This window comes from Toxorhynchites rutilus, chromosome 3 (genome assembly GCF_029784135.1).
Source record: "Toxorhynchites rutilus septentrionalis strain SRP chromosome 3, ASM2978413v1, whole genome shotgun sequence".
In the NCBI taxonomy this organism is placed as follows: Eukaryota; Metazoa; Arthropoda; class Insecta; order Diptera; family Culicidae; genus Toxorhynchites; species Toxorhynchites rutilus.
The window spans coordinates 90,061,276-90,594,063 of record NC_073746.1 but is presented as its reverse complement, the minus strand read 5'-3'; the positions used below and the strand labels follow the sequence as shown (position 1 = coordinate 90,594,063).

General features: G+C 38.3%; 7 protein-coding genes and 1 long non-coding RNA gene across 21 annotated transcripts in view; 5 read left to right on the top strand and 3 right to left on the bottom strand.

Annotated features, from left to right (window-relative positions):
- LOC129775866 (uncharacterized) overlaps window positions 1–199,785 on the top strand; it is a 407,327-nt gene extending 207,542 nt beyond the window's left edge. For 3 of the 12 annotated variants that reach the window (XM_055781030.1, XM_055781034.1, XM_055781035.1), the window contains 5 exons: window positions 141,844–142,442; window positions 166,752–166,943; window positions 167,006–167,202; window positions 177,084–177,203; window positions 191,966–199,785. In XM_055781030.1, coding sequence (XP_055637005.1) covers window positions 141,844–142,442; window positions 166,752–166,943; window positions 167,006–167,202; window positions 177,084–177,203; window positions 191,966–193,197 — 2,340 coding nt within the window. In that variant the 3' untranslated portion in view covers window positions 193,198–199,785. The other 9 variants (XM_055781040.1, XM_055781039.1, XM_055781038.1 and 6 more) reach the window with 9 other exon arrangements.
- LOC129775868 (juvenile hormone esterase-like) lies at window positions 15,562–44,075 on the bottom strand. Of its 2 annotated transcripts, XM_055781042.1 has the most exons (6): window positions 43,922–44,075; window positions 18,182–18,541; window positions 17,985–18,128; window positions 17,053–17,928; window positions 16,693–16,991; window positions 15,562–16,636 (listed from the first exon to the last, which is right to left on the bottom strand). In XM_055781042.1, the coding sequence occupies exons 2-6, from the start codon at window positions 18,413–18,415 to the stop codon at window positions 16,414–16,416; spliced, it is 1,776 nt and encodes a 591-aa protein (XP_055637017.1). In that variant the 5' UTR covers window positions 18,416–18,541; window positions 43,922–44,075; the 3' UTR covers window positions 15,562–16,413. The 2 variants fall into 2 exon arrangements, with proteins under 2 accessions (XP_055637017.1, XP_055637018.1); XM_055781043.1 differs by lacking the exon at window positions 43,922–44,075 and having other exon boundaries at window positions 18,182–18,691.
- Window positions 199,786–209,160: 9,375 nt separating the features above from the next.
- Window positions 209,161–209,739, top strand: LOC129773307 (uncharacterized). Its single transcript, XM_055776908.1, has one exon. It carries the CDS (start codon window positions 209,161–209,163, stop codon window positions 209,737–209,739), a length of 579 nt encoding a protein of 192 aa, XP_055632883.1.
- A 35,435-nt stretch (window positions 209,740–245,174) lies between these two features.
- Window positions 245,175–515,108, bottom strand: LOC129775715 (uncharacterized). Of its 2 annotated transcripts, none has more exons than XM_055780752.1 (7): window positions 514,087–515,108; window positions 439,225–439,291; window positions 375,495–375,533; window positions 327,457–327,642; window positions 267,233–267,547; window positions 266,917–267,027; window positions 245,175–247,202 (listed from the first exon to the last, which is right to left on the bottom strand). In XM_055780752.1, exons 5-7 carry the CDS (start codon window positions 267,296–267,298, stop codon window positions 246,174–246,176), a joined length of 1,206 nt encoding a protein of 401 aa, XP_055636727.1. In that variant the 5' UTR covers window positions 267,299–267,547; window positions 327,457–327,642; window positions 375,495–375,533; window positions 439,225–439,291; window positions 514,087–515,108; the 3' UTR covers window positions 245,175–246,173. The 2 variants fall into 2 exon arrangements, with proteins under 2 accessions (XP_055636727.1, XP_055636728.1); XM_055780753.1 differs by having other exon boundaries at window positions 514,356–515,108.
- Window positions 255,011–256,866, top strand: LOC129775717 (uncharacterized). Its single transcript, XR_008743002.1, has 2 exons — window positions 255,011–255,285; window positions 255,347–256,866. It is a non-coding gene; the product is annotated as an uncharacterized LOC129775717 (long non-coding RNA).
- LOC129773306 (RNA-binding protein 34-like) lies at window positions 288,608–296,615 on the top strand. The gene is given in 3 exon segments (XM_055776907.1): window positions 288,608–288,657; window positions 295,612–296,008; window positions 296,010–296,615. Coding segments are annotated over 3 exon segments (1,053 nt in total).
- LOC129773305 (uncharacterized) lies at window positions 369,917–370,750 on the bottom strand. The gene has a single exon (XM_055776905.1). It carries the CDS (start codon window positions 370,748–370,750, stop codon window positions 369,917–369,919), a length of 834 nt encoding a protein of 277 aa, XP_055632880.1.
- On the top strand, window positions 483,396–489,257 carry LOC129773304 (uncharacterized protein K02A2.6-like). The gene is made up of 2 exons (XM_055776904.1): window positions 483,396–483,808; window positions 485,123–489,257. Exons 1-2 carry the CDS (start codon window positions 483,396–483,398, stop codon window positions 489,255–489,257), a joined length of 4,548 nt encoding a protein of 1,515 aa, XP_055632879.1.
- Window positions 515,109–532,788: the final 17,680 nt, after the last annotated feature.

Sequence of the window (532,788 nt, the reverse complement as noted above, 5' to 3'; positions counted from 1 at the left end):
TCTCGGCCTTGAAAAAAGCCATTTCGGACGACCTCGCCACCACCACCGACTGGTTCCTATCTCGATCACAGTCGAATCGTGATTGATCCACTTCGCTGCGAACAACTATTTTTTGTGCGGTGGGATGCAATTTTCGCTCCTTTTCAGGAAGTTAACTGTAGGTGACATGCAAAAATACACAACCGATCTCCTCCAGACGGCATAATAACCGAATACCCGATAACCGATAATCAAAACTCTGGATTGCAATATTTCATCCCTCTACATGTGGAATTGGCACTGATAAAGATTTTACCAATTGGAAATAATTTCTCACATCCGTCTAATTGGTCTTGTTCTATTTGTCACTGCAACAGAACATTGGTTTACGGACACAGTTCCACAATTTATTAACACCATAATATTCGCTACCGAACGATGTATTGTACATCAAATTAACTCAACCGATACTCTAGGCGCTAGCGCGTGCCGTACAGTATTTTTAAACTCCACACGCTGTTGGTGGGAATTCCTTCGGGTTGACATTCCTTACTCGGGAAGACGACAAAGATACAGGCACGCTAATACAGGACTACCTCTACAGCACATCTTGCCTTGTAGCATCTTCCATACAGTTATTTGCTGGATGTCACTCATCTTGGGTCTGTGGGTCTCTGTGTGTGTATTTCGTCATCTGTTCCATCGTGAGGCAGCTGTCGCCGGAGAGAAATTTAAGTGCTTTTCTTCCTTTTCCTTTCCTATACAGCAATAGGACTTTTTTGCAGCCCGTTGTCTTTACACAGTGCACAGCATTTCATTGCCAGCCCGGAAAGCCGGTCGGCGGGACTACGAACTGGGCCGCTGTGTTTTGTGAGCCAAAGTTTGGGGGAGTGTACCCGGTTACCCGGTGCCACCGCCGGCGGCGGTAGGCATACATGTTGTATTCCAATGGTCCATAAAAATAGTCGCTACTCACAAAGAACGGCGGCGGCGGCAGATATGGTCCCGAATGTAATGCAAAATTCAGCCGAGTTTCACCAACTGAGCGAGCAAACGACAATGGTTCAAGTCTTGGCCGGGGGAAGTGAGGGAGTCTCCGGCCTTCTGGCAGCCAACGGGATTTGAATTTCTTCCTCTTGTTGCTGCTCTGTACATGCTGCGGGTGGTGTTGCTTTGAATTGCTTTATACGTTGAGCATTTAATCGTTTCTTGTCTTGTTCCGGATGAATACATGTGCGAAATTCGCATTTTGTTACGCTTGATTTGATGCTTTATTTAATTTTATTCGACAGAAAAAATATATTTCGATCCTTATTAGATTAAATTTTGGGCAATCTGTGAACACTCGAAAAATTAGTTTGTGAAATTTCTAGATTACGCCACCCCAATCTGACAGTGAGTGTAAAACTTTGCGGCTAACTCAATCACCCCAGGCTCTGAGTGCTGCTGCTGCTGCTGCTGCTGCTGCTCACCAGTAATGGAAACCCGTAATGAGATCAACATTCCACGAAAAGTTTACTTTGCCGTTTCGGTGGTAATTTGTATTGCCAAATCATAGCGCTAGTTCGGCGTTGATTCGTAACTTTATGCTCTTGTGTTTACTTTCTGACACGGCATTATGTGGGAGCATTTCGAAGTGTAAATATTTATGTCGCTATACTTGGCCTGAAAAATTGAGAATTCACCTCTTTCGGTGGTGGTGTCGAAATTTGCGATGGTGGATAATAAGCAGCAGCAGCAGTAAAATCGTGGAGTGTTTACTGCTGCTGAACGATAATGGATCGGTTCTGATTAACTCCGAGAAACGGATAAGTGGTTCATTCACGCAATGTTTGGTTGGAAAATCAGATTGGGATGTTCACATGGAATCCATGGCTGTTTTACGCCGAAACGATTTTGACTATTCTTAATCATAGTTAGACAGTAGAGTATGGTACAATATTAAACATAAGTTAAGCAAGTATATGCAAAAGTGATCATAATTCTTGAAAAAAACACATTGAGAGTTCAGGTTTATACGAAGCAAAAGATACTCGTTTACGAAATATGAGAACGATTCTAGCTTTTCATTTATAAACTCAATTTCATGTAGACATTAAAAAAAAAACTATAAAAAGCTAAGCAACTGAAAAAATAAAAAGCCAAGCAATCGTCTAACTCGTCCTATGCCTTTTGAAACAAATCAAATTTGAATTCACCACTGAACAATACTGAACAGAATCAAACAAAATTTAACATTGATCTCGGATGTTCATCGTTTTTGAACAGCATTCGACAACAGATCCATTCCATGTGTAGCTTTTCCTTGCTGACCGAAACGCTTGTTTTTAAATGATTTTCTGGTGTATGGTGTATGCTTCCAAAACTTCTTACGAGTATGCCCATGGTCAATAAACTGAATGATTTTCTATTAATTAATAACACACCGCTACCAAACTTATTCATTGTCGCTCGTTGTTGATGAGTTTACATTCCAGTTCAGAGCTGCCAACATACTTTGAGCTATATGATTCTAGAGTTATTGTAACAATTGATTGCTGGGATTGTTAATTTCGAAAAAAAACAGGAAGTGGGTTATATCTATGGTATAACCGCAAGGATGACTTAGGACTATCGTTGATTTAGAGATCATTTGTTTGAAGTTGAATCTAAATCCATTCTGAATGAATGAATAAATGAATATTTGGGAGACTTCGAAAACGAGAGCGTTACGTTGGAGGCACAAGGTTTTATGCATCCAATATAGGATACGAAAAACCTTGTTCTGAAGAATAATCTTCAGAAGCTAACCTGCTAACTGTACTTGATTGACAAATCACAAACCCAAATGTATTATATGGATATTTTATGGATAGAAAACATTAAAATAAACTCTTTCACATGAATGTATTTTTAAATTCCCAGAGGAACTGCCTGATTATTTCCCAGCAATGATTAGATCTTTCCGGAACTTTCTCGATGCTGAATGGCATCCAAACGGAAAGAATTCTGCGCGTGTATGTGTCGATCCTTCGCCGTCCACCTCCTCCAGCACGTTAAGCAACGATGTTGTCTAGTCGATGTCCTCACGAAAAATGAATGTGTCTCACCACCAGAATATCGCTTAAGTATGCTTTTTGTGTGTGATTGAATCGAGAGAAGGTGTGGTTTACGATGGCAATTTAGAAGGCAAACTAGAGGGGAATGAACTCTCTGAGCTCGGAACTTTCGGCGACTGAGCAATAATCGATTGCGGGCGCATACAATATTGGATACGCAAATATCCTACTGATGGGGAAGAATAATCTTCAGAAGCTATCCTGTTAATTGCGATTGATTGAAAAACCACAAAACCAAATTTATTTGGTCACAGAATAGAAAACATTCAAATAAACTCTTTCACATGAATGTATTTTTAAATTCCCAGAGGAACTGGCAGATTATTTTCCGGATCTTTCTCGATGCTGAATGGCATCCAAACGGCAAGAATTCCGTGCGTGTATGTGTGTGTGTGTGTAGCGGCTGCTTCGAGATCTTCCCGGGGAACCGTTTGTGGAATCACTCTCCTCCTGATGGATTCATGTCTAGCCTAAGGTGCACAAACCGGCTCTTGGTGACACCGTTCATCAGCGCTTTCATGATAAACGAAGAGCTTCACCACAACAGCGACAACATGCTCCAATCGCTGTTCAATTAGAACTGAGTGGATCTCCGAGCGGCGCTCGCTTATATACCGATTGGTGATTTCAATAGCCTGTTTTGAAAGCAATTTTAAGACTATTGAAATAAGTTTTTGGATCAAAAAGTAACAAGTATAGAACGCGTAGACATTTTATCTTTCGAATGAAGTGTTTATCATTCCATTTCGTTCAGTTGTTTAGGAGCTATTAACGCTCAAAATCTCGGTCTCCGGCGTAACGCTTTCGTTTTCGAAACTTTGATTTTACACCCCGGTATAGAAATGAAAGACGTAGTCCTACGTCAAAAAAATGAAAATGATTTTACTTGTTACTATTTTACTTGTTACTGACTTGTTCCTTGTTACTATTACTAGAGCCAGAATAATTTTCGATTGATTAATTTTAACCGATTGAGATGAAGTGGAATCAGTATTTACGCCTACTGAAATATCGATTCTTTTTAACATGGGACTACGTCTAACCCTTCAATATAGGGGCATATTTAAAATTTTCGGATGGAAAAAGTGAACAATTTTGAACGTTAGTATCTGTTCAATTAATTGATGGATTTTGATTCCAAATACACAAATCGAGAGAAAAGATACCCAAGTATGTTTTGTTCTTCACGACATATATAGTGAAAATAATTAAACCAGTGAACAATGTAGCAATGAAAGAGGTCGATTTTACTCGTACATGCTTCCTATACAACAAGCAGCATTCCTCCATTAAATATTATTCGAGAGTAAGCTTTGCTTAGTAATTCAATTCGAGAGTAAGCATTCAATTCGCATCGCTCAGATAATCATAATCGAAGCGCGATGCATATATATGAGAAAGGCGGACTATACAACATTCAGTCAAATCCCGACCAGCATGATAAGTGTTGAGAGTTTGAGTGGCGCGAAAATGGACATAGCAACAATATTCTCAAATAAACTCTCAACGTCAACACATCAAGCTGGTCGGGGTGTAACTGAATGTTGTTTCTCTTCACTTCACTTCTGTGTTTTCAAGAGGCTTAAACTCTGCAGTTCATTCGCCTCTAATGTTGCATCTACCGCTCTTCTCTTATATATGCATCGCGCTTCGATGCAGCATGATTCTCTGAGAATAAGTTGCATCGAGGGTAATAGACGTATACATCGTCCGTTCTGTTTATATTTATATTTTTAGTACCAATTACAATTCGACAGTCAGTCCATCATAATCAGCATAGAAATATTACCGCCGAATGAAAAGTGGAGCAAATAAGTGAGAAAGTCCCACGTCTCTCCGGTTATGCCCACGACATTACCCATCCGTCCGGCATTCGTGAACATTCGATAACAGATGTTGCTTTTACCAAACACTGCGGTTCCGTTCGGTTCGGCGGCAGAAAAGAACTGGGATTAGGAGAGAAGAGCATAGTGCTTGGCGGGCTAGCGAGACCATTCTCATGTCATTTCACAATCACAACTAAATGGATTTCGTCCTCTTCTTCTTCTTATTCTTCTTCTTGAATTATATAGACTTTAAACGTTTGCAGTTAACGCGTCTCTACAACCAAAGTTAATTTTTAGCACATGTTGTGGCATCCCGATTTATTACATTAAATGAGCTGAAAAATAACAGAAAATGTTCTATTTCCCAATACATGTATATCATTTGTATAATACATATGCTAGAGCCAATTTGAGCGAGTGAAACAGGAGACACATTTAAATGAAAGCATATGAAAGCTTTTCGTATAATTTGCCAAATACACGGCCCAGGCAGAGAAAGATATATTCTCGTTCATGTTCTTCTTTATCCGCTTAGAAAACACTTTCCAACATCATTTTATGATGAGGTGTAATATTATCACGCATCAATATAACAGCGCTGGCAGCTATATGGATAGCGTGGTCGTGTGAAAAAGCTTTGCATTCCAGCCGGCCTTGGCTCGATCCCCATTGACGTCGTATGGACTTTTTTTTGACCCAATCCCAAATGAAAAGAGAAAAGAAAACGGAAAGAGATGTCTGCTCGCATACATACAAACCATTTTTAAGCTTTTGAAACAGCTCATTATTTGCGCATTTGATTCTTCAGCACACGAAATGGCATCATTTCTGCCAAAGATGAAATGTTTTCTGCCAACGCTAGTTTGGGTGTAGCCCTGAGAAGGGCCTTTGGGGACAATCCAAACCAATTTTTTTTCCACCTGCCTTGACAAAGACACTTCATTGTCGTTCGACGCTCCTCAGCAAACCCTGTCCGTTTTAGCAAACATCAAACGACGTTCCTGAAATGGATTTCGGAACGGGCAACCAGTTTGTATATAGATTGGTGTTTTCATTAGTCTGTTTTCAAAACTATTTTCAAGCTATTGAAACTATTTTTCCAGTCACTAAGCAGCAAGCATATTACTCTTCGACATATTATTTTTTGTTTAAAAATATTATCATATTATTTTGTTGATCCGGAGCAGAATTATTAACGCTTAATAAAAAAAATGGGCTCCTCCTCGGAATTACAAAGCAATTTTTAAGCTATTGAAACAATTTTACGGGCCGATAATTAAAAAAATCTTGGACATTTGGTCTTTCGAATGAAGTGATTTTCATACCACTCCGTTCAGCCGGCCAAGAGGTATTAACGTTCAAAACCTTTCATTCCAGCGTCACTCTCTCGTCACTTTGCATTAGAAATAGGCGAAACGGTTCATTTAAGTTAGCGGCAAAGAGCCGTGCGCTCAAAGAAAAGAGCCGGCTCTTTTAAGCGGCTCGGCGGTTCTTTTCAAGAAGCGGTTTTTCAGATATGTAAAGAATGGAAGACGTAAAAAATAAGGTTTGAAACAATATTTAGTGCAGAAAATAATAAAAATATTGCTATACTGAAGGTTTTCTCTGATATATTTCCATCACAATAATCTTCATTACATATTTTGATTTATGAACATTATCTTTTCAATGTTATCTGATGAAAGTCTACTACGTCTTTCAATGCAAACTTGTCCTGCTTTAGGGAAAATTCGCTCACATGTTACTGAAGTCGCCGGAATACATATATTTAAACAAAATCGTAGAGCCGCCGATAGATAGATTTTCTTTTTTTTCCACCAAAGAAAAAAGGGTCGCTTATTCTCAGCAAATTTGGCTCCGCTAAATGTTTATCTACAGAAGCTATTGCAGCAGCTTCTGGATCATGTGAGAATTGCCAACCAATGCATCAAACTCCACCCGTGCAGATGACCGCGCTTTATCACCAACAATTTGTGCTGATTTTGTAGGCGTGTATTATATGAATGTCATTTTTGGCGTCCTTATCAACAACTGGTGTACATTATTGTACTTTCTGTTACCCCCAAAAACTTACTGCTTGGGGCGAGGATCTAGCAGTATTGATTAGGCTACTAATTCGTCTGACTCAGGATCTGTAAATCTCCGTAAAGCTATAAAGCTGTAAAGCTCCCAAATCAATTCATTACAGAGCTTTTTTATAATCACTAGAACTGATTTGTCTTATAATATTCTTATAATGTTGAACATGTCGAATTATCAGTCGGGAGAGCAAAGCAGGTGTCGATAACGACACAGTTTTCTCCCCATTTTATTTCCCAAACATATTTAAAAAAAATTATTTCTTACTTCATTTTTTCCTGAATGTTTTCATGATGTACTGTATTATATTAGTCAAATAACTTCATTCGATACCCATATGCGGGAGTTGCATGAAAAAGGTAATTGGCTATCTTGGAGTTTGATTTATCATAAATAGCTGTGATCTACCAGTCAAGCACTTCCATCTGATATCCATATGATGGGGTTTTCAGAAGATTTGTAGTCTGCCATTTTTGAACGGCCGCCATTTTGGATTTCCATTTTCCATAAATAACTGTTCTACTAGTCAAGTTCTTTCAATTCATACCCATATTGATGGGGTTTTGACAAAATATGTAGAGTGCCATTTTGTAACGGTCGCCATCTTGGATTTCCATTTTTCATAAATAACTGTGTTTTACTAGTCAAGCCATTTCATTTGATACCCCTATTGGTGGCAAAAATTTACGAACATACAAACAGCTAAAAAAAACCGTGCAAAAAGCAGTATGTCTCAAACATAGGAATAAATATTTTGTTGGTCAATTCAGAATGAGAAACATAAAGTAAATGATTTTGGTTTGTTTAATCGAAAACATGATCATAGTTTGTCCACTTTTTTGAATAATCTAGTTCAGCGCACTTGTGCCAATCAGGTATTTAAATGTTTCAAAACATAAATAAAAGTATTTTTTTCTTGATTTACAGTAGTTTTATAGTAAATTTTTGCGGATTCACATGTTTTAAAGGATTATAAAATCCAACTTCTATTGGTGTCAATACGCTCCTCATTTGAGCTAACTTTAAATCAATCACCAGATGATTATTTGGTACGTATTCAGACCTTTTCTGGATTATAACACTTACAAATATTGTAAACATCATGCTTGCACACCATTTCTATAAGATTTACTTGGCTAAATCCATGTAACTGATGCATTTCGATGACCTCAATTCTGATCATAAGTTATCCAATTCATTAACGTTGTTTTGTCCACATGTTTTCTATGGCAACTGCTTGGCGCGCTGCAATTTGTTTATGATGTCTTTCGCGCACATCAGAAATAAAGTTTCTTTGTGTTGAGTGTATTGAGGTGAACACTTTTAAAATGTCCACGAAAAGGCAATGTTCTGAAGGAAGCATAAATATGAATGGATCAATATGATGACAGTAAACTCAAGCAATGAGAAATGTAACATATACTTTTAAATTCGATTTTTTTCATTCAGAAAAAGTGATTTCTAAAAATAGACAAACCATGATCATTTTTCGGACAAACCATGATCAGAGGTGGACAAACCATGATCAAAATTTCTCTTTGAGGAAAATCGTTAGAAAACCTTAAAATTTGAATAATTTCAACGCCTTATGGTTGTATTAGAAACTAGAGACTTGGGGCTTTTCAACAAACACAAACTCTTGATTATATGCGATTTTCATGGAGAAAAATCGATTTGCATTTACTAGTTGCGTGAAAATACCCTAAATAACTGTTTAATGAACTGTGGATCGTGGAAGCTCAACTTTGCGCTTTGAACAAAATAATGCAAAGCTTGCTTTGTGCATATTCTGAGAATGTAGACTGAAGCAAACAAATTTGCACGTGCGTTCAGCACGACAGCAAATCTAAACATTATTTTTCTCGCTGATTCTAAGGTAAATGATTTTGGTTTGTCCAGTCGAAAATATGATCATGGTTTGCCCACTTTTTTGAATGCTCTAATTCAGCGCTCCTGTGTCAAATAAGGCCTTCGAATGTTTAGAAACATATAAATGAAATTGCCTTTTACATGATTTACAGTAGTTTGATAGTATATTTTTACGAAATCACATGTTTTAAAGGATTATAAAATACACCTTCTATTTGTGTCAATGCGCCCCTTATTCGAGCTAACTTTTAATCGATCACCAGATGATTATTTGGCACGTATTCAGACCTTTTCTGGATTGCAACACTTATAAATATTGTAAACATCATGCTTGCTCACCATTTGTATCGGATTTACATAGCTAAACCATTAAATTACCGCATTTTGATGAACTCAATTCTGATCATGAGTTGTCCAATTCAATAATGTTATTTTGTCCACATGATTTCTATGGCAACCGCTTGGCGCGCTGCAGTTTGTTTATGGTGTCCTTCGCGGATAGCAGAAATAAAGTTTCTCTGTGTTGAGTGTGTTCTTCTAAAATGCCCAAGAAAAGGCAATATTCTGAAGAAAGCCTAAATTATAAATGAATCAATATGATGACAGTAAACTCAAGGAATGATAAATGCAACATCTACTTGTGAATTCGAATGTTTTCATTCAAAAATGGAAATTTCTAAAACCGGACAAACCATGATCATTTTTTTGGGCTAACCATGATCAGAGGTGGTCAAACCATGATCATAATTCTTATTTAAGGAAAATCGTCAAAAAACATAAAAATTTGAATAATTTCAACACCTTATGGTAGTATTACCAACTAGAGACTTGGGGCTTTTCAACAAACCCAAACTCGTATCGATTATGTGTGATTTTCATGAAGAAAAATCGATTTGCATTTACTAGTTGCGTAAAAATACCCCAAATTGGACAAACCAAGATCATTTACCCTAATTCTTTTTCCCGTGGATTGAATAACGGACGGTATTGAAATATAAAAATTGTGCCTCACTGGTACTTCAATTGCTCACTTTGGACGGCGCGGTTTTAGGATTACAGATTGAACCAATTAAATAAATGTTTTTCTTCTTCTGTCTTTGTGATGACAATGCTAATAAAGAGAGCTAACGCCCCCAAAAGTGCGAACAGAATACGAAAAAAATCTCTAGAGTGGCGCTCGCCTTTCGCTGTTCGTTTTGTGTTCTCGTAGGAAAACCTCCGTTGACGTGTTTTTTTCAGAGCCACCGCTCGTGGATCGTTTTAAATGAATTGTCATAAATTTGAAATGTACAACATGAAACTGAAATTGCAATTTTCGTTAAATCTAAAATTTTAATGACCCTCGGCGAAAAAATGGGGAACACCTGGCAACATCGAGATTTTTGAGGCAGTAGCTTTAAGCCAAAAATACCGAGAAATGCAAAAAACGATTTTATTTTCTTTTTTTGCGATGCTTTTATTTTCTGAAACCTGAATTATCCATGTTATGAAATCTTAACACGGTCTGTGTTATCCTAGGTTAAGAATTCTGAATGTGAAGTTCGATATTAGATCTGAAATCTAGAAACCAAATTATATGCACTATTTATAATGTCAAATATGCAAACTTGGATCTGCATTTTAACCTACGATCTATACATAGAATTTGATGTATTCTAGAAACATTTTCTAGATCTGTGGTTGTGGCAATACAGGCTTCAATTGAAAATACTGATATCGCGCTATTTGGCATTGGAGATGCTGAATTAGTTCCGTAATAAGGGTTTAAAATAATGCTTATGATTAGTACCTGCCGTCTACCGCATGGTATGCGTCGTGAATGGCAGATAAATGGTTCGAACATCCCGTTAGTCACTCTTCGTTTGCTGGTGAGTTGTTGCTTACAATTACTCCGTATAAGCATATGGACATTCTCATACATTTGTCCTTGCCGATCAAAATAACCTTGAAGCATATTATTTGGCATAACAATATCAACCAAGAAACGGCAAAGTTTCTCTTGAAACAATTAGTGCGCTCAATATAAATGGAGTAAATGTCTTAAAAGTTCCATTTAGACAACATAAGTTTTGTGCCCTTGTTATCAAAGGGGAAGAGGCACTGTGTATATTGTCTAACTTTAAAATGAGTATGTATTGAAAGTTACCATTATTACCAATTTACCGAACCATTCGAACGATAGAACACATTTTTCACACCCCCCTCATGCTACATCCGCAAGTCACACCTTCTAACCAAAATGGAGCAAAAATGTAACCGTTGAACTCAACCTTTGCTACACCACACACATCCTCTCACCCACGCTATGTAACCGTTTCGACGCCGTAAGTGTGATCCATTGGCAGCTGAATAGAGCTGTTTATAAACAAACATCCCCAAACAACAAACTGTGTTTCCACATGGGCGTCGTACAAATGAGGTGCCATCGCCGTGGTCCATCGTGGGTGGCACACGACACACACACACATACACGCCATTCCTGGGCGGGTGTTGCTCGGTATCGATGCGTTCCGGCCGTTTGATCCCAAGGCGAGAGAGGATTGCTAGCCTCAAACGAGCGCTACAAACCTGCAATCAATAAAATGAATGGACGCGGAGGGGAGACGAATCGCGGTTCGTTTCCTTCCCCCGCAGCCTAACAGAGGAAGCAGTTCCTAATGTCAACCAGACAAAGTCGAAAATGTACGGAGATTGTAACTTTCGAGCTGACTGCCAACATACTATATGTTAGCAAATTTATTAGATCTTTCTTCGTATAGGCAATTTATCAAACTGTTTGCCTGTTTGTCTGTGTTTGAACATTTGGCCGAGACAGAGAGGGATGTTTGTGTGTGTTCCCACGATCCCACGCGGGATGCGGAGTGTCAGCGGAAGGGATTTGGGCATGGACTTTGTTATGATGACTTTATGGAACGAAATTCCTGACAAAATGTATGTTTGCATCCCGTTTCCAGCTTGGTGCACACGCACCGATTCTTCGGGCAGATGAATTCCCCGGAGGCTGAAAGCCCCTGGGGAAGGAACAAAGACGAGATTTAATATGCGCGGCGCACCAGATGAAAAGAATTATGTTTCAGCGGGGCGAACTTTGAATTTGTTTATACCTCTGCGCGCAGCGCTTCACCGTGACTCAGCAATGTTTGTTTTTGTTTGTCTTTCTTTCCCTCGAAGATACGCTACAGACAGGAGGGTGTGCTGCGGGTAGGAAGTTCGCTTCGGTTGGAATGACGACAAGAACTGAGAAATAAAATTGGGGAAAATTATTAACTAAGGCTAAGATAGAAGACTTCCGCTCACTCGTGTTTGTGGAGTAAATCTGAGAGCTGTTGCAATCGAATGCAAATATTTTACGACAGTTGGTGGAAAATCATCGAAGATCGAATTGAAATTATTTCAAAATAATAAAATTAATTAAAATAGTAATTCAGATGTGATTGGAACAGGAAATTCAATAAGGTTGAGTTATAGATTAGGTGCTAGCAATCGCAAAAAGCGTTCATTCGTTCTTTTAAATGACAAATCATATTCGTTATCCCCGCTCTCGCGTGTCTTTGTTCAACAAAGATCAGATCTGAAGATTCAGTATTTCATATTCAGGGGAAGTGCTGGTAAAACGGACAGTGGGATCAATATGGATCCCAACTGAATTTGTATACTTATATTTTGAATTTCATATCACTATTAGTGCGAACCCCTTTTGCATGCTATTCTATATCTAACCCTCCTATGACAATGGATACTATTCAAATGTGGAAAAGAGGAACAAGAACCGAAATCATATTTCAGATCTTAACATCAAAACTAATCGGGAAAAAAAATCTGGTATATCCTAATTCATGACAACTCATCTTAGCAGTTGGCAGCACTATCTCAGATAGCAGTGCAACGTTGTGAATGAGAAGACATTGATCATTTTAGCAAAAATTAAATATTCAAAGAAGACTGGTTTTTGAAAAGGACGATTTTTTTCTTAATTTTTCACAAAAATTTATAACTCAAATACCTACAGAATTTTGGTCAAAGACACTGTAAAAACAAATTTTAAAAATTGAAATTCATTTTTCTCAAAAGCGTGTTTTCGTATTTTTTTTCTCAAAAGTTCAATTCTCAAAAAAATTATATAAATTGCTTTTACAATTTCCAACAAGTCATACATTGGAAGATGAGCACATGAACAGAGAAAAAAATCACTAACAACAATTTTTTCATGTTTTCTTCGAAAAAATTACAACTAATCCCAATTTTGTTCAAAGTTTAGATGGCGATATAGTGTATTCGACAAAGTTTCAGATCTTATTAAAAAAGGGTCTCTTCTGGACGACGTCAATTCTATTTTTACGGTTACGGTGGAGTATATGGCATATTTGTATGGAAACTCCTGGAATAAATATGTTTCACGCGTAACATTTTTGTGTGTAAATTCTCGTGTTTGACATGTTGGTTTACAATACAACTCCTCTTCTACAATACAACTTATTAATTACACCAAACCACAACTTATTAAATACACCATGTCGGATTCAGACTCAGAATTATTCTGTGTGGATTTATTGACTCGTTTCTTTTTATATCGCTTACAATTGTCTGCATATATGAACTCTACATAACCTTTGCTTGATTTGTGCTTATCGAAAATATGAAAGAAAGAAACAGACAGATATTGGAAACGATTGGAGTGACAAAAATCAGTAAATGCATTTCTAGCAATTTGGCGGGTCGAACGCCTTTGCGTTCGCCACGTGTAATTTGACGCCTCATTTGCAGTCGCGCTTATGCCTGGACCTCACATAGCGGGTAGGCTGGAAGAGAAATGCAGAAGGGTGTAAAAAAAGGTTCTAGTTAAATTGCAAACTCCTGTGTGTTTCATCACAGGCTGTTGACTTGGCTCGTTTTATTTTATTGGTGGGTTTAAGGTTGTACAGTGGTGACCAAGTAATTAGTCACACTACAATAAAAAAATAAATTAAAGTTTGCAGAAGATGTCAATTGCGATAATTTGCAACATTAAACGTTGTTGCTGGGAAATCTTTTTACATGTAGCAGTGCCCTTCGTCCGGTTGTTGATAAGTATATGGTTTATTCATATAACTTTTCAAAATAATTTTATTTCAATTAAATTTCTTTTTTTCAATTTTTTTTTTTTGATATTTTCGATTGAAAACTTAAATAATTTCCCACATTTTATGCTTTAACGAACATTTTGTAGGTCTTATAGTTCGAAAACATATCAGCAATTTTGATAAAACGTTTACGAAAAATCACTATTTGTCCAAATAATTGACATAGTTCCATACAGCTTTCATACATCGTTCTAGAATCAACAATTATAATGTGCTATAAGCTAAATCTACATTTGAATCAAATTCTTTGTAGAGTCCAAACATGCCTGTCACGATAGTGTTTTATTTCATAGTGTCTCCTAATAGATGAATATAAGAAACCATTGAAACACTACTCATATAATTACTATTTTCTGTACAATCTGTACAATTTAGGTAATGTTATAATTACCTAAATTTCTGCATTTCTGCAAAATTAAAATAACATTGGTTCTTAGCATTATAACTCCTCGGATTCGACATCTAATTGCTCCACATACTCAGCATTTACTCATACCGTTGATGTATGTCACTCCACCATATCTATGCGATTGATCGTAGTTGTTAGAAAAACCTTTTTGCCTGTAAATGTGTAAATGTGTGTGTTCCAATGTATGGATGTTGGAACTTGCAAGGGCTGTTCATAATTTTTTTTGAATCTGAAAAAATACGTTTTTGAAAAAAATAAATTTGAATTTCTAAAATATTTTTTTGGTATTTCTTTATTGAAATTTAAACGATTTTCTACATTTATTTCTTTGACCAAAATTTTGTAAATATTATAGTTTTTAAGTTATAAATATTTGTAAAAAAATATGCTAAAACAATCAACCCTTTTCAAAAAGTAGTCTTTTTTATTATTTCAAATATGGAATGGTGCTTAAATTACCAATGTCTTTTTACTCACAACGCTTCCCTGTAATCTGAGATTTTGCTGCCAATGGCCAGTCGATTTGGCATAAAATTCGTCTATAGGGAATTTGTAATTTGTGAAAAAATTATTCTCTAAACTGTAATCATGAACCTGTATATGAGGTCTGTCTAGATTCTATCTAAATCTGGAATATATCATCTGCTACATGTGTATCCTTAATCTTTGCATATACAAGATATTCTGTTCTTGAGCTTACCAATAGAAAAGTTCAGATAGAGTTTTGGTGTACCTTCTAGTGATGTATCATTGAGATTTTGAAAAAAATGACATTACCCTTTGTTGTCGCTCCCCATTAGTGATCTCAAACCGTCGAATTAAACAAAGATGATTTGTGTGAACAACGCAGACTCTAATAAACACTTGAAAGATACGGGCACTGTCCCTTTAATCGTCATACTTGTTGGAAACATATTGGAATCAGACATTGGAATTCGTCCCTACGTGTAACATAATTTTCTACATCTAATATAGGAAAACTAGAAATAGTTTGATCTGCTTTCAATAATTTATTTCCAATTTACTGACCCAAATGACGTTGACTTTGGAGGGAAAATAACTTTTCTTCGAAAGGCTACAGAACCTCGCTTTTGGCTTTGGAATAAACTTGAAAAATCCGGAGAGCATTGCCCCCCGTGGCCAAGGTTCAGAGCACCGTGTACATTCGATTTCAGAATATTCATCAGCATCAGGAGCCCGCTTCCTTGCAGCTTGGATCCATCCAGCTCAGTCCTGATTGGATGTTGTTGCAGCCGGATTCCTTCCGGCCATCAACTCTATTCATCTCCAATTCTCGAAATTGTTGACATAACATTTGTCCAACAATGTAAACATGGATGGTTGCGGCGTTGTCCATCCGAATTCATCTTCATCCCAATGCGATTGTGTGCGTGTTTTTATTGATTGCATTTTTGATCAGTTTCTACTGTTGCTATTTGCATTCTGCCCTAGGGGGACGCACAAAAACAACTTCCCATGTCAAAGTACAACTGTGATGTTATCGAACGACCGTGGGAAAACAAACATTGTATCAATTATGGGTCAACCGACGGCAACGCCAGCCGCGTAGATAACGCGCACCAGCGTCGACGAATCCAATCCAATTTTCGAGGAAATCCTTCTCGGTTTGTCATTAGCGCATAAATTGGTCGATCGCTGGAGGGGAGTACACCCGGGGAGATTTTTGAGAGCGATATCACCAAATCGACACGATGGAAACGGATACGGTTATTGGCGGCGGCGGCCGTAATTCCGCGCACCAAACGTCGCCCTACTTCTTGGATGATTTGCGATGAATAACCTTTTCTAACGTCAAGCTATTTTAGGTTTTCCAGGTAGCGGGAATTTTCCTTACCTAAAGCAGGGTTCAGATGAAATCAGAACGCATGAAATTAGCTCTGCCTAGGAATGATTTGGATGAATTAAAAAAATTACGCTCTTCTGATTATAAAAAAATTGTAAAGTTTATAGAATTAAAATACATATTTTGTTTATTGATATGGAACTATCCCTATTCTCAAAGAGCTCTGGGGTTAAGCGGCGCTACCCACCGATTTCTCTAAGTTCGACCACCACGATAATATATTTTTCAGTGCATTCGACACCGCGTCACCTTCGTGTACGTAATCAGTTTTGACCAAATCGTAGCTGTTGTCGGAGTTGGTGAACTCGACAATTGTGGGCAATTTCAGAGAGTCATTGACTGCGGTGTGACAATTACACCTCTCAAGGGCTTTACCCACTAGATCCTGGTTCCTGCGAAAATAATGAAATTAGCCTCAAGGTATAATTCAGTTTAGCTTGCGTCGTACCCCTTAATTGCGAAGCGAGTAAACATGTGCACCAAATCTCGGCTCATCTCCGCTTCGGGTGAGTCGCGAGAAAAATCAGGGAAAATCACTGGCTGTGCGAATAAATACAGCAGGTCATCACCGTGACAGACCCCATAGTCTTTGGTTGGTGGTTTGCCAGTATAGAGCACCGCGTATGAATATCTTCCTTTGAAGTTGAAATAGTACAAAGCCACGGGAGCGCGATCGTTATAACCGTTGGCCAAGTGCTGTTGAACGCTGTTCATCATGGGATACACAAAGGCCGATTCTGTTATCATCTGGCAAGGGAAAATGAAGTGAATTACTACTGCAAATCAACCATGAGCGATGATGTGTTACCTTAGACAACCCATCGGCATTCGTGCTGTTGATTGGCACACCTCCAAAGAATCTCCTGTTGAGGAGAGATGCTACCGATGCCGGTTGGGCAGCCATCATTGGGACGTACGTTGCGGCGTTCTCAATAAGTGCCTCCAGAAAGGTTGAGTTTGAAAGGATACCTAACGAGAAGGCAGCGCCTTCGTTCGGAAGAAATCCGGTCATCCATGGCACTTTGTGATACCGTCCCTTAGCCCAGAGTACCTTAGGGTTGTCACTGAGGAAGGTACTCTCATTCACGAAACTCTCCACCACCGGTCGGTAGAGGATGACAGGTTGAACACCCAAAACTTTCAATTTGTCTACACTAGAAACCAGAAGGTTAGCGTTCACATCACGCAACACTTCTACCAGTTGAACCGTGCTCATTCGCGCCACTCTCGCACTGGAAATTCCCACAGCCACCACCTGTTTTCTGGCGAGTTCCAGTGGATCCCCGTATGGCTGATTCCAATATGAAAGGGCACTGCCACTTTGCAGAATGGCTTTCGAGAAAAGATTCTTGCTCAGGTTGCTCATCATGTGCAGTTGGCAGGAACTGGCCCCAGAGCTTTGGCCAAAAATGGTCACCTGATCGGGACGCCCCTTAAACTGTCGGATATTTTCCTGGACCCATCGAAGTGCCATTGACTGATCTTTGAGTCCAAAATTGCCAGGAGCTGCCTTGTCACCGGTTGAAAGGAATCCCAATGCTCCCAGCCGGTACTGAAGCGTAACGAGAACGACCTTCCGAGTGTCCATGAATTTTTCCGGCCCCGCCAGGGCAGGATGTGCGGATCCAGCGATGTAGCCTCCTCCGTGGATGAATACCATCACAGGAAGGGTGCGTTCGATGCTCTAGGAGAGTAAGCTACATTGATCATCGGGATGAGAAATGTAAGTCAAACGCTTACCCCTGGTCGGTACACATTCAAATAGAGACAATCTTCGGTGCCCTGAACGGTTGCCCCGGGTAGGAAATCATTTTTCTGAAGGCACATATTCCTCGGGAAGCTGGCGTTGTAAACACCGGACCACGGATCGTTGCGAACTGGATTCTGAAAAGTATTTCTTTGTACTTATTCCGGTATACGCAGCCAGCTTTACTTACCGCAAATCGTAGCGCACCAACCGGAGGCTTGGCAAAGGGGATACCCAAAAATGCTTCGAATGGGCCCTTATCCAACCCGTTCATCCGGGTTCCACAGAGGCAACCGTCCTGAATTTTGACTGCTGGAGCGGGACCACAAGAATTGCTGCAAGACGCGATAACTGCAGCTGACCACACAAAACTGCTGTTCACCACTAGTAGCATCGAAATGGTTAGAAGCGTTATCCTAGCCATCGCGGTTGCTTTCAAACGGCTAACTGGAGCCCGAGCTTTGGTGGATTTGGCATTTATAGTCAACCGATCTGGGCATAATCACGTTTCTGACTTCGCAATAAAACCGGGAAGAAAGTGGCCCCTTTTCTGTGTGGATCAAATTACATCTCGAAATGTGAATGTGTTCTTTTGTCTCGTTCTCTCTTCTGTTTTTATCACGGCGGGGCTCGAGAGGTGTGTTTCGAAAACATAAATCTTGGTTCCAATGGAGCACAGGGAGGAGAGAAATAACGGATAAATTAACCCGAAGGTCCCTTATTAGTGACGAAGCCAAAAGGGCAATGCTATGCACAAATCTGTTGCGTGGAAAGCGTGACCATAATGATAAATTTATTCATTTGATGCATTCTGATGCTTGATATTTGTGATAAAAAATTATCTTATCCAACAAGATCATGAATTCTATTTTCTGGAACATGTCACAGTTGATAAAATATGTTTTCATGAATTGGAAGACCTACACATACATACATACATACACAACTAAAGATTACACTAGAGTATCAGACCACTTTTAAATTGGGACTGGTTCTGGTATAAAGTATGTAAATTTGGAACCAGGTACAAAACAAACGTTTTTTATATGGAAATCGAAAACTCTATTTAATTCAAAATATTGTTAGCAGCATTCCTATACAGTGTGTTAGGTTACTCATTGCAAATATTTTATAGTGTGATAGAGGGTCCTATTTGATAAAAACAATTGTGAAGGGGCTGTATCTAGGACACGACCGCATTTTAGACTTAGAACTTCCACTTGTTTACCACTTTTAATATTATTGAAAATTGAAGAATGAAATAACTTTTTAGTTTTTTTTATTGTTACTATTTCAGTAGTAAAACAACATGGTAGGCCTGGCCTGATAGAGAATAATACGGATATCGGTACCAGACTGTAGATTTACATATTAGATATATAATATATTAATATATTACATTCACGATTGAACAGCGCTACCAATCCGCACCAGAATTTCTCATTCCCACTCAGATATCGATCACAAACTATAAATACTTATGCACCCATATTCCGCTTGAGGTGGAATCGAACCCCACAACATGCAACAGTAAGGCTTTCCTACGGGTATTTGAAAGCATAAGCATACGTTGTATCTAAACAAATGCAGTGTATATCTATATTCAAAAATTCTGGATACCAAAATATGTGAACGGAAGAATTGTTAAACGATCATTGTATTTTACATTTCCCTTTGAATTTATTGCACATCTCATGTTTTATAAGTTTATTCATTTCTAGTACCTGAAATGACGATTTTCCTAGGCTTCTCAGTTTAAAAGTACGGTTTAGGGAAACATATTCCGGTCTGCACAACGACAAGCGTCAAAAAATACAGGCACATTGATTGTGAAGGCACATCGATTGTGAAGTCCGTGTTAGGGAAACAGCTCGGTGGGAACAAAAATACCCCCGACTTGCATATATATTTGCAAAGCGGATTTCCACAGATACATCGATTAGAAATCTGTGTTGGGGAAACCATAAATCAGGCCAATCAAAACGTTGTAGTTAGGGCGTTTAGATAACGCTTGAAATTTTACAGTTATTCAATTGTTCATCTAATGAAAAATAACATTTTATTAATGGTGATAGACGCGTAGAAATATGGGAAAAAGGAAATTCTTCCAGTTTTCATGAGTTTAAACCGTTTAGAGATTATCGAGTTGTAAGGTATAGCATATCAAACAAATTTTACAGAATCTCCGATTCGATTGGTATGCAAATCATGAGAATTCGTTCACAGTGAAAATAGTTATTACCGTTAACTTTATTTCATAAAAACGTGACCTGTTTTCTGATTTGGCACCCTTCCTGAAAGACGTAGTTCTACGTCAAAAATCGATGGTCAGATCTCAACTTTGACAGACTTATTGAACTCTCTTGAGCTCAAATTGTTTGCCTTGAACTGACCTTGAACAAAAAGTGCGCTACTTAGAATGATTATTGGTTCCATTGAAGAGATGTCAAAATTTGAAATTGAATGGAGCTGTAAAATACCTCAATTAGTGGAATTAGGTACCATGTATTTTTCTTGAAAACAGGATTTTATAACATATATAACATATAACATATATAACAATATAACATATTTCGATATCAGAGATGTTTTTTTTTCGTTTTTGAGATGATTTTTCAAATTTAAACAGTGGTCCGAAAAATCTTTTTCTTTCCTTTCATCCAAAAATTACATTTTGCCAAAATTCATAACATTTGAACCACTGAATCGATTTAGATGATCGACATATTCCCCCCTATTTTACGCGGCGAATGACGTGAGATGGCTCAAGTCACTGCACTGCGAATGACGTGACTATAGTTTGTCACTAGGTGAGATTTGAAGTCGTGTTCTCATATGTTATCTACTCGGGTATCAAAAAGAAGTTGAAAAGTAATGTAGCTTCCACAATGAAGCGAGGAACTTTGCTATCTCACGTCACTCACGACGTAGAATAAGGGGGATTAATTTGAAGCCAATAAGCTAACCTTATTCGAAAAAATGTCACATTTTGCGGGAAGATTAGATTATAGTTGCATTGGTCCAGTCTAGTCACATAGAAATATTGAACGAAGGCTAAAAACACGTTAAAGTTGCAAAATAATAACTCAAAAACGGAAAATAACTCCTCTCTGATTTTCGGATATATTTTGTAAAAAAAACTTCAGCTTCCCAGAAAAAAAATATTTTAAAAAAACGCCCTCTAGTCTAAAGCTATGGAAACGATAAAAAACGACTACAATAAATAATTACGAAAATAAAATCCGCTTTTTTTGCAAGTTCAATATTTTTTTTAATAAAAATTGGTTTTAAATCCTAAATCGGTTCAGTAGTTCAAAAGTTATGAATTTAAAAAAAGTAATTTTTGGGGAAAAGTCGAAGGTTTTGTTATTATCTCTGATTCAATATTAACTTTCAATGAATACATCTCGTGTATCACCGCAAAAGCATACAGGCTCTGTTGTTTCTTTTTATTTGATTTTTGACTTCAGTTCTTTGCAAATGTTTGCAGTGGATATCTTCCTTTGAATGATTTATATGCCACGCATATGCCTCAGTTCTGAACATTCAATCATTTTCGAACGCGTATTGTAACATTCTAGTGCACCCGTGGCCGAGTGGATAGCGTCTCACATTATCATGCCGCCCGAGTTTTTTTTTCCGCGCTACAAACTTATCGATTTCTTTTATATATTCGACGGTTCAATTCGTGAGTCATCACCCTGGGACGAGTTAAGACCCCCGGGGACCCGGCCGGTCAAAATGCGGCCACCAAAACACCGCACTTAGCCATCCGTAAAAATATGAAGCACCGACTCGAAGTCGCACATAACCCCGAAGACGGTGCCTCCCGTGCGAAGAGCCCCTATCGTACTCGCTCCCGCGAGAAATTGTCTGATCTGGCCAATATGAAATCGATGTCTTCACCGAATTTAGTTCTCGTGGATATAGCTTCCACCAGCGACGAACCTTCCGTAAAAGCGAATATTCCCGTTAGGAACGACTTCGAGATGCTGAGCCATAACGGTGACGACAATGACACTCCCAACGACCTTTCAGTATCCTTTCGGGTCCCGAAGACAACCACGCTGCCCAAAGCAAAAAAGGTACGTGTTCCTCCGATCGCCATCGTCAAGAAAACCACAAAGCAGGTGCGCGAATTCATGGCTAAAATTGATATTGGCCAGGACAAATACAACATGAAAGCGACCAAAACGGGCGTTCAGTTGTTTTGCCTGGAAGAGGATGGCTTCCGCAGTGCTTTGGGCGCACTCAAGTCGAACAACATCGAGTTTCATACATACACACCCGCTGCCGAGCAACCAGTCAAAGTCATTCTCTCGGGATTATCAGTGTACGAGATCAACGAACTGGAGCTGGAAATGGCAGCACACGGTGTCAAGCCTACCGAGACGAAACTTTTCTCCCGAAAGACTGCAGATCTAGAAGAGAGTGCGCTCTACTTGCTACACTTCCCCAAAGGCTCGGTCAAGTTGGCGGATTTGAGGAAGGTGAAGGCGATCTTCAATATTATCGTGAAATGGCGTTACTACGAACGACGAGCTTCGGATGCAGTACAGTGTCACCGGTGTCAACAGTTTGGCCACGGCATGCGGAACTGCAATCTTGCACCAATGTGTGTGAAATGCGGCGAGAAGCACCTATCGACGTCATGCTCACTCCCCAAGAAAGCAGATCTACAAATAGAGCAGCAGGAAAGAACACGCGGTTCGTTACGATGTGCCAATTGTAACGGGCAGCACACTGCAAACTACCGTGGTTGCCCATCCCGTAAGAATTATCTTATGAGACTGGAAACCCTGAAGGCTAAATCGCAGCGAACACCAGCAACAACTGCTTTTCCACATCATCCTCCTACTACTTTCACACAAAACAGTAACGTTCCATCCAGAAACTCAGATCACCCTTCGTCAGGATCGTATGCCTCCGTTTTGAACAGGCAAGTGAGTAGCAATACAGAACTTTTCAGTATGACAGAATTTCTAGCTCTAGCCCGAGAACTGTTTGCTCGGTTATCGAACTGCCAGAACAAGCAGCAGCAATATTTAGCCATTTCGGAACTAATGATCAAGTATGTCTACAATGCCTAATGTAGACAGCTTACATGTGATAAACTGGAACGGAAGATCCGTGTTCAACAAAAAGTTAGAATTTTTTGATTTTTTAGAACGACACAGTGTGGATGTAGGAATTGTAACAGAAACTTGGTTGCAGAATAAGCATTCATTTATTCACCCCAAGTTTTCTTGTGTTCGTTTTGACCGTACTCCGAATGATGCAGAACGAGGAGGGGGAGTGCTGATTGCCGTTCGCAAAGGGATAAAATTCACTGAGCTCAATATTTCATCGAAGGTAATTGAAACTGTAGGCATTTCGATCCACACTGCGGATGGAGAGCTACACTTGTTGGCCGCTTACTTTCCCGGTGAGAGACGATGCTCGACTTGGACTCAATTTCGTCGAGATATTTCCACCATCACCAGAAGGACTGCACCTTTCTTCGTGGTGGGCGACCTGAATGCACGCCATCGTTACTGGAACTGCTCTAGAGCCAACAAAGCTGGAACGGTACTGTTTCAGGAAGCAGCCAATCGAAACTTTTTCATTCATTTTCCAGATTCATTTACATTCTGTCCCTACGGTCGTGGGCGCCCTTCGACGTTGGACTTGGTTCTGTCAAATAACCTGCTAGATATGACGAAACCAGTCACGCTAAACGAGCTATCATCGGATCATCTCCCAGTAGCGTTCAACATTAGCTTAACAGCTCAAACCGAAGAGTCAGTACCAAAATTTCGCTGCTATGCACGTACTGACTGGTCCCGTTTTCAGCAGGAGGTAAACCTAAATATAGACCTGCTGAACCCGAACCTCGCCACGCTGGAAAACGGCACCGATATTGACGGTGCAATTGAACTCCTGACGACTGCTATATTGGAGGCAGAAGCTGTGTCAGTTCCGGAAACGCAGCAACGCATCTATCAGACAGCGACGATTCCCGATCATACTCGACGGTTGATTGCACTACGTAACAAGCGCCGACGGCAGTGGTACAGAAGAAGAGACCCTATCTACCAGGACATAATGTCAGCTTTAAACAGTAGAATCCGGGCAGAATGCGATGAAGCCCGTTTCAACAAGTTTGAGGAAACACTGCAAACAATGGAAGGTGATCGCGATATGCTTTGGAAAATTTCCAAGGCGATGCGTAAATCTTCTAAATGTAGCCCACCTTTACGTCAAGGTGAAACGATAGTAGCATCCTCATCCGAGAAAGCGAAATTACTGGCAACGAGTTTTGCTCAGGCGCACAGCAATCAAATGACAGATGATGCTGACACTGTTGCAGTGGTAAACGACTCGATTAGCCGCATAGAGCAGGCCAACCTTACCGACGCACATTCTTGGCTTATTCGCCCGAAGGAAGTTGTCGGGACTATCAAAAAACTAAAATCCAGGAAGTCGCCTGGACAGGACCTCATCCGTAACTGTATGTTGAAGAAACTACCTCGAAAGGCTCACGTGTTCCTTGCCAAAATCTTTTCCGCGTGTATTCGATTAGGATACTTCCCTTCCTGTTGGAGACATGCAGTGGTCATTGCTATCCCAAAGCCAAACAAGGATCCAACGAATCCATCGAACTACAGGCCGATAAGCTTATTGCCTACGCTCAGCAAACTACTCGAGCGGATAATCCTAACTCGTATTGAACTACACCTGGAAAATGCACGAATTATCCCTGATGAGCAGTTTGGCTTCAAGAGAGGGCACTCGACAAATCATCAACTGGTTAGACTAGTAAGGGAGGCTCGAAGCAACCGCGCACATGGCAGATCTTCGGGAATGGTCCTCTTAGATGTTGAGAAGGCATACGACTCCGTTTGGCAGGAAGCAATCTTGCATAAGATGCTTCAAGGAAACTTTCCCTTGTTTATTCTAAAAATCATCCGTTCCTTTCTGATGAACCGCTCATTCCATGTTGTGGTTAACGGCCAATCATCAGAATCAAAAACCGTGCCCTTCGGAGTTCCACAAGGGGCTGTTCTTAGCCCCACACTGTACAACATCTTCACAGCCGACCTAGTGATGCTTGATGATGTTCAGTATTTTCTGTTCGCCGACGACACCGGGTTCATTGCGTCGGACTCAGACCCAGTGGTAGTTGTCACCAAACTGCAAACGGCTCAAAAAGCTATTGAAGACTATCAAAAGCGATGGAAAATCAAAATCAACGCTAATAAATCTCAAGCAATATTCTTCACGCGGAAACGAAGCCCACGGAACCTGCCTCTCAGTCAGATCACCGCATGTGGACAACAAGTTCCATGGTCGGATAACGTGAAGTATCTAGGTCTTACCTTGGATCGGAAGTTGAATTTTGCTATCCATATAAAGGACACCCTGAGCAAATGCGACAAGCTCACAAGAACCCTTTACCCGCTCATAAAAAGGCGCTCGCGTCTCGACAAACGCTCGAAGTTACTGCTGTACAAAACGGTGTTCAAACCTTCAATGACGTATGGATTTCCTGCCTGGCATGACTGTGCTGCTTCGCACAGGAAGAAGCTACAAGTGAAGCAAAACCGGCTCCTAAAAATGATGTTGAATTTGAACCCATTCCATCCAACCGAGGACGTCCACAGGATTGCAGATATGGAAGAACTCGACAAATGGTTTCAGCGAATACTTCCTAAATTTTGGACTGGATGCACTACCTCAGCAAATCCACTGTTGCAGCGGCTGGCGCAGTAAAACTGTGATATTAGGATAACAAATTTTATTTTTCCTCATACTGTCCCCTAACCCTTTCGCAATAATCGAAGGTTTTTTGTAAATTTTCCTTCAAATGATAAATAGCTTATCCAAAGGTCCAACTCAGTGCTATTAGAATTATTAAGTTGTTGAAAGGTATTCCATATCTCAACTGATGTACTTTAAATACTTTGTATCGCTAAATCGAGAAATATAAAATCAAAAAATCAAATTATCATGCCGGGTGTTCAGGTTCGATTCACGTTCTGGCCGGGGGATTTTTCGTCAGAGAAATTTCCTTCGAATTGCACTGTAGTCACGCGTAATCTAGAGCTTGCACCTCGGAATACATTCAAGGCGTGTTATTTGGCTTAAGAAATCTCGACTAAGTATTAATAAATGACGCTAGTTAATGCATGTGTTGAGACGGCAAAAGTTCCACAGCGAACGTTAACGCCATTCAGGAAGAAGAACCCTATTTACAAAAAGTAACATTGTACAAATTATCGTATTTCGCAATTGGGGGCTTTAAACTTTAATGTTCGATTGCTTTTAGCCCTTGAAAAAAGGTCATTTAGAAAATGGTCAAAGGGTCATGGTGGGATTGAGTTAAAGATCGTGCGTCCAGTAAGCAGTTGCGCAATCATTTGACTACGAAGACCTGCTCTTTCAAACTTCAGAAAAGCTCTCAACTGTGCGTTGATTGGCTCAAGACTGTGTAATAGATATCGAGTGTGACCTTTTTTATACCCTCGCAAAAGGGCGGAGATTAAGTTGCAATATTTTTTTTCCTCCTCAATGTCCGTGGAGCAAGCACTGCATTTGCATTTAGAACAAGAGATTTACGCGCGATTGATTCGTAGTGGTATATTGGAATTCTGCCTCGCCGCTACATTTGTCGCTCGTTATCGATTGCACGCGTAGGAAAGCACAAAAATGGACGAAACGAATGCATAAGAACATGAATACGTTCCTGATTATCGTGAATTTAAACCATCAACGGACAGGGGATATGTAGTTCACGGCATATCGAATAAATCTTAGAGAATTTCCGATGGCAAATTATCAAGATACGCTCGCAGAAAAAAATCTTTTTTACGTTGAAACTAGTTAAGATGATGATGGTCCCGCCTCCTTCCCCTACAGAGGTTTGAGCAAGACGAGTTATCTAAAAGATAATTTATTTATTTTTTCTCAACATTGAAATCAGTTTAGCAAACACAAAAAAAACGCACTGATTTTATTCACAGATATAAGTTCAAAAAAATTGCAATTTCCAAAGACAAGCCAATACTCAGTCATGTCCGCCACAGAGCCGATACGGTCCCGACGAGGCCCTTGCAGCCAAAGGGTCCACCAGAGCACAAGTCCAACCGCCAGCCTTGCTTTGGATTGACAATGAATATCCTCATTCAGAGAAATCGAGAAAATTTCACAAAAACGTGACATGTCTTCGGATTGGGCACCTTAATTGAAAGACGTAGAACTGATTTTTTTTGTTACTGACTCCAAAACCCAAGATTCTTTACTCCATATGATATACAGCCATTCCATGTCAAACCGATAGATTTCCGTAAAAAATGGTAGTTTCTTTCTTTATCGCAAACTATTAGACCCGTATTTTTTTATTTTTTTGTTAGGGTGTCTATTTATATTTTAGGGTGATTCGAAATATCGACTTTTTCCCCTTTTTCCAAAAATGAAATTTTTCAAAAATTCATAACTTGTGAACTACTGAACCGATTTAGACGGTCGATATATCAAATTAGAGCTAATTAGCTAGTTATTCTCGGAAAAATACTATGCCTGCAAAAATTTCAGGTTTTGGTTTTGTCATTATTGATTGGATTTTTGTTTTTTATAGTTTTCATGGTCTCGGTACCAAGGGTGCTATATTATTTTATATTTTTTATGGAAAGCTGAGGGTTTTCCACATAACATATCTCGAAACCAGGGAAGCGTTTTTTTCGTTTTTGAATTATTATTTTTCATAGTTACCCGATGGTTCAAAAAATAATTTTTCCCTTTTTTCCCAAAAATGACTTTTTTCAAAAAATTATTACTTTTGAACTACTGGACCGATTCAGATGATCGACATATCAAATTAAAGCCTACTAGCTAGCCTTTCTTGAAAAAATAACACACTTGCCAATTAATTGGATTATAGTCACATACATCCAGTCTAGTCGCATAGAAATATTGAACGAAAACTGAAAACATGTTAACTTTGAAAAATCATAACTTAAAAACGAAAAATAACACCTCTCTGGTATTCGGATGTATTATGTGAAAAAAACCCAGCTTTTAGGAAAACATAAAGAAAAACATGGCGCTCTTGGTTCCGGAACGATGTAATAGAAAACATAGAAAACAAATATAATCAATAATTACGAAAACAAAATCCATTTCTATTTAGAGTGTAATATTTTTTCAAACAAGACTAGCTTATTGGCTTTAATTTGATATGTCGATCATCTGAATCGGTCCAGTGGATCAAAAGTTCTGATTTTTTGTAGTGGAAAATGGGAAAAAAATAATTTTTCGAACCACCGGTTATCTTTGAAAAATAATAACTCAAAACCAAAAAAAAGCCTCCCTGGTTTTGAGATATATTATGTGAAAAAATCTCAGTTTTCCAAAAAAAATATAAAAGAATATGGCGCCTTTGGTCCCGAGACCATGAACACTATAAAAAACAAATACAACCATCAATAACGGAACCAAAATTGAAATTTTGTGCAACTTTGGTATATATTTTTTTAAAGACCAACTAATTGGCTTCAATTTGATATATCGATCATTCAAATCGGCTCAGTAGTTCAAAAGTTATGATTTTTTTTTTAAAAGTCATTTTTTGAAAAAAGTGCCACCCTAAAATGGAAATGGTCACCCTAACAAAAAAATAAAAAATACGGGTCTAAAGGTTTGCGACAAAGAACAAAATTTCCACTTCCCACGAAAATCTGAGAACCACTGTATCGGTTTGACATGGAATGGCTGATATTTCGTATTCTCTTCTGTCTCTAAAGATATATCGAATTATCATTGATACTTCGTTTTTCGCTAAAGCCTCCATTCAGTCCGGCGGCAGAAAAGAAATGGGATTGGGAGAGAAGAGTATAGTGCTTAGGCGAGTGATCGAGACTGTAGACTAAACTAAATGGATTTCATTACGGGTGCCAGTTTGTGATACGGATTTGTGTGATTCCGATAGCCTGTTTCAAATCAATTTTCAAGCAATTGAAATTAGATTTCGGAAAAATGAAAGAAATGAAAAATGGAGTGACTAGATAACTAGAAATCGATCATGTGACAGATATATTGTTTAATGGTCTCCACCGGAGGTAATTTTTTAACTTGTACAATGTACTCGAATACTGCATGAATCTTACATTGGCTGAAATAAGAGCATGAACTATCCTGTCTACGCTGGTCGATTGAAAACGGAAAATGGGCTTCAACACGCCGAGCACCATTCGCTGATGAATTAGATGTTCTAAGATATACATATGCATGCTGCTATACCTGACTAAAATAAGAAACAATACTTATCATTGACGACGATGAGCTCCAAACAAATGTCTGATGAGGTTGTCTACCATGTTCGCTGTGCCTTGTTACAGACTATGACAACTGCTGTAAATCTTGAATATGCATTGTTAGTGAAGATCACGTATAATATAAATTATAGAAGTCATTGAGTACTCTGCAAACTTCAGGAATTGTTATGTTTCGCATATTGAAGATTCTGATTTTGATATCCAGGACTAATCTGATGTGAGTCGAATATGATGCGAATGCACTTCAACTAGGTCAGTTTCAATGCTAATAGCTGGCGTGAAACTACATAGAATACCAAGTTATTCGAAAAATTCGGCTTTTTTATTCACCCTTTCAATAAAAAAAGATCAAGCATTCGAATAACTTGTTGTTTCACGTCATTTCACGCCAGATAGATGCATCAAAATTATTGCTTCAATTCCAAGTAATTTCAATCGGTAATTGTGGTCATTTTTTAAATTGAGAAAATCAAAATTTATCCTTCTTGAGGGTTATTAAAAGATTCTATAACAGATTGACGTTATACCGGAGCAGGAAAGAACCGGCAGCATTTAGAAAAACCGAGCGAGTGGTTAAAGCCAGTTTTAAACGAAATTTATTCAGTTTCATACAGCATTTTTGACGGTCAAGAAAAGAACTGGATGAACTGATATAAAAAAGTTTGATTAATGATTCATAATTATTCTCGTGAGAACAGTGTCCTTATGAGCATTTGTGTCCTCATCACGAAATATGCATTTTCTCTAGACACTCGATATCATTTTATTATGTTTCACCACTACCCTTATCTATCATTCTCAACGTATGAAATCAACAATGCTTACGTGCGATTCACGATTCTCGTACATACATACTCTTCACCTAATGATATGGAAACGATGTACGACGATGTACGAAACCCATAAGAGCTTCTGCACCAATCCACTCAAAGTTTTCCTTCACGTTGATGTAAAAACCAGGATGAACTTTTTCAGCGTACCTTTTTCCAAAGTTAACAATTCCTTAACACTCCTATACTGCCGTTCTACGCATAGTTGTCCTATGTTACTTTTTGACGATTTTCACTTTTCTTCATTAAACGTTGTTTTTATGCATAATCTTACGGAAAAACACAAAAAAAAACTTATAGTTTGTTCCCAGCTTTTAAAAAACAACATCAAGCTCAATTGTTCCATGTTGATATTCTATTCATAACTGTCTCACCATATATATTTTGTAGATTCATATCGAATAAATCGGTTTAAGTACTACAAGAATTTCATGTCACACATTCAGCAGGGCTAATGCATTCATTTCTGGTTTGGAAGAACGAACTAATTCTCAAACAAATAAGAAAAAGTTCAACAGAACACGTGTACACCTTGTCAGCGAATGCTTAATAATAATGAGATTTATATTCGGCGAAGGAGTGGCAGATTATTTATTTCTTCATAAAACGATGTTTTTATGCATAATCTTTCGGAAGAAAAAGTTCAATTGTCCCATGTTGATATTCTAGGCATAACAGTACCATCATGAATTTTTAAAACCCGTAATCAAGCTTGATTGATTCAGTGAGGAGATCTCATCATATTTCATTAAACAATAGTATAGTGCTTATAAAAAACCCAGTGTATTGCTAAATTGAAATGCTTAAAGCTTTTGGTAGACAAATATGCGAGGAAACTTTGATTGCGTTTTTCTAAGTTTCTGATTTTGGAACATGGGACAACTATGCGTAGAACGGCAGTATACTCGCGCGAAAAATCGTAATTTATGTGCTCTGGACTGTGCGCGTCTTTGTGATATTGCTATTGTGTATTTTTAGGCGTTATTGTTATTTATTCAAAGAAAAAGATATAATTGAGTGAGAAAACTTCAGAAAATATTTCTTATTTAACTTCATTCGTGAACATTCAATATAGGCACTGTTGCCTTCAATAAACAAAGCGGTTTCTACCCCAATACATGATCAAAATTTTCGTATTGTCCGCTTTGTCCATCGCAAATGGCATTATTTGTGAGTGACTGTCTGAAAAATTGCACAGATTGAACCGGGCCGTTTTTGTGAAAAAGACGGACTAAGTTCCAGAGATGCGATAAAATCAAGCGCGATGAATAATTCTATTTTTGAACATTTGACGACAGGACTAATTTACATTCATCATTACCAACATCTCTCAACCCGGGCGCACTTTTTTTTAATTTTTTTTTTATCTTCGCTTATTTTTCGTCGGCCTATTTCCGCCACTTTAGATCATCATTTCATTTGAAAATTTGAAGGATCGATCCAAAGTAATTTGGCCCTTGTTTAGTGATTGTCTTATTCGATTATGGCATTATGGTCTATTATGAGCTCTTCCGAAATATATAATGTCCAACAAATACTATTACCTAGTTGTCACAATATACTGACGTGATGCTATTCGTCGAGGATTTGATTATACGTAACTATCAAAAATTCAACTCCGAACTGTAACTGTTAAAAAATCTGTAAAACTCGCTTCACAGGCACCATATTCACCAGATATGGTGCCATGTGACCTCTACCTCAAACTGTAGTTACTACTTCGTGGAAATCGTCTTGGAGGCTGTAAATGTGAATGTAAATGTTCCACTTACCGATGAGCCCTCCTCTGTATCACACAATATCATCGAATTTATTCTCAAAAATAGGCCAATCTAAAGCGGATCCAGAGTACATAGTGCAACCTATTTTTAAAAATACATGTTGAAGCAAGTTCCCATCGCAATTGAGATGGGTCAGGTCCGACGATTGTCGATGAGAATGAGTTGCCCTATTTTAGAAACCTCTTGTGCTGACTCACGAGTTCTGATTCCGAAACCTAAAAATAATCCTTGCTTCTATCGCGTCGGTTACCATCGCATGCACTCGAGAGCAGAAGAACCGATCAGTGAATCACGACTTGCTAGTGACAACTTGTGGATAGAGTTGTATAATAGACCCAGTTCAGAATTTTCTTTGAATACTGATTGACAAATTTAAATTGAACTCCGTTGAACCTGAAACCTCGCAAAGTATTAAAAGCCGTCACACGTTTGCACCCATCAAGTTGGAGCGCGTTTTTTTGTGTTATTCACCATCAAACAGGCGAGTGCAAAATTGACCAGGCGGAAACGCATTTAGTTTGCGTGGCAATTTGTTTTTTTGTTTGTTGATGTTGATGTTCTGCGCACCGTGTTCGCGTGTTGGTTGGTTTTCGGTTGCGGCGATCCGAAACGATCAAGTTACATCCATGATATAATGGCGCACATCCCCGCGCTCTCACGCTGCCAGTGAGTAGTCGATGGGTGGGAGTCGGTCGTCACTCGAGAGGACAGACTAATACGATCTGTGAGGGTCATTTCGTCGTACGTGAGAGGGTATATTTTGCAAACAAACTGACCGCTGACCGACCGACTTGGGGCAAGGGCACACACGCACACGGGTTCAGGGGAAAAGAGCGTTTGCTCGCCGCCGATGAGGATCGGCTTACGCGGGAAACCGTCGCGTAATCACACGCTATGTGGTTCAGAGCGTGCGATTACAGTCGTTCCTATGAATTACACAAATTTTCAATGTAATTGATGTTGTTTGCTGAATTTCGGAAATTGTTGTACTCAATTTCCGTGTTCTAATAGCCGACTCGGCTCGGCTCATCATGAATATCGTATTAGAATAATAGCGCTTCCAAGGTTACGTAGCATGTAACGTGCAGTAATCATAAACTAGAGCTCGAGCTCAAGCAATTCGAACTGGGTTGAAGTGTTGCTCTAATGCAGCGGTACTCAACCATTTTTATCATATGGGCCACAAACACGTGTTACTCAAAAAATTAAGAAGAGTGATGTCCAAGACACTACCGCATTATTAACATAGAATTACGAAATTATTGACGGTGAAAACAAACATTAAAGAAATTTAATAATAAAACATTTCGATACAAACATTTGATAGCAATAACGAGGACTGATAAAAGAATGCTTTCACTGAATGACGAGCGCAAACGTTTCGCGAAGCAATTGGAGTAGATTGTCAAATTAATTCTAAGCATGTTGATTGCTCGCTGTCTAGAACACTGACAATATTGAACTATCTAAGTGCTTTTTCAGTATCTCTTAGCAAAACTACATCTTCAACGCAGAACTAAACGTCTCAGAAGACGCAGAACGACAACAGAAAATCCGAACCGAATCTATTGTGTGGTGGCGGCGGAGGCGAAAGCAATAACATTGAAACACATCTTCACATTCAGTTCGCGACATTCTTTTTGTACTACACACACAAGCTTCAGCTGATTATATATTTGCTCCACTACCTTTATCTACTTGACAACGCATAAAATCAACAATTTGTACAATTTTTTTTTCCAAAATATATATTTTTATAAAGGCTCATATGGCGTTAGCCTCACGGGGCCGGGAGTTCAATACTTTGACAATTTTTCTTATTATCTATGTTAGTAATATGTAACCGATTACTCGCGGTTGGCTCGAGGTTAGTATTACAAGTGTTTTCGTAATTGGGATGTTGCTGTCTCCAATGCTCTGTACGTGTGCCCGACACGGGAAACTTCCTATTGGGATGCAGCTGACCATTAATCAGCAACGCCCCCCTAGTCTGTACCTCATATCTAGCGTGGTGCGTCTTTCTCGACTCGAGGAATCCAGGATAGAATGGTCACTAGCCGGCGCAATCATCAGTTCGTGTAGAGTTGTCATGAGCGGTACAACCTTTGGCTCTTGTTGAATGATCAGTGGACTGCACAACCATTGGCCCGTGTGTCTGTAAAGAGTGTGTGTATGTATTGCCGCGACTAAGTAAAAGTTTATCGATCGGATAGGAGGGATATCGAGGATAGGGAGGGATAACGGGGACACAACGAAGGAAACATCATTAAACGTTGACATCGGCGTTTCTGAGGAACAGGTATAGATGAAGCAGATGATCAGGATCACGGCTACCTAAGATATCCCGGACGGGGATCTCCGATTGTCTGCCTTGTGCTCTCAGTGCTCTAGAGAGCTGAGAGCGAGCAGTATGGAACCGGATACGCGACCAGACAACATGCTAGATGTCGTGGTAGCCATCGCCACAATCACAAAGATTGTTTGCTGCGAGCCCAATGCGATAGAGATGCGCGTTTAGGTTGTAGTGATTGGACATAAGCCGAGATATCAAGCGAATGAAATCACGACCTACATTCAATCCCTTGAACTATGCCCTCGTCGAGACCTTAGGGATAATCGTGTGTAACCAACGACCGAACTCATCACCACTCCACATGCGCTGCCAACTTACGAGCGTGTACTGACGAGGAATGTGGAAAAAATCATTATAAGCAATTTGCCTTTCAAAAAGAGTGCCTTCTAAAGCGCCCACCTTAGCTAGCGAGTCCGCTTTCTCATTCCCCGGAATCGAGCAATGAGAGGGAACCCATGCTAAGGTAATCTTGAATAATTTTTCGACCAAAACACTCAATAGTTGTCTTATTCTTGTTAGGAAATAAGATGATCGTTTATCAACCTTCATTGAGCGGATTGCCTCTAATGAGCTGAGACTGTCTGAAAAAATAAAATAGTGGTCGATGGGGAATGTTTCAATGATCCCCAGTGCGTAGTATATCGCACCCAGTTCAGCAACATACACGGAACAAGGATTTTTGAGTTTGAAAGAGGCACTGGAATTTTCATTGAAGATGCCAAAGCCAGTGGACCCGTTTATGAATGAACCGTCAGTAAAGAACATTTTATCAGATCTAACTATGCCCCCATATTCTGCCGAAAATATCGGCGGAATAGAATCTGAGCGTAGATGATCTGGGATTCCATGGATTTTTTGTCGCATGGACAGATCAAAAATTGACAGAGGAATTGCAAAAGTATGGGAAGCAAACTTGGTTGGAGATGCCTGGTGAAGGGTGCACGTCGTGGGTAAGGTACTCATGGTATAAAGACATAAAACTTGACTGAGGAATTAGTTGGAGTAGATTTTCGAAGTTATCAATCACCAATGGATTCATGATCTTGCAACGGATGAGAAATCTGTAGGATAATTCTGTGAACCGAAGAGTAAGCGGGGGTACTCCTGCCAAAACTTCGAGACTCATCGTATGTGTCGAATGCAAACACCCCATTGCTATACGCAAGCAACGATATTGTATTCTCTCCAGCTTGAGAATATGAATTCTGGCAGCTGATCGGAAGCAAAAACTGCCAATTTGTACAATCTCTATGGTATGGAAACCGAAGACGTGCGTCCTATTTAAATTCTTCTATTGGTTTGATACTGTTCTACACTATTTTTGCTTCTTGCGTATTCTGAAGAGGCATTCTGTAGCGAAAAAATTATTTATTACAGTAGAATAATAGCAACTGAGGTTGGCCAGGACGAGCATAATATTTAGAGAACTTTCACTGGCAGCTAACGCCATGAGTCGAGAAATCTTTACTGGAATGGACTTATAAGCAGTTCCGTAAACCAGGGGGCAAATTGATCACTAATTTCAGAAAAATGTGAATATTTCCGTTTTTTTTTTGTTACATTTATACACAATTATTTTTAAAATCAGTATTGGCTAAGCCCACAAAACGTTATGGTAAGTTTTGTTCAAAAAAAATCCTTGAGCCCTGATTTGGAAAAATTTTTTAGCGGGAAATTTCAAAATGTAGCTTCGGGGTGAAATTGATCAATTTATGTTTTTCAGGATTTTCTAGTATCGTGTGCTCGGAAATCCACTCAGTTATAATTGAACAGCGATTGAGGTACCATCGCAGGAATGAATGGATGTTTCCCTAACACAGACTTCAAAACCATGGAGCCAGAGGAAATCGGCATTGCAAAGCAGATACAAGCAGCGGGTACTTTTGTACTGCCTTCCGTTTCTGCAAATCGCAATTTTTCCCAACACAGACTTCAAAACCATGGAGCCAGGGGAAACTGGCATTGCAAAGTAGATGCAAGCAGCGGATACTTTCGTACTCGTTTGCGCTTTTGCAAATCATAATGTTTCCCTAACACGGACTTCAAAATCATGGAGCCTGGGGAAATCGGCATTGCAAAATAGATGCAAGCTGCTGGTACTTTTGTACTCGTTTGCGCTTTTGCAAATTTGAATGTTTCTCTAACACAGACTTCAAATCCATGGAGCCAAGGGAAATCGGCATTTCAAAATAGATACAAGCAGCGGGTACTTTAGTACTCGTTTGCGTTATTACAAATCGGAATGTTTCCCTAACACAGATTTCAAAATCATTGCGTTTTTGCAAACTGGAATGTGTTTTCCCAACACAGATTCCGAAACCAATAAATTGGGAAAATCGGTATTCCAGATCTCGGCAGTACTTTTTATACCCCCATGCATTTTTACACTCCGGAATGCGTTTTGCTAACACTTTTTTTTGTTTGATTTGTTTGCAATTGAATTCGTAAATTCTTTCATTCATTCACTAGTTCAATCAAAAATTTAATCAACAACTCTGCGCAGCGGCGATATGGTACCCAATGAGGAGCATTCGAAGTGCGATTATTGCTAATTGAAAAAACACAAATGATTACTAAGCCAACGGCAATCCTACGTCAACCTTGCGGTTATATTATAGGTATAACCCATCCATAGTTTTTTGTTAAATAGTTTTTTTCTCACTTGTTTGAATAGTAATTACAAGTATTTGATTACTTATTCAACTCATAGAGTATCGGCTAGAAGTGAATTAATATGTTTAGCGTCTATAAATATTGTTTTGATGTGTTGAAAATATGTTTTTTTACCATAGTGAAAAATGGAAACGAAAATGCTATTGATAGAAATGTTAAAATTTCATGCAATTTAATAAGAGATTCGTTGAGATCCATTGACAAAACGAACCTTCAGATGATTATCGAACAAATCAGATTATAAAGGTTTAAAATTAAATTGCAGAATGCCTCTGAAAATTTGGGTTTGTTTTCAGTAATACGTTTGATCAATTTCACCCTCGGTGATCAATTTACCCCCGGATGACGGTACTTATATTTATAGATTTTAGTGATTTCACAAAATTTGATTGTTCAATCGACAAAGTATTATCGTCATTTCGAAAAAAATCAATGAATAGAATACGGCGGAGCTAATATTGCAATATTTGATCTATCCACATTGTTCTTAGAACGGATGCTGCATTTGCATTTCGAGCGACCGATTTACGCTCGTCTGATTAGCAATGATGCTTAAATATTGTAACTCGTTGGTACAAATTCGGTCGCGTGAACACGATAGGAAAATGTGTATTCTTCCAATGTTTCTTATTTTAAATCATTTATAGGTTAGGAATCCGTAATTATAACGTACCGAAAATTGTAGAGAATTTTCGATTGGTTGGAATGCAAATCATCGAAATGCGTTCGGATCTAAAATGATTATCAACGTTAAAACTATTTCATGAATAAATTTGACCTGTTTTCTGATTTGGTATCATTCCAGTAAGTCTTCCAGGATTGCATTACCGTGCCAAAATTTCAATGACTGGTAATTTACCGGTGAAAAAAAATACTTTGAAATAGTTTTCAAGAAAACATTTTTCAAGGTTTTGCTACTTAGTAGCTATTTTCCTACTACTTAGGGACACAAATAATGTTAATTTTATCTTTTTCTGATCTTAATCGGATCTCATGAACGAAATTTCCAGAAGAGAAACACGCATGTTCATAGTGATATTGGGCGTACAGTACGAAAAGCATCGAATACCATTGTCATGTATTTGCCTCTGATGCCCTCTGTTAATACCTTTGATTGCTGCAACTATCGTTCAAGTGTTCTCTTGATGCTCAACTATTCTGCAGGTTCTGCATCGTCCACTGCATTTTTTCCCTCTTGTGGTCCAGCTACTGAAGTCTGAAGTCACGAACGATTTCAAATGCCTGCTTGATCAATGTATTCCGTATATATATATATATATATATATATATATATATATATATATATATATATATATATATATATATAAATGTTCTGTTTGTTTGTGTACGCGTCAAAAACTCGAAAAGTAAGGAACCGATTGGGCTCAAAGTTGTACACAATATACAATCCACTTCAAGGAGTGTTGTTACGGCATAAAAAATTGGAAAACCGGAAGAAAATATATAGTGTCTATATATATATAGTGTGCGTTAAAAACTCGAAAAGTACGGATCCGATTGAGCTCAAACTATGATACAATATACAAAACAACCAAACACATCTAGGATTGTTGTTACAACATAAAAAAATTTTAAATTCCACTCAACCATGCCACCACAATGTGTCACAGCAAAGCGTGGCAGGGTACAGCTAGTTAATTAAATCAATTTATTGAAAATTATTACTCGAAAATCAACAACTGGTGTTTGTTCAGAACTGAGCTATCAAACATCCCATGAAATCCGTCCGTGCTACACTGAAAAACAAATCTACAAAAAGTTTTTCTGATTTCGAGAAAATCGGAAGAAAAGATCGATTTTCGCGATTTTTTCGAGTACAAAGAATCGATCCAAAAAATCAAAATGGAAAAGAACGATCTTCTTTAAATCGATCCAAGATCGCCCAATCCTAGTCACGACCACGAGCAGAATGATTGTTCATATACTCGAACAAATCTGCCTACACAAAACGTTTATCCTTTCCTTCAGGGCTCCAAGCAGCTGCTTCGAAATTTTTGATGGTTGCTCTGATAGGTGTTCTAACATAAATTGCAATCCGACGTCAGGTTCATAAAGGGTGCAGTTCTTCCGCCATAGCAGTTCGACAGCGATGAGAACTGGTAGGAGAGTATCAACCAATTACTTTATCGCTGTCTGTTCTTCATCGCTGAAGCTTATCCTGTGTCTCGTCTTCAGATCGAACAGCTCTGAAGCTGAAGCTCGGAGGCCCTAGAATCGGCGCAACACTACCAGTTGTGTTTTTTTGATCTTATTTTGATTCTCGAGTAATATTTCGAAGCGGCATAAAGGCAAATATTATTGTAAAAATTAAATTACCGAAATTACCGGTTATTGATTGTAAAATAACCGGTAATTCGGTAATGAAAAATGACCCGGTATTACCGGTAAAACCGGTTAACAATCCCTAAAGACGTAGTCTTACGTTAAAAAATAGGTAATTCATATTTTCATATCCATATTTTCATTTTTATTCACATATTTAATAGATATTTAATCTACTGGTTGCGAACTCTCCTTGTCAGCGAGCGAGTTTTACCATCACTTTCCTTACCTTTTTATCGAATAAGTGGTAATTTTTCTCGCTTTTACTTCAGAAATATTGATGTTGAAAAACACTAATCAAGTCGGGAAAGACGGACATTCCACCGATGGGAAAGACGAACATGTTGTTTTGAAAATAATTTGATTGCCCCCTCCATTTTTTCCAACAGTTGAACACTAACTACATTTGAAAGAGCAACCGGAAGTCATGGACGAACCAGCGGACGGATGAAACTGTTAAAGGAGAGTCTCCCGTGAACACAGCTGCGTTGAATTCCAACATTCCAAGAACAACACTCATAATTCTAATCAAAACAGAATTACTCAAAAAAAACAAAATTCTAATTTTTCATCATAGCTAGGACCACTTCCGACAGTTCTCAGTTAGCAGCAGAAACAAGAAAATTCAAATGGAAGTGAAAGAATCGTTGTAAGTATTGATATCTCCTCGATCTAGAGAGGAGATTCGATGGGAAGCCCATGACGGAAGTGAGAAAATTGGCTTTCGAACTGACGGCTTTGCGGTTTTCAAAACGTAATCCGAATCTGTCATTCCGGATGCCGGAAGCTATTTTAGACATGAAAAATAAGAAAAATTACAAGACTCTTCTAGGTGATTTTCATCAAGCATTTTTGTTCAATAATTTGTAAGGCCTATTTGAAGACCTCAAAAACTTGTTAAGTACATCAACTTGAATTTCAAATTATAATTTTTCAGTTAGTGTTCATCTTTCCCTTCAAGTGTCCGTCTTTTCCGACTTTTTCTTATTTTTTCAAAGATGCCTGACACATAAATTTAGCGAAATTTTTTGCCCCCGAAACAATTTTTATTATTAACAGAGACTTAGGCTATCGATTCGATTTTGGTGTGAAATTCAAGAAAAAAATCAACTTTTACTTAAGATACCCGGCTTCACCACCTGTCCCCTATACGGTAAACTTACATATAACTGAGGAAAAAAAAGAAATTGCTAACCAAAAATAATAATTGGATGTAGTATCTAAGATTTGTTTGGGAAATTGTAATAATTATACTCCGGGCTAGAAGAGAAGAAAAATTATGAAACGTAAGTTGAAATGAATATCTATAAAGCTCAATTGTAACATTGAAATGAAAATTACTGTAGGAAATTTTAAAGTCAATATAAACTTCGTTGAAAGTTTCGGAACCAAGTCCTTTTCTTCGTGGCATAGCCAACACTACTAATATTGTTTCAATAGACAACTAACTAATATGTAAATATGTGATGTGTAACAATGTGCAATGTGTCGAACTCCATTATTCTGAAGTTTTCATGATTGTTACACATATAAAATGATAATGGGCCAGACGAGCCCGACGGGCCAACCAGAAGGGCCCGGTGGGTCGCAGGTTGTGTATGGCTGATCTAGGGCATTGATGAGACTAAAATAAAATCGAAGCTCTGATAGCAAAATCAAATGCATTCCCCCGGTAGTGCGCGCCGCCCGATGAGCCAGACTTGTGCGACCCATTGATGGCAAGAACCAGAGTGAATGTGTTATATAATTGCGATGTAAAAACTGGGGTTCGGTTCCGGACCACCCCGACTTTTTCCAAATAACGTCATTCCCTGAACTGCAGGTAATAGGTAGATTCAATTTATATAGCTTATTTTGATGAACATACCATAAGCAATTCAAATTGTCTTGTTATATAATGTTTCGCAATTTAAATGAGCATTGAACTCATAACAATCAAAATCAAAATATTTCTTCTCTGTTTTTAAAGCAATGAAAACGCAAAATGGTGCGCAAATGAAGAGAGCAAGAAAAAAGTCATCATATTCTCAAATTTTCAGCGTTGTGATACCTTTAATTTGACACTACCGAATTTCGGTAGAAACACCGTTCCTGAGATACAAATGCGATTAGATTCAGGAACTCGGTTCGGTTTGGAACCACTTACCCCTATAGGATGGATCTTTGTGAGGGGAAGGGGAGATTTCTGAGGAAAAAGAGAACTATTCAGTAAAATAACTAACATTAAAAAAACATATATATCTTGCTACAATACGGTGAATTCACATTTAATACACTTAATTGTCACGTCACAACGCTTTGTGGAAACTGTTTTTTTGCAAGGTGCTTGCCAATTTTTTGAAAAACTGAATATACAGGAATCCACGTTTAACAACAACAACAAGAAACAAGCGAATTCAACTATAAAATATTATCCGACTGATGATTCTTGTAGGAATTTTCAATTTTACTTTAAGGGAGTAGTACACTATGAATTTCATAACAACTATGTGATTTTCGTGATTTTTTTTCAACAAGAAAATAAATTACTATGATCAATCTGATATTACAGTTTCATTAGGTATAAATTACTTAACCAACAAAAAAATGGCGTCAATTGCACTGTCCCCTAAATTGCACCCTTGCAGCCAAAATCATGCAAACTGGTGGGAGTTCTACAAGTTTTTTTAGTGGACATATGTTTTACGTAATCTTGGATATATTTACTGTCATCGTACGTAGGATTTCAAAATATTGATTTTTGACGAAATGGTGAAATTTTTTGTAAAAACATTTACCAAAATTTTATTTTTCAAAATATCCAAAAACGGTACGTACGATGACGGGAAATTTAGTGGAGAATCTGGGAAAAACTATTTCATCAAAATCGGATGGAACGTTCCGGAGGTAAAACTTCCACCAGTTTGCACAACTTAGTTTCAAGAAAAACGCGTTTTAAGTTTTGGATTCGCGCTCCTTACGCAAAGACTTAGGTCCACTAATTGGCTTGTAACTTTGAAACGGAGCATCGGACAAACCTGGGACAAAAGGAAAGCAGAGATCCCAGACAACATTTAGAGCCGGAAATATGTTTTTTAATTTTTTTCAAGTTTCCATAGTGTTTCCATAGTCTACCCCCTAATATCGCTAATATCGATTACACTATGAAAATCGTGTGACTTATACATGATAACAAAAAAACAGTTCTTCGTGAGTCAAAACATTATCACGTCAAAAATTGGGTTAGTCCACAATATCTTTAAGCCAAGATAAATATCTAAGAATCCCAAACCCAAGATAAACATTTGTTAGAAAAATATTACAAAACTTCAGAGTTTAAGCTATAAATTGATGTACATCCCATTTTTATGCGTTCATCCCATGTACAAAAAATGTGTTTTATTTGTAATGAAGTTTTAAAGCCAATTGATTAATGCTTGCACTGTTATTCGATACATTTCATGGATAATTATATAACATTGTATTTTGGTCTGAGCTTCATCCCGTAAGTGCAGTTGTAATTTTCGGCCAACTCAACGATCTAATTAATGTTAATTGCTATTGCGCTTATCACGCCGGCCCACAATATTACCAATCAACATTGTAAATAGATTAACAGACGCATCCAATCGACGAAAATTGGGGCGCCGACCCACGCTGCTCCGTATCGTGATTCTTGTGGGTTCTCTACGCTCCGTTCCGACGTTGCGACGAGGCAATGTAATAATTTTTAAAAATTAATTGAAGTGATTATACGACGGTCTGGAATGTTGTGCTGTGACAATATGCGACAGCTGGGCTATCCTTGGCACATATTTAGTCCGTAACGTAAATGATGATAAGCCTCTAACTGCTCGTAACTGTTCGCCACAATGAAACTAGATTTGAAGAACCTTGGCGGAATTATTTATGGCGTTGGCCTCTGGCCGAACTTCAACCCGTGCGATTGATGTGCAAGCGCGCAAAGAATCGAATTTCGATAGATCCGCTATGCAAATCGGTGATTTGAACGCGAATTGTCTGTGCGATGGTGAATGCCACGCATGACGCGGTCTTCTACGCGATGAGTCATATTGGCGCAGTAAAGCGCTTCGCGCGGTGACATCATTTCTCGCCATTATATTTGCTTGCAGTGAGCACACGCGTATTGTAATTAGTTTGGGTGCGACTATATCAAACAAAAAGTTTATGAACAACACCAATGCCAACCCAATTAATCCAACCACAAGAGTTAAGAACAAACCCTGGACTTTTACACTTGAGCTTGTGTCACTTTCATCTGTTTCAGCACAGCATCAAAAAAGGTCGAATGCCGTACCGCGTAGTCCGGAAATGCTAGATGCCGGTTACCGAAAAAAAGTGAACTCTCTTGAACTTAGGTTGCTCTTTACGCTTGGCAGCTCGCTTTTGGCCGGTGTTTAATGTTTTGCTCACTCGCTACACTCACAGAATGCTAAACTTTTGCTCCAATGATAATATTTGACCCGCATTTTCTGCTGGAGCGCCCTCGCGGATGATACCGTGATGTGGACGATGCTTGCATTTTAACGCTCGCCCAAAAACACATTCTACACACAAGAGCTGAGCGCCCCTACGGACTACGGTTGAAGAGTGTTTTGAAACATTTACGTTTGCAGGCTTTCGGGCATTTCTACTTACAACGTGAATGCGGTCGTTATCTTCGAAATTACCCGCAACAAATACCGACGGATAAAAAACGCAATGATTAGTCGCTGGGGCCGGGCGAGATGATGGAATGAAACTCGCAATTAGTCGAAACTAACTGAAACATGCGTCATTACAACAAGCACAAAACTAAACGAATTAGCAAATTCCGGGCCGATGGAAACGTAACCACGAGAGAGCGCACGGAAATAGATGCTGACTGGCCACAGACCATCAGAGCATCAAACAAAGCGCAATCATCTGCAGTCTGTATACGTGTGTGTGTATGTAAGTCTGTGTCTGGGTACATTCCATTTGAAGTAAAAATAGCAGCGTGTTTTCATCCAGCAACAAGAGCGCGATATGAGATGATGATGCTCTTCGCTTTCAGGGTGGTGCTAGGTACTTTACAGTTCAGTTGTTTTCAACTGGAAAAATTGTGCTAATGGTTCCGCTACTCATTTACTCCCCGGTAGGGGTTTGTGGAAATAAGAAAAACTCTGAGGTCAAAATCATTCCGATGTATTTTTAACGAAATTTTGATTTTTTTTTATTATCTGTATTATATTGACTTTCAACTCATTTGGCTGGTTCGTCACTTTAACTTCCATTTTTGGAAGAATGTCGGGAGTGAGAATTGAACTCATGACCCTTAGCGTGAGAGGCATGGATGTTACCACTACGCCAGATCGCCTCAACATTTTTGATTTTTTTTTCGAATACCCTGCACCGTATTTTGGACACTTCGTTTCACCATTCATTTCCGCTGCGTCTTGAATGGAGCAGCATGTCACTCTTCTTAAGCATTTGTTTGACAATTACCTAATATTTCACGATTGAGCAGAATTAGGGACAATTGAGCTTGAATCCTTGGTACATCTAAAAACACAACCGCATTGTTAACGTAGGACTCCGAAATTATTGCCGGCGAGAACAATCATTATAAAAAGAAACTTAAGGACACTGAACACAGAACTTTCTGAATCCAAGCTGTTCTTCCAGTAGCTCTTAGCAACATTACTTCTGCAACGCTCCCAAAAACTCCATTTCCTAAAGAACTGCTTTACAAATTGTATTATGCAGAACGGAATAGAAAATCCGAACCGAATCGGTTCGGTGGTGATGGTGGCGACGACAGCGACCAATGCGGAAAAAATTTTAACCTCTCATCTCTGAAAAATTGTTTCTTCACATCCGACTCGAAGGCTGCTGTACTTTGATGCCACTTTTAATACAAGAATAATGCTCGAATTCGCAAAAATTGAATGATTGATCGGAAAAAAATCTCCAATAAATGCCATTTACGATTCAGCAGTTGCCCGGCTAGGGACCAGACGACAGCGGCAGTAAAGCTTTCCAAATGCTCATTGTAAACGTCGCGAGTTTAGTTAACTTCTCCGAATTACCCTTGTTCAAGGCGAATGAACTGAGATAGTTGAAAGCCCCAATAATTCAAAACATTATCACCATCATCAATAAGCCCGGGAACACTCTTGAATTCACACAAGTTCTCTTACGACAAAAACATTTGAGCCTTCATAAAAATAAACTGTTCTGTAGACAATTTGGTGTCACGCGAGATTCGTGCCATGTCTGAAAATGAAAGCTGCGTAGTTTTCATTGTCATTTAATTTTAATGCACTTCGACTAGTCTATTCAAACAATAGTGACTAATTTTTCTACCGATTTCACATATTATTGAATATTAAAGCTCCCACTCCCACTGGGTAGGTGCTAATTGACCGCCTAGATCAACTTTTAACACCAAAAAAAATGTTTTGTGTTTTTTTGAAAATTGAAAACTAACTTGAAAACTAACACTATGAAAATAACCATTAAGATCTTCACATCAGAGATAACAGCATTAACAATCAATGAAATGGAATTTTTCATGTGTATGTTGTATGCATTATCGCCAAATTTACAGAGCACCAACATGCACTACAGTAGTTTATTTATACTCACAAACATAACATTTATTTACAATTTCATTACAATAAAAACACATAGATTTTCCGACCTATCTCATGGTCGCCTAGTAAATCTCTGAACCCTTTCTATTTTGTCTCCCTTTGCGATTCTTATGCTTTCTTGTTTTGTTCATTCCTCTCCTATCTTTTTCTTGTTATTTTGTTTCGTATTACGTGTCATTTTCATTAGTACTCAATTGAAATTTCTATGCCAGATTACATGCCTTGGTTGTACTCTGAGAAGCAATTCTAGTATATATCCGTATATTCCCTCATCCTCCTGATGAATATATGTCACCCTACTATACTCGAGTTGTTCGTAAGTAACTGGTTTCTTATCCTGTTAACCGTAGGATTAATAAAAATGTAAACATATATTATGGATAGGAATATGATATAGTATTTAGCTCCTTAACATGTTCGTCAACCCGTCACCCAGATATGGGTGAAACTTTTCTCGTTGAAACTTAATAGAACTTATAAAAAGAATATGATGAAATAAAATAAATGTAAACATGAGATATACAGAATAATCATAAAATCAAAACCAAAAAAATATAAATATTTTTGATTAGTTTATATTTCGGATGGTTTGTCCTACTGTTTCTTACGAAACCCACATTATATGACATAGGCATGGGTTTTTGTTGTCAGTTTCAATTGCGTTCGTGTTCAATTTAAGAAACAAATATTGCTAGATCATGAAAAAGTTGAGCTTGAGCTTGAGCTTGGGTAGACTGTACACTTCGTAGTTGCTCTTGGTGATTGACCTGAACCAACCAAATTGCACACAGAACACTCAGAATGACGCTTGGGACTAGCAAATCATTCTCGTTGTGCAATTTTCGGTGATTCAAGCTTTAAATGGTCAATAACGACGCCGGCCACGTCCAGTCACCAGGGGAAGAGAAGGAATGTTAGTATGATATTCGCCGCCCGAAGGCCAGAAGGGTCGCCTCTATAGCGTGGTTCCCTAGCGTTTATCAAGGAAGGGATAGTTGTTAGTGGGAGAAGATAAGAATCAGGATTCACTGAGGTAAGTGATGTGATTATGTTAAATATAGTACTCTATTGCAATATCTGATCGTGACGCAGGAGATAGTTATTCAGCTGCCTAACAAGGTAACCGAAAGAGCTCCTCTAGAACAAATCGCTTCGTTCATATATACTATGACTTTTCACGTACTATTTTAGTGTCAAATTGTGACGCCGGTGGTTATCAATTGGCTACCTTAGTGGGTAACGGGATAGACTCCTCTATAAGGGTTCGCATTATGTGATATTCCACGCGTAGTACTCTATTAAGTACTCAAATCACAACTCCGAAGATTATTAGGGAGCTACCTAAGAAGGTAACGGAAAGAACTCCTCTATGACGTTTCGAATCGAGGACTGATGCTTCGACTAACGCTAATACTGTATTGTATTCTTAAATCGCGACGCCGAAGATTACTAGGGAGCTACCTAAGAAAGTAACAGAATAAACTCCTGTATAATGAATCAAATCAGCGATATATTCTATGATTTTTAATACCTAGTACTTTATTGTATTCCTAAATCGCGAAACCGGAAGTTGTGGGCTACTTGAAAAGGTAACAGACATAAGTTCTCTATAATAGCTGGAATCGAAATGTCCTGTGTCTTTTCGCGCATAGTACCATATTAAATATACAGAGTGCGGAGCTGAAAGTTATGAACGAACTATCTAAGAGCTTTCAATAGCATAGAAACACACAGATTCATATAAACCACGCTTAACCCTTCAACAGGACCCATCCGTTTCGATCGACCTTATTCATCGACATTCTTTACAACTCAGCGATAATAGCGTTTCCTCATCTGTTCGAAAACCAGGAGTGTAGAAGGGAATCTCGTTAATCAAACTATGGGGTAAAACTGTTGCAAAATTTGTTTGCAAGGCCGTGGTAATCGAAAGAGAAAGTCAACAGCGAGAATCGATCAAAACAGACAGGTCCCATTGAAAAGTTAGGCATGAAATACTAACTACACACAAATAGAGTACATTATCTTACAAAGCAACCAAATTGAACGGTTTTAATGGCATTTAATTGAGACACTGAATCTAAAATCTAAGTTTCATGAGCCTTTGGAAGAAATGCACAAATACTTCAAAATATTTATTTTAATAAATACAACTGATAACTAAGACATAGATGGAACACTAATCAAGTTAGCTATAAACATATAATAGAACTAACCGGCAATAAACATCGGAATCCATCGCTAGTAGATTTATTATTAGACACAAAGATCTGCAGAAAAGCACGAATTCAGATTCACATAACTAGCCATTATACGACACAAAGTCTCTATGATATCAAAAACAAACCGAAACATCTAAACCAACACAGGCACTCACATGCACACAAATATTGAGCAAAATAAAATAGTGAAACAGAAGAAAAATGCTACAACATGTCATTGAGAGAGAGAAATTCATTCATTTCTTAGATTTATAGTTCAGCTGCTGGCGACGTTCTAATGTGGTGATAGCATCACTGCGCATTTCAAATACTGATGCAGATGCGCTTCTTGCAGTTGAATATTTTTCTGGCGCTGGCGCTGTGTTGCTTCAATGTAGCGTAGTGTCTCACTTATACATACACACTTTTTTCCACATTTGATGCTGCTGTGGTGAAAACTTCATTGCGCAAATCAAATACGGGTACAATTGCACTCAGCTGGCACGAGCTAGCATATTCAAGCCTCACAATAAAAATGCACACTAACCCAGGCAAGAGAGATACACAAATGCTTCATCGATCACCAGATGATTCTCCGAATCAATTTTATCAATGCTAATCGCGAAAACAAATTACAGCACTAGAACTAGATATCACTATTTTAATCTTTCATAGCACGGGTTTTTATCCTCATTCCATAACACACACGTGCAATGGAAAAACGTGTCGCGACAAGAAATCGAGCGGATGACGAACACGAACATATTTATATCGGCTAAACAAAATGGAGCAAAATTTTATTATTGATTCATTCTCTTAATGTCGGGAAACACCTATCTCACACGAAAAAAATGAATTCATCCAGAATCTCTTAGGAGGTGATAGACGATCATATTTGATGAAAAAATCCTTCTACGCATATGTTCGAATTTCAACAATGATTGAGTTATAGAACTTTTTTTTTTTGTTTCGGTCTCTGTTGTCTCAAACAGGCTCTACATTAAAAGGTACGCTACGTAAGACGATTCTGTTGCTTCCATTTGAAAGATGAGAAAATTTAGTACAGGATTTAGTGGTGGGACATCTAAATTAGTGGATTTATTTAACATTTTGGAAGAGAAATAGTTAAAAATTAATAATTTTCATGGGTTATTATTAATTCTTTCTCAAAAATTCATATTAAACATTATTGTTTCTATCAATCAAACTAAAGCCGTCAAACCACTCTACAATTTGTTCTTTGACACCCATATCTTCAAAAAATCTTCAAAAATCGCTATTTTTTACACCACTGTTATTATAATAGCCACTTCAATTTAACCTAGAGGTTAAAAGGTTACACTTTTTTTCTTAAAATTTGTCTAATTTGACATTTTAAAACAATTCTTTTTTCAAACTGTATATAATCGGGTCGGTATATAATCGAGTCCGACCTGTATTGGTGATTCTCGTGATGGATATCTTACGAAGGAGAATTTTAGTATATAATTTTTATATAAAAACATCACATTAAAATATATTGTTCAGTAAATACATAGCTGAATTTCACAAAAAAATGAACAGACATTATTTATCTTTCATAACATTATATATTAGTATCACTACTCTTTCAATAGAAATTAATTCTCACCAGTACGTCATGTCAAAATTTAACACGACCGCAAAGGGTTAACTGAACATGTGAAATGAACGGAACTGTACTGCCAAAAAGTAGTTGTGGACAGAAGGCAATGTTCTATGTTAAGTGGAACCAGAAGACTGGTTTATCATGAGCTGCTGCAAATAGGACAAGACCAGCGCGTCTAATGTTGAATTAACAATGATACATCACGTGCTTCATATCTGTGTAAAGCACGCATGGCACAATCTTTGTGAGCTACTGCTACATAAAAATAATCAATCACCCTCAATGTCATGACAAAAATAAAATCTGTTCAGTGCACAATCGAAATTTCGAAGTTGTTGTAAAAAAATTATTCTAGCCTCATTTTGAAAGGATTTTTGTGTGGCTAGCCCCAAACTGCTGGTCTTTCGAAGTGATTCACGAATCTAACATATTTTTGTATCTCGTAAAAATTGCAATATTCCTCAGTCAGGCTAATCTAAATGAAAAGGTAGTACAAATAGGCAATATCTGCAAAATATTGCGAGCGGGGTAGGCTTTTTCATTGAAGTGTTTCCAGACAAGTTTTAAAGACATGATCACCATGTTGTCGAGCGTTGTCGTGGAAAAAATGACGTAAGTAATGCCTATATTGAGACGGCATAAGATCCACTGGAAACGTTAGTGCAATCCCAGAAAAAAGGAATTCCAAATCCGTCCAAAAGTATTGCATTAAAATCTTCGAATGTTCCATCAGATTTATCGGCCGCCCTAATGAATCAATGACTATGACATTTTTTTTTTTATCTGTATTAGAGTGATTTTCAACTCATTTATTTGATTCGTCACTTGTATTTCCATTTTTGGAAGAATGTCGGGAGTGAGAATTGAACTCGTGACCTTCAGCGTGAGAGGCATGGATGTTACCACTACGCCAGATCGCCTCCAACTATGACATGACTAATGACACTATTGACAAAAACTCATCAAAGTTGAATGCAATTACTTGTTATGATTGTAGTAATTAGTCATTAAAGATTATAGAAAACAGTTTGTTATTGCTAGACATTGACGGAGGTTTCAAAATATTTTTTTTTAAATATTCTCGTATGCGAATCAATCTTGCGCTAAATATATTCATAACATTCTCCTATCGATTGCCAATAATGATAGCGCGCGATCGTATACATATTTATATGATTGTCACTATTTGCTTAACAAAACTGTAGATTATTTCGAATTACTGGTCGGTAGGGGGAAAATTCACGCCTGTTTAGAATATTTCTTCTAGCGCTATAACTTTCCACAATTGTCGTTAGTTTTGGAACTTCTCAGAGCATCGAATTTGTTTATTTTTATTTAAAGTAAATTGTTTTTCTTTGAGTGGTTGGCTTTTGAACTTCTTCTTCTTCTTCTCCTTGAATGGCACTAACGTTCATAGAGGAACTTCGTCGTCTCAACATAGTATTACTTGTATCATTTTTATTAGTAATTAGTTGAGATTTCTATGCCGAACAACACGCCTTGAATGTATTCTGAGTCAGGGTGTCGACTACCTTGAAAAACCTTGAAAATCAGGGAACATCAGGGAATTTCGTCATCAATCTGGAAGAAAAACTAAATTCCGCTAATTAGAGTTTTGATTATTGCAGTAATTAGACAATTTTGATGACACCAAAAGCTGAGAAGGTCTAAATATGACGTGATAAAAAGCTCTTTATGATGATGTTTGACTTTGTCCCGTATCCTAAATCTGAGTTCGATGAAACGTTGAAACGCAATACTTTGTCGTTGGTTTCGACGAACCTTTGAACAAAACTACAAAGAGGCTGCAGATGGATCTGAATGATAGATTTTGTAATGAAGAAGGGATGGAGGTGGCGAATCGTTACATGACGAAACGTTTCCAAGCATCAGAGATCAACTTGGAGCTTCTGAAGAAGGTTTGGGAATTATATTAGGTTGGGGAAAAAGTAATCCATTATTTGTGAGTGAAATTCAAAACTATTTTTAATATGCTTCGGATTGTCCGATTTGGGTCAAGTATTGTTGCCCAATGTGTTGCCATTCTAATGGTAGCTCTATGATGTCTCTATAAAGAAGTATTGGTTCTTATTGGTGAAAAACTCTAGCAATAGATTTCTATAATCATCTCTTGATACCAATTTTTTATCACTCTGGAAATTTTGCAATTAGAGACACCCCGTAACTCACAACTGAATGGAATAAACAAAAAAAAAAGCAAAATATTGTCACTATTACAACGAGTCTAAAGCTGAAATGGTATGATCGATATTACGAGATATTGATCACTAAAGTCAGGTCCCGAGAAAATAATGGATAACTTTTTCCCCAACCTAATATATTTGAACAAACTTCTTCTTGTGTCGATGGACTATACCAACATGAATTAACCATTTTACGCGAGTCCAGTGGAGAAGTCGAGATAAAAAAATTCTTCAATTTGGGTAGCTTCGGATTGAATATTTTACACGGTTCATCAATGAATTGATGGATTAAAAAAAAAACTCGCCAAAATTTCACGACAGACAAATCTTAAAATTTCGTCTGGGATGCGAAGCCCTATTTTAAAGCTTATGAAGCATTGATATATACTTGATCTTGCCGTCATTGAATTCCGAATAAAACATGACTGGAAAACGATTTCGAAAAACTTTTGAAACTATTGATCTTTTTGATATATGACGGATTTTGAACGTTTCAGTAGAGCTCCAGCTGACTTAATACTGAAACAATATTGATAGCAACAAGATCAACAATTTTGTTCACTATTATCCGAAAAATTAACGACTGGAGCATTTTTAGAACTGATAGGTTTACGGAACTTTTTTTTTATTAAAAATGGTCTTCTGCCACTCGTGTGAAAACCCCAACGTTAAAAAGGTTTTTCCATTAAAACCAAATGTTTTTAGAAAACATCCGTGAGGAAACGGTTGTGCTATGCGACAAGTTTATGATGTTATGCTTCACTTTGGAAGATAAGCACCAATAAAAATGTTGTGCTAGTCAATTTAACAAGCTCGAAATTCTCATTCTCTTTATCAAGAAGACAAGGAAAGTCGGAAGAAAGAAGCTTATGCGTTAAATGAACTAATTAATGAGAAAATTAAAGAAACGGCCACGGGAAGCAGAATCGAAATTTCTGGAGGTGAAACGAAGATAACTTTGGAAAACAAACAGAAGGGAGCCGAAAGATTACAAGAAAATGCATTTCATTGAAATTGTAAAGGCGCGTCCATATCATGCCGAATGATGCCGATCGGTCTGTACCAGGCGGCATATTCGATTCGTTATGTAATGTGGACGCCCCATCGAACACACAAAGCACAATGTCGTCAACGCTAATTTACTTCGTTTTGTTTTGGTTCGACTTTCTCGAACCGGACCCACTTGTTTCGGGTTGGGTACGGTTTGATTCGAGTCGGTTTTCGGCACGTCGGCAAGCCCGGGCGGTACGTCCACATTTGATCGGCTTTACCGGGCGGCCAAGGCCGATTGGCGTAATGTGGACGCGTCTTAACAGTGCTGTGAAATTGACCCGAATCAAAATGAAAATGACTCATGCTGTAATAGTATTTAAGGGCCCTTAAAGATAACTTTGATCTGTATTAGTAATTCCATTTTTTTTATCTTTAACGACACTTCTCAGTCGCTGTTTATCTCAATAGAAAATCACAAACAATTAATTTGTTGGAAGATATTGATATTTTCTTAAATTGAGACGTTCTTAAATTTCATTGTTTGAGCTAACTGAATATTTCAGGAACTACAGCTAAAGCACTAGTAAATAATTTGATTACCAGTCTACACCTGGTTTCTGAAAAATTACTAGAAAATCAGGAAATATCAGGGAATTTTTTTTCGGGTTTTGAGTCGACACCCTGTGAGTGACAAGGTCTAGAATACGCGTGCAAGACGGAGGAAATTTCTTTGACGAAAAATTCCCCCGACCAGAACGGGAATCGAAATATGGAAAATATATTTTTTTTTATATTTTCCATATTTCTAGATTAGAATACTGCCTTAATATAATTATGTAAAACTATTATTAAACATTAGAGAAAATTGGGGAGAAGACCATGATCTTCAAGATTCTTAATTAGCTGCTTATTGAAAATTTTCGAAGAATTTTATTGATTTTGCAAGGGACCGAAAGTGACCTAAACTTCTAGGGATCAATAGAAATTGGTAGGTTTGAAAGTATAATAACCTCCAGATATGTTGAAAGGTAGCAGGCACATGAAACTGAAGAAGTTTGGAATTGACAATGTCGGCTATGTTTGGCGATAGTTAATAATCCTGGAATGGATTCCATCATTGCCAGTAAATACTGTTGGTGAAGGTGTATTAATCGAACTATAGTCACGAGAAAACGCAAGTTATTTTCCAACTAAGAATGGAGTATGGATGAAACTTTCCAATTTTATTAATAATAACGGTATTAACTCGATTCCATCCATACACTGGTCGTTATACAGCTAGCCCCAGCACTTCTGGTGGCCGCCGATAAAGTTATTCCCCAAAGTTCCAAACAACTTCTAATAACCATTCTTCATCACCGCTAACTTTTTCCCCCGTATCGTCTGGACTACACAAATGTATTAGCAAAAGATGGTGGAAGAGACGCATAAAACTTCGACTCCATGCATACTTAATTCCACCATCGCTAAATTTGGCCGTACACCATGGTCGAACACTACCGGAGCTCGACGGCGGGTGAGACCAAAGTTACTTACCTTTCCGAAGAGCACGCAAACGCGAACCAACTTTGGGCATCACCGTCAATTTCCGACGCATCTGATAAAGAGTGGAAGAAAAAGGAAGTTAATCAACGGGGCACACCTTTCGCGGGAGAATTGTTTTCATCATAATTCGAAATTAATGAGGCGTTTTTGCATATTGTGCTTGATAACGTTAAATAACAAAGTATCATATCCATGTGAATATTGCATCACGATATGCAGTCACATTGTCATTGTCCATAGAATTCAATCAAATTGCGAATGTGTGTGTGTGCAAACTCTGGGCACAATTTTCTCTCGCGTTGTGTTGACGAACGAACAAGACGCGATCTCCTCCGGCAGCTAAATCATGGGAAAATGCATTCAACTATGACTGGCACAATTTCATGCTTCCAAGCACACACACACACACACACATATACAGAAGTCGGTGCAAACATCAATCCTTCTGTTTGCAGTAGGCAAATAATCATGTGAGAAGTGGTGATTTGATTGCAGTATTGTTCGTTTATTGGATAGGAAACGTGAGTTTTACACACCATGTCTTAGGAACGTTATGGACTAATAATGTATGTAAATAACATCTTTGTTTCATGGAACCAGTTTGTTACATTATCATTTGCTATATTGTTTGTTATATTCTTTCTCGGAACATAATCCCGTGTTTAATATATACATACACAATATACATACATTTTTCTTTTTTCTGTTCAAAAAAATCAATAATCACCAACCCAAATGACATTACCATAGTTAGTTCTATTGAAATATCTCGCAGACATCATCGAATTATAGAAAATATTATTAATCAAGCAAATGAAACGAAATTTGACATATGGAGATTTTATGATGCAATAAATGATTGTATAGTAATTAGATACTCCTCACCCCTCTCTTTTGGGGGGGGGGGGGTGTACAGTTGTGGTCTGCCATACAAATGAAACACAAATTTCTGCAATACTCGAGAAATCATCAAGCAAATGTAATCAAATTTGGCATGTGGAGATTTTATGGTGCAATAAATGATTCTATGGTGGATAGATAAACCTCCTTCCTCTCGTAGGGGGCTGCCACACAAATGAAACACAAATATCTGCATTACTCGAGAATTAATCAAACAAACGGAGCCACATTTGGCATGTGCAGGTATTAGGGGGCAAGAAGGTGGTTCAACATTCCTGCCACCCTTCTAAGGGGAGGGGTGGTCGTGGTGGGCTGCGATAGAAAAAAAAACACAAACTGCTGCATAACTCGAGAACCTATCAAGCAAATGGAACGGGGGGGGGGGGGCGTTAGTGCGGAACAACTCGAGAGCTAATCGAACAAATGCAAACAAACTTTGCATATACAGGTTTTAGGGATTGATAAACGTTTCTATGGTGATTCGACACTCCTTCCCCTTTTCTAAAGAAGGGCTCCCATACAAATGAAACAGAAATTTCTGCATAACTCATGAATTGAACAAGCAGATGAAACCAATTTTATCATGTGGAGTTTTTTGCAAAAAATGTTTCTATGGTGGTTGGACACTCCACCCCCTATCTAAAGGGGGGGTGGGTATGTTCTGGTCTCTAAGGAGGGGCTGCCATACAAATTAAACACAAATTTCTTTATTACTCGAGAATTAATCAAGCTAATGAAACCAAATTTGGCATGTGAAGGTTTTAGGGTGCAATATATGTTTTTACGGTGGTTAGATACTCCTCCCCTTCTCTTATTGGGAGCTGTCATGCAATGGGAACACAAATTTTAGTATTACACGAGAACCAATCAAGTAAATGAAACGAAATTTGGCATGTGGAGGTTTTAGGGTACAAGAAATGATTCTATGGTGGTTAGATACTCCTCCCCCTCTCTTAGGCGAGCGGGGGGTGTACATACAAATGAAACACAAATTTCTGCATTACTTGAGAATTAATCAAGCAAACGAAACCAAATTAAAGGGTGTGTCACATCAAATTGCATCACGGAAAAAACGCTGTAGAAATTCGCCCAGTAGACCGATCCTTTTGAAAATTTTAGACAGTAAAATAAAAAATATTAAACAACTTTTGGCATTTTCTTTTTATTCATACTTCGAGCCCAAGCCCGTATGCTCGCACCTTCCTCTTTACCCCGTCCATAAGGTTCTGAACAACGTCAGGTTGTAGTTTTTTTTTTTTGAACAGAAATCCATTTTCTCTTGAAGTCCGCCTCCGATTTGACAACTTTTGGGTTCTTTCGGAGGGCCTGCTTCATAATCGCTCAATATTTCTCTATTGGGCGAAGCTCCGGCGCGTTGGGCGGGTTCATTTCCTTTGGCACGAAGGTGACCCCGTTGGCTTCGTACCACTCCAACACGTCCTTTGAATAGTGGCACGAAGCGAGATCCGGCCAGAAGATGGTCGGGCCCTCGTGCTGCTTCAATAGTGGTAGTAAGCGCTTCTGTAGGCACTCCTTAAGGTAAACCTGCCCGTTTACCGTGCCGGTCATCACGAAGGGGGCGCTCCGCTTTCCGCAAGAGCAGATCGCTTGCCACACCATGTACTTTTTGGCAAACTTGGATAGTTTCTGCTTGCGAATCTCCTCCGGAACGCTGAATTTGTCCTCTACGGAGAAGAACAACAGGCCCGGCAGCTGACGAAAGTCCGCTTCGACGTAGGTTTCGTCGTCCATTACCAGGCAATGCGGCTTCGTCAGCATTTCGGTGTACAGCTTCCGGGCTCGTGTCTTCCCCACCATGTTTTGCCTTTCGTCGCGGTTAGGAGCCTTCTGAACCTTGTTTGTACGCAGGCCCTCTCGCTGCTTGGTCCGCTGGACGAATAAACTTGACAAATTCAGCTTATTGGCGACATCCCGGACCGAACTTCTCGGATCACGTCTAAACTGCTTAACTACGCGCTTGTGATCTTTTTAACTGACGGAGCATCCAGTTTTGCCGTTCTTCACCTTCCGGTCGATGGTTAGGTTCTCGAAGTATCGTTTTAGTACTCTGCTGACCGTGGATTGGACGATTCCCAGTATCTTACCGATGTCCCGATGTGACAACTCCGGATTCTCGAAATGAGTGCGCAGGATTAATTCACGACGATCTTTTTCGTTCGACGATATTTTTCCAAATTTACGAAAAATTGACAGTGAAGCATGGCCAACGTGATCTATACACTCTTATCTGATTATAAGCGAAAGCTGAAGATATAATTCCTAAAAATTAAATTTCTACAGCGTTTTTTCCGTGATGCAATTTGATGTGACACACCCTTTAGATATATGGAGGTTTTAGCGAGCAATAAATGTTTCTATGGTGGCTCGACACTCCTCCCCGTCGTTCAGAGTGGGCTGTCATACAAATGAAAAACTAAAGTACTAGGAATTTTATAGTAAAAGGTAAATTCAACGGGGTCGATTAGGAGATCAATCAATGAACAGTTCTGCGATTTGACCCATGAACTTGCGCTTAGTAGAAAACGTGAATGTTTGAAGGTATTGATATCAAAAAACAAATTTTGGACGAGGCGAAGTTTGCCGGGTCAGCTAGTTCAATATAAAAATACGCTTTCCTTCAAATTATCGAATTCCATTGACTCTCCCGAAGGTTTTGCTCCTTTTAAGTACTCCCCGACCGATAGAATGCAAATTTCTACTGCGCCTATTTCTGTTTGATTTCGCACCAATATACATCCCGCAGAAAGTGGTTCCGCTATAGCGCCCCCGCATTTTCAGCGAAAGGTACGCAACGTACAACGCACTTGAGCTGGATAGCAATTTGGTTTCATTTTTATCTCCACGAACCGCCACGATCGGTTTCACTTGCACTCGAGAAATATTTACTAATGAGTTTTTTTCTTTCTCTCTTTTTTCCAGGTAAGCATCTTCGACGTTCCATTCAACTTCAGCTTCGGTAGGGGGTGGGGGTCTTGAGAAATCTAATCACGCGTACGCGCGCCGCGTATTCAAATGGCCACATAATAGCACAGCGCAGCGGCGGACATACCTTCCCCACATAATGTTCAGACAGCAACGGTGTGATGTTGATACATTGCACGTAGATAGCCGTTGGTTGTTGCGCTTGAGTGCAGTGCCTCGAAAACATGCTCTGCACTTTGCGCAGAGATGGAGAGATTCCGCGCGATTGGCACTCATCCGTCGCTTGTCTGTCAGGTTGTGTTGCTGGCTGCGTCCGATGGGCAGTTCCGATAAATCGTGCAAAAGCACACAAACGTGTCAAACATTCATTCAACCGATTAGCTTTAATTGGCAGGAGGACAGAGGAGCAGCAGCGGCACACCCGATGGGGCGGAATGGCGAAACGGTGTTGCTGTGGGTTAAGTTTCAGTCACAAGGTAATTTGTATTTTATTGGTTAGAGATTGGCGGAGACGCATCCGTCTTATGTAAACGTCCGCCGGGTGCAATCTGACCAGCGATTAATTTTCTTTGGTGGTCGCAGTGATTCATGTTGTTTTCCGGCGGTTTGGCTACAAAGTACCTCTTAACCCAAAAACTAAATAAAAGGAAACGATTAATACTGAAAACGTTAAGACTGTGAAAATATGTACCTCCCAAGTTATAGCCGAATCTCTCTTTAGTGACATCGCAAGGGATTGCCGTTTCAGAAAATTGTCGCTATAAAAATGTCGTTACAGAAACTTCGATGTCGTAATACGGATCTGGAGAGTACGGTGTTTGTTCAATCACATTCGAACAATTTTTGATCAAATATTCGTTCACAATGATCGATCGGTGAGCTGGTACATCATCGTGATGCAAAATTCAAGTAAATAAATCTTGTCGTTTACGACGAATTTACTCTCTCAAATGTCTCACAACGACCTTTTTAACCGTTTGGCTCTCCGGAAGGAATTCCGAATGTCATATCAAAAATCGCCGAGCTAAAGGAGTCCACTTGTTCTTAATGACGCTGTAAACAAACTAAATAACAGATCACGTTCAAAATTTGCGTTAACCCTTCACAACCCAACACCGCCTTTAGGCGGGCTCCACGGATTTTCTTTTCAAAGATTGAAATTACATTATTTGATAGAATGAATAAAAATAACTATACAAAATTATTAGAATTGTTAGTATTGATATCTACATAAAATATCAGTTTTCGTTTTTGTCAATTTTTTTTGCGAAATACTGTCGAATAACATTCTGGATTTTTATTATTTTAGATTGCAGGGATCGTAGTTGAGAGCAGAGTGAAATTCTATCAATTTTGGTTATATGTATTGTGCCTTATTTTTTGTTCATTTGTTGAAAACATGTTCTATCCAATCGTATGTCATTGTTAATTTTATCGAAAGTGTAGCCTTAAAATTCAAATGATCCCCTCTAATTCGCTGCTAGCGGCCATGATTTCATTACAACTGGAAACTATCAATCTTCTTCTGTTCCAGATCGAACTTGATTAAAGCACTTGTTCACTAACTGGACTGAAAGCACAGCCCAGTTAACGAATTCCGCTTGTAAATTGAGCTGACTTTTCAAGCGTCGAAAAACACTGAGGGGACATCAATGGATCAATGGATGTATTGAAAAAAAAATAATTGGAATGTATCGAAGCGCAAAATAAAAACTACGATGTATTGTTATCAATTATTCATGTATTTAATCTAGGAATGATAATTTTTCGGACACGAAACAATTTAATAGAAACGGCTTGCCATGTTGAATAAATAAGGCTAGTGTTGAAACGTTCAGACTGTAGCGAATGTATGAAGGTTGAACAAATTTTCATGCATTGAATTTGTTCAGAAAATAATGGCTAGATGTGATGTTTTCAAGATGGTCTATATCACTTAATACATCATAAAGTCTGAATGTCATATTATATGAATAAGAATGTAGTGTTTTTCTCTGTACCTAACATGTATAGTACACATTATACACTATACATCCCCTTTCGCAAAATAAATTTACTGACAAGAAACAATAAAAATAAATGAAAAAAATTGGACGCAAAAATAAACGAATTTGCAATATCAACATCAAACATGACACAGTTGGAAGATTTGTCTCAAAGATAATAGCAGCTGAAATTTTGAAATGCGATTTGTACACCGTGCGGGACTGCTATCTGGACACCTTAAAAAATTAATCAAAATCCGCACAAACCATACAAAATGCCTATTTGAAATGTGCCTAAGAATCAGTGAAAAATATTAGCTTGGGGAAAAAGTTATCCATTATTTTTGGGTGAAATTCAAAACTGTTTTTAATATGCTTCGGATTGTCCGATTTGGGTCAAATATGCACCGTTTTGTTGTAAAAGGTAGCTTCATAACGTCGCTATCATAAAAGTCTTGGTCCTTTTTGGCGAAAAACTCTAGCAATAGATTGTCACAATCTTCTCTTGAGCCCGATTTCCTATCACTCTGGAAATTTTGCAATGCGAGAAAAATGTGGTAATTAAAACATCCCAATTAAGCTCTCAGGACGGTGTGGCCTTGCGTTGTCGTGATGGAACACAACGCTTCTTCTGTTGACCAATTCCAGTCGTTTCTGACCAATCGCTAGCTTCGAACGGTCCATTTGTTGACAGTAGAGATCTGAATTTAGTGTATTGCACTCAAAATAAATTTAATCAAAAATTAAAAAAAAAAATTGAAAATAAAAAAAAATGAATTGCGCGTATTTTACTGTTGTAGTATCGGCCATACAAATGAAACACAATTTTTTGCATTAATCAAGCAAACGAAACCAAATTAGGTATATGGAGGTTTTAGGGCGCAAGCTGCCATACAAATGAAGGACAAATTTCTGCATGACTCGAAAACTAATCAAGAAAATATCAAATTTGGCATGCGAAGGTTTTGGGGGATACAAAACGTTTCTATGGCGAATAGACACTCCTCCCGTCTCTCTGAGGGGGGAGGGGTGCTGCCATACAAATGAAGCATACATTTCCGCATAATTCAAGAACTAATCAAGCATACGGAACTAAATTTGGCATGTGGAGGTTTTATGGGGAAGAAACATTTCTAAGGTGGTTCGACACTCCTCCCCTCTCTCTAAGGGGGTCTCCCATACAAATGAAACACAAATTTCTGCATAACTCGAGAACTAATCAAGCAAATGGAGCCAAATTTGGCATGTGAAGATATTAGGTGGCCCGAAATGTTTCTATGGTGCATAGATACTCCTCCCCCTCTCTAAGTGGAGTAGAGAGGAGGGGTCTGTCTCTATTCTATCATATTTTCTGTAACAAACATTTATTCCATGTAACGGAGAAACATGTTATTTGCAAGTGGTTGAGAAATCTTGAACGAGAATTGTGTCTGAAAATAATCTGAGTTTCGGTAGAAGTACTAGGAATTAAAAGGTAAATTCAACGGGGTCGATTAGAAGATCAATCAATGTACAGTTCTGCGATTGGACTCATAAACTTGCGCTTAGTAAGAAAACGTGAATGTTTAAAGGTATTGATAACAAAAAATAAATCTTAGGCGGGACGAAGTTTGCCGGAGCAGCTAGTTAAACTATAGAATAATGGGAGAAGGTAAAGAATTTAATAAAACAAAATGATGAATTAAAGAATTAAAGAATTAAAGAATTAAAGAATTAAAGAATTAAAGAATTAAAGAATTAAAGAATTAAAGAATTAAAGAATTAAAGAATTAAAGAATTAAAGAATTAAAGAATTAAAGAATTAAAGAATTAAAGAATTAAAGAATTAAAGAATTAAAGAATTAAAGAATTAAAGAATTAAAGAATTAAAGAATTAAAGAATTAAAGAATTAAAGAATTAAAGAATTAAAGAATTAAAGAATTAAAGAATTAAAGAATTAAAGAATTAAAGAATTAAAGAATTAAAGAATTAAAGAATTAAAGAATTAAAGAATTAAAGAATTAAAGAATTAAAGAATTAAAGAATTAAAGAATTAAAGAATTAAAGAATTAAAGAATTAAAGAATTAAAGAATTAAAGAATTAAAGAATTAAAGAATTAAAGAATTAAAGAATTAAAGAATTAAAGAATTAAAGAATTAAAGAATTAAAGAATTAAAGAATTAAAGAATTAAAGAATTAAAGAATTAAAGAATTAAAGAATTAAAGAATTAAAGAATTAAAGAATTAAAGAATTAAAGAATTAAAGAATTAAAGAATTAAAGAATTAAAGAATTAAAGAATTAAAGAATTAAAGAATTAAAGAATTAAAGAATTAAAGAATTAAAGAATTAAAGAATTAAAGAATTGAAGAATTAAAGAATTAAAGAATTAAAGAATTAAAGAATTAAAGAATTAAAGAATTAAAGAATTAAAGAATTAAAGAATTAAAGAATTAAAGAATTAAAGAATTAAAAAATTAAAAAATTAAAAAATTAAAGAATTAAAGAATTAAAGAATTAAAGAATTAAAGAATTAAAGAATTAAAGAATTAAAGAATTAAAGAATTAAAGAATTAAAGAATTAAAGAATTAAAGAATTAAAGAATTGAAGAATTAAAGAATTAAAGAATTAAAGAATTAAAGAATTAAAGAATTAAAGAATTAAAGAATTAAAGAATTAAAGAATTAAAGAATTAAAAAATTAAAGAATTAAAGAATTCAAGAATCAAAGAATAAAAGAGCTAAAGAATTTAATTCGAAAGTGCAAACCTCAGCTTTCAAGAAAAAATATAAGCAAGTATAGCGCCCTCTATTCTTAACCGAGTGAACTATAAAGAAACGAATACAATCGATAATTACGAACACAAAATCCATTTTTTAGCAAGTATAATATTTCTTAAAATAAGACTTGCTCATTGGTTTCAACTTGATACGCCGATCATCAGAATCGGTCAAGCAGTCTTCGGTGCTTCATAACAATTTTTTATATTGAAGAAAATAATACATGTCATGAAACTAACTATCGAACAGTTGAAAAATCTCAACCCCTATCCTAACGGTAATACCCACTTCTGATTGGTCGAAATTGACGACACATGCGGCGGGTCCCTAACAGGGACATCAAATCCAAGCTGCCTGGGGGAAATCGGCATTGCAAATACATAAAAGTAGAGGGAGCTTTTGCTCCCACCGAAATGTGTTCCCTAACAGAGACTACAAAACCAAGCTGCCTGGGGGAAATCGGCATTGCAAATACATGAAAGAAGTGGGAACTTTTGTTTCTACCTAAATGTATTCCCTGACAGAGATCCAAGCTGCCTTGGGGAAATCGGCATTGCAAATACTTGAAAAGTGTATAAAGTAGGGGAAAAGTGTATTGTGAAAAATTTAGCACAAGTGTAAGTGTAAAATTGTATATGGTAGCAGTTGTGTTGAAAATGATTTGATATATGAAACGATTTATTTCAATTTTCATTAATGAAAACCAAGGTGTGTTCCCGCTCAAGAACGGGTCGTTTAGTTTAAGCTGTCTGTTTTGTTGTGTTCATTTTCACCCAAGAAAAGTTTATACTGCGAGAAAAATTGGTGTTGTAAGTTCCATTAACAATTTGCATTGGGTTGAATAAACACTCAGAAAGTAAAAATTATAAAAGAAAATTACTTTTTCCATTTCAAATATGTTTTCTCTATATGAAAGTAACATGTTTTTACTGTTGAGAAAAATTCATTATTGTGTTCGGTATTGGTAATCATCTTATATCACATTGGGGTGTATTGACGTAGGATTACGTCTTTCGGGAACATATTGGGGTACAAATTGGAAATAGAAAATCGAGCACATCGTGAAAATTGTCCAATTTCAAACGCTTATTGCTCAGTCATTTCATGATGGATTGATGAAATGTTTGCGTCAATCGATTGCGGCACTCTATAACAATTTTTTATATTGAAGAAAATAATATATGTCATGAAAATAACTATCAAACAATTGAAAAATCTCAACCCCTATCCTAACGTAAATAACCACTTCTGATTGGTCGAAATTAACGACACATGAGGCGGGTCCCTAACAGAGACATCAAAACCAAGCTGCCTGGGGGAAATCGACATTGCAAATATATGAAATTCGGGGGCATTTTTATATTGCAAGTAAGGTGAGCGATACGATTAATTCTAGCAAATAAAATTTAAATTTGGAACTTTAATGTTGGTTGCTTCGTGAAACTGTATTTGATTGAATCCTGTATTTAAAAAAAATAGTACAAGTGTAAGTGTAAAATTGCAAAGGGTAGCAGTTTTTTTAAAAATGACTTGATATATGAAACGATTTATTTCAATTTTCATAAATAAAAATCAAGGTGTGTTCCCGCTCGAGAACGGGTCGTTTGGTTTAAGCTGTCTATTTTGTTGTGTTCATTTTCACCAAAGAAAAGTTTATACGACGAGAAAAAATCGGAAAAGTGAAGAAATATTAGAAAAAGTGATTGCTCTACATATAGTATTAGGTGTTGTTAGTCCAATTAAAATTCGCATTGGGTTGAATAAACACTCAGAATGTAAAAATTATAGAACAAAATTACCTTTTCCATTTCAAATATGTTTTCTCTATATTAAAGTAACATGTTTTTACTGATGAGAAAAATTGATAATTAAGTTCGGTATTGGTAATTATCTTATATTACATTGGTGAGTTTTTTTTCTTTATTTCACCCATACATAACACATCTCGTCTAGGATTACAGAGGGTTTTCATCATATCTCATTCCACTTCGGTATCTTTTATCTGATACGCACTATCCAAGGATTGTTTACTATTCTTCTGTCATCATCACTCGGTAAACACTGGTGAAGTGAACAAACAATACTCAACAACCAAACAAAACGGCCTTTTTCAGGAAGTCACCAAATCATTATCAAAGAGTTCAGCGATGTAATTATTCAAACATATTCAAAATCAACAGATAGCCTAACGGAATCCTACGTGAACTATGCGGTCATGTCTCGGACACAACGCTCCTGTGACTTTTTTTTTATTTATTTCATCCATACATACCACAGGAGGCATCTCGTCTAGGATCACAGAGGGCGGTTTTCATCATATTTAGTTCCACTTCGGTATCTTTTATCTGATATGCACCATCCAACGAATGTTTACCATCCTTCTGTCATCATCACTCGGTAAACACTGGTGGAGTGAACAAACAATACCCAACAACCAAACAAAACGGCCCTTTTCAGGACCACCAAATCATTATCAAAGAGTTTAACGATGTAATTCTTCAAACATTTCCAACATCAACAGATAGCCTAACGGAATCCTACGTCAACTATGCGGCCGTGTCTCGGACACAACCCTCCTATGTCTTTTTTAATATTTATAACCATTTTTTTCATTAGAGCATATCAAAAAAAAATGATACTGTTTGAAAACCCTATGCACAAATTAAATTTGGCTGAACATGGTTGAATATGATATTAAGTATGATACTCACTAGAAACAACTACAATAACCTCTGAACATTGATATCTCTTTCACTCGTTCAGTAACAAATATTCGAATGGAATGTAGAGAGTAGTTTAATAAGGGTTTAAAACTTATCAGTTCGCGTAACAATACCTTCAGGTTGACTTTCAATGTAGAAGATTTATCATTATTCTAAAGTTTTGATTACGGTCGTAAAGTTTTCTTCATATTTTCAACAAACTAAAAAATTATTCAATGAAAGATTCTGTAACATCCCTTAGTTATTTAGCTTTATTTTTAAACATTAATTTCAATTAGTTTGATTTTAATTACCAACACTCCAAGGCTAGCATGGGCCACGGCACTTAGCAATGCCAGTTTAAGTGACAACGTTATACATCAAATTGCTCACAACAAAATGAAAACATAAACACAAGAGGTTGTCTCAGTAGCTACAATGGAGACATTACTTTCGCGACACGGCCGCCATTAAGAGGAAATTTGCTACTGCTCGATTTACGAGCCGTAATAACTTGTGAAGCCTGTGCCGGAATCTGTATCGCATGACAGTCAAATTGTTTATCACATCGGTACTTTTACGAATGTCTTCTGTCCCTCAATGAATATAAACATAAAATGAACAACTATTCCACACTCTTTATTCAGCAAACGATGTGCTGACAGAAACGCTCCCAAAGCTGCTCGAACACGCCCTCGATTGAATACAATTTATCGACACTCATCGAACTGTCGGCTGTGATAAATGATGTAGTCGCTCTACGATATGGTCGAACCCGAAAACGAAAAAAAGGAGGGCGCTACCGCAATTGCATGAACTGCATAATTAATCGAACAGTCGCAGTTCCGTTTGTGGGTGCGAAATGGAATGACCTACTTTTTTACCCGATATAAGGGAATCGCGCTGTTGGCGTGGGGAATGCTGTGCTGTGCATTCCCTTTGCGCCTCCTCGCGAATGAGAGTTGGGGCTGTTTTGTAGTTCTTTCCCTTTGAACAAAGAACGGTGATTGCAAAGATTCAGAAGTTGTGCAGCTGATCCTTTGTTTCTTTCCGGCTCTTCTAGCTGTCCCGGAAGCGGAATAAAAACTTCTTGGAATGTAAAAACAGGTCGACAACAAGATGTGTTTCGTTTAGCCTTTTCTGACACTACACTGCGTTACAAATCGGTTGGAAATTATTTCCTGTGGCAATCATTTTTTTTTCGCCTTGCTCTGCTTTGCTTGCTGAGGATGCTTCAGCGTCAAGACGTCAACATTTCCCCTCTAATAGTAGTTATTTTCCATTCCGTTCGTTTCCTGAGTCGGATTCTCGGAAAGCGGGAAAAAGTGCACCTTCTGAGAATTATCGCTCAAACGCAGTTGATTTTCCTCGTCTTCTCTTGAATGTTCCTTGCAGAGGGTGCAATTGATTTCAATTCAAATTAATGCTGTTTCCCTTACTTACGATTCTGTAGTCACTCTCTGATTGCAATAAAAATCTGTTCAAACAAACCAATCCTTTCCAGTGCTGTACTCAATGTAAATGAATTTTAATTTCCTATCCAATGCAGAAGTTGAACCACCCTCACAATTTATAAAAAAAACACAAGGATGCTAAACGATATGGCATTAAATGTTGCATAACACGGAAGTATTCGGGATGAATGGAGGCAAATTAGGGATGATTTCATGCTGCTCTTCCAGGGGGTTGTCCTGATAACAAAGCTTCCCATTGTTATTTCTTTGGATTGCTTGCTTGCCTCAAATAACGACTGATTTGCTGACGCCATTTCGAGATTGTTTCCGATGCTGCTCCGGAGGCATTGTCATAAAAATAGAATAATCAGATTGTGCCCTCAGGTTTTCTTCTGCGCCTTCTCGGCGTAGTATTATTAACGACAATGCTTGGGTGCTTGGTGGCTTCGAATTCGCTGTCAAATCGCAATCATCGCTGAACAACAGAATTGCGATGAGTTTTCTTGAACTGAACCATGATTTTCGCAAAAACAAAACTGTACAATTTGAAGAAACTGTTCAGGCGTCAGTCTATTCATGATGAAATCGCTACAGTGAAACTCCGTTCAACCCAGCAAACGTTAAATCGCAAAACTTGGCATATTTGAAGCCTGTGAGATTGAATCAGAATCATATATAACGTCGTTCAAAGGATACATTGTGTACATCTAAAATCGTATGAGAAAACGTCGATTTTATCTACATATCGAGTCTCAATTCGGTGTAACAAGCATCGGTTTTATGATGTACACTATCGAAAAATCGATCTATACGAAGTCATATATGCGTATCAGGTTCATGCAGTTTGTGAGTCTCATGAATATATAAATTGAAACAATGTGATATTGCGAAAAAAAAGTCATTTATATAATTCCAATTTCTAGAAACATAAATGTTGTTATATATACTACTGGCGGTTCGTGAGGTTATAAAAATAATTAAAACCTAACAAACATTTTCCGCCATTCGTTTGTTTTTGTTTGCCTATAATAAATCGTATTTGCGTATGACAATAATAGTCGTACCAGATGAATTTTTAAGTCGTATATTCATCCAAACTAATTCGCAATAAATTGTCATGTATGTATATCACCTCCAATTTTGCATGTATATGACAGTTAGACGCATCATATACCACCCAAAATATGAATATATGATGCTGTATGTACGCTAGTTATACGATTTAATGTTTGCTGGAAAATCACTCGTCGAAAAGTGTCTCCTTTTTCAATGCTTGTTTACATCGAGGAATATTTTTTTTTCCACTATGCTTCGGCGAAGAGTGTATGCATAACTGACAGAGGTGTTCAATGAACGGTGAAAAGGTGGGAATGTTTATTTTTCTGTATGAACTAGCTGACCCGGCAAACTTCGTCCCGTCCAAAATATGTTTTTTGATGTTATCAATACCTTCAAACATTCACGTTTTCTTACTTCAAGCAAGTTTATGGGTCTAATTGCAGAACTGTTCATTGATTGATCTTCCAGTCGACCCCATTGAATTTATCTTTTACTATAAAATTCCTAGTATTTGTAACAAAACTCATCATTTTCAGACACAATTCTCGTTCAAGATTTTTCAACCACTTGCAAATAACATGTTTCTCCGTTACATGGAATAAATGTTTTATACAGAAAATATGATAGAATAAAGACAGCCCTAAATCGGACAATTCCTTCCTCGAGTTCTGCTCTTATCAACACATTCGGCGATTCTTTTTTATTGGTATAGATAGAAGAAGATATAGGAGTGCATTACATCGTGCGTAGAACATATGGGAATTTAATTTTCCGAATTTTCCCTTTTTCTTTCAGAGTTCTCCTAAAATGTTCAATTGTCATGTTTGGTTGGAATATTTTTGGTTGCAATATGTGTAATATTTTTATGGGACCCCCTCTCAATTCCAGAGGAGGAAGGGGTGTCATACCATCATAGAAACATTTCTCATGCCCAAAAACCCTCACATCCCAAATTGTGCTTGATTAGTTCTCGAGTTATGCAGAAATTTGTGTTTCATTTCTATGACAGCACATGCGATATGTACACGATTGAAATTCGGCTCTGTTGCAGCTAAAATGCTAATGAGCCTAAAATAAACAAATGGGACAGAAAAAACAGTCGTCCATGCATCGGAAGATGGGCATTTTTAAAAGAAAAATATTTTTCTAACAAAAACTTCTTCACGTTTTAATCCTAATTTTGTTAAAAGTCAAGACAGCGATATAGTGCATTCGAAATAAATTTAGATCTCATTAAAATATAAACTTTCGTCGAAGACGACAACGATCTATCTTTTACAGTTACTGGATTATTAGGCACTTTGGTGTGAAGACTCCTGAAAAAATCATGTTCTACTCGTAACATTTTTGTGTGTAAATTCTCGCTTTTGACATGTGCTTGACTTGTTTCTTAATAGGAATAAATTAGCAGAGCATGTAATTCGTGATAATCTATATATATAAAAATGGAGTGATGTCTGTCTGTCTGTCTGATTCTTATAGACTCGGAAACTACTGAACCGATCGACATGAAAATTGGTATGTAGGGGTTTTTGGGGCCGGGGAAGGTTTTCGTGATATTTTGAGACCCCTCCCCCCTCTCTAAGGGGGGGCTGCCATACAAATGAAACACAAATTTCTGCATTACTCGGAAATTAACCAAGCAAACGAAACCAAAGTTGGCATGTGAAAGTTTTAGGGTGCAATAAATGTTTCTATGATGGTTAGACAGTCCTTCCCCCACTCAAAGGGGGGGCTGCCATACAAATGAAACACAAATTTCTGCATTACTCGAGAATTAATCAAGCAAATGAAACCAAATTTGGCATGTGGAGGTTTTAGGATGTAATAAATGTTTCTATGATGATAAGATACTCCTTCCACCTCTCTTAGAGGGGGCTGCCATACAAATGAAACACAATTTTTTGCATTACTCGGAAATTAATCAATCAAACGAAACCAAAGTTGACATGTGAAAGTTTTAGGGTGCAATAAATGTTTCCATGATGGTTAGACAGTCCTTCCCCCACTCAAAGGGGGGCCTGCCATACAAATGAAACACAAATTTCTGCATTACTCGAGAATTAATCAAGCAAATGAAACCAAATTTGGCATGTGGAGGTTTTGGGATGCAATAAATGTTTCTATGGTGTTAAGATACTCCTTCCCCCTCTCTTAGAGGGGGCTGCCGTACAAATGAAACACAAATTTTTGCATTACCCGAGAATTAATCAAGCAAATTAAACCAAATTAGGCATATGGAAACTTTAGGGTGCAATGAATGTTTCTATGGTGGTTAGATACCCCTCCCCCCTCTCTTAGGGGTGGCTGCCATACAAATAAAACACAAATTTCTGCATTACTCGAGAATTAATCAAGTAAATGGGCGGGACGAAGTTTGCCGGGTTAGCTAGTTTACACATAAAAATGTTACAAATTAAACATTAATAGTAATTTTTCAAACAAAAATATGAAAAAGTCCTAGTCAGAAAAACTTTTTCTCTGTAAAAGTGCCCATCTTCCGATGTATGGGTGACTTATTGGAAATTGTATGGGCTATTCATATCTATTTGTACAGAATTTTTAAAAAACTTGTTTTCGAAAAAATGATCTTAGATCTTATTAAAGTATGAACTTTCGTCGAAGACGACAACGATCTATCTTTTATAGTTTCTGGATTATAAGGCATTTTTTTAGTAAGAAGACTCCTGACTCCTCATGTTCTACTCGTAACATTTTTGTGTGTAAATTCTCGCTTTTGACATATTCTTGACTTGTTCCTTAATAGGAATAAATTAGCAGAGCATGTAATTCGTGATAATTTACACATAAAAATGTTACGAATTAAACATTAACAGTAACTCTTCAAAGATAAATATCAAAAAGTCCTGGTCAGAAAAACTTTTTCCCTGTAAAAGTGCCCATCTTCCGATGTATGGGTGACTTATTGGTAATTGTATGGGCTATTCATATATATTTTTTCAGAGTTTTTAAAAAACGTGTTTTCGAAAAAAAATTAATTTTTCAAATATTTTTTTCATTTATTTTCTATCTAAATTCGTGTGAATTCGGGTGTTTTTTTAAATTTTGAAGTTTTTTATACTTTGTTTTCTTATTTTTTTAATTAAAATTTTCTTTATCTTAATTTAAAAACTATAAGATCTACCGTTCTGAATCATATTTCGGACAACATCATATTTCGGACACTTTCTTCTAGTTTCTTGAAATGGTTAATGCACTGATGATATAACTATAAAATTAATATCACAATTGCTTCTTTAGAGTAATCTCTTGGTTTCACGATCATTTCATATGAAAACTAAATTTGAATTATAACATAATCGGCAAAAATCTATCAACACTATTCATTATCGTTTTTTTGTTTGACGTTTGCTTAGCGTGAGCACGTATAATTTACCCGTTCATAAATATTTAAATTTCTCCCGTGTTTCATCAGTTCTCATCATCGTTAAAAGTTTACTGTGATTGCTTGGTAAGTGTTTCGCAGTTGACTATAAACTATAATCAAGTGTAATGTAGTTTTCGTTCAATAATTTACAAAATAAAGTGTCCGAAATTTGATTCAGTGTCCGGAGTTTGATTTTTATTCGCTTCATTTGAAAAGAATAAAATTCGATGATTTATTTATGTTTTCAATCAAATAGGTACCAAAGAAAAAAGCTTAAAAGCATATTTTTAATAAATTAGAGTGAACTAATTTATTAAAAATATTAACCAAATAATACCTGTGCATAAAGTTTAGACCTGTTTCTACATCATATGCCTTAAGCGTCCGAAATATGATTCAGAACGGTACAAAATGTTGGTTAAAGAATGAAATATAGAAAAAAATAATTTAAGTTTTCATTGAAAAATATCAAGCACGTTTTTGAGAAAAAAGCTTGTTTGAAATTAAAATTAATTTATCTCGAAAACATGAGTTTTCAAAATTTGGATAGCCCTTACAACTTCCAACAAGTCATCCATACATCGGAAGGTGGGATGATTTACAGGGAAAAAAAAATTTCTGACAACAATTCATAACCTTTTTAATGCATAAATTATCGCGATTTACATGCTATGGTCACTTTTTTTCTGTTTAGAAACATGTCAAGAACATTTTAAACGCGAAAATTTACACACAAAAAACATAAACGTATTTTTTTCAGGATTCTTCATACAAAATGCCTTAAATTCCAGAAACTATGAAAAAAGAAAGTTGTCGTCTTCGACGGAAGTTCATATTTTAATGAGATTTTAAACATTGTCGAATGCACCATACCGCTATCTTGGCTTTTAGCAAAACTAGGATTAGTTTTTTTTTCAAAAAAAAGCGTGGAAAAGTTGTTGTCAGAAAAACTTTTTTCCTGTAAAAATGCCCATTTTCCGATGTACGGACGATTTTTTGATAATTGTATGGGCTGCTCACACATTTTTTTAGAATAAAAAAACGGTTTTGAGAATATTTAGTTTTAATTTTTTGGAAAAAAAAATTAGTGTAAATTAAAAAAAAAATCTTGAAATATATTTTTTAGGAAAATTTAAACGATTTGCCACATTTCTTTATTTGAACAAAATAAGACGAGTTGGCGTGGAATTCGTCAATAGTCTTATTAGGTACGTGTATCGCCTATACGATGCTGTATATGCAAAAGTTATACAATTTAAGGTATGTAGCCATTAGACCCGTATTTTTATTTTTTATTTAGGGTGGTCCGAAAAACCTACTTTTTCTCCTTTTTCTCACAATTGACTCTTTTCAACAAATCATAACTTTTGCGCTACTCTATCGATTCGGATGATCGAAATTTCAAATTAAAGCCAAATAGCTAGTCTTCCTCGAAAAATACTATGCTTGAAAAAAATTGGATTTTGTTTTTGTAATTACTGATTGTATTTGTTTTTTGCTGTTTTCATGGCTCGCCTCTCTTATTTTTGTATATGTCATGTAAAAAAAACCTTAGTTTTCAAGAAAAAATATAAATATATAGCGCCTTCTAATTCAAAGCCTTGTAAACAACAAAAACAAATACAATCAATAATTACAAAAGCAAAATCCAAATTTTTTGCAAATGTAGTATTTTTCGAGGAAGACTAACTATTTGGTTTTATTTTGATATATCGATCATATGAATCGGTCGAGTAGCGCAAAAGTTATGATTTTTCGAAGAGAGTCAATTGTGGAAAAAAGGAGAAAAAGTAGATTTTTCGGACCACCCTAATGAAAAAATAGAAATACGGGTCTAATGTTTTGCAACAAGGAACAAAATTACCACTTTTCATTAAAATCTCAGAACCGCAATATCGGTTTGGTATGGAATGGCTGATGTACAATATAATCCTGCAGACCTTAAATTGTATAACTTTTGTATATACAGCATCGTATAGGGGAGGCGATACACGTACCCAATAAGACTATCGCGTCTTATTTTAGTCAAATAAAGAAATGTGGGAATCGTTTAGATTTTCCTAAAAAATATTTGAAGAATTATTTTTCTTAATTCACACTAAAAATTTTTTTCCAAAAAATAAAGTGTAATATTTTTCCGAGGAAGATTAGCTAATTGACTTTAATTTGATATGTCAATTATCTGAATCGGTCGAGCAATTTAAAAGTTATGAATTTTTGATAAAAGCCGTCTTTGGAAAAAAAAAATAAAAAGGAAAATGTTGGACCACCCAAAAATGGAAATGGGCACCCTAATGAAATCCGGGTCTAATATTTCGCGATAAAGTATAAAACTACCACTTTTCGCGGAAATCTGAGAACCTCTCTATCGGCACGGAATGGCTGATATACAATATTTATACGTTTTGATGCTTGCTGGGTTTGCATTCTGATTTGTCTAGTTCATAATCCTCTGTTTACAGTTGTTTTGAGTTAGTGCCACTGAATAACGAAAGTTGAACTAATTTATACATATCGAAACGAGCCTGGTAAATAAACAATCTTTCGTTTTTAAAAGTTCAAATTCAAAATACTCAGACTTAAAAATCATTTATCAACTTAATGTTTCGAACACAAATGCATCTCCAATAGCCCGTAAATCAACTCATTTTTTCAATAAAAGCCAAATTAACTTCTTTAGCCATTTGAGTCATTTATTATGAACTGTTTAATTTTTTTTATTGTCAGTGAGTTCCGAACAGTAATGCCGTGAATGCTGTTGCAAGCGGAAAATAAATGTGAGTTCGTTGTATATGATGCGAACATAGATAACAAATAAAAAATATTTATTTTATTAGTATCTCACACATATTGACAGTAAAACGCAGTGGTCAGTGCCGGTCAGTGCAATTTTTAGAGTGTAAAATTAGTTCACTGCTTACATACGAACAACTAAAACTCAGTCCTCACTTTTCGCTTGGAGTTACTATCCCCTGATGAAATGGAAAATCAAACCAATCTCAAATCAAGTGACAGCTATCAGAATAATATAAAAAAAAAGCTGCCAACTAAAAATTACATACATTATTATGTTTCGCCACTCAATTACATTTTACTAGAATTCAGCAGCTCTGAGCCAGCCCATTAATTCGCGCAATCGTTTTTGTGCATTAACGGTTTCTTCCAATAGCAAACATACCACGGTGCAATTGGAACGCACCCAAAATAGATACTTGGCAACGAGCCAACCACCCCAGCTCGCATTGAGTATTTACATTTCATTTCATTTCAATTCCATTAAAACACCAGAAGCAGCCCAACTCTCGAGTAAACACGCGTCGCAGTGTTGCCTCATGCAAATTGGTAAACAATAACAGCAAGTGTGTCTGTGTGTGTATGTGTGTTGCACAGATATTGCATCCTGCCGCCGTACATATTTTAATGCATCTCACAAATAAATCCGCCGGTGTCGTTTATAAGCCGAGCGCTTGGAAATTTTCCCCTGAGCTCGGGGCCTCGCTTTTTTGTTGCCAATAAATAATATACAATTCCCGGCAAGTATCTAGCATTTGCATTGCCGTGTGCCGCCGTGTCTGAGAATGACGCAACAAATCCTCGCGAAGCTGAGGAATCAAAACATCGTGCGCCCTCTCGGATCGGGTGTGCTCCCCCGCTATTTCCTCATCGATTGAGGGTGATTTATAATCTTCGCACTCTCTGAATTGCGTCGGAGATAATTCGTTGTTTATCTTCGCCGGAGCAAACCAATCTGTTTCATTTCAGCTTCCGCCGAGCAATTTTCGAGCCAGAATTACTCCACTTTCGGTCCATTGAATATATATTTGAGATATCAGCGCATATATGCGAGCACAACCTTGAAATTACTTTCTCATCCACGTTCGTCGGCAACTATGGAGGCAGTGGCTGCTTGCAGTACAATTAGGGAGTTATTCAGATCTTAACAAGGCCATTGTGAGGCAAAGGAGCATTATTTGTTCCTTCCTTCCATTCGCGCGAAGTGAAGTGAAAGATACGACAGTGTGGGTTCTTTTCACAGTCGCGACGAATCAATGTTGCAATGTGTCCAAATCTCTGCGATGATGATCAGGGTTACGCCGAATAAGACGACGACGAGGACACAATACAATGCATAATGATGCTACTCTATACTCTCGCGCGCCATTTGGTGACGCTTCCCACAGAATCCCCATTTTGCTTTCATTTGACACAATTTTTTATGACTTCTCGCTTTTCAGCGTATTGCTTGATTGGGCCAGAATAAGGCAAATCGGTGTGAAAAGAAATGGCTATAAATCTGGCCAAAGAGTGAGTAACTGATTCTAATGAGGAGTGAATGCAATAGTTTAGGAAAATTGGAAACAGAGTAATGGAGATATAACGATGTGTTATCCTCTAATTCGATTGGAAGTGAGATTTGAATCCTTGAATAAATTCAGATCAGCATAACAAATAGTGAAAAGAGCCATCGTGTGTAAGAGGGGTTAGTTAGATGCCTTTTTTACTCTGTTAGGTGTAAACCACTGCGTCCAGTTAGTAACCTAATGCGTGTTGCTAATAATTTGACGCGATTGAAAGAAAATTTTCCAATAGTATATGCATTTTGAACGACATGCGCATAAACATACAGTCAAGGCACACTAATCGATAGAGGGCTTTAAATTCTAAAAGGGTAACGACAAAGTCACAACCGCATTGTTGATTTAGAAATAGGGAATTTAAGACTGAACCCTTTAGTACAAAAATTTGGTAGTTAGTTTGTTTGTCTCTTTGTGGTGAACACTTTTGAGCGACACTGTAAGTCGCCAACCGATGCAACATTGTTGCTACGGTTGATTATTTTATCATGGTGTCAAATTGCGCCGACTGGTAAATTAAACATCCACGCGCAATTGACACGCTGTGTCAGCAATGGCATCGACCCTCCACATCGATGCCCGAGCGTTCTCTATGGGTCTCGCTGATATGAAATCAGAACAATAAATCATTAGTTATTCGAACCTAGAGTTGAGTAGTCTGCTGCCTAATAGAGAAAGTCCCAATTTAAGTAGTAAAATGTTAGATGGCGACTGTGGCAGCCTCACTATTAGAGTGAGAATGTTCTGCGGGCGAGACGGTTCTGCTGTTTTGCACCGTGCCTCGAAGTGTCGCTGGCGGGAGGATGTGATTTCCTCATGAAAATTCAGTGAATTTAGTGTTGGACAGTGGACTGTAGCGACAATGCGCTACATGTTAGCTTTTCTTGACTTTCAAGTGGTATTACTGGATCCCTCTTTAATGTTGAAGTGTTAAGTGAACAATGTCCTGAGTGGCGAGCAGGGGAAAGAGCTGCCTAATGAACTGTGGGGCGCCAGTGCTCCTGAATTGTATATGGAAGTGGAAGCAGTCTTCCAGCAGCATACAGTCTGCCGACGAAGCCGCGAGAACGCGCCCGTGCACCAAATTACACCACTATGTCTGTCCTTCATCACCAGCACTGGGTTCCGAAAATATCCACTCAGTGCACAACGGCTGTAAAGAATCCGACTTGAAGCCACTAATCGAAACGGATACGAGAACCACGAAGCAGGCGACAGGCGGGACGGCCCCGTGTGAACATCGGCGAAACGGAGTGACAAATGCTTGGAATATCTTCGCAACAATCTTTTGAATGAATCGCAGAGAGCCGCATTCCATACGCTGCTAGAATTTTACTACATGAACATCGGCGAAACGGAGCGACGGTGGTGCAATGAACACTTATATATGAATTATAGATTAATTAACACATATCAGTGAAAAAGATAAATTAAATGAAGAATTCAATGTAAGTACCTTCATTTGTTTCATTTTCTTAAATAAGTGCCAAATTTTTCCACCTCGCCAATGCTGAAGAAATTGAAAAGTGAGGAACGAAGTTTGTTAAACGAATTGAAAACTATATACATAAATCTAAAAAAGAGTCCTAACAGAAAATACCTGAGGAATACTTTACTCGCCAAAAGAGAATATGCCAGACAGGTCTATAACACAATTTTATATCTGCTCGATGATTATGAACATCACGAGCAGAGGGAAATTGTGTTAGAGGCCAGAGATTTATTCGGCGGTATTCAAGTATTGATTAATTCCAAACTTGATTCCGCAAAACAGTTATTAAAATTTACGACGTTAGTAAAAATAATAATAGCATTTAACCAATTGTTTAAGAAAAATAAAATGGCTACCCCGAAGGTGGACATTAAGCTGGGAACAGCTATCGTCCAAACCTATGAGGGAAACCCGGAAGGGTTGAATCAATTTATTGATTCTGTTGCGCTGTTTGCAGACAGCGTGGAATCGGAATTCGCTGATGCAACAGCTGCACAAAAATCAGCAGCGAAAGAGACGGTAATCAGATTTATTAAAACTCGACTAACCGGGAAAGCTCGAGCAGCTGTCGGAGACAGACCACAAAACACTGAAGAAATAATAAATAAGCTTAAGACATGTTGTGGAATGAAAAAATCTCCTGATGTTTTTGTAGCAAAACTACAAGAAACGAAGCAGATTGGTGATATCAATAAATTTACCAACGAAGTCGAAAACTTAGTGTTCCTGTTGGAAAAAGCATACATATCGGAAAATATTCCCACTGAAACGGCCTGCAAAATGGCTGTTAAACAGGGAGTAAAAGCACTTTGCACCGGAGTTAGGTCCAGTGAAACCAAGCTCTTGCTAAAAGCGGGACAATTTTCGTCCTTAACTGATGCGATAGAAAAGGTGATTGAAAACGAGGGAGCATCATCTGCGAATCAAAACTCGCAAATAATGTATACCCGTCGTGGCCATTTACAACGGGGACGCGGTAGAAATCAAAACCGTGGGAATAGAAATTTTTATGCTCAAAATAATTTCAGTAACCGTGGCGGTTTTTTCAATCGTCGCGGCAGAGGAAATTTCCAGCAATACGACAATCAAAGAAATTTTCAAAATCAACGTGGTAGGGGATCGCAAAGAGGATATGGACGTGGATTCATGCAACCACGCATATTTTACGCAACTGCAGAAACTGGAAATGGTATGGCACCAGTACCACAAAATGCGCAGAATGTGCAAAATTGGAACCAGTGCCAACAACCTCCATTCCAATTTCAGCAGCAGCAACAACCACCACAGCAAAATTTTTTAGGTCAACCCCGAAGCTTTTCACAATAAATGCAACTGCATCAAATTTTGTGAAGGCATACGTTGAAATGGCCAATTCAACGTGTACTTTCATGATTGACTCAGGGGCTGACATTTCAATTTTCAAAATAGGTAAGGTAGTTAATAATCAAATAGTAGATAGAACTAATAAATGTATAATTTCTGGTATATCCGGTGAAAAATTGGAAACTGTAGCTTCAACGATTACTACATTGAAATTTCAGAATGTATTAAAATTGAATCATAGATTTCAATTGGTCAATAACGATTTCCCAATATGCACTGAAGGAATATTGGGAAGAGATTTTTTATCACAATATAAGTGTAGCATTAACTATGAATATTGGATTTTAAATTTTACGTTTAATAATATAGAAGTTAATATTCCAATTGAAGATAATCTTAATGAAGGAATACTGCTTCCGGAAAGATGCGAAGTTATTCGCCGTATCCCAAATTTAAAACTTGAAGACGATGCTTTAGTGTGTGCACAGGAAATTCAGAACGGAATTTTTTGTGGGAACACTTTAGTATCTCCGAAAACGACATATGTTAAATTTATTAATACTACGGATAAACCAGTTCTTATTCTTAATTTTAAACCCATAGTTAAACCATTGAATGATTTCATTATAGCTAATATAAATAAAAATACCGAAATTAAACAGAGATCGGATGAAATAAAACAAAAAATTGACTTTACTGAAATACCAACATACGCTAGTAAACATTTTGAGACATTGATAGAAGAATATAATGACATTTTTGCGTTGGGAGAAGATTATTTGACCACAAATAACTTCTACACTCAAAACATCGAATTGTCGGACAATGTGCCCGTATATATTCCAAATTATAGGAGTATACACGCACAAAATTCCGAAATTGAAGGTCAAGTGAATAAATTACTGGAAAACAAAATAATCGAACATTCAGTATCGGCTTATAACTCACCAATTTTATTGGTGCCCAAAAAATCGAACACTGATGATAAAAAATGGAGGATGGTCGTGGATTTCAGACAGCTAAACAAGAAAATTTTAGCCGACAGATTTCCACTTCCAAGAATCGACACAATTTTGGATCAGTTAGGAAGGGCTAAATATTTTAGCACCTTGGACCTGATGGCAGGATTCCACCAAATCCCGTTGGACCCAGAATCTAAGAAATACACTGCGTTTTCTACGTCGTCCGGGCACTACGCCTTCACGCGCTTACCGTTTGGCTTGAATATAAGCCCAAACAGTTTTCAGCGCATGATGACTATTGCCATGGCAGGATTGACGCCAGAATGTGCATTTGTTTATATCGATGATATTGTAGTTATTGGATGTTCTACAAATCATCACATTAAAAATCTGACTAAAGTGTTTGAACGATTGAGACAATACAATTTGAAACTCAATCCGGAAAAATGCCAATTCTTTAAAACAGAAGTAACGTACTTAGGCCATAAAATTTCTGATCAGGGAATACTTCCTGATGACACAAAATTTAATGTTATACAAAATTATCCAGTACCAACGAATGCGGACGAAGTTCGTAGATTCGTTGCTTTTTGTAATTACTATCGTAAGTTTGTTCCAAACTTCGCGAAGATAGCAAAACCATTAAACGAATTGTTAAAGAAAAATTCAACTTTTATTTGGAATGATGAACGCCAAACATCTTTTGAACAACTCAGAGAAAACCTATTATCTCCACCAATTTTAAGTTACCCTGACTTTTCAAAGAAATTTATTCTGACCACAGACGCTTCCAACACAGCTTGTGGAGCAGTCTTATCTCAAGAAGTAGACGGACATGATCTGCCAATAGCCTATGCAAGTAAAGCATTGAACAAAGCAGATTCTAAAAAGCCAACAATATTGCAGGAAATGATTGCCATACATTGGGCTATCAATCATTTCAAGCCATATTTGTATGGTAGAAAATTCACAATCAAAACGGATCATCGACCCCTTGTCTTTCTTTTTGGAATGAAGGAACCTACCAAAAAGTTAACACAAATGCGTCTTGATCTCGAGGATTACGATTTTGACATAGTACATATCAAAGGAAAAGACAATGTAGGCGCAGATGCACTCTCAAGAATCGTGTCATCTGACGACCTGAAAAACAAAACAATGCTCGTGGTAAACACAAGGTCCATGAGTAGGAAAAATGAAACAGCAAAACAAAACAAACCGATTATACAAGTCGAGAAGCCTGATCAACTTCTTGTGCGTGAAATCGAAAATTTACAACCAATTAGGGTTATGAAAAAGATATTAACCGAAATAAAAGACGACGTCATACACATAAAAATAAAAAGCGCAAACTTAAAGAAAACATTTGTTACAATTGAGATAAATAAAGAATGCTTACTAAATGGAAGTCAGACACTAGAGTCTGCTCTTTCAGAGCTAAATGGAATTATGATGAATATAAATGAAAAAAGGATAGCTATACCATTAAATGATACAATGTTTTCATTAATAACAGTGGAAAAATTCAAAGAAATTGCCACTAAACAAACGAAAAATTTTGAATTTTTTCTATACAGACCTCCAAGATATATACAAAATAGAGAGGAAATCGAGAAAATCTTACATGATTTTCATAACAGTTCTATCGGTGGTCACATAGGTCAACATAGACTTTACCTAAAACTACGTGATCTATATGCCTGGCATGGAATGAAGAGTTCTATAGCAAAATTCATAAAGGCCTGTGAGTTTTGTAAAACGAACAAAATAACGAAAAAAACGAAAGAAGCATCAATTGTTACAACTACTCCAGTAAGAGCATTTGATGTTATTTCGATAGATACTGTCGGGCCATTGCCTAAATCAGGAAAAAATAATCGTTATTGTATTACATTGCAGTGCGATCTCACAAAATTTATAGTTCTAATACCAATTCAAAATAAGGAAGCTAATACCATTGCTCGTGCATTAGTGGAAAACTTTATTTTGACATACGGAAACTTTTTAGAACTAAGATCGGACAGAGGTACTGAATATTGCAATGAAGTACTTTGTCAGATCGGTAAAATATTAAATTTCAAACAAACATTTTCAACCGCATATCATCCTCAGTCTATCGGTGCTTTGGAGAGAAATCATAGATGCCTTAATGAGTATCTGAGATCGTTCTCCAATGAACATCATAACGACTGGGATGACTGGATTAACTTTTACGCTTTTGTATATAATACAACCCCACATACGGACACACAATATGCACCATTTGAGTTAGTTTTTGCACGAAAACCAAATTTACCTCAAGACCTCTTTAATACAAAAATAGAACCAATCTATAACCTTGATCAGTACTACAATGAAATGAAATTTAAGTTACAAAAAAGTCATTCAGAAGCTCGAAACAAATTAATTGAACAAAAAAGATTAAGAACTGAAAATTTGAATGTAAATCTGAATCCAATCAATGTATCTGTAGGAGATTTAATATATATTACTAACGAAAATCGCAAAAAATTGGACCCATTCTATATAGGTCCCTTTAAAATAGTAAAAGTAGAAGGATGCAACTGTGATGTGGAAGATTTGGCACAGGGAAAACAAATGAAAGTACATAAAAATAGAATTATAAAACTATAAATGAGAAAATTTAAAATTTACTTTTGAAAGAGGGAAGGAAAGGTCATTCATTTATTCAAATCCATTCAGGGACAAATATTCTCTACGAAATATAAATAATAAATTTTAAATTTTTCGAAATAATCATGGTCAATATATTTAGGTGTATAAGAACAAAAATGTAAACCTTTGTATTATCATCAGCGAAATTCCTAGAGAACCTCAACTAAAATTCAAATCACGAATAATTTGCTATGCTACATTCTTCTTCCGAAAAGGGGGAAGGTGTGGTGAACACTTTTGAGCGACACTGTAAGTCGCCAACCGATGCAACATTGTTGCTACGGTTGATTATTTTATCATGGTGTCAAATTGCGCCGACTGGTAAATTAAACATCCACGCGCAATTGACACGCTGTGTCAGCAATGGCATCGACCCTCCACATCGATGCCCGAGCGTTCTCTATGGGTCTCGCTGATATGAAATCAGAACAATAAATCATTAGTTATTCGAACCTAGAGTTGAGTAGTCTGCTGCCTAATAGAGAAAGTCCCAATTTAAGTAGTAAAATGTTAGATCTTTCTTCTATAGAAAATTTAATATTTTGCATTTCAATCGCATCTAGCCTTGAAAAAGACTTCTTCGATAAACTAACGCTAGTCACTGTTTTGTTTTTGTTCGATTCTATTGTAACTTTTGCTTCATTTGCCTCCAAGTCCCCATCGTCAGAGACGATAACGCTAATGTATTCGTTTAGTGGTCCGTGTTGGGAGAATACATCCGATCTGCACAAATGCATGCGAATGCAATTCCTATGAATCAACCGATGACTAATCATGAGACTAAATTCTAATGAGGTACCTACATTTATAGATTATTGAGATTTCAGTAGTTTGATTCGTAAGCAGTTTTTGATCTATTAAACTAATTCTTGGATAAATACGTAACAAACATATAACTTCGCACTTAAGAGCACTTCCTTTCGTATCAGATAACTATCATACAACTTTATTCAGTCGACAAAGAGGTATTAATGTTCAAAACCTTGCACCTCAAATTACGCTATCGTTTTCGAAACTTTTAACTTATTCCCCGGTACAGAAATGAAAAATATAATCCTACGTCAAAAACACCAAAAACTGACCTCAAACACGAACGGCTTTTTGCCGCTCTAGAACATCTAGCGGCTCGATTGTGTCTCGTCATCTCATTGATGTTCAACAGACAATAATGATAAACAGCATTTGGCCCGTAAGTTTAACCCCTTCACGTATAACGTCGAACCACACTCGTGGCGATTAGACTGTGCCAGAACGTACAAAATCGAACCTCACTCGTCGTCTATCGATGTGAAATGGATACATGCTTCAGGCGTGTGATGATGCAGGACTGCTACACACAGATACACACAGATACACACAGAGTATCAAAACGACTCACTGTGCTCGTATTTGGGCACTGTTGTTGGAAATTAAATCATACGGCAAGGGGTTAAGGCTGCTTTCTTTCTGTATATTCTGACTTTAATTCTGATTGATTGAGGAGAAAATAGTCAGTCAAATCACAGAATCGGTGGAATGAACACTAACATACTGAAAAGTGTGTTTCCGTTCTAGTACGATGGATGAATCATTATTTTATCATTTATAAACTACGTCTTTCAGTAAGGATGTCAAATCAAAAAGCATTTTCACGTTTATGACTATTTTCGTCTGTCAGTGCTCTGCTACCGTGTAAATCGAGCACGCCAAATCGTTTGCTTCTAAATGCATTCTCAGAATATGCACAATGCTTATATACCCTGGGCTCAATGAGGTACATATAGAGGTGGAGCAGTAATCAATGGCAATCAATATATCGTGTCGTAATTATTTGCATTCAATATAGAATGTATATGGAAGAAACAAAACAATGTTGCAAGTACTCAAGGTTGCATGATAATTTGAGCCAAATTCTCATGAAATCATTCAACTGGTTGTTTTTTTAACAGATGACAATTATATCGTGGCTTATTTCAATGATTCATGTGGTAGAAAGGTCCAGAGAGCAGTCGTATGCTTAGTTCTCGAAAGCGAAACATTTTCGGTGAAATTTTGATTATTATCGCGATTATTATCTCACAACATACACACCGACACTGAGAGCCTTCGAAACATCAACTCCATAACGGTAAAATAATGAAACTACGTTTGTTTCTATGAACGTGGGAGAGTGAAAATGGCACATGGAAATATCACTTTTATCCGTCTTCTTCGATGTGATTTCACAAATATTCACTCCACGCTATCACATTTGCCTCATATTCAGCGGGAGCTCTACAAAAATGTACGTTTTTAATTGATGAATTACTTCCTGAAAATAGCATTTTTACATGCATGCAGTGGGCAATCAAAGATAAACTTTGACTGACTGACGTCACTATTTGCGAAATAATTATGGTAGCGCATGCTATGTCGCTCGAAACGCGACCATCTTCATTACCTTTTTTCCAGGACATTGCCCTGGGCTGAACATTCATTGACGCGAAGAAACAAACCAGAAGAAGGAGCCATGTTTACCTATTTGTGCACTGGATTTACTCATCTACAACGTAAGAATTACTTATTAATTCCTATCATATGATAAACGTAACGTAACTATCATATGGTAAACGGAAAAATTAACTCCTGAATTCTTGTCGCCTTTTTTTTGAGTATTGTTGAAAACCAAAGATGACCGGTAACAGAGACCTCCAAAAGCACCCTTCTCAATCAGTCTCTGAAAATGTTTCATATTACAAAACAATAATCTAATAAACCGGAGACATACTAGATGTCCGATAGCTATAGCATGATACCGCATTCTCTAGATCATCGATTACTACAAAGCTCCGACTTCGGACATGATTTTGGAAACACGATTAGGTATTCGGCTGCCCGGAGAAATTCACTTCAATATATAGGTCGGACTCGATTATATACAGACTCGATTATATGTGATTCGATTATATACAATTTTGGACTTTGGTTTGAGAAAAAAAAAAAATTGTGTTTCAAATATGGCTTTTTTACGAAAAAATATTACTTTTCAAGGTTAAGGTGAAATTTAAGTGTCTTATAATTTAAGTGTCTAAGTGTCTTATATAGTACAATGGGGTCAAAATCGTAATTTTTGAAGATTTTGCTTGAATTTTCACTAGGAATTGTTTATATCGATATTGCAGCGAAATTAAGACAGATAGAAGTTGGGTGTCAAAGAACAAATTGTAGAGCGGTTAGGAAGCTTTGAATTAATTGATAGAAACAATCTTGAACTTGATTTGAATGAATTTTTATTATAACATTAATAATAATACAATAAAAAATACTAACTTTTGAAGTTTTTCACCTCAAAAATGTTATTTGAAACCACTAATTTAGATGTTTCACAATGATATCCTGTACTAAATTTTCTCATCTTTCTAATGGAAGCAATAGATTTGTCTTCTGTAGCGTACTTTTGGATGTAGAGCAATTTCAGGCAACAGAGTCCGAAACAAACAAAAAGTTTTATAACTCTGTCATTGTTGAAATTCGAACATATGCGTAGAAGGATTTTTTTCATCAAATATTATCCTCTATCACCTCCCGAATTAATTCGAACTTTTTATATGAGGAATTTTATTTTATGACATTAAGGGGATGAATCAAAAATTAAATTCTTCTTTTATATTCAAAAAACGAAAAATGTAAAAATGTAATGTATAAAAAACGGTTAATTTTTTTTTCTGTTTGACTCCATCATATACAGGATTCAATTATATACATTGAAAATAAATCAGAGACTGTATATAATAGAGTCCGCGCTGTATTGTGTTGGCGGGAAAGTAATTTAACTGTTTTATACATTGTGCCAAATATATACCATAAGTTTGTTATTTTAAATTTACTGCTAAATTTTTGTTTAAGTTGGTACTACTGTCAGTGTCAGTCAGTCTTAATGCCAATTTTGAGTGCGATCTGTCATTTAGTTTGTTTACAGTGTCATTCAGAACAAGTTAACTTTTTTTTTTTGCTCGGCGATTTTTTTTATTAATTCGTTTATTTTTACAGGCTCAGTTACATAAGTGTTAAGGAACCGAATTCTTAACTATATTTTTATGACTATATATAAACAATTTCCTAATTCTATAGTTAGTAAGGCAGAAAACCGATTACTCGCGGTTGACTCGAGTTTAGAAGGGTGGCATTTTTTTCAGGACAAGGATGAGATATAAGGAGAATATAAAAATGTTGATGACCAAACTCAATTCTTTAATCTATTCCTATATCTAAAGTGTATTTACATTTCAACTTATTCTACTGTTTATAGCAGGGGGACTAATTCCTCGCAAAGGAAGAAAATGAGAGTAGAGACAATCACACACGAAGATCGATAGCTCTAAGGAAAACATATATTTGGGAAATCGGCGATTTTTGATATGGATAATTCTATTGGTCAATTGGCCTTTTTCAATTGTTTTCAATAGTTTTTATTGTAATTTCCTTTTTTTTAATCGATCCGTAGTAATAATTCTAACCGATATATGCGATCTATTAATGAAAGTTCGAGTTATGAACATTAAAAACATTTTATTGTTTGTTACATGATCAATTTTTGGATTCACACCTTTGTGTTAAACGTAGTCTTATTTCGAAATAAATAATCATGCACTCGTTTTGTAGTAATTGTGATTATCTTTCTGATAACGATCCGCGCTCATACTTAGCCAAATATGATATGAACGCACTATCGGGGGCTAAACTTCATAAGATTATCATTCTCAATTTATATATTGTTACTAAAAATACCTCCAAATGAAATAAAAAATTCAAATATTTTAATTGTTGGCTTCAATAAGATATAATAGGAATGAAAAGATGAACCAAAATTTAAACAGTTAGATGCATAATAATATGAAAAGAGTATGAAGTATAGATGACAAAAATCAACTAGAAAAAAAATGAAAAAAATGAAAAAGCGAAATAATAGCCATGGAAAAAGAACGGTGAGCACAAGAATACAAATGATGAAAAGAAGAAGAGAGAAATGAATGAGAAAGAGAAAAAAACATAAAAAGATCAGGAACACGAAGTGTGGAAGTGGAAACTGAAAATGAACAAATGGAAGTAGAAAGGTATGTGATATAATCTCGGGTAAATTTTCAGGGGGAGACTGAAAAAGTAATTAATGCGGGTATGAAAACAACAAAAAATATGAAAATTGGAAAATTGGAAAATAGGAAGAATAATAACGATACTTTGAAGGGAACAATAGCTGAGGGAAATTTGTCCACGTTATGCGTGAGAGATTGCAACAGGGAAAATTAAGAACATTGACGAGAAAATATATAGATATTTGGGTATTCCATGAAAAAAAAGAACCAACCAAAAAAATTTGCCCCCTTTTGAAAAAAAATCAGACACATATACAAAAAATCGGTGAAACGGCTTCAAAGTTTTTTTCCAAGATCATTTCTTGAAATAGCACAATAAAATGGGAAAAAATATATATTACAAAAACGAAAAAAATCCCTGTGTTCTAGGGTCTCTCCGGTCTGGACAGAAAACCACAAAAAAATTATTATTTTCTAGAATTTTCCTCCAAAAATAGACATTTGGAATTTAATTAGTTTTCTTAGTATGTTCAGCAAACTTCTAAAAATATACCAATTTAAAAAAATCGACAAAAACACAAGGCACTCTAATTCAGAATTCACCCCGAAGACAAAAATACATGTTTCTAACAATTTTCGAAATGGAACATATAAGATTTGCACAAAATCAGACCAAATATTTTTTCGGAATAATTGACAAAGCTGATGAAGACGACGAAAAACAATAATAAAAATCTAAAAAGGATTAGAGATTAGACATAATTGAGATAATCACATTCAAAATGCTGAAGGTTTGCTTACGATTTCGCAAAGTATTGAAATTTCACTAATTGTTATAGATTTATATCTCCATTTTAGTGAGTCCAACAAGGCACACAGGATGTGTCTTTTTCTTATGTATCTTTATCGTAATTTTTTTTTTTTTGTTTCGATTATTTATTTCTTTCCTTCAAAACTCAATACAAAACTCTACCTTATGTTGGTCGTCTTATTTTGTTCTATTTTGTCTAATCTTGTTCTATTTTCCGTCGTCTATCTTTGAATGAGTACATGGTTGAGATTTTTATACCAAATAGCACGCCTTCGCTGTATTCTGCGTGGTGAGTTCAAGATACGTGTTTGTCGGAGCAAATCGAACGAATTTTCCTCGATTAAAAATCCCTGACCATAACGAGAATCTTTCCTGAAACATCATGACATATCTCGGCCATGGGAGGAAAACTTTCTCTAGTCTCGAAGACCATAATATTTATTTATTATTATTATAACAAAAAATAAAAAAAAATACAGTCCCCGCACAGCTGCACGCAGAATGGGTCTCATCAAATGAATGAACAAAGGATTATGATTAAAATCAAAACAAACAAAATGAGAATATAAAGAAGAGTATCAATATACCGTCTAATGTTTTTCCTTTATCACAATGTGTGTTCTTTTATCAAAGTAGAACTGTAGAAAAGTTTATATGTTTTATAATTTTAGTTTCGTTATTTGTTAGGCTATGTTAGGTTATGTAATTTCGGTACACTGTTGATTTAAAATACGAATTTATTAAAGTTCTACAAAATTTAATGAAATCTTTCATCATTTGGCTATCAAGAGGTTCTATTCTAAAAGCATGGAAAATTATCAAAACTTCAGTCGAATTTTTCGAACAGCAGTTCATGTGAAGCGTTTTCTTCTAACGGGGTAAAGGAACATTTTTCATGTGTTTACATTTCTCATGTTTTTTTTATTCGTCCCAACATGGAATATAAGAAACATAAAATATAAAAATTATTTTCTCGAAGTTCTGTTGAGGTTACTTGGTTATCCGACGCGTGAGAACCATTGCTTTTTCTCCATAACTTTTTGCAACTTTAGGGCGGCAGCGAAAATGGTCATGTCAAATTTCAGAAACCGACCATGTACATTTTGTTCATTGGTCCAAAAAAATTATCTGTGCAAAGTTTCAGCTCAATCGTACATGATTTAGGTGTGCCTCAAAGCGCTCAAAGTTTTGATTTTTTCATCCTCGAAAATCTTCCAAGGGGGGAGTAAAGAAAATTTGGAAAATCGAAATTTTTTCCGTTGCCAAATGACTTAAAAATGCATGAAACGTCGAGATCTGGTGTGGTTTTTGGCCGAAAATGGCCTGAGTGGCCAAAAAATCAAAACATTGATTGCTTTGAGGCATCCCTAAATCATGTTTGATTGATCTGAAGTTTTGCACAGGTTATTTTTTTTTGGGTCAATAAACAAAATGTAATTTTTTTTTTTTTTCTCAAAATATATTTTTTATTAAGGCACATGTGGCGTTAGCCTGACGGGGCCGGGAGTCCAATATTTTGATATATTTTGTCTTACAACTATGTTAGTAATATGTAACCGATTACTCGCGGTTGGCTCGAGGTTAGTATTACAAGTGTTCTCATAATTGGTATGTTGCAGTCTTCGATGCTCTATACGTGTGCCCGACACGGGCTACTTCCTATTGGGATGCAGCTGACCATTAATCAGCAACGCTCCCTAGTCTGTACCCCATATCTAGCGTGGTGCGTCTTTCTCGACTCGAGGAATCCAGGATAGAATGGTCACTAGCCGGCGCAATCATCAGTTCGTGTAGAGTTGTCATGAGCGGTACAACCTTTGGCTCTTGTTGAATGATCAGTGGACTGCACAACCTTTGGCCCGTGCATCTGTAAAGAGTGTGTGTATGTATTGCTGCGACTAAGTAAAAGTTTATCGATCGCTAGGAGGGATATGAAACGGGGATACAACGAAGGAAACATCATTAAACGTTGACATCGGCGTTTCTGAGGAACAGGTATAGATGAAGCAGAAGATCAGGATCCCGGCTACCTAAGATATCCCGGACGGGGATATCCGATTGTCTGCCTTTTGCTCTCAGTGCTCTAGAGAGCTGAGAGCGAGCAGCATGGAACCGGATACACGACCAGACAACATGCTCGATGTCGTGGTAGCCATCGCCACAATCACAAAGATTGTTTGCTGCGAGCCCAATGCGATAGAGATGCGCGTTTAGGTTGTAGTGATTGGACATAAGCCGAGATATCACGCGAATGAAATCACGACCTACATTCAATCCCTTAAACCATGCACTCGTCGAGACCTTAGGGATAATCGTGTGTAACCAACGACCGAACTCATCTCCACTCCACATGCGCTGCCAACTTACGAGTGTGTCCTGACGAGGAATGTGAAAAAATTCATTATAGGCAATTTGCCTTTCAAAAAGTGTGCCTTCTGAAGCGCCCACCTTAGCTAGCGAGTCCGCTTTCTCATTCCCCGGAATCGAGCAATGAGAGGGAACCCATGCTAAGGTAATCTTGAATAATTTTTCGACCAAAACACTCAATAGATGTCTTATTCTTGTTAGGAAATAAGATGAGCGTTTATCAACTTTCATTGAGCGGAATGCCTCTATTGAGCTGAGACTGTCTGAAAAAATAAAATAATGGTCGATGGGCAGTGTTTCAATGATCCCTAGAGCATAGTATATCGCACCCATTTCTGCGACATACACTGCAAATGTAAATTGTCAGTTCTTTAAATTCGATTTTTTTTTTCATACCTTCATTGCCTCTCAGGCTAAGTCCCAAAAGGTCGATTTCGGGCCAAAAATTTTTTTTTGAGATAACATCTCGACGTTTCATGCATTTTTAAGTCATTTGGCATAAAAAAAAATCGATTTTCCAAATTTCCTTCAAAAATCAAAAATTTAAGCGCTTCGAGGCACCCCTTAATCATGTCCGATTGATCTGAAATTTTGCACAGGTCATTTTTTGGGGCCAATAAACAAAATGTACATGGTCGGTTTTTGAAATTCGATGATCAAATTTTTCCCATACATCCATTGCCACCCTAATGATCATGCACTTGGTAAAAATATATTCCACAGTTAGGCATACGAGTACAGTAAAACCTGTTTTTGTGCGGTTTTTTTTTGTGCGATTTTTTTTTGTGCGGTATATGAAAAGAAGACATATTTGACGAAGTTATCGTCCTTTTAGTTTTTTTCGATGGTTTATATGCATTTCAGTGCGAAAAAAGCATATTTGCGCCTCAATTATCCACTTCTGAAATCATTCCCCTCCTCTCATCAAGTGCTCTAGATTTTTCTATGTTTTTGCATGACATGATTTCTAATAACAACACGTTTCAACATGTAACTAAAAGCACAAAACAGCCACGCGCAACCGAAAAGGCAAACTGTCCCATCGCAAAGCATGGGAACAAAAGGAAATTGAACGGTGAACGGTGTGAATTTGAGTTATTTTCTTGGGGGAAACTTTTTTTATGCGGTCCCTATCTACCGCACAAAAAATGTTTTTTTAAAATGTGTATCGAACACAATTTTTTAAAGCTACTGGTGAAGTTTTGCACGATTTTATTTTATGCGATTTTTTTTATGCGGTCCTTATCCCCCGCACAAAAAAAGGTTTGCCTGTATATCGCATCAACTGTATTCAGATATGTATCGATTTATCAGTCAATAGATTGTTGGGTAGATCCATTTAAAAGTATGAAGGCAGTGCATGTGCATCTCTCATTTTGACAGTTAAAACCTACAAGAGGAATATACTTAACTGCAGAGAAGCAGTCTGAATATCGCCATCGAATGAATGATCCATCTGTACAGACTATGTATTTATCTGAAAACCTGTACGCAGAGATTCTTTTCCTTCTGCCATCACTTTAAGACGATCATATTTTGCTTTTATTGATCTCTTTGTTCTCCAAGATATGGATTATCTGAATATGTAATTCATCAAACAGAGCGATGTGTCCCTGACTGCGGAAGTCTGCAGCAGAATCGACGAGCTATCGAACCCGCCAACTTTTGAATCGTCATTTTTCCACGCATAACGCGCAAACAAGCTTACGAAACGCTGGCCATTTTCCTAGCCTAGTTGAGGAACGTTGTTCAAAAATAATAGTTTCACCTGATCGATGTAAATCAACACGCAAACAATTTTGTAGCAACCGTCGACCGCGCGGCAATATAAATATGCTCCCTCAAATTCACCACCAATAGCGTTTTTAATATTTTAATGTGCGCTTGAAATAGTACTCTTAGTTTCACTTTAGAAAGGCCCACACACACACACACTAACATACGCTAACGTTATGAAATACGCCCTCCGCCAGACAGTCTGCTACGCATATAAAATCCCATCTCTGAACAGCAAAAGTGAACATCCATCCATGCGTAGCCTCCCCCGCCGAACGCATGCATATTTTACTATGAACCAAATGAGATAATCGCATAAATCATGAATGAAAACAGTAGACATGTAACCGTTCGAGATGTGCCCTTTATTCGGCTACAGTGGTGGTGCATGCCACTGGTTTTATTTGACTGACGGGGCGCGTTACGTTGTTGAGGGGTGGGTTGGGGGTGCCGTTTTGGTTGCAGGATGAGAAATTGTGTGAAAATAACTATAAATCAACATTTTATTAGCTGTGAGTGGGTTATGTTGGAATTGTTTTTGTTTATAATGAGTTTTGCATACTATTTGAATAGAAGATAGACTTATGTATTTGGATAAACATAGGAACTTAAGAATATTGTTAACACAGGAACACCTCGACAAAAAACAAAAAAAAACAAATGCAAATGCAAATATTCAGATCCCTTTCAAGTAATGAATGGACAATGGGCGAACCAACAATGTTGGTCCGCTGAATGAATGCACAGGTAATCAAGACATGAATATCAGTTTCGCGCATTCATTCAGAAGTTTTGTAATGCTCAGACCGCAAAACGGTTCGTCGCTCGAACAGTGAGACCTAACTCGGCGTGGGTAACGTGACATAGATCCTAGCCGGTGATGTCCGCCGTGTGCACGGAATGTGATGATGATTAATTAAATCCGTCCCTCAATGGACGTGGAATGGCATCCATCTGTTGAAAGTGTCATCATCAACAACAACAACAGCTCCTCAAGTGAGTCTAGCTTGTGAGGCCTCCGTTTATTCATTCTCGTAAACAGCATCTGTAAACTAGACCATTGCCTCAACAATTGTTTTAATTTCTGTAGCATTGGAATACGGATTATCTTCCTAGAGAGATCATCTGTCGGAGTATAATGGATGGTCATATTCTCACATAGATAGATGACTTTGTATGGTTGGAGAACTGTGGTAGGTTACAAAAAAAACAGAAAACTTTGTTATCGACATTGTTTTGCACCAATGCCAGCTGAATATAAATTATATACAATGGTAGAAATGTAATGGGTGTTTTTGTTTTGCATAAATTGAAATTTTGAAATTGTCACTAGCCGTCACATTAGTTCATTGAGAAGGATTATTCATCACCCGACATTTTCTAATACCAATATCATAAGTTCTAAAAAATGCAATTTTTTTTTGCTGGTATTAAATTAAACTATTTTCGCTACAACAGTCGCGATGGCAAATCGACAGCAACATCCGTAGATCGACGGATCCTTATGGATTTATTCGGCTTTTTACCTTCAGAGTATGATATTTCACTCGGGTTACAAAGTTTCAAAGTCATTCCAAAATGTAAATCAAATCCTGTAAAAATTTCTTAAATTTTCAGTCAAATATCGATCAATATTTGAACCTTTTTCTATCAAACATGAACTAACCAAATTAGAATCTAAAAAAATGAAAGTTCAGATAAATAAAATGATCAAAGTAATGATTAGGTCATTCAATGAGTTCAGTAAAATTAAAATAAAAGTAATCTGTAAAAAATCAACTTAGCGAACTTAGCGAGCTAAGCGAACTTAACAAATATTTGCTTTAGCTAGTGATCCATAAAATCTAGAGAAAAACCAAAATCTAAAGATCAATCACCATAAAGTTAGGGGAAAAATACTGATTTTCACTGGACCATCTCCGATTTTTTTAAAACCTAAGTTTTTTTTTTATAATGGCTCTATTTTACTAACATTAGGTTTTCATGAAAAAATTGTGGTATTGTTTTCTTAAAATTCATTTAGGATTCCAATTAGAATTGGGGATACCTGTGGCAAACCGTGGAAATTACGCCTTTTAAGTTGGTTGAATATTTTTGCCGAAAGTAGTTTCAAATAATGCACGAAAATTTAAAAAAAATTATGATCCCGTTTGAAATAGATTAAACAAAGAAACTTTATCCAAAATTCTTAGTGGATCGGTGATTAGAAATAAAAAATATGTCAAGTCGAAGAAAAAAGTAGATGGGAGTATTTTCCAAAAGGAATGTATGTACGAAAATCACCTTGTTTTTTGTCCTAAATTTATTTTTCCACGATTTCTGAGGCACTGAAACTTATTTTTTGAACGACCCTCGTATTTTATGAATATTATTCAAAATATTGTTGGGCAAACACTATGTTTCTATGTCGAAAAATGTATAGAAAACTAACAAATTGTAGGGAATCCATAGAGCTTCGTAAAAAGTATTGGAAAAAATATTTTTGAAGAAAAAAGAAATTAAATTTAATACTAAATTTTCAATGACTCAATAACTATTCTTTTTTCAGAATTGAATGATCAAACAGAGAAAATGATTTCTATCTAATTTTAAAAAGATACAATCACAATCGAAAAGCGAGAAAACAGATGTTTTTCGATGCTCAGAATCCAGTGTTATTTTTAATTTAGGTTTTTTTTCGCAAAGCTCCATCATTTCAGTGGTAATCTTAAAGAATTACATTTCCACTGGTGAAAGTTATGAATTTATACAAATCAAAATAAACACAAAAAATATTTTTTTATGTTTCACTTTTGAGATACAAAAAAAAAAGAATTTTCATTATAGAAAAAACCATTTGTATTGATAAAAAACAGACAAAAAAAAATGCTCACTTGTTTTTGACTCCAGAAAAGACAAATTAAAGTAAATTGAAAGCATTTCAATAAATAATGTGTCCTCCTTTGGCCTCCAGGACCTACTGCAGGCATTTCGGAATGCTCTCCACTAGGTTATTTGGATGTTGTGGATCCAGCTATTTCCAGGCGTGCTCCAGGGCTTCAATGCAACTTATTTTTATTGGTAACACCAAATTCGTTAATTCTGGTTTCGAGAATCGCCCACAAATTCTCGATGGATATGAAGTCCGGCCTTTGTGGAGGCAATTCCAGGGGTTTGATCCGATAAAACCCGAAGAAAGAATTGGTCAGTATGCTTTGGGTCGTTGTCCTGCTCAAATACGAACTTCTCTTCAAGATCCGTCTGCATCAGCGAAACCTCCAGATTTTCCCGCAAGTTGTAGATATAGAAATTTGCTCGAATTTTGATTCGTACATCCAGAGATTTATGTTCCAAGGTTCCGGGCAATTTTGCCTTCCAACCCCAGTGTTACGAGACGGCTTTAAACAGTTCAACAGGAAGCTTATAGCTGAAGAGTTTCCTGAAACTTCGCGCATGATTTTGGTGTCCGTATTGCGCTTCCTTCCTCTGTCAGGGCGATCCACCACCGATCCAAACATTTTTAGTTTTAGATTATTATTCCCAACTGTTGCCTTACTAATACTGTACTTCCTAGCGGGCTGCTCGATGCGATTCATAGTTTTGTACATCACGAACTACCAATTTTCGCATTCACAATGGAATTGATTTCGAAATCACCATTTCCATTTGTTTCATCTGAATCAAAGGCGATCACATGTTCAAATGCAGCAGGTTTCAAAACATCTCAAAATGCCAGAATAAACAACCGAGCGGTCTTCCGATGGAAGCTTATTGAAGACATATCGATTCTCGAAGTCAACCATTTTTTTTTTCAATGCAAAGTGATTTTTGTTTACATTGTTTATTTTTTTCAGTACAGGCAAACCTTTTTTTTGTGCGGGGGATATGGACCGCACAAAAAAATCGTGCAAAACTTCACCAGCAGCTTTAAAAATCGTGTTCGGTACACATTTTGAAAAAAACTTTTTTTGTGCTGTAAATAAAGACCGCATAAAAAAAGTTTCATCCGAGAAAATAACTCAAATCCACGCCATTCACCGTTCAATTTCCTTTTGTTTCCCTGCTTTGCGATGGGACACTTTTTGTGAAAAGTGTGTTGTATTCTAGCCTTCTCGGTTGCGCGTGGCTGTTCCGTGCTTTTAGTTGCATGTCGAAACGTGTTGTTGCTAGAAATCATGTCATGCAAAAACTTAGAAAAACTTAGAGCATTTGATGAGAGGAGAGGAATGATTTGAGAAGTGGATAATTGAGTCGTAAATATGCTTTTTTCGCACTGAAATGTATATAAATCATCGAAAAAAACTAAATGGACGATAACTTCGTCAAATATGCTTCTTTTCATACACCGCACAAAATAATCGCACAGAAAAAAAACCCCAAGAACAGAAAATCGCACAAAAAAAACCGCACAAAAACAGATTTTCTGTATTCCATAAGTGAAAGTTTAAAAAAATATAATAATGGTTCCACTGTTTACTATAATTTGAACCAAATAAATAATAGAAATTCAAAAAATGATGAAGTGGGTACTTTGTTTTCCCTATCGGTGTAATCAAAACGATAAACAGGTGCGGCTGTTACTGTCTATACTGTTGCCACCACTTTTGTGATGGATCCTTTTCTTCACATGAGCCACTTATCAGTTGTCAATTGAAATGTTTGAAATATGAAAGGAATTTTGATAATTTTTTTTAATACAATTACAATTGTTGTTTTCTATGAGATGAGTATATGATGTATTGATTCCACTTCTCCTGTAAATGCTTGTATTTTTCGTGTTGTGATGAATTGAGCGCTGCAGTCAGAAAATCTAAATATTTCTCACATAAATATTCGAAGTCTGTGTACGCGCAAATTGAAAATGTTTGATAAATATCAAATGTGACATTATAACAGTAAAATTTTGTAAAAACTCGGTAGAATACCTCTGATAACAAAAATCGCGAATGCCGCAATAAAATATTAAGAATAACTCTAAATAGACTAACGCTATCCTACGTCAACTATGCGATCGTATCTCGTGCACAATCCTCCATTTTTTCTACTCCTCAATATATTTAAAAGCACTGCGCTGATGAACGGCTTAATCGTTTCGCATGATTGCAAAGCTGTAACTGTGACTGTGCAGAAAAAATCACAGAATAAATGTATGAGAAAATTATTTGTAAATGTTTGCTATGAATTATTGTATGTGTTGTCATGTACCTATAGTATATGAAACAAAATATAGAGAAATTTCGGTTCGATTGTTATGTAAATCGTAGCAAGATTTATTTATTTTAAAATAAAAAGTGACATGTATTCCGATCTGGAAACCTGAATGAAATACGTCACCGCATGTAGAAAAATAATAAACTTTTGATTTAAATATAAAGGGGGCGCATCCTAAATCATTACATTTAAACAATCGTAACTCGAAATTAAGGTTTCTGATTTGAAATATGAGGTGCGGCAAAGTTGTTTGGAGAACAGTGAATTATTTCGTAAAAATAACATTTTCAAAAACAAAGTTAAAATATCATATTCAAAATTGATATTAATAGAACAGTTCTACCACCGAAAAGCCCCTGATATTGACACGACCCTCTCTGGTTATCTGTATAATGGCGTATTCAAAATAAATGACCTTTTTTTGAAAATAATATTGCTATTTGAAATCCAGATGTCTGATTAATAAAAACAGAGCAAAATCTTTTAATAATTTCGGAACAATAACAGCTTAAATAAAAAATTTACTCAAAAGTTGAATTTAATACTGAAAATTTTTAATAAATCATATCATGCCAATTTCGATATTTTTTCGTACATTTGTATTAGAAACCCTTTCAATTCATCAGAGCTTGATGAGCAAAGAAAGAAACAAATTTTGTATAATGCAAATCCTGTTCGTGAAATAATAGAAAAAACATAGTGTTGTTGGACAACATTGTTTTTTATATTTTAGTTTAATAAAGAAGTTTGGAGAAGTATATTCATGGAGTCAATGAAATATAACAACATGTTCTACATAAGAAGAAGAATTTCTCACGCTACAATGATTTGTATTCCATTAAATAAACAAATAAATAAAATATTGAAGTCTACGGATTCACAATAAAGACATAAGTACATGGGTATGACGGTAGAGCATCAAAGATTCGGTGAACTTAGCTAGACCCTAACTGCTAAACCGTTGTACAACTTACTTCCGAAGGAAAATAGAACCGTTCCGAAGTAAGTTGACAGTCTTCGTCATGGAAATTGAACATCGTGATCTTCAGATTTAGAAAAAAAAAATAACAGCGGAAATTTGGTGCTCTGCGGAATTAGCCGAAATGGTCATGCATTCCAATGATTAAATTCAGAAAACGATAAATTTTAACATTGTCCCTTTTTATCTAATTTCAGGTGAGTTACTGAAATCGAAGAAATACCAATCGTAAGTACATCAAATCCTCTATTAGCATGTTATTATAAAAAAAAATCCCATTTCATTATCTCTCACTGCACAATGTGTTATATATAGCGAATGGTGATCAAAGTTTCCCCATCACGTTTGATGGCGTTTTAAAAAAGGGCTGCAAGTTTAACATTAAACCAATGAGTTGAGAAGATTTACACGTGTTGTCATTACCGCCAAGAATGATGACTTGGTTTCATGCCTCTTCCTACTGATTTACATTTTACCGAATTTTCGTGGTTTAAATAAAACTGTTTGGCACAATACATCGACACTAAAAAGTAATAGAATTCAGATGGACAGAATCTTATCTTATAATAAATTCGAGATATTTAAAAGGCAAGACGAGGATTTCATTTGCTGCTAGATAAATGGCCGAAACATGTAGCCGAAGTTGAACAATGGTAATGTAATGGAAAAATGTTTTCTACGAGTTATGTAAAATGAAGCAATTATTATCACTGAAAATCAATAATATCTTATTCAAAGTCATAATATTTTTTGTTGATACTTGGAACCCAAATTTACAACCAGGATTTGTTATTTAGACTAAATCGTAAGCAAGAATCTTAGTGTCTGGATTCAGAAATTCGGAGTCCAAATCTGGGAATTGAATCTGTACTCTGAGTATGAATCCGAATTCCGTACCACAATTTGTTATTTTTTGGATCTGGAATAGAAATCAGAATTTGGAAACTGGAATCAGAATCTCTATCTCAATTGAGAATGTATTCTAGCGTATGGATCGTGATACTGATGATTACAATATACATTATTGAACTATACTGATAATTAGTACTATTATAATTTTGATTGCGACACCTGCAATCTGTTATTTTGATTTGGTATCTTTGAACTAAGACTTAGAACTAACAAATCTTGATTATAAATTCGAGTTCCAGATTGAGATTCCGAACTCGGCTTCCGAGCTGCGAAATTTGATACAGGTTTCAAATCTCAGACACAGAACGATTCAAATTACTAATTACAATTTCTGACAAGGACTTCGACTGTAGATTCAGATGCCAGATTCCAAAATAAGACTTCAGAGCAGTTTGAATGAATCAAATATAAAAATCTTATTTTCTTATTAAATTCAGGATTCTGATTACTGATTCGATAGGGAACCAGGAATGAAACTCCAATGCTACATTCCAGATTTATATAATCGATCGAGTTGTGCCGGATCTGGATGCCGAGTAGATGTGCAAAAATCATGAATGGTCACAATGCTGGATAAAATAATACCCAATGTTTAAGATAATAGATAAATGTTTTTCTCTCTGGAAATGAAAATTATGCTTCTATTAACAATGTACACAGAACTTTCGTTGCTCTTGCGTACCTCATATCTTTCATTTATCATGTTTGCACATGCATTCATGAGTTACACTTGCACGAGCAACTCCACCTTTTATCTACCTAGTCACCTATTTATCCGTTTGTGTACACAGAGCAAGTGATGTCGTGTGACCTAGTGCCCGGTCATATGCTGTGTCACGACACAACCTGCGCGATATTTCCACGGATCATCCGGAGACGGACCGCCGAAGAATGGTGTATGTTCATATCTGTGTTCTGCGATAATCGATATACATATATTAAAAGGTGAATCGCATCTACAATAATCGTACATCATTTTGAAAATCCATAACAATACTAAAACAAATGAAAGGCAAATCGTTTCCATCGATCACAAAATTGATACAAATGATACCACTTAGAATTTTATCGCTTCTCATGCTGTATATCTCCATCGCATCACACCGTTTATTATATAATATTCATATCCATTTGTTTGACTGTCACCCCCACATAAAAGAAATTCTCAAAGACACAAAACAAACGCGCGTTGTGCGGTGAAGGCACGTCGTGCATTCTGGAGTGGGTGAGGTGGGAAAACTTCCGCCCGTTTAGTGAACTCGGCTCCAAAGCGGCGTGACTGTCCTGTTTTCGACGACGACGACGAACTCTAGAGCGTGCCGCAGAAGAGCTATCGCCGCGTTATCCTCTCATCAAGTTTCCGACAAACCATCACAGATATTGCATAGCCGGTCGGTCGGCTCGGGTTGAGGTTGTTGGGGTTGTTATGGTTTGCTTTCGGGGTTGTGCCGTTGTACAACACACATCTCTGGAGTGTAAATCGTCACGAGGAGCACACATGCGCACTCCGGAAGTGGGTCAGGATTCTGGCTCGCTCGCAGTTGTGCATGACCTCTCCTCTGTATTCTGTCTGTTTCTATTCCGCTCGTGATCAGTCGGGGCAGACTGTCAGTTTGTGTTGTCCACCGAGAATCGTTTGGTTCGAAAAAGGTAAATCGATAAGGAGAGCTCTTCGAAACGATTTCGAGTGTCAGATTGTATGCGGCGGCGCTCCCTAGAAAGTTTTCGTCCCTTCCATACAACTGCCAGGACATCTGGTGTTGGTTTTCAGCTTCAACATGTGAATTCGAAATCATATTAGCTTTTTTGGCACATATTTCGCTTTCTTGTGATGCACTTGCTGCTTCTCTCGCGCTTTTCTAGTGGAAGAAAAACGTTTATTTGGTGCTAACACAATGCACAATTTAACTAAAAACATCAACATTTGAAGATCTAACCGTTCATTTATGTAGCTGGAGAACAAAATCGGGATAGAATGGTTCTTTAAATTGTGTCCATTCCAACCATTACATCCTACTGAAAGATTGATTCATTGCTTTTTAATTCATAGAGGCGTTCATTCAGGAAATCAAAACATGGTTTCAGATTTTAATCGTGAATTATATTAGGGTAAATGATCTTGGTTTGTCCAGTCGAAAATATGATCATGGTTTGCCCACTTTTTTGAATGCTCTAATTCAGCGCTCCTGTGTCAAATAAGGCCTTCGAATGTTTCGAAACATATAAATGAAATTGCCTTTTACATGATTTATAGTAGTTTGATAGTATATTTTTACGAAATCACATGTTTTAAAGGATTATAAAATACACCTTCTATTTGTGTTAATACGCCCCTTATTCGAGCTAACTTTTAATCGATCACCAGATGATTATTTGGCACGTATTCAGACCTTTTCTGGATTACAACACTTATAAATATTGTAAACATCATGCTTGCTCACCATTTGTATCGGATTTACATAGCTAAACCATTAAATTAACGCATTTTGATGAACTCAATTCTGATCATGAGTTGTCCAATTCAATAATGTTGTTTTGTCCACATGATTTCTATGGCAACCGCTTGGCGCGCTGCAGTTTGTTTATGTTTGTTTATGGTGTGCTTCGCGCATATCAGAAGTATGGTTTTTCTGTGTTGATTGTGTTGAGGTGAACACTTCTAAAATGCCCAAGAAAAGGCAATATAAAGCCTAAATTATGAATTAATCAATATGATGACAGTAAACTCAAGCAATGATAAATACAACATCTAATTGTGAATTCGAATGTTTTCATTCAAAAATGGAGATTTCTAAAACCGGACAAACCATGATAATTTTTTTGGGCAAACCATGATCAGAGGTGGTCAAACCATGATCATAATTCTTCTTTAAGGAAAATCGTTAAAAAACATAAAAATTTAAATAATTTCAACACCTTATGGTAGTATTAGCAACTAGAGACTTGGGGCTTTTCAACAAACCCAAACTCGTATCGATTATGTGTGATTTTCATGAAGAAAAATCGATTTGCATTTACTAGTTGCGTAAAAACCAAACCCAAATTGGACAAACCAAGATCATTTACCCTATATATTTTTATTGAGTTCTAGATACATATTCCGGGTATAGATTAGAACACATATGAAGAACCCATATTGAAAATTCTAGTGCACAATTCAGCCTAAAATATTCAGATCCCGAGCTCTGGATTATTTCAGTCGCTTTCAGTTTACTTAAATGACAATCGCGATACGAGTGAGCGAAGTATGGTCCTGGATAACCTGAAAGGGTGAACGAGAGTACTTCAACATTTCCGGAAACAGCGAAACCCTTCGATTCAACGGGGAGGAATCTTCAGAATCGATAATGCAATCGACGAAATACAACCCTCATAATTAAAGAAGATCTCTCTTTCGAAAAATCGTAACTCAAAATCCAGACATGTCTGATTAAAATATAATACTTGACAAATTTATTGGAAAATGAATAAAAAAGTTGTTTATAGTGAACATAATGTTAGTCAAATTTATATACGATGTCGGAACCTTATTCATAATGCCCAGCAACAGTATGCACATGATTTTGATTATATGAAAATGGTAATACATATCTCGAGAACGGTTAGTCCTAGAACAAAACGTTCTGGATTTCCAATCAGGTTTTTTTTTCGAATAGGCCAATCATTTTGAATACGCTGTTTTCAAATATCAGTCGTAATTCAAATTGGTCATATGATAATAATAATTACGTTTTTTGGTACTTTCCATAAGTACCAAGTTTCAAAAAAAATCGGAGAGGATCGGGTCAGCAACCGGCTGATTTGGTGTGGAATTACTCTATGTTATCGATAACGTAGGAATTCACGACATGAAAAGACTACAGCAATTACTTCCACATTTGATAAATTATTTAAAATTCTTGAATTTGTAATTCTAGATTGGATTCTAGATTCTGGATTCTGGATTTCAGAGTCAGAAGATTACATCCAGAATTCTAACCTTAAAAAATCAAAATCTAAAATCTAATAAGTAAATGGAATATTTCAATTTGAAAGCTTTTAGTCTGGTTCTGGGATTTAACCTTAAAATTTTGCATTTGAATTTGGAGCTGAGATTTAAAATCGGAAACAAATTTCGCTGCTGAATTACCGAGTTTGCAACAGTAATTGCTAGTTTGGAATTCGCCAGTCAATTCTGGACCACAATCTAAAATCAAAGTGTTTATATCTGGAATCAGAAATCCAGAACCTCAACAATTTTGCCCTTCAAGTTAACATCAATCGTATGTTATCCTATACTAAGTGTAGCAAGTGCAGATACTTTAAGATTCAGGAAGATTAGGAAGTTTTGAGAGGTTGAATTCAATTGTAATTCAATATCTCGTTTCTGAATTTGAACCTGGAATCTGAATATGGTCGCTAGAGTTTGAACACCAAGTCCAGAACTCCAACCTTAATTGGGACTCCAAATCATGGAATATAATCCAGAGCTCGGAATCCAACTTCGATACGCAACGATCTAGAAACTGTATTTGAAATTCCATTCTGGAGATAATCTTCCTAGTTCAACAAATCTAGGGTCCAACAAGAAAGTAACAATTATCTTGTATCAAATTCTAGTGCTGAAATATCAGAAATATCGCATCAGAAATCTGAAATTTGAATTTCGAATCTATGTCTGAGATTTCGAACCGGAATCAAAGTTCGGTACCCGGGAACCGAATGCGGGATGTCAACCAAATGTATATTATTATTTGGAATCATAATCTACAATAGGTATTTGTAACCTGAAATCGGAAATCTAAAAAATATGACATCCGGAATTTGTGAGTTATTTCCGGACCACAATCAGAAGCCAGATATTTGGTATCTGTTCGATTGGTATTGTTAGGAGTTCGAAATCCAAATCTGGAACACGAGTTTGTATTCCTAGGGTACATCCAGAATCCGGATTCGGTATTACAAGTTGTTACAAATTTGAAATTTGAAATTGGAATTTTTCTGAAAAAAGGCAGAAATCAAAATTTAGTAATTTTACAGCCCTGCGAGTTTATAATAATCGCGTCTGAATGTAGAATTTTGTAACCATCCTGTGATGCAATACTGAGATCTAAAGTATTGAGTCTGGATTTCGGAGCCTTAAATCTGCTATTTCTTAGCCTGAAATCTGAACTTCAGATCAACAATCTAGATCTGAATCAATAATCTAGATCAAAACTTATAACTAGATTTAGATTCTGTAGTATGAATCGAGAATTAAATTCCGAAGACTACATTCGAAACTGACTGCTGTATCTGGAATCTAGAATGTATGTCTTATGAATATAGTACTACATCAAAATGAGAAAGAATAATCATGTATCTCAACCTGAAAACCAGTAACAAGTAGTCTTCTTGTGTCTGGAATCTTGGAAACTGGTTTAGAAATGTAAGCCTGAGAAAAAAAAAGATTCCAATCTTAGTTCAGAACCTAATATCTACTATCGAATGTCGAATTCTAATGCAATTCTCATCTGGTATCAGTTATACGGAATTTAAACCGAAAATTTTGAGTTTTTAATCTATTATCAGTGATCTCAATCTTCTTGGAATGAAATCTAGAAGAAGGAACTGCAATATATAAACTATAATCTAGAAATTAGAATAATGAATCTTGATCTAGATCGAGAATGTTGGTCTAGATTCTGAATTATATATTTGAGACAAAGTGTTGCCAATTTATACCTGTATCTGAATGCTGAATCTGGTATCTTGAATTCGGTGTCTGTAATTTTTACTTGAAACTAGAAATGCGATTTTCGACAATTTTTTGTCTGAAATATAGAAACTGGTATCTGATAAGAAATTGATTATTTGTTTTTAATTAGAATCAAGAATCATGAATCAAGAGTATTGAAATTCACACAGAATTTGAAAAATTCAAAGCTCGGAATCTAGATCTAACTACAATAACTGAATATAGAATTTGAATCAAAGTCTTAAATCTGAATCAGAATTTTGTGTCTGGAGTTTTTCACCAGATTTCCAACAACGACATCTGTATAAATTTAAATAACATATCAAATCAGAATAGTAGACTCTGAATTCTGAAAATCTTTCAAGGCTTAGATTTCTGAACCAGAATTACTTTTTTTAGTTTTTGGAATACCTAGCTTCCTATTGGATTTTGTATACTTATTCCGGGTTCCTTTGTTATAGATACCATGTTTAGATCCCGGATTTTAGGTTCCACATTCCAAACTAATACCAACATTTCGGGATCGCTAAATCTATATCAAAACGCTAAAATCCGTGTCTGAAATTATAAAGTGCAACGCCATGATCCGATATTTTTTTATAAGGTTTGAACCAGTGTTGGAAAAAATCATCTTCGCTAAGATCAAATGCATAGATTTTCGGGCTAGGTGCATCGAAAACCTATATATTCCAAACGAAAATTAAAATGACAGATCCAGGCAACCATTGAATATGAGCAAATGAACTTTTGTCCTTCAATATGTTTTGATGTTTATTTTTTCCACCCAGTGTCATTTTCATCTTGATTATCGGAAACGTCAGAACTGAATTTCATTTCAGTCAAATGAATATCAGCTGTTGTTAATTTCTAACCTGACGCTGCTGTGTGCGGTTGGGTTTTGTAGTTGCCGGATGCCGTAATCGAAAATACCTTATGAAATTCCCGATGTCGCAAATGACTTGACGGTAGCTAAAACCACTCGTTGTATCCATTCTGCATATGCCGTTGCTACCGTCTCGCCAAATAAAATTTATTTTGCACTTAAATTCACTGCCAGAACGAATATCGTTTCGGATGTGATGAATATCAATTTGTTGCTTTTGATACCCAAAGTATAAATAACAGCGAAGTTATAAACCCCACTCAATGTCGCATTCATTCATTATAGCAAATTTGCTCATGCAACAGCGATATGAACAAAATGAACTCGTTTGTTATTGTCATCAATATAATGAGGGCAGTGTGTTTCAAGCTGAAAGAAAGTCACTGGAACAAAATCGTATTCGTTTCTCGTGAATATTTGTTGATATTCTAAGACACTGGTTTGAACCTACGAATCTACGAACATATCTCTACACATATAAAGCGGAATTCATTTTTGGATTTCGCTTTATCGGTCGAAGATGTAACGGCTCAAATCACAAATAAAAATTGAATTTTAGCAGAATTCCAATTCATTGAGACGAAAAATTTAATTAAAACAATTGTCTCTCAGATGAGAACTGAAGAAAATGTGAGGGGTTATATATATATATATATATATATATATATATATATATATATATATATATATATATATATATATATATATATATCTGTCTATATGGATTTCTATCTGTCTGTCTGTCTGTCTGATACTTATGGACTCGGAAACTACTGAACCGATCAACATGAAAATTGGTATGTAGAGGTTTTTGGGGCCGGGGAAGGTTTTCGTGATAGTTTGAGACCCCTCCCCCCTCTCTAAGGGGGGGCTGCCATACAAATTAAACACAAATTTCTACATTATCTGGGAATTTATCAAGCAAATGAAACCAAATTTGGCATATGGAGGTTTTAGGGTGCAATAAATGTTTTTACGGTGCTCGGACTATTCACCCCCCTCTCTAAGGGGGGCTGTCATACAAATAAAACACAAATGCATTACTCGAGAATTAATCAAGCAAATGGAACAAAATTTGGCATGTAGGGGTTTTAGGGTGCAATAAATGTTTTTACGGTGGTTGGACACTCCACCACTGTTATTTGCAAGTGGTTGAAAAATCGTGAACGAGATTCGTGTCTGAAAATAATCTGATATTATAGTGATGAGTTTTGTTAGAAATACTAGATATTTTATAGCAAAAGGTAAATTCAATGGGGTCGATTAGAAGATCAATCAATGAACAGTTCTGCGATTGGACCCATGAACTTGCTCATAGTAAAAAAACGTGAATGTTTGAAGGTATTGGTAACAAAAAAAAAATTTGGGCGGGAAGAAGTTTGCCGGGTCAACTAGTGTTAAATAAAAAAAATAACTAATCTATTGTAAGTGTGTGATGGTTTAACGATCCACACATACGAGAAACCTGATAACATCAAAGGCTGCGTCGGCGTTGCTCAGGCTAGCGTCTCGCAAGTGAGTGTATTTTTCCTCACACTACTTCTGATTGTCTAGAATCGCAGTCGTTCGCTCTCTTCCTCTATATCGTTCGCATATCATTTTACGTTGAGATGGTGAACGTTAGGAACATTAGGAACGTTAGTGCCATTGAAGAAGAAGATGGAGAGCGTCGTTTGAACAATTTCTCGCGTCGCTGTACAGTCGCCTACCATGGCTCCAGCAATGTATTGAACAACATACGCATTCAATGTATACACGAGTTCTTCAGTCGGTGTTTTATTAGAACTGATGACAATAACGTGATTGTTACCATGTAAACCGAGCATGTATGGTATGAAGAATTTCAATAATTTATTATGTTTATTCAAAAAGTCTTCCAGCTCGCTGGCAATACGCATGGCTTAAGCCGAATTGAGGTTATTGGCGCATGTGAGGATGAAAGTTCGATGGAGCGAACTTAGCGCCATCTGTCATTTATAATGATGATGATGGTCCCGCCACCTTCCCCTACAGAGGTTTGAGCAAGACGAGTTATCTAGAAAATATATTTTTTCTCAGTTTTGAAATCAGTTTAACAAAAAAAAACTGATTTCATCCACAGATATAAATTCAAAAATTCTATTTTATACATTATCAAAAAAGAAGCCAATACTTAGTCTTGTCCTCTACAGAGCCGATACGGTCCCGACAAGGTCCTTGCAGCCAATTGGTCCACCAGAGCACAAGTCCAACCGCCAGCCTAGTTTTGGAAAGACAATGAGTATCCCCATCCAGAAAAGTCGAGAAATTTTCCTTTAAGAAAAAAATCCTATACCGGCTCTCACAAAAACTTTTATTTTATATTCTTTATATCTGTGCGTCGCGCGAGGCTCAAACTTTTGTAGACTACTTTCATATTTTTTTAAACAAATACAAAATAAAAATTACAAATAATCCATCAACAACTTCGACAGTTACTATTCTTCGTCAAAAATTTAAAAAACATTAATTCAGCTGTTAAGAAAATACAGTTCTAATGTGTGAAATACAGTGCCTCTTGAATTCTGCAAAGTGTTGTTGCGCATTTAATATGTCTTGGCATCGAGCTGTAAGCATTTATTCCTTTGAAATACAGCGAATTTTGTGAAGCACATATAAAGAAATTGGGTGTTCTCAATTCATTCGCGTTTCCAGTGTAATATCTATGAAAATAAATCACTTCCTCTTTCAATTCTCAAATATCGAGACAGCAAACCGTCAACTACTTTAAAAATGAACACCATAGTTAAGCAAATAATCCTTTGCTTCACGGATAACCATTGCAGAGCGTCCAGCATCAAAGATGAAGAAGTGAACCTATTATATTTCAGAATCAACCGCATTATTTTGTTCTGCAAGCGCTGTTAACTCGATATTTGTGTGTCATTGGCTAAAAATAGAATGGAGGAACAAAAGTCTAAAAGAGGAGAGATGATTGATTTGTACAGTAGTATTTTGCTTTGAATGGTCAAATCGTTTTCCAATCGACATACGATTCCACACTTTTTGGAAATTTTCTTGATGACATTGTCAATGAGTGTTGAACTTGAGTTTGTAATCAATAATCACGCGAAGATATTTAATTTCTCGAACGCGATCAATAGTCTCGTCATCAATTACAATAGAAACGTTTTCTTCAACCATCTACTTAAAGAATGTAAATCTCCATTCAAAGGTAGCACGACCTGATTCAAATCATTAGCTGCAATGAATACCACAGTATCATCTGCAAAAAGATTGGTGTCACAAACTCGTAAAACTCGTCGCATGTAATTGCTGTACATAATATATGAAATTTAACAACGTAAGTGAATTCGCTCTCTTTGAAAAACAAGCTACGGGTCGATTATTTGAATTTTATTTATACCAAAATACTAAAATTGCGATTGAAAATATGAGATGCGGGTGAACCTTTGAGGTTATATGTACTTTTATGCCAAATTTAAGAAAAAATAGAAATCAAAATTATTTAATTTTTTTTTTGCTGCATAGGGCCACCCTAACCGGTATTAAACATATAGTAATCGGTACCCTAGCGGTATAATATATAGTTTACGTCCTGTTCTCATGCCTACCAAGAGTCTTGTGCATAATTTCATGAAAATCGGTCAAGCCGTTTCGGAGTTCGACCACGAACATCTTGACACGAGATTTTTATATATTAAAAGAGAAGAGATAACTTCTATTATCGATTTTTTTTCTATAAATGTTATGACATATTTAGAAATTAAAATATGTCTCGATAACGAAAATACATACCGTTCCGATGAAATGAATGATTTGTGAATTAAATCATAAATGAATGAGTAATGAATCACTTCCATCAACATGAATCATTGTCAGGCTCGAAATCGGGTTTGGCCAGAGCCATATGAGTTAATTATTCTCATTTGTTTCTTGCTGCATTCTTGTGAGAGTGTTTTCTTTCAAAAATTTTCTCGTTTTAAAGAATGCACTCTACAATAAGCTAGTAAAGCAAGGTACATTATCCATTTTTTTTTGTTGATGAAAAATCTGTACTAGGTGATGATTATACGTTTATACATTATTTTCAAAAAACGATTTTCTAGTTTTAGGATTTCCTATTTAAAGACATTCAGTAACTACAGTACAACAGAAAAGTTTTTTCATGTGTAATGGAGAAATGAAGAGAGAGAAAACAATGTTTTTTTCTTTTGTTTTTTTTAAAAGCTTCTGTAGATCATGTCAATATTTCCAGTCAGTTCCACTATCTAGATCATTCAGCTTTTCATCTCTTCCTATCGATGTTTTCGTGTCATTCGTTTTAACACTATAGATTCCTGAAAAAAACCAACACATGATACTCTTCCCAAAATCCGAAATCTGGTGCTTAATGACTTAATATTAGCAATAGCAGAAAGTTGTATTAAATTGACGAAAAGTTTCTTTCTTATTTTCAATAACACGCTCTATTTGATTAATTTACCCCCTTTAGAGGCAAACTTCACCCATTGTGCGCCATCGAACACAAATATCTCCTGGAGGACACTCGACTCTGTTTTGAAGGTTCCCAGCGCTGTAGTTGTGCGCATACCACCTGATGCAAAAGCTCCAGTTGCCGACGATCGGTCTGTGACATTCAATATTGGTAGCAGCGATAGAACTTGTTTCCATCGCTATCAAAGCACCCATTCACCCCACCGTCTCCCAGTAGAATGGGAGAAAAGCTCGGCTGGAAAATGTACTCTTTTCGGTGTGTCTCTTCCTCTCCGCGACGAACACAAACACACGTGCGCATTTCTCTCTCGCACACATATACACACGTGTGTGTTGTGCCGTTGTGCTGTTTTCCACTTTTACTCGAGGTCATTTAAACGATGGTGACAGCAGCAGGACAGGATTTTCCTTCCACATTACGCGTACTTGGAATATTATAGTGGTGCAGTAGTAGCTCTCGGAAATATCGGCGTGAAAAATCCTTGTGCGGTGGAAAACTTGAAGAAATTGAAGGAATTTCGTCGGTTCTCCGGCCGGACTCGAGTCTCTTCTTTCTGCTCGTTCCGATAGCTGTCCTCTATATTTTTCCGTACCAATGCACGTCCTCAGCACTTCGATCTGCAGTGATAATCCACAATGAAGGGGAAAGGCTGAACCAGAATTTTCCTAACCTTCGCCGTCAGCTATTTAGTGTGTTTCTCGCACATCCCATTTCGTCTTTCTTTCATTTTTTTTCACCCATTTAGGTCATTTTTCACCACACAATTCTTTCTTCCTATGTTACTCTTTTTGCTCTTCCGATGCCTTTCACCCAGTAATGCATACGTGTGTGCTTTTAGTGAAGGAGAAATGTGTGAAATGATTAGATTAAAGTGAAAAATCGTATTTTCAGTGAAATAATGTGCGAGTCTAGTGGGGAAGGTTCGGGTACACCAACATCGATGAGTCAACACCAGAGGGAAACCCTTCGACCGGATTTCGTCGAACGAGCAAGGCACTGGAGGTATCTACCAGCAGCTGCTGTCCGGCGCTAAAACGTAGATCGAGGATGGAGAAAATTTGTTCGGTTCTCTAGAAGATCAATAAGATATATAGGAAAAAAAAAGTTGTGCGAAGGAAAGTGAGTGAGTGCAGTTTACCACGGTACCCAACGGAAACAACAGCTCCAACAGCTATATTCATTCTGCTGCCCCGAAAACGGTTCAAAAATCAATCATGATTACTACAACAACACTCGAAGAGGTATGTGAGAGTGTTTGTTGCCTTGGAGTATGCCATTTGCCGCATTCTTTCTAGGCTAAATCGTTGCGTTTTTTTTTTGTTGCTCTTCGCCCTATGAATTCGTCCCCACTGGCGACCGACCATTCGCAGAACGAGCTTTTATGCAACATTATTATATAACATAAAACGGCTTGTAAACACAACAGGAACACTACGAGCAGAGGAAAAAACAAAACAAAAAACAGGTCGGGTAGCGCAGGGCACCTCGATATATCCGACCAGGAGAGGGATAATTTTATAACGTGTCAAAACGAAATCGACATGATTATCACTTTTCGCGTAAACCCCATTGTTGGGGGGAAGTAAAAGTCCGTCGGGCCGAAAATTGAGCTATTTTTCGCACGCGGTTCCGTTCGCAGGTGCCCTCCTCCCGTGGGGCACAAAATATGATGGCTATGAAATTATTTTTGTCTGCATCTCGCCACCCTGCCGCCCATAATTTGCTTTGCACCTTTGCTTTGGGTGTCATGTACCGGTGAAATTACTTTTTTTTCGTGAGTAAATTGTGTGGTTCCGTTTTGCACACACACACAAACACACACGCGCGCTGGCCTAAAGGGGATGGAGCGTGTAATTAATAAATCATACAGCAACAATGTAACCGAACGAGTTAATAATAGGCAAATAAATTTCTCGGTAATATAATTTGTAGTGCGGCTAGTTGTTGCTGTTTTGCTCCGGGAAGGTTACTGTTGTGTGTTGGCGGTTAAAGGAAACGGTTGTTGCGATTTCGTGTGAAAAAGTTAGAAATGTTTCTTACAGTTACATTGTAGCGTAAGCATTATTGGAAGATAGTTTATGAATCTAGCCTTCAAAAATGCTTTTTGCTTCTTTGTACTTAAATTCATTCTTAGAACATGTTTAGAGCCAGTCAGATTGTCAGCTCCAGAAAAAGTTTTTAACTTTTTTATACCCGTTGCTCATTCTGATTCTATTATATTTACCTGATAATCTCCCGAATGCACTATTTGTCCAAATGGTACCTTCCGAGCCAAATGACACTCCATCATAGGAACATTTATTGCCTCCTAACATCTACCCACTAATTTTAAAGGGTAGACTAGAAGATCAATCAATGAACAGTTCTGCGATTGGACCATGAACGTGCACTTAGTAGAACGTGCGCTCCATATACCAAATTTGGGTCCTTTTGCTTGATTAGTTCTTGAGTTATGCAGAAATTTATGTTTCATTTGTATGGCAGCTCCCCAGCGTTTTAGACTCTGCGTGAAAAAGAGATGCCAAAGAGATGTCGAATATCTTTGCCAAAAATGTAAGAAGTTCCAATTAAATACGTTTATTTTACATTTCATTATGAAAAGTAGTGAGAAAAAAATCATTGCGGCCCGCGGCTATAATGAAAATTCTAATGCGGCCCACACCATGTCTATACCTGGCCTCCACTGTTTTAGAACAACGCCGGAACATGAACTATGTTTGTGGTAACAATATCGAATAGTCACCCATATTCCGTCATTAGCAGACTTGAAAGCAACTTCAAATTGTTAAAATTTTAATGAAAACTCTCACTCGATGCTGTTTATATACTGACATAGTTCTGCCCTAGCTAAACTATTTTTCAATAAATCTGCTTGCATTTCTGTCAAAACTTTATCCACAGTATAACATCATTGTCAAAAATGATTCTCTTTCAAGATTCTTCTCTACTTGCAGAGAATGTGTTTTCCTGTTACACAGAACTCATATTAGAGTCTATTTTCTTAGTTTTTTCGGTTATTGCCTATTTTCATTTATAATTTTTGTTTTAAAAGCGTGTTTATTTCACCCGGAAATTCACTACCATTTTTGCTTCACGTAAATGGAACGGGAAACCCGATTGGACTTGAGACATGTGCTGTAATATCATGACAATGCATGCGTTTTGGCCTGGCAATAGCAAAGGCTGTGTCGGTGTTGCTCATGATAGCGTCTCGCAAGTGAATGTATTGTTCCTCACGCCGCTTCTTTTGAATGTGTCGTAGCAATCGCAGTCGTTCTCTTCCTACCTCTCTCCCGTTCGCAAGGAGTTCTACGTTCTAACGGCGAATGCTAGGAACGTTAGGGACGGCTAGTATCATTGGAGGAGGAGTTGAAAGGGTCGTATGAACGGTGTATTACAACGATGAACTCCAGACTATTGTTTCTTCTTCGAATCACAACTTTTCGAGTAACTGTGCATCCGCCTACCATGATTCCAGCAAAATCTCCAACAACATGCACATTCGTTACTGGTGTATCTGTGTATGAAAGTTCTATGAATCGGACGTAGCGCCGTCTGTCATTTAACAACGTGAATGATTTTTTTCAATTTGAAAAACGTATGGCGGGTCAATTATTTGGATATTGTTTTTGACAAAATAATAAAGTTGCGATAGGAGTGATTGGAGTGAAAATTGAGGGTTATATGTGTTTTATGCCAAATTATAGAGAAAACCAAAAAAAAATATTCAGAACAATCTTTTTTTTCTCCATAGGGCCATCCTAATCGGCATTAAATATACGGCATTCCATACCCTAGTGTAGTTTACGACTTATTGTCATGGCCCTCAAGTTAATTGTGTATAATTTCATTAAAATTTGCCCATTCTGACGTCCTTTATTACAAGGTATTCTAACCAGACTAGTAGTTGAAATAATCTACAAATTCGCAATTTAGATTTACTAATGGTGCCCCCTGTCAATCGTTTTTTACTGTTTCCCTGCCGATTGATTCATTTATATTCATGCCGATACCTTCTGCAGTTTTGTGTTGGGCTCATTTATCTTCTATCCAATCATTGTTTTGTTTGGATTTAGGCGTTTTTGGTTTGCATTTTCATCTGTTATGGCCATCCAGAACGCGTAATGTTAGAGACACAGTGTTGACGAAGTTTAAAATACCGCAAACAATTTACAAATGATAAATGTCTGGACGAGTTGTTTGGAGTTTGGAGTTTCATATTTTGTGCATTTATGTTGCAAATTGGTAAAACGAATGTATTTCTGCTGCATTCAGTATTTTTAATTCTATTTGTTAATTTATTTAGGTTCATTAGCATTCTAGCTGTTACAGAGCCAAATTTATTCGTGTACATGTTACTTGTTTATCGTATCTATACATATGGCAAATTACACAGTAGCCATTTAGGCGTAAGAGCACACCTTCTGTTCCATTGAAAAGTTAGATTGATGAGTATATATAGTACATATATATATCTGAAAACAATCATCATTATTGTGGAATTCCATTGGATTTAAAATTCTATCGGTCTTCAACAATCAGATCTAATCAAATTTTTGCCTTTTATAATCCGTTCAATTAATATCCATTCGGGTAGCGCAAATGTGGCATATTGTCTATATTCAATGTTATTTGAATGCTCAGAACGTGTATTAGTGGCCCTCATTCGACTATTTTGCTATGAATTTCCTAGTGTTTCTGCTAAAACTTTATCATTATAATATGAAATTTATATTGAACACAACTTTATTATTTCTAGTGTTTTTCCATTCAATCTATTTTGTGCACGAGTACAGGAGTGTTTGAAAAAATGGGTGGGTTATATCTATAATATAACCGTAAGGTTGACGTGGGACTTCCTAAGCTTAGTAATAATTTGTTTGTATTGATTAAATTTTTGATTGAAAGAAACAATTTCCGAATCCAATTGATTTCAATATATTTGCGTTGTGAGACCGTGTTAGAGAAACGTACTCTAGTCTGCACAAAAGCAACCGAGTACAAAAGTACTCGCAGTTTGCATGTATTTGCAATGCTGATTTCCCCAGACACCTTGGTTTAGAAGTCCTTATAGGTAAACAGATTTCAGTCGGAACAAAAATACTCCCGACCTACATGAAGTTGCAATACCAATTTCCCTAGACACCTTGGTTTAGAAGCCTGTGTTGAGGAAACATGTTTTAGTCGGAACAAAAATGCCCCCGACCAGGGTTGCCATAATAAAATCTTTGTTTTTAGTCTGAAAAAATCTTTTTATCTTAAATTTTCCTCAAAAAATCTATATCAAATTTGAAAGTCATTTTGTTGCGGGCGAATTCAGCATGGTTTGAGCCGTCCGTCCGTGTCCGTGTATGAGCACACTTTTGTATTTCATATTCTCTGTGCTATAGTAAGAAAAAGCTAAGCAGTGTTATTTATTTATTACTAGCTGACCCGGCGAACTTCGTCCCGCACAAAACTGATTTTTAGATATGAATTATTTCGAACATTCACGTTTTCTTAATAAGCGAATAGTTGTGCGTTCAATCGCAGAACTCTTCATTGATTGGTCTTCTAATTGGTCTTTGAAAATTTTTCTTGTACTAGAAATTTCCTAGTAATTCTACCAAAAATCATCTATAATATAAATTTGTTTTCAGACACAATTTTCGCTCAAGATTCTTGATTCACTTGCAAATAACATGTTTCTCCGTTACATGGAATTCATATTTGATACAGAAAAGTAAGTTTTCATTCATAATTTTTATTTTCAAGCGGCGTTATTCTACCTGATAATCGATTGCTATTTTCGTTCCACGCCAACGGAACATAATTCCGAAGCTTAATTCCGCAAACGCAAAATTCAATTGAACTAACAACGATGTCATTCAAGAACTAATAATCAATTTCATTCGAACTTTCCCTTAAAGTTTAAAAAAATATTCTACGGGCAGAGACGAATACAACAAAATAAAACCGGCTCAAATCGGACCATTCCATACTCGGGTTTTGCGCTTACGAACACATTTGGCGTTCCATTTTGATCTATATAGATTGCGCTAATAACGCAGACGTTTGTATAAGAATGTAGGACATCATGCTACATATGAATCTCGAAAACAGATTCTCATTTGAATAGGTTCGAAGACTATATGAATAAAATTGGTGAGATGGGAAAATATTATTAACATCAAGCCGTAACTTTTATTGGAACGTTCTTTAAAAAATTTGTATATTCTGTATGAATCTCCAAAAATCAGTAATCTGAATCTACAGATTCTTGGTCTCAAAAAGTCGAAAGAATCTGTAGAAAAACAGATTATTCTGTAGATATGGTAACCCTGCCCCCGACTTGCATGAATTTGCAATGCCAATTTTCCCAAGCTCCTTGGATTTGAAGTCTGTGTTAGGGAAACACATTTCGGTGGGAACAAAAGCTCCCCCTACTTTCATGTATTTGCAATTCAGATTTCCCCAAGGCTGCTTGGTTTTGAAGTCTGTGTTGGGGAAACCGTAAAGCGGGCCAATCAAAACAAGGCAGTTAGGGCGTTTAGATAACGCTTAACATTTTACAGTTATTCAATTATTCATCTAATGAAAAATAACATTTTATTAATTGCGATAGATGCGTAGAAATATTGCCTATCAATCGATGCAAACATCATTCCGATCCTGAAGAAAATGTTCGAGTTTTAGGCATTCGAAATCTTGCATTTTTTCCTGCATTTTTATGTTTTCATTTTACCCCCCATATATTCCGGTTAGACGTAGTCCCACGTCAAAACAATCCTGTCTGTGTTGAAAGAATACACATTTTCCTATCGTGTTCCCGCGGCCGAGTATGCATCCGCGAGGTTTAATGTTCAAATATCACTGCTATCAGACGAGCGTGAATATTCAAAAGTATTCACAATCAGTCATCTAGCTACACTAGATGACAGCGAGGCTTCCGAAATGGCCTTTCTCGAGGCCGAATGTTTAGTTTAATTTCACAAATTAGTCTTTTTCAAGGCTAAAGGCGAAAGAATGCGAAAGAATGAATGAATGCAGGTAATCATATTTATAGATTTTTGTGATTCCAATAGTTTCTGATTCCAAAACTAATGAAACAAATTGACCTTGAAAAATACCCTCTGGAAAGCCGTGCTGTCGTTCGATCACTAGCTGGATGACTAATAAATCGTGAATGACTTATTCTCGTTCTTTTTAGAACGATTATTCAATTTTCGTGATTTCAATTATTGTTTCGGGATTAAATGCAACGTGAGGCATTTTTCAGCGTTGAGAGCGTTCGGTGGAAAACATTTGAACATTGAACATTTGTTTCAACGCTATTGCTTCCGCCTCCGCCGCCATCACACAATACATTCGGTTCGGGTTTTCTGTTGTCGTTCTGCGTCTTCTAAGATATTTAGTTCTGCGTTGAAGATGTAATTTGCTGAGAGAAACTGAAAAACTACTTAGATATTGAGGAAGTTCAATATTTCAGATTCAGTACTCTAGACAGCGAACAACTACTTCGCGAAAAGTTCAGGCATTCACTTATCGACCTTTACCATTGCTATCAAATATTGGTATCAAAAGTTTTATTATTAAATTTCTTTAATGTTTATTCTTGCCGGAAAAATTTCGTAGTTTTATGTTAATAATGCAGTCGTCTCTTGAACATCTCCTTTTTTATTTATTTTTTACGGCCATGGCTAACACGTGTTTGTGGCCCCTATGAAAGAAAGTTGTGTACCGCTGGTTTAGTTAGAAAAAAAGTTTTGTGAATGGAAATAATTATTTTGTAGTAGCTGACCCGGCAAACGTTGTTCTGCCATATAAATTAATTCTAGTGAATATTTTGGTTGTTAAATAAAAAATAACTAATGTATCGTAAGTGTTTTTGAATATTTACACGATCTATAGAATTAATCGAATGTGATCAATAAAATAGAACAAATGAAACGATTTGAACGAAAGTGTGATGCAGAGCAGTGCTCCCTTGGCCGAGTGGTTAGTGTCATAACTAACATGCCGGGTGTTCGGGTTCGATTCCCGTTCTGGTCGGGGGAATTTTTCGTCAAAGAAATTTCCTCCGACTTGCACTGTGATCATGCGTATTCTAGAGCTTGCCACTCAGAATGCATTCAAGGCGTGTTATTTGGCATAGAAATCTCAACTAAGTACTAATAAAAATGACGCAAGTAATACTACGTTGAGACGGCGAAGTTCCTCTAAGAACCTTAGTGCAGTGATGCAGAGCAATTCAGAAATAGCCCTCACTTAGAGAGGGGGGGGGGGGAGGAAAGTCTAACCATCATACAAATATTTATTGCACCTTAAAACCTCAATATGCCTAATTTGGTTTCATTTGCTTGATTAATTCTCGAGTAATGCAGAAATTTGTGTTTCATTTATATGGCAGCCCCCCTTAGAGAAGAGGGAGGACTATCTAACCACCTTAAAAACATTTATTGCACTCCAAACCTCCACATGCCAAATTTAGTTTCATTTGCTCCATTCATTCTCGAGTAATGCAGAAATTTGTGTTTGATTTGTATTTTTTAATTGTATGGTATCTCTTCGAAACACAATTTCAGTTCATAATTTTGTCAAACATGTGGAAAAAAGATGTTTCCATCACATAGAACACATATTCATTACTGAATAGTCGATTTTCATTAGAAGCTCAATTTCAGAAACGCACTCTGGTCATATATATATAAAATGATTTTATCATTTTTCTTCCAATTTTCCAATTTTTTATGCCGTAACAACACTCCTTGAAGTGAATTGTATATTGTGTACAACTTTGAGCTCAATCGGTTCCGTACTTTTCGAGTTTTTGACGCGTACACAAACGAACAGAACATGTTTATATATATATATATATATATATATATATATATATATATATATATATATATATATATATATATATATATATAGAGAGAGAGAGAGAGAGAGATGAGCAAACTACGTGAAATCCCGTTGGGATTGGAAGGACCCAAAAAATATGATTAAGAACAGAATTTAGTACATTTACTAACACAAATGGCATCACTGTTCCTTTCCCCCTGACTGATTACCCCCAATAAGGACGTGCGATTATGAAAAAGATAGATAAGAGGGCGAAAATTCTGCACCCAGTGAAGGAACGAAACCTCTTGTCTAAACAGCTCAAGAGCAATAATGAGGTCAGGTAAACACACTTGATGAACATTGGAAGGAGAATGGAAATTCTCCACCACCAGTGTGCTGTTGATTCGTTGGGGTTGCAACACATGCAGGCGATGCAAATTAGCCCCAGAAGGATTACGGATGCAGATTATCTTTCTCTCTATGCTCGTGTAAGGATAGAATGTGAGTTGGACACGATGTTTAGTTTTTCGAAGTTACTGCTGGCAAGCATAAAATGTTTCCCTTGAGCCTAGCAGTGGGAGGGGCTGTTCTTACTATGAATAAATTAAATGTCTGGTCGGCAAAAAAAAAAAAGAAAGCGGGAACCAACAGTTTCACGCACAAAGTTCACGTAACGTTATAAGGTTCCGATATGTACAGTTAATTCCCGGTTGATTAAGTACACGGAGTTTTGATCTTATTCATAGGACTTAGAACATTGTAATTGCAAATATTTTTTTTTTAATTGTCTTTACACTGGCAAGAAGTGAAAAAGTACAATTTTATATTAAGGCCACAATAAATGGAGCAAAAGGGGATTTGTGAGAGAGTTATTAGTACTGTTTTTGCATGCGCAATTTAAAACAGTGCAATGTGTCCTCCCAATTAGAGTCACCTCAAGTTCTACGGCAGTTCATTATCGTTAACTTGTAAAATTTATCATCAATCCCCATCAACTATTGGAGGCAAACAAATCAATTAACACTGTAATGTCAACCGATATAGTGGCTTATCGTGATGGACCGGTGGTCAAACAAATCTTGTCTCAGCAGCTGAAGTGTGTATGTGCACTCACTTTGCTGCATATCAAATTTACACCGACTGCATCGACCTCTTGATGGGGGAGAGGGGACAAGGTGAATCCTGTTCAGAGTGTTCTTCGCCTTCGCCGGTTCAGACTGTGAGCAGAGCAAATATTGATTTTCATTGGCAGCAGTGTGTACTTATTATGTACTCAAATGAGGTGCGCGCGCTTTGGCACATTCTCTTCTGTCGGGTACGATGACGACGAATGCTGCATTTGTCCGATTGGAATGTGGAGCATAGCAGTTCTTGCCAGTTCCTTCATTGTTTCACAGCTCGAGCGAAAGGCAAAGTGAAATGTTATTTTTCATCACAAATAATAGCTTCTAATGTGGAATGGAACGAAAATAGGTTGGTTTAATGGTGCGCCGGGCTGAAATTGGTTCCATTCGAGGCGGCAATGGACGTGAAAGCAAGGACTGAGGTTCCGAGAGGAAACATGAGTCTGTCAGGTCAAAGGTCGACTATCTCCCCGCACTGATTTGAATGAAAGTAACCATTAGCTCCAAATGGGTTTTGCTCCAATTTAATCTGAAATTTGCTCCTCGCCTAATATGTCGCACCTCATAACTATCGCAGATGATATCCATTCCGTGCGCTGCACACTCCGATGACGGGGCTAAAAGCGGCGGCATAAAGGTAACATAAAAAGGCTGGAGCGGTCGACACGCCCCCGTTTTCCTTCTCACGACTTACGGACCCAGGTAATGTTTATATTTTCTTTCCGTATCAGTGCACTGTACTGTATGCTACTAAACTATGGAATTGCGAGAGAGCGGTGAATAAATTGACATCATAAACTACAAATAAAAACAACAGACACCGAAACGGTTTGCGATTGCGACCGTTTACCGAATTGCCGACGAATCGGTTTATTGTTTTAGTTGCAATTTTGTGGACAGGTAGCCTCGTCACCTATAAAAGTTTGTTGTCTGTCTTTTAGTACCGCATTAGGGGCTACCAGTGATGCCAATTCAAGTCATGCTTAATTTGGTATTCCTCATCAGTATTTTATTTATTTTTATTTATTTATTTATTTTTTATTTAAATCGTTTATTTTTACAGGCTCAGTTACATAGGTTTAAAGGAGCCGAACTCCTTACTGTATTGTTACTAGTATATATACATTTTTCCTTAATTCTAATGTTTATAATATAGGAAACCGATTACTCGCGGTCGACTCGAGTTTAGAAGGGTGACATATTTTCTTCAGGAAAAGGAGGGGATATGAGGATATGTTGACAATGATCACACTCACACTCTCAATCACACTCATCACACTCAATTCTTAAACCTATCTTATATCTAATATGTATTTACATTTCATCTTATTCTTAAGAAGGGATCCGATCTCTCACAAAGGAAAAGGAAAAGGAAAAATTTATTTATTGTCGTCAATCAAAATTGTAGACCGATACATTCCTAATACTACTTAAAACTACTTACTTAAAACTAAAAAAAAACTAGAGAGAACTGGCTGGATAATTTATCCGTTTAATTTAGAAGAGGATTTTAACAAGTTACATAATCAAAAAAAAAAATTTATTCATTTATTTATTTCAGATAGTCTTTAAGCATTGACCTTGACATGACCTTGACACTGTGTTCGTTACAGAGGCCCATCATACGATTAATAGGACTATATTTGGAATAATTCGTTCTTCGGTAATCTATGTAGAAAATGTTAGGGTTTATCAGGTGCCTAATCGGTGCGTAAAAATTTAGGTTTCCTATTATTTCTTCTGAGTCCACTCGTTGTGATATGATATCAATAATAAATAGAATCATGGCAGAGTTCCGATGTTCTTTTAGACTTTTAATATTGATTAGCATACAGCGTGCTTCATATGGAGGGAGATGATATGAAGACCAGCCTAGTTTACGAAGTGCAAATAATAAAAATTGTTTTTGTACAGATTCAATTCTGTCTTCGTGTGAAGTTATATAGGGGGACCATACAATACTACAGTATTCGACAATTGATCTGACATATATAATATACAATGTATTTATTTTGTACGACATTGTATATTATATACGTCAGAACCTTTCTGATTCCAATAACTTATTGAGAAGCCATAAAAGTGGATGAGTTAATTCAGATGCCAAATTTTTTATGAAAACCCCCGGAATTCCGTCAGGACCTGGCCCTTTCGAGACATCGAGCTTATTTAATACGTCAAAAATTTCAATGTAAGTTAGTTTTCTGACTCCAACATCACATGGAACTTCTGGAAGAAATGCAAAGAAGTCACGATCTCGGTCATCCTCAGCTGTTACAATATTAACTTTTGAAAAAATGTTGCAAAGAGATGGTAAATTTTTTTTGGGTCATTCCCCACGGTATCGTCAAGGTGCATGCGTGATGGAAAACCATTGCTTTTTAATTTTGTTTTTATGTAATTAAAGAAACTTTTCGGGTTAGACTTAATGTCCGACTCTGTTTTTAAATTGTAATCTTCAGCGATTTTAACAGTTGAGTTGAGCTGTTCGCAAATGTTCAGATATTTTTAGAGATTAGCGTCAGATTTGCATTTCTTATAAATTTTATGTGCCTTCTGTTTTTTATTTTTTAGATTCTTTATGTTTCGATTAAACCAAATCTGATATTTTGTGTTTATATTTCTCCTTTTTCGTTTTGTTGGTATCTCCTCCTCTAGAATTTCATTGATCATCGAGTAAAAAGTCGTCACTGCCACTTCAATGTTTTCCACACTTCTAAAGAAATCCTGCCAATTGATATTGTTGAGCTTACACCTAATTGATTGATAATTTGCTTTAGTGTAATCAGAGACTTCCTCGAATTCATAATCAAATGGTCTTCGGTCATATTTATTTTCAACAATTATTTTCAAATCCTATACATAATTGAATCTCAAGAAAACTTTTTTTTCATTAATGTATGAATGCCAAACATTAATAGAAAAATAGCTTTTTTTGTGATTCGAAAATTAACGTTGAAAGTGAAATATATATATATATATATATATATATATATATATATATATATATATATATATATATATATATATATATATATATATATATTTCTTTTCGCTACATTTCTCATAACAACTAATTTGAGCACGATCAGGGGGGAAGTAAACAGATGCAAATCCCAGGAGCTGCTATAATTTTCGACCATTAATTATTGAATCAGAAAATACATACATAATACATGCTAAGCAGGTAAATTCTTATGAAGCGAGCAGAATAATCTGCGTTCAGGCTAGTGCCATAAATTGTGAGAAGAGAAGGAGAAGGAGAAATGGAAAGAAAAAATGAAAAATACAAAGAGAGAAAGTGAAAAAGCGAAAGAGAGAGAGGAAGAGAGAGAGAGGAGAGAAAGTGTGAGAGAGATAATTTGAATGGTATAGGGTTACGCGAAGAGTTTCTTTTCCGCGTTCAATGAAGAACGAAGGGAAGAATCTTCTGATACGGAAAAATCCAATAATTTATTTGAAATTTCTCCCACTTTCTGGTTGTTAGAAAAACATGACTACTCTCTAGTCCAGTGTTTTTCAACCTTTTTTGCTCCATTCTCCCCCTTTCAAAAATTAATCTTAGTGAGATAACAACACTAGTAACGCTTATTTCGTATATTGAGATGAGAATCGATCATTTGTAGATCGATGAAATTGATCCGAAACACTACTAGTCGGAAGGTATTTCATGTTCAAATCTTATTTTTTGATACAAGGAATTTTTCAAGTTTTTCAAGTTTTGTTTCAAGTTTAACTTGTTGTAAAAAGTCTTGAAAAATGCTGTACAATTTCCTTTCCTTTTTTATGGTCGTCTGTACTGGTTCATCGTCTGTTCCAATCATCATTCACTGACGAAAGTCTTTCAAATATTGCGAAGTTGTTCAATTGAACATTACCCACCGGTTGAAAATCATTGCTCTAGTCGCTATGGTCGTATGCTCTAGGTCCACTCTGATTGCACACTATTATCAGTTTTTGCAAATCATTCAAAACAAAACAATTTATAATATATATTATGTTTGCAACATAAGTGTGATCTTATAAATGTAGAATGTAGGTAAAGAAATTCTAGATTGTTCGGTGTACGAGCCAGTTGGCCGTAAATGCTGGACCGAAGGTTTTTCTTCGCCGTCGAAAACGGCTGCCAAAAGGGCCAGTGAAATGGTAGCACTTAGCTGAATTTGGCTATCTACAGCGCAAAGTAGATCTCTCACCGGTGGGGGAGGGTAAATGTATTTTTGCTTTCCCACTTTTTCACCAAAGTCGCGGACAAGCACTTACTTTTGGTACTTCTGGAATTGGGAGATATTATCACGAAATTTTCTATTGTACGAAAGACGACCGTGTTATCGCAATGAGGAATGTATTTCGACTGTACTTTTTTGGTTCGGGGTCAGTGGTCATATAGATCGACTACTGACCACGATCGTTCGGGTGATCACGGTATTTTTCCTAATCTCTCTCTCTCTCTCTTGCTATTTTGTGTGTATAGCTGTAGCTTTAGGGTAATATTAATAATTGTTGCCTTATTGCTATGGGGTAGGGAATTATACTATAGGGCCTCAACATTCCGGCCACCTTTGAAATAGCATTTCAACGCATTCACACTTCTTATAACTAACACTTCTGCATCATGAATTGGCACCGCCGTGAGAGGATTACTGGCTCGACTCTCGGTTGATCGGACGATCGGTTGATCGTGCTACACCCGGCAGTGATGCAGTTGGTAGATTGAGTGCGTTGAACTCGATGACGTCATCAATAAAACAAAAAAGAAGACCAGGTAGATCAAACGGGTTGATTAGAATTATTGGAACCATAATTACCTGGTTTATGATGACATGCGCCTCGAGCCAGTTCAGTACTGCTCTAGTTGTGTTCGACGTGCGCATCGGAATGATTGCTGGATGTTGGCAGCAAAGCAATTCGTGCTACGGGTCGCACGACGTTGTCCGAGGATGAAGTCTTCAGTGTGACCACTCTGACGATTCCGTCCTTCCCTGGATGGACCTTGACGATTCTGCCGAGAGGCCATTGGGCAGGTGGAAGGCAGTCGTCCTTGACAACGACGAGCCGTCCGATCTCGATCTTGCTGGGTGACTTGCAGCCTTGAGCAGCTCTGGACTGCAGCTGCTGGAGGTATTCTGGGTACCAGCGTGCCCAGATTCGTTGGAGGTGACGCTGAGTTTGCTCCCAATGATTGAGCCGGTTTTCGGGAATATTGATGAATGTAGCTTCGGGAACGGATTGAAGGTTTGAGCCCACCAGGAAGTGACCGGGTGTCAAGGCTTCCAGGTCTGATGGCTCCGACGACAGCGGCGTTAATGGGCGCGAATTGAGGCACATCTCGACCTGCGCTAGTAAGGTGAGCATGTCCTCGTAGGCAAGACTGGTATTGCCAATCTCTTTGAGTAGGTGGGTCTTCGCGGACTTCACCGCAGCCTCCCACAGTCCTCCAAAATGAGGTGCACGGGGCGGGATGAATCTCCACCGGATCTCATTATTTGCGCACCAGGAAAAGATTTGGTTCCGGTCAACGTCGTTCTGCTTCAGCATTCGATACACGCGATGCATGGCGTGCGAAGCACCCTTGAAGGTCGTGGCGTTGTCGGAGTGCAGCTCGGTAACCTTCCCCCTTCGAGCTATCAGTCGACGCAGTGCGGCGACGAATGCGGCAGTTGTGAGGTCACTCACGAGCTCAATGTGGACAGAGCGTGTAGAGAAGCAAATGAAAATTGCCACATATACCTTCGTTGGGCCTCGTTTCCGGATTGCCGACTTGACATAGAATGGACCGCAATAATCTACGCCACAGACGGAGAATGGACGCGTCGGAGTGACACGGGATGCAGGTAGATCTGCTATGGTTTGCCGAATCAACTGCGGCTTGCTACGGAAGCAAGTGATGCACTGATGATAGGTGCGTCTAATGAGGTTTCGTCCGCCGAGAATCCAATATTTCTGGCGGACAGTTGACAGCATCAACTGTGGGCCAGCGTGAAGAAGTGTTTTGTGGTAGTGCACAGCGAGCATACTCGCTAATGGATGCTTGCCGCTCAGGACAATCGGGTGCTTGGTGGACTCAGATAAATCAGCATTGTCTAGGCGTCCTCCTACGCGAATCAGTCCGAATACATCAACATAGGGCTTCAACCACTTCAACGGACTTGATTTGGATACGCTCGTACGTACAACGAGATCATTACGCTCTTCTTGGAAGCTCTCTAACTGCGCTAATTTACATAGGATTCGCTCGGCTGATAGGAGTTCATCGGAATTGAGGGGGTTACACGGCTCATTGGATCCTTTCGGTATTCCAGGACTGATCGCTTTGGAATGACGAACGATTGCACGTTCACGAAGAACGTTCACGAAGATACTTCGACGGTTTCTTTCGTTGGTAGTGCTCCTATTGGCCAGAGCTCAGGAGGAGATTTTAACCAGGATGGACCATTCCACCACCTTGCCTTGTTGAGAAGTTCGGCTGGATCCAATCCTCTGGAGATGTCATCAGCTGGGTTGTCCGAACCAGCAACGTGATTCCACTTATCGATTGGAGTAGAAGAATGAATTTGACTCACACGGTTGGCTACGAACGTTTTCCAACGTCCAGGTGATGATCGAAGCCACTGTATCACGGTGGTGGAGTCCGACCAGAAGAAGGCAGGTGGAACAACTCTCAATGACGAAGCGACTTTCTTGTACAGCTGCATGGAAAGATGAGCTGCGCATAACTCTAATCGAGCTATAGTATGACGTACTGCTAGGGGTGAAACTTTAGATTTGGAGACCAACAGTTTCACGGATACTTCCTGGGCAGATTGCGCACGAACATAGCAACACGTGCCGTAAGCCTTGTCTGAAGCATCAGCGAAGAAATGGAGTTCGATGCTGACGGCCCCTTCGATGGAAGCAAACCGTGGAATTCGAACTTCTCGAAGAAGATCAATGGTACTGTGGAACTCTTTCCACTCTTGCTGTAGCTTTGAAGGTAATGGTTGGTCCCAATCGTAGCGTTCGTTGTCGGAGGATTTCAGTGTCCACAGGCACTGCATGAACAGCTTCGCTTTCGTAACGGCTGGACCTACTAGTACCAATGGGTCGAAAATTTGGGCCACGTAGGACATGATTCTACGTTTGGTGAGTACAGCAGCCGGCAGCGGCAACTGTACCTTGAACCGAAAGATATCGGTTATAGGCTCCCAGATTAGACCGAGAGTGCTGACGGATTGAGGATCTTGCAAATCGTGCCACGGCTGGATTGATCGGTCTTCGGGTGGAATGTCTTCAAGGACTTCGACGGAATTCGAAGCCCACTTCTTCATCGGGATTCCAGCAGAAGCAAGCATCGCTGATACTTCACGTCGAATTCGGATGGCTGACTCGACATCATCGGCACCTGACAGAAAGTCGTCTACGTAAAAATCGTTGGCTACTGGTTTCGCCGCGGAAGGAAATAAGTGGGCCGCATCACTCGCCAATTTTTGGAGAGTTTTTGTGGCCAAATATGGGGCAGAAGCAGTGCCATAGGTCACGGTTTGCAACTCGTAGGTAGCTATCGGTTGGGATGCATCAGTACGCCATTTGATCCTCTGGTACGGTCGGTCTGCCTTGTGGAGAAGCATCTGACGGTACATCTTCTCGACGTCACCGTTCAGCGCAATGGGGTATAAACAAAAGCGCATGATGAGTGACAACAAATCGTCTTGTACGACAGGTCCGACAAGTAGGAGGTCATTCAAGGAATATCCCGATGCGGTCTTGCACGCTGCATCAAACACGACTCTCGTCTTCGTGGTGGTACTCGATAGCTTGAATACGGGATGATGCGGGAGATAACAGTGTGGAATCGAGTTGTCCACGGGTTCGTTCAGATGTATCATGTGACCGAGACGCTCATACTCCTCCATGAATTGGTGATAGGATGATTTCATGCTGGAGTCACGCTCGAGACGGCGTTCTAAGCTGAGGAATCGGCGTTCGGCGATGGATTCCGAATTTCCCAAGAAGACGTCCGGATTGTCCGTTTTGGGTAGGCGAACTACGTATCGCCCGGTAGAGTCACGAGTTGTTGTTGCTGCATAGAGCTCTTCGCAGGCCTTCTCCGTGCTGGAATGGACGGATTGGTTCGGAATCGTCTCGATCTCCCAAAACCTTTGTAGAGTTGCATCCAACAGGGCATCAGTGCTGGATATGGTACACACCATTGAGTTGGAGGAATCTTGGGAAGTTGAACCGCAGAATGTCCAACCGAAGTACGTCTCGATGATGTAGGGGAGACCTGGGCCTAGGTCAAGTTTCTTCCCGGTGTGTAGGTCCCAATACGCCTCACCACCGATTACCAAATCAATCTTGTTGGGAATGTGGAACGCAGGATCAGCCAACTGCACATTAGGGAGGTTCCACGAAGAGATTTGGACGTACATGGTGGGTAGGTCAGCCGTGGGATGCTCGATAACGAGGAATTGAAGCTTCTTAGAGAAAGACGCGACTCTTGACTGGATTGTGGTGGTTACTGCACGCTTGATCTTCCGGTGGGATTGTCCGATTCCAGCTACGGACACATCAACCTTGGATTGGGAGTTGGAGAGCAGCTTCGCAAGATCTTTGGACATGAAATGCGACATCGAAGCGGAATCTAGAAGAGCTCGGACTTGGAAAACGTGCCCATTATCGTCGACGACTTGGAGAACGACTGTTTCGAGGAGAACCGTGCTGGCTTGGGACTGAACCGACATGCTTACTTGTTGGTAGGAGGTAGACGGCCCTGGGATAGCCAACATGGGTGGATCTTGTGTCGTTTCGGTAGGATTCGATGCTATGGCAGGAGTACATGAGCTCTGGGACTGGAATGGATCGTGTAGCAGCGTATGATGCCGATCTCGACAGATTCGGCAGGTAAACTTCGAGGAACAGTGTCTTGCTTGGTGGCCACTTCGGAAGCAGTTCCAGCAAATCTTCCGTTGAGATACCAGCTCTCTTCGTTGGCTGACGGGCATTTTGGCGAAAACTTGACATTGGAAGAGGAAATGTTTACCGGAACAAGCGTAACACGAAGGAAGGTTGGATCTACTATCGGATGCAGCAGCGTTGGCAGCGACCTTGGATTGGGTGTACTTCTTCGGAGGAACAACGTTGCCGGCCACCTTTGTTTGAACCGGTTGGGAACGTTGTAGTAGATCGGTTGCCACAGATTTCAGAATTCGTACCCGCTGGTACAGAAACTCAACAAGGTCGTTGTACTTGACGTCATCTTGCTGACTTGTCTTTTCCTCCCACGCGCGAAGAGTAGCTGGATCGAGCTTGTAGGACAGGATGTTTACAAGAGGTGTGTCCCAATGCTCGACGGGTTCACCTAACTTGGCAAGGGCCTTCACGTGGCGCTGGAACTCGTCCACGAGCTCATGTAACTCGTTGGCGGATTCTCTCTTGAGCGATGAGAAGTCGTAGATACTACGGAAGAGCTGCTTTTTCAGAAATCTGCGGTTGTCATACCTTTTTAGCAGGGCGTCCCAAACGGCACCGTAATTATCGGCCTCGATATCCACGCTCTCGAACGGCTTGCGTGCCTCGCCCTCTAGTGACTGGATGAGATATTGGAGTTTCGCCACGGTAGGAATGTCGGCGTTCGAGTGCACCATCGATGTGTAGGTGTCTCGAAACGACAACCACTTTGAGAAATCCCCATTGAACTTGGGAAGATCTATTTGCGGAAGCCTAAGGTGAAATGTACCTTGGTTTGCTGGTGGATGATGGAACGATGCATTCAGGGCCGCTTGATTGGCATCTGCGGATCGCTTGGACAGCAAGAATCCCTTCGCCGTGCAATAACGCGCTTCGAAGTCCGCTCGTTCCGACAGGTGTCTATTTAACTGCTCTTCATCGTCCAATTGTTCAATTTCACTTTGCACTTCCAAAAATTCATGATATACTCGATCCAGAGATTCGATCCGAACCGGTACCTGACATGAATCACGCGCTTCTTGAAAGTCGTTCACAAATTTCTCCACACCATCACGATGGACAAATATGCCTTTCTTCATAACTCCCAAATCAGCCAGTCGTTTTTCCACCTTTTTGTCTGGCATTTTTGCACCGATTTAACGTGGAACGATCGCGGTAACGGATACGAAAATAATCCTTCCCGACGCGGACGAAAACGAATTTCTCCTTCCCGACGCGGACGAAAATCCTTCCCGGCGAATACACGAATTGCGTCGCGAAATCTCGGATCGGTGCAAACACTATCACTGTAGTCACTTCAGTGTCAATCGCTTCTGCCTTGCCCCCAACAAGGTCAAAACTATCGAAAAATCACTTGCGAAACAACTTTAATTTGTGCCACACTAGCGACAAATTGTACCAGGCTAATTGCAGCACACTTTTCTCCCTTTCAAAGGTCCAGCACAGCAACAATGCTTTGCTTGCCGGCGATCACACACTATTCTTATTACGGGGAATAGTACAATGCCTGTAGTAATGGGTCAACGACTCTCACTCGCCACACAAATGAGATCAAGCAAAATGGACTGCTACACGGCACTTGGCGCAATTTTTGACCACTAACGACACCAATGCAATGGCGCAATTTCTACGGAGTGTTTGCTATCACACGGTCGCACGAAACAGAAAGATCGCCACCACTCACGCACTAGTCCTCTCGACCGGGTTGTCCTTCGATCCGGCTCGAAGGACCATAAAATGTACGAGCCAGTTGGCCGTAAATGCTGGACCGAAGGTTTTTCTTCGCCGTCGAAAACGGCTGCCAAAAGGGCCAGTGAAATGGTAGCACTTAGCTGAATTTGGCTATCTACAGCGCAAAGTAGATCTCTCACCGGTGGGGGAGGGTAAATGTATTTTTGCTTTCCCACTTTTTCACCAAAGTCGCGGACAAGCACTTACTTTTGGTACTTCTGGAATTGGGAGATATTATCACGAAATTTTCTATTGTACGAAAGACGACCGTGTTATCGCAATGAGGAATGTATTTCGACTGTACTTTTTTGGTTCGGGGTCAGTGGTCATATAGATCGACTACTGACCACGATCGTTCGGGTGATCACGGTATTTTTCCTAATCTCTCTCTCTCTCTCTTGCTATTTTGTGTGTATAGCTGTAGCTTTAGGGTAATATTAATAATTGTTACCTTATTGCTATGGGGTAGGGAATTATACTATAGGGCCTCAACATTCGGGATTGTTAACTCATTTTTTCTTGTTTTGTTACTAAGTCCGGTTTGACTTGACACCGATTATAAATAGTAAATACGATTCCAACCATATCATAAATGCCATGAACACTTACTTCTAGTGTTTATGAAAATTCGCAAGACCAAGAAAGATGCAACAAAGAACATGAAATATCGGTCTGAACATTATAATCAATAGTCAATATTGAATTATGGACATCGCGTCGATCAAAATTACAAAGTTATACCTATCAAATAGGTACCACACTTTGGTCAGCCTATTACATGTCAGAAAAGTTTCCAATCCGAGAAGCTCCTTGTTCAATTGGAAATAAGACCCTAATGTCTGCATAATTCGTGAATGTACTTGAGAAATTAACTTCACCCAAGTCAATGATTTCCCAGCAAAAGTTTTCAGGTTGTATTATGACGTTAATCAAACTCTACTGGGACTCTCCCAACATCAAGACATTATCACGGAAGGGTGGGCTATAATCGATTGCTGGTGGCAATCCAGACTTCACATAGAGAGAGAGAGCTACACTATGAGTAGCAACACACAATTCATTCGTTATTACAATTAATTTTTTGCATTTAGCCTCGAGCAGCTCGTGTGTGTGTCTGCTTTCCACGCCAATAAACAATGTTTGACCGAGCTAACATACCATTAGTGGTCGGACAACAGCACGCCCCAACACCACATATATAGCATCGCGAATCATGCAACCGATGGTGGCTAAAAATATTGCAACATTCCATCTCTCTGGGAAAAATATCTCCCCTCGATGAAAAATGCAACAGTTTGTCAGCATCTGCGCGGCTAAGAAAAAAAAACAACAACAAAAAATAATGCAAACATCCATTGTTATTTGCACGCGTAACACGACACCAATGGGCCACAGCTATCACTTCATAAATGCAACAGTGTAACTGTTAGAGCGACAAGCGCAATCGCATAATTCATGAGCCATAACCATCAGTCGCTTCGACGAATCGAAAATGTTTACCCGGCTTCAGCTAATTAGGCTGACCGCCATACATAATTGCCACCCGCCGGTTTTTGCGAAACCTTTCCATGCATCCTCGTAACAACAGCAGAGATTTGTTTCTTCCTGATCCCCAGCTTAAACCCTCTCTCGCTTCTCGCTACCTGAACGGATCAGATGACCCAAATTACCGCTTGCATCTCAAGCAATCGGGCTAAGATGCATCGATGCTCTTAATATATGTAATGAGGACACAAAAAAAAGAAGGGAATTTAGGACACTTTTATGCTTCAACAATGGCCTCGTTCTTGTTACGTTGTGTTCTTTTATTGGTGACTATATAAACATATATCAGAATAAAGTTTTTAGCTACTGAGCTGTTATCCCAGATTCGTGTCACTGGTCTGCGCGGCCAGTGATGCCAGACATTAGTGTGAACGGAAGTTCAATGCTGAGATGTTGTTAAAAGTGGTACGAAATCAAATTGAATCATATTGAATCATTTACTAGGAAGAAAATCGTTCACTAAAGTTATTGATACCATAACCATCGACGACGACAATTTTGACCACTTTTCTTGTTGCGGAATCAAACTCTGCAGTTTGTTGTCGCGGTCCAAAATCGTGGTATCATGGGTTTTTTTCTCTATTATAGTGACTTTCAGCACATTTCGCCTGGTACGTCACTTATATTATTATTCGGACGTTTTTAGAGCTCCGAAAATATAAAACAAAGAATATTTCTACGATCCATTATTTCTTTATTTGTTTCTTCACATTTTAACAATACAACAAGAGAAAAAAAAAATTCAATATCAGAGTAGTTACAAGCTGTTGAAGTGAGGGGTTTCAATAAAAATTTGTGCAATGGCGTATAAGATTCCAGTCCTTCTGGTTATCTTAAACAATCAAATCTAACAGATTCTCAATCAGTAAAGATGTCGTTATCGCATGAACAGATAATCAGGCAATACGCGGAGTCCACGCTGGTAGAATTTAGTTACTTTAAAAAGATCTAGTTATTGAGCAATTTTTTTTTATTTCTTTATAAGATCGGAAAGGGTAGATGTCATGGATCGATGCAGTATCTCAGGAACGGTTGTGTTCCATTCATCCGAAACACATTTACCCGAATGGACATTTACCCGAATGCGACAAATACCCGAATTGACATTGACCCGAATGCAACAAATACCCGAATGTGACATTTACCCGAATGCCACATTTACCCGGATGGAATGTTTACCCGAATGAGAAGGAAAGATTCCGACAAATCAGATTATGAGTTTCGTCGAATCTCCTGTTGATAAATAAGATTAAATCAAAACAATTTGAAAAAGTAACAAAAACACGAAGTGAAATGAAAAATTGTAATGAGGAAATTTGAAAATAATTTTGAAGACTTCGTGGTGTCATTTTTAAAAATTAGTGTAGGCACAATTGACATATCGTCTTCTTTCTTTTCCATATTGATCTTTAAGGCCCTAAGATCATTCAAAAATGAGCATGGGTTATGGAATATTTCGAAAATTAAGCAGGTAATTTTAGCTTTTTCACTACGCAAGGCGTATATATACGCTCTCGCCAGTCTTTCACTTTCTCCCAATAGTGTGTAGCAAACATAACATTCGTGGAGAAAGTAGATACGAATGCAAATAACGTGATGTAGGTTTAAGCGTCGACCCATGATTTAGGATATATCATACAGAAAATAATTATTGAATTTTTTTCGTGGTTTTTGATGGAGCTTCATCGCCAAAAGTCAAATTAAGTTGATTGACGCACTCTTGTTGTGATAATCCACGTCGAAAGTCGTAAAAAATCATCGCACGTGTTCACGATTCGGTTCCATTTTTTTGCCGAGACCAAACTTTCAACTAAATATAAAATAAACAAATAGCGTCCGTATGACAAAATGTTCTGAGTACGTATATCGTCAAAAATGTCAAACTTTACGATGGAACCGTCAGATGGACTCACATGACATCAGTATTGCCAATTCCCGAAATACGTATGTACCAACATTGTCAGCTTTCTTTCAAATGAACGGGCTGCGTCAGTCATATGAATTCTCTCACTTTTTATTATTTTGAAAAGGATTTTATCCAACCCTGCTATTTCTCATATTGCACTAACCACGAAAAATACGAACTTTCTGGATGGAAATGAACGTACAAGATAAATATGATCACTTATCAGAAATCAGAATTGAATATGTAAATACTTCTTTATCATCAAATTTGCGTATTATTCGAATATATCCTTTTTCCGGGTAAGTCTCGCATTCGGGTAGATGTTACATCTGGGTAATTGTTACATTCGGGTAACTGTTACATTCAGGTAATTGTTGGATTCGGATAAATGTCGCATTCGGGTAAGTGTTAATTCGGGTAGATGTTACATTCGGGTAGCTGTCGCATTCGGGTATTTATTACATTCGGGTGAGTGAATTTTGGGTGAATATCTTTCGGGTGAGTGGGTTTCGGGTGTTCATATGTATTACAGGTAAACTTATATTTGTGCGAGGGATAGGGACCACACCAAAAAATCGTATCAAACTTCACCAGTAGTAATTCGACATAACACTTTTTTTATGCAGAGGATAATATCAATTGATTGCAAATCAACTGTTCCGCCCCGGGGTGAGAAAGCTTCACTCGACGCCACAAACAAGGGTCCTCACTAGTTAAGGCGTAATATTTGACAGTTAGGTAGAGTTATAATAACCGTTAATAGCCGTCGAACTGGTCATTATAATATCAGATTATTTTCAGACACAATTCTCATTCAAGATTTTTCAATCACTTGCAAATAACATGTTTCTCCGTTACATCGAATAAATGTTTGATACAGAAAATATGATGGATTGAAGATAGCCCTAAATCGGATAATTCCTTCTTCAAGTTTTGCTCTTATCAACACATTCGGCGATCCATTCTTATTTATCTAGATAGAAGAAAATATAGGAGTGCGTTTTATCACATTCAAATTCGTTCCCACTTTCGTACAACAATCAATTTCGTTGGCGCCAACATCAAATGGACTAACAATCCATATAATCATACCATCTTAGAAACATTTCTCGTACCCAAAAACCATCACATCCCACATTTGGGTTCGTTTGTTTGACTAATTCTCGAGTTATACTGAAATTTGAGTTCCATTCGCATGTCAGCCCCCCTTAGAAAGGGGGAGGAGTGTCTATCCAACATAGAAACATTTTTTGCACCCTTTTACGTTATATCGAGTTACGTTATATCGAAGCAAAACAATTTCTTTTTATTGATGCAAAATTGTTTATGATTACTCAAAAATGCGCAAAAACTAATTTTCTATCACCCAGCAGTATTTATAAACCTTTCTTATGCCCAATTAAGAAAATTTTCGTAGGCAAACATGATCAGTTTTCAGTAGAGGAAAAAATTGAAGTGAAATTAATATCAATTAGTGATGAAACGGATAGTAGTTTGGCCCGAAACCGGATAGCTTCAAGGCCTGATAGCTGGATATCAGGCAGTCGGATATTCGGCTTTTTATTTGCGAATACGAAAAACACTGCATGAAGCGCATGAAGTGAATAAAGGATTACATTTTAGAAGAAATAAACACATGTTTACATAAAAATAATGAACTATGAATAAATTTCCCGTTTCCGTGCATATCCTTCAATAGAGATTCAAGTTTTCTGCAAGTAATCTTCAACAGGGTTTTTCTTCTGATAAGAATTCAACTACTTAGGAGAAGATCAGAACTACTTAATTGCAACCGTTTTTTACCCGAGGATCAAGTTTCAAGACTATTTAGGAGTTCTTGAAACGTAAACAGTCTTGCCTGCAATGTTATTGGAGTACATACAATATCTTGCGACGAATCTGCTGAGAGTAACAGCTCATCGTCGTCTTCAAGACCTGTAAATGAAAAAAAGAGACGAAACTGAATCAAACCTTATACACGAAACTCACGACACACCTTTTAGAACTGTTTCAACGAAGTGGCAAATGAAAATAACAGCTAGAGTCGTGTTCCGGAAAAAAATCCTGTTGCTAACGAGATCGACGAAATGTGAATCACGTTTGCATTCGAATCTGAATTTGGTGGTCATTCAATTCTAAGCAGTCAATCGAGGGCAAGGATTGCTAGAGTTTATCTTTCAGCTCCTTGCAGGTAGTATTGCAGCGAAGATTGTTCTCTGAAGTTGGCCTGGTTTACGAAGCAAAGCATAATCGGTTATCATTATCAACTTCCGAAAATTTATTATTTTGGGTAATTTTGAGTACTGTTCCTAAATTAATGTTATTAGTAAATATTAATTGAATTTGAAAACAGAAATCTGGCATTTCAGTTATCAAACCTTATTTTTAATTATGGATACACCCAGGTTTTTTACGCGGTTTTTTTTTGCGCGGTTTATTACGAGGTTTCTCTGCGCGGATTTTCCAATTAACGCGGTTTTTTCACGCCTAATTTCCCATTAACGCAGTTTTTTACGCGGTATTTGTAAATATCAGTGCAATATCACATCTCTCCCTCAGCTCACATTTCTTTCTTGTACTCCCTCAGAACATATTACGGTAATTTGTGCTTGTAACGGAGCTTAGCGCTTATGAAGGAAATTAGTGCCACAATTAACGCGGTTTTTTTTACGCGGATTTTCCAATTAACTCGGTTTTTTACGAGGTACGTATCCCCCACGTAAAAAAAACCTGGGTTTAATAATTTTGCTATGCTATGCTAAATATCTAATGAGTTGTTTTGTTATGATTTATGTTGTTTTTGATCTTCGCTTATTTTTTATCGGCCTACTTCCGTCACTTCAGTGCCAATCACCGACATCAGGGAGGCGACTACATCTGTTCCTACCTATCAGACTCAACAACTCACGAGCCGGAGATCTTCTACATTCCTGTCGAAGGAAGACGTAACCAGAGATTTTTCACCTCAGAAAATCCCAACGACTCCAACTGGGAACCCAGACCGATCGGATTGTGAGGCTGTTATGCTAACCACACAACCACTAGAGCCTCCCGTTATTTATGTTGTGTTAATGAGAAATTGTAGATGTTTTCCAATATCCGTTATCCTGTCGGATAGCAAATATTGGCCGGATAGATCGGATATCCGTTTCTTATCTAGTATCAATGTTTATTTTATAATTTCTATGTTTGGCTTACTTTATCTCCGAATAGAAATTCGTCTGAATTTTGTTCTTGAAACATGTTCAAAGTTATGCTAAACGTTCATAAAATGTGATAATAAAACCAAGTGGAAAAACCGCCCAAGAATATCAGGTTGAAGGCATGCGTATTTCATAAGGAAAATTGTCGTGGACTGTAAAACAAAACAATCCGTACATTGCTTTTCCACAAGCTCGTTTTTATCAAACAATGAAATTGAGATCCAAAACTACCAATGCTACACCATTTTACGGTACTTATTTGCTTGAAAACTTACTAGAAACATTCATTCGTTTGTTTTTACACATTTAAAAGTTACGTTATATCGAGGTAAAAGTTGCGTTATATCGAGTTACGTTATATCGAGGTTGCTTTACATCGAGGTTGCCTTATATGGAGGTATGACTGTTTTAGATTAGAAAAATCTACAGATTTCGGAACAATTCTTCTTCTTCTTCTTCTTCTTCAATGGCACTAACGTTCCTAGAGGAACTTCGCCGTCTCAACGTAGTATTACTTGCGTCATTTTTATTAGTACTTAGTTGAGATTTCTATGCCAAATAACACGCCTTGAATGCATTCTGAGTGGCAAGCTCTAGAATACGCGTGATCACAGTGCAAGTCGGAGGAAATTTCTTTGACGAAAAATTCCCCCGACCAGAACGGGAATTGAACCCGAACCCCCGGCATGTTAGTTATGACGCTAACCACTCGGCCACGGGAGCACAATTAGAAGAATTAAATTCAAAAACATTTTTTGAACAATTACAGTCCTACGTTAAGCTTTTGTTCGTGGCCCTAGGCACAGATACATTTTTTTACTGAGTAATATCATCAATCACTGACACGTGACATTCATTCCAAAACATTTCGAAAAACTTATCGCCATGGATGTCATCCCTCGCCCCGCCACCACTACGCCACAGCAACAAACCAAAGAAACAATTCGACATTGTAAAAGATACACAATGAATATTTTCATTGCCTTTACTAACTTAAATATTAGATATTTGAACCTTATATTTCTAACAAGCGAGAAGAATCGAATTTTGGATACGAATCATAACATAACACAGCCGAATGAAAATAAATACAAAAATATAACCTTTTCAAATCGCAACGAAGGCAAAATCTCCGCTCTATTTAATCGTAACTATTTTTCGCTCGAATCGAACCACAGTTCGATAACCCAACCCGCGATACCTTTTCACTGTCATCACACCAAAAAATACACAATCGCGCACACGGAAGAAACTAAATAAAACAAAAGCATTGTAGTGATCGTCGGTTGTCGGTCGAATTGTGTGCGCTGCTCTCTTGCTCCAAACAATGTTCCTTTCCCTTTTCACCCCTTCGACGGGCGGCAGACAACAAATCCAATATTTATCTCACCTGTCTCACTTTCACTGCTGCTGCTACTTCCTAGGATATCGACCCCTCTCTTTTCCCCCCTATGTTCGGGAACCATCGCTGAAGGTTTGTCTGCCTGGCTGTCCCAAAGAGACCATCGCGCACTCAGGGCGGGCAGGCAGGTCGCCTTCCAGTTCAATTTTAGCCTTCAAACGTGAAACAGTAAACAATCGTCGTTTTGAAACAGCTACCCGGTTCGGATCGAAAACGCGTTGCTCGGGTTTTAGGGGTGTACAAGTGTTGTGATTTGGCGCGCAAATTTCGTGCCAATTATTTGCAAAAGTGCGCGAGGATATACTCTCACTACCTAGTTACAGTGATAATTTTTTTCCTGCGTGTGCTCAACTTATCGGGCGATTTGTGGTCAAGGCGTGCATCGCGCGAATCCACCTCACTCTGATATGCAGTGAAAGTTTAATGCATATGTTGGTGGCATCACGCTGTTGCTAATAAGCTGTTACGACGCCGGCGGCCAGTAAGTGGGCCACAATCAATTGGATCGGTTCATTAAGTCATTACGAGATCCACCGCATTCCTCTTGATAGTATCAACGGCGCGGAGGTCAAGTGGTTGATAATTTAACGGGGAACTATTATGATGGCAACGACCGTTGGGCTGCAAAATGCCGTTTTTTACTCTGCCGTGGCGGAGGAAGCGAAGATCAGCTTCCAGATAGATACCAATTCATTCAGTACCGATGATTTTAATTTGTTTATTAACTCCCTGGAGAAGATATACGAAAGCCAAAAGTTGTCGTCAATTGTGGATCATTATGACTACAGTTTCGAATCAAATGGAAATTTGTACGAAACGCTCAATATGAACACCGTTAAAAGCTACAGCGGTTACGATGGGTCGAGTTCCTCCGAAGGGCAATCATCGAAAGTGTCGTCATTTGAATCTCTCGTTTGTCTGGATGCCCCCCATAATTCGCTCATTCAAGAGCAGTCAGTGCTGAGTACTCGACCCAGTTTGCTGAACATTTTCTCCTATTTCGATGAAGACATTTCACTCGATTTCGAAGATATCCTGGAAGAGAAATCCATCGTTGAAAACGATTCCACTTTTCAAATATCCACACCCATTAGGCCCAGGGCGTCACTTACGGTGAAAACACCGATCCGGAGGCAAATCTCTGTAATAAAAAGTCCAATCATCGGTGAGTGGAATGGGTGCAACAACAAACTGGTTGCACCGACGAACAAACCGCCAACGGCTCCCGGTCGACTTAGCGGAAATTTGCTGAAAATTTTCGAAAGTCAATCGCCGCCACCGAACAACCGAAAACAGGCACCTAAACCACCGGCCAAACCTCCACGGAACATGCCAATTATCCGCAACAATATGAATCAACCCGACAGTGGCGCTCAAACGAAAGTGGATAATGACTCAATCGTCCGGGCTGCGGAAACGCCGGTCAAAAAAGAACCCCCAACAGAGGTTAGCTCGAGTGCCAAAGTGTCAACAGTGAAGATCGTGAATGCCACGCTGAAGGTGGATTCGGCGAAGAAATTGGATCTCAACCTCAGCACAAGTTCCTTGAAATCCGTCAATCAAGATCGTAACAAAACCTGCGTGCGGGACATCAACCAGCTCTTCCTGCAGTATAAAAATAAACTCGATCCGTCGCTCAATCAGCTGGAAATTCAAGAGGTGATCCAGCACATTGAAAAACAAGATATCGCGGATATTCTCCAGCACATGGAAGAACACGTGGACGTTATCAAACCGCTGAACAACGAACGCTCGCCGGAAACCACACCGCAGAAACAATGCCGTGAGCATCAAACGTATCGGCTGAAAATGCGTAACCTTATCGACGGCCAAAACTTTGTCAACATGAGCCCGAACAATCGCAACCAACTGTTTCACCTTGACAAAATTTTTAATCGATCCAACCTCAGTCTGATTCAGATGATTTTGTCCCTCATCCGAGCGAACGTGTACATGGGCGAACGCGTCTCCGTGGATATCCAAGGCACCGATTACAACCGCTTTACCCGGCTGATGTCCGAGCGATCGTACGAAATCGATTCGATGACCACCAGCCCAATTTGCGCAAATTGTGTGGCAGTGGAGATCCTAGCCATCGACGGCGATCCGACGAACGCCGAGCCCCAACTCAAGATCGTCATTGTTTTCGTGATTGAAAAGAACGACGAGTCCCACCATAAGGAGCAGCAGCAGCAGCGGGGTGCGGGGGAAAGCGATATTGTCGCCGGGCTGCGGTGCGCCGAGAGCGACTTTCAGTTTACAGTGCGGTTACGGTTTGAGGTAGGAAAACAGCATTTAAACTCGTTTAGAGTGTTTGCGTCTTATTCTACAGTTGTTGATTAACGTGTTTTGTTTGATCAAACTCTTTCGCATCTTCGCTATTAGCAGTCATTTCACGCTTTGCATTGAACGAGAAGATATGGTAATTGTGGTTTGCTCTCCACTCAGTCCAAAATATCTCAGAATAAATTAACCCATTCATGTGATGAATTTATAAACAATTCCTTTTCTGTTTTCTCTATTTACAGCCTCCGGAAAATGAGCTCCAAAAATCCCACGAAACAGGCACAAACCTCAGCGAGCACCAGCTGCGCGTGCAGGCTTCCCTCCAGCGGCTGAACATCCCCGATTGGTACAAGCAATACTGCGGCAAGGACGGTCCGCATACGGCCGTCCTGCAGAACAACACCAACATTAACATTAGCAACAGCGGTGTCGCCCCGGGGGCTGGAGGAGGCGTTCTGCGGAAGCGTAACTCGGACGTGGGTCGGTGGACGGGACTGAGCTCGAAAACCACCTCGCTCAGCTCGCTCGGCTCGCACCGATCCGACCGGAGCCCGGTAATGCTGAGTCCCTCGGCGCACAGCCACCACGGCGGACAGACGGGTTTCTCGCGGTGGTCCACTTCGCACCTTAACTCGAACCAGACATCGCCCAGTGTATCGACACGGGGGTCCTTCACGCGGGGAGGCCTTAACGCTAGCGTAGTGTCGGGCTACTCGACGGCTTCCACCACGGCCGGTTCGATGGCCGGGGGAAACAGTGCAATCCGGAACTCGTTCCGGCAGCCCTATCTGGGCTGGAGGAGCCAGGAGAAGCTGTCGCAGCCACGGACGCCTGCCGAGAGGTGAGTGTTTTTTTGTGTTACTAGTGTTCTCCTGAAATTTAATAGTTTATTGGGTGGATGCTTCATTTATTGTTCGGTTGTTGTACAGGAATACTATCAGTGCTATTAGTCATGTGGGAGGTTGCGTAATCATCTGAATAGGCTCGCACCAAATAAAAGGGTGTTTCCATTACTGCTTTGTGAGAATAATGGGACAATTGATTCAATCTCAATAGACGTCGTTCAATTTTTTAGGTTAAAAATTTCTTATAATGGACATAGTACAGTGGTCGTTCGCTAACTGGACTGCTTTTTAACTGGGCGAACGTTAAAAGGACCGTGGCCCAGTTAAAGAGCAGAAATGTGTAAACAATTGACGCCATATTCAATGTAAAATTTAGCTGTGAAGGGTATTCTGATGTATTGTAAGATGTTGAATGAAATTATGAATTTATTTTCGCTTGACAAAAACACTTGATCGAATTTAAACTACTTTTAAATATATTGAAATAAAACAAAATACATAAATACGCAATAGTCTTCAGTAATCCATTCTCAATTAATTTTGGTCGTAGCGATTTGAGACGACTCACATAAGAAAACGCCGGCTCTTCAGACAGGTCTCCAAAACACACGAGTGGTGTCTCGGAAAACGTTTCGGTCGATTCTTCTGTCAATAAATGTTCGACTGGAGCAACGTTACTACGCAATACTGAATCAACAATCAACAATCTCTCAATCTCTCAATCTCAACGTCGTCGAAAGGTACCAAACCGACGCTATCTACATCGATCTAACAGCCGCTTTCGATAAGATTCATCAATATCGCCAAGTTGACAAAACTAGGCGTCACTGGGACTTTGCTAAGGTGGTTCGAATCTTACCTCAAAGGACGCTGTTTCAGTCGGAACTAACAGCTCAGAGCCGTTCCCAGCAACTTCTGGAATACCATAAGGAGGCTTCCTTTGGGTCCTCTAGTTTTCCTGATTTATTTAAACGATATGTTTTAGGTGCTGGAAAGACCCCGAGTTTCATTCGCCGACGATTTGAAGATATTTTTTTTCAAGATCCGCTCTACCGCCGATGCTAGCTTTCTCCCACGACAGCTGGATACGTTCGCTCCGTGGAGTTCTGTCAATTGTATGACAATCAACCCTTCCAAATGTACGACGGTTACTTTCGGTAGGAAGAAGGAATTAATAATGCACAATTATACCCTAATTGAACGAAGAACTGAAATTAAAGATCTATACCATTTTTTGGCGTTATGCAATTTGTGAACAATGTCATAGTAGTAATTTATTCTCTATTCTTTCATTTCTTCAACATTACCCGGTAAGTTATTTGTATCACTTTTCAGTTTCATGCGAATCTCATTTATACTGTCTACAGTTCGCTTCTGTGCGTGAAAAAAAATAATGCTATAACTGTTCCTGGCAATGGGTATACATTAAGCATCTCAAAATTGTTCAGTTATTTCGTTATGAATTTACGAAATGGTCTGCAGTGGATTGCTCTATTCTCGTTTTTTTTTTGCGAAACTCCCATTTTACCAGCATCCCAAGATCGGAAAAGTCGCAAACCAACTCCTGATCACACATTCTTATAACTCACGTTAGTCGAATGTCAAAAAATGCTACAGTAAGTGTATTTGATAGTTTCGACAACACGGTTGTCGAGCCGTTCTACATTGTAAATCTCAAATAAGTTACATCACGCACATTCTATGTAAGGAACTCAATTTCCCGACAGCATTGCTGGTTCGACAAGTCTTATTACGTTGTTCTAGTTATGAAAAAGATGCTAGATTGATTGATGTAATTTTGGATCGCCTAACACCCGAGTTGCCGCTCAAACTCAAAGTCGTTAATCAGTGGTCAATTACGGATCCCATTCACTTAGCTGATCCGTAGATTCACCATCTCATTAAAATTATTTTGGTATTGCGAAATATTTTCCGAATTACTCGACTTAAACATAGATCGTTCGAGCAACAAAGATACACCCTCGCTTTTACAGAACGCAAAACAAGGCTGAGTAGTGTCTGGTGGCTTCAAGGAACCTTGTTAAAACATTGCCCTGGCAGTAGTTTTGTGGTTGTGATAAGTTCATCTTACAATGATCTTCCTGTACTTGGGAAATAATGGATTCGCCGGAAAACTCGTACCGATTTTATGGAAAAACTTAAAATTTTAATTTAAACTGGATTGTTTCGCAATCTTTCCTCAAAAGCTGTCATTGGGCCTGACATTGTGTTTTTTTTATACTACGAGCACGGTGAGTGGAACAGCACGACGCCCATCGTATTTATTAATACTAAACGGATCTTTGCCCTCAATTCGTCCAGTTGCGAGCTGTATTTATAGGAATTTATAGACTGATTGTTATAAGTTCATAGCACAGAATTCCTTTCCAATACCATCACGCATAGAGCATGACTTTCTACAGGTGAAGACCGGATTTGGGAATAAATAATGGTTTATATCGATTGTCCCATGATTTTTTCGTTCAAAGTTGTTGTAAACTATCAGTTGTTCATCGCCTATCACGATTTTCAACAAGAACGGCATTTTTAACGCTTATAGAACGAGTCATAGATGAAGATATAATCCATTGAGTTTATTTAGGTCAAATAATGTGGAACCCATACGCCGTAGCAACTTGTGTAGCTAGCTAGATGCTAGCTTACACAAGTTACACATGCTCAGGGACGGTGTTTGTGGATATCTGTAGTGAATCTGTTAAATTCATTTGTCGTGTACCGAGTATTATTCTTGATAGATTCTTGGCGGCGTGAATTTTCCAGGCCAACTCATAGAAAAGGTATTCATAAATTACCACATTTCCATAAAGAGAGGCTATCGCTGCAAGAAACCCTTCATCAGAGATACAACCTTTGAAAGAATGTGTTTTTCGTCTTCCATTTTTGCAAAACCTTGATGGTTCTCAAGAGATGATTGGAAGATGGAAGTGGTTTTTATCATGGACGGAAATTGCATCAAAACCCGCATCTAAGAAAACAATGTTGATCATTTTAAATATTACAGTACTAACGGCCTGTGGTGTTATCTTCATCCTGGAGGAATAAATTATCCTCTACTAATAATGGAAAGAAAATCGATCGCTCACAGTTTTTGTGCATTATTTTCAGAATATTTATTTCAACGAAAAAGATCAAGAATAGAGAAGTATGGATGTCCGATTGGCACTCTTAGAGTCTCTTTACAGAATGCCAGCAAATGCTGAACCTGTCGAACCGTTTAGAAACAAGTGCGAATCGGTTCGGAAAATTGCACTCTAGAGCTACTTAAAAGTTTTTTTTTTATATAATGGACTAACTGACCCGGAGAACTTCGTCTCGCCCGGATTTTTTTATATGGATTCTTTCGAACTTAGTAACCTAGCAACACAATTTTTTATTTATATAGATAGAAGGTATAGGAGTGCGTTATTTCGCGTGGAAATTCATTTCCATCTTCGAGCAAAGATCAACTTCGTTAGCGAAAACATCGAATTGACTAACAACGCTTATCATGATGTGATTTTTGAATATATGGGAATTCAATTTTCCGAATTTTCCGACCTTCCTTCAGAGTTTCCCTAAAATTATCCGGCTTTTCTCTCCAGTATATTTATCTACGGGCCGAGACAAATACAACAAAATAAAGACGGCTCAAATCGGACCTTTCCTTTTTCGGCTTTTGCGCTTAGCAACACATTTGGCCCTCCATTTTTATTTGTACAGATGTGCTTAAAAAGCACAGTTCGCAAGTAAAATTGGTAGCTTTTGGCAAGGACAACACGAACACTAATTTTGGTGGTAAAACCGCAGAGGGGAGGAGAATAGTTTTCAGTTGTTAAAACAATCATTCAACGCCAACCTTGTTGGTGTTGGATGCCCTGCTCACGTCCTGCATAACGCTATCCACCATGGTCTCGATCAGATGGAGACCTTTGACATGGACTCACTGGTTTTGAAATTTTGACGTAGGACTACGTCTAACCGGAAGATATAGGGGGTGAAATGAAAATCTAGGCACTGAACGAGTAGGAAAAAATGCAAGATTTGAAACGCTTATAACTCGAGCATTTCTCAATAGATCGCAAAGGTTTTTGCATCAATTGATAGGAAATATATCTACGCATCTATCATAACGAATAACATTTCATTTTTCTTGAGATAAATAATTGAATAATTGTGAAATATCAAGCATTGTCCAAATGCACTATGTGCCCATTGCTGATTGGTCCATTTTGTGCTCCTCAAATCGTACCGACCAAAACGGTCAACCAGAGCAGCAGCGAAATACAATGAAGCACGATTGGAAAGGAAAAAGAAAAAAAATGAACGAAACATTGGTCGCAGTCTCACACATGCGTAATTCTCGAGCCAGCCAGTCAGCTTAAAAATCCCCGCTCCGCTGCCGTAACGATCATTCTCATCCAAACCGTACACCACATCGTTTCGCATCACATCACATCAACAAACCAACACAAGCAGCCATGGTTGGATATGGCAAAGGAGGAAAAGTGAAGGGAAAGGCAAAATCCCGCTCGAACCGTGTTAGTCTGGAGTTCCCCGCAAGGGTAGCTAGGCCGAACGCGTTAGTACCAGTGCATCAGTCCACCTAGCCGGCGTTATATAGTTTCGGCCGCCGAAGTGGAAAAGCTGCTCGCGACGATAAGAAAACCCGCATTCAGAACAGACCACATTCGGTTCGGTGGACATCAAGACAACAACAGGCAGTTGCAGCGAGTGGTAAACGCAATCGCAAAACGACAGCAGGTAGCGGAAGAAAAAAGTTTGTTCTTTATACAATCTGCTTTGGTGGCAAAACCAGAACAAGGCGGCATCGAGGGCGTTCGAAATGGTTTTTTTTTTAAAACCACGAGTACTAAGTTATCTAAATTGGAACCATTCCATAAAACACGGCTCCATTAAACCTTTCAAAAAAGAGTTTACGAAATACAGTTCAATGCATTCTAAAATAATATCCCAAATTATAATAAAACACTAATTGATTTTTTCATAATTTGTTTGCCAGGTTCTGATGAGTATGTGAATTTGGCAGTTGTTCTGAGTTTATTGATAGTTGGGGACTTTCCTGGTTATTCAATTTTCACCAATTCTCAAATTGTTTCCAGATTGAAAGTACAGTAATTTACAATTAGTTCGACATTTAGCTAATTGGACGGACATGTAATGCGACATTTTTGTAAACATAGAGTTCGGTGTCCAAATTATGGTTAAAACACAGGTTAAAATCTCCTCCAATGCGACACTGACTGTTTCGGCACGTCGCATAAAATGTAATTTACTGAACAACATGTCACAAGCTGGATGGGAAGAAATTTTCCAACTGTGAAAGCTGTGGCGAGTGGCAAACGCAATAGCTAAACAGGAAGGTTTAACCGAACAAGATGGGAATATCGAGTGATAACAAAAACACAACACCAAAGGTTCTTTTCAGAACCATCAACATATTCATGAAGAGTAAACAGTAAACTAATCCATTTTTAAGGTAGATAGGTAGGTATTCACGTAGGAGAAGAAAATAAAACAATATATAAAAAATATATATTTAACAAAAGCTGTCCCCTTTGTATAGTCCTACGTCACTCCGGTTATGTCCCCGACATTACCCACCCGTCTTTTTTTTACTATTTTTCGATTTATACAGTAAGGACGGCAGAGTTGAAAGAATTTTGCGATTTTGCAGACATCGAATATCGCATATTGTTGTATCACACTAAAACACGCTGGCTTAGTTTGTTGACGGCAGTTAATCGAATACTGCTGATTAGGGATTGTTAACCGGTTTTACCGTTACCGGTTTTACCGGTAATACCGGACCATTTTTCATTACCGAATTACCGGTAATTTTACAATCAACAACCGGTTATTTCGGTAATTTTTATTTTTTCACCATAAATAATATTTGCCTTTATGCCGCTTTAAAATTTTACTCGAGAATCTAAATAAGATCGGGAAAACACAACGGCTGCGTCAGTGTCGATACCCATACGGGAGAAGATATCGACACTTACATGTAAACATGGCTAGAGGCACAAAAGTCTTTCTCTGTCTTTCTCGTTTCCATCGTTTCCATTCGCTGTATACATGAATGAGTGCTTGACGTGACATATCACCAGCAGCATACGAATGAAAGAGATGATGAATCAACATTGTGCCTGTCTCACCGCTTTCATACCGAAAAAACATCGATTGTTGTGAATTCATTCATTTGTTTTTTTTTAACACGCACGAGATTTTGGTTAGAACGAAACAAGTTTTGTTAGATAAAATGGATTTTGAAGGAAAAGTGAAGGCAGGATTGTCGGAAACCTCAGTATGGAAGTACTTTTTACGAGGTAAACAGAACAGAGGGATTGCAAAATGTGTCAAGTGTGATAAAATCATCAAGTGTGAAGGCTCAAGCACAAGTGGATGTAAAGCTCATCTCCGATTGAAACATGGAATACTACTGGACAAACGACCTGCATCTGCCATTCCGGAACCGTCTAAAGAAGTTCCATCAACATCCGGACCCGAAGCCAAGAAGAGGAGTATCATCCGATATTTCTTCAAGTCAAGCCCTTTGGATGCTGTTCTAGCTAGATTGGCAGCTAAAGATGGAATACCGTTCAGCACTATTTGCAATTCGGAAGACATCAGGCAAGGGCTGGTAGCTCGTGGGTTTTCGGACATTCCTCGAACCAGCAATGGAATTCGCCAACGAGTCAAGACATTTTTCGAAACAGTCGTCATCGAGTATCGGAAAGAGTTTGAAAATATCAAAAAGGACGGGGGAAAATTAAGCCTAACCTTCGACGAATGGACTTCGATTAGAAATCGGCGTTACATGAACGTGAATGCTCATTCGGCCGATAAAACTTGGAACCTCGGTCTGCAACGTGTTGAAGGCTCAATGAACGCGGAACGGTGTGTTACCTTACTTTCTGAGAAAACATCCCAATATGGAATATCGACAACAAAGGACATAATGGGTGTCACGACTGATGGGGCGTCCGTCATGAAAAAAGTTGGAAGCCTCATACCAGCTGCGCATCAAGTTTGTCTCGCGCATGGCGTTCATCTAGCGGTCACAGACGTGTTGTATCAAAAATCCAATTCAACTTCGTATTCAGGTAATAATTGTAAAAAATAAATTAAATGATAAAACATAAATAAATTTTCCGTTCAATGCAGATTTTGCCGATTATAACGGGTCGGACACAGAAAATGACGACGATAATGATGATATCACCGATTTTTTCGCGATCAACAGTGAGGAAACCGATGAATGTATCATTAAGCCCGAATACTGTCTAACAATCCAAAAAGTACGAAAAACGGTGAAGCTCTTCAGAAAATCTCCGGTTAAAAACGACGAAGTTCTCCAGAAGCATGTCACCGCGGACCACGGGAAGGATATTTGTTTGCTCCTTGATTGCAAAACTAGATGGAACAGTCTTCTGGCAATGTTGCGCCGATTCTACTACCTCCGAACTTCAGTTCAAAAATCGATACTCGATCTGAAAACGAAGCACAATATAAGCTTCAGCGATCAAGAACTGACAGCGATAAAGGAATTGGTTGATGCCCTCGAACCAGTTCTGGTCGCCGTTGAACTGCTATGCCGGAAGAATTGCACTCTTTACGAAGCTGACGTCGGATTGCAATTTATGCTAGAACAGGTATCGGATCAACCATCAGAAATTTCGAAGCAGCTGCTTGAAGCCCTGATTGAAAGGATTACAGAAAGACGTTTCGTATATGCAGATTTGTTCGCATATATGAATAATCATTCTGCTCGTGGTGGTGACACAGCTAATGGTGACTTTGGCGTTCTCTATCAAACGTCACGGACTACAATGATCAAGCAGGCATTTGAGATTGTGCGTGACCTGATGAAATTTGACCAAGATGGTATTGATTCAGTAGCTGGTAAACAGCAGGAGGAAAAGCCACTGGACGATGCAGAACCTGCAGAAAATTTGAGCATCAAGGAAAAACTGGAACGACGATTGCAACAGTCAAAGGTTTTAACGTCCAGCTCCAACACAACGTCTACAAACGTATTGATGAAGACCCTCAGACAAGAGTTTTCCTACTACGACGCAGAGAACATCAGAGGCAAATACATGACGATTGTATTTGATGCTCTTCGTACTGTACGCCCAACATCAGTGGACTCTGAACGTGCCTTCTCCGCTTCTGGAAATTTCGTTAATAAGATTCGATCTAGATTAGGAGACGACACAATTAACATCCTTAGTGTCCTCAAGTATTATTTTAGCCAAAAAACTGAGTAGCAAAAACTTGCTAAATGTTTTGTTTGTTTGTTATCTAATTAGTAACAATAAAAGCCATGGAATGGATTCATTTCAAAGTATTTTGTTTACCGGTGATTTACCGGTTTTACCGGTAATGAAATTTTCATTACCGAGTAACCGGTTATTGAAATTTTGGCACGGTAATGCAATCCCTACTGCTGATGTTCTCTCATATTTTCTGTCGTAATATCAGCCAACTAAGCTTCTTAACAATTTTTTCAAAGATGAATTAAGTGAGTGTTATCTGTTGTTACGCACTCTCTTATGTCGCTATTCAGTGAAAAGATTAAATTTCTTGAGAATGAGGATAACACCGTAGTAGAGGTACTGCGAACAATTGATGAAGTACGTTATTCTATTGCTGAAAGAATCAGTGCTATATTTCTACATCTGGCTGTCAAAACGAAACTCGTCAAGCTAAGGAAAGAAGGTGAAGAACGGAAATGTGCAGAATTCTAAGCAATGACTTTAGAAGTCTATAAAACAACACAAACTTATTTGGAGATATGGACAGAAACTTTAACCGAATTTAGAGTATGAGCTACATTATATAGATAGACTCACAAAACTCAATATTCAATTGCTTACACACCCAAAGTTAATTTTTAGCACATGTTCTGGCATCCCGATTTATTACAATCAATGAGCTGAAAGATAACATAAAATGTTCTACTCCCCAATACGTGTATATCATTTGTATAATATACAAGAAATTTGTGTTTCATTTGTATGGCAGAAAAAACTCACCAATGTAATTTGAGATAATTACCAATACCGAACACAATTATCAATCTTTCTCATCAGTAAAAACATGTTACTTTAATATAAAAAAATATATATTTGAAATGGAAAAGATAATTTTCTTTTATAATTTTTACTTTCTGAGTGTTCATTCAACCCAATGCGAATTTTTATTTGACTAACAACACCTAATACTATATGTAGAGCCATCTCTTTTTCTAATATTTCTTCACTTTTCCAATTTTTCTCGCCGTATAAACTTTCCTTGGGTGGAAATGAAAACAACAAAACAGACAGAATTTTTAACACAACTGCTACCATATACAATTCTACACAAACTTACGGTCATTGATATGAAATTTCACGAAGCAATCAACATTAAAGTTCCAAATTTTAATTTTATCTGAATCAATCGTATCACTCACCTTACTTGCAATATAAAAATGCCCTCGACTTTTATATATTTGCAATGCCGATTTCCCCAAGGCAGCTTAGTTTTGATGTCTCTGTTAGGGAATACATTTCGGTAGGAACAAAAGCTCCCCCTACTTTCATGTATTTGCAATGCCGATTTCCCCCAGGCAGCTTGGTTTTGATGTCTCTGTTAGGGAACCGCCACATGTATCGTCAATTTCGACCAATTAGAAGTGGATATTTTCGTTAGGATAGGGGTTGAGATTTTTCAATTGTTCGATAGTTTCATGACATATATTATTTTATCCAATATAAAAAATTGTTATGGAGTGCCCAAATCGATTGACGCAAAAATTTCATCAATCCATCATGAAATGACTGAGCAATAAGCTTTTGAACCCCCTCCCCACTCACCGTGGCCAAGCGTGGACATTTTCGTAACCCCTCCCCCCTAAAGTTGTCCACGTGGTATGTGGACGGCCCCTTAACGCGAATTAACCAATTCATTGAAGTTTCCCTCAATTTAATTTGACGTTTTACATACCGGTCCAGTTAGCAAGTGAATGTCGATAACTGGTCTTCCCTTCTCGCCCCGTTATCGAATAATTATTGTAGTGACTGTTTTCCTTGAATCTTTTGATGTTGAGTTTAATAGATAATGTTTCAGGTGCAGTGTTGCTCCCTGACAAAATTGATTGGCCCTCAATTCATGATACATACAAACCGAGAGTGTTGTTTCGAATATTTCCCATTATTCTGTACGGCGAAGGACGTGAAATTTTTCAAATAACTTGTATAACTCCATACCGGAAGACGACACTGATCTCAAGTGGACACCCATGATCTATGATCTATGTTCCCAAAGACAAATCGCGTGACTTCAATTGCCATTGATGAAGATTAGAAGTCGTGTCCTCTATTATCGATCATACTATCGGGTATGAAACAAGAGTTAAGAAGTAAGATGTCTTCCTGAAGTGAGTGATTTTTACGTGATTACTGTTATCTCGCGTGGACGCAAAATAGTTTCTCGTGTTTTATGATTTGAGCAGTTCTTCACTAACAGACTCGGTTAGTTATCCATTACATTAAAATATATAATCGATCGAGGAAATGTTAAAAAGAACTGATGAGAACGATCCGTAAGAAACACCACAATGGAGCGGATTAACCCTTTCACATACAACATTGAGTCTCACTCGTGATGAACTTGCATAACATAGGGCGCTAGAACACTCAGCAGAGTAGTGAAATCACTTGATGTGTGACGCATTAATCAATACGGGAAGGGGTTAAGACATTCCCTTTTATTTCGCGCGGCGAATGACGTGAGATGGCTCAAGTCACGGTGTTCCCGCAGGCGAATGGCTTGACTATAGTTTGTCACTTAGGTGACATTTGAAATCGTGTCATCATATGTTATCGACTGAGGTATCGAATAAGAGTTGAAAAGTACGGTGGCAGTGCAATAAAAATAAAGCGAGAAACTTAGCTATCTCACGTCATTCGCCGCACGGAAAATAGAGATTTGTTACCAGTGTTGTTGATGAGGGGTATCTTATTGAAGCATTGGGCTCCCGCGGTCGAATACATATCATGACGTTTTTTTTGTATTAAGTATTATTAAGGAAGTAAACAGTACACCATCGATGATTTTATTATGTTCGTGGATCTAAAGTTTGTAAGACTGAACATATCGACATCTGATCTATTTGATCTATAATCTCGCATTGATGTAGGACTACGTCTTTCATTTCTGTACTGGGGTGTCAATGTTTCGAAACCGAGCGCTTTACGTTGACGGTGCAAGGTTTTGAGCGTTAATATCTCTTTGCCGCCTAAAAGAAGTGGTAAGATAAAATGTCTAAGAGTTATATTTTACGAAGTTACATCGTTCGTTCATTCTGAGAGTCGGGTAGCATTTTGTACTTCTGGTATGATTTGGGATCAAGTGCTTCTCCAATTTACTTCAAATTTCGAAAAGTCGGCTAAATAAAATGGCTGAACGTATCAATATGAAACGTTTCCAGGTATTTGGTGATACACTAGGCTGAACATTTGCCTGCAAACATTTGAATTACTGCAATATTTTCAAACTTAAAGGTGATTTTATAAAACACCTGTTTTTGGCACTTTTTTGAAATCGATGCGAAAAATTTAAATAAAATTTTCTTCGTCAAAGCAATAAATTTAATTTTATACTGAATTCATTGGAATTTTTGAAACTGCCTTTCGATTTGCGGTGTGATTACTACTTTTTGATTTATTCATCATCAAAGACGAAGGGGTAATCTTCTGTATGGAAAGGTTTTACAGGAACGTTCAAGGGACTAAATGAAAGCTGATTGATAAGGTTAATTGGATTTGCTATTGAGTTAGTTAGCATACAATTGCATTAGTCCACAAAATCTTAGAAAAAACTGAGAAATATCGATTTTTTATTTCTCTTCTTTTGTTGCCCGTTAAACCTAAACACACAGGTAAAAATATGTACGTAGAATATTCTAATACCTGAAAGTTGGAACTTTTTAATGAAGCACTAAGTTACAGCATGTCAAAAATTACTCAATTTTTTTGTCAAGTGTAGCTGCCGGCGAGCACTGGGTGGAATCAATTGTCTTTCTCAAGACAGCTGTAGAAAGAGTTTGGATTAAATTTGTCCTTAAGGGCCCTTCCAGGGCTAGAGGCGAATCAAGTGCAGAAGTTAAAAGTGTCTATAATCGAATGTGGACGGTCCTGTCCGTCCGTTCGTATTGAATTATAGAGACTGGCTGGTTTCGCTCCCTATGCTCTTCCGCCCAACCTATTCTGCCGTCGGACTGCAAGGAGCGAACCTATCAAAGAAAGCAACAGTTCCTTTATCGTATGCACACAAATGCCGCAATCGATCCATGATTCCAATTGACTCGTGAACCGATGAACCAGATTTTGAGTTCATTTTTGCTCATGAACTGTCAATGAAGGTGAGGTGGAATGTCACAGACATTTTAGAACCATCTTTCAATTTGTAAAAAAAAATCTAAATGGAATTGAAATCACGCGAACACACTGACCCACTCACTTACTGACCAGGAAGTTATGCTGATTTCGATTTGTTTTGAGAAATAATCGTCATTGCAGTTGCATTGCAAAACACATTTGTGTGTTGACGATGATGTTCAAATTGTTATTGAAATTTGTAGGTGTTTCTCTTGTGCGATTCTTCGTCTCTGCATTTGCTTTCATTTAATCATCACATTTCATTACATGAGGCACTAATGGAAAGTTGGTATCCTTCATTCTGCCGAATTGGCCTCAGATCACTGAGACAATATATGATATGAAAAATGTTAAAACTGTAGAATTTCATCCATATGTTCGAAGCGTTTTCGGGATATACTTAAAATTCTGTTATCGTCAGCATGACTAGTGTGATATGAGTCGACATAGGCAATAAGCAACTAAGGGTGACTGATTTTAAGTGTTCATATTCGATATAGCTGCATTTTTGTTATTTTTCAATCCATATCTCTGTAACGAACTGCTACGCTTTTATGACGTGTAGTTATTTGAGAAACCATTTTTTTTCTAGACATGCAAGTGCCACTCTAGTGGTGTCTTCACTAAACCTTTAATCTGTGATTAAATTTCCAAAGGAGTGCAGCAAATTGAAACGCTTTGATCGGTCACACGTCTAGCAAATTTTACTACCCTACTAAGCATGCACCTCGGGTCAGGCTCAATGTCAGTTTTCTGGCCGTTCACCACGAGTGAGACTCGATTGTGTAGGATAAAGGGTAAGACAGGTATTGTGCATGAGTCGTCGGAATATTCGAATCTCTTCTGCGCGTGTTATGAGTGAACTTTTTTCAAAAATCTCCTGATGTTGATATTAGAAGGGTGGTCACCCATTCGGGAAAAGCGGGAGATGCGGGAATCAAAATCTATCAGAAAAAATGCGGGAAAAAGTCGTGATTTTTTTTTGCCATGTGCGTTCTTACTGTATGTGTTTTTGTGCGTTAAAAAGTCGCACGAGATGCAACAACTTTCTTTCTTTTTTGTGTACCAAGATGAAGGACGTCTTGTTTTCATCTAAATTGATTTCTGTTTTACTAGCACTATGTTCATTCAACTGATACATAAGTGTGCGTGCGCTAAATGTGTGTTATTATTATTATTAAATCGTTTATTTTTACAGGCTCAGTTACATAAGTTTAAAGGAGCCAAACTCCTATCTGTATAGTTACAAGTATATATAAACATTTTTTATTAATTCTAATGTTAATGAAGTAGAGAACCGATTACTCGCGGCTTGCTCGAGTTTAGAAGGGTGACATTTTGTTTCAGGAAAAGGATGGGATATAAGGATATGTTGACAATGTTCACACTCACATTCGCACTCACATTCATCATACTCAATTCTTAAGCCTATCTTATATCTAACATGTATTTACATTTCACCTTATTCTATTGTTAGTAAGAAGGGATTTGATTTCTCGCGAAGGAAAAGGAAAAGGAGAATATAAGGATATAAGGACAATCACACACGAAGATCGATAGCTTTTAGGAAGACATATATTTGGGACATGTAATCAAGGTCTAACCGAGCCAACACATCTCTCACCGGCACATTCGGCTGCCTTCCTCTAGCCCGAAGAGAGTTTTCTAAATTCGATCTGGCAACAAGATACTCCTCGCACGACCAAACAACGTGTTCGATGTCGTGGTAACCTTGGCCACAAGCACAGATATTGCCATCGGCAAGATTAAAACGAAAGAGTAGCGCGTCTAACGAACAGTGATTGGACATGAGTCGAGAGAAGGTGCGAATAAAGTCCCGACTTAAGTCCAGACTTTTGAACCATGGTTTGAGGCTAACCTTAGGGATAATCGAGTGAAACCACCGGCCCAATTCATCTTCGTTCCATTTACGTTGCCAGTTAGCGATGGTATTTTTACGGACTAAAGAATAAAATTCATTGAAAGCGATTTGACGCTGATAAATATCGCCTTCAATTGCACCTACCTTTGCCAATGAGTCAGCCCTCTCGTTACCCGGAATTGAGCAATGTGAAGGGACCCAGACAAAGGTAATGACATAACAGCGTCTGGATAAAGCACTCAAAATTTCTCGTATTCTCTCAAGGAAGTACGGCGAGTGCTTTTCCGGCCTCACTGAACGGATAGCTTCGACAGAGCTAAGACTATCCGTTACAATGTAATAGTGTTCAACAGGTCGTGAGGCGACGCTGTCCAGCGCCCAGTGTATTGCTGCCAATTCAGCAATATACACAGCGCAAGGATTCTGAAGACTGTGGGAGGTGCTAAAAATTTCGTTGAACACTCCAAATCCTGTGGACTCATTCATAGAGGACCCATCAGTAAAGTACATATTATCACAATTGGCACGCCCATACTTTGCATTGAAGATCGTAGGAACGATCCCCGATCGATGATAATCTGGAATTCCATGGATTTTCTCCTTCATGAACAGATCAAAATGTACAGAGGAATTGATGTAGTCAGGAAAACAAACACGGTTGGGAGTATACGAAGAAGGATCAACCTGCATGGAGATGAATTCATGATATGAGCTCATGAATCCTGAATGAAAATTTAGCTCGATAAGCTGCTCAAAATTTCCGATCACCAATGGGTTCATAACCTTACACCGGATGAGGAACCGAAGAGATAATAAATTGAAGCGATCTTTTAGTGGGAGTACGCCTGCCAAAACCTCGAGACTCATGGTATGCGTTGAGGGCATACATCCCAACGCAATACGGAGACAAAGATACTGAATTCGCTCGAGTTTAATGAGATGTGTTTTGGCAGCTGATTGAAAACAGAAACTGCCATACTCCATCACTGAGAGAATAGTTGTTCGATACAACATAATAAGATCTTCGGGATGGGCTCCCCACCATGTGCCGGTAATTGTACGGAGAAAGTTTATTCTTTGTTGGCATTTTGTACTCAGATACCTAATATGGGCCCCCCAAGTACATTTGGAGTCGAACCAGACCCCAAGATACTTGAATGACATAGCATGAGTGATCGGTTTACCCAAAAGTTGAAGCTTTGGTTTTGCTGGTCTATGCTTCCTAGAAAAAACCACCATCTCTGTTTTCTCCGTGGAGAATTCGATCCCTAGCCCAATGGCCCAGGTTGAAAAATTGTTCAAAGTATCTTGTAAGGGTCCTTGCAGGTCGGATTCGTTTGATCCTACGACAGACACCACTCCGTCATCTGCAAGTTGTCTTAGGCTGCAATTTTGTGTAAGACAATTGTCGATGTCGCTTACATAGAAGTTGTACAAAAGGGGGCTTAAACATGAGCCCTGGGGGAGGCCCATGTAGGAGACCCGATTTACTGTCGAATCCCCGTGAGAAAAATTCAACTGTTTCTCACAAAGCAAGTTATATAACATATTATTCAACAGAGGCGGCAGACCCCGAGAGTGTAATTTGTCTGACAAAACCTCTATTGAAACAGAATCAAAGGCCCCCTTTATGTCCAAGAATACTGAAGCCATTTGTTTTTTTTCGGCGTAAGCCATTTGAATTTCTGAAGAAAGCAACGAAAGACAATCATTCGTCCCCTTGCCCCTGCGGAACCCATATTGTGTATCTGAGAGTAAGCCATTCGTTTCAACCCAATGATCAAGGCGAAACAAGATCATTTTCTCCAACAATTTCCGTATACAAGACAGCATTGCTATTGGGCGGTACGAATTGAAGTCGGACGCGGGTTTTCCGAGTTTTTGAATAGCTATAACTCGTACTTGTCTCCAATCATCTGGAACAATATTATGCTCCAGAAACCGATTGAATAAATTCAACAAGCGATGTTTCGCCACATCAGGGAGGTTTTTTAACAAGTTGAACTTAATTCTATCCGTTCCTGGAGCAGAATTGTTACAAGAAAGGAGAGCAAGAGAGAATTCTACCATCGAAAACTCGGAATCAAGATCGCACCTATCTTGTGGTATATCTCGAACAATTTTTTGCACAGGAGCGGAATCGGGACAAACCTTCCGTGCAAAATTAAAAATCCATCGATGTGAATATTCTTCGCTTTCATTCGATGAAGAGCGATTTCTCATGTTTCGAGCCACTTTCCATAATTTTTTCATTGACGTTTCTCGTGACAAACCTCCCACGAAATTTCGCCAATAAGCACGTTTTTTTCCTTTGATCAAATTTTTAAATTGATTTTCAAGGTCCAAATACGACTGAAAATTTTCAATGGTTCCACGTTTCCGAAAAGCTTTGAATGCGTTCGATTTATCCTGATAAAGCTTGGAACAATGGCTATCCCAGGCCTTCGACGAATAGTGGAGCCTGGGATGGGTTTCGTTTGAGCGCGAACCGCGCTGTCATATATCAAACGAGAAAGGAAGTTATACTCCTCCAATGGAGGCAAACCATCTCTGGAATTGATGGTTAGAGCAATTGTGTCCGCATATTTTTTTCCAGTCAATGTGTCTTGTGAGGTCATATGCCATGTTTATAGATTCAGAAGAATTCGAACCAATGGTGATGGAAATTTTGATTGGCAAGTGGTCACTGCCGTTGGGATCCTGGATTACATTCCACTTGCAATCTAACGATAGTGAATTCGAGCAAAGCGAGAGGTCAAGAGCACTTGGGTTAGCAGGAGGTTTAGGTACACGTGTTGTTTCCCCAGTGTTCAAAACGGTCATATTGAAACTGTTACAAAGGTCATATATCAACAATGAACGATTGTCGTCGTACTGTTCCCCCCAGGCAGTTCCGTGAGAGTTGAAGTCTCCCAAGATCAATCGTGGCTCAGGAAGGAGTGAGCACATGTCAACAAGTTGATTGCGGCTAACCGCAGCTCTCGGAGGCCAATACAAGCTGACAATACAGAGGTCTTTGCCTCTGATGTTTGCATGACAAGCAACAGCTTCGATCCCTCCAATAGGTGGAAGGTCAATTCGAAAAAATGAGTGGCACTTATTGATCCCCAATAGCACCCCTCCGTATCTGTCATCACGGTCCAAGCGTATGATATTAAAATCGGGGAAAGAGAGATCATCTCGCGAAGAAAGCCAAGTTTCGGACAAAGCAAAAACATCACAATTGAACTTATGAATTAAAAATTTGAATGTATCCAATTTAGGGATAAGACTACGACAATTCCACTGTAAAACAGTGATATCTCCGACCTCTCTATTTAAATTAGACATCAAGAGAGATAATCATTGCAAGGAGGGGCCATGTTTGCATCAATTGTTGCAAAATTGTCTTTAATACTGGAAGCATTGAAATTACAATGGTTCTGATGGAGTCGGAAACATTAAAACACTTGAAGATTTGGTCCAAAAGGTCAGACAACTTTATAAATCCCGATTGGGAAGTTGAACTGGACGGAAAAACAGGGACAGTTGGGGTTTTTGATGTCCCCTCGGGTGCTGGGCCATTCGAAGGTGGATTATTCCCACGGAAACCAGGAGGAACCTGATTTTGCTTGTCCGCTGCACTCGATTTTTTAGGCATGCTAACAGGGGGTATCACCGGAGGGGCTTGTCCTTGAACTTTGGGAGTGGTCACATTTTTGCGCCGGGGATTCCCTTGGAAAATGAACGGTGTGCCCCCGTTAGCTGTGTCCGCTTCCATTTCGTCAACGGGCAACGTGGCGAAGACATTTTGTGTGTTGATTGGTTGTTGTTGTTGGGCAAGTGGAGAAGCGCCCTTTAAAATATCCGCAAAAGTGCGTTTCGAGCGTTCCTTCAAAGAGCGCTTCTGTTTCTCCCAGCGACTCTTGTAAGTTTCACAAACTGAGAGCTCGTGTGGGGATCCCCCGCAATATGGACATTTATGCTCAGTCGCACTGCAGGATTTCCCCTCATGTTGCTCTCCGCAAGTGGCACAGCGCTCCTTGTTGGCACAATAATCTGAAGTGTGACCATGGCAAGTGTGCATTTTTGGCAAGTCATGGGCTTTGGCACGAAGAGTCGCACAGGCAATCTCAATTTGCCCACCATGACGTAGTCAGGTAGAGCGGAACCAGCAAAAGTTACTCGAAACGAGTCTGACGGCGTGAATTTAGTTTTTCCCTCTTCTTGGGATACTTTTCCTAGTTGGCGGCTGTCCAAAATTTTAACACCCACCAACGGGAGTCTTTTAAATTTACCAACTCCTTCTTTTATCATTTCGCACGTCAGACCAGTTTCAGTTACCACCCCCGAGATTTCTACGTCATGGGAGGGCACGTAGACGCGATACTCTAGGGAGAATCTCTCGTCGATCACAACTGCATTCGCGTGTTTCCGATCACTCACGACAACACGCAGTTTGTTCGGTCTAACCTTAGAGATTTCGACCACGGAGGAATATAATCTTGCCAGATCTTTTGAAACCTGAATGACATTAATTGACTTTCCTTTTGGTTTAGGCCGGAAAAAAACAACCCATGGACCAGCTCCAAGTGCATCGTCTGGATAGACCTTGACACGAGGAGAGGAAACAACTGAGGGGGAGGACGAGGTCGATTGTTGAACGGGAACGGGATCAGTAGGGCTGGGAGGCAAGTTCGGTAGTAGAGCGGAAGCGGGAGCGGGAGATTGAGGGGGCGAAGAGGAAAAGTTTGCCAATTTTCTTGAGGGGGGCTTGTTAAGGTAGATTACCTCTTTCTCTGAAGAGACATCTTCTGAGGGGGGAACGCGTTTAAGCGACTTCCCAGCCCCCGTTGTAGCTAGTGAGGAGGAAACAGTAGTTTCAATCTCCATGTCAACATGACCTTCACCAGCCACGAACTGATAACGGTATAATCTCCACTCTATAATAGACGCGAACAAATTTGCGACCGATGTCTTCGGACTGCGCGAGCTGAATGCTAAATGTGTGGTGTCAATAAAGTTTTGTATTACGGCTGCATCGACAGTTGATTTGTTTTTACGTGAATATCAGACAGAGGCAACGATGGTTCCTTTCCTTTTCGATGACCTAACGGGACTTGTAAGAGCTGTCATAGAGAAAATTATGAAGTCCGAACGACTGTAAGTGAAATTCGAATCACTAATTGAACCTTAACTTACAGAAACCAATCTACTGCTAGTATTGAAACTGGATTTGCAACGAAATTCGCAATCAAAACAACAAGGGATTCCGCGTAGATTTTCGGTAAAGATGTTCTAATATTTCGTACCAGCTGTCGTGAATTCTATTGTGGATTTTTAAAGAAATTGTTAGATGAGATTTGTTTCAAGTAACTTAATTACTTAATTTTACTTACTTTCAATTGATTCTAGAATTTCGATGGCATAGAAGAATCGCATTATGGATTTTTGGGTCATCTCAGGAACTGCTCATAGAAGGTATCCGGGAAATGCTCGAAATATGTTGTGATAGATGTGATCAATGAGGTCATGGTCAGTTTTTCTAATGAATGAAACTTTTTGAATTCTGAGTAAGTTGATGTGGGGTGGATCTGATACGTCTCAAAGCGCTTATATATTCCACAAACAATCCCGTCCGTATGTCCTGAGCCCTACATCAAACCCAAAATCTGTTGCTGAGATACACACCGTCCAATTTTGTTTTGGGGACTATAAAGTAAACATATTTTCGCAATTCGGGTTACAAAATTAAACGATTAACTAACGACACAAGTTTTCATTTTTGAGAGTCGGAAATTTCATGAAATCATGCGGAAAAAATGCGGGAATTCAAAAATTTAAATTTAGTGACCATCCTTTTTTAGCTATCAAAGGTCAATGTAAAAAAACTGGAAGCAACAATATAAAGTCAATTCGAAAAGATTCTCAAATTAACTCTCAGAATTAACATGTATTGCTCGCTGTCTAGAGCGAAATTGAGAAACATTGAACTTACTGAATTTCCAAGTATTTTTTTTTTAGTATTTGTTAGCAAACTTACATTTCTATAGCTCTAGGAGCTTATTGACAGGAACAAAGAGTTGATCACGAATGGAATCATTAGGATTTGGGTTATTTTCTTAAATAATTTTTTTTCATGCCGTCCCTATCTACCACATAGCAAAAAGTTTTTTTTTTTCAAATTGTTTAGCGTTTTTTTTTGTGCGGTCCCTATCACCCGAACAAAAACAGGTTTGCCTGTATAACAAAAGTATCCTACGATCAACTATGAGCGCAAACTTATCAATGAATTGCTCATAATATAAAGACATCTGCCTTATGTCATGAAGGTAATCTTTTTCCACATTCATCATCATAATTCCGAATAACCGTTTCTGGTCAGATCTCGACCGCAAATAATTCTTGATCCGTCGAACAACAAAAAAAAAGTTCTTTCAACGGATGCCATTGTATTAGGCAATGTCAGTATAATTCTGGCCAGCCGTTTCGGAGATCGTTTGATGCAGGTTTTGTCCAACGATAATCAGAATAATGACTATAATTTAAAAAGAACCGTCAGCTTATACAGAGCTTCGCTTCATTGAATTTCGAGTGGTATGCAATAAGCATTTTCAAATTCCCAGTAGGTAATGCGACATCGAAGTCGGCAAATTTTCTGTGATTCAACAAAACGACGAATTTGTATTCATCTAGTTCCTTAAACCGTTTCGTCATTTCGTCAATAATTTTGTCTGTAATCGATTCATATAAACGACGACAATTGATGACTACGTGTGCGACACAGTTTGCACACCAGATTTATCTCCGGACATTACAGTAGCGCCATCATAGCTCTGGGCCACAATTTTGTCATCATTAAGACCAAAGTACGAAGCTATTTCATCCACATGTCCGGCCAATGCAGCGGAGGTTTTGAAACGTAAGCAATGATGATGATGATGATGGATTAGAGAGACTTTAAAACGCGATAAAAACGCTCGAATTAAAACCACACATCAACGAAGAATACCACCACATCCACAGAAATCATGAATGAATTGGTTCGTTCTTTTATTTGTATCATGCTCGCTCGGGGTGTTTGGTGCTGTGTACTCTCGCGGTCTCGTGCTCTCTCTCAAATTTTAAAGACGTCAGGAATAGGAAGAGAAACAGAAAGGGAAACGATGACAACTACGAACAAACACTGAAGAATGGTGGTGTGTATTTTCCATCGTTTGCATCGGTTTTGTCCAGCAGAAATATTGAACCGAAAACGTCATTTTTACATAAAGCGGCCCATAAGTAGTAGTGATCGTTTCATGCTTAGTTGACTGTGTTTGCCCTGTGTTTGGATGACGGCGAGTTCAGATTAATGGTTTGAACCCGGTAGTCATTACTGCTTATTTCGTAGCGTTAAAGCTGTGTTGCGCGCGGGTTGGGGTGTATTCAAATGTATTTATCAGATTATATTCTTCACGGTGGGTTTGAGTTCCACCAAAATAGAAATTATAATTAGGATATTCGGGATAACATGGAAATCACAAAAAATAATTACCTTCGACAAATCCTCATACATGTTACAAATGTGAAATAATATACATTTTATTCTGAGATTGTCTACCTGTCCTATGAACAGTTTGAACAGGCGGACGAGACACCTCTGTGCGGAACGAATTTTATCTTTCAATTTCTACCGAAGAACGCAGCTCTCACCGCAGGAATATACCTTCTTCACATCCGGCTTGAAATACACTGAATTTTAAAGCCACTTCTAACTCTTTTGTCTACTAATTAATTGAGCGCCTTAGCGCCCTAGGATGTACAAGTGCATCACCGAGTATCATATTGTAGTTTTTTGGCATAGTAATTTCACCACGAGTAAGACTCGATGTTGTAGGTAAAAGGATTAACCCGGAAGTAATGCTCGAATCCATGACAATTAATTGGACGTTCGAGAAAAGTCACCAATTCACGATTCATCAGTTATCTTGCTAGCGACTAGATGGCAGCGGCACCGAGGCTTTCCAAATAGCCTTCCTCAAGGCCGAGTTTAGCTCAGTTTTCCAAATTAGTATTTTTTCAATGGTAGAGGTGAATGAAATGAGAGTCTTAGATAGCCTCTATAATTCAAAACATCATCATCATAACCTCAATAAATACGAACACGCTCCTAGGTTCACAGAAGCTCTCTTCCAGCAAAAATTATAAGAAAATCAATTCGCTTTTTATTACTTCGGATATTATTTCAAAATGGATCGACGTTTTCCAAATAACTCTTTAGATGAAAGTTTTGGTGGTCCTGAATAGGACCAATGGGCGTACGTGATTTTGTAGAAGCAGTTGAAGATAAGTGATTCATAATCCATTCTTATTCTCGCGAGAACAATACACGAAATTTGTGTCCTTATTGCCAATGTACGCTGCGCACTCGCGAATATTCATCTCGTGTTAAACGACCCGGGGTGATTACATATTCGCTCTCCCACCACCATCAAAAATTCGTAGAAGTGATTAAATCTTACACAACCAATCTCCAACCTCCACACCCCAGTACAGATGCAGAAACGATCTGGTGCAAAAATACTGAAGCACTCTCCATAGGACGGCATGAAAATATACGCTGTACCTTCACCGAAAAAAATTGTACCACTTGGTGGGTGGTGAGAAACTGCCATACAAATGAAGCATAAATTTCTGCATAACCTAAGAACTATTCTAGCAAACGGAATCGAATCTCTTCGGCATGTGGAGGATTTAGGGGGCAGTAATTGTTTCTATGGTAGTTTGACAATCCTCCCCTCTCTCTGAAGGGGAGAGGGGCTGAATAACGCGAGCTAATCAAGCAAATGGAGCCAAATTTTGGAAGTGAGGGTTTTTGGTTACGAGAAATGTTTCTATGATGGTATGACATCCCCCCTCCTCTGGAACGGAGGGGGGTTCCATAAAAATATTACACATATTTCAACCAAACATGACAATTGATAATTTTCGGAAAACTCTGAAGGGAAATGGGAAAATTCGGAAGATTCAATTCCCATATGTTCTATAATTAAATAGTGACAAACGTTGTTAGTCCCTTTGATGTTTGTTCGAAAGTGGAAATGGATTTTAATGTGATATAACGCACTTCTATATCTTCTTCTATCTATATAAATAAAAATGGATCGTTGAATGTGTTGATAGGAGCAAAACTCGAAGAAGGAATTATCCAATTTGGGGCTATCTTCATTCTATCATATTTTGTGTATCAAATATTTATTCGATGTAACGGAGAAACATGTTATTTGCAAGTGATTGGAAAATCTTGAACGAGAATTGTGTCTGAAAATAATCTGATATTATAATGACGAGATTTGGTAGAAGTCCTAGGAAATTTATATTAAAAGTAAATTGTAAAGGGTCAGTTGGAAGATGAATCAATGAACGGTTCTACGATTGAACCCATGACTGTAAGTAAGAAAACGTGAATGTTTGGAGGTATTGTGACAAAAAATAAATTTTGGGCGGAAGAAGTTTTCCGGGTCAGCTAGTAATCAATAAATTGAAAACGGGCGGAGCTAAAATTGCAATATTGTGTCTAGCCACACTGCATTTGCCGTTGCCGCGGGCCGCCTGTTAAGTAAAGCCGGGTAATATGATCTTTGTGGACTGATTCAATAATTTTTTAACTCATTCATGACAGGCTGTTCGAAAAATCGAAGAACAACTTTGATAATTTTCATGTCTTTGGAGTGGTTACTTTCCATGGGTATGTTTACCACCAAATGATAACTTAATTGATTAGCTGCCATTTACCATCAATTTCATTTGATTTTATATGACTTTATGTTCAATTTTCCGTTTTCCCGAAAAAATGGAAGTTAGGCAAAAAAAAATTTCAGCATTATAGTTTCTTGACCGCAATAATCAAAATTGCATCAATGGCCTACGTCGTTAATAGTGTATATTATTATTATCAAGAAATACGTATTCCAAAAACGAAACCCAAACTAATCACTTTGTTCGCTCATTTCAAGGCTCGCCTCATCCCTGCTCTCCCAGCAAAAGGCCAAAGAGCAGCAGCATCATCAGAACCAACAAAAAGCAGAACCAGTAGTAACACCGGAGATCCAATCTTCCATCAAGGAGGTCACCTCAGCGATTGTACACTATGTGAACGACCAAACCAACCGACACTCACGGAGTCGATCGACTAGTCCAAGCCAAAGGTATGTATAGCGTGATTCTTAGAGTGCACTACTAGCCTTATCTATCTATCCTCACATTTTAGATGTTGGCTAGAAAGCTCTTTCGTTGGTACCCGACCACTAGACTCGCCCCAGACGCCAATGATGATCGACAACAGCAGCAGCAGCTCAACGACGGTTGTCCTGGCCGGTCAGCAGCAGCATCCTGCTGCACATCAAACTAGCAATATGATGGCCGGAGATCACTACCGGCAAAATGCCGGCCGGATGAATGGCGTCGGTGAGTCGACCCTGATCTAAGCTTCCTTTACTGCGTTCTCCACATGACGGTTTTAGTTTCGTCTCGAATAACGATTGTGTTTCTTTATATTGGTTTCAAAAAGAAGCTGAACCACACCAGAAACACATACTCTATCTCTCTTATTTGTTACTATTTGTGTACATTGCGGTTCTTGAGTTTTTATTGCTCTGTTCAATCACGAATCTATCATATTTTTGGTTACTCGACGAAACGATATCAGAAAATTAAGGTTTCTGTCTAGTTTTTAGTTATAGTTATGATTTTTATGTTCGTTTTAGTTCGAGTTTAGGTTAATTTTTCTTTGGCTTTTTGATTAACGACCATGAGCTTTAAAAAAGTGGTCAAGACATTTTGTCTGACAAAAAAAAAAGAATTATTTCGCATCAGTACAATTCCAAAACTATATTTCCGCTAGCGTTCAAACGTTAGCCACAAAATTTCGATATACAATATTGTGCATTACGAATGCATTTCAGATTATTGACTATAAAACCATTGATAGGGAATATACATTATATACTCACTCGAACTATATTATAAAATGATATTTTGTATAGCTGTTTATATAGGATTAGTTTTACGATAGCTATTATCTGCTCACAGATAATGATTCATCTTTTTTGTAACACATCATGAATAATACGCTCATAATGTTTATCAAATGTAGGGAAACGACAGCAAATTGCTTTTATCAATGGCTTCATGAAGCTGTAGGAAGACATTTACCAAACAAAACAGAACACAAATAAACCCCATCCATTCCCAAAAAATAGTTTCCAACCATTCGCGTATAATCACTTTGTATCTTTCCTCGTTTTTATATCAAACTACTAATCACCTCCTCTTATTTAAATGGCAAATTAAATTAAGGAGCGTTTTGATTTGTTGGTCTTTCGTTCATTCTCCTGGAGTGCTTGTAACTCAATGAAAGTGATTATATAGCCGACAAACGGTTTCTCAATTCTTCAACTCGTCCTCCATCCCGAGAAGCTTCCACGATATGAGACACTCTGAAAACTACATTCCGGACACCAATCACTCGTTTAGCGCTATCCGCCGCAAGAGGGATGACGGTGTAGCATTTGTGGTGGAACGTGTGTCGATGCTAAGGCTTGGTGTAGAGTTTCGCGCACCCTTTCCCGTGGTGTCTGAACTCTACAGCCAAGGCTCTCCCAAACTCCCGGATACGAACATCCATAGCTCTGATCCCATCATGTGATAACCATTGGTGCCTTATGGTCCTCCCCCTACAGCGACAATATCTTGTCATGAAGCCAGCTAGCAATCCGTTTTGACGCGCTCGAACTGTGACGAACGATCTTGCGAGACACTTCGACCGACCTCATCACCGATGACGATGTTGTTTGAGCGATTAAGAATAGTTCGCTAGTTAAGATAAAGATTCAATAATGATTATATTATCATCTACTATGCAAACACCAAAAGACCCAATGTCAAATTATTGAATAATTATCGGTAGAATCGGTATTTGTAGCGCGCCTTCAGAATAAATTGAATTTGAAAGCATAATTCCATCACGTTGCGTTTTGCGTTCCTCGTTTTCCAAAAAAAAAACGCTGCTTCTCGCATGAGCTAGATCTTTGAGGGTTTTATGTTGTGTTGAAACGAATTGAGTTAAGGTAGCGCACTAGTGAGTAAAATTGAGTCGGTAGACCATTCTGTATAGTGAAAAAAAAAGAAGCGAGTGAATGCATACCTTTACCGTCGTCTCTTATTCGATCGTCCGTATTATTGTTTGCAATACTTTTTTCACATAATTATTATCATTATTATGACCCATCATTATTATTATTGGAACCAGATGAAACTGTAATATTTTATTGTAATCTTCACTTTTGCGCTAATATTTTAGGTTTTATATGTGTAATTATGTCGGAGAAAAGTTATGCTATTATTTAAACAACTACTGTAATTTGTATAAGTATTATTATTTAAATAAAATCCAACAATCGTAAATGTTATTACCACAACCATTTTGTGTATTTGTTTTTTTTTGTGTTTTATTTTATTTTGGTCCTTTAGTTTTGTTTCGGTGTTTTCTTTCGATTTAAATTATTGGATAATTAATGATAAGGTGTGCGAAACGGGAATGACATGATTTTTTTTGTCCTAAAAATTACTTTTATATTTTCTAAATATGAACATGTAACATTTGAGCGATATACTTGAATGCTCATATTCTGGTTGTCGATACTTATTCGAACCTACTAACGAGTAGTTTTGGAGATTGACTTTTTTTGTGAAGGTTATAACATGTTATTGTTCGGTGTTTTTTTGTTGTTGTTATTCTACTCATTGTTACTGTATGTTACTGAATATTTTCATTACAATATAAAGTGGTTTTCAACAACAATCTACGTATGAGATTTTTTCACCACCGGCAAAAACAAAGTGTTTTTCATTTAAATAGAACACTAAATCGATACGGAAAAGTTAATTTTCATTCATAATTTTAATTTCAAAAACGATCTCTTAAACGAAGCTCAATGCCGTCAACGCGGATGTCAAATATGTTTGACACTTGCGATGTTGGGAAATAACAAGGTGACGTCTCAGATACTTGGTATTATTGTCTGATGGCAAATTTCGGCTATCTATTACGTTACAAAAAAGTAGAAATCACTAGCAAAAACAAGATGTGGATTATATATGTGTGTTATATATTGGTAACTTAAACGATTTGTATGTACGGAGGGATAAAAGTCTGAACGTCACAGGTGGAGTGTTTATTTATTTATTTATTACTAGCTGACCCGGCAAACTTCGTCTCGCCCAAAATTTATTTTTTGTTATCAATACCTATCAATCATTCAACAACATTCACGTTTTCTTACTTACGATCAAAATGGTGCTTTGAAATCGTCACACCAGCTTAAGAGAGATGTCTAGTGAATTTGGCAATGGTAGCCGGGCTCGTTCCGAAGGACCTGACCGTACAAAAACACCATCAACAGACAGTTGCTGAAAAGATGATTCAAATGCACCACTTTTCCAAGAAGATAGCAAAAACAGTTATCAGCAGTACTGTGCAAAAAATGATGGGTGGTGGGGTGATGAGGGCAAGTTGGCGATGTTAAGCTTTGGCGAGCCCTGGATCTTGGAATTATTTTTTTTTTAATGTTGATGCTGATTCATATAGCCTGAAGTGTTTTCTATCATATTATCTATTGGATAAGCAAAAAAACAAAAAACTTGTCCACCCAAAAGCTTTGCGCAAAAAGCGTCGAATTATAAGATGGCTCCACGTGGAATGCCTGGAGACAAGTTGGCGAATATGGTTTGTTCACCTTCAAATCAACAAAATGTAATAACAATTATTTATTTATCCTTGGTTGGAACAGTGGAAATGCTATTTTCATAAACACTGTAAATGTCACACGCAGGAAAACGATACTGAGCTCGTATATCTCCCAAAGTTCGAAAAAATAAGTCACAATTTTCTTTATTGAACGCCATTAATCGAGCCGCTGAGGTATTTTCTGGCTTTCTCAAAGATAGCTTATGAGCCTTCATAAACATTTTAACCCATGTCCGTCCAGCGCATGTTCCTTTGAAAGGGTGCTCAATGTCATTTTTAACCGCAAACGAATAGGCAATTCTTCGAAGCTGGACCTGAATGTGGCTTCAAAGCGGCCTTTATTGGACGACGTATCCTGAAATTGATACAGATTTAATATTTCTTGCATAAAGAACATGGAAACGCAAATGCTAAATTGAAAATCTAACCTCCATGTCTGGATATTTTCGTCGATAGCGTCTTAAAGTTGGTTCTGGCACACCGAACTGTTTTGAAGCACCCAGAACAGACAAACCTTCTTCTATAGCTTTCATAACATTCTCCAAACTGGTGTCCGACGAATATTGGTCTCTTTTTCGCTTATAAGTTCTAACCATCTGCAATAAAAAACCAAAAATTAACACAATGTTGCAGTTCGTCAACTTGCCCCAATAAAAAAATTTAGCTGAAAAAAATTCATGATTGAAACTCGCCGGAAACAAACAGATTATGTACAATAAAGTACCTTTATCATGCATAAAATTATTTTGAAATTTTAACTTTTCTCATAAAGTGGATAATGAAATTTGAAAACACAAAAAAAAAACAACAAAATCATGATTCATTTTTATTTTTCACTTTTTTTGTGATAACTTTCTCGGCAGAGTTACCGAGTACAAAGTTTGGCCTTGTTATGATGCATCTTCAGTAAAAAGTAGACAACGGGTCAAATTACCGATTCGTCATCTTGCCTCCCTCACACGAAACGTTCGAAAATTCATCCGAACAGATGACGAATAATTTTCACTTAAAGTTGATAAACCTACAAAAGAACATCCTTCTCTTTTTTGTACGTTATTTCTATGCTAAAAAATGTCCTACTTTATGCGATCAAATTCTAACTGAAACAGGCTTTAACTGTAAAACATCGCACGGCCATTCACGGCCTATTTCGGCGCCCCTCCGCCCTCTGTATTGGCTCCATGCATCTGTTTTGCATTGCATGGAGGTATGCAGGTATGCGTAGCGTATAATCAAAAGGGTATTGATGTAATGTGGGTTTTTTTGTTTCAATTTTGCGAAAATCAGAGAGAGGTTCTTGGTTTTACTAAAAGGGATTGCTAAGATGGCCGCGCACAGAAATCATAACCATAAAATTAAAAATGAAGTGCTCCGTGCGATTCTCCAGCAGTGATTTTAATTACAAATCGCCAAGAAAGCTTTCGGATGGGTATCCAAAAATCGCTTGCCAAAGGAAACTATCCAACGTAATCAAATATCAACATACATGACTTCAAACATTAAACAATACGTGAGCCCCCTAAGCGCGAGCCCTGTTTTATGCTGCCTACGCTCAATTCGCATTGGTTGGGTTAGGGTTGCCAGGGCCCCGGTTTTACTAATGTACGGACAGAAGTAACTACTCATGATGGGTGTTTTTCCTCAATTGAAAGATGAAATATAAACATTGGGAAATATAATTGTGAGAAAAAATGCTATTCAAAATTCCTGGATTTTGGCGTCCCAAAGGGCCAGCGCCCCCGGCAAATGCCGGGTTTGCCGTCCGCACACTACGCCGCTGGACACAGTGGCGTAACTTGAATTGTGATGCACTTTTTGAATAAGATAGCTGAGATTCCATCGGGCCCAGGAGCTGTGGACGATTTCAGTTTCTTTGGTGCATTATATAGCATTTCTTCGGCTATGACCGGAAGACCTCAGTCACACATGCAACCAGGAACAGCGGATGCAGCTAACTCAGCTTGGTCCGTTGTTGCGCTAGCAGTATTGAAAACGCTTGCAAAATGTTTAGTTAGGGATTCAACAAGAATGGTAAGCTTCTTTACTTGACCAGAAAGCTCATCCAAATCCAGCGATAATAGTGATTGTGAAATTGTTGACTCCTTAAGAAATGAGCAAACACTTCGACCATTAAGTGTGCATCTGCATTTGGGGCAAATGAACATCGCTTTCCCAGTCGAAAACAGCTCTTTGAGCGAACGATTGTTGAATCCACGACATTGCAGACTGATATGAAACAACGTATCACAAAAGCCGCAGCGAATTGGTTCTAGATCGTTCATTAATAAAATAAATTTCCCATTGAAGGTTGTTATATTAGCTTACTTGCAAAAACACACTACGCCCCTGCGAGCGGCCTTCTTGCAGTTAACCGGAAAATTCGCCATGACGGACAAAAATATGAGTGTAGGCATGCTTTTGAGTTTTTTCTTCGTTTTATTTATCAATTCCTTCTCAGTTCCCAGTTCCCAGTTCGCCAATTCGGAGCTAAAGAAGAGAGGCTTTGATATCCCCTTCTCGCTGACTGTCAGCCACAGCAGCACCTTCTTGGGAAACTTGTTGTGTGAAATAAATTTCACTTCGAAGCTCACTTCTCCTGGGGGAAAGTAAAATACGCCCTGCCAGTCGTTGCCATCCAGGGTGAGATAGGTCTCGTCGTTCATCACTATCGCCACGTCGCGATTCGCTGGGAAAATCGACTTGACCATCTTATCCAGCCGCTGCCGCTGCGTCATTGCATGCAGCTCCAAGACCAGTGGACGGGACTTCCGTTTCCTGACATGTATGTCCACGTTCGCCAGATACTTTTTCACTGTTTGGCCGGTTGCACCGACCTCCCGGCCAAGCGCACGCAGCGATGTAGCCACTTTTCGCTCGATCTTCCTCTTCAGCATCCTTTGGAGCTTCTTGTCACTGAGGGTTATCGGCCGTCCGGAACAGGGCTTTCTTTCGATGCTCTGGTTGTTGTTCAATACTGTCAAGATGTTGTAGATGTCGGAACGGGCGTATCCGGCGTCCACAAAGTGCCGCACGATGTCTGTTTTCGGCGTGGCGGTGTACCGTTCTTTGAACGCGTACACTTCTGAACGGAGTAGCTTCACTGTTTTCGCCATCACGGTTAGAGTTCGACTGATAGAGCTATAAAGTTTCACTGTTGACTCATGGGTGACAATGATTGATACTGCATGGGTAGTTTCGTCAGTGCCCGTGAAGGTAAACCCATGAAAAATCGACAATTTTTGTCCATTTTTTTAAAATGCAAACGTTATCTCCACGTAATCGAGCATCGTCAGCATCGTCGTGTACATCTTCCAGAATCGTGCTTTGACTGCCTTCTTTTGTTTATGGTCGCAATTTGGAGTCACTACCTGCTTATAAGTTAACAGACTGGCAGTCTAGCTCCCCTTGCTTGGACGCCATTCTGAGAATTGAAGAAACAGAATAGACGCCTCATTCTGCACTCACACACCCCAAAAAATGAGGTGAACAGTTCATAAATGCACGACAAAAAGAATTGCGTTAAGTTTAAATCGTTTAAACTATCATCTTTTAGAGTAAAGGGTGTGTCACATCAAATTGCATCACGGAAAAAACGCTGTAGAAATTCGCCCAGTAGACCGATCCTTTTGAAAATTTTAGACAGTAAAATAAAAACTATTAAACAACTTTTGGCATTTTCTTTTTATTCATACTTCGAGCCCAAGCCCGTATGCTCGCACCTTCCTCTTTACCCCGTCCATAAGGTTCTGTACAACGTCAGGTTGTAGTTTTTTTAGAACAGAAATCCATTTTCTCTTGAAGTCCGCCTCCGATTTGACAACTTTTGGGTTCTTCCGGAGGGCCTGCTTCATAATCGCCCAATATTTCTCTATTGGTCGAAGCTCCGGCGCGTTGGGCGGGTTCATTTCCTTTGGCACGAAGGTGACCCCGTTGGCTTCGTACCACTCCAACACGTCCTTTGAATAGTGGCACGAAGCGAGATCCGGCCAGAAGATGGTCGGGCCCTCGTGCTGCTTCAATAGTGGTAGTAAGCGCTTCTGTAGGCACTCCTTAAGGTAAACCTGCCCGTTTACTGTGCCGGTCATCACGAAGGGGGCGCTCCGCTTTCCGCAAGAGCAGATCGCTTGCCTCACCATGTACTTTTTGGCAAACTTGGATAGTTTCTGCTTGCGAATCTCCTCCGGAACGCTTAATTTGTCCTCTGCGGAGAAGAACAACAGGCCCGGCAGCTGACGAAAGTCCGCTTTGACGTAGGTTTCGTCGTCCATTACCAGGCAATGCGGCTTCGTCAGCATTTCGGTGTACAGCTTCCGGGCTCGCGTCTTCCCCACCATGTTTTGCCTTTCGTCGCGGTTAGGAGCCTTCTGAACCATGTATGTACGCAGGCCCTCCCGCTGCTTGGTCCGCTGGATGAATGAACTTGACAAATTCAGCTTATTGGCGACATCCCGGACCGAACTTCTCGGATCACGTCTAAACTGCTTAACTATGCGCTTGTGATCTTTTTCACTGACGGAGCATCCATTTTTGCCGTTCTTCACCTTCCGGTCGATGGTTGGGTTCTCGAAATATCGTTTTAGTACTCTGCTGACCGTGGATTGGACGATTCCCAGCACTAACCGATGTTCCGATGTGACAACTCTGGATTCTCGAAATCAGTGCACAGGATTAATTCACGACGCTCTTTTTCGTTCGACGACATTTTTCCAAATTTACGAAAAATTGACAGTGAAGCATGGCTGACGTGATCTATACACTCTTATCTGATTATAAGCGAGAGCTGAAGATATAATTCCTAAAAATTAAATTTCTACAGCGTTTTTTCCGTGATGCAATTTGATGTGACACACCCTTTATTTGTAAGAAAGAATTGGTAGTTTATTAGTATATTCGAAGTTTTGGACGCGTTTCGAGGAAGAATCCGTGTGAGTCGCTTTTATCTGTATTATCTTTTACGAAAAAAAAACATCAATAAAGACGTTCCTTGTAAGTTTCTCGAAAATTTACCTAGAGATCGGGATTTGAGCGGGATTACGTTCTCGTAGTTGTGAATAAAGGTTTTAATTCTACCTAACATGCCAGGAAAGTACATGGATTTCCACACTTCTTTGTGCGTTACCTTGAAGCTGCGGTGATTTTAATTGCGATTTTGCGATTCATTCGTATTCATGTGACAAAATGATTATACTAAGTATGTCTAGTGGGGCAAAAAGCTACTGTTAGTAACAGGGTCTAATTTTTCTGATGATTACAACATGTCAATTCTTGTTCAATTTCAATTCTTCGTTCAAATAGCTTTCTTTGTATGAAACATGCCTTCCTGGACGGGAAATATGCCGATTGTTCTTCGATATTATTCTTATTACAGTTGGATTTTTCTTATCTATCAATGATTTTTGGAAGCATTCGTTCGAAAGTTCCTGTGAGTGTGAAATTTCGAAAGGTCCAACCATTGACCTACCTTTTTTGTACATTGTTCGAAAATCAAATTGCTCCAGATATAATCACTGACGTGCCACTATCCCTGTGCGTCAGTTAATTTTAAAAGTAAATCTATGCAGATTGTGAAAGATCTCTCATATAAATATGTTTGAAACCTTTTCGTTGCAAAATAGTTCATTCTCCACGACTTTAGACAGTTTGAAGCTTCTTTAAGCTTCAAACTGGTTCTTCTTTTACAGCGCCAATAGCAAAATACAGGACTTTAGAGCTTCCCCCAATATCTTCTTTATTGTTTTGATTTTTAAAAATGACAAATTGACAACATTGACTTTGCTTGAAATTCCTCATAATCATACGTAGTTTATTTCGATTGAATCCGAAGACCGTGAAACATTGAGCGATTGAAAGCTTTGAACGTTCGTCTAAAATGCAGTGGTTGGTTTTTGTAAAGAAGGGATTGCCATTTTATATTTCAACAGACGAATCATGAGGACTATCTCCTATGTTCAATCGAGTAAATGATAAAAATAAAATGTTATTATAGTTTTGAAAAATTGTACAAATGCTCATACGATGTCCACATTAAATTAGCAGTATACAACTAGCAGGGATAATTTGGGAAGGGACTATTATTTTCCTCATTATGGGAATATTACTCATTCGAGCATGCTGTAAAGTTAACACAATGGTTTCAACCTCGTTGCATATTTATATTGTGCTATTAAATCAGTTTAACAACCACTCATTTACTTCTTGAAAGTATGCTTAAGCATTGTCTCAAAGAAAAGCAAACAAATTTTCGAACTTTCGTTCCAATTCCCCGCACCTATTCTAACTTGTGATTATTCTAGTTTTCGTTTGTCATCAGTTGAGTTCACTTTTTCCGTTTCTGTTATCAGGAGAGATATCAGATATTTCCAATTCGACAAGAATTTTTCACTAAAAATTATCTGTTCCACCGTTTGTTTTTCTTTTCATCCACCCACCACCACCCACTAACTTCCGGTCCATCATTGAATAAACGCGACAAAAAAATGGTCCCAACACTAACCCAATACGAACGAACGAATCTCCTGTCGTGTCCCGTGTGCGCCTCCAGTGACACCATCGGTACCAACCTTCTCTCTGCCGCCCGAGCAACAATCGCCCGGGACAGCGACCCTCGAAGATGTTCTTGTCTCGTTGCTTGGACTGCCGACCGAGTCTCACAGGTCCTCAGGTATGAACCTGTAAGTTGTACTCCAGCTATCGATGGAACTTAAGCTAAGGCTCGCTAAAAGCATCTAACTGTGAACACAAAAAAAATATCGCTAGTCAAATCGTGACATCAATCGAATGCAGTTGTTTCTTGATTCTTATCTTTATACCTTTGAATGAACGCAAGACTTGCCAAGTGTTCTCTTCTGCTCTTTTCTTACCTTCCGCTTAAGTTAGGTGCTGATTATTGGATGTTTCTATTTCCCTATACTGTTTTAGTTCGGCCCTGTGTCAAAATTTGCTTGATTAATCTAGTCTTTTAACCATACTTATACCTCTGACCTCGTTTTCAGTTGCTTGAGTACAAATGCGTGAGGTGCTTACCGTAACATACTGTACCGAACTTACACTACTATAGCTTTAGCCAGCATTGTGATATTTTTATCTTGTCCCTCTTGTCCTTGAATAGCTTAGGTCCCTAGTTATTGCAGCCCTTTTGCTACCAAACAAAACATGTCACGTGTTAAGATGTATTCCTAACTAATGTGATAAGCGTTCGAAAAAAAAACTATATAAATTTAGGATTAAAATTACAATCTAGGAGAAATCATTGTTATCTCGATTTGTTAAACTAAACGTGTCATGAAGCCAGACGATGGATGTAAAACAGAAAATTCATACATACCAAGTTGTCAATAAACCGAAATGCATTGATCGAGTGCTGGAAGAATAAAAAAAAATTCCAATACAAGTTTACTGTTTTTAATTGAGCTTGAATTTTTGAACAAAACAAAACCTCCGTTTGAAGTTTCATGTTACTGTTATCGTTGTGTTCTTGTTCCGTTGTTGTTACCTGGTTTTTACTGTGCATCTTTTTCACATTCTAGTTTGTTTGTTTGTTTTTGTGTGTGCGTGTGGCAATGTTTTTTACTTTGTTATTATCTCGTTTCATTGAGTAGTGTGTTATCAGTGTGCTAACAGAAAAAAAGGTTTCCACCACCGGTAATTTGGCAATGACGCTGGATGTTATTGTCCCCCTCGCGATGGGGTGTTTTGTTGCGTGTATTCGAGAGGGGTTGTGGATGGGCACTGCGTTATTCCCTCGACAAATGAATGTGATACTCGAACATACATTTTAGATCCCTTTTGCAACAGCATTTTAACTGAAGCATCATCTGAAATGTCTGAAATTTAGGTATGCATACGAGTAGTATCCTCGGCATCGTTTTGATGATAACAAACACATACAATGCTTCATTTACTCAAAATCCGGGACTATGAAATAAGATAAAAAGCATAGCAATTTAGCGAATCGGTTGGATTCTAAAAACGATATTTTTAGCGAACAAAATAAAGTAAACATTAGGAAGAGTGAAAACACACAACCGTTGATGGAAATCGGCACGACTTTTCGAACCACTTCGAAGAATGGAAATATGAAGACCACATGCTCTGAGGTTTTTATTAAATTTCTACAAACATGACAGACGTCCATGTAGCGTGACCGAACATGCGAAGATATTTCCTGAAACAGCCATGCCCAAAAATGAACTGGGTCAGATGAAGATCCACATCGCCATCGCCGATTTGCCTTCTACTGTCAATACGACGTCATCCGCGAAAACAATATTCTCTACACCTATAGGCAGTTTCAGCGATAACACACCATTGTGTTCCAGAGCGTAGACCCAAAAATGTAGCCTTGTGGTGCTCCAATCGAGAACTTCATCGATCTTTGTCCCATGGATGTCTCGTAGACCAGAAATCGATTCTGAAAGAAGCTTTCTCAAATTTCACATAGCTATGACCTCCATTCGGTGTGGTGAGTCAGTGATGGCGTGTATAATTGCTCGAAATCGATTATTTTCACAGCACAATATCGACCCTCTCGACACTTTTGTTTGGGAGAAATTACACCCCACATCAGCCGAAAAACAGCTAATTTTGACGCAACTCTCTACAATTTTATTGAAACCGGGTACATATGATGGAAGCTACCCAAAATCACAATGTTCATTATCAAGTGGAGCAATTCCAAATGACATCGACGAATAAAAGAAGATTAGCACTCCTTTTTTTTTATTTACAAAAAAAAATACTTCAATTTGAAAATTCTAAAATATGTATTTCTTATTTTTTTCATATAGAGATAGAAAAATCTAGGTACAATCTAGGCATAACGTAAACATGTAAATCATTTTTATACCCATAACGTCTGGTCTGGTTTGTTTTTTTTTTTTATCCAAAATATATATTTTTATTAAGGCTCATATGGCGTCAGCCTAACGGGGCCGGGAGTTCAATATTTCGACAATATTTGCTTACAACTATGTTAGTAATATGTAACCGATTACTCTGCGGTTGGCTCGAGGTTAGTATTACAAGTGTTCTCATAATTGGTATGTTGCAGTCTTCAATGCTCTGTACGTGTGCCCGACACGGGATACCTCCTATTGGGATGCAGCTGACCATTAATCATCAACGACCCCCTAGTCTGTACCCCTTATCTAGCGTGGTGCGTCTTTCTCGACTCGAGGAATCCAGGATAGAATGGTCACTAGCCGGCGCAATCATCAGCTCGTGTAGAATTGTCATAAGCGGTACAACCTTTGGCTCTTGTTGAATGATCAGTGGACTGCACAACCTTTGGCCCGTGTATCTGTAAAGAGTGTGTGTATGTATTGCCGCGACTAAGTAAAAGTTTATCGTTTGGATAGGAGGGATATGAAACGGGGACACTACGAAGGAAACATCATTAAACGTTGACATCGGCGTTTCTGAGGAACAGGTATAGATGAAGCAGAAGATCAGGATCACGGCTACCTAAGATATCCCGGACGGGGATATCCGATTGTCTGCCTTGTGCTCTCAGTGCTCTAGGGAGCTGAGAGCGAGCAGCATGGAACCGGATACACGACCAAACAACATGCTCGATGTCGTGGTAGCCATAGACACAATCACAAAGATTGTTTGCTGCGAGCCCAATGCGATAGAGATGCGCGTTTAGGTTGTAGTGATTGGACATAAGCCGAGATATCACGCGAATGAAATCACGACCTACATTCAATCCCTTGAACCATGCACTCGTCGAGACCTTAGGGATAATCGTGTGTAACCAACGACCGAACTCATCTTCACTCCACATGCGCTGTCAACTTACGAGCGTATACTGACGAGGAATGTGGAAAAATTCATTATAAGCAATTTGCCTTTCAAAAAGTGTGCCTTCTAAAGCGCCCACCTTAGCTAGCGAGTCCGCTTTCTCATTCCCCGGAATCGAGCAATGAGAGGGAACCCATGCTAAGGTAATCTTGAATAATTTTCTGCTAAGGTGCTAAGGTAATCTTGAATAAAATTCTGCCGAAAATATTGGCGGAATAGAATCGGAGCGTAGGTGATCTGGGATTCCATGGATTTTTTGTCGCATGGACAGATCAAAAATGACAGAGGAATTGCAGAAGTATGGGAAGCAAACTTGGTTGGAGATGCCTGGTGAAGGGTGCACGTCGTGGGTAAGGTACTCATGGTATAAAGACATAAAACTTGACTGAGGAGTCAGCTGGAGTAGATTTTCGAAGTTATCAATCACCAATGGATTCATGATCTTGCAACGGATGAGAAATCTGTAGGATAATTCTGTGAACCGAAGAGTAAGCGGGGGTACTCCTGCCAAAACTTCGAGACTCATCGTATGTGTCGAATGCAAACACCCCATTGCTATACGCAAGCAACGATATTGTATTCTCTCCAGCTTGAGAATATGAATCCTGGCAGCTGATCGGAAGCAAAAACTGCCATATTCTAACACTGATAATATCGTTGTTTTGTATAACTGAATGAGGTCTCCTGGATGGGCACCCCACCATGTTCCGGTTATTGTTTGGAGAAAATTGATTCTTTGCTGGCATTTCTGTTTCAAATACGCAATGTGTCTCCCCCAGGTACACTTAGAATCAAAATATACACCCAGGTATTTGAAAAACATAGAGTGTTGGATCGTTTTGCCGGATAGGTGAAGCTGAGCGGGTTCGTGCTTCCTAGAAAAAACGACCATTTCAGTTTTCTCCGTAGAGAATTCGATACCCAGCTTGAGGGCCCACGTGAACAGATTGTTCAGGGTATCTTGCAACGACTTTTGCAGAACGACGGGATTAGTACCCGTGATGGAAATAACTCCATCGTCTGCAAGTTGTCTCAACGTGCAGTCTCTAGTTAGACAATCATCAATATCATTGACGTAAAAACTGTACAAGAGGGGGCTTAGGCAGGAGCCTTGTGGTAGGCCCATAAAACTGTAACGAGAAGATTTCGAGCTGCCATGAGAGAAAATCATGTGCTTTTCTGACAGTAAATTGTACAGGAAATTATTGAGAATTGGTGAAAGTCTACGATTATGAAGCTTCTCTGAGAGAATTTCCATGGAAACTGAATCAAATGCCCCTTTGATGTCGAGAAAAACGGAAGCCATTTGTTCTTTACGAGCATTTGGATTTCAGAAGATAGCAGCGCGAGACAATCATTTGTCCCTTTACCTCGGCGGAAGCCAAACTGCATATTTGACAGCAAATTGTTCGTTTCGACCCACTTGTCCAAACGAAGTAGAATCATTTTCTCTAACAATTTACGAATACAGGATAACATTGCAATCGGCCTATACGAGTTGTGATCGCAAGCCGGCTTGTTGGGTTTCCGTATGGCTATCACTCTCACTTGTCTCCAGTCATGCGGGACAATATTCAGCTTCAGAAACTTGTTGAACAAGTTCACCAAACGCTGTTTTGCCAAGTCGGGAAGATTCTTCATCAAGTTGAATTTAATCTTGTCCGACCCCGGAGCTGAATTGTTACATGAGAGAAGGGCAATTGAGAATTCCACCATCGAAAAATTCTCATAATCGCTTTGAAGTGGAATGTTGCGTACGACGTATTGTGCAGGAGCGGTGTCGGGGCAAACCTTCCTTGCAAAGTTAAAAATCCAACGGTCAGAGTATTCCTCACTTTCGTTTGTATGGTTCCAGCCACGCATTTTCCTAGCCGTATTCCAAAGAGTGCTCATAGCGGTCTCCCTTGACAAACCATTGACGAACTTCCGCCAATATCCACGCTTTTTTGCTTTAATCAAACCTTTTAGTTTGGCTTCTAGAGCTTGGCACTTTAGAAACCATTCCACTAATCCAGTTTTCCTGAATTTTTTGAAAGCGGATGATTTTTCAAGGTAGACCTTTGAACATTCCTTGTCCCACCAAAGTGATGGAGGACGACGTCGGAAAGTGGTAGCCGGTACACGTTTCTTTTGAGCTTGAAGTGCGCTTTCGTAAATCAAACTCGATATAAAGTTATACTCTTCGAGTGGAGGAAGTTCATGCATTGAAACAATTGCTTCAGATATTATTTCCGCAAATGTTCTCCAGTCAATATTCTTCGTGAGGTCATACGAAATATTGACTGACTCACGAAAGCTTGATTCATTAGCGATCGATAAAATTATTGGTAGGTGATCACTACCGTGGGGATCTTGGATTACCTTCCACATGCAATCCAGGGATAACGAAGAAGAGCATAAAGATATGTCTAGCATGCTTGCCCGTGCAGGAGGATTGGCTATTCTGGTTGCTTCCCCAGTATTCAAAACTGTCAATTTGAAGTTGTCGCACAGATCATAAATCAAAGTGGCACGGTTGTCATCGTAGAGTGATCCCCATGCTGTTCCATGGGAGTTGAAATCACCTAAGATTAACCGCGGCTCCGGCATTGCCTCGATAGTATCAAAGAACTGATGGCGGCCTACCGTAGTTCTGGGAGGGATATATATCGAAGCAATGCAGAGGTCTTTGCCATTGATTTGTGTCTGGCAAGCAACAACTTCAATGCCTGTCATCGATGGGAGAGTGACTCTATAGAAGGAGTGACATTTTTTAATCCCCAATAGTACGCCACCAAACAAGTCATTTCGATCGAGGCGAATAATGTTGAAATCGTGGCAATTCAGCTCATCGGCTGAAGAAAGCCATGTTTCACAGAGAGAAAATACATCACAGTTAAAGCTGTGAACTAAAAATTTAAACTGATCTAGTTTAGGAATGATGCTTCTGCAATTCCACTGTATTACAGTGGTCAAATCCTTGACCTCTTGCCCTGAATCAGGCATCGAGGGAAATGAACGCTGCCAAAAAACCACATTTTTCTTTCAAAAATGTTCTCACAATCGGAAGCAAACATAATACTATGCTTTTAAGAGGGTCATTTATATTTAAAGCATTTAAAATGTTGTCCACCAGGTCAGAAAGCGCAAGCAAGCCAGATTGTGGCTGTTGCCTCGACCGCGAAAAAGGAGCAGACGTGTTGGGTGCTGCTCCGGGAAGTGCTGAGGACCCCTGGTGCGTAGAAGAACCGCTTAAACCAGGAGGTACTTGCTTCGGTCTATTCTCAGCACGTTCGATTCGAGTTTTCATTCCAACTTGGGAAGTTTCGGTTTTCTTTCTGGGGAGTGATGGAAAAGAAGTAATTTTTCTTTTCCTGATGGCACCCTGCGATGTACCGGAACTTCCTGCATTGGGAGCGTCAGCAACAGGCTCATCGTTCTGCAGAATGGAGTAGGGATTGTCCTGAGTCGTTGGAACGGGACTCTTAAGCATTTCTGCATAAGTCCGCTTGGAACGTTCTTTTAAGGAACGCTTGATTTTGTACCCTCGTTGTATGTACACTGGGCATTGAGTAAGATCATGAGGAGTCCCGCCGCAATGAAGACACTTGCGCTCTTTCGGGCAAGGATTCTCATCATGGCTCTCTCCACAATCTGCGCAACGTTTTTTGTTGCAACAATAGGCGGCCGTGTGACCGAGTTGCATACATTTGTTGCATTTCATTACCCGGGGTACAAACAACCGAACAGGTAAACGAAGTGCACCTATTGCAATGTAGTTTGGAATGGCGGAACCCTCAAATGTCACACGAAAAGAGTTTGTCCGATTGAGAACTCTTTTGTCATTTTTAAGTGACACAGATTTCAGTCGATCGCATGCAAGAATCTTCACACTTTTAAGTGAAGAGTTCTTGAAGCGACCGACACCATCGAGTATCTCTTTTCGAGTCAAACCCTTTTCGTTTATTACACCGTCTTTTTCAACGTTGCAACAGGGTACGTATACGCGATATTCGATCGCAAAGAGATCACAGCGCGTTATTTCATTCGCTTGGGTTCTGCTGGAGACGACATCTCGTAATTTGTCTGGCCCCATCCTAGTAATCTCGGTAACTTCGGAAAATTTCTGTGTCAACTCTTTTGAGATGCGAATGACGTTAAGAGGTTTGGATTTTCGTCTAAAGTATACGATAAATGGGCCTTTGGCGCCATCAGGGTATTCTTTTAGAAGAAAATCCTGCTTCTCGTCTTTTTCCCCATCTTCAGAGCTTTCTATTTCGTATACAGAATTTTCCTCCTCATCTTCTGTTTCATCCTCCTGTTCTTCAGGAGGAGGTTCATTATCTGATATATTCTTTGGCGTGGGTGGGGGATCCTCCCCGCCCTCTGCCATATTAATAAAAACGAAGAAGTAGACAACTGTTCGATATGCACAGAATATAATAATTTGGAAAATATAAATTAGTAAAAGAAATTATATTTCTATATTAGTTATTGTTGAAAATTTTATTTATTTCAATTTTTGTTATTATGTGTAATTTGAAGTTCCAATAAAAGTTCAACGGTGATGTAAGAAATGAACACCCCTAATGCCAACGCTTGCCGATATGATAAACACAATGATAAACAATGGTATAAATCGAGCACAGAAGCTATACAGAATGAAAGAAGAGGTAAGAGAAAAATAAACTTCTACTTGCCCCGCTGCTGTGTAGCGTGTGTGTTGATGTGACTTGCTGCCGGATTGTCTCGATAGCGCACCACTTTTCATGAGCTTTACTCGCTCGCAGCGCACCAGATGAAAAAATACACACTAGAAACGGATGTAAAAAAAACACCTGTATCGGATCAAATATAGGTTCGACCGATCTGCTTGCGAGTTGTCGAAGCAATCAATGTGTATTTGTGTTGTTGAGATTTAAATTCTTTTTCGAAAACTGTTCGTGTTTTGATTGTGCAACACGAATAATAGTTAAAAATTGTATTAAGATAAAAAATATTTTTTAATATCGCTTCGTTTTGTATTAACCCACATGTCTGCAAATGTTTCTCAACGTAACTATTAAACACATTTTGAGTTATACCTTTTGACCATTGTTTCAAATAAAAAAAAATCTGAAGCAACACACATGTGCCAACGCTTCACCCAGTCCTCCATGCATCCCTGGTAGACCGACGAAGGGATGGTATTTAGTTCCCTCGTCACAGTTTCTTTGATATCCTCGATCGACTAAAGTCACTTTCGATGAAGTGGCAACCTCAACTTGGGAAACAAAAAAAAATCGCATATCATATCAGGTTAACACGGTGCTTGCTCGATGGTATTTACTCGATGTTTGTTCAAATATTTACAATTTTGGTCAGTACAATTCGGGCTCGGTGCGATGGCGCGTAATCATCATGCAAAATCCAAGAATTGTCGGTCCGGCCGTTGGTGGCGTACAGGCAGATATAGTAATGCATCGAAATCCGGACGCTTAAGCGCTTACGAATATAAATTCAACTACTAAAAAATATTGATATATCATAGCACTGAAAATAAGCGTTCCTATGAAATTAGAAGGCCTTCATCTATGTTATGAATCACAGAACTCCACAAAATCATGTTATATTTGTTCAAAATTTGAAATTTCTTCCATCGTACTTTGAAATCCGGACACTTTTGCTTTTGAATCCGGACACCTGTTTTTTTGTTTGCAATTTTTTGAGAGAAATTATTTATAAATTATTGTAGAACTTATTCACGGGTGCGTCATAAGTAGCGGGACTAAATAGAAAGGGGTTTGGTACAAAAGTTTTTTATTAATTCAATTATTTATTGTATGTTTACAAGATGACTACTACAAGATGGCGTCATTTATATATATTTTCAAAATCCTATCAATATGAGTATCAAATGAAAGGGCTTGATTAGTGGAATACAGAAATTTATGAAACATGTAAATCCAGAATGGCGGCCGCTACAAAAAGGCGGATTACATATTCTCTCAAAACCCCATCAATATGGGTATCAAACGAAAGGGTTTGACTAACAGAACAGAGTTATCGATGAAAAATGTAAATCCAAGATGGTGGCCGCTACAAAATGGCGGATTACATATTTTCTCTAAACCCCAGAGCAATATGGGTATTGAACAGTAGACAGTTATTCATGAAACATGCAAATCCAAAATGGCAGCCACTACAAGATGACGCCATATTTTTTTTCAAAACTTCATCAATATGGGTATCAAATGAAAGAGCTTGACTAGTAGAACACAGTTATTCATGAAAAATGCAAATCCAAAATTTTAAAGAAATTGATGAATGGTTTTATTGTAGAGAAATATACTAATGATACAGTACTAAAAACTTAAAAATAAAATAATCAAAAAACACTTTTTAAGTTCAACGGTTTCATTATAATTAAACATAATAACAATACAGATGTACTAAAAGCTAGAAAATAGTTAGGCAAGTAGCAGTTAGTAATTATTACACCCCTTTCTTCATTAATCTAGGACATTGATGAGACTTAAATAAAATCGTGGGACATGTAACGAAACAACTAACGGTAGGTAATGGAAATCTGGCGTGGCCCATTTTGGATTTGAATTTTTCGTAAATAACTCTGTTTAACTAGTCACTCCCTCTCGTTTGGTACCCATATTGATGGAGTTCTAAGAAAATATGTATTCCACCATTTTGTAGCGACTGCCATCTTGGATTTACATTTTTCATCAATAATTGTATTCTACTAATCAAGCGTTTTCATTTGATACCCATATGGAAAAAAATATATATGGTGCCATTTTTTGCTGGCGGTTATTTTGGATTTGAATTTTTCATAAATAACTGTGTTCTACTAGTTAAGCCCTTTCGTTTGGCACCCATATTGATGGGGTTTAGAGAAAATATGAAATCCGCCATTTCATAGCGGCCGGATTTTCAAGATTATGAAATACGCAGTTTCATAATGACTACAAAGATAAAGATGTGTTCCAAATTTCAGGGAAGGGATTAAATTTCTTTCAATGTGGGACAGCGCTACAGACCAAGTTACAAAGTTACCCACGTACATACAAACAGGTCATATAATCGACCCCGTTCTGTATACCGAAGAATTTTTCGATTTTTCGGATCGAACATCTTTGCTCCATACTCCATACTACATACTAAGGCATCTAACATACACTTATGCAACTCCTTCAATGAGAAATTTAATCGTCAACTTTTAACCGTCCGGATTTAAAATCATTTTCTGAATGTGCTTTTTTTCCGAACATTGGTTTGTGAAATTCACATTGGTTTTTGATTTCTAACATATTCTTGTTAACAGCTAGGTACCATGTTTGACACAAAACTAAATTGACACAATAGTAACTATCAGTCACATCAATTCAACATGCGAAAAATTTCATGGTTTTGGCATAATATTGAATGTAATGAAAAAGTGTCCGGATTCAGAAGCATCAATGTACTGATGATCGGATGGCACTTAAACCTGACAGATGTGCGCCTTAAGGTCGTACCAATATAAGAAAAAAAAATAAACCGGTTCTCGCAAACACGGTAAATGTAAAATTCTTGGTACTTTCTGATAATAGTATAAAAGTTTTTAATATTTAATTCAATTTCCGAGTATGGTTTTTTAACAGTACATTTAAAATGCTATATTTTCCTAAATGGTTCATTTATTTTCCAACAAGTTTGTCAAACATCATATTTCAATCAGACTTCTAGATTTTGAATAACGATGTTTTGAAAGAATGATCCCTTTCAAAAAATCAGCCGTAATTGAATTTGGTCATATGATTATGATAATTGTGATTTTGGGTAGCTTCCATCCTCGGCCTGCTGTGAACGCGAAGTTCTCCAACGGAGAGTTCCATGTAGAAAGCCTCCGTTGTCCACTTCCGCTCGTAGCTTCTTTTCTACACTCAAACTAGCGTCGGCAGAAAAAATGCTTTTTCGTTTGCTGAAGTGTGAAATGAACAAATAGAAACACCTTTTACAAAAGCTCTAAAAGGTTTGTATGTATGGGAGCAGATATCTCTTTCTCTTAGACTGAACGTCAGCTTGGGATTGTACCCAATAAGAAAAAAATACAAACGATGTCAACGGAGATCGAACCAAGGCTGTTTTACACGACCACGCTGTCCACATAGCCAATGGTGCTGCGTGATAATATTACACTTCATTATAAAATGAAGTTGGAAAGTGTTTTCTAAGGGTATAAAGGCGATCATAAACGTAAATCTATATCCTTTTCAGTCTGGGCAGTGTATGTGGTAAAATATGTGAAAAACTTTAATGTGTGTTTATTTGCAATGTGTCTTTTGTTTGCTCTTATATTACTATAGCATATATAACAGTTCGGCTGAAAAGTTCATAAGGTTGACGTCTAGATGACGCCTCTTGCAAAAATCTACTTCACTAACACAAAGCACCATCTTCCAATGGATACGTGTCAAAATTTGACAGCAATCGGTCGATTAGTTCGTGAATTATAGCATTGAGAGTGAAGCAACTTTTGTTATTGTGAAAAAAATGGAAAAATCCGAATTTCGTGTATTGATAAAGCATTGTTTTTTTGATGAAAAAAAAATACAGTGAAATCAAAGCATGGCTTGACAAACGTTATCCGGACTCTGCTCCAGCTATTGCAACTGCGGAATTTTACCGAAATTACCAAATTACCGAAACTGAGTCCTATTTTGAGGAAAAATCGGAAAAGTACTATAAAAATGGTATCGAAAAGTTGCAAGATCGCTATAATTGCTGTATCGCCCTCGAAGGCAATTATGTTGAATAATAATATTGAATTTTTCAACAAAAAAATAGTTTTACTGTGTTACCTTATAAACTTTTCAGCCGAACTGCTATGGTAACGAGGCGTAATCGAGAAACAGAAGAGTTTAATATAATCAGTCAGGAAGTCAATACGCTACTGCTGGTTTTAACTCAGAATCTATGAAAATGAATATAGTGTTTCCGAGGCCAAGTGGTTAGTGCCATTGTAGAGAAAAAAAGAAAATAATGTGAATTAATCAAACACCATTGGATTATAATCCCTCTGTCTCATAGTCACATTGGACTTGATGAACAATTCTCCTGTTCCTCGTAGCGGCGAAACGGATACTAAAGCCAAAAAGAAAGCTCTGAGAAGAGTGTGTTAAAGATTCATTACATGTCAAAAACAACAGAGAATTTTGATGGTAGAGACTACAATCTTATCTTCAGAATGCAATTTATATCATTGTACATCGTTGAATAAATGATAAAATACAGTAATTGGCAAAGTTGGGAAGACGTGTCTGGAATAATAGGAGTTCAACATGAAATAGAAACCATTAGTTATGGATTATCACACTGACCAGTTTTGATTTGTTGTTTGTTTTGACAGCATGTTACATGGTGACTCGAAACTTAAGAAATGGCAACAGTGTACAGGGATATCGGAAATTTTTCCGTTCGTCTGGATTTCTCCTACTGATAATTCAGACGCCATTGAGCTAGAAGTTTTCCACGCAAACAAAGACTGAAAAGGATAATAATAGGTTGTTAATTGTGCTTTATCCACATATGCACCAGAAACTAATAGATTTTAATTCGTTGGAGTCGTGAAGGGAAAATCGACATGCGCCTTGAATGAGCTGACAGAAGAAGACAATTCGCATTGAATTTTGTAGAGACATAGGAATGGTGCAAATTTTATTTTATTATCACAGTAGTAAATAACTAGAATCTGATCTAATATGTCGATGTATACGTTTAATCTCCACAATCCAGGTTGACTTCTCAAAGTAGTCTGTTACTTGATTTTTGGGTATATATAGGGTTGAACGATCAAAATTTGTTCGATGAAAAATGTGTAGTTTATTTTGAATATATATTCATTGATTTTTTTTCATGTAATATTGTATAAAAAAAAGACCATTAAAAATTCCGCATTGCCGAATTAAAACATCCGGGCCTTCCGCTATTTTTAGCTATTTACGTTTAGTACAGCGACTTCTTCAAGTTCTTCCTGACCCAATATCATTCTACGGGGCAGAGTATTTGATGAGGCCATTCCTTGACATACAAATGCTGGTTGTACAAGTCCGATTTTGCATTACGTCGTCCATAACAACGCAATAGAACCTCGTGAGTAGCTCGGTACGCATCCTTGGGATCTTTGTTCGGCCGCCATGTCCTGCCTGACGTCGCGATTCGTAGTTTTCACCTTCTTGTACCTTTCATGGCGCATACCTTTCATGGCGCGCAGCATTATTGTGTGCAAAGCTCTCAACTCGTATCCGAAATCGGATTGAGAGGTGTTGCCTACTTTTTTCGTCAACGGTGCAGCTTCCGACCTTAGAGTTACTCCCTATGAAGCTTCCTGACAGTTGACTTACGTCCCCCGACCATCTTTTCTTGCATTGCGCTTACAAAATGTTCAAGAATAGCTCCTTCTGCTTGGACGCCATTTTCTAACGAGGACTGGAGAGCATACACTAAAATTAAAATGAAGGAATCATTCTACTCGCACACATCTGCAAAGTGCTCATATTTTGAAATGCACATTCGAAATAAATATATCAAAGTTTAGTTGAACAAAATTTATTCGTTCCACATTGGTGACTGTGACCATTCACGTGAATCACGGATCCTTCGACTGAAAAAGGCCTCGATGTTCAGAAAACGAGATAATTTGGTCAATTGTTTACAAATAGGTTACTTTATGTTTCTAAGGTGGCTAACAGTTTGAATTTATAAGCTAATATTCAGTTTTGCGTTCGAGAAATGCTATAAGACGTTATGCAAAAATTACGCACGTGAAAGGGGTTAAAAAAGGATCGAGGTTGTGTTACTGGAAAACACTCTAATGTAATCCAATTTTTGATGGTCTGGTGGTCTGCTCGAAGGAGCTTCCACAATCAACCTAGTTGATGTTGAAGTTAATTTTGAGTACTAAGTTATAATAAGTATATTTTTGGTAAGTGATGAATATCAATGATCAAATTTCGTCTCTTTAATTATAAATAAATGTTGTTTCTATGCTATGCTATTTCGAGAGTGGATAAGAAAATATTGAATTTATTCGGTACATTCGCTGTTCGGCTGAATATTGAGTAGTCGGCCGGATAGTAAAATTGGATAACGGATAGCTAGCTAATATCCGTTTCAACTCTTATTTATAGCCAATTCAAATTCGCACATAAGATCAACAAAAACCGTCTTAGACGCTGATTCGCTATAATGTAAATATGTATCTAATCAAAATTAAACTTTTTACACCGTGAATCTCGTTGTATAATTACGTATATTCGTTTTGTTTCTATGTTCTTCTTGAACATGACTTATGATACATATAATACTGGTGGTGGAAACCCTAGCTGCATCGATCCCCGATTCCTGATGTAACATTTCAACCTGCATCTGGGTTTGCTGTAGCATCCAACTCTCAAATGAACAGTGTATCGTTATCTTTGTTTTTCTCTCTTTCTCTTTTTCTCTTTTTTCTCTCTTCATCACTATCTGTATATCATCTCGTCCTGCCGTCGTTCGTCCGATAACCCACCGAAACCCATTGTCGTGAATCCGAATATCCCTCCACATTCCCCGACAACAACAACAAAAACAAACTAAAACATTTGTGTCCCTCTGCCTGCCCCCCAGTGGATTTAGCTAATTCCTCCTGTCTAACGCCAACAGCTTCCAGTAATCACACGCTCCAGATCGAACCCGCGCAAATCAGACGCCGCAGCGAGGGTGATGCCGGCCGGAGACGGAACGATAGCGGTGGTTCCGGTGCGATCAGTAGCAGTGCTGCAAGCTCCGGCAAAGAAAACCACAGCCGACGGGTCTCGTTGGATTCGTGCGACACGACCCACAAGAGCCACGGGGAACCCCTGAAGTGTCGCTATCCGAAATGTGACGCCACGGCGACGATTGCCGAGGCGAAGAAGTCCTACAAAAGCTGCCACAACTGTTCGCATCTGTACTGTTCGCGGGAATGCCGGAGGGCTCACTGGGAGAAACATCGGAAGGCGTGTCTGCACTCGCGAATCTCCGCACTCTGTCGGCTGGTTTTGTCCACCTGCAAGGACGATGCGGACACCTTGCGCCACCTCAGCCGACTGGCGAGACGGGGCTACTTGTCGCAAGGACGAGGTGTTGTTAGAATACTGTTTCGCAGTCCTGAGAATGCGGACTCCTTCATAAAACAGGGTTTTCAGTGTTTGGGTGAAGTGTCGTACGTGCGCTGGCCTGACTTGCTCCCGTCGGAGATGGGCCCGGAGCTGTATTCGGAACTGCTCAAGCTGAGCACCGAGTACAAGCCGGATTCAAAAATGTTGACCTACGTAGCGATTTGTGTCGTTTCGGAAGCCCCGGGGAATGCCACCGCTCCGGTCAAGTGGGAACGGCAGCTGGTATCACGTTGTGCCAAGCTGAAGCTGTGCAAGTCTGTTATCAACGAAATCAGCAATTCCCCCATCGAGCGGCAGTTCCCAAAGAAAGAGAACGCTACCGACGTGTTGATCCTTTCGTTCAATATTCTATCCAAAACAACACAAAAAAGTCGCGAGGCAGTCTCGCAGAACATTCAGAACATCCTGCGCCAGCGCGGTGTCGTTCTGCGCAAACACTACCCCGAAGTTTTCCAGCGGCTGTGCACATTCGTCGAGGGTTCAACCGATCGGTACCTGCCGGTAACGGTGCACCCGCGGGACAGCGTTACCGGACGGCCGTTCGTTTGCATCATCATGCCGAATTACGGGGACTCGGATAAGGTTCAGTTTCCCATTTCGGAGAACTGCGACGACGAGCGAGTGATGACGATAGACGTCGGGGCGGACGTTGTCGATATCCGTGTCGAGCCGGCGGTGGATACGGACGTCAACCAGTAGACAGAGGGATGCGGGTGCCACCAAGCGATAAAGTTATTCAACGAAATGTTGTGGCTGTGGCGTGGTTGCAAGTTCTCGGGATGGTGATGGTTCGATTTGATGAACTCAGAAACCCAAAAGTTGGCAATTGAAGTATACTAAAATAATCACCATCCTGAACTCGTTCGCCACATACTTTCGTGCAATAGTCAAAAAGCAACGACATTTTTTCAGTGATCCGTAGGTAAACATCTCGAGTGCTGAACGCAAGCGCGAAGCAGGTAAGTTTAACGATAATAATTGCGACAACAGAGAGTGTTAAATAACGAAAACTGAATAACGCCAAATTTTTATACTTAGTAGAGTAGGGTAAACGAATTGGGGACGGGGTGCACATTGATGTGTAAACGAGAAGATTGCTAAAAGGGTATGAAAACTTTTTCTTCGTGTAAATACAATCTGCTTTGTACATTTGCCTGTAAATTCCGGCAACTGTCACCTTTGCTGTTTCAAGTGGTTTTTTCCCCTCTTTCTTGCCTGCATAAGAACTCTAAAATATAAATATTATACACTTGTACATTAGAGTGTGTTCGTTGAAGTAAGTTTTGATATCGTTTCCTTTTCCTGTTCCGATCAATGGTGATTTATTTTCTAGTTACCATCTGTGATCATTTGGAGTAGTTAAACAAGCTCGACAAACGATACTAGGGTTAGAAGTTACAAAGTAGGTCTCCAATCATCATCAATTTAATCCATTCATGTTACAATACCATTGAAATGAAATGCAAGTTGAATAGTAACACCTCACGAGTAGTTAACTGAGACGAATAGTGGATAGAAAATACTGCCCATCAGTTGCAACGTCGGATGGTAACGAGACAACACTAATCTGGAATTCATCGTCCACACACACAGTTCATACGGAGCTCCCCATCCTATTTTCAGAATTCAGTAATTTTTATTAGTACTTAGTTGAGGTTTCTATGCCGAGCAAGGCTTCGCTTTTGCCAGTCCAAAACGCAATGCATTGTCATGACATTACAACCAGTGTCACAAGTTATCAAAATTTATTCACGAATGAAAGAATTAGCTTTTCCCCAGTGTGGTATGAATTCTCTTCTGTTGAAACTCAACACCATATCTGTCATAATGAGTATAACATATGAGTCGAGACGCGAGACCTTTGTCTGATATATTGAACGAAAACAGCATGGACGAATTTCGGAAAGCCTACATTCAGGCACTTTTATTACTGTCAACAGTGTCATGTGATTATCACGAACGTTAAGTTGAACTTCATCGCTTGCAGTGAATTTTTATTGAAAACGTGTTTGATTTCCATATTTAGAACAAAAGAATGGACCAGGAATCCGGAAAAGGCAACAATAGTTTTCGTTGAGCGTTGACCGTTCTTCGGTGTTGAGCGTATCAAAACAATCAAAACAAGATTATGTTTGTTTTCCGCTCACCCATTGCCCATATAATAAAGGGTGTATGCCATTTCCGGCCAATCGGGAGTAAATTCATGAAACATAGCAAGAGTTATCTATACATTCTGTTGCCGAAATCACCAAGAAAAATTATTTGGTGTGATGAATGGCTATGCTATACCATTAATCGATTTCACTCTCAATTGGTTGACGTTGAATTTCTTGCTTTGATTTTCACTAACACGCAATGATTTTCAACTTTTACGTTACGAATATCATGACGAAAATGAAGATGCAAATGGAAAGTGAACTTCACGGCAAGCTGATGTTGATGTTCATTACACTTGTGCTCATTGATAGTGTTCATATTTATCGACTCTCGCTTGAGCACTAGGTTATCAATACAAGGCAGGCTGAAATTCGCCGTATTTGAGTGTCGTGAACGTGAATATTTTCGGCACTGAATACAATGTTTGTTTGTTTATTTCAATAAATATGAACAAAGGATATGTTGCGCAACTAAACTAACTAAACTAAATTTTATTAGTTTAGAAATGATGATTGACTTGATAAACCGTATATTGAGTGAATATCGCCCAATTCTTCCACAAAATCGGAACTGTTAAAAGAGTTATATCAGGCTGGAATGCACGAAAAATCAAAGTGCAAAAATAGAATGGATGACTCTCATTTGTCAAATATTTTTTATAAATAACTGAATTAGTTTATTGCTGCTTTGGAGTTTTCGTTGTAACTCTAGCCATATCCATAAAATTAATTATTGAAACGGTTTGTAACGGGTAAACCTTCGATTTATTAAGTGATCGTGAAAAAAGCGAGTGAATGACACCGAGACAAAAGTCTCCTTTGATCACTTAGGATAAAATTAAAAATATAACACTGATAAAAATGCGAGCGGATGATACTGAGACAAAAGCCTTACTTCTTTCGACGATATTTTCGGTCGATAGTAAGAATTTTATGGGAAAAGTATCCTCCAAAAATCCACATACACTATCATACTGAAATGTCTTCACATACTTCATAGTGTCTTCAAAATGTATTCACAACTTCAAATGTCTTCACAGTAAGTCAAATGTCTTCAAAATGAAGAGATGTCTTCAAACCTGCACGACAAACACGACAAATGCAAATTTATTTGCGACACTTTGACTATTCGGATCTTTGTCCGGGTGATTTATTGCCATTTTTGTTTTACAGATTTTATCTCTTGAATTTATGGAGATTCTATATATTCAGGGCGATGACACTTTGGTACTGAACTTGATTTGCAAGATACCCAGAATAAAGAGAGTCAGTATACTCAGATTCCAAGATCGGGAGAGACATTCATGTCAATTCCAAAACACACTCGGCAAAAAAAAACAACAGTTGTTATATACTTATTTCCACCAAACCGGTCATTTTGACCGGAGGATGTTTAGTTGTCAAGATATAGAAATTTTAGAAAGTTCTACGGAAAATAAAAGTATTTTTATTTAGATATACACTTGACAAAGAAGTTATAGGAACAGAGTGCGAATTCGAAATTTTTAGGTGATTTTTGGAATGGTGTAACTTCTTGAAAAATCAACGCATGAAGTTTTGTAAGAATCTATGGACATCATTTTTATCTTGGAGTGTGTAGCTATAGTGCACAAAAATATCGAGAAGAACTAAAAAAATTATTTTTTTCTGATTTTTCAAAGATTTTAGGACTAACACAATTGTTTGTTAACTAGGTCAACAGCAAACCCAAATAACTTTTTCAACCAGCTTTCATTTGATCCCTAAAACGTTCTGGTAATATGTTTCAATTCATTGTGATAGAAAATTCAATAAATAATTATCGCACCGAAAATCGGAAGGCAGTTTTGAGAACTCCAATAAATTCTCTAGGGTAACACGGGGTGAGTTGGACATACGGGGTGATTTGGACCACCCGTTTATCTCGAAAAGTACGGCTCAACTTGGATTTTTTATAATGTCATCTCCTTCTATTGTTGAACCGTATGTACCTAACGTAAAAAAACTTTGGTAAAATTCGACAGGTGGAAGGAAACGGTAGCATGAACACAACAGGCACTTTGATTGTCAAAAAATGTTAGTTTTCCGATCGTGGTTTTAAGGTTTTTCCAGCTGATTAAACAAACTCTTCGTTTATTGTGCAGTAAAGTTTTCTTCGTCTACAGGAGAGGAACAATTTGATGCAGCGAAACTGTCAGCTTGATAACAATAAATGGAATTAATTGCATTTTAATTTTTACATGTTGTGTGGGGTGACATGGACACGTTTCTGTGGGGTGAATTGGTCCTACCGGTTTGAGGCTTTTCTTTGGTCTAATTGATTCCAGATGCCGCTGAATTACAAAAAGAGGATGGGCAGACAACGTTGGAAGAAGGAGGAGCTTGAAAGAGCAACGCAGGCCATCAAGAACGGATTTTCTTTCACCATGCATCGAAAGTGTTTGAAAATGCTCGAACAACAGTGAAAAGATCCATATAGAATTCGAGATGGTCTCAATCCAATTTTTCTGATCTGGAATCTAACCAAGACACCTGGTATCGATCCCAGAACACTGTTACTGATTGTAACATTATTCCAAAATACTATACATAAACATAAGTATGTTTTTTTCGATGAAACACACACTGGACCAAATCACCCCGCATCAAATTTTAATGTCCAAAAATCATCTCTTTTATTATATGATATATTTGGTAATTTGAAGCTTGTTATAATGATTAAACATTATTAATTGAGAGAAAATAAGTGTAGCTTAGTATACAATGTGTCATTTTATATTTAGACCGTATTGGTTTGGAAATATTAGGCGATTTGCTTAGGTGGTCCAAATTTCCCCCTTTTCCCTTACAAGGTTAATTTGTTGCTTTGACGAAAAAAAAAATGATTTTTTTGCATCGATTTAAAAAAGTGTCAAAATAATTTTGTCTGTAGTGCTTCGAAAATCTTCTGTAATTCTGCAAATATTGCATTAAGTTCCAATGTCTACAGGAAAATTTTCAACCTAGTGTCAAAACCCCTGTGGAAGTTTTTTTTTCATTTTTTTAGCTGATCGATCAAAGTTTGGAGTAAATTAGAAGAGCACTCCATCGCAAATTGTACCAGAAGTACAAAACACTATGCGAACTCTCGGAACGAACGGTCCAGTCCCTTCGTGAGTTTGTGAGTAAGGAGTATGTGTGTATGTGGGAATGCGTATGTATATTTGTGAGTATCATCACACCTTGCAATCTTAAATCATACTTGAAAGGTCAAACTTTAAAACAATGTACATCCCATCTCCTCGCAATGATTTTTCACGAAATTACAGCATTTAAAGCATCAACCAAAAATTTCGACTTTGTTCCTTTAATCTTTTGTCGAGTGCATAACCCATTCATGTTTACACTTCATCGAACATAAATTGATTCTTGTGCATAAATGTTATTTTTCATTGATTCTGATTCATTGATTGAGTTACCAAAGAAATTTTAATTTTCAATTTTTAGGGAGCTATTTTTAATATTTGACAAAATGGAGCTAGCTTAACATTGGTAAAACCTAAATACCAAATTCAATCAGAAATTTCGGCGTTGTACAAAAACTTCTTAGAACTTATTGATTTCGAGTCAACAGTTTCGTTTTATTTTGCTCGCCGGTACATTTTGAACAGATACTATCAACGATAAAATTATTGTCAGGAGTGATTTTATTGCATCTTCTATAATACGGGATGTCCATACTTTGTGCCATATGCTACCGAGCTTTCTCACGTTATATAACCAATATCATTAGACGAAGTCCCACCGGAATTACATCAATTACAGTTCCGGTTGGCTTTAGACATCATGAATTCCGTTATTGCAGGATTACAGTCACGATTCCCACATGACTAGCAAAGAAAATCGTCAACAAATAACTAAATTTATCATTACATCAAGCGAGTCTCACTACGTAATGAGGAAACTTTTCACACTCGTACCAACCCTGCCCTAAATCATCGCTTTATTCACTGTTCATCATCATCTAGGATTCAGAAAAATCTACAGAAACATGTGCACTCCAATGACACACTTTCTATCAGGGAACACTGCAACAATAAAACGGATCTGCTAAAAGAGCAAACGGAAAAATGACTCTGTCATCTCGTTCGTTTCGATGGTTCACAGCCACAGCACACACTCATCAGCACATACACACTTCATTCAAGTGCACTCAGAAAATTTCCCAATGATTTGAGTTGGATCCCCTGGGAGTTTTCTCCGGAGATCGAACCGTTGTCGGACCGATTAGAAAGGATTTCAGTCGAATTGAAAACATCGTTTAAAACTCGATCATCCTTCAGCTTCTGCCAAAGATTATGTATTCACACCCAATACACGGACACACCCATCCACTAACTACCTCACAATCGCCCCGGTCCGTTCGAATCCTGTTGACTGTTTAAATCCTTTCCAAGCAACACCATTCATGCGAAATAATATTCCAACAACACTTTTTTCACGGCGATCTAAGTTTGACCGCAAAAAATCATCCAAACGAGGGAAAAAAAGAACCAAAGGTAGGGATTTTTATGGAAATGATTTACGAGGGCGAAAGGAAACAATACAGGATATACTTCTCGAAGCAAATTGTTTGAAATATACGAACTAGTCGCTCCTAGTTGATGTTCCTGGAAAAAAAGGAAATCCTTTTGTGTGGGTCTTTGAATAATCGTTCGAAGGAAAGAGAAAAAAGGATGAATCGTTTATGTGCAGCTTTGGTGATAAATTTGTGATCCACACACTAATAATCGGTCAGTTTGGGGTTATGGCGCGAATAATGGAAGCATCGTTCTTTGCAGGGGGATTTACGATGTTGGTGATTCAGTTAGGACAGGTGAGGACAAGATAAACTAGTTGGTGAAACTGTAGCACGAGAATTCTATTCGAGAAGAAAAGATCAAAAGAATCACGGGTATCTGAAGAGCATATAAAGCATCATCAACTGGAAATATAAATAAGTAGGAGACGAGTACTGGGTAGTTGATACTAGCGTAGAAGGACCTCTGATTGACTCAGTATTTCCTCGACAAATATTTACAAAACCCAGAGAAGTAAAATATAGAAAGGAGGTTGACTGCTGATAATATTTTATTTGATTTCATTTTTTTTCATTTACACCCTGATTCCAAAGTGAGGTACTCTATAAACAAACGTTAATAATTTAACTGTGAACTGAGGAGAATGTTAAAAAGAACATAATATGAATTCTAAAGAGGACAAGAAACTGTTCCCAGCGGAGCGGAATCTCATTAAAGATATATTTGACGAACCCTGTTGAGGATTATTCAGCATTTGTACCCAGCGAGGAGCACTCAATTCCACACAGAAACAATTACTTTGAATAATTTAGCAGTGGAAATGATTTTGGGCACCATGATTCTCTATGAAACTAACGTAACAACATAAAAATCGAATCAACATTCATGAAAATTAGTTCGGATAGTTAGATAAATTTTCTTAGGAAAACAAAATATGTTAAGTCAAAATTACGCTTACAATAAGTTCCGATAATTTCTCGAGCCATATCAGTAATCGACACCGACATATTTACAAACTCGAAACATTCAGCTGCTTACCAACTTACCACTATTAGACAATAAGAATCGGATTGGGAATATGCCATTACTGAGGGCAGCGACTTAGTGCAATATTGGAAAATGGCAGAGGGCGAGTTTTTTTGCCGCCTTCCGTTTTCCAAAACTAGTTTAGTAACAAACATAAAACCGATATCACCTGCAAGAGAGGCGACTGAAAGCGTTGTTCATGATGACGGTCCTGAGGAGAAAAGTTTAATTGTAAACTGTCATGACAAACTTCTGCTAGCAGAAGGTAATGTTTCCCACCGCCTCCGTGTCACGGTTTGTTTCCGATTGCGGGCGGGGAAACTTTACCCGGCAACTATAGCAACACATAAGAGCTTTCGCATCATCGTGCTGTAAATTGTCTGTCGAAAACTAAGCGAGGAAAGTGGAAAAAATGTTATACTTGGATCCTTCGTCCGAACCATTTAATCAGTTTGTCTTTATCCCTCTACTACCGAACCAAAAAACGATTTTAAATGAATGTAACTTGATGAAACAGACTTTAAACATAAGCAACAAATTAAAAAGAAGACCCGAATCATACATTCACTCACAGTTGTAGCCAGCTTTTTTTGTGTGTTCCGCGAGAAAGAGAAACGATTTTTTCGAAGCGTAAATATTGCCTTTTTCGGCTAGAATGTTGTAAACGCTTGTTTTGTTGCATCGTGTAAACGCAAACTAATGTAAGCATTTGTTGAAGGTGTTTTTTTCTTTCTTCTGGTGCTGCGACAGCTTTAAGATGAATGCATTTTTTCCCTGACCACTCTATTCCTAGTAGTATCAAGTATTGAATCGCTTCACTTAATCATCATTCCTAACCGAAGAGAAAATGGAAAACTAAAGAATACATTTAAAAACAATTAATTATAGGATAGTCAAAGCATGATGAGATTAAATTTCTGAAAATAATAAAGTAAAACAAAAATCGTAAATTAATATTTCCATTCAAAATTCCAACCAATTACATAATGAAGACATAACAGAAAAAAGACATACTTTGAGCATGCAAAGAAACAATACATTAAATATATTTTAGGATATTCCAAATTTATTACTACAAACCAAACAAAAAACAATGATATATTTAGAAACATTGTATTTTATTATTATTTAAATAAAGTGAAAAAATATAATACTTGTTGAATGATTGCCAAATATGTGTCGATCTGTTACTTAGAATATCACATTCCAACTGTTATCATCTATCGCAATTGCGTTTGTTCATATTTTCAAAGTAATTTAGAAAAAGATGAATAAAAAAATAGTTAATGCACACGGTCGATCCTGTAGTTATAATTATATATGAAGCGTTCGAGGGAATTTCCTGCGGTGGATTATGTAATCATGAAAACATGGTTCTACCAAGTAAGGTAAGATTAGTACAGAATCCTTAAATCAAATCAACAATCCGTATCTGTTATCTGAAATTTTCATTATGATATTACATCTTTCATTAGAACTTGTATTCGGAAGTCTGAAACTAAATTTTCTACATTTTTCCAGGTGGCCATAGACTTTTCTTGATTTGAAACTGATGAAATAGAGAAAGGATTGTTTCCTTTACAAATTACTGTTTATTTCAAGCGTAAGTAGTAAAACAATATACACAGTGTGTCAATTAAGTTTTGGGACTGGTGAAAAAGATCTTTCAACCGATTTGTTTATACAGGTTTTTCCATTTCGGGCTTCCGAAAGTATACAGCCCTGCGCTGACAACCGTTTTACATAGCTGTCAACCAAAGCGTCATATTCTTAATTGAATGTCTGCCATTTTACAATATGGATCGATTAGCATTGCACTACGTGTTAATTTTGTTAAATTATACTATAAAAATGATGAAAAACCGGCAAATGTTTTTCGAGCATTACGGACGGATTTTGGTTGTCATGGACGGCCCAGAGAGCACACAATCGCTAATGTAGTGCGTAAATTCGAACAAACTGGATCCGTAGCGGATATTGTGAAACCTGTGCATCATCGTAATGTGCGTTCGGCCGAAAATATTGCTGCTGTTGCGTGGAGGATGTGTGGAGGATGACCCGAATGTTTCGATTCCACGGCGTGCTCAGCAATTGGGCTTGTCAAACACATCATTGTGGCGAATTTTGCATTTGGACTTGCACCTACATCCATATAAAGTCCAACTGGTACAAAAATTAGAGCGTGGTGACCATGGAATGCGTCGGGCATACGTCGATTGGGTGAACTAACAACAGCAGCAAAATGCTGAATTTTCGCATCAAATTTTCTTCAGCGATGAGGCACATTTCGAGCTCGGTGGCTATGTGAACACCCAAAATTTTCGTATATGGGGCTCAGAAAATCCACACGTTATTGTTGAGAGGCCATTGCGCCCGCCAAAAGTCACTGTTTGGTGCGCATTATGGTCTGGTGGAGTCATCGGGCCGTATTTCTTTGAAAATGAGACGGTAACTGTGAATGGTGAGCGCTATGGCCGCATGTTAACCGATTTTTTTGCCACAAATTGAAGATATGGATACGGATGACATGTGGTTTCAGCAGGACGGCGCCACGTGCCACACAACACGACCGAACATGGCCATATTGCGAACGAAATTTGAGGGACGCAGAATTTCGCGTTTTATTGATGCCAATTGGCCGTCCAAATCATGCGATTTGAACACGCTAGACTTTTTTTTGTGGGGTTATGCGAAAGACCGTGTCTATGCCAACTTTCCGCAAACTCTTGAACATTTGAAAGACAACATTCGTGAAGTTATGACCGAGATACCGCCGAAAAGTCATCGAAAATTACCTGTTCCGGATCAAGGTGTGCGAGGAAGCCCTAGGTGGACATTTGAATGATGTTGTATTTCACACATAATGGCATAAACCAAACTTTAATTTGAAATAAAAGTTTCATCGAAATTCGAATTCTAAGTGTGTTTTATTTCAATTTACTTTCGGAATTTAAAGTTGGAAAACCCTGTATATTTGTTGATTCTATTATTCAAAACAGTTTCATCAAGCTTCAATATTTTTTTCTGTTTTAATTTCAGATGTCTTCAGTAGTAAAAATTTAAATTCTAATTTTTTTTGAACACTGTCTTTGGTAAACTGATAGAGAATAATATGCTTCCCTAAACGGATATCGCTACCATACGTCGACACTGTATTAACTATATAACATATTACATATTAGATATAGAAAAGTTATTTTACATTCATATATATATTTTTTTTATTTTCTTATGTTGTAACTGTCAATCCCAGTCAGTCAGCGCTTTCGATCCCTCGCCGCCAGTTCGTCCAACAACGATATTGTCCAGTCGGTGTCCTCACGAAGAATGAGCAAATTATTTTACGTGTATTATGTTTTATTGTGTTCCACACTTTCATACAGCGAGCTTCTTCTTATTATTCTTGGAGACAGGCTTGTGTAGCGTTGTTGATAATGTCTTTAGAAAGCAACTAAATGGGATTTTGTTTGCACTAAAATATAGCTTAATTTATTGGCTGCCACCTATCATCAATGTCCTCAATTTTGTATAATTTTATTAGGCAATGAATTCGATTTAAAGCAAGTACGTCACGAAGTTGTTTTTAATTTCATTGAAAAAAAAATAAGTCACAAAAATATGTGAACTTTTCTACAGTATTACTTTGATAAAAGAATACACATTGTGATGTAGGGCAAAAATCATTTGATTGAGCCACCTACAGCAAAATAACAGCCGGGAAAATTGAGTGTTCGAAAAACGGAACGTTGGCAAATTCATAAAATTTCTTGAACATGGCGGTGAAACACGACAAACGTATTAAAAGGGCCTATTTACTATAAAAAAGACAATAAATTAGAAATTTTTTTTTATATATCTTGAATTTGACTGCATTCAGATGGAGATTGATACAGAGCTTCTCTGTTTTATATCACATCAGAATTCATAATTTGTGGCTAAAAATGATTGTTAACATACAAAAATTCGAAGTTTCAAAAATTCATAAAAATTCGATGTTCTACAAAGTTCGTCAAAAAGAATAAAATTTTCCACATGACTTCCATTTTATATGAAAAAATTTAAAAAAAATAAAAAATTCACATTTAAGACATTGCAAATAAAAGTTTTCTTGTAAATATAAAAAAGAGTACTATTTTTTTTTCTCAGTGTATTTTTTTTCACGTTTAAACATCAATACTCTATAATTCTTTCTAAGACACTATTTCGATACGACTCATAGTTTTTGAGATATAAATTATCAATGATTTCTCTTACTAAAATCGATACGCCCTATTCAAAAGTTACACTTGAGTCAAAAAAATTCCAAATGCTGTGGAAAACTTACATTTCCTCCAACCCAAATGGAATACAAACTTTCGTTCGAATCCGAAGTATATGTTTTAAAAAACGGTAATTTTAGTTCGATTTCATTTGGAATTGCACATCATATTCATCCGTTCCGTCCAGCGATACCTGCAAAACACATTCCGAGCTGTATTTGACAATATGGAAGATAGGTCAGAACCTCATCTATCGAAATCTATCTCATATCTCTATCTCATCTATCTCAAACTCAAATTGGAGCGTTTTGCAGTTGAGTTATTAACTAAAGAAAAAAGTTGATGAAGAGAAATCGATCAAGTCACTTACGTCCCTTTTCTTTTGAGCCCCTCAATCATTACCCTTAGAATTTAGACATAATTCTAGTCTGGAAATTAAAAAAAAAACAATTTTTCCTTCATATTTCTGTAGTTTACGCATTCAAGAATATACCCTAGAAAGGACTTATCGAAAATCCTATTATTAACCGAGTTAGAGCCCTTTTAGTGGTGCGGTATCTAACCTGGTACGGCACGTTCTGCTGAACCGATTCATGTCGAATTTAAATGAATACAGTTTGGGTGTATCGCATGAACCTCTAAAAAATGATATTTTTTAAATTTGACTATTTAAAAAAAATCTAGAGACGTAATAAAACACGCTTTGAACAGCATTTTGCTTTTTCAAGCAGCCGCCATTTTGTCAAAAAAGATGTTTTTGACTTGTTTGAGGTTCATGCGATAGCGGCATCTTTACTGATTCAGAATCTGTTTAATTTTTTTTTGTTTCAGATCACCAGAAGGGCTGGAATCGTGTACGCCATGACAAAACGATTTTTGAACTCTCGCACTTCATTAGCTCTTAACTGTTCTAGTTATGAATATTTTTTCTCCGTTCAATTTTTGTTTTATTGTTAGAAGATGGATGAACAAATAATTATATAATGGATAGTAAAAATATTATTTGTTTTATGATTACGGAAATCGAAAAAACGTCCGAAATTCGTGTCTCTACACTAGAATACCCCCTTAAGGAAACATGTTATCATATTCTAGTAAGAATATAGTTTGGAGTTTGGCTCCTTTAAACTTATGTAAGCCTTATTTAATATAACTTATTTAAGCATATAAAAATAAAAGGATTAATATATAAAAAAAAAGTTCGTTCTGATTGACGAATGATCGTTCGTTCACTTTTCTTGGCGAACTCGTTCTTTCGAACTGTTTGCGAACGGTTTGACCATCTCTATTGTTGCGCCTAACGTCAGAATTGTATGCAAACATGTTATTTGTTGTTCTTTCTCCACAGAGCAATTAGCGAGTAAAATCTAAAAAAAATATACCCACTGGAAGTACACGAAATCAGATTGGGTGACGACCCTATGAAAAAATTGACAATGCAAATTTCCGCTGATAATAGCGAGACCCGAAATTCCAAACGAAGTGGTTTCACACGCTCGAGTGCTTGGGTCAGCGATTAAGACCCTCCTCGATGCAATAAAATGCGCCACAATGTAGGGAACATTACGAGTTCCAAGAAAACGCGACAATTAAAAACAAGTATAATGTTCGGCAGCGATAAGATCGAGAATACCATATCGATGCACGACGTCGCATCATATTCCATAGACGGGGCATTCATCGTGGCGATGGTGATCGCCATCATTTACTACCATTGGAGGAGAAACACGAAACGACTGCGCGAACTGGAAGGGGCGCAGCGGAGGATCCGACTCGATAGTGTGAATGCTGTATAATCAAAATAATGCGAACGCTGTATAATCAAACGCACATTTTGTGCTGACATGGAGAAACAAGAAACACCCAAGTGACCTAAGCAATGTAAAATTTAAGGAAATACAGTTCAGTCTAAAACCGACCGTGAAGGAGTTAGTACTTAGTCCGAAAGCCGTGTTGGGCCACTATGGCCCAATACTAACATCTTAATTTTAACGAACAACATTTGGTGACCCCGACGTGATCGCACTTCGAGCGATCACGGACTCGCGAAAGTAATCGATTCTGATAAGTGAAGTGACATTCTCTCCGCGCGCGAAAAAGTGATGCCATTGCATGGCTGTATAATCGGAAAGTGAAGTGACATTGTCTCAGCGCACGGAAGATGTTGCGCCATTAAGTGGCTGAAACCAAGAAAATGAATCTCCCATTCGCGGGAAGTATGGTGTGCCACTGCGTGGCTAAAAATTAACAAAGTGAACTTCCTACTCGCGGGAAGTATGCTGCGCCACTGCATAGTTATTACAATGCGCCACTGTGTGGCTGAAAATTGACAACGTGAATTTCCCATTCGCGGGAATCATAACATGACACTGCGTGACTGTGTGATCAATAAGTAAACTTCGCCCGTGAGCGAAGCACGGTGTGCAACTGCGTGGAAGATGTGTGATAAACACGAATTATTGTGACTGATGTGAAAAATTTGTAAAGATGAATTCTCGACATTCCAACGACCTACTGTATTCCATGTGCTACATGTATATGAGGGATACGGAGGAGAATTTGAAACAGGACCCGCGTCGTACGCGGGAAGAAGCTGCAGCGATAAAACTGATAATATCGCACATGTTCAACTTGGCGGCAGGAGCCGCGGTTATAAACAGATACGAAAGCAGATTTACCACTGAACTAAATAGATCGGCCGAAGCCATAGCCGACTATTTAGACTGGAGCATAATCAATGACCCAGCTAAGTATTTGAGTCAATCAAACAAGTAAAGCGGTTAGTAATTATCAAATCAAATAAACATGACGACAAACGAGGACGATGCCGTTGAAAGCTGGAAAAAGCAGCTAACGGCACTGGAGCAAAGCATTGCTCCGATTATCAAAGACGCATGCAAATTAGCAGAAGACGACGACGAAGTCGAAACATTACTAGTGCAACAAGAAGTACTAACAAGCTTGTACGATCAAGCTTGTGCAGTGATACTGAAAATTGAGGGCCAAACGGGGCCCTCCAAGAGACGGGATGCTCTCCTCCCCGCATATATCAAGTCCAGAGCCAGTTTGGCAAAGAGAATACGGCATGCGCAATCACAGACGAATGAACCGAGTCAGGATGAAGGTTCAAGGCAAGTACTGGATCAAACAATGATCACCGGCAATAGCAAGGCCGATTATTTACCCCGATTGGAGCTCCCGAAGTTCCGTGGGTCAGCCACCGAGTGGCTATCGTTTAAAGCCCGCTTTGAGAAGCGGATTGCGACCCTAAACGAGGATGCAAGCAAATACGCTTTCCTGGCGAAATGTTTAGAATACGAGCCCGCTCGTAACTCCTGCGAAGCACTCGAGAATTCAGGAGTGCCTTTCACTGAAGCCTGGGCCAAACTGGAAGCAAGATTCTACAAGAAACGAATCGCATATGAAGGTTACTTTTACACTCTGCTGAAAATTAAAAGGATACATAAGGCATCGCAAAGAGCGATACTAGGACTGATCGACGCTGTCGATACACTATTGTCCGCCACTCGACAAATAGCAAATGAACAACCTGGCGAACCAGATTGCATCGCCAATGGGTTACTAATATGCTTAGTGAAAGAACGATTGGATGAATCAACACTTTCTAAGATTGAAGAAAAGTTGGACCTCCAGCGCATTTATGTTTGGAGCGAATTCAAAATAGAATTAGAGCGGCTGGCTAACCAGATGACTTGCAAAGTGGCTGCCGAAACGGCACACTCTAGTCATCGACCCCAGCCGAAAGTCGTAGCAGCAATCGAAGGCAAAGCTGCGACCACCAAAGACAAAAGGGAAGCACAGCGGTGCTACGTTTGTCACAATGAAGGACACACAGCATTTACGTGTCCTAAATTCACGAAAATGAGCATCCCAGAACGATGGGAAACTATCAAAGCAGGGAGGCACTGCTTTAATTGCCTCATACCTGGGCACTCAACGAAGGAGTGCAAATCACAACGGAAATGCCAAATATGCAGCACGAAGCATCATACACTACTTCATCGTGGAGACTCTCCCAAGGGGGACGAGATCCAACAATTGCATCCCGAGAAGGATGTCAATCAAGCACAAGCAAGTTCAACGAAATGACTAGCTCAGGAAGAATACGTCTTTCTGGGCACAGCCATAATTCATGTTAAGGGTGAGCAGAAATGGCACCCTCTTCGATGTCTACTTGATTCAGGGAGTCAAGTAGAAACAATCACAGAAAAGGCTGCTCGAAGCCTAGGAATTCCGCAACACTCGGTAAACGTAACCATTAAAGGAGTTAGCGGACAAGCACATGTTAAAAGGGGTATCAAAACTGTGATAGCCTCTCACGCAAGCAACTACAATGAAAGTTTAGAATTGATCATAGTGCCAAAGATATTGGACGATCAACCAAGCACAGCTATTGATGAAAAGGGTATACGGATACCAGAACAATTGCACCTTGCCGATCCCCAGTTTTACAGATCGAATGAAATCGACATTCTCCTCGGAGCGAGAATATTTTTCAAAATTCTAATGCCAGGCCGGCTTAGCGTAGCCAACGGTCTTACGTATCAAGAGTCCAGCTTGGGCTGGATTGCATGTGGGACGCTACGTCACAGCAGCCCATCAACCACTGTATTGTCTGCTACAAGGTGTAGCAGAAATGAATTCGAATTCCCACAGGACGAAATGGCCAAACTCATAGAGAAGTTTTGGCGTCTTGAAGAAGCGTGCTTTCAAGACTGGGAACCAAAGCAACATGACGAATGCGAGGCGGAAAGTCACTTCCGCACAACGTTAGAGATCGCTCCCGACGGGAGATACATTACACGAATGCCCCTACGGGGGGAGCCGTCATCGTTAGGCGACTCTTATCAACAAGCATATAGAAGATTCACATCGCTTGAGCAAAGGCTCAAGCGGAATGCAGACCTGTACAAAGAGTACAGGGCATTCATGAATGAATATGAAACACTGGGACATATGGTACCAGTCACCACAGAAGACTTTCACAAAGTAAAGTATTTCATCCCTCACTCGTGTGTGGTGAAACCAGATTCAACATCCACCAAGGTTAGGGTGGTGTTCGACGCAAGTGCAAAGACGTCAACCGGAGTATCCCTGAACGATATACAAATCGTGGGACCAACCATTCAAAAGGACTTATTTGATCTGCTAATTGATTTCAAGACGCACAACGACGTGCTAGTAGCAGATATTGCAAAGATGTACAGACAAAAAGACAAACGTAGAATGAAGCGCACGTAAAATTTGTTGCTGCGGTGCATACAGTATAATAGTTGTTTTTTTTCCCACGTAAAAATCCACAGAGACTGGTAAAACGTAAAAAAAGTTCTGCTGATTGGAAAAGTGTCGATTTAGAATCGTTTTATCTGTGATATATCCATAAAAGTGCAAAAATTAATTCCGAGTTTTTGCTAGAAGGCATACGTGCGCTTGACAATAAGACATCGATTAGTGTTTTAGTGGTGGTGTATACGTTATATCCCGCCATGGCAGAGAAACAAGTACGACTACGTAGTAACTCAGTCGTTAAATCGGATGCTGATATGACTGTTGCGGATCTGGCGAGTCTCATGCAATCTCAATTGAACAGCTACCAACAATCTACCAAGGAAGACTTCAAAAAATTGAGTGCTTCTCTCTCATCTCTAACATCACAACTCAGCAAATTTCGTGATAACATCACCACTGAAATGGAGAGACTCCGAGAGGAAAATAAACAAACGTTTACTACAATTTCATCCTCGATCGAGAAATCAAACAAAGATACATCGTTGGCAGTGGATAGATCGACACGCAGGAATGATCTTGTCATTAGTGGAATTCCGTTTGTGGATGGTGAGAATCTGCTGTCCTACTTCCACTCATGGTGTAGAACTTTTGGATACGTCGAGAGTGAGTTCCCGCTAGTAGACATTCGTCGGCTCTCGAAGGGAGCTTTGGCTGCGGGCAAAGTCTACATGATCCTGCTACAATTTGCTATAACCATACAGCGGAACGACTTTTACTCCCGGTATCTACGATCTCATTCATTGTCACTATCTGGGATAGGATTTTCAGTAAACAAACGAATCTACATAAATGAGAATTTGGGCCCTAGTATCAGAGCTTTACGATCCAAGGCGCTACATATGAAGAAGGAAGGAAAGCTGAGCGGAGTATTTACGCGAGGTGGAATCTTGCTCATAAAGAGAAACGGAGATGAGAAGGAGATTACTGTATCGTCAGACAGTGATTTAAGTGAATCAATTTAAACCCGTTCCTTACTAGTTTTTGCATTTCCTTTCTCTCCTATCCTCATATTCCATTCGCTCCCCTCCTAAAAGTCTGTTCGAGTTGCTGCTGATCCTGCCGATGCTGCTGATGCTGCTGATGCTGCTGATGCTGCTGATGCCGCCTATGCTGTTGCTGCTGTTGTTGAATGTGGATGGTACTTTTACCTGGATGCTGTGGATTCTGGAATATAAGCTCTACTGTTTACTGTATGCGTCACATTATTAGAAAAAAAAAAAAAAAAAAAAAAAAAAAAAAAAATGAATTATGTAATTAGTGTTTTCGAAAAAATGCTCATATATTATCCTCTCTTTATTGCTGTGTCCTTTCCTTATTTACGCAATGGCTAGTGATTCCAATTTTTACACCTCAACGAATTGGTGCGTTCCTGGGACCGTAATGAAATCCGCCTTATACAATGGAAAGCTTTCGATATGTTCTGTGAATAGTCAAAGTATTTGTGCTCGTAGGCTGTGCAAAATTGAAGAATTACGTCAGATCGTGGCAGTTAGTAATGTTGATATAATATGCGTGAGTGAAACATGGTTAAGCGAAAGTATCAATGACTCTATTGTAACTATCAATGGTTATAGTGTTGTTCGAAATGATCGTGTTGGACGAATAGGAGGTGGTGTATGTTTCTATTTAAAAAATGGTCTCGTCTTCAATGTTATTTCAAAATCTAATAATGATACAGGAGTGACTGGTACAGAGTTCATAACAATAGAGGTTATTGTACAAAATGAGAAACTAATGATTACAACTTTGTATAACCCTCCAGAAATGGACTGTTCTGATACAGTGGAAAATTTATTGTCTTCGTATGGTTTTACCTACAAGCATATTTTCTTCATGGGTGATTTTAACACTAACATGTTGAACACCAGTTCACCCAAAAGTGCTAGGCTTTGTAGTCTCATGGATACTCATTCCTTATATTGTGTAGGTAATGAACCTACGTTTTTTCATAGAAATGGAGCTTCGCAACTCGATTTATTCATCACAAATGAACCATCGAAAGTGTTGAGATTCGGTCAAATTGAAGTGCCGGTACTATCGAACCATGACTTAATTTTTGTGTCTCTCGATTTCGGTTTCATGCCAACTTCAAAGCCAATCAAATATCGTGATTACAAAGCCATACACATTGATTCATTGATAGATGCTTTTAATTCCTTTGATTGGAGTGCTTTTTATAGTGTTGATGACTCCAATCTGCAGCTTGAATTCTTAAATAATGTTTTAACTTATCTCCATGATAGATTTGTTCCCATCCGTACTTTTTCTGGTGATAAAAAGCACAATCCTTGGTTTAACCCAATAATAAGCAGAGCTATCATAAACCGTGATTTATTATACAAGAAATGGAAAAACAGTAACGACTTGAATGATCATCTAGCATTCAAAAGGGCTCGTAATCAGGTTAACAGGCTAATACGCACAGCAAAACAAGATTATTTTGCTTCCCGACTTGATCCAAAAATTTCACCGAAGGAATTGTGGAGAAATCTTAGGGAACTTGGTATTGGCCAATCAATTTCCCAAACAGCGATTAATTTTACAGCTGATGAAATCAACTTTAATTTCTGTAATAATTTTTCCGCTAATCATACTGCAATTTCTGGTTCAACAGATTCAAATGCACTTATTCATGATGCTTTTTATTTCGATAGAGTTAATCAAAATGATGTTATTAGCGCTATGTACTCCATTGATTCAAATGCTCTTGGAGTCGATATGTTACAGATAAAATTCTTGAAGGCGATCTGCCCTATTTTAATTGAGCCTATAACACATCTTTTTAATACGATTTTTACAACTAGCGTTTTCCCGGATACCTGGAAAAAATCAAAAGTTATACCAATCAAGAAAAAATCTGGATTAGACACAATGGAAAATTTGCGGCCCATTAGTATCCTTTGTGCTTTATCGAAAGTATTCGAGAAAATAGCCAGAATGAACATCTGTGGATACATAAACCGAAACAATATGTTGAATACGTTTCAATCTGGTTATCGCACAAAACATAGTACTAAAACAGCAATGCTCAAGATAATTGACGATATTGGGCTTGTACTAGATAGGGGTCGCCCGGTTGTACTAATTTTATTGGATTTCTCGAAAGCTTTCGACAGAATATCGCATGAAATTTTATGTCAGAAACTGAGATCTAATTTTGGGTTCTCCATTCATGCTTCTAATCTTATCAAATCGTATTTGAGTAATCGAATACAAGCTGTGTTTAGCGATGAAATTTTATCCCAGTTTCTTCCTGTATCATCTGGGGTTCCTCAAGGATCTATTCTGGGACCTATTTTGTTTTCTATGTATATTAATGACCTCCCAGAAGTAATAAAACATGGCAATATTCATCTTTTTGCTGACGATGTACAATTATATTTTGATTGTAATAGTGCCTCTGTTGTCCAAATATCTCAGAAAATTAATGATGATTTGAAGAGGGTCCTAGATTGGTCCACTAAAAATATGCTCACTTTAAATTTCACGAAAACGAATGCAGTTTTTATATCGAATAGTATTTCTCTTAATTATTTGAAACCATCTTTAATCTTAGACAACAACACAGTTGAATTCGTTGAAAATGCTACCAGTTTGGGTATTCGTATTCAATCAAATTTTGCATGGGATAAATATGTGTCTTCGCAATGTGGGAAAATTTATGCGTGTTTACGTTCATTATATACTTCTTCTTCATTCCTTACTACAGAGACCAAATTAAAACTGTTCAAAAGCCTTATTTTTCCGTATTTTATAGCATGCGATTTCATATTAGATGACGTGTCCAATGTTTCTTTTAATAAGTTAAAAGTAGCTTTGAATTCGTGTGTGCGCTATGTATTCAATTTGAACAGATTTTCCCATGTTTCCCACTTGCAGCATCGCCTAATAGGGTGTCCCCTGGTAAATTTTAGTAAACTACGTTGTTGCTTATTTTTGCACAGCCTTTCGAAAACAAAACAACCTGACTATCTTTACAGTAAGCTACAAATAATGCAAAGTAACAGATCTGTAAAATATATTTTCCCAAGACATCGTACGTCGAAGTACGGGAACTCATTTTTCGTTCGAGGTGTAGCTCATTGGAATTACTTACCTAGCAGTTTATCCAATATTAATTCTTTCACAGCATTTAAGAGAGGATGTATTGAGCATTTTAATTGATAGTTTTTTCACCTTTTAATTGTTAAATTTTTAATAGTTTTTATAAATAGTGTTCACATGCGCTTGTTCTACCTTACGATTACCGATGTGACATTGAAAAGACTCAGGTCTTAAGTTACGCAATACAGAAATAAATGAATGAAAATGAAAAATGAAAAAAATGAAATTCACATCGCATACACAGACACTTGGTTACAATGTATTTTGTGGCGCGACAGCCCCAATGATCAATTGAAAGCGTATAGACTGACGACTGTCACATATGGTGAAGCGTCTTCATCATTCTTGGCCTGTAGGGCACTACACGAAGCAGCTGAAGATTATCGGTCGGTAAATCCGAGAATTGCCGACACCATTCAACGATCGTTCTATGTTGACAATCTAATGATTGGAGCGTCCAACGCAGATGAACTGACGGAGACGAAACGAGAAATAGAGCATGCATTGTCACTTCATGGATTTCCACTTCGAAAGTGGGCATCAAACAACGCAAGCGTACTGGAAGGAATTCCAGAGAAAGACTTGGAACCATTGATCCAAGTTGGTGACCAAGAGGTCATAAAGACATTGGGGATAGCCTGGAACCCCAAAACAGACGTGTTCCAGTTCATCAGTACGAAAAACATAGGTGAAACATACGAAGCGCTCACAAAGCGACAGATGGTCTCGAAGATTTTGAGACTGTATGACCCAATCGGATTGATACAACCTGTAATCATTACAGCTAAAATATTGATGCAAGAATTGTGGACTTATAACGTCAGGTGGGACGATGATGTTCCAGATCAAGCACTAAGCTCATGGAAGAAGTTCGAAGCTTCATTAGTGGAGCTCAGCAAGATAGAAATACCTCGGATGTCGACTCCGAGTCATACGATCGCACTAGATTTACACGGATTCAGTGACGCCTCCGAAAAGGCTTATGGATGCGTCATTTACTTACATGCAATCAACTTAAAAGGAGAAGAGAGTACGAATCTCTTATGTTCGAAATCGAGAGTGGCGCCTTTGAAGAAGGTCACTCTGCCCCGTCTGGAACTCTTGGCGGCGGCACTTCTAGCAGAACTAACTGCTAAAATAAAGAGCATTCTGGCCGGTCGAATCTCGTCGGAATATTACTACAGTGATTCACAAGTAGCGCTAAGTTGGATCAAATCTTCAAATACACGTTGGGGAACCTTCATTAGAAATAGAGTGCAGAAGATACACTCCACCACGAATCCAGAGCATTGGAAATATATATCTACGAAAGAAAATCCGGCTGATATGGTTTCGAGAGGAATTCCAGTCAGAAAATTACGCGAAGCAAAACTAGAATTTTGGTTACACGGACCGGAATGTATACGAAGAAGACAATATTATCTGCAGAGCGGCTACGAATACACTGCTGCTGCAGAACAGGAAGAGATTAAAGAACCAATAACACGATTGGTAGCAGCAACAGGAAAGGCATGCGAAGACTTAATCGCAAAATACCCGCACCATCACACTCATGACAAAACAGTAAGACACTTTGCATGGCTGTGTAGAGCCATAAACAATATGAAGAAGGTCAATAAAGACACAGGCATCAGAAACGAAAAGAGATCGGGCCCACTCACCACCACTGAATTGAATGAAGGACTAACACTCGTAGTCCGAATTATGCAAGCCACTATTTATCCAAATGAAGTAGCGGAATTACGAAAAACTGGGAAGGTGCCTACGAAAGGACCTTTCCAGCATCTCAACGCAATCGTCAGAAATGGAGTCATACATGTCACAGGGAGACTCCACAATGCAGAAATGCCCATCTCACAAAAGAATCCAATATTGATTCCCAAATCGCACCCATTTTCGAGGGTAATAATTCAAAAAATACATGAGGATAGATTTCACGCCGGAACAGATCTGGTAATAAACGAATTTCGACAAAGATTTTGGATGAGGGATCTCCGAAGGACCGTACAAGGAGTCATTCAACGATGCATCTTATGTGCCAAAGCGCGGCCCAGACGTTTACAGCAACGAATGGGACAACTGCCCTCGCCCAGGGTAAATGAATCAGTAGCGTTCACTCACACGGGAGTGGACTTATGTGGGCCATTCGAAGTATATCTCAATCAAAAATCGAAATGCAAGACCACAGCATATGCTTGCATCTTCATATGTTTTGCGACCAAAGCAGTTCACCTAGAAGTCGTCGAAGATCAGTCGACGGCAGCGTTCATATCAGCACTTCTCCGTTTCACATCAGTGAGGGGAATACCCGAGGTTATTTACTCCGACAATGGGCGGAACTTTGTCGGGGCCAGCAGAGAACTCAATCGTTTACGAAGAATATATAACAATGAAGTTTTTCAAAACAAATTAGTTGATATTGCGGCAACTCACAGAATAAGATTTTCATTCATTCCACCCCGAAGCCCCAGCTTTGGAGGACTTTGGGAAGCGAACATAAAGGTAGCCAAGCGGCTCTTTAGTGCAGCGGCCAGAGGAGCACAGCTAAACATCATGGAATTGCAGACACTGTTCTACCAAGTGGCCGCAATAATGAATTCGCGACCACTCACACCTGTTTACACGACGCCAGATTCACCGACCGCGATCACACCCGGTCATTTTTTGATAGCACGCCCAATGCTAGCCGTGCCCATCCCTACGCAGAGTGAGGATGGAAGCAATCTCACAACCAGATGGAAACGAGTACAATCGCAGCTCGAACAATTTTGGAGAAGATGGAGAGACGAGTATCTCCACCAGTTACGTGATTATGCAAAATGGACCAAGCAACAAGCCAACGTTAAGGTAGGCCAAATCGTATTGATCGGAGACGATCACCTTCCCGTAGCAAGGTGGCCTATGGGAATTGTCACACAAATACACCCTGGAAATGATGGAGTAGTCCGAGTGGCAGTAGTGCGAACCGCTACCGGAATTTACAAACGCAACGTGCGAACACTTGCTCCTCTACCAGTCGAGGAGCACACCATTCAACCCATTATAGAAGAGTATGACAACACAGCTGATAACGAACAGCAATCTCAAGCCGAAGCAATCGAACTAGAAGACGATCCCCCTCCCCAAGCACCCCAAATGATTTGGGACGGTAGACTACGCCCTCGTCCCAAAGGGGGGAGAAAATGGAAGTACACGAAATCAGATTGGGTGACGACCCTATGAAAAAATTGACAATGCAAATTTCCGCTGATAATAGCGAGACCCGAAATTCCAAACGAAGTGGTTTCACACGCTCGAGTGCTTGGGTCAGCGATTAAGACCCTCCTCGATGCAATAAAATGCGCCACAATGTAGGGAACATTACGAGTTCCAAGAAAACGCGACAATTAAAAACAAGTATAATGTTCGGCAGCGATAAGATCGAGAATACCATATCGATGCACGACGTCGCATCATATTCCATAGACGGGGCATTCATCGTGGCGATGGTGATCGCCATCATTTACTACCATTGGAGGAGAAACACGAAACGACTGCGCGAACTGGAAGGGGCGCAGCGGAGGATCCGACTCGATAGTGTGAATGCTGTATAATCAAAATAATGCGAACGCTGTATAATCAAACGCACATTTTGTGCTGACATGGAGAAACAAGAAACACCCAAGTGACCTAAGCAATGTAAAATTTAAGGAAATACAGTTCAGTCTAAAACCGACCGTGAAGGAGTTAGTACTTAGTCCGAAAGCCGTGTTGGGCCACTATGGCCCAATACTAACATCTTAATTTTAACGAACAACACCCACTTACTTCGTTAAATTGTTTATTTGTTTTACTATCTTCACTGTTTGTGTTATAGTCAAAAAAAAATGCAAAATCAGAAACAGTAGCTGTTCAGGTTGCTTCACTGTGGAACCATACTTGTTAGAAGAAGGCGATCAAATTCATGTCCCGTACTAAACGTGCAGCATCCAGTCAATCCGGTTCCAGTAGGACATTTTACTATAGAGATATTTTAGCTTGTTTGATTTTTTATTCACGAGTGAAATGAAAATCATTTGCCAACCACCCGGACCTGTCAAAGTGAACGCGTTGCGATGCGGTTTACAATGAGGCGAAACTGTACGTGCAGTGTTTTGCTGCGTGATGGTTGCCAGGTGATTTTTCATAAATATCTTCACAGTCGAGCTTATCGAACAACAATTAAAATTTATTGACTGAAAATTGGTTTATTTACTTTTTTTTCGTTATGTTTGATGAACCGTATAACGTTCATTCTGATTTACATGACGCATATTATGAAAAAAAAAACTCTCGATGCTTTGTTGTTTATTGCAATGAGTTCAAAAATAATACTATATTACGTTAATGGTTTTCCATGCACCATGTTTACAGAAAAAACGATCGTCAATATCGTTGACAGTGGCTTATCTTATTGTAAAGCTTTCTGGTAAATACATGCACATGAATAGGCGTTGATTGAGTCAATAAAAAAAATAACAAACTGGAGCAAAAATAACTGAATGCTACTGAGAAAGTTTTTTGTGAAAAATATCTCATACACACCGCATCGCGTGTACTATGTCCTGGGCCTAATGCTACATTACACAATTCTTAAATTTTTTTGATGCACTGGAAGGTAATTTCTATTGAATTCCCGCAAGTTTGGAATCGAAACTAAAGCCACTCTTGCCTCATCAACGGTTAAGGTTGAAATGGACGAATGTGTTCAGTTAAAACGTAGCCCCGGATTGCTCTTGCTATGTTTTCCAGTTAGTCCGCTTCAAGAGTATTTGCACAACATCAGTGTCGGTCCCCGCTTCCAAATATTTTCATATCGTAAAGTATCTGAAAACGAATTATGCTCTTTTTTATTTCCTTATTTAATAACTGTCAGTCCCAGTGTTTAAATAATGGTTATAAATCTAGTCTTTTAAACGGAGATAGTTATCATATCCCACTTTATGTACATCATTTCAACCGAGTTTTTGTACTTAAAAAATAATGCAGCTGTTCTTTACTTATGAAACGGAGTGTAAATGTAATATAAAAATAACAAATCTTGTGATACTGATAGATAATGAATATTCGTTGATATAAATATAATGCGACTTTCTTATGTAAATAAATGTGACAATTTTTGCAAAAGAAACATAATTTTATTTACTATGACTCTACATCCTATTGAGATTAGACCACGACTTCCATTGACTATGCGTCTTCGAATTTCACGGCTGTTGTTGTTGTCAGTTGTTATCAACGGGCCAAGGTAGACAAATTCCTCTACCACCTCGAGCTCGTCGCCATCGATCACAACACTACTACCAAGAACAATTCTGTTGCGATCAGTCCCTCCTGCTAGCATGTATTTAGTTTTAGACGCATCGGTCCCGAGGCCAATCAGCCCTGCTTCGTGTTCCAGTCGGGTATATAAGTCGGCTACCGTCGCATGTGTTCTTCCGATTATGTCCATGTCGTGGCGAAGCAGACAAGACTTGTTGAAAATCGTGCCTCGCATGTTGAAACCCGCTCTCCGCATAACACCTTCCAGCGCCACGTTGGAGAGTAGACAGGAGAGTCCATCGCCTTGTAGAAGTCCCCTGTGAGTCTCAAATGATTCCGACAGCTCACCTGAGATCCGCACACTGCACAGCACACCGTTCATCGTTGCCTGAATCAGTCTTGTCAACTTACGCGGAAAACCGTGTTCGTCCAGGATCCTCCATAGCTGTCGTCGGTCGATTGTATCATATGCGGCCTTGAAGTCAACGAAGATGTGATGTCTAGGGACCTGGTAGTCGCGGCACTTTTGTAAAAATCTTGCAGTTTAAAAATCTGGTCCGTCGTCGAGCAACCGGGCATGAATCCGGCCTGATAACTTCCCACAAATATACTTACAATTGGCGATAGACGGCGGAAGAGGATCTGAGACAGAATTTTTTAGGCACCATTCAGGATTGTGATGGCACGATAGTTCCCACAATCCAGCTTGTCGCCTTTTTTTTATAGATGGGGGAGATTACCCCGTCCTTCCACTCCTCCGGTAGCTGTTCTGTGTCCCAGATCCTGACTATCAACCGGTGCATACACTCTACAAGTTTTCCCGGACCTCCCTTGAAGAGCTCCGCTACGAGGCCATCCTTACCAGCTGCTTTGTGGTTCTTGAGCTGATTAATGGCCTCCTTAACTTCACCCATCGTCGGAGGTGGTACGTCGTCGTTGTTCATTGCACCGGAATAGTCCTCCTCAACGCCGTCTTGGTCTCCTGTCTGCGCGCTGTTCTGGTGTTCATCGTAGTGCTCCAGTGCTCCACCTTTCGATCACCTCGCGTTCGTTCGTCAAGATGCCTCCTTCCTTGTTTCTGCACATTTCGGCCCGCGGCACAAAGCCTTTGTGCGAGGCGTTTAGTTTCTTGAAGAACTTCCGCGATTCTCGAGAACGATAAAGTAGCTCCATCTCCTCACACTTGTTCTCTTCCAGGCGCTTATTTTCCCGAAAGAGACGTGTTTGCTGCCTTCGGTTCAGTCGGTATCGTTTCACGTTTTGTTGAGTCGCTCGTTGCAGCAAGGCTGAGCGTGCTGCATTCTTCTCGTACAGAAGCGCTCAGCACTCCTCGTCAAACCATTCGTTCCGTTGTCCTCGTTGCTCATACCCGATAACGATCTCTGCTGTGCTGCTAATTGCTGCTTTCAGGGTGTTTCAGCACTCATCGAGGAGAGCAACATCCAGTTTGTCTACCCCGGGCTACAAGATGCTGCGAGTATGTTGCAGCAACGTTCGGTTCCTGTAGTCGTTGTAGGTGGTACCGTGGTAAGCGTGGTAACCCGCGACGCCGGGGAAGCGCGCGAGTTCGTCGCTACCGGAGGGTTTACGCAGGTAAGCGGTTGGCTTAAGCGCCACTCCCGCGAGGGAGACCAACCGCCGTGTTTTCGCTTTGCCCGGCGATGAGACACCCAACACCTAAGGGCGGGTTTGTCCTTTCCTTCCAAACCCCGGTTTGTTCCGCGACTTTCACCTGCGCTACAGTCGGACTCGCGACACCGTTTGTCCGCGTTCCGCAATTCCAACAACAGAAAATCCTTCGACCGGTCCAATTAATACCGATTATGCCGAAAAGTTCTCCTCACTGGACCAACTTAATTATGTCCGCTCCACCCACCTTGAAGAAATCAGTTTCAGAGACGTGAGCGGGGGTTGCAAAGCTTCACAAGAAGAGGAGTCCCAACCCTGGACTCGTGACCAACTGAAAAATTAATCGGTTTGTCGGGTTTTTAGGCTACACCGCCAACCAGTAAATGTAGAGTATTTTAGATCTACTCTATCTCAACAATATTTATTTATTTACATAAATTAACTCATTTAAACATTACACAACTAACTCGATCACGAAACTCATTCATAACATGAACCCAGAAAACGTTTAATGCATCATAAATTTAACTCTAAACATTACATTTTATTTGCTACGTATTACTATCGGTTTCGAACCCTCGACCCATAGCACTCAAAAGATTAAGAATGGTGCGTTTACTATCATGACTATTCGCTCATATCGGTTTTGGGGGTTCTATACCGATGGGCATTGGTCTACCATCGGCGTGTGGCATTGTTGTGTGGTTTTTATTGTTAGTTGTGTGGCTTTCTATTCTTATCCTACATGCGCATGTTATTACGGATAAAGAAGGTTCTACTCACGACCTAGGATTTACGCTGAGTTGTTCTGCTTTATCGCCGTTCCCAGCGCTGAATGGCGATACTGCTGCGACGACTGCACATTGTATTGGCTCAGTGATGAAGTTTCCTCTTGCGCGAGTGCTATGCGTCAGCGTACTCCACGCGGCCACCGGATGTGCTGACAATGTCCAAGCCTCAATTGTGGGGTCAGAGAGCGGTCCTTCCTACACCAGGGAAATACGTACACCACACACAAGCCACAACTTAGATTAAAACCACAATCACAATTATGCCACGTGCCCCAAGCTTATCTCGAATTTTAGTCGGTAGGGGTACAACACCTTTTCTCTCACTTTTCGACTATTTTCTACCTTACAAGTACATAGAAAAACACAAAAAAAAAAAAGGAAAAATCAAATTAAACGCTCTGACTGTGCGATGTACCTTTTTCACCGACTATTACCTTTTTGTAATTTATTCGCGGTTCGACAAATAACTAATCCTTCCAGCCTCTTCCACGTTTGAAGTAGGAATGGCGAGCATATCGGTGAATCCTCAGATCAGCGGAATACTAATTGGTACCGGAACTACGTAATAGTTAACGATGTTAACTATTCAGTAATTATATCGAAGTTCCTCTGTGTTTTTATTGGTCCGGCATTCAAACATTCGCGGGCGATACCCTTTAACCTCCCGAGCACAGTTCAAGTCGAGGTGCTCGCCGGGTTTCGGAAGTTCAAGAATAAGAAAAACCTACATTCAGTACCCATTATGGCTAATCGCTCAAATACCAAAAGAGGAGAGGCGCTCACTCAGCCATTCATCCAAACAAATACAGAAGGAGAAGCTCAGATTTAACACAACCGAGTTTGTGTTGAATCTGAACTTCAAAACTTAGGAACGAGGGGCTTCCAAATACTCAAATCGGTACCGTGCTACAAGGTTATGATGTCGATGATATTCGAGAAGTGCCGACCGTCGATCAAAACGTGGTCAATTTGAGTTTCTGTTTGCTGTGGTGATCTCCAGGTGTAACGGTATTGGAGGCTGTGCTGGAAGAAGGTTCTACGTATGTTCTTGGAGGCAGCGAAGTCGATAAGTATTAGACCGTTTTCGTTGATTCGCTGATGGGCGCTGAATCTACCAATTACCGGTCCGAGCTCCTCCTCTTGGCCGACATGAGCGTTCAAATCACCGATGACGATTTTGATGTCGTGTTTTGGGCAGCGATCGTAATCACGCTCTAGCTGCGCGTAAAATTCTTCTTTATCGTCATCGGTGCTAGCTAGATGGGGGCTGTGGACGTTGATTATGCTGATATTGAAGAAGTGGCCTCGCATCCTCCATCTGCACATTCTTTCATTGTTCGACTACCAGCCGTTTTTGCATCTCCCCCATCACGATGAAAGCTGTACCCGGCTCGTGTGTGTTGCCGCAGCTCCGGTAGATGGTATACCCACAATGGAACGATCGCACCATCGATCCTTTTCAGCACACCTCCTGCAGCGCTACGATGTTGAAATTGCGGGCTCTTAATATTTCCGAAAGAATTCGGGTACTTGCAAGAAAATTGAGAGACTTGCAGTTCCATGTTCCGAGTTTACAATATCTAGTCCGCGTTCTTTGCGTGGGTCTAGTCCGATTGTCCTGTATCGAATTTCTTTGTGAATTTTACTGTGCGTTTTATTTTTACGGATAGCTTGCAGGGCCTGCACCAACCCCCTGTCTCGCCGGTGGACCGTCGTGTACAGCTCTTTTTGGAGTCCCCGTTGGCACGAAGACAGTGATCAGTTGCCCCTGACATGGGGATCAGAAGCTGTTTTGAGCCGCACCTCCATGATGAACTAGGATTGGGCGATCTTTATAAAAAGATTGATCTTGATGGATCGATTTTCTAAACGGCGCAGGGATCGATTCACTGATTAAATCGGTACCAAATAATCGATTTTTGCTGAATCGATCTTTGAAAAATCGAATACCTTTTTTCCAATTTATTTACTTGTTCTATATAAGTATTGCCTTTTCTTTGAACATGAAATGAACATTCCACGTTTTTATTCAAGTATCAAAGGCATTTCAGTTTGATTCTAAGAATGGAGGTCACAAAAAATCTTGCAGGCCCAGAAAAATGTATTTTCCAGAGCATTCAATTGGAACCGTCATGGAATTATTTAATTAAATAAATCAACTGGAAACTATTATCATAAATTCAACAACTGATGTTCATCCAGAACTCTGCTGATAATAATCCCGTTGAATCCAATCGTATCATACGCCTGGTATTTATTCGAAATCTTGCTAGTAGTCCCAGTTCTAGAGAAGAACGCTTCATCTGGACTGATGTCACAATTTTCACTGTCAGCCAAGTGAATGGGATGGTGTAAATATAACTTGTGACCACTTGTTTTGTAATGACCAAACTTACAAAACTGCATCTCCTCTCCTTCTCTTCACGACCACTTATTTGACAACTTTGAAAGGGATCCAATGTTTATGAAATTTGTCAAGTGGATTTGGGTGAGAATCAATGTTCACAAAAAACAAATTTTCAAAATTTTCTCTATGCTCAAAAAGGTTGGAGAGATAGCAAAGGAAAGATCGATTTTAACAATTTTATTTGGAGTAGGAAGAATCGATCCGAAAAATCGAAAATCGGAGAGAAAAATATCGATCTTCTAAATATCGATCCAAGGTAGCTCAATCCTATTCACTATCACTAATTTGATATCTTCGAAAGCTATCCAAATGTTGATATTATGTTCATAAAATTTGTCAGGTGAGATTAAAATCGATGTACATTGGAAGAAAAATCCTAAGATCGAAATAAAATCGAAGGAAAAAGATCGATCTTTACGATTTTTTCGGGTACAAAGAATCGATCCAAAAAATCAGAAATCGAAATGGAAAAGATCGATCTTCTGAAAATCGATCCAAGATCGCCCAATCCTAGAACAGACGCTCGGATAGGCCCCTTCCCTGTCGGCTTACGACCAACATCCCACAGGGGTTGGTTACCCGATCTTCACTATGGTTACACGTACCCCAGCCGGCACCACGGGGAGGTAGGGATAGGAGTTACTCGAGGAGTTACTATTTTATGCCTGCAGATACGCGAAGTACCGATGCTACACTTAGTTCAGTCATTTACCAACCAGAAATGAAACATACTACATCGCCCAAAAATATACTTTAGTGCTTTCTCGGCGCAAAAAGTAACACAAAATCGGATCTCATTTTCGCGAAAACACAGTGACTAGAAATATAGCGAAATATAGCGTAAGAAAAATTGAGTGCAGGCAAACCTTCTTTTGTGCGGGGGATAGGAACCGCATAAAAAAATCGCATAAAAAAATGTGCGGTACACATTTTGAAAAAAAAATTTTTTTGTGCCGTAGATAGGGACCGCATAAAAAAAGTTTCCCCCAAGAAAATAACTCTAATCCACGCCGTTCGCCGTTCAATTTCCTTTTGTTTCCCTGCTTTGCGACGGGACAATTTTCCTTTTCGGTTGCGCGTGGCTGTTTTTTGCTTTTAGTTACATGTCGAAACGTGTTGCTGTTAGAAATCATGTCATGCAAATACTTAGAAAAACTTTGAGAATTTGATGGGAGGAAGGAAATGATATCAGAAGTGGGTAATTGAGACGCAAATATGCTTTTTTCGCACTGAAATGCATATAAACCATCGAAAAAAACTAAATGAACGATAACTTCGTCAAATATGCTTCTTTTCATATACCGCACAAAAAAAAATCGCACAAAAAAATCGCACAAAAAAAACCGCACAAGAACAGAAAATCGCACAAAAAAAATTCGCACAAAAAAAACCGCCCAAAAACAGGTTTTACTGTAATCTATTTAGTGAGTTCCAGAGATCAAAGGTTAATCAAGTATGAATCTTAAATTGTCTGTAAGTAAGTGTAAGTCTATTAAAATATGTTTTGCAGAATTCAGTTGAATACTTGATGGTTATACGAGGTGCAAAGTTAAATCTCCAGCTCAACTTCGGCTCAACTAAGCAAAGTTTAACTTTCATGTCTTTTTCCGATCTCAAGTGCACATTCCTAAACCACATGAAACTGCTCCCATATTCGTTTTTACTCCTGTGGAAAAAAAACATGGAAACGAAAGAGGGTCAAATCCGTGCTTTTCCCACGCGGAAATTTTTCTCACACTTCCCACTGTCAGTAACTGACAGATTCCTCCTGGATCACTCTTCAACCGTGAAGAAGAGGCAAAAGTTGTTGGGTTTACAGTTTTTCTGATGATCCTGTTGCCGCCGCTAGGACTTCATTTCTGTGCGGCTGTAATAAATGGTTTATTTGCGGTTGTGCAGAATTTCTTCATCCCTCTAGGCAGAGATAGTTTTTTTTTCGCTGCTCCCTTGGTTGGTAAATACAGTAGCTATAAATAAAGGATCAAAGCTGCTGTCTGGTTTGGTGTGAACAGTGAAAAGCACACTCTCAACAATCCTCCGCCGTTTGCTGCTCTAGATGAAATTTGATGTGCAAGTGGAGCAAAAATCGATCCCGAATCAGCACACGAGTTCTCTCTACGTGTATGTATGTGAGATACATTGAACGGTGTGAATTCATAATGTGAACTGTCCTTGCACTAATTTTCAGCGGTTTTTCGCATTATTGTGGACTCATTTGTGTCTGGACTCATTTCCTCATGCAATAATAAGTTGGTGGGAATCAATTATTAAAATTTCCATTTATATAAATATGAATAGTGAAGTGCAAACGCAACGCACCTATTTCCCTTCCAAAAAACACAATTTGTTATACATTTGTTACCGTTTCTCTAATGGTCTAAACCTTTGTTACCAATGATTTGCTACTTAAATTGTGATTCTCCATTTGTGTATGACCAGTTTTAGTAGATTATTTCCTAGAAAAGCTAAGAATACAAAATCAGTGACCATTTCTTTGAAATATCATAACATAAAAACTAACATAAGTTAGGTTTACTGTGCATCTTATTGATACAGTTTTTGATTCATTTTGAATTTTAGGCAACGCAAGCATCGTAGAAATGACAACGACGAGCTAGCGGTTCGGACTTTCAAAAAATACCCCAAGTACTTGCTCTCAAAAATCATTCAACAAGAAAAATGTAGAAACGAACCGTGAAGAAGAAAAAAAAACAAACACACCAAAAGTGTGAATCTAATTAACCAAAGTATAACATCCAATGAATCAGATTCAATGATCCGTATCAACTTCTTATTCGTGGAATCGATAAACATCCAAACCGCATTGGACGCTCGATTAGCCTAAGCATATTTTACTTCTCACAACTCTAAAATCACTTTCCGACACAACTGCTTCACCGGCTTCACCAAGTCAACCTTCATCCCTCAATTGCTGAAGATGTTTCGAATAAAGCTCCAGCCACGAAAGAGGGGATGGAATTTCACCACCATCGGAAATCCATCAAATTGAGAAGTATTGAAGGCTTACGGCGAACCCTAATTTTCTCGTTATTCCTCATCGGGTTGGGTCAATCGTTGAAAATTAACACTCCCCCTCCTGCCAGGAGTTGTGGCTTTTGCCGCACCATCGAATTATTTCCAAATCATTGGCCTGAGGGCAGCATGCAAATAACAAGTATTTTCATCTGTAGTCAAATTGTTCCTTTCTCATCCACAACAGTATCATCGATAGTGAAAATTACTGAGAGCTTTCAACTTCCTGAAAGCATGTAAACCGCAAATAATAAATAAACAGGGATTGAAATCGTCAAAAGTTGTATCTTTGACGAGAAATTTGTTTTTTCTCGATGCTTCTCCAGAACGTGTTTATTCCCATCCATTCCTGGTTGACTGTGTGTTCGAGAACGTTGAATTTTTTTTTGCATGACGTTAGGCGAACTCAAATTCGAACAATCGATAATTTTATGGAGACGCACGATGTAACAAAAACTTGTGAATTTAAGAAATTGTACCATAATTTTTCAGACTTTTTTTTTCTTGGGACTTTTCCCTCATCCCCCGAAAGAAGACTGATATATTCAAATGCATATCGAGTTGTTTTTCATAGATTTTCAGTAGCTACAAAGTTGGTGGAGTGAATGTTGAAAATAAAAAACAAAAATCAAATGATTGGAGTTATAAGGAATGATCCGAAAATGCGGAGTAAGTTAAAACGGCAGCCATAACTTTTATCAGCAATGATGGTGTTGGATACACTGCGATTTTATGGAGACGGATTCCTCTGACATGATCAGTTTTGCGGCATGGGCTAGATTTTTATATTGTGGGTACCTTTAATCACGAACACTAAAACACTGAGAAATGAAATGGGAAAGTGTGAATAATAGGAAAGAAAGGAAATTATTGAAAACCCCAAGATTAAGGAGAATAGTTGGATAGTCATTGAGGAGAAATTTACCAAATTACAAAGAATTAAGAGTTAGTAGATTGCTGTAAATAGTATTGTAGAATAAAGTTTTGGAGTGTGAAATTACGTTTTGATAAAAAATAAAGTGTTTCCATACCAAAAATATTGGAATTCGTTGTTTGCAAAAAGCAAGTGGGGCGAAAATCCAAGTGCGAATATCGTGGATATATCGCAATCCAGGAGAACCACACCGAGGGCAAGGGCCCGATATCCAGATAAACAGATGGATTGACGTGCTATATTTTTTCAGTAAACAATACCTGACATTGTAAAATAGTCATGGCATCCATTACCAGAATATTGAAATGCTTTAAGGGGGTAGCACACTATGAACACCATAAAAAGTATGTGATTTTCGTGATTTTTTTCAACGAAAAAATAAATTACTATGATTAATCTGATATCACAGTTTTATTAGGCATATATTACTGAGCAAACAAAAAAATATTAGTGTCAATTGGAATACGCCGCAACCGGTTTTTGAACCCTTTTGAACCCGAAACCATGTACACTGGTGAGAGTTGTACAACTTTTTCTAGTGGACCGATCTCAACCACTCTTTGTTTTACGTATCCTTAGATATATTTCCTGTCTTCGTGCGTACGATTTTTTCGAAATATTGATTTTGTCAAAATGGCGACATTATCTGTGAAACAATTGCATTGCTCAAAAATCTAGACAAATGAAGGGGGTTAGAATGAAAGGGGTGTAAGTGATTTGATCTATTTATCTACATCGACTCTCTCTTTTGGTCATAACTTAGCTGCAAATTCATTCCCAGCTGTATTTGACAATGTGGAGGATAGGTCAGAACCTCATCTATCGGATTCTATAGCAAACTCAAATTGCAACGTTTTTGCAGTTGAGTTATTAATCAAAGAAGACGTCGACGAAGAGAAATCGATCAAGACACTTACACCCCTTGCATTCTAAGCCTCTCAAATATATTCGCCAAAATTTTATTTTCCAAAATATCGAAAACAATTCTACGTACGATGACAGCAAATTTCATCAAAATCGGATTCCATCCGTTCCGTAGGTAGAACTCCCACCAGTTTGCATAACATGGTTTCGAGAAAACTTCTTCTTCTTGGATGGCATTAACGTTCCCAGTGGAACTTTTGCCTTTTCTCAACTTTTTTTCTCAACGTAAGTATCACTTGCGTCATTTTTATTAGTACTATTTAGTTGAGATTTTTATGCCGAATAACACGACTTGAATGTATTCTGGAGTGGCAAGTTCTAGAATACGCGTTACCACAGTGCAAGTCGGAAGAAATTTCTTTGACGAAAAATCTCCCAGACAGAACGGAAATCAAACCCGAATCCCCGGCATGATAAAAACAGAAAAAAAACGCATTTTAAATTTTGGATACATTTGTTTCGTTTATTTTACATCGTATCTTCAGTCTGCAATCCCTGGACCATGAATCTATTCTTCAACGCTTAAAATATGATCTTCCCGTAGCTTTTTAGTTGACAGAAAAACAGAAATTGTTGCACCCCGGTCCACTAATTGGCATGTAACTTCTGAACGGATCATAGGGTAAACCACGGCAAAGAAGACATCACAGAGAACATTTTAAACCAGAATTTTTTTTTTGATTTTTCAAGTTTCCATAATGTACTATCCTCTTAACGCAATCAGCGCGTTTGTTTACTTTTCCTCGTTCGTGGAATCAAAACAAACATTTTTGCGCGTTGACTCAATCGGTTCATTTTTTTTTATTTTTTCAAAAATATTGCCAGGAATTGAGATTTGATCAAATAGGAATAAACAAGTGTAGTGGTTTTGAAAAATAATCTGTAAAATCTTTTACCTTTTAGCCCTGAGCATTTCAACTCCCCCATGTTTTTTTATACCCTAGGATAGGGTAAATGATCTTGGTTTGTGGAGGCGATCTGGCGTAGTGGTAACATCCATGCCACTCACGCTAAAGGTCACGAGTTCAATTCTCACTCCCGACATTCTTCCAAAAATGGAAGTAAAAGTGACGAACCAGCCAAATGAGTTGAAAGTCACTATAATACAGAAAAAAAAAAAATCTTGGTTTGTCCAGTCGAAAATATGATCATGGTTTGCCCACTTTTTTGAATGCTCTAATTCAGCGCTCCTGTGTCAAATAAGGCCTTCGAATGTTTCGAAACATATAAATGAAATTGCCTTTTACATGATTTATAGTAGTTTGATAGTATATTTTTACGAAATCACATGTTTTAAAGGATTATAAAATACACCTTCTATTTGTGTCAAAACGCCCCTCATTCGAGCTAACTTTTGATCGATCACCAGATGATTATTTGGCACGTATTCAGACCTTTTCTGGATTACAACACTTATAAATATTGTAAACATCATGCTTGCTCACCATTTGTATCGGATTTATATAGCTAAACCATTAAATTAACGCATTTTGATGAACTCAATTCTGATCATGAGTTGTCCAATTCAATAATGTTGTTTTGTCCACATGATTTCTATGGCAACCGCTTGGCGCGCTGCAGTTTGTTTATGTTTGTTTATGGTGTGCTTCGCGCATAGCAGAAGTATGGTTTTTCTGTGTTGATTGTGTTGAGGTGAACACTTCTAAAATTCCCAAGAAAAGGCAATATTCTGAAGAAAGCCTAAATTATGAATGAATCAATATGATGACAGTAAACTCAAGCAATGCAACATCTAATTGTGAATTCGAATGTTTTCATTCAAAAATGGAGATTTCTAAAACCGGACAAACCATGATCATTTTTTTGGGCAAACCATGATCAGAGATGGTCAAACCATGATCATAATTCTTCTTTAAGGAAAATCGTTAAAAAACATAAAAATTTGAATAATTTCAACACCTTATGGTAGTATTAGCAACTAGAGACTTGGGGCTTTTCAACAAACCCAAACTCGTATCGATTATGTGTGATTTTCATGAAGAAAAATCGATTTGCATTTACTAGTTGCGTAAAAACACCCCAAATTGGACAAACCAAGATCATTTACCCTAGGTTGAATCCAGTGAAAATCGACTATTTTTTAAACCGAACGTTATTCATCGGTGATTGCTGTATGAATCAATGATGATGCATTCAAAAAAGAGAATCATCCATATTTCGTTCTTCAGTATGTTCTACGTAATTTATGAATACATAGACATGAGACAAGTTAAATTTTGGTAATTTTGCAACTAGGGGTGGTTCAAGTATTGGGAAACGCTTTTTTACTATTTTATACTCCATCTTCCCTACATAACATGTAACAAATGGTCATTTACATAAAAATGTTTAGACTAATTAGGATTTATCTTTAAACAAGTTTCCACAAAGCATCCCCTACTCCCTTCCTGAGTGCATTACGTAATATTTGAATGATCCCAAAAACTTCATTAGTGGTTGTTTCGAGTGGCTCTACTCTGACATGAGGGCGTCTAATATAGTATTGTTGATGTTATTGTTTCGTATATTAATTCCTTGTATGGAGTGTCCATTTTACGTGTATCAGACTACTCCCTCACATCAAACTTTTTTTTATTTCTTCCAAACTCAGAAATTAAAGTGAAGTAAAGAGAAAAGAGTTTCTATTAAATTATGCACCAAAACCGATTCAGCGTTTCGTATCGTTAAAAATGTTGAGAGAGAGTTTCGGAAAAGAACCTACTCATAATTGATTGTGATTCCATCGAGGATAACAAACGACATAAAAAAGACAAAGTTTTTGATAAAATGTAATTGTGTAGTGAATTGTGAAATTATAGTAATTTATTGAGTGAGCTTGAATTCATTTGTAATTGTAATGAATACTGTCTTGTGACGTGAATACTATAAATAAACAATATTTTACTGATTTAAAAATAAAAAAAGTGAACAATAACTGCAAATTGATCGTCAGTCTGCTGATAGTGTATTTGAATCATTTTTATGGCGGATGAGACCATGAATTTGGAAGGGAAGTGTTCCAGCGAATGAATTTCACCCTACATTAAGTACGAAGGTGGTCCAGTTATGTTCTGGTCAAATCGTTATCAGTAAGGTTCTGGTCAAATCGGTTTTAGAATTGTGCAATTTTCAACAAATGATCAATCTCGATGAATCAATTTTCTAACCGACGTAGAAATCAATTCACTGATCACATCTTTGCCAAAACGATATTTGAAAAATCCAATTCCCCTTTTCCAAAAAATCCACTTATCCTGTATGAGTGTCGTATTTTGTTCAAACAGGGAATGAAAATCTTTTTTTTTTCTTAGATTGAAATATACAGGGTTTTCCATTTCGGACTTCCGAAAGTACCTTGCTGGTACCTTGCCTGTACCTTGCGCTGACAACCGTTTGACATAGCTGTCAACCAAAGCGTCATATCGTTAGTTGAATGTCAGCCATTTTACAATATGGATCGTTTTAGCATCGCACAACGTGTTAATTTTGTTAAATTATACTATAAAAATGATGAAAAACCGGCAAATGTTTTTCGAGCATTACGGACGGATTTTGGTTGTCATGGACGGCCTACAGAGCACACAATCGCTAATGTAGTGCGTATACTCGAACAAACTGGATCCGTAGCGGATATTGTGAAACCTGTGCATCATCGTAATGTGCTTTCGGCCGAAAATATTGCTGCTGTTGCTGCCAGTGTGGAGGATGACCCGAATGTTTCGATTCCACGGCGTGCTCAGCAATTGGGCTTGTCAAACACATCATTGTGGCGAATTTTGCATTTGGACTTGCACCTACATCCATATAAAGTCCAACTGGTACAAAAATTAGAGCGTGGTGACCATGGAATGCGTCGGGCATACGTCGATTGGGTGAACAAACAACAGCAGCAAAATGCTGAATTTTCGCATCAAATTTTCTTCAGCGATGAGGCACATTTCGAGCTCGGTGGTTATGTGAACACCCAAAATTTCCGTATATGGGGCTTAGAAAATCCACACGTGATTGTTGAGAGGCCATTTCACCCGCCAAAAGTCACTGTTTGGTGCGCATTATGGTCTGGTGGAGTCATCGGGCCGTATTTCTTTGAAAATGAGACGGTAACTGTAAATGGTGAGCGCTATGGCCGCATTTTAACCGATTTTTTTTGCCACAAATTGAAGATATGGATACGGATGACATGTGGTTTCAGCAGGACGGCGCCACGTGCCACACAACACGACCGAACATGGCCATATTGCGAACGAAATTTGAGGGACGCAGAATTTCGCGTTTTGTTGAAGCCAATTGGCCGTCCAGATCATGCGATTTGAACCCGCTAGACTTTTTTTTGTGGGGTTATGCGAAAGACCGTGTCTATGCCAACTTTCCGCAAACTCTTGAACATTTGAAAGACAACATTCATGAAGTTATGACCGAAATACCGCCGAAAAGTCATCGAAAATTACCTGTTCCGGATCAAGGTGTGCGAGGAAGCCCTAGGTGGACATTTGAATGATGTTGTATTTCACACATAATGGCATAAACTAAACAATAATTTGAAATAAAAGTTTCATCGAAATTCGAATTTTAAGTGTGTTTTATTTCAATTTACTCTCGGCATTTAAAGTTGGAAAACCCTGTAGAATCTACAATATAAAATTGAAAATCAGAAACTAGAGATTTCGATTTAAAATGTTGAATATAAAAACTGACACATCAAATCACAGTCGAACTGGAAACTGTAATCTGACCATAAATTTGCAAGCCACGTTACCAATTTAACTCTCACTTTAACTCTCCGATTGGATATTTTTATTGCAAATCACTTCTAATTTTACGAAGTTTGACGTATAGTGGTGGTGCCGTGTCGGACTCACCCACATGGAGATATGATTTTTTTTTATTTATGGAATTCCAATACTTTGTGAAATCGTGACTATTTAAGAAAAGTAACATGAACGATTGAATCTACATGCGATTCAACATGAAAAACGATATATAACGTTTTATCCTAGGACTTACCATTCTTACATTTTAATATAATAAAAATTATGCTCGTGAAATATTCAAAAATGCATGCTGCTGCTGGACACTACGACTGAGGATCCGATAATTTAACGGGTGTTTATTAAAAAATGAAATCAAGGAAAAATGTTCACAGTAGACCACTATCGGGACGAAAATGTGCTGGTGAGCACTGTTTACCGGATCCTGGCATCCCGGAACGTCCAGCGGAAGACCGGTAGTGGCCGTCCGGCGAAGACCATGACGGAAAAGAAGAAGGAATCTCTGAAAAAGCTATTCAACAACAAGGACGGTACGAGTTTGCGTGACGCTGGTCGAAAATCTCGCTGCTCCCATTTCTACATCCACAGAACCCTCAAGCAGGAGGGCATCGTCTGTCGGAAGATAATTAGGCCCCCAGAGTACACGGACGAGCAGATAGCGACCGTGAAATCTCAGTAACGATGGATGATGAAAAATTATTTAAAAAAAGTCAATGGGTCTGAGCCTAGGGGCGCGGGCGGGATCTTGACATAGGACTGTGATTGTGTGTAGTAATTTCATTTTAATTGAGTTTGTCATTGTTCAAAATCTGTATTTTTTTCTCTTCTGATACATCAAATGGATGCCCTGGAAAAACTGTTTCCTGTATGTACTTGTATCCTTGAAACGGGTTAAATGACATAACGCGGTAGAATTCGGTACCGCATTCTGTTCAAAAATGTACACAAAAATATCATTTAAGCCATTACTACCTTTTTCTTCTGTTTATTCAATCATGTAGAAGAAGACAAAGAGTCATCATGTATCATTTTTAAACACAAGTCTAAATAGTTAAGACCTACATAAATATGAGACTGAGTCAAATCAATCTATGACTACAAAAATATATTATAGATATAAAAAAAAGCATTATCTCCTTTGTTACCACGTTGTCCGGAACATTATTTGTAATAACTTTATAGCCCTGTAAGATCGCGACTACTCAAGCTATCATAATCTGAATTACGTGGATATACGCTTTCGATTTTCTAAATCAGCAGCCATTTAAATTCATTTATTGCATCAATTCACATTATGAGCTAAGGCCCGAATTTAGGCAAAAATATTGCTCTTTGCGTCGGGGAGGAAGCGAGTGGATAGTGCAATCGAAAGAAAACATACCCAGTTAAATCGTCAAATTGTTAACTTTTTTCACTATATTCATTGTGGATAAATTTCCTGTCTAATGATATATAACACAACATATGTCGCAATAACCGTTTTGAGTAATATGCGTTTGAAAACTCCAAATAAATCGTTACATTTTTCGTAGAGTGACCCCCCTATATAGAAATCAGAGACATAGTCCTATGTCAAAAAAACAGGAAGTGGGTTATATCTATGGTATAACCGCAAGGGTGACGTAGGACTATCGTTGATTTAGAGATCATTTGTTTGAAGTTGAATCTAAATTCATTCTGAATGAATGAATAAATGAATATTTGGGAGACTTCGAAAACGAGAGCGTTACGTTGGAGGCACAAGGTTTTATGCATCCAATATAGGATACGAAAAACCTTGTTCTGAAGAATAATCTTCAGAAGCTAACCTGCTAACTGTACTTGATTGACAAATCACAAACCCAAATGTATTATATGGATATTTTATGGATAGAAAACATTAAAATACACTCTTTCGCTTGAATGTATTTTTCAATTCCAAGGGGAACTGGCAGATTATTTTCCAGCAACGATTAGATATTTCCACAATTTCCTCGATACTGGAAGCCCACCAGTGGTTAATACTTACTCGATAACCACCTGTTAATAGTACTTGATTGAAAAATATTTGGTCACAGTGTTACATGGACAGAAAACATTCAAATAAACTCTTTCATTTGAATGTATTTTTAAATTCCCAGAGGAACTGGCAGATTATTTTCCAGCAATGATTAGATACTCCCACATTTTCCTCGATACTGGAAGCCTACCAGTGGTTAATGCTAATTCGATAACCACCTGTTAATAGTACTTGATTGAAAAATATTTGGTCACAGTGTTACATGGATAGAAAACATTCAAATAAACTCTTTCACATGAATGTATTTTTAAATTCCCAGAGGAACTGGCAGATTATTTTCCAGCAATGATTAGATCTTTCGGGAACTTTCTCGATGCTGAATGGCATCCAAACGGAAAGAATTCTGCGCGAATATGTGTCGATCCTTCGCCGTCCACCTCCTCCAGCACGTTAGGCAACGATGTTGTCTTGTCGATGTCCTCACGAAAAATGAATGTGTCTCACCACCAGAATATCGCTTAAGTATGCTTTTTGTGTGTGATTGAATCGAGAGAAGGTGTGGTTTACGATGGCAATTTGGAAGGCAAACTAGAGGGGAATGAACTCTCTGAGCTCGGAACTTTCGGCGACTGAGCAATAATCGATTGCGGGCGCATACAATATTGGATACGGAAATATCCTACTGATGGGGAAGAATAATCTTCTGAAGCTATCCTGTTAAATGCGATTGATTGAAAAACCACAAAAACAAATGTATTTGGTCACAGTGTTACATGGATAGAAAACATTCAAATAAACTCTTTCACATGAATGTATTTTTTAATTCCCAGAGGAACTGGCAGATTATTTTCAGTAACGATTAGATATTTCCACATTTTCCTCGATACTGGAAGCCCACCAGTGGTTAATGCTAATTCGATAACCATCTGTTAATAGCACTTGCTTGAAACATATTTGGTCACAGTGTTACATGGATAGAAAACATTCAAATAAACTCTCTACATGAATGTATTTCTAAATTCCCAGAGGAACTGGCAGATTATTTTCCGGATCTTTCTCGATGCTGAATGGCATCCAAACGGAAAGAATTCCGCGCGTGTATGTGTGTGTGTGTAGCGGCTGCTTCGAGATCTTCCCGGGGAACCGTTTGTGGCATCACTCTCCTCCTGATGGATTCCTTTCTGGCCTAAGCTGCACAAATAGGCTCTTGGTGACACCGTTTATCCGCGCTTTCATGATAAACGAAGAGCTTCACCACAACAGCGACAACATGCTCCAATCGCTGTTCAATTAGAACTGAGTGGATTTCCGAGCGGCGCTCGTTTATATACCGGTTGGTGATTTCAATAGCCTGTTTTGAAAGCAATTTTAAGACTATTGAAACAAGTTTTTGGATCAAAAAGTAACAAGTATAGAACGCGTAGACATTTTATCTTTCGAATGAAGTGTTTATCATACCATTTCGTTCAGTTGTTCAGGAGCTATTAACGCTCAAAATCTCGGTCTCCGGCGTAACGCTTTCGTTTTCGAAACTTTGATTTTACACTCCGGTTTAGAAATGAAAGACGTAGTCCTACGTCAAAAATATTTGCGCTAGAGTTTTAGTAATGCTAGGGTAAAGTGATGCCTTTGACATTGCATCAATGCATTGAACTAAAGCTATGGCGAAGCAGGCGTTAAGGTTGTGCGCCAAACATTATTTGGGGACCACGGATCTTGAATGTCGTGCTGGAATGTTTTAAGTTATATGGGTTCGCGTGCCAGTCGCGAAATTGCCTTCAACTAGAGTTGCATTTGCGCTAATCTTCATCATAATGAAGCAATGCTACTCTTTTCGAGGTTGTTGAGATGAACAGAAAAAGATTGTTTCGTTTATTTAGTCACCATGAAAGTAAATGTCGTTCTGGAATTTTGTATGTGATTTGGTTTCGCTCGCCAGTAGCAAAACTTCCTCCACTAAGGATGACAGCTGCGCTTATCTTGAGCAGGAGTAAGTAATGTAACTTTTTTCGAGGCCAGTAATATTAACAGAAGCGTTTCTTTTGAGAATAGCGTAAAACGATAAGTGTTTATAAATATTTCTAGTAGCTTTGAGCCACCAAAGTATGGCTCTGTATGCATGCTATGGCGAACGCTTGTTTGGCGCTTGATTTACGTTGTACGAACGATGCCTAAAGGTGCGACTCCTCTGAAGCAAAACTAAATAACAGTTATCATCATATTTGATTTTAGCAAATATCGTCATTGTTGTCGTTTCCATACGGTGCCAAAGATATATTGATGTAGCAATAATATAGGGTTGGGGAAAAAGAAATGTCGTATTTCTGATCGAAATTTGACGCTTTATTTAACATACTTAAAATCATCCCATTTAAGTCAAATATGCGCCGTTTTGTTCGCAAACTTGTTGCCATTTAGAAGGCGACTTCATTATCCCCTCCCCCCTCCTTATTTTCAAAAAACTCAGACAGCCAGTTTTCGCAAGCTTCTTTTGAGGCCAACTTAGTATCACCAAGAGCGTTTTTCATGGACCAGAAGAGATGATAATCACTTGGAGCCAGGTCCGGACTATACTGTGGGTGCAATAGGACATCCCATCCGAGCTCCCGTAGCTTCTAGCGGATCATCAAAGATGTGTGAGGTCGAGCGTTGTCGTGGTGGAAAACAACACCATTCCTATTGATCATTTCTGGCCGCTTCTGGCAAATCGCCTGCTTCAAACGGTCAAGCTGCTCACAGTAGAGAACCGAGTTGAGGGTCTTGCCATAGTTGAGCAGCTCATAGTGGATGATTCCCTTCCAATCTCACCAAACACATAGCAAAACCTTCCTGACCGTCAATCCGGGATTGGCGATGGTTTGGGCCGGCTCACCGCGCTTCGACCACGACTTTTTTCACTTTAGGTTGTCGTACGTGATTCACTTTTCATCACCAGTCACCATCTTCTTCAAAAATGGGTCGAGTTCGTTCCGTTTCAGCATTACATCGCAGGCGTTGATTCGGTCAAAAAGTTTTTTTTTGCGTCAACTCGTGTGGCACCCATACATCTAGCTTTTTTTGGAATCCAATCTTCTGCAAATGGTTCCAAACGATTTTACGGTCTATACCCAGTTCCTGGCCAATCGAGCGAGTGCTCACATGCCGGTCTACTTGGATGATTTCAACGATTTTATCGGTTTCCACGACGATTGGCCTACCAGCACGGGATGTATCTTTGACAGCCACTACACCAGAACGAAATCGATCAAACCAACGCTGTTTGGTTTGATCGATTGCTGTGCGAATCGTTACAGTATCGGGTCCATAAACTACACGAATTTTTTCGGCCGCCTTCGTTGCAGTTTTACCTCGCAGGTAGTAAAAACGTAAAATATGGCGAATTTCTTGCTTGGTGGACTCCATCTTTGACGCGCTATAACTTGAGACTGAAAAGGACAATCACAACACTGTCAAAACGACACTTGTAGCACAGATTGTCGTCTTTAAATAGCCGTATAGTATGACCCGATGCGATAATTACAACACAAGATATGTTTAAGTGTTGCCACATGTTAGCTGCTGACGACGATAATATTTCATGTGCTAGTATTGTGCACTATTCAACCTAGTGAAGATAGCTAGATACTGGTTTCTCACAGCTCTGTCGAAATGAATAAGTTTAATACGCTCTATTGTCGTGCTGGTATTTCGAATTCAAAGTGTAATAGAAACAAGCTACGTTTCTTAACGCCGGAATTGATTAAAAAAATATATTCTATGGGATATAATCACCATCTGGATGAAAATATTCGGATTTGTGAATCATGTCGTGCTGTTGTGGTTCACAATAGATGTCCACCGAGAGAATCACAGCAGGAAATGAACAAAAGAATATTCTCATTTGTCGACTCTATGCAGCCTTTAACAAGTGGAAAACTAGTGGTTCAAGATATAGAAAGTAAAAACAATATCTAGTTGATCAGTGTGATGCAAGCACATTTCATTTTTGTTCATGAATTGGGGATGTTCGCATAGGTAGCAAATTCAAAAATTAAAACGTCAATGATAAGATATATTAGGCTGTCAAAAAAGTCCTGCGGTATTTCCGCGAGGTGTCGTTGTAAGCGCGTAGTTCTAGTGGTATTCATTGTATCGAGTCATACTATAGCTTGTTGGAAAGGTATTTTTGCGCCATAATATAGTCCTTGGCAGTGTTTTGTTTGGTTAAGTCGTTCGTGAGTTATAGTGTCGCAAATATGGAGCAAAATAAAGAGAAAATCCGACATATTTTACAGTACTACTATGACAAAGGCAAAAATGCATCTTAAGCTGCCAATAAAATTTGTGCAGTTTATGGACCCGATACAGTTTCTATTTCCACCGCACAACGATGGTTTCAACGTTTTCGTTCTGATGTAGAGGTCGTCGAAGATGCGCCACGCTCCGGAAGGCCTGTCGTCGAAAATTGCGACAAAATCGCTGAATTAGCCGAGAAAGACCGGCATAGTAGCAGCCGTAGCATCGGCCAAGAGCTGGGGATAAGTCATCAAACCGTTATTAATCATTTGAAGAAGCTTGGATTCACAAAGAAGCTCGATGTATGGGTGTCACACATGTTGACGCAAAAAACATCTTTGACCGTATCGACGCATGTTAATCGCTGCTGAATCGCAACAAAATCGACCCGTTTCTGAAGCGGATGGTGACTGGCGATGAAAAGTGGGTCACTTACGACAACGTGAAGCGCAAACGGTCGTGGTCGAAGCCCGCTGAAACGGCTCAGACGGTGGCCAAGCCCTCATTAACGGCCAGGAAGGTTCTGCTGTGTGTTTGGTGGGATTGTCAAGGAATAATCTATTATGAGCTGCTTCCCTATGGCCAAACGCTCAATTCGGACCTGTACTGCCAACAACTGGACCGCTTGAAGGTAGCACTCATGAAGAAGAGGCCATCTTTGATAAAGTGAGGCCGCATTGTCTTCCATCAGGACAACGCCAGGCCACACACTTTTTTGGTGACGCGCCAGAAGCTCCGGGAGCTCGGATGGGAGGTTCTTTTGCATCCGCCGTATAGTCCGGACTTTGCACCAAGTGACTACCACCTGTTTTTGTCCATGGTGAACGAGCTAGGTAGTCAGAAGTTAGCCACAAAAGAGGCCTGTGAAAATTGGCTATCCGAATTTTTGCCAATAAGGAAGCGAGCTTCTATAACAGGGGTATTATGAAGTTGGCATCTCGTTGGGAACAAGTCATCGAACAAAACGGCGCATATTTGACTTAAAACAGATGATTGTAACTAATTTTATGAACAAATGAAAATTCAAAAAAAAAATGAGTGGGTTATATTTATGATATAACCGCAAGGTTGACGTGGAACTACCTTAGCTTAGCAATCATTCGTTTGTATTGATTAAATTCTTGATTGAATGAAACAGTTTCCAAATTCAATTGAGTTCAATATATTTGCTCTGTGAGTGAAAAAAATGAACAAATGCCATGTAAAGTCAATTCATTTATTGTGATTGATTGTTCTTCGTTACAAGTAAATTTAATGACGGACCTTTTACGTTTGTTATGATGACTAGAACAAAAAATATGTACGGAAGAATTATCAAACGTTTGATGAACCAGCCTAAGGCTGAAAATCTTTCCAATAAAGACAAAAAAAAATTATAAAACGATTATTTTATTTTACATTTCCCTCTGAAGTTTACATCCCAAAAGTGTACATACTTCTCGAATCTCGAATTTGCTTGAAACTGGGAAGTTCATTCGCTTCTAGTGTCTGCACGATTTTCCCAGGTTCCTAAGTTTAGAAGATCATGTTAGGACAGACATATTCCACTCTGCACAAAGGCAAGCGAGGACAAAAGTACTCGCAGTTTGCATTTATTTGCAGAGCCGATTTCCCCAGAAACCTCGGTTTTGAAGCCTGTGTTAGGGAAACACATTTCAATCGGAACAAAAATACCCCCGATTTGTATGAATTCGCAATGCCGATTTCCCCACGCTCCGTGGATTTGAAGTCTGTGTTAGGGAAACACATTCCAGTCGGAACAAAAATACCCCCGACTTGCATGAATTTGAAATACCGATTTCTCCTGGCACCTTGGTTTAGAAATCTCTATTAGGGAACACATTTCGGTGCGAACAAAAGCTCCCCCTACTTTCGTGTGTTCTTCTTCTTCTTTTTGGCTTTAAGAGGGTTTAAACTTTTCAGTTCATTCGCCTCTAGGCTCTTTCGTGTGTTTGCAATGCCGATTTCGCTGCTTGGTTTTAAAGTCTGTGTTAGGGAACATTTTTCGATGAGAACAAAAGTCCCCCTATTTTCATGTATTTGCAATGCCGATTTCCCCAAGGCTGCTTGGTTTTGATGGCTGTGTTAGGGAAACCGTAAATCGGGCCAATCAAAACGATGCAGTTAGGGCGTTTAGATAACGCCTAATATTTTACAGTTATTCAATTGTTTATCTAATGAAAAACAACATTTTGTTAGTTGCGATAGATGCGTAGAAATATTCCCTATCAAGTGATGCAAACATCTCTCCTATCCAGTACGAAATGTTCGAGCTATAAGCATTCGAAATCTTTCATTTTTTCCTGCATGTTCTGTGTTTAGGTTTTCATTTTACCCTCCATATATTCCGGTTAGACGTAGTCCCACGTCAAAAATACCGCAGGACTTTTTTGACAGCCTAATATGTACGGTTATTATATGTAAATTATTTGTATTCATTCTTTTTCGTCTTAGTTTTCTTTCAATAAATTTGAATAATTTACAGTACCGTCAACTGCATCATTGGCATCAGTTTCTTCCGTGGATGACTTGCAGGTGACGTATAAAGTGGAAGCATTTAACAGCATCGTTCAAATGTTGAAAATTTCCCAAATTTCAATGAGAAATATGAGGAGCTTAGACTACTGTATTAAAACATCTGTTCGCACTGGATCCAGTGGACAAAAACAAATCAGATGATTTTTACGAGATGGTTATGCAATTGAAAGAAAAGTTTAAATCATCTGCTAACGAAAGAAGCGAGCATATAAAAATATAATCAGTATTACCCAAATCTTGGCTTATAACCAAGATCGTAGGAGAGTTTGATGCACCGGAATACATGGTTAAACAAATGAAAAAATTAGTTTATGAGCAGAGAATCCTTTGTACCACCAAGACCAGAAGTGGCCATGGAATCAGCGAACCCGAAAAAGCTTTTGTAACAAATTTCTACGACAGTGATGATATAAGCAGACCTATGCCAGGAATGAATGACTACGTTTCTGAACTAAAAAATGGCCAAAAAGAAAGAGTATAAAAGCGTCTTTTGATGATGTCTCTTAAAGAGGCATTTATGATTTTCGAAAAACGAAATCAAAATTTGAACATCGGTTTCACCTCGTTTACCATGCTAAGACCGAAACATTGTAGGCTACTCGATAGTACAGGAATTCATAATGTGTGTGTATGCACAATCCATGAAAATGTGAAATTAATGGCTAAAAGTTCAAGAATCGAATCCCAAGAAGAAATCACTAGTAAATTGCTTTGTAATACATCTGTAAGAACGATAGAATGTTTTTTTCGTGCTTGTAAGGAATGTGCATTAAAGGAAGAAGTAAAAGAGGAACTTGAAATGCTATTAGAGGAAAACGAGATAGAACACATTGTTTTTCAACAATGGTTGACAACTGATCGTTGTAATTTAGAAAACATTATGAAACCGGTAGATAAGTTTGTTTCATATCTTGTTCATAAAATTGATTTGTTGATCACTCATGATTTTATTTGTAAAGAACAGTCATCCTTTCTAAGAAACAAAAAAGAATCTTCAAAGCATGGTGAATTACTTGAAATTTGCGACTTTTCAGAAAACTATTCATTTATAATCCAAAACGCTGCTCAGGGTTATCAGTGGAATAATTCGCAAGCAACAATTCACCCGTTTGAAGTATACTACAGAAGTATGTAGTACAAAATTAGAAAATATTAGTTTCATTATTATATCAGAGGTACTAGCCCACGATTCAATAGCAGTTCAGTTGTTCATTTCAAGATTAATAGGATTTATGAAACAGTTTATTGATTTCACAAAAATTACATTTATTAAGATGGAGCAACTGGTCATTATAAAAACAAAAAAAAAATTGCCAGTCTGTGTAGGTTTAAGTCAGAGTATAATTTAGAAGCTGAATGGCATTTTTTCGCGACATCGCATGAGAAAGGACCTTGTGATGCTATTGGTGGAACACTTAAACGAATGGCAAAGAGAGCAAGTCTTGCTCAAGAATACAGAAATACTATTAAAACTCCACGAAAGCTCTACGAATGGGCAGAACAACAAGCAGATAAAGGAATAACTAAACTAAATTTCAGTTACATAACGACTGAAGAATATAAAAAAATGTCGGAGACACTCGAAAAAATATTTAACAACGCAAATACAATTTCAGGAACCCAGAAATTTCATTGTTTTGTACCTATTAATGATGAACAAATAGCTGCTAAAAGATATTCGAAATCGAAGGAAACTCCACAAATTTTCACATTGTTAGGAAAAGCCAGAAAATAATATGTATAGTTATTCTATAGCATTATATGTACAGATTTTATATGATGTTGAATAAATTTTCTAGTTATGATATTCACCGAAAGTGTGTTTTAATAAATGAGGAAATGGTTGGAAACACCATCTTAGATTGCAATGAAATTTTGTGGGTGTAAAAACATTGGCCATTAAAGCATCTTTCCATACTTAAAATCTTTTTGTTAAATCTAGGGCCAAATTTTCTTCCTTAAACTGTTACAAGTTTCAAAATTGTGTCCAAAGACCAAATATAGTGGCCAAAGAAATATAGGAAATTGTTGAAATTTTCATTAAAAATAACTTTTTTTAAAATTACGCTGGAGAAAAGTATAAAAAAATAAAATTCATTCTTCTCGAAAAAGTTTTTTTTAATTATAAAACAAATCATCTGAACAGCTCATATTATAACCAACAATTCATCTAAACATCGAAAGAAGGGCACTTCTATAGGAAAAGAGTTTTTCTAACTTTTTATTCCTTTGAAAAGCTACTACTAAGGTTCCACTTTACATTCCCATTAGCTAGAAACATTAGTTTTTCAATAGTCATCAGGCAAAAAAACAATAAATTTTTAAATATTTTTTTGAATATATGAAAATTTGAACAATTTCTTCTTTGATCTAAATTTTGTAAGTCTTATAGTTTTTGAGATAGAAATTTTAAAAAAAATTAAAAAAATTTTGGCCCCTTTTCAAAAAGTGGTCCAATTATTTTTGGAATATTTCAAGTATGCAAAGTTGCTTAAATGACCAGTGAGTTAAAATGAGTTAAAAAAACAGATTACTCACCCGTTACCATTGTTGGCTTGGTCTTTCTTCATCATTCTCGCCTCGATCCTGTCGCTCCAAACTCGAACGAGTAAATCAAACCGAGTGCAAAGTGCAGTTTCCGTTATCAAGGGGAATTTCTCATAATTTCTAGCAAACTGTGCACTGACTGCCCCCGGGGCACCAATTCTGTACATTGTTCTCCGTGGAGAACTTTCCGTTTTATTTGATAAGCATTCAAAACTTGTTCTTATACATCGAATGGTTTGTTTTGCTGCGCCCGTGGCTGTCACTAACTTGCAATAGAACTGCTTGCGCTAATTTGTTGTTTGCCTTAGAAACTAGTTTTTAATTCAATTTCATAATCTTTTCCTCTCATGATTGAGGACCGCGGACTTATTTTTCAATTACTCTTCTGAATTGAATGTATGTACAATTTTGCTGCTGCCATTCCACTCATTGCCAACTTACTAGCTATACTTCCCTCACTGCTGATTTACCTCTACCCGAAAGATTTAATATTTCTGCTTCACTTTTAGTTTTGACCCCTCACAAATGTTATTGATTTTGTAAAAAATAGCTTTCACACTCTGAAACACGCTTTGGGAAGTAAGATCACATGAACTGCGTTCTAGAAAGCAGCTGTACTGTATATGATTCGTAGGAAAAAAATGTTTACGTGTATAGTCTTAACTCGGTGCATAGTACAAAAGCTACTGTTTTTGTTGTTAGTTAGCACTGTGAACAATTGCTCTCCCAGAGCAATGTTTATGTTGTTATGCTCCAATCTGCCTCATTCCGATTCCTTGTAGCATTTTTTTCTGAATCGGTTAGATTCTCTGATAGTCTTCAATTGTACAAAATTTGATTGTTTCCTGTTTGATTAATTCCACGTAGGTTTGCTTCACAATTACAATGGGAATAAATAACGTTAAAAATGTCACGTTTCATACATTTTCCAAGCGAATATTCAGCATTTGACACCTAATATAATATAATAGCTGCTTCCGTTTAGGTTTTTGGGGCCGGGTGCCACTTTAAGTTCCAATTGTAAATCACAATCCTCTGGTGGCTACACCAAAGGTACAAAGGTAGAGATAGTGCTAGCGCATAATAGAAAAAAAGAAAACGATCCTAAAATAAATAGTTATTAAATGCTTCCCCTGATGTGGGGCTTTGGCTCAGGTCACGCATAGCTCTGCGCTAAATTTTGCTGAGATTGCTGCAGCTGCATTTGGCATTGATCCAGATGAGCCAAGCTTCCGTCCAGATTTACGTTCATATTGCAGCTTCCCCGTTCGACCCAATGCCTCAGCCTGCCTCTCAGCTCCTCCAGACTCTTAGATTTAGCCTTGTTGATGCGTTTGTATTTGACATCCTTCGGTTTGGTCACCGACCGGTGGTTGGACATGACACGGTTGTAGTTCGTCACGGCTCCTGCCTTGCAGCCGCCCCCTCCCCCCGGTGGTGTTTCGTCCCCGTCGCAACTAGTCTTCGTAATGATTACCGTCGTCATGGTTGTACTGGTGAACTTTGTCGTAGTTGTACTTTGATTTTCCTTCGGATCATCTGACTGATCCGACGAAATGCATTTTTCAGTCCGATTCTTGAACTTGTCTCGTTTCTCACTTACTGCATCTGCCGTCTGACCGTTACCCGCGGAACCACTATTTGCACCGGCACTCTGAGGCTCCGGATCCTCTTCCACGCTGTAGACCGTTTCCAGCACTTCGGGTCGTCTCAGGAAACAGTTCGACCGCCTGGTGTTGTTATACTTCAGATTGGTCGTTTCGATCGCGTCCGAAATCGACCTCACGATTGTCACATCGTTGTTAACCTTAGCTCCTCCACATCGTGATTTTAAACTTCCTCCACCGCCGAAGTAAATCGAGCTATTGCAGTCCGAATCTACGTCCTCGAGTACAACTGCCGAGTCGGAGTCATTCAGCGAGTCGAAATCGTTGCTGTTGTTGTTATTGTTGTTCAGGCCCAGGGACGGATCCATGACCACATCGATGATCCCGTGGTCGATCAATCGGCTGGAAAGCGTCTCGATGATTTTCTGCTGCCGATAGATGGTGAGTTCCCGCTGGTAGAGCACACCGGACACCTGCTTCTGCTTGCGCATTATCCGGGACTCCAGCAGCAGTAGTTGACTGGTCAGATAATTCAGCTGTTCGGCCTTTTCCTTCTGTAGCCTATGGTTTTGCTCTTGCTGAAATGGTTGATAAATTGAAAAAAAAAAAAAGATTGAAATTAACCCGTTTCAGTATCGAATCACGAATTAGATTAAGTGTACAAGCGATAACATATTAATTGCCGTATAGATTATCATCGCCCTGCACTGTCCCCGCTGTGTACAAAAATAATCAACTGGTTGATTTAATAACAAACTCTTTCTCCCCTAGGATGAGAGAACCGAAAGCACATAATAGCTCTTATCGTACCGCTTTTGTATCCTCATAACAACATCCTAATGAAATTTCCACCCAAAAGTCCGCCCACCCCCGCACTCTTCGGTGCCCAGAGAATTTGCTGTGCGGGGGGATAGAATTCACCAAAACGGTCTTCACGTTTCCGACAGTGCGCGTGCATTTTCCCCCCAGGAGGATCCAGGACGAGTGAACGGAAAACTAGCAGACATTAATTTAGCTCCTCGAAACGTGATCTTTTCGAAGTTTATCTGAAATACACCAAACAATTTCGCGTGGAGTCGCGCACGACTGCACGAACAAGTGGTCGTTCACTTTTGTTTTCTCGCTGTTGGAATGATGACGTTTTTTTTTCTTTTATTTGATGACTCTTTTGATTTGTTATGTCTTCCAAATGTGCAAATGTGTAACCACATTTTTTGAAGAAAACCCATGTTTATTGCATTAACATGAAAGACTCTACTTTATCTGAAGTATTTTCTTATACATTTCCCCATCTCTACCAATTTGTGGGTGCCACGCCAAAAGAACTGTTTCTCTTTAGGAGAAAATCATTCATCAAGTCATTTTCCCACATTTTCGTATGAATTAAAGCGTTGCTCAGCAAGTGCGTGTCCTCGTCGATGCAAATAGATGGCAGTCGGAAAGAGCCAGGTCTGGTCTGAAGGAAAAGGATGCTTTTTTTGTACTCTGGTCGTTTTTTCACCCAAAGCTCGATTCAAATTCACAATGGTTGTCGGTAGTGATCAGTATTAGCGATTTAGCCAGGTTTGAGTAAATCAAACCCTCTGATCCCACCAAACATAGAACATAGCGTTGTTCTTGAAGGTCCCCTGGCCTTACCAAAGACTTTTGACGCTTCTCTAAATGAACCCGATGGAGAAATTTCTTTGCTTTTGTACTTTGTGGTTTGTGTATTTCGTAGAATCAACAGAATATGGTTGATTTATCATTCAACCTTGCCCTCGCGAGAACAATACACATGCTAGCCATACGTGGCAATATGTTTCCTCATGTTAATGCCAGCGTAAACGTTTTTTTCATCTTTTTCGTACTATAGCCATCACAACTATCGTCGCGGTCATTTCATCTGTTGACACATTTATCACAGGCTTTTATGTATTTGATCAACCAGCACCATTATACCGCATTTCAGATCAACGAAACAAAAAAAAATTATAACAAAATAAATAAATAATTAAAGGTGGCATCCATCCTCGTTGCTAACGCAGGGCCACAAAATTATAACCGGCGAGAAACAAACAAACAACATTATTCAAGGTGCGATAAATGAATGATTTCACTGAGTGAGGGGCGCAAAAAAACACTAATTTGAGCAGTTTTCAAATTCACTCTCAGAATTAACACGTATTCTCCGAGAACATTTTCTCGAACTCCGATAAATGTTGTTTGGCTCCAAGGTAGGTTCACCAGATGTCACAATCAAAATTCGGAATGTGTTCGCTCTCTTAATTTTGTTTTTCACACAAAATTTGATACATATTCTTTGATCCATTTTTGCAACAGGCAAAAATCGAAGATGAACCAAAACACGTGTAAGAAAAACAGTTGTCAAAAATTAACTGAACATTCAATATAGCCGTATCGGCTAGCTCGGTGGTACTGACGTGTTTAATTCAGAGCTGCAATTTGTCACAGTCACTGCATATATTTAGGCTACTATGATGACCATTGCAACATTACCACCAAACGACGTGCAACAAAACATAAACCGACAAAACAAATTCCTCACTCTTTGATGCTAAATAGTTTGTCAGAGTGTTTTGACCATCAAAGCATGTTGCAAGTCAGCGCACTATGATCTTCAAGATAAGAAATACCATGTCACCTGATGTAATGGAAGTTTACACGTCTACCAGGATGCATTTGTCAACGTTGCTACCTGAATACCATTCATATATAAAATGCTAAAACTTCGAGGAGAACAAAGGATATATGAGTCTAAACGGACTTTCAAATACGTGAATTTCGATATCGGATAGAAATTTCAACGAAAAGAGAAATTTCTTCATCATTTCAGCATGTAGAGATAGTTCAAGCTTTGGTCAATTATATATTCCGTTGCTTAAATGGTTTGCAATCGCTCACAAGTTATCGCGTGTTCGACATAGTATTTACTTCAGTAAATACAAGAAACAACAACCGGAATGAAAATCGAAGCTTTGCTCGATGAAAATAAAATGCAATCTGCGACAATCATCAATTCATTATGGACAATTTTACCGCCTACTTGATCGGTCAAAGCGTATTGACAAAGCTCAGTAACAGGCAAATTGTTGCATCGTACTCTGTCAGTCACCATTTGACCGAGATTTTTGTCAGTAGGAAGTGACTAACGTGCCTCGTCAGTTGTCAGTGACATTAGGCCGTATGAATAAAAAAAAGTATTTACTTATTCTGCCCGTTTCCAAGTAAAGTAAACTTTCCTAGTACTTACTTGAATCCGTATGATTAAAAGTTTACTTTACTAATTTCATTTTGACGTATGTTCGAATTCGAACATAGTTCTTACTTTGTCAAACATCTGTCAACTGATTGTTTTTGTTTGGTTTCAAAACGTCTCTTTTCTCGCCCGTGTTGTGATCCTTTCATTGAAAAAAAAAATCTATAACAATGATTTTGGCCACGAAAACATCGAGGTACTCGGAGAGATTGTTCTGGTAGATGATGGTAAGATGAGTTTTTTAATTGTTGCTTAAAAATATTAGTTTCCAATCATAAATTTACAGTCGAAGGATCTGCCGAAAAATCAATCAGCAGCGGTAGCGGAAGAAAGAGGAAGAATCAATCTAATCAGGAACAAATGTATGCTGTGTTTGTGGATGTACTGGAGGAAGTAGGAAAAATTTTACTTTCCAAACCGCAAACACCACCTGTGCGGGAGAAGAAAAAAATAGCGTTGGTGGCGATGCGACAGCAGTTGTTCATCCGATGTGGATTGGAGTTCTCTGGCGACCAAATATTGAAGAAAATCAATAACATGAAGACCGCTGTTAAAGAAAAAACGGATACCAAAAAAACAGGGAACGTTAAAATTGTGCTCAACCAACCGAAAGAAAAGTTTTATGGACTGCTGGGGGGTGTTGACAATCCCAGCATCATCAGCGTTCCGTGTAAGTAAAACTTATTCTATTATTTCAATTATATTGAAACTTATGAAATGTTATCATTTAACATAACTTTTACAGATGGTCTGGCAGTAGGAAGCAAAAATATTGCAATGGGGAAGGATCCACCGAAGGAGGAGCATGATTCTTCTGATGATTATAATTATAACAGCTTGCAGAACGAGTTTCTGGCGCCCAGTCAAGCGTGTCAAACACTAAAAACAAATCAAAAATCGGTATGTGTTTTATTTTAATTCTACTTTTACTTTTCATGCGCATTCAGTTAAAATGGTATTTTTATTCCCATTTCTCTCCTAAAATTGTTCTTCAAAGAACTTTTATAGTTTTTTAATTCTTTTTTTATATTCCAGACACGTGGCAGAACACAACAAACAGTGTGTGAGGAGCAACTTATGTTCCTGAAAAAGCAACAAGATTATACGGATGTATTGTAAGCCAACCAAGAAGAGCGACACCAAAAAGAAATGGAGCTGTTGGTTCTGAAAAAGGAAATTGCTGTCCTGAATATCAAGAAACTCAAAGAGAACATGATCATCTGAAAGTGTATATATTTTTTTGTATATATTTTTAAATTAAAGTTAAATTAATAAAGCTTTATAGGCAGAATATTTTTTATATTATAACTGATTTTTAATGTGCATCGCAATTGCATCTCTATTAATCGAAAAGATAAACAAAAGAGTTTTCAGAAGCAAAGTACGCTCATGAGCATACTTGATAATAACAAAGTAAATACTTGATAAATGCTGTTTTATTCATACGAAATCAAGTAAACTTCCATTTTCGAAAAGTTCATACTCAGTTGCCAGTTTTATTCATACCAAACGTAGTAAATACTTAATGTCACTGCTCGAATGCGTGATTCAAGTAAAGTAAAGCTGAGTTTTGTTTTTATTCATACGACCTATTGATGAAAAAATGCAGCTCTGGATTAATTAGGTGGACTCACGGACTTCACGGACATGAAAATATGATCGTAATAAGAAAAGAATGGTAAGCAGGGTTGCCAATAATATTTTTTCAAAAAAAATGAACGATTGCTCTCAAAAATATGGAACTGAAAACTGGATCCTGTAAAATCGTTTTCTTTTACTAAGTTCAACTTTGATTTATCTAAAAAGTTTTTTGACGTAGAACTACGTCTTTCATGAAGGGTGCCAAATCAGAAAACACGTTTTTATGAAATAAAGTTAACGTTCATAATTATTTTTCCACGATCGGATTTGGTCGATTTACATACCAAACGAATCGAAAATTCCCCAAGATTTGATTGATATGCTATACATTACAATCCCCTGGTGTGTAAGTGGTTAAAATTCATGAAAACTATAAGCGTTTCCATTTTTCCATACATTCGTTCTGCTGATTGGTGAACTTTTCTACCCGTGCCGTAAATAACGAGAAAACTTATCAACGAGCAACGAAGGGGAAATCGTAAGATTTGAAGTCTCCGTGAACGAAGGAAAAGAAGAACGAATGGTAATATTAGCCTAGAGCATAAACAGTGGATCTCGCTGATGCAAACTTTCAGTCTCCTTCTGTATTCAAACCAATGAATATCGCTTGTCTTTCCTTGTTTTGCGTCATCACATGTCTTCGTTTCGGATTGATCTGTGGACGCGACCAAATTATTCACTCGCCGATGTCTCTGGCATTGCACTCATTGCATCAAACCGATGCCATTGCGTTAATGTTATGAACTACACAATTGTGTGGGGAATCATCAAGCTAGGCTATCATCGGCTCACCAAGAAAATAAATGTTCTGAAATTTGTCTGTGATTGGTTTCGCTTGACGGTAGTAAAACTTTCTCCTCCAAGGATGACAGCTACGCTAATCGAGACCGGCAGTATTACCAGAAAGGTCTTCTGTTGAGAAGAGCACAAACCGGAGAAAAGTGTGTGTATATTTAGTTGCTTGAAGCCATCGATATATGGATATTTGTGTGCATACGTGCGTGCTTCATAAATCGTACATAAAAATAGTGCATCTTCTCTACGCTGAAATCCCATTTGTATATGCTTCCGTGTGCATTGGTTCTGTCACGATGCAACAATCGCCTAATTTTTTGCTTCACGATTGTTTGGTGGTGCAAATTATGCAGCCGTAATGATAAATATAAACAAGGAAGGGAGATATTGGGAGGGAATTATTTGTGCTATGGTATTAGTAATGAATCTCTGCTGAGGCAAATATTCAAAGGTGCCATTTCCACCATTTCACCAAAGTGATTATTCTACTAAACAGTTATTTCTGAAATTTCACAGCATTACAGAATAATACCCGAAGTTATAAACAAGCGACTTATAGAAAATAACAGCGTAGTTCTACGTCAACAATGCGGTCGTATCTTGGACACAACCTCCTATTTTTTTTACCTATTCCAATGCTTGAGAAATAGAGTTTCCTTCGAAGCTTCGTGTAGTATTTATATGTAGTTCATAAAAAAAACACCAATTAACCATTCGAGCAGATAAAAATAACGTTTCCCACCACTCGAACATTACTGCGATACAATATTTGAGGATCTCTTCTTTTAGACCCTCTAAAAATACGGTTTTATTTGGACAAAACTTGAAAAATATCGTATCTATTGCTCGACAATGTGACTAATTTTGGTGCATGAGGTTCACATGAGGTTGGTTTTTAAACCAACAATCTGGAAATACAGATTACAGATTTTTTGGGTTTCATAACTAATTTACAGATTTTAAAAAAATATCGTTCCAATAATAGTTATGACGTGATGTTAATATTATTTTTTCTCTTCTTACCAACTTTATTCATATTGCCTCTGTGCCGGTTTAAATGAGAATCATCTCTTGTCAACATTCATTTGTAGCGTGGTGTCCTACATTTTGATACAAACGTTTGCGTTATCGATTAGCGTTAGAATGAATAAATAATACTGTTTATCTTTTTCTTACTGAAACACAGAGAATGTAAATTTCAGAAGCGCGCTCTTGCTGTCGTGAAAGTTCATTTGCTTTGAAACTTCTTTTGATAAGAATTAAAAAAATCTAAAAAAAAACCATCGAGACCTTTTGACATAGGATAACGTTACCGGTAACATATGGGGAATACATATATTGTCATAAATTGTCCAACTTTGACTGCTCACACATTTCCTGATGTTTTTGCACCCTTCAATTTGGACACTCTACGATCTATTGCAATACAATTACAAAATTTCCTATAGCTGATAAGTTAAAATAGCATTGAAAATAGAGCTTCTAATTTCCCATATATTTGAATAGATCGCGATGCGTTTTCCTAACACGGACTAGAAAATCGGTTTAGTCCGTACTAGGAAAAACATTGCGGTCTAGTCATTTATAGTTATCTTTTGCACAGTTGAAAGCGAAAGAAGCAATTAACTCAATTGAGGAAACATTTAAGTTCAAACATTTGAAAATGCTGAATTCGCCCGTAACAAAATGGCTCGCACTGAAACACAACATAGAAAGAATCAACTACGATCGAAACCTCAAAAAGAAACGGAGAATAATTTTGCTGGTGCAGGTCAATCACGGAGAGCAACTACGAAGTGTACAGTCTATTCAAGCTCCAGCTCAAGCTCAAGAATGATTTGATGATCAAACCTATTTTACTATTGTTTGAAATACGTTTTGCTATTTACTGTTGAATTGAATAAAACGAAACGGGTTTCACCCCGAATTCACTCAGATTAATCTCTCTAGTTTATGAATAGTTTACCTTTTAATTCATTATAACCTTTATATTGATGTGAGTACCCGAAAATTATGTTGTGCATTGTTGCCCTGGTAACTGAATAAACTTAAAAAAAAAACTCATTGAAGCATTATATTTTTACTACAGTGTATATGCTTGCTAGCTTTACGCGGATACCATCAACATCATCTAACCAATAATAAATATGCCAATCAATGATATTATTATAAATTTATTATAAATTTTATAAATTCAATACAAATTTAAAACAGATTTTTTGAAAGAAATTCTAAGATAAAAAGTTTTTTCAAATCAAAAACACAAATTTCGTTATGGCAACTCTGCACCCCAGTACAGATGCAGAAATGATGTGGTGCAAAAATACAGAAGCACTCTACCAGACGGCATGGAAGTCGACACAGTGCCTCCACCGAACGAAATTGTTCCGCTGTGTGCGATATGTATCTTCCATCCTCCTTGTATTCGAACAAAAGAGATGTGTATGATATCCGCATTGAGAAAGTCTGCTGTCTGCTAGCTGGAGCGAGTCTGTGACTCGACTAATAATTATAATGGTTTGAAATTTTAATATTTTTCTGTTCATTCGCATATGGTCTTTGTAGTATCCCTAGTTTCACTACTGGCTTGAAAGCCGCAATTGTATATATTATTTTCTTGCATACCAAAATTTTATAGCAAATATTATAAAATACCATATACCACACCAATCCGCTCTCTTTCATCATCCCACCATCTTAGGGAATAGAAGCAATGTATCTTATAACGTCCATACTTTAGTTGTTCAAAATAAAATAGTATGTGAAAAAGTGTGTAATTATTGAGTACCGCCGCAACAGTTAAACTTAGCGACGAGGATCAAAAAGTGAGAATTTGGACTTTGTCACACCGTGGTGTAAACGTAGTGCACATGGTCGGTGCACATAACCGCAATTAGACATAATGTCACAATTAGGAGAAAGTAGTGGCACGGTGAAAGATGGTGCTGGAGCTGCGGTATTTAGAGGTTGGTCAAATAGAGCCATTTGTGTTGGGAGAGAACATTGAAGTATATCTCAATCGTTTAGAGATGTTCTTTTTTGTGAACGATACACCGGAAGAAAAGAAAGCCCCGGTCTAAATTACCGTCGCTGGCCCTAGTCTGTATACGGTCGCGGTCAGACTGTGTGCTCCTGAAGACCCTCGTTCAAAGTCGTATCGGGTCTTAGTCAGTCTGTTGAAAAAACACCTTGCTCCAACTATAAATGTCGTGTCAGAAAGGTACAAGTTCAGGAAGAGCGAACAGCTACCCTCGCAATCCATCACGGATTTCTTCATAACTCTTAAAACGGTGTCTCAATCATGCAATTACAATGCATTTCTCGCGGACGCCCTACGTGACCAGTTTGTCGCTGGAACCAACGACCAAGGTTTGCGGAAAAAGTTACTCACCGAAGCTGACCTTACTTTCGAGAAGGTATGCTCGATCGCTAGGAGTTGGGAAGCAGCATTATGTCAAAACAAAGAAATGTCAAGTCAGTCGTCTTCGAAACTAGCAGCGTTTCAAATAGAATGGGAGGAGGAGCAAAGTAAGTCGTCTAGTCGTACATTTCAGAAGTCTGGCAGGCCATGTTATCGGTGCAGTCGCCAACATGACCCAGCAACGTGTCCAGCACGAAATTGGACGTGCTATTCCTGTGGAAAGCGAGGTCATGTCTCAACAACCAGTCAAGCAACACATCGTTTCTCAGAGAAAAACAATCGTGTAGCCGAAATGTCCGAAGCAGTGGAAGTTCTCCTTCTAAATCTCCCAAGTGTGGATAATGGGTCATATAGAAACAACGATTCCGTAGTAGTCAGCGAAAGGAAACCAGTCTCATCAAGTAACGATAATTTGAAGTCATTGAATCGTTTTTATTCTCCGGAATTCGTGTCCTCGGACTGTGAAGGTCACCGTATGAAATTCGAGGCTAAATGTGGCGCTTGCAGTAGTGTAACATAGTCAGATACGTCAACGGATTCAGTCCAAAAGAACCGTTGCAGTTCAAGTTATTGCGTCTTTAGTGGTTCGCAACATGTTGGACCTAGTCGTTATTCCAGCCAATAAGGAAATTAATTCAGTTTGTCGAGTCGAGTTTGTCTGGCAGTTTTAGTTTTAGTGACAGAAACACTAAAGCCGCTAAAGCCGCGTCAGTGCGTCAATCAAATCAACTTAAAGGACATCCCATGCTTTGATATTATCAATACTTTGTTATTGTGTATTTGTACTCTAGCAGAATTAACTATTTTAGTAGTACCGCCATCTTGTTCAAAATAAGAAGTTTGTGGCAATAATAGAGTGTCAGGAAAAGCCTTGATATAATAATATAGTAAAAGCTGTTCAAGGCGGGAGAGATGTAGTATCCCTAGTTTCACTACTGGCTTGAAAGTCGCGATTGTATACATTATTTTCATTTTTATAGAATATTTTGGTGGCCCTGAAAAGGAACCGCTAAAGAAGCTTGATTCATGATTCAATCTTTCCTTCGCGAGAATAATACGAGGAGCATGAGAATAATAAGCAAGCAAGCTCTTCCGAAATAATACACTTTAGTTCACTGTACAAAAATGTTCAGAATAGGTATATTTCTTAAATTTTGAAACTTTGTGAACCCAGAAACCTTTTTTGAAGTTACTCAATATGCAAATCAGCAAATTAGTTTGATCTGCGATGAAACTGAAGTAACATTCTAATAATCATTGATGCGACCCTTGCTTAATCAGAGGAACGACATCCTAGCATTCAAACTTGGATACAAATTAATTAAAACAAGTAGTGCATAGCATGAATGAACGCACGTCATACTACGAATGCTATAAAAAGACGGCAAAAATGACCATGTTCCCGTTCAGAGTAATTCACCGAAACTGTCCTCCTTTCCCCAACTGGTTGATAGCGGGTGTTAAACAATGAAAATCAATTTACAGCGACCATTTAATTTTTTCATTGCCTCCCGCAATAAATATGGATTGAGTAATTGCTCAACACGTGATTCGACCACCCGAAAATTAAAACAATATTAATTCGTCAGCTGTAAAAAAAGAACACAAACCCAGCGGTATCACAATTACCTTCCGAACAAAGCGTACCGTCGTTTCAGCTTAATTAGCAGTTAAATGGCACCGAGCAATGGCGTTTGCAAAGTTTATAACCCGACGCAAATTGACGGGATGAAACCGCTCTCGGCGGGGGAATGATGTCCCCGGTATTGGCACCCGACGACAGCCAAAGGAGCAGACGGAGTATAATTGCTTTTCTCACAACTTCACAGAAAGAGATTAACTTGTTCTGCTGCCCGTTCTGATGATGATCTGGCTGGTGGGGAGGGGGTGAGTGGGTGAAGAAAAAAAAATGAATTTTCGTCTGTCATAACTTGTCAGATCCCTCGAAAGAAATAGAGAAAGCGTTTCTGGACTGGACAGATGGAAAATTGCTGATGTTTCGCGACATGGAAAAGTTTTTCGTTATGCTGTTTATATTGTGTCATGTAGCGAAATGTTGCTGCTTCGTGGCGGGAAAGATTGTTTTCCAAGCATGGTATCACTAAAGTTGTTTTTAATGATGAGAAAGTGATGATCGGAAAATTAGATGAAAAACTTAAAAACTTTAATTGAGTTTACAAACTCAATAATAACTCAAACGTCAGGAAATTTTCGGGTCTTTTTTTCTACTTGGAATCGGAGGCTCAGCGAATCATCATGTTTAGATCGGTTTCGGAAGGAATTCAAATTCAAGTAAAATATATGCCACAATGCCAGAACTCATACCAGTACTGAAACGATGACATGGTTTAGGTCGGCATGTTCACCGGACCTAAACCCTTTTGAGAGCCTATGGGGAATGGGAGTCTATGGGGAATTGAGCCTCGAGCTGTTCCTGTTACGCTTTCCATTCCCCCGTATCAAGAAAATGGCAAAATATCAGTGTTGCTCCCTGCTCCCAAAGATATTTATTATTTATTATATTTATATATTAGGCTGTCAAAAAAGTCCTGCGGTATTTCCACGAGGTGTCGTTGTAAGCGCGTAGTTCTAGTTGTATTCATTGTATCGAGTCATACTATAGCTTGTTAGGTATTTTTGCGCGCTATAATATAGTCCTTGACAGTGTTTTGTTTGGTTAAGTCGTTCGTGAGTTATAGTGTCGCAAATATGGAGCAAAATAAAGAGAAAATCCGACATATTTTACAGTACTACTATGACAAAGGCAAAAATGCATCTCAAGCTGCCAATAAAATTTGTGCAGTTTATGGACCCGATACAGTTTCCATTTCCACCGCACAACGATGGTTTCAACGTTTTCGTTCTGGTGTAGAGGTCATCGAAGATGCGTCACGCTCCGGATGACCTGTCGTCGACAAATTGCGACAAAATCACTGAATTAGCCGAGAAAGACCGGCATAGTAGCAGGCGTAGCATCGGCCAAGAGCTGGGGATAAGTCATCAAACCGTTATTAACCATTTGAAGAAGCTTGGATTCACAAAGAAGCTCGATGTATGGGTGCCACACACGTTGACGCAAAAAAACATCTTTGACCGTATCGACGCATGTTAATCGCTGCTGAATCGCAACAAAATCGACCCGTTTCTGAAGCGGATGGTGACTGGCGATGAAAAGTGGGTCACTTACGACAACGTGAAGCGCAAACGGTCGTGGTCGAAGCCCGCTGAAGCGGCTCAGACGGTGGCCAAGCCCTCATTAACGGCCAGGAAGGTTCTGCTGTGTGTTTGGTGGGATTGTCAAGGAATAATCTATTATGAGCTGCTTCCCTATGGCCAAACGCTCAATTCGGACCTGTACTGCCAACAACTGGACCGCTTGAAGGTAGCACTCATGAAGAAGAGGCCATCTTTGATAAACAGAGGCCGCATTGTCTTCCATCAGGACAACGCCAGGCCACACACTTCTTTGGTGACGCGCCAGAAGCTCCGGGAGCTCGGATGGGAGGTTCTTTTTGCATCCGCCGTATAGTCCGGACCTTGCACCAAGTGACTACCACCTGTTTTTGTCCATGGTGAACGAGCTAGGTAGTCAGAATTTAGCCACAAAAGAGGCCTGTGAAAATTGGCTATCCGAGTTTTTTGCCAATAAGGAAGCGAGCTTCTATAACAGGGGTATTATGAAGTTGGCATCTCTTTGGGAACAAGTCATCGAACAAAACGGCGCATATTTGACTTAAAACAGATGACTGTAACTAATTTTATGAACAAATGAAAATTCAAAAAAAATACCGCAGGACTTTTTTGACAGCCTAATATATAGAAAGAAAATAGTCCGAAATTAGACTACAAAGTAATCTTATATCGTAAAACATCCTTAAACAATCATTTCTTTTGATATTTCCTTATTTTGTAACTGTCAATCCCAGTGATCAACGAAATTTTGCATCCATGGGTGGGGCCATGTCGGTGTTATTTATTATGTGCTGTTGGTTTCCAACAAAACCATCTTTGCAGAACGGTATCGAACTCAATTTACGCGACTGAGCCGTGCACTGCACAAAAAACGGAGACAATATGAGCAGAAGCACGATAAAGTGATTCTACAACATGACAACGTTTGACCTCACGTTTGCCAATCCGTTCGATCCTAACTGGAAATACTAAAATAGCAATTCCTATTCCATAGCATTAAGGTTGAATATGAACTGGAGCTTCTGGAGCTGGAATATCGAAGCATAGTAGCAAAGTAAAAAAGAAATACTCATTAGAAGCGTATGAAAGTAATTTCGTCTCCAATTTGATTCTCTTTCACGATACATCAATCATCCAGCTAGCTTCCGGACGGTAGCGGCGGCGAGGATCCCGAATGGTCTTACTCATGGTCAATAAATAGAGTTGCTAAGGAAAAGGAAAGCATAACGCAGTGTAACTTTGATTTTTTTAAACTGTTGTTTAGAAATAGCTTGTCGAGTTATTAACATTAAAAAAACACTCATTTGTTTACTACAAATATTACATTTACATTTGCAAGTCATTCGTGTGTTTGATGATGCTTATGCATATTTTTTTTTAATCTAGATTGCATACTTTTTTTAATTTTCAAGCTACCATCACGATGTTTGACCAAATCTTTTGATCTCAAAATAGCGTTCATCGTATCGTTGCTGAGCCGATTTCAAAGCTTATTTTGGTTCTGATTATATTCAGAAACAAATCTTTCGACAGTTGCCGAAGAGTGAGGCATAGTGAGAACGTTATAAACAAGGCATCGAAGCGCAGAAAAGGCGAGCGAACCGTCAATTCTTTTTAGACATCCAATTTTTGTCCGCCAACCCTGCACATGCTCGTTCTTTACGGAGTTATTTTATCTTTAGGTTACAGAATGAATTCTCCACATCTTGTACATTCCCATTGTAGAATCCTGGAAACGCTTCTAACACAACGTTAATGCTAGTCAAATTGGAAAAGTTTCTGGGATTTACCATTGCACAATGGTCCAGGAGATGCATTTAAGTGGAAATTAGCATTTAGAGATTGACAGTTATTCTCTAGACAAAAGCTGTCCTAGACAAAGTTGTTACTCATAATAGAGTGCTCGTTTTTATGTTGTCAAAAATAGGGTGACCAAAATTGTCGATGAAATAATAAATCTAACATTCTTATCTTTATAGATAAAGGTAAACATAGTTAGACAATGTTATAGCTCCAATTATTTGTGACATCTTTGTAGAACAAAGTTTTTCTCTATCTCTTGAAATAACCGATATAGCGCCTTTTTTCTAAGTTACAATAGGGTCACCATGAAAAAAAACTGGTTTTTTTGCTCTAACTTTTATATTTCATTTTTTACATGCAAACTGTCCTCGAAAGACTTTTAAAGCTTACTAATACCAACATTTTTCGATGCAGAACTTGTCAATATCTCAACTTTACTCAAAGTTATTGATATTTCTTCCCAAAAAACATGCTCTTTTCATTTGTTTGTCATTCTTTCTGGGGCAACTTTGTCTAAGACAGTTTTTGTCTAGAGAATAACTGTCGAGCTCTAAATGCTAATTTTCACTTAAATGCATCTCCTGCACCATTGTGCATTGTCATAGACTTGAGCGTCGAATCCTTCTGGACATTGGACATTGAAACAACGTGAGATTCCTCGGAGATGTTAGTGAGAATAATCAAATAAAAATCTTTCAGCTCCTCATGTTGCATCGTGAATTCAGGTTTTTCAGCCTGGAACAAACAATTCTATCTGTTGATCTGGGGCAAAACATACGTCGCACCGTCCAACGCGAATCCTTTCAGACGATCCTAGTAAGGAATTTCATCCTTATGAAACTGATTAATCATTGCATTGTAATTGCCTTTATAATCAGCAGCACCAAGCGATACTGCGGCATAAAAGTCGTCATGTACCTCAATGTTGCTTTGTAAGAATTTTCATCCTCGGAAAAAATCTGTACCAATCTGTACTTTTTGACGAAAATCTGTACTCTGTACCATACAGAAGCTGTACCAAAAATAACGAAAAAATCTATATTTTCCAAATAAATCTGTACGTGCGGCAACACTGCTGCCGCAATAACTCGTCTATAACTCTTCATCTTAAAATTTCCTCGGTTGACTCGGATGTTCATTGCTAAAACACTAAAATCAACACTTTTACATCGCCTAAACCATGCCCTATAAAATCTTCCCACTTTTCATCCTATGGAAACAAAAAAGTCAAAACGTTTCTCGACATTTTCAACGCAGGTAAAATGGAACTTGATGTGCAAAACTCAAAGACTAGTAAACAATATTTCACCAAAAATCATCTATCGTTGTAGACTATTTATAGCACCTTGAGACATCTTGTGGAAATGGAACGAATTATGTTGCACACGCAATACAGTTGGTGATGAAGATTTCCTCTAATTTACACAACACGACGCTAAAAAAAATGGCTAGTCGTATCAACAGAAAACATTCACAGGGGTTTCGCGTATACACTAGGCTAAAATTTGTTCTGCTAACATGATAACTGGGGGTCTCCGTAGCCACATTGGTCGCGCGTTCGCTTAGTAAGCGATCGATCGTGAGTTCAAAACTCAGGGCCCTCATTGACCATCTTTGTGTTGTTACAGAATAACTACGTCCACGCAACAATCATCAGCGATGGAGATCGATCCACAGTCGAAATAAGATCGATTCATCCATACAACTGCTCTGCTCTGCAAGACACATCGGGTTGCTGTTCTATAAATAACTCAACTATGAACAATCAACTGTCTCCACCAGAGATGCCAACCTTTCTGATTTTTCTGGATTTCCCAGACTTTTTAGCACACTCCCTGATATCCTGACAAATACTCAATTTATCCTGATTTTCCTGAAATGATCCTGATTTTTCCTGATTTCTGTACTCTTTACATTATTTGTAATAAATATATTGGTTTCCATGCCAAAGTTTTCTGCCATGATAGTTCTCCGGCTCGCGCTTGTATATATCTTACAATAAGTTAAACTTTGTACTTAACTTTTTTTATCTCTACCCTCAATTGTTTCATGGCTTCCCAAAACATTGCTAGAAAACTTCATTAAACCAGATTGTCTGACAAATTTGTGATATTACAACGAGATTGAGTTTGAGGAACAACATTATTTTATTGAGGATAATGTGTATGTAGTTGTATCCCCAGAGTTATAAATGTAGGAATACGTTTAACAGTGTAAAATTACTCAAGAAAAAACTTTTGAATCCAGAGTCAATATAAAAAGTTTTTATATGAGGGGCTTAGAATGCAAGGGGTGTAAGTGACTTGATCGATTTCTCTTCGTCGACTTTTTCTTTGATTAATAACTCAACTGCAAAAACGTTCCAATTTGAGTTTGCTATAGAATCCGATAGATGAGATTCTGACCTATCCTCCACATTGTCAAATACAGCTGGGAATGTATTTGCAGCTAAGTTATGACCAAAAGAGAGAGTCGATGTAGAGAAATAGATCAATTCACTTACACCCCTTTCATTCTAAGCCCCTCATATGTAATTTGTTCGTCTGATTCTATGTTGAATAAACTTAAAATATGGGACTATGGTAAATATATATAATATATATATATAACCGTACTAAATGTCATAAAAATTAGAAAAAATCAACAAGTGTTCCCCTGCTGATATGCTTTCCTCATTTGTTGAGTAAAGATTTATTCCGAGGCATGGATGATGAGTTCAATGAAAGTTTGAATATTGATTTCTCTGCAATTGACTCTGCAGTGGTTTTTCGGAAAAAAATATAAACGATCAAAAAGTCAGGCGAAACACTAGCATTTTCGCTTATGCGAGGATTTACACCATGCTTATTAATTCTTTTACATATCCGGTCTTCGCTCGAAGCAAGGAATACATAGAACTATGGATATAAAATTAAATTATAATGCTTTGATTGAAAATGATGTTTTTGTTTTCCCAAAAATCGACATTGACTTTTCGGACAACCCAATATGAGCTATCCTGATTTATCCTGATTTTTGTTTTCATTCTCCCTGATTTTAATGGAATTATAGTTGGCAACCCTGGGTTTTATGCGGTCCTTATCTACCGCACAAAAAATTTATTTTCAAAATGTGTACCGAACACGGTTTTTTAAAGCTACTGGTGAAGTTTAGCACGATTTTTTTATGCAGTCGCTATCCTCCGCACAAAAAAGGTTTGCCTGTACTCTAACGCCGAAAAATGGCAACTGTGTAATGTGCTAATTATTTATATGACAAAAATGTGACATATACACGATTAAAATTCGGCTCTGTCACAGCTAAAATGCTAATGAGCATAAAAAAACAAAAGGGTTACAAAAGCAAAACATGAGAACTGAAAAAAATGCAAAATTACAGAAGATTGTCTAAACCCATACAAAACACCTGATTTCGACACTTTATCAAAATCGATGCAAAAAAATATCTCGTTATTGAAAGGTTTTACAGGACATTCTAGGAATCAAATGAAAGCTGGTTGATAAGATTAATCAGATTTGATATTGACTTGGTTAGTAAAATGCTGCGTTAGTCAACAAAGCTTCAAGGCCACAAATTAAAAAAAATCAAAAATATTTCCGTAGTTTAGGCATTCAAGAATATACCCTAGAAAGGACTATTCGAAAATACCATTATATATCGTCTTATAGCTTCAATTAACAATTAACTTCAAACGTTTTTTTTTCTCAAAACTATTTTTTCCAAACTGGTGTACACGATACCTCAAGTTCTACTGAACCGAGTAATTTCGAATTCATATGAATACAATCTGCATGTATCTGTCCATCGCATGAATCAATAAAAAATATATTTTTTAAACTTCACTTCATCGGGAATGTGACAAAAAGCGTTTTAAACAGCTTTTTTTCTTCAAACGGCCACCATTTTGTCAAAAAACACATTTTTCACTTGTCCGAGGTTCATGCGTTAGCGGCCTCTTCACTGATTTAGAAACTGTTCAATATTTTTGTTTCGAAATATGACAATCTTGTGCATTGTTCTCGCGAGAAAAAGAATGAATCTTGAATCAACCTTTTTCAGCCGCATCTATAAATTCACGCAAACCATGGGGCCACCCAACACGTGAATTTAGGAGCGTGTTTTGACTCATTGTTGATTATGATGATATTTTTAATAAAAGAGGCATCACACTTTCTCAGTTCATTCGCCTCTAGCCTCTAGAAAAATGAAAATTAAGCCAAATGGTCTCAAGAAAGACTATTTGGAAAGCCTCGATGCCTCCGTCGTCTGGTCGCTAACTGAATGACTGATGAATCGTGAATGAGTCCTTTTTTCTGATCATTCAACTGTCATTAATTCGAGAATTTTTTCCGGGTCAGGAGTGACGTGCATTTCAAACCGAATGCGAAGAAAATAGTTTTCAGCAGTGCGAGCATTGTTATACGATGCAAAATTAAAGATGAAATTTTTTTCCGTATCGGTTTTTCCCCCACCACCATCATTGCACAACCGATTCGATTTAGATGTTCCTGTTCGGCGAAAGATGCTACATAGGGATACTGAAAAACTACATGGACTTTCAATAAGTTCAGTGTTTCTGTGTCGCTCTAGACAACGAGCAATCAACAGTACATGTTGATGCTGAGAATTAATTTGTCAATCTGCTCAAATTGGCTTTTTATTGCTCTGTGAATCATTCGCGCCTCAATACAAGTATTCATTCATTGGCCCTTGTTAGTGCCATCAAATATGTGTACTAAGTGTTCTCAAATTTCTATAATGTTTTTTCTAGCCGGCAATAATTTCATAGTCCTACGTCCCCAAGTCGGTTATGTATTTTATCGAATTCGCTAGACGGTTATCAAAAAATGCAAGCGATTGCTTATCTAAAAGTGAAGCATGCCTAAACATATCTCTACATTAGCATCAACCATTGACCAATTATCGTTAAGCAATTCTCACTTATTTGAATTAAACGTTTAAATAAACAAGCTGTCCCTGTATAATCCAGGTGATTTCAGATTACCTTCATGCAGCTTCGGATTTACCGAAATGTTGTCCTACCTACGAAAGCGGAGTAAATTGTGGCAAGCGGGGACATTTACTTTGTCTGTATTGAACACATCCCCAATTGCCTCACTCCGGAAACATCAATTCTGTCACCAACGCCGGTAGGGGCGCGGTAGCACGGGACCGGGGGACACATAGGTAGAAAAGGGAAATAAATCAAAAGGCACGTTGGATAAACATGACCGCCCTCAGAGGGCGGGTTTGAAATCAAATCAAACCATGTTTGACAGGGCTGTGTATGAATGTGTGTCGCTCGGGGAAAATAGAATTACGTGCGTCATGCGGCTAGCGGGGCAACGCGGATTTTCTAGCTGGAATTGACAGTTTCAATTGGAGCGGAATTAGCACTGATTGATTCCGAACAATGTGACGGTTACAAATGGGGTTGAATTTAGCTGTTTGTGTGATGCTCAGATCCAATAATAGATCCTGTCGAATACGAGATTCAGCGCGAAGGGAAACAACCAGGAAGCATGCATTGTCACAAATGTCACTGTAGAAATTTAATGAACTTCTTAGATATGCTGGTGGCGATGTATTGAGTACCCCAATTAAAAATGAATCAATGTTCATGAACAGTTGATCAGGCAGCATATTTAAGTGTCGTTATTTTTGTCTCTGTTTCAAACATTATTTAAAAAAAGGAAAACTGATTAGCCCCGTCAGTTTTGTTGAAATAAAAAAAAATCAATTATAATTGATTGATGGGCATTTTTTATCGGTTCAACTGGAAAGATATAAATGATCTCAGGTGGCCGTAACAATCTGTGCGATTTCTTGTTCAATTAATCAATATTGTAACGAAAAAATATCGTTCGGTAGTCCCAGGATTTTTTTCTCTTGTCTGTGGGAAAAAGTACTACTACTGCTAACAAGGACATTCTCAGAACACTGTCAAGCCTAAGGGCCTTCGTTTCAATCAGGTATCGTCGTCCAACGTATTACGACAAATATTGTACCATAATTGACTACCTACGTCAGCATATTATTACAACCTTCTCGGTACTTGTTCCATTGAATACACGCACTTTATCTATCCATCATAACCACAACCAACATCGTGTAAAACCGCCTCACATGAATATACGAGGACAAAACAAAATTGTGTACACAAATGGGTAAAAATCCTCACCTGCAACGTGTAGGCTTTCTTCCATGACATTATCTGCTCAGACTGATTCCGACAGCGGGTTCTCAACTCACTGATAATGAGATGCGCATTTTCCATGTCCTTGGGTTCTTCCTGTAGCGTGTAAACGGAGGGAAAAACATGGCATGAGAATCTTCAGTGTGATTATAAACTCACGTTTATTCGCGAAAATGAAAGCTGCGAGCCGCCCCCCCCCCCCCTCCGTTGGAGGGAACCCGATGTGTGATTTGATGCTTTCCCGCGAATCAGCTTCGCCTGCTTGAACCATTAGCGGAGGTTTTATTTTTCAAAGACCTACCTCCTCATTATCGCAGTCACTGTGCTGCTCATTTGCTTCACCGTTCTTCACCGTGTTCGTTGGCATCGCGAATAGATTATTTGCTGGCGCTCCTCCTAGAGAGCTGCCCGTTTGTTCGTTCGTTCTTCCTGTTGGTGATTTTTTCCCTACAATTCCTCACGAAATCGCTTTAATTCTGGCGCGGTGCCTCTGCTGCTGTTTCCCCCGTTCAGTCTTTGCTCTGCCGTTTAAAGCTAGTGACCTAATTCCACTGAGGCTGGTCTCCTCTTCGTGCCATCGGTTTGATCAAGATTCAGCATCACTTCAAAAAGTAAACTGCAACGTAAAAGAAAAACGAGAATCATCAATTAGAGTGTGTCAGAGAAATAATTCAATGATGTAATGCTGGGGGAAAACAAATATTCGGAGCTAAATGTAGACAAATTACCGGGTGACAATGTAAATGGAAAACATATATGAGTGAAAACATATTACTTCTGCTGGAATTACATCAGACTTTCTTTTTCTCATGTGTGTAACCTGATGAATTTTTTATTTCCATCTGCTCACACCTTCGGGTGGTAGGGTTTAACACCACAGCTGAAAATCTACTAATTTTCACGGACCCACTTCCGACCGGCAGGATCCGGATGTTTTTGGGTTGTCTAAAAATGAGTAAATAGTGATAGTCACTATTTTTTTTTTTTTTGGTGAAAATTCATCATTTGCGGCATGTGATTTGCCGTTTTTCCATTTTTACGCTTCAAGAACAGCGGAAAAGAAAAAAAAAGAGTTTAGAATCATAAGAGTCATAAATGTACAGTTATTCAAAAAAAAATTGAGAGAACCCGTGGAATCATATTTCATAATATAACTAGTTATCACTTTGGATCCCAGAAATGTAGTTTACATTTTGAATAATGAATAATATTGATTGAACTCAATAAATTTACTACTACCGAAACGATTTATGTGCTACCATTTTTCCTGGAAAAATAATTTGAAGAAATAATCTACGATTATAAAATTAAGTTCAACGTTCGAAGAAAGGGCTAGGCTGGGTAAGAAAGTAAAAAGTGCCCCCAAAGTAAATCAACAGTTCTATGGAAAATATTGCAGGGGAAAAGCGGTTAAAATGAACACCCTAAGGAATATGCCCATTAGAGTGCCAATGGATGTATAGGAAAAAAGTGACCCACGAATTTTCAAAGCGAACTTGATTAAAAATGTTGATTCCCACGAAAAACTACCCTATGCAAAATATCAGCTCAATCGGACCTCATTTACTAGTGTCGCACAGCGGTCAAAGTTTTAGTTGTTTGAAAACCGAAAAATCTCTCAAGGGGGAGTAAAGGAAATCGGGGTTTTATCATTTTTTTCATGCAATTCTAAGGCATTTGGAATCAATATTTTATTTTTGAAAACCCCGATTTCCTTTACTCCCTCCTTGGAGGATTTTTCGATTATCAGAAAACTTTATTTCTGACATCTGCAACAATAGTAAATGAAGTACGAATGAGCTAATATTTTGCAGAGAGTATTTTATCGTGCATATCAACATTTCGCAGGGAGACCCGTATGAAAAATCGATATGACGATTTTCATTGGCATCCTAAACCATACGTTTTGCATCGTATTCCGAAAAAATGACAAAGTCCCAGAGCGTCGATTTTTGACAAAAAAAAATTTTCGAGATGACAGTAGATCTCGACGTTTCATGCAATTTGAAGACATTTGGCACCAAAAGTATTTTTTCGAGAACCCCGATTTCCTTTACTCCCCCTTGGGTGATTTTTCGGCTTTCAAAAAAACTCAAACTTAAACCGCTGTGCGACACTAGTAAATGAAGTCCGATTGAGCTGATATTTTGCATAGGGTAATTTTTTCATGGGTATCAACATTTTTAATCAAGTTCGCTTTGAAAATTCGAGATAGCCATTTTCATTGGCATTCTAATGCCCATTCACTGCATCCACATACCGCTACAAATTCCGTTCATCGAAGAATATTACAGCTTTACTAATTGTTGCTCAAGATTTCAAACGGTTTTTATTATAAAAAATAAAAATTGTACATTTTTCATTAAAAGAAAAAAAAGATTTAAAATCGAACATTTTTTTATCGTGCAGTTAAAATGATCACATGGTGGTGGTAAAATGAACAATTATACAGGGTTTTCCATTTCGGGCTTCCGGAAGTATACAGCCCTGCGCTGACAACCGTTTGACATAGCTGTCAACCAAAGCGTCATATCGTTAGTTGAATGTCTGCCATTTTACAATATGGATCGTTTTAGCATCGCACAACGTGTTAATTTTGTTAAATTATACTATAAAAATGATGAAAACCGGCAAATGTTTTTCGAGCATTACGGACGGATTTTGGTCGTCATGGACGGCCACAGAGCACACAATCGCTAATGTAGTGCGTAAATTCGAACAAACTGAATCCGTAGCGGATATTGTGAAACCTGTGCATCATCGTAATGTGCGTTCGGCCGAAAACATTGCTGCTGTTGCTGCCAGTGTGGAGGATGACCCGAATGTTTCGATTCCACGGCGTGCTCAGCAATTGGGCTTGTCAAACACATCGTTGTGGCGAATTTTGCATTTGGACTTGCACTTGTATATGGGGCTCATCCACACGTGATTGTTGCATCCGCCAAAAGTCACTGTTTGGTGCGCATTATGGTCTGGTGGAGTCATCGGGCCGTATTTCTTTGAAAATGAGGACGGCGAGACAGTGACAGTGAGCGCTATGGCCGCATGTTAACCGATTTTTTTTTGCCACGAATTGAAGATATGGATACGGATGACATGTGGTTTCAGCAGGACGGCGCCACGTGCCACACAACACGACCGAACATGGCCATATTGCGAACGAAATTTGAGGGACGCATAATTTCGCGTTTTGGTGATGCCAATTGGCCGTCCAGATCATGCGATTTGAACCCGCTAGACTTTTTTTTGTGGGGTTATGAGAAAGACCGTGTCTATGCAAACTCTTGAACATTTGAAAGACAACATTCGGGAAGTTATGACCGAGATACCGCCTCATATGTGCCGAAAAGTCATCGAAAATTACCTGTTCCAAATCAAGGTGTGCGAGGAAGCCCTAGGTGGACATTTGAATGATGTTGTATTTCACACATAATAGCATAAATCAAACTTTAATTTGAAATAAAAGTTTCATCGAAATTCGAATACTAAGTGTGTTTTATTTCAATTTACTTTCGGAATTTAAAGTTGGAAACCCCTGTACATCTCATGCTTAATGGGATAGATTTATGCGTTGTTCCTTATGTAAATTTTTTTAAATCATTATTGAAATAGTAGGTACATGTATGAATGAAGCTGAGCTTATTCACCTAGAGTAGTAATTAGAATTTTCTCATACATACGAAAACGTAGTAAGAAACACATAACGCTTCACATATTGAGGTTTGGTTTTGGTTGAGGTAGCATATTTTTCATGGTCGAAGTCACAAAAGGAACCTCTTGAAAAGCAACATGTGATGAGGTAGATCAGTTTTGGAAAACATGACATTGTTAGTCGTTATCCATAGGTGGCTTATTTTGCCCCAAACAACAAAGTAATTTTGAATGCGAATTAATCACTGAAACCAAACAAAATATCTGTTTACCTCTCATTGAATATGCGAACAGTTGTCCAAACTGATAATTTGTCGAAGATATCAGGTCCAATAATTTAAATTTCACGGGAAATTCATTAAATACGAATCGCGCAAAATTACATCCGAATGGCTACCGTGAGAGAATGTTCTGTTTTATTTACTATTTTTTTACATTTGACAGTTTCATGCATAACAGGGTGTCTTAAATAGCTTCAAATGTTCTAAGAACAGATTAATGAAGAAGTATCAATTGGTTTATAGTTAAATTATCGGAGTTTGAACACTGGTTCATTTTACCAACCCTTTGCATTTCCTATATAGGGTACCAAATAAGATATTTTGATTATTTTATTGAAACCCAATGTGGTTCATCATGATGAAAAACGTACTTTTAGAATTTTTGCATACCATTCTCAATAGCTTCGAGATAAAAATTTAAAAAAAAAAATACTGAAAGTGCATCTTGCTATGGTGTATTGAGAAATAATATCAAAATATTTTTTCATGAAAAACTGTAGTACTAAAGAAATCTTGAAATAATGAAAAAATTAGGGATTTGAAGGATTGAAAGATTTAGTACTTTTCTTATTCATATTTAAATATATTCCCACGCTTTTTCTAAATATGCGTTATTTTTTTCCAGAATTTTAGCAATGTTGTGTGGTTCAAAAAAGAGACACAGGTTTGATCTATATTTGACTATATTCGTGTGTGTTTCTTGATATTTGTAAATTTTCGGAAAAAATCACAAATAGCAAAAAACACATACAAAAATATTTAATTATAATTAAACCAGTACTAGATCTGATCATTCTAAAAAAATCAAAATTTGGAAATACTTTTGTTTGTACCGCGCAACACTACTAAAATTCTGAAAAAATAACATATATTTAACATATTTATAATTTATAAAATGTGCTCCTATTTGAATATGAATCAGAGTAGTGCTGAACTTCAAAATCTTCAAACAAAATTTAATTATTTCAGGATATTTTTCAGTTCTACCATTTTTGATGAAAAACAATCTAATAATATTTTTAAAGATGAACCAGCCTTTGGCTGAAAATCTCTTTAATAAAGAAAGAAAAAAAAATCTAATAATATTCCTCGATACAACATTCGCTTCCTTTCAACGAATGATTTCGATTATTCGAATAATAGATGTGGAAAATGATTATTTATCGAATGATTACTAAACAATTAATAATCGAAGCGAATGAATAATTCGCGAGGGTTAATCTATTCAAAAATCAAATCTCATTTTACGTCTGCGAAAAGTGGATTTTGCACTTATGTCATTTTTAATTCGTTTGCGTCGCGAAAAGAAAACAAGACATAGTTCTCACATGAAGCACAGAATAACTAATTACTGATTTTTATATTTCCAATGCTTTTCATATTATATGTTGTTTTGGACCTGAACAAATAAACAAGATATCCCGAGCAATAAAAATTGCAAAAAAAAGGAATTTCATTTTAAGTTGGAACCAACATTTTGAAAACAACAACACTTTTTTTTATCTTCGATGAAGGCACACAACAGCCTTCCAATAAGCGGAAACACTAAGCATGATGATACCGTTTAAGCTCGTAGCATAGTTCCGATATGAATTCAATCAATTCAATCAAATAAATTTTAGGTATGTGTTGTTAATAGCCAAACAATAAATCAGGAGTGATTTGTGAATCAATCAGCAAAGCAGTCAGGTGGAAACAATCTATATTCTCCGACACGGATATCATGGTCAAAACCGTACAGAGGTTTTGTATCATAGCGTTATCATATCGGCAAGCCGACCAGACTTGACCAGTGAGATTGGTTCGATGCTCTGCCTAGATGGTGACCCTAGAATTAGGGAGCAGGAAAAAAACACCCAATGCATGCCATATAGCATCCACAATTGGAAATAACAATTGGTAATGTCGGAAATCAGTAACTTACGGAATGCTAAGATTGAGATCATCATCTGAAAATATAAAGAATTAAATTTTAAAACAATATCATTCCTACGTGAAGCTTTCGCACGCGCTTCTAGATACATACTCATTTTTTACGAATATGTTCTGTATGCTTAAGCTCGAGAACTGTTCGATATTATCGAAGTCTACTTATGCTTTGGAGCGAAATACGGTTAAACATCGAAACGTTTATAGAATCTATTTGCAGTTTTCATGCAATTCAACTAAATCGTTTCTTGAGAAGTTTTTTTTTTGAAAGCATAGCAGATAATTACTTAAACTGAAATTTGCTATCCGGTTCTAACTTAGGCAACGTCTCGTTCCTGCGGTTGATTCATGGAGGCTCTCGGCCTTACTGAACCACTGCACAATTGTTGGTAGAATAGCACTTTTACGTTGTACGATGTAATAAATTTCAAAAAAAAAAAAATCAAAATTGAAGACATTTACTAGATACATTCTTTTATTTTGAATATTCAAATCGGCAAAAATACCTCTTCTTGTGAATACACAATCTGGTGATAAATCGTATAAGCGTAAGTATCACTACTCTCAGTGCCGTCAAACACAATGATTATGGTGAAGAGTACCACGAATAACTTCCGAATCGGTTATCCTAGTCTTGCAATAAAAAACCCGTTACGTGAGTCGGCCAATATTATGGAAAAATAATAATAATTTAGCTCTATTATCTCGCGACTTGTGATGTCTGGTAATCGTTCGATTAATCGATCGATGACTGCAAAATCATGGATATTTTTCGAAAAATTACTATACAACTATATAGTGGAAATGGACGAATAATTTGTGTCGATTAATCAGTTTGAAATTCTGAGTAAAACCCGTATTGTCATTGCCGTTTGTTTCTCGGTCAATTATTTTGGGTACATGAAATATACCATTGAATGAAGGACCAAGTGAAATATCTTGTCAAAGAAGACCTCATTTTTGGATCTTCATTGCGCTATCCGCGATTTTCGTCTTTTGCGGTGACCTTACCAGACTATTCCGCGGATAATCGGAGCTATACTGTATAAAATCTTATTTAATTATAATTTTCGTTTAAGATTTTTTCACCACTTGCGAAAAATGTAGGAAATGTCAATCATTTTCATTCGAAACTTTATTTTAAGAGTGTGTTTCCAATGGAACACAAAGCTCAATGTTGTCAATGCGGATTTCAATTGGACTGAAAACGTATATAATGAATTCGCGGCAGAATATTTGGGAGATAAATTCTTTTGAATTTTCTTATTTCCATTCAAAGTAATTTTTTTTTGTTTTTTTAAACTACACGATATTTTTAAAATACTACAGACCACAATACGAGTGGACACTAGAATAATTCAATGTAAAATTGTACTTTTTAGTGTTCATGCACTTTAGTCATATTACAAACAGCCGGAAAATATTCTCTTAAAATGAACGATTCATTTAGAAAATCATCAGCCACTTTCCGAAACAAAAATTTCGCAATGCGATCGAGATCGACGTTCACATTTTGCAATCCGCGACTATAATTCGAAACTCAGACCCAATCGACATATGCAAAAGTGGCAACATTGCCTTGATACAAAAGAAACGTCAGAATAATTCATCCGTATCCGTGAAGTTCTCTCTATCAAATGAGCAAGGCGGACGGCGTTTTCAAATTTTATAAAACTTGAATGATGAAGATTACTTGAAATTTCAATTTGAATACTCAGAAACTGTTGGCCTGACTGTTACATAACTATTTGTTTATAAATTTCCTACCATCTCCGCTCAAACTTATCAGACACCGTTTCAGTATAAGTTTATTTTACTGCTGGAAGAAAATGTGTTACTTTATCTAATGAAACACATGAGATTATTGAGAAACCAGAGCAGTGGGTCCAAAGCCCCAGAAAAGGAGGATGGTTGTAATAGCTGTTATCCATGGTTATTATGGAAAGGAAGTAATGGATAAACCTCTAAACCAAGGTGTGAAGCGACCCGTGCCGAGGGATGAATGGTAGGGGGGGTTTTTAAACCTTGCCGTTAACGGAGCCTGTGGAGCACCAGGGCTCCCTCCACAGTATCGTCTGCCCTTGCTGCATTAAGCCGGTCACTGATGCAGTGGACCTGCGAGACTCGTGGGACTTCTATGAATAATCCACATCCAAATGAACAAAACGAACGGTCGAAAATAACGCAGAACACTAAGGTTCTGCAAATAAATCTCCATCACGCTAAAGCAGCATCTAGCGTGCTGGCTAGGAGGTTTATTGAAGACGCTATGGATTTAGCTTTAATTCAAGAGCCTTGGGTCCACAAAGGAAGAATACTTGGTATTCATACTGGTTCATGCAAGTTATTCTACGACGACAAGCATGACTCCCCAAGAACTGCTGTTCTAGTAAAAGCAAATATTAAATGCTTTCCTATAACAGAGTTCATTCAAAGGGACATCGTCGCGATCAGAGTTGAGATACCAACCGCCAAGGGAAGATCCGACATAATAATTGCGTCGGCTTATTTCCCTGGTGACGTACCTGAGGCACCTCCCCAAGAGGTTGCGGCGTTCGTAAATTATTGCAGAGAAATCAAAAAAGACTTCATCATCGGCTGTGATGCCAATGCTCATCACACTTTGTGGGGTAGTACTGACATAAACAGTCGAGGTGACTGTCTTTTAGAATTTCTCTCTTCAAACAACATTGACATTGCCAATATAGGCAATGAACCAACGTTTATAAACGCTATCAGACAAGAAGTCCTGGACCTAACACTGTGCAGTCCGGTAATTTCTTCAAAAATACACAACTGGCACGTTTCGGAAGAGGCGTCTTTGTCTGATCACAGACACATTATCTTCGAATGGGATGGTGGCTTGACAGTACAGAGAGAATATCGTGATCCAAGAAAAACCAACTGGGAACGATATTCACGATATTCACTCAGAAACTCTTAACACAAAAATAAGGTCGATTCAACAGCTCGAATCAACTTCAAAAGAATTAAATGATACGATAGTTTCTGTCTACAACAGTAATTGTCCACTTAAGAGAGTATCTTCGACAAGAAACGTTCCATGGTGGAACAAAAGGCTCGAGCGGCTACGTAAAACAGCGCGGAAGCTGTTCAACAGAGCTAAAATTAATTCGGATTGGTCTCAATATAGGAGCGCCCTAACCGAATATAATAGAGAACTAAGACGATCTAAACGAAAATCTTGGGTAAATAACTGCGAAAGCATTGAAAGTACCCCAATCGTTGCAAGACTAAGTAAGACTCTTGCAAAAGACCACTCGAACGGGCTAAGTTCCCTCAAAAAGGACGACGGTTCGTTCACAAAATCTCCCTCAGAAGTATTAGACTTACTGATGAAAACTCACTTCCCGGGATCTACATCGGTTCATTCTGATACCAGTCCTAACTACAACCGCGACATGAAATGCTCTCGAAGGAATTCTCAAAGTGCAAAGGATGTCGCAAAGATAGTTGCTGGAATGGTTTTCACGAGGGCCAGAGTAGAAAGCGCGGTGAGATCCTTTCAACCGTACAAATCCGCAGGTGCAGATGGAATTTTTCCAGCCCTGATTCAAAAAGGAGAATCTAAGCTGATTCCATCTCTAATCGAGATTTTTAAGGCAAGTCTGATAATAGAGCACATTCCTTCCACATGGAGACTCGTTAAAGTGGTCTTCATTCCAAAAGGCTGGGAAACGTGATAAATCTCTCCCAAAATCATTCAGACCAATTAGTTTATCATCAATACTGCTGAAAACTATGGAAAAAGTATTATATGAATACATAAAGTCTGTATTCATGTCCAAATGCCCTTTATCTAAATACCAGTTTGCCTATCAATCAGGCAAATCCACAGTCACAGCGTTACACACGCTTGTGACTAAAATTGAAAAATCTCTTTCGTCAAAAGAAACTGCATTATGTGCGTTTCTTGATATCGAAGGGGCTTTCGACAATGCTTCCTATGTATCAATGGCACAGGCTATGAGAAGAAGACATTTCGATGACTGCATAGTCGAATGGATCAAAGGCATGCTCACAAATAGACAAATCACCTCGGAGCTGGGTGGGTCATCGACATCTGTGATTGCAACGAAAGGTTGCCCACAAGGAGGGGTTCTATCACCTCTACTTTGGTCACTGGTGGTTGACGACCTTCTGATTAGTTTGGAGGCGAATGGTTTCGAAACCGTGGGTTTTGCTGATGATTTAGTCATAATGGTACGTGGCAAATTCGACGATGTGATATCGAGTAGGATGCAGATGGCCTTAAACCTTACACAATCATGGTGTATCAAAGAAGGTCTGAGCATAAATCCCTCAAAAACAACAATTGTTCCTTTCACCAAAAAGAAGAAACTGCATCTGCAGACTCTAAATCTTGGAGGAGAGGAAATAAAATTCAGCGTTTCAGTGAAATATCTAGGCGTAATCCTAGATGCTAAACTAAACTGGAACGCACACTTAGATGCAATTATCAGTAAGGCCAACATTGCCCTATGGGCATGTTCTAAAATGATAGGTAGAACATGGGGCCTGAAACCAAAAATGGTTATGTGGGTCTATACAGCAATTGTGCGGCCTAGGATAACCTATGCCTCATTAGTATGGTGGCCAAAGACTAAGGAGACTGTAGCTACAAAAAAGCTAAACAAACTCCAACGACTGGCATGCGTTGCTGTAACAGGAGCAATGCGAAGCACACCCTCAAAGGCATTGGAGGCTATCCATCACTTGTTACCTTTGGGTCAACATGTTCAGCTGGAGGCTAATAGAAGCGCTCTAAAGCTAAAAAGATATAAAAAAATATTAGACGGGGACAAAACTGGTCATTTGAGCATCCTGAATCTCTTACCCGTTGGACCAACCTCAGAGATGAACAGCGATTGGATGGAGCCAAGGACCAATTATGACATTCCATACACAGTGATCGAACTTTCTCGTTCAGTATGGGATGAGGGTGGTCCCGATGTTCGTAATGGTTCAATCCTGTTCTATACCGATGGGTCGAAAATGGGTAACAGAACAGGTGCTGGAGTGTATGGTCCCAGAATAAAAATTTCTGTAGCTATGGGGAACTGGCCAACAGTTTTCCAGGCAGAAGTAGCTGCAATAATAGAATGTATAAATGTCTGCCTTAAAAGAAATTATAGACATGCTAACATTTGTATCTTCTCAGACAGTCAAGCAGCACTTAAAGCCCTCAATGCTTTCAAGTGCTATTCAAAAATTGTCTGGGAATGCATTTGCCTTTTACGACAACTGTGTCAGAGAAGTTCGGTACAACTGTACTGGATTCCTGGCCATTGCGGTATAGAGGGAAATGAACAAGCAGATGAACTCGCAAGACGCGGCTCAAGCTCACCCTTCACTGGTCCAGAACCATTCTGTGGAATTTCTGAATGTGTGTTGAAGAGTGAGCTGAAGAAATGGGAAGACCGGGAAGTAATGGCCAACTGGATGGCTGTACAACTCAACCAGTCAAAAAAATTTATCACGCCGAGTATTAAAATTACTCAACAATTGCTGAGTCTTAATAAGAAAGACTTCAGCACATTCACTGGTCTTATAACAGGACACTGTCCAAGTAAATACCATCTCAAAAACATAGGTTTAGTGCAAGATGATATTTGTCGCTTTTGTAATGCCGAAAGCGAAACCTCGGAACATTTGCTCTGCAAATGCGGAGCACTAACAAGACGCAGACTTCAACACCTTGATAAGGCTATTCTGGAGCCCAAGGAAGTTTGGTCTGTGTCGCCGATCAGGACTATAAATTTTATCAAACAGATTATTCCTGATTGGCACCTATCTCGCTATAGCTTTCAGTCTACTTCTTCATCAATAAGCAGTAGATAAGCTTGAAGCGTAGTACAAAAAATGGGGCATACCACAATAGTTCAAACTAATGGACGCAGTGGTTCACACCCAACAAGGGAAATGAAACACATATTTCAAAGTGAATTTAATTCATAATATTTTGATTCATAATATTTAATTTATAAAACGTTTTTCGCGAAAATCTTTCTGAACCGCTATGAACTGGATTTCAGATTCAAATTTCAAACAGCAAAATCAAAACCAAATACAATTCAAATTTCGAATACCAGATTCAAATTTCTGATACAAATTTTAGACAATGTAAGATTTTAATAATAGATTCAGATTCCAGACACAAAATTCAAATTCAGATGCCGAACTCCGAACTCAAGTTCTAAACCCTGATTCAGTGCACCAAATTCAAAGCCCAGATTCAGAATCCACTTTTCTATTTTAGAATCAGATTCCCGGTAAAGATTCTATATTTCTGAAAGATTCTGAAATACTACCATATACAACATATCAGCGCAATCGGCCTCCACTTACTAACATCGCACAGCCGTCAAAGTTTGAATTTTTGACGTAGAACTACGTCTTTCATTAAGGGTGGCAAATCAGAAAACAGGTCACGTTTTTATGAAATAAAGTTAACGTTAATAACTATTTTTGGGGGTCTTCGTAGCCACTTGGTTACGCGTTCGCAATTGACCATCTTTGTGTTGTTATAGAATAACTACGTCCACGCAACCATCATTAGCTATGGAGATCGATCCACGGTGGAACAAAGATCGATTCATCCATACAACTGCTCTGCTCTGTAAGAAACATCGGGCTGCTGTTCTATAAATAACCCAACAATGATCAATATCAACTGTCTCCGCTGTCCGGTCTGCTGAACAATGGAAGAACAGATAGAATACCCTTACGCCTAAATGGCTACTACAGTGTAATTACCATAATATAATGTAACAGAAGACCTAACGCCTAAATGGCTACAACTTCTACTGTGTAATTTACAATTTATAGAAACATAAACATATGTACATGTACACGATAAAAACCCGGCTCTGTTACAGATAAAATGCTAATGAGCCTGATAAATAAATAAATGGGATAGAAAAAACTATTTTTGCCGCGAACGGTTTTGACGATTTACATACCAAACGAATCGGAAATTCCCTAAGATTTGTTTCTTATGCTATATATTACAATCCCCTGGTGTGTAAATGGTTTAAATTGATGAAAACTAGATGCATTTCCATTTTCACATACATTTGTCATTTGTGAGCTTCCCTACCCATGCCGTCAATTACGAGCACCTTATCGGCGATCAACAAAGGCGAATGACTTAAGTTCTCCGTGAATAAAGAAGAGAAAAAGAAGAAGAAGAACGAAGGGGAATATTTGCCTAGAGTATAAATATTGGATCTCGCTGAGGCAAACTTTCAGTATCGTTCTAGATACGAAGCAATGAACATCGCTTGTTCTTCCTTGTTTTGCGTCATCACATGTCTTCGTTTCGGATTGAGCTGTGGACGCGACCAAATTACTTACTCGCTGATGCCTCTGACATTGCAATCATAACATCAAACTGACGCCATTCCATTAAGGTTCTGAACTACACAATTGTGTGGGGAATCATCAAACTAGGCTATCATCGGCTCACTAAGAAAATAAGTGTTCAGGAATTTTGTGTGTGATTTGGTTTCGCATGACAGTAACAAAACTAACTCCACCAAGGATCGAGACCGAAAATATTAATCGAAACCGGAAATATGAAAAGAAAGGGCATGTTGAGAAGAGAGCAAAGCGGAGGACTTGAACAAAATAACAACTTAGTTCTACGTCAACAATGTGGTCGTGTCGTGGACAAAACCCCCTATATTTTTTTGAAACCGAAAAATCCCCCAAGAAGAAGGTGCATGACAACGGGGTTTAAAAAAAAGTTGATGACAAATGTCTTCAAAATGCACCAAACGTTAGGATCTACTGTCATTTCGGATTTTTTTTGTCATTAATTAATTTTTTGGCACTTGGTCGTTTTTCTTTAGCTTGAGCTTTGGTAGACTGTACAATTCGTAGTTGCTCTCCGTGATTGACCTGAACCAACCAAATTGCACAAAGAACACACAGAATGACGCTTGGGACTAGCAAACCATTCTCGTTGTGCAATTTTCGGTGATTCGAGCTTTGAATGGTCAATAACGACGCCGGCCACGTCCTTACAGTCACCAGGGGAAGGGAAGGAATGTTAGTATGATATTCGCCGCCCGAAGGCCAGAAAGATCGCCTCTATAGCGTGGTTCCCTAGCGTTTATCATGGAAGGGATAGTTGTTAGTGGGAATGGTTATAATATCAGGTTTCACTGCGGTAAGTGATGTGATACTAAAATCTTAAATTTGAAAATTTTAATATTTTTAAATTTTTAAATTTTAAATTTTAAATTTCAAATTTCAAATTTTAAATTTTTTTTTTAATTTTAAATTGTAAATTTTTAATTTTTAATTTTAAAATTTTTAAATTGTAGAATTTTCAAATGTTTAAATTTTGAAGTTTTCAGATTTTCAGATTTAAATTCTAAGTTTTTAAATTTCTAAATTTTAGAATTTTGAAATATTTAAATTTTGAAGTTTTCAGATTTTCAGATTTAATTTTTTTATTCTTAGATTTTTGGCAGACTTATCTCACTTCTTAACTAGGCGAACCTAGCCAGAATTTTCACCTGCCCCCGGGCTTCTGAATGCCAAAGGGGGACTAGGCTCTGCGGAATGCACGTATCTGCATGCTCGTGCTGTTTCAGTCCTGACCGAGAAATTGTCGGACAATCGCGCAGGTGCTAAGGATGACCGACTTTTGGATGCCGGCCAATTCCTTCTCCATGTTCAACACCTTTAGCGCTTCCAGAAGTGTCTTCGGGACAATTCCAGTTCCAGAGAGAACGACTGGAACAATTCTTGGGACCTCCCTTAGCCCCCACAGTTCCTTGAGCTCCACGGCCAATGGTCGGTACTTGCAGATTTTGCGACCGTGGGTCTCCTCCAGATTCTGGTTCAGTGGAATAGCGACATCGATGATGGTGACTTTGCGGTCGCTCTTGTCGTAAACCATTATATCTGGGCGGTTGTGGTGGATCGAGAGGTCGGTCAGAACAGTGCGATCCCAGTACAGCTTGAAACGGTCATTTTCCAGGACAGGTGCAGGCAGGTACCGGTAGTTTGGTACGTTGTCTTCCAGTAGAGCACATTGGAGCGCCAGTTGTCGATGAACAATACGGGCCACGTTGTTGTGGCGCTCGGTGTAGGCTGCGTTGGCCAAAACGGGACAGCCTCCCATAATGTGCTCTATGTTTTCACCTGGTTGATGGCACATCCGGCAAATGTCATCAACGTCTTGATGCCAGACGTACCGCCTGCAGTTTCTCGTCGGCATTATCCTGTCCTGGATGGCTATCATGTCGGCTTCTACTACTGAAGAGAGTTCACCACGCGTTAGCCACAGATTAGATGCGGCCTTGTCGACGTGTGGCCGGTCCAGTTGATGGGGGTGGGCACCATGCACTGCCTTCTGCTTCCAAGCTGCAATCTTCTCCTCCACTGTCTGCAGATTGCAGTTGAGTTGGTACTCCGCTTGCGCCAAGTGCAGAGCGCTGTATCCTCTGTCGGCGGCGCAGACAGCCCGGTATAGCGCGTTTTGGTTGGCGCGTTCTGCGAAGTACTCGCGCAGTTGTCGTACCTGGGCAACACACAGTGCAGATATGTCGACTATTCCAAGTCCCCCTTCTTTGCGTGGCAGTGAAACTCTCTCCAGTGCCGATTGAGGATGGTGCATTCCGGCCTCTTTGAATGCTTTCCTCATCCTCCTCTCAAGGTCCTCTAGGTTAGTTTTGCTCCATTTGACTACACCAAAACTGAAGGTCAGTAGGGGAACCGCGAATGTGTTGATCGCGCGTACCTTGTTCCCCGCGTTGAGGAAAGTCCTCAGGACACAGTTCACTCGACTCAAGAACTTGTCTCGCAGCTCCGTCTTGATGTCGGAGTGGCGAATCCCGGTGAGCTGTCGGAATCCAAGATATTTATAGGATTCGCCACGAACCATGTCTCTTATGAACTCGCCGTCATAGACCTCGTAACCTCCGGATTCGGTAAGCTGCCCTTTCAGCAGATGGACACAGCGGCACTTGTCGAGGCCGAACTCCATGCAGATGTCCCTGCTTATGTCTTCGACAACCCGGATAGCTACACCTAGACGCTGACGTGAATCAGCGTAGACCTTGAGATCATCCATGTAGAAGGTATGGGTCACTTCTTCGTGGGCGCCGTCGCCATACCTTATTTTATAGCCATGACCGTTTCTATTGAGCGTCCTACTGAGGGGGTTCAGTGCCAGACAAAACCAAAGCGGGCTGAAAGAGTCGCCTTGGAATATCCCCCTCTTTATCTGCAGCGTTCTAGACTGCAACACATTTTCCCCATCACTGAGGTGCAGAGACGTGCTCCACTGCCTCATCGCATGCTGCAGGAACCTAACGACGACGGGATCAATCTTGTATAGCTCCAATACCCGGACGAGAAACGAGTGAGGTATGGAGTCATAAGCCTTCCTGTAATCGATGTAGGCCATACTTAGGTTCCGCTGGTTATATACCGCCTGGCCGACTATGGCTGCGTCGATGATGGCCTGGTCTTTGCAGCCATGCGTATTTTTCCTGCATCCTTTCTGCTCTTCTGCGATGATATGGTGTTGTTCGCAGTGGGCAGAAACTTTGGCGGTTATGATGCTGCTTAATATCTTGTACAGACTCGATAGGCACGTTATCGGCCTGTACTTTGATGGGTTCAATGTGTTGCTGTCTTTCGGGAGGAGGAATGTGACGCCACGGGTGGCGAATTCAGGGAGGTTGTGTGGGTCACGTAGCACCTTGTTGAAGCACTCAGCTATCTTTTGATGTGCGACGGTCAGCTTCTTGTGCCAGAAGTTCTGAACACCATCGGGGCCCGGTGCTGCCCAGTTCCTCAGGTACCGCGAGGCTTCGCGGACATCGTTCTCTTCGACGATGATAGCTGGCATCTCTCCAATTTCACCACAACTCTCCTCCTCCCGTCTTAACCACATTTGCCCGTCGCGATGTTGTACTGGGGTCTCCCAAATACCAGCCCAGAAGTTCGTCACATCGCTAATATCTGGCAAACCTTCGCGGTAGTCGGGCTTCTCGTCGCTAATGTGGTCGTAGAACGCTTTTTCGTTATCTCTGAACATCCGATTTTGTTCCTGGCGCTTTGCAGAGTCAGAGTAACGTTTCAGCCGTTTAGTTAGGACGCTCAATTGCTGTACCAGTGTGTCGAGTTTTTCCGTCAGCTGGTGAGCTCCCAGCTGGCGAAGTTCAGTAGGCCGCACGATCACAGCAACTTGGCGACATAATTTCGCCGATCTGTTGCCTCTTTTGTACGCCATCAGTCTTCCAATTGCGGCGCGCTTGTTTAGGATCCGTTGCTCCAATCTCCTTCGCCATGGAGGCTCACGCCTTTCACGGAGATGTTGGAGCAGTCCGCCTCTTGGCCTAATACGGTATCCTAAACTTTTGGCGGTCGCCACAGCAGCACAGTAAACTTTCAGTTGCAGCTCCTCCATGTTCTCAGCATCAACCAAGTGCAGCGGAAGAACGTGCTCGTTCATGAGCTTTACTGCACTTGTCAGCCTGCGGGAATGCTGCAACTTCGGGATCCTGGGGCGCGACAATGGGTCTGTGTCGCGGAACTGTGAGATCGCCTCGTCGTAGTGGAAGACCAGATCGCGTAGTAGTTGTTGATCTGGCTGTGGGTCTTCCGGCTCAGGGGGTTGTAGTACTGTGGCCTCCACTGGTGCTGATTCGCGTGCCCCACTCGCGAATGAATTGCTCAGCCGTACTGAACTTCGTCTCGACACATCGCTTGCTCTGTTGTTCCTGGAGCTTATTTCTCTCTGCACCTGCTGCTTGATCTCGTCGATTTGCGTTTGGGAGAGCATGTTGTTGCGTACTATCGCTCTACGCCTCGCGTTCATCGCGTTCTGATCAAGCCTCCCGACGAACTCTGGATACGCTTCCTCGAACATTGTTAGTATTCGAGGGCGACCGCTCATGTCCGTCTCCAAAGCAGTGCAGATGTAATAGGCGCGGATCACGAATTCATTCATTTCGTGTGTCCACATGATCCGGCGCCTAGTGGTACCCACAAGTGTGGACGACTGTCGTCTGGCAGTCGCAACACGTCTCGTAGGCGCAGCGTTTCTTGGGTGATGTCGATGGCTGCTGTTTCCGTGTGGCGGTAGCTCTTCGGGTTGAACCCGGCTGGTGGCCCGCTCTTGCACATCGCCCTCCAGCCGCTGGCCGCTCGCTCTTACGCCCGTTCCAGGACCAGCTCCAGTTCGGGGACCCTCCTCGGGTGATCGCATTCTAATTAATCTTCGTGATCGTAGCTCCATGTTATTGGGTGTATCTCCTTTGCCCGGGAGACAGCGGGTTGGCAAGGCCTCCATGACCCGGGAGGCCTTCCCCGGGAGAGATATAGCGCTCTGACTCGCTCGCACCCCCTCACTTAGCCACTTTCGACACCCGTTCTCGGAGCCAAGACCAGGTGTGTGTTTCCAGTTCACGCCCGATCTAAAAATGTCGTCATATGATCTTCGTGGAGGCGTGAGATAGGAACATTTGAGACCAACAGGCAGGCTCCTACCCTATGTTGATCCCCATTTGAGAACCAAATTAAAAATCTTAGATTTTTAGAATTTTAATTATTTTTAGTTTTGTTTTTTTTTTAATTTTTTGTAATTAGATTTTAACACGTTAACCCTGATAACCAAGCGATATGTGCCGTTATTTACACGCGTACGCTTTGTAGAATTTCAATCACGACAACGGAGAGTTATCTTTAGGAAACCTGAGAAGGTAACCGAGACAACTTCCCCAACTCACCAACCTAGCAAGACAACCGGGAGAACTGCTATTCTTCACGATATCTCAAAACCACGTAAAAATAATAATAAAAACGCTTGTAATGATAATGTCGATCACCATATAACTCTCTTGGTCAAGTATATTCGGTACAAATCTCGATATCGAATTAACGCTGGCGATCGTGCAAAGGAGCTTTCATGATATGTTACGCTTTGAAAACAGCGGAAAAATATCTAGATCTTTGGAGAAGACGAGTCGTGCATTCAATTAAATGGCAATGTTAGCTGATCAATTGGATGAATACATTTTGATATCCTATCTCCGACGTATTATTTATGATTTTATGATTTCACAGCTAAACTCAAATAACCAAAAACCAGAAAAACACTTTTTTTTGGCACTTGGTCGTTTTTGTGTCTAAAAATAGATTTTTGACAAAACATTTTTAGATGGTTTATCGGTTTAAAAAAAAACTCAAGTTTTGACGGCTGTGCGACACTATGGTAGTTTTTCGTAAGAATCAACATTCTCATGAAAGTTTCTTTTGAAAATTTAAAGGTCACTTTTTCTCATAACCACTCATTTCACTCAAATAACAATTGAAAACCATCATGAAAAATATACAATGAAAAAAAAAATTGTGAGAAAATAATTTAAACTAACATTATATTTTGAATAACTCAAAATCCAATACAAATATAGATTTCCTTACATACATTGAAAATCATACCCAATATTTATATTGTATTTCCATGTAGGAAATATTTCTCCAAAAAACATTTATTGCTATAAGCTTTATGATTTGGCTTCCAGAATGTATATGGAATGTGGTCAATGTTTCGACTATGGCTATAAATATTTGCACACCAAATATAAAATAAAATCGAACTAATGCTTTTTGATTTATTAAAAATGTTATGTTAAATTTCGTCCTAAAGTCCTATTTGTTTCCTACATTCGTTCTCACACAGTTCTTCTTTACTACCAAAGGTTTCTGAGCAATAAAGCTCATGCTAAAATAAATACATAAACCTTTCATAAAAAAAAATCCTTGTATCACAAAGGGAAATGAAACACATATTTCAAAGTGAATTTAATTCATAATATTTTGATTCATAATATTTAATTTATAAAACGTTTTTCGCGAAAATCTTTCTGAACCGCTATGAACTGGATTTCAGATTCAAATTTCAAACAGCAAAATCAAAACCAAATACAATTCAAATTTCGAATACCAGATTCAAATTTCTGATACAAATTTTAGACAATGTAAGATTTTAATAATAGATTCAGATTCCAGACACAAAATTCAAATTCAGATGCCGAACTCCGAACTCAAGTTCTAAACCCTGATTCAGTGCACCAAATTCAAAGCCCAGATTCAGAATCCACTTTTCTATTTTAGAATCAGATTCCCGGTAAAGATTCTAGATTTCTGAAAGATTCTGAAATACTACCATATACAACATATCAGCGCAATCGGCCTCCACTTACTAACATCGCACAGCCGTCAAAGTTTGAATTTTTGACGTAGAACTACGTCTTTCATTAAGGGTGGCAAATCAGAAAACAGGTCACGTTTTTATGAAATAAAGTTAACGTTAATAACTATTTTTGGGGGTCTTCGTAGCCACTTGGTTACGCGTTCGCAATTGACCATCTTTGTTACTTTGTTAGGAAATATTTCTCCAAAAAACATTTATTGCTATAAGCTTTATGATTTGGCTTCCAGAATGTATATGGAATGTGGTCAATGTTTCGACTATGGCTATAAATATTTGCACACCAAATATAAAATAAAATCGAACTAATGCTTTTTGATTTATTAAAAATGTTATGTTAAATTTCGTCCTAAAGTCCTATTTGTTTCCTACATTCGTTCTCACACAGTTCTTCTTTACTACCAAAGGTTTCTGAGCAATAAAGCTCATGCTAAAATAAATACATAAACCTTTCATAAAAAAAAATCCTTGTATCACAAAGATTTTCCCACTAGTGGAAAAGACTCAGTCTCGTAAACCAAAAGCGCGGGCAACCTCAGTCAATTCAAAAATAGTCGAATAAAATTTTGCATATTTTCAGGCTTCTCTGTCTGGAAATGGAAATGTTTCGGAATGACTTCCAGCTGTAACATTAACCTTCTGTGCTAAATATTGTCCTCAGTATCCGTATTCTACTAAACTTTATCCACACTAGTCTAACTGCGTCTTGAGACATGTCTGTGTGGGGGCATCGTACAGCTCTAGAATGCTAACGAAATGCACACTCTTGGAAACATTCAGAAAAATAATACACAGAGTAATGCGAGAGGACGATTTGAAATAAAAATACTTCACCCAGAAATTTCAGCTTTCAGAATTCAAACGAAGATGTCGGAAGGTGAGCTGCTCACGATGATAGCTTTCCGAGTTTAGAATGGGGCGGAAAATGTGTGGCAATTGTGGATAAAAACCTCCCCTGGGGGTCTTTTATTCCGGCATTTTATTACAAAATGCTTTTTGTTCCAAGCAGCCATCGCTTGGGGAGTTTTATTCAGCAAAATGCGCCAGAAAAGCAATCAAACTGAAGTGTGTACCTTCCTCCTTTCTGCTGCCTGCACACGCATACAGCAGGTGCAATAGCAACAAAGTGATTTAAGCTGTAATCTCTTTGTTCTCGGAAAATGGTTAACGATCGGATCGATCCAAGTATTTGGTGACTTACACAGCCTCAGCAACTGAACAACCATGTGTCTCCATAATAGGGATTCCGAAGGAATTCCAAGGTTCTCAGTATTTTTTTTCTCCAAAAGTTGTCTTTTGTTGCATGAAAAGAAGGCGGAAATCATTCCGCAGTCTTTCCAAACTCGGTAACAATTTTGAGAGAAACAATACGGGCTATTTTGGGTCGGTACTTCCTGCTTCCTTGTCTTTTGTATACCCCCCAAAACGAGGCCGAAAACTTTGAAATTATAATTACAAAACACTCTAACGAACCAGGAAACCCGGAGAATCACACCACTTGGGAAGGATTTGTTTTGTTCTGTTAATAGCATTCGCTGCGTTTGTCAGATTATGAAAAATGGCTGGGAGGCAGGCCAAAAATGAATTGCAACATATTCAGCCCCAAGAGTATGTATAATTATGCTAACATCCGGACATTTCAGCGCTGAAAAATGGAAGTTACTAGTGTGTTTGTTAACCCTTTTAAAACCAATGGTTGGTACATGAAAACACTCAGTGCTTAATTTTGAATAGATTATCTCAAATACTTCTTGTAATTGTTTAGTCAGATCGAGTGGTTTCGCACTGTACAATATAATATCATAGAAATACTACCTGAAAAATAGGAGCTGTTCCGTCGCAAATGACGATTTTTTCATAAATTTTGTTTTTGGGATTTTTTTGATTTGGTTCAAATTTTGCAGACGCATTCTTAATGACCAAAAAGTACAATTTGCCTCATCAGTTTGCCATTTTGGCTCTAGTCTTACTTTTGAGAAGGGCCTAACCAAAGATTGCTCGAAAATTTTCCAAACTACACTGTTAAAAAACTGAGTTATTTTGTTTTATTACGAAAATAACACTTAAAACTCAAGTGTTGTTTCGACACGACAAATGAAAATTAATTACGACACTGTTCGTCGAGAAGCGGTTTGAATGTGCGACAAAATGATGAGAACTTTGCGAGATAAAACACGGGAGACGCGTTTGGTTCGACAGATTCATTTTGAGTGTTTTTTTTTTGTACATTTTCACAGTGCGTTTTATATGATCTGACCGGTGGCTATTGGCACGACTAGCTAAGAGGATAAAAGAGAAAGGTTCTTTTTGATGTGCACGATTGATATACAAACTATTAGATGCTGCGATAATAGAGGCTAAATGATATTCACATGTGGTTCTACGTAAATAAGCCTTTGGCTATTGCCCGCGTGTTTTTATTACCCTTTTTTGTATTTGGGATTGAATCTTATGTACCTTATATATCGGCACGAGATTGATTTGTGATTCTTTTTGTACAGCTTGCAACAAGGATTAAAGTTATATTGTTTCACTGATTATAAAGATTAAACAGGTGTTTTTGATTTTTTTTTATGTGTAGCAGCGGACAATTAATGAAGTTCGTTGCACAGTGCGCCAAAATGGAAAAACTATTAATACACATTTCAATTCAAACACACAATTGAAAATAAATACAGGTCGGACTCGATTATCCGGAGTATTTTATTTTTGATTTTCGTAAATTTTGAATAATTTGTATAATAATTCCATATTGAATAGCTGATATGGGTTTCAAATGAAAGGACTTGACAAGCAGAATGCAGTTAATTATGAAAAATTCAAATCCAAAATGGCGGCCACTACAAAATGGCGGATTACATATTTTCTCAGAACCGCATCAATATGTATATCAAATGAAAGGTAGTAGAATACAGTTATTCATGAAAAGTTCAAATTCAAGAGGCGGCCACTACAAAATGGCGTATTTCATATTTTCTCAGGACCCCATCAATATGAGTATCATATGAATGGGCTTGACTAATAGAACAGAGTACATCATCGGAATATTCCGAAGAAAGTTAGGTAAGAAACAACAATTGTAAAAACATAAATTTTTTGAATGGTTTCAACGTAGAGAAGTATACTAATAATACAGATTATTTACTAAAAAACTAGAAAAGAAAATAAGTAAAAAAAACTTTGAAAGTTAAACGGTTTAATGTACTTAGAGCTAGAAAATAATTTGGCAAGTAGCAGTTAGTAGTTATCACATCCGTTCATTTATTAATCCAGGGCGATGATGAGACTAAACTAAAATCGTGGGGTTTATGATGAAACAACTAACTGTGGATAATGGAAATCCAACGTTCATTTCTTACCTAATTTTCTTCGGAATATTCTCATGATGTACTGTATTCTATTAGTCAAATCATTTCATTTGATACCGATATTGGGGGACACAAAAAATATATAGTCCACCAGTGGCGGTGACCTTTTTGAATTTATGTTGTTTATTATGTTTCGTGTTCTGCATGTCAAGTCATTCAGCCATTTTTTAGCGATGGCCAAATTGAATTTTTCAAGATCATGGAATACGTAGTTTGATAATGACAGTAAAATTAAAGGTGTCTTCCAAATTTCAGATCAAAATTTAAAAAGTAATTAGTTGTTTGAGGACTGCGGCCATCTTGGCATTAGATTTTTCATGATCTGCTATGTTCTACTAGTCGAGAACTTCCTTTTGATACCCATATTGAAGAAGTTTTGGAAAAAAATAGCGCCATTTTGTGGTGGCAGCCATTTTTGATTTGCATTTTTCATAAATTACTGTATTCTACTAGTCAAGTTTTATAATGACACCAGAGATAATGATGTGTTCCTAATTTCAGATCAATCGGTCGATAGGAAGGGGGTTAAATTTCTATTAATGTGGTACAGCTATGAAGCTATGAAGTTACCAAACTACAAAGTTATAAAGTTTCAATGTTACAAACATACAAACAGGTCAACCTAGATAAAACCGTTTAATAAATAAGTGCAAATCATAATTATAATACGTTTACCGAGAGAAAACTGTTTATTTATGACTCGATTATCCGGAGTTAAAAAAAAATCGATACTCCGGATAATCGAGTTCGACCTGTATATATACAGGCAAACCTGTTTTTGTGCGGGGGATTTTTATCAATTTGAAAACCGATGATAAAAATTGTTCTTTTTGGTCATAAAAAATGTGTGAGTTTCTCACTTTATTGATCGTGTATTTCTCATTAATTTGGAATAAAAATGAAAGGAAGACCGCGAAAATGTTGCTGATTCGACAGATGATAAAGCGAACCTTGATAGATTACTTGTCGAAATGAAAAAAAAAGATAAATCAATCTTTTCGAATTTGTATCTTACGAAATGGAATTCAAATTCTTTTCTGTTCGCTTATTGTTTGGATGTGCTTCCGGGTAGACCTCAATGTAAAGGATGGTTCGATAAATTGGATTTTTCCTTGATAAAGAATTGCTACATCCAGTATATTCTCAGTTACAACGTTACGAGATATGATCGAATAAATCATTGTGTGGAAGTCGACAAATCCAACCAAATATTGATTATTGCTTTCATCTCATCTGTAAACATTGGGAAAACCGAAGGAATTTTTCCAACTTAATTTTCATGTGTATCTCATTATTCAGCACCCAATATAATCCTTGTTGGTCTGAATCCCTCGGCAATTTTTTTTCCCGGAAACCATCAAACGAAATTTGTGAAAAGCGACAACATTTCGTTTGATGGGTGCTTGTTTCTCCGCATATTGTTGGTGGCATATGGTAATTTGTCGCGGTTATTTACGCTCTCAAAAAAAAAACGCCAATTCATTATTCTCATGAACTGTTTGAATTGGAAATAACTTTTTCTTTCATCTCCTAAGCGCTCTCTGTGTATGAAGGTGTCATTTTCGATTCGACACGAGGGCTCACGGATCTCCCCTCCCCCACTCGACAAGTGGTAATTAATCATCACCGTGTTGATGCACTCCAAGGTTCCCCGCCCCGCCTTTCTTCCGACTCCATTTCGCACCGTAATACTCTCAAACAACAATTTAATGAATGCAAACACATGCTGTCGAAAGCAAACATCCCTCTCCTGCTGGTGATATACACTTCACCGCTATCAATTCGTGTTGCCTTCGAAAGCACGTAAGACGCGCCTAATGCTGATGATACGATTTCGCTTCGACTTGTTCGGGGTTGGTTATTGGTTCCGCTGCTCACGGGGGAGTGGATAAATGAATCCTTGTGTGCTTATTTGAGGGGTTTCAAAATCTACTTGAGTGATTCTGTTTATCTGTCGGCAAAAGTTCGTGCTGTTACAGTTTGATGTGGATATTACCAGGCGCCAAGTGTCCTTGATTACGACCAAGCGATTCATCGACGATTATCGAAACGGTAACTGAGGGATTACGTGGCAGATAGTCATTAGGATAAGCGGACAACAACTCTCCATCGACACCATGGAAAACAAAGCCGGAGATCCGAGGCTGATAATATCCGAAAAAGCTATTATGCAAATGCTCACGGATGTCGTCTCTCATTTCTCAGGTTTTATTACCACTCGTAAAAGGACGAGAGGACATTCATCTCTACCGGCGCCACCAAGAGCCTGTCCGACAGTAATGGATTTCCTTCCATCGTTTCTGTGTGTGTGTGTGTGTGTGTGTGTGTGTGCGTGTTTGTGTGCTCAGCTTTAAACGGTTCGTCCTGGTTATCGTTGGTCAAAAGTTTGTTTGCGTTTGAAGACACAGTAGCTGCCACGGGAGGGGGGGTGCGCCTTACTCGCACCAAAAAAAAGGAACGTTTCGGGGATTACGAGCAGTGTTATTTTATCCTTGAAGGATCAGTGCATAATTAAACAGCGGTAAGAGGGAAACGAGGTGTGCGTGTTGATCATCCGTTAAAAGTTGTTTTGAGAGGAGAAAATTCGAAGAAAAGTTTGTTCCTAATTTTTTATCCTCCTGCTGGTAATCTTGTTTTAATGGAATTTGAGATGCAATTCTGTCCGATTTTGATGAGGGATAAGATGTCTTACCAACTTTTGAACTTAATGGAATTTTTCACACAAACATTTTTTTTTTTTTGAAATTTTATTCCATTAGATTTGGTGGTGAGTTTTCATTAAAGATGTCTTGTGTGAGACGGCAAATGATAATTTTTTTTCGAGCGAGACCAAAAAGTCAACACATTGCCACCAAAGAATGCCACTCGTAAAGAAAAGCAATCACGTAAAGTATCTCACCATATACCAAGAAGATGCTTCAACCACAAAAACAAACGATAGAGCAGCTCCACTAGGACTTTTTTTCTCCCAACCAACACATGATTCGTGCTCTCACTATGCCGACAGCTCTCAGCATCAATATTTTCCGTTTACATGATCACATATACCGAATAAACACCGCCCGAATGCTACGCGTCTCGACGCTTGGCTGATCTGTTTTCTCAGCTTTTCCATCTGCCATATCAAGACAGCAGCAGGAGCAGCAGTAACAACAACAACGGTGGGAACGATGCTGTAAACCTTCTAAAGGGGCACAAGATTGCAAGTGATAAAATATTCATAATCCAAGCTTGCTGCTCTGCCTGCGCCTCTACCCGAGCTCCCATGCCTGGCTGTCTTCAAAAGGCTGATTTTCGGAGAAATTGTGTTTTATGATCGTAAAACGTAAGTATCGTTGAGGCATTTTCAGCAAGTTTGCTAATTAGAATCCATAATATGATTTCCTAGATGGTTTCCCATTGACTAACGGTACGGGTGGTGGGTGGTACAAATGGAGTAAATGAAGTTTTTCCTAGATTAGCTGAGGTAAAGTGCTAACGAGAACTATTTAAACGATTGAAACATTCGTCAGTATGGAAGTCAGGCGTTTCGCTGTGAACCATTTGTTGTGGTGACGATGGATTCACTGCACCTGCTTTTTAGTCGAGAATGATAAAAATTGAAGTTTTTGTTTCGTCTTGCCATTCAATTTGCATCATGGGGTTTACTTTTTACGAAATAAATAGATTCATCCATGAGGAAGTTCATAGTCACAATTTACCGTTATTTAGTAGGTCGTATTTTTATTTTTGCAAATTTCATAACATAGTGTCAAAAATTGCTCTTTCTTAATTGAGGGGCTCAGAATGCAAGGGGTGTAAGAGACTTGATCGATTTCTCTTCATCAACTTTTTATTTAGTTAATAACTCAACAGCAAAAACGTTCCAATTTAAGTTTACTATAGAATCCGATAAATGAAGTTCTGACCTATCTTCCACATTGTCAAAAACAGCTGGGAATGTATTTGCAGCTAAGTTATGACCAAAAGAGAGAATCGATTTAGAGAAATCGATCAAATCACTTACACCCCTTTCATTCTGAGCCCCTCAATTAAGAAAGAGCAATTTTTGACACTATGTTATGAAATTTGCAAAAATAAAAATACGACCTACTAAATAACGGTAAATTGTGACTATGAACTTCCTCATGGATGAATCTATTTATTTCGTAAAAAGTAAACCCCATGATGCAAATTGAATGGCAAGACGAAACAAAAACTTCAATTTTTATCATCCTCGACTAAGCCCCTCAATTGATAGAAGGGAAATATTGATTTCTATTTCTAGCTTAGTTTATGTTTTTAGATAAGCAGAAAATTTAAAAAAATATGGAGGGTTGTGTCCGAGACACGACCGTCAACTACGTAGGATTACGTACTCTATGTGCCATTAGAGGGCTCAGAAGGAAAGGGGTGTAAGTGACTTGATCGATTTCTCTTCAACAACTTTTTCTTTAGTTAATAACTCAACTGTAAAATCGTTGCAATTTGAGTTTGCCATAGAATCCGATAGATGAGGTTCTGATCTATCCTTCACATTGTCAAATACAGCTGGGAATGTGTTTGCAGCTAAGTTATGTCGATGTAGAGGAATTGATGATGTCACTTACACCCCTTCCATATGAAAGATGATCTCAAAGTTATTTACCGAAATAGTTCCAGATATTGACGACACAGAAAAATATTGAAATATGATCAACATAAAACAAAGTCTTCGTTTTTTGAAAACCAAAACCAAAAATCGGTGATAAGCTAAATCTTTTCTGGGCGAGTGGAAACAATGGTGTTTTTGTTTCCACTCGCCCAGAAAAGATTTAGCGTATCACCGGTTTTTGGTTTTCATATATTTTTATTGCCTTTATAACGCGTAAAATATTAGGGGTCTTCCTTAATCATGGGGAAGAAAGATAGAAAATTGAACAAAGTGAGTCCGCAAAATAACGGCCTCGGTGTAGTGAAAAATTCCAAAAGGAGCGAAATCAATGTGCCGGAGGAGTCAATGAAGCCATGAGAAGTTGTGCAAAATTTTCCGGACATTGTCAAACAGGCAAAAAAAAAACGCAGAAAAGACAAGGCGAAAGATGTGTTTCCGGAAGAAAACAATGTCGAAGAGCAGATACCTGAAATCGTTGAGGGAGTCAGCGCTAAAAAAAATAAAAATTCGAAGAAAAAGAGAAAGCAAGCAGTCGACATTTCTCCGGAACTAATCGAACAGCCTAAAATTGATAAGAAACAAAAAAAAATCAAAAGGCGCCTCTACAAAGGGCCACAAAAAGCCCAAAGTTATTGAAGCAGACCTTGGGGTTGATACATCTGAAAGTGAAGATGAACAAGAATCAATTGATGATACAGCAGGAAATGCTTCTTCAAAGTCGATTTTAAGTCAACCCTCCGAACCTGAACTGGAAGATGGCTCTCCCACGAACAGTAAAGACGAAAAGGATGCCGAAGTGAAACCGAAAAAGCGCTTTCCAGGTCCAGAGCACTCCATTTTTATTGGAAATCTTCCAACTACAGTGAAAAAGTCAACGATGAAAACATTGTTCAAACAATTCGGCACAATACTAACCATTCGTTTCCGTTCCAACGAAGGCGTTACATTGTTCAAAAAAAAAAAAAAAGAATAAGAAAGAATCGTAGGCACTAAATTGTTATGTACGTTTCGAGACCAGAGAAAAAGCATGCTGTATGAACGGTGAATCGGTAGAAGGAAATCGTATCAGCGTATCATTGCACTCGCAAAAACAAGCTGGACATATCACGTCCACGGTATTTGTTGGTAACATCCATAGAAAGACAACCGATAATGAATTATACGATTTCTTCAGTCGAGTTGGTGATATCGAATACGTGCGTCAAATCGCTGACAGATGTATAGGATATGTCTGTTTCAAAAAAGGTGTTTCGATCGCGAAAGCACTGAAAATGAATCAACAATTGCTTAATGGGCGTCCATTGCGCATTATGAAGGTCGTTCCTAGTCTACAATCCAAACGACGTAATAAGAAAGGGAATCTTGTCAGCAAACAAAAAGTATTGACCAGTACAACTAAAAATCCTCCGAAAGCGAACACTGATAACAAGAAGAAGATTTTGCAACAAGAATTCCATGGAACGGTGGCGAAAAACAAAAACAGGGAAAACGCCCAAAAGAAAAAATCGAGCTTCGAGAAGAAGAAAAAGATACTCGCAAAAAACAGGAGCGATGAGAAGCAATGAATAAAAGTTTATATCAAAAAAAAAAATCATTCATGAGCTTTACTGTACTTCTCAGCCTGCGGGAACTTCGGAATCCTGGGGCGCGACAAAGGATCTGTGTCGCGCCCCATCCCCATCCCCATCCCCATTTGAGAACCTGTAAACCAGTGCAGTGCATCAACCCCCTGAGCCAGAAGACCCACAGCCAGATCAACAACTACTACGCGATCTGGTCTTCCACTACGACGAGGCGATCTCACAGTTTCGCGACACAGATCCTTTGTCGCGCCCCAGGATTCCGAAGTTGCAGCATTCCCGCAGGCTGACAAGTGCAGTAAAGCTCATGAACGAGCACGTTCTTCCGCTGCACTTGGTTGATGCTGAGGACATGGAGGAGCTGCAACTGAAAGTTTACTGTGCTGCTGTGGCGACCGCCAAAAGTTTAGGATACCGTATAAGGCCAAGAGGCGGACTGCTCCAACATCTCCGTGAAAGGCGTGAGCCTGCGTGGCGAAGGAGATTGGAGCAACGGATCCTAAACAAGCGCGCCGCAATTGGAAGACTGATGGCGTACAAAAGAGGCAGCAGATCGGCGAAATTATGTCGCCAAGTTGCTGTGATCGTGCAGCCTACTGAACTTCGCCAGCTGGGAGCTCACCAGCTGACGGAAAAACTCGACACACTAGTACAGCAATTGAGCGTCCTTACAAAACGGCTGAAACGTTACTCTGACTCTGCAAAGCACCAGGAACAAAATCGGATGTTCAGAGTAGTTGAGAGAAAGAGAGAAAGCGTTCTACGACCACATTAGCGACGAGAAGCCCGACTACCGCGAAGGTTTGCCAAATATTAGCGATGTGACGAACTTCTGGGCTGGTATTTGGGAGACCCCAGTACAACATCGCGACGGGCAAATGTGGTTAAGACGGGAGGAGGAGAGTTATGGTGAAATTGGAGAGATGCCAGCTATCATCGTCGAAGAAAATGATGTCCGCGAAGCCTCGTGGTACCTGCGGAACTGGGCAGCACCGGGCCCCGATGGTGTTCAGAGCTTCTGGCACCCGTTCGATAAACGTTCGTGATCTCTATTTTCTCTATTTTCTATTTCCTAACACAGTCTTCTGAATTCAACGAAATAAACGAAAACCCAGAGAGAGTGTAGACGATGAAAATGGGAGAACCGGCATAGTTAATGCATCAAAAAGGTGCTGAATTCATGATACTTCACACGTTTTCATAAAAACAACTGGGTCGAACACAATCAATTTATCAATTAAAATGTTTCATGTTGTCAACGATATTCAAATGCAATGATGAGTATCGCGTACTGGCATTGAACTAAATCTAGACATAATCGAAATTTCTAAATGATCAATTCATCACAAACCAACCAGAAGCCTTTCGATGCCTCCAATCAATAGGAGTTGATAACAGTGCGCGTTAATTGGTCCCACTTCTGTATCGTTCCGATTGCCGATGGGGTAAATATTGAGAGGCAACGGTTTGTGCCAACTGACGCTACTCATAATGAAATCTGCAATCAATCATGATGCAATCATTGCAACCATCATCGTTCCATCGAGCCAGAATGAGCCAATTCACATGACCCAGGGGACACAGTGATATCCGTTCGGTATGAATAATGCCACAGCCAATTGAAGGGTAAATAAATCCGTTTGCTGGACAAATGGTCACAACTGGTTTACGACAGAGCGGTCGTTATCTTGTTATCAATTGACTCGTTTGAAGCTTTGAGCAAACTGTGGTTTTTCGATATGTCGATTGTGGAGTGTGCTTGCATAGTGCCTTCACCGGTAGCATGTCTTATCTTGTCATTAGAAGCTCATCTTTCGACAGAAGAAAATCCCCACTAAGCTCCCTCATGACAAGGTTTAGAATTTGCTAACCGTTTCCACTCAGACGAACCGGACGTCCGATGCTACCGATTGTGTCTGACGCGTCTCTGAACTCTCATTTCCAGCAAAAGCTCTTTAATGGGGAATTTAACAAGGTACGAAGAGGATAATCCTTCTGTAAATATGCCTCCAAGACCTCTTCAGTTCAGAAGCGACGAAGAGTGCCCTTGAGTTGAGATGTTTTTTTTTGTTGTGTGGTGGGAAGACGGGAAAAGCAAGCGCAAGATTATGTCTCCTTGAAAAACAATTCACTGTGGCAATGGAAGCGTGAAAATTGGATGATGAATAATCCTTATTTATTCATTTAAGCAGGATGGATTATGAACCATATTTAAAAGCAATCAAACAAATTAGATTAAACCAACGTAAAACTTGCAGAATTTAATAGCGCTAACCATACCGATTAACAGCTGCGGCTGCTGCTAAGTGATGTCTGCACGTAACACCTTCGAGCACACGTTCGAATCAGCAGCGGTCTTTTTTCCCACATCATAGATCGCGCCGTTCCGTTCTCATGTAAACATCTCAATCAACATGCACACCACGTCCACCTCATTACATGCTAATTATCTTATTAGAAAGTTATGACACGGCATTAAGGTGCACGAAGGTGCCCTTTAGCACAAAGCGCGATCCCGCGATTAAATCACGGAACGGCCAGACTAGCACCTAGTGACAAGCAAATTGAACGCCGCACTCTGGCAGCCAGAGCGCGTAGTCCCGTTTTCTAATCATACTTCTCGGCAGCGAAACACCTGACGCGGAATCAGAGGTGCCAGATGTAAGGATAGATTCGAGTAGAAATTCCCCATCGGAAAATTTATATAATTTATATAATATATAGCCCGGCGAGCACTTCTGGTTGGTCCATTTGGTGTTTCTTTATTTTAAACTATTTTGTATGTTTAACAATAACGAAAACCTAAGGCCTATTTTTCTAAGTAAGACTACGTATTTCTGTATTGATGCCAAATCTGAGAACAGGGCGCATTTTCATGAAATAGAAATAACAAATGCATCGTTCGTTATACGGACAATGTGATTTCTCTATTATTGCAATTTAGACTCCTCTCGTTTTCAGTCCATTAAGTACGAACATGCTATTCACAATTTCACGGCAATCACGCTTCATCAGTCATCCAACTAACGACAAGACAGTAGCGATGTTTTCCAAATGGTATTTCTCAAACCCGTTTAGTTTAGTTTTCAAATTGACCTTTTTCAAGGCTAGAGGCGAATGAACTGAGAAATTTTAAAGTCTCTATAATTCAAACCATAATCATCATTATTCAAGTCACAGTTCTGCTCCAGCTCCAGTCTTTTTCAGTGCTGATTCTGACACAGCTGTGGGGCTGTGGTCCACATACCACGTGGACAGAAAAAGCATGATTTTATACACCCCCCTCCCCCTCCGTGGACAAGCGTGGACATTCCTTGCATCCTTCCCCCTGTTGTCCACGTGGACATTCCTTCAGTTTTTGAAAAAAAAATCAAGAAAATTCATTTTTTTAGCTTAAATTTCATTTCAAGTTTGTTTCTACTTTCTATTCCTAGCTGGCTATTTTATATTATAATGATCAATTTCAGTGGGAATATTAAAGTAGATAAGTCGGGATCAGGACTACGTGTTTCAAGTACTCATAACAGTCAAAACTTTCATTCAAATTTGAGAAATTTCAAATTGGGTTTGAACCTGCTAATATGATAGAATGTATTTTGTTTCAAAACACGGATGTCGCGACTAGATGCCAATATTGTACGTCCGTGATCGCGGATTGCAAAATATTTTCTTGTTTAAGCATCAATGACTTTCCCTTTTACAGGTTCGGTAGTGCCTGGCGGCTAGAATGAACCCAGTCAAAACAAAACACTTGCAGAACCATCGTGATCGACAATTACGTTGATCTATACTACTGTTCTACGCATAGTTGTCCCATGTTCCAAAATCAGCAACTGAGAAAACGAAATCAAAGTTTACTATCATATTTGTCTACCAGAAGCTTTGCATTTCAACAGAGTTTTTTTATATGTAGTAAACTATGAAATGTCACAAGATATCTTCACTTGAATCAATCAAACTTAATTACGGGCTTAAAATTCATGGTGGGGCAGTTATGCTTAGAATATTAACATGGGACAATTGAACTTGATGTTGTTTTTAAAATACTGGAAACAAAGAATTAGTTTTTTTTTGTGTTTTTTTCCGAAAGAATAAAGGGTGTGTCACATCAAATTGCATCACGGAAAAAACGCTGTAGAAATTCGCCCAGTAGACCGATCCTTTTGAAAATTTTAGACAGTAAAATAAAAACTATTAAACAACTTTTGGAATTTTCTTTTTATTCATACTTCCAGCCCAAGCCCGTATGCTCGCACCTTCCTCTTTACCCCGTCCATAAGGTTCTGTACAACGTCAGGTTGTATTTTTTTTGAACAGAAATCCATTTTCTCTTGAAGTCCGCTTCCGATTTGACAACTTTTGGGTTCTTCCGGAGGGCCTGCTTCATAATCGCCCAATATTTCTCTATTGGGCGAAGCTCCGGCGCGTTGGGCGGGTTCATTTCCTTTGGCACGAAGGTGACCCCGTTGGCTTCGTACCATTCCAAAACGTCCTTTGAATAGTGGCACGAAGCGAGATCCGGCCAGAAGATGGTCGAGCCCTCGTGCTGCTTCAATAGTGGTAGTAAGCGCTTCTGTAGGCACTCCTTAAGGTAAACCTGCCCATTTACCGTGCCGGTCATCACGAAGGGGGCGCTCCGCTTTCCGCAAGAGCAGATCGCTTGCCACACCATGTACTTTTTGGCAAACTTGGATAGTTTCTGCTTGCGAATCTCCTCCGGAACGCTGAATTTGTCCTCTGCGGAGAAGAACAACAGGCTCGGCAGCTGACGAAAGTCTGCTTTGACGTAGGTTTCGTCGTCCATTACCAGGCAATGCGGCTTCGTCAGCATTTCGGTGTACAGCTTCCGGGCTCGCGTCTTCCCCACCATGTTTTGCCTTTCGTCGCGGTTAGGAGCCTTCTGAACCTTGTATGTACGCAGGCCTTCCGCTGCTTGGTCCGCTGGACGAATGAACTTGACAAATTCAGCTTATTGGCGACATCCCGGACCGAACTTCTCGCATCACGTCTAAACTGCTTAACTACGCGCTTGTGATCTTTTCCACTGACGGAGCATTTTTGCCGTTCTTCACCTTCCGGTCGATGGTTAGGTTCTCGAAGTATCGTTTTAGTACTCTGCTGACCGTGGATTGGAAGGCATTTCAAAGCCTTGGTTTAAGCCGAGCGGTCTGGCAAACAACCAACAAATCTATCGAGAAGAGTGCCTCGATAAAATCCTGTTGCCGTTCCTGAACGAGCATCACGCGGATGGGAAGTACGTCTTCTGGCCGGACAAGGCGTCTTCCCATTACGCCAAGAAGACGCTGGCGTATCTTGAGGAGAAAAAGATACCGTTCGTGCTAGATCGTAACCCAACAAACTTGCCCCAGTGCCGCCCAATACGGGATTTCTTTGGCTCACTCAGTGCCCTATTGTATAAAAACAATTGAAGGGCCATGAAGCAACTGACTACAAGAATCCCGAATTGTATCCGGAAAATGGACGGAAGTGCCGTACAACGTTCTTGTGAGAGCATCGCGACAAAGTTGCGTCGAACAGCAGACCACGGCCCTTACTCAAACATTCACTGACATTTTTTTGAAGGAAATACATTATGTTATTAATAAAAAATACTGAAATCGATGAAAAAAATATATCTTTTTTTATATGTGATTGAAAAAATTCTCAATTTTTATTTAACACCCGTTACTTGTTGGAATTCATCGATACTAATTTCTTGGTAGAAGCTCATGATACAGATTATCTTCCTGTTCCACCAGACCCAGACCAAGACTACCTCCAGGCGATAACCTGCTTTGGGGTTCTATACACTTACCAAGATTTTTTTTTAACTTAACATTATTGTGAATGATTTCCTTCACATTTCGCAACAAATGTGTATCTTCGTTGTGTTTATGAAACAAATCGCAGATTGAGATACGTTCCTTCGAATATTTTTTCGAGAAAATAACCCCTTATTTCGGAATCCATTCAGATTTGAAATTAGCACAATGTTGCATTCTTTCATCTGATCGAGTCAAATCCTATCGGGTTGTGCAAATGTTGCAACCTTTGAATGCAGAATGCAAAAGTTTATCTCGTTCAGAATACGATAGATCAAATCCGATCGAGAATATGGGTTAATATCTAGTCTATACTTTGCAACGTACTCATGCTTTATCAGGTGTTCCTGAACGGATGTTTTAGACATCTGTAGCAAATAAAATTATGTGTCGCGTATCGAGGATTGATAAGTGTCTCGGTTTGATTGTCATGGACTTTCCTGACCACCCAATGGAAGCGTATTACAAAAATTACCAGATATCAATATAGAAAAACTGCACTGCAAGAAACACATCTTCGGAAATACGGACCGTGCACCCATGGAAGAATTTGTTGTTCGTTTCAATTTTCGGAAAACCTTGGTAGTTATATAAGCAGTTTTGTCATCAAGAGCGAAAGCTGAATCGAAACTCGCACTTAATTCGCGATTTTTTTTTTTTTTTTTTTTTTTATCTTCGCTTATTTTTCGTCGGCCTATTTCCGCCACTTTAGTGCCAATCACCGACATCAGGGAGGCGACTCCACCTGTTCCTACCTATCAGACTCAACAACTCATGAGCCGGGCCAACTTCTTTTACTTCCGCTCCGAAGGAAGACGTAACCAGAGATTTTTCGCCTCAGAAAATCCCAACGACGCAAGCTGGGATTGAACCCAGGCCGATCGGATTGTGAGGCTGTTACGCTAACCATACAACCACTGGCGCCGTCGACTTCGCGATTTTGAACACTACAAAAATTACAACATTTCCTGTGTGTTTGGGTGTTTTTATTCTGACGAAATTCATGGTCCTCTATTACCGATCGGAATAAATTGACCGATCCCAGTTCATGTGCGTTTCTTTCAGAATATACATTTCAGGGAAGAAGTCCAGCCATATGAAAACATGTGGATGTTTGACCGGGCAGCACTCTCAGGCAGCTCAGTCTTTTCATTAATGAATCCAGAGTACTCAGGGTGGGCGTAAAGTTGAAGAAATCTTTTAAACACAATACAGATCGCATTCAATTTTGACCGGCTCATTTGAGCGGCTCTTTTTTGAATCGCGGCTCTTTCTTGAGCCGACACTCTTTCCACTCTTTCCCGAGCTTTTTTGAACCCCGGCTTTTTATTGAGCCGAGACTCTTTCCAAGAGCGGCTCTTTTTTGGACCGCGGTTTGTTTTTGAGCCGAGATGCTTTCCAGAAGCGGCTCTTTTTTGGACTGCGGTTTTTTTTTTGTGCCGAGACTTTTTTCAAAAGCGGTTCTTTTTAGAACCGTGGATCGTACGCTCGTTCTGACGAACCAGCTCAAATGAGCGACTCGTGAGCGCTCGCCCATCTCTACCCCAGAATCTATTCTCAGAACTTGCACGAAGTAAGCATAATGCAAAGCTTGCAATGATGGGCAGTAACAAAAGAGAAGAGAAATATTAAGTTGCACATACCCAGAGCTGCATTTTTTCATCAATGTCACTGACAACTGACGAGCCACGTTAGTCACATCCTACTGACAAAAATGTTGGTCAAATAGTGACTGACGGAGTACGATGCAACAATTTGCCTGTTACTGGGCTTCGTGAATACGTTTTGACCGACCAAGTTGGCGGTAAAATTGTCAGCATCGAATTGATGATTGTCGGAGACTGCATTTTATTCTCATCGAGCAAAGGTTCGATTTTCGTTCCGGTTGTTATTCCCGGTATTACCTGAAGTAAATACTATGTCGAACACGCGATAACGTATAAGAATGGTATTCAGGTAGCCCAACGTAAACAAATGCACCCTGGTAAACGAGTGAACTTCCATTACATCAAGTGACATAGTATTTTCCGTCTTGACGATCATATGGCACTGACTTGCAACATGCTTTGGTCGTCAACACACACTGACAAACTATTTAGTATCGAAGAGTGAGGAATTTGTTTTGTCGGTTTATATTTTTTTGCACGTCGTTTGGTGGTAATGTTGCAATGGTCGTCATAGTAGCCCAAATATATGCAGTGACAATGACAAATTGCAGCTCTGCACATACCACGTCGGCTTTCATACCGGCCACATAGACTGTATAGGATTGAATCGTACGATTTGTTGATTTTATGTGATATCAAATAGATACCGGTGGTGAGAGAACAAATATGATATCGCTCCAGGCCGCACTGTGTTCAGCACGAGAAAAATATTCGCAATGCATACTGAGTGTGCTACGTGCATTGACAATAAGAACAAAAATCTCGTGTATTGTTCTCGCGAGAACAAGAATGAATCATGAACTGGTTCATAAAACCAAGCAAACCGATCGTTCCCTTCCAAGGCCACTAAAAGTTTTGACTATTTTGAAAATTTCGATTCATCCGAAAATAATACCCGAAGTAATTATCAGAAGCGAATTGATTTGTATATTTTTTGCTGGGAAAGAGCTTCTGTGAATTAAGGAGCGTGTTTGGATTTAATGATGTAATGATGATGATGTTGTGAATTATAGAGGCTAATATAGAATTCACACGAGAAAAAAACTGGCATCTCTGCGCGGGAGGCGTGATTTCTCGATACCCAAGCAAGTATGCAAGGTTAACCGTAACACCGTCCACGGAAGGCGGATTTCGCTCGTTCGTAGGAGTAAGGCACCTGTTGGGGTGCATTCGCTCTCAACATAAACTCATATAATAATGGCTGAAATATTGTCCATCGCTTCGGGGCACCGTTATGCTCCATCGCTAAATAGCGCAGGCCATAACTTCAAGCAACTTCGAGATTCGGTTTCACCCACCGCCAGGCTTGAAAGTTTATGCCATAAATCAAGCGAAGTGTGGAAAACTTATGCTCCGTGATGAAGTTTGTAGCATCTCATGTACGGGTGCATTTTGCGGAAAAGTATTTTATTTTTTCAATTTCACGCGAGATTTAGCGCGAACCCCGGTGGTTTGAAGAGCAGCTGACATTGTGGATGATGACAGCCGTCTGTCTATATGGTACACCCGGCACGGACCGGACCGATTGCAAGTGGAAGAGTACGGTTCAAATAACCCATTATGATGCATACGGAAGCGCGAATAGAACCACCTTGCTGTCAAAAAATCAGCTTGTCAGCGTAATGTGGCACACTGACTTCTACGTCACATATGCTGGTCTCGTCGCATCGCGGAAATTGAAGCCTGGGAGAATATGCAACTGCGTGCTCAACCGCAACGCTACACTTCAGGGGCATAGAGACACTACGGCACGGCAAGAATGCTGCGAATGTGTGGACACGATGGACAGCTAGTTCTGCTACCGCCTCTCTCATTACATAATTACTGTAATTGGTTTCGAGTATAATCGTAATCCTTTTGCCCGGACCCGGGCTACAGTTGGCGCCAATAACTGCTGCCACAGGTGTCACACACTCGACGAGGCATTTGTCCGAGATTTGTGTTATTACATGGAACTGCGAACTCGAGCACAACAATCTCATTGGGGCTCACCCGGGATCATCTTGTGAGCGGGAAGTCATTAGAAGCTACATTTACGGTAGTCCGAGATGATAATAGGAAGATTCTCACGCTCAACTGTAGCCATTATCGGTGGGGGATTATAACGATTAATTCATTTCCCATTCAATCTCGTGCAGCAGGTTAGAACCAGTTCGTATCGTGATAAAATGATAATTGTTAATCGATAATCGGTCATGATGAACAAATGGATCGATATGGCTCTGTTCAGCATGATTCATTTCATTCAATATAATCCTCTAATTACATGAATTTGAATAACAACTCCTGAATATACCAATGCGACTCGATTGATTTCAACAGAAGGTACTATCTTGCTTGAGTATTATATTATTCAGAATTTAGTGAAATATTTGCGTCCACATATCAATTACTCATTTCATTACTATTTATATTATATCAATCCATTCTTTATTTGTATAAGTAAACTGAAATTGTTTTCTTGTCTAATTCACCTCGATTAGATCAACTTTTCACCGACAATTTCAAATAGAATAGATTTTTTCATATATTCCTGTATGATTACATTGATACTCAATTTTGTCCATGTCCCATCAACTTTTGGCTGTATTATAATCGTAAGCATCGACTTCCGGAGCGGGAAAATGGCCGAAAACAACGAATCTGTTCGATCCTGGCTTTATATCTGGATTTCCTGACTTAATTATAGAACCGCGTCTTGTCAATGGATGTATGGGTAATAATCGACCTTAAAATTTTAAAAAGTTACCCCATGCAAAATGTTCATCAGCTCGAAAAAACAGCCTATGCAAAATTTCACCTCATTCGGACTTAAGGGAGAATGACGCAAAGAAAATCGCAAAATCACCCAAGGGGGGGGGAGTAAAGGAAATCAGGGTTTTCACAAAAAAAAATTCTTGAAATTGCATGGAACGTCGATATCTGCTGTCATCTCGAATTCATTTTTTTTTTTGTCAAAAATATGAGGGAAAACGTATGATTTACGGTGCCAATGAAAATGTTCATTTCGATTTTTAATACGGAACATCGTGCGAAATTTTGATTTACACGATAAAATGCCAAATGCAAAATATTAGCTCAATCGCAATTCATTTACTAGTGTTGCAGACGTTGCATATACAGGTCGGACTCGATTATCCGGAATTTTAGACTCGATTATCCGGAGTACTTTATTTTCGATTTTCGGAAATTTAGAATAATTTGTATAATAATTCCATATTGAATAGCCAATATCAAATGGGTATCAAATGAAAGGGATTAACCAGTAGAGTTATTTATGAAAAATGCAAATCCAAAATGGCCGCCACCACAAGATGGCGCTATTAATATTTTTTTCACAACCCCATCAATATGGGTATCAAATGAAAGGACTTGAATAGTAGAACACAGTTATTTATGAACAATGCAAATCCAAGATGGCGGCCACTACAAAATGGCGGATTACACATTTTCTCAGAACCCCATCAATATGGATATTAAATGAAACGGATTGACTAGTAAAACATAGTTATTTATGAAAAATGCAGATCCAAAATATTTTTATTGTGTACTGTATTCTATTAGTCAAATCCTTTCATTTGATACAGATATTGAGGGGATTGCAAACAATACATAGTGGACCATTTAGTGGCGGCGACCTTTTTGAATTTATGTTGTGTATTACGATTTATGTTCTCCAAGTCAAGCCATACATCAATTTTTTAGCGGCGGTCAAATTGAATTTTTCAAGATTATGGAATACGCAGTTTTATAATGACAGTCGGATTAAGGGTGCCTTCCAAATTTCAGATCAATCAGTCAACAAGAACGGGGTCAATTTTTAATTTATAATGACACCAGAGATAAAGATGTGTTTCAAATTTCAGATCAAACGGTCAAAAGGAAGGGGGTGAAATTTCTATTAATGTGGTACAGCGCTACAGACAAAGTTACAAAGTTACAATATCACAAATATACAAACGGGTCCAAGCTAGATAAAACCGTTTAATCAATAAGTGTAAATCATAATTATGTTAGGTTTACCGAGAGAAAATTCGTTTTTTTATGATTCGATTATCCAGAGTGAAAAAATAAATCAATACTCCGGATTATCGAGTCCGACCTGTAATATGATATAACAGGTTTTTGAAAACCGAAAAATCACCGTAAATCGGGATTTTCAATTTTTTTATGCCAAATGTCTTAAAATTGCATGACACATAGAGATTTACAGTTATCCCCAAAAAAAATTTGTGTCAATAATCAACATTTCAGTTGGAAAAATGAGCAAGTACCTAAAAAATTGTTTTCGATATAACAGTAAATCAGTAAAATAAAAACGTTTCGGGCAATTATAAGACATTTGGCAACAATTTTACTCCCCTCTTGGGTGATTTCTGCATTGCGTCACTCTCCACTAAGTCCGATTAAGCTGATATTTAGCGGAGGGTGTTTTCTCGAGGTGGTGAACTTTTTTTTTATTGGGGAACTTTCTTGAAATTCGAGAGGACCATTTTCATTGGCACCCTAACCAATGTTGCCACATTGAAATCTGTATTTTCGAGCTAAAAAATTTTTTTTTATCTGTAGTGTAAATGGAAAATTTGTTTTGGAATCTGTATAACGGATTTTGCACCTGATAAGCCTTTTGCATTAGATTTAAGTACGAAGTAATAATTTCATACTTGTAGTAAAGTGTATATATGCTGCTTATCAATACTTTGAAGCTTGTGATCACTGGTATAGCTTGCCAGATTTTTTTTTTCATAAGACTATTTTTCAATTTTCAGGGATATGCATAAAATTTACTGTGCAATTCTTTCCCGCACAAAGGTCTTATTTGATCCAATATGTGTAATATCTTAGATTGAAAGTTTGAGATGTATAGAAAATTATGCCAAATAAGAAGTTAAAAACATTTTAAAATGTATTTTTTAGGGAAAGCCGACGGAAAGAGTTTATGCATTTAGTTCTGCGTCATAAACGCTAATTTAATCCTCACTATGCTCGTGGTGTTTCGACATCCTGCAGGATTTAGCCTCGATGCCGTTTGACAATTGTGCTGAGGCACTTCCCCATCGGATTTTAACAAATAATTTCGATTCGATAATTGCGTTCACAGTTTCTGTAACGGAAACGGTTTCAAATTTTTGTTTTGTTCGCATAATGTTGCGAAAAAATACGATTTCTATCACTGCTATATTTGACACATTTGAAAGTAAAAAAAATAGTTCAGTTCAGTACTGTTCGAATTGTCTGATTGAGTTTGTAAATTGTTGCGTAATCTGATCAAATAATTAAAAAATAGTTTATTTTGTTACAAAATCTGTGTAAATTCTGCATGGATATCCAAAAACATGATGAGAATCTGAAAAATCTGTATATGTGGCAACACTGACCCTAACGCGCACGAACTAAACTCTCTATTCACTTTCTAGTGCGCCGACAGTCGGATCTGGCGAAAGTGTTAATATGATATAACAGTAAACCATTTTTTATATTTGATATTTCTGCTTCAGATTTCAGTACATCCATACATCGGATGAAATATACCGGGTTTTCAATAAGAGCTCTATAAAAGTTTTTTTTAAATAAAACAAAAACGGTTTTTCTAGAAGACCAGACGCTGAACCCAATTTTCGACGGATTTCAAGCATAAATCGGTCGATACTGCTGCAATTTCACGTTCGATATTTGTACGAAGTTCATCAATCGTCAATGGATTTTTGGCATAGATCAAAGACTTGACGTAGTCCCACAGGAAATAGTCTAACGGCGTCAAATCGTACGAACGAGGAGGCCAATTGACTGAGCCATTTCGTGAGATAACACGCTCACTAAACTTGGTTTTCAAAAAATCGATTGTTCAATTCGCTGTGTGGCTTGTGGCGCCGTCCTGTTGAAACCACATATTGTCCATGTCCATATCATCCAATTCGGGCCAAAAATGTCGCCCAATGACGCCCCCGGACCATAAACCGCACCAAACCGTATTTTTTCTGGATGCTATGGTGACTCATGGAGTACGTGTGGATTGCTGCCTGACAAACATCGCATATTTTGCTTATTGACGAAGCCATTCAGCCAGAAATGAGCCTCATCGCTGAAGATGATTTTTCGATGAAAATCCGGATCATTTTCAAGTTGTTGCTCAGCCCAATTCACGAACATACGAAGCTTCTGGTGGTCAAGCGGCTTCAGTTCTTGCGTCAATTTGATAATGTAAGGATGTAGGCCAAGATCTTTTCGATAAATTCAACGACGTCACAGAGATGCCCAACGTTTGAGAACGACGTGTGAGAGACTGATTTTTGTCTTCCTCAATTGATACGCTAGCGGCAGCAATATTCTAGACACTACAGGCACTTCTTTGTCTCACTGGCACGGGAACATTTTGTACTGTGCCTGTGGATTCAAATTTTTCCACTAAACGCTCAATTGTTGATCTGGCAGGACGATCATGACGACTCGACTCGTTGTTGGATCGTATATCTTTCCATTATGAAAGCGGGAGTAAATATGGCGTCGTTTGCTGTCCCTATCGGTTTACTTTTATAGCATCCCTATTGAAATACCCTTTAGTAGTGAATAGTTATCTCATCTTCCTTCATTAATCTAGAGCATTGATGGGACCAAAATAAAATCGTGTGCATGTCGGATTTCCATTATCCACAATTAGTTGTTTCATCATATGCCCCACGATTTTATTTTAGTCTCATCAATGTCCTATATTATCGAATGAAGGAATGTGATAACTACTAACTGCTACATGCCCTATTATTTTCTACCATTTTTTCCCCTTGTTGGGTGTGAACCACTGCGTCCATTATTTTGAACTATTGTGGTATGCCCCTTTTTCTACCTACGCTTCAAGCCTATCTCTTGCTTATTTATGGAGGAGTAGACTAAAAGCTATAGCGAGATAGATGCCAATCAGAAATAATCTGTCAAATGAAATTTATAATCCTGATCGGTGACACAAACCAAGCTTCCTTGGGCTCCAGAATAGCCTTATCAAGGTGTTGAAGTCTGCGTCTTGTTAGAGGCCCGCAATTGCAGAGCAAATGTTCCAAGATTTCGCTTTCGACATTAGAAAAGCGACAAATATCATTTTCCACTAGACCTATGTTTTTGAGATGGTATACTTTCAGTACATTATTACGTTTAATCACAATGAAACCGTTCAACTTAAAAAGATTGTTTTTACTCATTCCATTTTCTAGTTTTAGTACATTATCTGTATCATTAGTACATTTGTCTACAATGAAACCGTTCAACAATTTTTTTACATTTTTATTTCTTACTTATTTTTTTTTCAAAATGTTAACCATTTAGTGGCGATGACCTTTTTGGATTTATGTTGTTCATAATGTAGTGTGTTCTCCAAGTGAAGTGTATGCATTTGATACACATATCCCAATAAGAAAAAAATTTATTGAGAAAACATGAAATCAGTCATTTTGTAGCGGCGATCAAATTTTATTTTCGATATTATGGAAAACGCATAATTATAATGACAACATAAATAAAGGTGCGTATTAAAGAGCAAACGAACAAAAGTAAGGGGATCTTTCATTTGATACCTATATGCGGTAATTACATGAAAAAAGCAATTGTGTGACTTCCGCCATCTTAGATTCCCATTTTTCAAAAAAATCATTCGATACCCATATTGATGGGGTTTTGAGAAACTAAGTTTTTGAAAACTTAGAAAAATTTTTTTTTTTTAAAACCAAGTTTAGTGAGCGTGTTATCTCACGAAATGGCTCAGTCAATTGGCCGCCTCGTTCGTACGATTTTGTAACGGCCGCCATCCTGGATTTTCAAGATCATGGAATATGCAGTTTTATAACGACATCAGAGATAAACATGTGCTCCAAATTTTAGATCAATCGGTCAATAAGAAGAGAGTAAAATTTCTATTAATGTGGAACAGCACTACATACAAAGTTACAAAATTACAAACGTACATACAAACGGGTCAAGCGTTTAAATAAAACATTTGAAAATGGAAGGCCAAATGTGTTTTTAAGCGGAGAACCCGAGGAATGAATGGTCCGATTTGAGTCATCTTTTTTTTTGTTGTATTCGTTTCTTCCCGTGGGTCAATATAGCGGAGAGAAATCGGGAAATTCTGAAGGAAGGCCAAAAAAATCGGATAAGCGTTGTTAGTCTATTCGATGTTCACGCTAACGAAATTGATCTTTATTCGAAAGTGGAAATGTATTTTCAAATGAAATAACGCATTTCTATATCTTCTATCTATAAACAAAATTTGGAAGGAAAAATGTGTCGGTAAGCGCAAAACCCGAAGAAGGAATGGTCCGATTTGAGTCATCTCTATATCGTTGTATTCGTCTCTTCCCGTAGATCAATATAGCGGAGCGAAAAAAAACGATAATTTTCGAAAATTTTGGAGGAAGGTAGGAAAATTCGGAAAATTGAATACCTATATATTCAACAATTACAACATGATAAGCGTTGTTAGGCCATTCGATGTTTTCTAACATGGCCTTTCTAACGAAATTGATCTTTGTTCGAAAGTAGAAATGAATTTTCAGGTGAAATAACGCACTTCCATATCTTCTATCTATATTAATAAAAAAAGGAAGGCTAAATGTGTTGGTAAGCGCAAACCCCGAGGAAGTAATAGTCCGATTTGAGCTGTCTTTATTTTTTTTGTCTCTGCACGTAGATCAATGTTATGTTATAATCAAAATTTTGAAATTTTTGAAAAGCTTTGAGAGATTGTTCGAAATAAATTAATTCTCATGCGTTCTACAATAAGTTATAATAATTGTGAAGTCTGCAATAGTTTGAGCCCGCACGCTTTGCAAACATAGAGAAACGTGAGATTGAACAAAAGCAAAAGAATTTTTGATCGAATAAAACAAAGTCATTCCAAGGGGTTTAATGTGGAATCCTGAGGTAAGCTACGGATAGCTCAATCGGAATACTTGTAAATTCATCTTCTCAACAGATAATTATATCAATACATTTCTGTGTTGTGGCAGATATCATTGCAGATTCAGGTTGACACGTTTATAGCACAGGTTGAATGTAGGGCCTGAAGTATCGGCTGGAATGGGCTTGGATTTGCTCAGTCTGGTCTCGAAAACAATTAACAGACCGTTGTCAGGTAACCAGCGAAGCGAGAATTCCTTTGCAAATTCAAGGCTAATGCTGACATATGTATTGGGTTCAATTCCTGATCGGTCAAGAATTATTTCGGGTAGGGAATTTTCTTTACATGCCTTGGGATGTGTAAAGTAATTGGCCTGAAGTATCGGCTAGAATTAGGCTTGGGTTCGCTCAGCTTCTAGAACTCGGAAACGATCGCAATTGCAGGCCGTGGCCGGGGATCTGATAAAGCGGGATTTCCCTTGTGAATTCATGGCTAATACTGACATAGGCATTGGGTTCAATTCCCGATCGGTCTTGGGTCTTCCCGGGTTGGAAATTCTCCCGACATGCCATGGAATGAATACTTTAGATAAAGGCTTAAATTGTCCTTTCGTTTAGCAGTCTATGTCTGTGGAATAACCAGCCCGGTTTTCTTTTCAATTTAATGTGCTCACTGGTTAGTATGATGTAATAAAGAAATACAGTAATTCAATTATTATCAATAAGATAACTCTTCCTGCTCAAACCTTTTTAGGGGAATGAGGTGAGACCATAATCATCATCATTAAAATAAAATACAATGACAATCGTTGCTAGACCAGTTGGATTTCGCGTTTGCGGAATTAAGCATCGTGTTCCGTTGATGTGAAATGGAATAACGCGCTTTGAAAATAATAATTATGAATGAAAATTTATTTTTCTGTATCAAACATGTATTCCATGGAACGAGAAAACATGTTACATATTTGCAAGTGAATTAAGATTCTTGGGCGAAAATTGTGTCATGAAATAAACTTATATTGTACTGAAAATTATAATAAAAACAAATTGTAATGGGCCAACTCAATCAATGGCCAGTTCTGCGAATGAACCCACGAACGTTCGCTTATTAAGAAAATTTGAATAATCGAAAGAATTCATATAAAAAAATTAACTTTCGTCGGGAAGAAGTTCTCGGGGTTCTCGGGGCTATTCTAGATATAAAAATAAAAGATATGCCATTTAGATTGTTATATTCTAAGTCAAGGTAAGGTAAGTTAACTAGTTTTAATGAAAATTTAATTGCTTTGCACTATTTCATCGCATTTTTCCAACTTTCTATGGACACTAAAATATTCCAGGACCGGGACAATATCGATCGCTATCGGACGATTCTGTGTAGATTTGTTTTTCTATACAAATGATGACTAATCCCCCTTTTCCAAATTCTCAGGAACTGAGTCAAAAAGTGACAATGTCTACAACTCAAATCACTTCAAACATCATGTGGCTCAATCAAACGCTTCGATCACTTCTCGTTGATCACCAAATCGGTTCTCTACCCCGGGTGGATTCCATATACGTGCCAAAGTCGCGTGATAACAGACGATTTACTTTCCAGAGGATTCCATTTGTCATCTTATCTCATCCAGTCTGAAGTCATGAGCACAACCCATAACACAGTAAAGAACGGAGAACGGTCTTAGCCGGATGGACCGTGGGTTGAGAGTGCGCCCAGAAGTGAGTGGAATCAAAGCTAAAATGTCACGGCGAAACGGCTGTCGATGCAAGTCACGTTCTCGACCAGTTGCTCTCTCGCTCGGCTTATCGTAATCCGAACGACATACATCAAAATGTTTCCAGAGTGTGATGACTTTTCGGTTTAATGGCTAATGCTGTAATGACGATTTAGATTGTCGGATGCAATGCTAGCCACTGGCTTTTCCGTATGCGTTAAATTTTCAATCCCTGCTAAGCTGTCTCGGTGTGGTGCATTGCAAAAAGCGATGGTCCCATTCCGAGACCCAACGATAAAAGAAACCCGAAGTACCGTGGTGCAGCTGCAGTGAATTATTAAAGGTTAGTCGATTCGATCTAGTTCTGTGTTTGCTTTGTTTCCAGAGCACACAGTTTTACTCCCCTGACTTCATCTCAGAGGCAATTTTTATGTTTTATGCTATTTTTTTTATTTAAAAGTGAAACGTACAGCAGCAATTGTACGGTGGAAAAGGTTACGAGTTGCACAATAATATTGCATCTCGCTCCGTCGGCTCCCCCCACACTTTGGGTGTCATGCAGTTGCAGAAGCAACTCGATTTAACTCGAAGCAGAGCTGATGAAGCTTGCATGAGACACTGTGGAGCACCCTCCACCCCCTTTCCTGAGCTGGTGAGGATTATCTGCTTCGATGCGAGCAGCTTCTGGTTCTGGGATCTACTCTTGGACCCCGTTGTTGCCATTGTTCGTAACGTGCAAAAGGTAAATAGAATAACGAGCTGGATAGGAATCTGGGGAAAACGACCGTCTTCAATTGGGCTGCACATTTCCCTGAGTGAGAATTAAATTTATTTCTCCACACCGTACCATTAGTCATCGTTATTTTGAAAGTCGAGTCAGCTGAAAACATTCAATCGATAATCAAATTAGACTTGAAAACTTGAACAAGTGGTGGATTGTTGCATTGAAATGGCACATTACGTAACATTGAATTGAACAATTGCAGACGGCATGCAATTATCTTGTTATTTGTTTCTTTGCTCGAATCCGAATCGAAGTCTTCGAAACTATTTTTCGATATTGTTATTCGCCGCTTCGTTTGTGTTTTCAACAATTTGTTGTGAACGCCATTGAAATTCAAATATCATATTCGAAATCGTTCCAATCCCTTCTCAATGTAGTCTATCCAGGGAAAATTCCTTGTCGAATTAGTTCAAAGCAACAGTATACTAAACAAGCTAGAGCTTTTGATCCACATAGGACGATTTGAGCATTCCAATATCCATCCCTTTCTCGATTGGCTTGCTCGAGGAAATAGTTTTCCAATATTTACGCTGTTTTTCTATTCTGGCTTCTCTCCTCGCTCGATCGTAATTGGTTTTTTCTGCCACTTTCCTTCCAGTAGAAGAGAGTTAAAAATTCTTCCCCAGTTTGTTCGCACAACATTGGGCACCATAGCATAACACAATGTTGCTAGCTGGGGATGGGAACGCTAGCTCGGACGGGCAACGAGAGCTATTTGTTCTGGCCCCTCTCCGCCTCGCTTCTCTGGATAACTATTGGAAATCCACGCCAAGGTACAGTTAAAGATCGATGGCCTGGGCCCAATAATGAGCGCATTCGCTTTGGTTGTTGGTTGGTTGGAAGCAGGGGACCGGAAACGTGGAGCCATGAACATGAACCATACACCAACAACAGAAGGAAGTCATTTTCGGTATGTTAGTTAGATACTCAAACAAGCCGAGAGGCGAGTTCGAAGGCGATGCGCTGGAAAACGGTACATTCGGCGGCTCGGAGATCTTATACACTTTGTGTTGCTGGATTCTGTTTGCTGTATGAATTTCACTCGAAATGTAAACATTTGCGATGGGATGAAATTCGAGAAAACATCTGAGCTGCCCTGCCGAGCAGCTTACAGTTCAAGAATACGTGCACTAGGGTTTCCGAGGGCGGTCCCAGCTTTCGTCGATCATTGGAGAGAAGGAAAGCGGCAATAATGGTAATCATAGTTTTCTTCGGTTTGCATGCTTTCAGAATAATATAACAACTCCACTGGGAAAGGTACTCTCAGCAGCCCCACATAGCCACATAATAATTGGTCAGCAAATGAGAGTGGGAACTTTATGTGGGCTTTGCTGGGGTTTGAGCGGATGCACCTCGCCGTGGGATGGAATGTCAACAAAGTTTATTGGAATATTCATTATCGTTCAGTGTTAACATTTAAGCACACACATTTAATGCCCGGGAGGGAATGCGAAGGTCGGTGGTTTGGTTTGGTACGTTTACGTTTTCATGCGGCTGTTGCTACTGCAGTGCATGTATATCTTAGAGAAATATTGAATGTGCCATCCGAGATGATTTTCAGTCTAAATTTTCTCATTTGGGATATTTGAAACAAAACATTGCCCACAGAATATAGTGTTTGTGTGAGAATGTTTGCAATCAATATTGGGTAAATCCAACATTCGAGAGTAATTCATTGAAAAAAAAAATCAATTATTTTTACGTAGCCTTTAATACTTTATCTAGCAAAACCAAAACGACTATCAAAATCATTCAACGTAAGCAAGAACAGATGGTAATCGCTTGCTATCAGTTCCGTGCTGTAATGTTTATGTATAAGAACCTGTCATCTAAGCTTCCAGAGCTTCCGGCACGTCACTATCTTTTGGCCGATTTTGAGCGATTGTTTCTTTAAGACCGCACAACTGTAAACAGTGCATGAACTTGAATACATAACAAAACGGTTCCTAGCCTTAAATTCTGGTTGGCCCCAGTATGCGCCGCCTCACCGCGCTTCTACCACGTTTATTATCTATCGTTATCTTGATGCTGACGTTCGCTGAGTCACAGTCAAATCCGTTCACCGACAGACTTTTTAACAGTTCTAAGCTGTTAAATAGTCACAGAACACTATTAAGTGAAGCTTTACCAATTACGAATCGGTACGCTTTCAATCGTCTCAGAATCTATCTGATTTAGAAGAAAACGTTTTTACAAGAACATGTTCTGTGATTTTTGCATTCGGCATTATTGCTGTAGTGGCAACTTGTCAAATCCGACCTCAAACTTGAGAACTACACGTCATTCGTTGGCGTATAGCTAATCATTGTTTTTTTTTGACGTAGGACTACGTCTAACCGGAAGATATAGGGGGTGAAATGGAAATCTAGGCACTGAACAAGTAGGAAAAAATGCAAGATTTGGAACGCTTATAACTCGAGCATTTCTCAATAGATCGCAAAGGTTTTTGCATCAATTGATAGGAAATATATCTACGCATCTATCATAACGAATAACATTTCATTTTTCTTGAGATAAATAATTGAATAATTGTGAAATATCAAGCATTGTCCAAATACACTATGTGCCCATTTTTGATTGGTCCATTTTGTGCTTCTCAAATCGTACCTACCAAAACGGGCAACCAGAGCAGCAGCGAAATAGAATGAAGCACGATTGGGAAGGAAAAAGAAAAAAATGAGGGAAACATTGGTCGCAGTCTCACACATGCGTAATTCTCGAGCCAGCCAGTCAGCTTAAAAATCCCCTCTCCGCTGCCGTAACGATCATTCTCATCCGAACCGTACACCACATCGTTTCGCATCACCTCACATCAACAAACCAACACAAGCAGCCATGGTTGGATATGGCAAAGGAGGAAAAGTGAAGGGAAAGGCAAAATCCCGCTCGAACCGTGGTGGTCTGCAATTTCCCGTAGGTGTATCCGCCAATTGCACCGGAAAAGGTAGCTAGGTCGAGCGCGTTAGTACCTGTGTACCAGTCCACCTAGCCGGCGTTATATAGTTTCGGCCGCCGGAGTGATCGAGTTGGCTGGCAAAGCTGCTCGCGACGATAAGAAAACCTGCATTCGGAACATAACACATTCGGTTCGGCGGACATCAAGACAACAGGCAGTTGCAGCGAATGGCGAGTGGCAAACGCAATCGCAAAACGGCATCAGGTAGCAGAAGAAAAAAGTTTGTTCTTTATACAAACTGCTTTGGTGGCAAATCCAGAACAAGGCGGCATCGAGGGCGTTCGAAATGGTTTTTTTCAAAACCACGAGTACTAAGTTTTCTAAATTGGAACCATTCCATAAAACAAGGCGCTTTTCAGGGCCATTAAACCTTCCAAAAAAGAGTTTAGGAAATAAAGTTCAATGCTTTCTAAAACATTATCCAAAATAATAATAAAACACAAATTGATGTTTCATAATTTGTTTGCCAGGATTTGATGAGTATGTGAATTTGGCAGTTGTTCTGAGCTTATTGATAGTTGGGGACTTTCCTGATTATTCAATTTTCACCAATTCTTAAATTGTTTCCAGATTGAAAGTACAGTAATCTACAATTAGTTCGACATTTAGCTAATTGGACGGACATGTAATGTGACTTATTTAGTTGGACATTTTTGTAAACATAGATATCCAAATTATGATCCCACATTGAAAGTCGACACTGTACCACTGTCATCGCAAATGTTCAATTACAGGTTAAAATTACCTCCAATCCGGCACTGAGTGGTGGTAATGCGACGTGCCATTGAATGTAATTTACTGTAAAATATGTCACAAGCTGGATGGGAAGAAATTTTCCAACTGTGAAAGCTGTGGCGAGTGACAACAAATCGCTAAACAGGAAGGTTTAGCCGAACAAGATGGGATTATCGATTGATAACAAAAACACAACACCAAAGGTTCTTTTCAGAACCATTAACATATTCATAAAGAGTAAACAGTAAACTAATCCATTTTTCAGGTAGATAGGTAGGTATTCACGTAGGTGAAGAAAATAAAACAATATATTTAAAATATATATTTAACAAAAGCTGTCCCCTTTGCATAGTCCTACGTCACTCCGGTTATGTCCCCGACATTACCCACCCGTCTTTTTTTTATTTTCGCTTATTTTACGTCGGCATATTTCCGCCACTTTAGTGCCAATCACCGACATCAGGAAAGCGACTCCACCTGTTCCTACCTATCAGACTCAACAACTCATGAGCCGGGCCAACTTCTTTCACTTCCCTTCCGAAGGAAGACGTAACCAGAGATTTTTCGCCTCAGAAAATCCCAACGACGCCAGCTGGGATTGAACCCAGACCGATCGGATTGTGAGGCTGTTACGCTAACCACACAACCACTGGCGCCGTCTGCTAATCATTGTTGGTTGTGATGAAAATCGGCGTCTTCCGGTTTGGTGATACAGCTTTTCTCGGTGGTGCGTCTTTCTCGTTTTTTTTTATCCAAATTATATTAGGCTGTCAAAAAAGTCCTGCGGTATTTCCGCGATGTGTCGTAAGCGCGTAGTTCTAGTTGTATTCATTGTATCGAGTCATACTATAGCTTGTTGGAAAGATATTTTTGCGCGCTATAATAATTTTGTTTTGTTTTGTTTGTTTTGTTTGGTTAAGTTGTTTGTGAGTTATAGTGTCGCAAATATGGAGCAAAATAAAGAGAAAAGCCGACATATTTTTCAGTACTACTATGACAAAGGCAAACATGCATATCAAGCTGCCAATAAAATTTGTGCAGTTTATGGACCCGATACAGTTTCCATTTCCACCGCACAACGATGGTTTCAACGTTTTCGTTCTGGTGTAGAGGTCATCGAAGATGCGTCACGCTCCGGATGACCTGTCGTCGACAAATTGCGACAAAATCACTGAATTAGCCGAGAAAGACCGGCATAGTAGCAGGCGTAGCATCGGCCAAGAGCTGGGAATAAGTCATCAAACCGTTATTAACCATTTGAAGAAGCTTGGATTCACAAAGAAGCTCGATGTATGGGTGCCACACACGTTGACGCAAAAAAACATCTTTGACCGTATCAACGCATGTGAATTGCTGCTGAATCGCAACAAAATCGACCCGTTTATGAAGCGGATGGTGACTGGCGATGAAAAGTGGGTCACTTACGACAACGTGAAGCGCAAACGGTCGTGGTCGAAGCCCGCTGAAGCGGCTCAGACGGTGGCCAAGCCCTCATTAACGGCCAGGAAGGTTCTGCTGTGTGTTTGGTGGGATTGTCAAGGAATAATCTATTATGAGCTGCTTCCCTATGGTCAAACGCTCGATTCGGACCTGTACTGCCAACAACTGGACCGCTTGAAGGTAGCACTCATGAAGAAGAGGCCATCTTTGATAAACAGAGGCCGCATTGTTTTCCATCAGGACAACGCCAGGCCACACACTTCTTTGGTGACGCGCCAGAAGCTCCGGGAGCTCGGATGGGAGGTTCTTTTGCATCCGCCGTATAGTCCGGGCCTTGCACCAAATGACTACCACCTGTTTTTGTCCATGGCGAACGAGCTAGGTAGTCAGAAGTTAGCCACAAAAGAGGCCTGTGAAAATTGGCTATCCGAGTTTTTTTTGCCAATAAGGAAGCGAGCTTCTATAACAGGGATATTATGAAGTTGGCATCTCGTTGGGAACAAGTCATCGAACAAAACGGCGCATATTTTACTTAAAAAAGATGATTGTAACTAATTTTATGAACAAATGAAAATTCAAAAAAATACCGCAGGACTTTTTTCACAGCCTAATATATATATATATATATATATATATATATATATATATATATATATATATATATATATATATATATATATATATATATATATATATATATATATATATATATAAGTTAACGAAAGAACCTCTGAGAGATACACGAGTCGCGCATATGATAGTAACACGAATGCAGATCAGACATAGAGAGAGTCAGCAGGCAGTCTATCCCCAACCACAAGTGTGATTAGTCATTCATTCAATAAACTCTTTGTTAAACGCAGTTTCATCGACTTCAGTTATTCGATACAACCGAAAGAAGTACTGTTAACTGGAGCAGTCGGTACTCGTACCAGTTCCCGCGGAAGTAGTGATACAGTGAAACAGTGATTAAACTTAAAGTAGTGTTAAACAAATAAGTTCATATCGACATAAGTTTTCAACAAAAAGCATTGTCCAGTGAAAATCAAAATGGGCGAAGCACGTGGATGCATGAGTTTGTTAATGAACTCTTATTTCAATGCAGACCTGAGAAAACAAAAAGGACCGTTTTGTGCACTAGCTACTGTGGTTGTGTGTTTCTGCGATCCCGCGATTTCCGCGAAATTAGTTTAGAAAATATTACCAACACGTGGGCCAGAACAAAATGGACAGCTAAAACGTTAGAGTACTTTCGTACAAGCTCAGCGTTCTCGGTCTAGAGCGAACGACACAACGCCGATAGAAATAACATAAATAGAAGCTCAACTCAGCGGGAAGCCTCATTCCAGTGCAAACATTCGAACAGTGCGGTCATAAAGTAATTCATTTGCTTCAGTCTTCGGTTGCAAACGACACCCTGTGGTTTCACTATACGGATCACATCACAATACGAAAAGGCATAAAGAGAAGCTCAACTCAGCGGTAAGCCTCATTCCAGTGCAAACGCTCGAACAGTGCGGTCATAAAGACACAAAGTTCCCGCGAGTGATTTCAGTTTTCGGTTTCAAGCGTCACCCGAAAATTCAGCCATTGTTATCGCTATACAGATGGTATCATGCAAAAAGAAGTTAAATTCAGCGGGAGCTCTCATTTCAGTACGATTATTTAAACAGTGCAGTGCTAAAACAGTTATTTCGCCATGAGCGCTTCTCTTTCGCTTTCGCTATCGAGCGTTACCGCTTTAGTTCTTTTGTGAAAAGAAAAGCCAGCGCGTCTTCCATTACGAACGTAACTGGTTAACAAAACGGAAGTGAAAGTTGTGGTCTTCTGTTGCGGTTTCAGCCATTTGCCTTTTTCAAGGTTAAAAGAGTTTACATAGAGTTTTCCATCATGAACCGCTGCAGTTGATCCGCTTCGCAACCGTTAAGATACCGTTACGATGTTTACACAAAAGGAGGCGAAAAGCGAAAATAAAATAATTCCAATGATTATGAACGATTGAAAAACCAAAGGAAATGAAACCCCACGCAATTTTCTACAGTGACTGTTAAATATTTACGCTGTAGATGCGCAATAAAATGTGAAATAGTATTATATAGTGCGATTCTAGCTAATGAAATTTAACGCGATTCTATCTAGTGAAATTCAACGCCAGTAGGAGTGAAAAAAAAAGCAAAAAAATATATTCGAAATATTCCATACCTGAAACTATTGTAAACTATTTTTACAATAACACATACAAGGGAAATTCGTGATCCACAAAACGTAAGTTATTTTGAAGCCATTACACAGAATTTATCGTTTTAGAGGTACGAAATTATTTCTTCATAAACATTATCAAATTTCATCAATGAATCAAATCGTATTTTACAATTTTTGTATATAAATCATGCAACAGAGAGAGTTTGCAGAAAGCATGAGCAATCCAGAGCACGGTATGATTAAATGAAATAATTCACCGAAGTGTTTTTAAAATATTAATCCAATTAAAAAACCATTTTTTATTTGTGAAACCATCCACGTAGCAGAATGTATATCTGTGTTATATGTGTGTAGAACAGTGCAACTGTAACTCGTGTGTAACTCGAAAAGCCCATCGAGAGAAGGTAAAATAATAAAATTTTCGATTTTTTGAAATATTTTTAAACCATTAACCACGTAGCAGAATGAATATCTGCTTTATACGTGTGTAGGCAGATAATTATCTGCGTAATAGAAAACAAATCCACCAAAGCGTCGGTGTTTAAATCTGTAAAACAGTAAACAATAAACTTTTAAATTAATAATTAAATAAATAATTTAATAATTAAAAAAAATATATATATCCACGTGGCAGAATGAATATCTGCTGTATACGTGTGTAGGACAGATCACCATCTGCATAATATGGATAAACCTCCATAGAATCGGTGTTTAAATCTTCTAATCGATAAAATTGTCTCACTATTTTTTCTCTCACACTATAACACATATCTGCGGCATGCGTGAGTGAAAACAGACCTCCATTTATATAAAGTGAACGCGTAAAAGAGAAAATGTGTATTGTCGACATGCTCAGAACAGAAATAAAATCAGAGTTTTCATCAATTGAAATTCAAAAATAAATTTTGAAAAAAAAACAAGCAGCATGAATAATTCTAAAAAAATATTTTTTCTTGCATTATAACTTTTAATTATAGGCTATCCAATGGAACAATTTAGTTCCTATAATCTACAGGATCGAGATTTCGATTCAAGCGAAATGGATACATCCACCAATCAAAAACTAATTCCTCCGTCGTCTCTCCGTTCGAATCCTTCACCCGTGCCTAATCGAAATGGAAATCAATCAAGTAGTATTGAAAGTGAGCGAGATACAGAAACAAATAGAATGTTTGAACGAGCGGAAAAAATCTTAAAATCTTTGCAAACTCCTCAAGCGGTACGGGAATTACAGCCCTTCGAAGGAAACCCCGTTAAACTGCATAGTTTCATCAAATCAGTTGAAAATATTTTGCCAATCATTGAACCGTTGAAAAATACGCTTTTCGAGAAAATTTAGCTTCAAGCCATTGGAGGAAAAATCATTAATAGTGCCGATCAAGTTTTAGAGACTTATGGTACCTCCCTCGATTGGGAGTCAATCAAAGCCAATCTAATCACATATTACAATGATAAACGTGATCCTGTAACACTGACGCGAGAATTATTTCAGATTCAGCAAACCAGCACCATAGAAAACTTTTTTGGGCAAGTGCAAAACTTACTATCTTTGCTCATTAATCATACTCAAATATCAACATATGACGAAAATGTAATACAGGACCGTATTCGTACTCACCAAGAAAACGCTTTACAAGTTTTCCTTGCCGGTCTAATAGAGCCAATTGGGGGAAATGTCCGTGCTCGGCAACCAAGAGAAATTAAACAAGCGTTCGACGCTGCCATAGAAGAGCGCAATTTCCGAAACCGGATTGGTTATTTAAATTCAAACCCAGCAAACCTTTAGATACTGTGCATATTGATATTTATATTTGCCTCCCCAATATTTTCCTATCTGCAATGGATAAAATTGTCCAAATTTGGAATATTGATACCAATCAAATCAAGATCAATTCCTGATATTCGTTCTGGACTGACTAAGCTAATATCGAATTTTGGTTTGCCGAAGCTCATGGTTAGCGACAATGAGCCAGCGTTAAGATCAGTAGAAGTAAGAAGTATGCTAGAGGAGCTTGGTGTTAAGATGTATTTCACGCCCTCCAATAAAAGTGAAGTTAACGGTATAGTTGAGCGATTTCATTCAACTATAAATGGAATATTTAGATGCATCAGAGGGAACCATGAAGAATTGAGCCAGAAGGAATTGTTTCGCGTCAGTGTTGGCTTATATAACGACACTATCCATTCTTCAACAAACATGCGACCTAGGGAAATTTTCTACGGTGTGAAAGAAGGGGAAACAAGATCCGCTGATGTTGCTGAAATGATTGAAAAGAGAGATAAAATCTATGATGAAGCTATGGCTAACCTGAGAAAAAAACAGAAGAGGGACCTTGAATTTCATAATAAGAATAAGGAAGCTACATCCTACACTTCGAACAGGAGAGACGACGTACGTATCTCGTCAAGGAATCAAAAGTAAAACGGCAGTCCGGTTTCGGCGACACCAGGTTACAGAAGACAACAGCAAGACCTTCGTGGATGAACGAGGAAGGAAAAGCCATAAAACGAAAATAAGACGTCAACGAAAGTAGTATCAAATAAACACAACATAAATTATTTTATTAAAATAATCCAAACATATTTCGTTTTCAGATGAACCATGGAGTTTCAGCAGGAATCCTGAGAATCGAATCATTTGCGTGTCGAGATGGAGCGGTACGGTGAATGAAAATTGAGTTATTCAAATACATTTTGAACAATGTCGTTTGAGGAAGAAAAAAAAATCGATGCGGAAAATTAAAAAAAAAAGAGAAAAGAGAACTTAATTGAAAAATTAAATTCAAATCAGATACGAATATGCTAGAAACAGTGTAAATTATGTATTACATACGAATATTATTTTCTTAGTCAATGTATCGTTGCATTATATAACGGAAATATTAAAGTAAAGTGACTAACAAGCTGAAATAGGATTAAAAAAAAATTATTATAAAATTAAGGAAACTAAAATCGGTTTCAAAACAGAGTTCAAATGATTTTATATAAATAACTGTGCTAAATAAAAGTTCGTGTTGGAGAGTTATATCGAAGGAATTCTAGAAAATATTGTATGATTGTAACTACTTCCATTGAAAAACAAAAACAAATGTTTCAATGATGAAAAAAGGTGCTAGAGTCGTCAAACTACTTAGAACAGAGAGAAGAGTATCTTTTTTTCAAGATTCGAGACGAATCTTTTCGTAGGGAGGGAGTAGTTAACGAAAGAACCTCTGAGAGATACACGAGTCGCGCATATGATAGTAACACGAATGCAGATCAGACATAGAGAGAGTCAGCAGGCAGTCTATCCCCAACCACAAGTGTGATCAGTCATTCATTCAATAAACTCTTTGTTAAACGCAGTTTCATCGACTTCAGTTATTCGATACAACCGAAAGAAGTACTGTTAACTTATATATATATATATATATATATATATATATATATATATATATATATATATATATATATATATATATATATATATATATATATATATATATATATATATATATATATATATATATATATATATATATATATATATATATATATATATATATATATATATATATATTATAAAAATGAATCACCGAATGTCTTGATAAGCAAAACTCGAGAAAGGAATTGTCCGATTTAGGGCCTGTCTTTATTCTATCATATATTCTGTATCAAACATTAATTCCATGTAACGGAGAAACATGTTATTTGCAAGTGGTTGCAAAATCTTGAACAAGAATTGTGTCTGAAAATAATCTGATATTATAATGACGAGTTTTGGTAGAAGTACCAAAAATTTTATAGTAAAAGGTAATTTTGAAGGGTAGATTAGAAAATCAATCAATGAACAGTTATTCGATTGGACCTATGAACATGCGCTTAGTGAAAAAACGTGAATGTGATAACGAAAAATAAATTTTGGGCGGGACGAAGTTTGCCGGGTCAGCTGGTATTATTATACAATCAATGATAATGCGACACTACAAACAGCGAAAATCCCAGAGGTCGTTTGACTAAAAATTGGTTTTCTTACGGGGGCGGTCATACCCCGTCTTCCCCCACAGAAAGCGTGAAGGTGGTGATTCATATTCAATTCAGTTCAGACACTGATGAGGTGTAAATCATTGAGGTTAAAAACATTTTAAACAAACTTATATAAAACACGCTCTGATTGTATTTTAAGTGGTAAGCTTGAGAATACGCGTGTACCTGTACAAGTCGGAAGATCCTGTACAGGTACACTAGAACGAGAACCGAGCCCGAAGTAATTGAGGCATATATCCGAACAGGCTGTCAAGTTATGTGGAATGTCTTAGCCTTTTAGGCCTCATTCATCCCTTACCCTACCATCATATTCTCTTCTTTTCATCAGGATCACAAAACATGTTTCAGAGACGATGTGCATTCAACGATAATTGTATGCAACATTCTAAGTGTTGTTCATAGAACTTGCATTGGTTATTGGTCGATGAACAATAAAACTAGAATTTTTCAAGTTTCGATTTTACAATATTTTAGATATAATTATGGGTTTCGTCATGGCTCTATATTAGTTGCGAATGTTTTGTCTATTACTGTATATTGATTAACACCGATTGCTCGAAAATGGTTGAAAACAAAATAATAATGAAAGTACTTACCATTTACAAAACGTATTCTCATTTGGATCCAGGGGATGGTTGAAAATCACTCAGGTAGCTCTGTCCGGGAACGGCTTTTAGGCACAACTAACCGACCCAAATGACATCACGACATACCGCCGCGCCGGCATGACTTTTGCTCGCTGTTGTTAAATTTATATCGCCTCAATATGTGCTAGCTCTCAGCTGAAATCAGAGTTAAAAAAAGAAAGGAAAAGAAAACAATCCATGAGAAGAAATATTTTCTCTGCCGAACAACGAAACAGCTCTGTTACGATCATCTGTTACAACAAAGTAACACGGAGTGATTTATTGTTGTACTATCGGAAAGGCGAGTCGAGTTGTTCTTACGGCACCACTCACTACACATTTCCTGTACCAGATCCGCCCAGTTGAGCACCGGGAGGCGGACCGAATAATCCTAACGGAATGTTCCGCGTGTAGAGAGCTTCATTCTAGTAAGTGCCCGAGTATCATCAAGAGAAGCGAGAAGCGGGAAGGAAAATCACAAAACACAAGTGTAAAACCATCTTGGAACGGTTGCTTTCTAACTTTTAGTGCTTCCACCCTACTTCTATATTTAAAGCTTCGGTGCTGCTCTCGAGAAGAGCGAAAAATGCTGTCATCTTTCCGAAAAAAATGTGTCTAGAAGAGGAAAAGGTTCTTCCTTCAGAAGCGGGGCGAATCGAAATGTGGTTTTCGCCTGCCCATCGAATCCTTCCGGGAGCTTTGTAAAAATAACACCGATGTCCGGAGCGCGATGAAAAGAATTGCAGCTACATGACTTCCGGGAAAACGATGATCTGAAAATAGCGAACCAACAGAATCCAACGAGGCAAAGATAACACGAAACAGCACAAATGTGTTTTTATTTCGCTAATTCTATTTCTAATCGCCTGCTCAGATCTGTATAATAGGACTCAGTGGGGTATTCAATTACCATTCAATTACGGATCCAAAGTGTTTTTAGTATCATAAAATTGAGCTTCCATATAAACTCCATCCCCTCGAACACCGGTGAAAAATTCAACCAATCGTAATGTTATGAATTACCTCTCTCCACCGAGGCGCTAATGTCGATATGGGTTCCCATACCCGTAAAGTGTCCAATTTCAGACAAAACCATCAACAACTTTCGCCTTCAATGGACGCAAATTTCGCTCTCGATTGACGCCAAAAAAGTGGTTCACACACATTCCGTGTGATGTCGAGGCGGCTTCAAAATCGGAATTCGACATGCAATTGTATCTCACCTTGGCAATAAAAACACCTGCCAACCAGCGGGCACAAACGCCGAGTGGAGGAGAAAGAGAGGTGTGCCGCCGTGGGTTTGCATGTTTGTGTTCGGAATGGTTGAATCACATTTTTATTTCTATGTAAATTTTGTAATTAGAAATAGGTTGCATGAAGCATGAATCAAACTCGCGAAGCGCGTGTATACAGACGTAAACAGACGAAAATTAAATGCAAATTAAATGAAACAAAATTGATGATGCCTCGGCCGGGGAACGGAAAATTGAACCAGCGGCTCATTGGCGGGAAAAAGGTTTTGGAGTTCGTGGGGAGTCTCGTAAACAACTAATGACCTCTGTTCGCGGATAAAAAACCCTAGAAACTTTTCCCCTACATTAGCAGTAATTGGGATTTTGGATTGTTATCCAGAATAATGTTGAGCCCCAACTTTACACTAATTATGATACACCTACATTAAAGCGAAAAGGCAGCGAAAATGGTCATGTCAAATTTCAAAAACCGACCATGTACATTTTGTTTATTGGCCCAAAAAATGATATGCGCAGAGTTTCAGCTCAATCGGACATGATTTAGGGGTGCCTTAAAAAAAGTGCTCAAAATTTAGATTTTTTGATCCTCAAAAATCTTTCAAGGGGGAGTAAAGGAAATTTGGAGAATCGCACCCCTAAATCATGTCCGATTGAGCTGAAATTATGCACAGGTCATTTTTTTGGACTAATAAACAAAATGTATATGGTCGGTTCTTTCAATTCGATAACTATTTTTTTCCATACCTTCATTGCCTCTCAGGCTTAGTCCCAAAAGGTCGATTTTCGGGCAAAAATTTGTTTTCGAGATGACACCAGATCTCGACGTTTCATGCATTTTTAAGTCATTTGGCATCGAAAAAAAAGTTTCGATTTTCCAAATTTCCAAATTTCCTCCCCCCTTGGGAGATTTTCGAGGATCGAAAAAAATCAAAACTTTGAGCGCTTTTTTTGAGGCACCCCTAAATCATGTCCGATTGAGCTGAAACTTTGCACAGAGAATTTTTTTGGGCCAATAAACAAAATGTACATGGTCGGTTTTTGAAATTCGTTGATGAAATTTTTCCCATACATCCATTGTCACCCTAACCTACATGTATAAAATGTGGTTCCATTTCCCATTTTAACATAAAATATTTATAAAAAGATGTATAAAATTATGAAGATTGTATTTGAACCTATATGTTGATTCTGTTATTTATTGTTTGAAGATAATTACATGCAAATGGCCGTGACTACGATTAAACCATAATTCAACGAATAAAGTAGGTATGTTTTTTGGGATTTTTTCGCTGCTTGCTCTGTAAGGGAAGAGCAAAAAACAACTTTTTTTATACAATTCGGTCGTTAGTATCGTTGGTAGGGATGGGCAAACCGTTTGCGAACGGTATGAAAGAACTAGTTCGTCAAAAACAGTGAACGTATGGTCAAACTTTTTCAAAGAACAGTAGTTTGCCTTACGAAATAATTCCGAACGAATTGATTGCGAGCGAACTGTATAACGAGAACGCTTGGAGAAAACCAAAAAGGTGACGATATTGTCAATCTCAAGCAAAATTCATGTAACTCGTGGCTTGTTTTGTTCATGTATGCTCAGTTTTCAATTTAAAATTAGGATTGATTTCATCTTTGCAGTTAAATTAGATTTTCGACAATGTTGTAAATTTTAAATTCAATGCATTTTTTTCGATTCATGTATAATATTTATATATTTTCTATTTATTAGAAAAAAAAATCGAATAAAGCTGAGACCATTCATGCATTGGGCAAATCTTGTTGGGTTCCAGTTAAAATTTAAATTTTAAAAATTAAAAAAAAAATTGTTCTTGATACTGGTATTGATACCGCTGAACGAAAAAACGGTTTAAGAGAGCTGGTTCTCTTAGGTGAACAGTTCGCGACTGAATCATCCATCAAGAAGAACTGATTTGCCCATATCTATTCCATGGTCAGGTTTCCTTACCCATTCTAACATATTTTTTCATGACGGACACGTCGTGAGTCGATGCATATTAAGTATTATTCTACATTTGCCCATAGTAAGCACTTATTATGCCCAAAGTTCGACGAGAACCTGGTTTAAAGGGTTAAACGTTCGTAGAGATTTTATCAGGAAGGTTGTTGTCTTATCATATCGTGCTCAATGCACCTCTCTATAATGTAGGATGTGATCGTGAGTACATTGGCAATGACGATAATTTTGCAATGAAAAAAACTGTATTGACTGCCGATTGGGAGATTCGAAAGGGTTCACAAAGCGACTGATCGATCAACAAACATCGGGTCGGTTTTATTAATAAGGATTTTTATGTACATTCATGAACATCGATCAAGAAAACCAGAGAATATCGAGTTTCTGATGTTAATGTTGGAATATCTATCTGATTTTTATGAAACAGTTTACTTTTGAAAATAGAATGTATTAATAATTAATGGGTAATGATTTCTACCACTACAACACTGACACCCGTTTGAAGTTCAGTTCAATTCATATAATAAACAATTTTTCTAGAGCCACTATTTGGAGTCATGAATGAGTTCAATTTACGGATTTCTGAACAGTTACAAAAACTCGTTTCAAAAGTAACTGTCCTCAAAGACCTACGTCAACCTTGAGTCCGTACCTCTAGGCACAAAAAGTACTTTTTTGAAGCAAAAAATATTTTAGCAAATTTTTAGCTTCAATTTGATACATCGATCATCGTAATCGTAATGTTATGATATTTAGAAATAAATATTATTGGGAAAAAGGAAAACAATATTTTTCGGACTACCCTAAAATAGAAATGAGCGTCTTTATGGAAAAATAAAAAAAACAGGTCTAATATTTTGCGACAAAGAACAAAACTACAAATTTTAACGAAAATTGAGAACCACTATATCGGTTTGGCATGGAATGGCTGCATATTTACATTTAAAGCTTAGTTTACTTATAAATGTGACAGATGCAACCCTTGACGGTCGGAATTATTTTTACTTGAAAAACGTATGTGACGTATAACTTCGTGGGATTATATGCAGAATATGTATAATTTGTGAAATTATGAAAGATAAATAAGATTCATTTAATTTTATGTAAACTTCAAATAAGTAGTTCCCAAACAATGCGTTTTTATGTGTTGTTTTCATATAAAAAATATATGCTATAATTCGTATAATATCTTTTGAAACAGTCCCCAAAATGTAGTTCAATTGTTCGCATGTATCAAAATAATTAGTTTAACGTCTTCCGTCTTTTATATTTCTGTTTGAACATACAAAACAATGCTCTTTGCTTCAATACATGGATTTTTCCATTAAGCCTTTCCTCAAGCATGGGTGACAACTTTTGTTTATACTGAATATCGTTATGTATTTTTCATAGGAGCACCGTTTGAATTCGTGAACAGATTCACTAGACATTAAAATTATTTTTGATAAAGTGTGAATTGATATATTGTTGTATAAAGTACAACATTAGTATACTTCCTTGCTGTGGTGGCTGAGAGCAAACAAACGACCGCCAAGGATTAAATGTGCCTTTTCTGTTCCTTATTCGATGGGTCGGAAAATTGTTATTGATTGAAAAATATATCACGTAACATTTTCAATCAGGCAACTCATATGCACGAGCGGTTTCACTAGATATAAACCTGGTTTTATGCGAGGGATAGGGATCACATAAAAAATCGTACTAAACTTCACCTTTAGCTTGAAAAAATAGTTTCCGCTACATAATTATAAACATTGTTCATATCGTTCACACAAACTAAACACAAAAAAAACTGAAAATTAAACTCTGGCAAACCTTTCCAATTGGGGTACTGCTCAGAGTTTAATGACAACCAAACGTAAGGAACGTGATTGAGATCCATGAAATGTTTTCACATAATAGTCGATTTTGTTAGCAAAATTTCAAATTTCAAACAAATTTCTTTTCTTTTTGTTACGATGCCTATCATATTCATTTGCCACTTTGTTGAAACTGTCTCAAAAGATGTCGTGAGCATCGCCTATCAGGTTTAATTCAGTTACGCTCTTTTACTTCGGTTAATTTGATTTGTGTCGAAGTAAGCTCCCGATTATCATCCCTGAAGACAGTTTTTTCAATATTTTATGAAAATGATTGATTGTTGTTTTTGCTTATTCAAATTCGTAGTACTTATTCTAACTAACTAGTATTAAAATAATTTTAATATATCCACAAAAATTTCATCATGGAATATCCATGACAGAAAAATTAATTATTCAATATCCCTTGCAGAAACTTTGATACTGTATTAAAGGATGTTTCTATACAGAAAATTTAATAATAGTTTATTATTTTTATGTAAAGATGAGTTTATTTTTCCCTAAAATGTATTTTTTTATTATCTACATGCAAACATGCAGTTTCTCCCAATTTCGCCTTTGCAAATAAAGAGCCGAATAGCTTGGTTCGAAGCTTGCCGGATATCCTGTATCCGGTATCCGGCCAAACTACTATTCGTTTCATCACTATTCTTTTTTATGTAATTTTTGCACTTTAAAATGCGGTCTACTCACTTGCGCATAACATAAAATCAACTCATTGCTCCCTTCAAAAAGCTCCTACTGACACCCTAAAAATAAAGCACGTAACTAGTAGGGTAACACGGGGTGATTTGGTCATATGGGGTGATTTGGACCACCCCTTTATCTCGAAAATTACGACTCAACTTGGATTTTTTATAATGTCATTTCCTTCTATTGTTGTACCTAAAGTAAAAAAAAACTTTGGTAAAACTTCACAAGTAGAGGGAAACGGTAGCACAGCAAGCACTTTGATCGTCAAAAAATGTGTGTTTTCCGATAGTGGTTTTAAAGGTTTTTCCCGCTAATTAAACAAACTTTTCGTGTATTGTGCAGTTAAGTTCTATTCGCCTACAGAAGAGGAACAATTTGATTTGCATTTTAATTTTTGCATGTTGTGTGGGGTGACATAGACACGTTTCTGTGGGGTGAATTGGTCCTACAGGTTTGAGACTTTTCTTTGGTCTTATTGATTCCAGATGCCGCTGAATTACAAAAAGAGGATGGACAGACAACGTTGGAAGAAGGAGGAGCTTGAAAGAGCAACGCAGGCCATCGAGAACGGATTTTCTTTGACCATGCATCAAAAGTGTTCGAAAATGCTCGACCAACAGTGAAAAGATTCATGCAGAATTCGAGATGGTCTCAATCCAATTTTTCAGGTCTGAAATCTGGCCAAGACACCTGGTATTGATCCCAAAACATTGTTACTGATTGTAACATTATCCCAAAATACTTTACATAAACATAAGTATGTTTTTGTTCGATGAAACACACACTGGACCAAATCACCCCGCAAAAAATTTTAATGTCCAAAAATCATCTCTTTTATATTATGATATATTTGGTAGATTGAAGCTTTATATAATGATTAAACATTATTTATTGAGAGAAAGCAAGTGTAGCTCTGTATACAATGTGACATTTTTTATTTAGACCGTCTTGGTTTGGAAATATTAGGCGATTTGCTTAGGTGGTCCAAATTCCCCCCTTTACCCCTAATTAGTTGACACAGTCCCTCTGTAGAGCATTGAAATACATATGAAAGATAGAAAAAAATTAGATGATCGAAAACCTCAACAAATATGATCTTTTTCAAATGCCGCACAAAAAAAACGCATAAAAAATCGCCGAGAAAAATTCGCACATCAAATAACAAACACAAATACAGGTTTTACTGTACTTGGGCCCACTTTTTTTTAACTGACCGAGTGTTCGATAATGTTTCCCTTCATTTCCAACTTCAGGTTTACTGTTACCCAAAACCTTCGTCAAAACCTAAACAACTACCGAAGCATCATTAGCCATGTGGATAGCGTGGTCGTGTAAAATAGCTTTGTATTCCAGCCGGCCTTGGTTCGATCCCCATTGGCGTCGTATGGACTTTTTTTTGGCACAATCCCAAATGAAATGAGAAAAGAAAACAGAAAGAGATGTCTGCACGCATACATACAAACCATTTTTAAGCTTTCAAAATAGCTCATTATTTGCGCATTTGACTCTCTAGCACACGGAATGGCATCATTTCTGCCAAAGATGAAAAGTTTTCTGCCAACGCTAGTTTGGGTGTGGGGCTTAATAAAGGGTGTGTCACATCAAATTGCATCACGGAAAAAACGCTGTAGAAATTTAATTTTTAGGAATTATATCTTCAGCTTTCGCTTATAATCAGATAAGAGTGTATAGATCACGTTGGCCATGCTTCACTGTCAATTTTTCGTAAATTTGGAAAAATCTCGTCGAACGAAAAAGAGCGTCGTGAATTAATCCTGTGCACTCATTTCGAGAATCCGGAGTTGTCACATCGGGACATCGGTAAGATGCTGGGAATCGTCCAATCCACGGTCAGCAGAGTACTAAAACGATACTTCGAGAACCTAACCATCGACCGGAAGGTGAAGAACGGCAAAAATGGATGCTCCGTCAGTGAAAAAGATCACAAGCGCGTAGTTAAGCAGTTTAGACGTGATCCGAGAAGTTCGGTCCGGGATGTCGCCAATAAGCTGAATTTGTCAAGTTCATTCGTCCAGCGGACCAAGCAGCGGGAGGGCCTGCGTACATACAAGGTCCAGAAGGCTCCTAACCGCGACGAAAGGCATAACATGGTGGGGAAGACGCGAGCCCGGAAGCTGTACACCGAAATGCTGACGAAGCCGCATTGCCTGGTAATGGACGACGAAACCTACGTCAAAGCGGACTTTCGTCAGCTGCCGGGCCTGTTGTTCTTCTCCGCAGAGGACAAATTCAGCGTTCCGGAGGAGATTCGCAAGCAGAAACTATCCAAGTTTTCCAAAAAGTACATGGTGTGGCAAGCGATCTGCTCTTGCGGAAAACGGAGCGCCCCCTTCGTGATGACCGGCACGGTAAACGGTCAGGTTTACCTTAAGGAGTGCCTTCAGAAGCGCTTACTACCACTATTGAAGCAGCACGAGGGTCCGACAATCTTCTGGCCGGATCTCGCTTCGTGCCACTATTCAAAGGACGTGTTGGAGTGGTACGAAGCCAACGGGGTCACCTTCGTGCCAAAGGAAATGAACCCGCCCAACGCGCCGGAGCTTCGCCCAATATTTCTCTATTATGAAGCAGGCCCTCCGGAAGAACCCAAAAGTTGTCAAATCGGAGGCGGACTTCAAGAGAAAATGGATTTCTGTTCAAAAAAAAAAACTACAACCTGACGTTGTACAGAACCTTATGGACGGGGTAAAGAGGAAGGTGCGAGCATACGGGCTTGGGCTCGAAGTATGAATAAAAAGAAAATGCCAAAAGTTGTTTAATAGTTTTTATTTTACTGTCTAAAATTTTCAAAAGGATCGGTCTTCTTCTTCTTCTTCAATGGCACTAACGTTCCTAGAGGAACTTCGCCGTCTCAACGTAGCATTACTTGCGTCATTTTTATTAGTACTTAGTTAAGATTTCTATGCCAAATAACACGCCTTGAATGCATTCTGAGTGGCAATCTCTAGAATACGCGTGATCACAGTGCAAGTCGGAGGAAATTTCTTTGACGAAAAATTCCCCCGACCAGAACGGGAATCGAACCCGAACACCCGGCATGTTAGTTATGACGCTAACCACTCGGCCACGGGTGCACATAAAAGGATCGGTCTACTGGTGGAATTTCTACAGCGTTTTTTCCGTGATGCAATTTGATGTGACACACCCTTTAAGGGGTAAAAATCGTTTTCTGAGACACTCCGAGACAGTCTTATCGAAAACAATAAAGGTCTGTTTCCAACGGACCAAGCACAATCTAAATGGGTGTCCTATTCCTGAAGCATTGTGAAACCCGCCATCAAACTTTGAACACTACTACAGGTGTCACAAAATAATAAACTATTATTAAAGGTCCGTTGGAAACACACACCTGTTGCCCCATCATCTGGTCATTTGTGCAGTGTTCCGATCCGATTCACCAGTCTTCTTAGGCCTCCGTTTCTCTATTGTTCAGTAATTTTCTATTTGGCGGAAATTTAGGCAATCGGATAGAACCATATTCTTGCAAATGAAATCCACCCCATGGTCACAATACAACAGAACAAATTTCCCGGCAGTAGTGGCAACTTATCAAATCAGGTCATAGCTTCACAGGTTTGTAAACCTTTATAAAAGTGCAGCTCGTGTTTCCTGTGACATTCTTTTTTGTAAAACTTCGAGTAAATATGTTTATTCCTGACAAAAATATTGATTTTAGCTCCTTATGTTCGAGTACCTTGCCGAATGATATACTTCCGAGCAAATTTATCCATGAACGCATACCCAACTCTACCGGGCACATCTCCTCGTGCGACAGCTCCGTAGAATTTTTGACCGGAAGCTGTCCGAAATACATTTTTACGTAGGTTTCGCCGTTAATGAGCAAGGATCCTTGGATTGTCGATATTAGAGTGATTCACCCGACATTTCCCGAAATACATTGGTTGAGCTGCCATGACAAGCTGGGGAACTATTTCTTCTCAACTCGAGAGGCCAAACATCCGTACTGGTTTGGATAATCCTGTGGGAAAAAGTCACTGTGTGAATTGGGCTTGTACCGACAGCGCTTCAGTAATATTGGATGTCAAATTTGGTTTTCTGAAAAGATGTAAAAGGTGCTCTTTGAGTGAATCTATCGATTTTGGCTTATAGTTTAGGGGCCTTGAATGAAAGGGGTGTAAGTGATTTGATCGATTTCTCTACATCGATTCTCTCTTTTGGTCATAGCTTAGCCTCAAATACATTCCCAGCTGTATTTGACAATGTGGAAGATAGGTCAGAACCTCACCTATCAGATTCTATAGCAATCTTAAATTGGAACGTTTTTGCAATTGAGTTATTAACTAACGAAAAGTTGATGAAGAGAAATCGATCAAGTCACTTACACCCCTTGCATTCTAAGCCCCTCAGTTATTATGGTTATTCGGGCTATTACAGCATGGACATTAAGACGTGAAAAAAAATTCGTCGGCTTGTGATTTGTTAATACTAGTGTTAGTCTTAATGAAAATTTTGAGTGCGATCCAATGAATTCGCCGCGTGAACTGAAGGCAATTCCTGACTACAGCTATAACAAGAGTTTCGATGACTGAATTGCTTGTTGGAAAAAGTGTATTGCTTCAGAAGCGGCCTATTTTAAAGACGATAATATAAATTAAATAAAGTTCACAAACACAAACTCCCGGTATATATTTGGCCGCTTCAGCCCCGACCAATCTCGTTTGAAACTTTGAAGCGTTGATTTGGGGGCTAGCAAAATTCCATTTCTTTCATAATATGACTTATTTCTGTATAAAGATTTATCAAAAATCAGTGACTTTATCTTCAAAAAAGCCATATCTTGAAAATTTCTTGTCCGATCGAAATGTGGTCTGTGACAAAGTTGAGTAGATGAAGTTAATAGGATACATAAAAAAACATATACCGTCGATGGGGTTCACCCCATCAAAAAAGGTAGTTTTTGAACTTCTTGTGGAATAGCTATCGTAAATTAGAGTGAAACATAATTCTGATTACGTAGAAATGTTCTTTAATGAAGAGCACTCGTTAGTGTTCAAGGAATTGTTGAATAATATTAATTTTTCACTGAACTACGATTAAATAAAAGTTGACCCAATCTCACCCCTTAGAGGGGGTGACAATGGGTCAAAGTAGTGAATATTACTTTCTATTAAGAATTGTGTTTAGAAATCAATTCCTCAATATTTTCAAGATGATTTAACAACATGTAAATGTCTTCTTGAATGATTATTTGAGTTACGCAAATAGTACCAATCTACCTAGAAGTGCGACAGCCATTCCATGTCAAACCGATATATTGGTTCTCAGATTTTCGTGAAAAATGTTTTTTTATCATTAGGGTTATCATTTCCATTTTAGGGTTGCCCAAAAAAACATTTTTTTCCATTTTTTTCAAAAACAACTTTTGAACTACTGTACCGATTCGGATGACCTACATATCAAATTAAATAGGTGACCATTTGTGCTCCCGTGGCCGAGTGGTTAGCGTCAAACCTAACAAGCCGGGGGTTCGGGTTCGATTCTCGTTCTGGTCGGGGAAATTTTTCTTCAAAGAAATTTCCTCTGACTTGCACTGTGGTCACGCGTATTCTAGAGCTTGCCACTCAGAATGCATTCAAGGCGTGTTATTTGGCATAGAAATCTCAACTAAGTACTAATGAAAATGACGCAAGTAATACTACGTTGAGACGGCGGAGTTCCTCTAGGAACGTTAGTGCCATATAAAAGGTGACCATTTCCATTTTAGGATGATCCGAAAGATAATTTTTTACTCATTTTTTCCAAAAACTACTATTTTTAAAAGCTCATAACTTTTGAACTACTGCACCGATTCAGATGATCGACATATCAAATTGAAGCCAAGTAGCAAGTCTCTGAAAATATTATACTTGCAGAAATTTTGGATTTCATTCTTGTAATTATTGATTGTATTTTTTCATAGTTTACATTGTCTCGGGAACAAGAACGCTAAATTTTTTCATATTTTTTCTTAAAAGCTAAGATTTGTTTTAGATAACATATCCAAAATTCAGAGATGCGTTATTTTCTTTCTTGGGTTATGATTTTTCAAAATTACCCGATGGTCCAAAAAACCATTTTTTCCTTTTTTCCAAAAATGACTTTTTTCAAAAAATCATAACTTTTAAATTACTGGGCCGATTCAGATGATCGATAGACTGATTTGAATCCACATGAAATACCACATATGCATAAAAATTGGATTTTAGTCGCATAGATGTAGTCCAGTCGCATAGGAATATTGAACAAAACTGAAAACATGTTAACTTTGAAAAATCGCTCGAAAATTTAAAAAACACCTTTCTGATATTCAGATATGTTATGTAAAAAACTACTTTCAAGAAAAAATATAAAAAATATGGTGAACTTAGTTCCGAGACCATGTAAGCTATGAAACACAATAACAATCAATAATTACGAAAACAAAAAATGTTTTTTTTTCAAATGTAATGTTTTTAAAATAAAAGCTCATTAGCGCTTTAATTTAATATATCGATCATCTAAATCGGTTCAGTAGTTCAAAAGTTATGAATTTTTGAAAAATGTCATTTTAGGAAAAAAGGGGGAAAAGTTGATTTTTCGGACCACCATAAAATGGAAATGGCCACCCTGATGAAAAAATAAAATAAAAAATACGGGTCTAATATTTTACGATGAAAGGAATGAAACTACCACTTTTCATGAAAATCTGACAAACACTATATCGGTTTGGAATGGAATTCAATTTTGTGCTTGACCCATTCTCACCCTTACTCAGTGTGAATAGGAGAATATTTCGAAAATATTGAAATTTGAATGGAAAACCAATTTTTGATGTTCAAAATCAATAATGACTCATCTGGCAAGCCTTTAAAGAATAATTCTATCCATTATATACAATTTTAGTAGTTCTGTATAATGCTGGGTATGATATTTTTTCTGAGGTGTTATTTGATGACTATTTACACATCAAACTTTGATGAATTATTAAATAATAACTATTTGTACTGCTGTTAAGTATGATGCATCGGGTGTTGTGGAGATATCTTCTTCTTCTTCAATGGCACTAACGTTCCTAGAGGAACTTCGCCGTCTCAACGTAGTATTACTTGCGTCATTTTTATTAGTACTTAGTTGAGATTTCTATGCCAAATAACACGCCTTGAATGCATTCTGAGTGGCAAAGCTCTAGAATACGCGTGATCACAGTGCAAGTCGGAGGAAATTTCTTTGACGAAAAATTCCCCCGACCAGAACGGGAATCGAACCCGAACACCCGGCATGTTAGTTATGACGCTAACCACTCGGCCAAGGGAGCACTGTGGAGATATGTCTCCTATTAAACGGCTCAGAGCTTTCAAAAATATTCGCAATATTTGTCATGATATTACTAGTAGTAATTTTCTCCACCCAATTTCACCCGCATAACCCATTTTTACCCCCATCGACGATACCTAATTTTAGAGTGTATTCTGCTCCAAACTATATTTTATTGTAATGTGTTATTTTGGAAAATCTTAACTACCAACTTGGAATTCACAGATTTTTCGGAATTCGTGTCGGATTTCCATAATCAGGGATCTTGGAACCGTTACAGCAAAACTTGACATCGTCCTGTAAGTTGGTTGGTTATCATGATTGACAGAAAAAATACGCTCCATGTTTTACCACCCCCAATAAAGGCTCGCCCGATATAAGGTTCTGAAACTACAAATGTTGATGCCTTTTATGCTGAAGTAGAATACCTTAAATAACACAGAAAATACTTTGATATCTTACATCAAAGTTGATGACCCTTGATTGTTGAAAAAAATTCTTTGTGTTTCGTTCGATATTTCAATATAGAAAAAAAAAAGTTTTATACAATCGTTACGCAAAATCAACGACGCTTTATAGAATTTAATTTTAACTATTACGTCTGAATGTTTCTCGTTTTGCTGTTTTTTTTTCGTTTGCCATCGATATGCTTGTAATGCAAATACATCGAATGTATGCATTTCCAGTGATGATAAAGAGTGATTGTCTTCGCTTGAAACATTGATGCAAAATATAAACGAGAATATATTTTATTACTGATTTTTCGCTGCTCATTTCAGTATGAATAAAAACGTGCACATGCCTAAAGTTACATTTCCCTGTGAAGCATACAATGTTGGAATCATTTTAATCTTCTTCTTCAATGGCACTAACGTTCCTAGAGGAACTTCGCCGTCTCAACGTAGTATTACTTGTGTCATTTTTATTAGTACTTAGTTAAGATTTCTATGCCAAATAACACGCCTTGAATGCATTCTGAGTGGCAAGCTCTAGAATACGCGTGATCACAGTGCAAGTCGGAGGAAATTTTTTTGACGAAAAATTCCCCAGACCAGAACGGGAATCGAACCCGAACACCCGGCATGTTAGTTATGACGCTAACCACTCGGCCACGGGTGCACGGAATCATTTTAATGACTACTCTTATTATTCAATCGTTTAATTGCTAGTACTCCAGCCAGCCAGCAAGCCATGCGCCCAATAGGTTTAAAAACTGTAATAGTCAAAAAAAATCTCAAACCCCTTACAAAGTATGATTAGCACGGACTGTTAGTAATCGCTTTGCCGCGGACCTCATTAGGTACTATAAACGTTAAACGATAAACGAGGATTACATTTCCACACGATACTGGCAGTGCAATAGCCGGGGTCCCCATCTTGTCCCATTTCCGGCTGCAAATTTTGCGCTTGTAAAACAGTGCTCTGATTATATCGGATGTACTTTGCCGCTCCAACGAATCCCTCAACAGTGCTCATTGGAAGCGCAAAAAAAGCACCGTTCGCTCTCTTTGCCAATGCTGTCAGTAGATATGAGCAATCACAAGCGCACGCGGAGGAAGAATATTTCGAGCTCCGCATTTGCATACACGAGGAAAATGGGAAAACTTCCGCAAGGCCAACCATGCGAAATGTTGACTCGTTATTTGACCTTCCAATATGGCTACGACTCCACACTGCCATTGCCAGCTTATTTCCATGTCGTCTTCGTCGTCGTCTGGAGGAAAGTCACGAACTTTTATTTCTATGGCAGACGAAAATTTTGAAACAAAAAAAAAACAAAAGCGCTCATCATTACCGACAAGTGAAGGAAACTCCCTCATACGGAAAATTAGCTTACACTTACATACGATTCGCTTCAGTGCGCAAGCAGTACCAGCTTTTGGAGGAGTCAGGGTAAATCATATTTTCATCTCGATCGTCGTCAGAAGAGGCTATCTGATTGATATTCACAGCTTGTCCGTCGATTCTTCGAAACCAGATGAACATCGGCTTTTCCTATATGTTCACTTCCAATGCGATGAAAGGTGTCTGATCGCTTCAGGTAGGCTACACACCATCCGTATTTGCCCACTTGCGAAAACTCGTTCTCGTTCGAGGCAACATGCATGTACGACTGGTTGACATTGACTCATATATAATATGAATTAAGCCGACCCATTTCTCTACATTTACGCCGTGCAACTCTCGCAAACGGTGCTGCAATAGCCGCACTCGACCACTTGCATAAGCCCCATTGCATTGCCCGGTGGCGTCCGTTGCATCCAAAATGGCACACCGACTGCCCGGTTAAATACTGGAAACAGACCCAAGCTCGGACCGGTGGACAGCGAAAGGTGGGATAGGTGTGCAACATTTATGTGGCAGCGGTATAATAATTTAATCGCCGGCACACACCAGCACTCATCAGCTGGGCGTTTGCTTCGCACCTCCGCGAGCAGAAGGGCATCTGTCTTGCAAAAAAAAGGGTGTCTTCAGTGTGACAGTGGCGGGATGCGGAATTTATCACTCACTAAATACAGGCGATAGGAAATTGCCTCGCAACTTCGAGGAAGAATTGTTATTATGTCCATATTTTACATTTATTTGATCTCATAGAAAGATCGCTTGAGTCAGTCTCTTTTTTGTTTCACATTGCCATTTTTTTAAGAGTACCCTTAATAGCATACCAGGGACCTTTTCCGTGAGATGTGGTGAAGAAGAGCCATTCTGCTTCCGATTTATGCTTTAACTTGAAGTTACGTAGTTTTTGGATTGAATGTTTTGGAAATGAATATCGTTTTGGAATGAAAACCAATACTGAATCTAACAAGTATTCTTTTTCATTTCCTTCATATTTGGAGCGTGAAAACTCAAAGTCATAGCCGAAATGTTGCCTTTTCGAATTTTTTGAACTGTTTTCAAGAACAATGTAGTGATACGATGCTAGTGATTACTTCAAACCATGTAGCTAATTATTTCGAAAATTATTCGTTTTCGAGATATGTTAAAATTCGATTTTAGACAAATGTTTATAAGAATCATAATAACCATGGACAACAGCCATTACACCCATGCTCCTTAGGGGTTTTGGACTTTCTGCTCTGATTCACAATAGTTTCAGGTTCTTTTTCGGACATGCTACTAAAGAGATTCGTCATTCGCAGGCAGAGTTCAGTAGCCAGACATTTAAATTCAACACAAACTCAACTCAGCTTTCAAAACACACATAGGAAACCTGTAAGCTGATAAAAGACAGGGAGAGCTTATTGAAACAAATCAGTTCAAACATCGTTGTACAAGAATCCTGTCCTGCGTTATATCTGCTGAAAAAGAAAAGTATTTGTGCAATAGTTTAAAGTATAGTTTGTTTTACTGAAACTGAAAAATAAATTGGATATCAGTGAAAATTTTAAAAACTCTTTTATTTTTTAGATCAGCAAATATGTTTTATTTTCACAAAACGCATGGAGTCTACTACTGTTCTTACACAATCCAAAGTATTTGTTATTTTTGCGTTATGAAGCGGCAAAAAAGCTTCAGATACATCACTTAGGTCCCAGTGTACCTGCGGGCTATTAATAAGTATACAAATGAACAAATAAATAAATGAGTAGAATTGTCCACAGCTTTAACAGAACCACCAAACCAAATTTCAAATCCAGTTCCAGAAGAAAATATGGAACGATACTTGAATTTATACTAATTATAATATCAAACTTTAAAAAGGGCATCTTAAAATAAACTGCTTCATTCGTTAATAATCTCAGTTTTCACATATTGTTTTTTTTTATTTTAGGATAACAATAATTGAATATTTGCATCAACTGACATCAATTCTAGGTTTGATTAGGAACTTGTGGAAAAAACGTGTTTTGGAGGGTCACGTTAGAAAATAGAGGATTTTCTCAGTTTATTGAATGAACTTGAGTTCAAACATTTTCATATTGTGGAATATCTTAGTAAACAGTGGAAGTCACCCGAAATGTTAGAGCTGTCGCAACACTCCTATATGATACTTCATGCGGAATACATATGATTGATTAAGATATTATAGAAGCGTACAGGTTCACCAAAAATTATAAAATATACGTGTAATCAAAAGTTGAATTGAACTTCCCACAAAGTGTCATCTAGTTTTCATAACTAAAATTATTTTTGATGTTGAATTACGCATTCGGGAGTATATTGGGGGCACAAATTGAAAAGCAGAATTTCGATAGCGTCACGAAACACGTCGAATTTTGAGCTTTTATTGCTCTGATGAATTTATGCACCAAATGATTAGGAGACTCTCTAACAATCTAAAGGGTGTGTCACATCAAATTGCATCACGGAAAAAACACTGTATAAAGTGTTTTGGACCTGAAAAAGAAAGGACAACTATTTCGAAGGACTTCCTCGGGTCAAACGAGGTCAGTTTGGACAAAAAAATGTGTTTCCGGGGCCAATAGAAAAATTTCGTCCAATCCCGTGCGTTCCATGAGAAAAATATCTAAGGAATGGAAACGATAGTTATCCTCCGTAATATTTGTTTTAAAAATGTATAACAAATTTATTTGCAAGGAACCTGCATAATAAATATTTCACCGTAGTAGCAATAGTTCAGTTTATGGTGTGTTATCGTGCTGAACGAACATGCGATGTGATTGGCTCCAGCATGCATTCTCAAAATATGCAGTAAGTCGACCTCAGAGATAACTATCAACCCTCCTGTACTCGCGTGCAAATCACAACACGTATACTCGCGCACGGTGTCATAGACCGAAAATTGAACTTCTCTGTAATGTTGCTATTGTTTATTTTTCAGGCTTTATTGGAATTTACCTGAAAATAAGGATATAATTGAATGAAAAAACTACAGAAAATTTGTTTTCTTCGTCTTTATTCAGTTTAAATAGTCATCTCCAACACAAATAACGAAATTCGACTTTTTTCCTGTTATTAATTAAGTGTAAACAACTGAATATAATTCATGAAAGTATAAAGAGCTACAAAATAACATAAAACGGCTTAATCGATTGTCTTACATTTCATGAGTTGTAGCGTGTTTTTCGGGCCGTTCTTCGAAATATGTCAATATGTCAATATGTCAACTTCATTTTTTATTTCCATATACAGCTTCATATCATCTGCGTAGATAAGTGCCTTATCACTGTTAAGAAAAACGCAAACGTCATTAACAAACAAAATGAACAAAAACGGCCCCAAATGAGAGCCTTGAGGAACTCCGGATGTAACAAATATTGATTTTGTAATTTTCCCAATAAATCTTACCACACCGCACGCATATAGAGCTTCAATTTGATTACCATTATTCATTGCATTCAAAGTGAATGTTACAAATTCCAGCAAATTTGTTGTCATTGATCGTCCTTTGAAAAAACCGTGTTGCTTATTCGTAATTCGTGTCTTAAGTTGTTGAAAAAGTTGTTGGTTTTTTATGGCTTCAAAGAGTTTTGGAATGCAAGAAATAATTGCTACTCCACGATAATTTCTTACGTCGGATCTATTACTGGATTTGAATATTGATACAAGAAAAGAGTTTTTCCATATTTTTTGGAACCTTTCTGATTCCAATAACTTATTGAAAATCCATAAAAGTGGATGAGTGAATTCAGATGCCAAATTTTTTATAAAAACCGGTGGAATTCCGTCAGGACCAGGCCAATGTATGTTAGTTTTCTGACTCCAACATCACATGGAAATTCTGGAGGAAATGCAAAGAAGTCACTATCTCGATCCTCTTCAGCTGTTAAAATATAAACTTTTAGATAAAATGTTGCAAAGAGGTTGCAATTTTTTTCTGGGTCATTCCCCACGGTTTCGTCAAGGTGCATGCGTGATGGAAAATCATTGCTTTTTACTGTTGTTTTTATGTAATTAAAGAAACTTTTCGGGTTAGATCTTATGTCCGACTCTGTTTTTAAGTTGTAATCTTCAAAAGCGCCTTTAACAGTTGAGTTGAGCTGTTCGCAAATGTTCAGATATTTTTCGAGATTAGCATCAGATTTGTATTTCTTATAAATTTTATGTGCCTTCTGTTTTTTTTTTTTATTTTTTAGATTCTTTATGTTTTGATTAAACCAAGTCGGATATTTTTTGTTTATATTTCTCCTTTTTCGTTTCGTTGGTATCTGCTCCTCTATAATTTAATTGATCATCGAGTAAAAAGTCGTCACTGCTACTTCAATGTTCTCCACACTTCTAAATAAATCCTGCCAATTGATATTGTTAAGCTTACACCTAATTGATTGGTAATTTGCTTTAGTGTAATCGGAGACTTCCTCGAATTCACAATCAAATGGTTTTTGGGTGTTATCTATAAATGTAGAATATTCGATAGCTGTGTGGAAAGCTTCATTTTTCCAAAGAGGAGTTAATGATTCAGTCACACAAAAATCTTCAGTCACATTTGTCAACAAGAAACCCAAGAAGCATTTCTGTCGATTATGAACATTGTTTATTTGATTCAACCCAAGACCGGCCATTTTATCAAAAATAAATTGCAGAGTCTTATTATCAACTGGAAGCAAGATAAATTTATTGCCAAAATCAGTGATAAAGTCCGCATTTCGTTGATTGAAATTTCCGTATTTATGGATTTTTGATTCTGGTGCAAAGGAAGATAGAATATTTTCAGCAACTTATTTCTCATAACAACTAATTTGAGCACGATCAGGGGGGAAGTAAACAGATGCATATATATATATATATATATATATATATATATATATATATATATATATATATATATATATATATATATATATATATCTATATATATATATATATATATATATATATATATATATATATATATATATATATATATATATATATCTCCCGCAATAAGTGCTTTGACTCACACTTGCTCAAACTCGTCGAATTCCGTTAATATAAGGACGCGGCCTCCCGATTTTTTATGGGATTTGTGAAGATTACGGTCATCTCTGAAGACATTAAAACGATTTCCGATTACTTTCTCGCTCCTAACACTATCATCCCAACTTGTCTCTGTTGCCATAATTATCGAGAAAGAATAATTCAGAATAATAATTTGGATTTCTTTCATTTTTAGTGGACTTTTCATACGGTTGAAATTTTGACAGTATATCAAAATTTCAACTATATTTAGTTGTTGAGGCGAGGAAGTTGGCTCATTATCTACTATTTCGTATGACGAGGCATCAACATTGTTAAAACTTACTACTTCTCCTTGGTGTGATTTGATTTTATTGATAAAATTTAAAATAGGTAAAAGTTACTTGCCCAAAAAAGTTACTCCTATACTCGCGTCGGTGTGTCAGACCGAAAGTGTTAAAAAAGTGACACACGTCCCCTTTGTACCAACACATGCGATACGCTAAACGATGACGAACGACGAATAACGAAGCTAGAGAGAATCGTAAAGTCTTAGTATTGATATTTTCTGAGAAATTAACGAATTATTGATTTCTCGGTCTTACAGACATATGCACGAGTGTTAAAATTTTAAAACGATCTCGTAGCCGCTGAAGGTTTTTGAATTCCTAATTGTTTGAATGAACGTGTGTGATGTTTGATATGCGTTCACTTCAATAGACGATTTCGGGGCTCGGTTTATGCTTCACGTGCTATCATGGACTCGCGATATGCAGTTGAATCATCTTCGGCTGAGACTAATTCATTGCGTAAAATAATGTAACAATGACCCGTACGTCAGTATAAATGCATACTTTTCGTTGTGTTAAGTTATATATTTTTCGAAACAAAACATTGAATAGTTGTGCAATAACAGTCCTCATCTAATCAAAAATTATACGTTCTGAACAGTTTTTGTGCTCCAGTTTTGCCGCAAAAAACGAACAAAACAGGCTAATTCACAAGTCACCATTGGATTTTCTGTTACCGTACTGCGAGAGGCGCTGGCATAGTATCATTTGAGCACTATTTCTATCAGAATGATGTCTTTGGGCTGATGGAGTTCTAATTTTGCTAAGAGATACCAGTGTTGTCACACGTTTCTGAAGTAATAATTTTCTGACTTGATGTCTAATTTGTTTGATAGAACGAATTATTGCACCCAATTTTGTGTTGCAGGCAACATTCACGGGAACCAAACTGAAAGAAAAAATGCATAATACATTATTTACCTTTGTATTCGCTCGCCAAAACATACCTCTTTTATTCGTTAAATTCCTCACTTGTTTTATTATTACCACTCTTGAGGCTGAATAAATTTCCTATCTAATGGTATATAGTATAACATATATTCCGAAAAAGATTTTGCATATTATGCATTTAAAATATTAGGTTGGGGAAAAAGTTATCCATTATTTTCTCGTTGGCTGGCTTTAGTGCTCAAAATCTCACGTAATATCGATCATACAATTTCAAGTATAGGCTCGTTGTAAAGATGACATTTCACGCTAAAAAAATCTTTTGTTGTTTTTTGTTTGTTCCATTCAGTTGTGAGTTACAGGGTGTTAACAATGGAGGTCAACAAAGAGAAAATTCGGTACATTTTACACTTTTTACTTTATAAATGCGAAAATGCAAGCCAGACCGCTGAAATTGTGATTGATGTTTATGGTACCGATACTGTAACAGTAAAACAGGTGCAATTTAATTTATTTTCAAAAAAAATCAATTTATCTTTATTTTTTTTTTCAATACAATACACTAAAATATGATCTCTACTGTCAACAAATGGACATTTTGAAGCTAGTAACTGCCCAGAAACGTCCAGAATCGGCCAACAGAGGAGATGTTTTGTTCCATCTGGACAACACAAGGACACACAATTCAAGGAGCTTGATTGGAATGTTCTAATGCATCCACCACCTTTTTCTTGCATTGCAAAATTTCCAGAGTGATAAGGAATTGGGATCAAGAGAAGATTGAGAGAATTATGAAACGGTACATATTTGACCACAATCGGACAATCCGAAGCATATCAAAAATAGTTTTGAATTTCACCTAAAAATAATGGATATCTTTTTCCTCAACCTAATATCTTATTTTTTCGTTACATTTTTCGTAGAGTGACCCCCCTATACAGAAATTAAAGACGTAGTCCTACGTCAAAATGCTACGAATTATCAATATAATCGAGTTTTTCCTCTCAGAATTGGCAATCGATGACAATGTCAAAAATAAGACCTATTGACACTAGTCAACAATATTCGTCCATGTCCGCAGCATCATCTGACAAATCAGTTAAATTATCACGAACTAATTCACTTCACTGAATGTCAGGCAGCGTCGGCAGCTGCTAGTCTCGTACAAACCTCGCTCTATCGCTTCTAGCGAAGTAAGATTGCATTTTGAGATATGTTAGCTTTTCACTTCTGTACAAGAGCTCGGCTAGGTTAATTTTTTTAAAAGCGATATTACAACAATCGCGTGCTTTCTGCAGCTTTATCGTCGAGAATAACCTTTGTTTTTACTTATGTTTATACACAAACCATCATTAATATATTCGGTATATTCATTTCACTTTTCCCGCACATTTTTCCCCTCGATTCAATGCCGTTGAATTGTTTTGGGAAAAATGCAAAAACAAATAAAAATCGCGGCTAGATAAATCTTTGTCTTGTTCTTTTTTTTTGTAGCAAACAGTAAGCTATTTGCCGACGAAGGAAAATGTGTGTGTGTGTGTGTTGTTTTCTTTTGCCAGCATCTGCGGCATTTTCCTTACCCACCCCGACTGGCTCGGGACTAGTGGAAGGAAAGTTTTCCGTACATCTTCAATATAACAAACAAAATTCCCCACCCGCCGCCTTCCGCTCTCGGTGTATACAAGTGTTATCACGTGTGAGAAATCTTGGCAGACATTTAACATACAGCTAAAATTTAAATTAGCATGGTTTAATTACTTTTATAGTGATGGGTTGTTTTTCTGCTCTCGCATTTGCGATGGCCCGTACCGCTTCCTCGTCCTCATTCGGGGAGAGTGATTGATACTTTGCCGCAATGGATCAATCGCAGGATGCTGCGCTGCGGCGCGTGTTCTCATAGCTGTCCGATGCATATTTTTGTATTGTTCAAACAGTGGATGAATGGAAAGCCCCGGCTTGAATGGAAACATGCTTTTAGCTCCCATTAATGCACTGGTGGCTGGAATGGGCCGCTTAAAATGTGCGAAACAACTATGCATACAAACAATACGAGAAAAAAGTTATCAAGATTGGCTTTATTTGCTGAAGGCTTACAGGAGATTCCGCGCGATAAGCACGAGAGATTGGAATTGTTATCTCGCCGGCAATAAAATTAAACATGATGGATTAGCATTTTTCCGGCAAGCTTTTCCACGAAGAGAGAAAGAAACAGTCTGAATATCTGCCAGTAGCCGGCAGACGAACTTTTGGAACGATGAGAAACCCCGTTTACGTATAAACATAAATCTTAGGCTATTTCATAGGTGGAATATCTAGAAGAATGTTTTCCCATTCCATTCAATGGAGGAAACCCATTTGAATCTGATTACAGAAAGCTTTCAAGGCGACCGCATGTTTCTAACGACAAGGTCATCTGGATAACCGATAAAAGGTAGTCTCTACAGTCACTCAACGTGTACAGAATGGAAACAGGAGAATGCTCGATATTGAATGCGATGCAAAGCTCAAATGCAATACGATTATCGAAGAACCAGAATAATGCTCATGGAGCCCCATTTTACATCAACATTATGTCTTGGAGCATAAAAATAATGAAATTTTTTTTGTCATTGTATTATGTTGGGGAAAAAGAAATCTATTATTTTTGAGTAGAATTATCATTATTTAATATGGTTCGGATTGTCCGATTTTGGTCAAATATGCACCGTTTTGTTGTAAAATTTATTGCCATTCTAAAATAAACTTCATCATGCCTCTCTCATAAAATTCGTCTATAATCGTCTCTTAATCCCAATTTCTTATCACTCAGTAAGTTCTGTACTGCGAGAAAACAATGGTAATCGCTTGACGCCAGGTCCGAACCATACGGATATCAAGCTCAAGCTCTCGTAGTTGTGTTAGCCAAACAAAACAAATAAACAGATAAACTGAATGGAAAACAAACAGAAAAAAGCAAACTATTTTTTTGAGTGTGAAATATCACCTTTACAACGAACCTAAACCTGAAATTGTATGATCGATATTACATGAGATATTGATCACCAAAACCAGCTACCGAGATAATAATGGATTACTCTTTCCCCAACCTAATATAACGCGATTTCAGAAAGGGCCTGGCTAGATTAGAAAGTAAAAGGTGCCCCCAAACCAAAATATTGAATAGGGTATTTTTACTATTTTTTTGAATCCCTGTTTGATTCAACATAGGATCTATTGTGAAAAACTAACTTTTAATTTTTTTTCGCGCCGTTCTTAATAACTCCTAGATAAAAAATTGTAAAAAATACTGAAAGTGCATCTTACTAAGTTATAACGAGAAATATAAAAAAATAATGAATTGAAGTACTGAAAAAATCTTGAAATATTGAAATTTTTTTGGGATTTTTTTTTTTTTTGGATAAACTATAAACTATCTGTATTTTGATACTAAAACATGTTTTGTACCTTCAATCAATCCCGAAATACAACTGGTTGTGTGATTGCAAATTCTGAATGAATCAAGCTTTAATCAACAGTACGAAGGGAAATATGAGAAAGGCTGGCTTCGCCTTCTAATTGAATTTATTTATTAACCTTACCCAAACAGCAATACAACAAAGTAATATCTAATAGTAATAGCTACGTTTTTGAGTTCTTTATTATGCTTCGATATAACGTACAATTTTGGAAGTGAAATGAACGTTATATCGAAGTTACCCTGTACTAACTGCCTAATTATTTTTTAACTCTTGGTACATTAAACCGTTGAACTTTGAAAATTTGTTTACTTATTTTGTTTTCCTGTTTTTAGTAAATTATCTGTATCATTAGTATACTTTCTTTTTTTAAATTCGTTTATTTTTACAGGCTCAGTTACATAGGTTTAAAGAAGCCAAACTCTTAACTATAATTTCACTATTAACATGATTTCATAATTCTACGGTTAATGAAATGGGAAACCGATTACTCGCGGTCGACTCGAGTTTAGAAGGGTGACACATTTTCCTTAGGAAAAGGATGGGATATAAGGAGATTGTAACAATGTTCACACTCACACTCACACTCACTTTCACATTCATACTCACACATCATACTGAATTCTTGAACTATCCTCACATCTAATATGTATTAACAATTTAACTTATTCTAAAGTTAGGGAACCGATAGCTCGCGAAGGACGAAAAGGAGGGGAAAATGGGGGGAAAGGATGTAAGAACAATCACACTCGAAGATCGATATCTTTAAGGAAAACATATATTTGGGACATGTAGTCAAGGTCTAACCGAGCCAACACATCTCTCACCGGCACATTGGGCTGCCTTCCTCGAGCCCGAAGGGAGTTTTCTAAATTTGATCTGGCGACAAGATATAGCTCGCACGACCAAACAACGTGTTGGATGTCGTGGTAACCATGGCCACAAACGCAGAGATTGCTGTCGGCAAGCTTGAAACGAAAAAGCAGCGCATCTAAAGAACAGTGATTGGACATGAGTCGGGAGAAGGTCCGAATAAAGTCCCGACTCAAGTCCAGACTTTTGAACCATGGTTTGAGGCTAACCTTAGGGATAATCGAGTGGAACCACCGGCCCAGTTCATCTTCGTTCCACTTACGTTGCCAGTTAGCGATGGTATTTTTACGAACTAAAGAATAAAATTCATTGAAGGCGTATTAGTATACTTCTCTATAATAAAACAATTCAAATTTTTTTTTTATTTTTATTTCTTACCTAACTTTCTTGGGAATATTTTCATGATGTACTATATTCTATTAGTCAAATCATTTCATTTGATACCCACATTGATCGGGTTGTGAAAAAATGTATATGGCGCCATTCTTGTGGTGGAGGTTATTTCGGATTTGAATTTTTCATAAATAACTATGTTCTACTAGTGATGCCCTTTCATTTGATAGCCATATTGATGGGGTTGTGAGAAAAATATACATGACGCCATTTTGTTGTGGCGGCTATTTTGGATTTGTATAATTATGAAAAAATTATAACAGATTGGGTCCAAGACACGACCGCATTGTTGACGTAGAACTACGCTGTAGTTTAATTCAAGTCGCTTGTTTATAACTGCGAATATTATTTTATAACGCCATGAATTTTTTTTTTCTTGTAGAATCATTTGACGATTATTCATTCTTGTTCTCGCAGAACAATACATGCTCGAGATAAGCGCAGTTATCATCCTTAGTGGAGAATGTTTTGCTACTGGCAAGTGAAACCAAATCACTGACAAAATTCCAGAACATTTATTTTCTTGGTGAGCCGATAGCCTAGCTTGATGATTCCCCACACAATTGTGTAGCTCAGAACCTTAATGCAATGACGTCAGTTTGAGGCAATTATTGCAATGCTAGAGACATCATCGAGTCAGTAGTTTGGTCGCGTCTACAGCTCAATCCGAAACTAAGACATGTGAGACTTTAAACTTCTTCAGTTCATTCGACTCTAACCTTCAAAAAGGCCCTTAGAAAGCTTTACTTTTTCCTCGTATTACTCCTCACCGTCCAGCTCACCCAGCAACGATGTTGTTCAGTCGGTGTTCTCACGAAGAATGAAAGTTTGCCTCAGCGAGATCCACTGTTTATACTCTAAGCATATATTCCCCTTCGTTCTTCTTCTTTTCCTGTGTTCACGGAGACTTTAAATCTAATGATTTCACCTTCGTTGCTCGTCCATAAGTTGTCCTTTATAGACAGCTCTGTTCGGGAAAGCGCACATGGGAAAATGGAAACGCTTATAGTTTTCATGAATTTTAACCATTTACACACCATGGGGTTGTAATGTATAGCTTATCAAACAAATCTTAGAGAATTTCCGATTCGTTTGGTATGTAAATCGTCAAAATCCATTCGCGGCAAAAATAGTTATCAACTTTATCTTTATTTCATAAAAACGTGACTTGTTTTCTGATTTGGCACCCTTAATGAAAGACGTAGTTCTACGTCAAAAAGTGGATTTCGTTTTTGTAATTATTGATTGTTTTTGTTTTTCATAGTTTACTTGCTCTCGACGCTATATTTTTTATATTTTTCTTGAAAGATTTTTTTGCATAACATATGTGAAATTCAGAGAGGCTTTATTTTTTGTTCTTGAGTTATGATTTTTTAACCGATTAACCGATGGTACGAAAAATCATTCTTCCCTTTTCTTTCTAAAATGACTTTATTCAAACATTCATAACTTTTGAACTACTGGGCCAATTCAGTTGATCGATATATCAATTTGAAGCTCTTTATTGAAAAATACCACACTTTCGTTAAAAATGGATTCTAGTAGCATAGATGTAGTCTAGTCGCTTAGAAATAGTGAACGAAAACTAAAATCATGTTATCTTTGAAAAATCATTCAGATTTTTTTGATATTCAGATATGGTATGTGAAAAAACCTCATCTTTCAAGAAAAAATATAAAAATATATAGTACCCTTGGTCCTGAAACCATGTAAATCATGAAAAACAATTACAATATATGTCTTTCCCAGGTGCAATGTTTTTTAAACAAGAAAATCTCTTTGCCCTAATTTGATATGTCGACCATCTGAATCGTCCCAGTAGTTCAAAAGTTATGAATTTTTGTGTTGAAAAAAAGAATAAAAATTGATTTTTCGGACCATCGGTTAATTTTGAAAAACCATAACTCAAGAACAAAAATTAACGCCTCACTGATTTTTTGATATGTTGTGTAAAGAATCCTCAGCTTTCAATAAAAAATATAAAAATGTATAGTACCCTTGTTCAATCAATAATAACGGAAATAACTTCATTTTTTAATAAGTGTAGTATTTCTTCAAAGAGGACTAGTTCATTGTCTTCAATTTGATATATTGGTTTGTAAAAATCGGCCCACTGGTTCGAAAGTTATGAATTTTTGAAAACTGTCATTTTCAGAAAAAAGGGAGAAAAAAATATTTTTCGGACAACCCTAAAATGTAAATTGGCATCTTAATGAAAAAATAAAAAAATACTGGTCTAATATTTTGCGATAAAGAACAAAATTATCATTTTTCACGGAAATTTGAAAAACCGCTATATCGGTTTGGCATGGAACGGCTGATTATCTTGAATCGATTTGAAAAAAATTGTCCACCATTTTTTTCCATACTGATCCACTTTGTAATAAGTAATATTTGGTATGTTATGCATTGCAACATCCAAAACAATTCAAACTTCGAAATATTATTTATGAGGAATCGGGACGTGTTGATAAAATCGGGTCTTAAAACCATGATAAGAAATATTTCAACAGTTTTAAAAAATTCGACTCTTAAAAAACATTAACTTATCTTAAGAAAATATAACTTAAATATTAACTTTTTTGCCACTATTTACCCATTTTAGCTCATTGTGCAATAAACTTCATTAGTTGCCCGCTGCAATTTATGTGCATAAAAAACAAAAATGGTTTTTTTTAATTGAGTTTTAAGTGTTATTTTTGAAATAAAATAAAAATTAAACTGTTTTAAACAGTACATATTTTCTCCGTATAGCCCCAATAATGACCTAAAACATTGTAAACATTGCGGAAGACACCAAATCAATTGAACCAACCGTTTCTGAGTCATATGTTTTGAATTTTTTCAAGCAATCTTTGCAAACTTAGGCCTTTCTCAAAAGTAAGACTAGAGTCAAAATGGTGAACCGATGATGCAAATTGTCCTTTTTGGTCATAAAGAATGCGACTGCAAAATCTGAGCCAAATCTAAAAATATAAAAAAAAATGGAAAAAATAGTCATTTGCAGTGGAACAGCGCATTTGTGTATTCGTAGAAAGAGCTTCAAACCTTATCATTAGCGCTATAGAAAATATTGTATAGGGTTCCAAATTTTAAAATTAGGTAATTTCTTTGATTCTCTATATACTACTATGAGATCTATGGATAAAAACGTAGTTTTTCTTTTTTCAAGCCATTCTCAATATCCTGGATATGAAGACATGGAAAAAAATAGTCCAGTGGTCAGATAATTCAAAAGCCATAGACAAAACAAAAAACCATAAGCCTACCACTCACTGACAAATTTCGTGAAATCCTAAATAGTTTTAAACTCTTTTTATCGCAAAACATTAGATCCGTATTTTTAATTTTTTTTATTAGAGTAACCATTTCCGTTTTAGGGTGGTCCGAAAAAATCACTTTTTTCGCGTTTTTCCTAAAATGACATTTTTTTCGAAAATTCATAACTTTTGAACTACTGAACCGATTCAGATGAATGATATATCAAATTAAAGACAATTAGTTAGTTTTTTTAAGAAAAATATTGAACTTGCAAAAAAATCGATTGTATTTGTTTTTTGTTGTTCATTGCTTTGGAGGGCGCTATATTTTTTCATACTTTTTCTTGAAAGCTGAGGATTTTTCACATAACATATCTAAAAATCAGAAATGTTATTTGTTTTCGGTTTTAAGTTATGATTTTTCAAAATCAATCGATGGTCCGAAAAATCTTTTTTTTTTCTTTTTCTGCAAAAAATGACGTTTTAGAAATATTTTTTTTCAAAAAAGACTTGTTCATTGGTTTCAATTTTATATATCAATTCTTTGAATCGCTCTAGTAGTTCAAAAGTTAAAAATTTTAAAAATGGCGAAAAATGGATTTTTCGAATCACCCTAAAATGGAAATGGGCACCCTAATGAAAAAAATTTAAAAAAATACGCGTCTAATGTTTTACGACAAAGAACAAATCTACCACTTTGCATGAAAGTCTGAAAACCATTATATCGGTTTCACATAGAATGGCTGTTATAGTGATTCAGCGAAATTACCTAATTTTCTAATTTGGTACCCAATACAATATTTTCCATAACGCTGGTATTAAGGTTTGGGGGCACATACGAACACATGAACACAATACTTTTATTGATTTCAAAAAGATAAAAAAATATAAGAAAATAACAAAGAGATGATGGAGATTAAAATAGTAACAAATACTTTTTAAAATTTTATAGATATTTTCATATCGGGCATTCCTAGAAATTTTCTGAAAAAAAATCACATAAAATTATATTCAAACATAAATTAAACCAGTACTGGGTCTCAAAATTCTAAAACAAAATAAATTTGGGGAAAAAAATAGTATCGCCCAACACTGTTACAATTCTGAAAAAAATCACACATATCTAGAAAAGGCCTAGGAACACTTTCAAATACGTATCAGAGTAGTACTGAATTGCAAATTCCCAAAAAAAAAAACAATACAGCAGAACCCGTTTATTATGACTCCGTTTATTATGACTTTCGCTTATTATGACGTCTTTTTCAATTGCCTTCGATGTCATTATAAACGAATTCCACTGTATTTAAAGATTTTTTTTAGTACTTAAATTTTTGAAGAAATAACTTTAATATATAATATTTCTCGGTGTGTGAAAATTTGAAAAGTAAGTTTTTCACCATAGATCCTATAGTGAACCATATAGGGGTTACAAAAAAATTTTGTCAAAAAAGTCAATTTTTTCATTTAGTACCCAATACAATATTTTCCATAGAGCTTTTGTTCCGGGGCACTTTTTACCCGTCCAGGTCCTTTCATGTACTTTTTATTTTGTAAATGTCAATCAATTTTTAGCAACTATGAAGCAAGCAAAACTACGCTGAAAGGGGGAAATCATTTTCAACGAACAGTTGCCATTCTCGACATAGCTAATAAATCCCAATTCTGGCAGACACCCTCCGAATGTTGTCACATTCGTTTAATTAACTGCCAAGGCATTAATTTAAAAAAAGGAATCCTTACCAAAACTATTCTTCGTCGCCCATACTTCCCGAGCCAGACACTAATAACCACTTTTATAGTCTCGACATGTGCTCTGCAACGATAAATAACAATATTGCCTCACTTACTCTTTCACACACCCACCCACACATTGGGGTTCGCTTCGGTGGACGAAAAAACGGGTGGAAAGTCTGGGGGAAATAAACATCCATCCGTTTGAACCCGAAATCAAGGATCGACCGGCGGCGTGAGTCACACAGTTTATGATTGTCGACCACAATCGATGGTCGAAAAAAGAAATATAGACTCCTGGCTGTACACAGGCTGCCACTATGAGTGGGCGATCATGTTTCCATTTTGAGCATTTTTCATATCATACCGAAACAACATCCGGTGCCGGGAAACATCACATATTACACCCCTTGTGAAGCTCGGTATTGGAATGGATGGTTTCCAACAAGCGAACTAAAGGATGTGTCACATCAAATTGCATCACGGAAAAAACGCTGTAGAAATTTAATTTTTAGGAATTATATCTTCAGCTTTCGCTTATAATCAGATAAGAGTGTATAGATCACGTTGGCCATGCTTCACTGTCAATTTTTCGTAAATTTGGAAAAATGTCGTCGAACGAAAAAGAGCGTCGTGAATTAATCCTGTGCACTCATTTCGAGAATCCGGAGTTGTCACATCGGGACATCGGTAAGATGCTGGGAATCGTCCAATCCACGGTCAGCAGGGTACTAAAACGATACTTCGAGAACTTAACCATCGACCGGAAGGTGAAGAACGGCAAAAATGGATGCTCCGTCAGTGAAAAAGATCACAAGCGCGTAGTTAAGCAGTTTAGATGTGATCCGAGAAGTTCGGTCCGGGATGTCGCCAATAAGCTGAATTTGTCAAGTTCATTCGTCCAGCGGACCAAGCAGCGGGAGGGCCTGCGTACATACAAGGTTCAGAAGGCTCCTAACCGCGACGAAAGGCAAAAAATGGTGGGGAAGACGCGAGCCCGGAAGCTGTACACCGAAATGCTGACGAACCTACGTCAAAGACGTGTTGGAGTGGTACGAAGCCAACGGGGTCACCTTCGTGCCAAAGGAAATGAACCCGCCCAACGCGCCGGAGCTTCGCCCAATAGAGAAATATTGGGCGATTATGAAGCAGGCCCTCCGGAAGAACCCAAAAGTTGTCAAATCGGAGGCGGACTTCAAGAGAAAATGGATTTCTGTTCAAAAAAAACTAAAAAAAAAAGAGGAAGGTGCGAGCATACGGGCTTGGGCTCGAAGTATGAATAAAAAGAAAATGCCAAAAGTTGTTTAATAGTTTTTATTTTACTATCTAAAATTTTCAAAAGGATCGGTCTACTGGGCAAATTTCTACAGAGTTTTTTCCGTGATGCAATCTGATGTGACACACCCTTTAATGTCTTGAGAAGCGTTGGACAACGTAAAATGAAACCAGAGTAAGGGTTTCTTCCGAATCCTGACCGGATGTGTGTAAGCGTGTGTGCATGTGGTAGGATGTTACTTATGCTCATTGCGTGCGTTGAACATTATTGCAAAATAAATGAAACTGCTGCGGAGGTCGAAGCGTGTAGCATCGTTGGACCTAACGTGGGAATTCTGATCACGCGGTGGGTGGCCATGTTGTGGCATGTGTGTACTTAACAAGTTGTAAAACGTGAGTAGGATCAGTGCAGCTGATACCTTTCAAATTGGATACACATTCGGTCGTACAAGTAGGTGAAGAAATTGTGTACACAAAGAGTATCGATATTCGATATGAAATCGATAAAAGAACCCCCTTTGTTTGTGGCGGTTGGTTTTAGAATTTCAATTAATATTTTGATTTCCTCGTTGAAGTGAATTCTAATTTTAAAACCTTTGTGCTGCATTTTGCACTAGTAAATCATCACGCGTCATTAGATATACAAAAATTTGAACAATCGACGTGTTCATTTGTACGAATTTCGCTCTCAATACGTCTAATCTAAACCCCTATTTATATCCGCCTTACATAATACCAAAATCTGTTTGCTTTTCGGATCTCCGGAGTCTTCCAATTATCGGTTCAATTTATGTTCGCCTTGTATTGCTTGCGGTTCGAAGAACATGTTTTCTTTTCGCCAGACGATGAGGGGCTATTGTTATGCGCTTTCGTGTGTGTGATTATAGATACCATCGTCGGTGTGGTCTTCCACTTTAGCGATTACAGCTATTTAGTGTTAGGTATCGGAATTGGATGCTTTTCTGAATCACATTAAATTCAGTGAAATTTATTTTAGATGATATGTTTGCAATATGACTATTGGTTCTGCGTCGTTTCATAATGATAGCATTATTAGAGAAAAACAAAACGAAACTTTCAAAACCGTTTTCTAGGAGATTGGTTTGTTATACCACCGGCGATATAAACAAAACGACTACATTTTTCCTCTAGTAAAAACACACATTGTTTGTTTCAGAAAACGTTCTCTGAATACGCACAAAGTAAGCTCAGCTAAACAGAAGAAAAAACTGAATTGGGCTTCGATTTTGCTCCGTGTGCTAATAAATGAACGCTTTCATTTCCTATTTTCATCCTAGTTTCTCTGTAACCAGTTAGCAGCCTACAGCACTTCTAAAGACTACCATCGAGTTAAGATGCAAGTCTGATAAAAACGAATACGAATCGGTTGGAAAATCGCACGCTTTCCTTGTTTTCTACACCGTTTTAACCCCTTCCCGTATTATTTAAAACGTCACACATCAAGTGTTTTCACTAGCCTGCTAAGCGTTCTAGCGCCCTATGTTGTTCAAGTACCCACGAGCAAGGATGGTTCCAATCGTATCAACGAGCGCTCGTTCAATTCTCTTATTTGATTCATTCAACGCACACAATAATATGTTTTAAATCACTCATGAAAAAGAAAACTGACGTGTCAACGAAAACACTGAATGAACGCAGCGTGAGAGTCATCGTTTGGTATTTGTGCGCGTGTTCATCGATGCTTGCTTGTATCATTTTATGATTCGTTCGTTAGTTTCTGCCGTCGCTTTACTTTCGTTTCCTGATCCGATTGGGTGCTTAGCCTCGGAGCTTTGGATCGAATCGCTTTGTGATAGAGTGGTGTCGCTCTCAGAAAAGAATTGAATCGCAAGGCAAAAATGCGATGCGATGAAAATATAACTTTTCGATGTGCTAATGCTCGCAGGTGCGCAGTTGTCGTCTAATAACTTTTAAAAGGAAAGCCAATAGGGTTCAGTTTGCTTACTAAATAGTAACTATATATAACCTTCGAAACGCAATCTATAAATGCTTCGAATTTTTCTTGTCTAATATTTATTATAATACAAATTGTCAAAAGCGGATTTTTGTCCAATAGTGGAGGCACAAGTTCGCAGCCTATGGGGCAAACGATCGCACTTATTGAAATAAACTTTTGAGATAACTTGTATCAAAAATCAATGATGTATCATTGGTAGCGTGTGAAAAAATCATTAATAGCGTGTGTAGGCATCATCCAAGAGGGGATGGGTAGTTGATTACTTGCTGGTTAGACTGATTTGTTGTAAATTTCGAAAAGGCATACGATGCATCCTCATGAAGTTAGATCTCGTCCCTCTAGTTTTGTAACCTGGTTGTATCCACGCTGGACTTTGATGGCTTTCGCAAAAACACCAAATCTTTGAATAAATCTTTTGTCCAATGGTCTGCAATGGATGATCAGTTTCTCAGACTGCTTACTCTCGACTAGAGACGAAACGGAATGTTGATTTTATTTTCACTCCGGATGATCCAATTTTCCGGATAATCGAATCATAAAAAAATTAAAAGGAAATCTTTCGGTAAACGTAAAATAACTATGATTTGCACTGACTTATCTGTTATAATGCAGTATCTTAGCCACGAATTGACTAGCGCCCCATGGGGGAGGAATAATGTTTTGAAATTCGAAAAAAACACATTGCCTTGTTACAGCTCATGAACCAAAATATTATTCAAATGATCAAGTCCAAATACAAGCAAAAGCTTGACATCCAGGAGCCAAGGAGAGTTCCATGAGATGGTTAAGCGAATCAACATTAGGGATGCTATGTTTTGGGTGGCCGAGGCTTGGGACGAGGTACCGAATGATTCCATTGATCCCGTTGTCGGCTGTAGAAGAACGCATGAACGCATGAACGGCGATTCTATGGTTTTCGGAAGACTCAAACTTTGGCGTCTTTTCGACAACAGTAAGTAAAGTCTGAATGAGCTAAAATGTTGTATGGTGTATTTTTTCGAGGTAATCATTTTTTTCAGGAAGTCCCATTCGTAAATTTAAGATGACCATTCTCATTGGCACTCTAATGCACATCGTTACTCATGAATTTATTTTTAAACCAAAATAAACAATAATTTGCAAGAAAAAAAATAAATTAAATTAAATCTATTCTGCGATAATATCGTAACATATGAAGACGCGAAATAGACATCTTTTGAGAATCCAATAAATCAAAGGACTATCCAAGCGGATTCAAAGATTAATCACTTATTTTGTATTCTTTGCAACAATCTCAACACTCCTACCCCAACAACCGAATTAAAACATACTAAACAGACACTGCTCATCCTAACTACATCCATGTTTCATTAAATTATCATATTAGGTATGTTTAAATATTAAATCGATGTTTTGGAATTGCCAACGTATATAAATTTACTGCAGATAATCGAAACTAGTTGTATAGACCAACCCCTTTTTTTTGGTCGTTAAAAGTTACTTGCTGGCGGTTTTCCAATGTCCTTTCTGCTGCTATTCTTCGGAAGCAAACTACTGTACCACAAGCATTTACAAATCATAACATCGTTTATCGTATATATAATTAACCCACATTAATCTAAAATATGTATTACACCTGATAAATTTTAAGAATAAGTAGGGGACATTCAAAAACAACTGATCGAATAAAAATCGCCGCTTTGTTCCCTGCTTATAAATATTTGTACGGTATGCATCACAATATACAGACATTTGCTGCATTGGCCCTTAAAACGCTTGCTGTCGGTATGATAATTGTTCAAATGAGTACAATCACGGGAAAATTATCGCTTGGCGATCCTTCTCTGTCTCATCCGCACACAAATCCGATCGACGGAGAGCGAATCATTGGTCGACAGACCTGCTGTTCTTTCTACTTACGAGACAGAATAAACTTGTCTACCACATGTTTGGATTCGCTCACTCACTGAGTGGTATCGTATGATGCGAGACGAACACATTGATTGAAGAAGTTGTTTTCACATGCTGAAAAAAGTTGGATGCTTTCGTCGATTCTCTCGTCAATCACCAACATTGCCCACGAGTGAGACTCGATGTTGTACGAGAAAGGGTTAATTTCACAGAGCTGTAGGGGAACTATTGATTGAGTTTGAATAAACAGATGCTAAAAAATCATTTTTTATATTAAAATGTCATTTTCTAATTCAACGCATAACGGGGCACATCGCTTCAGTATGGAGATTAAAAAAGAGTTAGTCAATGTCAGTGTTACCAAATCACTCAAATATTTACTCCGATTTTTTTTGCACAGATGGTTTCTGAAGAGCATAAAATCATTTCCTCATATCTGTTTTTGTATTATGTAATAAGAACCAGAAAGAACAAAATTTTTTCAATGCTTCTGACTATTGAAATTCATCCATTGTTAAGAGTACACTGGAGTCGCTTTTTACGCGGGGGATACGCGTAAATTCCAAAATACGCGTAAAAATAAACCGGGTAATTTTCAAAATCCGTGTAAAAATCTAACAAACAGTGAATTATTTGTTTAAAATGCAACCCATATTTTAACAATTGATTACTCTTTTTTTTGCATGCTTCATTTATGCTATCTGTATCTTATATTATTTCTCAGCTACTAATCAGTGATACAATACAAACTAATCTCATGAGAAGTCACATGAATTAGCAAATTGAATATTTACGCGGTTGATACGTGTCGCGTAATAAAAAAAACTGCGTAAATTTCGAAATCCGCATGAAAAGAACCACGTAAATTCCAAAATCCGCGTAAATACCGAAATCCGCGTAAAATGAAACCGCATATAAAAAAACGCGTAAAAAGCGACTTCAGTGTAATACAAACCTTAGAATCAAAATAAAATATCCTTAATAAAAAAAGGCAAAGATCTGCCAGCACATTTGTGAACAGAGGCACGTAGCAAAATATTTGTGATTAGCGGCACATATTAAGACGTTTGTATACAAAAATGTTGGATACAAAACTCCTCGGCGTTTTCGGCGTTCGGTAACAAAAATGCCTCCTAAATTCGATGCCATCTGACGATTCTAACTGGCAGAAACACATCGGAAGCGGAAGGTATAAGCAGTGATTCAAGAATTATCCAAAAGAAACGCTTCGTTGTTGTTTGACATTTTGACCCGTTGTTGTGGTGCATTTTGGACACGCATAAGGGCATCTTACCTCACTTATTTAAGAATGGTGTAATGTGGATGCGTTTAGAATTCTCGTTATTTTTGTTGGTTTTCTACAGTTCAAATCTACAGTAAAAAACATGTTTCATCCTGTTTTGCTTAATATGGGCGACTTGCCCTGTCCTTTATTTTGGTTGTTCATGTAGATAAGGTCTATTGCTATGAACATTTGTCAGTATGAAAGATTTCATACAGATCAATAAGATAAGGTTTTACATTACACCCTGCAATCAAATTCTAAAACGTTTTAAATTCATAGATCATTTGATCACCAACACGATGATAATTGATTCAACTAATGTCATAGAAGTAAGGCATTGAAACTTTTGGCTGGTTCATCGCATTTACTCCATTTTTGGAAGAATTTCGGGATTGAGAATTGAACTCTTGATCATTAGCGTGGGAGATATGGATGTTACCACCGCGCTAGATCTCCTCCAAAGGAAGCATATGTCAATTGTTCCTCTTCTTCAAAAACATCCAAATAATAGCGATCGTAATGATATTCTGAATATCGATAATCACATTTGTGAAATCCCAAACTTGGATTCTGCTGACATTACAGAAAACGAACACAAGGATTTTTTTCTTTCAAGGTCATTAGAAAGATATAACAATAATTTTGATTTTCCCAAATTGGACATTGGTCTGATTTCTGATTATGGCGCATTCCTCAGCGACCGTTGAACGATTGTTTTCAGCATACAATTCAAACAAAGTAAAACTAAGAAGTATAACAGGAACAAAAACTATGCGAGAAATACTGCGAGAAATATAATAATAAGAAATTATGTGAATATGCATAAAGAAAAGTCCGGGGTAGGTCAAATGTACAAAATACAAGTGAACAAAGTACGAATTAACATAATACAAAAGTGTAAAACAAGATGAAGAAAAATAAAAATGCTACTTACTGACACTGTAATTGTATATTTTAATGTTCATTGCTAAAATAAACAACTTTGAGAGAAAAAAAAACGATTCTTCCGGCTTTTTCCAGTTTTTAAAATTTTTTCCAGCTATTTCAAAACATCTCTGTCTGTGAATAATTCACTAATCTACGCCGTTAAATATCGTTGCATTTGATAAATGAAATAAGTTTATAGTCCTACGTCAATAATGCGGTAGTGTTTTGAACACTATCCTCTATTTTTTTTCGCAGGATTTTTTCGGCATTCCATAAAAATGCTCTGTGACTGATATGTGAATTGTACTTTCATTGATTAGTATGCGGGTATGGAGTGTATTTGTTTTGATGTTTTTATATACATAACGTTTTTATAGAACAGATCCAATATGACAGAAACAAAAACTTTGCGAGGAATACTAGCTTTCAAAAATTATATGAATATGCATAAAAAAAGTCAGGGTTAGTGAAAATGTACAAAAAAAGTTAACAAAATATGAATGAACATAATACAAATGTATAAAACAAGTTGAGGAAAATTAAAAATGCTACTTACTGACTCTGTAACTGTATATCGTAATGTTTATTGCTAATATAAAAAACATTGAGAAAATATCGATGCTTTCCGCTTTTTCCAGTCTTTTTTTTTAGAATTTTTCCAGCTATCTCAAAGATACCAATCGAATCAGGAAATTTATTTTATTTTTTCATTAGGGTGCCCATTCCATTTGAGGGTGGTAAAAAACCCAAATTTTCTCCTTTTTTCAAAAATTACTTGTTTTCTAAAATTATTAACTTTTAAATTTCTGTACCGATTCAGATGATCAAATTAAAGCCAATTAGCTGTTCTTCTATGAAAAACTATCAGACTTGCAAAAGATTAAATTTTCTTTTCGTAATTATTAATTGTAATTATTGTTTACATAGGTTTGGACTAGAGGGCGCTATATTTTTTAATATTTTTTCTTGAAAGCTGAAGTTGTTTTTACATAACATATCCAAAAATCAGAGGTGTGATTTTTATCGTTTTTGAGTTATGCGTTTTCAAAGTTAACCGATGGTCTGAAAAAAAAATTTTCTTTTTTTTACCAAAAATGATCTGTTACGGCCCGGTCCGTAAAATCGGTTAACAAAGGTGAAAACACATATTCATTTTCAATGCAATTTATTGTACACAAAACCACAATCTAAATACTAACAAATCTACATCAAAAATCATTTATTTATTTGTTGTTTCGTCTTCGATAAAACTCGCACAGACTACTCTATATAATATTTTAATACTATTTTTAAAAGTAGGTTTGCTAGTCGTAAAATCAAAGTGAGCACTGATTTCATTGAATGCACGTAGGCATGAGTCCAATGGATTGTTGAAGCCGTAGCCAGTTCGGTGTACAGGTACAGAGATGAGCTGTGTGAATCTTAACTACCGTGAAGGAACGTGAAAAGGAACATTTTCTAAGAGTTGGGGACAGTCGATGTTGTTGCGCAGTAGGTCGAAGATCATCAGTTGCAGAATGTGAGTGCGCCTCGCACGTAGTGTTTCCATACCGATCAACATACAGCGTGCGGAATAATCGGGCAGGATAGAGGGGTCGTTCCAAGGGAGATTCCGCAAGGCAAATCGAATGAAACACTTCTGAATGCGTTCGATTCTGATGATCAGCGATGTGTGGTAAGGTGCCCACACAGGTGCAGCGTATTCCAGGATGCTTCGGACTAAAGCGCAAAACAAAGTTTTTTGGGCGTAGATGTCGGTGAACTGACAGGTAGATTGTCGTATGAATCCAAGTACCGTATAAGCCTTAGCAGTGATAAGCGCAACATGTTCGTTGAATCTCAAATTGGAGTCAATAGTAACTCCAAGATCGCATATTGTATAAACACGTTCCAGTGGCACAGACCCAATGTGGTACTGATGTTTTACGGCGGCGATCCTACGGGTGAATGAAATCACCTTGCATTTTTTCACGTTTACTCTCATGCCGTTTACGTTGCACCACAATAACGTTTCATCAATGTCTTTTTGGAGTACGAGGCAGTCGAGCGTTGTCCTGACTACTCGATACATTTTCAGGTCATCAGCGAACATTTGTTTGTATGATGAAATACGGGGGCACAGGTCGTTGACGAACAGAACAAATAACATTAGCCCTAGCACGCTTCCTTGCGGAACACCTGAAGTAGTTGAGAAGATTTCTGAATGAGCCGCATTGATCGTCACGAAGGATTGGCGACCGGTCAAGTAGGAAAAGGTCCAATCAACCACCCAACTTGGAAATCCCATAGCGCTGAATTTTTTACATGCATACATGTGCGGCACGGTGTCGAAAGCTTTTGAAAAAAAGACGTAGATGGAGTCGACCTGCCGACGAGCTTCGACTTCACGAAACAATGTATTTGTGTAGCAAGGCAGATTCGTTGTTGTGGACCGATGCTGGACGAAATCATGCTGGAACTCCGAAATGAGTGGATGCACCACATTGTACAAAGCGTTGTGCACTAACTTTTCGAAGACTTTACTGAAGCAGCAGAGAAGTGATATTCCACGGTAGTTCTTCACGTGATTCCGATTACCCGCTTTGTGAATTGGTACTATTGAGGCCTTTTTCCAAACGGTGGGAAAAATTCTTTCCCTCAACGAGCGGTTGAATATGCAAGAGACGGGAAAAGCGAGTGAGTGAGCACAGTGTTTCAGCAGAGATGGAGGAATGCCATCGACTCCAGGCCCTTTTGATGCATCTAGATCACGCAAGGCTTTCAAGACTTCATCCGGAAAGAAATTGAACGTTGGCATATTCAGATTGTGCTCCTGTATGCGATCGAAGCTTGCACCGTGCAGAGGCGGTGAAGTTGAATTGTACACTGTCTGGAAGAAGCTCGCAAACAGATTAGCGACATCGCCAGGAGAGCTGGCAGTGATTCCATCGAACTCCATTGTATCCGGGATGCGATTGCCTGAGCGATGCGATTTCACGTAATTCCAAAATGCCGATGGGTTTCGCTTAAAATTTGCTTGAGTTCGTTGTATATATTCTCCGTACCTGGACCTCAATAATGCGTTGTAATTTGTTTCTGTTAATCTGAGACTATTTTTATCTTCTGTTGATCTTGTGCTCAAATAGCGTTTGCGTGCCTTCCGCAGTACGTTCCGAAAGTTGCGTAAATCAGAGGTCCACCAAGGTTGCGTCGGAATTGGCTTCACTACACGTCGTTTGAGGGGAATTTGCGCATAAAGAACTTCATACAATTTGTCGTAGAAACGTTCAGCTATAACTTCGACCGAGCCTCCTTCCAGCAGTTGAAGCCAGTCAATAGAGGACAGTATGTTGTTCAACGAGTCAAAGTTACACAACCTGAAATTCAATTCAGGTGGAAGAGACGCATAGTCAGAGAAGTTGGCCGGACTGTAGAGGGCGTCCATGTTTAAAACAAAGGGCTTGTGATGTTCATCGGCTGCCAATAACGGGACCGCAGGCTCTAGAAGATTAGCGATGTCCGGTTCACTTATGAACGCCAAGTCGAGAAGTCTGCCGTTCAAATTTGGAAGCGAATTCACTTGAGTTAATCCCAAACTTAGCATCGGTTCAGTAAGTGCCAGTTCCTGTTCCGTAGATGCGTTAGATGGTAAATAGCCGTTCATGTCCTCATCGAAGACCCAACTCAAAAGCGGGAGGTTGTAGTCGCCTAGTGCCAAGATTACATCTTTACTCGAACATCCATCCATGATCGTCTGTAGCGCGTTGGTATGAGACGTGTAGATAGCCGGACTGGAGAGGGGGCGCAAATAGATAGCTGCGATGTATAGTGTTCTGTACAGCAGACTAATGCGCACAGCCACTTGCTCGAGATGGCCACAGTCCTCAAGCGGTACTACAGCACACGAGTAGTTGGATATTACCGCGATAAGTACACCACCTCCTCTGGAAAATTGGCTGGTAACTGGATTACGGTCGCAGCGAAAGAACTGATACTCAGAGGATAGCTCACAATCTGAAATGTCCGCACGAAGCCACGTTTCAGTGAGAACTAGAGCGTCGTAGTCACAAGTCGAGAGCATCAATCGGAGCTCCGTGGTCTTCGTACGTAATCCCCTCACATTTTGGTAGTATATGACGAATACAGGATCAACTGGAGGTGATGAGTTATCTGGAATGAGGGCCCGATGGCCCTCAATATCCTCCGGTGGTAGAGCTGTTAATGGGCTACCGTGTTCGACAGTTGTGTAGACTGAGGTGTGCGAGCATCGGATGGAGTGAACGGGTCTAGACGAGGCAGTTTTGTCGTGCTCGGCATCCGAAAAACCTGGGAACGACGAACATCCTCGAACTCCCTGAAGAATATTCCAGCTAGCCAGGTAGAAGGGTCCATTGCCGTGTCCTTCAGGTTCGGATTGATTCCAATTTTGAATGACACAAACTGAAGTTTTGTCAGGTCGGTTTCCTTCTTCACTAACTTCTTAGCAACGACGGTATCTGAGCATACTAAGTAGTCCTGAACCAACATGGCAACGTCCTCTTCAGAGACTTGCGGGTCAATCCGTGAAAGATAAATCCAGAATTTGTCAGCAGGCTTGGGTACAGTTGCGATAGTCTTGGCAGTGGGTGCTGATGACTTAGTCCCTATTCGCAGAGCTGCTGTTGGCTTTCTTGTAGGCGTTACATTCAATTCAGCGCGAGGCCGTTTTATATTGGGCCAGACTGTTGATGCGACTGTGCTGGGAAGTTGAGCTTGGACAATAGATGTTTTAATTTCACCAAGCTCGGTTAAAATAGGTTTTAACGAGTCGTCGAGCTTTTTCGCTAGCACGTCTTGTACGGCTGGGACGGTACCGTTAGTTTTCACGCAGTCGAGTATTTTCATGCAGTCATTGCAGAACCATAGCAAATTATCGTTTTGGGTGAGAAAATCCAGGTTTGCACGCTTCCAACCAATACATTTCATATGAGTCAAATGTTGGCAGAAACCGTTGCATTTGACGAACTCTAGTCCTCTTACCGGCGCAGAGCACTGGCAGCAAGTTGACTCCATCGTTAGACAGGTGGCAGTAGTGGATCAAAATCAAGTTGCAGGTATTGAGCTTTATGGCATTAGCTTCAACGGCGGTTCGACAGACGGCGCTGTACACGGCAAGATGAACTGATGACGTCAGCACTGCCGATACTATTGAATGCAGTAACAGGAGCTGTTCACCCGGTGGTATCGTCACAAAATATCGTTGTGGCACGTAAAAACACACACGATTTCAAAACATTTCAAGCGACGCGACAATCACACCCACAAAGAAACTCACGAAAACGAAAAACAGTTTGGTTATCAGTATGGAAACAAATAAAAAATGTAGAGTACAAGTACAACAAATCAACTAGCGCGGTGCGTTTAGCAGCCGTTTTGCATGGATTCACTCCAGGGAAAAAGAATCATAATTAATGCCTATACATAACAATAAGTACTCACCCGTTTCTTCTGGAATATTCGGGATTCTTCAGTTAAACATTCCGCATAATAATTGAAGAATCAATCAAAACAATAACAATCGCATTGTCATAGAACAGGAACGGATGGAAACGAACCCGCTATAAAGCAAAGCTCCATTGTTTATAGCGTATATTCCAGAATACCCGAGCAAAGATCCAACAATAGAATTCCCCGTAGCGTGTACCATATAAATAGGACAAGAAATGTTCAGTTCTTCGTTGGTGGAGACGAATGAACTCTCAGAGTTTAATGTCTCTTTAATTCAAAACCGAACGAACCAGTTCTTCGTTCAGTCGCAAATAAACCATCGTAGTGAAATAGTGAAATAGTGAAACTATCAAGTGTTCTGACTATCACGTGGAACTGAAAAGTTCAAAGTTAAAAGTCCAGGCGGAATCCACAACCACGTATCAGAAAAGGCCAACCAGCTTTGACTATATTTGAACCTATTTCTTCTACATCAGTGTGGCAAGTCCAATCATCTCTGGAATTCTGAACACCATCTGGGCGGAAACATGATCTTTTTTTTCAAAAATTCATAACTTTTGATCTACTGGACCGAATTAGATAAATGCCATATCATATCTTATTTTCTTTGTAATATTATGACACTCGCAAAATAAATGGAGCTTGTTTTCGTAGTTTTTAATTGTATTGTTTTTTTTTTTAGTTTACATGGTTTAGAGATAAGAGACGCTGTATTTTTTAATATTTTATCTTGAAAGCTAAGTTTTTGGCATAATATGTCCAACAATCAGAAAAAAAACAAAAACCAGTCTAATAGTTAACATGCTTTGGTTGCGAAGTTAGCTTAACGGAAAATATAACAGGTGAACTAATTTTATTCCGAATCCGCCATGCACATAGTAAGAAACGATAAGATTGTGTTAACAAAATATTGAATAAAATGGATATCGATATGGAGGCTCTTATAGTTTTTAGCCATGTCATAGGATGGATAGGCCGTCTTAGGAATTGACAGCACCATCTCAGATTACAATGAAACGTTATGGATGTAAAAACATTGGTCATTGAAGCAACGTTGCATACCTTTTCTAATTTTTTTCGTAACAAAAATCTGGAAAACTGTAATTGAAATTCATTTTTCTCAGAAACATGCTTTCTGAAATTTCTCAAAAAATATACGAACAGCCTATATAATTACCAACAAGTCATTCATGCATCAGAAAATGGGCACTTTTACAGGGAAAACAATTTTTTCGTGTGTTTTTTCAGAAAAGTTCTGAATCATATTTCGGACAGCTTCATATTTCGGACACTTTGTAATAATATCTTGAAATACATAATATCCTGATGATTTAACTATAAATTTAATATCACAATTGATTCTCTAGACTCCAGACTCAGTCTAGAGTTTTTTTTTTTTTTTTTTTTATCTTCGCTTATTTTTCGTCGGCCTATTTCCGCCACTTTAGTGCCAATCACCGACATCAGGGAGGCGACTCCACCTGTTCCTACCTATCAGACTCAACAACTCATGAGCCGGGCCAACTTCTTTTACTTCCGCTCCGAAGGAAGACGTAACCAGAGATTTTTCGCCTCAGAAAATCCCAACGACGCCAGCTGGGATTGAACCCAGGCCGATCGGATTGTGAGGCTGTTACGCTAACCATACAACCACTGGCGCCGTCTAGTCTAGAGTTAACCAATGCATTTGTGATGAGAACCAATAGGAGTGCCGGTAAGTTTCTTCTTTCTTCTCAAAAATTAATGCTTTATTTTTCAAGAATGGTTACAAATTTAATATTGCAAGTATTGCCCATCGCTAGTCACAACTTTTTCCACCTTTCTGGCAATTCACGGATCCCTTTGCGGAAATAATCGGCCGGTTTGTCGGCCAACCACGAATCGATCCAATTTTTGACTGCATCAATACTGGAGAAGTGCTGGTCATCCAGGTTGCATCGATCGAAAAAGTTAGTAATCGGACGGAGCAATGTCTAAAGAATACGATAGGTGGGATATGACCTCCCATTTGAGCGTTTCCAAGTATGTTTTGACCGGTTTCGCGGCATGCTGCCGAGCATTGTCGTGCTGCAAATTAACTTTATCGTGTCTTTGCTCGTATTGTGGCCGTTTTCCTTCAGTGCACGGCTCAAACGCATCAATTGTCATCGGTAGAGGCCCCCCGTAATGGATTCATCCAGTTTTAGCAGCTCATAGTACATCACACCCAGCTAGTCCCATCAAACAGACAGCATTACCTTTTGGCCGTGAATATTCCGCGTGACCGTCGATGTTGATGCACGGCTGGGGTATCCTTACGTTGCCCGACGTTTAGGATTGTCGTAATGGACCCACTTTTCCTCGCCAGTAACGATTCGATACAAAAAAACCCTTTGTTTCATGCCGTTGGAGCAGTTGGTCGCACGTGAAAAAACGGCGTTCGACGTCTCGTGGCTTCAATTCATACGGCACCCAATGTCCTATCTTTCGGATCATTCCCATTGCTTTTAAACGTTCGGATATGGTTTGCTGAGCTACTCCAAGTATATATGCAAGTTCTTGTTGCTACTCCAAGTATATATGCAAGACGGATCTTGATCGAGTCACTGTCCCCTAGCATATATACATACAAATTTCATCTTAAATATTATTTTTATTGTACAAAAAATGAAAATAAATTTCTTCATTGTTATGCAAGCTGCTTAAATCAACAAATCATCAACTGACAACATGCTGAAAACAAAAACCCAATGTATCGAACATATTTATACATCAAACAACTTTTATTTTCCTTTGGTTAGGAAACCACCTTTTCGACTCAACCCCTTACATATTCCCCCCCACCCAAAGCTACAGCGCTTAGTTAAGAATTGACGTTTTCCCTTTTTTTTTGTGCGGGTATTTTCATACATTCAAGTAAAATCTCTGACAGGATAAGAATATTTCCACGCGTTTGGGAAGAAGGGAGCAACCACTCATTCCGTATACAGCATACACCTGTGCGAGGGGCAATCAAAATAATTCACCCAACCCTATTTACCCTTACATTTATTTAACAATTTCTACTTTTGTTATGGAAACAATAAAAAAGCCCGATATTGGATCCTTGCTAAGGGTATGGCCGGCATGAAACATTGAAGCCACAGGCATTCCGTCGCAGGTCCGATGTGAGGTTAAAAAATTTAAAATAATGAGGAAAGGAATGTGAAGGAGACAGTTACCAATACTTTTATGCAAATTTCGTTTGGTGACTTCAATCCACAATAAATACCCATGGATCGTTTCAACAAAATCACTAAACACAATCAGTTTCGCGTCCCGTTTGTTAACTTCCACATAAATCCACTTGCAAGGGGTCGCTATGCATCATCAACTGCTTAACGGCCTTAACGTTGAACCTAGCAATCTTTCCGGGGGGGCAAAATTTCTCCGAAGGACCTTCCAGCTTCCGTGGAATCCCGGGAGTACGCGGACACGAAAATGTAGATTCTACAATCCATGCGGATACGATGGAGACGGCACATCATGAATTTTTCATTTCGCGGGGGAGACCTATACTTTCGAAACCAAGAAAGATGGTTTTCCGCCCGTAAAACGTCTCCAGTCAGCGGTGATATTCGGAGGACAATTCTCACTCCCTGCCAAGAGAGGGAAAATATAAACTACAGCACAGGAATGATTCTGGTTACATGTTTTCTAAACAGCCAGCCAGGTAATGAATCGGGTCACTGCATTAAACATTCAATGCACATTCCCCCGGCGCGCGATGTCAGTTTCAATTTCGGACCGATGGCTGTATTTAGCCAAAGGTTGGTAAAAGAAATCGATGCAACATTATTCTGCCCACTTAGCGGTACTTTTCCGATGCTGTGCTCCATACTTTTGCCCCTTCCGGGTGGAAGATGGTGAGGGAGGGGGAGGGACCTGAGGAATATCTTTTTTTTTCTCCCGATGCGGTTTGGTATCCCGGCCCGGGTTCACGCTTATGCTCGAAGCGGAGAATAAACAAAAAATACATATTGAGACGTTCAACTTCAAACACGGTTCAACCGGTAACTGGGTCAATGCGGAATAAAACATTACACTTTATTGACATTGATGTTAACCGCGAGATTCAAAAGAACCTCGAAAAGGGCGGAGGGATTGACTTGAAAATGGAACAGAAGAAAGCAAAAAACGCGAACAGTTCGTGACGTGAATTATAAGTTAGGGCGGGAGAGTAAATCTCGGAAGTTTACTGCTTTGCATTTGATTGTACAGAGAAAAGCAATTGTTCAATTTGTGTAGGACTGCGAGGAAACGGTTTACTTGTGAAACTTATAGTGCTTACCTCAACATCCAGATATTTCCGATAGGCACAAGCTGATTTCTGGAAAAAAGAAAATGAAGATTGAAATCAAATTGATTTTTGTTAACGACGATTATGAAATTTATGGTCTCAAACAATGCGTAAAAATATTGAAAATTTAAAATGAGAAATATCTAATATATGATGTTACTCTCAAGCAGCTATCTGATAGAAGTCGGCCCGTCTGCGCCACAATCCTTGCTTCATTCGCTCACATGATACAGCAGTTACTGAAATACACACTTTTTCCTAAATCATTTCTTAAAGCTGAGGATAGTCAGAATTTCTTTCTTCCTCTTGAGACCCCCTTGAGTATTCTAATCAATAAATTTGAATAAATTTTTTTTTTCTTCATGGCATCAAGAATATCCCTTAGAAAGAACTTTTCGAAAATCTCATTATTTACCGATTATAGCCATTTTAGTGATGCGGTATCTAATCTAGTACGGCCATAAGAATTTGTAGTTAATTCTTATGGTCGTACTACATTTTCTTCGAAACTAGTTTTTTCAAACTGGCGTACACGATATCTCAAGTTCTACTGAGCCGATTTTTATCTAATTCATATGAATACAATCTGTATGTCGCATGAACTAATACTAAATCATATATATGTTAGGGAAACATCTGATTAATTGATTATACATACTTTTATAGTTGTCATCATTGGAAACTTCTCGTCATTACCTCGTAATTACGATAGTCTGCTGAAAGCGTATCAAAATGCTCTAGATCTGCAAAACGCGGAAAATTCTCACAAAGATTTTCCAATTTTGTAGAAAACGATACTATGCGAACATCACAATCGCATTTTCAAAAGCGTCTCACAAATTCAATTAGAAAAAATAATTAAATAAACAATTTTATGTTCATTCAATGAATCCAATCAACCAAACCTTTTGAGGTTCTTCAATCAAAAACCCCACCATAAAACAAATTATGGACCACATTCCAAATATCATTTTCAATCGAATAATACCGTACCTAACGATAGCATTTTTTACTAGAAGCAGACCAAGTCAAAAGCAACCTAACCACGAATAATCTGTCCTCAAACTAAACCATCATTTCTCTAAGCAAAATCTAAATTTTTCAGAGGGATTCAGACCTCATTCACATGATATAGAAAAATTTGTTTTCGCATATCTGAATATCAAAACACAAACTGGAAATCCTAAATTTGTTGTCGATACTGGCTCTAAAGAAAATAATTTTTCGCCATATCCACCCCACAATGTAAACTAATTGCGTACCTTATCTAAATGAAAACTTTTCCCGATCGCATAATATAAACAAAGGGCCTGGCCGGATAAGGGAGTAAAAAGTGCCCCCAAACCAAATCGCCAGCTGTATGACAAATATTGTATAGAATATTAAATAAGAAATTTTTGCTGTTTATTTGAACCCCTATGTGATTTAACATAGGATCTATAGTGAAAAACGTACTTTTTCGTTTATTTCACGCCAGCCTCAAAAGCTTTGAGATAAAAATTTGAAAAAAAAAATACTGAATGTGCATCTCACTACGGAGTATCAAGAAAAATTATAAAAAAAATTCATCAAAAATTGAAGTACTAAAAAAAATATTGAAATTTTGATTTTTTTTTATTTAATGATTCAGTTCTACTCTAATTCATATTTAAATGTGTTCTTATGGCTTATCTAGATATGTGTGATTTTTTCAGATTTTTTTCAGTGTTGCGCGGTACAAAAAAATATTTATTTTATATTTCCAAAGGGTCTGGCTGGGTAAGAAAGAAAAAGTGTCCCAAAACTAAATCACCCGCTGTATAGAAAATATTGTATAGCGTACTAAATAAAACATTTTGGCAGCAGTACCATATATTTGAGTCCTTATATGGAAAACCATAGGATCTATGGTGAAAAATGCACCTTTTCGTTTTTTTCACGCCATTCTCAATAGCTTTGAGACAAAAATATGGAAAATATACTGAAAGTACATCTTACTCAGGTGTATCGATAAATATCTTCAAACAATGTTTTCATGAAAAAATCTAATAATAGTAAAAAAATTAAATACGCGGTACAAATTAAAATTAAAATTAAAATTAAAATTAATTTAATTTTTTTTTATTATTTGATTTTTTGATGAAAGACGTGTTTGAAAATATTGATCGATACACCTTAGTAAGATGTACTTTCAGTTTTTTTTTCCATATTTTTGTCTCAAAACTATTGAGAATGGCGCGAAAAAACTAAAAGGTGCATTTTTCACCATAGATCCTATGTTGTACCATATAAAAACTCAAATATTTGGTACTACTGTTAAAATTTCATATTTAATACCCTATACAATATTTTCCATACAGCTGGTGATTTAGTTTTGGGGCACTTTTTCTTTCTTACCCAGCCAGGCCCTTTGGAAAAATTTTAAAAAATATATTTGTTGTGCCGCGCAACACTGAAAAATATCTGAAAAAAATCACAAGTATCTAGAAAATCCATAAGAACACATTTAAGTATGAATTATAGTAGTACTGAATCTCTAAATCAAAAAAAAAAAAAATCAAAATTTCAATATTTTTTAAGTACCTAAATTTTTGATTAAATTTTTGAAATTTTTTTTGATAACTTTTCTTGATACACCGTAGTTAGATGTACATTCAGTTTTTTTTTCAAATTTTCGAAACTTTTGAGGAGGGCTATACTCTTTAGTGAGCAATGCAGAAATTTATTTTATCCCGATTTCACAAATAAATAAATAATAAAAAAAAATAAATAAATAAAATTGTCGAGAAGTTCCGCACAACAAGCAATCAAATTTTCGTTTCCAATTTTTTATTTGCAGTTTCGAAATTTGACAATTGAGGAAATGTTCCTTATATTATGTACACAATATAATAATACGTTAATACGTAACAGATTTGGTTTGTCTAATGACGTCATATGAGATTAATGATATAGGAAAAAGTCACCGAACTCACTCAAACATCGACACAAGTTGTTGTTCGAAGCTATGGTGAAAAATGTTCATCACAATCAATCAATCGATGCAGAATGCACAAATCTAAAACGAGTAGCGAAATCTCGTCTCGTATAGGTATCTCGTATCGTATCAGTCAAAAAACGACCAGGTGGCGAAAAGTCAATTTTTGACCATTTTTTTTTCGAGATGACAGTAAATCTCGACGTTTCATGTAATTCTAAGACATTTGGCATCAATTTTTTTTTTCTTAAGCCCCGATCTCCTTTACTCCCTTGGGTGATTTTTCGATTTTCTGAAAACTAAAATTTCGAGATCTGCGACAATAATAAATTAAGTCCGTATGAGCCAATATTTTGCAGAGGGTATTTTATCATGCAAATCAACATTTCGCAGAGAGTTCCATATGAAAAAACGATATGACGATTTGCATTGGTACCCAAAACCATACGTATTGCCTCGTATTCCGAAAAATTAACGTCCCAGAGTGTATATTTCTTTCAAAAAAATTTTTCGAGATGACAGTAGATCTCGACGTTTCATGCAATTTGAAGACATTTGGCATCAAAAAAAAAAATATTCGAAAACCCCGATTTCCTTGGGTGATTTTTCGGTTTTCAAAAAACTCAAACCGCTGTGCGACACTGGTAAATGAAGTCCGATTGAGCTGATATTTTGCATAGGGTAGTTTTTCGTGGGAATCAACATTTTTAATCAAGTTCGCTTTGAAAATTCGAGGATCACTTTTTTCCCATACATCCATTGGCACTCTACTGGATATATTCGTCATTGTATTTCACAATTGTTCCGTCACTGTAAACGGATCTTCGACCCATAATAAATCATATCATTTGTTGGATTTACAATCGAAATGCAACATTTGGAATCCAAATTTGAGATGGAGGAACTGAGTATAAACAACATGATGTCAGAAACTTTCGTTCCATTCCACACCTACACATTCTTACCGATTTGCCTCAACCATACTAGAAGTCGTGATGCAAACAAAAATCTGTCAATTTTGAAACCAATCAAAACCATAATACCGTTCTGAATCATATTTCGGACAGCTCCATATTTCGGACACTCTGTAATGATAATTTGAAATGCTTAATGCCCTGATGATGCACAAAAAAAAGTTACAAAAATGTCAAATTAGAGGCGAAAATGTCCAATTATTCGGGTTGCATTACAGGTCTGTCCAATTAACTAGATATCGAATTAAAGGCGTATCTCTGTACTTCTCCCGCACTGCAGGTTGGGAACACCATTCATCTGTCTGTAATTTTTTTATTGATTTCAAGCTCATGTTATCTCACGGTCGTACAAAAAAGAAACGACAGAAAAAAACAGAAATATACAGAAACATGCGAACAGAACACAAGCGAAAATCACAAACAAACGAACCGAGGTTCATTTAAGAGCCGCGATTCATTTGTAAAGAACCGTGGATCGAACGCTCGTTCTGACGAACCGCATCAGATAAGCGGCTCGTGAGCGTTCACCCATCTCTTAGTGCAATTTTTTTCATTTAAATTCGAAAACGAGAGCGTTACATTTGAATACCTCTTTTTCGACTAAGAGAAGTGACATGACAATCACTTTCGAAAAATAAAAGATGTATGAGTGATGTTTGTTATTTATTGATCCAATTTTTCCATAGCTCGAAAACTAATTGGAAGCAAACTATTGAAATCATGAAAATCTATATATATTTCATATCATATATTCTATAAATATGTTCGAATTTGCTATAGAATGCATTCTCAAAATACGCGCAAAGTAAGCATAGCGCAGAGCTTGCACAAGCATAGCAGATGAGAAATATTAAAAATATAACCAATCTCCACATAACGGTATCAACACCAACGCGGTGCGAGCTTCCATACCGTTATGTGGAGATCGGTTGTGTATGATTGAATCACACGTTCGAATTGTTGATTTTATGCGGGAAGAGAGCTTTATAAACTTAGGAGCTTGTTCAGATTTATTGGTGTAATGATGATGATATGTTGAATTATAGAGGCTTGCCCAGACGATTCGAGTTCCTCAACTAATTAGCATCTAGCCTTGAAAAGGCCAATTTCGAAAACTAAACTAAAACACGACTTTGACATAGGCCATTTGAAATGTCTCGCCACCGCTGCTATCTGGTCGCTAGCAGGATGTCTAATAAATCGTAAATGACTCATTGATGACTTTCCAATCGAGCAATTAATTCCCGTGAGTTCGAGCATTGTTCCCGGGTTAAAAAGTGGCATCAAAGTGCACCTCATTTAAAACCGGATGCGGAGAAGCCATCTTTCAGCGGTGAGAGCTTCTGTGGAAAACTGAGGGTGAAAATTTGTTCCAGTGGTTGCTATCGACGATACCATCCGCCACACAAAAGATTCGGTTCGGATTCTCTGTTGCCGTTCTGAGTGTTTGGAATATAAAATTGCTAAGAGACACTGAAAAATTAATTGGATATTCAGTAAGTTCATTGTTTTAGTATCGCTCTAGACAGCGAGTAATCAACAGTACACGTTAATACTGAGTTAATTGGAAAAACTGCTCAAATTGGTGTTGCATTGATTCGCGAAAATTTCGTGCCCTGTTTATACTGAAGAGTTTCATTATTAAATTACTATAAATAATATTTTTCGTCGTTTATAGTTTCTGCGTTCGTGTCTTAGAAATCAGCTTATTTCTGGGACCCGCGACACCATGACTAGTACGTGTTAGTGACCCCTCTGAAAAAAGGTTGAGTACCGCTGCTCTAAGAGATAGTTAGTAAATCGAACAAAAATATGTCTTTTTGAGCACATAGTTCTGTGCCAATAAAATGATGAACAATCGAAAAATCATCCCAATCACCAATCGAATAAAATATTCATGGACGATAATTCAATCCAATAAAAAAGCTGTCACGTGTCAATTTTTTGTTCGCATCCGTACACGAAACGGCAATTAAAAGCTTAAAAAAGCAACGATCTATAATCTGTTTTATTTTCACAACAGTGCGGCCCATGTTTATACAGAATTGGATTCTATCATATGATTGACGTCATAGCAAATATTCTCAATGGACGAATAGAATGAATGGATGAAGTAGAACGAATTCAATAATCTCGCTTGAAACAAAAAGCCACCGGTTAGGCTTGAGGTTATTTCGTATGAGTGTCGCTGCATTTTTCTAGTCAACCAACAAGTTGTTCGACGATGTTATGCACGCTTACCTCAAACCTAAATTAAATTCCAAATTTCACGAGCATGTTTAGTAAACAATGATGCCGCCAACACTCCACTTAAAAACGCTCTATTTCTGACAAAATAACCCCCGGCATCTGATTGCAAGATGGCATTGTTACTTCAGCATTTTAAATTCGCCTCATTTGCTTACGGAAACGCAAAACGCGTCCCCCTTTTTACACCCTTCTAAGTAGCTCGCTATTATATTCAAAGTAAATGTATTTTCTGTGAACCGGCGAACAATGGATAAATTATTCCAAGCATAATTAATAAATGATTAGCTCAGCAGTGCGACCAGGGCGGTCGGTTCGTGCCATATGTCACAAAGTTGCTTTATTGTGAGTCGAAATTATACGAACCACCACCCCCACTCACAAACCTGGGTAACATTAAGCGCATAGAGCCATTCCACCACCCCCGCCGCTCGGGTCGAGAATCTAGGAAGGCACACCGGAGGAGCAATCTCTCAAAGTGGACGCTTTATGCCGCCAAGCTATCATCGAGCGGAGCAGTGCGCGAGAAGATCCGCCAATAACAAAGAGTTCGGAGACGGTTCGCTACACGGATTCCACGAAGCAGTGCCTAATTAATCAAACCAATCGCCGTCCATCGCCGGTATAGGCTTTAGGTAGCCCACCGACGGACCGCGATCAACTTGATGGAAACGTCAATCATCTTACGCGGGTTGGTAATCCGATTTATGTCTATAACTTTCAACACACTTTGGACAATGTGTTTATTGGGTACCGGAGCTCGGAATTATCGGTTTATCGAAAGATGTGCGAATGAGAAACACTTCTGGAGTAGGTATATTTAGACCGTTCATCTGTCACTTATTATTTTTGTTCCGTAGCAAATGAGTAATTTTGGCGCAATTCTGGCATGAAACCTAGCGACATCTAAAGTATTAACAGGAAAATTTCAACCTGCTCACCTGGTAATAGTCGTACATCAAATCAAGCAACCCAACCATATGTTATAATCTTCAAAATTTGGATTTATGCTTCACTGTACTCATTATAGCCAATTAACTTGCACCTTAACGTTAAACTTTCATCTTAATTTTGACGGATTTTTTTTTCCAGAAAATCTCGACGTTTCATGCAATTCTAAGACATTTGACATCAAAACTTTTTTTTTTTGAAAACCCCGATTTCCTGTGCTCCCCCCTTGGAGGATTTTTCAATTTTCAGAAAACTAAAATTTTGACATCTGCGACAATAGTAAATGAAGTCCGAATGAGCTAATATTTTGCAGAGGGTATTTATCGTGCAAATCAACATTTCACAGGGAGTCCCGTATGAAAAATCGATATGACGATTTTAATTGGCATCCTAAACCATACGTTTTGCATCGTATTCCGAAAAAAGGACTAAGTTCCAGAGCGTCGATTTTGAACAAAACCAAATTTTCGAGATGACAGTAGATCTCGACGTTTCATGCAATTTAAAGACATTAGGCACCTAAAAATTTTTTTTTTAGAAAATCCCGATTTCCTATACTCCCCCCTTGGATAACTTTTCGGTTTCAAAAAACTCAAACTTTGACCGCTATGGATACCAGTGAATGAAGTCCGACTGAGCTGATATTTTGCATATGGTAGTTGTTCGTGGGAATTCAACATTTTTAATCAAGTTCGCTTTGCAAATTCGAGGGTCACTTTTTCCCATACATCCATTGGCACTCTAATATACAGCCATTCTATGGCAAACCGGTTCCAAGATTTCCATCAAAATTGACAGTTGTGTTCTTTATCGCAAAATATCAGATCCGTATTTTTTTTCCATTAGGGTACCCATTTCCATTTAAGGGTGGTCCGAAAAATCCTTTTTTACGCCTTTTTCGAATTTTGTCGATTTTTGTCGAAAATTCATAACTTTTGAACTATTGAACCGATTCGGTATAACAAAGTAAAGCCAATTACCCAGTCTTTTTTCAAAAAAATTTTACGCTTCCCAAAAATTTTGATTTTGTTTTCGTAATCATTGATCGTATCTGTCTTTTGTTTTTTTTTTCATGGCTTTGGACTAGAGAACGCTATATTTTGTAAATATGCCTTCCTGAAAGCTGAGGATTTTTTACATAACATATCCAAAAATCTGAGATGCAATTTTTTTCGATTTTAAGTTATGAATTTTTAAAGTTAACCGATGGTTAAAAAATCGAATTCTTCCCCCTTTCAAAAAATTAACGCTTTTGAAAAAATGACTTTTGAACAACAAGGCCGATTCAGATGATTGATATATCAAATTGAAGCCAATTTTTTATTCTTCTTAAAAAAAATTATACACTTGCGAAAAATTTGATTTTTTTTTTTTAATTAAAAATTATTGATTGTGTTAGCTTTTCATAGTGTTCAATGAAAATGGAATAAAAATGTGTGAAGTAGTGTTTGTGTTAGAGATTGGTTATCAAGTTTTGGCAAAGTTTCACTCAGAAATTATAACTTTTGAACAATTTTATTCTATCTTGGAAACGAATAGTGATATAATACTTTTAATAATGAGAATGCCTTTACACCAACCTTTTTTTTATTATATATCTCATATATTTTTATGCAGCCATATTCAAGTGATTGAAAATTGCACCTAATTGGATTTTACTGTATTAGGACCAATGTCGTCCAATAACTCTTGAAATAAAAGCAAATAAAATTCCGTTTGCTTATCAAATTGTAGCTATATATATATATATATATATATATATATATATATATATATATATATATATATATATATATATATATATATATATATATATATATATATATATATATATAAGTTAAAGAAGTTAGGCCTTTGGGAAGGTTTTTAAAAAATTATAAACGAACTACCTCACTTGAACATCGAATTATGACTGACTTTATTCCTTACTAATTAGCCTGAGCTGAGTTCCCTAACGCGGCGTACGGTTATGCTGATTCTCCAGTTTGGTTCCGGTGAGCTCGATCGTGGTGGACTTCGACCTGGCCAAAGCGCTGAGCCTTAGGATTGTGTATCGAACGATAGGTCGATGTTTCGATGGGTCGTTGGTATCGATGATGTTGACGGTGCAAATATTCAGGTCGATGCGCCGTCAATGATGATGCGCTGTTTGTTCATGTGTCGCCCGGAGAACTGATGCGTTAGCTCTATTGGAAGTGGGTCACCGCTGTTGTTCGGTGGTTAGTTGATCTGTTCGTGTAGTACATGGGGATGTGGGTGTTAACTACTCTCTCCCTAATGAAGATTCGTCTCGAATCTTAAGTTGTTTTCTTCGGAGGTACAATTCGATGAGGCTGCTAGAATTGAAACCGCTGTTGTTGATTGTTGCATAGATGAACTTCTGCGAGTATCGTTGAAGTTGTTTGTGCTGGGTTTTCTAGTGATTTGTCTTGTTGGGTTTGATCTGAGGAGAGGGAAGATGTCATGCTTTTTGTGTTAGCATAGGGTTTTACCTCTGTTGATACATTTCGTGGTGTGGTGTATACTCCAATATGTTTCTTCAGGCTCATGATTGCCAATCCTATGATCATGGCTGCGAGTGGAATCAGGAATCCAATCGTAGTATGTTGCAGTGTTATGTGGTCTCTTTGCAGTTTATGGATGTGGTCTCGGTTTTCAATTCTAAGCAGGTTTACTTGTTGCAGATCAGGTTGGTTGAAGATTACTGTTGGCTGAAAGTTCACTCCAATTGTTGAAATAGTTCTGATCTCGTGATGATTAATTGTCCTCTTGTCGTCGTATTTGCTTCCATTGATTGAAACAGAGCAGTTTGGATATTTGATCAGTAGAGTTCCCGTTATCTGTCTCGATTTGATGTTGCAATTTGAATCCAGAAGAACGGATTTATCAGCGTTTCTCACGATCAGCGTGTGGTCGTCGATAGGCTTAATGTCCATTCCGATGCGATGTTCCTCGTAGGGGCAAGATGCGTTGTGATTCCTCTTAATGCGTTGTCGATACAACCGTCGCCTGTTAAATTCGTGAGCTCCTGTCTTTGGCAAATTCTATAATTTTCAACAATTGTACATTCGTTATTTATTCCTAGTGTCAGTGTTTTACTCAGAACAGCTGAGTTGTAGGGTGTCGATATAATTCTGTTTTTTCTTGGTAATGTTTCAAATCTAATATATTGGAACTTTTCTGACATAAATATTGGGATCTTGATCACAAATATTATTTTTGTACTTTCATGATGTGTTTCTATACTAAGAAATTCATAAATTTGGTCAATATTGTTAATGTGAATATTTTGTTCTTCTAACTTTTCTAGTACAAACTCTGTTTCATTATTGTTTAATATTGCCCTAGATAAAATCCCTATTTTCGATAGTTGTACAATTTCAAAAATGTCTCTTAGTTGGTTGTTTAGTAGATCTAGATTGAAAAATAGATCGTGAACTATTCCTTTTAAATGATTTTCATATTCTGTGTTTACGTTATTGGCAATTCTCGATATTCTTCTTAAAACCTCAATTTGGTTTTCATTTACGTGGCTAATTAAATTGTTAATTTTAGCTTCGAATTCCCGATTGATTCTGATTTGTCGGTTGTTGTTGTCAATAAGTGTGTTGGTTTTGGTTTTTGAATTTTCTATCGTTTGTCGGATTAATTGTAAATCGTCGTCGTCTAAATTGCCGGTCAATGATTTGATAAACGTTCCTAATGGGTTTAAGAGTCCTCGTTTCTGTCGGTGTATGGGTTTCAACTGTTTGTAGTTGTCGGAAATTTGTTTCATCCTAATGTCCAATGTTTTAAGGTATGGTTTCGTGAAATTTTGTCGTTCGAACTGGTGTAACGTATACTGGAGGTTGGTGAAACTACTTTCGAACTTTTCCAAATCCACGATGTGGAGATGGAAATGTTGAGATGTGATAATCTTCGCTTCTCTCTCGCTAAATGCTATTATTCCATCATGTCGTGAGAGGTCTGTTATCGTCACTTCTGCTGTAACATCAAGGGCTAATCTGGAATAGAGAAATATGTGAGTACTACTTTGGGTTTCGAGACGTCATTTTCTTTGACGTCTTATTTTTGTTTTATGTATCGTTCTTCCATTCTGATCTTGGAAGGTTTTTGTGTTATCTCTTGCGATTTGATATCGTTTATACTTATCCTTTGTTTTACTTTTGACCCCTTGGCGCGCGACGTATACAGTTTCGTCCACTTCCAGTGATGGGTCAGCTTCCTTGTTTTTGTTGTGGTGCTGTAAATCTTGTTTTTGTTTTTTAATGAGAGCTAATGTTGCTTCATTGTATATTTCATTCCTTTTCCTAACAATTTCTTCAATGTTACTCGGTCTCACCTCTCCCTCTTTTATTCCAAAGAATACTTCTTTGGGTCGCATCTTGGTTGAAGAGTGAATAGTGTCGTTATAAAGTGCTACAGTGACTCTAAACAACTCTTTCTTACTTAATCCCTCATGTTTCGATCTACAACAGCGAAACATTTCTGCAATTGTTGAGTGAAATCGTTCAACGATTCCATTCACTTCGCTTTTATTAGATGGTGTGAAATATGTTTCAATTCCTAGTTCTTCTAACATGCCTCTTACTTCAACAGACTTTAGTGCTGGTTCATTGTCACTGACCAAAAGTCTGGGTATCCCATATGTTGAGAAGAATTTTGTCAGTCCTGAACGGACGTCAGGAATCGATCTCGATTTAATTGGAAAAAGCATTCCGAACTTCGATAATTTGTCTACCACGGATATGAACGTGTTTGGTTGACATATGAATATATCAACATGAACTATGTCTAGCGGCTTTTTAGGTATTGGAGTTTGGGCTAGGTTCAATTTATAAGGATGTCGCTCATATTTAGCAGTTTTACACGTATTGCACAATGTGACGTGTGTTCTAACTTTCCTTTTCATGTTCGGGAAGTAGAATTTCTGGCTGATAGCCATCAGATTTTCTTCGATGCCTCTGTGAGCTCTTGTATGTGTTGTATTTATGACTTCATTCTGTTCTTCTTCAGTTTTTAAGTCAATTAAGAACTTTTGTGAAATAACTACTTTAAACGTTTTGACGCGAGAAAAATAGTTTTTATACACAATTTGAAGGGTGTTGATGAGATTTTCTGGGCAGTAAATGCAATTTACTCTTTTAGGATCCATGAATTCTTTGAATATTCTTAGTAATATTGGTACACCAAAATTCACTTTTGTAAACGTGTGTCTTAGGACTTTGGGAAAAACTTGTTCTCCGGTGGTCTCACTCTCAGTTCCATCTATTTTCAAAATGATCTGATTGGAAAAAGTGTTTACCGGTTTTTCGGTACATGCGATAAATTCCGAGTCATCGGTGTCTGCCGAATGTTGCGTAGCAGCGTCTGATGAAGAATCATTTTGTTCTTCATTCAGATTTAAATTTTGGGGAATTCTAGAGAGGCCATCGGCAACGACATTTTGTTTTCCGGCACGATATCTTATATCGTAGGAATAGTCCATTAAAGCAATCATCCATCTGGCAATTTTACTTGATGGATCTTTCAAGTTCACGGCGCAAGTAAGCGGTTTGTGATCTGTGTATAAAATGAATTTATTTCCGAAAAGGTACGGTCGGAAATATTTGGTTGCCCAATAAATAGCTAGTAACTCCTTCTCAATAGTGGAGTACTTTTCTTCGGTTTGACTGAGTGTTCTCGATGCAAAAGCAACAGGTTTATCTCTTCCGATTGGACCTTGTGAGAGAACAGCTCCTATTGCGTATTTGGATGCATCTGTTGTCAATATGAAGGTTTTTTCGAAATCTGGGTGTATTAGAATAGCGCTGCTAGAAAGTATCTGTTTGCACTTGTTGAATGCTTTTAGAAATTCTGGAGTATGTTCTACTTTCTCATTTTTCCGAAGACATTGTGTTAGCGGTTTCGTTATCCGGCTGAAATCCTTTATGAATTTTCTATAGTATCCCAGTGTTCCTAAGAAGGATTTAATGTCCTTCTCGGTTTTGGGAATTGGCCAATTTTGGATAACTTCAATTTTTTCTGGGTTTGGTTTTACACCTTCTTCATTCACCACGTGACCGAGGAAGGAGACCTCTTTCTTCAAAAATTCACTTTTGTCGAGCTGTATTTTTAAGTTGGCTTTTTTAAGAGCAGCGAAAATTTTATTTAAGTTGTTGCAGTGTTCTTGTAAACTGCTGCTGAATACAATGATATCGTCCATATACACTAGGCAGATAAATCCGGCTAGGCCTACCAGCACAGCATTCATTGTTCTCTGAAATGTTGCCGGGGCGTTTTTCAGCCCGAATGGCATTCTTAGATATTCGTAGTGGCCGTTCTCAGTTGAAAATGCAGTTTTTTGAATATCGTCTTTTTCCATCAGAATTTGGTGGAATCCCGAAGCTAAATCTAGGGTTGTAAAATATTTACTTCTCCCTAATTTATCTAGGATATCCGTGATATTCGGTATGGGGAATTTATCATCCACAGTTTTAGCATTGAGCTTTCTGTAATCAACGACGATTCTCCATTTTTGAATACCTGCAGCATCCGCTTTCTTCGGAACGACCCAAATGGGTGAATTCCATGGTGACGTAGAAGGACGAATTATGTTTTCATCAAGCATTTTCTGAATTTGTTTGCCGACTTCCTCTTTATGGCAATGAGGATACCTATAGCTTTTCCGATACACAGGTATCTCATCATGGGTCAAAATTTTATGTTTCACAACATTAGTAGCTGTAAGGGGTTCGTTGTCGAGGTGAAAAATATCTTGATTTTCCTCAATGACATTGATCAAACTATTTTTCTCTTCTCTGTTTAAATGATCCAGACGAAGTTGGTCCATAAGTTTTCTGAATCTGTCAGGACGAGCTTCCAAAAAATTGAATTCGTTTTGCTCAACCAAGCATTCAAAGTTATTAAGAGTGATCTCAAGTGGATAATCTAATGAAAGTGTTTGATTCTCAGTTGAACCGTTCTTGAGACTGACAATGGCTTTATGACCTACTGCTTGGTATAAACCAGCACATATGAAAAGGTTTGTATTGATTTCGAGATCATCTTCTAGTAAAAAATCACCTGATTGCTCGGAAACTGGTATCTCTATATTATGAATGGTTTCTCTTGAAATTTCCTTTGAGAAAGGTTCTGGATGTTTTCTGAGCATCTGAAGTTTTGTTCCTAATATGGTTATGGAATTGTCATCTGTTTCAATCTTCGCTTTAAGTTCCTGAAGCGTTTCATACCCAATAAGGCCGTGGAAAAAATTATGAAAATCAAAAATATGAAATTTGAACGATTTATCAGTTAAGTCGGGAAATGGATTGAAGTCGACATATCGTTCAATTTTGTGAGTGCCTGAGATGTTGGAGACAACAGTTGGTGTAGGCAGCGCAAAGGATTTTTTCACAAATCGGGGGCATAAATAATTTTTGTTAGCTCCCGTATCTATCAATAATTTCAATCCAAACCCTTGACGTGTGGGAATTTCCATGTAAGGGATGAAATTTTTTGAGTTTACCTGGGGAAATGGGATGTGCTTTCCAGTTGAAAATTTAGGTTATCGACTGCTTCGCTAGAAGTTTCTTGTTCGTAGGTCTCATTGGAAGTTTCTTGCTCATTTTCTAAATGTATTTCTGAATGGTCTTCTTCGTATGAATAATTATCCATTGGCGTTGGGTAGTAATCGTGGTGATAACTTGCCAAGGGATAACATTGATACTCGTATTGATACTCTTGAGCGTTTTGTTGAGTTTGTTCAATATTTCTTAATTCCGTTATCCGTGCTGGTCTCGGTGGGACAGCAGGAAAGAATTGGCTTCTTGCATTATAATTATGCGGTGGTCTATTAACGTAATTTACATATTTAGAGCGAATGGATTTATCAGCATTCATTGGACTCGGTAATGCTTTCCGAAGTTGTCCATTGTTGGTATTATTGCCCTGAGGTGGAGCTGGAAAACGAGGCGTAAAGTTTGGTCTGGTTGGAATACTTTCATGCTGATATGATTGATATGGTTGACGGGGAATAAATGGTCGATGATTAAACATCGGTTGACGAGTTTGTAATTGAGGATAAAAATGTATTGGTTTGGGTAAACGTGGTGTTAAAGTCGGTTTACTTAAGCCCGTACGACTTTGATAGTTACGTTCTTCTACCGCAGCATCAAATGCTTGTTTTATATTTCTGGGTTGACGTGCACGCACGTTCCCTCCAATCGGCTCTTTCAGCCCTGCTAGGAAAACCTGTAGAGCATTTTCCTTATGCGTCGAGTTTCTATCATTTTTAATATTCTCTTCTCTTGGAGAAATATTAGTATTATTAATTAGTAAGGATAGAAGATTTTGTACTTGTCCAAAAAATTGTTCAACTGATCCGTTTTGCTGAAGTTGAAACAGCTCGCGGGTAAGTGTGACTGAGTCACGTTTATCATTATAATAAGCGATGAGATTTGCTTTAATCTCATCCCAGTTGAGAGAAGTTCCATAAGTTTCTAGGACTTGGTCCGCTTCATTAATTATTTTGCTTCTTATAGCTTGAAGCCAAATTTGCTCGAAAGGTGTATTTTTAATAGGTTCCATGAATGGCATAAAATGTTCGACGGACCTAATGAAACTATGCAACTTAACGGGATTGCCGTCGAATGGTTGCAGTTCTCTCACCGCTTGGGGTGTTTGGAGAGATTTCGTAATCTTTTCAGCCTGTTCGAATATTCTGTTTGTTTCTTCAATTCGATTCATGTTCTGTCTAGGGGGTAGTAAAGGATTCGGTTGAGGTGGAGGAGGAGGTATTGGGTTAGGAGAATTGTTCATTTCCGTGTTCATTTCTCGATTTCTTAAATTATAGGGATGGAAACGGTCCATCAAATCCTATATCTCGGGGGTGAAGAAATTTGATTAGTTTTTCTTTAGAATTTTCTTAAATCTAAACGCGATATTTTATATGGCGATTGTTTCTTACAATCTAAACGCGGCTGGCTACACACGGCGCAGATCTTAAATCTAAACGCGATATTTTATATGGCGATTGTTTCTTACAATCTAAACGCGGCTGGCTACACACGGCGCAGATATTCTCTCTGCTGTGTAGACACTGTGCTTTCGACCGGGGGAAATCTTATTGTACCGATCGCATCTACCACAGATATTCACTCTGCTATGCGATCAGTCTCCTACGCGGTGTGAGATTAGCACTTCACCGTTGGATGGTCTGATAAGAACTTTCCGCACTAGTGGAACTACAGATATGCTCTCTGTTTGTTACACACTAGTTACTCGCTACGCGAGGTGGTCTACTTACACATACGTTTAATTTCTTTTGATAATGATATTATTAATATTTATGCAGATATCAATTCTGCCACATTGGGTGTTTTAACTTTAGTTATATAGAAGGTATAAGATAATAATTGTGGAGAATTACTTACATGGAGAATAAAACTAATATTCGCAGAGTGGTTCTTCCCGATAGCACCTTCATTGATTGATCTGATAAATTTCTTCTTTGAAACAAACATTAGTAATGTTCAAGTCTTTTTCGAAGCACACGTATTGTCTTTTGTATTTGGGCCTCTTTTTCTCGTTATTCAGTTAAACTTCACTTTGCACTAGATTATTTCTATTTTCTGTTAATCCGATATTGTTCTGCACTTAATCAATTCGATCACTATTTCATATCTATTTCGAAACACTTGAGCGGTAATCGCATCCTACCGACTGCGCCAGTTAAAGAAGTTAGGCCTTTGGGAAGGTTTTTAAAAAATTATAAACGAACTACCTCACTTGAACATCGAATTATGACTGACTTTATTCCTTACTAATTAGCCTGAGCTGAGTTCCCTAACGCGGCGTACGGTTATGCTGATTCTCCAGTTTGGTTCCGGTGAGCTCGATCGTGGTGGACTTCGACCTGGCCAAAGCGCTGAGCCTTAGGATTGTGTATCGAACGATAGGTCGATGTTTCGATGGGTCGTTGGTATCGATGATGTTGACGGTGCAAATATTCAGGTCGATGCGCCGTCAATGATGATGCGCTGTTTGTTCATGTGTCGCCCGGAGAACTGATGCGTTAGCTCTATTGGAAGTGGGTCACCGCTGTTGTTCGGTGGTTAGTTGATCTGTTCGTGTAGTACATGGGGATGTGGGTGTTAACTTATATATATATATATATATATATATATATATATATATATATATATATATATATATATAGCTACAATTTGATAAGCAAAAAAAAATCTGAATACCAGTTGGAATTCTGAGATAACTTATACCAAAAAAAAAAGCTTTATCATCAGAAGCGGGAAAAGCATCATTACTAGAGAGTGTAGACACCGTCCAGTAGGCAGGAGGGGGGTGTTCTATGATTTTTATGGGTGAAGAAGAGTGGGTGTTATGATCGAACGTATCACGTGGAAATTTTTCGTTTTTATTAACAAACTCATTCGTCTTCGTAAAGTCGAGGCCGCCGGGTGTATTTTCTCCCGTCTGGTGATACCGTTATCTTGTGATACTGTTGTGATACCGTTACTTTCGCTGCTGGTGAAATAATTGTTTCACCCAAACGGGATTTTTGGACTGCAATAGTGTGAAGCAAACAAAGTGGAAGGAAGAAGACCTGCATCGCGGGCGCTGTGTGCTGGCGTGTTTATCGCCATATCATCGTCATCGAAATCATCATCGCACTGTGGAGCCATACACCGTTGCAGCTGTGCTGTACGATCGACACGCGGTTCGCTGGGAACCGTTCTAATTCAATCGCACGGGTGTGCGATATAAGTATATTTTTTATTAGTTTAAGGTTTTTAGTTTAAGAAATAATCAGAAAAAAAGATTGAGAAATCACTGAAAAACTGTACATCTGCCACTTTATATGGCAGAATGCGGAGAACCCGTTGACATGGAGATTGAATCCACTGTCTGTCCCTCCACATCTACGGGAGGTGGGAAGTCGCTTAAACGCATTCCCCCTTCAGAAGAAGTCTTTTCGGGGGAGGAATTAACCCACCTAAACAAGCCCCCCTCAAGAAAATTTGCAAACCTCTCCTCTTCACCCCCTCAATCTCCTGCTCCCGTTCCTCCTCTCGCTCCCGTTCTCGCTCTCCCTCTCGCTCCCGTTCTCGCTCTCCCTCTCGCTCCCACTCCCGTTCTCGCTCCCCCTCACGCTCCCGCTCCCGCTGAACTCCCGATCACGCCACCCAACCCTGCTGTTTCCGCTTCCGCTCAACAATCGACCCCGCTTTCCTCTCCTGTTGTGTCTCCACCCCGTGTCAAGGTTTATCCAGAAAATGCAACTGGAACTGGCCCATGGGTTGTTTTCTTCCGACCTAAACCTAAAGGAAAATCTCTGAATGTCATTCAGATCATGAAAGATTTGACAAAAAATTATTCCTCCGTGGTCGAAATTTCCAAGGTTCGCCCGAACAAACTGCGTGTTGTCGTGGCTGATCGGAAGCAAGCTAACGCTATTGTTGTCGACAAGCGGTTCATTTTAGAATATCGCGCATACGTGCCCTGCCATAACGTAGAAATTGCGGGAGTGATTACAGAAACGGGTCTGACGTGTGAATTTATTAAAAAAGGAAATGGAAAGTTCAAGAAGCTCCCCTCGATGGAAGTCGAGATCTTGGACTGTCGCCAATTAGGAAAAGTCTCCCAGGAAGGGGGAGAAACTAAATTCACGCCGTCCGACTCGTTTCGAGTAACTTTTGCTGGTTCCGCTCTCCCTGACTACGTTATGGTGGACAAATTGAGACTGCCGGTGCGACTCTTTGTGCCAAAGCCCTATGACTTGCAACAAATGCAAGTCAGTTGGTCACACTTCAGATTATTGTGCCAACAAGGAGCGCTGTGCAACTTGCAGAGAGCAACATGTGGGGGAATCCTGCAGTGCGACTGAGCATAAATGTCCATATTGCGGGGGAACTCCACACGCGCTCTCAGCTTGTGAAACTTATAAGAGTCGCTGGGAGAAACAGAAGCGCTCTTTAAAGGAACGCTCGAAGCGCACATTTGCGGAAATTTTAAAGGGCGCTTCTCCACTGACCCAACAACAACAACAACCAATCTCAACACACAATACTTTTTCCTCGTTGCCAGTTGATGAAATGGAAGCGGACACAGCTAGCGGGGACACACCGTTTATTTCCAAAGGAATCCCCGGCGCAAGAATGTGACCACTCCCAAAGTTCAAGAACAAGTCCCCCCGGTGATACCCCCTGTTAGCTTGCCTAAAAAATCGAGTTCCGCGGACAAGCAAAATCAGGTTCCTCCTGGCTTCCGTGGGAATAGTTCACCTTCGAACGACCCAGCACTCGAGGGGACATCAAAAACCCCAACTGTCCCTATTTTTTCGTCCAGTTCAACTTCCCAATCGGGATTTATAAAGTTGTCTGACCTTCTGGATCAAATCTTCAAGTGTTTTAATGTTTCCGACTCCATCAGAACCATTGTCATCTCAATGCTTCCAGTATTAAAGACAATTTTGCAACAATTGATGCAAACATGGCCCCTCCTTGCAATGATTATCTCTCTTGATGTCTAATTTAAATAGAGAGGTCGGAGATATCACTGTTTTACAGTGGAATTGTCGTAGTCTTATCCCTAAATTGGATACATTCAAATTTTTAATTCATAAATTCAATTGTGATGTTTTTGCTCTGTCCGAAACTTGGCTTTCTTCGCGAGATGATCTCTCTTTCCATGATTTCAATATTATACGCTTGGACCGTGATGACAGATACGGAGGGGTGCTATTGGGGATCAATAAGTGCCACTCATTTTTTCGAATTGACCTTCCACCTATTGGAGGGATTGAAGCTGTTGCTTGTCATGCAAACATCAGAGGAAAAGACCTCTGTATTGTCAGCTTGTATTGGCTTCCGAGAGCTGCGGTTAGCCGCAAGCAACTTGTTGACATGTGCTCACTTCTTCCTGAGCCACGATTGATCTTGGGAGACTTCAACTCTCACGGAACTGCCTGGGGGGAACAGTACGACGACTATCGTTCATCGTTGATATATGACCTTTGTAACAGCTTCAATATGACCGTTTTGAATACTGGGGAAACAACACGTGTTCCTAAACCTCCTGCTAACCCAAGTGCTCTTGACCTCTCGCTTTGCTCGAATTCACTATCGTTAGATTGCAAGTGGAATGTAATCCAGGACCCCAACGGTAGTGATCACTTGCCAATCAAAATTTCCATCACCATTGGGTCGAATTCTTCTGAATCTATAAACATGGCATATGACCTCACAAGACACATTGACTGGAAAAAGTATGCGGACGCGATTGCTCTAGCCATCAATTCCAGAGATGGTTTACCTCCATTGGAGGAGTATAACTTCCTTTCTCGTTTGATCTATGACAGCGCAGTTCGCGCTCAAACGAAACCCATTCCAGGTTCCACCATTTCCCGAAGGCCTCCCAATCTATGGTGGGATAGCCAATGTTCCAAGCTTTATATAGAAAAATCGAATACATTTAAAGCTTTTCGGAAACGTGGAACTCCTGAAAATTTTCAAACGTATTTAGCCCTTGAGAATCAGTTCAAAAATTTGATCAAAGGGAAAAAACGTGCTTATTGGCGAAATTTCGTGGGAGGTTTGTCACGAGAAACGTCAATGAAAAAATTATGGAAAGTGGCTCGAAACATGAGAAATCGCTCTTCAACGAATGAAAGCGAAGAATATTCACATCGATGGATTTTTAATTTTGCACGAAAGGTTTGTCCCGATTCCGCTCCCGTGCAAAAAATTGTTCGAAATATACCACATTCTCTCTTGCTCTCCTTTCATGTAACAATTCTGCTCCGGGATCGGATCGAATTAAGTTCAACTTGCTGAAAAACCTCCCTGATGTGGCGAAACATCGCTTGTTGAATTTATTCAATCGGTTTCTGGAACATAATATTGTTCCAGATGATTGGAGACAAGTACGAGTTTTAGCTATTCAAAAACCCGGAAAACCCGCGTCCGACTTCAATTCGTACCGCCCAATAGCAATGCTGTCTTGTATACGGAAGTTGTTGGAGAAAATGATCTTGTTTCGCCTTGATCGTTGGGTTGAAACGAATGGCTTACTCTCAGATACACAATATGGGTTCCGCAGGGGCAAGGGGACGAATGATTGTCTTGTGTTGCTTTCTTCAGAAATTCAAATGGCTTACGCCGAAAAAAAAAACAAATGGCTTCAGTATTCTTGGACATAAAGGGGGCCTTTGATTCAGTTTCAATAGAGGTCCTGTCAGACAAATTACACTCTCGGGGTCTGCCGCCTCTATTGAATAATATGTTATATAACTTGCTTTGTGAGAAACATTTGAATTTTTCTCACGGGGATTCGACAGTAAGTCGGGTCTCCTACATGGGACTCCCCCAGGGCTCATGTTTAAGCCCCCTTTTGTACAACTTCTATGTAAGCGACATCGACAATTGCCTTACACAAAATTGCAGCCTAAGACAACTTGCAGATGATGGAGTGGTGTCTGTCGTAGGATCAAACGAATCCGACCTGCAAGGGCCCTTACAAGATACTTTGAACAATTTTTCAACCTGGGCCATTGGGCTAGGGATCGAATGCTCCACGGAGAAAACAGAGATGGTGGTTTTTTCTAGGAAGCATAAGCCAGCAAAACCAAAGCTTCAACTTTTGGGTAAACCGATCACTCATACTATGTCATTCAAGTATCTTGGGGTCTGGTTCAACTCCAAATGTACTTGGGGAGCCCATATTAGGTATCTGAGTAAAAAATGTCAACAAAGAATAAACTTTCTCCGTACAATTACCGGCACCTGGTGGGGAGCCCACCCCGAAGATCTTATAATGTTGTATCGAACAACTATTCTCTCAGTGATGGAGTATGGCAGTTTCTGTTTTCAATCAGCTGCCAAAACACACCTCATTAAACTCGAGCGAATTCAGTATCTTTGTCTCCGTATTGCGTTGGGATGTATGCCCTCAACGCATACCATGAGCCTCGAGGTTTTGGCAGGCGTACTCCCACTAAAAGATCGCTTCAATTTATTATCTCTTCGGTTCCTCATCCGGTGTAAGGTTATGAACCCATTGTTGATCGGAAATTTTGAGCAGCTGATCGAGCTAAATTTTCATTCTGGATTCATGAGCTCATATCATGAATTCGTCTCCATGCAGGTTGATCCTTCTTCGTATATTCCCAACCGTGTTTGTTTTCCTGACTACATCAATTCCTCTGTGCATTTTGATCTGTTCATGAAGCAGGATATCCATGGAATTCCAGATTATCATCGATCGGGGATCGTTCCTACGATTTTCGAAGCAAAGTATGGGCGTGTCAATTGTGATAATATGTACTTTACTGATGGGTCCTCTATGAATGAGTCCACAGGATTTGGAGTGTTCAACAATTTTTTTAGCACCTCACACAGTTTTCAGAATCCTTGCTCAGTGTATATTGCTGAATTGGCAGCAATACACTGGGCGCTGGACAGCGTCGCCTCACGACCTGTTGAACACTATTACATTGTAACGGATAGTCTGAGCTCTGTCGAAGCTATCCGTTCAGTGAGGCCGGAAAAGCACTCGCCGTACTTCCTTGAGAGAATACGAGAAATTTTGAGTGCTTTATCCAGACGCTGTTATGTCATTACCTTTGTCTGGGTCCCTTCACATTGCTCAATTCCGGGTAATGAGAGGGCTGACTCATTAGCAAAGGTAGGTGCAATTGAAGGCGAAATTTATCAGCGTCAAATCGCCTTCAATGAATTTTATTCTTTAGTTCGTAAAAATACCATCGTTAACTGGCAACGCAAATGGAACGAAGATGAATTGGGCCGGTGGCTCCACTCAATTATCCCTAAGGTTAGCCTCAATCCGTGGTTCAAAAAACTGGACTTGAGTCGCGACTTTATTCGCACCTTCTCCCGACTCATGTCCAATCACTGTTCGTTAGACGCGCTGCTTTTTCGTTTTAATCTTGCCGACAGCAATCTCTGCGGTTGTGGCCATGGTTACCACGACATCGAACACGTTGTTTGGTCGTGCGAGGAGTATCTTGTTGCCAGATCGAATTTAGAAAACTCCCTTCGGGCTGGAGGAAAGCAGTCCAATGTGCCGGTGAGAGATGTGTTGGCTCGGTTAGACCTTGATTACATGTCCCAAATATATGTTTTCCTTAAAGCTATCGATCTTCGAGTGTGATTGTTCATACATCCTTTTCCCCTCCTTTTCGTCCTTCGCGAGCTATCGGTTCCCTTCCTACTAACATTAGAATAAGTTAAATTGTAAACACATATTAAATGTAAGGATAGTTTTAAGAATTGAGTGTGAAGTGTCAGTGTGAATGAGAATGAGAATGTGAATGTGAATGTGAATGTGAATGTGAGTGCGAGTGTAAACACACATCTCCTTACATCCCATCCTTTTCCTAATGAAAATGTGTCACCCTTCTAAACTCGAGTCGACCGCGAGTAATCGGTTTCCTATTTCATTAACCATAGAATTAAGGAAACAACATGTTGATATATGCTAGTTGAAATATAGTTGATATATATAGAATATAGAAATATAGTTGGCTCCATTAAACTTATGTAACTGAGCCTGTAAAAATAATCGGATTAATAAAAAAAAAATTAACAAACTAGCTGACCCGGCGAACTTCGTCCCACCCACAATTAATATATTGATATAAATCATATCGAACACTCAGGTTCCCACAGAAATTATTTTTATGTACGTAATCTTTACTCGCGGTATATAATTTCTTTTTTGACATTAATACCTCATGTAGACTAAGATGCATCAATCCTGATACTGACTGTTGAAATCCGTTGCTCCGTTCTTGAGTTAAATCGTGAGGAACGGACACCAAATCATTTGTATTGATATAGATAAAGTTTATAAATACTTAGTTACCTTCACTTGATTTATTGGAAACTCGTTCTTGAAATGGAACAATATTTATTTGAAGTTCATTGTGAAAACATAAACATAAACGAAACATAACCGTTATAGAATTGAATGCATGGTGAAAATAAAAACATTTTTCGTTTGAAATTCATTTTGAATTATTTTTAAGCACTTGTTAATTTTTATTCCACATCTTGGATTTCGGTTCTGAGGATTCCGACGTTTTGCCTTGGAGCGCTGTTGCTTCGTTGCGCTGTTTTGGGGTTCGAAGAGATAGACGGTGATTCCTCATGAAGCTTGAAACCCAATCTCTTTCTGCCAGTTTTGCAACTTGGTTGAATTCGTGCTGGAGGTTGTTGGCTTTCGCAAAATCGAACGCAAGACGACGTAAATCTTTGAGAGTCATACCATAGAAAGCTTTGTCCAGTGCTCTGCAGTGGTTCGCCAGATCCTCAGACTGCTCACTCGTAAATACCTATCTGAACCGGCCTAGGTGCTCGCAGACACATCCCAGCAGTAGTAGAAATGTCAATTAAAGAGGATTCAAATCGTAAATCACTTTCTGATATGAGCCTCTTCCTCAGAGCTGATTCAGAAATACCGAGGACTGCCGCAATTCGACGCTTCGAGACTCCCTCCCGAAGCCTCTGTCGGGCCATTTGAGCATTTCTGGAGTGCATTTCTTCAAATCAGTTTTCTTCATTTTATAAATAGTTGAAAACATTTTATAATTTTTCTTTCACAGCAAAACTCTAATGTGAACTTATGCCCCACAGCCACTGCGCACAAAAATTTTTTCAACTAATCGAAATTTTAAAAAAAGATCTTAAACTTTTTCTCAAAAACGAATACGCACTATCATCTACTATAGAATGAAGGTTTCGTTGACAATGTATTTTCGAACTTTCCAGTCATTTTAGGTAAGATGACGATTGACGTCATCTCCAAAACTGAAAAAATTAGACCAAAACATCGCAAACCTCTTTTTACCTCATAACTTATTGCCACTTTCATGAAATTTATCCTGTTTATATGTGTGAGCTGCTCGTGTAATAATGTATCAAACGAATACACTGTTGACGAAATTTTATGCTCGTTCGCTTCAAAAAGGCAAATGCGCACTTTTGCCCCGCACTACTCTACTATTAAAAATAATGCGAGTAATACTACGTTGAGACAGCGAAGTTCCTCTAGGAACGTTAGAGATTATGAGTATGAAAGTATGAAAAATATTCAAACAATTTAATCGTCGTGGAGGAGACGTAACAAACAAGAGAGAGGCGAGGATTCGATGGATTTTTATGTGTATTGTATGACGACTTGACGGGGTTATTCTACGGTGTCGTGTGCTGTCGCAACAATTCTCTATTCAAGCATTCATTCTCTTACGATACGCTATCATGAGCAGCACCTACACAGCCTTTGCTATTGCCAGGCCAAAACGCAATGCAATGGAATGCACAGCACGTGTATTCAAATAAAAAATGATGTCTTCAATGGACTTTATTACAACATTACCACACAATTCGTCATAAAGGACATTGAACTTCGTGTTCTATTTCTTTAAAGCGAAAATTATAATAGATTTACGGGTGTAGCAAACACGCTATCTCGTATCAAATCTATGTTCTATGTAACAGAGTAACACATTATCTGCAATTGGTGGGAAAATGTTGTACGAAAGATGGTCTGATAATAATTTTGTATCATAAATTTTGAAAAATTTATTAAAAAAAAATTTTTTGACGGAAATGCAAGGTTGTTTAGAAAAATAGTTAAGTTAGGGTCAGGACTGTGCCTTTTAAGTCAAATAACATCAAACCCCTTCCGCTTTCTGTCGCACTGTTTTTGACCGCTCCTCTAACCCAGCTTAGAAACCAAACGGGCGCATCTTTTTCTATAGATCCACATTGAGCTCACCGAGTAGTTTGACAGGTTTGGCCACGACAGCTAATTTTGCAGCACATCTTGACTTGCGAATCATATCCTCTAAGCCGGAGCTTGTCTGAAACCGATGTCCTAAACGGATAAGTTTGAATGTTTATATAAACATATGCAGTTAAAATCATGCATCGGGTACACGAAAAGAACTGATGGGCCGATGTTTAACGGAAACCACGTTCTGAGAGTACCGCGTTATAGGAGGGTTGACTGTATTATAACGCTACCTAACCAAATCCGATCGCATTTGAGGGGCTTAGAATGAAAGGGGTGTAAGTGAGTTGATCGATTTCTCTACATCGACTCTCTCTTTGGGTCAAAACTTAGCTGCAAATACATTCCCAGCTGTATTTACCAATGTGGAAAATAGGTCAGAACCTCATCTATCGGATTCTATAGCAAACTTAAATTGGAAAGTTTTTGCAGTTGAGTTATTAACTAAATAAAAAGTTAATGAAGAGAAATCGATCAGGTCTCTTACACCCCTTGCATTCTGAGCCCCTCATTTATAAATCGAGTGATATTGATCAAAATAATCACACAAATTTTGGGGAAACAATGGATTTGGATTATATTCGATTCGTTGGAATGATTGTACCGACCTTTTGGGACTTCGCCTGAGTGGTAAAAAAAACAAAAAACTTTGAGCGCTTTGAGGCACCCCTAAATCATGTCCGATTGAGCTGAAACTTTGCACAGATCATTTTTTTGGGCCAATAAACAAAATGTACATGGTTGGTTTTTGAAATTCGATGATGAAATTTTTTCCATACATCCATTGCCACCCTAGTGGACATATCGAGTGATTATTTCTGAATTGGCCAAAAATCATGCTTGAATAAAAAAAATGTATTTCAATAACAAAAAATAACAAAAATGTTTTTCGAGGAAAGATTTTTGCATGTTTTTTGCACACACGCGATCCATATGATAAACTAAGAGTTTTCAACTAGTGTTAACATTAGACTGGCTAACGTGATTTTGTTCTCTATTTTTTCTTTGTGAGAACATGAAATTATTGTGAACGATCTGTTTAGAAAAGACAGAGAAAAATAAAACATTTTTTTCTTGAGTTTTTAAACATTACCAATATTATTGGACACCATTGGCAAAACGATTTATAATAAAAAAAAAATTCAGAATGTAATCTGAAATTCAGAAAAAAAATCCTTACTATTTCTAGACAGTCTTTTTGATAAAGTTAAAGTTTTTCTTATGTTTTTATAATGTCCACCCGTGGAAAATACGTTATGTCTAGAGCTAAAAGCTTGTAGATAATTTGATTATTGTTTTAATTATTCTGGGTTAAATTACTCAAACGCAATTACATACTGTACTCTCTTACCCGTTATGAAATAGTGCATATAGTTATCTCAATCGAAGTGACGCTAATTCCTTCAGGTTAGAATTCTATTTTCAAGTAAGTGCGTTGACCCAATTTTTTTATTACTTGATTCATCTCCAACGAAAAGCACACATAATAAAAATAATAAATCATTAGTAAATCCTCTTGACACTGTCGGTCATTGGACCACACACAACCTGAATTCCGCAAATCCTCAGTTAAACATTGGCAGCAGTACTCCTGGAATATTTCCACCACAATGTCCCACATATTGTCTGGCCCATTTACTCTTTGCCCTATCGATGCCAACCAAGGTCGAGATGGGCCCGAGGAATCAAATCAGGACGAAGGGAGGACATATGTCAGGTAAATAAAACATTGCTCATATCGATCCCCAGACACTGCAGGGAATTATTTACTCGAGTGTTTAATTTCGTTCCATTATGTTTTCGTTTTTTTTTCTGTATCTAACAGCAGGAGCCACAAAATGCGAGAACAAGTAATGCTTTTAACATGTCTTGTGTCACATTTACGTCTCGACCTGGGGGCGCTTGAGATCTTGTTTTGTATGTTTTATTTCAATTTTTTGTAAATATAATCCAGCTGCTACATTAGGAGCTTGGTGTCGTTTGTATGCGAATCAAATTAGGCAATAAGGTCAAGAAGTTAAATTCAAGCTAAAAGGTGTGACATTACTAGCTTTTTGGTCATCCAGCCTGCGGATGCTGGTTTCAAACATTTACGACCGCTAGGATAAGCGCTTGGAGGGATTCTCGCTGTCAGTGTTTACTGCAGGTATGCCGTAGGCATAGTAGAGGTCAGATGGCAAAGAAAAGTGTGACACCGAGTGGCGCCTGGTGAGGGAATAAAAGAATGACAAAAAAAAGATAAGTGATAAGTGCTTGGCTCCTTTACGAGAGTTAAATTGACGCAGATAAGATGAGTGCTATTTTTGGCTAAAACACTCTGTCCGACCAAAATTTATTTTTATGTCCAATCCCATAAAATACACAGCAATATGACTAGCAGCTAGCGAAGGACAATCGATCAATTCCATTTCGTTCACCGCTCACCGCAATTACTTTGCATCGAGTAGAGAATACGGAAAATATTCTATACCATCCATCACCATGAAAGTCGTTCTCCAATCAATTATTCAGCATAGAGAATTAATTCGACCAACCGCTAGCTTTCTGTAGTGGGAATTCGCTCATATGGTTCTGCCTTCAGGACGATTGGGCGAGACACCTAGTGAAGGTTGCGCCCGAAAGAGCAACCTAGCTGACGCTTAATGGGAAACTTAATGAACCACAAATATTTACGTAATCGTCAGAGTGTTCTCTGAGATTACGTTTCGTTCGTATTCAAGAATAGAAATAATCGATAGAAACAAACTGTTTCCTTGGCTCAATCGCGATTGCTAGAAAGTTCCCTTCCGAAAAGCTTTGATTAATTACTTTCACCTAGGGAAGGGAAACGATTGTAGCGAACGAAAACAAACAGGATAAGATCAACAAAACAATGGAAGAACATGGAAATGAGCACTAATTCGGCAAATAACTCACAGAAGAACAACGTAAACTGACTGTTTTATAACAAAAGGACGTCTATCTGCCAATAAATTAAACTACAAAAACGAAGGTTATGGGATGATAACGAGTGTCGGCAGAAACACCCTTTCAGCAGTTCCCACCCCTTTGTGAACAGCGTCGAAGATAAATAAAAGAATTAATTGAATTTGATAGTAGATAGCGTAATTTTATGGTGCTAACAAAAAGCATCGAGATCATCATCGGCGTGAGAGCGGAACCTTCTTGCCAGCTTTGATACAATACTTCCAGACGGTAGTAGGTTCATTAATTCACTCAGATACTGTCGGAACAAAAATCTTTTGCTCCAATTGAACCCGCTCCTTCACCTTCTAACGTCAACAGCTCGGGCGGAATTTGTAGCTTTCCAATCTGAGATTGACTAACCTTCCTCGTTTTGTTGCATTCAGCATGGACATTTATGATGATTATTTACGAAGATCGTCTAAAAGAGTGAATAATCAATAATAAAAAAAAAATTTCATCAACAATTTCCGCTGCAGTTTCGAATTTGTCATATCGGTGCAGGGGGTTCTGAACACTTCAGTGAAATGAATCTGGAAGATTAAACGTAAAATAAATCAATTAATTAGAAATAAAATAGCTTCTAACATCAACACAAAGGGTGAAAAGGGGCGTGAACTAATAACCGAAACGAACCTTTCAGAACATCCACTCATTGCTAGGCATTCTAGACTTTTTCCCTCGGTGGCTATGAATAATTGATGGCTAACATGATTCACAGGAAACGGACAGAGGGAAACCTTCCATGGAGACAGAGGAGAGAAAGATATTTTTTCAAAAGAACTAATTTTCGATGTCGAAGTGTGTCCCAAAAGCAAACGAAAATATTTCGCAGATGACACCAATTCATGTCGTCAGCGATTTTATTGGATTTTCGTGTATTTGTTGTGTATTCCATTGAATTGGTGTCGATTGCCTCCAACTATTATCAGCATTAATGTTCCTAGGAGAGCTTCGCTTTCTCCATGTTGCGTAGAATTTGCCTCGTTTTTATTAGCATTTCGCGGAAATTCCGGTGCGTTCGAGAGAAACGCGTGTCGAAAGACTGTTTTTCAACCAAACCCAAGATCCTACCACGATGTGACAAACCACTCAGTCACGGAATCCACAATGAAATTCTATTCTCTACGAATTTTCGTCTCAGCAGGAATGCTTTCTAATACTTGTAGGAATAGATGCAATACATAGAGCGACAATAAATGTTTAAAGGTGTATAGAATTCTAATTAATTAGTGTATTTCTTTTTTGCTCTGGTCTCATTGATTTATTTATTTTTTTGCAGAGGTCGAGTTTTTATCGCTCACCTTCAATGACTACTTTGTTACATAAGAAGTTTGTTACAGGCCATAATTTCGTGTAACTATCCACTATTATTTAAAGCTTCGATAGGCTGGCCCACCAATAAACGCGTGATAACAAAGAGAAAATGAAATGTCACGAACTCAAAAAACACACAGTTCCCTGTAAAAAGAGGTTTGTAAAAAGTTGGTTGCTATTAGTCACCCTGTAATTTAAATTTGGAATTTTAATACAGGTCGGACTCGATTATCCAGGATTCGATTATCCGGAATTTAAGACTCGATTATCCGGAGTATTTTATTTTTTATTTTCGGAAATTTTGAATAAATTGTATAATAATCCCATATTGAATAGCTGATATGGTTATCAAATGAAAGGGCTTGAGTAGTAGAACACAGTTATTTATGAAAAATACAAATTTAAGATGGTGGCCACTACAAAATGGTGGATTACATATTTTCTCAGAAACCCATCAATATGGGCTTGACTAGTAGAACACAGTTATTTATGAAAAATGCAAATCCAAAATGGCCGCCATCATAAAATGGCGCCTTATTTTTTTTTCTAAACCCCATCAATATGGGTATCAAATGAAAGTGCTCGACTGGTAGAACACAGTAGATCATGAAAAATCCAAATCCAAGATGACCGCAGTTCCCAAATAAACAATGACTTTTTAATGCTTCCATTCAGCTTGCCCTGTTTGTATGTATGTTTGAGTGTTTGTAGGGTTGTCCCACATTAATAGAAAATTGACCCCGTTCCTGTTGACTGATTGATCTGAAATTTGGAACATACTTTTAATTCTACTGTCAATATTAAACAGCGTATTCAATGTTCTTGAAAAATTTAATTTGGCAGCCGCTAAAAAATGGCTTAATGGCTTGACTTGGAGAATACACTACACTATGAAGAACATAAATTCGGAAAGGTATCCACCATAAAATAGTTGACTATCTATTTTTGGAAATCCCCTCAATATTGGTACCAAATGCGATGATTTGACGAATAGAATGCAGTACATCATTGAAATATTCCGAAGAAAGTTAGGTAAGTAACAAAAATTGAAAAAACATGAATTTTTTGAATGGTTCAATGTAGAGAAGTATACTAATGATACAGATAATTTACTTGAAAACTAGAAAATACAATAGGTAGAAACAACTTTTTTAGGTAATCGGTTTAATGTACTAAAAGCTAGAACATAATTTGACAAGTAACAGTTAGTAGTTATCACATCCGTTCCGTCATCGATCTAGGGCAATGATGAGACTAAAATAAAATCGTGGGGTATATGATGAAACAACTAACTGTGGATAATGGAAATCCAACGTTTATTTCTTACCTAATTTTCTTCGGAATATTTTCATGATGTACTGTATTCTATTAGTCAAATCATTTCATTTGATACCGATATTGAAGGAATTGCAAAAAATACATAGTCGACCATTTTGTGGCGGCGACCTTTTTGAATTAATGCTGTTTATTATGTTTCGTGTTCTCCATGTCAAGCCATGCAGCCATTTTTTAGCGATGACAAAATTGAATTTTTGCAGATCATGGAATTTTTAGTTTAATAATAAATTAAAGAATTTAAGGTGTTTTCCTAATTTAAGATGTCAACAGGAACCGGTTCAATTTTCTATTAATGAGGGACAACCCTACAAACATTCAAACATACATACAAACAGGTCAAGCTGAATGAAACCAATTAAAAAGTAATTAGTTGTTTGGGAACTGCGGCCATCTTGGAATTGAATTCTTCATGATCTGCTATGTTCTGCTAGTCGAGAACTTCCTTTTGATACCCATATTGAAGAGGTTTTGAAAAAAAAATACATGGTGCCATTTTGGATTTGCATTTTTCATAAATTACTGTGTTCTACTAGTCAAGCCCTTTCATTTGATACCCACATTGAAGCAGTTCTGAAAAAAATGTGTGATCCACCATTTTGTAGCGGCCGCCATCTTAGATTTAAATTTTTCATAAATAACTGTGTTCTACTGGCCAAGCCCTTTCATTCGATACCTATATTGATGGGGTTTTGAGAACATATGTAATCCGCCATTTTGTACCGGCCGCCATCTTGGATTTTCAAGACCATGGAATACGCAGTTTTATAATGACACCAGAGATAAAGATGTGTTCTAAATTTCAGATCAATCGGTCAACAGGAAGGGGGTTAAATTTCTATTAATGTGGTAAAGCGCTGCAGATAAAGTTGCAAAGTTACAAATTCACAAACATACAAACGGGTAAACCTAGATAACACCGTTTAATAAATAAGTGTAAATCATAATTATAATACGTTTACCGAGAGAAAATTGATTTTTTGTTCATGACTTGATTATCCGGAGGATTCGATTATCCGGAGTGAAAAAAAAATCAATACTCCGGATAATCGAGTCCGACCTGTTTTTAAATTTTGAATCTCAATCTGGATGCTAGAGAAAAGATGTAATTACAGTGGAACCTCGGTGATCCGCGAGCGGATGGTCCGCGGTGCGGATTATCCGCGACAGTGAGCTCCATAGTAAATCTATATTCCTTCCCGGAAATTGTCGGTGAGTGATAGACTCGTGCACTTTTGTTTTGATCATGGCTTTCACTTTTCTGACCACTGGTGTATACGACCCTGTAGATGGATTGTTCAAAGATCTCTGTATTAATGAAACATAGTTTTCATGCTGAAATTTTTTTTTTTTCTGTTTGGAACTCTTCTTCTTCTTCTTCAATGGCACTAACGTTCCTAGAGGAACTTCGCCGTCTCAACGTAGTATTACTTGCGTCATTTTTATTAGTACTTAGTTGAGATTTCTATGCCAAATAACACGCCTCGAATGCATTCTGAGTGGCAAGCTCTAGAATACGCGTGATCACAGTGCAAGTCGGAGGAAATTTCTTTGACGAAAAATTCCCCCGACCAGAACGGGAATCGAACCCGAACACCCGGCATGTTAGTTATGACGCTAACAACTCGGCCACGGGAGCACACTGTTTGGAACTCATTATCCGCAAATTTTGTTATTCGTGGTGAGCTAGCCAGACTATTCCGCGGTTAATCGGGTTTCTACTGTGCGTATTTCTATCACACAAATGGGTTGTTCGTTACCTATTTTTTACGGAGATTATTTGTTTTAAATATTGACCTTAACCACATTTGATATGATATGCCTTAGTTTTTCAATAACACTATCGAACATTTCAAGAGTTTTTCGAACATCACATAATCTGCATTGAACTGTATCTTTCAATATATAGTTTGCAGTTGATGCCAATATTTCAAAAAAGAAAGCAAAAAAGGTTGTTTTATATGATAAAACAGATGAACCAATGAACAACCATTCAAAACCAATCATTACTACATTTCTTGACGAGGAATATGTTCATGGGGAACACTGCCATACAAATGAAACACAAATTTCTGCATAACTCGAGAACTAATCAAGCAAATAGAACCAATAGAATTTTGCATGTGGAGGTTTCAGGGAGAAATAAATGTTGGTTCGACACTCCACCCCCTCTCTCAGGGAAGGATGCGTTGTATAACTCGAGAACTAATCAAGCAAATGGAACGAAATTTGGCATGTGGAAGTATTAGGGTACAATAAATGTTGCTATGATGGTTTGACACTCCTCACCCCCTCTCTAAGGGGCTGGCTACCATACAAATTAAAATCAAATTTCTGCATAACTCGAGAATTAATAGAGCAAATGGAACCGAATTTGGAATGTGGAAAGTACAATAAATGTAATGTAAATCCTTTGGAGAGAGAAGAAGGGTCTCATAAAAATATTACACATATTTCAACCAACCAACTAAACAACTAAACATGATAGTCGAAATTTTTTGGAAAACTCTGAAGAAAAATAGAAAAATTAAGAAAATTGAATTCCCAAATGTCCTACAATTACATCTTGATAAGCGTTTCTAGTTCATTTGATGTTTACGCTAACGAAATTGATCTTTGTTCGAAAGTGAATATGAATCAGGTAAAAAACGCACTCCTATATAGTATATATAAATAAACATCACCAAATGTGTTGGTAAGCGCAAAACTTGAGAAAGGAATTATCTGATTTGAGCTGTCTTAATGTTTTTTTTATTATCTGTATCAACCATATATTCCAACGAAGAAACATTTTATTCGCATGTAATTGAAAACTCTTGAACGAGAATTATGTCTGAAAATAATTTTATATTCTAAATACGAGTTTTGGTAGAAGAATCAGAAAATTTATAGTGAAAGGAAATTGTATTGGGTCTATTAGAAGATCAATCAATGAATAGTTCTGCGATCGGACCCATAATCGTTCGCTTAGTCACTTGATTGTTTGAAAGTATTGATAACAAAAAATCCAATTTGGGCGAGACGAAGTTTGCCGGGTCAGCAATTAATTGATAAAATCACATCACGAACAATGTTCCATTCCATTAAAATCGCAGGGGAACCATACTACAGAAGCGAAATGTTCTTAATTAATATACCATTAAATGTACATATTTCTTACTAGTAAAAAGATAACGCTTTTTCTGACGGTTATATTTGAAAAGGCGTTACGCACATATTAACAAATTACAGGAAAATATTTTTGGTTATTGTATTATTTTAAACACAATTTTATGTGGCTATTTCAGCTCTGTACAGATGATTAGAACAAACAGGAAATTAATTTATTATTGCGCATCTAGGTGCATTAAATCAATAAATTCATGCCAAAAAAATGTGTCCATCAAGAGACCGGCGCCTGCGAAAGATCTCTTAACACATTAAGGACTGCATAGAAATCTGTAAGACATTCGCCTGGGACCGCAAGTTATGGGGCAAACTTGTACGCTTCATTTGTTCGGGTTCCACGAATGAGATCGTTTCCTTCGGTGTGGATTAGACGAAGGCGAGACATTGGTAGGCCTTGTTAGATTCTTGGCAGACCAAGGACATAATCATCAAGTGTAGAAAACACGGGTTATTTCGTGATCCATTCGTAACAGACGTAACGCGAAACACAAGAAAACTCATGAGCGGTCCTTAATATGTTAATGATAGAAATGGTAAGGCAAAGAGCTTAAGCATCAACATGAAATTTGTGAGCGAATCGTGTAGAAAGAAATATCCAATAATTATATGATAATAACAACGAAAATAAAAGTCTGGTAATACACTTTGAAACTTCAATTTAATGTAGTGAATACTTCATTATTGCTTCTCGTATGTCCCACCTCATAAGATATGTTATCATTTGGTGTCTGTCGTATTGCCGTCTTCGCCCAACATATTCTCGTAAATATAACAATTCCTTCCATATGCCATCACCACCATATTCACAATATGCCACAATGCAGCAGAAGTGTTCTCGTCAACATTTGTTCTAGATGTCATCCGATACATCTCTCAGCCGTGTACGTAAGTGCTGATCGAAAACTAATTAAAGAGTGACACGAAAATGTCAATAAGCATGCAACACCACCCAACACCACCAGGCTAGAATAAAACTGGATACCATCCTTGACGTGCCGCACACTGTGAATGTGTATCTCCTCCGAGAAACTTCTCAAGTGTCAGCGCAAACCCTTCGTGCGGAAAATATTCAACCACCCTTTCCCCTCCCGGTTGGATCTTCCTGATATTGTCACTGTTGGCTCGATATGAACCCATTACTTATGCAAGATTTGCTCTTCTGCGGTTGTCAGTTCCCTGCCAGCGGAGGTTGACTGGTGTAAATAGATTCATGTTTGCTCGCTCTACCTCTCTGTAACGCACGAATCGACAGAGGCAATAAGTCCACGTGTTGGGCACCACGTGCATCTTTGCGTGACACGAAGATTCAGCAGAGGAAGATGTCTCCCCGGCTGGAAGTAGCTATATTATCGTGTATGAAATTTTGCCCGCCTCTGGGTGAAGCTAATAAAATAGGAACAAGGCAGGGACCAGAGAGGGAGGGGGAGGAGGTTGATGGATCGAGTTACTCCATTGTCGTGACAAACAATCGGTTCCGATTGAACCTGCCGAGGCTGACAGAGTGTGTCATGGATGAGTGGATGAAAGGTTCAGGTTAGATTCCTCGGGCAAACAAAAAAATGTGATGTTCAACGATAGAACCCCAAAAGTCGCATATGGCGATTAACGCTCTAAGCAAAAGGTATCAAATTTCAATATTGATTGCTCGATCACGAATTCTGTGTGAAGCCGGCGCCATATGGGATGTTTTTCCTGAAATTGGCATACAAAAATGATTAGCGCGAAACCCCGTAAAAAAAAATGCATGATAGTTGAGGAAAAGTACTCCATAGACCAAAGTTGCCAACTTTAATTTTGAAAATTAGAAAGAAATCAGAATTACTCAGAGAAGATGGTTCTAAACCAATACAGGGAAACTTCGATATAACGTACCCTCGTTATAACGTACCCTCGATATAACGTACACATTTTCAAAGTGTATAGGAATAACTTTTTGAATATTTTCTTTTCTGAAAGAATAATAAATTATCTGTGTTTTGATACTAAAACATGTCTTGTATCTTTAACCAATCCCGAAATACAACTGGTTTTGTGATTCCGGATTCTAATAAAATCAATCTTTTATCAACAGTACAAAGGGACACATCATGAGAAAGGCTAAATTCGTCTTTTAGTTGAATTTATTCATTAACCTTACCCAAACAGCATCACAATAAAGTGATATAAGCTAGGTTTCTGAGTTCTTTATTAAGCATCGGTGTAACATACAATTCGATACAACGCACAATTTTGAAAGTCTAATGTACGTTATATCTAAGTTACCATGTATTCGTTTTTTTACGATTTCATCATTGAATTGTATAGCTAGACTCTTTTATTACGTTTTTATCAAATGGTGTGGTTCATGAGTTTATTTTTTTCGTTTTTTTTTGTCGATTATAGTTTTATTTACATTCAATTACAAAAAAATGTCATGGAAATTTTTACGCGTACATTGGCACACGTAAATTTTCGAACTTGCCACTAAGCATACGATTGTATTACTTGGTATAGAATTTTAAACCAAGCGCAGATCAAAATGTCTCGAATACTACTACGTTTCTACGTTAAGGAACGATAGCGCTATCGCAAAAGAATATCATGACAATGTCCAATTAACAAATCAAATGGGGTAGAGATCCCAGTATTGTATATCAAGTCAATCATTACGGTAAAGTAAAAATCAGGATTTTTTTATAACAATCAGGGAAAAATGAATGCTTATCAGGACATCAGGGAACGTGCCCGAAAGTCTGGGAAATCCTGAAAAAGATGATCTCTTCGATATACTGTACTTAAAAATCTGTTATGATTGAGATATGGGGTTTTCCCAAACCCATATTTTCTCAAACCCCCATCAATATTAGTATCAAATGAAAGGACTTGACTAGTAGAACACTGTTATACATGAAAAATGCAAATCCAAAATGGCCGTCACAACAAAATGGCGATATATATATTTTTCCAAAACCCAATCAATATGGGTATCAAGTGAAGGGGCTAGCCTAATGATTACTTTTCCAAACGGTTGACCTGTTTGTATATATGTTTGCATTTCTGAAGGGTTGTCCCACATTGATAAAAATTTGACCACGTTCTACTTGATTTATTGATCTGAAATTTGGAACAAACCTTTATCTCCGCTGTCATTATAATACTGCGCATTCCATTATCTTGAAAAATCCATGTTGGCCGCCGGTAAAAAATGGCTGAATGGCTTGACTTGGAGAACACACTACACTATGAATAACATAAATTCAAAAAGGTGTATGTATATTTCTAGTAATCCCCTCAATATCGGTATAAAATGAAATTATTTGACTAATAGAATACAGTATATCATCAAAATATTTGGAAGAAAAATAGATAGGAAATAAAAATAAAAAAGGTTGAATTGTTTGCATGATAGTTGTTTATTTGTTGGTTTTATTGTAGAGAAGTATACTAATCATACAGATAATGTACTAAAAACTAGAAAAGAAAATGAGAAAAAAAAACTTTTTAAGTTAAACGGTTTAATGTCCTAAAAGCTAGAAAATAATTAGGTGAGTAGCAGTTAGTAGTTATCACATCCCTTCCTTATTAATCTAGGGTAATGATGAGTCTACTTACCTAATTATTTTCTAGCTTTTAGTATATTAAACAGTTTAACATAAAAAGTTTTTTATTACTTTTTTCATTCATTTCATTTCATTTATTCATTCATAGATACTTGCAGAGTAAGGACTTCTCCTTTTTAAATTCTGCAATTGGATTCAATACGACCACATCTTAAATTTTGGATCCGAATTCAATGAACAACTATTTTCCTATTCTAATTTCTAATTTCTTCCTTCTTGCGCGATAATAAAAGGTGTGTCACATCAAATTGCATCACGGAAAAAACGCTGTAGAAATTTAATTTTTAGGAATTATATCTTCAGCTTTCGCTTATAATCAGATAAGAGTGTATAGATCACGTTGGCCATGCTTCACTATCAATTTTTCGTAAATTTGGAAAAATGTCGAACGAAAAAGAGCGTCGTGAATTAATCCTGCGCACTCATTTCGAGAATCCGGAGTTGTCACATCGGGACATCGGTAAGATGCTGGGAATCGTCCAATCCACGGTCAGCAGAGTACTAAAACGATACTTCGAGAACTTAACCATCGACCGGAAGGTGAAGAACGGCAAAAATGGATGCTCCGTCAGTGAAAAAGATCGCAAGCGCGTAGTTAAGCAGTTTAGACGTGATCCGAGAAGTTTGGTCCGGGATGTCGCCAATAAGCTGAATTTGTCAAGTTCATTCGTCCAGCGGACCAAGCAGCGGGAGAGCCTGCGTACATACAAGGTTCAGAAGGCTCCTAACCGCGACGAAAGGCAAAACATGGTGGGGAAGACGCGAGCTGTACACCGAAATGCTGACGAAGCCGCATTGCCTGGTAATGGACGACGAAACCTACGTCAAAGCGGACTTTCGTCAGCTGCCGGGCCTGTTGTTCTTCTCCGCAGAGGACAAATTCAGCGTTCCGGAAGAGATTCGCAAGCAGAAACTATCCAAGTTTGCCAAAAAGTACATGGTGTGGCAAGCGATCTGCTCTTGCGGAAAGCGGAGCGCCCCCTTCGTGATGACCGGCACGGTAAACGGGCAGGTTTACCTTAAGGAGTGCCTACAGAAGCGCTTACTACCACTATTGAAGCAGCACGAGGGCCCGACCATCTTCTGGCCGGATCTCGCTTCGTGCCACTATTCAAAGGACGTGTTGGAGTGGTACGAAGCCAACGGGGTCACCTTCGTGCCAAAGGAAATGAATCCGCCCAACGCGTCGGAGCTTCGCCCAATAGAGAAATATTGGTCGATTATGAAGCAGGCCCTCCTGAAGAACCCAAAAGTTGTCAAATCGGAGGCGGACTTCAAGAGAAAATGGATTTCTGTTAAAAAAAAACTACAACCTGACGTTGTACAGAACCTTATGGACGGGGTAAAGAGGAAGGTGCGAGCATACGGGCTTGGGCTCGAAGTATGAATAAAAAGAAAATGCCAAAAGTTGTTTAATAGTTTTTATTTTATTGTCTAAAATTTTCAAAAGGATCGGTCTACTGGGCGAATTTCTACAGCGTTTTTTCCGTGATGCAATTTGATGTGGTGGCCGTGTATTAAAATATGTAAATATTGGGAAATTTGCGACACGATTAGTCACGAAATATAGCGTCAGTAGATATTTTCTCGGTTGGTTTTTTATATCCTCTGCCGCCGGGTGTTGAAATGTCTGATTGGTAAGAGGATGTTCAACGCATTCCCAGTCAGGCCGCCGTCGAATCGAATGGTTTTCAACGATTGGTACAATACCTTTACCAATGGAAGATGTATAGACAGATTCATGGCATTCAAGATCATCATGTACAATGCGGAAACAGGAGTAGACAGCGACAAGTGATCAGACAGATTGATGGCGTGCGGGAGTTCTGCTCTGCATTCTTCTACATTCAAAATCATATTATACTTTTAATTGATATACATTGGTTAAAAATCTTTAAAAATGCTCATAGAAAGTAAAATTCCGTAGTTATGTGTTTACGGTCAGCATTTCCGCAACAATCAAACAATTCCCGTCTGGCATCTGGCATCACTGCACCACATGCTAAATAGACGAGAGAAATGAACGATCGCGGCACCAGGCACAACAAAATCGGCGCCTCGAAGTTACACTTTTAAAGTATTAATTTCGGTTCACTGCAATTACTAATAGTCGTGTAAGAGAATGGCAGCAGAAAACAGCTCATCAACAATTTCACAGCGAGTGATTTTAATCTTCGCCAGAGTGTTGTTGTTTGTTGTTGCAGGTTTTGCTGATTTGTTACTGCTGGTGCTTCAGGTTACGGTGCACGAGCCCCTCATCCGAGGTTCAACATCGTTTCGTTCAGATTCTGATTCCAGTGTTGGGTTTGTTGTTTTTTTTTTAGTTGTTTGTATCCCTCTAGCCACCCCTTGTACGACCAGAGACGAAAAAAGGTAGCGCGTACACCCCGCTAGGTCTACAGATCATGATGCCGGTTTTTTTTGTTATGTTATGTTCTGCTTTGTTTCTCCCCGTTGTGCCATTTGGGGTCGTTAAATGGAGCTGGAGAATTTGAAGAGCGCACAGCAGCACCACTGGAAATGTTAACATCAAACCTTCACAAACAACAACTAATCACTGAAATTGTGCCGCACGCTTGGTTTGATATTTTAATTCGACGAATTCGTTGGACATTGTTTGTTTTGTTTACGCTGCAGGTTCCTCCAGCGAGCGAGCGAACGACGGAATGAGTGAAATGGGAATGGTTTTGTTCGGGCGCATGAATGGGTTCGAAATGCATCCGAGCTAGTTTGCGATAAATTAAACCGTTTCCACGACTGCCATGTCGGATGTAGCTGGTACATTTCTGGAGGGAATTCGCTACATAGATTTGGAATGAAAGCAGTGTTGTTCCTTTATACTTGATAAGACTATTATCCGGCCTCGTTGGTACAAAATATGATATGTTGAACATTCATTAATGGTGGTAATGGATCCCCAAGTCATGAATAATATAGGTGGCGTGAATACGGCTAAGCATTTTGGTGGTATTCGTAGCCAAATGATTGCGCGTTCGATTACTGAGTGGACGATTGTAAGTCCCATCCAAGAACATCCCCCCATTGATTAATTTTTGATTTACTGGGTCCAAGGCCAGGCTCGAATGAATTTGATAGTTTAAGGTCTTTATAGTAGGAAACAATCAAACGACATTGCATTTTGTAAGAATGTGTTCAGTTCAGTTTTGTCCGTCATGCAAGGAAATCGGGGTATTGGTTGTGAATGGTTGTAAATGTGACCTTCAGATAATTCATATGGTACCAATTTCCTTTTCTTTTGGACCTTGCCCATGATGTATAACCGTTTGAAAACAGCTGCTTCAGCCAATTCTAGCTGGTACCCTAACGCTTGAGCTGAGTATTCATGATATAATGCTAGCAATTCAACGTCTTAAACTTTTGTTTCGGGAGTCCTAAACATTACGCCAATTATGCATTAAATTAATGGAGTAATGAGTAAACTTTTGATACAACTTTTCATCATATCAAAGTAGTGCACATGGCATTTATCGCATTCCACTTTCCACAAATGAAAAAAAAAATGTTAGCGGATGCGGTCAATGTTGAGAAAAAGGTGATAGTACTGCCTTATTTCACTACAACAAAAGACATCGGTACTTTGAAATCCAATCTACTGGCGCAGTAATCGCAACCGGTGTTCAAAATGTGCAGCATAGCATTATGTTTATCGGTACCAATTTGGAACAATACAAGGTCATTGGAACGTATCTGGAAAAGACTAATCATGAGTTTTACGCCATTAAAACGGAGGACATCAAGAAGGAACTCGAGCAATCCCATAGTCTACAACCGCTGGCTGTACACCAGATGGCGAGATACTAATCCCATGCAGTGTTGGAAAAAATCATCTTCGCTAAGATCAAATGCATAGATTTTCGGGCTAGATTGCATCGAAAACCTATATATTCCAAACGAAAATTAAAATGACAGATCCAGGCAACCATTGAATATGAGCAAATGAACTTTTGTCCTTCAATATGTTTTGATGTTTATTTTTTCCACCCAGTGTCATTTTCATCTTGATTATCGGAAACGTCAGAACTGCATTTCATTTCAGCCAAATGAATATCAGCTGTTGTTAACTTCCAACCTGAGGCTGCTGGGTGCGGTTGGGTTTTGCAGTTGCCGGATGCCGTAATAGGAAATACCTTATGAAATTCCCGATGTCGCAAATAACTTGACGGTAGGTAAAACCACTCCAAGTATCCATTCTGCATATGCCGTTGCTACCGTCTCGCCAAATAAAGTTTGTTTTGAACTTAAATTCACTGCCAGAACGAATATCGTTTCCGATGTGATGAATATCAATTTGTTGCTTTTGATATCCAAAGTATAAATAACAGCGAATTAATGAACCCCACTCAATGTCGCATTCATTCATTATAGCAAATTTGCTCATGCAACAGCGATATGAACAAAATGAACTCGTTTGTTATTGTCATCAATATAATGAGGGCAGTGTGTTTCAAGCTGAAAAAAAGTCATTTACACTGGAACAAAATCATATTCGTTTCTCGTGAATATTTGTTGATATTCTAAGACACTGATCCCATGACATTCCAACATCTATTCCAACATCTTGACGCTGATCCATATGAAAAAGGATCAGCCAACACTACACGCCTGAGGGAAATCATCGCGATACAATGGGACCGATACAAACCCCCAAATCAGGACATCACTCAATGTATAAATTGTCTTGGTTTCGGACACGGAACAAAGAATTGTCACATGAAAACTCGTTGTGACAAGTGTGCTGCTGACCACCCAACAAGCATAGCCTTCCAGAGGAAAAATCTCGCCAGTGCGTGAGCTGTGGCGAAAATCACCAAGCCACCAGCCGTAGCTGTTCAAAAAGGTGCTGATTTGAAACGCACCCGGAAGTAAGCTACGGATAAAACACACCTTCGAGTTCCGAATTATAGTCCATTGAGAATGGATCGTACTGGTTCAGGTGGAGGAGGGCTCATTATCGTGGTTGTGGTCTTCTATCCCAAACAGACTTCAGCCAGAGATAGCTCGGCGTTGCTTCTCAGAAACGATATCATCAAGGTTACACGAAGGCAGCCGAAATTGGTCATCGACGGGGACATTAATGCTCGGTATCGGTCCAGGAGGAACCAAAGAAGGAATCAAAATGGAGTGACTCTAAATGATGATCTAATGTTTTGGAACTACAGGATTCTTAGTCCGGCTACCCACACGCATTTCTCGAAGTATATTCCAGCATTTTTTTTTATCCCATCCGTTTATTAGGCTCATTTAGCAATTCAGCTGTCACAGAGCCGAATTTATTCGTATACATTTTTATGTTAAGATAACTATTGTTGTATATTATTTAGGCTTAAGATTCCTATCCATCGATAAACATTTGTTTTTTTTATGTATAACACAGTAGCTGTTTAGGCCTAAGAATATTCCAATTCTATCGATACACAACACATGCCGACTATTCCATTTCTATCGATACACAACACATGCCGCCTTTTTCGGCGTTAGAATATTCCTATTGTTCGAATGTTCACAGTTGGACTGTTCACAACGGGACTGCTGATATGAGGCTTCCATTGCTGTGTTAGAATTAGCACCAATTACCGATGCAGCAGATCGTAATGTGAGCGGTAAGGGACTGGGATTACCGACACATGATGATTGTTGCGTGGACGTAGTAGCTAGAATAACACACAAAGATGGTCAGTTGAGGGGCCCTGAGTTATTAGCTCATGATCGTTCGCTTAGTAGCGGACACGCAACCAATTAGGCTACGAAGACCCCCTATTCCAGCATTGATTTCGCCACATAGGTGATCCTATTGTCCATAACGAGTTGAATTCGGATCACTTCCCATCGATGGTTGAACTGGTAGTAGAGATGTCGTTGTCAGCAGTCCACAATGTAGGCGGGACTATCATCATTGGATGGAATTCCAGCAGCTTATCGATAACAACATTAATCTCAATCGACCTCTAGGATCTCCCGAAGATCTCGAAGCAATATGTATAAGCGCACGCTCTAGAACAACACCAGGAGAAGAATCAAAACGGGGCAGAAAATCGTTTATCTGGAGGGGGTGTTAGTAAGGTTAGTAGGCATTGAATGGTCTTCGGAAGTGGTATATCTGGGCCTATCTTTCAATCGTAAGTTTACATTCAGAGCACACACTGATGAAACAGACACAAGATGCAATATCCTCATCAGATCGTTGTATCCCCTGATCAATAGATACTCTCGGTTATCCGTAACCAATGCACAATGGTCCAGGAGATGCATTTAAGTGGAAATTAGCATTTAGAGCTCGACAGTTATTCTCTAGACAAAAACTGTCTTAGACAAAGTTGTTACTCATGATAGAGTGCTCGTTTTTATGTTGTCAAAAATAGTGTGACTAAAATTGTCGATAAAATAAAAAATCTAACTTTCTTATCTTTATAGATAGAGGTATACATAGTTGGACAATGTTGTAGCTCCAATTATTTGAGACATCTTTGTACTAAAATTTTTTTTCTATCTCTTGAAATAACCGATATAGCGCCTTTTTTATAAGTTACGTTAGGGTCACCATGAAAAAAACAGTTTTTTTGCTCAAACTTTCATGTTTCAAATTTTACATGCAAACTGTCTTCGAAAGGCTTACTAATACAAACATTTTTCGATGCACAACTTGTCAATATCTCAACTTTACTCAAAATTATTGATATTTCTTCCCAAAAAACATGCTCTTTTCATTTGTTTGTCATTCGTAAACAAAGTTTATTGGCGGCATTTGAAAGAGCATATTTAACTCTACATGATGTGTGATTTTAAAAACTATGTTATTTTTTGTGTTTGAGTAAATTAAAATTTAAATCGGAGTTTTTGGGTAAAAAACCATCAAAAACTTTGAGTAGGATTAAGATATAGACAAGTTCTGCACCGCAAAATGTTGGTATCGATAAGCTCTAAAAGACGTACCAAGACAGTTTTGATGTAGAATTTAAAATATAAAAGCTAAAGAAAAAAAAACGTTTTTTCATGCTCACCCTAATGCAACTTAGAAAAAAGCGTTAAATCGATTATTTTAAAAGACAGAAAAAAGCTTTGTTCTATAAAATTGTTTAAAATAGCTGGGGCTACAAAAATTGTCGAACTATGTTTACCTCTATCTATAAAGATAAGAAAATTAGATTTTTTATTTCATCGACAATTTTGGTCACCCTATTTTTGACAACATAAAAACGAGCACTCTATCATGAGTAACAACTTTGTCTAAGACCGTTTTTGTCTAGAGAATAACTGTCAAGCTCTAAATGCTAATTTCCACTTAAATGCATCTCATGGACCATTGTGCAATGTAACCAAACAACTTGGTATATAAACAAATAATTTTCCCAGTTATTGCTTATGCGATGGCCGTTTGGGAGTGCTGTACTCCGACACACGAATTAAAACTTCAACGCATACAAAACAAAATCCTTCGTATGATTCTAAACTCGCCTTTCAGAACATGAAATACGGAGATACATTAGCTGGACGGGATTAAAACTTTGGATGGAATTATCAATAATATTTTTTGATATTTGGACAGAGTTGTGCTCTCTCATTACACCAAGCAATACATAATTTGTATCATTATGCCACCTAGCGTTCTAGTTGTTACCTGGGACTTTTTGGACCATCGGTTAACTTTGAAAAATCATATCTTCAAAACGAGAATGATCACCTCACTGATTTTTGGATATTTTATGTAAAAAATCCTCAGCATTCAAGAAAAAATATTTAAAAAAATATAGACCATGAAATGAAGTATTTTTTTATAACGTGAACAAAATTTAAATTTTTTAAAAATTTAAGTATAACAAATACATATTCATACAGGTAATTAGTCATATCACTCTCAATTAGCCTGCGCTGAAGTGCCTTCCCAGTTTTTTCTTTTGTGCGTGAAACGGCAATACCACTTTTAAACTGATTTATTTAGTATCGTATAGTTTTATACTTCCCCTGGACGTGTGTCAAAAATGATAATGATGATGTGACGAAGTGAGTTTTCAAGCGGGCCGACAAACAAAAGTGGGTCACTCATCCATCCAGACAGGAAACGAGGTGCAAACCGGGTGGTTTTTTCATCTCGATGTTGCATCGATCGGCTGGCAAATGAGGATGTGTGTGACCGAGAGGACCCCTCTGTCGGATGGGAGGCCACATTAATAAGCTGCTTTCTAACGATAGAATAAACAACCGCAACGGCAGCAGCAGCAGGAATGAAAGAGAAGATACAACCTTCTTCCAGCCAACGATAACGGAGTGAACCCTCTCTGAGTCAATCAACCAATTTAATTTTACTGTACACCGTGGTTGGTTGATCTTGTCCGTCTAGCTATAGCATCGTCAATCAGCGCCTGATCGTGACGAGAGAGTCTGCGCGGTTTGCTGTCGCGGGGAGCTGCCGGCTCAGCGTCGACTTTCTTTCGTTTCACACATCCTTCGTCCATTAATAAAATTGCTAGTTTTCGCTAATCTACCCGACGCGATCATTCAGTTTAACTCGAGGAAGGCATTGTTTAGCGGAACAAGATTGTTTAGCGCTGATCTTTATGTGACCTTGTTTTTTATTCTCTCTATTCACTCCCAGAGCCCAAAGAACGAAGTGGGGAGAGACTCGAAATCAGATATCAATTGTGGAAATTATTTTCTCCTTGCCCTCTGCGCTGCTGACTGAAGCCACGTGCCGTGGGTCCAAGTACTGTTATGCTAGGACCAAACAATGACGACTAATGAGAAATTATGGGTTTATCTTCTTCTGTGGCCTCTGCTGTAGGATGACTTTCTTTGTTGGCATTGGGCTCAACTTAATAAATTTGCAGAAATAATTGGTCGGATTGAATATACAGTCGTAAAATTATTCAACCGAGATTCGCTTTATCTTTTTGGCTATTCGAGCGTTTTAGATTTTATAATTTTCAAATATTTCAATTGCAGTTGACCGAAGCGGAGAATACTGAAATTGCGATTTTATGGTGATGATGTTGGTTTGTTTGCTTCTATATAAATTGTTTTCATACGCATAACTCTTTGCATAAAAAAATCAGGGCGAAGTAAAGGAGCCTATCGATTCAGCAATTTCTTTAGCCTCACCCAGTATAGCAACATAATCTCACTAATTTTTTGAATTGAGAACCGAGAGAAAAAGAATTCGAATTTGAAATGCCTTTACAATTTTTTCATTTTCTTTCATTCTAAGATAACGATAAAAATTCCAAATATCGTACGCTTTGAATAGAGCAATTTCAAATGAAATCGACAAATGACAAAACATGAGTATTTTTGATTCGAATGAATGTGTGTATTCCGATTGGGTTAGAGGAAATGTGAGTTTTCCACAGCAATTGGGAATTTTTTGAAAAGGGCGTATCGATTTGAGTAAGAGAAATCTTTGATAATTTATATCTCAGAAACTATGAGTCGTACCAAAATAGTGTCTTAGAAAGAGTTATAGAGTATTGATGGTTGAATATGAAAAAAATGTACACTGAGAAAAAAAATTAGTACTCTTTTTTTTACTTACAAAATAAAAATTCAATTTGCAATATCCAAAATACATATTTTTTTATTTTTTTTTAAATTTTTTCACTTTAAAAAATGGGCCCAAGATGGTAAAACTATTTTCGACGAACTTTGTGGAACATCGAATTTTTCGGAATTTTCGAAACATCGAATTTTTGTATGTTAACAATCATTTCTAGCCACAAATTATGAATCCTGATGTGATTTAAAACAGAAAAGGTTTTTATCAATCTCCTTCTAAATGTAGCCATTCTCGAAATATTTAAAAAAATATTTCTAATTTATTGTCTTTTTCATAGTAAATAATCCAAAATTTCGTAAAAACAAACAAAATTCGTAAAGCAAACGAAACCAAAGTTGGCACGTGAAGGTTTTAAGGTACAATAAATGTTTCTATGATAGTTAGACAATCTTCCCCTCACTCAAAGTGAGACTGCCATACAAATGAAACACAAATTTCTGCTTTACTCGTGAATTACTTCAGCAAATGAAACCAAATTAGGCATATGGAGGTTTTAGGACGCAATAAATTTTCTATGGTGGTTAGACTCTCCACCCCCCTCTCTGAGGGGGGGTTGCCATACAAATGAAACTCAAATTTCTGCAGTACTCGAGAATTAATCAAGCACATGGAACCAAATTTCGTGTGGAGGTTTTAGGGTACAATAAATGATTCTATGACGGTTAGATACTCCCCATTCCTCTCTTAGGTGGGGCTGCCATACGAATGAAATACAAATTTTTGCATAACTCGAGAAATTTCTGCATTACTTCAGAATTCATCAAGCAAATGGTACTAAATTTTGCATGTGGAGGTTTTAGGGTGCAATAAATGATTCTATGGTGGTTAGATACTCCTCCGCCTCTATTAGGTGGGGCTGCCATATAAATGAAACACAAATTTCTGCATAACTCGAGAAGTAATCAAGCAAATGAAACCAAATTTGGCATGTGGAAGTTTTAAGGTGCAATAAATATTTCTACGGTGGCTAGACACTCCACCACCTCTCTTTAAGGGGAAGCTGCCATACAAATTTCAACGGGGTCGATTAGAAGATCAATCAATGAACAATTATGCGATTGGATCCATGAACTTGCTCATAGTAAGAAAACGTAAATGTTTGAAGGTATTGATAACAAAAAAACAAATTTTGGGCGGGACGAAGTTTGCCGGGTCAGCTAGTTTACTATAAAAAAAATTATAAATTAGAAATATTTTTTTAAATATCTCGAGAATGGTTGCATTTAGAAGGAAATTGATAATAACCTTTTCTGTTTTAAATCACATCAGGATTCATAATTTGTGGCTAGAAATGATTGTTAACAAACAAAAATTCGATGTTTCGAAAATTCCGAAAAATTCGATGTTCCACAAATTTCGTCAAAAATAGTTTTACCATCTTGGGCCCATTTTTTGAATTTTCTACATGACTTCTATTTTGTATGAAAAAATTAAAAAAAAATTTCAAAAATATGTATTTTGGATATTGCAAATTGAATTTTTATTTTGTAAATAAAAAAAGAGTACTAATTTTTTTCTCAGTGTACTTTTTATTCAAATTCAACCATCAATACTCTATAACTCTTTCTAAGACCCTATTTTGGTACGACTCATAGTTTTTGAGATATTAATTATCAAAGATTTCTCTTACTAAAATCGATACGCCCTTTTCAAAAGTTACGCTTGAGTCAAAAAATTCCCAATTGCTGTGAAAAACTCATATTTCGTCCAACCCAAACGGAATACATATTTTCATTGGAATCAAAAATTCAAGTTTTCTTGGAATTGCTGAATACCGAAACATGACGGGGATGCGTTTGTTTCGGTATTCAAATGTAGTAGAGTCTACGGATGTCATACACTGATAGACAAAACAAAGTTTTTTCATTTATTCAAATTGTAGTAAACAATCTGTGATCATTTTTGATATCTTATTTATTACTAGCTGACCCGGCAAACTTCGTCCCGCCCAAAATTTATTTTTCGTTATCACATTCACGTTTTCTTACTAAGCGCACGTTCAAACATCAAACGATCAAACATCAAATGGACTAACAACGCTTGTCACTATGAAATTGTAGAACACATGGGAATTGAATTTTCGCAAATTGTCCCATTTTCTTCAGAGATTTCCGAAAATTTTCATTTGTCATGTTCGGTTGGAGTATGTTTGATTGAAATATGTATTTTCTTTTTTTTGGAACCCTCCCTCCATTCCAGAGAAGGGAGGGGTGTAATAAAATCATAGAAACATTTCGCGTACCCGAAAACCCCCACATCCCTAAGTTGGTCCCATTTGCGTGATTGATTCTCGAATAATGAAGCCCCCCCTTAGGGAGGGAGGAGGAGTGTCAAACCACCATAAAAAAGTGTATTGCTCCTTCAATAGTGTATTGCTCCTTTGCTTATGCTTCATCTGTAGCACCCCCTTAGAAAGAGGAGAGGAGTGTTGATTCACGATAGAAACCTCCACATGCCAAATTTGACTCGATTTGCTTGATTATTTCTCGAGTTATACAGAAATTTGTGTTTCATTTGTATGGCAGCATCCTCTTAGAGAGGGGGGAGGATTTTCTATTCACCATTGAATCGTTTATTGTCCCTTAAAACCTATATATGCCAAGTTTGATTCTATTTTCTTGATTAGTTCTTGAGTTATGCAGAAATTTATGCTTCATTTGTATGGCAGTCCCCCCTTAGAGAGGGGGAAGGAGTGTCTAACGATCATAGAAATCTCTGTTGCACCCCAAAATCCCTACATGCCAAATTTGGTTTCGTTTGTTTGATTAGTTCTCGAGTTATGCAGAAATTGGTGTTTCATTTGTATGGCAGCCTCCCCTTAGAGAGGGAGGAGGAGTCTCAAACTATCATGAAAACCTTCCCCGGCCCCAAAAACCCCTACATACTAATTTTCATGTCGATCAGTTCAGTAGTTTACGAGTCCATAAGAATCAGACAGACAGACATACAGACAGAAAAGATAAAAATCTAGCTGCACTATTTTCCTTTCTTAGGGAGTCATCTGTAAGTTGTTCGTTTAATTCCGTTATACGCGTTGACGGCATTGAGCTTCGTATTTCGAATTGTGGGAATGAGCATGACAATTTGGGATTGCAGGAGGAATGGACCCTCTCTTTAAATAAAAATTAGGAAAGGAAATTATTTTTACTCTATGTAAATAAAAATCGGCGAATAAGTGCCGTAATCATACAAATTGTAGCAATTTAAAACTGCCTTCCGGGCCGACCGGGAATAATTTGCCTCATACAAACTTATGTCGTACATAGTTGTCGACACCGTATCACTGTCATCGCAAATCGCTTACACGAACGAAATTCGATGAAAATAAAAGAAGAGAAAAATAGTTCTATTCGAGCTGCTACAAGTGCAGATACTTTTTGCAAATTTAGTGTGAATTGTTAAAAAAAAATTAAACCGTTATAACATTGAAATCGATGTTAATGTCAAATATTTGAGTAGGGAAAATAATGAATCGGAATGTTCTTCAATACAAATCACTGGCAGAAAGTTCGGCAAAACCGGAAACGGTTTTGTATTTATTCGGATTCGTCATGTGATCACAGCAAAGAAAGCAGCAATTAATTCGACTGGTCGAAAATGAAGCCGTAATTCTGATAAATGGGACCGAAATGTCCAAAAACATAACATAATGAATGGTGTAAGATACAGAAATAGAAGTTTAATATATGAAAAAACGTTTTCAAATTCATAATAAAAAAAAATATTCAAAGGCTGAATTTGAATTTATAATTGGCTTTCACTTGCCAAATCGATTAACTCCCCTAATCACGAAAAAACTGTAGTTTATTCCATTACTTTATATGTATCGTTAGATCGGATATGCATTTGCAATAATACGTCCTACATCGTATTTTCGAATTTGTAATTTGAAAAGAATTTTAAAAAACAACATATAATATTTTATCAATTTTTTCAACTTCTTGTTTTATGGAGTTAATCGATTTGACAATTGAAGCATCCATATGTCACAATAACGATTTTGAATAATATGCATTTGAAAACTCTTAACGAATCGTTACCTCCTATATAGGAATCGAAGACATAGTACTATGTCAAAAGCGAAACCATACAATGTTCATAGCTTTTGTTAAAAAGGAAAATTTAATTTCTTGAATGTAAATGTTTTATTTTTTTTTAAAATAAAATGAGATTGGGAATGCAATCCATATTGTGATGGTGCTTACCTCTGTCTTTGGATATCGAAGAACAAACGTGACGAAACCATGATTTGGCTTCGCATCTGTCGCAATTCGCCAGGCCTTGGTGACCCAAGCTCCTTCTAAGACGCTGTCATCTTTTAATACCCTCGTTCAATCATCTTGAAAGTAACACAAAATTAGGCAACGATTCGCACTCCTAGCCTGGGCCTTACAAAGTCACTCTTACTGATGAACCGTTCTCACATTTAATGTTGAACGTAATTCACGCTGGTTCACTTTTTGCACTATTTTGATGCCTAATAAAGGAAATATATCTTCTTCTTCGTGAAAGCTCGTATTGTTACTAGTTAATTCGTTTGAAGAATCTGATGTGATGTTTTCAACCGTTATGTTCAGAGCAAATTGAAACATTTATTCATTTGGGCAGTTCATATTCAAACGAAAGATTCGTTGTTACTTTCGAAACGTACTCACTGAAACAAATAAAAATTGTGCAGTGAAGAGTTGAACAGTAAACCAGCATGAGTAATCAGTTGCCGGCGCCACTAGCGTTGTGAACACTTCAGAAAGCCATGCAAACTCGTTGGTCCTTTTCAAGACCAACAAGAAGTTCAAAAGAGTTGAGTTTTCATGTATTTCCCTGTATAAATGATGATTCCTAACTTATCCTCAAAAGAGTTGAGTTTTCATGTATTTCCCTGTATAAATGATGATTACAAACTTATCCTCATCCACTTACGCACTTACAAAAAGTAGAAGGGTCTGAGCCTAGGGGCACGGACGGGAGTTTGACGTAGGACTGTGATTGTTCAGAACAGTTGTTTTTCTAAATGTAATTTTTTTCATTGTTCAGAAATCTGTTAATTTAACTCTATTGAAATTGCAATAGTAGCCCTGAAAAAGACCGTTTGCTATATGTACTCATGACCATCAAACGGATTGTAACGAACAAAAAAGAGAATATACTTCTGGCTGGAAGTTCAACAGTCTAACTGAAAATGATTGACGAATAATAACACATAACAGGGTGAGATGGTAAATGAAGTATATGTGGATCAGTAAACAAAAAAAAAATATATCGCCATTGATTACATTGAGTATGAGGATTATGGGGAAGAAATAAAAAATAGCTGAAAATTCTTACGATTTAATTTTCAGGTAAAATACACATTATAATTTTCGTTTGCAGACTATCACAATCAAGTCGTATTGGTTCCAATGCTCATAGAAGAAATTAAGTCATTAAGAATTATGATCATGATTACGAGTCATGAAGATAATTAATATTTAATTTCGTTTTATTTTTGTGATGCGATGTAATGCCGATCGCAATAAATCCTCGCATGATAATCGCTGCCATCCTCATAGTATTGATATAATTTTTCGCTCGGAAGACACTTGCTCAAGATGTTCTTCACCCCGTCATATACCGAAGTCATTCGCTAACTGGACTATCTTCAACTAAACTCATCTATAACAGGGCATACGTTTACTGGGCTGCAAAGCAGTTATGTATTAATTATAGATGTCATCTCCAATTTGAAGTATTACTTTTGCTGTTTTGCAGTCCAGCTAGCTAGTAAAATTCGATAATTGTATTAATTTCCGGCCCAATTAACGAACGATCACTGTATGGGTGGCACTTTGCTCGTCACTTTGATGAAATATTGCATGAAATTCGAGTGATGCATGAGATCTTGCATCTGATTACTTCAATTTCATTTGTAAAAATCGGCCTATTTTTTTTTTTTGATTGAACGAATTATTGCACACAATTTTTTATTGCATACACCATTCATGAGAATGAAGTTGAAATAAAGAAAGCATAACACATGATTTACCTTCGCATCCGCTCTCAAAACATACCTCCATTATTTGTTAAATTGCTCACTTGTTTTATTATTTCCACTGTGAATGTCTCAGGCGAATAGCATATATAGTATATCCAATAGTATATATTATAAACATATATCGTAAGAACGATTCTGCGTAATATGCATTTGAAAACTCTTAATAAACGTTACATTTTTTGTAGAGTGACCCTCCTATAGAGAAATCAAGGACGTAGTTCTACGTCAAAAGAATAGAAAATATCCATTCATTCATTCTGTGAGAATTGATGATTCAGATATATTTTCATACAAAGGATTACTAAGCTAACCTTTCGGTTATATCACAGATATAACCCACATCTAGTTTTTTTTTCCATAGTCAACTATCGCAAAAGGTCGTTTCAACAATTCCTAAAGAGATTCCAAGATTCCGTTTGTCAAAAAAAATCTCGGGAGAGGTGTAAAAAGTGAAAAGGTTATTCTGCTATTTTCCGGTCGCAATTGTTATAAAATGAAACCTTAATTGCATCGCATTTTTTGTCACTGGCATTTTCTCTCATCAAGGCACCTTTTCTTCGCTTAGAGTTGCATTTCATCATATCTGATTCCAGCTCATATAGTTTCTTTGCTGTAGCCGTTCGACAGAAATGTCGTACAAAAAGTTCAAGCGAGACCATTATGTACCACCACTCGTCGCCATAATGTCGCCTGCAAGAACCGAGCTGGCTAAAACTGGCTTATCTCGATGCAAAGCTGCACTCGACCGGGCTGCACCCAATTGCACGATTCCCCCTTTCTGCCTGTTGCTGCCTCGGAACACATTCATTCGTGGGGCTAAGAAAGCTCCGGCTTTACCCAAGCGTGATCTCTGTTTGTTGACAGAATTCCGGGACAGTACTTTCCAGCAAGGGTGCACGGGAACGAGGCGCAGGGCTATTTCTGGGTCTCGATGACAACTCTCGGGTTGCATCTCGCGACGACATCCGACGAGCGGAGAAGGTATTTCCACCTTTTTCTTGTGTTATCATCATATGATGTGGCTTTTCCCATAGCCCCAAGATGGGCAGTTAGCCGTAAATGAGCCTTGGTTTGTAGTATCTTTCGCTCTCTCGGATGGATATTGATATAGGCGTAACGGGGCCAGGTTTCGTTCTGTCGCCTCTTGTAGCACTTTCGTTGCGTAATCTGGGTCTCGCATGTAAGTAGGTAAACAACAGACTCGATCCGTGCTTGTTGTTTCATTAGGTGTACATTTGCGAATTGGAACTCGAAACTTGCCCGGCCGCTTGAAAGTGCCCATACAAACTCACTCTCGAGCCCATCGAGTCACCGGCGTGAGCAGGGAAAGACCTATATATGAGTATAAAGATATATTTAAATGTCAAACCGGTTCGCACATTTTAGCACTTATCCACTATAGGTAATGAAGCGCGTATACCGCTATACGTCACATTTATGCCCAGCGATTGAGCGAGAGACTCGAGAGACTGCGCTAAATAATGCAACTGAATTGGGGCATTGATGTAATTAAGTGTCACTATAACGAACAGCAAGCCATACATCGAACGCCGCCCATACAGCTTATTTCAGACGGCGCAACCGTCGGCAACCCCCATATAGGACTCTGTCGTCGTCGTCAGAGGCAATATACGGCACGAGACTTCCCCTGCAGCCTCCGTTCGCATCAAAGGACCCAAAAACTTTAACCCATTCATAAGCATCTTGTAATGTAGCCATAAGTTCACTGCTTTACCACGTTCTACTCGTCTCTGGAGTTATTATCGGTCTCCTGGCTTCTTCGAGTTGCGAGTGGAAGTCGCCTGGGAATGTCCGACCAGGAGGCAGCAGTAATAACGAATTCAGTTAATCAATGCCATTAGCATAATTAAGTCGGCATTCATTACACATTCTGCATCACTCAGCCCGAATGGATTGGAGTCGAAGCACGTACGACCATCGGAGACACAGCCAAGCTAAGCTAGGTATAGCGAGACGGTTGAACGGTAATTACGAGCAAAGTTGCGGTTTCAGAAATGTTACCGTTTTGACGCAGGGTGACCCAATTCGGTGGGGTTTTTCGTGTGTCGACCTTGAGAGCGCGGAATGTACACCGGTTTTGTTGTGAAACAGAGCCCTAGTGATGAACCAAAAATAGCAGCTTCTACGTGATAATCGGTGGCGTGGAGTGTCATGACTTTGCACAATGCAAACCAGAGAAAGATTCTGCTGTGTTGTTCGCACAAATCCTCATCATGACAGCAAAGCAGAGCAATCATTTACTGTTGTTGATTACACCGAGAAAATTCCATCTGATAAAGACTGTCACGCGGTAACTCCCTCGAATGCAAATGCAGAAAGCCACAAAACCATAAAATTTGATATCAAAATTCAATCTTGGCAGATGAAAAGAAAACTTTTTTTATATAATTTTCATTTCGTTGCCCGAGATCCAATTCCCATCATTTGAATGTGACCGCAATCGGCCACAGCAGCCACCCTCGGCTCGTTGTAGTCAATGTCATCCGAGGCGCAACGCAGCCGTTGCAGTCGGCCACGGAGGGGTACAGCAATCAAGCCCAGCTCCATCCGTTTCCCATCGTGTGGCGGAAGCATCAGACGTGAGGAATTCCACGCTGCACTATTCTGCTGTCGTCGTCGTCGTTATTACTCTTCGAGGCATGTTTTGTTACACTTTCCAGTGCTCTGCGATGCTCCCACTTGCTGCTCGCACCGTTCCTCACCCACTCTGCGTGCCCAATGGCTGTAGAATTACTTTTTTTAGATTTCCAACTGTCAGAAGTGAAAAGCTCACAATTCGGTGGAGCGTGAAAATTGTCTGGCTTGCGGGTTTTGTAAGCAGAATAGTTAGCGTGGTAGATGGAGAAATGGTTCAAATAGTAATGTTTTGCGTTACGTTCGTGGTTCGATCATTTAGAAACATCCAGCAAGAGCCGTGGAAATTAAATTAGCGATATCTTCAAGTACCTCGATGAGCACTGTGATATGATCAGATAGAAACAGTTTACTGATAATTTCTGTTTAAGGTTTATGCAGCAGCTGTAGTGAAAACGTGCTAAAACAACAATTCTTGAGACCATCTGTGTGTCACGATTAAATTGGTGACAACGAAATGTTAATGATTCCAATTCATTTGCTCACAAAGATGGAGGTTCCAATGAGCTAAACCAGTAAGCAAGGTTTATGAAAACGAAACAAAGTGGTACTATTGCAGAAATTGAATCTACTCTCGACAAAAATGAGATAGGTGCACCTCATCTCCCTACGCTATTTTGTCACAAAGCTAAAGCGTTACAAAAAAACATAAATATCGATGTCGCACTTGCCCCTTAATTTGTTCATGGTATGTATATCTACAGAACACTCATATTCAATCATAGGTTTTTGAGGTATGGACTGAACATGTCTAGTCCTTACCATGTTAAAAAATGTATCATATACATTGGAAGGTCATTTTTGCTTGCAACATCATGATAATCTTTACTTATAAGCTAATGACAATAAATAGTTTTTTTCTACCTTTTTTAAAAGTTTGAACCAAATTTGGCATGTGGAGGAGGCAGTGAAAGTATCTATGGTGATTCCATACTCCTCCCCTTCTCAAAGCAAAGAACTAACCGGAACCAAATTTGGCATTTGGAGGTTTCAGAAGGAACGAAATATTTCAATGGCGGTTCGCACTCATCCCCCCTTTCCAAGGCTATACCAACGAAACACAAAGTTTTGCGTAACTCGTAAACTATTAAGCAAATGGAACAGAATTTCGCATGTGAAGGTTTCACGGGACAATTAATATGTCTATGGTGGTTCGACACTCATCCCTCCTTTCGGGGGTGATTTTTATGATTTTTCAAAATCAACCGATAGTTCGAAAAATCATTACACCACTTTTTCAAAAATGCATAGCTTCTGAACTACTTGACCGATTCAGGAAATCTTCTATATATATATATATATATATATATATATATATATATATATATATATATATATATATATATATATATATATACATATATACATATATATATATATATATATATATATATATATATATATATATATATATATATATATATATATATATATATATATATATATATATATATATATATATATATATATATATATATATATATATATATATATATATATATATATATATATATATATAAATGGAGTGATGTCTGTCTGTATTTCTGTCTTTCTGGCAGGGGGGCAGCCATACAAATAGAACACAAATTTATGCATTACTCGGAAATTAATCAAGAAAATAAAACCAAATAGGGTGCAATAAATGTTTCTATGGTGGTTAAACACCCCACCCTTTCTCTAAGGGGGGGCTACCATACAAATGAAACACAAATTTCTGCATTACTCGGAACTTAATCAAGCAAATAAAACCGAATTGAGCACATGGAGGTTTTAGGGTGCAATAAATATTTCTATGGTGGTTAAACACCCCACCCCCTCTCCAAGGGAAGGGGGGGGCTGCCATACAAATGAAACACAAATTTCTGCATTACTCGAGAATGAATCAAGCAAACGAAATAAAATTTGGCATGTGGAGGTTCTAGGATGCGATAAATGTTTCTATGGTGGTTAGACACTCCTCCCCATTCTCTTAGGGGGGGGGGGCTGCCATACAGACGAAATACAAATTTCTGCATTACTCGCAAACTAATCAATAAAATGGAGCAAAATTAGGCATAAGGGGGTCTTAGGGTGCAATAAATGTTTTTACGGTTGTTCCTCCATCCTCCTCTTTAAGGGGGAGCTGCCATACAAATGAAACACAAATTTTTGCGTAACTCGAAAACTAATCAAGCAAATGGAGCCGAATTCGGCATGTTCTAGGCAAGGTTCTAGGGGGCACGAAACGTTCCTATGGTAGATAGACACTCCTCCCCTCTCTCTGAAGTAAAGGGGGCTGATAGTGTGATAAAACGCACTCCTATATCTTCTTCTATCTATGTAAATAAAAATGGATCGCCGAATGTGTTGATAAGAGCAAAATTCGAGAAAGGAATTGTCCGATTTAGGGCTGTCTTTATTCTGTCATATTTTCTGTATCAAACATTTATTCCATGTAACAAATAAACATGTTATTTGCAAGTGGTTGAAAAATCTTGAACGAAAATTGTGTCTGAAAATAATCTGAAATTATAATGTCGAGTTTTGGTAGAAGTACTAGGAATTTTACAATAAAAGGTAATTTTAAAGGGTGGATCAGAAAATCAATCAATGAACAGTTCTGCGATTGGACTCATGAACGTGCTTAGTGAAAAAACGTGAATGTGATAACGAAAAATAAATTTTGGGCGGGACGAAGTTTGCCGGGTCAGATAGTCGACATATAAAATCAAAGCCAATAAGATAGTCTTCTTTGAAAAAAATATTACACTTGCGAAAAAATTGGATTCTAGTCGCATAGATCTAGTCTAGTTGTATAGGAATATTGAACGAAGACGGTAAATAAGTTAAATTTTAAAACTTGTATACAATATGTATTGCATATAATAATACATGAAAAAGACAAATCTTTGATTTTTGGATATGTTATGCAAAAAAATCTTAGTTTTCAAGAAAAAATATAAAAAAACTGTATTGTCTTCTATCTAACCGGGGAAACTATGAAAAACTAACACAATCAGTAATTATAAAAACGAAAATCCGAATCTTTCGCAAGTGTAAAATTTTTTCTAAGAAGACTAAGTTATTGGCTTCAATGTGATATGTTGATCATCTGAATGGGTCCAGTGGTTCAAAAGTTTTGATTTTTTCAAAAAGGTCCTTTTCTGGGAAAAAAGGGATAAAAATATTTTTTTTAAAAATCGGTTAACTTTCAAAATACATTCCCCTCCTTTTCGTCCTTCGGGAGCTTTCGGTTCCCTTCCTACTAACATTAGAATAAGTTAAATTACAAATACATATTAGATGTAAGGATAGTTTCAAGAATTGAGTGTGAAATGGGGGTGTGAATGAGAATATGAATGTGAGTGTGATTGTGAACATTATTACAATTTCCGTGCATCCCATCCTTTTCCTAATGAAAATGTGTCACCTTTCCAAACTCAAGTCAACCGCGAGTAATCGGTTTTCTATTTTATTAACCATAGAATCAAGGAAAAATGTTAATATATTTGAGTAAAAATATAGTTAAGAGTCTGGCTCCTTCAAACCTATGTAACAGAGCCTGTAAAAATAAACGGATCAATAATAAAAAATTCAAAACAAAAAAGCGAAGAAACCACATCTTCGATTTTTAGATATGCTATGTAAAAAATTCCAGCTTTCAAAAAAAATATTAAAAAATATAACACCCTCTAGTCCAAATATAGCACCCAATGAAAACAACAAAAAACAAATACGATCATTAATTACGAAAACAAAATCTAAATTCTTGGTGAGCCTAACATTTTTCCAAAAAAGAGTAAGTAATTGGCTTTAATTTGATTATCGATCATCTGAATCGATCCAGTAGTTCGAAAGCTATGAAAGTCATTTTTGGGAAAAAGGCGAAAAAAATGATTTTTCGGAACACCCTAGAATGGAAATGGTCACCCTAATGAAAAACTACAAAATACGGATCTAATATTCTGCGAAAAAGATCAATTCTACCATTTTTCACGAAAATCTGAGAACCACTATATCGGTTTGACATGGGATGGCTGAATATGGAAGATTTGATGTTCCCTACAAACATGTTTGGCCCCCTCAGGGCTCTATGTTTAGGGGGTAACATTTTCGGTGTTTTTTCGAATAATGACAAAGAAAAACATATTTTTTTTTATTTTCTACTCAAAATATGGTACAAGTTGATAAAAAGACGGGACTATTTGATTGTCATTTTCAATACAGTGCTGCAAAAATTCAAGTTTTCTTCTGCCAGGAGCTCTACCTATGGTTCTGATCATAAAGTAGTCACTTCCCTCGGAACTGATCCGGAACATATCCGGTTTACGTCAATAAGGTCATATAGGTGATACTCCAAATGACTGGTTTTGTGTTGTTTTAGGTTATGAAATCTATGGCCCTAAACATTTTTTGTTATACCTTCTGTTTATTTATTTTAGGCTTATTTCAGCAATTCAGCTGTAACAGAGCCGAACTTATCATGTACATTTTTTCTCATTTTTTCGCAACATTGGTTGTTTAATCAAGCAGAAAAGTTCTATTTCATGATACTTTTTATGAAGAATTGATTTTTCTCACTTGTTTTGATAGTAATTGTAACTATCTGATTACTATTTCTACTCATAAAGAATAAGCTGAGTGTGAATTGATATGTTTAGAGTCTATGAATACCGTATAGATTTGTTGAAAATATGTTCTTACAATTCTTAAACATGGAAACGAGAATGCTGTTCAGAAAAAGATAAATTATTATACAATTTAATTGAAATTCATTCGATGAAAAACACTGACGAAAAGAACCTACAGATGATTATTGATCGTGTCATATAAAAATGTTTTAAATTATATTAAATAACACTTTCAAAAAATTAAGTTTGTTTTTATTCGGACGTTTGATCAATCCCACCCCGGTGATCAATTTGCTCCCGGATGACGGTACCAGTCGTATGTTTTACCAATGCATTGTGATTTGCGAAATCGGTCACGAACGGTGCTTTTTCCAAAGTCATCTCAGCGTGATATCCCTAATTCTTCTCAGATACCTTCAGGAATCTTCAGAAAGATGGTGAGCAGAGCCGATGGATAGCTTGACTACATTGCGACGTTTAGTTTTGAGCCAAGCTCAAACAAAAAATCATTTAAAGAAGCCAAGGGTAAAATTTGTGGCACCGTGTATTTTTTTCCAATTTGAATTTGGATTTAAATTTTACTCATTGCATTCCCAGAAATTTTACACAGCTATCAACGACATAAAATCGAATGTTCGGCATTCGATATTCAACACTAAACCTACCACGAGGGGTCAAATGAGCCATTTTAAACTTTTGGTCAAAATATTCTTGCAAATTTTATTGTCACAACATAATTTGCCCACACTACTTTTCTTGAAACATACATCGCATGTATTTTTCAGTGTTTCCTCCTCTCTTGTTATTTTTTTTTACTGAGAAATATATGTAATCTGCCCTAACTACCGCAACGAGTCATTCGACCCATGCAAACATTCATATGATATCAGAAAGATTTATATGTTTGGTTGTGATACAAAACCATACACATACACAAATTTTTGCTATTGGTTTATATATTTTGTTGTATTTATGAAGGAATAGTGAATGATTAGAATTAATTGTATTGTTGACTATCCAAGCGAGCTAACAGTAACCATTCCAAGCTACAGTGCTATTTTATGTGTCAAAAATTGTAATTTCATTATGTTGCTAATAATTGTTACCCTAAAAATATCGAAATATACAGGAGAAATATGGTATGCCACGTTTCTCAACAAAAATATATAAATCGAGTCATTGTTCACTAACTAAATTCATAAAGGGTCACTTGACCCACTGTGGTAGGAATAGGTATACATGAAACATCGGTAGGTTTACACACATTTTCATACACATTTGAAGAGTTGGACAGTAAACAATATGCTAAATTACTTGAACATGGTAACACATGATCAAAGAAAACATGAAATCTTGGGTCGAGAGGAGTATTTTTGACGGATTTCGCTTCTATTTTCATCCAAAGGATTAATTTGAAACCCCATGCGTTAAACTACTACCTAATCTACCAGAGATCAGTTGGTGGCCTTTCAAACATTTATTGCCTTGTTGTAAAAGAAGATGCATTTGCACCTGAATTTTGAAAAGAAAGAAAAAATAGAAGAAATGGAAAACAAACTCCTAGACTGCAAGAATTTCGTGAAACTTACTATGTCCATATATTTTATGTCTGCCAGAATTTTTAACGATGAACATTATGTGGGTGGTTTTTTGCTTACGTGTCCCGATTTTATTTCTGAACTATTTGGTCAGCGAGAAGGTTTTACGACTGGCTATGTGTACTTGGTCCACTATGACTGAACAATTTGATGATGAAATTTATTCTTGCCGTCATTCTGCTTTAAATTCTCGTAAAAATCGCGGTGGATTGGAAGAGCGAATTTCGAAACCTTATGACATTGTAACTCTATAACAAAAAGTCATAGTTTTATCGAACGCTGGAAACACACCGAGAATATGATTTTCAGCCATGAACTCACCAAGATCTCATCAGAATGAAAATTCCGTTCCCTTCCCATTTTTGGAATATACCGACGACAAATGGAATATACCGAAAAACATTGTCAAAAACAACTGGGAATGTATTTGCAGCTAAGTTATGACCAGAAGAGAGAGTCGGTGTAGAGAAATCGATCAAATCACTTACACCCCTTTCATTCTAAGCCCCTCAATTACAACTGCATAAATCTTAGGAACTAGAAACATTACGTTTAGATATTTGCATCTTTCCAACTGGTACTCCTTCCTTTTGCTTTGATCAATTTTCTTGTAAAGCTTTGTCTGTTATTCATAATATGATTACTCGCCGTGTTTCTTATTAGTAAATTGTTGTTATTTCATGTAAAGTGTTTTTTTAAAGGACAAGCTTGAAGATACACGTGGACCAGCGCATGCCTATGAACAGTGTATTCTGTCAAGTTTTGTGGATTATAAGAAGGTGGGGAGATCATTTAGATTCCACAGATTTTATCCATTCATTTTGGAATACACCTTTCGGTTATCGTTTATTTTCCGTCGATCTATATCTTACAGTTTTACGTGAAAGCTCAATACACAATTGTGGACCAAAAAAGAAATAATTTCGACAGATGTTACTTACTGCTTTGGTTTTATTTATAGTAGACTGTTGCATTCAGTTTCACTTTCACAAATTGACGATGAAAATTCTGAAAAGAGAAAATGATAAACACATGAGAAAAAAAAAGATGCAAGAAAAATACATAATTCATCAGGTATAAATACTCAATGTATAAATTTTGTGTGTGGTTGTATGTCATCTATTGGAAATCGGGCCACAACTCAGCGAATGATTTTTGGTGGATGAATTATACACATTTATCGATCAGCTCCTCCACCTCCAGAAGGAAGAAACAAAAAATAATAGCCAATATTTCGTTTCCCTTATGGTAGAGGAGATGTGTCTAAGAAGCGCCTGCCGGGCAAATTAAGCTGCCTGATTTTCTCTTAAACCAGCATAAATAGAAATGCAATGGGTCAATGATAGAATCCTACCATGCAAGTTTTACATTCGTTACAAATGCTAAATTTTGAAAAATACTCTGAAAAAATAAGAAAAATAAATTTCTTTGGAAGCGATTTACGATGTAATTTTCTACATCATTTATATAAGGTTTTTGTTGTTTGAAACCGATTCAGAGGCGATTACTGTGAGTCATATCTATTGAGTCAAGTTCCCAGTAGATATCTCAGATGAATAAAACGGTAAGAATGGATTCATTTACTTCTCAATTTGATATTTCCCGCATCAGCTTACCATCGGGCAGTACGGCATACACGCGATCGGGGCAATTTGCTCGGTTTCGGCCCGATATCATTCTCACGAGAGAAATAGCTTTTATGTGAGGGATGCCAGATGATTTTTTCAAATATCTCTGCATGACAGGAATAAATGTATTCATATGCAATCATGCAGAACAAAAATCAGCAAACCATATTTCTAAATCATGTTCGATAAATCACACAAACAATTATTTTCACATACTTTGAAATGACCTCAGTATGTGTTCACAAAATTAAATATCTTCAAATGGAAAACATGTCTTCACATCTGGTATCTATATAATGTGCTCAGAGAATGTAGGAACAAAAGAGCACGTACTGGAGAATTAATGCACGAATACTGGGAGAACACGCTCATCGGAGAAACGATTTCTTCTTTTCGCTGGTGGGCATGAAGTGAATAGATTGATTGAATCTCTCATTCATACAAACTGTTCCTCTGAGCATTAAAGTCTCTGAGAGTAACAGCTAAGGGCCCGTCCACATACCACGTGGACACAAAAAGTACGATTTTAGACTCCCCCCCTCCGTAGACAAGCGTGGACATTGACCAGACCCCCTTCCCCTGTTGTCCACGTGAACATTCCTGAATATTTTTTTTATTAAAAATTACCAAGTAAACACCTCGATTGCACCATTATTCCATTTCAAATTTATTTAATGTTAGATTTTATTTCTCAGAAGGGACTGTTTCAGATGACTTTCCACAGCATCATTTCATTAAAGTCAGAAGTCCTTTACATGGTTTATAGGACTGGGGCTTCGATTTTGGACTACCCTGATTTGTTACCAGCTCTCACCCCATTCGATAACTTATGTAGATTGATAGCACGAAGAATAGAACTGCCGAAGAATATGCAGTATGGGAGTTTTATTGAGCTTAAACGACATGCGGTAACTTGGCCGTATACGTTGTTTGGATGGATTGGAAACTAAGGATGGCCTACGAATTATAAACTTGCTATAAATCGAGCGAAATTTGTTGCTGATTTTGTGAAGAAGTGACACGTAATGTTTATTTTTATTTAAATTGCTCAAATTCCTCGCGAAAGTGTACATTTTTGGAAAAAGTAATGCAGGTGAAAAATTAAATCCTCGCGTTCCTATGTCTGTTCTCAGCCAACAAACCCTTTTTACCGTGCAGAACTGTAGTCAAAAACCAGGATCTTATTTTTAGAGACTGTACGAAAAATGGCACACGAACGAGAGTTTTAGAATATATATTTTTTATATAAAAACCGCATTTTAAAAAACATTATTCAGTAGATACACATCTAAAGCTCATGACGAATTGGAAAAAATCTTGTTTATCTTTTATTATCATGCAAATTATGCATCACTGCTCTTTCAAGTAAAAATAATTCCGACCAGTATGGCACACATGTCCAAATTGAATACGACCGCAAAGGGTTAACATGCAACTGTGTATCTATATGAAGATTATCATTATTTTGACATTTTTATACAATTTTGGTACATAGTCATGATTTGCAACTAGAGTATGCATTTTGCATGAATTATTTTGAAATGAAGGAAATCCTCTGACACCAAAACTTGAGCAAAACGGTTCAAGTAAAATGATGACGGTCCACGACCAGGAGCTCCAGTCATACTGACTTTTGAAAGAAGATTGTTTGGACTGATTAGAGTAAGTTTGAGGTTAAAAAAACACAAAGAAATGACAGCCTGAAGTCTGAGCTATCCAGCCTACTCAAGCAACAGTTGAACACAGTGGAGAATCGTTTCTTGTGAGGGGTTGTTGTTCTTGGAATAGGGTGGACAATCTCGTCAAGATCGTTGTAAAGAAGACTGCTGAGTCTTACGTCAATATCTTCAGTTGAGTTTGAGTTTGAGTTTGGGTAGACTGTACAATTCGTAGTTGCTCTCCGTGATTGACCTGAACCAACCAAATTGCACAAAGAACACACAAAATGACGCTTGGGACTAGCAAATCATTCTCGTTGTGCAATTTTCGGTGATTCGAGCTTTAAATAGTCAATAACGACGCCGGCCACGTCCTTACAGTCACCAGGGGAAGGGAAGGAATGTTAGTATGATATTCACCGCCCGAAGGCCAGAAAGATCGCCTCTATAGCGTGGTTCCCTAGCGTTTATCATGGAAGGGATAGTTGTTAGTGGGAATGGTTAAGAAAAATCAGGATTCACTGCGGTAAGTGATGTGATTAAGTAAACGCGAATTATCGATCATTCGAGAAAAAAATCTGAAAATCGGCAGAGAAAATAATTATTTGACTAGCTATATATTGTATTTTTCATCCCGCGAACTCGAGTCGCGATGGGGGAGAGTTAACTGTGGGAAACCTGAGAATTGTGGTGACTGAGAGTTATTCTAGGGAAACCTGAGAAGGTAACCGGTAGAACTCTTCTAAACTTCTCTTCTTCTGCCGATTGAGAGTTACTTTTGGGAAACCTGAGAAGGTAACCGAGAAATTTCCTCCACACCTAATCAAACTGACGATATATTCTCTTATTCAACGCGCGTGTTTATTTAGGCTTAATTGCGAAGACTAAGAGTTATTTTGAGGATATCTGAGAAGGTAACCGATTGAACTCTTCTAAACCAATCCGAACGTCGATAAACTCCGTTAATAATCGTGTATTCTGCATGGAAATCCAAACCTGGCGACTAAGGGTTATTTTTGGGAAACCTGAGAAGGTAACCGATATAACTCATATAAACCTTATCAATCCAACGATGGCAACAGCAACCTCAATGGCAACAGAGAGTTATTTTTGAGAAACCTGAGAAGGTAACCGAGAAAATTACTCCCAAACCTAATCAATTATACATTATATTCTATATTCTTCTATATATTATATACTATATTTTTCTATATATTATATTCTATATATTATATCTTTATATTCTTAGCATTATACGCATACAAAAACACTCCTGCAGCCGGTGCTGTGACGTTCCAGTAGTGGTGATATCATCACTGCGCCTTTTCAACTCTGCTCGCTGGTATCCCGGAGAGCAGTGGGATATCCCTTTCCTGCTCACGTAGCTAATGCTCTTCTCCAATATAGTGCAGCGTTTCACCCACACACACATACTAGCCGTTACATTAAAACACGAACGAACATGACCGAACAGGTCGTGATTGGAAACAGTTTCACATAAATGCCAGAAAAAACGAATGAATCCGAACTCGGATATTAAATAAAGACAGTGGGAACAACTAAGACAATTGGTTGCACTGCTTCGAAAACAACACTTTTCCATGAGACTGATGCCACGCCATCATTATTACACAAAATAATACGACACACAACCAAGCACGTCCTCTCTCAACGACTACTCGCGCGAGACATCTGCTGAGTCCTACGTCAATATCTTGGAGGAAAACTTAAAGCCGTCACTCAGGAAAATGAATACAAAAACTATATGTTCCAACAGGACAATCATCCGAAGTACACCTTGAAGGTGCGCTATTTTCAGCCCAAAGAGATAAAAATGCTCGAGACCCCAGACCCCAACCCCATAGAGCATCTATGCATAATACTGGATGAAAAAATCCAATGAGTTGGAGTTTTATGTAAATTTGAAAATGAATACAATCAATGGCTTGTTTACATCCTTTCTATTGTAAGAAATACGTTCATTTTCCAAAAAAAAATCATGAAAAAGTATTTTGCGTAATGTGTTTACTTTTTTCATTCCAACATTGTACATAGAATATTTGGTAACTTGTCGAGAACCTCAACCTGATAAATCTTCACAAAATGCTTTATGATTAGTTCTCTGACACCAAATTGCTAGATTATTTACTTCCGTAGCAATTTCATTTTAAGCTTCTTCAAAAACCACGAATTCTACCATTGTGTTCACACTAACAAGCTCAACCTTTTTATTGTCAAATACGCGGAATAAACATGATAGCTCCAGTCATACTGACTTTTGAAAGAAGATTGTTTGGACTGATTAGAGTAAGTTTGAGGTTAAAAAAAACACAAAGAAATGACAGCCTGAAGTCTGAGCTATCCAGCCTACTCAAGCAACAGTTGAACACAGTGGAGAATCGTTTCTTGTGAGGGGTTGTTGTTCTTGGAATAGGGTGGACAATCTCGTCAAGATCGTTGTAAAGAAGACTGCTGAGTCTTACGTCAATATCTTCAGTTGAGTTTGAGTTTGAGTTTGGGTAGACTGTACAATTCGTAGTTGCTCTCCGTGATTGACCTGAACCAACCAAATTGCACAAAGAACACACAAAATGACGCTTGGGACTAGCAAATCATTCTCGTTGTGCAATTTTCGGTGATTCGAGCTTTAAATAGTCAATAACGACGCCGGCCACGTCCTTACAGTCACCAGGGGAAGGGAAGGAATGTTAGTATGATATTCACCGCCCGAAGGCCAGAAAGATCGCCTCTATAGCGTGGTTCCCTAGCGTTTATCATGGAAGGGATAGTTGTTAGTGGGAATGGTTAAGAAAAATCAGGATTCACTGCGGTAAGTGATGTGATTAAGTAAACGCGAATTATCGATCATTCGAGAAAAAAATCTGAAAATCGGCAGAGAAAATAATTATTTGACTAGCTATATATTGTATTTTTCATCCCGCGAACTCGAGTCGCGATGGGGGAGAGTTAACTGTGGGAAACCTGAGAATTGTGGTGACTGAGAGTTATTCTAGGGAAACCTGAGAAGGTAACCGGTAGAACTCTTCTAAACTTCTCTTCTTCTGCCGATTGAGAGTTACTTTTGGGAAACCTGAGAAGGTAACCGAGAAATTTCCTCCACACCTAATCAAACTGACGATATATTCTCTTATTCAACGCGCGTGTTTATTTAGGCTTAATTGCGAAGACTAAGAGTTATTTTGAGGATATCTGAGAAGGTAACCGATTGAACTCTTCTAAACCAATCCGAACGTCGATAAACTCCGTTAATAATCGTGTATTCTGCATGGAAATCCAAACCTGGCGACTAAGGGTTATTTTTGGGAAACCTGAGAAGGTAACCGATATAACTCATATAAACCTTATCAATCCAACGATGGCAACAGCAACCTCAATGGCAACAGAGAGTTATTTTTGAGAAACCTGAGAAGGTAACCGAGAAAATTACTCCCAAACCTAATCAATTATACATTATATTCTATATTCTTCTATATATTATATACTATATTTTTCTATATATTATATTCTATATATTATATCTTTATATTCTTAGCATTATACGCATACAAAAACACTCCTGCAGCCGGTGCTGTGACGTTCCAGTAGTGGTGATATCATCACTGCGCCTTTTCAACTCTGCTCGCTGGTATCCCGGAGAGCAGTGGGATATCCCTTTCCTGCTCACGTAGCTAATGCTCTTCTCCAATATAGTGCAGCGTTTCACCCACACACACATACTAGCCGTTACATTAAAACACGAACGAACATGACCGAACAGGTCGTGATTGGAAACAGTTTCACATAAATGCCAGAAAAAACGAATGAATCCGAACTCGGATATTAAATAAAGACAGTGGGAACAACTAAGACAATTGGTTGCACTGCTTCGAAAACAACACTTTTCCATGAGACTGATGCCACGCCATCATTATTACACAAAATAATACGACACACAACCAAGCACGTCCTCTCTCAACGACTACTCGCGCGAGACATCTGCTGAGTCCTACGTCAATATCTTGGAGGAAAACTTAAAGCCGTCACTCAGGAAAATGAATACAAAAACTATATGTTCCAACAGGACAATCATCCGAAGTACACCTTGAAGGTGCGCTATTTTCAGCCCAAAGAGATAAAAATGCTCGAGACCCCAGACCCCAACCCCATAGAGCATCTATGCATAATACTGGATGAAAAAATCCAATGAGTTGGAGTTTTATGTAAATTTGAAAATGAATACAATCAATGGCTTGTTTACATCCTTTCTATTGTAAGAAATACGTTCATTTTCCAAAAAAAAATCATGAAAAAGTATTTTGCGTAATGTGTTTACTTTTTTCATTCCAACATTGTACATAGAATATTTGGTAACTTGTCGAGAACCTCAACCTGATAAATCTTCACAAAATGCTTTATGATTAGTTCTCTGACACCAAATTGCTAGATTATTTACTTCCGTAGCAATTTCATTTTAAGCTTCTTCAAAAACCACGAATTCTACCATTGTGTTCACACTAACAAGCTCAACCTTTTTATTGTCAAATACGCGGAATAAACATGATAGCTCCAGTCATACTGACTTTTGAAAGAAGATTGTTTGGACTGATTAGAGTAAGTTTGAGGTTAAAAAAAACACAAAGAAATGACAGCCTGAAGTCTGAGCTATCCAGCCTACTCAAGCAACAGTTGAACACAGTGGAGAATCGTTTCTTGTGAGGGGTTGTTGTTCTTGGAATAGGGTGGACAATCTCGTCAAGATCGTTGTAAAGAAGACTGCTGAGTCTTACGTCAATATCTTCAGTTGAGTTTGAGTTTGAGTTTGGGTAGACTGTACAATTCGTAGTTGCTCTCCGTGATTGACCTGAACCAACCAAATTGCACAAAGAACACACAAAATGACGCTTGGGACTAGCAAATCATTCTCGTTGTGCAATTTTCGGTGATTCGAGCTTTAAATAGTCAATAACGACGCCGGCCACGTCCTTACAGTCACCAGGGGAAGGGAAGGAATGTTAGTATGATATTCACCGCCCGAAGGCCAGAAAGATCGCCTCTATAGCGTGGTTCCCTAGCGTTTATCATGGAAGGGATAGTTGTTAGTGGGAATGGTTAAGAAAAATCAGGATTCACTGCGGTAAGTGATGTGATTAAGTAAACGCGAATTATCGATCATTCGAGAAAAAAATCTGAAAATCGGCAGAGAAAATAATTATTTGACTAGCTATATATTGTATTTTTCATCCCGCGAACTCGAGTCGCGATGGGGGAGAGTTAACTGTGGGAAACCTGAGAATTGTGGTGACTGAGAGTTATTCTAGGGAAACCTGAGAAGGTAACCGGTAGAACTCTTCTAAACTTCTCTTCTTCTGCCGATTGAGAGTTACTTTTGGGAAACCTGAGAAGCTAACCGAGAAATTTCCTCCACACCTAATCAAACTGACGATATATTCTCTTATTCAACGCGCGTGTTTATTTAGGCTTAATTGCGAAGACTAAGAGTTATTTTGAGGATATCTGAGAAGGTAACCGATTGAACTCTTCTAAACCAATCCGAACGTCGATAAACTCCGTTAATAATCGTGTATTCTGCATGGAAATCCAAACCTGGCGACTAAGGGTTATTTTTGGGAAACCTGAGAAGGTAACCGATATAACTCATATAAACCTTATCAATCCAACGATGGCAACAGCAACCTCAATGGCAACAGAGAGTTATTTTTGAGAAACCTGAGAAGGTAACCGAGAAAATTACTCCCAAACCTAATCAATTATACATTATATTCTATATTCTTCTATATATTATATACTATATTTTTATATATATTATATTCTATATATTATATCTTTATATTCTTAGCATTATACGCATACAAAAACACTCCTGCAGCCGGTGCTGTGACGTTCCAGTAGTGGTGATATCATCACTGCGCCTTTTCAACTCTGCTCGCTGGTATCCCGGAGAGCAGTGGGATATCCCTTTCCTGCTCACGTAGCTAATGCTCTTCTCCAATATAGTGCAGCGTTTCACCCACACACACATACTAGCCGTTACATTAAAACACGAACGAACATGACCGAACAGGTCGTGATTGGAAACAGTTTCACATAAATGCCAGAAAAAACGAATGAATCCGAACTCGGATATTAAATAAAGACAGTGGGAACAACTAAGACAATTGGTTGCACTGCTTCGAAAACAACACTTTTCCATGAGACTGATGCCACGCCATCATTATTACACAAAATAATACGACACACAACCAAGCACGTCCTCTCTCAACGACTACTCGCGCGAGACATCTGCTGAGTCCTACGTCAATATCTTGGAGGAAAACTTAAAGCCGTCACTCAGGAAAATGAATACAAAAACTATATGTTCCAACAGGACAATCATCCGAAGTACACCTTGAAGGTGCGCTATTTTCAGCCCAAAGAGATAAAAATGCTCGAGACCCCAGACCCCAACCCCATAGAGCATCTATGCATAATACTGGATGAAAAAATCCAATGAGTTGGAGTACTGACGTAGTTGTTACCTTAATTTTTAAGAGCACGGTCAAGATAAATCCATTCTCGCTTAGGAGGCGCGTATTACACATTTCTCCAATAATAGATAAACTGCTTTTCATTACACACTGATATTTCCCCCGATCATCACTAATAATGCTCCAAATGACCCAGAATAGTATCAGTGTCAGCATTAGAGCATTGTATTATGCCACACCTTGCTCCCCTCCTATAACTCCCCTCAAATGGAGCCAGAGCATATTCCGCTGAGATCGTTCGCACTACTAAAGTGGCCGTTCTGCAATAAACTTGAACCACATAACATTATTGGCCAATGGCAATAAATAAAATAATAAAGAGCCACCGCCGCCGTTTAGCGGCTGCCTGCCGCCGGCCTCCGTTTGGTGAGCATTGTTTTTTTTTCTTTCCTGGCGTTATTGAAATCAGTACCGTTGCTATGGGTAAGCGGTGAACACCGAAACGCCCGAGAATAATTCAGAAAATAAAAACGCTTGGAGATAGGGGAACCGGTTGTAAGATGGACTGGTTGAGAAGAACTTCGATTGCAACATTTGAAGCTTATGCGTTCCATTTTGTCCCAACTGTCCTTTATACCCATAGATCCCTTAATATGTTTTTCGTGCTGTTGTTATTATATTCTCTCTTTCGACGTGCGAACAAGCATTTATGGATCCATCATTATTGGTCACGTACAATAATTGATCGTGGATTTTGTCGTCGTTGTTGGAACAAAACGAAAGTAAGCGTTTCGGCGACAATTATTAAACCGCCCGTCCATGAGAGACATAAATCATATCGAGGTGGGAAAAAATGAGGTGACAATTGGACGCGTGTAATTCCACGGTGGATAGGCGGAGAGCGAGATAGTATAATTGAGTCAAGATTTCGTTGAAGGTTTTATGATTCATGATGAATTGCGACGACTGCGCTTACTTGGAACATTATGATATTTGAGACTGCATCTGATTTTAGAGTCGGTAGCAATTATTTCCATGCGATGGTCTATTTCAAGCGCCTCAGATTATGACACCTTTGCATAATTCACACGAAGTATGTCGAAGTTCAGTTCGTTTATATGACCGAGAAACAAATTATACTAATGATCAACACTTTAAGTTGCTCCAAAAAAATCCCAGCGAGAAAGTAATTGGCGAGCAACCCTGAAACGCGTTCTTCAATTAAAACGCGCGCACATTGATGAACGACGTCATTAGGTGAACCGGTTACCTGTCAAGCAGGATGATAATTTTGTATTTGACCAGGTACATTTTTTTCGGCAGAAACCTTCAACTGTACCGAGTATGAAGCGCACAAAGAAAAAAAACCGTAGAGCGATTGTCATCAGAGTTGAACTGTCGTAAATCAAACGACCTGTCAGCCGCGGTCGACCTCAGGTCACTAAATCTGTCGCAATTCATTTTGGTACGGTATTGCAGTATATGGCATTTAAAATGCTGTGTCATTTAGAGGTGGGAAATTACTGGTTTCACTAATATAATACAGCCTTTCCTACTGTGTTATGCAAATTGTGAGATACATTCTGCGCTTAAAATGGTTCTCATTATTTTTGCCATGTACTTGAACAACTTCCAGTGCTTCTGTTCTACATATCATACATACGCCAGAGCATTGGTATGCATCAGCATAATATGGCAACCATTTCGGGTAGAGGGACTTAAATTCATAATCAACTAGGAAAGCATTTTTGCAAGCATTTCTTATTGTGTATGATACGAGTGCAGATTGTTGTCCGGGCAAGCGTATCTGCAGTTGACCGAGCCGAGGAATCCGTGTAGTACTCATGTTGATTATTTTTTCTCCTTCTGTTGTGGCCTCTGGTGGCGGTTAGCTGCCTTGCACAAAAAAAAAACGCCGCCCACAGGCAAGAGAAGAACCATTAATGTGGGTGGCAATCGCAATAGGGTGCAAACCGTTGGCTTTCGTTCTGTGCGAAGACCATGAACTGATTCGCTTTGTTGTCGTCTGTATCACTGATTCGGCTCAGCGAGTTATTCCACAATGGATGACATGTGACCGCTGAGTTTTGAAGTTGGAACAGAATTTTTATTGAGAAAGTGTTTTGGATTCATTCCATGGTACACATTTGACATAGAATCCATCATCGTTCACAATGTCAGAATTAACTGAAAACCGTGGGATTAACATGATAACTCCAACATACCAATTCATATGTAATTAATGCTATTAATAAACAGGATGCAAATGAGTGGGTGGAACTCGCTCCTTGATGTAATGCTAATTATTATTGATTGAGCAAGACGAGTTATCTAAAAGATAGTTTATTTATTTTTTCTCAACATTAAAATCAGTATAGCAAACACAAAAAAACCCACTGATTTTATTCACAGATATAAGTTCAAAAAAAATTGCAATGTCAAAAGACATGCCAATACTCAATCATGTCCGCCACAGAGCCGATACGGTCCCGACGAGACCCTTGCAGCCAAGTGGTCCACAAGTCCAACCGCCAGCCTTGTTTTGGATTGACTATGAATATCCTCATTCAGAGAAATCGAGAAAATTTCCTTTACGAAAAATTCCTAGACCGGCACTTAAAAATCTTTCAATTTAATATCCTTTATATCTATCTAGACTTTTATTTTTTTTTTCAACTAATACAACTATAAAAACAACAAAATAAAAATAAAAATAGTCCATCATCACCAGATCATGACAGACATAATAGAGATCAATACAAATTTAAAAAAAGATAATTAAAAAAAATAAATAGTCTACATAATATAATCCGTTAAAAAACTTCGTCAGGTTAATTGTATAATATTAACAAACTACAAAAAATTGTCCTCATTAATTATCCGTTCGTATAAAACTTCTTCAATAAAAATCTTCGTCATAAAATAAAAAAAAATCGTTCGACTGTTAATTAAAGACAGCTTTCACGTGTGAAATACAGTGCCTCTTAAATTCTGTAAGTGTTGTTGCGCATTTAATATGTCTTGGCATCGAGTTGAAAACATTTATTCCTTTGAAGTACAACGAATTTTGTGAAGCACATGACAAGAAATTAGGTGTTCTTAATTCATTCGCGTTTCTAGTTTCATATCTATGGAAATCACTTCCTCTTTCAACTCTATCACACAAATATCGAGGCAGCAAACCGTTAATTACTTTAAAAATGAACACCATAGTTAAATAGAGAATTCTTTGCTTTACGGATAACCATTTTAGAGCATCCAGCATCAAAGATGAGGATGTGATTATTCATTATCAAATAACCCACATAATGTGTTTTAAGCATAACATTTTGTATATAGTACATTAATCACATTTGATACATACCGGTCGGCTCGATCATATACAGTTTGATTTATTTATATTTAAAATATTTAAAATATGTTTTACAACTGTATTATGTATCAAATGTTCTCATCTTTCAATTGGAAATAACAGAATCCTTCCACGTAGCGTGCTTTTTTAAGTGCAGCCAGTTTGAGGCTAACAGTACCATAAACAAAACAAAAACTTGTTGAAATTGTTGAAATTCGATCATTCGAAGGATTTTTCCCATCAAATATGATCCTCTATCACCTCCTGAAAGGTTTCGGATGCATGTTCTTTTTTAATGTTAGCAATATATTATTTGGATTTAAGAAGATAATTCAATAATTATATTTTTTTTTCCAACACTGTCATTTTTCAAAAATTCACAACTTGTGAACATATCAAATCGAAACCAATGAGCTAGTGTTTATCTCTCTGCTTTTTAGATGTGTTATGTGAAAAAATCTCAGCTTTCAACAAAAAATATAAAAGAGCATAGCGCCCTCTATCTTTAACCGAGTGAACTATAAAAACAAATACAAGCAATAAATACGAAACAAAATCTTTTTTTTTTTTTCGAGAGTATAATATTTGTTCAAAGAAGACTAGATCATTGGCTTCAGTTTTATATGTAGTTTCTAAATTAGTCCAGTAGTTCAAAAGTTATGAATTTTTGAAAAAAGGTATTTTTGGAGAAAAAAAATGCAAAAAATGCAAAAAACGCAAAAATGCAAATGCAAAAAAACGAATCTAATATTTTGCGATGAAGAACAAAACTACAAATTTTCAAGAAAATCTGAGGATGAATACATCGGTTTGGAATGGAAAGGCTGTATATAAAACAAATAAGTAACAACTTTTTCCATTCGATTATATACAGTAAAAAATACACACGATTCAATCATACACAAACACCCTCTATTTAATGGTATGAAAACCGTCCGAACAGGAGAAAACAAAAAGTTTTAAAAAGATCAAAATTGCACTGCAGTGCATTATTTTCATCGACATCACACTATCAACTCTTTGGAGCGAGTTCGCTCTCAAACTCCGAGTCGGACAAGACTTACGCATGTGGAAGTTGGCTGCTCTTTGGTCGAAGCAGGGGGAGAAATTGGAAACGAAATAACTTTTTTTCGCCCCCTAGATAATATTTCCTTTTTGCGTTTCTTCTGTGCGTCAGTGCGTCGCACATATTCTGAGAATGCATTGACGAATGTTATGCCAACTCGTCTGCACCATCTCAGATTGCAGTGAAACGTTGTGGGTGTGAATATTGGCTATTTAATCCTCCCATACTCGCGGGCAAAATCATAACACGTACGTACACTCGTGAACGGTGTCACAGTCCAAAAGTTGAACTTCTCCGTAATATTGCTATTGTGTACTTTTTAGGCGTTATTGGTATTTATTTGCAGAAGAGGATATAAATGGATGAAAATATTTTTTCTTCAACTTCATTCAGTTTTAATAGTATTCTAATTCAGCCTCCTTAAAACAGTGTCGACTTTTCTACTGTTATTAACTAAAAGTAAACAACTGAATATAATTTATGAAAGTATAAAGGACTATGAAACAACATAGAAACGTAGTGTTCGATAGAGATACTGCATGCTTGAGATAAGCTTCTTTTGTTACATTTCATCCAGTTGTAACGTGTTTTTGGGGTCCTTTACGGAGAGCAGAATGTATAACAACCTTACAGAAAGTTACCAGATGATAAAGATTTACGAATATCAGGTTTGCATACTTCTTATATTGTTTGTCTCTGTGTTTTTAGAAAACTTACAATATATGCCTGATTTTTGATGAGCATAATAAGATGATCTAAAAGGTTGATTCTAAAAACTTCCCGCGACTTGTTCTCTTGTCGATATGTGTCTTGATCAGCATATACAGCCGTTCTACGCATAATTGTACCATGTCACTTTTTGACAATTTCCATTTTTCTTCATAAAACGATGTTTGCATGCCTAACTCTCCGGAAAACACAAAAAAGTTATAGTTTGTTCCCAGCTTTTAAAAATTCAACATCAAGCTCAATTGTCCCATGTTGATATTTTATACATAACTGTATAATAACCATGTATTTTTTGTAGATACATAATAAATAAATCGGATCACGTACAAGAATTTTATGTCATGCTTTCAGCAGGACTAATGCACTCATTTCTGGTTTGGAAAAACGAACATATTCTCAAAGAAATAAAAAATAAGTTAAACAAAACACGTGTACACCTTGTTAGCGAATGCCAATGAATTTATAATCTGCAAAGATATTGCAGGTCACGCCTTTGTTCATAAAAGTATGTTTTTATTCATAATCGTTCGGAAAAACTAAAAAAAAACTTATTGTTTGTTCCCAGTTTTTCGAAAAACAACATCAATTGTCCCATGTTGATATTCTATGCGTAATTGATCTTTGATCTGTTCACATTTCATTAAACAATAGTTTTTTGCTTATAAAAAAAACTCAGTGTATTGCTAAAATGAAATGCCTAAAGCTTCTGATAGACAAATATTGTAGAAAACTTTAATTGCGTTTTTCTCAGTTGCTGATTTTAGAACATGGGACAACTATGCGTAGAACGGCAGTATATACAGTCAACTCTCCCTTACTCGATGTTCTGTAACTCGATGAATTTCATGGCACCTTTGATTTTACATGCATTCTTCTCTCCCTAACTCGATACCTCCCTTACTCGATGCCTCTCTTACTCGATGGGCCTTGTTTCATTTTTCCATGGATTTTTACCTCGCTAACTCGATTGATTTTCGCGTACTTGTTTTTGTGCGTTTCTAGCTGTCATTTCAATTGCTCTTAAAAGTGAAGACGAAGTGTTCGTATTATCAAGGATTTTTTTTTCAAGTATGGAAAACCAGGGAAAACCTTTCAAGCGATCGATTAAAACGCTAACCATAGCGCAACGTTTGAGCATCATCGAGCAGGTCGAAAAGTATGGGCGAAAGGTGTCTGAAGTTGCAAAAGATTTCAGTATTGCACAAAGTACGGTGTCAACACTATTCAAGCAAAAGGAAAAATGGCATCGGATGGGAAAATTGAATGTGGACAAAAAGCGTATAAGGTTGGTTGGGAACGAGAACCTCTCTTAGGTTCTATTCTTCGGGAGAAGGCTTGCGAATTTGCCCAGAAACTGGGAATTCCCAATTTTAAAGGAAGTTCTGGATGGCTAAGTAAATTTTTAAAACGGCAAAAGATGACATTTCGGAAGCTATGTGGCGAGAGTGCCAGTGTAGATCTCAGGATTTTCCATAAATGATGATGATGATATTCCGCTGGCAGAATTAATGCGTCGTGAGCTTGCTGCTGTCGACAGTGCAGTACCATTCGATTGTTCATCGTCATTTGATAAATATTGCGAAATGGGTCAAAACGTGATTTGCTGTGATCTAATGACTGATACCGATATACTGGAAAGTGTAGAAGAAGCTGAAAAAACGTTGAAAATAGTAGTCCTATGGAGTTAGAGGAGGTTCAGGAAGTTTCAGCTGATTGTTTTGAAATTACACCTCCGAACATTAAATCGAACCTAAAGAATATGTCCGAAATATTGCAATCAACTGCAAATGTTCCCGTGAAACTATTTGAACATTTCTTTGCGATTGAACAGCTCCTGCGTGATCGTTACAATTTAGTTTGAATTACATACATCATTAATATTTTCTTTGTTAACCTAGTTCCTTTTCCATTTCCAATTCCATTTTACAATAAAATTGGCCTACTAAACAAACATCCTATGTATTTTAAATTTATATTAAAATTTGAGAAAAGAATGTATAATAGTACATGCGCATTAGTACATATAGGGTAAATGTACTAATGCACAAAAACAAATCAATTATAGTAATATCCTGTATACGCAATGGTACCAATTATAGTAAACCCCATGTACCATAATTGGTTTATTCCTAATTGGGTCATATTTTTAAGCCCTAATATTGGGACACTTACCCTAACATCATATATTTGCAATTTGTGGCATAAAAAAAATATGGAAAAATGTTCTGTATCTCGATACCTCCCTAACTCGATGGTTCCTTGGATATCGAGTTAGGGAGAGTTGACTGTATTATAAAAGGATTTACCGAAACGTTCAAAAGTCTGTTAAAAATAACCATTAGTCATTAGTTTTTCTAGTGAAGTTGCAGTTCAAAATTCTTCCACATCTGCAGTTCTTTCACAACTGTGTATATGTGTGAATATTGTATATAGCGAATATACGAAAGTATACATGTATTTTGGTTCTGCACTTGTGAAACAAACTACGTTCCTATTCTTTCTTCATCCAATCCGGTAACGAATAGGACTATAATCAAATAAGAATAGTTCTGTAATATTGTTAAGCATTATATCCAATAAACATCCTACACCACACCAAATTAGTGTATGAAATTCATTAAACAATATTCAAAAATAGGAAAAAGTCACTTGTCCAAAAAATTACGCAAAACTAATAAGGAAGCTAGTGAGAATTGCGAAATCATAGTGTTGATATTTTCTGGGAAATGAACGAATTATTGGGTAAGTGAGATCGGTGGGCGAGTATAGGAGGCTAAGCAACTTCGCTTACTTGAAATCTCAAAAAAGAAATCGCGACGACTTTTTGAAGAGAGTCATGTTTTTTCTTTAATTTTTATGATCAATTGTAACTCCAAAACTATAAGACTTACAACAGTTTGATCGAAGGATGAAATGTTGGAAATCAATAAAATTTTCGCCAAACAATTTTTTTTAAATTACACTGAAAGAAATTATTTTGGAAATTTATCGAAATTTTCTAAAAAACGTGAGATGGGTTCTTCTATAGGGATATAATTTTCCTAACATCAACTTTTACATGAGGGGCTTAGAATGAAAGGGGTGTAAGTGATTTGATCGATTTCTCTACATCGACTCTCTCTTTGGGTCATAACTTAGCTGCAATTTTTCGTAAATTTGGAAAAATGTCGTCGAACGAAAAAGAGCGTCGTGAATTAATCCTGTGCACTCATTTCGAGAATCCGGAGTTGTCACATCGGGACATCGGTAAGATGCTGGGAATCGTCCAATCCACGGTCAGCAGAGTACTAAAACGATACTTCGAGAACCTAACCATCGACCGGAAGGTGAAGATCGGCAAAAATGGATGCTCCGTCAGTGAAAAAGATCACAAGCGCGTAGTTGAGCAGTTTAGACGTGATCCGAGAAGTTCGGTCCTGGATGTCGCCAATAAGCTGAATTTGTCAAGTTCATTCGTCCAGCGGACCAAGCAGCGGGAGGGCCTGCGTACATACAAGGTTCAGAAGGCTCCTAACCGCGACGAAAGGAAAAACATGGTGGGGAAGACGCGAGCCCGGAAGCTGTACACCGAAATGCTGAAGAAGCCGCATTGCCTGGTAATGGACGACGAAACCTACGTCAAAGCGGACTTTCGTCAGCTGCCGGGCCTGTTGTTTTTCTCCGCAGAGGACAAATTCAGCGTTCCGGAGGAGATTCGCAAGCAGAAACTATCCAAGTTTGCCAAAAAGTACATGGTGTGGCAAGCGATCTGCTCTTGCGGAAAGCGCGCTCCCTTCGTGATGACCGGCACGGTAAACGGGCAGGTTTACCTTAAGGAGTACCTACAGAAGCGCTTACTACCACTATTGAAGCAGCACGAGGGCCCGACCATCTTCTGGCCGGATCTCGCTTCGTGCCACTATTCAAAGGACGTGTTGGAGTGGTACGAAGCCAACGGGGTCACCCTCGTGCCAAAGGAAATGAACCCGCCCAACGCGCCGGAGCTTCGCCCAATAGAGAAATATTAGGCGACTATGAAGCAGGCCCTCCGGAAGAACCCAAAAGTTTTCAAATCGGAGGCGGACTTCAAGAGAAAATGGATTTCTGTTAAAAAAAAACTACAACCTGACGTTGTACAGAACCTTATGGACGGGGTAAAGAAGAAGGTACGAGCATACGGGCTTGGGCTCGAAGTATGAAAAATGGAAAATGCCAAAAGTTGTTTAATAGTTTTTATTTTACTGTCTAAAATTTTCAAAAGGATCATTCTGGGTCTTTTAAGCAACTTTGTATACTCGGAATATTGAAAAATCAATTAGACTACATTTAGAAAATGGGCCAAAATTTTTTTCTTGATTTTTTACAAAATAATTATAACTCAAAAATTGTAATATCTGAAAAATTATGATCAAAAAGTTAAATGTTGGAAATTGTTTAAATTTTAATAAAAAAATACCAAAATTTAAAAAAACCTCAATTTCAGCCGGGATGATCCCAGAAAAGTACGTGGAATTATTGGAAATCATTCTGGTACCGTTTACCGAGAATTTTATGCCTGAAGACTTCAATTTTCGGCAAGACAATCCAGCCATTCATGCCAGTAAGAGAAATATGCAGTTGTTTTCGGAGCGAGACATCAAGGGCTGGCCTGGCCAGCACATAGTCCAGACCTAATTCCAATTGAGAATCTTTGAGGAATACTTGCACGACGTGTGTACAGCGGAGGATGGCAGTACAGAACTGTTCGGGAACTAGCTGCTGCTGTGAGAGAATCCTTGAGGTTCATCAACTATATATTTTTTCCGAAAAACCTACAGCATCACTACAGTCAATTGCAGAGAAATGAATATTCAAATTTTCACTGAATTCATAATCCACGCTTTGGAATGAATCTTTACTCAACTAATGAGGAAAGCAAATCAGCATTGGAAAACTTATTTTCCTATTCTTTATGATATTTTGTACGGTTATAGATATATTTACCATAGTCCTATCATTAAAGTTGATTCTACTTTGAATCAGACAAACAAATTATATACAAAATCGTTTTATTGACTGTGGATCCAAAAAATTTCTCTTGAGTAATTTTACACTCTGAAACGTATTCCTACATTAATAACTCTGGGGATACATCTATATACACATTATCCTCAATAAAGCAATGTTGTTCCTCAAACTTCATCTCGTTGTAATTTCATAAATACGTCAGAAACAATTTAGGGTAGAGATAAAAAAAATAAATACAGCTTTGTGTCTAGAGAATTTAACTTTATTTAAGATATATACAAGTGCGAACCGGAGAACTATCATGACAAAAAATTCTGGCATGGAAACCAGTATATTGATTACGAACAATGTAGAGAACACAAAAATCAGGAAAAATCAGGATCATTTCAGAAAAATCAGGATTGGAATGTTCGTCAGGATATCAGGGAGCGTGCTAAAAAGTCTGGGAAAGCCTGAAAAATCAGAAAGGTTGGCATATCTGATCAAACCACGTCGTTCAGCCAGCAAAAAAGGAATACTACTCAAAGCCGTTTACTCCAAACGTAACGCTCTCGCTTCAAAACCTTCGCTTCGAGTGACCATTGTTAAGATGTTGTATTATCGTTAGAAGACACCAAGTGCACCAAAAACAGTACTCAATTAGTTTTGGATTAAATGTTTGGATTTGACCTGACTATGTTCACAATATATTGTGGATGCAGTGGATTTATTGTATTGCTAGTTCATCAGCTGTTTTGTGAATTACCGAAAGTACACCGGGCTGAAGTGCACAACAAAACATCATATGTACGATGCTACTACGCGAGTAACTACCTATGTTTTGAAGAAAGCCCATATTCTCCATTGTTTTTTTAAATAAAAAATTGTCCATGTCAGTTTCGACAAATTGTTCTAAAGTACATAAATAATCCAAAATAAAATCTAAACTAAAAGTTGTTTTAGGATAATTTAAAAAAAACAAACATTGTTTTTTTTTTGTTATAGTCTATTTCAACAGATTATACATTTTGAAATGTGTTTTGAATTTGTTTCTGTGTAGTGAATAAATTTTCCAATTTTGCGAAGACATTAGGTTGAAATTAAACAAGATGATAAAAAAATCACATGCACATATTGCCCTATTTTTCAATTAAATAATCGACCATTTCAAAGAAGATCCAAAATCACTCGCAAGGCAAAAAAACAGAATCCATTTAAGTAATATTGATAAAACGTCAGTAAAAAATTTCGGGCATGAAATATTATTTTGATAGAGTATAGATCAATTTTGTTGCGCCATGCACCTTGTTTTTTAGAATTTATTTATAATCTTACGAAAAATCTTTTTACAAAGGAAAAGAGCACTTGGCAAATTTTTCACTGGATTTGATTTCAAATCATATATGAGGGGCTTAGAAAGCAAGGGGTGTAAGTGACTTGATCGATTTCTCTTCATCAACTTTTCTTTAGTTAATAACTCAATTGCAAAAACGTTCCAATTTAAGTTTGCTATAGAATCTGATAGGTAAGGTTCTGACCTATCTTTCACATTGTCAAATACAGCTGGGAATGTATTTGAGGCTAAGCTATGACCAAAAGAGAGAGTCGATCTAGGGAAATCGATCAAATCACACCCCTTCCATTCTAAGCCCCTCATATATAAATAAAAATCTCATTTAAATACTAATGCGATTCACACATGATTCATCAATTTTCTCATTGTTAGAAAAGTTCAATTTATAACCTACAATGGAAAGTATCACTCGTCATAGTGCTAAATCTCGATCAAATCTCATTTAGACGACCAACTTAATCACCAAACGAACCAGCGAATCTTCTCACTTTCTGTCAGAACCGACCGTACATTCCCAGAATACCCCCTCCCAGGCCAATTCAACACCATTAGCAGGGTTTGCAAAAGCAGTCGCATGACGATTGAACGCCCGCGAAGCCGTACGAAGCCGTTGAAAATTTAATAACAAGTCATTCGCCCCGCCAAAGTCGTCTATCGCAATTTGTTCCAGCGAAATCAGCCATACAGTGCCCCACCAACCTCCCAGGGACGGGACGCAAATTGGTAATGCCAAATTATTTCCAGATCGAGCGTGTACATACCTCTTCTTTTCGGCAGGAGCTTTCGACTCGACGTCGGATCAGCGAAACCTAATGAATACGTACATATTCATGCATATCAAAAGAGTGGCGGCTAATCCTCCGCAGGTTGGGGATAACGTGTTGATAAGAGTCACAGCGCTGAGAAGCTGAGAAGCTGATCTAATGTACATCATATGAATGTTTCCGGAAAAGAGGCTCAACATTACGTGCTTCTTGTGTATTATTGAAAGGAGAGTGTTTCCAACGAATTTTCTTATATTCCGCCCAATGGATGTGATTTCTCCGATATGATTAGTTGTATGAACAAAATAAATCCTGACAGTGATGGTTTCCTTATAAAAACCGTTCCCAATGTCACGAATTCGGGGAAAAAATGTAAGATAAATTTAGTCTCAAATCATCACCGCGCCAATTTCCATTCATTCGATTCCGAACGAAAGTAATTCAATTACATTCTGGATCAGACATCGACCTGGTGTTTCATTGTGTCAAATTCAGAAGCCAAAGCAAATCATATTAACGCGTTTTGCAACATTTTCGCACCATATTGCCTCCCCCACCACTCCGTCGGCCACTTTTATAACCGACTGGGGAATCTTAATTCCTTCAGCATAGGTTTTTTTTTGATTCCCGCCGGTTTTGCTGCTGTTGCGAGTTTAAAAGCCACACGATCCAATCTGTTGGCGGCTGTCGCCCGTGTTCTCCGTTGGATCCCATCGTAAAATGAAATTCGATTTCAAATCGTAAAAGTTTTCTCCCCAGTGAGCGTAATGACGGCTGTAGGTACCCCGAACGTGACCGAGTTGTCACGATGCCATCGCCGGTTGTGTGGTTCGCGCTGCTTCTGAAAAGTGGATCAAGTTCACACATACGTGTCCGGGGAGAAGCCGGACCATGGTGAGTTGTTGTACTACTCTGAGTGTGTCTTGTCGGGAGCCCTAGCTTGCGAACTTTTTATCGTAATCAGGCTTAACAAAGCCAAACAAGATTATCGTTAATGGATAAGTTTCTCGAAGTGAACCTATCTATTTTGCCTTCGATAGGTTATCCTCGTTTTGTTGCGTTTGGTTCTATTCCGTGCAGGAAGGTAGTTATCTTTCGTCGGAACTTTGTTCTCGTAATTTGTGTTTACTTAGGATTCTTCTCTGATCTTTTCTCAAACACGCCGGTCAGCTCTTTGAAGCCGCACCTGTTGCCGCGATAAGATGAGTGGTATCGGGTGTGAAATTCAGTTTCGACCCTAATTATGTGTGCGCGGGTGATACGCTTCGAACACAGTATACCTTTTTAACTATCATTCCAAACCGATAAAGATATGCTGACTAGATATGTTGTAGGGATACCACATTGATAATAGTGCTTCCAAAACCACATCTATACAGTAGAAAGATTTCGCGCCAACTCGTCTCGGTGCTGGCGAACCTTCTCAGAATAAATGAAACTTTGTGTGTTTGCATACTTCATTTTCCCACAATAACCTAAACTTCACGTTTTAATGAAATAGTTTTAATTTTAATAACTATTTTTACGTCGAACGAATTTTGATGATTTGCGTACCAATACAATTTCTATTGCATAATCTCCTTCCAGCTAGTGTTGTCCGAGCTGGAATGCAAGGCTGTTTTACACGATCACGCTAGCCACTGGTGCTGTTGCATAAATTCGTGATAACAATACACCTCATAATAAAATGAAGTTGGATCTTTAAAGTAAAAATGTTTTCTAAGTGTAAAATGGAAAACATAAATGTAGATCTGTAAGTTGGGAAACTCATGTTTCCCAAAACTTTGATGCAGTTTCTTACAATTCAATATACTGTTTCGCTACCTAATTGTCCAAATATTATGCAAAAAAGTGTTTTTCAATATTTCTTACTGAAATTAAAACAGACCAAAAAGTACAAAAATTTTTTCGATGCGGGTAATTTGGACATTAGAGTGTCAATGGATGTATGGGAAAATGACCCTCGAATTTTCAAAGCGAACTTGATTAAAAATGTTGATTCCCCCGAAAAACTACCCTATGCAAAATATCAGCTCAATCGGACTTCATTTACTAGTGTCGCACAGCGGTCAAAGTTTGAGTTTTTTGAAAACCGAAAAATCACCCAACGGAGGAAATCGGGGTTTTCGAAAAAAAAAATTTGATTCCAAATGTCTTCGAATTGCATGAAACGTCGAGATCTAGTGTCATCTCGAAAATTTTGTTTTGTCAAAAATCGACACTCTGGGACGACACTTCGGAATACGAGGCAAAACGTATGGTTTTGGATGCCAATGAAAATCGTCAGAGGAGTCCTGTATGAAAAACCGAGATAATTATTTTTATTGGCACTTAAAACCATACGTTTCGTCTCGTATTCCGAAAAAATAATACAAGTCCCAGAGTATCGATTTTTGACAAAAAAAAATTTTTTGAGATGACACTAGATCCCGATCTCGTTTCATGCAATTTGAAGACATTTGGCATCAGAATTTTTTTTTTCGAAAACCCCGATTTCCTTCACTCCCCCCTTGGGTGATTTTTCGGTTTTCCAAAAACCCAAACTTTGACCGCTGTGCGACACTAGTAAATGAAGTCCGATTGAGCTGATATTTTGCATAGGGTAGTTTTTCGTGGGAATCAACATTTTTAATCAAGTTCGCTTTGAAAATTCAAGATGGCCATTTTCATTGGCACTCTAATGGACATATAGTGGGGGTAATATGGACAGGTTTGGAATATATGAAGCGTACAGGTTTATCGATCGCGAGAGGAATAATTTTATTCAACCAAGGTCTGAACTTATCGCGAATGTCCGTTGAATGATGAAAAATTCGAATAATTCCACCTAGAACTGATATCGTATTTTTCAGCAGTATAAATGAACAGACTCTTAACTAATATGCTTTCGGTACCAGTCAGCTTCTTAACAGTCCACTTAGGAACGGATTAAACAGACTTTTCACAGTCCATCTCATTCCCACTGGCAACTGTCCGTTTTACCCCACCAGTACAATTATTTCAATAATTTAAATTTTCCACTCAAAAATGAATTTACTTTTCCATACATACCTAATATCGCTTCTCTGTTAACTCACAAACCGAAATATAACCATCAGCGAATTGAATTTTGATATAAAACCACTCAAAATGCTCAATATCGAAGCAGCTAAAATTACATTCACACGCGGAATCATGTATGATTTTCGGTTTCCCTTTTCCACTTTTAATCAGTTTCCATTGCCATAGGGTGGTTTAAATATTATAGAATAACATGTAGAAGGTGTTCTCATTAACAGAAATCTGAAATTCAAAAGGTAACTATAATGTAACTATACAAATCAACTATCTATCCATATTACCCACTGTCCTTATTACCCGCGGTTCCGGAAAGGAAAGGGTTAATGCGTACTTACACTCTGTCCAACTTATATAAGACCAGATGATGATCTTGCTGCTTTGTGTCATTGTAAACAAACAATGCTTCAATTTATATTCTAGTGTATTGGTATTGGTGACTACCATACACTGCATTATTATCATATGTGTGTGTGCAAGCGCTGAGCGTAAACGAATGTTTTCGTATTTTCAACTGTCAAGTTTCTATAAGACAGTTACAATTTCCGTTGTTTTTGTTGTTTTGGTCAATTAAATCTGGCAAATGCCGAAGGGAAAATTCTTCACGGAGAGAGAAGAAAGACAAATCGACGCATTCCATCAAGAACATGTTGATATCAGAGAAATTTCTCGTTGGATTGGACGATTCCATCAAGTAGTGCTCAATTATTTGGCGAATTCTCAAGGATAAGATTAAGGAGAGAGTTCCACGTAAATCTAAGCTCTCTGACCTGAATGAGCGTGAAATAGCTTGAACAGATTCGAATACCTCAAAATTGCATGGGCAAATGAAGCAATATTTCAACTGCCAAACTGCTCGAGTGACAATTCGTCAAATTTTGGTAAAAAATCCTCACATAAAGAGGGCTTAAAAGGTTAAAACTCCTCATCTTGCACCATCTCACATCGGAAGACGTGTGAATTTCTGCCAAAGCTCACATGAACCGACAGTGGGGCAAGATATGTCATGACAAAGAATGTCTCCAAAAAATACATTTTGTTACCGTTCTGAATCATATTTCGGACGCTTAATGCATATGATGCAGAAAACACGTCTAAACCTTATGCACAGGTATTATTTGGTTGATATTTTTAATAAATTTGTTCAATATGCTTTTAAGATTTCTACTTTGGTACCTATTTGATTGAAAACTTAAAAAAAATCATCGAATAAAATGCTTTTCAAATGAAGCGAATAAAAATCAAACTCCGGACACTGAATCAAATTTCGGACAGATTGAATTCAAATTTCGGACACTTTATTTTGTAATTTTTTGAACGAAAATTACATTACACTTGATTATATTTTATAGTCAACTGCGAAACACTTACCAAGCAATCACAGTAAACTTTTAACGATGATGAGAACTGATGAAACACGGGAGAAATTTAAATATTTGTGAACGGGTAAATTCTACGTGCTCACGCTAAGCAAACGTCAAACACAAACGATAATGAATAGTGTTGATAGATTTTTGCCGATTATGTTATAATTCAAATTTAGTTCTCATATGAAATGATCGTGAAACCAAGAGATTACTCTGAAGAAGCAATTGTGATATTAATTTTAAAGTTATATCATCAGTGCATTAAGCATTTCAAGATATTAGAACAAAGTGTCCGAAATATGATTCAGAACTGTATATACCATAACGAAAAGTTCTTCAATGTATAGGTTATCTGACGAAAAAAAGTTCAATTTGGATGGTCCTGATGGTTTTAACGGGTACTGGCGTAATTTACGGAAAAATAAACAGTATTTTTCAACCAGGAATTTTGATGGAGACTCGTGCATGGTTTGGGCGGGATTCTGTGCTACCGGAAGGCTCAAAATAGCCTCCACATCATTCAAGAGTCACATATATGTTCTGGAATTCTCTCTCCTACCGTTTTTGCGTGGATATCGTCTCAAAAAATTTACATTCCAACAAAACAATGCTACTATTCATACCAGCACGGAAACTAAGCAATGGATTAAGGACCAAAAACATATTTTTTTGGACTGACCGGCTCGCTCTCCAGACTTGAATCCTGTTGAAAATCTTAGGGGGGATCCTTGTACGCAGAATCTCCACTGAGGGAAAACTTTACACCACGATTGAAGAGCTCAAGGTCGTAATTTCGAAAAAATGGAAAAATATCGAGAAATCCGTTCAGCAAAATTTGGTAAATAGATAAATTTGGCCAATACGAATTTCCAAGGTTATTAGTCGAAATGGCAAGGTTACCAATTATTGACATGTATATCAGCCGATCGTTTCGAATTTTTCATTGATAATACTTATGAATTTTGAAGTGGTCTTATAGAAACAGCTGAAATTATCATATTTAGGCACAATAAATGGACAAACAACTCTTTTGAACGAAATTAACGTTAAATATACTTTATTCTAAGCATTCAACAATGTATAAATGTATCTTGTTGAAATTCTAACTGTTTGTGTTGCAACGAAATAGAATCAGCGTGGTCTTATAGAAGTTGGACAGAGTGTATTTGCAATGTGTATCTTGTTTCGCTCTCTCATATTGCTGTTATACTGCCAACCTTCCTGATTTTGCAGGATTTCCCAAACTTTTCGTCACGTTCCCTGATATCCTGACAAACACTCAAATTTATCTGATTTTTCAGAAATGATGCTGATTTTTTATGCATCCATTAAGGAGGGACTATACTCTGGAAGGTCGAAGAATAATGGACTTTCGTGATTTTTTTTTCGAATGTTGGAATTAAAGATAGGTGTTGGGATATTTTGGTGATTGGTTAAGGTATATTTAATGATGTATTTTTAATTTTTTGGATGCCAATATAGTGATAATTACGCTGTTGGCAGCTAGGCGCGTTGATGTTAGCATTAGCATTAGCATTGAGCAAGTTGCACAACATCGTAGGTGGTACGAATTCAGAACTGTTACGTCAAAAGCTCGCCTCCATCCGTTACTGACGATTGGTAATATCTCTTAGATGAAGGCATGCTTTCTCTAACAGTAAAGAATTGTCCTGGCCACGTCCTTGCAACTGCTGAGGAAAGGGAAGGAATGTTAGTTCGATATTTACTTAAGGCAGCTAGGCGCGTTGATGTTCTCTCTAAGACAGTTCTATGTTGGTAGTACTTTTTTTTCAGAATCTAGTGGACCGATTTGGCTAAAAAGAAGTTTCAGCATGTAAAAATGAATTATCTAAATTGTTACGTAGCGGTTTTTGAGCATTCGAAAATGGCGATCATTTGAATGAAAATTAATTATTTACATTCTTTATTTACACAAAAATCGTTTTCTGAAAAATCATGAAAAATTTTAAAATTGAGATATCAAAAAACGCCTACGTAACAATTTCAATAATACAGTTTTTCATGCTCAAAACAAATTTCAGCCAAATCGATCTACTAGATTCTGAGCTAAACGTACCACCAGCTGGAAAAACTATGGTTTCGAGAAAAACGCATTTCAAGATTCGTAAAAAATACTACATTCCTTGACCCCAAAGTTTTTGCTGTAACTTTTTAACCCCCCTATATTTGCACCCGTGGCCAAGTGGTTAGCGTCTCACGTTATCATGCCGGGTGTTCGGGTTCGATTCCCGTTCTGACCGGAGGATTTTTCGTCAAAGAAATTTCCTTCGACTTGCACTGTGGTCACGCGTATTCTAACTAAAATTGAAGAAAAAATATTATTATATATTATTATATATTCAGTTATACTATTTTACGCATAAAAAGTACACAGTAGCAATATCACAAAAACACGTACGGTCTATGAACTTTGTTCTACAAAGATGTCTCAAATAATTGGAGCTACAACATTGTCGAACTATGTATACACCTCTATCTATAAAGATAAGAAAGTTAGATTTTTTATTTCACCGAAAATTTTGGTCACCCTATTTTTGACAACATGAAAGCGAGCGCTCTATCATGAGTAACAACTTTGTCCAAGACAGTTTTCATCTAGAGAATAACTGTCGAGCTCTAACTGCTAAATTCCACTTAAATGCATCTCCTGGACCATTGTGCATTCCCTTTCGAACAAAAATACCTTTCACTACGATAAGAAACGATGGTCCTAATACGTTTAAAATTTCCATAAAGTCGCTGTAAAATCGTGGCACTCAACATGTTAAACAGAAAATCTTTTGAAGAATTTTAGTAAATAAAGGGTGTGTCACATCAAATTGCATCACGAAAAAAACGCTGTAGAAATTCGCCCAGTAGACCGATCCTTTTGAAAATTTTAGACAGTAAAATAAAAACTATTAAACAACTTTTGGAATTTTCCATTTTTCATACTTCGAGTCCAAGCCCGTATGCACGCACCTTCCTCTTTACCCCGTCCATAAGGTTCTGTACAACGTCAGGTTGTAGTTTTTTTTGAACAGAAATCCACTTTCTCTTGAAGTCCGCCTCCGATTTGACAACTTTTGGGTTCTTCCGGAGGGACTGCTTCATAATCGCCCAATATTTCTCTATTGGGCGAAGCTTTGGCGCGTTGGGCGGGTTCATTTCCATTGGCACGAGGGTGACCCCGTTGGCTTCGTACCACTCCAACACGTCCTTTGAATAGTGGCACGAAGCGAGATCCGGCCAGAAGATGGTCGGGCCCTCGTGCTGCTTCAATAGTGGTAGTAAGTGCTTCTGTAGGCACTCCTTAAGGTAAACCTGCCCGTTTACCGTGCCGGTCATCACGAAGGGGGCGCTCCGCTTTCCGCAAGAGCAGATCGCTTGCCACACCATGTACTTTTTGGCAAACTTGGATAGTTTCTGTTTGCGAATCTCCTCCGGAACGCTGAATCTGTCCTCTGCGGAGAAGAACAACAGGCCCGGCAGCTGACGAAAGTTCGCTTTGACGTAGGTTTCGTCATCCATTACCAGGCAATGCGGCTTCGTCAGCATTTCGGTGTACAGCTTCCGGGCTCGCGTCTTCCCCACCATTTTTTGCCTTTCGTCGCGGTTAGGAGCCTTCTGAACCTTGTATGTACGCAGGCCCTCCCGCTGCTTGGTCCGCTGGACGAATGAACATGACAAATTCAGCTTATTGGCGACATCCCGGACCGAACTTCTCGGATCACGTCTAAACTGCTTAACTACGCGCTTGTGATCTTTTTCACTGACGGAGCATCCATTTTTGCCGTTCTTCACCTTCCGGTCGATGGTTAGGTTCTCGAAGTATCGTTTTAGTACTCTGCTGACCGTGGATTGGACGATTCCCAGCATCTTACCGATGTCCCGATGTGACAACTCCGGATTCTCGAAATGAGTGCACAGGATTAATTCACGACGCTCTTTTTCGTTCGACGACATTTTTCGAAATTTACGAAAAATTGACAGTGAAGCATGGCCAACGTGATCTATACACTCTTATCTGATTATAAGCGAAAGCTGAAGACATAATTCCAAAAAATTAAATTTCTACAGCGTTTTTTCCGTGATGCAATTTGATGTGACACACCCTTTAAAACCAATCAATCAAACATTCTTAAATGTACCTGCTTTGGTATTTGGACTTTGCGAAAAAGATTATGGATTCCGGAAATTTTATCATAAAACATGTCACATTCCAGGTCAAAGTTCTGTTCGACTATTATAATAGCGTTTATGTCGTGACTTTTCTGTCGTCCAAATATTGATCATCGTAAAAATTCTTTTAACTGGTGCGCTTCTACCAGCCAAACACAAAATATAATCAGTTAGCTTCACGAATTCCTTAAACTTCAGAAATGTATTTTCCTTTTCAGAAAATACACGACGATCTGCAGCTGATACGGATTATATGTTCCAACTTTGTTTGCTGCCAACGGATTTTGATGATTTGTATACCAATCGAATAGGAAATACTCTCAGAATCAGTGCTGAAAAAAATCGTCTTCGCTAAGCTTAAATGCTCCAAACTCCAAACGAAAATCAAAATGACAGATCCAGACAACCAGTCAATATGAGCAAATGAACTTTTGTTCTTCAATATGTTTTGAAGGTTATTTTTTCACCCAGTGTCATTTTCATATTGATAATTCGAGACGTCAGAATTGAATCTCATTTTTGCTAAATGAACATCAGCTGTTGTTTACTTTTAACCTGAGGCTGCTGTGTGCGGATGGTTTTTATTTAGTTCGAACTTTTGTTGTATTGATGCTTACAATACGATAAATACAGCGTTTAGGGATCATCGCAATTTAAACTGGTTCGCAAAACTTACTGGGTATAACTAACAATTCACGATTTGTAATACCCAGCTTCGCTTCAACTAGCAAGCAGTTTGTAGTCTCTCCTAATGATAATGTCACACACAACGGTTTTGCTCCATACAAAATTCAAGAGCAAAATCAATTCAGAGGATCGAAAGAAAATCTTGTTTGAAAACAATCGCTCAGTGATGCGACAGAGAGCTTTTTGTCGCCAGTTCAACATTCCATGCGCTGAATCGGAGTCAGTTGCTGAAACTGTCTACTAGGGTGCCAATGAATGTATGGGAAAAAATCGACCCTGAAATTTCAAAAAGTTATCTTATACAAAATGTTCACCACCTCGAAAAAACACCCTGTGCAAGATATCAGCTCAATCGGACTTGAGGGAGAGTGGCGCAAAGCGGTCAAAGTTTGTGTTTTTTGAAAATCGAAAAATCACACTCGGGGGGAGTATAGGAAATCGGAGTTTTCGAAAAAAAATGTTGATGCCAAATGCCTTAAAATTGCATCAAACGTCGAGATCTAGTTAGTTATCTCGATTTTCCATTCGGAACTCGTCGTGTCGTGCAATTCTAAGACATTTGGCACCAACAATTTTTTTTGGAAAACCCCGATTTTCGGTGATCTATTGTTTTTCAGAAAAACTTAAATTTTAACGTATGTGACACTAATAAATGAAGTTCGAATGAATTAATATTTCGCATAGGGTATATTATCGTGCAAATCAATTTTTCTCAGCAGGTTCCTAATGAAATAATGAATGAAATAACTAATTTTATTGGTACCCAAAACCATACTTTTCGTCTTGTAAACCTTTTTTTGTGCGGGGGATAGGGACCGCATGAAAAAAAACCTGCAAAACTTCACCAGCAGCTTTAAAAAATCGTGTTCGGTACACATTTTGAAAAAAGTTTTTTTGTGCGGTAGATAGGAACCGCATAAAAAAAGTTTCCCCCAAGTAAATAACTCAAATCCACGCCATTCACCGTTCAATTTCCTTTTGTTTCCCTGCTTTGCGATGGAAAACTTTGCCTTTTCGGTTGCGCGTGGCTGTTTTGTGCTTTTAATTGCATGTCGAAACGTGTTGCTGTTAGAAATCATGTCATGCAAAAACTTAGAAAAACTTAGAGCATTTGATGAGTGGAAGGGAATGATTTCAGAAGTGGATAATTGAGACGCAAATATGCTTTTTTTCGCACTGAAATGCATATAAACCATCGAAAAAATCTAAATGGACGATAACTTTGTCAAATATGCTACTTTTCATACACCGTACAAAAAAACCGCACAAAAAAAAACCGCACCGCACAAAAAAAAATTCGCGCAAAAAAACCGCACAAAAACAGGTTTTACTGTACATTGTATTCCCTTGGCTTGGCAGCCACACAATAAAGAAAGTTCTACTTGTTTGCAATCCCACTCCTATGGAAGCGATCCTCGTCATTTCTTATATAGATAGATTGTTAGAAGCATTTCTTCACAATGTCTTTTGTGATGTACATTTAATTCCTAAGTCAATATGATTTTGTAGAGATGGAACTTCAAATCAAAGCTTATATATTTGTGCACAGACGGTCTGACTGCTCAATTGAAATGTCTTTTGCGATGTGCATTCAATTCTTAAGTTAATATGATTTTGTAGAGGTGGAAATTAAAGCGAAACAACGACATTTGAAAATGAAATTCTTACTCTTACATTTTCATGAGTTTATCAACTCCTAAACCTTCCAATTTCGTCCCTTAGAATTGTGCTTCCTGTGGCAGTCACACGGGTCAACCATGCTCGCATTGCTTTAGGCATAGGGGACCGATTCTAAGCGAGGAATGTTAAAATGTCAACCGAAGCCTCTTTGTTTCGCAATCATGGAACTTCGCTTGTTCATATAAAATACATGGATGAAGAAGTGCCGATATTCACCCAACCAAACTCATATAATGATTGCAAATGGGACAAACAAAGCGGCATGGCACCGATCGTCCAGAAAAAGCGGTAAACAAGCGAAATAATTCCGCAGTCCTGTGTCAACAATGCCGTTTTGTCTTGGACATAAGCCTCTATATTTTTTTAGGGCACTTTGTGCCTCACTAGTAAAAAATTTTGTGTTGGAGAATTCTAATAAAATCATCAAAATTAACAGCACCTTTAAGTGGCAGAAATACATCATTTCTTTCAATAAGATCAATAAATGCTTAAAAGAACACTAATACTAGTAGCCTGATGATTATTACAACTTTTTTTCTTCACACTCAAAATACGGTACAAATTGATAAAAAAAAATATGAGACAATGGTCGAAAATACGGTACTACCCCGTTAAAATCGGTACGTTTGGTCAGCCTAAGTAGTTATGAAATGTGGAATTATGGTGCTGGTGGTATACCAATACAATACAATGACATGGTGTTAACGCAAAATTATTCTATAGTGACAATGAGTAGAAGAATCGAAAAATGTTCCGCCGACAGAGAACAAAAGATCGTCAATTGATTTGATTCAAAATGTTACTTGATAAATTGTAAAACAGAAAACATTCCATAGTCATGATAGTTTCTATCAGCTGAGCAAACAACAAACTATAATTTACCAACAGTGCTTAAGAAGATTGTTCCAATTAGTACGCAAATATCGCAACAAATGAGCGCTCCCAACCTACCCAAGTCACTACCGTAGCCGAAGAACCGGTCCACGCGGCGGTAATAAACTAGAAACAATTTTCCCAAACATAAAAACTTTTCGTTACGCTAAACTTCACTATTTTTCTCCCCACCAACCAAACGGCAGGAATCCGCTGCGAGGGGAACGAGCAGTCCGTGTTCTCGGGAATTGAACATAGTGCTTTTTTCGCACGACCATGCGCCAATCATCATCGCTGGAAAAGTTTGACCCCGCTCATCACACACTTACGTAAAGCGAGAGTCATCAGTTCCTTCCCGTTTTTATCTCTCACTCTTTGCACCGCGGCGTCACATTACCGTATAAGTTGCAACATTACGAGTCACCTCACTAGATTAGATCCCCATCGATCGTCCTCACATGTCCCGTAGCCCGGAGGGGAGACCGGGACAGATCTCCGCGAAGGTTTGTTTTTATTTTTACGAGGAGAATCGTTACCCGCTAGCGCACTGATCCCCATCATCAGGCTCGCGGCCCCACCGAGAGGTTGTACAGAAAAGGGGGGCCTGGCACACATATTCACACACATATGCACAACCGCAGGGCGTTCATTTATCTTTGTTTGTTGAGCGAAAAAAAATGCTTTAGCCATTGAGCCGGGCAGCGGGTGAGCGTTTTGCTGCCGCTGCTGCCTGCCCGGTCCTATGTTTGCGGGAAATATGCTGATGTTTATGTGCGAGCAAAATGGAAGTGTGTTCCTATTCTCATGTGACGACGGCATTTGTATTCGCGAATGTACAATTTGCCGTTTGCGGGATCCGGAGATGGATCTATCGCCGCCAAGAATGAACGAAAGAGGGTTTCTTTTTACGAGAATCGCTGGGACTTTTCCGTGTGAATGTTTTGTTTCGGTGATGCGACAGAGATAATATAATTTAATACATCTTCACGTCGCTTGGTACCCGATGGATGGGGGGGACTGGTCGGGGGCGAGCGGAGCAAGGTTGGCGAAATGTTTTATGCTCGAAAGCCGTATCACGATTGGAAGATCTGTCAGACTTTGGTTCCGAAGGTTTTACAGCCTTCTTGGAAGAAAGATTACGGTATGTTTAAATATAATCCTATTTTTGAGCGAAATCGACGGCTGCGATTTGTGTGTCACACAACTCCGAAGAGAATGTATTATTTTTATAATGTGTATTTTGGGATAAACATAATAGAGAAGCCAGAAGTCGAAATTATCGCTTTTACCATTATCGATTGCTTTCAAAAGCTTGAGTGATTCTTGATTTTAACAATTACTATAATTCCACTAAGGTTTTTAATCTAATCAAAATAATTTCAAGAAATTGCGAATGAAGCAGAGCCTAATTTTTCCGAATTAAATTTCATAAAAATTGTCAGATAACTAAATATGAACTAAAATGAATTACTGATTGAGTCAATTTACACGATAAATTGATTTTGTTGATAACTTTATCGGTCCGTTCAATCAACAAAAACTTTTCTCCACCTTCGGTGGATGCACTCAATTTATATTCTCACGAAGCTCATAAAAAAATTCTCGGTAAAAAATGACACATTTATCCGCAATTTTCGGGAACTATGGTTGACGTCGAAACTGCTGCAGAATTATCTGTCGGCAGGTAAAAGAACCATATAAAAGCAAAACCCTTTCTAGGCCCTTTTATGTACTTCGGAGAAATGTCACACAACCGAGCTGGCGTGTAATAAACACATCGCACTGAAATGTAATTAGATAAATTTCGGAGATTTATGGTAGGATTTTCGGTTGTACCGAGGTCGGAACCGCGTGCCAGACAGCAAGAGAGATGAAAGCCAGAAATGAGACCATAAATCATACTCCATCACCAGTTTGCGTGTACGGACGGGGTTAAGCTGCTGCTGCTCGTCTGCTTTTCTGCATATTTCTCACACCCTGATGTTTGCATCATTTCTCCGCATCGTGCTGACACAGTGCGCGAACATAAAGTGCCCTAAGAAATGAGAAGCTTTCTTCATGGCTATTTGTTTCTGCCTGAGGTTCGTGCCTTCGGGAAAAAGACAGCAACAGCATGATAGTGGAGATGAATTTCCGTGAATAATTTTTGTTTTTCTTCGATGCACTGAGATTACCTCAGTTCACCGGATGGGAGAAATTACATGGGTAGCGGGGGCAAAGTGGCCATCTGATTGTTTGGTAGTACAACTATTGACTATTGATGCCGTATTGATAGTCACCTTAAGTTTGTAGAAACGTTATGTGTTTTTACTATGTTTTTGCACGCATGAAAAAATTTCAATTAGGACTCTAGTTGAATAAGCTCAGCTTGTTTCATACATGCACGATGTACATACTTTTTCGATAATGACTTAAACAAATTTGGTAAAAAAAGCAACCCATAAATCTATCCAACTTAGCATGATATGTGTGAGCTACATCTTGTGACTTCTTACAAGGTGACCTCCTTACCTGCACACTAGGAAAAGCCTCGAAGAAAAGCCTTTTTTTTGCAATGATGGAAAATGTCCTTTTACCTTTTGTTTTTGTAATATAAGCTACAATATTTTATGTTTCCTTTGAAAAAAATAAAACTGATTATAATTATGTTTTAAGTCAGGATAGCGCTATAGTGTATGCCGCAAAGTTTTAGATGACAGTCGAGTATGGACTTTTGTCAAAGACGCCAACTTTCTATCTCTTATAACTTTTGAAATATATGTCATTTTTGCATGGAGACTACTGGAAAACTTATGTTTTATTCGTAACATTTTCGCGGGAATTTACACACATACGAGTAAAGCATTTTTTATCCCATTTATTCATTCATGAGCCTATGAGCCTATTAGTGTTTCGCTGTAAACGAATTTATTCGTGCACATGTTAAATGTTCATCGTAACTATATATATATATATATATATATATATATATATATATATATATATATATATATATATATATATATATATATATATATATATATATATATATATATATATATATTGTCACTTACAAGGCTTACAAAATCACCTTATTGCTTCTTTGATTATGCAAAAATCAAAACAATATTCCTAGTGCAGCGAAAAAAATCGAAAAAAATATTTTTTATATACAATGAAAAATTTGGAAATTTGAACACTATTTATTTAATTGAAAAAAAAAACTGTATGTTCTCACGCACATGCAGTGAAAAATTTCTTCTTGACTTGTTGTATTTTCAACGAATTTGAACAGAATTTTCTGCCCAAGCTCTAAATTCGCAGTTTTGTTACATAAAAATGTCTCCAAATTAATACATTTTAGCAGCCAAAAAAAATTGGAGTATTGCCAGATACTTTGAGAAGTTTTTAGTTCAGTAAAATATTGAAATAATATTTCAAGTGCAGCGAAAAAAATACTTGTTGATGGTGGCAATTTAGTTGTCACGGCCTTACAAAGGGTTGAACAATTTCCGACATTTTATCTATTTTATCTATAGGTCTTATAGTAGGTTTTAGAATTTTTTGTGAAATTTGAGAAAAACTTTGACTTTTCCAAAAAATAGTCTTGAGATTTTTTAGATATCAAGTATGCAGAATTGCTTAAATGACCAACGTATTTACATCCACAACCAGTGTTGCCTCACGTAAAGATTTACCCGGAAAGGTACAGATTTTTTCTTTATTTTTGGTACTAGATTCTGTACTGTACAGGGTACAGATTTCTTCCATTTAAGGAATTTCTTTCATCTGAACAAAGCAACATTAAGGTGCATAACGACTTTTACGTCGCAGTATCGCTTGGTGCCGCTGATCATTAAAGCATTTACAATGCAATAATTGATCAGTTTCTTAAAGACGGAATCCCTTACAAGAATCGTCTGGAAGTATTCGCGTTGGACAGTGCGACCGTAATCAGGGGAGTTTCGAATTCCGTAAGGCCCCAAACTAACTAATTTGAGACTAACGAATTCCAGGTAATACAGAAAATTTTGGAACTCAAGTCGCTTAAAATTCACACCCTTCGGCCACCCGTTGGGTTTCGTTAACGGCGGTGGTGAAAAGATATATTTCACGATTTCCGGAGTTAATTTTGTTGTTCACCATGAATGTGACAAAAATCAGTCTGCTTGCAAAATATTTACTGTCCCTAAAGATTTGATGACAAAACCACGGTTGCTTATATACTTTGTCCAAGATCAACAGATTGAATAGTTTGTTCCAGGTTGAAAACCCTGAATTCACGATGCTACATGAAGAGCTGAAAGATTTTTATTTGATCATTCTCACTAATATGTGCGAGGAGTTTTACGTTACTTCAATGTCCAATGCTTTTAAATTTGAAGATCACTTGAAAAGCGGCAAGAATTTTTAGGTTGGAATGGCAGCAGAAGATAGTATCAGAACAATGGACAGCGAGAGACGGATTATTTTTAAGGATATTTGTCGCAGTTGGTTCATGGAGCTGATCAAGCCAATGAGAAAAAGATTTGATTCTGATGATCCGATGCTCAAGGCTGCGGCAATGTTAAACCCCAAAAACTTTTCCAATTTGACAAGCATTAACGATGTTTAAGAGGCGTTTCGAAAGTTCAACGATGAGAATATGCAATATCTGGAGAATGGATTCCGTACCTTAAAGGTAAAATTACTTCGCAAGGTACTTACAGTTTCAGAAAACGATTTTGTTGCAGAATCAGAATTATTTTCAGTTTATTATGTTTTTAAGTAAAATCTTTTTATTGAAAGCCAAAGTTTTGTGAGCATATAAAGCGTAGCAGTTGGATTTTCCACAAGATTTTTCAACTATTTTCATTTAAAAAAATTGTTTCACTGCCCAACAAATATTTATTCGTATAACTAGCGTATTTACAGCATCATATATCCCATATTTTGTGTGGTTTATGATGCGCCTAACTGGCATGCAAACATGTAACAGTGGAAGTTATATACATACATGACAATTTCTTGCGAATTAAGTCGGATGAATACACGACTTACACGTCCATCTAGTGCGACTATTGTCATACGTATATACGATTTATTACAGACAAATAAAAAAAAAGTTGATGGGTCTGACCTAGGGGCACGGACACAATCTGTAATTTTGTCTCTTTTGATACATTAAATGGAAGCCTTGAAAAAAAATCGTTTCCTGTATGAACTTGTATACTTATACGGGTTAGATGAGATAACATCGTAGTATCGGGAACCAATTTCTGTTCAAAAATGTACACAAAAATACCATTAAAGCCATTACTACCCTTTTCTTCTGTTTATTCAATTATGCAGAAGAAGACAATTAGTCATCATTTACCATTTTTAAACAAAAGTCTAGATTAGGATTGGGCGATTTTGGATCGATTTTCAGAAGATCGATCTATTCCACATCGATTTTCAGAAGATTTTTTCCTTCGATTTTTTCGATCTTAGAGTTTTTTTTTTCAATGTATATCGATTTTAAACTTACCACCTGACAAATTTTATAAACAAATTATCATCATTTGGATAGCTTTCGAGGATGTCAAATAAGTGATAATGAATAGGGTTAAGCGATCTTGAGTCGATCTTTTCCTCTCCCATTTATATTTCAGATTCCTAAGATGATATAAAATGTACTCAATTACGATATAATATGATTTATTGTTGAAAAATGTTCCACAGCATAAAATACAGTTTTTCTCAGTACTACATTGATTCAATTTATACGTTCATGCGACTCACTTCACCAGCCTGATATGCATATATGATTCGGTTTAGATCGATTTTACGGTAGCGTGATAAACCGAATTACGACTTAATCTGTTGTATTACATAAAATCGATGTTTTTTCATTTGTACGACTTTGGATAAAAACAATGTATACTTTGATCGACATTGTATATGGTTTTGATTCGATGCTGCTTCATATGCGATTTAGAGTTTGCCGAGTTGGGCGATTTAATGTTTGCTGGGTGGCCACGGTGAGGTTTCTCGTGTTTTGTCTCGATATTCCAAGTTATTTTTTTTTAAACTGTGCCAGATGTACCCCTTTTTCACGAAATAACTTAAGGATTATGAAGCCAACGCTACATATGTAGTTCATAAGGGTCGGTGGCTCATAGCGGTGTTTGGGTTTAGCCATTTTGTTGAAACAGAAGTTTGAAATCAACAATAAAACATTACAGGTAGATCTGATTACGAAAAGTATATCCAGACACCGGAACATTGTCAGAATATTCGATTGGCATCCACTTCCAAATCCATGCTGAACTATATGGTGCAGAAATCCAGCTGCTCAGCAAATCTAGGTTCCATAATGAGCTCTTGTGTTTCCTACCCGTGTCATGTACTTGGTATTATTGTTGGATGACCCTGAAACCGCCAAAAAATCTCCTGTGTTAGTAAAAAAGACAGATGTTATCATCTCCGGAGTATTTTCATCGCATGATTCCCCCAGAAATATGTTTAATAAATTAATTTCACGTTTTTTTATTTATATCTTAAAACATCACAATGATTTCGTCACAATCGTAACTGTGACAGGTTTCCTGATTTCTAGCTCCGACCAGATATTCCTAATTATTAAACATAGAAGATGGACATTTTTCACTGTGATTCACTATGCAGTGACATTTATCAATACAATTTTCTAGAGGATATCCACATTTCAAAGACCTATACAAATAAAAATCTCATTTCGCAAGGTGCAAGGTATATTATTAGGAGTTTTGGTCTAATAATAACCATCTCAAATTTCAGAACTAACTTGCGCTTCAGAACAAAAATAATTATTAGTGTAGTCACAAATGAATTAGAACTTTCATGGCATTTTTCATTTATCAGTACATTCTACAACTTCAATTCTTTGATCAAGATTTGATACTAGTATTTCTAACATGAAAATAGAATAACTTTTTTAAAGTTTCCATGCTCTATAACTATATACAGGTAAACTTCGATATAACGTACATTTCACTTTCAAAATTGTACGTTGTATCGAATTGTACGAAGCATAATAAAGAACTCACAAACGTAGTCTATAATACATTATTGTGTTGCTGCTTTAGTAAAGCTAATGAATAACTTCAATCAGAAGACGAAGCCAGCCTTTCTCATGATGTTTCCCTTCGTACTGTTGATTAAAGCTTGGTTCATTTAGAATCCGGAATCACAAAACCAGCTGTAATTCGGGATTGATTGAAGGTACAAAACTTGTTTTAGCATCACAATACAGATAATTCATTGTTCTATCAGGAAAAAAATATTGAATTTTCTTTTCCTCTACACTTTGGAAATGTGTATCGAAATCAAGGTCGACATACAGTTCTACAATTCAGCATAAATAAGAGATGCATTTTTTCCGTACCAATTGTTTACTCGCTGGTTTATTTGTCGGTTGATAACGACATAATTTGGGGCATTGAATGCGCTGAAAGCTCCTATCAATAAGGGAAACAGCTACAGCAGATGCAAAGAAAAGTGAGGAAGGAACAATATTCATCAGCCCCACTGGTTTGTCATCATGACGATAAAAAATTGCAGAGCGAATCATGACGGTATTTTTAATTGATCATTCCCATATCATAATTCGTTCATGACAGGTGACAGAAACCAATAATCGATTCCAATTTCGGCTAGAATTTCAAACAAATCGGAAGCGGAAATGACATTTTTATTTTATTTTCGCGATTCACTTAAAAGGATTCATTGGTTTAAAAAGTTAATTAGCTCAGAAATTGGACATTAATTACATCGGATGCATACAGAGCGCGTATCGAAAGCAATATCGATTTCCCACTTACAGTTAATTCTCGCCCGGTATGCGTTAATGAGGGCGGTTTCCTACGAGCGGTTAACTTTCAAACCCCACACAAACCCACCTTCGTATCAACGCCCAGGATAATGATACCATATCCGTTGCCCAATTTCAATTACAATGAGTCGTCACGTTTTTCGGGGCACCGAGCGGCCGGTGATGCTTTGTTCACAACGTTTGCTCTTTTTTTTTTTTTTTTGCTCTTGATGAAACTCTCTTAATTCACTTGTGTAGTTTTGTTTTTATTCCACTCATGCTCACTATTCTGATGCTTGTCGCTTTCCAGTTTCCAGCTTCCACTTCACATTCCACGGTGCTCTTTTTGTGCACTTCTTTAATTTGTTAGCACTTATGAGTCACTTTTTTTTAACATAACCTGAAATAATGGACACTTTCGTGTGAAGCAAAAACTGCACATATCCACACAAACTCCCCGAATGTGACAGGAAAAAGTTAACATAAATTGATGCCAAAATGGGTTGATGTTTATCTGCCCTGCGCTGGCTGCCTCGCGTTTAAGCGCCGGTTGGTTTGATTCATTGATCAACGCGCAAAACCTGCCGAAAACCTGATTTGCGGCGGTACGTGGTGATGGGGAAGTGGTGGGGAAGAAACCGTGAGTAAACACCAGAAAGCAAGAACTGACAAAATATGTAATCGATATTTCATCGCGGGGCTTCTTCATAAATGCGCTGGCTGCCGTCAGAATCATTCGGACGGAAAACATTTGGAGCATCTAAGGCCGTCGAAGATTTCCACGTTTGCTTATGGAATGCACACGTTTTTGGTGTATGTTTCAGACAGCACTGCCGACAGGTACAGGCAGCGCGAAGCGGAAATCATTTTCAACTTTCTTCGCGAGATTCGTTTTTTTTTTGGCTTGATTGAGCTTGCTGAGCTGAATTTCCGGTATTCGCTCGGGGTATTGAATTGTGTTCCTCGACCTCGACCATTAAAGATGATGGCCGTTCCAATCCAGTTTAATTTTGTTACTCGCGTCGATCGGGCGTATTCCGAAAAAGGGGGTTCCTTAACCTGGATAGGAAAAAAAGAGCTACAACTAGGGTGTTGCCTTGGTTATTATCGCATTACAACAACTCCGTGGAAAGGACAAACCATGTAAGGGGGAGAACAATCGCCTATTGAAATCGCGCTGTCAGCCATGGTAACCGATAGTGGCGGTGGTGGTGGCGGTTAGTCCTAACGCGATTGCAAAACAGTCGTCGAGTGGATTGAATTTGCAAACAACCCTTTCGAGCGCACAATAGAATGTCATGCAATTTGCTGTTTTCGTCCGTCCGTAATCGCAGACCGCCTTTTCCAATCCACTTGCTGCATGGAGCTCTAATGAGCGAATGCATAAAACGCGCGGTTGAGTATTCGAACAAAATGTTTCGACCGCCGGCCTAATGCCAATCATTGCTGTGTGGCATTTTCACTGCACTACCGGTACTGGAGCCGGTTGGCACCGCGCGTTGGTGGGCTTCAAAACCGCAAAAAAGGTGCATTCGCAAGCTCCCGATGGCATAACACTTCACAAACGGGTGTTTTACGCAAAAAAAACCAACTACATTTGATACGACACGTTCGGAGCATTGGACCGACCAATGTTGTGTGTAATTCGGCCTATGTGAGTGATTGCATCGATGGGTGAGCACTTACCGCCTATTTGATGTAGTGATTGTTTTTCACAATCTACGGAAAAAAATGATGAATGAATCCCACTTGAACACCTCTTATTGGCTACATAAATCAAAACATACATAACACAAGCTTGCGTTATGGCACATAGATGGCACTTCTATTGCCAAACTCATATGATTTTTGTAAAGTACCAACCTTCAAGCAGTACGTGTCGAATTCCCATGAAAATCTGACGCTAAAGTCATAAGTAACACTGGTTTTAATGAGACAATTTCTATTATTTTCAATATAATGGAAAAACAAAAAAAAAAAGAAAATTGTGTGTTCGCTTAAAGAACAAAATATTTAGACAAAATTTGAAACCCGCGTCGGCCTCTGGTTATCGGAATTGTTTGTTTGGTTCCCGCTCAATCCTATGATGGACCGACAGTAGACTTTTTGATTGAGAAATGTCGACAGGGATCTATTGTAACAAAGCTTGGAATTTCACACACTTTGTTGCACTTTATTTTATTTTACACGAAATTTGATACACATTATTTGATCCACTTCTTCTAACAGAAGAAAATCGCCGAACTCCTAAAACGCGTTTATCCTTCGCACCTGCCACAGACAAAGTAAACAATGGATACAGCTGAAAATGTTATTATACTTAAGGTGCATCTGAAGGGCGAACACGAAATTATTGCAACACATTCAACAGGGCATAACTTTTTTACCATTGGGTAAAAATAAACCAAATTTTGCACACTTTCTCATTGATGTGTATTGTCTACATGCTGTCAAACTCGAAGTCGTGTTTTTCGATTCAACGAAAATGGAGGTGAACCAACGCGAGTCGAGAGAACAAATTCTTTCCAAACACCTGGAATTTCGCACCGGCAGTTGGGAAAATTGTTGAACATTCACCATTCAACCGTTCCAGAGTGTTGAAGCGGTTCCAGGAGCGGTTGACGTTGGACCACGGCAAAGTAGCTGGAAGAAAACTGAGACCGGAGAACAAAAAGACGGAGGGAAAGGTGAAGCGGATGATTAAAGCAAATCCCAACGTCTCAAGCCGTGATTTGGCTAAAAAGATCGGCATGTCGCAGAGCTACGTCCAGAATGCAAAGAAGAGAGCTGAACTACTGTTGGAGACAACTGGCAATACCACAGAGGATCTACCACTTGGGCTCGCCAGTGACAGATTCAACTGTCACTTGTATCGACGTCACGAGTGAAGCAATAGAGCGGAGAGTTGTCGTTTCCGAGTAGATGAAGCACACTATGTGTTCACTTCATCATTGTCTTCCGTACAATACACGTGCTCCCTTGGCCGAGTGGTTAGCGTCACAACTAACATGCCGGATGTTCGGGTTCGATTCCCGTTCTGGTCGGGAGAATTTTTCGTCAAAGAAATTTCCTCCGACTTGCACTGTGATCACGCGTATTTTAGAACTTGCCACTCAGAATGCATTCAAGGCGTGTTACTTGGCATAGAAATCTCAACTAAGTACTAATAAAAATGACGCAAGTAATACTACGTTGAGACGGCGAAGTTCCTCTAGGAACGTTAGTGCCATTGAAGAAGAAGAACAATTCACGTTTTTATGAAGATGAATAAATTTAGTTATTAGAGTATTTTATGAACAACATTATAGTTCTTTTATTTCAATCATCTCGCGAACGACAACACAAAAGTGGCGACGAGTGCGCGAATAAATGCGTTGTTTTCGCGGGAATTCGGTCAGTTTTTGCACGAGAACGTGATTTAAAATATCACCACGCCGCCGCCAAAAAAGAGGAGAAAACGCTCCTACAGCACAATGACGGATCAGCATTCAGCAGACCAGGCATCGGGAATCAATGGACCCGGACAGCAGCGGTTTGTGCAGCAGCAGCAGCATCAACAGCCTCCCGGAATGCAGCAGCAGAATATTCCTCCCGGAGTGCCTCAATGGAGCCCCACACAGCAGACTCGAACAGATGCTATTATCGTGCAAATATTGCAGCAGCTTCAGCAACAACAGACCGTCACCAATCAACTCCTCCAACAGCAGCGTGAATCAGCCCAGCAGCATCAGGGTTTTATGCAGCAGCAAGAAAATCTATTCCGAAATGCACTTTCGACTATGCAAGTCAACGTTCCTCCCAATCCCGAAGTTATTCTGGACTCTTTGGCTGGAAATATTCGAGAGTTCCAATACGATCCAGAAAATCACATCACATTCGCAGCATGGTAAAGGGTGTGTCACATCAAATTGCATCACGGAAAAAACGCTGTAGAAATTCGCCCAGTAGACCGATCCTTTTGAAAATTTTAGACAGTAAAATAAAAACTATTAAACAACTTTTAGCATTTTCTTTTTATTCATACTTCGAGCCCAAGCCCGTATGCTCGCACCTTCCTCTTTACCCCGTCCATAAGGTTCTGTACAACGTCAGGTTGTAGTTTTTGTTGAACAGAAATCCATTTTCTCTTGAAGTCCGCCTCCGATTTGACAACTTTTGGGTTCTTCCGGAGGGCCTGCTTCATAATCGCCCAATATTTCTCTATTGGGCGAAGCTCCGGTGCGTTGGGCGGGTTCATTTCCTTTGGCACGAAGGTGACCCCGTTGGCTTCGTACCACTTCAACACGTCCTTTGAATAGTGGCACGAAGCGAGATCCGGCCAGAAGATGGTCGGGCCCTCGTGCTGCTTCAATAGTGGTAGTAAGCGCTTCTGTAGGCACTCCTTAAGGCACTCCTGACCTGCCCGTTTACCGTGCCGGTCATCACGAAGGGGGCGCTCCGCTTTCCGCAAGAGCAGATCGCTTGCCACACCATGTACTTTTTGGCAAACTTGGATAGTTTCTGCTTGCGAATCTCCTCCGGAACGCTGAATTTGTCCTCTGCGGAGAAGAACAACAGGCCCGGCAGCTGACGAAAGTCCGCTTTGGCGTAGGTTTCGTCGTCCATTACCAGGCAATGCGGCTTCGTCAGCATTTCGGTGTACAGCTTCCGGGCTCGCGTCTTCCCCACCATGTTTTGCCTTTCGTAGCGGTTAGGAGCCTTCTGAACCTTGTATGTACGCAGGCCCTCCCGCTGCTTGGTCCGCTGGACGAATGAACTTGACAAATTCAGCTTATTGGCGACATCCCGGACCGAACTTCTCGGATCACGTCTAAACTGCTTAACTACGCGCTTGTGATCTTTTTCACTGACGGAGCATCCATTTTTGCCGTTCTTCACCTTCCGGTCGATGGTTAGGTTCTCGAAGTATCGTTTTAGTACTCTGCTGACCGTGGATTGGACGATTCCCAGCATCTTACCGATGTCCCGATGTGACAACTCCGGATTCTCGAAATGAGTGCACAGGATTAATTCACGACGCTCTTTTTCGTTCGACGACATTTTTCCAAATTTACGAAAAATTGACAGTGAAGCATGGCCAACGTGATCTATACACTCTTATCTGATTATAAGCGAAAGCTGAAGATATAATTCCTAAAAATTTAATTTCTACAGCGTTTTTTCCGTGATGCAATTTGATGTGACACACCCTTTATGCCAGGTACTTGGACTTGTTTGCAAAGGATGCGGAACGGCTCGACGACGAAGCCAAAGTAAGGTTACTGCTCCGAAGACTGGGTACGAATGAGCACTACAGGTACGTCTCATACATCCTACCTAATGCTCCAAAGGATTTCACGTTCATCGACACAGTGAAGAAACTGAAGGAACGTTTTGGCATGAAAGAGTCCACAGTTAAGAAACGATACTGTACATTAACCGTCACGAAAGCCCCGACGGAGGACTATGTTACGTTCGCTTGTCGGGTGAATAAGATGTGCGTGGAGTTCGAGTTGGCCAAATTGACGGAAGAGCATTTTAAATGCGTCATGTTCGTTTGCGGTCTGAAGTCGGAGTGCGATGCGGAGGTACGCACCAGATTGTTGACGAAAATCGAAGACAACAACGATGTCACCTTGGAAGCACTGATGGAAGAGTGTCAGCGGCTGATAAATTTAAAGAGCGATACTGCTATGATAGAAAGTCCTGGACGTGTTCAGATCATCAAGAGGAACTTTCAGCAACGGAAGCAGTATGGTAAGCGGTTCAGAGATCGTCCAAAAGAATCACCAAGAAACGAAGAAGAACGCAAAAGTCCGGCAACTCCTTGCTGGAACTGTGATGCGATGCATTTTTCTAACCACTGCGGTTTCAAGAGTCACAAGTGCGCCGACTGCAAACAGATCGGCCATAAAGAGGGCTATTGCTCAAGCGCAAAGCGGTCTACGAAGGCATCAAAATATCAGCCACGAAGGTTCTCCACCAAAACCGTTATTACATCGGTCAGCAGCGTCGAATGCAAGCGTCGTTACGTGTGGGTAAAGCTGAACGGTACTCCTGTAAGATTGCAGCTCGACACAGCGTCTGATATTACTATCGTGTCCGAAAAGATGTGGAATCGGATCGGCCAGCCAGCAGGTGTTCCTGCGAGTCAGACCGCCAAATCAACATCGGGAGAACAACTGGACCTGCAGTGTGAGTTCGTCAGTGACGTCGAAATCAATGGCACGACGCATAGCGGACGCATCTTCGTTTCTACACATCCATTGAATCTGCTCGGAATCGATCTCATCGACAAGTTCCAGCTTTGGTCATTACCAATGGATAAATTTTGTAATTTCGTGGGTGGTTCCAATGATATCGTTTCTCTGCAGAAAGCGTACCCGAAGCTGTTCAGCGAGACGTTGGAGCTTTGCTCCAAATCTAAAATTCAACTTTCGCTGAAGGAAGCGTGTAAGCCAGTCTTTCGTCCAAGAAGGCCGGTTTCGTACGCTATGTTGCCAACTGTGGACAAAGAACTAGACCGACTAGAGTCTCTGCAAATTATTTCACCAGTGGACTATTCAGAGTGGGCGGCTCCAATAGTCGTTGTGCGAAAGGCCAGTGATAATGTTCGCATATGTGGCGACTATTCAACTGGATTAAACGATCGGCTCCAGTCACACCAGTATCCCCTTCCGCTGCCACAAGACGTCATTTCGAAGCTCTCCAATTGTACAGTGTTCAGTCAGATTGATTTATCTGATGCTTTTCTTCAGATGGAAGTGGAGGAAAGCTGCCGCCAACTACTCACCATCAACACCCATCGGGGACTGTATCAGTACAACAGGCTGCCTCCTGGTGTCAAAGCTGCGCCGGGAGCATTCCAGCAGCTGATGGAAACGATGTTGGCAGGTCTTCCATGTACTGCAGGCTACCTAGACGACGTGGTTGTGGGAGGCAAAGATACTAACGAACATCAGCGTAATTTGCATGCAGTGCTGCAGCGGATTGAGCAATTCGGATTCACAATTCGGCCGGAAAAATGCTCATTTGGCCAGCAGCAAATCCGTTACCTGGGTCATATCTTAGATCGTCATGGGCTTAGACCAGATCCAGCTAAAATCCAAGTCATAAAGGACCTAACGCCACCGAAGGACATCACGGGAGTACGCTCCTTCCTGGGAGCCATAAATTATTACGGAAAATTTGTTCCAAACATGCGGGCTCTCAGGTTTCCGCTAGATCAGCTCCTGAAGGATTCATCAGCATTTGTGTGGACGCGCGAGTGCCAGCAGGCGTTTGAAAAATTCAAAAAAATTTTGTCGTCAGAGCTGCTTTTAGCACATTATGACCCGAAGCTGGAAATAATTGTCTCGGCGGACGCATCTTCCATCGGCATTGGGGCAACAATAAGTCACAAGTATCCTAATGGCCACGTTAAAGTGATTCAACATGCATCTCGTGCGCTTACACCGGTTGAACAGCGCTACTCGCAAATTGACCGGGAAGGATTGGCAATAATTTACGCTGTTACTAAATTCCACAAATTTATCTATGGGAGACGGTTTCGGCTTCAAACCGACCATGCACCGCTTCTCAGAATTTTCGGGTCCAAAAAAGGGATTCCGATCTATACAGCCAATCGCCTTCAACGGTGGGCATTATCGTTGCTCTCCTACGATTTTTCGATCGAGTACATTCAGAACGACAAGTTCGGCAATGCTGACGTTTTGTCCCGTCTTATCGACCAACACACCAAACCGGATGAGGACGTCATAATTGCATGTACCACCTTGGAAGAAGATTTGAGGTCAGTAGCAATCGATAGTACTAATCAACTACCTCTCAGTTTTAGTATGGTTGAAAGAGCAATGGCATGCGATCCGTTGCTTCGAAAAGTTCACCGCTTCATCCGTGAGGGCTGGCCCAAATCTAGGTCGGAAGGTCAAGATTGGGAGATGTCTCGGTTCTTCGATCGCCAGGAAGCTCTGTCAGTCGTTCAAGGCAGCATAATGTTCGGCGACAGACTGGTAATCCCGACTGCCTTCCGGAGGCGGTGCCTCAACCAACTACACAGGGGCCATCCAGGCATACAGCGTATGAAGGCCATCTCACGTAGCTTCGTGTACTGGCCGGGACTTGACGAAGAGATTGTGAGCTTCGTTAAGGGTTGTCATCACTGCGCATCTGTAGCACGGCCCCCTCCGAAAGCGGAACCGGAGTCGTGGCATTCCACAACGGCTCCTTGGCAGGGAGTCCATACATACTACGCGGGTCCTCTGGACGGAGAATATTATTTGCTAGTCATCGATGCGCACACCAAGTGGCCAGAGATCTTCCCGACAAAACAAATAACATCGAAGGCCACGATCAATCTAATGCGTACGTTGTTTGCAAACAAGGGCATGCCTGAGATTCTCGTGACCGATAACGGAACGCAATTTAAGAGTGCTGAGTTCAGTGAGTTTTGCTGCGAGAACGGAATCCGGCACACAACAACGGCTCCATTTCATCCGCAATCAAACGGTCAAGCTGAAAGATTTGTGGATACTTTCAAGCGGGCCGTTAAAAAAATTCAGGTGGGAGAAGGCTCGATAAGGCAAGCACTGGACATTTTCCTCCTCACTTACCGTTCCACGCCGAATCCAAATGTTCCAGGAGGGAAATCCCCAGCAGAGGCGATGTATAACCAACCGTTGAGAATATCGCTAGACCTTCTACGTCCACCGTCGACCTCAGAACCATCATCAAACCGCAAGGGTACAGCCACCGCGCGGTCTTTCAGTCCGAAAGATTCCGTATATGCAAAAATATATGCCAACAACAAATGGTCTTGGATTCCAGGAACTGTAGTAGAAAGAATCGGCACAGTTATGTATAATATCTGGGTGGAAAACAAGAAATTAGTCAGGTCACACATCAACCAGCTCAGAGAACGATCTGCTACGGGAACAACAACAAAGGAGCAGACTAAGCAAGGTCTGCCGCTCAACATTTTGCTCGATGAGTGGAAGCTATCACTGCCAACATCAGCAGCATCCCCGTCTGCTCACCACTTGTCGGAAACGGAAGTCATCGAACAAACTCAATCCACGCTAGTTCGTCCATCATCCCCAACATCACCAAATAGCATCCGATCAGCGACATCTTCTTCTTCATCACCATCGACGGCATTTGAGTCTGCCGTTGAAAATTCACCTATGGTTCAGCTACCTCGGCGATCTTCTCGAACCAGAAGGTTGCGGTGGCCTTCCAGGGAAACTAAAGATTCTAGGAGGGAGATGTTGGAGACAACTGGCAATACCACAGAGGATCTACCACTTGGGCTCGCCAGTGACAGATTCAACTGTCACTTGTATCGACGTCACGAGTGAAACAATAGAGCGGAGAGTTGTCGTTTCCGGGTAGATGAAGCACACTATGTGTTCACTTCATCATTGTCTTCCGTACAATACACGTTTTTATGAAGATGAATAAATTTAGTTACTAGAGTATTTTATGTACAACATTATAGTTCTTTTATTTCAATCATCTCGCGAACGACAACACAAAACTATCACTGGATGCACATCCATTTTTCGATGGATTTAGGAAGTGATTCCAAGTGCCCCTTTTAGCTGAAGCTTTAAATTTTACGAGATAAATGCGATAAATGCTCTGGGAAATACAATTTTTGTGGGCTTTCAAGTTTTTTTTTGACCTTCATGTTGAGAATCAAAATAAAATGCCTTTGATGTTTGAATATAAATGCGAAATGTTTATTCCTTGTTTAAAGAAAAAACTACACTCATATAGAATAAGCAAATAAATTGAAAAAAGGCATTCAGTTTTCAAAGATTGATCCAGCAGAGATCGATTCTCTGGTAACGATCCAATCAGTGATAAAGTAATCCCTATGCCGTTTAGAAAATTGATCCGTTAGATCGATTTTTTGCTAATGATCGCCCAATCCTAGTTTGAACCCTCCTGTACTTGGGCAAAATCATAACTCGCATACTCGCGCACATTGTCATAGACTGTGCGTGCCTTTGTAATTTTGCTATTGTTTTTTGCTGATGCTATTTTTAGGCATTATTTGTATTAATTAAAGCATAAAAATATACAGTGATTTACTCCTAATGGGTCATACCGCTCAGTGTTGCATTAGAGGCGATTGTGACCTGTAATTGGACTTATCAACAAACACAACACAATTTGAAAAATATGTTAAGAAAAGTGTGCTGAATACAGGTGGTTCAAAACACTCCTAAAAATTTATGTTGAGGAAACATGCACAAAGGAGGTTTACAAAAACATCCAATTAGAGAATCATATCAAAATATCCAATTATTCGTGTCGCATTACAGGTCTGCCCAATTAGCTATATGTCCAATTAAAGGCGAATCACTTTTTCTAAATAAATGAAAATTATTGATTCTCGGTCTGTGAGACCGATTAACCAATTATACTAGAAACATAAGAACTATCGATCGGAAATGTTAGCCCCTATTATATAAATCGAACGATCAATTCACTATCATTTTGTAAATCGATAGAATCTTATCAAATCGAGTTCTTTCTCGAGCGTCGAATTGCATATTTTGAAACTTTACCGCAATGTTTCCTAAAGGAAAGCATCAGGAATGCAACAAGCAAACCAAACAGCTCGAAAAATTATGCCGATAGCTATCACCCAACTGTATATATAACTGTAAAATAGAGCTAACACGCAAAATTCTGTTCAACTAGAATTACATAATAGGGCCCAATATTTAATTTTAGAAATTTAGAATTTTTTATTCATCGCTGTTGTTCTATTCATGACTATGTTTCTTGAAAAAAATAATCTGCACATTTAATTCTCTTTACTTATAATGTACTTTTGAAATAAAAATAACAATACTGCATTAAAACTAGCGAAAATTTGGTTTTGATCGATTTTCAAAACCTTGTTTCCAACATTTTCAATTGGTCGTTTCACAAATTATTGAAATTATTCCTAGTGACAATTTTTTACTTCATTACAAGTGGTCGAACAACTGGATGTGTTAATATATTAGAGAACTAACAACCTGGAAAAAAATTAAACCGAAACTTCAATGAAGAAATATCTAATTTGTTTTATTGAGGTTAGCATAAACACCTTATAAAATGATCGCGGCAAAAGGTGGAGAGATATGCATTCCATTGCATTTGGAGGTGACACTATCCTAGACCAGCTAGCGGGCGCCTAGGAATACCTACGAGGACGACCGGTAGACCGCGGACTACCGTTTGGCCATCCCTGATCTATACCAACAAAATAAAAAAAAATTCTTTTATCAGTTACTATTTTTAAAACAACTTTTGGGCGAAGCATATGATTTGATGAAAAAAAAAAATTTATGGTTTACGAGGTGACTCATGACGAGAATTTCGGGACCTTATTTATTTACATCACTTTTAACAACCGCTACGATTTTGATAATAGATGAAAGAATTGTTTGCTGCGAAAATGAAACAGAATGCTCCAATATGTTTTAATATTGCAGAAGTGTACACGCTGACGGGGCACTTTCGAAAACAAATACGTATTCCCGAAATCTGCAAAGTAGGCCTCCGTGGCGGCGATGACCTCCTCATTCGACTCAAACTCTGGTGGAGTGAACAAACAATACCCAATAACCAAGCAAAACAGTCCTTTTCAGGGCCATCAAATCATTATCAAAGAGTTTAACGCTGCAATTGTTCAAACATATCCAAAATCAACAGATAGTCCAACGGAATCCTACGTCAACTATGCGGTCGTGTCTCGGACACAACCCTCCTGTGACTTTTTAATGCCAAATGGCTTAAAAATGCATGAAACTGGTGTCATCTCGAAAAAAAAATTTTGGCTGAAAATCGACCTTTTGTGACTTAGCCAGAGAGGTATGGGAAAAAAATAATTATCGATTTTCAAGAACCGATCATGTACATTTGATTTATTGGTCCAAAAAATGATCTGTCCAAAGTTTCAGCTCAATCGCACATGATCTAGGGGTGCCTAAAAGTACTCAAAGCTTTAATTTTTTCATCCTCGAAAATCTTCCAAGGAGGGAGTAAAGGAAATTCAGAAAATCGATTTTTTTTTTCGATGCCAAATGACTTAAAAAAGCATGAAACTTCTAGATCTGATGTCATCCCGAAAAAAAAATTTTTGGTCGAACCTATTGGGGACCTTTCAAAAATCAAAAATCAAAACTTGCTTGCTTTGAGGCACCCCTAAATCATGTCCGATTGAGCTGAAATTTTGCAAAGGTCATTTTTTGGACCAATAAACAAAATGTACATAGTCGGTTTTTGAAATTCGATGATGAATTTTTTCCCATACATCCATTGCCACCCTAATATACAGCCATTCCATGCCAAACCGATATAGTGGTTCTCAGATTTTCGTCAAAAGTGGTAATTGTGTTCTTTATCCCTAATTATAAGACCTGTATTTTTTATTTTTTTGTTAGGGTGACCATTTCCGTTTTAGGGTAGTCCAAAAAAAAACAATTTTTTCAAATTTTTGCCAAAAATGACTGTTTTCAAAAATTCGTAACTTTTGAACTACTAGACCGATTCAGATGATCGATATATCAAATTAAAGCCTCTTTTTTGAAAAAATACTATTCCTGCAGAAAATTTGTTGGACCATCGGCTAACTTTGAAAAATCATAACTGAAAAACGAAAAATAACGCCTCCCTGGTTTCAAGATATGTTATGTGAAAAATCCTCAGCTTTTCAGAAAAAAATATAAAAAACTATAGCGCCTTCGGTCCCGAGACTATGAAAACAATTAAAAACGAATACAATCAATAATAACGAGAGCAAAATTCAAATTTTCTGCACGTATAGTATTTTTACCAGGTTTGTTTGACCAGGTGATTGGCTTTAATTTGATATGTCGATCATCTGAATCAGTCTGGTAGTTCAAAAGTTATGAATTTAAAAAGTCATTTTTGGCAAAAATGCGAAAAAATGTTTTTAGGACCACCTTAAAATGGAAATGGTCACTCTCACAAAAAAAAATAAAAAAATACGGGTCTCATTATTTGCGATAAAGAACAAAACTACCACTTTTGACGAAAATCTGAGAACCACTATATCGGATTGACATGGAATGGCTGTATCTATCTATCTATCTATCTATATATATAAAAATGGAGTGATGTATGTCTGTCTGTCTGATTCTTATAAACTCGGAAACTACTGAACCGATCGACATGAAAATTGGTATGTAGGGGTTTTTGGGGCCGGGGAAGGTTTTCGTGATATTTTGAGACCCCTCCCCCTCTCTAAGGGGGGGGCTGCCATACAAATGAAACACAAATTTCTGCATTACTCGGAAATTAGCCAAACCAACGAAACCAAAGTTGGCATGTGAAAGTTTTAGGGTGCAATAAATGTTTCTATGATGGTTAGACAGTCCTTCCCCCACTCAAAGGGGGGGCTGCCATTCAAATGAAACACAAATTTCTGCATTACTCGAGAATTAATCAAGCAAATGAAACCAAATTTGGCATGTGGAGGTTTTAGGATGCATTAAATGTTTCTATGGTGATAAGATACTCCTTTCCCCTCTCTTAGAGGGGGCTGCCATACAAATGAAACACAATTTTTTGCATTACTCGGAAATTAATCAATCAAACGAAACCAAAGTTGGCATGTGAAAGTTTTAGGGTGCAATAAATGTTTCTATGATGGTTATACAGTCCTTTCCCCACTCAAAGGGGGGGCTGCCATTCAAATGAAACACAAATTTCTGCATTACTCGAGAATTAATCAAGCAAATGAAACCAAATTTGGCATGTGGAGGTTTTAGGATGCAATAAATGTTTCTATGGTGATAAGATACTCCTTCCACCTCTCTTAGAGGGGGCTGCCGTACAAATGAAACACAATTTTTTGCATTACTCGGAAATTAATCAATCAAACGAAACCAAAGTTGGCATGTGAAAGTTTTAGGGTGCAATAAATGTTTCTATGATGGTTAGACAGTCCTTTCCCCACTCAAAGGGGGGGCTGCCATACAAATGAAACACAAATTTCTGCATTACTCGAGAATTAATCAAGCAAATGAAACCAAATTTGGCATGTGGAGGTTTTAGGATGTAATAAATGTTTCTATGGTGTTAAGATACTCCTTCCACCTCTCTTAGAGGGGGCTGCCGTACAAATGAAACACAATTTTTTGCATTACCCGAGAACTAATCAAGCAAATTAAACCAAATTAGGCATATGGAAACTTTAGGGTGCAATGAATGTTTCTATGGTGGTTAGATACCCCTCCCCCCTCTCTTAGGGGTGGCTGCCATACAAATAAAACACAAATTTCTGCATTACTCGAGAATTAATCAAGTAAATGGGCGGGACGAAGTTTGCCGGGTTAGCTAGTATATAATAATGGAGTGATGTCTGTCTTTCTGTCTGATTTTTATGGACATGGAAACAACTGAACCGATCAGCGTGAAAATTTGTGTGTAGGGATTTTCGGGACCGGGGAAAAATGTTGTGATAGTTTGAGACCCCTCCTCTCTCTCTCTCTAAGGGGAGGGGGGGCTCCCACACAAATTTCTGCATAACTCGAGAACTAATCAAGCAAAGGAGTAAGGTTAATTCTCGAGGGAGGAGCCATTCAATTCAGATGTCATCACTTTATTATATTTTCTGTATCAAACATGTATTCTATATAAGGGAGAAACATGTTATTTGCAAGTGAAAAATCTTGAACGAGAATTAGGTCTGAAAATAATTTAATATTATAATGACGAGTTCTGGTAGAAGTACTAGGAAATTTATAGAAAAATGATTTTGTAACGGGTCAAAATTAATCAATGAACAGTTCTGCGATTGAAACCATGGACATTCACTTAGTGAGAAAACGTGAATGTTTGAAAGTATTTATAACAAAAAACCATTTTGGAAGAGACGAAGTTTGTAGGGTCAACTGGTTAAAAATAAAAATTAAAATGAATATTCATTCAAAACACTTTCCCAAGACTCATCTTTATCATCCAGATCTATGCTAAAGTATAACTTTTTCTGATTTTATTTTTTAATATTCGATTCTAAGTACTCAATTAAACCAGATGGAGCGCTTCAGAGTTAAGACGAGGTCTAAACTTTTTCAGTAAAAAGTAGAAATGTTCCAAAATCCATCTCCCTAAACTCTTATAAAAGGATGGGAGTGATCATGTGATTCATACATGATCATACGTGAGAATGTAGTGAGTTAAATCGTTGTTACAGAAATCGAAGCAACAAAAAAATTACACCTGTCTCAATGGAACCCACGAAAGTAACTGGCTGCGGCCGATGACTGAACTTTGCATACGGCGCGAGCTGAGGCTCATTGTCGCTCACCTTCACAATGGTTCAGTTGGAAAAATTAGACGCGATTGAATCAACCGGTTGAATACGTTATCAGCCGTCGCTTTTATGTTACACTGTATAATGGGTTTGCTGTGTGAAGGCTAACGAGTACACAGTTCTTTCAATCCAATGACCCCTAAGCATTCATTCGCACCCAGATGATGCATTCTGCGCAAATACACTATTTTGATTCGATCAATCTGATGAAATTTATATTTTCACGTGTGAAATGACCGCTTAGCATTATGATTCGATTTACGCGTTACCTTCCACGTCATCTATATTAACTCTAGCTTATTCACCTTTCTCACCGCCTTTGCTTAGTTTTTTTGCAATGCTTCCGCGTCTTGTGTTGTCGAGTAAAAAAATCAAGGAATAAAAAGTGTACGACCTCACAGCACGCCAAACAGACAGTCCCGTGTTTTTAACTCCTCATATGAGGTGTGTGTATGTTTGGTTCTATAGTGCAGATGTTTTTTTTTTTTTTTTATCTTCGCTTATTTTTCGTCGGCCTATTTCCGCCACTTTAGTGCCAATCACCGACATCAGGGAGGCGACTCCACCTGTTCCTACCTATCAGACTCAACAACTCATGAGCCGGGCCAACTTCTTTTACTTCCGCTCCGAAGGAAGACGTAACCAGAGATTTTTCGCCTCAGAAAATCCCAACGACGCCAGCTGGGATTGAACCCAGGCCGATCGGATTGTGAGGCTGTTACGCTAACCATACAACCACTGGCGCCGTCTGTGCAGATGTTGCATGGCCACGATAAAAAGTATCGAGTTTCATAAATCCTCTGAGAATGTACAGTTTCGATGAACACCTCATTTCTTTTTTGCTTCTTGAGGGCTCCACCTTTGATCCTTTGATTCAAGATGTTGACATTTACGTTTGTACTGTGATGTGATGGCACCAACCGTTGCCTAAACAAATAATAACTTCAGACAATGCTGATATGATAACATCCCCGAAACTGATATTTTTTTCAGCGTGAACTGCTGGACACAACTGCCTAAGTCCTTCAGACGGTGTTGACCTCATTTGTAAAATTGTTTCCTGTGATACAATCGTTCAATCTGTATTATGTTTTGAAGAACTTGATTTGCTTCAACATTAAATGTAATGCGTTGTCTCCGCGATAACTGAGCGAAGCTTTGAAGTTCTCTAAAAAGGGTGCAAGATTAGCGCCTAGCGCATATAGTTAAAAAAAAGGCAGCATCGCTTTGTCATGTATCTTAGCTGTATTGCCGCTTTATTTATTCAATAGACACTTGCAAAAACATGTATATAAATGCCCAGAATTTTGGCTCCAAATCGATTAACGAAAACATTGTTATGTTGACAAAAATTTGATGAATTAGCAAGATAACCATTCTACCCACCAATTCAATCTCCACAATAGAGACAGAAATAGAAATGTTAATCTACATATCCAATTTGCTTATTCATATTGAAATTTCGGAAAGTGAATGCAGGTTTCCATTTCTCGATAATTAAACATTTGTGGCAGTTCAAGTAATTAAAATAATTGCATCATGTTTGCGACATTCACACGCGACATTCCACTTCAAAGCGATTATGAGAATTTTTCGATGGTGGAATTCTCAATTGCCCTTCTCTCGTGTAACAATTCAGCTCCGGGGTCGGACAAGATTAAATTCAACTTGTTGAAGAATCTTGCCTACTTGCTGGAGCTGAATATTGTCCCTCATGGCTGGAGTCAAGTGAGAGTGATAGCCATAAGAAAACCCAACAAGCCGGCTTGCGATCACAATTCGTATAGGCCGATTGCAATGTTATCCTGTATTTGTAAATTGTTAGAGAAAATGATTCTACTTCGTTTGGACAAGTGGGTTGAAGCGAACAATTTGCTGTCAAATACGCAGTTTGGCTTCCGCCGAGGTAAAGGGACGAATGATTGTCTCGCGCTGCTATCTTCTGAAATCCAAATCGCATTTGCTCGCAAACAACAAATGACTTCCGTTTTTCTCAATATCAAAGGGGCATTTGATTCAGTTTCCATGGAAATTCTCTCAGAGAAGCTTCATAATCGTGGACTTTCCCCAGTTCTCAATAATTTCCTGTACAATTTACTGTCAGAAAAGCACATGTTTTTCTCTCATGGCAGCTCGAAATCTTCTCGTTACAGTTTTATGGGCCTACCACAAGGCTCCTGCCTAAGCCACCTCTTGTACAGTTTTTACGTCAATGATATGGATGATTGTCTAACTAGAGACTGCACGCTGAGACAACTTGCAGACGATGGAGTCATTTCCATCACGGGTACTAATCCCGTCGTTCTGCAAAAGGCGTTGCAAGATACCCTGATCAATCAGTTCACGTGGGCCCTTAAGCTGGGTATCGAATTCTCTACGGAGAAAACTGAAATGGTCGTTTGTTCTAGGAAGCACGAACCCGCCCAGCTTCACCTATCCGGCAAAACGATCATGCACTCTAAGTTTTTCAAATACCTCGGTGTATATTTTGGGTGGGGTGCCCATCCAGGAGACCTCATTAAGTTGTACAATACAACGATATTATCAGTGTTAGAATATGGCAGTTTTTTTCGATCAGCTGCCAGGATTCATATTCTCAAGCTGGAGAGGATACAATATCGTTGCTTGCGTATAGCCATGGGGTGTTTGCATTCGACACATACGATGAGTCTCGAAGTCTTGGCAGGAGTACCCCCGCTTACTCTTCGGTTTACAGAATTATCCTACAGATTTCTCATCCGTTGCAAGATCATAAATCCATTGGTGATTGATAACTTCGAAAATCTACTCCAACTGACTCGTCAGTCAAGTTTTATGTCTTTATACCATGAGTACCTTACCCACGACGTGCACCCTTCACCCGGCATCTCGAACCAAGTTTGCTTCCTATACTTTTGCAATTCTTCTGTCATTTTTGACAGAAGTCCATGCGACAAAAAATCCATTGAATACCAGATCACCTACGCTCCGATTCTATTCCGCCGATATTTTCGGCAGAATATGGGAAAGTTAGATCTGATAAAATGTTCTTTACTGACGGTTCATACATAAACGGGTCCACTGGCTTCGGCATCTTCAATGAAAATTCCAGTGCCTCTTTCAAACTCAAAGATCCTTGTTCCGTGTATGTTGCTGAACTGGGAGCGATATACTACGCACTAGGGATCATTGAAACATTGCCCATCGACCACTCAGCTCAATAGAGGCTATCCGCTCAATGAAAGTTGATAAACGCTCATCTTATTTCCTAACAAGAATAAGACATCGATTGAGTGTTTTGGTCGAAAAATTAATCAAGATTACCTTGGGTTCCCTCTCATTACTCGATTCCGGGAAATGAGAAAGCGGACTCGCTAGCTAAGGTGGGCGCATCAGAAGGCACACTTTGCGAAAGGCAAATTGCTTATAATGAATTTTTCCACATTCCTCGTCAGCACACGTTCGTAAGTTGTCAGCGCATGTGGAGTGAAGATGAGTTCGGTCGTTGGTTACACACGATTATCCCTAAGGTCTCGACGAGTGCATGGTTCAAGGGATTGAATGTGATATCGCGCATCTTTATCGCATTGGGCTCGCAGCAAGCAATCTATGTGATTGTGGCGATGGCTACCACGACATCGAGCATGTTGTCTGGTCGTGTATCCGGTTCCATGCTGCCCGCTCTCAGCTCTCCAGAGCATTGAGGGCACAAGGCAGACAATCGGATATCCCCGTCCGGGATATCTTAGGTAGCCGTGATCCTGATCTTCTGCTCCATCTATACCTGTTCCTCAGAAACGCCGATGTCAACGTTTAACACGTTCGACGCCCAACGCGCCGTTTTTGAGTCTCTTGCACAGCCCAACTTGCGACAAAATTAACAAATGAAGATCAAACTTAGATTATAAATGACTTTTACATGATCTAGCAATGTTTGTTTTCAATTGAAGACGGATTGATGACAATAACACATGCCAAAGTCATAGTATAGGGGTTTTGCAAAAAACTTCAGTACAAACCATCCGTACTATGAATTAATAAAAAGTATAGTATAAACAGTATAATATTATGGTTATGATTTTATTATATATTGTTACATTTAGGTGCCTATTCTATCAAATACCTTCTAAAAATCCTTCTCAATTCGAGCTAGGAAAGTGTAACCCATATCTGGGTGAAGGGGCGTCGAAAGTGTTGATGATGTTTCCTTCGTTGTGTCCTCGTTTCATATCCCTCCTATCCGATCTATGAACTTTAACTTAGTCGCGACAATACATACACACACTCTTTAAAGATATACGGGTGCAGTCCCCTGATGATTCAACAAGAGCCAAATGTTGTACCGCTCATGACAACTCTACACGAGCTGATCATTGCGACGGCTAGTGACCATTCTATCCTGGATTCCTCGAGTCGAGAAAGACGCACCACGCTAGATATGGGATGCAGACTAGGGGGCGTTGCTGATTAACGGTCAGCTGCATCCCAATAGGAAGTATCCCGTGTCGGGCACACGTACAGAGCATTGAAGACTGCAACATCCCAATTATGAGAACACTTGTAATACTAACCTCGAGCCATCCGCGAGTAATCGGTTACATATTACTAACATAGTTGTAAGCAAACATTATCAGATTAGTGAACTCCCGGCCCCGTTAGGCTGACGCCATATGAGCCTTAATAAAAAAAATATATTTTGAATTAAAAAAAATCATGTTTGGTGGCACATTTTTTTCAAAAGAAGCACTTTAAAATTTATGGTTCATTTATTCTTAATGTTGGTATTGATTGACTGCTCAGTCGTTATAATTTCAAACATTTGATTATAAAATGTTCGGTTGAATATATTCACTTATACCACTCGTTATATCGAACTAAATTTGAGCCATAATAACCAATACATGTACAAACGGTAATCAAGCAATAACTTCCAATTTGGGACCCATTTTCACATTATTTTCAGCACCAACAGAGATAAGTAAATAGCTCTACAAATAATTGGCGAAAACAAACGCCACCATAAAAACACAATTCGCATGTCCCCAAAAATAGTCTTCGTTTGTGCTCACCCTCATCGCCTCCTCCATCACACCACCACCCACCATTCGCTATTTTGGCCCGATAAGCACTACCTCGACACGCGGCTAACTTTTTCCACACCCCAATCAAAGCTGACTCGCCCGCGCCCTCTATATCTAACAGCTGTTTGCTGTTTGTTGTTTGCGATTGGCATGCTCTCAGCGGGAAGGCCCCGTCCAAAACATCACCCACCGGGCGGGAGACAGTGATTATCCCGACGTTTACGACCTTGTTCGAACGCGGAGACAAACACTGACTGCCCGTCGTTTCGTTGAATTCGACTGACACTGGGGCTCTTTTATGGGCCTATCTGGGCCTCGGCAGGGTCGATAAATTTTGGCATTACGATAGTTATACGACTCGGCGCCAGAAATAGATCGAAGATCGCGAGTTTCAAAATAGGGCAGGGAATCCCGGGTGAGCAATATCGTAGGACCATCTGCGGGGTACTATTAGATCGTAAACATCCCAATTCAAAGTGCGAGAAACTGCGAAAAATGGAGGCGTCAACGGCGCGGGAGAAATATAATTCCCAGGGAGTGTGTGGCACGCGATAAAAAGACTTCCTTCTCGAGCGCGCTCCGATTTGGCAATTCATAAATGCAAATCAGATAAGAAATATGCGAAACGACACCCGAACGTGATTATCATAGATCAAACCAACTGGGGTACCTGGTTTATTCGTTGGAGAGGTGTGTCATAAATCATACATGTGGTATTATAATAACACCCTGTGCGCCGCCACTTGCGCCGGTTCTGAAATTTATACTAGAGTTATTTTTTCCATTCCCAGTGATTGCTGTTGCTAGATATACAAATCTTTCAATTTCGAAAATGTTGAAATGAGATTGAACACTTTCGATGCTTGGTCAAAGAAAATCCGTTCTCGATAGCCTGCGTTGCTCTTTCAAGCTCATCCTTCTTCCAACGTTGTCTGCCCATCCTCTTTTTGTAATTCAGTGGCATCTGGAATCAATTAGACCAAAGAAAAACCTCAAATCTGCAGGAACAATTCACCCCATAGAAACGTGTCCATGTTACCCCACACAACATGTAAAAATTAAAATGCAATCAATTTCATTTATTGTTATCAAACTTACAGTTTCGCTGCATTAAATTGTTCCTCTTCTGTAGGCGAACAGAACTTTACTGCACAATACACCAAAAGTTTGTTTAATCAGCGGGAAAAACCTTAAAGCCATGATCGGAAAACTCACATTTTTGACAATCAAAGTGTTTGCTGTGTTCATGCTACCATTTCCTTCCACCTGTCGAATTTTACCAAAGTTTTTTTTTTACGTTAGTTACATGCGGTTCAACAATAAAAGAAGATGACATTATAAAAAATCCAAGTTGAGCCATACTTTTTTTAAGATAATGGAGTGGTCCAAATCACCCCTTCTTCTTCTTGAATGGCGTTCACGTTCCCTGTGGAACATCCGCCGTCTCAACGTATTCCATTAACTAGCGTCATTTATTAATGCTTAGTTGAGATTTCTTTAGCCAAATAACACGCCTTGAATGTATTCCGAGGGGCAAGCTCTAGAATACGCGTGACCACAGTGCAAGTCGAAGGAAATTTCTCTGACGAAAAATCCCCCGGCCAGAACGGGAATCGAACCCGAACACCCGGCATGATAATGTGAGACGCTAACCACTCGGCCACGGGTGCACCCGTCCAACTCACCCCATGTTACCCTAATCTTGCACTATGTTTACACAATTCATTGACGGATCTGTTCGATTATTTTCATCAGTGTTCATTGTTTATTGACGATGGAAGTATTTCATGCTGTAGTGTAAAAAAAGTTTTTGAAAAGAGCTCCCAGCTATTTCCATGAGCTTGAAAAATCTGGAAGTGGAGTATTGTTTATTGAATCATTAGGAGGTAACATGAGACTTCCTCGTTGAATAACCGAAACAGATCCAACGAAGACGTTCAGCGAGGACTAAGTGAGTGATCAAGATTGCCAGAAAGCAAAACGCTCTGTACGTAAAATGGCCGCTGATCTCAATGTTTCTAATCCACAATGCACGATGTGCTCAAACATGACCTGGGATGCCAAGTTTTAAGAAACGTAAATTCATTGAGTTTCGGAAGCTTCGGAGAAGGAACGGTTCAAAAGGGCAACTCTCCTAGGGTAATTGATTTCGGCCACATTTTTAATGCTCTAGTTCAGCGCACCTGTGTCAAATCAGATATTCAAATGTTTCGAGAAATATATAAAATTGTCATTTTCATGATTTACAGTAATTTTATAATATATTTTTTCGGATTCACGTGTAAAATACACCTTCTATTGGTGTCAATGCGCCCCTCATTCGAGTTAATCTCGAGTTAAGTTTTAATCAATCACCAGATGATTATTTGGTACGTATTCAGAGCTTTTCTGATTATAACACTTACAAATATTGTGAACATCATGCTTGTACACCATTTATATCACAGTTACATAGCTAAACTATGTAATTTCGATCACCTCAATTCTAACCATGATTTGTACGATGCGCTGATGATGGTTTGTACACATGATTACTATGGCAACCGCTTGGTTTGCAGTTTGTTTATGGTGTTCTTCGTGTGTAGCAGAAAGAAAGCTTCTCTGTGTTGAGTGCTGTTCACTTTTAAAATGTCCAAGAAAACGCAATATTCTGAAGAAAGCCTAAGTTATTAATGCATCAATATGATCACAGTAAACTCAAGCAATGAGATATGCAACATCTACATGAAAATTCGAATTTCTTCCTTCAAAAATGGTGATTTCCAAAACCGGACAAACCATGATCACTTTTCGGACAAACCATGATTAGAAGTGGACAAACCATGATCATAATTTAAGGTTTGAATAATTTAAACGCCTTATGGTATTATTAGCCACTAGAGATTTGGGGCTTTTCAACAAACCCAAACTCGTCTTGATTATATGTGATTTTCATGAAGAAAAATCGATTTGTTATTTACTAGTTGTGTGAAAACACCCTAAACGGGACAAACCAACATCATTGACCCTACTATCACGAAACCGTCACTATCACGAGAACGTTGCAACAGTGCACAATGGTCCAGGAGATTTAAGTGGAAATTTGCATTTAGAGCTCGACAGTTATTCTCTAGACAAAAACTGTCTTAGACAAAGTTGTTACTCATCATAGAGCGCTCGCTTTCATGTTGTCAAAAAAAGGGCGACCAAAATTGTCGATGAAATAAAAAGTATAACTTTCTTATCTTTATAGATAGAGATGAACATAGTTCGACAATGTTGTAGCTCCAATTATTTGAGACATCTTTGTAGAACAAAGTTTTTCTCTATCTCTTGAAATAATCGATATAGCGCCTTTTTTCTAAAATACGTTAGGGTCACCATGAAAAAAACTGTTTTTTTTTTGCTCTAACTTTTATGTTTCAAATTCTACATGCAAACTGTCTTCGAAAGTCTTTTAGAGCTTACTAATACAAACATTTTTCGATGCAGAACTTGTCAATATCTCAACTTGACTCAAAGTTATTGATATTCCATGCTCTTTTCATTTGTTGTGGGGCAAACGTAAACAAAGTTTATTGGTGGCATTTGAAAAATAATATTTCAGTCTACATGATGTGTGATTTTCAAAACTATGTTATTTTTTGTGTTTGAGTAAATTAAAATTGAAATCATGAGTTTTTGGGTAAAAAACCATCAATAACTTTGAGTAGGATTAAGATATTGACAAGTTCTGCATCGCAAAATGTTGGTATTGATAAGCTCTAAAAGTCGTACGAAGACAGTTTTGATGTAGAATTTAAAATATAAAAGTTAAAGCAGAAAAAAACCCGTTTTTTCATAGTCACCCTAATGCAACATAGAAAAAAACGTTAAATCGATTATTTTAAAAGATAGAAAAAAGCTTTGTTCCTCAAAGTTGTTGATAATAACTGGGGCTACAACATTGTTGAACTATGTTTATCTCTATCTATAAAGATAAGAAAGTTAGATTTTTCATTTTATCGACAATTTTGGTCGCCCTATTTTTGATAATATAAAAATGAGCGCTCTATTATATGTAACAACTTTGTCTAAGACAGTTTTTGTCTAAACCATAAATATCTCCCACAAAGTTTTTTTTAGCGCCTTCTATCTGAATTGCATTAGGGTAACTATGAAAAAACGGTTTTTTTTACTCTAACTTTTATATTTAAAATTCTACATCAAAATGGTCTTCGTACGACTTTTAGAGCTTATCAATACCAACATTTTGCGATGCAGAACATGTCAATATCTTAATCCTGCTCAAAGTTATTGATGGGTTTTCATCCAAAAACTCATGCTTTCAATTTTAATTTACTCAAACACAAAAAATAACAAAGTTTTGAAAATTACATATTATATAGAGTGAAATCTGTTCTTTCAAATTCCGTCAACAAACATTTTATATGTTTGTCCCAGAAAGAATGACAAACAATTGAAAAGAGTGTGTTTTTTGGGAAGAAATATCAATAACTTTGAGTCAAGTTGAAATATTGACAAGTTCTGCATAGAAAAATGTTTGTATTAGTAAGCTCTAAAAGTCTTTCGAAGACAATTTGCATGTAAAACATGAAATATAAAAATTAGAGCAAAAACTTCGACTTTTTGGTTGTGGGATGTTTTTGAGAACACCACATTATTTCACAGAAGCAGCTAAAGAAATTCTCCGAAGAGGATGGTAAAGGGTATGTCACATCAAATTGCATCACGGAAAAAACGCTGTAGAAATTCGCCCAGTAGACCGATCCTTTTGAAAATTTTAGACAGTAAAATAAAAACTATTAAACAACCTTTGGCATTTTCTTTTTATTCATACTTCGAGCACAAGCCCGTATGCTCGCACCTTCCTCTTTACCCCGTCCATAAGGTTCTGTACAACGTCAGGTTGTAGTTTTTTTTTTTTTAACAGATATCCATTTTCTCTTGAAGTCCGCCTCCGATTTGACAACTTTTGGGTTCTTCTGGAGGCCTGCTTCATAATCGCCCAATATTTCTCTATTGGGCGAAGCTTTGGCGCGTTGGGCGGGTTCATTTCCTTTGGCACGAAGGTGACCCCGTTGGCTTCGTACCCCTCCAACACGTCCTTTGAATAGTGGCACGAAGCGAGATCCGGCCAGAAGATGGTCGGGCCCTCGTGCTGCTTCAATAGTGGTAGTAAGCGCTTCTGTAGGCACTCCTTAAGGTAAACCAGCCCGTTTACCGTGCCGGTCATCACGAAGGGGGCGCTCCGCTTTCCGCAAGAGCAGATCGCTTGCCACACCATGTACTTTTTGGTAAACTTGGATAGTTTCTGCTTGCGAATCTCCTCCGGAACGCTGAATTTGTCCTCTGCGGAGAAGAACAACAGGCCCGGCAGCTGACGAAAGTCCGCTTTGACGTAGGTTTCGTCGTCCATCACCAGGCAATGCGGCTTCGTCAGCATTTCGGTGTACAGCTTCCGGGCTCGCGTCTTCCCCACCATGTTTTGCCTTCGTCGCGGTTAGGAGCCTTCTGAACCTTGTATGTACGCAGGCCCTCCCGCTACTTGGTCCGCTGGACGAATGAACTTGAGAAATTTAGCTTATTGGCGACATCCCGGACCGAACTTCTCGGATCACGTCTAAACTGCTTAACTGCGCGCTTGTGATCTTTTTCACTGACGGAGCATCCATTTTTGCCGTTCTTCACCTTCCGGTCGATGGTTAGGTTTTCGAAGTATCGTTTTAGTACTCTGCTGACCGTGGATTGGACGATTCCCAGCATCTTACCGATGTCCCGATGTGACAACTCCGGATTCTCGAAATGAGTGCGCAGGATTAATTCACGACGCTCTTTTTCGTTCGACGACATTTTTCCAAATTTACGAAAAATTGACAGTGAAGCATGGCCAACGTGATCTATACACTCTTATCTGATTATAAGCGAAAGCAGAAGATATAATTCCTAAAAATTAAATTTCTACAGCGTTTTTTCCGTGATGCAATTTGATGTGACACACCCTTTATAAAATCAAGCCCTCGGTGTATGAGTAACAGGTACACTCATAACTAGTAATCATTCAGATAATGTTATACATTTCTACTATAACTTGATTTGGAATTTGATTTGATGGTGGATAACCTCATGGAAGGGGCTATTCAGTGATGTACAAAATAATAAATACACAAATAGTGTGTTTTCCCTATTGGCGCACTAGTTTTATATGCTGGTTATTGGGATATTACTTTTTTTCAAATCCGCGGCCACGCTATTCAAAAAGATGCCCATAATAGAGATTTCGTTATGTCAGTGACTTCTTGATATAATTACGGAGACTATCCTAGGTATCAATGAGCACTAAGTATGTTTCATTCGTCAGATGTTTTGCAAACCTCGTCTTTCACAAACATCGTAGGGTTTTGATTCAAGTCCTGGGTTTAAGTATACAGCCGATGCTGGACAAAAATTTCCTAAGTATGGTGCGGGACTTAAAGCTTAGGTCATTTAGAAATGGGGCAGTTCATGTGGACGATGACGACGCTCCCAGTGATCGGATATGTTTTTTTATTTATATATTTCATTTACAATGATACCACAACCCTCGAAGAGATTGGATCTGGTTCAAAATTTTGTTCTGCCATTGCACTTGGTTCATAGCTGTTCCAACTCTTGGCTTGTCAAGTCCTGCTCCACCTGGTCCAACCACCTCGCTTGCTGGACCTGTTCGGGTATGTGAGCTATTGATATCGTTCTATTGTAAACAATTCTGCCAGAGCAATTTTTTTCATAGTTCACAACTAACGTGGAAATTATTCAAGTTTTCGAAAAAACATCAAACAAAATTAAAAAACGAAATTAAATTGAAACAGAATTATTTAAAAAATGAAAATAATTTTTTTTCAAAACATTTTTACAAAAATGCTGAACAAACATTATATGAATAGCCCATATAATTATCAACCAGTCATCCATACATCGTTTTTTTCCTATTTAGTAAAAAACACGAGAATTTATACACAAAAATGTTACGAGGAGTTTCTAATGAGGTTCCATACACAAATGTCATATACTCCAGAAACTATAAAAGATAGAAAGTTGACGTCTTCGACAAAATTCTTATTTTAACCAGATCTGAAAATTTGTTCGAAACACTATACGCTATTTTGACTCTGAACAAATTTCTTAAAAGAAAACAAGGAAAAGTTGCTGACAGAAAAAATTCTTCCCTGTAAAAGTGCCCATCTTCCGATATATGGATGATTAGTTGGAAATTTTAAGGGCCAATCACTTATTTTTTCCGAGAATTGAAAAAATTGAGAAAAATTAATTTTCATTTTTCAAATAACTTTTTTTTAGTTTATTTTGTGAACATGATTTGGCTGTTCCAGTGTGTTTATGAAGTATAAGGTCATGACGGATTTTCATCCTCCCTTAAATTCCATGGTGGTCCCGTTACGGTTTGTCATGCTGCCATTACACAAGGGCATGCTGCAGTGAAACAACGACAAATAAGACAAGTTAATTCCAGAAGAACTGAATTGGAAAAAATGTGCTAACTTTCATCCAATAGAGAAGTATTTTGCTTAAAACAAGTATTTTGAGTTCACACAGTTTCCAAATCAGTTGTATGATGTTCCTAACGTTTTACCACAAAAATGGTTATGGCCTAGATATTTTTTTCCATTTTTCCAACACAGGACTCAAATCGAAATTTTTAGATAAACATGCAAAAAGCAATTTCTTTTCCAAAACGGCCGCCATTTTGTCAACAATATTGATTGATTAACTGTGAAATGCCAAGCATTATCTAAACGTTAGCTGTCACGTTTTGATTGGCCCGATTTACGGTTTCCGCAACACAGACTTCAAAACCAAGCAGACTGAGGAAATTGGTATTGCAAATACATATAAGTTGGGGTAACTTTTGTTCCCACCGAAATGTGTTCCGTAACAAAGACCCAACACAGAATGTGTGTCTAACACGGACTACAAAAGCGGGGATGTTGTGACTCGGTTATTCAAGACTACATTGGAAAGTATGCTTTCATATCTTCAGTTCACTGAATTTTTGCACATACCGTTTGATGATTAGGCAAAATGCTGTCATCAAATTTACTTGTAACGAACAACATAATCTATTACAATGCATAAATTAGTGTTACATGGCATTTGTTCAAATTCATTACTCGCGGAGCAAATTTGTTGAATTCAATTGAATTCGAAGATTGTTTCATTCAATGAACAATTTAGTCAATACAAACAAATGATTACAAAGCCAACGGTAGTCCCACGTCAACTTTGCGGTTATATCATATATATAACCTACCCATTTTTTGTACCTCCTCACATCACCAGTTGGTAACTATTCTAATTTTTAACATTATTTCCCGTCAAAATCTTGTTTCATTGTTGGAAGATAAATACAAAAAGAATGAAATAATGTATAGTAAAACTATGCTTTGTTCAGACCTCGCAAAACGTCCATAATTCGTGTCTCTACACTAGAATAGCCCCTTAAACTTCAGTAGCAGTTGCGATGATTTTTTGGTAAAATTATTTTTTACAATGAAAAAACAGAAGTGGTCAATTTGAAATCGTCAACTATATTGAAAAGCTGATTGTTTGTCTGTCTTCTTTTTTTTTTTTGGGTTGCAAACTATAGAAAGGCAAAAAAATCACGGGAATAATCTGTCGGAATGCCTTAATAAAACTAATGGTATGTCGAGCAGATCAATAACGGGAGAATTTTACTTGAAAAATTTACAAAACGACGATAAAGAGCCCCTCGTGAGAGTTCCTAACCCATTTTAGGCCAAGCGCTCGAAAAATCGAACAGCAACTTTGATAATTTTTCATGTATTTGCAAAGCTACCATATGGTAATGTTTTTGCATCAAAATATAGCTTAATGTATTGGCTACCACTTACTATCAAGTTCACTCAGTTTTGTATAACTGTATTGGGCAATAAATTCGATTTAAAGCAAGTATATTTGGAACGTGTTTTTAATTTCAACTAAAAACCCAATAAAATACAAAATTATGTGAACTTTTCTAATGTATTACTTTTATAAAAGAACATACATTGCAATATGGGGCAAAAATCGATCGATTGAGCATCATACAGGAAAATGACAACGAACATTTTTTTCTGATGAATTAATACCAACACATCTAACCTCTGCAGCGCGTTTTGGTTCTTTTACTTTGGAAGACGGATGTTTTTTCATTTGTGTTTGCATTCTTATTTGTGAATGTTTGCAAATATCAATTAATTAAAGTAAATATTATTGAAAATCTGTATGATTTTTTGTCCGTTTATTAACTTAGGTAATGGTGGGCCGTAGAATTTCGTTTGTAGAGGAGCTGGAGGAAATGATCAGTACGTATAACGAGGATTTTAATCGGCCTTATTCTGCGTGGCGTGTGAGGTGAGATGACAATTGTCACTTATGTCACGCGATTCCACCAGGCGTATGCCGTGAGAAATCTCACTTGAATGAACTCTCACTTTATTCCCGCTCTCAAATATGCGTGACGATTGTCACATGAACTGGGATTTCTAGGTGACAATCGTCGACATGTCTTGAGGTGTCGACAGTGCATGAAAACAAATGAAAAATTGAAGAGGAATAATAAGTGTTTTTTGGGTCGTATAGAATCGATAGTAATGGTATTATATGTATCAATAAATTCAATTTATCTTCAATTTTCACAGTACGAGAGACAAATTGCAAGTAGTTTGTTTTTTTTTTGTTGTGAAAGCGGTAGTGAGTCTGTTATTCCTCAATTGGACGAATAAGCACACCGAAATTATTTTCATTTCATGAAATCTATTTATTTTCTCTAAAATGTATCTATCACATGGATCTTGTGTTTCATCTATCTATCCGCGAGTCATCGTCACCGAACTGCATATCCATTTCAGAAGCCGTGGTATATGCCCGAGCCGGAGCCAGAGCAACAATTTAACACTGAGAGTGCAGAGAGCAGCAGCAACTACGACCAAAACAAACAAAAATGCTAAACTTTACAGGATGCAATCAACTGTTTCACCAAATCTAAATCAAATACCTGCAAATTCGGCAGAATGTCCTGATACACTAACAACAGGCCAGGTTAAATCAGATCTATAGATACGGTACTGACTGCAGCAAAACAAATATCTGACCTCTCTGAGCGAAACAAATAAAATTCTGGGATGCCAGATGTTTTTTCTCAAATATATGCGATAAAAATTTGAAATATTTGTAAATATGTGCTAATGTCTGACATACTGACCAGCTTCGTTTATCATATGGAATCAATAATGTTTTGTCACTATTTTAAATAGCCTGCAGCAGGAATAAAAGGTTGTGATAAAAGTTAAATGTCTGCAAATTCGTGAACACATGTGCGAATGTGGCATCTTTGATCAGATTTGGCAACCAGCAGAATGAACGCCTTGTCACTTGCTGTTCATCCTCTCACATACATCAAATGAACCTCTCACGGCATCCGAAACGACTGTAGGAATAGAGTGAGGAGAGTTGCGTGATGGTGATGTGACAATTGTCATCTCACCTCACACGCCGCGTAGAATCAGGCCGAATGAGATTGCTGGTGTAGCGTCTTAAATGCAGTGGACTGTAAAAACTGCTGGCTTAAACCCGCTGCGCAATTCCAAAGCTGCCCCAACGCAGCTTGCCCAATGAGAGAACCAAATTCCCCCCGTGGGCGCGATGTAAACTGCTTTCATTGCACTGATGCAGTGGAGATTTTCCATTCGCATGGAAACTTTAACCTCACTGTGGCGGATTGAGGGACACGCTGTTTTGGAGACAAAACACAACACACACTTAAACTTAAACAATGTACATTGTATTTCTCTTAACTATAGTATACATAAAATTATACAAAGTTGAACCACTTAGATTTATTCTGCTGTTTTCCTTCAAATTCCGCTTGAATTCGTTGCTGCGTGCTAACGCGTCGCTGTCTCAAATCGAACTGTTTTCTGTCCTTGTACAGCAAAATTATCCTCCAATTCGTTGACGGAGCATGTTCAATCCTGTTTGCGGGAAAGCAGAGGATTGCGCTTCAGGGTGTGGCGTCGGGGGATCGCACCACATGCATTGGCTCTCTCTTCAGTGCGCTTGCGACGGAACAGCTGGTGTGAAAATTTTTTCACCGGACCAAGTAATAACCACCCAATCCTCAATTCCATTGTTTTTTCGCATCATTTTGGTACTTTGCAGGTATTGGAAAATGTTTTTTTCGGGAAATGGATACCTAGAAAGAAATAATTCTTAAGCATAAACATTTGTCCACGGCCAACAATAAAAACAAACAGCATATGCCTGCCAGTAATAAGTTGAATTTACATCAAATAAGAAATGTCACATCTCATCTTAGGTGGATTAACTTAGGTTTATACTTAGAGACCTCTATCCTCCTGTTCTTGTTCGTTCGTGAATATAAAATTGATGCATTTGTGAATACCGTATATATGCTAATTGAACTGATTTTCAGTTCGCGGTATGTTTGTGCTTGCAAAAAAAAGTGCGGGTTTCAGCCAATGTTCGATTTTTCGAACAGCCATTTCCCAGAAAATGGGAAAAAAATAATTCTTGAACATTGGGGTTTCTTTACCATCAATAATCCAAATTACACCAATGGCTTTCGTCAAAAAAATAATTTTTACAGCTTGGTCGTTAATGGGTTAATTTGCATCAGAAAAGTTGGATGAATTCATTAAATAACATCATAACAATGTCATCGGTTGTCCCCAGTTGGGTTTCAAACGGACAAAAATCTAAAATTCCCACCTAGAAAAAATATATAATGAAGATCCAAAAAGTGATTCTAAATCATCTGAGACTCCCACCAAACGAAGAAGAATACCCAATATAACCCCGTTTGAAATTAATTAGTTTTGGTTTGATTTTAGGTTATGGATTGTAAATGATTGCATTTTTTTATCATTTATAACTTCAAGTTAAAACCCAGATTGAAGGAAGAATCGTCCTTCTTCATAATATCGCACGGAAAATCCCAGGAACTATCCCTGAGACGCTATATGTGGTATCTTAACGGGAAAATACACATGAGTCAAGTCAAATGAAATCCGGTCAAGTTCCGAAGAAAAATGAATTCTGCAAGCATACCAAAGGATTGTGAAACGACGTAGAAATCACGGATCAATCGATAAGTTATTGCAATTATTGAATTTTATGTGCAAGAATTGCGTTTATCTCAAAAATATATTTTTCAAATCAGCGTTATCGATAACTCAACGATCGTGTTGAGAATTCGTACACATCTTTTCTTTAATATCCATACTTATTTTAGATATTTTAACCGTTGATTTTTTTTAATAAAAAAATTATTCATTGATATGTATATTTCCTATTGAAATTACGTAACGCAATAAAGGGGATAGAGGGTCCAGATAACGTTACTTACTGTGTGTTAAAGATAGAAATTACGTTACGTAGGGGGGGGAGGGGTCAAAAATTCGATTTTTTTGCATTACTTAATTTATGCGCCGGATCAAAAGGGAAAGAGAGCAAATTTTCCCAGAAAGCATGGAAAAGTGTACAACTTTGCGATTGAACAAACAGACAAATGTATCATAATTCATAGATATTATAATTCTTCGCAGCCAAATATGTTGCTCTTGATAAACGATCAATCGTGGGACCAATCCCAAAAACCCTTCATCCACACTCTAAATGACCTTTTTCAAGGTAAGAGACGAATGAGCTTGAATATTTAGTTAGATCTCTAAAAAATAAAAGAAGACGAAGTCTGGTAATTGAAATTCTGTTACATATCCAAGAAACAGTCGGCAAGAATTTTAGAGAAATTCGGAGAATGATATAATCATGACAAAAAGTTATTATGACAGCTCACATTTCCAATCAGGAAAAATTAATAGGGATCCTCGCATAATTATTATTACGTTTTTTTTATTCTGAAGTAAAAAATACAAAAATCAAGGGAAATCAGGGATATTTCAGTAAAATCAGGCATAATTAAGTGTTTGTAGATTATCAGGAAACGTGCCAAAAAGTCTGGGAAATCCTGAAGAATCAGGAAGGTTGGCATCTCTGGTTGTAACAATATGTTCATTCTCAATAGAAACAAAAATAGTCTCGTGTTCCATCATTCTAATTCGCGTTGTCGCCATTGAGCTTTGTTTACTATTTTAGGGAAGCGTCGAAGAATAATTGATTCTCAGGGGGAAAGAACACATTTTTAAAACTAAAATTATGAATGGAAATTAACTTCTCCGTATTCTATATAAATGAAAAACTTGTTTTTTGCAGGTGGTGAAAAAATCTCATACAAAAATTGTTTTTGAAGACAACTTTATATTTTAATGAAAGTTTCAGTAGAAATGTCGGAAATATATAAACAAATGGTTAAATAATGGTCAGCAATATGTGATTCAAGCAATTAATGAACATGATGGGCAAATTTTCATTCAAATCTTAACATTTTAAAACTGGCTTCGTGATTAGGCTATCGAGTTTAGGACCTAAATTATGGCGACTGAACTTTTGCTTAATATCATCCATAGAATAGAACATATTGATGTAAAGACGTAGAGAAAGGGTTTTATGCTCTAGTGTTATTTCATTGTACAAATATTAAATTTAATTCTACTAAACAAATGACATGCTACAAGATACTGGAATAGACCTATGAAATATATAAGCTTAGTTGATTTTATGAATAAAATCCCTATTAATTTTTGAATAGCGTGTTCGTAAACAGCGAAAAAAAGTAATATTGCATAATAGAGCATAATACTGGCGCGCATATAGGGAAGATTGACTTACATTTGCAATTTTTTCAAATCAAAGATTGTTTTCATCATCGTGTGGAATCTCTGCGTCTAATCCATTTCTCGCAAACCGTAAACAAAAATCGAAATCTCGAGAGCTTATATGAACAGAAAAAACTGTATCCTTTTTAACTCAACATCCACTTCAATTCAATTTAGGACACCTCACAAGCTCATATTTTTTTCGCTGAAGTATCCTAGCTGCAAACACGGTAACGACAACAAACAAACAAACAAAAAAATAAGCTCCACTTTTCGCTTTACCTTTGTTGCGCTGCTTTATTCTTGTATTATGTTATTCTCTTTTTCCGCTCTTGATTCAGGCATTAATTCACTAAACCGAAGCACTGTGTCGTGTTGTTTGTTACTGCTGCCGCAACTGCTCCCTCCAAAAAAGGTAACATTCGACCGCAAACCAGTATTCCGATCCTATAGATCACTACACACTCGTACCGAACTCGCGAACGAACGCCAAATGTTGTTTCGTAGGGAAACAACGTAAAATTTTTTTCAACTTTTTTCAACAGAGCGCAGCGGACCAGGTTCCAATACTACACATTGATCGCCGCTAGAAGTGCACTAATCCAAAACCAAACACTACACCGCACACCGCAAAACTTCTCCCCCACAAACGGCTCCCGCTGCACAATGGATTAATCACGAGGTTATTCTCCACTTTAGGTGCGCGAATTTGTGGCTGGGAGCAACTATTTTATTGCAAGCACCAATCCATTCTCGCTCCAAGCAACTAGTAGTGAATATATCACACCAACCAACCGATAGACAGCTGCAGAACTCGCAAAAGCTACGCGAACATAAAACAGTCCCGTTCCTGAATCCGCCCGCAGTCCCACAAGCTCTCCAACAGCAGCACAATGGAAACGCTATATTTTCACTTACAACTCTGTGACGCGCACACACACACGCACACAAAACGAACTCCACTCGAATTGTCCCGGCGACTATTCAAATTTATGAACTGCCCGATCGAACGTACCAAAGTGGACTAAACCATGGACCGGAGCCAAGCGCAGTTGGGCTTCTTGGCTTGGCTTGGCAGCCGCGGTAATATACAGCATGCAACTTCAACTTCCACTCACCCGGGAGCACTCACGAGAGGCCCGACCACGCTCGAGCAAGCGACCAGCTGTTTTTTGCTCGGCGCTATCTGCACCAACAGCAACAGCAAACTTGAAAACACATGCAAAGCTGATATGTTGTTGGCCGGGTGGGAGTTTGGAAAAAACGGGAACTCGCTGACGCTGAGTGACGATTTTTCATCATTATAGCAGATTACCATTTTATAGCACCGGCAGCACTCAGCTTCTCTCTTCGGCTCGGGAGCAAACTGTTGCTTTTCCACGGTTTGTTGGCTGCAGTAGAAGCGTGGAATATGAGAAACTTGAACCTTTCGGCCGGATGCTTAGGTGTATTTTTCAAACACTTCACACCAGACCGCACTCGCTTCGTGGAGTATTCGCTACCCATTGTAAAGTTTTGCTTTCCGACACTTTACATTTTACCATAGCTTTTAATTAAATTTTGGTTTATTAAAATATGAAAACAGGTATTGTGAATTTCATCAAATGAAACCTAGCTGACCCATCCCAACATTTCTGGGTCAATTTGCCCCGGTTCCACTACCCTGTATCTTCTCGGGGTGCTAACTGGATTAAGAATAGTCATTGAAAAAAGCGGGTATCCTATCCCGCTTGGTCGTATGATAATAGAAAAGGTAAAGAGCAAGCCCCTAATCAGTGTCGCGAGATAAATGATAAAGGGGGTGATATAGATATGATGCCGCGAACGGAGACTGTGGAACACAAGGGTGCACCCTCCATTGCTGTCGCACCTGTTTTATTGTTTTTTTTTGTAGGTTCTTCACATAATGAATAGGGGGATTTCTCTGTTCGATAAAAATAAACCATAGCATCTACACGAAAACTAAAACATATAAAGTAACGAAGTAATCGTATTCATTGGCAGTGTCATTCTAATGTGAATGATCCTAGCTTGTTTGAAAAATAAGACATTTCTATTCTATTCTAATCAAAGTTGACTCCACCTGCAGCATCCACACACTTTTAGGAAATTTACCCGATTAATTGATAAAACAAGAGTTAGGCTTTCGTGACATTTCCAGACATTCGTTGGAAAGCTACTGTCATTGCGCTTCTTTTTCAGTATATGTCAGAAAATTGAAGCGTAAACAATATAGTGACATAGCGACCTCGAATATGTCGAATTTCGTATCATCGAGAGTGGGAAGTTTTACTTCTTTACTTCAATACGAAGAAAAAAGCAGCGGAAAGTCATCGGTTGAAGTTTATGGCGACCATGCTCCAACTGAGTGAACGTGTCCGACGTGGTTTGCACGGTTTAAAAGTGGTAAAGTTAACTTGGAAAACGAAGAATGTTCCGAATCGCCGAAAAAATTTGAACATGAAGAATTGGAGGGTTCACTCGATCAAGATCCGTCACAAACGCAACAAGAACTTTCAGATACACTTAGTGTAGCTCAGCAAACCATATCCTACCGTTTAAACAACTGCTCCAACGGCATAAAAGAAAGGGTTTTTTGTATCGAATCGTTACTGGCGATGGAAAGTGAGTCCATTACGACAATCCTAAACGTTGGGCAACGTGTGGATACTCCGGCCATGCATCAACATCGACGGCGGGCGCAGTATATTTACGGCCTGAAGGTTATGCTGTCTATTTGGTGGGACCAGCTGGGTGTGGTGTACTATGAGCTGCTAAAACCGAATGAAACCATTACGGCGGGCCTCTACCGATGACAATAGATGCGTTTGAATCGTGCACTGAAGGAAAAACGGTCACAATACGAGCAAAGACACGATAAAGTTATTTTGCAGCACGACAATGCTCGGCCGCATGTCACGAAACCGGTCAAAACATACTTGGAAACGCTGAAATTTGAGGTCCTATCCAACCCGCCGTATTATCCAGACATTGATCGGTCCGATTACTACCTTTTTCGGTCGATGCAACATGGCCTGGTTGACCAGCACTTCTCCAATTTTGATGAAGTCAAAATTTAGATCATTTAGATCATTTAGATCTAAATGATCATTTAGATCATTTAGAATATGGCAGTTTTTGCTTCCGATCAGCTGCCAGGATTCATATTCTCAAGCTGGAGAGAATACAATATCGTTGCTTGCGTATAGCCATGGGGTGTTTGCATTCGACACATACGATGAGTCTCAAAGTTTTGGCAGGAGTACCCCCGCTTACTCTTCGGTTCACAGAATTATCCTACAGATTTCTCATCCGTTGCAAGATCATGAATCCATTGGTGATTGATAACTTCGAAAATCTACTCCAACTGACTCCTCAGTCAAGTTTTATGTCTCTATACCATGAGTACCTTACCCATGAAGTGCACCCTTCACCGGGCATCTCCAACCAAGTTTGCTTCCCATACTTTTGCAATTCCTCTGTCAATTTTGATCTGTCCATGCGACAAAAGATCCATGGAATCCCAGATCATCTACGCTCCGATTACATTCCGGAGATATTTTCGGCAGAATATGGGAAAGTTAGATCTGATAAAATGTTCTTTACTGACGGTTCATGCATAAACGGGTCCACTGGCTTCGGCATCTTCAATGAAAATTCCAGTGCCTCTTTCAAACTCAAAGATCCTTGTTCCGTGTATGTCGCTGAACTGGGTGCGATATATTACGCATTAGGGATCATTGAAACATTGCCCATCGACCACTATTTTATTTTTTCAGACAGTCTCAGCTCAATAGAGGCAATCCGCTCAATGAAAGTTGATAAACGCTCATCTTATTTCCTAACAAGAATAAGACATCTATTGAGTGTTTTGGTCGAAAAATTATTCAAGATTACCTTAGCATGGGTTCCCTCTCATTGCTCGATTCCGGGGAATGAGAAAGCGGACTCGCTAGCTAAGGTGGGCGCTTCAGAAGGCACACTTTTTAAAGGCAAATTACTTATAACGATTTTTTTCACATTCCTCGTCAGGACACACTCGTTAGTTGGCAGCGCATGTGGAGTGAAAATGAGTTCGGTCGTTGGTTACACACGATTATCCCTAAGGTTTCGACGAAAGCTTGGTTTAAGGGATTGAATGTCGGTCGTGATTTCATTCGCGTGATATCTCGGCTTATGTCCAATCACTACAACCTAAACGCGCATCTCTATCGCATTGGACTCGCAGCAAACAATCTTTGTGATTGTGGCGATAGCTACCACGACATCGAGCATGTTGTCTGGTCGTGTATCCGGTTCCATGCTGCTCGCTCTCAGCTCTCTAGAGCACTGAGAGCAAAAGGCAGACAATCGGATATCCCCGTCCGGGATATCTTAGGTAGCCGTGATCCTGATCTTCTGCTTCATCTATACCTGTTCCTCAGGAACGCCGATGTCAACGTTTAATGATTTTTCCTTCGTTGTGTCCCTGTTTCGTATCCCTCCTATTCGATCTATAAACTTTTACTTAGTCGCGGCAATACATACACACACTCTTTACAAATACATGGGCCAAAGGTTGTGCAGTCCACTGATGATTCAACAAAAGCCAAAGGTTGTACCGCTCATGACAACTCTACACGAGCTGATGATTGTGCCGGCTAGTGACCATTCTATCCTGGATTCCTCGAGAAGACGCACCACGCTAGATATGGGGTACAGACTAGGGAGCGTTGCTGATTAATGGTCAGCTGCATCCCAATAGGAAGTATCCCGTGTCGGGCACAGGTACAGATCATTGAAGACAGCAACATCACAATTACGAAAACACTTGTAATACTAACCTCGAGCCAACCGCGAGTAATCGGTTACATATTACTAACATAGTTATAAGGCAAACATTGTCGAAATATTGAACTCCCGGCCCCGTCAGGTTGACGCCATATGAGCCTTAATAAAAATATATATTTTGGATAAAAAAAAAAAAAATTAGATCAATTCGTGGTTAGCCGACAAACCGGCCGATTATTTCCGCAAAGGGATTACTTCCTCTGGGGGTACGTGAAGGACCGTTGCTATGTTAATGAGCCACAAAATATGGAGGAACTTAAAGAAGAAATAACTCGGATTTTCAATAGCCTCGAAGTCGTAATATTGGAGTTGTGCATGAAGAATTTTGTTCACCGTTCAAAACGGGGTTGTAACATCGAAAATGTCCTAAAATGTTTTTCCGCTGAAACGAATTCTATAATAATTCTATAGATCTTTTCAAAATTTTTCGTTATCCGAGGTGATGTTGTCAGACTATTTCGCGGATAATCGAGGTCTTCACCACAATAATGGAACAACAAACTATTTGACCATAAAAACAATAACATCAGAACAGATCTGTTGGAGCAGTGAGCGTTCGCATACTGATGTGTAGTGGCTGGGTGGGAACAAAATAAAAAAATTGCATCATGTAGCAAGTCGAATAGATGGCATGCCACCTTTACACCGCGCGTGTGGCGCAGATCGGGTGAGGAGCATCAGGAGGAGTGCCACATTCAAGGCGTGGTGAAGCATAGAGGAGGAAATCTGATGGTCTGGGAATATTGTTTAAGGGGTGGAGTGAAAGCCTCTTGAAAATCGACAGGGTAATTACGGCAGATTTCTAGATCAACATCCTGCGGGAAAATTTGGAGAGTCCATTATCCAGACGGGAATTAAGAGTTCGTTATTCTGCAGAAAAACGACCCTTTGCATACCCCCAAGATGACCAAGTCTTTCTTCCGGATCGCTGGAATCAACCACATCGAGAATTTATTGACGATTCTCGGTTGACAAAACTAGTGTTACCATTGAAACTGCTTAGTAACGGATGGAAGCGAGCCTTCAACTTCTTCTTGAATTACAAGTAGTATTACTTGCATTATTTTATTAGAAGTATCTCATACCAAATAACACGCCATGAATTAATTCTGAGTAGCAAGTTCCAGAACACGCACGACCATAGTAATAGTCAGAACAAATTTCTATGACGAAAAGCCTCCCAGCCAGAACGAGAATCGAACTCGAATCCTCGGCGTAATTTATGGCGCTTACCACTCGACCACGGACTAAGTCCTTTCAACCTAATAGTTCTGAATTATTGTTCAACTTGATCGATGCTAGCGAATAATGTCTAACCTGTGCAGCAGAGTCCACTATGTCTGACAATATAAATACAGTAGGTATTTATGTTGTTAGACATAGTGGTCTCTAAGAAAATTTAGGCGGCCAAAACTCAGATTTCGTAGCTACAAACACAATTTTTGGTAGACTGAGGTTTTCGGATGCGCATTTTTCAACTCTGTTTCACCAAAAAGCCAAAAGGCAAGGGGGCTAAGTTCAAAATTTTCAATTTTTATCGTGTTTGGTATCAAAATGTATGTTTTCGGATACGCTGAGTTCATTTTTCAACTCTGTTTTACCCAAAAACCAAAAGGGTGAGGAAGACAAAGGGGCAAAGTTCAAAATGTTTAGTTTTTATCGTGTTCGGTATCAAAATGTATGTTTTCGGATACACAGAGTTCATTTTTCAACTCAGTTTCACCAAAAAACAAAAAAAAAGGAAAAAGCCATCGAACCATCGATCAACTTTGAAAAATCATAACTCAAAAACTAAAAAAAGCGTCTCTCTGGTTTCAACATATATTATGTGAAAAATCGTCAGCTTTTCAGAAAAAATATGAAAAAATATAGTACCTTGGTCCCTTGGTCCCGAGACTTTGAAAACAATAAAAAACGAACACAATCAACGATAACGAGAACAGATTCCGAATTTTCGGCAGGTGTAGTATTTGTTTTTTCAAAAAAGACCAGGTGATTGGCTGTAATTTGATATTTCGATTATAGTTCAAAAGTTATGAATTTTTGAAAAAGGTCATTTTTGGAAAAAAGAGGAAAAAGTTGATTGTTCGGACACCCCTAAAATGGGAATGGTCACCCTACTGAAAAAATAAAATGTTTTGTGATAAAGAACAAAACTATCACTTTTTAGTTTGGCATGGCATGGCTGATTTCGGGTTAATATTGAGAAAAAACCCAATTTCGGGTGAAAAACTCAAGTGCTGAGTGATAAAAGACACTTTGAGGAACACTTTCATTAAAAAAGTTTTGCGGGGAAATGCGGGGCAAGTTTTATAAGTCCATCCGAAGCAAAATTAAACTTCCAAAATAGTAGACACTTTGTGTGGAGTTAACACATACTACAACCAACAGAATGTTGAAACAGACAACAAATGTAAATTCTCCGTTAAAAAACGACAAAATACGTGGAATGAAAACATTTTGAAAATAGAAATGATGAAGGAAAAATAACTTTTCCATATCAAATATGTATTTGATATGTACCACATTTTTCAGCAAGTGGGGATTTTTTTTTAAGATAATTGCGTCTGGAGATAATGTTATATTATATTAATGTTTTTCAGTGGAAATATGAGAATATATAAAAAAAATGAGTGAGTACGTGTTTTAAATAATCAAACAACATGAAGTGAAAATTTTCATTCTAATTTTAACAACTTAAAATCGCCTTCGGGTCTGCTAAAATGATAGAGTTTAATTCCTAAATAAATATCGCCACCAGACGTCGTCACTGTTAATTTATCTTGGCGGACTAAACTACAAAAAACGGCAAAATTTGAGAATTCCTTCATGCATTTGTCTAAAATGTGTTGTGTGTGAGCGGATCGGATCCGCAGTGTATACGCATACACACTTGAATGAAGACGGGACTAGACGAACTGAAAGTTGCTCTCCTCGATGAATACTGGACCCCCCCCCCAAAGCAGCATGTAGCAGCAATAATATTGGAATTGTATGAAACGTACTGTACCCGATACGTTACGTGCTGAACAGTATAATAGCGCCTTTTTTCTGATACTTATGGGCTGCGCTTCTCCTTTTCTTGAAACGTTCGAGCACATCGTACGCTGTGCTCCTTTTGTTTTCATCCACATATCCACAACTGCACATATCGTGACAAATGTTTCAGAACTGGAAAAAATACACAATAAACGATTCGCTGCGATGTTTTAAATCAGGGGTTCTCAAACTATTTTGGGCCAGAGACCCCATTCTAGAATGAAGTTATACCTTAGACCCCTATAGTCAAATTTCTTTGAGAATCCTTCTTTAGTATTTTTTCTTACCGAATAATTATTAACTTGAAAATATTGCAGTTAGTTAAATGAGTAAACTTGACATCATTTTCTCATGGAGGCGATCTGGCGCAGTGGTAACATCCGTACCTTTCACGCAAAAGGTCACAAGCTCAACTCTCACTTCCGATATTCTTCCAAAAAATCGAAGTAATATGACAAACCAGCCAAAAGTTTTGAAAGTCAGCATAATACAGAAAAAAAATATTTCCTCATGATCCGACAAAGTAAATAGATATAAAATTTAGTAACTATCTAGTGTAATTAATAATTATTAATACAAATTACTCACAAACTATAAAAACATTGGTTTGCGATCTATCCGCAACTTTTTACCAAAATATCAAAATACGGTTCAACAGAGGTTAGTTAAAACCTTAAATCTCCGCGTTCATTGATTTCAAATGGTTCCTTTGGTTTCGGGTTGTTTGTAACCATACTGAAGCCTTTTTGGACAAAGTAAGATGAAAAAACGAGAAGATATTTTTCAGCAATGTCCCACAACGCAAGATACTGTGTTTGAATATTGCATTGCAACCAGAACTTATGACAACTTTGGTTGTACTCCCGCTCTGTGCTGATGATAATCAACTTTTCTTGCATTATAACGTTGTCTCATTCCATGAATGTAATATAGTATGGATTTATTACCCATTGAGGAATTTGAGAACTTTGAAAATCCTAAAACATCTCATTAAAATCTAGGGCTCAGATTTTTTGCTACTAAAAGCTGCCTGTGGATCACGCAGTGAATGACCAGTACCTCACGCAGTTGTAACTTTAAGTGAGCTGTAAAACCACGATGACGACCAACCATAGATGGTGTACCATCAGTCACCATGGAATAGCTTTGTCGGTAAAAAAGAAACGTTCCACGGCCTAAAAGTTCGATTCTCCTCTGGTATCAGTCTCCATATATGTAGCAAAAATCATTTCTTGCCACATATTTTATCTTTAATACATCGAACATACCCTAATAACAGAGCTTCATTGCCGAATAATGTAGACTTGTCCAGCTGGAGAGAAAATCTGTTGGTCTATAATAAATTGAATGTCATATCATTCCATTTCATTAGTTAACGTGGTAGAATCCGGAAGTAAATTCTGTTCAAAATTGTACACAAAATACCATTGAAGACATTAATACTTTTTTTTCTGTTTATTTAATTATGCAGAAGAAGACAAGGAGTTATCATTTATCATTTTTAAACACAGGTCTAAATAGTTAAGATCTACATAAATATAAGCCTAAGTCATATAAATCTTTGGCTACAGAAGTATGGGTATACCCTTTCGAACTTCTAAATCAGCATCCAGTTAAATTCATTAATTGCATTTTTTCATAACTAAACATATTATGCTCGATATTATGATATTATTACGATAAAGACATGAATGGAGTCCAAATAGACTAGACATTGGGGAAAATATAGTAAAACCATCTTCCAAGATTATCCCTCCATTGATTCTTATTATTCTTATTCTTATAAATGTCTGTTTGCCCGAAAAATGGAGAATAATTCATTATATGCATCGACTCACATTGTGAGCTAACGCTGAATTGCAGACAAAAAGATTGATCGTTGCGTCGGGGAGGAAAACGAGTGGTTATTGCAAAAGATACTCATTTTAATTTGTTTACTTTTTCACTATATTTTCTGTTCGTGTACCAGGAGAAAAATTGCTGGATAAATTTCCAGTCTAATGGTATATAACACAACATATATCGCAATAACGATTTTGAGTAATATTGGTTTGAAACACTTAATGAATCGTAGAGTGACCCCCTATATCCCTATACAGCAAAACTGTGTTTGTGCGGTTGTTTTTTGTGCGATTTCTCACTTGTGTGACAGTTTAGGTGCGATTTTATTATTTGTACGGTTAGTCAATATCGACCACTTTGGGAAATCCTGCTCTAAATGAATAATATTTTCGGATTCTAAGTGGTGCAGAATTTTGGTTGTCCATTGAATCTAAAAAAAATGAACTTCTTGAATGTTTACAATGTTATTCTTCGTTTTGTTATAGAAATCGCAGTTTTTTTTTCAATGTTAATGCTTTAATGCTAACAAGCTATGATTCTCCTAATGGTTTATTAGTTCTTTCTCAATTCATAGAAATCATAAAAATGAACGTCTAGGTCTAGAAAAGGTGTTCCAAAGTTCTTAGACAGTTGTTAGTTCATCGGTTTTGGCTTGGAAATATTGAGAATTAGATTACAGCTTTGTATGTATAATCCCAATCAGAATACGAATCGACCCATACGAAGAAAGTGGTAACATCCGTACTTTTCACGCAAAAGGTCACGAGCTCAACTCTCACCGATATTCTTCCAAAAAATCAAAGTAATATGACAAACCAGCCAAAAGTTTTGAAAGTCAGCAGCCGCACCACTCGCATCTTCCTCTTTACTCCGTCGATAAGGTTCTGTACAACGTCAGGTTGTAGTTTTTTCTGATCAGAAATCCATTTTCTCTTGAAGTCCGCCTCCGATTTGACAACTTTTGGGTTCTTCCGGAGGGCCTGCTTCATAATCGCCCAATATTTCTCTATTGGGCGAAGCTCCGGCGCGTTGGGCGGGTTCATTTCCTTTGTCACGAAGGTGACCCCGTTGGCTTCGTACCACTCCAACACGTCCTTTGAATAGTGGCACGAAGCGAGATCCGGCCAGAAGATGGTCGGGCCCTCGTGCTGCTTCAATAGTGGTAGTAAGCGCTTCTGTAGGCACTCCTTAAGGTAAACCTGCCCGTTTACCGTGCCGGTCATTACGAAGGGGGCGCTCCGCTTTCCGCAAGAGCAGATCGCTTGCCACACCATGTACTTTTTGGTAAACTTGGATAGTTTCTGCTTGCGAATCTCCTCCGGAACGCTGAATTTGTCCTCTGCGGAGAAGAACAACAGGACCGGCAGCTGACGAAAGTCCGCTTTGACGTAGGTTTCGTCGTCCATCACCAGGCAATGCGGCTTCGTCAGCATTTCGGTGTACAGCTTCCGGGCTCGCGTCTTCCCCACCATGTTTTGCCTTCGTCGCGGTTAGGAGCCTTCTGAACCTTGTATGTACGCAGGCCCTCCCGCTGCTTGGTCCGCTGGACGAATGAACTTGACAAATTCAGCTTATTGGCGACATCCCGGACCGAATTTCTCGGATCACGTCTAAACTGCTTAACTACGCGCTTGTGATCTTTTTCACTGACTTTTTCACCATTTTTGCCGTTCTTCACCTTCCGGTCGATGGTTAGGTTCTCGAAGTATCGTTTTAGTACTCTGCTGACCGTGGATTGGACGATTCCCAGCATCTTACCGATGTCCCGATGTGACAACTCCGGATTCTCGAAATGAGTGCGCAAGATTAATTCACGACGCTCTTTTTCGTTCGACGACATTTTTCCAAATTTACGAAAAATTGACAGTGAAGCATAGCCAACGTGATCTATACACTCTTATCTGATTATAAGCGAAAGCTGAAGATATAATTCCTAAAAATTAAATTTCTACAGCGTTTTTTCCGTGATGCAATTTGATGTGACACACCCTTTAATATGACAAACCAGCCAAAAGTTTTGAAAGTCAGCAGCCGCTAAAACACCGAGAAACGAACAATACCCAGGAAAAATTGTGAATTAAGCCATGTTGTAAAGACGTTAAGCCAAAATAAATAAATAAATAAAACAAAACTCTTGTCAAAGGTTGAAATGTAGGAAATTGTTTACGTTTTCTTAAAAAAAAATCCAAAAAACCATTACACAGAAAAAAAAATATTTTAAAAATTGAAATTCATTTTTATGAACAACGTATTTTTCTAAATTCTCAAAAAAATGTGAATAGCCCCCACAGTTAAGTCACCCACACATCGGAGAATGGGCACTTTTACAGGAAAAAAGTTTTTCCAACAAAATCTTTTTAAGGTTTTCTTCAAAAAAATTACTACCAATCCTAATTTTGTTTAAAGTCAAGATAGCGTATATAGTATATAGCGTATTCGACAAAGTTTAGATATTATCAAAATATGAACTTTTGTCGAAGACATCAACTCTCTCTCTTCAAAAGTTTCTGAAAGACATGGCATTTTTGTACATTTGTAACACTATTCATATCTATTTGTTTAGAATTTAAAAAGAATTTTTTGAGAAAAATGAATTTTAATTTGTATTTTTTTTCAATCGGTGTTTTCTTGAAAAATTTATTCGATATTTTTGAAAAAAAAAATTGAAAATTTGAAAAATTTCCTACATTTATTCATTATACAACAGTTTTGGGTTAAGATTTTTCGAAGGAAAGTTAATAAAATAACTCAAAATTTGAAAAAAAAATCACCAAGAAAAATTAATTTTGATATTAAAAATATTTTTTTTTAATGAAATTTTGTTTTAAATTTTTTTTTTATATTTTTTAATGAAAATATAAGCAATTTATTATATTTCATTCTCCAACCGACATTTTCTGGGTCTTACAGTTTTTGAGTTAAGATTTTTCGAAGGAAAGTTAATAAAATAACTCAAAATTTGAAAAAAAAAATATCACCATATTTAATTAACTTTCTTTCGAAAAATCTTAACTCAAAAACTGTAAGACCTAGATAATGTCCGTTGGAGAATGAAATATAATAAATTGCTTATATTTTTATTAAAAAATATCAAACAAATTTTTAAAACAAAATTTCATTGAAAAAAAATATATTTAAAATTAAAATTATTTCTTCTTAAAAATATGTTTTTTGAAATTCTGAAAAAAAGTTATATATGGCCTTTATAATTACCAATAAGTCACCCATACATCGGAGGTTGAGCTCTTTTACAGAGAAAGAATTTTTGCAACAACATCTTTTCCATGTTTTTTTTAATTACTATTAACCCTTTAATACCCAATAATTTTAATTGCGTGAAAAAACTATAGAAGATCATATTTTTGATGAGAAAATCGAAAAACATAACGGCAATTTTTTAAAATCACAGATTTTTTATTTAAGCCACAAAACCAGTAATCCGCCTTAAGGGGGGGTTGGGTATCTGGTCTTAAAAAATCATTTTTCTTTTGACGTGCTCGTAGTAGTTATTCCTTATGATGGAAAGCATAAAAACAATTCTGGTTTGGCTGTAGGTGTAAATTAATGTCGCATTTAAGATATATGACTTGCGGTTCCGATGTGCATCTCGGGTCTTTGCAAGTCCTCTTTCCGGAGTATCTGGAAAATGATCCATTCTATCATGCCTGACATCAGAGTGTGGAACATACACTAGCTTCGAAGTGGATGGTTTCTTTATAGTGATCATACGTGGGCGACCGGGAGTTTTGCAAAATATCTGGGCTTGATAGAATTTCGTAACCTCAGTCCGAAAGTTCGATGAATATTTAAATGGGGATTCCAAAAAAAATCTGATTTCTATATATTTTTAAATTTTGTAGACTTCGGATCAGTTTTGTCAGCGGATCCAGTGAACTCTCCGGGTCCTGACACATTTGACTGTTCTCCAATCTCAGCTTTATAGTGGTATCTTTTTTTTTTGTTCTTCAATTTCCTGGTCATTGTAGTATTCACCATCGCTCCCGAAATTGTCTTCAGGATCTACTTCGTCATGCCCCATACCGTGCTGGAAAACAAACCTATAAAAACACAAAAATAGAGTCAATTTCTGCAAAACAGCTGTATCCGATGTTAATTTTCAGTAGGTTACACTTCCGCAGGAGTCGGTTCTGCAAACTTTTTTTGATTTAGAAACATGTCAAACGCGAGAATTTATGCACACAATGTTACGGGTAGAACATTATTTTTTAGGAGTCTCCATACAAAAATGCCATGTATTCCAGAAACTATAAAAAATAAATCTAATACCAGTAAAACTTTGAGTGATTCGTTGGAAACTGAAAGGGTTATTCACATAATTTTCTCGAGAAAAATTAAATTCAACTTTCAAAAAAATGTTCTTTTCAAAATTTTTCTTTCAATTTTTTTTATAAAAATTGTCTTATTGTGCAAAAAATATATTTTCAAGAGTAATCTGTTGATACACCGTTCCTGGTAACCAAATTTTGATTCTATCTGATTTTTATGAATCTCCGAATCTTTGATCAAAAACCCCCCAAGAATCACAAGTGCTAGATCCAATTAATGATTTCTATAATTTTGCGAAACACAAAAGCTTTTCATCAGTGCTAAGATTATTGAAACAATTACTTCAAATGTATTGCAATCAATCAACAAAATAGTGCCTCGAACCGTGGGGAATTCGACCCGATAATAATGGCGCAATTTATGAACTCCTATGATTTGCTCCCAGCGCTATTCTCATCAATCCAACCAAGTTCGTTGTTCTTTGCAGAGCAAATATAATTGTTTTTCCTATTCACAAGGCGTCTTTCATCTCGTAGAATCCCACCAGTGTACGCCGAAACGCTTACCATATACCACAGGAAAGATTGTATTTTATTATAAAGCAAATTTAAACACCACAATCCATCACAATCTGCTGATTGATTCCACCGTACACTCCTCCCATTGAGATTTTTCGATTACAATCTGGCGAGCCAAAATTATCCCACGTATGGTCGGTTCAAGGTGGAAGAAAAAACTTGTACTAGAACCCGGCACTATATGTGGAATAAATGAAATGAGAAATTAGCATCGTTCTTTGGGCTCATTATTCTTGCAAACCGCGGCAATCAATTTAAACCGAACCCGCTCGGGCTGGGAGAAGCAATATTGCACAAGGTTTTTGTTGTGCGAGTAGCAAAGGTATTGTGGAAGGCACATGGGAAATCATTTTGGTACGGGCACTCAACAATATTTCACGCGATGGAAAATAGACTAAAAAATAAAAAAAAGGTGAGCACAATACAGAATTCAGTATACTGCATGCGCGTATAATTGTTGCTCGATTTTATTTCATATCTCGCTTGCCACAAAAATGCGCCCCATCCAGCGGCAGCCGGAGAAATAGCCCGTGAGCTACGAAAGGAAGGAAAAATGTTTGAAAAACCCCACGAAACGAAAACAGTCGGAGCCTCATTATCTGAAGGTGAAGGTTATCTTCGCTAAATTATGGTGTAATTTTTGAGTTCTTGTACGAGTTTTCTCCCTCGGTCTCCCCGAACACATGCTCCAGCGTTCTTTCCACACGTTACGTTTGGGTGCAAGCGCTTCGATTTCAGAAACCAGTTGTTGCGAGGGCCCATTTCCGCTCTCTGGACAGCTCAGGGAAGCATCACTTTACCGCACTAATAAAAGCAGTCTCGAACGCCCAACCGCAACGACTGGCGAACCTTGTGGTGCTGCGCGGCCAAAATTCATCGGGGAACAGGTGTGCTTATGGGGCAACGAACAGGCTCGTTCTGGAGGCAGGTGGCATCGATAGCCGCATAAACAACAGCCTCTCACCGGTCCCGGCTATCGCGCATGAGCTACGGAACTCTTTCTCACTCTGCGAAAGGGGAGTCACTTCAACACTCACCTTACATTATGCTGGGCATCCCACAGAGAGAGAGCAAAGCAGCAGCAGCATAGTGCGCCTGAGTGACTATGGAAAAGCATCATAAAACTTCGCGCTCGCAGGTTAATTCTACAAGGTCCCACCAGTTGATGATGATGGTCGGCAGAGTGAGTAGCGAACTATGTTACGCATGTGCTGTGCAAACACATGCGGCATGAAGCGCGTGGCAGTGAAATTTACTGATGGGATTTTAATGTCATGTCCTTTTATGTCTGACATTTAGTTGCACTTCGAAAATGTATGTGACGGTCATGAAGCCCACAAATCGAAACAAGTTATCGTGGATGCATGTTATTATTATTTCATTTTTTAAGCTTAAGTTCAACTTATTTGAATCAAACAAAAATCGAGAGCACTTGGAAATCGATTACTTACCGTAAGTCAAAAATTGGCATTTCACATGGTTTTCTATACAGATTCCTTATTGAGGTTCTCTAAAGGCGTGATTAATGATTAATGTGATTAATAAAACGATTAAATAGAATAAGTAAAAATTATTTTTTAAGTTAAACAGTTTCATTGTAATTAAGGTACACCGGGGTAAGTGTACAATCGGGGTAAGTGGATCAATTGATTTTTATAAAATCTACTGTACATTCGTTTCGATCTGAATGAACGTCTTATAACGAATCGATCCCTAACAACACCACAGCACCATTCTTCGCCGATTGCCCGAAGTAACCAGACGAAGGAAAGTCGCGTCCAAGTTCCGTTATCGGTTACCGCGTGATTGTTGTTTTTTTTTGCCGCTGAAGAGTTCATTTCGCTATCTGGATAGTGAGTGAAGTGCCCTGCCTGCAAGTGGATAGAGGCTTTCATCCTCGGAAAGCCAAGCATTGGTTTTTGTTTTGTCGCTGCTTCGCCGACATTGGAGATTTCGCCGAGTCATCGTGCCAACAGTGACAGTGCGGGTAAGCTTTCACCGACGACTGGTGTGTAGTGGTGTCGAAGGCACATTCCCACCACCAACGAGCTTTCAGCACGCTCCCGTTCATCTGCACTGGAGTGCGTTCATAGAATATAAGTGAAAATTTAAAATGGCAGAGAGTGGGGGACCTTCGGATATGGAGGTCTCTGACTCTAGTTCCCTCCTAACGGATAAAAAAAAGTCACTCAAACGTGTTCCAAATACGGAAGATACTTCTTCTGGGGACGAGTCAGCTAACTAGCAAATCCTCCAAAAAACTAGCAAATCTCCCATCTGCCCTTAACGATCCCACTCTACCTTCAACCTCGTCTTCTCCCTCTGTTCTTCCCGCTCCTTCTCAACCTTCGCCTTCCCACTCTCAATCCCCGTCCTCGCCTTCCCCCCTGTTATTCCCACTCCCCGTGTAAAGGTCTATCCAGAATATGCGCCCGGAACTGGTCCCTGGGTTGTTTTCTTCAGGCCTAAGCCAAATGGAAAGGCGTTGAGAGTCATGCAGATCGCGAAAGATCTGGCAAGGTATACCTCCGTTTCGGAAATTTCGAAGGTTAGACCAAACAAATTGCGAGTTGTCGTGAATGATTGAAAAGACGCAAACAAGATTGTTGTCGATCAGCATTTTACAATTGAGTATCGGGTCTACATTCCCTCTCACATAGTCGAAATTGAGGGTGTGATAAGCGAAACGGGCTTGACGTGCGAATACATTACGAGTGAAGGTACCGGCCGTTTTAAAAAACTGCCCTCGACGACTGTTAAGATCTTGGGTTGCCGCCAGCTCGAAACAGTCTCCCATGAAGGAGAAGAAAAGAAATTTACGCCGTCCAACTCGTTTCGAGTCACCTTCGCTGGTTCAGCTCTCCCTGACTACGTGATGGTAGATAAATTGAGGTTAGCCGTGCGACTTTTTATTCCAAAGCCAATGACTTGTCTAAAGTGCAAGTCAGTTGGTCACACGGCTGCTTATTGTGCCAATAAAGAACGATGTGCCACTTGCGGAGAGCAACATGAGGGGAAATCCTGCAGTGCGACTGAGCATAAGTGTCCATATTGCGGGGGATCCCCACACGTGCTCTCAGCTTGTGAAACATACAAGGCTCGCTGGGAGAAACAGAAGCGCTCTTTGAGGGAACGCTCTAAACGCACTTTCGCAAAAATTTTGAAGGGCGCTTCTCCACTGGCTCAAGAACAACAACCAATCAATACACACAATGTCTTCGCTACGTTGCCAGTTGACGAAATGGAAGCGGATACAGCTAACGGGGGCACGCCGTTTATTTCTCAAGGGAATCCCCGGCGCAAAAATGTGACCACTCCCAAAGTTCAAGGACAAGTCCCTCCGGTGTTACCCCCTGTTAGCTTGCCCAAAAAATCGAGTGCAGTGGATAAGCAAAATCAGGTCCCTCCTGGCCTCCGTGGTAATAGTTCACCTTCGAACGATCCAGCACTCGAGGGGACATCAAAAACCCCAACTGTCCCTGTTTTTCCGTCAAGTTCAACTTCCCAATCGGGATTTATAAAGTGGTCTGACCTTGTGGATCAAATCTTCACGTGTTTTAATGTTTCCGACTCCATCAGAACCATTGTCACCGCAATGCTTCCAGTACTAAAGACAATTTTGCAGCAATTGATGCAAACATGGCCCCTCCTTGCAATGATTATCTCTCTTGATGTCTAATTTAAATAGAGAGGTCGGAGATATCACTGTTTTACAGTGGAATCGTCGTAGTCTTATGCCTAAATTGGATACATTCAAATTTCTAATTCATAAACTCAATTGTGATGTTTTTGCTCTATCCGAAACCTGGCTCTCTTCTCAAAATGATCTCTCTTTCCACGATTTTAATATAATACGCTTGGACCGCGATGACAGATACGGAGGGGTACTATTGGGGATCAATTAGTGTCACTCATTTTTTAGAATTGACTCGTGGCTCGAAACATGAGAAATCGCTCTTCATCCAATGAAAGCGAGGAATATTCACATCGATGGATTTTTAATTTTGCACGAAAGGTTTGTCCCGATTCCGCTCCAGTGCAAAGAATTATTCGAGATATACCACAAGATAGGTGCGATCTTGATTCCGAGTTTTCGATGGTAGAATTCTCTCTTGCTCTCCTTTCATGTAACAATTCTG

Coding starts and splice junctions, on each gene's coding strand:
- LOC129775715 (XM_055780752.1), bottom strand. CDS start 267,298: ATGCCAACGAACACGGTGAAGAACGGTGAAGCAAATGAGCAGCACAGT. Junction 267,028..267,232: donor GTGACTGCGATAATGAGGAG/GTAGGTCTTTGA, acceptor TACACGCTACAG/GAAGAACCCAAGGACATGGA. Junction 247,203..266,916: donor AGAAAGCCTACACGTTGCAG/GTGAGGATTTTT, acceptor CAACCATTTCAG/CAAGAGCAAAACCATAGGCT.
- LOC129773305 (XM_055776905.1), bottom strand. CDS start 370,750: ATGGAGTCAACTTGCTGCCAGTGCTCTGCGCCGGTAAGAGGACTAGAG.
- LOC129775868 (XM_055781042.1), bottom strand. CDS start 18,415: ATGGCTAGGATAACGCTTCTAACCATTTCGATGCTACTAGTGGTGAAC. Junction 18,129..18,181: donor TTGGTGCGCTACGATTTGCG/GTAAGTAAAGCT, acceptor AATACTTTTCAG/AATCCAGTTCGCAACGATCC. Junction 17,929..17,984: donor TGAATGTGTACCGACCAGGG/GTAAGCGTTTGA, acceptor TTACTCTCCTAG/AGCATCGAACGCACCCTTCC.
- LOC129773304 (XM_055776904.1), top strand. CDS start 483,396: ATGACGGATCAGCATTCAGCAGACCAGGCATCGGGAATCAATGGACCC. Junction 483,809..485,122: donor CACATCACATTCGCAGCATG/GTAAAGGGTGTG, acceptor CCTTTATGCCAG/GTACTTGGACTTGTTTGCAA.
- LOC129773307 (XM_055776908.1), top strand. CDS start 209,161: ATGGCCAAACTCATAGAGAAGTTTTGGCGTCTTGAAGAAGCGTGCTTT.